Genomic DNA, 576716 nt, shown 5'->3' with positions numbered 1-576716 from the left:
TGGCCACTAATATAACTGCCGTGGCTACGCTAGCAAAAAAAAGGGGGCTAGCAAGGAGTTGGTGGTTGAGCTAGCAAGTGCAGATTGCAGTTGGCACGGCGGGTTGCAGTTAGAAAGTGGGGTTGGTTGGTTGGCAGAGAAGTGGACCGCAAGTTGCGGATCGTGTGGCTCCTGCTTCCTGTGTCTCCAACCCAACCGCCAGCGAGTTCTATGGTGGTGTGACTCCCCTATCTATGGCTCCGTGGGTGTTCCTTTTTGGCCTCACCATATCCTGTGTTCTTATGTGGGGAGCGGGAGCTGAGACCCCGCCTGATGCTCCGCATGACAGTTACCATTAGCCGTTGTTTATTATTTGCTATTTGGAAAAGGCAAAACTTAAATTTTTATATTTCTTTTACACTTGTGTATCATTTAGTCTTTTAGAAACACAGTTTTCCACCTGTGTGTTTCCTTTGCTTTTCACTCAGAACCCTTCACTTCTGGTCACCAAATGTGTGGGGGTGGGTTCCTGGCAGCATTTCCCCAGGACACCAGCTGGGTGTCCTATAATGCAATTCCATTCTAACATGATGTACCCTGAGATGGTGTCAATCCCAAAGGTTCAGTCCTCTTGCCTCTCCACCCTATTTCCCTACTTCAGATGCCAGTCGAAAGTTTGGGTTATTACCTGGGCTTGTGATGGACAGGCTTTAGATTGGCGGTTCCTTGGTCCCCCTCTTTGGGTTCCCCTCATTTGCTAGAGAAGCGCTCAGACCTCAGGGAAACATTTTACTTACCAGATTACCGGTTTATTATAAAAGGATATAACTCAGGAACAGCCAGATGCACTGGGTAAGGTTTTCGCAATGGGTGTGGCACTTTCACGCCCTCTCCAAGCTCAGCAGTCTCTACAAACCTCCACGTGTTCACCAACCTGGAAGCTCTCCGACCCTTTCTGGGGTTTTATGGGGTTGCACGAATGATTAAATCAGTGTCCATTGATGATCGTGCTGTTTCTACCCTCCCTGGAATGCAGGGGGTGTGGCTGAAAGTTCCAGCCCTCTAATCACTAGGTTTGCTCCCTGGCAACCTGCGCCTACCTCAGGTGCTTTCCAAAAATCACCTCATTTCCATAACAAAAGACACCTTGCTGCTCTAGTCACTTAGGAAATTCCAAGGGTTTTAGGAGCTCTGTGCCGGGAATCAGGGACCAAGACCAAATAAATATTTCTTACTGTAAATCACAATATCATATCACAATTAGGAAATAATATTAGGATACTGTACAGGGATACTCCGAAGATACTGTGGGTTTGGTTCCAGACCACTGTAATAAAGCAAGTATGGTGATAAACCGAGTCCTAATTTTTTAGCTGATGGAGGGTCTTATCTTTCCTTTCTAAAAAAGGCAATACCTGTGAAGGACAATAAAGTGAGGGGCAGTAAAAGGAGATATGTCTGCTTTGGAATAACTTATATGGTTAAATTGATTTAGTTGTGGTTCCTTTGTCTATATCCTTTGTACTTCTGCATTTGATTCCCAGATTTTTAAAAATGGGGTAGTTGTGGGCCAGCCCGGTGGCTCAGGTGGTCCTAACGCCAAGGTCACCGGTTCGATTCCCAGATGGGCCAGAGAGCTGCGCCCTCTACAGCTACAATTGTGAACAATGGCTCTCCCTGGAGTGTGCTGCTGGCCTGAGCCGCTGGTGGCCAGCATGAGTGGCCGGCAGCCGGCAAGAGCTGCCCACGGACTGCCTGGGCCTGGAGAGTGCAAGGCTCATAATACCAGCATGGGCCAGGGAGCTGTGTCCTACACAACTAGACTGAGAAACAATGGCTTGAACCGAAGTGGGGGTGGAGGCAGAAAAAGGGGGGGAAATAGGGTAGTTGTAATAAATGAGAACTTTCCCCCCTTAAATTTAACTTGGTTGGTTTTTGTTACATATGAAACAATGAAAAAGACTATTTTTGCAAAGCAATGGCTGCTTGTGAGCTAGAACAAATCTCCCCGTTTGGGAAGGAAAATGTGCAAATTTTCCAGACCTTGGACCACAAGAGAAAACAAAACAAAACAATTTGCCTTGGCCTTTTTGAAAGACCCTAGTTATCTAGGCTTCAAGAAAAAGGCACACTTAATTTTGTGAATTACCATTTCATGTGAATAAATCGAAGTCTTTATACTATCCATCTGGTTTCTCAAAGGGATTTAGATAATAGGGGCAATTTACAAAAGAGTATGTTCTCTCTGGGGCCAACCCGCTTCTTCTGTGGGTTGCAGGTTCTCTGCCCCCTTGTGGCCTTCGGCAGGGTTGTTTTTTTTTCTTCTTTTCTTTCTTTTTTTTCTTTTACTGTGTTTCACATTTCCAGGCTTGGAGAGGAGCGAGATTGCCTGGTTCCCTGAACACCAGATGCGATTGCTAATCACATTTGCCCAGATGGGGGAGGAGGCCCCTCAGCCTAGAGGACTAATTTCGGAAATATACTTTCAGAGTGAAGCAAGAGAGAGGATTGCTTTCCAAATTGAAAGGAATTATGTTACAGGCATTTGATTGTGTGAGGAGACAGAATCCCAGAACAGGAAGGAAATCTTCAGAAGTTTTTTTTTTTTTTAATTCGATCTGGGCTCCAGAAGATGGTCAGGACAGATGAGCAGGAGCTTATTCTCCGTGGTAGATCTTCCTGTCTCAATTCTCGGGGAGAGTGAAATTATTGTTTTAAAAACATTATTTATCAGAAGTATATGTTTATTGTAAAAAAAAAAAGGGAAAATGCTGAAGAATAAAATATATATAAAGTAAGAGTTTTCAGATAATGTAGAGCAGGGGTTGGCAAAATATGGCCTGGGGGCCAAATCCGGCCCATAATCTTTTTCTCCTGTATGGCCTACGGGCTAAGAACGGATTTACGTTTTTAATGGTTGAAAAAAATCAAAAGAATAACATGTTGTGACATGTGAAAATTATATGCAACTCAAATTTGTGTCCATAATAAAATTTTATTGGAACACAGCTGCATGCATTTTTTTATGTATTGTCTGTGGCTGTTTTTGCTCCACTACGGTAGAACTGAGTCATTATAGCACAGACTGTAGCCTTGTAAAAACTAAAATATTTACTATTCCAGCCCGTTACAGAAAAGTATTGCCAATCCCCGATATAAAGTAAGCATTTTCCAATGAACTTAGATATTTTTCAAAAACAAGACAGAGAGTTCATATAGTTTGGTGGAATGGGTGCTACTTTATTCTCCCTCATTCTATAGCTCTTAAAAATTTTTTTTTACGGTGATCTTTTAAAATTTTTATTATAAAAAAATTTCAAATATACACAAAAGTAGAGAATCTGGGCATCACCTTGATTCAATAATTATCAAGATTTTGCTGCTGCATTTACTTATTTTTTTTCCCCTTTTATTCTTTACTGGAATGTTTCAAAGCAAATTATTGAGATCGTGGAATTTCATCCCAGAAACTAGTACCTACTCATGATGAATACTAAAGTATTAAATTAAAATAATAGAGATATATGTAAATATGTGAAGTAAAAAGTAGAAATCCTTTTTTCACTTCTCTTTCCTTCTTTCCCTGCAAGTTTAGTAGGTATCCTTTCAGCCATTGTCTTATGTGTATAGAAATAAAGTTTTTATAACATAGATAAACACTTAAAAATTGTTTTGGAATAAAGGAGCAGGAGAAGAAATCCACATGACAGCACTCCAAACTGGTACCTTGACTAGCCAACAGTAAGGATGGGGACTCTGAAGTAACCGGCTGGGATAGGATATGTTTTCTTCTCCATATACCACCCATCATCAAGAAGCCCACCTCAGAATCCAAGACTGGGCAGGTGGTGTGGTGGGGATGCTGTTTTTACTGCCCTTTGCCAACACCCCATCTAATATTTTAGGTAACAGTAAATTTTAGGGACCGTGATTTAAGTCCCCCAAATTAGAGTCACTGTATTTAGTCCACCTTATTATTTTTAACATTTATTTTGAAAATAAAGCTCAAATTTAGAGAAAAGCTTCATGGCTAATATAGTGAACTACTATATACCTTAACCTCTCACTATTATTGCCATGTTTACCTTATCTCTATATATTCACACATTATTATTGTTGTTATTATTATTACTGAACAATTTAAGTTGCAGATATTATGACTCTTTGTTCCTAACTCTTTCAATGTGTAAATGTACTTTTTGGAAGATTCAGTGTTGAGTGTGTCTTGAAGCCTCATGTAAGAGACTTCAGGGTCAAATAATATTTCATAATATGAATATATTACATATTGTCAGTTCATCAGTTGATGGACATGTAAGCTGGTTCCATTTCTTGGATATTATGAATAATGCTACTATGAACATTTGTGTACAAGTTCTTGTGTGGAATGTATTTCAATTATCTTGGGTATATACCTGGGAGTGGAATGGGTCATACGGTAACTCTATGTCTAAACTTTTGAGGAATCTTTATGAGGAACTACCAAATTTTTCTCAAATGGTTGCACCATTTTGCAACCCCACTAGCATTATACAAGCCTTCCAATCTTTTTTTACATCCTTACCAACAATACTTGTTATTATCCATCTTTTTGAATAAAGCCATCCTAGTGCATATAAAGTGGTATCTCATTATAGCTTTGAGATGCGTTTTTTCTAGTGGCTAATGATATTAAGCATCTTTTCATGTACTTGCCATTTATATATCTTTTTTGGGAAAAATGACTATTCAAATTCTTTGCACCATTGTTTAGTTGGGTTATTTGTCTTTTTGCTGGTGAATTATAAGAGTTCTTTATATAGCTTATAAGGGACTTATTACATATATGATTTGAAATATTTTCTCCCATTCCGTAGGTTTTTCCCCTTTCTTGGTGGTGTCTTTTGAAACACAAAAAATTTTAATTTTAATGAAGTCCAATTAATTTATTTTTCTTTTGTCACTTCTGCTTTGGAAGTCATCTCTAAGAAACCATTGCCTAATCCAAGGTCGTGAAGATTAATGCTTATAATTTCTTCTAGGAAAGTTTTATTATATGTGCTGCTGAAGGGAGCACATCTTCTAGGAAAGTTTTACAGTTTTAATTCTTACATTTAGGTCTATGATCCAAGTTGAATTAACTTTTGTATATGTTGTGTGATAGGGGCATATGATATTTTTATGAATAAAAATTTAAAAGTATTTAAAAATGAGTTTATACTCACAATGAACTAATAGCTTTCAAAGTCTTAAAATTTGTTGCTTCAAAATTTGTATGTCCATGGCTAGGCATTGAAATTGATCACCATTAGACTGAATTAGAAAAAAAATGAAACGAAGCAAGCTTTCCCTTTATAAGAAAATCTAGTGATGGAATTGTCAGATGGCTGCGGCCTGTGACATTCTGCGTGGCAAAGCATTCCATATTCTCACTGTTTTATTTAAAAAAATTTTTTTGCCTAAAAATATTCTAATTTCACAGGAAAGGTAAAGTAGTCATAGAGGTCAGGTTATACATTTTAAACAGAGGCAACTCAAAAATAACAGAAATTTGAAATCTCCAACAAAAATTATTCAAAAATTGCCTATAGGGTGACCGGTTGGCTCAGTTGGTTAGAGCGCAGTGCTCATAACACCCAGGTCGCCATTTCTATTCCCACATGGGCCAGTGAGCTGCGCTCTCCACAATTAAATTGAAAACAACGACTTGACTTGGAGCTGAGCTTAGCCCTCCACAGCTAGATTGAGAAAAATGACTTGACTTGGAGCTGATGGGTCCTGGAAAAACACACTGTTCCCCAATATTCCCCACAATATTCCCCAATTAAAAAAAAAAAGCCTACAAACCCCCAAATAATCTCTATGCACATCATAGGAACATAAATGGATTTTAAAGTTTCCAGTTCTCATTTTCATAGGTCATAAGAAATTTGAGGGTTTCTCCTAGATGTGTTTTCCTAGCTACTTATTGTTATGTTAAATTGTAAGTTCTTGAATAGAGGTACCTTGTCTTAATCACCTCCATCCACCCCAGTCTCCAGTGCAACAGCGTATACTGGCATGGATTGTATAGCACACAGCTCTGAAGAAGATTGCCTGGAGTTGAGCAGCGTCCATCTGTCCAACGGTACATGGTGGTCCTGACCTGCACAATAAATAAAAGGCAGGTAGCGAGTCTTGCTATGTATTTGTTGAGTTGAAATGAATTCCCGTAAGTTCTCTCTAAAATTAGTGACAGGTTCTTGGTGAGCAGGATGTCTATGAGGAAGGCAATGAAAAGTGGTCCAGGTAATTGCTTGCGTTAAATGCCTCTGTTCTGCATATATCAAGTGTATTATGCCATCTGTCATGCAGGGTGTCATGTGGGGTCTCTGGTCCCGCTCCCCACATAAGAACGCAGGATGTGGTGAGTCCAAAAAGGAACACCCACGGAGCCATAGATAGGGAGTTATATCACTATATTCTCGCTGGTGGCTGGGCTGGAGACACAGGAAGTGGGAGCCACACTATCCACAACCTGCCGTCCACTTCTCTGCCAACCAGCCAACCCCACTTTCTAACTGCAATCCGCCGTGCCAACTGCAATCTGTGCTTGCTAGCTCAGCCACCATCTTCTTGCTAGCCCCCATTTTCTGCCAGCATAGCCACGGCAGTTATATTAGTGGCCAATGGCTCACGGGTTACAGCCAGTGGCCAACTAGCCACCGCTGATGGCCATCCAATCACACTTGATGGCCATTTACTATCCAAATGAGCACCTTTCCACATGAGGGCGAGAGCCTGGAAACTGCACTCCTGGCTCTGGCCCCACACCATCTTTACGCATGTATTAAGATAGACTCTAGTCTTTGTTCTACTAAAACCCATGATCGAGTTAACCAAGGAAGAGGTTGTGTGGGCAGGGAGTACACACCCAGCAGAGTGCCTGAAGGCTGACCTCAGCCATGTCGCTTGTTTCCATGTACTATCTGGGGACTGCGGTATCTGATGTCTGCATCCTACTCACCCACCTTGCGTTCCTTCCTTTTCTTCACACAACTGAACTTGGCTTTCAAGTAAACAGGACTGGTTTTGAGTGACCCAGCAGCTGTTACACTTTGATGAGAGAGTTCCCCTCCTCTTCCCCGAGTTCTCAGTTCCCTTTTCTCTGCTCATCACTTTCTCCTTTACCCCCACCTCCTCTGGCTTGCTCTACCCAATTACCACACCAGAAACCGCTCCTGTCTCTGTCTTTCCCAAAGAGATGCTTCCTTTATTCAACTGCTTAAATAAATAAAGTTTCCTTTTTCCCTGAGCCACCTGCTCAAAATACAAGCGGGAGACCAATTATAATGGAGGCAACAAATCCCCCTTGAACAGCTGACCCAGGGCATGGATTTGGAAGCTTATCTTCGGTCTGAATCACAGGGGCATGCCAGGGTCACCTCTAGAGCAAATCATCCTTTGGCTTCCACAGAGCTTACCCTGAAATGTGCAAACTGGGTCTCTTTTCCCATGGATTATGAAGCAATTTGGTGAAGGCTGCCCATGTGATGTACTAATCAGTATCTTGACATAACACATGGGAAGGGTTTAAAAGTTTGCCTTTGGATAGCAAGGCTTCTTGGGGAGTTTCCAATTATGTCCTTATAATCACAGATGGAGGCCTGTGACTGTAAACCTGAAAAAAGAACTTCCAAAGAATAGGGACAGTGCCTCTCCAACGATCATGCGTATTCAAGTCATCCAGGGATGTAGGTTTTGATTCAGTCCACCTGGGGTGGAGCCTGAGCTCCTGCATTTCTAACAAGCTGCCACGTGATGCTGATGCTGTGGTCTGTGGGGCATACTTTGCCTACTTTATGCACAGCTGACCAGGAGCCTTCACGGTTAAGGCATAATTAGTGAAACTTGGTTTCCTTAACTACCACCCAAGGACCTCTTCTGTGCAGCTTCCCCAGCTGCCCAAACTCAGCGGGCTCTTTCCTTATTGTACCACTCTCTACTTAGTTCAAATCTCTATTATTGCAGTGATTATATTATATTTGTTTACATACCTGCCTCCTAGACCATCAGCATATAGTGGGGAGCCACCCATGCTCATTTATCTTTGGATTGAGAGCTTCTAGAACAGCGTTGGGTAAACAGTAGGCACTCCACAGATATTTACTGAATAAAAGAAAAATCGATAGATTAAATTCACAAAATTTAAACCGCCTACATCTGTCCTAAACATCATAAATAAGGTAAAAAGGCAAATGACAAACTGAGAAAAGTATTTGTAGCATATAAAGATCTCTTTCGAGTCTTTAAGGGTTGAATTGTGTCCCCCAGAAAGGTATGTCAAAGTCTTAACCTCCCTGGAGGTTGTAACCTCCCTGGAGAATGTGACATTTGGAAATAGGGGCATGCCAGATATAATTAGCTAAGAAGAGATTGGAATAGGGTGGGCCCCTAATCCAATATGCCTGGTGGATTGGATTATGGGAGAAGGAGTTACAGACAGACACACAAGGAGAACCTCGTGTGAAGATGGAAGAGATTGAAATAATATGTTGTGCAGGGCAGCCTGCAGGGTCTCTGGTCCCGCTCCCCACATAAGAACGCAGGATGTAGGCCAAAAAGGAACACCCACAGATCCATAGATAGGAGAGTCATACCACTATATTCTCGCTGGCGGCATCCGCCTCTCTGCAATCCACTCTTGCTAGCTCAGCCACCATCTTCTTGGTAGCCCCCATTTACTGCTAGCGTAGCCACAGCAGTTATATTAGTGGCCAATAGCTCACTGGTTACAGCTGACGGCCAACTGCGCTCCTGGCTCTGTCCCCACACTCCACCCCTACAGGGTCTCGCTTCACAATCTACGCGACAAGCATCTTCCTTGAGGAGCCCTGTGCGAGGAGCCTGGAGGTGAATGCAATATCCTGGACACAGCCAGGATCTCTGGGCACAGCCAGGGTTTTTCAGGGCACCACCAGTCCTTCTGGGCACAGCCAGATTTCCTGGACTCAGCCAGGGTTCTCAGGGCATTGCCACTCTCTCTGGGCACAACCAGACTTCCTGGGCTCAGCCAGGGCTTCTCAGGGCACCGCCACTCTCTCTGGGCACAGCCAGACTTCCTGGGCACAGTCAGTCTTTCTCACATATTCTCCACAGCGGCTGGTCGAGACACAAAAGCAAACATCAGCCAGTTCCACAACATGGTGGTACGTTCCCAAGCAAACAGTTAAGTGGTCCATCAAATCAGGGATGAAGCCCATTCCCCATAGTCCACAGTCATTCGCCAGGGCTGTGCGTTAGCCTCACAATGTGTGCCCTCTCCACAGGGCGAGGGCTCCAAGTCCTCCCCAACCTGGGTGTGAGGGCCTCAGCAAGCACTTCCCAGCCCACAGGGCCGCAAGACCTTTGCTTTCTCTGGCCTATGCTGGTTGGGGAACCGTCCACACCTTCCCACCCCTCCATGGGGGTCCAGCTCTCCAGCAGCTACTCCTCCTGGTCCTCCTGAGACTGAGTGTTCATACATACAAACTGCTCCACCGCCCTTCGGGGAGCTTTGGCAGGCACCGTACCCAGCTCGCTGTGCCATTTGTCGTGCGGGGTGGCCTGTAGGGTCTCAGCTCCCGCTCCCCACATAAGAACGCAGGACATGGTGAGGCCAAAAAGGAACGCCCCCGGAGCCCTAGATAAGGGAGTCATACCACTATATTCTCGCTAGCGGCATCCGCCTCTCTGCAATCCACTCTTGCTAGCTTAGCCACCATCCTCTTGCTAGCCCCCATTTTCTGCTAGCGTAGCCACGACAGTTATATTAGTGGCCAATGGCTCACTGGTAACAGCTGACGGCCAACTAGTCACAGCTGATGGCCATCCAATCACAGTTGATGGCCATTTACTACCTGAGCCAGCACCTTTCCACGTGAGGCCGAGAGCCTGGAAACTGCACTCCTGGCTCTGTCCCCACATATGTCTACAAGCCAAGAAACGCTTGGGCTACCAGAAGCTGGAAGAGGCAAGGAAAGGTCTTTTTCTAGAGGCTTTAGAAGGAGTATAGTCCTGTAATAACACCTTGATTTTGGACTTTAGTCTCTAGAACTGTGAGAAAATAAACATTTGTTGTTTTAAGCCACCTTGTTTGTAGTGTTTTGTTATGGCAGCCCTAGGAAACTAATACATAAACAAGCAACAGGAAAAAGAACAATTTAATAGCAAAGGGGACAAAAGAATATGCAAATTGATCATAAACAAGTAAACAATGTTTAAGGGATAATTCTATTTTAATATCATATTTATTATTTTAATTATCTTATTAATTCTTTTAATTATTTTAAATAAAAAGAGTATTATGAAGGTTCAGGAACACTGTTCGTTTTGTTCACTTTGGTTTCCATGCCCTGTTGATTTGACATCCAAATATATCTTAAGTCCTTCCCTGTCTTCTGCCACTGCCTCCTTCTAAAACACCATTATTGACCTTCTGACAAACCGAATTAGTCTCCTAAATGGTCTTGCTACTTATGCGGCTTATAGCAGTCAGAGGGAATCTTTTAAAAAACGTAAATCAGACCATGTGACTCTTCTGCTTACAACCCTTCAAGGATAGCTTTCGTTGCAATTAGCATGGCCTCTGCTTAACTCCCTGGGTCCCAGTCCCTGCGCTCTAGCCCGACAGCTTCTTCCGGTTCCTTTGTGGAGTGCTCTCTGAGTCTGCACCCTTTGCTACTTCTTCTCTCAGAATGTTTGTCCCTCCTCTCTTCACCATCAGGTCTCAGCTGCAGTGTCACTGTGTTGCTTTCTTGACAGGCCTACTCTAGTCCTGCCGAGGGTTATGTACATCCCCACATTATATTTTCTCATGGTGCTGTGGTCTTTTCCCTTGTGATTTATTATAGGTGGGCATTTACTTAATGTCTCTGTCTAGATTGTAAATTCTATAATGGCGAGCACTGTGTCTATTTCACTCCCCCGTATAACCCAGACTCCGGCATGGAGCTGAACACACAGCTGGCTCTCAGTGTCTATTTGCTGACTGATTACATGGAGATAAATTTGGCAAAGTAGGGCAAAGGTCTTAGAAACGTGTATATTCTTTCAATCTGTAATTTCATTCACAGGAATGTATTTTAAGAAAATAATTAGGGTTATATGTTAAGACTGGTTACATTGCAACTTAAAAAAGAGCAAAATAAATAATAGCAATAAAGTTGGGGAGAAAAAGTCTAAAAATGACCAGTTTAATAAATTATGGCTTTTACATTAAAATAATGTTATGCAGGTACTCAAACTAATATTGCAGAAATATATACTAATCAACATAATTTCTGTGACCATACATTTTTGTGAATATAAATGATATGTATTTTTATATTATTATCTGACGCATAGGCGATTTGGAAAGATACATACCAAAGATGTTAATTGTGGTTTCTTTTTCAATTTGTTTTGATTTATTTTTAAAATTTCTTATAGGTATACTTAAAACATGTATAATCCTATTTCTTACACAAAATAAATATAATTAAAATTTTTAATGAATGAGTGAGAGTTACCTGGTTTGAATTTCAAACTTTTGTATCTACTAAAAATAAAATAATTAATATGAGCAGAAACAGTATTATAAGGTACCATTTAGATCTCAGACACCATTGGACACTTCCACACAAATAGGTTCTGTGAAGGTAAGATGTCTCATTTTCAGTGACGTCCCAGACCATTCCCTGGCTTTCAAGGTTGAAAAGTTATTCTATAAAAAATGGTTGTTGTTTGTTTTGTTGTTGGCTGAACTCTTTCTTTTGATATAGTGGGTTTTTGGGTTTTTTTTCTGTCTTTGATTTTGGATAAGAATTGAATGCCGAAATCTGCAATTTTTCCCATCAAAGGAATTTAAGTACTTCGGTAGGATCCAACAACAAATTCTACTAGACCAAATATTGTGTAGAAAAGATGGGATCTGGATCAAATTTATGAAAAAAATATGAATTGAGTTTTTATCATTTGAAAAATTTCAGAGGTAAAATTATGTGGAATCTTAGAACTTTATTTCCTGAACTATCTGTCTAACAAGTCTCCTCTGGTTCTCTGGAGACTTGTTCTAACTGGGAGAGGTGAACTGTATTACTTCTTTGTTTTCACCTTTGGCTTGGCTCTTTGGTTAGGCTGGGATGGAGCCTCTTTCATATTCATGTGTATGCACAGTAGTGGTTTGTTTCCAGCTTTATGTTGTTCAAAATCTCCAGATTTGACTGTGTAACACTGTTTTTACCAGGAAGAACAAGTTAAAGGAACACATTATTTTGTGTATTTATGCATGTGTATAGGTTTGTGTAAACGTATATGTAAAATGCACACAAACGTACATATTAATAATGAGTCAATCACAATATAAAATTGGGGCAATTTTTAATCAATGTCCTGCAGATACTGAATCTATAAAAAATAACAACAAATAAAAGGTGTTTAGAAACCAAACCTGGACCCATTTCGTTCGAAGGTGCACAAATCTCTTCCTCCCTTCTCAGAGTCTGGAAAGTTATTGTTTTGGTGGGTAAAGGAAGGAAGTGGTGGGGGGAATAATGTAGGAGAAATGAGGAAGGGTATGGGAGTGAGTGCATAAAGAGAACATTCTTACTAACCAACCAAATTAATAAAATAATGTCCCCTCCCCCCATTGGAATGGCCCCTTGTCTGTATTCCCAGAGTACTTACTTCTATGGGGAGTTACCATTGTTTGCCTTGTTGCTATGATAAACTTCACTTTCAATACTTACCACCTACGTGGCTTCTAGAACTCAAGGCCTCCCTGAAGTTTTGGTGAGGGTTAAATGCAGTAAGGCATAAGTTGCTCTAGCCGCTAATAGATATTAATAGCTCTTACTACTTTGTGTTTCTATGTCTGTGTCATCACGGGTTGTGTCTCTCTTCCTGGGTACCCAGTAAAGTGATCAGAACATTGTAGACGCTCAAAGAGCGTAGCTACAACGGAAAGAAATACATCAAGCTCTCTTTTTGTCTAGCATGTGTTCTAATTTAGGCTAACTCTACAGGAACTTCAACCATTTCTTAATTCCCACTTACCATTTTTTGGGATGTGGGTAAGTGTAAAAAGATGAACACATCTATCTTTTTTGATGCGACTCCTTTCATCATATTCTTTCCAGTTAAGTAAAGAAAAACATTTGAATTTTTGTGCATTTTCACTTCAATCCTTCACTAGTCATACACCTTAGCTATTAGCCCCAGATTGCATTTATTTTAATAATACCAGTTATGTCTTAGACTTTTTGGTTTAAGTACATAGTTTCTTTCTATCTTTCTTCTCCTTCTTCTTCTCCTCCTCCTCCTCCTCCTCCTTGTTCTTCCTTCTCCTTTTTTTAAAATAAAGACCCAGCTAGCCCTGGACATCCCCAGAAGGATTCACGACAGACAGGGATTACACTCAGGGAAGCAATCTGGATTGGGGACAAAGGATAAGGTGGGAAGTAGACATACTTTTCTCTGTATACTCCTTTATGTCTTTTGTAGTTTGTATTCTACAGATGCACTACTGTTAAAAAATAGCAATAAAGAAACAGCTAGTTCATCTGGACTTAGCTCCTACTTATTTTTTCACAAGGAGACTTTGTACCTCGTTTCTTTAGTCAATCAACAAATACACTCTAAAAATTACTAGTTTCCTCTAACCATTTTCTTGAACTACTGGTCTCAGTTAGACCATGACTACTTTCTTTGAGAGTGGCATTCACCTTTAGTCAAATACATAACTTCTTCGTGTCCATATACAACAGGGCACCACCTAAGCCCTTCAAACTTATGCAGAAAACATGTCCAATCACTTTGGGAAGGAAAACACTGTTCACTGCATTGGCCTACTAGGGAGAAGCCAGTTTTTAAAAAGCTCTCCCCACTGCTAAATTGTTCTTGCACTTTGACAGTCTGGACAAAATCTTCTTTGAAGGTCATTCTATTCTTCCCTCATCAGTCCTTACCAAGAATCTAATTTTAACCTGGAGATGCTGTCTGGTCCCTGTCTTCTGGGCTATATGTGCCCTTACCTATGGCTGAATAAAGAGTACTGTCTGTGAGAGGGAAGCCATTACCCAATTAGTAAATTAGAATTCAGAATTTTGGGAAGACTATTCTTTGTAAGTTTAAATTTTTCTAACATACTTGTGGACATTCAAGCATATCCAAAGGGTACCGAAGACAGATACAAAGGCAGAAGCATTCAGTTTTGTAAAAATCTCAAACAATTAAGTAACATTCTTAAGAAATGATTTTGCTGATCAGTATTCCCTATCCAGGACTGATTATATAAATTCTGGGTCAAATGCAAAATGGAAATGTAATGTCCCTTGTTCAAAATTATTTAGAATTTCAAGACAGTGACAGCAAGAGCATTAAATCAAGTGCGGATCCCCTCTGAGCCCAGGGCTCTGTGTCACACAGGTTGTATGCCCATAAAGTGGGTCCGTGATGCAAGTGCTGTCCCTAGCAAGGAAATTGTCTCTGCATACGCATAGCATGGGGGTTAAGAGTGTAGATTCTAGAGCCAGGAGATCTGGATTTAAATCCCTGCTTTGTTACTTACTAGCTGAGAGAACATGGTCAAGTTATTTATTTTTTCCAGGCTTTAGTTTGTTCACCTATGTAACGAGAATGATAATATCAAGAAACTCGTAGTATACTGTGAGTGTTAAATGAAAGAATACATTTAAAGTGCTTTGAGCAACACCAAGCATAGTATGTGCTCAATAAATGTTAGCTCTGAACACACACACACACACACACACACACACACACCCACCCCACACACGCCCTACATCACCCGGAGGAATGCATCACCCTGGAGCATCCATACCTTTGAGCTTCAGGGCCACACCGGTTTCCATTTTTCCTTTGTATTTACTGAAACAATTTCTGTGCGTGTAATGCAGTTCTGTTGACCTATTCTGCTCCTTTTTAATGCCAAGATTTTAAACACTGAGTAAAAATCCTCAGAATTCACAACCTGGAGTAAAAGTCAAAAGCTTGAATTTGCCTGCATCTTGCAGTTAGAACACAGTGTATGCTAAAGGCAACAGAATGGGATCGGCCTGTTTTCTATTTCTCACTCCATTACCTGGTCCGTGTGATCTCAGATAAAGTACTTCTCAATGTTTTCTTTCTACTGCACAATGTATGTGATTAGTGGAGAGTAAAGCCAAAAGTAAACACTTCTGCACCCTGTTCTAGCTTGAGATGATATTTATTTAGTTATCGGTGCCATAGAAACAACAGCCAGATCAAAGCAGTAACCATGTCTTTAAACACGGGGCCAGTAGTACAAAAGGAGGTCCGGCCAACTTCCAAATTAAACTCATTTTGGTAAGGGTTTTCCTGAAGGGAGAGATGTCCCATGGCTCCCTGGAAGTGAGTACAGAAACTACTGCCTGGAGTACCAGCTGGTGGGACTGAGACCAGAGCTTGGGGACCAGCCTGTGCTGGGGTTGAACCCGCAACGTGTAGTGTCTGATTGACCAAGTCTCTTCCCTGGGCCTTTTGTCATCACCTAAGTTAGCAGGACACAATTCTCTATCTCAAAGGGTTGTTGTTGGAATTGAGAAAACATATGGGAGAGTGTTTTGTAAATTTCTTCGTATCTCCTCCTCTCTGTCAAAACTTCAGGAGAACAGCTGAGGGCTGTGCCCCTGGCTGGGGAATGGAAGTGAGTACTTGGTAGGATACTTCTTCCTGCAACAGATCCAGAGTCCAGAGCTTTGCACATAAAGAAAAGGAGCTCTTCCACGATGCAGAATCTTTATACAAAGAAACAAACCTGTGCTCGCTTGGGCAGCACATATACTAAAATTAGAAACAAACCTGGTGTTCTGCAGCCAGACAGACCTGGATTCCGGTACCAGCCTGGCCACTTACCAGATGGGTGGCTTTGTGTAAATTATTTTATAATTAAGTGAGATAATGCAAGGTGAAGTACTTCGTGCTGTGCTGTTGCTTTTTAAGGATTACATTTTGAGTAGAAGAGGCTAAATTACAGCGACAGGGGCAAGTTCCAGCCCGTCCCAACCAGCCCAACAAATAGTTTGCCAGGAGTGATTTGGAACAGTCTCGTCACCTTATGGAACACTCACTTTGGCTCAGAGAGTCAGAGGGAATCTTCTGACTCTATTTCTTCACAAAACAAGTCAAAATCAGTAGCCACTGATCATTTCCAAAGGGGCCTTTAAACACTTTCTGGCAAAGAGCTCTAGTTGGCATGGTTTTAGGCAGTTTTATACAAGTTTTATCTATCCTCTGACCTATAAAAACCGACTTATGAATTTATGAAAACAGCATTCAAATGAGATACATTGAAAAAATGATTGGTGTCAGAAGTAGCTCTTTGAATTTTCTTGGACCGTTACAGCACTGGATTATGAAAGAACATTGTGACAATGGAAGTGGGGCCTTCTAGCAGCATATTTTAAAGACATCAGGTTCAATCTTTATGACCATGGCCTTGAGGCCGGTGAAGCTCTTCTCTTCTTTCAATCGTAGTTGTGGAGGGTGCAGTTCAGCTCCAGGTCCAGTTGCCGTTGTTAGTTGTAGGGGGCACAGCCCACCATCTCTTGGAGGGAGTCGAGGAGTCGAACCGGCAACCTTGTGGTTGAGAGGACACGCTCCAACCAACTGAGCCATCTGGGAGCTCAGTGGCAGCTCAGTTCAAGGTGCCGTGTTCAATCTTAGTTGCAGGGGGTGCTGCCCACCATCCCTTGCGGGAGTCGAGGAATCAAACTGGCAACCTTGTGGTTGAGAGCCCACTGGCCCATGTGGGAATCGAACTGGCAGCCTTCGGCGTTAGGAGCATGGAGCTCCAACCACCTGAGCCACCGGGCAGGCCCCTCTTCTCTTCTGAATGAGGACTCTGTGGGGCTTTGTTTAGAGACCCCTGCAGGACCGGGAAGCTCATTTCCCTGTGCTGGAGCACAGTGTGCAGCTGAGTTCTCTTGGGCCCTGCTGTCTGTGGCAAGGGGCCTTGATGAGATCATGCCCTAAGTAATGACTAGAAGGGAGAAATCAGCCCTTTGCCTGGTTTTGGGACAACCCTGAAGGGCCCCAGAGCTCCCCAAACAATCTGTTGACATCTTTATTGCAACTCCATCTCTGCTCAACAGATCTTTCCCTTGCCCAGTCCTGCTTCCTTCATTCCCTTCAGGTGCTGTTTCCAAGAGTATTCCCAGGAAACCTCCAGCATAGGGAACCTGATCCAAGATGCTTCTCTAGGACTGTTGTCTGAGAGCCTCAATCTCACTGTAGTGGTCTCAGTCAGGGGTGCTTTTGACCCCAGGGGACATTTGGTAATGTCTGGGGCCACTTTTGGTTGTCCCTACTAGTGGGAAGAGGTCAGGGATGCTGCTAGCATCCTACAAACTGTCAACAAAAAACCATCCAGCCTAAGAGGCGGCTTGTAAGAGTTTACGTGTGCCAAACTGATGACAATTGCCGGGAAGCAAAGTCTCAACGGATTGAGAAATTACTCTGGGAAATGGCCGTTTTGCAACTTATTTCATACATTAGAATCAAAGGTGGAAGGTTACATGAAATCCATTGGTTGTAGATTAAGAGGGTGGGAGAAAGCAAAGTGGGGATGTCTCTGGGATTGGATAAAAAGCACAATGGAGAGACACACACTTCTTTTACATTAGTAGGTACAGGATAGTTAATAGCATTTTACAGCACATAGAGATGATAGTTGGGGTATAAGATAACAATGAGGGATTTTGTAGTTTCCTGCTCTGGTGTGGTGGGTTGTGCCCCTTGGGGGGGGGGTCTGGAAAGGGATCACTCTTACATTCCAAGGTATGTTATTTTAGATGCAAAAAGACAACAGATAGGCTCACTTAAGGTGAAGATTGACCTTTGTCAAGGAAGCTACAGGCCAAGGATGTGACTTCCTGCCATGGCCCACCTCAGTTAGGAATTTTTATGTTCACGCCATCCTATGTGGTTATTTTCAGTCTCCTGAGCTTGTCAGGTTTAACACGTGGCCCCTTTTCCATCCACAAAACATACAACAAAGAATTATCTGGCCCAAAATGTCAATGGCGCTGAGGTTGAGCTACCCTGATGGCGTTTTATTTCCAAGTACAGTGGACACTTGAACAATCAGAAGTTAGGGGTAGTCATCCCCTCAAAGTTGAAAAATCTGCATATAACTTTTGACTCTAGAGTGGCCCTTTGCACCCACAGTATTTTCCATCTGCAGCTGGGAAACCGTGGCTGGGAATCGGCGGTTGGGAATGTGAAAATAGTTTTCAACCTGCAGTTGGCTGAATCCGCAGATGCAAAACTGGTGGATAGGAAAAGCCAACTGTATTTATTGAAAAAAACAACAACACAAAACCACGTATACGTGACTGCGCAGTCCAAACCCATGTTGTTCAACAGTAGAAGAATGAAGATGGAGAATCCGTGTTGTAATTCGCATCATAGCGCTTAAGGTAAGAAGCGTAATGGAGTTTAGATTTTAAGAGTCATGGAAAGCCACCGATGTTCTAAACAGGGCAGTGGTGATCTGATTTACATTTTACAGAGTCCTCTGGCCATTTTGTGGAGAATGGATGATGGATGAGCAAGAATGAAAGCCCACAATCCAGTTTGAGAGAAGGTTGGATCAGAGAAGGGCAGTAGCAGTGAGGTGGAATAACTCTGAGACACATTTCAGATAAATCCAGTGGGATTTACTGATGGTTTGTATATGGGGGCAGGGTGGGAGGGAAAGGGAAAAACTGGGGCTGATTCCTAGGTTTTTGGTTGGAGGAGCTGAGTCGAAGGTAATACATTTACTAAGCTGGTAAGGAACAGGGTGTGCGGTGGGGGTGAATTCTGCGGTGGGCAAAGCTAAGTAATGAGTTCTTTTATGGACCTATTAAGTATAAGATACCTGTTAACTATTAAGTGAAGAAAGCAGATGAGAGGAAGGGAGAGATCAGGGAGACAGATTGAACATCTGATTGATAAAGAACTGCCCAGGAGATAAGAGGAAACTGGTAGATTGTAAGGTCGAGGAAGCAAAGAGGGGAAAGTATTTTAAGCAGCAGTAAGTGGTCAGCTGTATCTAATGCTGGAGAGAGGCCTAGTGAAATGAGGGCAGAGACTGTAATTTAAAAGAGAAAGGAACAGGAAGCCAGGATACTTAGTTTACTGTTGCAAAGGGTTTGCACCTTGGCTGGAGTACATGGACTAATAGCAAGCTGTTGAAATAGTCCCTAGAGGTAACTTTGAACACCCTCTGCCCCTGCCATTACCTCCCATCTCACCCCAACAGCCAAGCCTTGAGCTTTCCATCATTCGGTGTTTAACACCTTTTCTTACTCAGACGATTTCCCTTCATGAAACGGAAAGAGAAAGGTGACAGTACCACGCCCTTGTACTCCCAATGTTCATGGTCCCTTGAGTTGCCTCTTTCCCACATCATGCTTCCCTCACATTGCATGTGTGTGTGTGTGTGTGTGTGTGTGTGTGCGCGTGCGCGTGCGCGCGGGGGTGGGGGGGTTGGAGCTAAAAAAATTACTACTTTTCCTCCCACCTTCTAAGTTCTTCTACCTGGGCTAATAATCAAATCAAAGAGACAGGTTAACAGGAGAAAAATAAAAATGTTAAGACATGTACATGGGGAATTCACATAAGCATGAAAATTCCAAAGACAGTAAAGCCACATTGGGTGTACATGACATTTTTGAACACAGGAGAAAGAGAGGGATGGGGTGTTAGATTTCAGAAGTGAGAATGGGTGATTTACAGGGAGTTGAGGAAGCGCAGAACATACAGAGCAGGCAGAGCAGGTAAATTCTCCAGAAGCAACTGGGAAACAATGGGACACAGGAGGTATCTAGGGGAGAGCCCCCCCCTCTTCCCTCCCCCCAACACACACGGGAAACCCTCCTGTTTACCATATTTAATTCAAATTCAGCTACTCAGGCTAAGGTCAATATCTTAAGATCTCCTTCCTGAAACACATTTTTTCGTCTGCATCTCTTGGGCAGGAAGTGTGGGATGGCCAAAGGTTTTTTCTGAGTCTTTTGTTTTTTTGATAAACGGCTTAAAATCAATATCCCCAAGAGGCAGCTTCAGGGTGGTCAAACTTTGGTTCCCTTCACATATGAGCAGATCTGCTAAACAGGGCAGAGGGGAGAGCATTGGCGGGGAGTGACTTCATTTCTTTGAGTCTCTCTTTAGGTTAAGTGAGAGTTTTGGACTGACGGATCTCTAAGGCCTTTTCAGACTCCAATATTGTATAGCTCTGAAGTGGTTCCATTTCATTTACTGGCAGTGAAAAGCAGTATGCTAACCAATTGTTTGGTCAATTTAGTCCAAGCAACACATTTCCCCTTCTTGAATTTGGTCAAACAGAGGGGGAAATGAAGACTGCGTTATTCCCGGCATGGGGAAGCTCCGTCTGAGATTCTTAGTATTGCAGGGTACATTTATTTCTTGCTAATGATCCCTGAAGCTGATGTTGGTTTTAATCGTGTGAGCCGAGCAAAGCATAGACACTTGGATTTGTAAGAACAACTCTGAAATCAATACAGAGAAACCTTGGGTTATATGCGACTGCTACCACTCAGTGAGTCATACTATGCAATATTTCCTAAAAGATAATCGGTTTCAAAACCAAACATAAATCTTCTGTGACATGTTGACTATTTGTCATGTTTTCTGGCGGTGGAATTACAGCAGCTTCAATAAAATCCATTCGGTGGTTGAGTCGTAGATTAATATCTGAGACAGTCATGGTCTTAGGACTACAAGAGGTGAAGTGCATGGGGAAACAAGAAAGTTTGCAATTATTCTAGGGGTCTAGTAACCCTAATGCCAAACCTTGGCCCAGAAATTGCTCAAAAATTGCAAAAAAGCAGTATAATATGGGTCATTGAATGTTAAGCTTAGTAAAATGATACTATGTTCCTGAAATAGTAAACATGACGTCCATATGTGGCTAAGTATACTCAACTGTAACGCAAAGCAAATTGATTTGCGTCTGTTTTGTTCACACCATTTTAACTCCTGGTTTTCCATTTGAATCCTTGACACAATTTAATCACCTCGTCATATTTCTCAACGTGGCAGAAATATTTTCCCCATGACAAGGAAAATGAAATTGATTTTTCTGATTAAATGACTTCAGTTAGTCCTTTTCAGTTAATATCCCTTTTCTGTGACAGATGAGTCAGCGACGGTTATTGAGCCCCCACTGGGCAAGAAGTATTTACAAGGTGTTACATGAATCTATAAGAACAATAACTTTGTGGCCTTCCTAACCCATCCATGCTTGGAATTAAGCAGCTATTTCTGTCCAGATGCCAGGTTAACACCTAATTCTCTCAATGTTGTGGAGAAAGGGAAGGTTGTCTTGACAACAGTTTGGAAAAAGTCAACTAGAAGAATTTACTTAACCTAAAACTGCCATCTTAGCCATTGAATATGGATGCAAGTTCGCTTTTTAATTTAAGTCATTATCTAGGTAGATACCTCTGTTTTTTTAAAAAAATAATTAAAAAATTAGTAATATAGTCATATGTTGAAAAAGCTAGAAAGGTACAAAGGGTAGCTTTTGTAGAGGTACAAAGGTACAAAGGTACAAAGGGTACCCACCCCAGTCCCTGAGGTCTCCGTTGTCTCCAGTTTCCTATATGTCCTTCCAGAGATATTAAATGCATATAAAAGCCAAAACCTATGTATTATTTGTTTTTTCTCTCCTTTTTTTTTTTTAAAAAAAAAAAGCACATAAATGATGGCACCTTTATTGTTCTGAACATGTTTTTCAAATAATAGTGTTTCTTGGAGATTCTTGCCTATCACAAAGAGAAATCCCCACCCCATTCTTTTTTTAAATTGAGATGTAATTGATATACAATACTGTATTAGTAGTCCAAGGTGTACAACAAAGTGATTTGATATATGCATGTATGTACTGAGAAATAATTACTAGAAAAAGTTCAGTTAACATCCATCGCCACCCATAGTTATATTTATTTTTTCTTGTGATGAGGACTTTTAAGATCTAATCTCCTGGCAACTTTCAAGTCTATACTACAGTATTGTTAACTATAGTCCCCAAGCTACATGAGGTGTGACAATTACGTTCCTGAACTTGTTGCAACGCTGTTGCTAACCTTTTTTTGATATCAGAGGGATTATTCATGATGAATTTGTACCAACTGGACAAATAGTTAACCAAGTTTATTGTTTGGAACTGCTGAAAAGGCTGCGTGAAAAAGACCAAAACGACCTGAACTTTTCGCCAATTCATGGCTCTTGCGTCATGACAATGCACCAGCTCCCACCGCACTGTTTATGAGGAAGTTTTTAGCCAGTAAACAAATAACAGTATTGGAACACCCTCCCTACTCATCTGATCTGGGCCTCAATGACTTCTTTTTTTACCTGAAGGTAAAGGAAATATTGAAAGGAAGACATTTTGATGACATGCAAGACATCAAGGGTAATGCGACAACAGTTCTGATGGCCATTCCCGAAGAGTTCCAAAATTGCTTTGAAGGGTGGACTGGACCCTGGTGTCGGTGCATAGCTTCCCAAGGGGAGTACTTCAAAGGTGACCATAGTGATATTCAGCAATGGGTGATATAGCAATTTTTCTAGGATGAGTTCGCGAACTTAATTGCAGACCTCATATATTACATCCCTAGGACTTATAAATGGAAGTTTGAGTCCTTTCACCCATTTTGCCCACCCTGCACTCCCCTGCCTCTGGCAGCCACCAATCTGTTCTCTGTGTCTATGAGTTTGTTTGTTTTAATGCTACATATTAAGTGAGATTATTCCCACCCTTTTTAATGACTCCTTAATATTCCATTGTGTGGATAGACTGTAATTTTTTTTTTTTTTAAGATTTTATTGTGGAAGGGGAACAGGACTTTATTGGGGAACAGTGTGTACTTCCAGGACTTTTTTCCAAGTCAAGTTGTTGTCCTTTCAATCTTAGTTGAGGAGGGTGCCATTCAGCTTCAAGTTGTTGTCCTTTCAGTCTTAGTTGTGGAGGGCGCAGCTCAGCTCCAGGTTCAGTTGCTGTTGCTAGTTGCAGGGTGTGCAGCCCACCATCCCTTGTAGGAGTCGAACCAGCAACCTTGTGGTTGAGAGGATGCGCTCCAACCAATTGAGCCATCTGGGAGCTCAGCGGCAGCTCAGCTCAAGGTGTCGTGTTCAATTTTAGTTGCAGGGGGCGCTGCCCACCATCCCTTGCGGGACTCGAGGAATTGAACCGAGGAATTGAACTGGCAACCTTGTGGTTGAGAGCCCACTGGCCCATGTGGAAATCGAACCAGCAGCCTTTGGAGTTAGGAGCATGGAGCTCTAACTGCCTGAGCCACCGGGCTGGCCTAGACTGTAATTTATTTAACCAGTTCCCTCTTAATGGATTTGTTTCCTATTTTTATTACTATAAATAACATACAATGGTTAAATTTGCATAAGTGTCACCTCTGTTATGTGCCGGTATATTGATAGGGATAAATTATTAGACTTGGAGTCACTGAGTCAAAACTAGGGTAAATTTTGAATTTTGATAAACATTGCCAAGTTGCCCTCCACAGGGGCCAAATTAATGTACTTTCCTACCAACAATATATGAGAATGCCAGTTTCTCCACCTCCACGCTAACACAGCATGTTATTCTGTCAGCTGTTTTGATTTTTGTCAATCTGAGAGAGGAAAATTATATCTCAGTGACTTTGGGGGTGCTGAGGGCAGGCAGCAGATCAAGAGCTGAATCTAGATAGAATCCAGGGATACAGTCAGGTCAGAATTTCCTTCCTTTTAAAGGCAGACTAATATTCCAACATATGTATATACTACATTTTGCTTATCCATTCGTCTGTCAATGGACACTTCAGTTGCTTCCATCTTTTGGCTGTTGTGAAAAATGCTGCTATGAGCATGCCCTGATTTCAGTTTTTGGGGGTATATACCCAGAGATGGAATTGCTGGATCATACAGTAATTCTATGATAATATTTTGAGGAACTGTTTTTCACAGTGGCTGTGTATTTTATATTCCTACCAACAGTGCACGAAGGTTCAAACTACTCTGCATCCTAGCCAGCACTTGTTATTTTCTATTTGTTTTTTATAGTAGCCAGCATCATGGGTTTGAGGTGGTATCTCATTGTAATTTAGATTTATATTTCCCTAATGATTAGTGACGTTGAACGTCATTTCACATGCTTATTGGCTCTTTGTAATCTTCTCTGGAGAAATGTCTATTCAAGTCCTTTGCCTGTATTTTAGTCAAGTTGTTTGTTTTGGTGAACTTTGGGAGTTCTCTATATAGTCTGGATATTAATTCTTTATTAGATAGATAATGTGCAAATGTTTTCTCCCATTCTGTGGGTTGCCTTTTTACTCTGTTGATAGTGTCTTTTGATGCACAAAAGGTTTAAATTTTCATGAAGTTCGATTTGTCTATTTTTTCTTTGTGACCCATCATTTTGTTATATCCAAGATATCATTGCCAAGTCCAGTGTCATGAAGCATTTGCCTTATGTTTTCTTTTAAGAATTGAATAGCATTAGGTCTTGCATTTAGTTCTTTGATCTATTTTGAGTTAATTTTTGTATGTGGTGTTAGGTAGGGATCCAACTTCATTCTTTTGCATGTGGATTTACAGTTTTCTCAGCACTGTTTATTGGTGACTATAATTTCCCCACTGAACGGTTTTGGCACCCTTATCATGAATCACTTGACCATATATGGGATGGTTTATTTCTGTGCTCTCCATTCTATTCCATTGATCTATATGTCTGTCTTTATACTAATACCACACTGTTGGAATTACTGTAGCTTTGTAGTAAATTTTGAAGTCAGGAAATGTGACTCCTCCAGCTTTGTTCTTGAAAGTGCTGTGGATTCTTCTTGTTAATTTGCATTCAGGATTATGAAATCGTGAAGGCCATAAATTAGATTGTTCTCCCCTTCTCTTTTCCTCCTCCTCTCTTTTTCTTTTTCCCTCCCTCTTTCCCTTCTTTTCCTCCTTCCTTTTGTTCTAGGTCTTGTATGTTTTTCTCATGAGCTCTCCTTAATGGCTATGTTGTTTTTCTCTGACTCAGCTACATCAACATTGACATACAGACTATTCCAGCTATATGTTGACTTCGTCACAAAATTCTGAATGTTTTGATCCTGCTTACCAATGACTCCTAATGTGTTCTGAATACAGGATATATCCTACGGGAAGAGAGTGAGCTTTTCAAACGATGCTGTTCTTTGAGAGTCCAAGTAACAGGGCTTTCTATAATATTAGTACATTTAACAAACATTTGTTCATCACCTATGCATCAGGGACTAGCTTCGATTTGGGGAATGAAAACATGATAGAGACAAGACTTTTGTTTGGAGGAGACAGGAGTATATCAGCAATCACTGGGCTGTACGATAAGTGCTTTGAAAGACTCCCCCATGTGCACAGTGAAGGGGGTTGGGGGGGTCTCAGGGAAGTCTTGACTGCTACATCCACCTCCTGAGTTCACATTTCTTGTCACGTATGCCTCTTTCCCTAAACTCAGAATTGGCATGTAGCCTCACCTCTGGAAAAAGCTCTCTCCTACTTATCCCAGTGTTGTCCCAGGATCCAAAGCACCTCGTGCGACCGTCCCTACCTCCTTTGGAATTGTGAGCTACTCAGATAATCTGATGAAAGCTTCAGCTCTCCTTAGAATGTAAGTGGCCTGCCCAAAGCCACAGAGACAATAAGTGGTGGAGTCACCTAAGGATTGATTCATAGCATCAAGAAACAAATGTACTGAGTTCCCACTGGATTCTGAGAACAGGTCCTGGGAGACACTGGAGAATTGGACGCAGAACCCTTCAGAGGACTCGGGAATCCTAGGTAACAAATGCCTTTGCTTGATTTACCTGGTGTAAACCTGAGTACACAAATGTGGCTCTTTCCTCCCCACTCTGGGAGTCTCTTAAGACTTCCTGAATTCAGCCAGTGTTTATTTGTCTGCTAAAACTGTCCATAGACATGTCAACTCATATGCCAATGGAGCCAATGTTAAATTCACGTTATTTTCTTATGTTTATGATTGCTCTCAAGCTGCATTTGTTCTAGGGAAGATTTGCAGCTTCTGTCACTTGAAAATGTCCCCTGGAGTTACATTTTGTGAGATCTTGAGCTCCAGCAAGATTCTCTGCCAAACTCAGTACAGATTTGGGCCCTCTTGAGTCATGGAAACTGAGGGTAGGCCATCTGCCTACCTTACAATAACAGTGAGTGTGCTGTGTCGTGCTGATTCTTTTCTGTTACTCTAACTTTTTGCTCTTTACACATTTACGTCTTGGAATCTATGTCTATAAGAAACTTACCTGTATTTCATTTTGAGGATTTTTTTTTCCTGTTTGGGGAAACTTCTAAATTGTGAAAAACCCACTAATCCTACATACCATTCTGTAACAGTGTATTCTAGGTAAGAGGCAATACTAGCACGCCATTCAAATTCTTCATGAGAGGATTAGCTACAATAGCCAGAGACTCATGTGGCTTTTGGAATACTTAAATTTAGTGTAATTATAAATGTACATAAGCTGATGATTCATGAACTCTCAAATTATACATCTGCGTTTAATTTTATGTTGAAGTGTTTCTAAACCCTCTGAAAAAGATGTTACCAAATGTTTCTGGCTCACTAAAATGTTCTATTTTTAAAACGTCTTTATCAAAGGCAAAGACCCGTCCAACACCTTCCTATAAAATTTGGTGAGTGGGAAATAGATTTCTTGTAATGTACATACTTCAGGCTGAGGGAATTCAGAGAGAATCTTCCTGAATCTTGAACACAATGATTACTGCTATTTTGTTTTTCTTCTTAAGAAAGGCTAGAAAACAAGGCGTTGGTTGACTTGAAGTGGAAAGACATGTGACAAAATCAGTGTGAACGGCCCAGGTAGCTCGCCCAGGCCATCATCCTTTCCCCCATTTTAGCTCGCCAGGCTCAGCATCCTGATTATGCAGGATTCGTCCCGCCAGAAAGGATCCCGCTGGAGTCAGAAATTCAAGCAAGCACATTGCCACTGGGTGGCACAATTGGGAGTCTGTAAAGAGATCGGGCTTTAAAGGAGCCCTTATCCCTCCCTCCTGAGGGCTGGGATTTATAAACACAAAAGCTGCTGCCCTTTGTGATTGCTTTTTATTAGGGACTGTTTATAGAAGTGAGGAAGCCTGTAGCCTTTCAAAGAGTGTGGATTTCATGTTGGAAGTCTCTATGTTGTTATTCTATATGAAATTAACTGGAGTATTTTTTAGGTTTGTTTTCTTTTTGATCTGGTTCATGCAAGATGTAGAGCGATTTTGGACATGGTTACGAGCTGGTTTGCGGAGAAAGTTGCCTATCACTGTTATGCTCAGACATTATTCTCTACACCCGGTTGTCTACTATGGCTGGGTCTGATTGCGTGTAGCTATTACAATTTAAACTCAAATTTATTAAAATGGAATAAATGAAAAATTGAGGCCCTCAGTCACACTAGCCACGTTTCGGTTACCCAGTCACCTCATGTGACTGCTGACTACCATAGTCTACAGTGCACACAGAGGACATTTTCATTATCAGAGAAAGTTCTATTACACAGGGCTGATAATTGTATGCTTTTCTTATTGTCCTCAAAAGAACAGAGAAATAATGGATGTTTTCTGCCCGTGCTACCTAAAGTCCTTGGTAAGTGTTATTCACTAGCACTGATTGTGCAATTTAACCCAACACACATTTGCATAACATTTACCTGATGTTAAACAGATATATTTTGCATCCTGGAAAATTATGTTTCAGAACTAGGGTAGATTAATATACACATCAGATAATCTATTTGATTGACATCAAAGTTATCTGAACATTGATTTTGCATAGTGCGTATTATAAGAATCAGTTCAGAATCTGTATCACTAAGATTTTGATAATTAAATGTAATTACTTAGTGATGCCTAATATCTCCAGATCCATTTTTATGTAATGTGTTGTCTTTTTTATTTCTGTCGTATCCGCTATCCATTTTGTTCTTTATACTGCTTCTTTTTTTCAAACTTGTTATTATTTTTTAAACCTAAGGTGTTTCATTTAAGTCATGGAGGGAGGTCTGCACGCCTTCTTCAACCTTTGACTCTTCATCACCTCTAAGGGGGCTGCTTAAACTATGCTTCCAACTTTCCCCACATAACGTCGGTTCTCGGCTCCCAAGGAGAATATCACATTCACAGGCTGACTGAACGGGCTGTGAGAAGATAATTTGCTTGTTTAATATTTGTGGCAACATTTTGAGTACATCTATATGCTGTCAAGACAACTTGGTGAAAATTGAAAATTTCAGGCAATTGTGTCTTTTTCTTAACAAAGCATATACCCATCTCCAGGTGGTGGTTCATGCTGGGTGGACAATAGGTAGATTCATTTCTAGAAGCAGTTATTGAATATGTCTTTTTGTGCTCAGCCCTCTGCTGGGTACCTAGGGGCGCAAAGGTGTATTCAAGACATAGTTCCTGCTTTTGAGGGGTTCACATACTAATAGCGAATGGACCCACATTTGAAAATCCAAAAAAACCCCCACTGAACATTTCATTTTACCAAGAAGTTTTGAAACTGTGGACAGTCTTTGCCAAAATTGGTTAGGTGTTAATGTGTGTGATTTAATGTGATGAAACAGGTTTACAAGGTTATGGGAAACCAGTCTCATTTTTTAATACTGATCTTTCTTTAGGACAGGGGTTATCAAACTTGACTGTGTTAGAATCTCTTGAAGAGCTTTTAAAATATACTGATCCTCAGGGCTGACTCCTCGAGCAGCGGTTCTAAGTGTGGTCCTGAGACAAACAGCATAACCTGGGAATGTGTTATAAATGCAGATTCTCACGCCCCACCCCAGACCTACTGAATCAGAGACTGGGTTTGGGGCCCAACAATCTGTGTTTTAACAACCCGTGCAGTGCGTCAGATGCATGTGGAATTCCAGAACCATTGCTCTAGAGATTCCGATTTAATCGACTTGGAGTATGGTCTGTGTTTGGGTCATTTTCAAAAGGCTCTCCAGGTGATTTTAAGGTATGGGCAGGTCTGAGAACTGCTGCTGTAGGGGAAAAGTTGCTTAGACTTCCTTTTTGATTTGGAGCTATTCAGGTGGGCATGGCATCAGAGAACCAGTTTTAGCTGTCCTTGGATTGTGGTCAAAATGTCAGAAGGGGATCTTCATGCTCTTAAAGTACACGAGGGGAAGAATCCACCCACCCAACACTAGGGTATGTGGGAGCAAAATTAAGGGTATGTGGGACCAAAACCCACTGGGAAATAATCCCTAAACCGAGACAAACCACTGCTACTCAGATCACCTGGGGATGTTGGGAAACGGGGTTTCGAGTCAGTAGGCCTGGGGTGGGGCCGGAGAATATGCATTTATTTCCAGCAAACTCCTAGGTGGTGCTGATGCTGCTGGCCTGGGGACTGTGAGCAGCAAGCTGGAAATTAAGACGGAGGTCTAATCCCAGAACTACTGAATCAAGATCTGCATTGTAATAAGATCCCTATTGTTGAAATGTCCTCAGTACTCCAGGAAAAAGACAGCGTGCTAATCTCTGGCAGATACAGCCTTGACAGGAATTTTTATTGTGCTTGGGTTTGTTTTGTGTCCCCTAGAAGAGGAGGATGCAGGAGATGTGATATGATTGGAATCTTGGAGTTGCTGCCTAATGTGACAGAAATGCACCAACTGATTTGTTAACAGGTGGTCATTTCTAACTTGCTACTCAAAGCCCTCAGGACTGTAACGTCACTTGAGAGTTTAACATTTGGTAACCAGTCATCACGTTGAACTCTATGTGTTTGTGTATGTGTATACATATATATGTATGTATATATATGTATATATGTATGTATGTATATGTATATATATATATACACACACACACATACACAAAACCCTGTTTCCCCGAAAATAAGACCTAGCCGGACAGTCAGCTCTAATGCATCTTTTGGAGCACAAATTAATATAAGACCCGGTCTTATTTTACTATAATATAAGACTGAGTCTTATATAGGCTTCATTTTACCTATAAGACTGATTCTAATATAATATAATATAATACCGGGTCTTATATTAATTTTTGCTCCAAAAGATGCATTAGAGCTGATTGTCTCACTAGGTCTTATTTTTGGGGAAATGCGGTGTATATTTGGTATATGATTTAAAAAAAATTCACCCTGAGACAAATTCCCTTGGAGATTTGCTAAATAGGGAAAGTGACTGAATGAAGTTACTCTCTTTTGAAACTGTTTCAGAAAATAATAATGTGATTGGGTTGGAAATTTTTTAAAGTTAAATTTATTGGGATAATATTGGTTAATAACATTATGTAAGTTTCAGGGAAATTTTAAAAAATAGATAAACTCAGAGAATATTTGAATGAATTAGGAAATTTAAATTCTTTTATAATAAATGTGGTATATATTATTTAATCTAAATGAAGTTTGGAATTTCAATATCCCTACACACCACATTAAAATATTAATCCTTTAGCTTTTGAAGCAGCAAATGAAAAGACTGCTTATTTCACATTCCATTAAGCATTTCATTAATAATTTGAGCATTTTGGGGGATTGATTTTTAGCTTATACTGAGAAGAAACACTAAAGTTAAATTATTTCAGAAACAAACATATCATATATGATTCTCTTTAGTGACTATCACAAGTTAAAAAATCTTATTTGAGCGATTCATATATGTTAAGGCTAAAATTGACCGTGAACTTAATGTGTTTTTGTAATGTTTCCTTTAAAAATCCACTGTATAGCATATGATTATCTAAACCATGGGATTTTTTAATATAACAACTTCATAGAACTTAGAGCTGGAACAGATCTTAGATGTTGAATCCAATCCCCTCATTTTATAGATGAAGAGACTGAGAGCCAGAACATTTTCGTGACTCTTCCAAAATCTCAGAGAGCTGGAATTTGAGTGGCGTGGGCTGGGGCCAAGAGAGGCAGGAAGTGTCTTGAACGTCCTGCTCAGGAGTTTGTTGGGCCCCTTGGACATGACCTGTCACCTCCCATGGAGAGCCAGCCCTCTCTCTAGCCCAGAAATGAGGCTCTAAAGCATCACCTTTAAAGACCAATGTGGAAAATCACGTTAGGAGAACAGAAAACCACATCTGTTTGGCTTTGGACCCACAAGAATGACAGAAATCACCTCTTCTTTGCCTACCAATTATGGTGATTAAATTACTATAAAAATCAAACTTGAAAGGGAGTGCTGTTACGCTGTTTCACAAGATGATGGCAGAATATTGAGCGGCTCCCCCATCATCCCTCACTTATTTTTTTTTTTTTTTTTTGGATTCAGAGCGGAGAACTAATTTGCTAGTCCTAATCTTAGAATTACTTGCAGCTTGTGTAATTCCAAATGTTTGTACAATATATGTTTAGTAAGCAAACCTATAATGAATCTGATTTATTTGGGTAAGTGCTATTGGCCCTTAAAATTATAATGGTTGACTGGCCTGATTCACAGGCCTAATTTTTGATGCCAGTTGAAAATTTGGGCCCTCACCTTACATGTTGGCACAGTTAACCAAAACCCAATAGAAAAACAAAGCAACGTCTGATTACAGTTTCATTTTACTACAAGAAAGAAGCAGTAAAACATTCTCTAAAAATACTATAACAATAAATCGAGGAGGAGGAGGAATTTTTCAGCCTTTATGTAGTTGACACTCAAGCATTTTAATACAGAGAGACTGTTCTCTTTGGTTTCCTAACTTTGCCATATGTAAAAATATACGAACACCTAATAAATGTGTACATGCCTTCTGATTAGGCTGTTGGACACAAATATTTGCATGGTTGTTGATGATGAATAGGAATTGTATATTGTGTTGGAACATCTATGAGTCAGTAAAAGAATAGGATTCATATAAATACTATCTAGTTTTGCCTCCCTGTGGCCGATTTCTCACTTTCTAAACCTTATGGAAACAATCCAAAATATACACATATACATACATATTTGACTTAATACTATTGCAAATAAGAATTTGAGAAATGTGGACCTGATTAATGTTAACTGGATTTTATAATATTTTATGCACAAGTGTTCAAAAATAAAGTTTAAATAAATGCAAAGAAAAATACCCATTTAATTTACGTTGGCAATAAAAGTGAAATAAAATAAATATAGTTTTAATATAAAAATCAGGCAATCTTGTTAATAAGAGAATAAATAGCTCAAAAGAACAGCTGCTTTTTTATGAGTCCAACACTGGCATTCAAAATGCTATAGCGCAGCTCAAATGTACAAATGAAACAGTGTTGTTATAGCACATGATGATAGCAAGAATAAACATACGGCTTCATCCTGTTGTCTTTATCCAAAAGTCTTCTGTTAATGATGTGATCTTAGTGTCAATCTAAATAAAGAGGTAAACTGAGGCAAACTTGACTGATCAGAAGTAGAGTTTATTTAGGAATAGCAAAGAAATTGCAATTCGGAAATGTAAACTGTAGCAAGCTACAGGTGAGGCATTGAAGGGTTGGGGTGAGCTGCATTTATGGGCAAGGCGGACAAAGAAGGGAGGCGGGCATCCAGCCAGAATCCAAGCAGCAAGTTCATTGGCTTGAGCACGGGGAGAGATTCTTGGCGAATATTCATTAGTCTGGAGATAAGTTTCTGTTTTCTGTGAGTCACGCATTTAGTCTCTCAGTTCTTAAGTTCTGTTCTGGAGGGCACATGTGTGAGATTCTCCATTTCCTACCCTCCGGTTCCATTTTAGATCGAAATCCTTTTACACCATGCATCAAACTCTCTGTCCCAATTATACGCTCAGAGGACTAGAGGATATGTGAAAATCCACTAATGGCCAATGTGTAGAAAATGCTCATCTTTACAAGTAGGCAAAGAAATTACCATTTAAACAAGCTATTGTTTCCTTCCTATGAAATCGGTCCTCTTATTCCCCTCCCCCACCCAATAATTGGGGACTAGTAGACAAATTATAGTATACTTACACCATAGAATACTATATAGTTATTAAAACTCATGTCATGGAAGATTCATTTGCATGGAAACATTTTCATGATATACTATTACATGGGGAAAAAACAGGCTATAAGACAGTAAATGCTGTGCGACTGATTTTGATAAAAATATGTACACATTTGTAGAAATAAAAGGCTGGAAGTATATACACCAAAGTCTGTACAGTGATTATCTCTGGGCAGTATATTTATGTATGATTTTCTTCATTGAGATTTTTTTCGTATTTCCCACATTTGCAATATGCTTGTCAAATTACATAATTAGAAAAAAAAAACCCAGAATTTTTTAAACAAGTTAATCTTCTCCAGTCTCCGATTCTAAGTTACAAAACTATTGGTTGCCAAACTCATCCTAAAACATAACCTAGGAATATTTAGCATCCCTCTTTCAGGGAAGTTCGAGTCCACTTCTCCAGTTCACTTTCATAGTCTCTCCTGCTCTTCCTCATGTTGGAACACATTTCTGAATCCCTACCTTGGCTTTCTTATTTCCAATCTTTTTGGCTTCCCTTTTCCAGCCTTTGCTCTTTCCTTCTTCTTTGGTTCTCCTCAGACAACATCCCAGGAAAACCTGCTTCCTACGATCGAACAAGGTCTGGAGCACAACCCTCTATTTCTTCTAATATCTGTGCAGATGTCAGAATAACAGGCTCCCCTGGGGATGCTCTCTGCAGTGCAGTCGAGATGCCCCAGCAGTTTTGAGAAGGAGTGTACACTTAACCCAAAGCTGTTGTCTTCCCTTTGGGTTTTCCCCGTGTGACACAGCAAAGAGTATAACCACAGGAAGGAACTTGCTGACACTGGGAGGCCTGCTGAAGTGACATCATTGAATTTATGGTGACTCATCCACTCAAATCTCCCAGTGGCAGTGCTTTCCCATTCTCCCCTGGCTTCCTCAGTGTTAGCCTTTTATGGTGAATAGCACCTGTCGGCTCGACTTACTTTAAACTTTTTAAAAATTTTTAATTGACTTTTTATTGTGGTATTGGGATTTATAATAAACATATAGTTGGTCTTCATCCCATTTCTGGCACAGAGCTCCTAAAACTCTTGGAATTTCCTAAGTGACAAGAGAGATAAAGGTATCTTTTGTCATATCAGTGGGGTGACTTTTGGAAGGTCCCCAGTCACCTAAGAATGGAGGTTGCCAACCATGTGACTAGAAGGCTGGAACTTTCAGTGCCATTCCCTGACCTCCAAGGAGGCGAGAGGGGCTTGAGGTTGAGTTAAATCATAATGGCCAATGATTTAATCCATGGCTAAGTAATGAAGCCTCCATAAAAACCCAAACGGATAAGGTTCAGAGAGGTTCTGGATTGGTGAACACGTGGAGATTTGCGGAGGTGGCACCCTCGGAGAGAGCACGGAAGCTCCCACATCCTTTCCCCATACCTGTCCTATGCATCTCACCCGTCTGGCCGTTCCTGAGTTATATCCTTTTATAATAAACCAGTGATCTAGTAAATGAACTGTTTCTTTGAGATCTGTGTGAGCTGCTCTAGCAAATTAATTGAACTCAAAGCACCTCTGATCTGTAGCCAGTGGGTCAGAAGCACAGGTAACAACCTGGACTTGCAGTTGGCATCTGAAGGGGGAGGTGCAGTCTTCTAAGATTGAGTCCTTAACTTGTGGGATCTGATGATGCTCTCTCCAGGTAGATAGTGTCAAAATTAAGTTGACTTATAGGACACCCAGCTAGTGTTGGAGAATTCCTTGGTGGTGTGGGAAAACTACACTGGTCCACCCTGCAGATTTTGGACTTGCCAGCCTCCATAATTGCACGAGCCGATTCTTTATAATCAATCTATCTCTCTATCTCTATCTCTATCTCTATCTCTGTCCCTGTCTCTGTCTCTGTCGCTATCTATCTATCTATATTCTATGCATATATCTCTAGCTATCTATCATCTATCTATCTATATACACATCCTATTTATTCTGCTTCTCTGGAGAACACTATTATATCCCCGAATCCCCAATATTGGAATTGGGTACAGAATAATTATTCACTCATTCCTTTACTTATTGGTTGATTGATTGATGAAGTAATACATTGCCTTGTCAACTAATTCCAATGATACAGAAGTGTATAGTTTCCCCAGTGGTCATGACTAATGTTATGTGGGACTCCATCTAGATATTTACCTACACATTTAAAACATTGTGTGTATGCCCGTGCATCTACATGTGTGTATAGACGGACATAACATACATAGATTTTTTTTTTGGGGGGGGGGATTGTTTCTTACACTGAGTCCTGAATGATGAGTGGAAATTAGCAGATAAACTGGGCAGGGCCCAAGGATGGCTGCTAGTGGCACAGAGAATAACCCTGCAGTGGCGCTAATGGCAATTCAGGGCACATAGAGAAACCTGGTGTAATTGGAGGGAGACTGGGGGTCCTGGAGGAGAGAACTAAGAGGTGAGACTATGTAGAAACATTTTCAGGGCAAATCAAGCAGACCTTAGAGGCCTTGAAAGGGATTTGGGTCTCTTTCCTAAAGAAGTGGGAAACCTTAGAAAAGTTTTAATTAAGCAAGTTAAATAGATTTGCCTTTTTAAAAACATGAGACTGAAGGGTATGACAGAGTCTTTACAGGCTTAGTTCCTTCTCGTTTTGCACTCTTTGAAGAAAAACTTCAATTCGACTTTCCTAAGTGGCTATTAGGTACAGTGCAGTATGTAAGCTGCTCTACTACATACAGCTTACATACAGATTACACTAGCCAGCAGCTCTGTGGCACTTACTTGGCATCAGGCTTTACAAGTATCTTTTTGTGCTTTACAAATACTTAATTCATTGCATTTTGGAATTAACTCCTTCGACTTCGATATTACTGCTATCCCCATTTTATGGACGAGGAGACTGAGGTGCAGAGAGGCAAAGTCATTTATTCAAGCTAATTATTCAGCCCGGGTAGTCTGGCCCCAGTGTTCATGTTCTAGTGATGATGGGCTTGATCCCTTCTTTCCAAGAGATTTGACAAATATTTGGTCAAATATTATTCTGGGAGTTTCTTTGAGGGTGTTTTTAGGTGAGATTAACATTTAAATCAGTGGACTTTGAGTAAAACAGATTGCCCCCTGTAATTGCATGGGTGGGCCTCACCCAATCAGTTGAAGGCCCGATAGAACAAGGACAACAACAACAGCAGAGCTCTGAGCAAGAGGGACTTCCGCCTTTAGACCACACCTGGGACGTTGTCTCTCCTGGGTCTCCAGCCTGCCAGCCCAGCCTGTAGATTTTGGACTTGCCAGCCTCCATAATTGCCTGAACCAATTCCTTATAATAAAGCTATCTATATCTGTATCTGTATCTGTGTATCTGTATCTGTATCTGTGTATCTATATCTGTATCTGTATCTGTATCTGTATCTGTATCTGTATCTGTGTATCTGTATCTGTATCTGTATCTGTGTATCTGTATCTGTGTATCTGTATCTGTATCTGTATCTGTATCTGTGTATCTGTATCTGTATCTGTATCTGTATCTGTATCTGTGTATCTGTATCTGTATCTGTATCTGTATCTGTATCTGTGTATCTGTATCTGTATCTGTATCTGTATCTGTGTATCTGTATCTGTATCTGTGTATCTATATCTGTATCTGTATCTGTATCTGTATCTGTATCTGTGTATCTGTATCTGTATCTGTATCTGTGTATCTGTATCTGTATCTGTGTATCTGTATCTGTATCTGTATCTGTGTATCTGTATCTGTATCTGTATCTGTATCTGTGTATCTGTATCTGTATCTGTATCTGTATCTGTGTATCTGTATCTGTATCTGTGTATCTGTATCTGTATCTGTATCTGTGTATCTGTATCTATAGCCATAGCTCTCTATCATCCATCTATCTATACACACGTCCTACTGGTTCTGTTTCTCTGGAGAATGCCGACTAATACACCCCCGAATCCCCAGCATTCGGCTCAGAGTACGAACTCATTACATCTGAGCAGCATTAACAAGCCTGGCACCTGCCCACAGAGCCCGAGCTCTGGCCCTCCTCCTTCCTCCTGCTCACACCACACATGCCCAGCTGGTTTGCCTGGCTTTCTGGCTTGCACTGCTGATTCCTGCCTGTTTCCTCTGCTAGGGTAGGGGCTTGTCTTTGACCCAGGCCTCCTGGCTGACAGCCCGCTTAACCCTCACCAGCTTCCCGGTTTCAGGGCCTGGTTGATGTTGCCATGCCACCCACTTACTGAATTGCTGGATTTGATTTTGCCAATGCCAGGAGAACCCACCTACCAGCATTTCCCCTGAGGCTGGCTCCTCTCGGACCCCGATTCTGTCTGATAGGAAAAGCTCAGGCTTCCTTTATGCCATTGGAAATTGCATGGGGATTTTGGCGCCCAGCTCTACCTCCCTCCCTCGCCATTTCCAGAGCCAGCCATATTTCTGGTGATGGCTGCTGGCTCCATGCGGCCTTTTTGGTCCTGGCTCCCTCCTTTTTCCTTCTGGTTTCTGCCACTGCAGTCTTAGCATGCCTGATGACAGGTCATACGTGTGCCTAACCATAAAGAAGGAAGGCAATAAGGACTATAAGAGAGGCTCAAGCCAAGGGCTGGGGGTGTATAGAAAATGACTTCACGGAGGCGGCTGAATTGTGCTGTGCTTTGACACTAAGCCGGATTTCAGAGGAGGAGCCAGACCCTGGAGGGTGCACGTAGATGCCATAATATGCCCCGTGCACTCAAAAGCAGCAAAGGGTACAAACAAGGTAGGGTTCTGGGGGCTGGGAAAAGAGCGGTGGGCGTAAGGCTGGAGAGAATCATTTAATGCAAAATTTTCCTCAGAGCAAGAAAGGAAGTGTTTCTGTGCCCTTGGACCAGATTTACTTCTGCAAAATAATCAGAGTGAGGTGCCTTGTCCGAGAGTTTATAACACAAGCATTAGAAAGCAATGTTTGGACAATATTTTGGTGGTTGTTTGGTATACGTGTTTCCCCGAAAATAAGACCTAGCCAGACAATAAGCTCTAATGCGTCTTTTGGAGCAAAAATTAATATAAGATATTATATTAATAATTATATTATAATTATATTATATTATATTAATATAAGACTTATATAAGACCCCGTCTTATATTATAGTAAAATAAGACTGGGTCTTGTATTAATTTTTGCTCCAAAAGACACATTAGAGCTGATTGTCCGGCTAGGTCTTATTTTCAGGGAAACAAGGTAGGAGCTCTGAACAGAGAATCTGGAGAACCAGATTCTATCCTGGCTGACCAACTAAAGAGAAGATCTTTGGGGAGGAGAGGGAGTGGATCTCAGATCCCTCATCTGGGAAACGGGTGGGTGGAGTGAATGGGATAAGGTCTAACATTCTTTTCAGATATGAAACCAGGAATTTGACATAAATTTTGCTCTCAGGAGTAATTGTAAGAGGAGAGTTATAATACATACATATATGTATATATATACACACACTATATACACTCGTACAGAGGGTGCCAAAAAAATGTATATACATTTTAAGAAAGGAAAAAACTGTATTAAAATTGTTATACTCAACATATACCGATAACAAAAGATGAATAAAAGTCACATTTGACTTCTGCAATTATAAGAGGTGCTCAAAGTGGTTACCATCAGCGTAATTTTAACACAATTTTTTCCCTTCTTCAAATGTGTATACATTTTTTGGCACCCTCTGTATATACAGCTGACCCTTGCACAGCACAGAGGGTAGGGTTGTCGAGGGCGCACAAATCCCTTACATAAAATGGTGTAGAACTGTGCTTATTGTCGGCCCTCCACCTCCATGGATTAACAAGCACAGACGGAAAATACTGTTTTTGATCCACAGTGGGTTGAATCTGCAGATGTTAAACCCAGGGAAATGGAGGCTCGACTGTGTATTTATTAAAAGAACTCCATATGTAAGTGGACCTGTACAGTTCAAACCTGTGTTAAGGGTCATGGACCCAAATTGTTACGATCTGACCTCATTTGCTTCATACATTCCTTGGCCCCCCTCTCCTTTTAGTTCAATTATTTAAAACCATTAACATCATGTCATTTCACCTCTACATGCTTTGGTGTCCTCAAATATATGGATATTAAAAAAAAAAAAAAAGAAAGAATTGCAAAGTCATTATTGCCTTTAACAAAATGACATTTGTATCATCTAACATTTAGACCATAACAGAAATTTCCCAATTGTCTCAAAAATATCTGTTTATTGTTTTGTTTGAATCAGGATCTACAGGTGACATTTGGTTGTTATCTTCTTAATCTTTTTTAAAGAACAGATCTTCTAAATGTAGACAAGAAGTGTTCTTGTGAGACCAGTGAGGGTGGACGTAAGCAGCATGTAAGGAGCCAGTGCAAACAGCATTGTGACCAGGCACCCCTCATTGTTTTCCCACCTAGGCCAGGTAGGTACTATGTCTCTCTCTCAATTCCTTTTTCATGGACTCTTGAGCCCTTAGGAACTATTTTCAAAGAAATATGCAGAATTTTAGCTGTGGCTGAATCATTGAAACCAATGGGAACTGAGCCATCAAAACCCTGTGCAGTGCTTTGAAAATATATCCCATCATCTCCTTGTCACTCTTTGGAACTGTCTTTCTTTTAAATTAAAACAAAACAAAAAACAAAACAAAATTATTCACATAGGATGTACTTTGTATTCTACCCCAGCGAATTAGTGTAGCCACTGATGTGCTCGGTCTCTTTCACTAATTTTCCTCAATTTCCCACTGATTTGGATTTAGTTCTGTGTTAAGGTTCATTCCTTTAGAAAAGTCAGGAGCCCTGGGAGCGGGTGTAGCTCTGCCAGAGCCTGGCCATTGTGGGATCTTGGGCAATTTGCATCACCTCTCTGGACTTCCGGTGCTTGTAATGAAAGACCCTGACGGAAACAACTAGAGCATGGAGAAACCGACCAGAACCTTCTCCTCAGCAAATCCTCAAGTGGCGAGCACTGTCTCTGCCATCCTCGTTCCTCCTTTTTCAGTGACAAGTTCCCTGCTCCTGTGGCCAATTTCCCACAGGCCCTTGGTACTTCCCATGGTGCTCTCGGCTGTTGCTTCCGTCCTTTAACCTCCTTCCAGTCAGTCCTCGTGGGACCTGCCTTGTGCTCTGCACCCCTTTGTTCTTCCGTCTCAAGTAGAGACCCTCTTTCAAGCTGGAAAAGACCTAATTAGTGAATTCAGATTCTCAGATGTAATTGGCTGTTGCCAGCTTAATGTGCTCCTCCTTTGGGGTGATGTTCATTTCAGTGGATGGAGGAAAGTATTTAGCAAATTGATGGAAAAGTAGAATTTTACTTATCACTGTCTAGCTGGCTTATCAGGGCCTCTGGTTGTCCTCCTCTCACCATCAAAAGGCAGCCTCTTATTTTGCTCATGGAGGGTGGGGGCAGCCAACTGGAAGCATCTGTGTGAGAGAATGAAATACCCACCATCAAGATGTCACAGAGGGGAGGGTATGGCGTGGTAGATAGCTGCAGGAAATGGTGGGCATGAGCTGGAGGGCTGCTGGGATAAGACCTTTGCAGCCAGAGGGCAGCACGGTGGCGTAGGGGACCACATGAACCCAGAAAGTCTCTGACATGGGAAGGAGGAGGGAACAGGATGAAGGAGAAAGAATATGGGTGTTGAGACTTGGGTTTGAATCCCAGTGCAGGCATTTTCTGGCTCTGTGAACTTGGACAAGTCACTCAACCACTTTAAGCCTCAGTTTCCACCTGTAAAAATGGGGATGGTGATAATACCTATCTCATAAGATTATTGTGGAGACTAAATGAGATGATTAATATGAAAATAGCTGGTAAAAAGTAGGCCTGGGACCCCGTGTCCAGAGATTCTGGGTGGCCAGGTATTGGTAGTTTTTGTTTAGAGTTCCTCAGGAGAATTGAAGGTCAGAGTTTATAACAGCTGCGATAATATATTTTAGTTTCTTTACATAATTCCATAGTGTTGCACAGGGGTCAGAGGTACATGTTGGTAGGCTGTTAGTTCCTCATTTCCAAAACAGAAATGATACAGGCCAAAGAACCTTATTCAACTCGTGGAATTGCAGGGTTGAATGGCCATCCAGTCCAATCGCTCATCGGTTGGTTGAATCCTCTTTGCATTATTCTTGCCAAGTTGTAGTTTACGTCAGTGTTGCTCCAACTTTAGCAGGCATCAGAATCACGTGGAGGGCTTGTGAAAACCCGGACAGCTGAGCCTCAGCCCCAGATTTTCTGCGTTGGCAGGTCGGGGGTGGGGCCTGAGAATTTTCATTTTTCACATGTCCCCAGGTGATGTGATGTTGCTGGTCTGGAGACCTGTGGGGCCAGAGCCAGGGGTGCAGTTTCCAGGCTCTCGCCCTCACATGGAAAGTTGCTGGCTCAGGTAGTAAATGGCCATCAACTGTGATTGGATGGACATCAGCTGTGGCTAGTTGGCTGTCAGTTGTAACCAGTGAGCCATTGGCCACTAATATAACTGCCGTGGCTACACTAGCAGTAAATGGGGGGCTAGCAAGAAGATTGTGGCTGAACTAGCAAGAGCAGATTGCAGTTAGCAAATGGGGTTGGTCAGTTGACAGAGAAGCGGACAGCAGGTTGCAGATCGTGTGGATCCTGTTTCCTGTGTCTCCAACCCAGCTGCCAGCGAGACTACAGTGGTATGACTCTCCTATCTATGGCTCCGTGGGTGTTCCTTTTGGCCTCACCATATCCTGCGTTTTTGTGCGGGGAGCGGGAGCTGAGACCCCGCCTGACACCTTGCGTGACAGGACTCTACTTTGAGAATCACTGATCTAGACGATGCTTGACTATCTCCAGAGATAGAAAATTTCCTGCCTCTTGAGCCTGTTCACCCATCTACTGATGCTCGTATAGCATGGACTTAATCTTCTGGAAAGTTCTGATAATAATCTGATATCTGTCTCAGACACTACTCCTTTCACCCCTAGGCTCTTTGTCTTGCCTCTTTGACAGTAGTATTAAAAATTATTCATCCTAGCCTTAAAAGAAAGCATTTTTGTTAGGTTCTGTTTGTGATTCACTACTCTAAGAATGAAAGAAAACCTGGAACTCTAGAAATATGATAAAAACCTTAGACCATTTTAAGGGGGAAACAATCCGATCTTCTATTCCTAGGGTAACAACTTCAACTGAAAAAATGCATTGTGAGTGCCCAAGGTGTTTGAGGAGTGGGAGATACCTAAGTGAACAACCACTTCAGGAATTCCTTTGGAAGGCTGGGATAGCCACTCCCAGCTTGATGGACATGGATTTTTAGCGATGGGCAACTCAATTCTCCTTCGTGGTTCTATCACGGCTTTGTGGACTTATGACCATTCTAGCCATGAAATGCATATTTTGGCACACACACACAACTTGCTCAACAAATAAAAATTTAATAGACATATATCTGAAAGTTTCTAGCACTTCAGGGAGATTTTGAGATTTATGCTAGCATGCCATACAATGAGTTTTATTGGGAACTGCAAAAATATATAATTTTAATAGGAATTGGTAAGCACAAAACCTTGACACCACTGAAAAAATATTGGCCATGCCAAAGCAACCCCCATAAAAGTTTGCAGAATGTTTCAGAAAAGAATTATTAGGGGCTTGGTTTTTTTGAGTGAAGCTTCAGCCAGGGGCTCATTTTTTAAGGAAGTCTATCTAGGTTTCTAAGGAAAGAGCAGATATTTGCTGCCTGTGAAGAGAGGCTAGTCTGCTGATTTTTGCAGCTACGTGAGGAAAGATCATGGATATTGCTTTGTGCATATTTGGTGAAAAATGCTAATTAATAATTAGAGGTACAGTGGGATGTCTTATTAAAAACATGTCCTATTAAATGAGACATGTTTTAGGAAAATACTTCAAGGTGAAGTGACAGTACTCTTTACATTCAGAGGATGGGACTTAAAGTATTCGGGGGCTGGGCGTTTTCCCCTTGGAGATGGTACTGTCCGTGTTACCCATCTTCACCACTTGGTCCAAGCTAAGATGGTTGATTTCTTCCTGTTCACTGTAGGGTGCGGATCTTGGTCCTTCCAGGTATAGAGCTTTAAAGCACCCCTCCTTTGTGATCTCAACGTCTCGGAGCTTCATTTTCGTTGTTCATTAAAAATGGGAGAGTAATACCTGCCCCATAGGTTCTTGTGAGATATAATGTGATGCTACCGTATATGACACACGCAACACTGCCAGCCTGGAGACCAACAAATGCACTTTGTAATAGTTCATAAACTTTGAGGTAAGGGTCAGTGCACAGGGACATCCTTACCTGGAGGAAAGGAAAACCAGGTGGCCACTTTCTGAAGAATATTGCCCCAGGTCCCCACCGTCTCTTTACTGAGAGCCTGTAGCAGTTCTTCCCAAGCTGTGTGTCTGGATCACTGGTGTCCAATTAGGTCTTGAGAAGTATGCTGTGGAAAAAGGGTACTATGGTCCATAAACTTGGCAAATGCTTCTAACAGGCACATTAGCATATTAAGGGCTGAGAAGAAAGAGCACCACAGTAAAGAAACCTGTTCACCTTCCTCTAAAGAAGCATCATATTCTAAGCCTATTTCAGTGATAGGAACTTATTTTCATGACAAAACTACCAGCACCCTGTGGGACACTGGTACCCCTCAGGGCACAGTTTCGGAGCTACTGATGGAAGCCCTTCAAATCAGTAGGAGAGACTTTGTTCTTGGTGCTTTGTGTGGTCTCAGCCCACTGATTCTATGTCTGTGTCAATTTCCTGATGGTTCTTGCAAAAACCAGTGGCTTCCTGGGGGCATAACCTGTTTGCATTGTCACCAAAATCAGGAAATGCAGCAAAACCTGTCCCCCATAAGGCTCTGTTCCTACTATGTTGCCAGGTTAGTGAACTTCCCTGAATAGACTTTGGACCCACCAACATCTCGTTCTAACCAGTCTTTCTGGAGAAGTTGTGGCGAGGCCTGTTTATCCCAATTGTCCAAAGCAGAGATGGCTGCCCGTTGTTCATCACTCCCCTTGGTCAGAACTGAAATATGGCCAGGTGCCAGCAAAGCCTAAGGAAGAATGTGCTTCCCGTTTCTCTGCAGGTGGGAGACCCTGAATAAAGGGTTCTGTTCTCCAACAGCAGGTTTCTTCATTGCGAAGTGCGCAGGAGAGCTGTTTTTATTTTGTTTTTCCTTGCAGCTTCGATTCTCTTTCCTCTCAGAAAGGAAGCCTTTGTGTTTGGCCTCATCCCGAGGCTTCGGTAAACTTCCTGCCTCCACCAGCTCTTGGTTCACCGTCGTGTGCCCACTTGCCGTGGCGAGAGCACACTCACTCAAGGTCCCCCTCTCTGGGCTCTGCACAGCTCCCAGCTCCACGTCTTCAGACGTGTTCCCTTCAGTGGAGAAATGAGCTGCTGCCTGAGATGGGCGCTGTGACATGGAGGACTGGCTAATTGGCCGGCTGCCCCGAATGACAATCTGGAAGCGATCAGTGGAGGAAAAAAGATAACACAGCTGTGATTTTCAAGGAGACAGGTCCCGGTTTTTCTACCTGCCAACCACGTTTCCTCTGAGGAGTTTTTTCCGCAAGTTGCTATAAAAGAGACCTTTTAATCTTGTTTCAAAAGCCTGGAGACCCAAGTCTTTCCAGATCTTGGGAAGAAAGCAGGCCAGGAAAACATGCGTTGCTGAGAAGCCCGGGTTTATAAGGAAACGTAGGGAAGGAGGGCAGGCAGGTGGGATGCCATTGCACTTCCGTGTCTTAGCTTTGCATGTGCTTGAGGGGACTTTGGGGCACTTGGCCTCCATGGGCTTTCACCCACGAGTATGATATGGTTTGGGAGTGGAGGTGGAGGGTGTTTCAGAGGTTGACGAACATAAATCTGTCAGTGGGTGATTTTCAGACATCTGCCTGGAGCAATTGCAGACAAACACAGGGGTGTTTGGAGCCATGGATATGCCTGACGATGCCTGGGAAAACCAGAGCCAAAAAAATCACCTGGGGAGACTGCTGGGTTGGGGAAAAAAGGCTGTCAGTAATAAATAGTTTATCATTTAAGTTTGGATCTAAACAGAGAGGAAAAAAAGAAAGAGAAAAATCAATTAGGAGCAGGAACTTGGGAGTTAAACATTGTTTTTGTTAGGAGGCAATGGATGCTATAGAAACGCACCGCCAGATCCCGGCAGTGTCTGCATACACCGGGCATCTAGTGTGACTCCCGCCACCAGGCTGACTTTAGCTGAGTGACAAGATCTGGGAAGTCCCCAGGATGTGGTTTCAGAGAGTTACTCAACTGGGGGAATTTCATTTTTCTTAGTGTTTAACTGGCAGAGTTACTTCCAATTATATACCAGACATTTCTGCTGCTTAATACAGCACAGTCGATTCAACAGCTGTTACTGTGGTTACATTTAAAAATACTTTAAAAATTATTTGTTCATTCACAATGTAGAATGCATGTGGTAGAAGGAAGCGGGGTGCCTGGGGCTTCTCCAAGCCTCAATATGCTCATCTTCAAAATGGGGCTACTAACATTTGTCTTGCAAACTATCCCCCAGGAGGGATACTTGCCTCTCATTAAATGCCAGCTTCTCATTCTGCAGATAAGTGATGACTTAAGAAGCTGGCATATTTATGGAACTGACAGCCACACAGGTATTTTGCCAAAACAAAAGGAGATGCCGCATTTTATAAGAATCATTCTATCTCCTCCCCTGACATTATTTATCTGATGATTCTTTGATTTCTGCGGCCTCTGTCCCTGCATCAGTTTCTCCCTGTTGCACAGTGCTCAGCTGGCATCTTCCACCAAAAGGTTGAGAAATGCTGCATACAGGGTTCAGATGACCCTACGATAGTGTAATGTAGAGAATCCCCACCAGCGTGAAACCAGGGTGGGCACAGCAGTAACTGCCCTTTGAATCGGAGATTAACTTCTGGCTGTTGTTTTCCATATGCCGAAGAACAAACAGCTGGTTTCTCCCTGATTCCACTTGGGGCACCCCATAAACTTCAAATTTCAAAACACGAAACTTCAGACTTCAAAACACACTGTGGGTGGGCAAGGGGAAGAGATATCGTTCTCGTATCTTTGATTTCTTGAATCTCTGAATTCCTGGAGCACCAATAGCTGATGCTGGGCTCTGCGCGGTAGGAGGCCGAAGGACACAGCAGCTCAAGGCAACAGCTTTGTACTTATTTGGACAGACATGGTTTGAAGCATAGATTCACAACCCACAGTTGTTTGTTAGTTTACTGTGCGGACTCCTGGTTTCCTTTTCCGCCTCCTTCATTGTCTTATTGTAAGGATTAAACTAGGTGATGCATGTATTTGCACAGCGAGTCTTTAGTACATGTTTATTAATCATAAAGTGCAGTATGTTTTACATTATTGTACCCTATGTGTCACACTAATCTCCTCATTTCAGTTTTAAGTACCATAAGGAGGACTGGATCTCATATTTCTTGAGTGTCACATGGGATCCCCAGAGCACCGACTGAACCCACATGATCATTCAATATTTGAAACACTGGTCTCGAACGACAAGGCCAAGTCAACCATTGTCAGAGAAAGACTGAACCCAGAATCTACTTAAGACTCTTTAAGCCATTTTGTAAAAGTTCAAATACGTTTCTAGAATTTCACAGCAGTACCATAGCAGTGGTATTTTCTAATAAATTCTAAATATTTCTAGCCACCTTTTCCCAGATAAATGAAGTTATCTAGTTATAAAACCTGCCAGACAGTGCTAGTATTTATCCCTAGAGTCTTTTTTTTCAAGTTTGGAATGGTTCTGGCATTCCAGTCTACCACAGCCTATGTTTCTTTTCTATACATTCTCTGGTATTAAGGTTGTTCCCTCAGTTCAGATGCGCACAGAGGGGTGTTCAATACGATACAGGAATGTTGTATTATTGATGTAGCCAATCTGCAATGTGCTGGTTCCAGGAGCAAGTGGCAACAATGATGCCTTAGCCAAAAAGATGCAGTTGTTCTAGAAATATCCATTCCAACAGAAACTGAGCTGCAAAAACGCACAGGTGCCACATGTAAGAGTATGTGAAATTCTTTTCCCAGTTTCAAAACGTGCTAATTGCCCACCTTGAGGTAGCAGTGGGTTAGGTTGAAAATGTTGGTCTTATTTATTTCAAAAAAATGTGTGATTAATAATACAAGTATTTTCAACCTCAGTAACTCCCCACAGGGCCTCCCTTTTCCACCATAATGCCTCGTTCTCAAACTAGCCCAAGAGGAGAGCTGGGCTGCTTGATGTGACTGGCCCAGCGGCCATGGGTCAGACTGGGGGAGACAGAGGGAGCCAATTCTGGTCCATGGATTGTGCCCAAAATATCCTGTATTTGATTGTACAGTGTTAAATACTGGACTCTTAGAAGAGGCACATGATAACACCTTAAATTCTAGGCTTCTATTTTAGAGAGAAAGAAATTTCATGGTTCATGAAAATCTGATTGCTTAGGCTTTTGCAGATTGTAATATAACACCTTGAAATGATTATGTGGGGAAGAAATAGGAAAACTATCAGACAATTTCTCTCAAACATCATCTCTTCAACAGATTCCAATTCTGGACTGACATTCTTATTTGTGGCATTTCAATCAATTCAACTAAAGGAAGTCAGTTTATCTGTATGTAAAATGGGCTAATTCAGTTGGTGGACTGACTCATGAGGTCATTTCTCTCCCCTTTTCTAGTTTCTTTGAGGTTAGGGGCTAGGACATTCTTTAAGACCCTGTGCCCTAGCTTGGGAAGGACAGGAAACATAGGTTAAAAATCTCAGGGGAGGAAAAGTTAAAAAATGGCATCCCCTATTAGGTATGCTATATTTCTTGGTCCATAGAGAAGGCCTGTAGGCCAAAGGGCAACTGAGTAACCTATTGGTGAGGCCAAAAAGAGCTGTGTGTCTTACAGATTAATCCCTGATGCTTTATTTGTTTTTCACTGATGCTGCCCATTTCCATAGGATACCTTTACATCACTTGGAGTATTTTTCCCCCTCAATGTTGGTAAAACATGCCTGGGCTAAAAGAGTGAATGTGTGTTATACTGTGATTATCACGATTCCTGGTGAAAGGTAGATAGAATTTTCTTTGTTACTGTCTGAACAAAGGATAAAGAGGAGGCTGGACCTTCAGGCCTTTGTAAAAATGCCACTGCTAGCTCTCAATCTACATGTGGCCTCCTGGGGTACATTTGGAGTTGATTGAGGTCAGTGCAGTTGAACCTTCCACCCTACCTTTCCCCATTGCTCAACCCTCCCTATTCAAGGATTTCCCCATGATTTCCACATCAAGTCCAGGATGAGCACCATAAAGGTAGAAATGATTACCCCTGGAATTTGCTTCTTCAGTTATTATTTACATACCATGTTTCCCCAAAAATAAGACCTAGCCATACAATCAGCTCTAACGTGTCTTTTGGAGCAAAAATTAATATAAGAACCGGTATTATATTATATTATATTGTATTGTATTGTATTGTATTGTATTGTATTGTATTGTATTGTATTGTATTATATTATATTGTATTAGACCGGTCTTACATAATAGTAAAATAAGACCGGATCTTATATTAACTTTTGCTTCAAAAGACCCATTAGAGCTGATTATCTGGCTAGATCTTATTTTCGGGGAAACACGGTAGTCGGTGGCAAGTGTTATCCCATGTGTTTCGAGACAGTGTTAATTGATAAAAGTGGTTGGGTGGCTAAGGTCTGGCAATGTAGCTACATTTAAAAATATTCTGATGGAAATAATTCCCCTTGATAAGTCTTTTTACTATAAGGTTTTTTTTTTTTTTTTGCCTTTAATGTAATCATGATGTAACACCCACCCATGGATGCAGCATAGATTATAAAGGGCGTAGATATCTGATGAGAAAATGATACCCTTTTCAAAAGAGGAGAAAAGTCCATAACAGGGGATCCAGAGGCCTTTAACACCAGAGGATCCCATTCAGGGAAGCTGGTGGCTGCAGAGATGAAAGCCGGTAGTGTGAACAGAGACTTGCATGAGCCATGGAGGAGGCTAGCTCCAAGGACGTCCTTGTCAGGCTTCCCTTCTCCTGAGATCCTGCCTGAGATCCTGCCTGAGTAGCTGGGATCCTGCCTGAGCCCTACTGGCCGTTTTGCACCAAGACTCTGTCTTAGGTAAATACCTCATTCCAGAATTTAGGAAATGTGGCAAAGATTGTTTTTATTTTTTTTTAAAAAAGGTTTCAGGCCAAGTGCAGGCCCAGATCCTCAGCCAGGAAAATCAATGGTGAGGGAATACATTATGCTTGCCTATGCTTGTTGTCGATTTAAGAAAAGATAACATTTTAAATATAAGATCTCTCACTTCACACTACAAACTTAAGATGATTCAACACTTCCATTAGTTGTAGGTTAGTAAACCAGAAGACAATCCTTAAATTAAGCAATAAATAATTAAATAAACTTGTGAGTGGGTGGACAGTTGTGGCCCTTTATCTGTTTTTTACTTTCTGAGGTTTGATACCTACAGTCAACCGTGGTCTGAAAATATTAAATGGAACATTCTGGAAATAAACAATTCTTAAATTTAAAATTTTGCGCCATTGTGAGTAGAGTGATGAAATCTCACCCCATCCTGTGCTGTCCTGCCTGGGATGTGCGTGAATTATCCTTTTGTCCAGTATCTCCACGCTGTAGACGCTCCCCACCCATTAGGTACTTAGTAGCCATCTTTGCTATCAGATCAAGTGTCCTGATATCGCAGTACTTGTGTTCAAGTAACCCTTATTTTACTTAATAATGGCCCCTAAGTGCAAGGAAGTAATGCTGGCAATTTGGATATGCCAAAGAGAAGCCATAAAATGCTTCTTTTATGTGAAAAGGTGAAAGTTCTCAGCTTAACAAAGGAAAGAAAAAATAATCGTATGCTGAGTTTGCTAAGGTCTATGGTAAGAATGAATCTTCTATCTGTGAAACTGTGAAGAAGGAAAAAGAAATCTGTGGTGGTTTTGCTGTCACATCTCAAACTGCAAAAGTTATAGCCAGAGTGTGTAACAAGTACTTCGCTAAAATGGAAAAGGCATTGAAACTGAGTGGAAGACGTGAACGGAAAATGTGTGACACCAAGCCATTTACTACAAGTGAGGGATGGTTACACAGATTCAAGAATAGATTTGGCATTTATCATGTCACATCATCACAAGAAGAACAAGAAGGATAGTCCAGTACAGTAAGATATTTTGTGTGAGAGAGACACCACATTCACACAACTTTTATTACAGAATATTATTATAATTGTTCTATTGTATTATTAGTTATTTTTGTGAATCCCTTACTGTGCCTAATTTATAATTAAACTGTATCATAGGTATGTATGTATGTATGTATAGGAAAAAACATCGTGTACATCCGGTTCGGTACTATCTGAGGCTTCAGGCATCTACTGGGAGTCTTGAAACATAGGTAGATAAGGTGGAACTACTGTAAAGTGAATTCATATTCTGAAAGTTCTATGTAAAAATAACATCTTTCAAGATTAATAAAGATGTAGGTACAAATGTATATAATACAGAAAGGTAGAATGGGAAAGTTGTGGAGGATTATAGACTCTGGAGTGAGACTAGCTGGGTATAAATCCTGGCACTGCCACTTACCACCTGGGAGACCCCGGGCAAGTTACTGAACCTCTCGGGGTCTCACTCTCTCCTCATCTGTAAAATGGAGCAATGATAATACGTACCTCAAAGGATTGTTGAGAGGATTAAATTAGTTAAAATATATAAAGCACTTGGAACATTGCCTGACAGTAAGTGCTATAGAAGTATTAACTTTTTAATAAAAACATTCTTTTTGACCTCCTCCTCCTTTCTCCTTATCCTTCCTCCCCCTTTTCATTGGCATCATCATCATCATCATCGTCATCTTCATCCATGCTAAATGGCCAGGCAGGGCTGGCTATATAATTTGCAAGCACGGTACAAAATGAAATTGCAGTGCCTCTTGTCCAAAAATCAGGAACAAAGCTTTCCCTTTCTTTTGTGATCTCTGTTTCTCTCTCTCAACCTATCACGATATTTTTTATTTGCTATCTAATAACACACATCCTTTCAAACACAAGAATATTCCCACGGCAAATGCAGACCCTCACAAATGCCTGAGGATCCTCCCTGTCATTTGATGAATTGTCGCAAAATTAACAGATTTTAAAAATTCAGACCACTTACTTAGTAGGACTAACTTTTTTTCCTGAATATTTACTATATGTCTTACTTTTTTTCTAGTTATTCACCTTAGACTTTGAAAGGAGTGGGGAAACATGGAAAAAGAGAGTCCATTTTGTAAACTGAGGTATCAAATTTCAAAGTGAATTGATCTCATAATTAATTGGCCTCACAGTTCTTCAACCATTTCTCTTCCAGTAAGCTCTTCTTTCACCTTCAATGGCTATGCATGCTCAAGACCCCATCCTTGGCCCCTTCCTTCTGTCTTTTACCCACGAGCAGTTTATTGACCTTAATGAGTTCTTCAAATCATTGACCCATCACTCTCAGTCACCTGCCTTAGTGCCTTCACTTCCCTCCATATCCTGCTCAAACGCTATGTTTCATCGTTGTGGACCCTTAATTCCTGCATACTCTTCTTTGCTGAACTTGGCTGGCAGAGCCCCAATCGTGGTTAAAATCGTCAACTACCTACTGTGTGTTGGCACTTGGCTGAAGAAAAACTCACAACCACGTTGACCATTCTTACTTTAAACTCTTCTTCTGAAATTTCAGGTGAACATTTAACATAGCAGCAATCATATTTACTTTACTTTCACACTCTTCAAAATAACTATTTTATACCTTCTCCTCCTTACCCCTTCTCTAGTCTTAAGTTTGTAACCCTGTCTCATTTTTCATTGGGAAAATAGAATCAGCCAGATAGTAATTCTCTTAGTCTTTTCCCGACTGGTTAATCTACCCACACTCTTTCCCTTCCTCCTTTTACCATAATAAAGTATCCTTCCTCCATCCTGTCTAAGGCTTATTTGTACTCTGTATCTGTCCCCTTACTTTTCAGTTCATGAACTCCTGTGAGTATTTCCTCTCTGGCATCACTGCGTCACAAATGTCCTTACTTTGTCTAGGACATACACAACTAGAGCCGAAAATGTGCTCTACTATCTCCTGTCTACAAAACGAAACAAACCGCAAACCTTTCTTGACTCCACTTATCCTTCTGGCTTCTGCTCCATTTCTCTGCTCCCCATTCATGGCAAACCTTTTTAAGAGTTGCCTCCAACTGCGGTCTCCACTTCCTCGTCTCGCCTTCTCTGCATAACTCATTCTAGTTGGGTTTCTGCCCCCACTACTCTTACTGAGATTGCTCTTGTCAAGATCACCATTACCTCCATGTCACCAGTGGCTTTACATGATATGACATGTCCTCATTTTTGAAATTGTTAAAAAAAAATAAATGTTGACTTACATGATGCACATACTCCTGGTCTTCTTCCCACCTCACTTGCCATTCCTTCTTTGTCTCCTTGGCTGGCTCCTCCTCCCTGCTGAATCTCTAAATGCTGGAGGTTTCGGGGACACATTCCTGAGTCTTCTTCTAATCCCAAGCAATATATTTTCCTGTGGGTGATTTTATCTATCTTGAAGGTCTTCAATAGAACGCACACACCAATGACTCCCAAATCTGTGTCTCTAGCTCTGACCTTCAGTTAGAATTTCAGATTTTCTATAGCCACCTGTCTATCTGACATCATCACGTGGATGTTTGATGGGGAGCTCAAACTGATCATAGCAGTTAGAAGAGCCCCCAAGTCTTCTGCTCCCCAAACATCCCATCTCAGGAAGCAGCCGCATCATCTACTTACCCTGTTTCCCTGAAAATAAGACCTAGCCTGACAATCAGCTCTAATGCATCTTTTGGAACAAAAATTAATGTAAGGCCTGGTATATATTATATTATATTATATTATATTATATTATATTATATTATATTATATTATATTATGTAAGACCTGGTATTATATTATAGTAAAATAAGACTCGGTCTTATATTAATTTTTGCTCCAAAAGACACATTAGAGCTGATTGTCCGGCTAGGTCTTATTTTCAGGAAAACACTGTAGCTAGCTGCTGAAGCCAAAAATTGAGAAATTGTCTTAATATTTTTCTTTTCTTTATGGTTCCATATCAAATCTATTAGCAAGAACTCTCAATACTTCCTTCCTTCAGAATACATCCTTAAGATGCCACGTTTTCCACCTCTAATATCACCATTCTATCACAGGTCACCATCCTCTCTAGACTGAACAACTGCAATAACTTCCCAATTAATTTATTTGCTTCTACTCTTGCACCATTATAATCCTTTCTCCACAGCCAGAGAGATGTTAAAAAAAAAAAAAGTAAACCAGAGCATGCTTAAGACATTTCAAAGACTTCATATGACACTGGGAATAAAATCTAACCTTCTTGTGCTAGTTATAAACTCTACCTAGTCTAGACCCTGTCAACTTCTCCATTTCTCTCATATGACTCTTCCTGTGTTCACTATGCATATTTCAGTCACACTGGCTTTCTCTGTTCCTCAAACACGCCAAGGTCATCTTAACCAAGGGAACCTTGCACTAGTTGTTCCTACTGCCTGGAGTTCTCATGACTGTTCTCATTCAGATATTGCCTTAAATGTCACCTTATTATTTAACTCACTATGGAATTATGAATTCCTATTTTCTTCAGTGCGTTATAATCAATTACTAGCATTATTCATTTTGCTGCTCAAATTTTCCAGACTTAGCCATTAGGAGTTCCTGCAAGCGGGCTCCTGTGACCTTTTACAATGTTGCTGTCATTCTTTGAGTACTTTATTATGGTCTGGCACAAAAAGATGTTTTCGGCTCATTTTATACTTTCTCTGGAATCAGCCATTTCTTCAAGAAGCTTTGATTCCGTTTAGTAGAGAATGGCATTTAGTAGCCAAGATATGGGCTCTGGATGTGGTCATTGTTACTGAGGTGTCACTGCTTTTAGGTCGTCTCAGCAGACAGAACTAGGACACTTTATCTGTCATCTATATATCTATCCATCCATCCATCCACCCATCCACCCACCCATCTAAAAAACCATGAGTTCACACTGATATCCACAATTCCAATCTAACACTACATCCTTTAGCCAACTCTCTTTCCATATTTGCAGTTCTCTTTTGCAACAGTGAGAATATATCATTATCCTTGATATATTTATTTGTTCAATACCTCCATAGGCAGCCAATCTCCTGGCCACACAGTCTCCTTGGCCGCAGTGCTGCTGATTCGTACAAGCCCACGCTAGTGAGAATCCATGCTCCTAGCTCTAGTGTTGTTCCAAATTAACCACTTAACACTTTCCAGTAGGCATTCATTCATTCATTTGGTCATTCTTTCATTTGTTCATCTAGCATGTGTTTACTGAATAGCTAGCCTATGTCAGGCACGAGGCTGGATGTTGGGGCTGCACCAGTGTCCAGGGCAGCTAGAATACCTGACTCCTGGATATTACCGCAGATCGTGTGTTTCTGCTCTAGACATATTTGTCTTTAGTAAACTTTCAAGTTCGTTGTACGTAAGTATACCTATGTACCTATGTTATGTATAATTCTTATTATAGAATTAGGGCTCATCATGTTTCACATACCCTTTTGCAGTGTCCTTGTAGTCCCAACTTAAAGAATGTTCTAGGTAGATATAGGTGGATAAGCATATAGACAATTTATTTGGCAGACTTTATCTGACTCCAGTTCTGGAACACAGTGTAGGCATAACCAAATAAGCAATACTTATTTCTCTCTGGTATGTTAATGTGCTAACCATATCCAAAAGTTATATTTGGCTCCAAGGAATGCTTCAAATCTGTGTATCAATCTGCATGTATCTCAGGGTGACTTAAGGACCTAATTGCAATAAAACAAAATGGGCTCTTACAAAGGAAATGAAATTTAAATATATAACCCTGATACTCATCAATAAGTCGTCAATGTTCCTTGCACATAGTAGGTGTTTGATAAAACTTGGTTATTTGAATTAAAAGTTTGTTATATATAATTTATGTACTGCTGTAGTAGGTGTTGGTTAGGACATTTATTAACAGTATTTCTCATATGTCTCTACCCTTCCCACTTTTCTCACAGTTTGGCATGTCTGTTGCCTTTGTAATCCGACCGTTTCAGAGCTTTTACTTTTTCTTTCATTTTTCTATTTACTGTGGCCACATGTCCTGCTGAAGAGTCTTGGCAAAAACATTCTTCCAATTTTAGCATCTGTAAATACAAGTTTTTGGTATTTCACTGGAATCATTTTTACACCTTCTCCTAAGAGAGAAAATGCTATCACAGGTATTAGAAATTGTTTATGAGGCCTGATCTGTGGAAGCTAAGATGGCTTCTGAGAGACTCAATTTTGGGGGTAAATGAGTTACTTTATATTCCATTCCCTTTTTCAAAAAGAAAAAAAACAACAAAAAAATCAAGTCTGGTTTTGTTCAGACTCTTTATTACATTTAGCTTCTGTTCTCATAATCCATCAAAATTACTAGCTGAAAGATCAAAAAATAAAAATAAGCATTCCTGTTTTGAAGCATACTGTTTAAATAACTGCAACACCCCTCCAACATGTGGGCCTATCTCCTATTGCTTCTAGGATTTCCTGCAAATCAGTCAGTTGTCTGCTATATCCAGTGAACTCTGAAGAATAGATGAGAACAAGCCACTCTTTTCGGATGGCAACTCTCTGTAACTGTATTCAATCTAAGCCTGAAGTCCTCATTTGGTTTTAGCCCCCCTTTTCAGTAAAATTCAATTTATAAACTTTATTTTCATTATATGTCATGCCTATGGTTGACCACAAGAAAGGAACTAAGAAACAGAGCAACTGAGACAGACTCAAACACAGAAGGGTCTGACTGCATCTCCGCTGTCATTTTTGCGGAGTTACAGACTATACCGTCAAATAGTTTCAAATATCCTTGGCAAGACGAAAGCCTCCAAACAACATGTGCCTAAGTGCTGTGTATTTTTAAGGTGTGGCCAGGTTTCCCCCTGGCTTTTCTTCTTTTCCATTAAGATGCCCTAACGGCCAAAAGGCTCGTAAATGCTCATTCCAAATGATGATAAAAATAAGAATAAGATTTGCTGAGCACTTGTCTGTACAGATTCTTCTAAATTGAGGTGGAGGCCATCTAAAGGTACCACATATGCTGCTGGCAGCGGACACTCTGCTTTTCGGAAATGGTTCTCAAACTTTATCAAAATTAATCACTTGGGAGAGAGTGTTTAAAATGCAGACCCAGGTCACCACCAGAGATTCAATTTGCATGTTTAGGATGAAGCTCAGGAATTTACATTTTTCACGATCTGGTATAATTTGGCTGTGATAAAACGTACTTTGTAAAACATGCTTAGAATATTGAGGGGACTCTTGGCTGTCACCGTATCTATCTTTAGGCAATAGATAACATTCCCAGAAAGCTATAGGCAGATGATATCTGGGGGGAGATAGTCAAACTTGGTGTCACGAGACTGACACTATCCTTTCTGAGAGGCAGTTCTGATTTGATGTCTATAAACAGCGCTTCCATGTAACCAGTGAAGCTCTCCATTCAAAGGAATATCTTAATAGTTCATTTTGTAAAGTCAGGGATCCATTTCTTAGGTGAATAATCACCTTCTAATAGATTAATATGGATTAATATATGGGAAGATTTCTCACAGTAAAGGAGCAATCATTCTATCATGGAACAATGACAATTGTCAAATCACTAGCTGAAATCACGAATGTCCCCATTTCCTGCATTATTTTCTCTTCTTCATTATGGTTATGGTTATAGTTGTGCTGCTAACAGGCAATAGGCTTGGGTAGAGGCTGTATTTGTGATGCTGTTTCCAGAAGTCTGGGTCTGTGGGGAGTTCACCGTGACGCTGGCTTTCCAGCTACAGAACGGGTGACACGGGGGAGACCAGTCTTTGAATTAGAGCTATGACTCTCAGGCTGGCTCTGGGCCCAAGGCTCCTGCACTCAGAAAACAAATCCAGATTCAAACTTTAAACATTTATAAAAATCAGAATGGTGATATTTTTGACCTGCTGCCAACTTGTTTAACCTTTTTACTCTCTCTCTCTCTCTCTCTCTCTCTCTCTCTCTCTCTCTCTCTCTCATCTATCAAATTGCTGGAATACAGTGTGTGAGATTTCAGAGCCAACATTTTTTTCCCCTCTTGGAAAAAAGTTCCCCAGAGTGAGAAATTTTGTGGCAGGTTTTAGCCACAAAAGGGTAGAGCTCTTTGTCCATGATAAAACTGCAGTTCTCCTCACATAACGTGACAATTTATGGCGTTGGCATTGCACGGTGTTAACAGGAGTGAGGGGTATAAATTCTCCTCATGCTGAGACAGGAGTGGACCTCACAGCTTTGGTTGTGCCATCCCATGTGGCTCTGGTCGGAGAAGTAAAACCAAACCAAGAGCAGATGCTTAAGTACTTTTTAAACCGATGGCTTTGTGGAGCTGTTTTCGTTTAAGGATGGAATAATTTGAAACACCTTCCCCACTGTTCATCTGCTTGGGCAGCAGCTAAGCAGCTCCACGGGGCCTTCCCTGCTCTCATTTGCCTGCAAGGTTAGGTCCGGAGAAGGGCGAGCATGGCCCAAGCCGCCCTCGCTTGGCCACAGGTTTCAGAAGACATCTGCAAATCATTGTGCAAAACCGAAAAGTACAAATTCACCACAGCTCGACTCTCTCGAGTTGAGTCTGATATTTCCTGTTTTGAAGGTTTCCTTGGTATCCTACACGTCGGCTGTGAAACACCAGCTGCTCTAAGTGACTCAAATTTATAAACCCTTTGATCAATTATCTTACCCAATTTCTGGATAATTGAGAGGAGAGTTGAACCAGCCTCTAATGTAAATATAAGGCTTAATTTTTTAGTGCTATAGTCTGAGCCTTGCCTTTCTTTTCCGTATTTAATTTGCTTTAGCAGTGGAGTCCTTTCTCTCTAATCATATTAAATCCCTGACTGCTTTGCAGCTAAACCAAACAGGAAATATTGTCAATGACAGACTGAAAGTAATAGTGTGCCTTATCTAGGATTCTCACTCTTTGCTAATTCACTTAATTTGTAGTGCCCTTAGGACCTTTGCAAAAGAGAATAGCAAAAATGACGCAGCAAAAGAAAAGAAACAACCACAGATGATGAGCTAGGTCTCCCACCCGAAGGGCAGGTTGAAATGGCCCCAATTATCATTAGGCTGTTGTCTTTCCTTCTTGGTAGAAATTCTAAAGTGATGGTTGGGGCTTATGTCATAGACTTGCAATACTTGGACTTGGTTTGTTTGAAAGCCAAAGCAGCTGAAAAATTACTCAATGAGATTCACAGTATTGGACATTTGTGTGTCATGTCCTGATGAAGCTTAACACATATTTTTATACTAGTCCTGACATTTATCCAATAAAAATCATCCTTGAGCCTCTGCTTGAATACTTCCAAGGATAGGGTGCTTCCTATCTTGTGGGACAGACCTAGTTCACTTTGTAGTCAGTTCTATTTGCAGAACGCTGCTTTTCACAAGTGAGGTCAAATTTGTCTCCCTGAAGCTTCATCCATTTATTCAATTAATGAATGAACAGTGACTGAGCGTTTCACGTACACATTGATGCCTATGAGAAAGTCTTTGGTTTTGTGGTGGTTCTGGCCTAGTTCTGTGTTCCTCAGCCTTGTTTTCATTATTATTCCCTTAAGGAGCCTTTTTAGACATTTTTTTTCCCTAATCACTCCCTACCCCCAACTTTCTCAAATGTTAAACGCACAGATATACTGTATATCTGTTTATGTACTGTAGGTATACCTTTTTTTGTTTTTGGTTTTGTTTCCGGCCTCTTGAGGACATAGCACCCTTACTGAGGATGCATGGTCTGCTGGGAATGGCAGACACATGAGCAAATAGCTAAATCCCGGTACACACACCAGAGTCCCTTCTCCTCTACCCTGATTCTCGGCCCTGTCTTGCTCTCACACCTTGCACATACTTCTAGGAAGACGATCACAATTCGTTGTGATGATTTGTTTGGCCGTCTGCAGTGGGTTGAATGATGCCTCTCCTGCCCCGCCCCTCCCCCACCCCCCCAGCCAAAGAGATGTCCATCAGGTCCCTGTGAATGTCACCTAATTTGGAAAAAGGGTATTTGCAGATGTAATTAAAGATTTCAGGAGGAAATCATCCTGAATTATTTGGTTGGGACCTAGATCCAACGGCCAGTGTCCTTGTAAGAGAAAGGCAGAGGGACGGTTGGTACAGATACAGAAAAGACCATGCGAGAGGAAGACAGAGATTAGAGTGGGGCGGCTGTAAACTAAGGAATACCCCAAGCCACCAGAAAAGAGTCTCCCCTAGAGCCTCTGCAGGGAGTGCGGCCTAGCCCAAATCTTCGTTTCAGACTTCTGGTCTTTAGAACTGTAAGAGAATACATTTCTGTTGTTGTTTTTTTAAGCCACCAGATTTTAGGAACTTGTTACGAGAGCCACAGGAAACAAATACGTCATCTCTCCTCCACTCTACCCTGGTCCCCTAAAGGCACAGTGTTTTGTTCATCTGTGTATTCCCAATACGTAGCCTGGTGACTGATACACAGTCGGGGCGCAGTTTACGTTTGCATGGTCGGAACAGTGAGTGGGACGTGACTGAACTTTTCGCCTCCTCTGAGGGCTGTGACCAGTTACATCTTTCCTTCTCCCCACGCTCTCCAACAATCTTCTGTGCAGGCTAAACAGTTCCATAGTTGTTTTCTTTTTTTTACAGTTTTTATTTTTTATTAGTTTCAGGTGCACAAAACAATGTAACAGTTAGACATTTATCATTTATACCCGTCACACAGTGATAACCCCCTCCCCCAATCTACTACCCCTCTGACATCGCACGCAGCCGTTACATTTCCACTGTCTCTATTCCTAATGCTGTACTTCGCTTCTTGTGACTATATTTTATATTTTCAGGTTTAGAAACATGCATTTCAAAAAATACAGACATGTTAAAAAATGCAGACACACGTGACTTTCCATAAACTGGAAAATATTGCATAGGCTCTTCTGTCACCTGCTTTTCCCGCCTTCCTCCACAACCCTCCGTTCAATAGCATGTCATGGGCATCTCTCCATGTCAATAAACGTAGCTACACATCATCGTTGTAATAGCTACCTGGCTTCCATTGTGTGGCGTACTATAATTTATTTAACCAATCTCCTATTGATGAATGCTAATGTCCCTCTTAAAATGGAAGAGCCATTTTGACCTGTAAATCTGGCCTCACCAATATAGGGGACTAACATTCTTTTGATGTGAACATTACACTTATTTTCATGTAGCCGACGATTTCAGTACTTTGTCAGGTAGTTGCTACTTTATTTAGATAGAGGCTGCTATCTTGTTTTGGCCCTGTAATTAAGTCTTCTAACCTGGATAGTTATGAAATGGAGTGCTCTTAGCTTGTGTTTGAGCAATTGATTACATATATGTTTTTTAAAAAGTCATGTAGGGCTGGCCCAGTGGCTCAGGTGGTTGGAGCTCCATGTTCCTAACTCCGAAGGCTGCCGGTTCGATTCCCACATGGGCCAGTGGGCTCTCAACCACAAGGTTGCCGGTTCGACTCCCGCAAGGGATGGTGGGCTGCGCCCCCTGCAACTATTAACGGCAACTGGACCTGGAGCTGAGCTGCGCCCTCCACAACTTTGACTGAAAGGACAACTTGACTTGGAAAAAAGTCCTGGAAGTACACACTGTTCCCCAATAAAGTCCTGAAAAAAAAAAGTCATGTATTTTTTATATAACCACAATCACAACTCAGGTATGGTCTTATTTCTGCTTTTAAATTGAGCTCTATAACATAAACTTTTTGCTTATGCTATTGATTTCCCTGTAAACTTTTAAGATTTTACAGTTATCCCTGTTTAGTATTGGGGAAAATGGATTTTCTCCTCTTCTTTCAACCTACTGAGATAATTTTGGAATTATACTTTGTGCTCTCTTGTACTTGTCATTCACACCAACAAGCAGGCATTTGATTTCTTCTTCTTTGTTAGGCTTGCTGTGTTGACTAGTACAGGGTGAGAGATGGAACTCTGACTCTCATCTCAAAAGGCTTCCATCCTGGTCGATATTAAACTCCTAATGGCCCTGTTGTCTTCCATTATTTACCTCCCAGACACTGTCTCTGTCAGATTGCACTGGCTTTTGTCTTGGCCCGTTCAGGATGGGGCTTGCACCTTATTGTCTCATATTCCCTGTGACACTTAGTACAGTGCCTGGTGTGCAACCTAAGAGGTGCCAAAAAGCACTTGTTTTAATTTGAAGTGTCCTCAAGAATCTAGTGACTTGGATATGATAGATCCACACAGCCTCTTAGCAATCAGCACTTTCTCTTGCCTTTGCTCGTGAGTCATCTTTTCAATAATCCATTCTGGAATTCTCAAGGGACTGATGCCGAGTTCACTGGATTATATCCATTTTACCCCTTTCTTGAAAGTCAGCTTCCAGGAAGAACAAAACAAGTGACAACTGAGTCTCAGTTGTCACTTTTGAGATCCCACCGAGCTACCTATGTCACTTGTTACATAACAGGGTTTGTGGTGATGGGTGTCAGTGCTGGTGGAAGGAGGTAGGCTTGGTCCCAAGTCACCCTTTAGGGCAGGGCAGGCCCACTGTACAGGGGGGTGCTGGGGGGTGTCCTGTTTTTTTGCAGAGGCTCAGTCCAGTGGGTGAACCAGGTGCACTGGTCAATCCCTTGAGGAATGGACCAGGAGGAAGAAATATCCTGTCTTGGTTCAGGCACGTGCTTAGCCTGGGGCCAATGGGGGAATGAAGGGATTGCCTACTGGGAAGGTGGGAACTGTGGGCTTGCCACTCAGCTCCTCAGCTGTCATCCAGGGTCTTGTGAGAAATGGTGCAGCTTGACATTCCACAGGAGACAGACCATCTCAGCGTGGGGCCCCCCGCCAGAGCCCAGCACCTGAAACTACAGGGATGAGGATAGGACACAGCGGGGACTCTGTTCAAGTTCAAGATTCAGATACAGACACCATGTTACCGTAAGGGGGACACTGTAGGAATGGGTAAATGTCACATGTTGGGTTCCCCACGAAGTAGATTCTGAGAAGCAAATCAGCATGCAGGAGGTGGATTTGGGAATGCTCTTGGAACCAACATCCGTGGAAGGAAGAGATTGGAAGTGGGATTGAGCAGAGAGAGAAGTTAGCTGAGATGGCATCCCAGCAAAGGCCTTAGCTGATCCCATGGGGAAATTTAGGAGAACTCCTCGGAATTGTCCAGAGTAGGAGGTGGAGGCCTGTGGTGAGGTCAGGCCTTTATTTTCCCACATTGATCAGTCATTCAATGGGGCTATTGCTGGAAGGAGGCGTGACTTTGGGCCACTTTTATTTAACAGCAGCGATTCTCAAAGATGGCTAACAGCTGAGGGCTCTCTTTTAGCTGTGCTCCTTTAGTTCTTCCTAAAGGGGTTCTGGGGAGTGCATCACAATATCCACCACAGTAAGTAATGACTTGGGGGACATGAGTGCCAAGTGGCCATGAATGATGGGACTGGGACATTAGAATGCTGACCAACATAAAAGGGAAGACATAGTAATATATTAAATCTCATTGGATTGACCTTGATGCAAGGGAGGCCAGAGTGAGGAAGGGAGAATGAAAGAAGAGGAGGAACTGGCCAGGCCTATTGACATACTTGCTCTCTCTGAATCCAGTTGCTCTGGGGCGGGATGGGGGTGAAGGGATTCAATGGTGGGTGAGTCTGCATAGGTTAGGGGATCAGTGAACCCAGCTATGAGAAGCTGAGGGAGACAGAGATAGGGACATAAAAGAACCTCTGTGGGGATCTGTGGGACATTTTCCCCTGTTCACTCAAGCAAATCTCGTACAACATGACCTTGGGGCTTATAATCCCGTAAAAATATTCAAACAGTCAAATCGACTCATCATGTGCAAACATGCAGTTTTAATTTTCAGATGCAATTTTGTTCTTAGGCCTGAATTAATATGCTGTGTGTGTGTGTGTGTGTGTGTGTGTGTGTGTGTGTATGAGAGAGAGAGAAAGAGAGAGAGATTTCCAGTGGGTTTTTGCAGCCATTTTGTATTTTAAGACCAGAGCAGGAGATTTTTTGTTAATTCATTTTCAGAGAGATCTGTCCCCTCTCTGCACAGCTCTGAGTGGTCTTTGGAAGGCACTTGAGAAGCAGAAAGAATAGAAAAATTGTTTAGATTGAGTCCAAGAATGGAAAATTCTTACTACCAAAAAAACTTTCCCCTTTAGAAAATAAAGTGAGTAAGCAGTGGGGAACTCATATTAGAGCATGTTTCGATGTCAGCATTTAATGTGTCATAACATTTAGCTCATCTTGGCAAATTATGAGATTTTTCTAATTCCTAAAGTATCATTAGCCAGCTGTTGTTTCTTTTCTAAATAATATTAACTCTCCCGCTGTCCCCAACCCGCGCTGTCTAGATTTCAATAGCTTGAATTTTCACTGCAAGGACATCAATTTCACTTTCGAATGAATCCTTTCACAGATTATGGATGTCCACTTTTCACGTGGGGGTGTGACTCCACATGAAACGGTCAGGAGTCTGCAGTTCGTGAAAGGACTCAGCTTTAACGGCATATGGACAACACACTTTCAAAATGGGGTTATTTCATAATTGCATCGACTCTGTCCAAGAAAAGAGAACACATTCAAATTCCCTGTAATTCAAACCATTTGTTAGTGGAGCCCTCCATCCTGAGCTGGAGAGGACTAGTATCCTTGAGAGATTTTTTTGTTGTGTTCCAAACCGTCCACGTCCACCTGGTTTGAAAAATCTCACCTGGTCTTGGTGCTCTGGTCAGGGAAGTTGTATGAAGAAAGCTTTCCAGGTGAGGGCGATGAAATACTGCCCCGGATTGGGCACAGGCTGTGTCCATGTGCTGAGATGCACGTAGTATTGATCTGAACACTCCCACTGGTCAACCCAGAGGTTTGCTGTGCGTAGCATCACCAGTTATTTGTGTGGCTTCTTCTTCCACGTGGGTGGAAGCAGGGCCTGGCAGGAAACAGCGTGGCTCAGGGAGGAAAAATGAGGGCTCGGGAGATGAAGAAAACTAGGTCTGCATTTCATGCCTGGCACGTTACCAGCCTTAAACAAGACAACTAACTTCTCTGCAAATCAGCTCCCTTGTTTATAAAATGATCTCTCTCTCTCTCTCTCTCTCTCTCTCTCTCTCTCTGTCTTTCACACCTTGAATGGTAGTGGTGAGAATTAGAGATAATATATCTAAAATCCTCAGCATACTACCTGGCCCATAGTAGACACCCAATACATGGAAGTTATTATTATTTTTTCGTTATTACCTAATAGAGTTTGTGCAAAGAGTATTTCTGTACAGCCGAAATCCCCAGTATGCTCATCTTAGGGACAATCTGACGGCAGAAATGGCCTGCTGACAGCATCCATCTTTCCATTCACAAGTCATATGAAATATATGGCCTTTTTCCTAACGGGTTCCCAAAGGTCTGCTAGGTTTCCTGGCAATGAGACAGCAATTCAAGCTGGTCCAGGTACAGAACAAAATTGTGCCAATAGCCACATTCCGTGCACCAAACACTCCCCAACTGGGCCATACATACGGCAGCCGTGTGTGCCAGCCTCTCGGGCCTGGCTCACCAGGCAGCTACATAAATTGCTTCGAACATGAGGTTATTTATGGCATAACCAACCCTGACTTTGGCCTAGCTCTTGTTCTTGTTTCTTAAATGACAGTATTAGTGCTGGGAAAAGACATGCAATGTAGGAAACCGAATTCCACAGACAAACGTTGCCAGGTGCAGGCTTACAAACACGATCACACTGGACCTTGTCAGGCTCCATAATTCCAGGCTCGGGGGTGGCAATAACTGTGCTAAATGAAGACAGTCCACGGCACATCAGCGACAGCTAGGCAGAGAGCAGCAATTTGATTTTTCTGTAATTCTGAAGTTGCAAGAGCTCTCCCCAGGGTATTCTGACGGTGGTTACCACCCTAGAAGTAAAGTTAAAAGAAAACACATATAAAAGAGTACGTGGGACTATTTCTCACTTTTGCCTCTAAACGTGCCCTTCAGCTGAAGAAGCTTAGATAGACGGAAGGGTCTTTTATTCTTAGCTTCCCTTAATTTTTAAGTCCAATTAGCCACATTTTGGAACCACTCTTAAATGTAATGGGTTTTACAGACTTTCCTGATCCAAATTTTCCCCATCCCTAGTGTATCTCAGTGTCCTTTTGTGCTGGGAAAAGGAGAAGAGTGGTGGGTGTAAGTCTTGGCATTGAGTTCAGGAGAAAGGCCAGCAGGAGAGGTGTGAACCTTGAGAATATTGCTTTTGCTCCCAGCCCTTGTGCCCTATGAACCAACTGAGAAAGCAGGCCCACAGCTGGCCAGTGGGACTTACATGTGTATTTTAAAGCTGTGTCAGTGTGAATGGTCATCGGCTTCATCAAGGACCTTCGCGCCAGTGGGGTTGGGACCATGTCCCTTTTTAGTTTTATACCTGTGTTTGCACCTATTCATTCACTCAATCAAAGGAATATTTGTTCAAATACTTATTCACCTCTATTACATGACATACACTGTGCTAAACACTAGAGAAATAGCTGTGAATTTTGTTTCTTTCATGGTAGCTCTGGGGAAAGCCTGCTGTGATGTCCACCAAAAAATTGGCAATTCTTATTTTATTTGCAGGTGAATTACTTAATGAAATGCTTGCTGTAGATTCTAGACCTTTTTGTAGTCATAGAGATTGGGTGTCATACAGAGGCAATTCGAGAGGAAAGTTAACACCTTGAATTTCTCCTGTGGATACAGGCATTTAACCGTCGTTGGTGGGATGCAGGACCAAGTGCTGACTTTTGTTCTCCAGAGTCACAGAAGGCAATGTATCTATATCTATATCCATATCCTTATTATATCCATATTACATCTTTAAGGATAGTTCATTGTCTTCTCATCTGACACTCTCCAAAGTGTCCCATTCCATGATATCTCTGAGAAGAGATAGAGGGGCCACTCGTGGAGGTTAAGCTACCTGAGTAGACGTAGTGTCATAGCTTGGTGCTCAGCACACGTTGCTGCTCTTCCTGGTTTACAGTTCTCCAAATTCCCTTTGGAAAAGCTTCCTTCCTCCATTTTACCATGTGGTCGGGGTGGAATTTTAACTCCCTTAAAATTTCATGGGAGAGTCCTACCGTGTTTCCGTGAAAATAAAACCTAGCCAGACAATTAGCTCTAATGGGTCTTTTGGAGCAAAAATTAATATAAAACTTGGTATTATATTATATTATAACTATATTATATTACATTACATTACATTATATTATATTAGACCTGGTCTTATATTATAGTAAAATAAGACCGGGTCTTATATTAATTTTTGCTCCAAAAGACACATTGGAGCTGATTGTCTGGCTAGGTCTTATTTTCGGGGAAATATGGTAATTGGCTTGAGCTAATCACTATATCTGTTTCCTCTGGCTACACTATTGCTTCAGGGAGAGGACATTGATCCAGTAAGATCCACTGAAGTGGGAGAAAATCTTTGCTAGAATTTTTGCAACAGAGAGATTCCTTTCTCTTCTCCATGGAATCTACTAGATTGCATGGTGTGAATGTGTAAAAATGGAGACAGACATTCATTATATGATCCCAGGGAAAGCCCTCAGCTTCAGGGGAGAGGCAGGGAGAGGAGGGCAAGGGAACTCAAGGATAAGGCCAAACTGCAGATGGAAGAGCAGAGAAATGGAGAGAAGCCAGATCATTGATAAAACTGTTCGAGCTGCTAGATCAATCAAGCATCACCTGAAGTCAGCATTCTCTCTGGACTTTCCCATAATGTGAGCCAATACATTCCCCCTTTTTGCTTGATTCAGTTTGGATTAGACTTTGTGTCAATTATGACACATAGACACTCACCTGACGTTGAGTCCCAAAGCTACTGTGGATTTTGTGCGCTTCCTGAATTTCCATCAGACACCTTTATATAATGATAGAAATCAAATGCTTTCCAAAGGCACTCCCAAATGCGATCCAAAGGTGGGTTATGTACATCTCTGCTTCAACAAATTAAGAGCTAACTGTGATTAGTGGCTGGGGTAGCAGGGAAAAGTGGGAACATGAGTGCAGATGGTATTTGAGATTTTTTTTTTTTGGGGGGGTAATGTACAATTTTCTGAAATAGCTTCCACTCTTCTGAATATTTTCATGAAACACATCTCCTAGAAAAACAATTCTCAGACTGTACGGTTACTAATATTAGGTTTTCCAATGTGCTCTGTGTTCTTTTCCACTCATAGGAGTTAGCTCCTATTCAGGACACACAAACAGTGTTTGCAGGTCCACACTGCTGGGCTGCACGAAGGAGGGAGAAAGATGTTTGTGAAGGAGCCAGGAAGAAGGCAGGTTGCCTGTGCCAAGAATGAAGCGTCTTTTATGTTCTTTGATAACTTTGAGATTTCCCTTTCCTATTCCTTTCTCCTCGTCTGTTAATGAGCATGAACTACATCCTGGCCTTTAATCATTGATATCATTTCATAGACACTTTTTCATTATCCTCATCTCTCTTTTGCTCCCACGAACATCTGTTTCCCAGACATACTCTTCAAAATCGAGTGTATACATGGCAGCTTTCCCCATCTCGGAGCCACAGAGCTAAATTTCCTATGCACCTTCAAGCATTAAATTGAAAATTAAGCTAAATATACCATATTTTGTTATAATTACAGTTTAGAAAAAAATCCCTGTTAATTAGGTATCCAAGAAAGTTATGTGGTCCATATGCTGTGGAGGAATTTATAGTCCACAGTAATAAAGCTTGGTAATAAAGGGATAGTGATGAGTGAAAGGGACAAATGTAAATCAACATTCCCCCAAATAAATCAAACAGTTTAGAAAACTGGGTCATTCATGGCAACCACATGCAACTAGTTGTAATTGCCAGTTTTGAAGTGTCTGATTTTAGTTTCCTTAAAATTTTTTAAAAAAACAAATAGACATGATTTGAAGCTTAATATTCTGGTATCATTTGACAGCCACAGAGCTTCTGAGACTGCTGTATTATAACCAGATATTATTCTAATGGTTCTTCATAGAGTCTTTGGCAATGGCCTGGATAATGATGGAAATTACTGAGTTTCACCCAGACAAGGTCCCTTCCGGGGAATGTATCCTCTACAACTGTGTGCCCTGGCCTGAGCTGCTTTAGGAACATTCTCTCTTCACTGACCATGAAGAGTCCCCTGGTGAATAATGGTGGTTAACATCATGTTTCAAGGGCTTTCTCTGGGCCAGGTCCTGCACTGAGCTCTTTATGTGTATTCGTTTCATTCTCACAGTCTTCAGAGGAAGTGTATTACCTAAGATGTTTTGTTTTTCAATTGCTACGTATGAAAAATACCAACTACAAATGACTTAAGTGATAAAGAAATGAATTGTCTATAGAAGTTAGAGGTGTAACGGTAGGGCAGCTTCACGGTTAGCAAGTTGAACATTTCACACTGTTAAGAACCTGGATTTTTTTCTGTCTTCTTGCTCAGCTGTTCTCAGCATGTGACTTTGTCTTTGGGTTGGCGCCCTGTAGGGTCACAAGATGACTGCCATAATTTTAGGGGTTGCATTCTTCATGTCAGCCCCTAGAGGAAGTGAAGGGGACTCAGTCTTCTTTGCATCTCATTTTCTTCAGAACCATCATTTGCCTTTCTGTAGAAGACTCATGGTAGGTGGGGAACAAATCACAACCAATCACATCTATTACAAGTAGATGCTACCATTATCCCCATTTTACAGACAAGGCAACTGAAACTGAGAAAGGCTGGGTAATGGACCTAGCAATGCTCTGCTAATAAGTGGTGAATCTGCTAATTAGCTTTGAACTGAGGCAGTTTGACTTTATTGCATGTTCTTACTTACTGCATTAAACTGTTTGGCCACAGTAAATGCCTTCCTAACTGAACGGGGTCTTGGAGTCAGTTTAAGTGAAAGAAATAGGTAAAAATTGTTTTTGATCTTTCTTATCTTTATTCTTTCCCTTAGAACTGCCTCTTTCTCTCCCCTGGGCCCTGTTCTGGATTCCCACATGCTGATAGGAAAGTACAGGATTCTGGGAGAGTCTATTGGAAGAGAATGAACTTGGCTTTGGAGTGAAGGATAGCTTCCCAGTGGAAGTGAGTTACATTATGTATACTGAGGTCTGAAGAGCAACAAAGATTAACTGTATAAAATAAATAAGTCCTGGAAATGTAATGTATGCCATGTGACTATAGTTAATAGTACTGTATTGTACGAGATGTAATCAAATAATATGGTGAATGTTTAAATAAAAAAAATTTATTACAGTACAAGACACCTTGCCATTAATCTCCCTCAAAATACTCCCCCTGGCTTCAAACATACTTATCCCATTGTTCTTGCCACTTTCTGAAGCAGTTCTGAAAGTTCTCTTTTGTGAGTGTCTTTAGTTGCACTGTTGTGGCTGCCTCAATGTCCTAAATCATTTTGACTTTGGGGAAGAGCCAGAAGTCACACAGTGCCAGATCCGGTGAATAGGTGGATGAGGACACACTGTGATGTTTTTATTTGACAGAAATTGCCATGTACCGGGAGTGTTGTCATGATGGAAGATGATTTACGGCACACTTTAAAACACACCTTCTCTCAGCTGTAGCTCACACCTGACTGACTGCACCGAACAAGTGGAAACTTGTCATATTTTGTTACTAAGGTTCAATGTACCGCTTCCCGTGTTGAAGATCCCTGCCTTTCTGTTGGATGCAGCATTCACCATGTTTTTTGTGATCACAACGGAAAGGCTCTACGTCACTTATCACTTCTGGTATGGCAATTTCTGTCAAACAAAAATATTACAGTGTGTCCTCATCCACCTTATTCACCGGATCTGGTACCGTGTGATTCTGGCTCTTCCCAAAGTCAAAATGACCATGAAAGGTAAACATTTTGAATTGATTCAGGACATGGAGCAGCCACGACAGCGCAACTAAAGACACTCACAAAGGAGGACTTCCAGAACTGCTTCAGAAAGTGACAAGAACAATGGGATAAGTATGTTCAAAGTGAGAGGGAGTATATTGAGGGGGATTAATGGCAATGTGTGGTTTTTTTTTATGTTACATGTCTTTTATTGCAATTTTTAAAAGTTTTTGGAGTTAATAAAGTGCAATCCCTCACAAAAAGAAAAAAATCACTCACAATGATGGGGATATGGCAAAAGGATATGTGTCAACTAGAAGAGCTCAAATTAGAACAATTTGAGTAACAAAATAAATACTGTTGGACTCTAACCCACCAATAAACATTTATTAGTTGACAGTAAGGATAGAATATCTACATAAATTATTTGAAATTCTTCTGCACGGGAGATTTGTTTATTTTTATTTTATTTATTTTATATTTTATTATTTTATTATTTTTTTATTCTTTCTAGGTGTAATAATTTTTTTAATTGAAACATTCTCTGTATTTCTTTTTATCATACTGTGTATATTAAAAAGTTGCTAAGAGAGTAGATGTTAAAAGTTCTCATCAGAAGAAAAAAAATTATGACTGTGTGGTGATAGAAGTTGACTAGACTTACTGGGTTGATCATTTTGCAATATATACATACCGTGTGTCCCGAAAATAAGACCTAGCCAAACAATCAGCTCTGATGTGTTGTTTGGAGCAAAAATTAATATAAGACTTGGTATTATATTTATATTATATTATGTTATGTTATGTTATGTTGTATTATATTATATTATATTATATTAGACCTGGTCTTACATTATAGTAAAACATGACTGGGTCTTATATTAATTTTTGCTCCAAAAGACGTGTTAGAGCTGATTGTCCAGCTAGGTTTTTTTTTCAGGGAAACACGGTATATTGAATCATATTGTACATCTGAAACTAATATAATATTATATGTAAATTATATCTCAATTTAAAAAAAGGAAAGATTAGACAGGTTGAAAAGTGTGTGTGTGTATAAACTGTTTTAATTAAAAGGTGCAGCATACAAAAATTGGAGAATGGGGTAGAATTGGAAAACTGAAAGTAGTTTAGAATAACCTGTGTAAAGCTCAAAAGGTAGTGTTGTTGAAATATAAGATTCTAGAGGTGAAAAGGAGTGAACCATTGCATACATTATTAAATGTGTTAAGGAGCGTAAGCTATATCCTGTGATCAGTGGGGAGTGATTAAGAATTTTTAGCAGAAGAGGGACTAATCAGAATAAAATTTTAGCAAGATCTTTCTGAGCGGATTCCTGTACATTTAAGGCTGTACTCAAAAGTGCAAATTAAGTGGAGAACGAAGGGCATTCACCATCTGGCTAATTCAAGCAGTCCCCTTCACGGCATTACCCCAGGCCTCCCTGTGACTGACTTTTTGGTTGACTCATGAGCCATTCCCAATTCCTTTACCCACATCCCACTTCAGAGGCTGAAAAATCCAAATACTTGCTTTCCCAGCCATTCGTCTAGGGGCAGTTAAGTGTCCCAGTTTGGCTATGGACTTCAGGGAAAGAGTTAACTTTTTCATAATAGGAGAGACACACTGGGAGGTCACCTGATGCTTGGAACCATCTTTTGACCATGAAGCAACAGGTCTAAGGATGAACACTTATATGGAGCAGAAGAATGGAAAGATCCTGGATCCCTGAAGACATCATAAATTCTCCAACTGATGGCACTTAGCTACCTCCAAATGTCTTGTTCAGCAAGCAATAAACATGCGTATGGTTTAAGCCAGTGTTGGTGACCGCTTCTGTTAATCATAGCAGAAAGCATCCCTACGAAAGTGGCATACAGCAATCCAAATACAAGAGCTCTTCTATTCTCTGTTTCATTTTGACTATGTATACACTGTTTGAATTCTTCAAGCAAGGGAAGGAACTTTCTATACTGTACTCAGTACACTGGCAGGTTGGAAGTCAGCTCTGTGAAGCTTTTGATCCCTTTGGGATAAAATGTCCATGTGCTATGCAGTCCCTGCTCTAGCCCGCACAGAGCAGGCTTGGTGAATTCCTTCAGCGGTAGCTCCATTTCTTGCTGCCCACTCTTGGCACGGCGTTGGAATGAAGTCTTTTTGGCCTGGGACTGGATCTGAGGCACCAGAAGCAAGAGTAGAGAGGATCATGACAATTTTTTTTTTAAAGAGTACCTTGAAGTTTTAATAAGGCTTCATGTTTGGAGAAAAATATTACTTACAACATGCTTTTCCTTAAAGCAATTTATGTTAATAGAGAGGTGTCCTAAAGAAAAATTAAACACAGCAGTGGGGCATGTTATATTTTTCTCAAACAGACATGGCACTTTTATTGGAATTCTAATGAAATATATACCCATAAAAAATGCTTTCCCCGCCCCCTGCCCCCACCATGTAGGCCTGGCCGAAGGTAGTCACATCTATAGAATGTGCACTGATTAACGTGTTGTCTGATGTCTGCCATCACCTGACAGGATAAAGCTAATCTAAATCGACTGCATGCCACATTTTTATGACATGGAGTTATTGAAAAGTCCAGGAATAATTAACTGGAAATGTACTAGAGGAAGCTCTCTCTGAGCTCAGGCTGTCACAGAGTGTAACACCTGATATGGCTTCCCGGAGCACCAGACTCATTGCAATAACACTTTTTGTGCTACTTTCTGAAGAAATGGGTGACTCAAGTCGTCCATCAATGCAATTCATTCTGAAGAGAGCATGACAGCTGTGGCAGGTACAAAACAGAGGTGCCTTGTTCCACTGAGTGACACTAATTATGGGTAAGGGCTTTGTAAACACGCCTCTCTGCTCGGGGGAAGTGAACAACATACAGTAAAGCACCGGCATAACCAAAATGACGTCTATAAATAAATAGAAAATAATGGCACTTTTCTAATTGAATGCAGATAGGTAAATAAATCAGGGGGCACTTAAGCCCTTTAGATACAATGAGTCATTTTCTACTCCTTGACAAAGTGAAAAAGGCAATTGGCTCTAGAAGTTTACCCAGATGTGGCATGCTGGAAAGAAGGTTTTCCACCTATGCAGCTGCTATCTCAATGAAAATTGTGTATATATTATAACACACATATGTGTGTGCATACATGGGTATGTGTGCAAGGCTCTTTCGATTTAGAAATAGACTATTTTCTACGGCATCATTTTAAGCCCTGGTTTGGCACTCGGGCATTTAAACAGAGAAGTGATAAAGATGTTGATGATTTACCCAGGCTGGCCCACCAAGTGTGAGCTAAACTAGAGCTCAGGGAAACCCTGGGGCTATCCACAGGCTTGTGGGGTTAACCTGAGACCCTGCACTCTCCTGTTGTGTTATTTAGGCTTGCATTCAGCTGTGAGTGAGAGAAAACCTGACGCGCCAGCTTGGACAAGATAGAAGTTCCTTTCCGTCTCATGTAAAAATACAGGGAGGAGGTTCAGGGCAGCTGGGCTCAGGAGTCAGGGAGCCAGGCTCTCTCTCCTGTGCTGTTTCACTGTGGCCCAGCCCCCACAGTCACTATGGTGAACGCCGCTTCAGCAATAGGATGGAGAAGGCTTGACAAGAGCACTGTTTCTTAATTAGGTTCTTGGAAGCTGCCACATGACACTTCTCATTGGCCAGAGCTAAGTCCCATGGCCACATTTAGCTGCAAGGGGGCTGGTGATGTGTCTCCATTCCTGGTGTGAAAGAATGTTATTACCATAAAGAAGGAGAACATGGACACTGAGAGGATGACCAGAAAGCTCTTCATACTTGTTTCGATCGAGGAAGAAAGCTGTGGCATGTGATAAGACAACCCTTCTTAAAATGGGTGATAAGACCATGTCCATTTTCTTTATTCTTCTTTCCCTAAATCCCTCATTAAAACCACAGAAAGAGATATTTGGTGTAGGCCCAGCAGAAAATCCTAAATGGAAGAATAGTTCTTACTCTCCAGGGCAGTGGACTGCTGTACTGCTCCTTTCTTCTTCCTGCATCTCCCTTTGCTGACACCTATACATCTTTCTTCAGCAGGAGTCTAGGTTCCTGTTTGAAAAAGAGCTTCCTCCAGGGCTCACTTTCAATGTCTATCAGCTTTTTACAATCGACTTTGAAAGGGTTTCTGAGTTTGCTATCTATTTCTTTTCTTGAGAGCGGACATCTTTACTTGGAGAAAATGAGGTTGGGCCTGCCCACCTAACTTGTGGAGATGAAGGGAGATATGGTAAGTTACATATTTAAGTATTTGTATGAATTATTTAGGATTTTGCTATTTGTAGCCGTTAGTTAAGAATTCTATTAACCTGGATTTTCATTAAAGGAACATTTCCTCTCCCCCTCCCCCCACCGGGATCTTTTTTACATCTAAGCAATTAAAAAATAAAGAAAAAAACATGACTCCAGATGCTTCTTTTTCTTTCCTGCTAAGTTTTTAATCTCTCTGGTTTAGAGATATATGACTTCATGGGCATGAATGCATAGCAGTTAGACAGTGTTCTTGGAGGGCGTGGGTGTATGCATTGAAATTATTCTGGGTATGACAAGGAGTAAGTAAATACAGTGTTGTGCCAGGAGTTCACTGTGGAAGCAATTGCTTGGAATAACATTTAGTGCCACTCTGTTTAAGTCAGAGCTTTCATTGAAGAATTCTCGGAAGTGGCTACAGCACAAAAGGAAGGAAAGATCCCTAAAGTAAAAGGGGAAGGCATTTTGGGGAATTATGAGCTGTGGAGGGAGGGGGAGCAGAATTTTAAACTCACATCGTTGCATTCAGTATTTGCAGACTGACAGCAGCGCTGGAGGCCAATGTGTAGGAAAGAGCTGGGGATTTTGGGTTCTCTAGTGAAGGGGCTGGTAGCCTTTATTGAGCACCTACTGTATGTCATGCATTATCTGAGGTGTCTTGTCTACACACCTTCATTAGTCCACACAACAACCCTGGGGAACAAGTACAGTTATCTAGTTTTACCGATGAAGAAACTGAGACTGAAAGAAATTAAAGACTGAAAGTCAAAGCTGGGGCGTGAATACGGTCTCCCGAATGCACAGGCTCTGTGTACTATTCCACTTAGGGTCAGGACATAAAGGAGGCAGAAAAGAAGAGCTGGACACTGGTTTAACCGGGGTCTCCTGCTCACACGACCCTCACGTCTCCCTTTCCCAGCCCCTGAGAGTCACACTTTCACCAAGGCTGGGTCAGCTGCAGGATATCCAGGACCTGCTATTGCCTCTAGCCCGAGGGGAGGCTGGTGACAGTGGTGAGCACCCTCAGGATCATTAGTGGTCCTTAGATGTCCCCACTTCCTAGCTGATGGGCCAAGGCCTGTTGTTTTCTTTTTAGGCATTGTCTTGGTTCCCAATTAGCCAGGAGTTTTGTTTTGCCTCTAAGTCACGAACATCGGAACATTGCAGCTGTCAAAGTCTTTGCTATCCAAACATCTGCAGCCGTTCTGCCGTGGGCCATGAGCTCATCGGATCCCTTACTCCAAGCTGCCTCGCACTTGACCTGGTTTTGTCTAGGAGACCTTCAGGGAAAGGCTAAGTGGTATTGGTGAGTCAGTCTTCCCTATGAGTCAGACACACAACAATGCCCCAGCCTGTTAGAAGGGTAGGGGGCCACGCCGTGATGAAACGCAAGAGGACCCTCCCCCCTTAGTTCTTCTGGGGTGCAAAGCGAATTGTGATCTATATTGGGAACCACCTGTTTTTGGTGACAAGATAAAACCCTCAGAGCAGTCAGATGAACTCATTTTCCCTTCTTTCCTCCCTTTGCTCTTTTTGACTTTTTACTTACTTCAAAATAATAAAATCTAATTATTCAAGAACTTGTATTTCTCTTTAACATGTGACCAAGGAACTTATTCCTAAAATGAATTCTTTTGTGTAGTAAAATTGTGGCAGAGTGGAAAAAATACTGGGTTGGAAGCAAAACAAAACAAACAAGAAAACACTAAACTAAAAACCAAACAAACCAAAAAGAGGTTTTTGAGTGGTGCCTTGGCAAATTGAGAACTGAGATATTTTAGGCAAGGGACAACTCGATGAAGCTCCATTTCCTCAAAGGAAGTAAGAAGACAACCCAACTCATCTTACCTCCCTCCCAAGAGTACCATCAGACATTAATGAAATAATTGGTGTGAAAATGCTTTGTAAACCGTCGTGTCACAGACGTGGTTAGCCATTTAGGTTCTGCTTTTAGATAGTTCTAGGAGCGATGCTTACATAGTGTGAGTTGGAAAAATGACTTTTCCTCAGTCGTTCTCAACAGGGGACACTTTTCTTGTGTCCCAGGGGTATTTGGCAATGCCTGGAGACGTTTTTGGTTGTCACACTTGGGAGGTAGGGTGCTACCAGCATCTAGTGGGCGGAGCCAGGATGCTGCTAAACATCCTATAATGCACAGGAGAGCACCCCACAATGAAGAATTATCTGGGTTCAATGTCAATGATGCCAATGTTAAAACAACAACCACAACAACCCTGCTTTATCTTAATAAACCTCAGTTTGTTTGTTTGTAAGACAGAAATAATAGCAATAGTACTTATTGCATGGAGTTGTGCAGGTTGAATAAAGTGACAACTAAATCATAGTCCAGTGCCTGGCATATGTTGAGTGTTCATGGAAGCCTCTTCCATGCTCAGTGTTCTCGTAGCTCTCCCAGAATCTTTCCTGCTTGTTTGCAATCCGTAATCAGCAATCCTTTCCTAAACCTACTCTAGTAAATATTCCTCACGTTTTGGCTGCCTACTATTCATTCTCCCTTTTCTAGGGCACACCAGTTTCCTTTTTGAGAATTTCTTTTCCCCAACTATGTGATGTTTTGGCGGGAACATAAATCCGATGCTTCTCTCTAAGGAAGCTAAAGAGGCCATGTCCTTCCTCTCCTTGCCTCTGCATTGGAGACAATTGCCAGGGGATGGTCACTGACCTTGGCCAATTAAGCAGTCTCTTCTAGGATGTGGACTCTTTTTTTTTTTTAAGTTTGATTACTTTTTAATTTTATTGGGGAATATTGGGGAACAGTGTGTTTCTCCAGGGCCTATCAGCTCTAAGCCGTTGTCCTTCAATCTAGTTGTGGAGGGTGCAGCTCAGCTCCAAGTCTAGTCACCGTTTTCAATCTTTAGTTGCAGGGGGCACAGCCCACCATCCCATGTGGGAACTGAACTGGCAACCTTGTTGTTGAGAGCTCGCGCTCTAACCAACTGAGCCAACTGGCCGCCCCGAGGATGTGGACTCTTGCTCATAAGAAGAAGCAATGAAGACATGTAGCAGCAGGCTGGCCTTAGGGTTGGTGCTGCTATGAGTATGTCTGCTTCCCCCCTCCACGAGGCCCCCTGGCTCCTGTCTTTTCCAGTCCCTGTTCATCGGGCTCTGGTGTACCTAGTAGGCTTCCCACAGCTTTCCAACACATTTCCAGAGTTGGTTCTGTTGATGGTAACCAACACTTTTGACTGATCTCTTACCCATCAATGCTCCACTGAGCAGAACCACAGGACTGTATGCATTGTGTCTGTTGGGAGACGACATGGGCATGGGGGCATGGATTTGCAGCCTGGATGGTAGCTAAACAGAGAAGAGCTTCCAACTCTATTTTTCCCAGTAGCACTGCAGCAATTTTCAGTTCCAAGCTTTGCAGCTTGCATACTTTATCGAAGTACAAGATGAATCTTCCTCCTCCAGCCAAGTCCTTATCAATACACATAAATTAGCAAAATGTTTTAGCTCTGTCCTATGGTGAACCCTTTACATTTGGCTAATAGCGTTGGGCAACAGTATGACTTAAAATATTGAGTTAAGCAAATTCTCAGAAGTTCATAGTATATTTATTGTAAAATACACTTTTGAAGCTATCCTTCCCCCACCCACTTTCTATTTCGTGTTTGCCAGACCCTATATTAATATCTGCATAAAATAGAAACTTACGTTTTGTGTCCTTTTAGAAATGGTCCAACCAAACAATGACATTGGCTGATGACATGCGCAAGAAAGAACAATTGACACATCCACGGACTTGTTTTCAGGTTGTTTCTCTGGACCAAAAATGTGACTGTTTGGAAAAAAAAAAAAATCTGATGAGCTTCACTTTCTGTTTTGAAATAACAGCTTAATAACAAAACACACTTGTTTAGTGGTCTAAGCTCAAGACTTTTTTCAGTTTACAAAGACTATTGTGCATATATCTCTTTTCATTCTAAAAAGAATCAATGAAATTCAAGTGTATGGGAAATTTAAGCAACTTCTATTTACTAAGAGTACAAAAAAACAGTATTTGAAACAAATTCAAAATTGCAGTTCTTGAATTTGTCGATTCTCCTTTATAGAACTAGCAGCTATTCCAAGTTTAGGTTGGATAGTATGATCCGTAATCAATATGTATTTGTAAAGTCAGATTACATATTTACACCATGGTGGTAGCCATCTGCATGATTATTGAGTAAAGGCATAAAAAAGAAAACTGGACAAACAAGCTGTGCATGTGTATTTTAAATAAAACCATTAAGTCTCTGTTGAAGCCAGTTAACAGGTCAACAGCTCGGAGGTTCAGTTTTCATATCTGTAGAATGGGGATAATAACAGTAATTATTTCAGCTGTTTTTTTTTTTATTAGTTTCAGGTGCACAAAACAATGTAATAGTTAGACATTTATCATTTATATCCTTCATACAGTGTCAATACCCCTCCCCCATCCACTATCCCTCTGCCATCGCACACAGCCATTACATTTCCACTGTCTCTATTCCTCATGCTGTACTCCACTTCTTGTAACTATATGTGTGTGTGTGTGTGTGTGTGTGATATATATATATATATATATATATACACAAAATTGTAGTTGACATTCATTATTGTTCAGCTTCAGCTTTAGGTGTACAGTACAGTGATCAGGCATCTACATCTTCTCTGTCAGCTGGTTGTTTTAATGATAAAATGAGACCATGTGTATGCAGAGTTTTAAATTTATTTGCAGTATCCAGTTATAGATGAAGACGTTATAATTTCTAATGTTGGGGAAGGAGAGAAAGCATTTTGTCCGTTAAGACTCCTTGCTAAGGATAAACTCAGGTAAATGCTAAGAGCAGCCACTGTGTATCACTTTGGGTAAGTCAAACGAGGAAATGTGTCATGAATGCCATCTCTAGAGTAGTCACATATTTCAGAGTGAAATCTAGGTCTGGAGAGACCTTGGTCTTTTCCATTATTAGTGACGTCATGAGGACATCTAACTTTCCAGTTCTCTCTTTTCTCCCCCCTTACCCAATAAGGCACCACATAGAAGATGTTTTTGGTCTTGGGACATGAAGAAATCAAACACATAAACTTCCTTTGATCTGCTTCAATACAGTCAAAGGAAATTGGTTAGTGACCTGAGTTTGGGCTTCCGACCCCAAAAGGAGTGTGACTGATGCTTGGGGTCTGAGCTGTGGTTGTGTCCTCCCCCTGCTGAATTCCTGTCCATTCGTTGAAGTCCATCCCAAGCAGCTTCTCTTCCATGGAATCTTTTCCGATTCTCCAACTGACTTTAATCTCACCCCCGGGAGAATGGGCTCTCTTATGGAACTTCAAGTGGGTCTGAACCCTCCCTAGTTTATAAGCACCTTGAGGGTGAGAACCATGCCATATTCATTTTGGTAGCCTCTCTATTCTCAATATGATGTCTCACACGGTGGCTTTGTGGCACCAAAGAAGGAACACAGACTTTGGAGGCCCACAGGGCTGGTGTCCCACACTACCTAGCCACGTAATTCCAGAATGCTATGTAATTTCTCAAATGGTTTTTCTCACTGGTGAAATAGAGGGAATAATGCTGATTTGGAAGGATTAGAGGTGAGGATTATTGTGGGTCTCAAATATTAGTTTCTTCCTTCATATTCCCTTGGTATAAATTATTTCTGATTTAATTGAATTAACATGTACAAAAAGGTTTTGACTCTATGTTCAGAAAAACAGGGTTTGCTGTAAAGGCATATGCTAAGCAGATGAGGCTTAGAACTACAGTTTAGGTTAGTTGAAATAAAAAAGTAAAAATACCCCTAATTGCTTATTTCTCTAAAATGTTGTTCTCAGTCTCATCTGTGAATAGTTTAATGTTTGGTATTTTCAGTTTATCTCGTAATGGATTTGCTTCCTCAATTGGATGTTAGAACTTTCTGTTGGAAAACGGCAGATGCTTGAGCAGAAAGATCCCTGGGATGAAAGAGGAAATGCCAGCCTTAAGATCACATGATTGTGGCACCACTGCTCCTTGGTGGTGGCATACCCAAATTACAGGAACATTAAGGAAAAAGCAAACCCGAGTCCTCTGAAGACAAGTTTGCAGGTGACTGTTCACAAGTATGGTTTCTCTTTGACCAATTCTCCCACATCTACTGCTTTTTCTGTTACTGAACAATGAAGAGGCTGAGTCTGCATTTACCCACATATCTCCTCGCTAAATCCTCTGGACTTTAGAATGCACGGATGCCTCGTCTTGCCAGAAGGGCAAATTCCACCATTACTGATCTCACAGCAGAAGCACGAGGCTCCTGGGTCATCCATCATCATCTGGACTCCCTCCCACGTCCTCCCACCGGGCATGCCTGCGCTCTCAGTCTGCCGTCAGCAAACTCCATCCAATCCTCAACCTCGTCTCTGAATTGTCCTCGACTCTCTTGTTCCACCTGTACTTACCTCCCTGACGTTTGTCGTAAGTGGTGGCTGCTTTTCTCTCAGGCTGCATATACCTCAGGGCACTGACATGGGATAGGTGTCCTCCTGGCTCCCTGTGACCCATTAGAGACCATTTGTCTTCCTTCATCTTTCAGAAAGCCCAGGCTTTAAAGCTCATGACATCCTCCTATGCCACCCAACATTCTCCTGGAGCCTCTTCTACTATCCTCCCAGTAATGCCCCTTTATGGAGAAGGTGGTACCTGGTTCTCTGTCTTCTTTATTCTACTCCTGTTACTGTTCTTGGTGACGTCAACATCCACGCGGTCTCTCAGCACCTCCAGTGAACTTTTCCTCCACTCCACCTCACCACCAGTTCCTTTGATCAAACCGATAATTGCATCTCCTCTAACATGTCAGTTTTGAACATCCTTCTCTGTGATTCTTCCCATTCTTCTATCTCACTTATTCTATTATCTTCACTCCAATAATGTATTGACCTTATCAAGTTCTCTAATCCCTTGATCGTACCACATTTTTCACTATCCGTCGCCCTCTTCATTTATAAACACTATAGTACTGGCCTCTATACCCACGCCCTATGCTTTTTTTCCTAAGACAATGGAAGATATGCCCATGTTTCACTGTGGTCTGAATCTCGTCTTCTCGCCTTTGCTCCTATTATCCTCTTTCTCTTGTGCATTATCAGTTTTTCCTTCTCTACTTGATTCTTCCCATCAACATATGAACATGTTCTAGTACCTTCCTTCTTTACCTACGTTCTCTTGATCCCTCCAGCTACTACTCCCTTTCTCTGCTCCCCTTCACAGCAAAATGTATCGACAGTGCCTTTACTTGCAGTCTCTACTTCCTCATCTCGCATTCTCTCTTCAACCTACTCCAACTAGGTTGCCAGCCCCTTTCAACTGTGCAGAAACTGCTCTAATCAAGGTGGTCGATGCCTGTTGCCAGTCCAATTATATTCTCATTTTACCTCTTCGCAGCATTCAATACAGCTGACCACTCCCTTTTTGAAATCTTTTTTTCTCTTGGCTTACAGATGTTGTTTTCAAACATTTTTGCTCATACATAACCTAAAAGAATTGTGTAGGCCCTTGAACATTTTTAGGGTTGACATCTATATTTTTTATCATAAGTTTAAATAGTTGCTAGGGATAGAATATCCAGTATGTTATAAATATTGACATCTTAAAATAAAACTGTGATATTATCCTCATTGAATGTACCCAGTGAAATCTAAACACCATGGAAATTTGATATTCACCATCGACCATTTAGAAAATACACAGACTTCAACAGTTAGAAATTTTACATTGTTCCCTTTCCCTTTGAATTTATATTTTCATTCAACTTTCTGCACAAAAACTTTTTTCCATACAATATATTTTATCACTCTACCAACTTCTATGTAACTAAATTTTGTATATAAATTGCAAATAAAACTTAAAAAATTCCTATTATAAGTCTCCACAAATTAATACATTTCTTTTTTAGATTCAGTTATCATTACAGTTATTTATTGGTACACTTGATCAAAATCACATAAGAATTGTATATTACAAATTTTGATGCAAAAGTATTAAACTAAAAAGAAAAATCTTACTCTAACCGTGAATTCCTATGAATTGGTGAGGGCTTATTTTTTCCCCCCAATTAGTTCCTATATCTACAGATACAACTCCTTGTTACAATGAGAAAGAATTCAGCATCAGTTAGTTCTCTTTGTCATAGCCATTGGTGTCATGGAGATATCATCGTCAGGGCTCATCTGGGGGTCTATGATACATCTTTGCTGGTCTCCCGCTTTCACTCTGCCGCCCCCCACCCAAATGACCCATGCTGCACAACACAGCCAAGGTGTCTTCAAAATGTCAATCAGATCGTATCACTCCATTGTCTAAAATGCTACATGAAAAATCATCCCAATTCTCTATCTGAGTCTGCAAGGGTTGTGTGGACCCCACCTTCCTTTCGGATCCCAGTTTCACTCCGGTGTCTCCCTTGCTTACTTAACTCCAGCCACACAGACTCTCTTCTTTTGCTAAATATGCCAAGCTTCCTTTTTTCTCAGGACCATGCACTTGCTGTGTCCCTCATCTAGAATGCTCTTCCCCTAGACCCTTCCATTGCCATCTAATTTTCCTTCCTCTGACCTCAGCTCACATAACGTCTCCTTTTGGAGGTCTTCTCTGACTACCCTCTTCTCTATCCAATTATTCTATATATGTATTTTTAGCATGTATCCTATTAGAAATGGATTATTTCTTTTGTTAAGCTCCCTGAAAGCAGAGATCTTTCCTGTCCTACGTTTCTCTATATCTTCTATGTCAGAAGTATGTCAAACCCATAGTAAGTGCTCAATAGATATTTGTTGAAGGGATGCAGAAATTTTCAGTTTCCTACTTTTTTTTTTGTACAAGAGCATGTCCCAGTGGTATTTCTAGACAAAAATAAGTTAGGAACACAGGCTTAGATATTGATTACCATCTTATCCCATGATTGAGCGTGACCTAAAACTAGAGCTGGTGTCACGGAAGAGCAAACAGTTATGGGCTTTGGAGTCAAATAAGGATTTAACCCCAGAACTGCCAGTGTTCAGATCTATGACCTCAAACAAGTTACATCATTCTTTATATCTGTTTCTTCATATACGAAATGGAAATAATAACTTGCGGGATTGTTGCAAGAATTGGAAATAATATAGGTAACTGACTGTCACACAGTAGACATTCAACGAATGGTAGTTGTTGGATTATTGTTGAATTATTATTATTGAATTATTGGTATTGCCCAATCCAGTGCCCCTAGAATTCCTCTTACTGGCCTATCTCATGGCCAGTGACAGACTGGGGTGGGGTCACAAAATTTTGCTCCCTTGCCTCAAGGCAGGGCAGACTTTAAGGGAGCCCTGCAACAGTGGGACAGGACTTCTGTATCGGCAAATCTCCCTACAAGTTCAGGATAAAGCTTGTCTTTACCAGACCCCACCTCCTTCCCCTTCCCTGTCCTGATTCCTTCACTCCTTATCAGTTTCCCCTGGGAGCAAAGTAACCCCCATTTCAAGCTATGCTGCTATGGAAGCTGGCTAGGGCAGTGGTTATCACCTTTCATTCTACTAGAAAACATTTATGGGGTTTACTACCCTGGCAGCTTTGTTTTTCTTTTTTCTGGTAATGTCTAGTCCATTAGTTATATTTATTTGCTCATAGGAAAAGACTTATTTAGAAGTGAGAATTACCATGCTGCCTTTGCATTCGTTTAATGATGATTGCAGGAGTCACCCATGCTAGGAAGAAGAAAGCATGGAAAGGAGAAGTAATTACATTTCTCATTAGAGGAATATAGGACAAAGCCCTAGAGCTTAAGCTTAAGGCCTTTCTATCTTCTAATGACAGATAAGGCAGCCGAGAATGTGCCCTGGTCTGAGTCTCAGCAATTCCACATTTAAGTGGCCTCTGCCACTCACGGCTAAGCTGTCAGGCCTGGGAAGAAATACTCAACATCTATCTGCCACATTTTTGTCAATTGTAAAGCGACAAAAAATAATACAGGGCCGTTGAAAGAAGTAAATAAAATCTTGTTTGTGAAAGTTTGGTAATTACAAAGGACGTCATAAAGGTGATATATTGGAGGTGTAAAAGTGAATTCTGGTTAGTTCAGGAGGCAGTGGAGGTATGCCCACAAGTGTGAGCCTTTTTAAATATGTAGAAATAGGGAAATGTGTATTAGAGCCGTATGCACTGTTTTAAAGAAATTATTTTTACGGAAAAATATTTTTCATACTTAAATAAAAGCAGAATAAGGCTGAAGTACTTCGTAAATGGTAAAACGTACGTGTGATGAAACGATAAAACATATCTCAATCGCAGCTCCAGCAACTTCTGAGAACTATTTAGGGGAGTTAAATCAACAGTATTTCATAGGATTTATTAGCCGCAAAGAATCCCCCAGAGCTGCCTACATAAGGCTTTAATTATTCAAAACTTGCTTTTTGGCACCTCAAGCATTGCCAAACCCAGAAATAAAAAAACTAACACTTTTTTTTTGGTGGTAAAGAGAGACTTTCTTTTTTTCTTTTTTTGCGCAGGAAGCAGCAATGAAAATGGGAACCCCGAAGTTCGAGGAACCCACAACTTGATGGTAACTTAGATGCCTGGGAAGGAGTTATTCCCTAGAGAGAGGGAAAGAAGCACTTCCGAGGGATTGGGACAAAGCCAAGAAGCAAAAATAAATGACAGGAGACAGAAAAGATAAGATGAGCAAAGAAAAGCAGGCTCGGAAAGGTTAAGAAAGTGGCAGACAGTGCTAACTGGGGAAACCAGAAGAGGCAAAGGGACATGGATGGCAGCAAAACATTCAAGCAGAACGAAGTTTGGGGGGCCAGGCTTGACGCTGGAACCGGTCGGTCGTCAGTCCCATCAGTCCCTGAGAGCCACACCCCGCGCAGCGCCCCCTGCAGGCGGCACCGGGCCTGGTCGTGTGTCCTTCCGCAGCCACATGGAAATCACCTTGTTTCTCTATTTCCTTAGAAAAAATAAAAGGCTGACTATTATTACTTGTCTTCTGGGACTTGGTGCTCTGCCCCCCCGCCCCCAACTTACCCCATCTTCAGAATTCAGGACAAAAGCTGCTATTTGAAGTGCGTTTTGTCTTCTCGGTAGAGTTGTGAGGGGCCCTTCTCTCTACTTCCGCACTTGTGCACTTCTCTCTTTACACTTGTCTGAAGACACTGTACTCACTGCACTGTTTCTTCAGTATTCGCCTACCAACTCTTTGAGGGCAGGACACCTTCACAACCTCAGTGCTTTCGACTTGGTCTGGCATACACCATTCTCCCAGTGATGGTTAATAAAAATCTGCTTAAGAAGGTAGGGAGAATCTTCTGAGACTATACAATGTTAACGGTTCACTATTTAGATGATCAAGACACCAGATAGTCTAAGGACCCACGTTTCCACCTATTTTTGAGTGTGCCAGACTCTGTTCTGGGCCTCGGCGAGCATTGGAAGTCAGTAATAAAGCTGATGGCTAAGCATGGGTAACCTTGGGTCATGCCTGCTCTGTGCCACGAGCTGTGCTCAGAGGCTTACACATACCATTAGTTAATCCTCGCAGCAAACCGCCCTCAAGGAAGGCAGAGGGATCATTTGATGAGAGCGGCAGATAAATGCGTTACTAATAAACGACAGATACATTATAATACAACGCAGCAGGTGATATAAAAGCATGGTAACTGGGGACGGGGGGTGAGGAACTTTGCTGCCCTGCATGTGGGGAGAGCAGCCAGGTAATCATGGAGGTGTCCCTGTCATTTTTAAGTTATTTATTTCTCAAGGAGCCAAATCGTTCAGATAGACCAGGAAAAGACTCTCCCTGAGTGTTAGCAAAAAACAAAGCTCAGTAATATATTTTATCCCATTGAAAAGGAAAAGCTGAACATCACAATCATTATTTGGGAAGGATATATGAATTGCTTGAAGGTGCAAATATTATTTATGATGCTTATGTTTAACTAGGATGATAGTAAGTATTATTGCTCTTATTTCTCCTATTTATTATAGATTGGTATTAAGGCACGACCAGAAAGCTCTTTGAGTAAATCATTTTAATTGCCTAGTAATATGAGTGTTCATGTTAGTTAAGTGGATATTTTGCACATGGCAAAGAGAATTCTTTTGAGCTTTTTTTCTTGGAAAGACAGCCTTATAAAGTGCCCTTTGTGGAACAAATGACTTTCCTATTATCGAACAGAGTACCGTGCAACTGTTTAAAAAATTGTATTCAAGCATTGACTTTTGATCTTAAAATCCAGAGATGCCTAGTAGAAAGTGGGCTCCTAGTTAGCTAGAATGCGTAAGGTTGAGTCATGCTGGCTGAAGCAGTGTGGTGCGGTGGCAGGGAGCTTACACGGGACAAAGATACACAGCTGTAGGTCCTGCTGGGTGGCCTCAGGAAAGTCACTCTGGTTCCCTGGGCTTCAGTTTCCTCACTTGTGTTAAATGCAGGTTTGGGACTCTAATCTTTTATCTACTACTAAGTGCTAGGCTAGGACCCAGCTTCGGTCTTCTCTTATAGAGTAAAATCCAGACTCATGATGTCCCTCCCAAATGGGACATGCCGACATTAGGGATATGTCCCTCCTACAACAGTCAGGATAGTGAGAGGAAAGGTGTGACTCCAGGGATTTCAATAAGAAAGTTGTTCTTTGCTACCTTGGAACGTAGAAATGTATTAGAAATTGATGTTTATTTCAAAATGAGGCACATTACATTAAAAGAATGTACAGAAGTGACAAAATGTTAAAAAATGGTTTGCTCTGGGAGGTAGGATAATGGGTCATTTAGTTTTTCTTCCTAATACTTTTATATCTTTTCCAACTTTTCTATGATGAATGTGTATCATATACATATTCATATACATAAATTCAGGAAAAAGAAAAGTACGTTTAAAAAGCGTTGGTAATGTTATAAAGTGTCATCAATGAACCAAAGTCCACCCAACATTTGTTTCTTACTCTGTGTATGGCTCTTTAATTTTATAAATTTTCAAATAACTGGCAGAGATAGGTCAGAGCCTCAGGGGAAAAGGGTGAACTAGAGGTTACCAAGGTTACCGCTGGTCACTTGTCCACGGTCACATAGCTAGCGGGAGGCACCAGAGGCGTGAACTCAGGTGGTCTGCCTCCAGAGCTTATCCTCTTTCCCATCAGGCCTTTTCCAGTTTGTTGTGTGTGAATGACAAAAACCCTGGGGCTGGCTCCTCAAAGCTTGGTGGCTTATCCAACTTAGTTCAGGCAGATTGTGTGCTGCTGCCAGTCTTCAGTGGTTGCAGACTGTGAGGCTGGGACCGTGACAAGTTAAACACAAGCAAATGATCTTCCTTTGTGGGTTGCCTTCCTCTTTGAATAGCATCTCGGATGTTCCCTCCAGAAAAGTACCTGTCGGTTCTTAACACAGCTAAACACTTAATTTTCTGTTAATGAGCTTAATATAAAACTGGAACTACAGGTGAGCCGGTTGGATGAGTGCAACAATGAAGCGTGTGTGTTAGACGCATGTTTTAGGTGGGTTATTTCCAGACTGAGTTTAGCTCAGTAATGTGATAATAGTCTCTCTCAGCTTCATGTCAGAGCCTGTGCCAAGCATGTGGATTGTCTTCATGGATAATTTAGGCTGCGCCCCACAACAAACGGGGCAGGGGCAGATTAGCTCCGGGACTGAGACCCGCCATGCATTGGCAAAGTCTTTTTAGGAAAGGCTGGCTGGCCACTTTCCCCAGAACACTTTGAAGGTGGCGATTCAAAGCACTTTCATTCCCAAACACGACAGTCATAGAATTCATAGCCTCAGAATGAGAATGGACTTCAGGATTATCCGTCTCAGCCCCCAACCTATGCAGAAATGCCTAAATAACCTTTGACAGGTGGTCATCTAGTCTTAAAACAAATCCAATGAAGGAGACATCGTGCCTTTATCAGGGGACTCGTTCCCTTTTTGGACAGATCTATTAAAAAATTCTCCCTCTCGAATATTTCTTAATTGACTCTCCTCTGCCCTGATAAGCTATAGAGTGGGCTGTCCAGTATAGGAACCAGTAGCCACATGTGGTTATGGAGCACATGAAATGTGCCTAGTCCTAATTGAAATATGCTGTAAGTGGAAAATACTTGTGAGATTTCAAAAACACAATATGAAAAAATTTTATACTGATTACATGTTGAAATGATACTGTTTTTGGTATATTGGGTAAAATGCAACATATCAAAATTAATTTCACTTTTTTTTTCTTACTTTTAAAGGTGGTGACTAGGAAAACTTAAATTACAGATGTGACCAGCATTATATTTCTATTGGAAAGTGCCGCTGTCGAGTATTAGATGTCTGCACTCTTACAAATGGCAGCCTTTAGATTTTGGAAGACTGCTATTGTGTTTCCCCTAATTTTTTTTTTTTTTTTTTTTTTTTTGAGTAAATGTCTCAGGTTCCTTCAAATGCTTAACATAATTTCTAGACCCTTCACTATGAAATGTATCCCGGTTTGTCGGTCTGTACGTTCAGCTGACTACTGTAAACTAAAGACTATAATTAAGATGTACCATGCCCTTGGGGCTATTATCTCCATTGTTTGATATTATACTTTTGTTAAAGCACATAACTTGCTGTAGTTTTTATGGTGACCCAATTATACTATTTGGGGCTTCTTACCATGGGGTCTGTGACCCCTGCTGGTCACAGATGGGCTCCAGCTAAAATTGTAAACAAAATTTTATAACTATGGGCATTTGTCCTTGAGATAGTTTTTAGCTTTCACAGATTTTCAAAGATATCTCAGACCCACTAGATTGTATTAACGCTATAGTCACTTAGCAGTCCTGGGATTTTTTTTTTTTTGCCCTCACAAAACTATTTTTAATCTCAATTTCTCATACTCCCATACTTTTGCATTCGATTTTTTTAAATGAATGCTCTTATGTTTATCCCTAGTAAATTTACTCTTATTTATATGAGCCTGTTCTTTTAGTTTATTGAGACCTTTTGCCTCTCTTGGTTCATTTGACATTTAATGAATTAGGGCTTCTCTCCCCGCTTTGTCACACCTGCAGGTTCAATAAGCATGTCTTATGTCTTCATCCATCAGTCATGGAAATTTTGGATTGGATAAACCATAGATAGCACTTGGGAGTCTGCCATTATGACTGCCTGTTGGGTAGGCAGTAATTCATCAAGCAGTCGACATTCCTTGGGTAAAGTTGTTCAACTAGCTACAAATCTACTCAGCTGTGCTGTCATTCATGTCATTCTTGTCCACAGGATGTCAAATTCTTTGCTGAAATCAAGATATATTTTGTCTGTGATGGTCCCCGGATCTCCCCAACCTGTAAACCTGTCAAAAAGGGAAGTGTGAATGGTTTGCTGAAAGACTGATTTGGGGGAACCTATATTGGCTCCCAGCAATCACTGCTCACTGTTTTTTAAATAGTTTGTTCCGGAATGTTACTAGAGGTTTGACATGAAACCCAGGGGGCTGTAGTTTTTGGAATCTATCTCTTCCATTCTTTAACATCTTTCTGAAAATTGGAACGATTGTTTCGACAAAGGCTTGGTTGAAAATTAAATTTACATTGGATTGAAAATGGGAAATAACAGGCTTTTAAGTTAGCTGAGCCACAGTAATAAAAGATGTTGATGAATAATGATGCATTAAGTTCAAGAATAAAAGTATGTCAGGCCAGGGGCCCGGATTCAGACACTTTTTACCACTCTAATGTTTTCTGTCCACGAATTTAAGCCATTTGCTACCTCAGAGCAATTACATTTGTTTATCACAATTTGTTCTTTGTTGACTCCTAATGTTTTTTAGGTCCTGGAAGCTATTATCCTTGAGATATCCATCGTTTATTTTGTTTTAAGGTCTAGAACACTTTTCCACAAAGTCATAAACATTTTCTCTTCTGTCAGAACAAGTAGAGGTCAGGATGCTTCCTTCCTCTGCTCAATCCTCGGGAGTTATTAAGAGGGACAAGGTTTGGCTCTCAAAGCTCCAGGGCCAGTGATTCTCACACTGGAATCACCTGGAAGTTTTAAAATCCTGGTGTCCAGGTCACATCCCCAGAATTTTGTGTTATTGACTTGGGTGTAGAGAGATGTCAAGATTTTAAAAAGCTTTCCAGGGGACGCGAATGTGTGGCCAAGGTCAAGTACAGGGATCTAGGCAAATCGTTCTCAAAGTGGAGTTCCAGACCAGAGCTTGGGCATCACCTGGAACTTGTTAGAGATGCAGATTTTCTAGCCCGCAGATGTATTGAATCAGAAACTCTAGAGGAGGAGCTCAGGAGTCTGTGTTTTAACAAGCCCTCCAGGCGATTTTGATGCATACAAAGGTTTGAAAACCACGGCTCTAGGCTTTCCTTTCTCCTGAAAGAAAGCTTGCCCTGTCAAATGCTATTGAGCCTGAAGATGTCTGGTCCGGGGCCAATTAAAGCGCTCTAAGGCTCCAGGAATTGGCAGGTAAGCTACGCAGAAAGCCTTGAGTGCTCTATTTCCCTCTCAGCCAGTGAGCTAGCTGGCCTGTAGAACGTACAATGAACGCTTTTTTTTATCTGGTGTGTGGGCACGGCTGTCCCTTCCTCAGCCGAGGGTGCTCAACCGAGTTTGCCGGTCACTCTGTTGTGCCTGTCCTTTCTGCCATTTATTTCCGTTTGTCGTGCATGCCTTTGAGCCCTGAGCGGATCCCAGGTCCACCTGTGACAGTGCTAGAGTCTTGCAGAGAAACAAAGGAAGACAACTATCCTGGGTGTTAAAATGCAAATTTTACAGCTATCTCAGGCACTTTGAGGAAGCAGAATGTAAATATCAGCGGGCAATCAGAAACTGGTGATAATCTTTAGTTTCTTGCTGCGGTGGGGGCTGGGGCTGCAGGTGGGCATAGACTGGGAGAAACTCAGGCACAGACCTGCTCTGTCTGTGGTTGCAGGGCCATTTGTCTTAGTAGGGGTTGGCACTGGAGGAACGTGTAGCCATTTTTGTCTCTGCTTTCTGGCAGTGTGACCTTGAGTGCCTCTGTCATGCGGGGGATCCTGCGGGGTCTCAGCTCCCACTCCCCACATAAGAACGCAGGACATGGTGAGGCCAAAAAGGAACACCCACGGAGCCATAGGTAGGGGAGTCACACCACTATACTCTCACTGGCGGCTGGGTTGGAGACACAGGAACCAGGAGCAACACAATTCTCAACCCTCACTGTGCCGCTTGCAGACAGCCACCATCCTCTTGCTAGCTCCCCCTTTTTTGCTAGCCTAGCCACGGCAGTTATATTATTGCCCAATGGCTCACTGGTTACAGCTGACGGCCAACTAGCCACAGCTGATGGCCATTTGATCACAGTCGATGGCCATTTACTACCTGAGCCAGCACCTTTCTTCTATGTGAGGCCGAGAGCCTGGAAATTGCTTTTTGGGGCTCTGTCCCCACAGCCTCACATAATTTATTGGACCCTATTACCTCATGTGTAAAAAACAGGGAATAATGATACCTACCTCTTGCGGTTGTTATGAGGATTGTTTGAGATAATATTTGTGAAAATGCCAAGCAGAGCACTAGTAAGTGGTGGTTACTCTATAAGCCTCCTGTGCACCTGCCATCAAATTAGTGTTGTCTTTTGCTAGTTTTTCTGAACTAGGGCTCCGCAAAACTATGGAGCAAAACGTTTGTGCATAGCGCCTCATCGGATCCTGCTTCCAGAAACTGCCTTTTAGCCTCCTGACATCCTTCTGCCTCCTCATGCTAGCATCTGGGCCTCTCTTCACCCTTCTGGAACTCACTTTCACTTATTAGTCAGTTGGAAGAGCACTACCATGCTAATTAAGGTTAGGGTGACCGTGATTTAGTACTACTTATTGTACTAGTGTTTCCAGAGTTAGATGAACTTTAGTATTTAAACATCTTTGGACTCTCAGGAGGGAAGGGAACTCACACGTACCGAGTGCCTTCCTCAGAACATAGTTTGCTTTTGTATTCATGCTCATTAATTCTCAGAAGAGGTGCTGCCATTATCCCCTTTTCAAAGGTGAGGAAACCAATGATAGTGGAATTTAAGAAACCCCGTCAAACTGCTGGGAAATGGCTTATTGTTTCCCAGACCCCATCAAAATATCACATGGATTTCAGACTTTGATTTCCCCATAGGGTTAGTAGATTATTGACAGAATCAAACAGAAAAAACCACGTTGTTTTCAAATCCATGGTATACCTCTGCCTCGTCGCAGGGCAGTACCAAATCATTGGGAACATTTCTCTACTTTCATGGTTGAATCACACCAAGTATACCCCAGCAGAATGAGTAATATGGGTTTGCTGACTGGTCTATTCCTAATAAAATCCGACGTTTTCTTAATCCCCCAGAGATAATTGCTCCTAAGTACAAAATAGAACTGAACGGAGGTAGCTATTTTTTCCCAGGGAGGAAATAGGTCGTGGTTGTGTTTTGCTTATCTCTTATTACATTATTTGCATGAACATCAATAGAGTCTACTATTCGCTGCAGAATGTTCTGGAAAACAGTCACTTCTCAGAATGATAACTCATCTTTCTATCATCTCCTCCTCTCCAAAGTCTTTCCTACCCTGCCCTCACCTGAAGAATCGACCCCTCAGCCCTTATTGGTGTCCTCATTTACAATAGCACCTAAAACTCTGATTAGCTTATTTGTCTGTCTCCCCCCGCCACCCCGTCCCCATTAAACTATATACTTGTCAAGGAATGGAGTCTCTTATTCAGCTTTGTCCCTGTCTCCAGAGTTACCCAAAAGAAAGAAAGCTAAATTTAACGAGTGGGAATTGCCTGGATGTCTGAAAGAGGGAAAGAATGTTGAGAAGAGGGAAGAACAAAGCTGAGTAGACAGTTAGGCCTTGAAAACCCGAGCAGGAGGATTTACACTTAAGATTGAAAGCAACAAGGAGCCATTGTAGAGTGTGGAGTGAGTGGTGTGGAGATGAAGGCAAAACGAGGTATAGATTGTATAGAATGAACCCAAGAGGCAGAGACCAGCAAGCATACCACTGGATACAGACATGGGACACTTATAGCTGTGTTAGCTGTAGGCATATTGATGGTGAGAAAGAGGGGACCCAGAGAGAAGGAGGAAAACCTGAGAACCTCTTCTAAGGGCTGATTCAGAGGGAGAAAAAATATTACTCCAAAGTTGCTAGATCAGAAAATTAGCAGAAGAATGGAAAAGTTAGTTGGAAAAGGGTAGTCAATTTGGGGAGTGCAGAAGGTGGGGAAGGAAGTTACAATATATTTGATTGGCTGGATTTCTATTTTTTGGAAGCGCCAAGTGGGCATACAGAGATCTCTTTGAGAAGTAAATTTTGCTTTTTCCTAAAAGCATAACGAAAGGGTGAAATAACCTCATCACTCTTTATGTTTTAAGGAGTTCTAATTTTATATGCTATCAGTGTAGGCTTTAACTCTCTCTGGAAAATGAATACTTTTCTGGGTCCCATGAGAGCTGTCCCTTTTAGCGTTTGCACAGACAACCATCTGAGCTGAGTGCTTATTAGATCGGATGAAATATCGTTTAAGGTTAGCAGGGAGACATCACAGGCCACCCACTGGACACCATGGGAATGAAAAACAGGCCAAAGGTCTAGTGTCTTTAACTGGAAAAGTACAACTGCAGGATTAACAATGGCAACCCCAGTGTGCATTGCTGCTAGTGGAAACAAGCATATGACATCATAACAGGCAAGAAAGGCAGCAAATTTGCTCTCAAAGCCCACGCTGTGACAGCTTTACAATCGTCTTTTGAATGGTATCTGTATTGGTTTCCTATTGCTGCTGATAACAAATTACCACGAATTTAGTGGCTTAAAATTATTCTGTATATCCTAGTATTGCAGCATTACGTTTCCAATGGAATTCCCATCTTACGCCTCACATCAGCAGGCATAAACAAGCGTTAGGATCTTCATATCTGAAACAGATCGTTTCATTTTAAAAAGAACCTTAACTGTTAGTTACCTCTCCTCAGCCAAAAAACAAAAGAGAGGTTATTCATTTAATTAATGTCTTGGAAACATATGGATGAGATACGTTCTGTTTACTAACTGCGGTCTGACAAGGAGATAAGTTTAACACAGTAGAGTAATAACCAGACAGCCAATAGTATCCTTGTTGCAAACAGAAAAGCAAGACATCAAAACAAGGCCACTGCGGAAATACTTTCCAGTTTTTATTTTTCCGACTGATGTAAATCAAAAGAAGAGGTAATCAGAGTTGCTGTGTTTCACCCTTTGCCATTGAAGGCTGTACTCAACTTAAACACAAATTTGTAAATATTTCCTTGTTGCTAGAACTGAAATAATTAAATATGAAAGATTCAAAATGTATGTCTCTTCATCTAGGGATTTTTAATATTTCAAATTCACTGAAAAATACATCAGTGCTTATATAATTAACATTTCTCTCTCTAAAAAACAACAAAAGTATTAACGTCGGTTTTCTTTGAGAAGTGTCTTTCATTGATTATCTGCATTTGTATTTTTTAAAAATAAGCCTATCATCTCATAGTTTAAGAGAGACAATGGTAAAGTAGCTTATAGCATATGCACACTTCGTTCAGTATTAAATTGTAGAAGTATGTATGAAACGGTTGAAAGATAAAGAGTACTGATGTCCTCTGAAAGCAATTCTTACCTGGCAGCAGAATTGTGTTTTTAAGTCAGATTAAAACAAAAAAAAAGAAACCGTGCATCTTGCTCATGGATGATCACCTTTGCTAGTTAACCCTGTAACCATGGATATGATTACTGTGCAGCTTCCTTCACTAAATTGTCCTCTTTTGAAGCCAGTGGAAGAAACTATGTGCATGAGAGTGAAAAAAGTTAGAGTACATGGCTTTTTATAATCATTTTTGAATACAAATATGAATATTGCAAAAACAAAATAATAGATACAGAATGTTAGTGTTGCGAGATTCCCCAGATGTAATGTGTCTAGTGAATTTCCAGCCTATTCTTTAGAGCCTTGTGGCTTCATGGTCATAGCTCCTGGGTGAACCCCAGCTGGTATGAGTCTCCTCCCCTCACTTCTACCAGAAAAGCTTCGTTTTATCTGATTTATGTATTTATATAAATACATTTATATATTTGCATATCTGCTTACTCTGATCACTCTCCTTGCATCTAACATTAATATTGTTGCTCACTATTTTGGGCCACCTTTTCCTACTTTCTCACTGAAACACTAATATTGTTGTTTTATACTGTCAATGTTTGTTTGGATTAACACACTTATTTGCATTTTCTTTGACTATCTTCCTTTCTAGCATCTCAGACCTTCCTTCTATGATCATTATCTTTTCTGAAGCATATCCTTTAAATTTCCTCAACGGAGAGTATTCTGGCAGTAAACGGCATCACTTTTAGTTTGTGTGACATGTCTTTATTTCACCCTTGTACTTTTGCTATATGTAAAATTTCTAGGTCGATCGTTTCTCTAAACATTTTGTAGATTTTATTCCACTACAGTCTGGAATTTGTGGCTGCTGTTGAGAAGTCTAGTGCTAGTGTAACTATCCTTTTATGGATACTCTGTCTATTTTTCCTTTAGATGCTTTCAATATGGTCTTTATGTCTTTGGTGTTTTGAAGCTTTACGGTGATGAGTCTTGGTGTGGGTTTCCTTTTATTTATCCTCCTTGGGACTTGAGCTTTCTGAATCTGAACATTCATATCTTTCATTTGTTCTCAAAAATTCTATGCCATTCTTACTGTTTTTTTTCTCTAAAATCATCTTCTTGAATTCCAATTAGACATTTAACAAGTATCTCATTTTCTCCTCTGTTTCTCGTAAATATTCTTTCATAGTTAACCATTTTTTTGTCCTCTCGCCTGTGTGTTGGTTAATTTCATGAGTGTTATCTTCCATTTTACCAATTCTTTCTTCAACTGTGATTCATGTATTAAGGTATCGATTGTGTTTTAAATTACATTTTTAGTTGTTAAATATTCAGTTCTTTTCCAAATATGCTTGGTATTTTCAAAGTATCTTATTATTTTCTCAGGTTTTTCATTCCATATTTATTTCATTAACATTTTATGGCTGGTTATTTTATATTCTGTATCATCCATTCCAATATTCAAAATTCTTGGCATTTTTATTCTGCTGTTACTAGTTTTGCTGACTCTCACTCATGGGACGTGTTTCCTTGTGTACTTTATAATTTTGTATTTTGAGTTGCTATAGCTGTAGAAATCCTGCAGGACCTGAGTTGAGAGTGAGTCCCTCAGAGGGAATCTGTGTTGATCTCTGCTGGGCCCTGCAAGTGACCCATCTGGGTCCAACAGGTTAATTTCTTGGCTTGGAGTTTCCTGTATTGCACAAGTAGTACCAACCTAATCCCAGACCTCTAAAGAACAGGCCTGTGGTTATAAATTTTCAGGGAAGATGTAATATTCCAACCCAGAACCTAGGCTGAGGCAGTAGACCTCCTTGTTATTTCCCTTTACGTTATTTATATGGAAGGTTCACCTCTTCATTATTTTGGCTTTATACGAGGTCTCAGTTCCAATTCCTCATTTTGCTTAGGCCCCAGTGTGGCCATTCAAATCCAAGCATTTTGGTTACAAAGGTTGGCAAATGCCTACACGATAGTCACAGTTTCAGCAAACACCTGTTTTCCAGCTCTTAAGAGCTCAGCTATTTGTTTACCTTTCCTATTTGTTTGCCCTTCTTTTTTATCACTCAACTATTAAAATAATGTTTATTAGATTTTGTCCAGAGTTTCTAAGCATCTAGTTCTAAATTTTTCTCCAAACAGAAGTTTCTCAATTTTTTTTCTGATGAAGGAAAAGGCCCAGAAAAGTTAATTGACTTTAAAAGGGCACAGCAACATGGAAACTAAAACAGCCTCTGAACTCTTTGTTCACATCTTCAGAGATCACAGAAAATAATACTTAATCCAGCTCTTAGAGTTGGCGTTTGCTGTGTTGCTCCTAGTAACTCTTGAGATAGCTCTGAAATCAGAAGTCAATTTCCCCCCAGATGTGATAACTTGCTAAAATAGGTGAGATTAAATCATCACAAGGTCATTTAAGTATTACAGCTCTGAGATAAGAAGCCTATGTCTCTGATTTCCAAGACTGTAGTGACATGAGCAGAAAATTTAGTTGTAATGATTTCTTCAAGCAGGTCCTAGCTTCTGAATCTGGATTTGAAACCACTGATCATGGAGAGGAACTACCTGTAGTTATTAAACAGCCACATTTTTAGGATTCATACAGGTGTATCTTACCAATGTCAGGACTTTCTCACATGCCAAAGCCTTTTAGTTCAACACCTTTACTGCGAACTGGGAAAGTAAGCATAATTTGAAAGGTATGTACGTTAGTTATTTATGTATTCTCAATAAAATTAACTCTATTTGCATCTTGAAAAGAATCTGTGTAATACTGTACAATTTTGTAATTAGTAAATATTAGAATAGGGAAAGGTGATGTTTTTGAGATTTCAATATAAAGAAAGACAAATGAGGGATTTCAGTGTTCTTTTTTCAAATGACTGAGTGTTAACAAACAAGCCACCACCACTATCCACAAAAAAAATATATACATATACACACAAATATGGAATAACTTAGGGCTAACAGCTGTGGTTTTGTTTTGCTTCATTCCAAATTCTTAAAGCAACATGTGAAATAAAGACATAATCAGCATTTCAAAATTGTCTTCAATTTTATCAATTTTCTCCAATGTTTCATCTTGTTCTTAGATGGTCTTCACCTTACTTAGGCTTTTTTTTGTAATTTAAGAAAACCTAAATTGTGGGTTTAAAACTTCCTGTAGAGGGCGCTATTGATATTGTCAACTATACTAAACATTTTTAAAAAATACATGGTTCATAAACTATAGTCTCTACTTAGAAGCCATTAGATTGATATTTGGGAGAGTTGAATTAAACCAAAACCCTAAGCAGACTAATAGCGATTAAACTATTTAATATTTGTGAAACCATCATCCCTCTGCTGCTGGCATTTTAATGCTGAAATCGGAGAGTCGCCTCCCCTCCCCCCGTTTATTATTTAATGAACAATTCCTCTTCTGGTCTGTATTAACAATGGTGCTTGGAACTCGGCATTGATAACACACTGTATGCCCTGTTGTGCTACATGTTGAATGATTTGTGTGTCTTTGAGAAAGTCCAGCTTCTCCTCTTAATCTGGTATCCTGGAGGCTCTGTAATTTACTCCCACAGTTCCCTGCCATAACATATTTCATGTCAAATGGGAGGGTTAAAAAAAAAAAAAAAACCTCTTAATAGAGATATTTTCAAACAAAGACAGAGGGCAAAGAGGATCTTCTTAGGATATTAAATGAGAACCTAACCATAGCTTATTTTTCTTTTGTATTATTATGAAGCAATTGATGATTGCCTGGGGCTTTGCAGATGAATCAGACTTTTAATAAGTTTCAGTGAGAACCGTGTTCACGGAGATAAGTTAATTAATTGCTCTGCTGTGTGAAAGCTCGTGTAGATAGTTTTATTCTACCGTGTGGACTGTTCAAAAAAAGGGGCACAATTCTTTACCACACTAATGCTTATCGGCAAACCTTCACAGAAAATATTATTTCCCTCTTTTTCTAAAAAGAAACTGCTAATAACCTTATTAAAGCAGAAATGAAATACATCACTGATCCCGCTCCAAAAGTGGCACTAAAAAGAAATCTCACCTTTTGGAGGCTCTACTGTCTTGCATCTATTGTTTACAAAACTTCTAGATGCCGACAGACACCTCTCTCCGTATTATTTTCAATCTTGGGGTTTTGGCAAAGTGCTGCTTTTTCTTCTGCATCACTTGGTTGATTTCAAACCAGAAGAATTCTCTGTCCTATCTTTACCCTGTATGTGTGGCAGCATTTAAAGGGACTGTAAGAAAATGATTTCGAAAGCGCCACTTGTGAGTACAGTGGGTTTTTCTCCTGATGGCTACAATTTACATGCCAGGGCCCTGTAAGTCCTCCAACATTTTCTTGATGCTATGAAGGGGGGGAAAAATCAAACAGTTTCTTAGAGTCTGGAATGCTTTCCCTGACAATTGACAACAGAGTTCAAGTCAAGTTTATGATTTGGACTCAAAGTCAGACTTCCCTTATGCATTTTTAACTCTGTGAAAGATGAGTTGAATATGATATAATATCTATTACATGCCTCCTGCTGTATTTGTTTTATTATTGATTGACTTTTTTAAGTCTTTGTTGACAACTTGGTTGTTTAGATTTTTTTAAAAAGAGAAAACAATCCACTCAGTGTCTCATTCATCACCTTAATGCATTTGCTGTTAATTTTTTCCGTTAACAGTTATTCGTAGACAAAATAATTATATGTGTATGATCACCTGGTTTTCTGTTTTATTTCAAACTTCGTATTATCTCATAATTTTATCAGAAACATTTTTTCATACGTGTTGGTGTGGTCTTCAGACTTCTTATAGGTTTCAATAACTACGGTTTATGTGTGTCCTTGAAATTAGGCATTGTTCTCATGTGTAAGAAGAGAGGGATCATACCTCTCTCAAAGGGTGATGTGAGGATTAAATGACCTCATCAGAGGAGCCTAGCACAGTGCCTGGCACATAGGCACTCAACACATGTTTTTCCTCGGTTTCCCTCTTCTTTCACTGATCTTAATTGGACTTCATTTGTCACTATTAACAGGGCTGGCCATTGAAGAATTGCTCCATGGAGACTCTGTACCACCATAAGTTTTGCTGTTGTGTAAGGTCTACTCCAGTTCTGCTGGGCAATCAGTCAGTGGCCCTCAGTTCCCCCTTTGGTGGCAGCTGCCTATAAGACACTCTTTCAACTCCCTGAAGTATCTCCATGGCCTTCAGGAGTGACTAGATATGATTCTTCTAATTAACTATCAGAACAACAAATGAATCTTCTATTTCTGTCTCCTTTCTTCCCCTTCTATTTCTCTACCCTAGTGTGCTTTGCTCTTCACTTTCCCTGTTCTAAGGAGAATTTTTATTTTCTGTGCTCTGGGGACTGTTTCTCAGTAAGCTTTGCATCCTAGCTAAGGTCCATCCAGGGGGCCTTCTTCCTTTCCTAATGTGGCTGTTTTAGGAATGTCAAAAGAGTTCTTCCCATTCTCCATCAGAGGGGCTGTGCTAAACTTCAGCCGCTCTTGGCCTCTGGGACTCCATGCTGTGGTTGCCTATTCTTTGATTCTCCCCAAGTGGAAGGTTCATTCTACATGCCATGACCTGGCTTCTTTGATTGTCTTTGAATCGGAGGGACTGTGCCTTGTGGGTTATGCAATATTTCTCCTGTGGGGTTTTATCCTTGGGTCTTTCTAATTCCGTCTTGACCTTGAACGATGATAGATTGATATTCCTATCATGTATAGAATCTTAGAATTTCAGTACAGAGTGATTTTATAATGTATCTAGCCAAATCCTCATTTTCAAAGGTGTGGGAAAGGAGTCTGGGAAGGCTGAAGAGATTTTCCAGGCACAGGTGACACCTCAACCCCATAACTCAGACCTCATCTGTCTTGTGACAGAATTTCAGATTTTGTGACTTCAAGCTTAAGGCTGCCTCTTTGTGTACTCATTTGTCCTTTTAAACAGAGCAAATTTCTCAACCCACAAAACAGTGACGGCTTTTAGCCAAGAAACAACAAATATTTGTATTGGGTCTGACTTTCAGAAACCTTGTTTTCTCAGATTCTGCATTTCATAAAGAAAGCAACAAGCTTAAAGCTTTAGATTTCAAATATCTCTTCTCCTATCCTTTCTCTCTGCTCCATTTCCACCCATCTCCCCACTTGTTTCAACTTTTCTTGGTTACTTTGATATTCTGATGATTGATGATGGATTCTGGTCTCATTATTGTTTCTACTAGATCTTAATTACCCTTTCTCTGTCCTCTCCTAGTCTCACTGTGATGTAAACTAAGGTCAACTTCTTGGCTTCCCATCTAATATGTAAAGAGCTCGGAAGTCATCAATCCCATCCTCACAATTGAATATCAACAACCATCTGACAGAAAACAGTTTTGTTCAAAATGTACTGGTTAATTGTATATTGAGTAATTATAGGTTATGTTTAAGAGAGAGGAGAGCAAAGTTATAGAAATGGGAGGGAAGAGTTGGGAAATCTCTGTTAAAAGGTACTTGGATAATTGTGAAGTGGTATAGTGTTAGAGGGAATTTGGATGAAAATGTAAATGTACGTTGCAAATTCTAGGGAAACCACTAATGTTTTTTTTAAAAAAGAAGTATAATTAATATGTTAAGAGAAAAGAGAAAATGGAATCCCATAAAATGATCAATCAAAAGAAGAGAAGGCAGGTAAAGTGTGGAAGACTAAAAAAGAAACAAAGAACAAGGGCAAACAGATATGGCAGATAGAATTCCAACTACGTCAATAATCACTTTAAATGTGAATGGTCTAAATACACCAATTAAAAGAGAGAACTGTGGATAAAAGAAAGAAGATCCAACTATATGTTGTCTATAAGAAACCAAATTTAAATATTAATATAGATAAGCAGATACAGATTTAAAGTAAAGGGATGAAGAGAGATATACCATGTTAGCACTAACCAAAAGAAACCTGGAGTAGCTTGTATATTAAATTCAGATAAATTAGCCCTTAAGATAAGTAACATAGTCCTGTAGAGCCAAGTGTTCTTAAGAAGGCTTTGCTTCCCCCCTCCTTCTATTATTCATATTAAGAGAGAGTTCCCCATCTTTTGATATCCGGCACAAACTTCACCCACATTTGACTATATATGCACTGACTCAGTGATACACCATGCCTGTTGAGTATTCAGGTTTGATTTGGTTTCAGCAAGGATAGAACAAAGTTCCTCAAAACTTTGTCCTGAAAAGAAACCTGTGTGGAAAGTCAGCCTCTAACCCTTGCATTTTTATTTACTTTGTGTAGAGGAAGAATAAAAGAATTATCATACTTTCCTGTTTTACTTTAGCACACCTATTGGTTTTATGCCTTCTTTGAATTGGAGTGACTTTATATATTTGGAAATGTTCATCAAAGTTTTCTTCCTCTTTTGAAATGATACAGCTTATCTCTCTTCCCTGAAGGAGAAAAGACTGCAGTTACTTCGCTGGGGGATTTTAGGAGGAAACTATTCGAAGGTTTTTAGATGAAATTGACTATGTATCTGAGAACACTGTCTAAATTTTCCTCGGAAAAGAGCTGATATTAGGCTCTTCTCCTGGAAGAAAAACACGAACTCTTTTAACTGATGTCTGTGGATCGCATCATAATCTCCGATTCCAAGATTCGACTCGCTTGGGGTACTCACCTACTCTCAAGAGGAATGAACCCATTCCAGAGCAGCATACGGCCATTTCCATTCGTGGTCAAGGGCAGTTTCTCTCCACACTGGTTTTGCAATATGAGCTTCCCTTTTATACAGTCTTCATTCCAGTGACATGATTTAGAGTAGATGAAGATGAACATTTGTTAGGAAAAAGTAAAGGAAGAAAGAGAGGCCCTGCCTTCTCACTGATCTTCTTGATGTTTCTGTTTTCAATTTTCCTTTACGTTATAGACTTGGTGCATGTCGGGACAAGGTCGGTTTTAATCCAGGTTCCCCCCCACCGTTTTCTTTTTCTAATTGGCTCCGTTGGGTAGCAAATATCTAACTTGCACTACCCTCCAGGTTGCAACAGGTTGATCTACATTGTGTACGAAAGGCAGTGGGATGTGATCCAATTACAGAGAGCACCCTAACAGACCTTCCTTTCAATAAAGGCACAAACCCCTTTCCCTTCCTGGGGCCACGAATGTCAAGCCAAAGGAGGTATTTTATAAAGTCGTGTGCAGAGTAGGGCAAGGAGTTCCTATGCCTTTTTTTTTTCCCTTGTACCAACTCTAGGCAAACTCCTCAGGAATCAGATTGGCAAGGACAAAGGAGGGGTGGGCTGGAACTCTGGGATTTGGGCTTGCTGAATATATGCCATTCCCTTGCCACAGAGCACAAATCGATGCCAACCGCAGAAAATAAAGATCTAAGTCAGCAGTGCAATGTAGGTACAAAGCAGTCTCAGCTCAATAAACTGGTTATTCCACATATAACCTTAGAAACAGCAGGATTGCCAAACAATCTCTAGCCCCTGAAACATTTGCAAATGAGCATGACGACTGAGATTTTTCTTTCTTTTTAGCCATACACTGTCACATTTTAAAGATGGATTATAGACATGGGCTTTTGGCAGCAGACTGTAGCCAACATGATTCTACACTTATTTTCTTTTAATCAGAAGATACAAAGGCTTATAGATACATGGCACCATGCCCAAGAAAGAGTCAGATAAAGCTCTAGAAAGAAAAATGTGGGATGATGGGAACATACAGACACTTTCTCTTCTTTTTGGATGTAAGGCAGATATGCTTTTATTGCCATAAGATACATTATCTTTTATTTTAGGTGGTATTTTTGCACCTGTTGCGGATGTTTATAATAAAATCTAAAACTAGCTGGTATAGCATATGTATCTAATTCCATAATATATACTAATCTATATCAGTGTCATTTAAAAATGGCAAATTAAACATATTTTTTCATAAACTAGTAACATAATCTCTTGATGTCATACGTATGAAAGTAACATGTTATTTCTACAGTCACAATGTCAGGAAGATATTATTTAAGTATTTAATGGGATCAGAGGCTTAGTGCACAGGAAATATATTTTTTCTCTGTTTCCTGTGTCTGTTTTACTTAGTTTAATCATTTTAATTGCATTTTTTTTTTTAAAATTAAAACATAACCCTAACTCTTGGATGCTATTATTTCTTCTTCTTTCTGGCAAGTTCAGGAATACCAGGTAACACTGTAAGAATGAAGGCATGACTTCTGTATTCTTCTGCTTTGTCTCAGTCTGTACTTGTCTCTTTTCCCCTTCTCCTCTTCCTCTTTATATTCTGGACTATTTCGCCTTTATTCATTTCACTGGTCTGTGAATGTAAGAGGAAGAAAAAAATCTGAAGACAGATTACTTTGTAATACATTTTTATGAAGACAGATTACTTTGTAATACATTTTAAATGCCACGAAGATATACAGACGTTTTCTTTCTTTCTTTTTTTTTTAATTGGGGAATATTGGGGAACAGTGTGTTTCTCCAGGGCCCATCAGCTCTAAGTTGTTGTCCTTCAATCTAGGTGTGGAGGGTGCAGCCCAGCTCCAAGTCCAGTCGCTGTTTACAATCTTTAGTTGCAGGGGGTGCAGCCCACCATCCCATGCAGGAATTGAACTGGCAACCTTGTTGTTAAGAGCTCGCACTCTAACCAACTGAACCACCTGGCTGCCCTTATAGACATTTTCTTGAAGTGTTTTCTTTTTCAGGGCAGTGCCTTGATTGCAGGATTAAATGATATGTGGAAAATGATTTCCCAAGAAGAATTTATTCTAAAACAGCAGTGTAATAAGTTGAAAATACAGAGGAACAAAAAATCCAACATGTGGATTGGCAAAAAATCCATAGCTTTGGTTTAGGGGCCATATGTGTGGATGTGTGACATCCGTCAGTGGAATAAACTGCCTGGTGGCTGATTTACAGAGTGGGATTCCTCTCTAAAAAGGCAGGCATTCTCCCCTTGACAATGGAATGAGTGATGGCAGCTGTATTCTGAGAAGGATCTATTTGGGGAAGCAAAATTTAGGATAGGGTGGGGCCAACATTAAAAGATAAAGAGACGTAAGGATCCCATCTGTCTAGGTCTCTTGGGTTGGAGCGGGTCTCTGGAGGATACAGCGTCTCCCTCTCATTCCAGATTGTGGGATATTCAGGATTTACATTGAGGAGATCTACTTGTGCCACAGCTGCCCCTTGGTCAGTTTATTTGGATTAGTGAATCAGGATGGAAATGGTCTCTCTCTCTCTCTCTCTCTCTCTCTCTCTCTCTCTCTCTCTCTCTCACTGATTCATCAGCCTAACATAAACCCTGGCCTTCATGTTTAGCAATTGGAACTACCACAGGCACGGTCAGTAAGGGTAAGTCAGCAGTGCTAAGGCTTGACTTGTGCCCTGAAAATCCCACCTTTAACACAAAGCTTCCCATTCTTCTGGACAGAGTCCATGGCAGCGATTCCTTTACCACACAAGGCCTTGTTCACAGAAAGAAGACAGTGAAATCTGAGTTGAATTCAAATGCGCAATGAAGGAGAAAATGATGGAACCATCCAAAGTGGTAGACCCTGGTATTTAAGCCTTTGGGCTTTAACCTCAGGTTTCGTGAGTTCAAATCCCAGTTCCAGAGGGAGAGGAAATGAGAAGTTATTGTTTAGTGGGTACAGAGTTTCCGTTTACGAAGATGAAAAACTTCTGGACATAAATAGTGTTGATCATTACACAACAGAGTGAATGTACTTAATGCCACCAAATTATACACTTAAAAATAGCTAAAAAGGTAAATTGCATGTTATGCATAGTTAACCACATACACACACACAAAAAAGATGAAAAACAGAATCCCCGTCTTACCAGCCTTATAAACAAGGTACGGCACCTCTCTCTAATTCAGTTTCTTCATCTGTATCATGGAAGAGGATGATAATAATGAAAATAGCTTCACAGGGTTATCCTAATTGAATGGGATGTGTGGGACAGACTTTCACTCATTCATAATAATTAAGGTTTGCTGTTGTTACGATGAGTTGAGTGTGAATTCTGTTGTTGAAATTGCTTGCGGTTGCTATGTAGTTCTCCGTGTGTAGGATTCTCTGTAGAAACCAGCAATTTCAGTTTTGCTTATAAGACAGCCTTTCATTTGTTTGGTATCTCATGTAAGTCTTTAATTTCTCTTAAAAGATGCCCCCTGTTGATAAGGGTGTGGGGACCGGGGCATTGTCACTCACGGTAGGCTGGCCAGTCAACTGATGCTGCCATTTCTGGAGAGCTATCAGGCCATCTGTGATGACACTTAAAACGTGCATAGCCTGGGAACCTGCAATCCCATTTCTATGAAAAGTAGTCACATATATATAGGTGCAAGTACATGAATAGGTGTCCAGTGTAGCACTGATTGTAGCTGCAACAGAAACTACATGAATATCCATTCATAGTGAATGGATGAACTTAATCCAAACAGTGGAATCTTATATAGCCACAACAAAGGATGATGCCATATTATAGTATCCCCCTGGACAGATGGCCACCATAAATTGTAAAGTGGGAAAAGGCAGTTTGAGAACGGAACATGTAGTTTGATCACACTCATGCAATTTATGTTTATATAATTTCTGGAAGGATGTTCATCCAGCTTACTAGTGGTTATCTCTGGATGGGATGATAGAGAGAAATTGACGTTCTATTTTAAACACTTCTGTGTTACTTGAGGTTTTTACAAGCATGTATTAACTTTTATAATTTGAATTTGTAGAAATAAAAACATTTCCATTACAAAAAATGAAAGAGAGACCAGAGGGGCTTCTTTGGCTTTGGGGAGGAAGAGCTGGCCCTTGTATTTCTCAAGGTGTTACTCAACCTTAAACCTTGTAATTTTTACATAGCATCCCCAGATCTGCGTCCATAAAAGGAAAATGGGTGAGCGACTATTGCAATGAAAGAAATAAATAGGGTTCCAGCAATCTTAATTGTTTTTGCATTTGTCTTCCCCCGGCAAATTCAGTCAGTGTTTTGAGTGTCCCTCTGGCCTCCACATCAGCAGCCTGTGCCTTCCTGCCTTTGCTGATTTGTCTTCTCACTGGGGCCAAGGTCAAAGCCACGCTCAGCAGCCCATTCTCATAATAAGTGCTTAGGGCAGCTGCTGGCTCTTGAAACCACAGTCCCCCCAACACAAACAGGGCTGTGATATGAGTGGATTACCCATGATGGCCAGGATCTTGCAGGGTCCTCTGTTCTTCATCAAACAGGTCTGTGCTCCCCTCCATAAGCACAGGACTCAGCCTATGAAGGGATGCGACTTCCAACAGAAAGATTGCTGAGAGGCACGGCAGCTTTGAACCTTTGCACATATATATGTATGTAGGCGGATTGCTCAATAAAACAAAATTATGTTATGCAGGAGGGTGAAAAGAGAGATGGAGTATCTTGAAATAAAGGCTACCACAGGATGTGATGAACAATGGGGATTCTAGAGTCAGAACGAGGTTCCAAATCGGAAATCCAGCTGCCTTACTTATTAGCTGTGTGACCTTGGTGAAATTACTTAGCCTCTCTAAGCTTCAATACTCCCATCAATAAAACAAGGGTAATAACATCTTTCTGGGTAATACCCAGAGTTGTCAGGATTAAAGGAGATAAAATATATAATGGGATTGAACCAGAGTTGGTGCTCACCAATTGTGGCCTTCTTCCCTTCCCCTCAGACTTTGGCATAGCATTAGATAGCCACAGCAGTCCTGAAAATAGATGGTTTTTCTAAACAGCACAATGTCTCAGTGTACTGTTTGTACTGCCTTCTCTTTAAGTGTCAAGTAAGGGGCACTGTTGTGAAAGCTACGGTACAGACAGAATATTTTAAACCAGGGTAGGGGAGGAGAAAGGAGGATGGGAAAGCTTTATATTTTCTGACTCCCTCAGTAGGTGACGTTCATGCTTCAAATGAGGTTGAGAGGAACTTTCCAGGTTTTAAATATTCTGTGTCATGTAAGGATGAGGAGGAATCGCTGATCAATTAGGTTTAAAAGCTACTGAAGTTCTCAAGCATCATTTAAATAAGGTACTTATCAATGCCCCTAAAGAGATGAGAATAACCTTCCACGTCAGCAGTACATGAGTTAAACATGTGGTTAACGATGATATAAAAAGAGGTGGTATGTGAAATGCCAGTTCATGTGAGGCCACGTTCAATATTAATTTATGTGATATCAATAATGTTTTAGTCTTAAATGAACCTTCCCTATATATAAAACACTCCTAATTATTGTAAAACCGTTACTTTCCACTTACCATTGATCTTAAGGAAATGACGAAAATTTTTGGAATGTGCTGACACAGAACTATTATTCTGGGTCGTTATTTAGAGCAGGTGTCAATCTCTTTCACTTAATCCCAAGGCAGGAAAAAAAAAAAGAAAAAAGAGGAGTGTTTTTGTTTAATCGAGTCTTTCAGAAAAAGAACAAAACACATTAAGATAAATATAACTTTGATAAGGATGTTAGCACGTTAATACTCTTTGGGATAGGTGAAGCTTTTGATTTTCAGCCAGGTTCAAGAGAAAATGTTAAATTTTATAAGGTGGTGAATGCAGTAATTCCCTGTTGGAAAAAGTCAAGCCATCAGCAACTGATGGCCTTCCAGAGGAGGTCTGCCAGGCTTGAGCCAAGTGACCAGGCTGTCCCTTGTTAAACAATATTTCAGAGTTGACGTGTACTTGTCCCTCCCCCACCCCCACCTCCAATGCAAGAGCATGGCATTTTCGAGCTATACTCGTTAGGATTTTAAGAAGTGATTCTAGAAAATCTAAACCACACAACAGTTAATAGTTACACAACACTTGGTATAAAAATGCATCTGTATCTCAAGACTAGAAGAGGAAAGGAGATGGTTTTGATTAGAACATCAGCTCTTACAAAACTGCTCTGTTGTCCACAAAGCCAGAATAGATTTGTTAATCTAACTGTATCTTCTCCTCCAAATATAAGTGGCTTATCAAAGGCCCTTAATTTGAGGACTACTTGGATTTCTCCTCCACTGGAAACAATAGTACTTGACTATTCCATTTTACATGCAATTTTATGCAGTGAACACTTACCGAACACATTCTAAATGCCACACGTAGTGTTAAACACTTGACATGGATTATTTTATTATATTATCTCCCAAACCTTGTAAGGCATAACAGTATCTAACATTTTCCCCCAGTAATTATTATGTACCAGGCATTGTTTTCAGCACGTTACGTATATTAACCCATCGAATGCTTGCGACATCCTGGGAGATAGAAGCCAATATTAACTCCGTTTTACAGACGAAGAATCTGAAGTTCAGTGAGGAAGAAACTGGCCATGGTCACACACCTAGTAAGTGACAAAGCTGAGGCTGTTAGACCTCCTGCTCTGCTTGCCTTTACTCTCATCATGGTGAGCGTGGGTCTGGGGGCATGGTGGATCGCATCAATCATTTGTCTGCAGTTAGGGCTGGCTACACAGTCCTTGGACCCAGTGCTAAATGAAAATGCAAGGCCCCTTGTTCAAAAGGCAGGGGGAAAAGTGCCATTAAAGATATTAAATAGAAAGATTCTTTCTCCCTTCCGTAGTCAATCTCTTGATTCGTCATGGTGTTTTTAATTTGCTATTTAATGTCATTCTAAGTAACAAAAAAATTAAAACATTAAATTATTAACATTCGTTTTACCATTCACCTTTATACTGTGCAATGCTAGTGTTCAATGTAAATATAAGTCAACTTGTATGTGGAGTCACTGAATTCACATAACCTGTTAGACCTCTGTTTCATGGCTCATATGTGCTTATGTGTTTTGTTCTTACCAGAGCAGTGGAAACACTGCAAAAAATGAACTCAGCTGTGTTTATTTCACTTCTTGATGTGCACACATTCTATTGACACTCTGCCTTCTGTTTACTCATGAGTAAGGAAAGACTGAAAGGAAAAGGAAGTACAGGCTGCCCTATCTTTTCCTTTTCTTCTATGCCATCATTTTCAGTTGGTTACCCCACACGGGGACGTAACCCGCTTAAGGTTGGGTTCCTTGGTCGTTTGTATTTCTTAGAACGCCATTGCTTTTCTTCTTCATTCCAAGAAAGTTCTGGTTTCAAAGGAAAGCATGGCCTCTCAGGGCTGTCAGCGTCGGCCTCACCCCCATCCCACTCAGATGAAACAAGCTTACCTCCTACTCTTTTTGAGTCTTACCTAACTCCCACGCATCATGGGTCTACCAGAAATTTGCGCTCAGGAGGCATCATGGGTGCTGCATGCAACATGAGGCAAACACAGTGGACACACTATGTGAATAGCCTTTGCTCACGCGCATGCTCCATGTCCCATCAGGCGTCCGCTAGGCACCGGTACTGGCACCGGTGATCTGGGTGGGTCCCCCTGGCCATGCTCCAGCCGTGCAATCCTGGGCAAGTTACTCACTGCTCTAGGAGTCGCTCTCCTCATTGCAAAATGAGAATGGTTCCAACCACCTCATAGGGTTATTATGAGGAGTAAGTGAAAGAATACCTGTAAAACTCTTAGCTCAAGGCTTGGCACAGAATAAATGCTCCGGGAGTGTTAGCTAGACATGTTGTGGTTGTCGCTGTCTTTGGCTGCCTTTTGTGCAGTTCCATTTATTTGAAAATCTTTATCCCTTCAAATAAGATAATGTAGAAACCTGGTGAAAATCCACCTTAGAAGAGATAGACACTTCCCAGGGGGGCCAGAGCTAGGGGTTTAAGTACAAACCCGGTGGCATCCTTCTCATTACCACTGTTCACTCAGTTAAGAAAAGCCTTGAATGAAAAACTAAAGGGGCAAAGGTCCCTCTGAGAGGTGTATGTAGAAGGAACTAGGAGAAGCCTCCTCTAGGAGTATGTGTGTCTTTATGGGAAGCAGCGAGAGGATTGATCTTAAGCCCAAGAGCTTGGGGTCATATCTATATCTATAGCTGTATCTATACATATATAATATATATATATATATATATATATATATATATATATATATATATATATGGAGAGAGACAGAGAGAGAGAGAGAGAGAGAGAGAGAGAGAGAGAGAGTGCTTGTATTTCCCCAAAAATAAGACCTACCCCGAAAATAAGCCCCAGGTAAGATCGTCAGCCAGACGGATGCATGGATGCATTTAGTACATTATGACGATGTTTCAGAAGAAGATGACATGACTGTATTTAAATAAATACAGATTGTTGTACATGAAAAAATAAGACATTCCCTGAAAATACACTCTAATGCGTCTTTTGGAGCAAGAAATAATATAAGACCTGGTCTTATTTTCAGGGAAATACAGTATAAGACCCAGTCTTATATTAAGGTTTGCTGCAAAAGACGCATTAAGGCTTATGTTCAGGGGATGTCATCCTGAAAAATCATGCGAGGGCTTACTTTCCGGTTAGGTCTTATTTTCGGGGAAACACGGTGTATATATATATACGTATATTTATGTAGTGTCGCAGGCAGCAGACTGTTCCTGTTCTCTCCCCAGCTTCCTCCTGGGCCCATCTATAAATTCACTAAGCAAGACTCACTCAAAGTGGGGTCCCCGGACAAATGCAGAATCCTGAACCCAATGCCAGACCTTTGAATTGAAATCCCCGGGGAAGTCTGACCCAAGAAATTGCCTTTAACAAGTTGCCCAAGTGCATCTGATGCCGCTGAGTTTGAGAACTTCTGTGGGAGCCTAGGAACATGGAAGAAGACCTTTTCTTTTTTTTCTCCCCAGCATGGGGCAGACCTCCCACCCTTTGTTGAATGTTGGAGAAATTACTAAATCCAAAGCAAGAGATAAAGGATTTCTCCTCATCTGAGGGCACTTTGGGATGGTTCTACTCAGGCTTGATATTCACTAGGTAACCACTGGTAAGGCTGTAAATGTGTTAAAATGTTAAAATTCTTCCAATGCGGTTAGCAAATACCCATTGCTCTTACCTCTGTTTTATCCATTGGCCCGGCTGCCCAGGCCTCTCCCTGGCACTGCCCCATGATCTAGCCACTAAAGGGTTAACCCCTGGTCTAGCATGCGGTGTCATCTATTCTCATTGGTCAGTGTAGGTGTCAGTCAGCCCCTCATAGGTCCAACCAGTGTCTTTGTATACGGGTGGGCTTGTGCCCTACTTGTGACCCTACCCTGTGGAAGGGTGTGGGGAGGATCCTGGGTGGGTGATACCCCAACAGTTTACCTTGATTCTAGTGTAAGTGTCCCTGTCTTTACAGGCCCCCTAGGCCTTAATGGGTAGAATCCTAGTGGGTGAAATGGCATTTCTGGAGGTGGTGCTGGTACCTCAGTAGTCAAATGCCTCAGGTTATGGCCACCACCAGCTGTGGTATCCCTAGAGGTTCTCTAGCATGGCTGCTTCTGAGGACTGCAGCTTCCATGGGACTTTGGCTCTGAGAGATCCTGGAAGAGCCTGGGTGAGAGCACGAGGCATGCAGGAGTTCAAGTCCACAAACCTCAGGGCTGTGTTGGCATGGCTTGACAGATGAAAACCTGCTTGGCACAGATGATGCACGCAGGGGTTAGTGTGGGGCCGGGAGAGTTTGGGGAAACAGTGTCTGTTTTCATTTATTTGGTCAAATTTGCTAAAAATCACTGAATGCCTTCCTATCGTGGCATTAGACACATTTCTCTCGTTAATAAAAATGCAGGCAGGTACTTACATATTTATCCTGTGCCAAGCACAGTTCTTTACTCATTTGAGTTACCATCATCCCCATTACATAGATGAGGAGACTGAGACCCATAGCCACAATTCGAATTCAGGCAGCCTGCCATTAGAGTCCACACTGGGAAACACTACCTTTCTTCTCAAGTTACATTATTAAAAAAAAGTGTGTGTGTGTGTGTGTGACTTAGTTGGTAACAGAGATCTGAAATATATAAAAAACTGTCTATAATACAATGGCTAGAAACATTCTGAGTGAAATTGCTGTCAGTTCAGTAGAAGCTGAGAAAGGAGTCAGCAACCTTAAACAATACTACTGATGTTAAGAGAAATTATCTACCTATGGGGACTCCAAGTAACCTAATGATTATCGAGTAATTGGGGACGTCATTGGAAAAGTTCCATGTGTATTACTATGTCAATCATGGCTCAGAAAGGGGCATTGTTTACTTAGTGACGGCATGCCAAACAAAAGGTCCGCAATTTTTAAAGCTCAACAAATGATCTGGATAGCATTAGAAACTGATAAACTACTTGCATTAAAACTCATATGTAGGGGCCGGCCCGGTGGCTCAGGCGGTTAGAGCTCCATGCTCCTAACTCCGAAGGCTGCCGGTTCGGCTGTGCCCCCTGCAACTAGAAACGGCAACTGGACCTGGAGCTGAGCTGCGCCCTCCACAACTAAGACTGAAAGGACAACAACTTGAAGCTGAACGGCACCCTCCACAACTAAGATTGAAAGGACAACAACTTGACTTTGGAAAAAAGTCCTGGAAGTACACATTGTTCCCCAATAAAGTCCTGTTCCCCTTCCCCAATAAAATCTTTAAAAAAGAAAACCTCATATGTATATGCTTCTGTTTAGAGAATACTGGAGATTCAATGTTTTAAATTTACATGTCGATTAACTACTTACAGGCTTTTAAATATTTTGGTTATCACCTCGGCATTGCTTATTCAATTCTCTATTCTATTCTTTTGGTCCCACCTGTCAGCTGGAAAAGAAGATAAGCTCTCAGACTGAGCTCTGATGTGTTGAGCTGTATCCCCTTTCTGCTTCATTTGTTCCTCCTCTGGCTCATACTTTTTCTTTGAGGGAGAAAGAGGTAGATACCTCCTTCAGGTGGAAAAGGCTTTTCTGGCAATCGAATGGGGATGTGGGCAAGGAGGCTATCCTGAGTAGGGCTATTGCTTCCTTCCATAAACCCAGGTAATTGAGCTGTCATATTTAAAGTTTTATTGGTTAAGATTCAAGTTAGGACTGGAGCCCTTCTTTTGCAGGTTCCTTCAGGGCTACATGTGGAAAAGAACAAACAGAAAACTCAGTGATGCGTCCTGAATAGGGCTGTAAGAAATGACAAGTCGTCAGTCCCTATGGTCTCAAGGAACACTGAAGGGGAGGGAGTTGTTTGAACACTTCAGAACAGAAAGGAAATGCAAAGCTCTTCCATTCAGTATGTCAAACCAGCTCAGAAGTATGTGACAATCCAGGCAGAGCATTACAGTTTCAAGCCAGTCCAGTCATGATTCTCTGGCAAACCGCACAGTCATGGTTATGAGGCATTGGGATGAGGGGTGCTATATAAATGTCATCTGCTACATAAATGTCAGGAATAATTATTGTTTGTTAATGGGGGCTAAACTGTTTCTAAGCAAACCTCTTACTCTCAGCCAACACATCCTTAGCAGAGGTTGTGACCACCAGTAACCCAGGAGAAGCGAATGCTCACTCCTGGTTCTAGAAAGAAGCCTAGTTGGGATCTGGGCTTTAAAAACAGGGGTTGGGGTGATGCCACTGCCACCAATTGCTCAAGTGACTTCAGGCCAGCCCCCTCACATTCTGGAGTCTGTCTTCCTTCACCTGTAAAATGGGGATAATTATAACACCTGCCCTACTTCTTGTGTTGGGTGGTGAGAATCAAGAGAGTTCACGTGGGTGTGAGTGCTTTGTAAAGTGTGAGCTGCTGCAAGGATGACAGCGGTCGCATAAAATCGGCTGGAATCTCGCCTATGCCTTCCCTTTGAGTCCGCCTCATAGGGAGAACATCTGAATGGAAATTAAGCTGAAGATGGTGATGGTGACTGGCCAACGCCGAAAATGCCAGGCTCCTTCTCTCAGGAAGTTGTCAGGAAGATACTGCAGACCAGGCGCCGGGATCCTGAATTCTGGCTCTGGCTCTGCTACTTGCCAGCCTGTGAGCTTGGGCAAGTTACAGACAAGGCTCTGGAGGGAATCGCCAAGGGCCCTTCCGGCTCTGACGCTGAGTCTAAATCAGGCTCATCACTTGGCTCCAGCAGTGATTCACCTTTCGCCTCCAGGAGCAACTCTCCCTCCAGCTTCTCAGAAGCACGAAGCAGGGGTCTTGGAAAGGGTGGGGTTTGTGTATTTCATGTGAGGGTGCACAATAAAGTTATTCCCTGCAGGTGAGGTGGGGTGGGGGCGGTTAAAAGGAGTGCTGTGTGCGCGCTCTGAGAAACCAGGATGCAGTGCAGGGAACACTGTAATGAGGTCACGACTGTTGTCGCAGGCAAAAAGGAGCTGGACATCTGCTGTTGGGGGAGGAGGGTAGCGTCCTTCATTTCTGTTGGTAGAAAGTCTCTTCCCGCACCCTTCAGGACCCCCTTCCCACCTCTCCCCTAACACCCCTCCCCACACCTTTCAAATGCTACCAGGCCCTCCTCGCAGGAGAACCCGTGTCTGTGCCTCCTCCGTGGTCCTGTCTGAAACCCTGAGGATTGTTTCCAAGCTGACTCACACCACTAATGTCAGGGAGCCGTGTCACACGGCGCTGGGCTCTGCAAGCTGTTGCTTGCGCGGTCGTCGCCGCCGCCGCTCCGGGGTGGGTGCACCAGGTTCCGCTGGTGGGGCGGGGCTGGGGCGGGGCCCGCCCCCTTGGCGCGCCGGCCCCGCCCCTCCCTCTCTCCCCCGCGGACCGCAATGATTTAGAAGTTCAGGAATCCCACGTGACGTCACCGGGGGGGTGATGTAATGCACTCTAAATAGAATGTATTGTAATCTTTGCTCAGTCCAACGTGGTCCCTTCACCCGGGCTCCGCTCTTGCCTTCTCCACACTTGTTTGGTAAGTTCCTAAAAATACGGCTCGGCCACTTCTGGGGCTTTTGCATTTAGCCACTTTTGTTGCACTTGCCGAGGGAGCCATCTCGGGAGCGTACTTGTTTGCAGGGGTTGGTTCTCGGCAGCAGCCGCGAGGTTACTCGGTCCAGTGGGCAGGTCACAGGGCAAGGAGTAGGGAAGATGCGATGCATTTTTTTTTGGAGGGTGATCTGTGTTTGTAAACACTTTGGCGGACCAGAAGGAAGTCCGGCCCCAAATAATGGTGAACTGTGGAATTCTGCTGTGTCCTGAGGCCACCCCAGAGACCCCACGCCGTGTCTTTCCCGGAGCGCGTCTCGGTGGCCGCTGCGCCGTGCGACTGAAGGGATGCTAACGTGGAGTGAGCGCTGTGTCCACCCGGCGTGCGTGCGTGTGTGGGAGCGCGCGTGTGTTTCCCTGACGCGGGGAACAGTTATGAATCGGGGGTGTGTGTTTGCCTCCAGAGACCTGGCAAGGTGCGGAACCCTCCAGAAGTGCGGTCAAGCGGTGGCACCGGCGGTGGCAGCGGAGACGGCGAGCCAGGAACCTCCCCCCGCGTCCCCAACTTCCCGGTGATGCGGCGGAACCCCCGAAGAAAGTTTGCAAACTTCCAGCAGGCGCGGCGAGGACGCGTGGTCACCTAGCGGGTGGGCAGGAGGGCGTGCGGGGGGGCTCGCTCCCTCCCGGGTGCCGAGTCTGCTGCTGCCACCTCTCCCGCAGGGCTGCCCGCCGCAGCTGGTGGGCGCGCGCACCCGGGGAGGGGACATCGCCCTTGGAGGCACTTGGCTTTCGCTCCAGGCACGGAAGGCTTGAGAGTGGTGAGGCTCTGCTCGCGTTCACTCTTCAGCCGCCTCCTGCCTCCGTCCGGTGCTCGCTGGCATCGTTACCTCTTCCCCGCCGCTGCCCCAAGTGACAGCTCGGGCTTCTGCCGCGGCGGCGCGGTGGCAGTTCCCAGGACTCGGCGAAGGAACCCTCCTCTACGACAGTTTCTCCACGGAACCGCTTAAACTTTTCACGAAGTTCTTAGAGGGGCAAGACACGCGAAGGAACGAAGGAGATGTTTTCTCCTGGCAGCTGCACCCAGCTTCTTCTTTGCCATAGATTTATTTCCGGGCGGGGGCGAGGGTGTGTGTTATCTGGTAGATAAAGCCCCAGACGTTGTCCACCCTCCTTCCTAACTTTCCCTGAACGGGTGCCGCCCCCACTTGATGTTTGTTCAAGGCCAGGAACCGGAGTGGGCTGCTTGTATATTTTGTTGTCAGTGTCCGCAGAGTGTGTTTGATTTTTATTTTTCCCTCCCTCTCTGACATGTGTCAAGGAATAAAGGCTGGATACAGGTCCATTACGTCATTCTGCAGGCCAGTAAGTGATTAACAGCTTCAGATACTCAAGGGTTCGGGGGCTTAGAAATGCTGACAAAGCAACTCTGCTTCCCACCCCCAGCCCCAACATACTTGTACAAGCGCCAGTTCCGTGGGCATCTGTATTGCTCCCTCCTCCGGGACCCCTCCTTCGTCACCCCCTCTCCCTCCCACACCGTTATCACTCTGGCCCCGCCTCCGCCTTTTACTGTTTTCCCCGGGGCTATCACTGTCCCTGGAGTGTGGGTAAGAGCTTCTGGTGTCTGAGGGGAGCACGGTACCTGATCAGCACACGCACAATCTGCCCTTTTCTATTATTTACGAAAGGCACCAGCGACCCCTCTTCTCCAGGGCGAAAACACTCAGCTCTGATAGAAAGACATCTCAGGAAATGCTTAGAGACGTTATGATGATACTGTGTCCCTGTGGTGATTTAGGAAAACAACACACCCACTGCAAACATAGCACTTAATTTTACGTAGCGCCTTTCTCCAACCGCTTAGCAGACCAGGGAAGAAGTGAGGATGCTGACTAAATCAAATTTAGCTGAAAGGATCAAGATTAAACGTTTCATTTCCAAAGTGAGGGAATGTGAGTCGTTAAACCCAAAATACCATACAATGAATTGCTGCGTGTGTTACTTTCTTTCCTTCAACCTTAAGTTTCTATATTTAAAGAGGACGTTAAATACACACGTTATATGAATTGAATCAGAACTTCATATTTGGCAGTGGAAATAAAAACACCAGTGTGTGACCATGTTTAAGGGATAAAAGTAAAAACTCTTGGAGCGGGAGGAGTGTGCACAGCAGAAATAAAAAAAAATTACTAGTGGGGTTTTGGATGGAGTGGGCAGAGGACTTGGGTGCTCTCTGATTTGGAGTGGCTGAAAACTAAATAAAGGAAAATTTATATTCTGAGGATGTGGGGATTTCTTGAAGAACACATGTTTTGTTATAGTCAGACCTACTTTCTTCAAAGTGAAAGCCATGCTGCAGAGTAAGCATTTGTGAAACTCCTGTCTGGGATCTAATTGACAATCCTTCCCCAAGTTCGAGGCAGTATTTATTATTTATTCACATCTAGAGATGAAATAGTACTGCCCCCCCACCCGCACAAACATGTGCATCTAAAATGTTAAACTTCTTGTTTATGATGCATAGACCTAAAGGAAAAAATGGCCCGGGTCACGGACACTGGAGAGTGTGATTAATGATCAGTGATTTAGTGATCAGTGATTAGTGGTTTTATTCAAACTGTTACCTCTGACCAGAAGCACACATCAGAGGATTAACAGGCTCTTTAGATAAATGCTCATTAGTGGAAGGGGAAAAGCAAAGATAATAGGCATGTACCCAGGGACAACTTTCGAAGAAAATCATTCCCGTCTTCAGAATAATAAGCTCTATTAACAGAAAGCCCTTTTAATTTAAAACTTGCTTTTATCTTGTAAATCAAAGTTAGATGTAAAAGTTTGTAGTGCCATTATAACCTAAATTTTCCCATATCCACGAGATGTGGATTATCTCAGTAGCGATATTTTTTTTTTCATTTAAATAAACAATTGGACCTTTAGAGCAGCTGAACCCTGACAAGTCCTTAACTGCCAGGGTTTGAAGGTGTCCCCCCTTCTAGAATGGAGAATGCAACTTGCTAACTAGATGGCGCACTGTTATTTGGTGTTCTGTGTTGTGCTGTGCAGGAGTCAAAGCGAGCAAGTAGCTGCTTGCGAGGTGTTCTTCAACACTTACAACAAAGTTGATTCTGTGTAGGGTTGGAGGCTAGACAGTTCTACAAGTTTTTAGTCACATTTTCCATGTCAGTTAAATCTAGGGAGTTCGAGGCTACTGGAAAAATTAGTCTCATTACTAAAAGAAACGTAGAGAACGAGGGAGGAGAGAGGTAAGGGAGTCCAGGAGGTACCTCTGAGTTGCAGAAGTGATTGCAAAATACCAGACCTGTTCTTTTTTAACTAAGAGCTAGTTTTACAATCTTGTGGTCTGAAATACTGAGGCAAACACTCAGATTTATTTTCTTCATAATCTTGTTGGTGAAAAAGAAGTTGCTAGAAAGAAAGGAAGAAAAAACTTGATTTGGTGACCGCAGGAAGCAACACGTTGCTGTCTTTATTCTACAAATAATGGTAAGATGATGTTTATTACCTTTATTAAGCAGCAAGGGAGCTTTGCAGTTGCTTAAATGAGGCCAGTCTTGTCTTTTCATAGGTGGAATTCAGAAATGGGATTCTTATTTTGCACTGAATTTTAATGTTGCTTTTGTCAGTTTCCTTGGACTTGGGAGCATTTTGTGTGGAAGGATGTGTGTGTGTATGTGTGTGTGTGTGTGAATAAGACCATTATTTCCTGGGCAAAATAATGTTTATGAGCATGAGAACTGCATGTGGGGGAGCTACGAAGCGAGTTAATGTGTCAGGTAAGAATTCCCTTATTCTATGAGCTTTTAAGAATCACTTCAATAAATAATTAAATTTTAATAAGGAAGGGATTCTTTAAAAAGAAACCTAAAAATTAAAAATAAAACAAACAAAACACCCACTCTCCACATCCAAACCTAAGTGTGTATTCCCTGAATGATGCTATTGATTGAATATTAGTACTTTAGTTTTAAAACTTAAGAAGCAAACAATGAAAGAACTCACTTGTGTCTCCCTATACATTTTCTCATTTTCCTTTGTAGCATTACGTATAAATCTTTTTTTTAAATTTTTAAATCCTGACTGATTCATAGCGATTTTTGTTTTTTAACTTTACTCAAACACATTTGCTCAATTGTTAGTATCTTTAAGGCAACTGTTTCTGAATGTAAATGGCTGAAATCCATATATTGCTTGTCAATTAGATGTCAGTTGCGACCTTATATAGTTTATACATGAGCAGACAGTCTAGGAGAACATTCCCACAAAATAGTGGAAACTGTGCCTTTATTTCGATAGCTCTGTGATGTTGCAGTTTTTATTTGATTAAGTGGTTAAATGAAGGGTAGTTTGTCAGAGAGACTTCTCCTATATAGCTTTTCAGTTACAGTAAGTTGAAGATTTTCATTATAACTATTTGTCTGTTTCCATACCTGCAGATTCAAAACCAATTGATCATGGACTTTCCATGGCCATTTGTGCTGATGTCCATGTCCTGGTTTCCTGATTTCTTAGTATGATTTGCTTTTTAGCAGCGAGGCATCACCATTTTATAGTATTCCTTTAGCATTGGAACTTGCTTCTTATTAAGCTGAAAATTATTTTGTCTGTGGTGGGGTGGTGTTCGCTGGATCCCCAAGATGTGATCTTTGTATCTGTAGTTGGTTTTTTTTCTGGTTGTGTTGTTAGGTTAAAATTGGGTATTTGAGTGGACATTATTTTTGTCATCTTTTCTTCTTCACTTCAAAGCATTGCCGTTAGTCACAAAATTAATGTGATCATGCTGGTGTTTCCCATCTATATGCTTCTTTTGCTTCTTACAAATTGGATTTCTACAGCAATTTAAGATCTTTTTTTAGAGACAGCTTTCTTGGATGAAGATGGAACAATGATCTCAGTCAATTCATTATCTTGTCCAGTTTGACTACCAGCTGTATTATGGGAATCAACCAATGCTTTTATAAATTAGTGTTTAAAAATTTAAATCTAGGGCTGTTTCTCTGACTCCTATTTGAAGAAATTATACAGTTGAGACAAGGTAATAAACTGGGGGGCAATAGCCTCAACTATTTAAGTGTGAGAAAGAAATACTTTTATGCTAAGCAGACTTAAAGAACCTTTTTGTGTTGCTATTTGTAAACTAAATAAGCTATCTATTTTGTAGCATTGCTTTAAAGAAGAACCCTGGCACTTTAAAATGACATCATGTTTAATGTTTTCACTGAAGAGTTCTTACATTTTGTAATTAGGAAAAAACTGGGTAATTAGTATTTTTTTGAGGATCCATTAGTATTACATTGTTGGGAATCACAAATCCTGGATTTAACGAGAGAGAGAGAGAGAGAGAGAGAGAGAGAGAGAGAGAGAGAGAGAGAGAGAGAGAGAGAGAGAGAGCTTTTACAAGTTTCTAGGTTATGGTAACAATGTTCCAGAAACAAGAGTAAAATTTTTGAAGCTCTTACTGAGAGTCAGGAAATTTTAAAATAATAATTAATAACATTTAGGATAAATTCCTGAATGTTATGTTAACATTTCCATATTTGTTTCCTTCATGCTCACTTCCCTCGATAATTTATCTTTTCTGAGAAATAGATCAGGATCAACACTTTAAAAATACATATTTTAGTTGCTTCCTTCTATTTCCTCAAGGTTCACCTTTCTAATCTCTACCCTAAAATTAACAAGGATTGAAAACTACCATGTTGGCGTTTGGCTTGAACTAATTTTAGAGAGCAGGAGTTCCCTTTGGCTGAGGGCTTCTGATGGTGAGCTAGAAGGCTCGTAGCATATGCAGAGCTGGAACTGGGGGTGGTCCAGTTCCACTGATACACCACTGATACACCAACCTATGCACTTTGAAGAGTGGCATTTAAGTCCCCTGGCTTAGCCATGGCCCAGAGCTAGAGAGTGCCACACTGAGCCTATGAGCCTAGTTCCTGTCTTCAGGTCGGGTTCTCTTTTCAAGAGCCAGGCTGCCATAAATGCCCTTGTCATGAATGAAACATACCCCATGGTTTGGATGCCTTGCTTGTTTCAAAACTTTGGATCACTTCCCTTTCAAAGACAATTTTTTTTTATCAGATCTTTTGAATGAGTACCTTGACCACATAAATTGTTGTTTCTATTCTGTTTATTCTTATATAGCTGCAACGTTACTTTTTCTAATATTGGCCTCCTTATTTGAAGGCCATTCTTCTTCTTCATTATTATTGGATATGCCCTGTAAAACGACACCATCCACATTTCATTTGAGACTAAAAACCAGGTGGAACTAAAAATGGTCACAAAAACCATCTCAGAATAAGGCAGTAACTCTCTTTACTTCCTGTCATTTCTTTATCATCTTTGAGGAAGGGATCCGAAAAATTATTTAAAGTTAAAATAAATAATCTTTCTTTTTGTTGAATATAGCAACAAGTGCTATTTTCACTCTGGCACTTTTTCCCAGGATCCGTCTGTAACATGTTATCTTTCCAGGTTGGTGTATACAAATGATAGGGTTTAGAGGTGAATATTACTGCAGAGAAGTGAGTTGAGCCTGGAAGTATGTTCTTTGTGGTTTGACTGGCAAAACTTGACTAATCATAGCTAATAGAAGTCAGCATGCAACATAGGGGGCTCCAGAGCACCAAACATTTGATTTAAGATGACATTTAGGTTGTGCTGTATTTAGGATGGGGAACAAGAGTATCTCAACAGAAATCTTGAATGCATCTACTGTATGTGTGGTTTGGCCTGACCTGTACGTTTCCTTTCCAACTCTTTGCATGAAGGCTTTATATCAGAATTCAGGTCTCTTTTATTCTTTTATTAGACTGAGGAGTCCCTGTGTTGCATGATTTCTCAAATAGAATACATTGCAGCCAGTTTTATGGCAATTCTCTTTCTGCTGGCTTCTCAAGGGCGGGTGGGGGCTGATGGTGGTGGGTGGGAAACCTCATGCAACAAAAAACATCTTTGTTTTTGTTTGAATTAGCTGGTCATTAGAAGAAATACATTTTAATCTCCATTTGCCAGATCTGGTAGGACCATTTCACTTCATCAAAACAAGATTTTCTTCTTTAAGTAAGTGGTGATGCTGTTTGGCTTCTGAATGACCGGGTACTCATCCATGCACCAGAAGGTAGAAGGTATTGAGGATAAAGGCCATTTGACCTGCGCACCTAGGTGTGACATAGGGCACCATTATGGAGAACCTGGTTTGCCTCCCTGCAGTAACATTATTCAGAAGGACAGTCCTTCTGGGTAGAAAGATAATATTATAGGTTCAAACTTCTAAATTCTCAGCCAGGACAGATGCTGTGCTGAAAATGGCGCTCACGACGCTCAGGGGCTCCACGGTCACTTATTCATCTACAACATGTTACAACATTCACAGGATAGAACTTGACCCTCCATGAAAAGGAGTATGAAGGTCTAAAACATCCTTAACACTCCTTTTGATCCCTTCTCTGCATTTTCCTTATGCTCATGTTTCTCTAGATTTATTTTTTAACGTCTGTTCTAGCTACGCTGCTTTCATGAGGAACCCTACAGTAGAAATGGAGAGGGAACATTTTTCCTAAAAGGGAAACAGATTTTCATATCATGTTTTAAAGGAAACAATTAGCAGGACCAGAGAGAGAAAGGTTCGATATCTGATGGATGGCATCGTGGACTCTGCCCTTCCTAGCTCTGCAGCAGAGTGGTTGATGGCAACAGGAAAAGCCTGGAAGAGGGAATCCCCAAAGTGCTGCCTAGAACGCGTTATGCTTTTCTGTCTCAGTTTCTTTATTTGTAATCAAAGAGTGTTGGTCTTGACCAGCACTGTTCGAAAGTGGGAACCACAAATGCAAGCTGCCTATGTAATTTTAAATGTTCTAGGAGCCACGTTAAATGGTGAAAAGCAGCAGGTGAAGTTAATTTTAATAACATATTTTATTTAATCCCATATGTTCAAAATATTGTAATTTCAACATATAATCAATATAAAAATTTTGATGAGATACTTTGCAAATTTTGTTGTGGTACTAAATCTTTGAAATCCCATTATTTTGTGATTACCATGCAATTCAGACTAGTCGCATTTCAAGGGCTGAGTAGCCACATGTGGCCAGTGACTGTGGTATCAGATAATGCAAATGTGTGCTTTGTATCCATGCGTCTTAACCTTGGCAGCCCAGTAGAACCTACCTGTGGAGTTCATTTTAAAAAAACACATAATGATATCTATCTCCCCCACTTTTGATTTAGTCGGTTTGGGATGGGGCATGAGCCTCTGTACTTTCTAAAAGCTCCAAAAGTGATTCTAAAGTGTAGCCAGTGTTGAGAACTGCAATTCTAACTGATCTCGAAGGAATCTTCTACTCTAATATTCTATGTTTCTATTTCAGGAAAGGGACTGTGTAGCTTTCAGAGTTCAAGGGCAGCAAACAGGCTGTGATAGAAGTGCTGCAAGCTACAAAACTTACTGAAGAAAATACGATTCATAAAAATTGAACCATACAGATCAAATAATTTAGAACATAATTCTTTGTATCACAGAGGGCTTTTGTATAAGTTTCAAATATGGATGTTTTCAATGGTTTCCTTCCCTCACAACCTCTGCCTTCTCCCCCGCCCCCCGCTCCCAAATCTTAATTTCTGATTTGATTTGCATGCAGCCTCTTAGAAACCTTCCATTTTGGAAAAAGTTAAGCTCACCATGTTTCATTTATTTTGCTAGTTTACTTCTTTGCCCCAGATACGCGTTGCCTTTAGCTGTTTATGGAGGGAAAAACCTTGCTCCATTTGAGACATCGGATCCCCTTGTATTTCTTTCCCCTAAGCTTTTAATAAGCTTTGTATCATTGCACAGACCAAACCTGTCGTTTACTCATACCATTATGTTAGTGACGACCCCCTAGGCTTAAAGTGTTCGTTCTATTTGTCATCCTTTAAAATATTCGAAGAATCAATATTTCTCAATGCACACCAGAATGTTTTCCTTTAATAATTTTTTCAACAATATACCAGTCTGTGCATTCACTAACAGATGCAAAGAACCAATAGTGATAATAATGATGATAATAATTAATAATAATAATAATACTGTCCAAACTCCTCACTCATCTTCTTTTGAAGTCAACATAGAGCATTGTGTGTGGAGAGGAGAGACCACGGGGATGGTCCTTGTGACTTCATGCTGCTGAGAGTCTCTGCGTTCCCGCATTCGTGAGTCATTTCACCCTAAACGTCTCTCCTTATCCCCTTACCAGTTTCTTTCCAGGTACATGTCTTCCTGACCATGTGCTTTTAAACATGACTTAAAACCATGTTTAGGGACACAATCACCGTCTTCTCAACATTTTGTGGTGATGACATTTGTGTTTTCTGTAATGTCATTTATTGGAAGAAGTTTAACCTCCATTTATTAAAACACGGCATTAATTCCCATGTTACAGATGGGAATGCTGAGTGGTTGACAAGGCATTGTGTTCGTTAATTAGAAGGGTGGTCGGTGTGAGGAAAGAACTCATGTGTATTAGTGCCTAAACATAATCACTACTCTGGGTGGCTTTCAGGTGGGAAGTTTCCAATTGGGTATGCTATTGCTTTTGTCTTTGAGTTTATAAATAACGTTCTTTCTGATGCTTTTCCGTGCATTATTTGCACTTGAATGGCTTCTCTGCTAATAACTTTTGTATTCCAGCTTCAGGCTACATGTGCCTGGATCGATTAACAAATACATATGTGGGTATCTACCCCTTAATGTGGGATCTGTTCTAAAAGTTGTCTGGAGACATCATTGGCAAACCTGTGTTTTTGGCGGTATCTAGGGAATCTTTCTCTCAGGCTTCTCTGTGATTGATGGTTAGAGGACTTTGTGGAGAGACAATGAGATGAAAGATGTAAATTCAACTCTTTTGGGGATTGAAAGGAAGGCCTTTAGGTGTTCATTCACTGAGCAAGATAGACTCGAGCTCTAGCTCCTGAATTATCTGAACACAGAAACATTTTAGCTCTTCTTGTACCAATATACTGTCTTCACACTGGGCCTGGAACCACCTGCTTTTGAGTATTTGGTCTTTTTCTTCTCCTAATAATGATTAGGGTTGGACTCAGCCATTTGTAGTTTCTGTGAGCACCTCTATGTCTTCAATGGGTGAGATGCAAGTTGTGATTGATAATGAAATCTGTGACCAGTGCCAGGGATGGGTTACTTTGGATCCCTTTCTAAGCATTCTACTAATGTTAAAGCAATTTTAACATCCACACATACATGTGGTTATGGTGGTTAAGCTTGTATATAAATACAAACGTTGGCTGATGAGGACCAGAATGTCACTAGGGTAGATACTTGTAAACGTGAGTGTCATCTTTTTTAGGATGCCCATGGATAAATTGTTCCTCCTTTTGAGCAAATCTATTTGTCACGTTGATTTAGATACACATATTGTTGATTACAAGATATTACTAGATTTAAAAAAAATTGGAAGCATATTTAAGACGCTCTTCTTTTCTAATAAGGCATGGCTAAGCACACATTGTTTACAATTTCGTCTTCCAGCTTTGCAAAGCCAGATGACTCACAGTCACCGTTCTTAGTGTCATGTTGGTAGACGTCATCAAAGATGATGGTGCAGAGTGTTTTGGCACCAGGAAGCACCGTGTAATTTGAAATTGTACTTTTTTGCTAAATATCCATGCTAATCTCCAACCCATTGAAAACATTAAGAAAACAAAACAAACCAGCGATGTCTGCCCATTGGATGGAGTCAGCAGAGAGGTACAATTATTTTTTTATGCACCTCAGAAGCACGCACAAAAATCGGGGAGAAAAAATTACACATAATTACTTGACGAGCCCTTTGGAAGGGACATTTTTAAGACAGACAGGTTAATCTTTTAACCCAAGGTTCATTTTTACCCTTTCCAGGAAGTGTGTGTGTGTGTGTGTGTGTGTGTGTGTGTGTGTGTGTGTGTGTGGTTTTCTAAAGCACAAAAACTATGGTATCGTTAAAAGGGAGACTGTAAATGAATATTTTATCTTTATTTAACATTTAGTAGATATTTTAAGAAGTCTATTTAGGAAGTCTTGTATTCCTTTACATAGTTTTAGTTATTTAACGTTTGTTTTTTAAAAACGGGATTCTGTAGGTTGGTTTCACAACAGTGTGAATATACCGAACACTACAGAACTCTACACTTAAACGTGTTTAACGTGGAAAATGTTATGCATATCTTAGCATATATATTTTTTTTTTTTAAATAAGGGATAAGGTTTGTTTGTAGGCATTCCCCAGATGGAGAAACAGAATGCATAGTCTATTTGTTCAAAGTGAGTTGTGGCAGTTTTAGTGCCTTCATGGGAGGAGCAAAACATCTAAAGAATTTTGTACTTCAGGTCTGTGCAGCGGGGTGATGGGTGTATCATGTGATTCTGACATGTAGGATACCTTGGGGAAGACACCAGCTAGGCTCCCAGCACCAAATGCCTCTTTTCTAGAGACTGGTTTGAATCTAGATGGGCCATGTGTACAGAAAGCTGTACCACTTAATTTGCAGAACACACCATTTGGCATTATTTGAACATCTCCCTTGATTGCCTTCCTCAGTGCAAGGACAGGCTCAACTGGTATCAGTGAAAAATCGTAACTCTGTAATTTATGTAAGGGATTATAACCCCCTCCTCCCGACATTTACTGAGCACATATTATGTGCCAGGTACTAGGTATATGTGATCAAAAACAGACACAGTTCCTTTACTCACAGAACTTACTGGTAGGAGAGACACCAAATAAGTCACTCGAATGGAATGTGGTGGGAGGGTGAGAGGGTACAAGTCTGGAGGCAGAAAGCTCAGTTAGGGGGTTAGTGTGGTTGTCCAGGCAAGAGGTGATGGTGACTTGGGCTGTGTTGGTGCCAGAAAGAAAAGCCATTTAAGAGATAGGATCAATGTGACTAGGGGATTGATTAATTGGAGGATGAGGGACAAGGTGAGGCGTGTACTCATTCTAAGGGAAGAGGGAGCCAGGCAGGATAAGCCTGACCCAATAATGAAGTCTGGATTGTCCTTTGTGGTGGGAGCGGAGGGGAGGGCTTCTGGCCCAGGCCCCATAGGCTTGTGTGCCTGAGTCCTTGGAAGAGAACAGAAAATCGCTATGAACAAAAACTCAAAGAGCGGCTATAAATAAAAACTGTAGTGCAATCGTGGAGTTGCAAGGCCGTGCAGTTCTGATCATTTCTGTCAGAGAGCAGGCCCTCCAGAGAGAGAGAGGCGCCCACCCCCTAAGGCAGCCACAGCTATGGCTTCAGGGGGGCCAGTGTATGGCCAGGGGTATTAGTTTCCTGGGGCTGCTGTAATGAGGTGCTACAAACTGGTGGCTTAAGTAACAGAAATTTATTTTATCTCACAATTCTAGAGGCTAAAGTCCAAAACCAAGGTGTTGTCAGGGTTGGTTCCTTCTGAGAGCTGTGAGGGAGAATCTGTTCCAGGTCCCTCTCTGGGACTTGTAGGTGGCTATCTTCCCTCTGTGTCTCTTCACATTGTCTCCCTTTTAAGCGTGACTGTCTCTGTGTCCAAATTTCCCCTTTCTATAAGGATACCAGTCATATTGGATTAGGATCCACTCTAAAGATCTCATTTTAACCTGACTGCCTATGTAAAGACTATATCTCCAAGTCTGGTCACATTCTAGGGTAGTGGATTTGGGGGGACACAGTTCAACCTGTAACAGTAGGTATGCCCATCAAGAAGACAGTACCCAGGGCAAGGAGTAGAGGGACCCTACGGGACTGATGTAGATTATAACCAGACATTTTTTTAGCCCATATTAAAAATAAACTTATGATGGACCCCCAGAAAAACTTGGAACAAGTATTCAGAGCTGTGGATCCACACATTAACTGGTATAGACAAAGCCAACAAAACGCAGGGGAAAAAAAAGCTGCACTTGCAAATTGATGTGTATACATACTGCACTGATTAATGAATTTGATAATGTGGGCATTGACCTTGGTTTGCCCTTGAATTTGTCCCCAGGGTTTATGAAAGAGCAATGCCAAAAGGGCAGCACCAACATTTAACCCTGAGAACAAAGAATTAAATACAACTGTAGCTTGTCACCCTGCCAGGCTCAGCAATCATTGTTTTGATGTGCTAATATTTACTGACAAAGACAAAAGCCACCAGTTCTCATAACAACACACACCAAATTGAACATAGATGTTTCAATGCAAGAAGAAAAAAATTTTCTAGTTGTTGATGGACAATTTATGCCTATGTGCTACCTCTGTTTTACACAATGAAAGTGCAGAAGACAGAATTCTGTGTTTTAAAAACATAGCATAATGAAAAGACATACTGTGTTTCCCCAAAAATAAGACCTAGCCGGACCATCAGCTCTAATGTGTCTTTTGGAGCAAAACTTAATATAAGATCCAGTCTTATTTTACTATAATACAAGACTGGGTATTATATAATATAATAATATAATATAATGTAATACAATATATTACCGGGTCTTATATTAATTTTTGCTCCAAAAGACGCATTAGAGCTGATGGTCCGGCTAGGTCTTATTTTTGGGGAAACAGGGTATTTCCCAATTAAAAATGGGTAGCTATCAGGGAAATGTGAATGAAAACCACAGTGAGATACTGCTTCACACCCATTAGGTTGTCTATAATAAAAAAGACAGACAATAACAAAAGCTGATGAAGATGTGGAGAAATTGGAACTCTCATGTTGCTCGTGGAATTGTCAAATGGTACAGCTACTTTGGAAAACAGTTTGGCAGTTCCTCAAACAGTTAACCTTAAACCTTATGACCCAGCAATTCCACTCCTAGGTATATACCTAAGAGAAATGAAAACATATGTCCACATAAAAACTTGTACATAATGTTCATAGCAGGGTTATTTATAACTACCCAAACATAGAAACAACCCAGAGTCCATCAGATGAATGGATAAACAAAATGTGGTACATCCATATATTGGACTATCATTGGGTCATGAAAAGAAATGAAGTACTGACACATGCTATAACATGCACAAACCTTGAAAGCATTATGCTAAGAAAAAGAAGCGGACACAAAGGACCACATATTGTATGATTGCATTTCCATGAAAGGTCCAGAATAGGTAAATCCATGAAGACAGATTATAGATTAGTGGTTGCCTAAACCTGAGGGTGGGGCTTGGAGGTTTGGGGGTGACAACTAAGGGACTTGTGGTTTCTTCATAGGAGGATGAAAATGTTCTAAAATTGATTGTGGTGATGGTTGGACAAATCTGTGAATATTCTGTGGTCATTGAATTGTACATTTTAAGAGGGTGAATTGTATGGTATGTAAATTATATCTCAATAAAGCTGTTAAAAAAGGTAACACATCATGGAGGAAAATATAGGATGCTAAATTTAGTTAGAGTGTATGGCAAATGGGGTCTTTTGATCCAATAACTTCTCTACATATTTGGGAGGAATATATCAAAGTAAACCATGGAGAAAGGTTCATAGGAATATTGCAGACCTTGGTAATAGGAATAGTCGATTATACAAAAGCGCATGTCCTTTGTGTCTCCAGCCCATACCTTTCTTCTGGGCTTTGAGCCCTGACTTCCAACTTACCCTGGCCATTTCCTCCTAGATGGACCGCTGCCATTCCTCAATTTCCAAATTGTTCAAACATTAACATCCTCATACAATTTCTCCTTGTGGTACACCCACTTGAGTGGTGTTACCATCATCCTCTGGGCTCCCAGGTGGAACCTTCATGATAATCATTGACTTTGCGTTTTCCCTTGGCTGTCATGAAGATGTCATTGCCAAGTCTTCTAGAGCCCATTTGAACAATGTCCTGTGAGTTTTGTCCTTCTGCCCCATCTCCTTCTCAACCAGTTCCTTCTATGAACTGAGAAGTAAGGGGAACAGAATTATTAAGTCTTTATTGAGCCTTGACCCATATCTACTCTCTTGATTCACCATGTCACCCTTCATAACAAACCTACCAAGGAGTTGGCATTACCCCTTTTTTAGATAAGGAAAGTGAGGCTAGGAGGTTAAGGGACAAACCAGTTATTGTGACAAAACCAGTAAATGGAGAAGTTGGGGTTTGGAACCAGCTTTGTCTGGTTCAAAATGGAAAGATCTCACACTCTTTCCATTTTGACTACTCAATAACTCTTTCAACTTTATGGCCCTGAAGATCTCATTTCCCTGCGCAAGAGCCTTCCCCAGCATCTGTTTTTAAGGCCTCCCGCCAGCCTCAGCCAGCATCACTATAGATTGACCACACATTCAAGTCAGACCCATAAAAAACTTGTTTGTGTTCAGTGCCTCTCCGCCGTGTTCAGACTCTTCTCTTCCCTGGAACATCCACTCCCCTTCCTTCCCCCCCTCACCTTCTGCCTGTGGAAACACTTATCTCCTGATCTCCCAAATCAACAACTGATGCAACATTAATTTCTTAGTGATTTTTAAAAAAATTATCTTCTGTTGAGGTTGTGTGTGTGTTTGTCATAAATTCCTTCTCTTGGATTGCAAGCTCCATAACAGCAAGAACTGATGCTTGCTCGGTTTTGATTTCCCTCATAAAACCTAGCATATAGCACCTTACACATGGTAGATGGCTAATTAATCCTTGAGTGAATTGATTTTAGGGGTACTCCAATGTTGTTCTTTCTCATGAATTTCCTATCACCAGCAGGAGATGGTTGATGTCTGGCGATTGTTCCTAGGAAAATCAGCCTAGCGAGATTCTTCAGGTATATTGATGGATGTCCCTGTGGCTTAAAAACTATTGGAACAGTATTTTAGAAATTCAAAAAAATGAGGTGGGATGAGTAAATCACAGAGAATCTTGCAACCCTAAGGAATCATCGATTTCTCAGTTTTACATTCCTTTCCAAGCCTTCCAGAGGTGAATATCATTTTAGAATAGTTTTAATCAGAGCAGAGACACATTTTAAAATTCTGCTTTCTTCACTAAAACTATACCACAGACATTTTTTCTTCATGTTGCTACGTAGTTTTCAAAACTATGATTATGCATTTGTTCCATTGAGTTACCATAATTTCTTAACCATCCTCTATTGTTTGACATTGAAGTTTGCTGTAGATTTTTTTTTTTTATGATTATAAAAAACACATGACCAATCTTTTGGCAAGAGAAATGTGTACTCTGAAGACCTTAATCTCCTTCTTTTTACGCTGGTTGAAAACCTTCCTTTAGAGTTGAGCTTAGGCAAAATTGTGACAGAGACCAAGTTTGTCTTGGGCATCCTCTTTCTCTCAGCACATATTGTTCCACCACAATGCCTGTCACAGGAACTCAGGACTGCCCTGCTCCCCCAGATATAGACCTGTCTACCACAAACCCTGCTCTCCTTCTCCCAATCCTAGCCAGACTTCTTGCTCCCTCTCTCATGTCTCCAGAGCCTCTACCTTAGTGAGATACTAGACACTCAATACATTTCTTGGGGTTTGTAATTTTATTGCAGAAGGACTTCTGGAGATGGTCATGTGGTGGCCCAACAAAGTGCTTCATTAAAGGTGTGCCTTTGCTCTCTTCAGCTAGACCTTTTCCAGGTTCTAAGGATATGGCAGTGAACCAGCAGACAAAATCTATACAAATGGTAAATATATAATGCAGCGTATAGCAGTAAGTGCTAAAAAGAAAGATGAAGTCGGGTAAGTGGATACAGCATGCTCTTTCATCTTTCAGATGGAGTAGTCAGGGAAGACCTTTCTGAGTAGGTGACATGAGTAGAGAGCTGCTGAAGTGAGGGAGAAGGTCCTGCGGAAATCTGGAGAAAGAGCTTTCAGGAAAAGGAGCTACTAGTATAAAGGCCCTCATGAGTTTGAGGAGCTGCAAGGAAGCAGACCTGGAGGCAGTGAGGACAGAGTGGGAGGTAGTGGGTGGCCAGATCATATAGTTAGTGGCTTGCGGACCATGCTGTGGACATTGGATATCAATCTTAGCAATAAAGGAAGCCATTGGAGAGCTTTGAGAAGAGAATCCATCACTTCTGAAGACCTTTCTTGTTGTAGTTGAAGAATAGAGTGTGTAGGGGTGAGGGTGGCAGCAGGGAGACCTGTTAGGAGGCAAGAGAGGTGGCGGCCTGGACTGGGTGATTATGGGACAGGCGGTGAGAAGGACCTTGGCTTACTTTGAGGGTAAAACTGAAGGAAATTGCTGACAGATTGGGTGTAAGGGTAAGCAAGAAGTCAGGGAGGATGCTCAGGTTTTAGACCTGAGACACTGGGAGGATGGAGTTGCCATCAACTGAGATGGGGAAGAAGGCAGATGGAACAGGTTTGGTGGGGGAGACGAGAGCTCAGTTTGGGGCATATTATGTGTGAGAAGATGTCCAGTAGACGGTGGGATACTGAGTCTGGTGTGCAGGGCAATGAGTTTGTGCTTCAGATATGAATAGAGTCAGAATCACAGTCTTTGGCATCAGATAGGCCAAGGGTCATTTCACAACACACAGCAGCTCCTTACTCAATGTTTCCCAATCACACTGGAATTTCAGACTAAGCCTTGTGAGCTTTAGGGCCTTAGCATATGCTGTTCCTTCTTCCTAGACCATTCCTGTCTGGACAATTGCTACTTTTGTTTGCTTCCCCAATCTAAATTCAGGTCCCACTGTTAAATACTCCTGCTATCCCGACCTTTTGCATCATAGCATTTTATCAATTTTCAAGTTGATATTCCTTTCAATGATTTTTAATTTAATTTTTAAAAATGTAAAATCCATATGTCCCACTAGAATCTAAATTCTGAAATGTCAGGAATCATGCATGTTTGGTTCATCGCCATTTTCCCAGCATGTAGTCGCAGACACTTCTTCAATATTTGCTGAACGAATAGATGACTATTATTAATTTATTACTCTACACATGAGAAAAGAGACTATGATTAATTTATTACTCTACACAGGATATGTTCCAGTTCCTCTATTTGTAATCATACAATTCCAAGAGTATAATCATACCTAATGATTTTCTTATCTTCTTAAAAGGTAGACTAATTGATTCTTTAATGGTTTGACATATCTTCTGTGAACAAACACCTTTTTATTAGGTAATATGTGAGAAGGGACTGGACTGCAGTTGAAGACTGAATGATCGCTGACTGAAACTTTGAAAAGAAAAGGAATTTAAGACTTATATAAATCTCCTAATGAAAATCCTCTTACCTCCTGTTTCCCTGTCAGCAGCTTTGTTGTATTTCTATGGACACCTATATCTAACATCGCCTAAGGTTATTTTATAGTGACCTTTGACAAGACCTATTACTTCCTACTTGCCATGTTTATCAGAGGGACAGAGACCAGGATGTGGCAGGGGACAGGGAGAGCTGTCATGGGGGATGAGGGGATCTGAGAGGCTGATGACCTCCTTTGGTGGCTCTTAGAAAGGTCTGTTGTCTCCAGCCTCATCCTGGGAGATTATAAGAAATGATATGTGAGGGAAGAAATTTGATTTACTGAGAAAGGGTTGTTAGCTCATAAAAGAGCTCTCGTCTTTGTCTTTGGCAGTGTAGAACTGTATGAAAAATAGGATTGAATTAGAGAATGATCTCTTTACTGTCTTTAGAACTAGAGTGAGCTTTCAGAAGTGCCTGTGTTGTTTGGGAAACACATATACTGATTCCAAGAATACATATTTGTGTGTTACACAAGTATATAGAGAGATTGACTGATTCATGAATAGGTCAGTGGGGAATTTCATGACAAAAAGGCACCATCTTTACAGATAACATTGTTTGGGAGGCAGCCACTCAACAATATGTATTGAGCATTTATTGAGACCTGGAGCTAGGCATTGGGGAAGAGTAGTGAACAAGAGAGAGAAGGTCCTTGCCTTCATGGAAGTCATGATATCTACTGAGTTTCAGTCTCCTCAGCTACAAGATAGAGATAATAATAATGCTTCGTAGCCTTTTAAAGAGGAGTAAATGGCTAAGAATGTGAAAACATCAGATTTTAAAATAAATACTATATAAATTATGAGTGGCTTTATGATTGACATACCAAATATAGTTAGCATTCTCTTTGGGAATAAATCCCAATTAATTAATTCTAGTTCTGAATATCCTCCATACCCATGCAACCTATGATTTTATCCTTATAATTTAGGAAGCTGAAATTTCCTTTCACTCTAATCCTAACAAAAAGAAAAGAAGATGTCAAGTATGTAGTTTGGGTTGTAAACAGGTTGTATTAGTTAGCTATTGCTGTGTAACAAATCACCCCACCCCCAAGCATATGTTTATTAACTAAGAATTTCTGTGTGTCATGGATCTGGGTGTGGCTTAACTGGATTTTCTGGCTCAGGGTCTCTCACAGGCTGTAATCAAAGTGTCAACCAAGTCTGTAGTCATCTTGAACCACACCTGGGGATGGGTCTACTTCCAAACTCCCATGACTGGTGCAGGCCTCAGAGATACACATCCAAGCCTATTTATATGGCTGTTAGCATGCTAAGAGTAAGCAAGGGCTATATGAGGGAGAAAGTGAGAGATGGAAGTCACAGTCTTTTTTTTTTGTAATCTAATCTGAGAAGTGACATCTCATCACATTTGCCATATTGTATTCATTAGAAGCAAGTCACTAGGTCCAGCCTGCTCTCAGGGGAGATTATACAAGTGTATACCAGACGACCGGGATCATTCAGGGGATACCTCAAAGACTGCCTGCTGCAGTAGTACTTGTAAACAGTACCACAATATAATGCTGTAACTATTTGAAATGAAAGAAATTCGGGAAATAAGTACCATCATTCCCCTACAACTCAATAGTTAGGACAGACGAGGGAAGTTGGTGTTCGAGTCCTGTAGATTTTGAGTTTCAGCCAATAAAGAAATCTGTTCATTCTTTTACTCTGGCACTGCCTCAAGCCTGGACATTTACAACCTCTCTATTTTTTTTCAGAGCAGCATTTGAAAGTTGACTTCCAAATATTGGAGATAAACAAAGGTCAGTCTTTCCTCAGCAAGAGTACCGAATTAAAAATATGTTAATGTTAATTTGCCATTTCATGGGATTGATGTCTCATCCGCTCACTTGTTCTTTTAACCCACACCTGAAAACAAAGCTGATCCAGTCATTTGAAGAGTAAGAGGAAGAACATTCCAGGCACATAGGAGACCTAGTGCTATGAGAATGAACTTGCCGTGGTTAAGAAAAAAGAAAGACCAGTGTGGGCAGAGTGTAGTGGGCAAGGGGGCAGATGCTAAGAGATGACTTTGGAGGTGGGGTGTGGTGAGCCAGGTTAGGGGTTTTCATTTGAATATAAATACAATGGAGAGGCATTGCAGGGTTTGGGGTGACTGTAAAGCAGCTATTATTTTATTTTTTATTTTTTTGAGATTCTAATTGCATTAGTGATTGCATCGAGCTATATTTAAAAGAGAGATTTTGTAATCTATTAACTAAAAGCCATGCTTTGGCAAAGATAAAACAAGCACTGAAACTTTATAATAGGATGTTATGATTATGCAATGTGTTTAACAGAGTTGAAGAGTGGTGCGTTTCGACCCGCCAACGGCAAAAGCAAATGTGGTAGAGGCATTTGGAATGAGGTCCTTGTATCATAGGGATTCCTAGTATTACATTAGTTTCATGTGACAGAACTTACAAGAAATTCATTCAGAAAAACATCCAGTGTAGGAGTCTTTTTGGCATATTCTGTGCATATTTTCTCAAACAAGCAGCAATCATTTTTCAGTTGTGTCATTTATGGGTTTTGCCTCTACGTAGTTCTGTGGCTCTTTTCTAAGCCGGCAGGCACCCAGGCAACTTGGCAGTATCATCTGGGATTTTAAAATTAGAGCACAAACGTTTAAAGTTAGTGGTCTTGGTAACTTTTCTTTCCTCCAAATTCCTTCTGAAACTGACCTTGCGAGAAAAATACCCCAAAGAGGAACAACAGGACATGTATTTTTCCTGAAAGAGTAACTAGGAAAGGAAAGTTCCAAAGTTTTAAAACTGGAAATCAACCGATTCTAATGCTAAACTTTTACTTGCCAGTGTGTTTCTTTCTGAGTCAAGACAAATTTTAGCTTGGATAAAAATGGTGAAAAAATAATTGTGTCTCAAGTTCAAAGACTTCCCTACTTTCCTTTTTAAAAATTTTAAAGATAAATTTGCAATTTTTTGATTTTAAAAAACTCATAGAAAATACAGAAACATATCAAGAAGAAAATTATAACCAAAGATAATCACTGTTGGTGATTTTGATGTATATCTTTCATCTAATCTATGTCTTTATCCAACCATATCATCTAGCTATATAATTCATAGAGCATTTGCAATTTTGTGTTTGGATTTTCTTGGACTTAACATTATTTTGTGAACATTTCCCCAGGGTCATGATTTATTTTTTTTGAAAATAGGATTTTAATGACTGTATTATCTTCTATTTGTCTTAAGTTACTCAAGCCATTCGACTTATTATTGGATGCCTAGTCTATTTTGAAATTTTCCCTGCTAATGAATAATATTGTGATGAACCTTCTTGCTTAATATCCTTCACCTGCATCTCTTATTTTTCCAAAGGAATTATTCCAACAAGTGGGTTTTGATGCATTTTACTAAGTTGTTTTCAAAGAGCTTGTACCAATTGCCTCGTCATCATTAAGGTTATGCATCATGCCTATCCGGCTTGACCTCTAACCAGAATTTAGATATTGTCATTAAAACAGAAATCTTTGCCAATTTATTAGGTCAAAAATTGTTTCAATTTGCTCTTATTTGATTGAAAAGGACATTGAACATTATTTCCATTCATTTACTGGCAATTTGTGAATTGCCTGTTCATGTCTGTCTATGCCTTTTGTCCATTTTTCTTTCGGAGCGTTAATATTTTGCTTATTCAAATTGGTATTTTTTAATATGGGAAGAATATGTACCCTTCATCTTCAGATTTTAGAGGCCCAGATATAGGCATATACTTTTAGTTTCAAAAGGCTCTGAAATGTTTTCTTGTGGTTCTTACTTCCTGATCTAGTGGTTTATATATAACTCCGTAGATAGGTAAACACAGTTTATTTTTAGAATAATGCCACTGATGCTCGTTATAGGTTCAGTTATACTACTCTTCCCTTTATTTTTCTGCCTGTTTCCCTCTCCCTTCTTCTGTAATAAAAACTTTACGAGATCCAGACTTGTACTTATCTTACTTTATGCAACTACTTTTAGGTGGCAGCCTGCCAAGGAAACCACAGTCTGAAAAGAATCTCATGTGAGAACTGAATGGGGTCACTAGCGCTAGGTGAGAGGGATAGCTGATGAGAGAAAAAGGCCAGCTTCTTGTTTAGGCCACGTAAAGAATGAACTTCGCGATGCCAGCTCAGAGCAAGCAGGCTTAGTCATGGAGGCCGGGGGGCTCAGAATCCCGGGTATCTGACAGCCCTCTGTCTTCTACCTGCAGCCAGAGGCAACTCTCATCTCAGCTTCATCTCTGCTGCCTCATTTTATAATGGAGATAATAATACCTCAAAGGTATGCTCTAATTAATTACTCTTACTGACTCCCAAAATATAATTACTAATTATTATAACTATTAGATCATTAATTTCTTCATTCCTTTTATGGAATTTTAATCAAATGCCAAAATTCAACACCTGATTGCAATTACTTGTGGATACTTTTTGCCTATTATCTTCACAGCTTCTTCATGTTTATTTGACCCCATGCTAAGTGAATTCCTTAAAATATAGACATTTGAGAGTTTCTTGAAAATATTTATAAAATTTGGAGTTATAAATTATATTTATAATATTTATAAATTTGTAAAGTTGTATATTTATAAATGTATACTGTTTATACATTTTGGAGTTAAAAATGATAAAATTTTATATCTCCACAGATCATTGTAACTCAATAATAAAATAGCAAAATATTTGAGACCGTTGATTTTTAAAGCACATTAACTTCTTTTTCCTTCAAAGTGAGCCATGTAATCTGGTCACTGTTAAATAATTATGCCTAAGACTATTACAGGTGACCTAGATATTCATCAGGAAAGTCATGTGGACATAAATAATTTAACAAAAGGCATATCCTGAACTGTGTCCCTGGCTTTTAGTGTTCATTTTGAACTGTAGTTCAAAACTTCAAACATCTGAAGTTTGAAACTGTGCGTTAACTTATTAAAAATCTTTTTGTCAATTCTGTAAATTCATAAAATCAATGTGGCTCTGAGTTGAAAATACCGAGGAGAGTGTATATTTGGCACTGGCGATTTTTCTTCAATGGCATTGTTTAACTTAGTGTGTGCGCATCTTAATTTGTAGTTCAGTCAGAAGCACATTATGAGCAGGGACCCTGCATTGCAGTTCCTCTAACAGCACAGGCATTAAATGAATGCTGGAATTATTACCTAGGTCACTGGCTTTTTTTTTTTTTTTTTTTTTAACCCTAACTCAGTCAATGACCAGCTGTGAGTCCTTGGAGACTTAGCTAACTGCTTGCTGCCTCAGTTTCCCAATCTGTAAATGGGAAAAATAATATCTTCTCTACAAGGCTCTTGGAAAATTCCACTGAAGGGCATTCCACAGGAAGTAGTGGATAGTTGAAAGCTTTGCGTGAACTGGTAAAAATTCAGTGTCATTTTGTAAGGTTTTTTATTTCTAGAGGTATGATTGTCAGTAGAGATGTGTGTTTTGACCTTTCCCCCTCCCTTTTTGCCTGGGAGATGTTGCATACTGATAAGAGCTGAGACTTGATTTAGCTGAGTTATTATCTGATGTTTCCGGCTCTTGTGGCCTCTCACTTCTCCTGGACTGGCCTTAATATGAACGAGGGCCATATAACCAGCCTCTTAAATGTAAGTGTCAGCTGCATCATCTTCATCAGGAGAAAAAAATTTCAAACATTTATTTTCTCTGCAAAAGGCAAGTTTTAGTGGTGGAGTCAATTTATTTCTGAAACGATCTCATTTACCTGAATGAGGAGCGCATATTTATTTTCAGGGTAAGTGGTGAGGTTGGTATAATTCTCGTGTGACAGATGAACCAAACACTCTGCTGTAAATTACACTTGGCTGGAAGAAGATGCTCTGGTATGAAACCACATTTCTGCCTTGCTTATTTGCTCTTCTTGGGTTGGGTCTGAGAGCTGGAAGATTGGTGACTCTTGGATTTACCTAGAAAATGAAAAATATTCTTTAGAGAAACCAGAAAGGGGTGAGTAACATCATCTATATGTATTTATATATATGTATATATATACACACACACATATATATAAAGAATATATATTTATAAAGAATATATATAAAGAATATATGTAAAGAATATATATAAAGAATATATGTAAAGAATATATACATAAAGAATATATATAAATAATATATATATGAATATATATAAAGAATATATATAAAAATATATATATGAATATATATAAAGAATGTATATATAAAGAATATATATACATATATACACATATACACATATATATACATATATATACATATATTTATATATACATATATACACAAAGATTATATAAGGAGGATTTGGGGATGTGACCTAGGTCCAGCATCTCTCTAGCCAGGAGACTAAAAGTGTCACAGAACATGTTAGAGTGGCTTATGGCATTACAGTTTATTTTCAAAGGCCTTTTGATAACACAGTTAAGCCTTTCCCTTTGTTTTATTTTAAAGTTGTCCCTTACTGGCTACATTAATGTGTCACAAAGTGGGATTTTTTTTTTTTTGGTTGTTTCTGTGAGCCTTCAGTCTCATAAAAATTAAATGTGTGCATTCCTGTAACCTGATATGGCCTCTCCAGTGAAAATCAATGCTTTTTGCCCTTGCTGCTCAAGCTGCAAAGGTCTTGCTGTGGAGTGTGCGTCCGTTGTGTGCATTTGTGCATATGGCCTTTCGTCACCCATGTTTTTTGATGTTTCTGAAACATATCTGAGACTTCAGCCTCACTACAAACAATCTGTTGGCTTGTGTTTAGCCTCCCTGTGTGTTTGCTAGAAAACAGCAGAGAGTGTTTTTTTTTTCTTCCTTCCAACGTTTTCCCTGGGGAGTGGGCACAGAATGGGGCCAGTTTATTAGTCATCTATGTATTATTCCTTTGGTTGGGGGTAGCAAGAACATCCGAAGGAGATAGATTTATGGAGGGGTAGCAAAATTTAAAACCATGTAGTTCCTTGAATTATACTATCTTAAATATACCAAGTACAGAGCTGTATTTTGAGACTCATGATGGCCAATTATTGCCTGCATGTAGATGCAATTATTCATTTCTTTCAACCAAGTGGAGTTTCCATTGCAGTTGTCTTCTAGGAAATAATAAAATGTTGAATTTTACCATTAGGTTTCAAAGTAGAGGGAAGACTCTGAGGTTCTCTAAGATTCTACTTGAACTAATCATTGCCTCTGACCAATGGGTACAGTCCAGCCTTTCACAGCATTTGATTGTGAGATTTAAGGAGGTGTTATTAAGATGATAGGATTTCGGGGAACAGGTTATAATTATTCTGCTACATAAAGTTTCATAAATGCTCTTGAGGCAACTCAAAGGTTGTGTGAAAGTGAATGACGAACTACTCCTAACGGTCCTTTCCTTAGTTTAAGGAGGACAAGCACCAGAGGTCTTTCGTTTGTTGCAATCCAGGCATGATTTTGTCTCTGTTTTGACCTGATGCCGCTGGTTCAGTAGGGCAGCATCCCTCAGAGAACTTAGCTCTTACTCACAAGCCCCACTTATCTGGTGAGAAGGAAGGACTCTCCTGTCCTTCCATAAATGACCTGGATGAGCTTCTCTTATGGGGCGTGGCTAAAGACTTCCTACTATTGTCTGTTCACACAGAGCAAATACATTAATCCGTTAATGTGATTAATGCCTACTAAATGCCAGGACTATTTGAAATATTTTACTTACATTGTTTCTTTTAGTAGGTGTTATTATCTCTATTCTGATAAAGGAAATTCAAGTTCAGAGAGGCTAAAGATTTTACCTAGCATCACATAGCGATTCAGCGGCAGAGCCAACACTCACTCTCTGTCATGGCTGTCTTCTTTCCCGTGCTCCTAATCACTGAATAGTGTACATATTTTGAAAAATCTGCCAAGAGAGATCGCCATTTCAACTTCTTCCAATGAAGGTATCTGTATGGTGAGGATTCCACCAAAGTCTTGGCTCGATAGGTCTCCCTTCCATACCTTCTACCAATACAAGATGCTTTTTAGTAACGTCAACAAATACTTGACTGAGTGCCTACAAAATCCTAATTTTAGTGACCATTGATTTAGAAAAGTACAATAAAAGCACAGCTCATTTCACCTAACCACAGGAAATTTAAGGAGTATTGTCCTATAATCTAACTAAATGGAATTGCAACTGCTGCTGTTACTAGTAGTCATATGTTAATAATTGTATTTAAAGATACAATCCTGTTCACTATAAATGATGCCATCTCATACTTCTTAAATGCAGCCACTCAAAATGATTACCATGTTCAGTATTCTATATATAATTGTTTTTGGAATTATACTCCTATATCCGTTATGAAACAGAAAGGAGAATAGACATTTGCGAGATTAGAATCTGATAACTTTCAGGCTCAGGGTGAATTTACAAGCACTGGCATTCATCCCTGCATGATATTTTCCAGTTATCCAAAAAAGCTTTTATTCAGAAACCATTTGTGGTTGGGATGCATTGTGATGCATCATTTATGCACTGCCTTAAGTGTTTACTGGGTAGAGTGTGCAAGAGACAAAGCATGAGAATCCTGCCTACAGCCCTTATTATCTAGAGACACATTTACTGTTATGTAATCGAATTTCATCCGAGAGTAGATATTGCTTAACTCATTCATTTCTTGTGAGCTGAAATTCAGGGTTTCCTTTAACATTTAGATTACTCCAAACATGCTGATTTGTATTTTCATTTCCAGTAGACATCCACGCTACAGAGTATGTTTCGCGCCCTAAAAATGGGATGGGAATGAAGGTCTAGATGCTACCAGAAAGTTACCATTAAATAGGGGTGTTAGGACAGGGCTGTTAGGATGAACTAGAAATCTCTGAGTCCCAACTTTTCACCATAAAGAGTCTCTTTATTTTCCCATGCTTTTGTATTTGATTTTTTTTCTGTTTGATAGGTAATAATTAATTTATTTTCTTTTAAAATTAAAGATATTCATAATTGTCTATCAGAAATGGTGATAAACATGAGGTGACTGATGTTACCATACTGAATCAAAAAAATTCCAACAAAAAGTAAAGAAAGTTGGCATTTTGCTTGGCATGTGAGAGCTTTTTGGTGCATGACTAAATGTTTAAATATATGTTAAGCTTTTGGAAATGCTGAAAATAGAACTGATCTCTGTTATTACTTTCACAGACTACCTAGGAATCCAGTGACCCCCAAGTGGGAAGCAATTGGATTTAGCAATTGCCGTAAATTCCCTTCTATTTTTAACATTTCATGATTTGTGAACACCATTAAAACTAATAAAAGTGACCAGTTACAAACGTACTTCCAACAGTGAGTTTTGAAACCCAGGTCCAACATTTTGTGGGAGGTGGGGAGGAAAGGCACATTTAGATACTCCCAAAAGTTGGAGAGCAGGGTAGGAACGTAGGTGTGCCCCACAATTTCCCTTGACAAGCAATCCAAAGAAGCAATGTCTCCTTTGCCACCCTTGACACAGACATATCTACTTGTGATAAAACAAAAACAAAAATCAAACCCTTCATGTGATGCTTTGTCTCCACATCCAGAGTGGACCTTATACCACTCTCCACCCAGGTCCGCATTGCAGGCAGAATGATAAGGAAAAACAAAGCTAACTGTATCAAAACTCTGTTGGGTCTCAACTGCCCATGGGCTAACATCTAACCTCCTGGGCTTGAAGTACAAGTTCTTTGACAATATGACCCTAATCTACATCTGATTCTTCTCTGCATATATGTGAAGAAACTGCTACACTGAATTTTAATTTTTTTTTTATCATACTTGCAACTATCAGATCTTTAACCCTTGCCTTTACACATGCTATTTTACTAACTGGAATATTCACTCTGCTAAATATTTGTTGGGTAAATTTCTATAATATCTGGCTGAGATAATAGCATTTATTATGTAGCAGGAACTCATTTCATTTTCACAATGAGGTGGTTGCCATTATCAGTGCCATTTTGCAGAAGAGGAACCTGGCCTGGAGAGGTTAAATAAACTTCCCAAAGTCCCATACCCAACACATGGGTATGGGACAGTGCAGCATCTGACCTCAGGACCTGGACTCTTAACCCTTATGCCACATGGTCTCTCCCAGGATGGTGCCTCCAAAGGCAAAGACTTTCTCAAATTCCTCAAGTGGAGTTAGCTCTTCAGTTATTAGGATTCCCTAAGTGCTTTCTGAAACACAATAGAATTTAGCAAGTTTCATTGTTATTTATGTCTTTCTGTGTCCATGTGATTGTGAGTAATTTTGAGTATCATTCAGCTTCGTATGCCCAGGGCCTAGCAAAATCCTTGGGTAAGCACTTAGTAAATCGACTCCTTGAATGAGTGAATGAGTGAGTGAATGGACAAACACAGAAGCATTTGTCTGCACTCAGATAGCTCAGGGTCAACTTTCCTTCTATGACATGCTTTTAGGGTATCAGTTGAACAACACTTCCTTCCAGTAAGTTTCACATGTCTCAGGGATGTAGAACATTCCATAGGAAAACAGAGCTCTCAGTTGTCATGTTCATGTGACGGTAAATCATATCCAAATCTTGTGAAGATGCCCATGAATTCTGCTGAGTATTCATGTAGCCCTCCATTTCGACAATGTTGATTTCTCTAAGTATAGGTTTGGTGCTCTGTGAGAGCTTACCATCTGCTTAAGTTGTGTTTACTTTAAGACCCAGTCAGCGTTTTCCTGACGGGTTATAGAAAAATGGTAGTTCAACTTAATTTTTAAGTGAAGTCTGTTTAAGAATAATTTGTTAATTACTAGTTGGTTGATTTCGTTTCCTTAAATTAAGGGCTTTGGTTAATATCACATGCCTGTTGCCAGCTAGCTGGAAGCTGCTGCAGGGGTGCCCATAGTTGCATGATATATTGTAGTCCCGTTCTTCTATGCCAGCCTCTGCCCCAGCTTTTAAATTCATCTTTAGCTAATTTTACAAGCCTGGAAAGTAACCTGATGGTTTCCTAGCTTTAGGATTGCAAGTTAGAAGCTTAATTTAATAGCCACTTATAAAACCATTTAGGCAGAAATTGGTTATTAGGCCTTCAATATGATGGGGAACACAGAGCCACTTGCTCAAGACTGATTCTTCAAAATACAGGCGAATTGGAGTTAGCATCATTTGGGCTGAAGGTGTTTCATCAACTGCACATAAGACAGGGTCCAAACCTTGCTGTGGGGTGTCTTGGAATCCAGTGATTTTTTTGGCAAGAAAGGAAATGTTTGGCAGCCTATTATTAGGGAGATCCAAGGAGGTTGGTTATGGCCGGCAGACGAGAGCACACTGAAGTTGGGTGAATCTGGATGTGTAATGGTTTTGTAAACGTTTTGGTTTCAATAAAATCCCAAACGTATTTTATCAATGCATTTTCCCCTTAAGTTTTAGACCCTTGTGTATTTCAAGGGAAATTTAGTCCATATGTTTTTGATTCATTTATACTTAACTCATCAAAATGTTGTTTTCTAAGAGTTATTTGATGTCCAAGAAGACTTTAGAGCTTGATTTAAATACCTTCCAATGTTCTTTTCCCCTCCTTTTTAAAAATAGAAAGCCATCTACTTTTGGCAAAACCTAGATGCACACACACCAAAACACTGCATTTGTTTGAAAGCTCCAAGTCCATGAGGGCATTAAGCTAGGCCAAATGCATTCTCCATCTCCTGCTAATGTGTGAGCTCTGTTACTCAAAAGCAGAGAGAGAGAGAGAGAGAGAGAGAGAGAGAGAGAGAGAGAGAGAGAGAGAGAGAGAGAGAGATCAAAGATGGCGGAGTAAACACTGTGCATGCTTCCTTACGTGAACACATTAAAATCACGACTGAATTATAGAACAGTCAACCTGGAGAACCATCTGAAGTCTGGCTGAACAGAAGTTTTATAACTAAGAATATAAAGAAGAAGCCATGTTGAGACTGGTTGGAAAGGCAGAGACGTGAAATGTCTGTCCCCAAACCTCCATGTGGTGGTTGAGAATCGGGAGGGATATCTTGACTGTGGATGTTCCCTTTGGAGGAGTGAGGGACCCTGGCCCCACAACGGCCTCTCCAGCCTTTAGTACTGCTGCCTGGAAAAGGAGCTCCCACAACATCTGGCTGTGAAAAAAGGTGGGGATTCTGACCATCCAGGTGGGATGGAAGGCTGCGGGAAATCGAGAAATCCTCTTAAAGGTCCCACGCACAGACTCACTTGCAGGCACTCGCCCTGGGCTTCGGTGGAGGGACAGTGACTTGGGGGCATTGAGGGTATGTGGGGGACAGACTGTGGCTTTGGGGTGCGGGCTGGAGGGCAGTCGCCATTTTCCCTGTGTGGGGTTCTTCTTCTGTGCAGCTGGCAGGCAGGCGCCATCATTCCTGTGTTGAGCCCTCCCCAACACGGCCAAATCTGAATCTGTATTGGTCTATTGGTCTCTGGCTGGGACAACTGAGTCTGTCTTCTAAGACTGTTTTGCTCTACAAACATGTTCGAAAAGATTCTGGCCATCAGTGCCTCTGCTTCATTACATATGAGTAATGGCGAGAGACCTATGGAGAATTGTCTCCCATCAGTTAATATCTCCATTTTACAGACAAGGAATCTGGGTTTAGAGAGGTTAAATCATTCATTCACCCCAGAAATATTTATTGAGCACCTGTATGTATTAAGATCACATACGTAAAAAGTGGAGGAGAGGGGAATCGACACAGGCTTTAAGCCACTAACTTGTCCCCTTACCTGCCTGCCCTCTCACCTCCTCAGCCATTATCCGTCTTGCCTCCCCACCTAATGATCAATGATATGGAACAGTAATTAAGATGACAGTGACTCTTTGGACAAGTGCTTCTCTGCCACCGGATTCTCCCTCTTCCCACTTGACTCAGCCCTAGATACTCAAATGCAGCAGGGCTGGTTGAGATATGGGAGTGGTATGGCCAGATCCTGAGAGAAGTTAGAATGGTGTTTTGTGATCATATTTAGTATCACATGGAAGACAATGGTGCTAGCTGATTTGAAAATTAGGCTAAATGTAAATAATTCTGTTACGAAATTTTTTTTTTAATTAAAGTTTATTGGGATAAGAATTGTTAGGAAAGTTACATAGATCTCAGGTATATAATTCTGTAATACATTATCTATATCTCATGTTGTGTGTTCACCGCCCAGAGGACGTTTTGAACTTAGGAATAATTTGGTCTCTGTACAAAATTCAGAATGTTCTTTTCCCCTGCTGCCCCTCTCCCATTAGGATTATATTCTGTTTGTAGAATGACGCCATTAGATGACCTGATGAGGGTTTTTTGTACCTATGCTAGCTTGGTTCTCCATGTCATGTGCCTGAATCAATCTGTCTGGGAATATTAAGTGATTACCCAATTGGAATCTGGGGAGAAGACAAAGGTGTTGGCAACAATATGACGAGACGCATCTTTTCCAAGTAAAGAGGTCTCCTCCACCCCCCACAGAAAGGCCTCCAGGCTGCCACTTCTCTCCTCGCTCAGCACAGAGCCCCCTGAGGGAGCTAGTGTGCCAATTTTCCTAGGAAAATAACAAAAGTGAACACGGAATAATGAAGAGTGTCGGTGTCTAGCTTTGAACTGCAATGAGGAAGCAAAATGAAACTTAGCTGGTCAACCATTGCCCTTTTAACCAAGTGGCTTCAGGGAAAACGTTCTCCCACTGGCATCTGTCCATCAGAGGAGAAGCTGTGTGTACCCTACAAAAAGAAACGAAAGAAAGAAGTCAGACTTGATGCTCGTTTGGCTCTGCCACGGGGTTCATGGATTAGCATAACACAGTGAGAAATTCTCTCTTGCTGGCCTATCCCCTCAGCACCTAAAGCTATTGGCCCTCCGCCCTGAGCTTATTTCAACTCCCTTTGATGCCAGAGAAAATCTAATTAGTGAAGAATTTGAAGGAAAGAATTTTTGAGAGAACTCTGCCACCCCACAACCACAGCAGAGTGGGGACACGACTCTTCCTTGTGAGGCCCTCATTGTCAAGGGGTTCTTCCTAATCTTAAATGTTAGACAAGAAAGAAAATTTCTACACAAGCTCTCGGTGATGGAGCCAGGCCTCTTTGGGATCAGATGATTCTAGATGATTCTAGAGTCATTTATCGTGTAAAAGAATTCTCTCTCAGGCAGACTCTACCTGGTTCTAGACTAGAAAGAGGAAATTACTGCTGAAAGAGGTAATTACTTTGTGCACCTTACCAATGAAGTAGAGTAGAGGAAGGGAACCAGAATCTATGGAGTAGGGTTTTATTTAAGAATGAAAATGGGCCTCAGGACCCGATATACTTAACAGGGTGAGGGCATGATTGCTGTCTTGTTCTGAGTATCCGAGGCCTTTTAATGGCAGTGGCAAAACAACCCTCACCAACAAAACCAAACAAAAGCCCAATAACATATGAAGTGTTACTTTCATAATTACTTGATTCTGCTGCTTTTTTCCCCAGAGGAAGCCTTTAGAGCAGCCAGGGTGAGCGCCTTTCTTTGAGTGAAAGATGCACGATGCCCACAAACACTAGTAGCTCTGAAGGGACCGTCAGCACAGACCATCTTCCCCTCCCATTTAGTTCCTTCTGACGGTTCTACCCACAGTCTCTTTGTTGTTGTTTTTGGTCGATCTGTTTGTTTTGGGTCTTCCCGTCTACCTAGCTCCAGGAAGCTGTACACACACTGGAGCATTTGGGGCTGACTTGGCAGGATGATGTGGCTGCTGGCAGCTTCCAAAATATGACACCAGTGAAAATATGAACCAAATGTGTTTTGTATGCTAGGGTGTGAAGTCTTCATCACGCTTCTGAGAGCAGAGAGCATGAACAAAGCAGACAGTTTGGGGTCTTGGTTCTGGCTCTGCCTCTTAATAGCTGGGTGACATCTCTGAACCTAATTCTTTATAAAATAGTAATTGTCTTACTGTTGGGGTTACTTTTTGGGGTTGTTTATCTACTATGTGCCAGGTAGTGTGTGCTAAAGTAGTTCCTTTTTAAGCATGAGCACTTCAAAGGCAAGGCCATTTCTTATTCCCACGTGGGCCAAACACGTGGCTGAATGGCTGGGCTTTGATCTTGCCTCTGTCCCTTGCTAACTTTGTGACCTTGTGCAAGTTACTAACCTCTCACATGGAAAGTAGAGATCACAAAAGCACCTTCGTTGTAGAGTTTGTGTGAGAACTAAATAAGATAAGACTTAGCCCAGGGCTCAGAGGCTCTGTGAGTGTCAGCGATTATTATTACTGTCCTAATAAACCCAGAGTCTGGTCCATATCCATTTCCTGAAATATGGTAAACAGTAAATACTCAAAAAATGCTAGTTCCATTTTCCATAGTCCTTCTTTGACAAGTCTTCCCGTTCACATCTCACAGGTTATAGTGATGGGTGATGTCCCAGTAGAGTGGGATTGATCCCAAGAAAGGACGATGAGCTTTTCCAGGGGGAGTTGAACTCTGAAGGTTTCCTTCATACATATTTGTTCTTTTAGTTGCTACAAAAGGAGAGATCTGGACCAACCAACTCTGTCTTAGGGCATTTGTCCCCGTCAGGTAGTCATTTGCTTCAGTTGAGCCCAACCTCAATGATCCTTAGCCATGTTTGTGGTGGAGAGAAAGCAGTGCCAGAAAATAGTCACTCACCATGTCCCTAGAACATGGATCCCACACATGTACCTATCAGGGGAAGGGAGTGGGTGGTGTTTGTGTGTGTCTGTTGTGGGGTGGGCGGTGGGTCACAGCTGCAAGGGCAAGATAGTAAAGAAGTTGATGACTCAAGGATCTTTTATTTTCTCTGGCATTTCCAAAAGGTGGCTTCTGATTACACAATTATGCCACATTCCTAGCCAACCTCAGGTACACCTCAGGCCATCTCTTCTTCCCATTGTCTCCTTCCTTTCACTTGAAACAGATATTTATAAAGATCAGAATCTACTAAAGAAAGAGACAAGAAGCAGCAAGAAACCACTTCAGTGAGTGAACGTTTTTGGGAGGGTATATGTGTGGTTTCATTTTTATTACTTCCCATTTTTTTTTTTTTAGATCTGCTTAACTTAGTACTGAATACCTAAGAGTTCGTTTGGCTGACAAGATTCCTGGCCCCCGGGCCCTACCTTCTTCAGACTACACTTTCCTTCTGGGCCCGGGAGCTCTCAGTGACACAGAACTGATGGCTTTAGCTATTGGATTTTGCCACCTTGTTCATGTGTCGTCTGGAAGACTTTTCAGATATTGAAACGAGCCTTTAACCTCCTAAATTTTGGGGGTGGCCTGACTGGTCACCAACTGTGACTTTCAGGACATGCAAAGCCCAAATCTTTTAGCCTCTGGATGGGTAGGTTGACCTAGAACAGGGGTGGGGGAATTGATAAACCGGTCGGGTTTATCACTGGCTTTACACTCAAATCCTGAAAACATAAATCAAATGGAAACCCAACATTGTGTGAAGTGTTACTTTTATAATTCCTTGGTTTTGTTTTCAGGATTGGAATACCAACCCAGTTCCATGAGCCCTGGGACTAGGCGGCGTTAGAGATGATTTAGGCTAACGTTTTTCATTTTACAGATGTGGAAATTGAGGCCCACAGGGAGTAAACAACTTGCTCCTGGTCCCACTGCTAGCCGCAGAGCCATGGCTGGAAAGCAGGTTTTGCAATTCCTTCTTTGGGATTCTTTCTGTTATTCTCAGCTCACACACCTCCCCTTGGCTGAAGTACAAATAAACTATGACTTCTTAAGCAATTTTTTTTTTTCAAAGTAGAAAAGCGTTTATTAAACTATCCAAGAAGCACATAGAAATTTTGGGAGGGCCAGAGTATCAGGTTTGGAGGCTCCACAGCTAAATGCAATGTCCACATTTCACTGTTGGACTGCCCAGAACGACCCTGGGTGCAGGCTGGCTGCCCACTTGGCCAGCGCTGGGTGTGGGATACCGTCTCCAGCACCCCCACTCCTGCAGCTGCCTCTGAAAGCCGCAGGCCCTTCTGCTACTCAAGTTTTTTTCAATTACTGTTGACATTCAATATTATTTTATATTGGTTTCAGGTGTACAGCATAGTGGTTAGACATTTAAATAATTTACAAAGTGATCCCCCCCCCACCCATAAGTCCATTTGCTAAACCCTTCTTCCCTTTTTTAAAATGGCATTTTCCTGCTCTTCATCTTGACTAAGTTTCTTTTCCTTCTCCCTTCCCCCTGTTCCTTGTATTGTGTGCTCATGGAAGCAAAATAAATCCATGCAAAAGAACTTAAGTTAAAAATCATCATTTCCCCTGGCCACTCACCTTAGAAAAGAAAAGGTAATCTTTTCTAACTGATTCAGTTTTTGTTTTCTCTGGAAGTGACTGCCAAACTCTTAATAATATACTCTTATCTGTGTTTCTTTCTTTATCATCTTGTTACAACCTTTATTGAGTCTCTGCTTGGAAAGATGGGGATTAACTTCGTTGCCACGATTCTTCTCTACCCTCTGCCTTCTCTCAGCGCTCCATTATTACTTTTAGGCCTTCTGGTGGCTGCCTGTGACTTTAAATTACAACTTGCACCTCCATCGTGTGTCCCGTCAACTTTCAGTTAATTTTTTTTTTTTTGGGGGGGGAAGGGGAACAGGACTTTTTCTTGGGGAACAGTGTGTACTTCCAGGCCTGTTTTCCAAGTCAAGTTGTTGTCCTTTCAATCTTAGTTGTGGAGGGTGCCGTTCAGCTTCAAGTTGTTGTCCTTTCAGTCTTAGTTGTGTCGGGCGCAGCTCAGCTCCAGGTCCAGTTGTTGTTGTTAGTTGCAGGGGGCACAGCCCACCATCCCTTGTGGGAGTTGAACCGGCAACCTTGTGGTTGAGAGGACGCACTCCAACCAACTGAGCCATCCGGGAGCTCAGTGGCAGCTCAGCTCAAGGTGCCGTGTTCAATCTTAGTTGCAGGGGGCGGAGCCCACCATCCCTTGCGGGACTCAAGGAATTGAACTGGCAACCTTGTGGTTGAGAGCCCACTGGCCCATGTGGGAATCGAACCGGCAGCCTTTGGAGTTAGGAGCATGGAGCTCTAACCGCCTGAGCTACCGGGCCGGCCCTCAGTTAATTTTTTAAGATGAAGCTCTGAGCCCACTGAGAGTCCTTTCTTTACCTCACTCCCTTCCACATCCCACCTTTTGTTAGCTGCATACTGTCCCATTGTCCAGGTGATTGACCTTTCCATTCTGTTTTGCAACCATAACCATGTCTCCTGTGCTTTTGGTTAACTCTAGGAGTTGAAAACCAAGAATAGCATGTATATATTATGACTATGCAATTTTTGTTTGTTACTTGGTCAGATAATGTGCTAGGATCCTTCTCTAGGGGACTTAATGTCATAATTCAAGAGCCTGTCAAAGAGAAATACTCTTAACATCAGGGTCATGACTGGCTTTTTAAATGTTCCATTGGTTGCTTAAAACCATTTGACTCAGGTTGATAATTCTGTCAGTTTCTCCTAAGAAGGTCCCGGTCAGCCTTTTACTCTGATGATTTTTTCTACTTCTTTCTCCTATCTCCCTCTCACACTTCATTCCCACAGTGAAGTAGAGTCAAATAGTGCTGAGTTTTCTTAGACTTAGAATCTGTCAGAATTTGAAGGTCTAATGTATGAGGTGAGCTCAGTCAATGATGAGATTGAATCTTTGACCTTTCTTGGGACCACCGGAATGAAATCATATGTGCCCTATAATAATAAGAGGAGCTGTTATTTTGGAGATTCAATTGATGTTGCTGATGAGTTTCATTTTCTTTGTCTATTTATTTAGTTTTGGTCTTTCCTTTCCAAAGGAGGATGTCAGTATAATAGATGCTGTTTGTTTGATGGATCCCGTTGCGATTGATGATAATGATTCTGATGCTTTCTGTTGGACCAAGATAATAAAAAGCCCAAGGGTATTTATAATATGCCTAACTGGGTTTTACATCAATTAGTGGGTATCTGAGGGCTTTCTATAATATGTCACTAGAAACAGCAACGTAAGGAGGAGCCTGGAAAACCTCAAAAATTATCGCAGTTCGAAAGTATGATACCTGCTGTTCTAAACTGCCATTCTGATACTTGATTTGTATATTATGTGAAATACTGAGATGGATAATTTACCAAGCTTGCAATTTCTCATGCTGAAGAAAAGATGTTATTAGGAAATGCCCAACATAGATTTAGAAAAAGATATTTGCAGCCACGCAAATGGTTGCTGTTAAAGCATAATTTCCCCGGATAATGGATTGAATCTGTTTGGCCAGATGCTCTGCCTCGTCGTGGTTTCGCATCCCCTTCTCTCTGTCACTGAATCTTGGATGGAAGAAAAGAAACATGGGGTAGCAGGAGCTAAAAATTGGCTCTCTAGATTTGTCTCAAGTCTTGGCACAATGTTGAAAATGGGTTATAATGTATATTCTCTGCAATTCATTGGAGGCGGTAGTTTTCTTTTCGGTATGACGGGGCCTTTGGAGTCGATGATGAAGTAGATGCACAGCCTTAAGGTACTGTGAACCTGAGAGCAGAGGAGTCCCTGCTATGCGGTGAGTATCCACCATTTGTAGGTCTATAAGGAATCCCAGCTCTGTAAGGGTGAACCAAGCTCTTTCTTTGGGCCTCCAGTCAAAGTGATTTGGGCAAAAAAACAAAAGGTCACTGATTCTTCGGATGTGCTTCACAAGTACCCAGTACTAGCTGTGATCGGGAAAACTGTAGGGGTCTGTGACGTGTGTGTGTATGGAGTGGGTATGGGTTGCACAAAGGGAAGCAGAATACGACTGAGAGGGTCCCTGCTTGGGAATCCCTTCCCTGAGGGAACCTCCCTAAATTTGCACATTCATGTAAGTAGCTTCACTGGAAAGTAGCTAGTCTATAGTGTGTCTGGCATTTAACATTCTTCAGACTTAAGATTACACCAGCTGTAGCAGATTTTCTGAAAGCCCTTCTGTGGTTTGAACATAAACAAGTAGGACTCGGGCTGTTCTGGTCTTTTACAGCTGATCTGGATTTCAGCCACTTTCCTGGGATGCCATCCTGTCCTTTTGCCAAATATATACATAGATATCTATCTATCTATATAGATGTCTATACATATCTATCTATCTAGCTAGCTCTAGATACATTTCCTCTGCCCCGGAAAAGTTAATATTCGTTGAAGCTGGTTGTGGGTTTTAGCTTAAAAAGAGTGGCATCTAAATCTACCTAGAGGTTGCACGTGTGTGTGCGTATGAGCGTGCATGCACATGTGCTATGGAGGTGGCACAAGGAAGATCAAGGCCATGTGTGCACAAAAGTATGGCACTTTTACAGGAGCATCCCAATTCAGGTACCACTCTCTGGAGCGTGTTGCTAACCTGGTTTTTCCATCCTGGGTCTTGGAAACTTGAATGTAAAAATGGGTTGAATTTATACACAGTTCAGTTGCCTTACTTTCAAAAAAGCTAATGAGTTTTGTGAGGATCCCTGAATTCACATTCTTGACTAACCTCCATAGGGTCTCCCAAAGAGATCATGTATTTGAAAGTGTATACACATATACACACATTTACAGCAATTGTAAATTGTATGTAGGTGTCAGTGCTGCATGTTCTGGTGTTATCCGCCAGCACCTCTTGACCAGAAAAAAGGTCCCTGCCCCCACTCTCTGCTTTTCCTGCGTCATCTGTCGGTCCATCTCTGAGCCACTCTAGCCCGTCTTGGAGTGATTTCTTTCTATCATGATGTTAGCGTCACTACACAATCTCAGCTCTTTGACTGCAGTTACTCAAAGTTATGTTTCCCCATCCTACGTCTTCATTACCTCTAGCCCCAGCAGATAAAATGATCCCTCTTTATGACAAATGTTTTATAATAAACTGTTATAATCTTGCAGTGAATCTTATAGATAAAAAACCTACCCTAGACACAGGACTACAAAAATGCCCTAAATTAAAGAAATGTAATTTTAATAAAACACTATGTATTTCTGTCAGTCAGGGTTTTACGAAAAGTTTTTAATAAATTGATATGTGTTATATCTGACAGCAAAGAGATGGCATAGTAAAAAAAGGAGTTTAATTGAAAAGACTTGAATGAATGTGAGGGCAGGGTTTCGAGAACCAACTGAAGATAGGACAGCTGGACACTCTTGCCACCCTGAGACCTGCAGGAGCCCTGTGAGAGCTGCAGCTGGAAGAGGGGAGGCAGCCACATCCAGTCCTTGGGGTTTGGAAGGAGGGCAGCAGGGACTGAATACCCCAGCCTCTCACTCTTGGATCTCCTGCCACTGCCTCTCATTGGCTGAATGCTGGAAGCTAGAGGGCAAGGGAGCCTCTGGGATACGTTCCATCGAGCTCAACCTCCTGATACAGAAAGCAGGGCAGAGAAAGGCAGAGAATGGATCTCAGTGGGGCGGGGCACAGGGAGAAAGCAGCACAGTATTTTAGTCTGCACATGCTAAGTGCTGTTATGTTCAAAGACTTAACGGAGGGTCAAGTTCTTGTCCTTTGGTACAGGATTTTCCTATAAATATGGGCCTTCCACAGATGTGTTGCCAACTCTGATGTCCTCCAACGGTGGGCACCTTTTGGTAAAGTTCCAGATTAAACCAAAAATAATCTTCTCTTTCGAGGTTGCATTTCTGACTTTCCAGGTTGCACTTCTCAAAATTTCAGCATATCTTAAAATCATGCAAGCATATATTTAGTTTATTCATATAAAATTGAGTTCATTTCACATACAAGTTTAAGTATATAGTTTTTCTACATGGGTGGCATTTGAGAGTTAGGTGGGTGGGTGCAGGGAACGTATCTGTGCAGCAGGAGTGTCTTGTCTATTATAGGACAATTGCCATCCCGGACCCCCACGCACTAAATGCTCACAGAGCCCCTCCAATTATGGTAAGAACCAAAACGAAGCACCCAACAATTTCCCCAGTGTCCTCAGGCTAGGGCCTGCCCTTCTGGGAGCCACTGCTCTAGCTATTTCTGGTGCTACTTACCATGTCATCACCCATGAAATTGCTAAAGGTGCAAGTTTCCTCTAGGACACTTGGGATAAAACAAAAGAAAATCTCTGTAAATTAAAATGCTGCCTTTTTCACCTTGCTGGGGTGAGAGGGGTTTTCTCAACCTTTTTGCTGGGAGAAGATATGGTCCAGGCTAGTTGCTATCCAAAAAAGACTCACCTCCAGTTCTGACTCCTGAAAAAGTTTCATCACCTCTCTTCTGTGTTCCTGTTCAACACGCCTTGCCCCGCCACAGTTGTGGTAGTTGCTGCTAGTGTGGCCCAGCCACTGCTTCCTGGGGTATCAGATCAGCGTGAACGCGGGCTCCCGAGGCAGCTGTGATGAGTCACCAGCATCTGTGTCCCTGCTGCTGTGCCACCCTGTCAGCATTCTTCTCCGATGTCTGTCTTCCAGTTTCCCTCCCTGTCCGTGGCGGCCATATTGACTCCCACTGTCACCTCATGGCATCTGTGGGTGCCCACCTCCACCTGAGCTTATGAGTTGGCCCAATTTATTTCCTGACGGGTCATCATCAGTCTACCTGTGACTCCATCCCCCCCTTATTACTATGACCCTTGTTTGTCAGTGTCCGTGTTCCAGGGAGTGAATATTATTCCTGGGGTATGCTAGTAAGCACATAAAATGCCTTTCTAAAGGACTGAGGTGCCAGTATGCCAGTGCTGTTTTATAGGTTGGAAGAGCTGGTATGCCACCTCAGCTCTTCTCTGCCTCCCTTGGAGGGTCTGGCCTATTGTGAGGGAGTATGTTTTGACATAGGGCTGGTCGGCTATGGAGGGCCGAGTATATTGGTACCCACTTCCACACCCCTTTCTGTCACGGATGCTGCAGGGATGATCTTCTAGTGGCTTTAGCATCCCACCTTATTTGTCTTCGAATGGGGCTCCCCTGTGACTGTGCAGTGGTATCTGACCACCCCCATAACATCCACTAAGATAGTACTTCCAGCACCTTCGTTGTTTTTTTTTTTTTTCAAACCGTGAACAGAAAATTTAAACATGGCATTTGACCAAGAAGTGAGGTAAGAAGTAAAGCCACCCATGAAACCTGCTTCAGCTCATTTAAAATCGTTCATTTATTAGTAGGCATGTGCCCGTCCTCAGACACATTTTAAAATGCCTACTATGTGGGATGCTCTGGGCTGCGCTCCATGGAGCTTCAGAGGACGAGACTGAGAGCACTTACTGTTGGAAGAGACATCAGGTGAGCAAACAGAGCAGCTCATTGTAATTTTGGAGTAGTCAAGGGGGCAAGAGGGGTAGGAATATTCTTTTTCTTTTTCCTTAGAGAATTTTAAATCAAATTAATTTTTCCAAAATGTTTAGTCTTTAAATTTTTTCAATATAACTCCAATATTTTAGCTATTAATCTCTATTATTAGCTATTAATCTCTCTTTTTTACACTATTTTGATATTCAATATTTTATATTAATTTCAGGTGCACAGCATAGTGGTTAGATGTTTATATAACTTAAGAAGGGGGGATTCCCCTGACTAGTCTAGTACCCACCTGGCACTATGCATACTTATTACCATATTATTGACTCTATTCCCTGTGCTTTACTTTACATCTCTATGACTATTTTGTAACTACCAATTGGTACTTCCGAATCCCTTCACCTTTTCCCTCCAGTCCCCAACCCCCTCCCATCTATTACCCTGACACATCTAGTACCCATCTGATACCATACATAGTTATTACAATATTATTGACTGTATTCCTTCTGCTATACTTTACATCCCCATGACTACTTTGTAACAACCAATTTGTACTTCTTAATCCTTTCTCCTTTTTCACTCATCCGCAACCCCCCTCCCATCTGGCAACTATTAAAATGTTCTCTGTATCTGTAAGTTTGTTTGTTTATCTTGTTCTTTAGATTCCACATATAAGTGAAGTCCCATTGCATCTGTCTTTCGCTGTCTGATATATAGAAATTTTCTTATGGTGGCATTTGAACCAAGCCTTGAAGGTAGAATGAGATTTTAATAGAGAAGGGAGAAAGGGAGCTCCTGGCTAGTGTGAGAAAACTGCTATTGGTAAATTAGGCGTAGGCTCAGGTAATGGCAAGAGATGTAGGGTTGCAGATATGTAGGGTTTATGCAGCTGTGAGCCCGGCAGGGGAAAAGTCAGGGCAGGACAGCAGAGCACCTTGACTGCCCAGCTATGAAGCAGAAGCTGAACTCTGGGGCTTTGATGCTTCCCATGAGCACTGGGGAGGGGACGAAGCAGGAAAACCAGATTCTAGGTAGATGACCCTGGGGCAGTGTGAGAGACGGAGGCGAGAAAGTGGGAAGGAGACGGTTAACAGGCTACTGTAACAGCTCTGGCCAAGGTGATGGAGCAAAAGGCCTGCATGTGCTTGCGTCAGAGTCCAGTGCAGACTGCAGGCATTGTGCTTCGCAGGAATGATGGAGGAACGCCTGGTGTTTTCATTTCTTACTGTGTAAGAAGTGTTACTGACCTGGTCAACTTTTAACCTCCTCAGTCTCCCGGAGGCCAGGCCACAGAGGGCACACCACATCTCGTCTGTGCTCTCACTAGTGTTGGGAAGAGGCTGTGATATAATCTGTTAGTGTGAAATCATACACGGAACTGAGATTCTTCTTGGGCAGGCTGCTGACTTAACGTTTGTAAGCAATAGCTTGACTTTACATCCTCATCTTGAGGGGGAAAAAAAAAAAAGCTTCCCTCTGAAGCATGTACTAAAGAGAAAGGCTGAGAGGATTGATTTTTTTTTCCCAAAGAATCCATAAATATTTACATAAGTGCAAGTTACAAATCTGTGGCTTTGAGATTATCGAATTTCATTGCTTTTACACTCACAGCATATAAATTTCCAGCAGGCACTTGCTGGTTGTGAATGCTCAGTCTTTGGAGAATTGTCTCCTAGTTTGTTTCCTTGGCTCTTGGAAAACAAATGTCTCTTGTGCTGTCTTTAATGGTCTCACTTATGGTTATGGATTGGTCATTGGCAGCCAGGGTCTTTGGCCAAGGGGGCTTCCTCGTGATGGACTGCTTGCTAATGGGGGCACTAAGTCTCAAGCCAAGGGGCTGCTTTCAGAGATCCTTTTGGTAACACAATAATTCTCTCCAGAAGAGAGCCCTAGATGGTGGTGTGGTGCTTGCGCAAATGAATTCTCACGATCATGTCCCTTTAGCAGAGAGGCAGGTCTACAGGTCTTCCCTAAACATGGCTCTGGCATGTGACATTTTGCACACGGACAGGCCTCACCGATTTAATGCTTGGCCTTTCTGTACAGAAGTGTGCCTGGGGCACGTTTTCTTCTTGTTTGGCTGAATGGTCAGAACAGTTAGAACAGTCGCTGCTCAGTAAAGCTTTCACTGAAATTCACTCTGAATTTTACAATTGCTCTAGATTTTGGGTTGGCCTGCTAATCTCAGGGATCTAAGTCTGTACATGATGAATAAGAAATGTCTTCAGTATGTAAGGGACAAGGTCGTCTCCTGTACCCTGCGTATGGCAGGTAGTTAATACACATTTGTGGAATTGGGGGTGAATTGACCTGAACGTAGTTCCTATCTGTCTTCTGTCAAAATTTAAGAAGGTGCTACACAAAAAGTCAACAAAATGAATTTTAAATTCCTGACAATGGACCGTATCAAGGATTGGATTTTATATTGATATGCTTGGGTAGGTTAGATCCACGCAGAAAACCTGAAGTTTGTAGAAGACTTGCTTTCAGACAGAGAAACAAAGAGGCCATTTCTGTCTTGTCCTGGGACTCAGCTGGGTACGACACAGTCATTTGCAGAGGTCGGCTGAGAACTGGGTTTACTCCTCCTGTCCCCCTCCACCTCGGGACTGAATCTCTGGCCAGCCTGATTGTGTGAAGGTTCAGCCTCATGCCCCCTGCAATAACTGGTCCTGGTCCCCATGAGAGACTTGTGATTAGAGCTCAATATGAGGCATGGGGTTTCTCAACAAGCAGACAGACTGAGACCACAGCATGAATGGTGCTTGTCCCATCAAATTCTGTGCCACTGGACAGGCCTCCAGGCCTAGAAAGGGGACTTGGAAGAGCAGAGCAGGATGCTAGCCTTAATAAGCTGTGTTACTAGTCAGATGGCTAAAACAGGGAGCCCAGACAGAACCCAGAGAGGAAACCTAGAGTTGGGAGTCTCGCTCTCTGGGCGTGTGAGAAGCCCAGGTAGTTTGACTCAGTATCAGATTAGGACGCATTAGCAGTGAGGCAAACAAGCCATGTCTTAGGTTCAGGTAATAATAGCTCCTTAAAAAGCCTCTACATCAGGTCAGGCTTAGTTTTGGGTCTTGGGGGAAGGCCTGAGACTGTGCTTATTTTTTATCTTCTGGTGTCTAGCAAGACACCTGACAGTGTAGCATTCACTAAGTAATGAATTACAATGTGAGTGCCGTGGGCAGGTGTTTTGAAAATGTAACAAATGCAATGAAAGCTTATGTAAAGTTAGATTTAAATGTACAGGGACATTTGAAAACAGCCTTTCACTACTATTGAGGTTATATAAATGCCCAAATAGGCAGACAGGAAAGAACTGTGTCAAGAGAGGGATTCTGAACTTACTCTGGAAGCTGTGTAGTCTGGTGAAAAAACAACAAACATGGGCCATGGTTTCCGACAGATCTGGGTTTGAATCTCAACTTTGCTAAACATTGACGGTGCAATCAGGCCAATGACTTCACCTCTCTGAGCCCAGCTTAGTCACCAGTAAAATATGGATGCATTCCTGGAAGGGGTGTTGTAGAAATTAAATGTGGTAATGTGAGTGAAACACTTAGGTGGTGCCTGAGACATCGTGGGCCATGAGAATGGCGATTCCCATCCAGAGTCCTGAACGAATCCTGAAGGAGAGAGGTAAGAGGCTTTTAACGCTGTGCTGTGGGATTTGATGGCTCTGAGGGGCCGCCTCCTTATGCTCCCTGCGTGATGCGATTCTTGCTGACATAATGGGCTGGGTCGATGTCCTGCAGATTTGATGACAAGACACCCACACCCTATCACCCTCCCTGCCAAGATGGACTGGACTCAGTGAGCATCCACTCCCTCGCTGACCCCTCCACGTGAATGCCCCAGTGGAATTTAGGCTTACTTCACGTCCTCCTGGAAAAATCAGCATGGGTGCCTTGTGGTGGTCTTGTTCTTAGAGTTTGTCTTCAGAGCTGGCTTCAGCCACCGGGGCAAGCCCCACTCCTCTCATCCTTTGTCCAGCCATCCACTTTTCCTATGTTTAGTGTGTTGTTTGGTCAATTTGAGTTTGCATCTTAACCATCCTTTTGGTTTGGAGAACGTGGGAGAGCACTGAAAATAAAAATCAGGAAACGGGACCTTTTTTCCCCCCTATTGCCAAGACCTCAGAAAATTGAGACTAGTTGTTAGATTAGAATCATGTAGTGCTAGTGTTTCTTCATTAAGTCAATCATAAAAGCAGAACCCGTGGGACGATTTTAGGCTTTGGAATCTTATCATCACAGATTGCATTAAATGCCCTCTTTTATGATGCTCCCAGCCCATTCCCCGTTTTTTCTTCTAGGTAGAAGTAGAGGGCAGGCAGAATACATGCTACGAATGAGCCAACTGTCTTGTGTCACTGAAAACATGACCAGGCCAGGTCCAGGTGGAAAGGTGGGATGACGTGGTGGAAAGTCCAACTTGGGTTTGTGCTGGCTTTGACTTTAACCAGCTCAGTGACCTTGACCTTGTCGGGTCAGGTTGCCATTAACTAATATTGACTGAGTGTTTGGTATGTTCCTGAAACAGAATAGATGCTTCATATACGTTATCTTCTTTCATCCTCACTACAATCTTTTAAGTATGTGTTATTATCTCTGTTTTATGTATGAGGAAAATGAGGCTCAGAGAAGTAAGTTAATGACATAAATAGTTCTATTGATTTTCCTACAGCTGCAGTTCCTGTCACTGCTGTTGTGTCTTCTGTTGCTATTGCTCTCACTACATCTCACTACCTGCTAATTACTACCGTCCCACTACACTCATGTGACATACAAAGACATTTGATATCTCTATAAAGCAGTTTGTCCTGCCTACTTCACAGGATTGCTTTGAGGAACAAAAGTTTTGAAAAGTATTAGGTCTTTTACAAATGTGAGGAAACACACTAATATGAAGTTTATATAAAGGAAATGAAAGTTGGCAGGAATGGCAGGAAGAGAAAAAAAAGATAAAAGAGAGAAGGTAAATAGGAAAATCTTTACCTATTAATATATAAGCGCTTACTTACCATGTTGACTTGCTTCACATTTTAGAAATACCTCTCTGGCTGCCATGTTGCGCACGTGGCAGGACTGGGGGCAGGATGGAGTAGTGGGCGAGAATAAGGGCCATGGAATCCGACAGACTCATCGGTCAGCACTGGCGGACCGGTGACTTAGCCTGTCTGAGTCTCGATTTTCGCGTTTTGAAAACAAAGAATCATGACAACACCCACCTAGTAGAATAACCGTGAGGATGAAATGAGAACTGTTTTACACAAGTATGTCCATCACAAAGCTCAGCTACTCATACTGTGAGCCGTTCTGAGAAAAGCAGTTACGGATGATGATGATTTTGTCTCAGATGGTGGCAGTGGGAATGGAGAAAAGTGGACAGACTTAAAGAAGTAGAATTGAGTGACTATGACCATTACTCAGATGTGAGTGATTAGAGAGGAGAGGAAGAGAGAGAGCTGTGAGAGGGAGGGGAGTGGTAGAAAAAGGAGAAGAAAGCACGGAAAGAGTGGAGGAAGGGGTGTCAAACGATGTAGATCCTAGAGTTAGCAAAGGAAAGAGTAAACCAGAAGGACGATGTAGGATTGATGAGGGGAAAATCCACATTTTCATTCACCATTGTTTTTGGAGCACCTATTATATTAGACAGCAATCAACAAGATGAGATGTTATGGTTATAGCATTTTTGGGATGGGCATTTGTTCTAGAATTTGTCTTGTTAGATGTTCGTACTCTGAGTGTAGAGTAGAAAATGGGTGATATTTATTTTCCTGCATAAATGCCTTTTGGTAGTCATAATTTTCCATTAACTCATCATGACTAGAGTCTAGAAATTATTGTGTGTTTTTTGAGTTATGAAATATGTATATTTCATGTGCACTGATGTATCCTCCAAATTTGTTTTTCTTTTTCACGATTGTTTTGGCTATGCTGAGTCCCTTGCATTTACATATGAATTTTAGGATCAGATTGTCAATTTCTGCAACAAAGACATCTGGGATTATGCTTAGGATTGCATTGAGTCTGCAGATTAATTTGGCGAGTATTGCCATTTAGCGATATTAATCTTTACAAGTCATGAACTTGGAATGTCTTTTCGTATATTTAGGTGTTCTCTAATTTATTTCCATGATATTTTGTTGTTTTCAGTATACAAGTCTTACACTTCCTTTGTTAAGTTTATTAGTGTTTTATTGTTTTGATGCCCTTGTAAGTGAAATAGTTTCCTTAATTTCATTTTCTGATAGTTCATTGCTAGTGTGTAGACATACAAATGAGTTTTGTACACTGACTTGTTTCCTACAAGCTTGTAGAACATATTCATTATTTCTAAAAGCTTTTTTTAAATTCATGGATTCCTTAGTATTTTCTATATACAAGAGTGTGTCATCTGTGAATAGAGATAATTTTACTTGCTTCTTTCTAATCTCATGTCTTTGATTTCTTTTTCTTGCCTAATTGTTCTGGCTAGTCTCCTAGTGAAACAGAAGTAGTGAGAACTGATGTTCTTCTCTTTTTCCTCATCCTAGGGCCAAAGCATCAGTCTTTCACCATTACATATGATAGGCATGGAGGGTTTTTTGTTTTGTTTTGTTTTGGTAGATTTCCTTTATCGGGTTGAGGAAGTTCCTTTCTATTCCTAGTTTTTTGAGTGTTTTATCATGAAAGGGTGTTGTATTTTGTAAAATACTTTTTCTGTGTCTGTGGAAATGATCTAGTATTAAGTTGATATATTATATTGATTAATTTTCAGATGTTATACCAACTTTGCATTCCTGGGGTAAATTCCACTTAGTCATGGTATATAATCCTTTGTATATGTTTCTGGATTTGGTTTGCTGGTATTTTACTAAGGATTTTCCATCTATATTTATAAGAAATTGTGGTGCATAGTTTTTTTTTTTCCCCTGTGATGCCCTTGTCTGGTTTTTGTATCAGGGTAATAATGGCCTCATAGAATGAGTTGTAAAGTGTTTTCTCCTCTTTATTTTTGGGAAGAGTTTGAGAAAGATTGGTGCTAATTCTTCTTTAGAAATTTGGTAGAATTCAACAGTGAAGTTATCTTGGCCTGAGCTTTCCTTTGTGGGAATTTTTTTTTCCTTCAAATTATTGATTCGGTCTTTTTACTTGTTATGTATAGGTTTATTCAGATTTTTCTTGAGTCATTTTTTTGGAAGTTTGTGTCTTGACATTGTCCATTTCCTCTAGACGATCTAACTTGTTCACATACAGTTTTTCATACTGCACTTACTTTTGTTTGCAATTATTATAAAAACAAGAATGTTCTCCTTTTTGAAAATAAGGGTTTCTGCAAGACACAGCTATGTAGCTCTGTAGTACAGATCTGTGATAATAATAACTATTATAGCATGCTTACTATGTGCTGGATATATTGTTAGATGTGTCGTTTCGGGTACTATATCAACAGTTTGAGGTAGGTACTATGTTATTCTAGAAACAGGCCCACAATACAGTTGGTTTGTGGTGGGGTTGTTAACTGCACCCCAATGACATGGACGCTTGGAATAGAATCGGGATGGGCACTGAGTTTCATCCTCCTGAGAGAGAAGAGATTCTGGGGCCACCTCTTTACACAGAATGTCAGGAGGTGCCGAGGACAGACAGGACGCTGTGGAGACATGTCAAGACTCCTGCAGCTTCAGGAGAGCTCCAGAAACCCTAAGACTGTAGTTGCTATGGCAGAAGTAGAGAGTAGGAGAGGAGGGTATTTAGACTTTCTCCAAATTATTCTCTGGAGGCTGCCTTAAGCTGAGATGTCGGGTGTGTGCTAGGAGCTTGGACTGAAGATCAGCAGAGAGTTTTGCACCTTCTGACCCAAGGCAGAAGGTGCTGGAAAGGTGCTTGGTGCAGTTTCTCCAGCCTCCAAGGAGAGAGGGTAACCTCTACCCCTCACCTTTGGAAACACTCCACAGGGCCTAGAACCTTCTAGAGCAATACTCCTGTATTTGTGTCATGAATGTATTTTTAGGACTCACTGGCACTTAGATCAATTCTCCGGGTGCTCAGACATCTCCGGAGCACTGGCAAATTGGTTGTTCTGGTCTGTTCTAAGACTATCTTAGTATTCAGGGCAGAGGGCTCAAATTCAAGTCCTACTTCTGTCTTTTACTGGTGCTGTGACCTCAGCCACAGTACTTTCCCTCTCTAAATCTCAGATTCATCATCTGCAAAATTAGAAAAAAAATACATCCATTTCATAAATCATTCTAAGAACCAAATTAAATTAATGTATGGAAAACGGCTTTGTAAACTGTTAAACTCCACAAAGGTTAACAAATGACTCTTTTTTTTTTTTTTTACCATATGGAAAAAGCCACTGAATGAATAATCTCTTGCATGAGTGTCCATTTATGTCAGCCTGCTGAGGTCATATGATGTGGCTTTGAAGTGGAGAAAGTGTGACTGTCAGGTTTTAAAAAGGAAGCAGAGAGCCTGTATTTCTCTTGCGTCTCTGTGAGGTAGCAAGCACAGCTGTAAAGGTAATGATTTCACAGAACCTGTAGCACCACCTCTCTGGGGCAGAAACAGTCAAAATAAAGACAACTGAGAAGCCAGACTCAGGCAAGTTGAAGAAATGAAATAAAAACAGACCTGAAGGGCATAATAGCACCTTCGTTTATAAAAAGCATTATTAAAATAAATAAGTTCTTATGTTTTTGGTTTTTTTTTGTGTGTGTGTGGGGTTTTTCTAGTAAATTCCATGTAGTTATTACTTGATTGCTTTTATCCTATGACTGGAAAAAAAAAAAAGCCCTTGTTTTTTAGCCTGGTACCTTGTGAAAATTGAGAAAATTAATGTTTCTCAAGATAATATCCTATCTATCGTTGGCTAGTCGGAAATTTATACTGATGCTTTTGGAGAAGTTTCAGTTTTGAGAGAAAAAAGTGGGTAGGGTGGTGGGAAGAATGCATGCGAAGGCGTTGGCAGATGCCTTTTTGGCTCCTAGCTCCCCTCTTTCTAGCTGAATCCTTGGGGAAGTTGTTTATCTCAGATTTCTCATCTGTAAACTAGGGAGAATAAAACACCTTTTCCACAGGGCTGTGATGAGGACTAATAAACAGCAATAAATCGTTGTTGCCTTCCCAGGATTCTTTTTGATTTACCTTTTCATGTCATAAGACCAACAGCACTTAATCAGGAAACATTTCCGAACAAGCACTTCCACCTCATTCCACATACGCCCTGAAGGGGCTCACTTTTCTTTGTCCAGGCACATCTGGATTCTGAGAGCTAACCTATCAGGTGGTCCAATAACGTCTCTCTGAGCCATTGACTCCTTCGGAGAATTCTGAGTCCCTCGGTCAAGGTCTTGTGAATCTGGGCTATGATCTGGGAGAATTAGTGGTCACAGTAGTTCTCGGCATATGGACATGATTAAATATTCCTTAAACATAGGCCACTTCAGTCAAGGTTCCCACAGGAGCAGCTGGCACCCTCCAAAGGATAATGAAAGAAAATGGAATGAAGCGACTACTTCAGAGCTGTGGGCAGGCTAACCTGGGTCTAGCCACAGCAGAGGGCCATTCCTACCCACAGACCTGGAGGGGCAAGGGGACCAAGGGAAGAGCCTACTAGAGAGGACTGACCGTAGCTGTGAAAGAGGGGTTGCACGCCATATGTGGAGACACACAGTCACTGCCACTCAAAGCCCAGCAGAGAGGCAATGCAGGGAGTGGGTACCCGACCTCACTTCTCTTCCACCTTCCAGTCAAGGGATCTGGGGGCAGCCTCCTAGGACACAGAGGGCAGCCGAGAATGGATCGGAAGACCATCCAGTGGAACTGTCCTCGCAGTGAGGGAGGGCCGTTAGGACTGGCTGTGGCATTATGCAGACTTACTCCGGTCCCTGGAACCACAAGGCAAGGAGCAGTGTAAACACAGCCTTCTGTTCCACCTTTTCTGTGTTTTCTTTCCTGTCCTTCCGTATGTCTAGGAAGGAAAAGACGTAACACTTCCCAGGTTTGGCTCCAAGAAGTCCTATCTAGGGTTTGTTGTGCATTCTTGGGCACAACTCTGGAAATACATGTTGCAGTATAGTACCTGTTCACAAAGAGCCCATTGAAAATTAACAAAAACGGGTTACTGCTCCTGGTGATGTTTGCAATTCTTTACTTTCCTTCTGTAGACAGAGGAGGAATTGCTCTTGTGGGGTGATATGAGCTGTGCAGAAGTCACCCGAGATCACATCGGACCACCCATTTGTCAGAATTTCCCACATTGCTCCTTCTTGGGCTACTGTGTTGAAGCAAATGCAAATGTTCCCCAGGATCAGTGACAGAGAAAAGCCATCATCAGCCGAATGGCCGTGTGGAGTTGTCGGCATCCTAGGAAAGAGGTTGGGCTAATGAGGGAACATCTCAAGAGAAGCAGTAGAAGGGACTTGGAAATGTTTTCTCTGCCCAAGAGAAGTGGGGAATGGCAGGCAGTCTGGAGTGGTCCTGCAGATATTCAAAACTCTGCTTTGTTAAAGATTCTACTTCTTCAGGATGGCCCCTATAATGGGAATGAGCCCACGATTGCAAGTTGCAGGGAGGTGGGGTTTAGTTCCCTGTGAGGAGGAAATTTGCTTTATTTTTTAATTTTCTTTTAATTGGGGAATATTGGGGAACAGTGTGTTTCTTCAGGGCCCAACAGCTCCAAGTCGTTGTCCTTCAATCCAGTTGTGGAGGGCGCAGCTCAACTCCAAGTCCAGTCGCCATTTTCAATCTTTAGTTGCAGAGGGCACAGCCCACGATCCCATGCGGGAATTGAACTGGCAACCTTGTTGTTAAGATCTCATGGTCTAACCAACGGAGCCACCTGGCCACCCCGAGGAGGACGTTTTTAAGCAATAAGCAGACACGTGGTCTTATAAGGTCATACATGCTTCTGCGAGGAGCAGTGTAAATCAAGGGTCGGAATTCAAGAAGCTGTGGTAGAGAACAGATCCAGACACAGAGACTGGGGACAGAGCACGAGGCAGTGTCCAGTGCCCTGAACAGAAGTCAAGAGTTACTGATCAGAATAGCTTACAAGCAGAATAGACACGAGACCCCCAACGGCCATGGCGGACAAGCCATGGGAATGAGGTGATGGGTTGATTTCTGGGCTGGAATTTACCTGTCTCAGCCTGTTTCCAAAGGCCAGTGCCAAGGCCTGTCCGCTAATGCTGCCAAGCTTCTTAAAGATGTCCAGTCCTTCACAGGGGCAAGTTGGCATCACTGCAGGTCCTCTAGCCACATCTGGATAATGAGTGCTTTGGAGTGTTGTTTAAGAGACTCAAACAACAGATGTGTGGTTAAACAAGATACCCTTGACCTTACCATTCAATGAAGATGAGAGTAAGCTTTGACTGGGTCTGCAACTAGAGACATGGAACGTGGGTTCTAATTTATGTAAGACGGGGGCAGATCAACCAAGGATCATGGGCAGTGGGGTGGGGGGGCAGGCACCAGAATGGGAACAGAAGGTGCTAAAGATAATAGCTCAATTCCATTTTCCTAAATCCTGGCTCCTATAGGTAAATTGAGTCACTCCCTCTTCTGTGCTCTCATACTCGTCCTTGAAAGTCGATCTCAGTTTTCCCATGGATGTTCAGCTGTCAGCTTGTGTTTGTCTCCCTCAAAGAGCATATAGCAATAGTTAACTTGACTGAGAGCTTACCAGGTGCTAAACGCTTTACAGGAAACTTTTTCATTCAATCTGCGCCACAAACCTTTGAGGTAGCTGTTGTTATTATTCCTGTTTTGCAGATGAAGGAACTGAAGTTCAGAGAAACTAAGTAGTGTGCCCACGGACCTGCAGCTATTAACGGTAAAGAGAAGAGGAATAAGGGGAGGGTCAAACTCAGTTCTGTGTTATTCTGAATTTTGACCACTGCGTTATTTCTCAGGGACTACATCTTCTTTCATCTAGGTCTCCCCAGTACCGAGCATGGTTCCAAGCAAGACAGTCTTCCAGTAAAAAATGTATTTGATAAATAAGTAGACAGCCTGAGCCCTTTTGTGGTTGGCACACTGAGGATTACACACTCTAACGCATGCGTGCAGACTTACTGAATCCTGTTCTGTGCTGGAGGAACAATATGAAGACAGGCTGATGAAAAATGCTCACTGGTCAAATTAAGTCAGAAAATTAAGAGTTTGCTAAGTCCTGACGTTACAACGTGTTCTTTAAATATATAGAAACAAATAAAAATTAGGACCTTTTTTTTTTTTGCCACATAAATATAACAAGTTCATACATGAATAAAAATTAGTGTCTCTGCCAATGAATGGCACTAAAATGCCGTGCTATTCTTGCTTATTATTTTGGTCACCATGAAATCAACCATATTTGCATGATTGTTTAACCTTACTGCCTTCAGAAGTGTTAGACTCAGATTTTATAATAATAATAAAGCAGTTACATAGCACTTCACCACGTGCTGGGCACTGTTCTACGTTGTTTACATATGTTCACTCCTTTAGTCCTCATATACTCTTCCCCCCCTTTTAAATTTTTTTATATTAGTTTCAGGAGTACAAAAACAACATAATGATTAGACATTTATACCCTTCACAAAGTGATAACCCCCCGTCCCCAATCTACTATGCCTCTGACATCGTATACAGCTGTTACAATTCCACTGACTCTATTCCCTATTCTGTGCTTTACACCCCATGGAGGGGGGGAATATATATATATATATTTAATATATGTGTATATATATATATATATATAATTATATATGTATATAATTATAGTTGACATTCAATATTATCCTACATCAGCTTCAGCTGTACAGCACAGTGGTCACTAGTCCTCGTATACTGTTGTACCCTTATGAGGTGAGTTCCATTATTATAAGATATGAAGAAACTGAGGCACAGAGAGGTTAAGTGACTTATCAAGGTCACACAGCTAATTAATGAAAGAAACAAGATTTGAACCCAGATTCATTTAAAGACTATGTAGTACTACTAGAGCTGTGATTTACTGAGTGTTCATTATATGCCTCATCCAATCTTCACCACAACACTGTGTAAAAAGGACTGTTTTGTCCGTTTCACAAACAAGGAAACCAAAATTTAGAGAGGTTTAGAAATTTGCCCAAGATAGCTGCAAAGGGCAAGGCAGGCTCATGGACTCTTATAGCGTCCTTGCCATCATCACTTGCTTCCAGATCTATTTCTTTTTTATCTTGTGTTGAGGTTTTGATTTATTTTGCACACAACCAATCAATGTTCATGATAGAAAGAGAGAAAGTATAGATATACACATAAAAACACATAATCTCATTGGCCAGCTGCAACCACTGTGGAGCTGTTGATATTTTGGCCCATAACCTTCAAGATATATTATACACACAAAGGGTGCCAAAAAAAATGTATACACATTTTAAGAAAGGAAAACTGTATTAAAATTGTACTACTCAATATACACCGACAACAAAAGACGAGTACAAGTCGCGCTTGACTTCTGCAATTACAAGGGGTGCTCAAATTGGTTACCATCAGAATCCGGAGACTTCTGATTACAGCGAACTACTTACTGCTTGAGCAGTGGTGACCAGTGTCCACTTGTATACATTTTTTTGGCACCCAAGTATAAAATTACAACTTGAGGTAAAACATGATTTGTCAATTGCCAAAGTTTTCTTGACAAATTTAATGGATAAACTGAGTCTTTACATTTAAAATAATTATTCAGCTCTGTAAAAACCAAATCCAACCAAAATATATCTAATCCATTGAGAGAGAAAAATTATATTTGATGCAATTTATCCATGCCAAGATAAATGTTCTTTTAATCACTAAATCCAAAATATGGTATTTAATAGTCAAAGAAAAAGAAATAGTAGTTGACATTGTCCTACATCTGGTTATATGGGATTGAAATGTCTTCAGTGTCTTGTTTGAATGTGAAATTAGTGTCTCTTCAGATAGAAAAAAACTAATTATTATAATTATAGCTAATATATATTGTATATTCACTATATACCAGAAATTATTTGCTATATATTCTGTATAATAATAAATTATCATATATTTATATTAATTCTATATATAATCTTTAAAACAAGCCTATGAAGTGGGTGTTATCTCCATTTATAGATGAGGAAACATGCACAGAGAGGTTAAGTTACCTCCCCAAGATCACACAGCCATGGTTTGAAACCAGGAGGTGTGACCTCAAGCTGTAGCTAAAGTGGTGACTAAAAGAATTCGGGCCAAGGTCAGTGTTTAGACTCTCACATTGCAGGCCTGTGTTAGCTATGTCCCAGGGGCTGTTTAGTGTTCTTTTCTTGCTCCCTCTCACTCGGAGGAGAATATTCTTGTTTCGAGGGCAGGGTGGCGGTGGAATCTAAATATTCCTTTACGCGGCGATGTTTAGTGTACGAGAAGGGGAGCATCTGCTCTGTCTGGTCCAGCCTCACTCTTCGTCCTGGTGAGCTTTTCACCCTCACAACCACCCCAAAGTCAGTCCCGATAATGCTCATGTTTCATATGTGGACGGAGCCGCAGAAAAGTTAACGGCTCAAAGTCCCTCTCTCTACAGCCTAGCATGCGTCAGCGCATCTCCTGATTCTTAGAATACATCCACTCTTGGCTGACTGAGGCGTGCCTGCTTTCAGCGACCCTGGGCCCCTCTCTCCCTCTCCTAGCACCCTCCAACCTCGCCAGCCTTCTCTCAGTCCTTCATACATGCCGAGTTCTTTGCTTTTGAGGTCCACTCTACCTGGAGCACCCCCGTCTCCCCTCTTCAGGCCTCTGCTCAAAGGTGGCCCGCTCAGAGAGGTGTGCCTGACTTCCCCCTTCAAAAGGTTCCCCTGGCCTCCTTTGTCTCTATGATATCACCCTCTTTATCGCGTTCGGTGAACTTTCCACAGTGTTGCTTTTCTTGGTCACTTACTTGATTTGTGCACTTGTGGTAGTTGCTTACTTTTGCTGCGTGAGAACAGGGCCCTCATCTGTCTGCTGCACCACTTGTTCCCCAAAACATACCTAACGAGGTCCTCCAGAGACATTTGCTGGAAGACTGACAAATCTCCTGGAGGAAGACAGTGGAAATAAGGGAAGACAGTGGCTTTTCAGCCGCCTTAGAACCCTAACCCCACACTGGGCTTGGGTGAATGAGGTTTGTGCTCTGCTGTCCACAAGCAGCCAAACCTGGGTCGGGAGTCTGGGGTCAGTGAATGAGTGAACACAGAGGCCACTGTCCACCGTCTGGAAAGGCCGAGCACTGGGCTCATTGGGCCAGATGTTCTTGGGAGTGTCTCATTGTCACCTTTGGGTCCCTGACCCTGGCCCGTGGCAGGGAGCCTTCCTTGTACTTCGAAGCTTTCTGACAAGTTCTCTGGAGTGTGCTTTTAAGTGGCTGTGTGCACTGTGGACCTTGGCTCCTGATAGCTTCATTTTGTAAGAACTATCTGAAGCCTGGTTTTCTTGTTTGTTTTTACTTTCTTTTTCTTACCGTAGCTCACCGAGTTGCCTGATTCAGGAGACATTTAGACATCCGGGTTGACTCACTGTCCAGCATTGACTTTGAGCCAATTCTCTGGTTCTGAAACGTCCGCTGGGTGTTGGGTGGCTGAGGGATAAGGCTCAGTGGAGAGGAGAAGCCTTCTCTCTCATGCTACGTACTCCTTCGGTGCTTTCTTCGTGTTTTATCAATGGGAGAGGCATCCGAGGGACGACTTGGATGAGAATACTGGTCTGTGTAGGACAGCTCGAGAATAAATGAGCTTGGACTTCACGGTGCATGCCGGCAAATCCTGACCTCAGTTTCCGCAGGCGTTGACGGGTAACCATTGGTTTCCAATGCAAGAGGGGAGCCTTAATCTCCCCATGTGTGGGATGTGCCCCGTGGGGCTGTGTTTTGTAGGCAGTGAAGTTAAGGCTTGCCCAGAAAAATAACATGTTTTCCTCGCTTGGTGTTTGAGCTGTTTGCCCGGTGACTGGCTGATTGGTGGTTTGGGAAGAAAGGAGACATTGGTTAACTTGGGTGTCCAGAGGAGTTTTCTGTGTGTTTGTCTAAGTGGTTGTTTCTGTTTCTTTGGAAACAGTAGAGGACAGATGAAGAAATAATGATGATGCTACAACTTTCAACTTGTGTTCAAGGTCCTTGAAGCACCTTACAAACATTAGCTTGATGCCACTATTTAAATAAATCCCCTCACCTCGAGAATACCAGAAATCCTTTGATGTAGGTATCAAAAAGGTGGATTGGAACACTGAAGGTTTTGGAACTACGCAACTGGGAATTTTACCATCCTAACTCATACTAGAACGGCTTTCGCCGGCTGCGTTCCCTTCAGAGGCACAAACCAACCTTACTTCTAGAATTAAAAGATTACTCTGAGGTTTACTTTTTGTGTGTATGTGCACGTATGTGCACGTTTGTGTATGGCTTGAATTGACATCTTAGTATGAGAAATATTTAACTGTGAAAGGAGATTATCTGGTAGTTGATGTAGTTAACGGGATGGCCTTGCTGTCTCCTGGCCTCTGAACTCTCAGAGCACTTTGCTAAAAGTACTTTCTGACTTTTAACATTCCACCTCCCACCATAGACGTCTGTACAGGCCTTCCCCCCTACTGGACCGGCAGTGCTCAGAGGGCAGGGGCTATCTCTGTGGTGCCTCCCTGCTCCTATCATGGTGCCTAACGCATGGTAGGTGCTCTGTGACGAAGTGTGGAAAGAGTGAATGAATGAGACCAGTGTCCTTGACTTCTGGTCCTACCCCCAATGCATGCGGAGCTTGAATCACTTTTGAACAAGTTCTGCCTGACAGGTAATCAATCACTGTCCATAAGCCACTTTCCCTGAAGCAGCCTGTGAACAATGCCTTATGAAGACCCTTGAATTCTTTTGTTGAGTATCTGCAATTTCCCCGGATTTGGGGGCTCGCCTTTTCCCTTCCCCTTGACTCAGCCTTTCAGTGGAGATGTCTGATGGGCCTCCCTCCAAATCCCCTCTGGGTGCCGCGTGCACACTTTTCCCCTTTCACTTTCCCTCTCGGAAGACTCCAGGTTCAGGGTATTTCCCAGGACCTGACCTCCACCCCCTGAGCAAAGAGGCCGCATTCATGCAGAGGGAGGGGTCCTAGGTTGTGGAGAGCAGGGACATTTAAAAAAACCCTCTTTTGCTTTCCATGCTGATGTGGAGTGTTGACTGAAAAATGGTGCTGTTGTCTGGGGGCTGAGCCCTGGGGGACAGAAGGAGCTGGCCCCTGCCTTTGTTTGTGAATGGCTCGGACCTTTTGATGAATTGGAGTCTGGTACAGTGTAACCTCTTGTGGGTGGTGGTTCAAGGAAAAGGCCTTTTCTTTCTGTGTGCTTTTTTCCAGGGTGTTTTAGTGGATTTGTAGGCTTTAGTGAGTGACTCTTTTGTTTACTAGGAAGTTGAGAAAGACATTAAGGACTTTTTCTAGTCTATGGAAACCATTTAGTGATCCTCAAAAACACAGCGTATTTCTTCACTTTTAAAATACAAGTTTAATGATCCTTAACTGTGGTGACCTTGTGCTGAGAAGCGGACCTGGATTTTCTTATTCTGATGCCTTATGAGCTCCATATCCTGCCCTGCGTTGTATTAGGGACTAAGCATCCATTTTGAATCTTGAGCTAGTTTATGGGGATGAAATAATCTCTGTAATGTGTGTGTGTGAATACATACCTGTATACATACATAGACCAACTTCTTAATAAGAAAACGTAATCAGAGATTACCTATTCCTGGGCCTTGTAGTTTTGTTTTTCTGTGCTTGGGGACCCCAGCCCACTGCTGCAACCATGCTGTGCCAAATCATCGGTCAGGCTAAGAAGCATCCAAGCTTGATCCCCCTCTTTGTATTTATTGGAGCTGGAGGTACTGGAGCAGTGCTGTATGTCATGCGCCTGGCATTGTTCAATTCAGATGTCTGTTGGGATAAAAAGAATAACCCAGAACCCTGGAACAAAATGGGTCCCAATCAGCAATACAAGTTCTACTCAGTGAATGTATATTACAGCAAACTGAAGAAAGAAGGTCCAGACTTCTAAATGAAATGTCTCACTAAAAAGCTGCTTAGAATGAAGGTCTTCCAGAAGCCATCTGCACAATTTTCCACTTAACCAGGAAATATTTCCCCTCCAAATGCACGGAATCATGTTGGTGTGTTATGTTGGGGTTTACACTGATTAATAAATATCTGAAACTTGAAAAAAAAAAAGAAAATGTAATAGGCCAAAAGAGAAAAAACATTAAATATATATGTATTTATATATTTGTGTGTGTTTGTACATATATGTATGTTATATATACACACAAAAACATATATATATATATATACATACACACATATATATGTATATATAGTATATATAATATTTTTTGACCTATTAAGTTTTCTTACTGAGAAGTTGGTTTGGAGACCAATGTTACCCTAATCAATATTCTATGAACTGACATCTGATGGTACCAGCAACATTCGCATAGAATTTAGAAGTTTGTAATGTTCTCTACTTACAGTTTTTAAAAGAGACAAAGGAAAGACAAACACGTTCCTTTTGATGGAGCTATCCTCAGCAATGATATAAAATCAACAGGCAATTATCAGGAATGAAAAGGCATCTGACCAAGAGCCTGTTTCCACATTGGGCCAATGCTTCGTCTACTACTGTTGAGTCACCCCTGCTTAAAATGGCATGGCAGATCAACTGGACAGTGAGGGCTGTAGGTAGCCAAACTAGGTAATTCATTGGAAAAAAACCAAAAAAAATCGACCCTAGTTTAGACTAGCGTACTCGTCTTTCTCCTCTATGGATTGTCTCCTCTATGCTTATGCTTAGTTAAAATTTTGCCAATAGTCCCCAGCTGTCCTTCACACTGAGCGGGAATCACTTCACATACTGTTTTGAATATTCATAAAGTTTTTATTGGCATTGAAGCTAGCCTCATCCTAAGCTTAACTTTATTCACGGTTTACAGAGAGAGGTGGATATGTGTTTACTCCTTTATTTTCATTTCCTCCTCTGTGTGCTGACTTTATTTTTATTGTCTTACTATTCTTTTACTCTTATCAGCTTCTTACCTCTCAACCCGGGGCGGTGGGGCTTATACTATTATTAGTTTTGCCAAAGCTGCACTATTGGCTGTTGGGTAGGGAGACTTCAGTGTTGCACAGGGCTGCCCATTCTGCACTTCATAGAATATTTTATACCCCTGACCCTCAGTTAAATGCCAATCGTGCCCCCCATAACCGTGGCAACTAAAAGTTGACCTCAGTATATTTCCAAATCTCCTTGCTAGGTCATGCAAGGAAATTACGCCTTTTCTAGGAAGGCAGATGAAAATGTGCCTTTTGCTAATAGTTAGAAAGGGGACCTTATTAGAATGATGGCAGAATCTTCAGATGACATAAGATTTTTGCTTTAACACGGCCTTCAAGTGACCTGCTAGCACTGTCAGATGTTCACAGGCTTGACATTTGAAGCATAGTGTGTTAGGAATCTGAATCAAGTCTTCGAGTATATTTTTACCTTGTGTTCAGCTGACACCGTGAGATGTAGCAAGCTCTGAACACAACTGCTGGCTACTTCACATAGAACTTGGAAATGCCTACTTTTCTTCTGGAGTCAAGGGTGAAAATCACCCAGTTCCGTAATAATCATTCTCGAGTGCCTTTTAATAGTAAGTCAGTAATAGTAATCTTAAGATTTAAGAGTAAGATCCAACAGCCTCTTACCAGGCCCTGCAGAAAACAGAGGTCTGGCACAATCAGCTCTGGGTTTATATACAGCCACACATTCTGTAGATTAGATTCATGCACAAGGCGAAAATGTCTCAGGTGTTTTGTTAAAGATTACTTCATCCCACATTAGATGAACCAAACATGTATTGTTGCTAGAGAGGCAAGGATACGTACATAGAATAAAGATACAAAGAAAATAATTCTATCCAATAAAAATCATTTGAATATGTGAAAATAAAACCAAGACTAGAAAGTTGTGACTTTTCAGAATATTTTTAAATACTCATTTTACATAAGACAGTTTAAAAACCAAATGCACTCAAAATGTACTAAAAATTATCCAGAGGCACAGTCGTACACTGAGAATGTGTTATAATTCTAACGAGGCAAATTTTACTACAGTAGAGTGAAAGAGAAGAAAGAACTGTACTGCTGACTTTTTCCTGATTTTCTAAAGGCAAACTGCTTTTGACCATTTTGAAGAATATACCCAGTTTTGTGTTTCATTTCTATGCTCTCATAGTTTTTCCTCTCAAGATTTCATGGGGCAATTATTTTAAATTGCAATGGAAGACTCTGGAAAGATAAAGATGGCAACGTCGGTGAATCCCCTGATCACCTCTTGTTCCAATTTTGCTTTTTTTTTCTTTTCTTTTTTCTTTCCTTTTTTCTTCCCTTCCTTTCCCTTCCTTTCCATTTCCTTTCCTTCCCTTTCCTTCCCTTCCCTTCCCTTCCCTTCCCTTCCCTTCCCTTCCCTTCCCTTCCTTTCCTTTCCCTTCCCTTCCATTCTTTTCCCTTCACCCCTTTCCTTTTCACCCCTTTCCTTTTCTCTTCAGTTTGTTTGAATTGGGAGCCGGTAAGAAGGAAAAGTTTGCCACCTTTCAGCATGTCTTCTGACGTTGTCTTTAGTCCCATTAGAAACAAGCCAAGTGATTTGGTTACCTTCAATATTTCCTTGAAAGCCTGAGAATCTCTACATGCATGTCAAATAAACTTTTCTTGGAGACGGGGCATGTCCTGCAAAACATGTATTGTGAAAGAAAAGGAACAAGGACCTAAATATACACGCTCAGGCACAGACACACAGACTGCAGTGACTTATTTAACACCACCACTAGTGCCCAACACCGATGCTTAGCAAGTATTTCGAAATTGCTGAACGCATCGGTGGGAAAGCTGTTAAGACAGAACTGTGTGAAACCTAAGTAGAATTTAGCTAGTAACTTTGAAAAGAGGACTCATTTCCAAAGAAACATATGGAAAACTTAAAAAAAAAAAAAAAAAAAAAAAGAAAGAGGAATCTAACATATGAAAACCCAATCCCACTGGAATGTTTTTTCATACACAGGATAAACGCCACATAAATAAAACCACAGACCTCTGCAGAAGTACAGGAGAGGATGTGAACCCCCAGCACTCTCTCCTGTTAGAGCCTTGCTTGGGAGGTAAAGCCTGGGTGAGCTTCCAGAAACAAAAGGTTTTTCTGAAATCCTTCCTCCTGGGAACAGCAGGCCTGGTTCGAAGGGAACTTTGGACAGTCCCTTAGCATGTGTAGTGCGTGAAACAATCTCAGAGGTCTTTGATTCAGGTTGTGGGATTCTGAGCAGTGGATGGTTAACATCTTTTCAGGACAGTGATTTTCTGGTTCGAATGGAATAGTAATATTTAACTGCAGCACTGTGTGTAAAGTTTAGAACTTCCGGGAAAAGGGTTCTGGCGATAAACTGCCCAGTAATACACCCAATTCTCGCCAAGTTCTGGTGAAGTTTTCACTTAGAAGGTGCAGCACCTCTCTTGGTTTTGTACCCTGTGTAAATCTCTGGTTAGAAAACTTTGCAGCATTCAAGGCGTTTCAAGCTTGAGGGCTGAAATGTCACTTTAAAAGCAGGGTTAAAAAGGTCACACAGCTGCAAATAATAATAGTGCAATGAAATTCAGATTCTAGCTGCAGCCCACTTCAAGAATAACACTGAAACAGGAAACAAGCCGACTAGATCTTTTTACCAGTAAAGCTGGTAAGAATACATCTGATAAATTGTGTGTGTGTGTGTTTGTGTGTGTGAGAGAGAGAGAGAGAGAGAGAGAGAGACAAAAACAGGGAAAGGCATACATAACAAAACAAAGACACAGAGAAGTAGACATCTAAAGACAGACATAGAGTTTTAGAGAGAGAAGATACAGAAAAACAAAGACAGAGAGAGACACATACACAGATGCAGGGAGGGATACAAACACATACTCCCAAAATAATTGATTTTCTTGGAATGGGATACAAGGGTGATTATTTTCCTATTTGAAATTACTATATTCCTGGTGGAAAAATTAAGATATATTCAAAATAAAGGTTTTGCTTTTCTCTTATTTTACAGTTAGCTTCCATTAATTATTTTTTTCAAATAATATTTCTTTGAATGGTCCTGTTTTACAACGTTTTACTAAATTGCTCCTGTTTTACAGATGGGCAAATACGATAGTGAAAGGTACAGTGTCCCTCCCAAAGAAAGAAGTCTTAGCTCCAGACTGAATATATAATTCCTTTCCAACAGGTAGCCATGTGTTGGGAGAACCGTTCTGCGTCCTTGCTTTTAAAGTAGAATGCGGCACCTTCGAATAAAATAATTTAGACAGTGTTGTTGGTGAATTTGTACTAGGTTACTATTGTGTGTAGGTCTTTGCCTTTCTCACCAATACATTGAGAGAGACATTTGCTTTTTTCAGAAACACAAAGTGCAAATTGGCTATACCCTTAACTAATTTAGTTAGTAACAACCTTTGTTCCCAGAAACAAAGTAAGGCTAATCTGGACTCTCACACAAGTGACAACTCAAGATGCTCCTATTTGTCAGCTGTTCTTGACACGAGGAAGGACCTCGCCTCCTGTAGAGCTCTCTCAGCGGTCTAAAAAGCTCACTACGGTAGCAAGGTCTGTTTCATGTGAGTCCTGCCAAGAAGACTCTCTGCAATCATAGTAGGGCAATAAACGCCGACAGATGCTGTTAACATCACTATTAAAATTCACGCCCCCTCTTTCAGATCTATGATACATACGTTCATATCCAGATTAGTAATACCAGAGCTGATCGGGACACATTACTATTATTATTAGTGCTCATTTCTATTTAATTTCAGTTTGCAGCTTTGAAGTTCCCATAACTGTTAGGGTTGATAAAAGCGCATGCCATATTTTCAGATTAAAACAACATTTTTAGTATTTTACTACTCCAAACCCCAAATCACTGTATGACTCTATCTGCTTTTACTGGGGAAAATTTGTATCATTCCACTAAGATTGGAGTTGAATGTCCACTAAGGATCGGTAGTGGCTTCCTATTTTGATGGGGAAGCAACACGGTTGGCTGATTACAGCAAACCGGATGATGTAGGTTTTTCCCCTTTGCCTTCGTTGTCACCCTTCAGTTTAAAATACCTATGTACGGCATTTTGTGTCGACTGTCCAAGTGTTTAGTAACGTTAGTTTTTTGCAATGCTTGCCCTTCATGAAATGGTAATTCCAAGTATATCCCTAAGTGCCTGGCAAAGGCTTTGAATGGATTGCCTCAGCCATTGTGGAAGATTTCCCAGTTTAGAGCAGGAGGGATTTGTGGGGTCAAACACTGAACAATGAAAGAGATTCTTGCTCATTGCGAGGCCAGAGGAATCCAGTGGCAGTGGAAGGTTTGAATTGTAAATCAGGTCTGTCATCATCTTGTCAACTACGAAAAACCTCTCCTCACTTTAGGCACTATTAGGGTTTGTTATTAGGGGTTTGTGTTGTTTTCCAAAAATTCGAAGGGAAATTAGGCTCAGGAGGCATTTAAGTGAGTACTGAATCTGAACTTTGGAAACGAGGAATAAAAAATAGTACTGTTTAGAAACTTTTAAATGACTTAGCCAGCTGCCACAATTAGGCCTGTATCTAACCAAAGCTAAAGGGTCACTCAGTGTTTCTCAAAGGGCACTCTGGGAGGGCGGGGTTCACAAGCAACCCGCACTTGGCTAATAGACTAGGTTTCGGGCGTTTCGATGTCTATGGCAATATTATGAGACTGAATTTATAGAGAATTAATACACTTACATGTGAAATTTAATGAAAACTAGCTTCACCTCATTGTTGTTTTCACCAGAAGCAACTTTGTTCCCCGCCCCCCCCCAACCAGGAAATCTGGTGAAATTTCTTTTCTGGCCATGACTGGCTCCAGGTGAATGAGTGGCCTACACAAACTCTTGCCTCGCTAAAAACTTGGTTCTGGGCCAAAAACGTTTGAGAACCACCGCCTTAGGAATAGAGAAAAGGCAAGCTGTTTGGGGTGGTTTATTGTGATGAGTCAGGATTCATTATCCATCCCACAAATATTTATTGTACGCCTACTATGTCAGCTGTGTGCAGTGAAGTCTGGGGTTTGGGGATTGCCAAACACAGCTGGGTCATTAAAATATCCCAGCTAGTAAAAAACTGAATGGGAAATGAGAGGATGAGATCTGACTTCTGAGGACCACATGCAGAACAACCTGGATAAAAATCACGTCTAGGTAATTTGCCCCCCCCACCTGATGGATGATAAAAGAATATATACAGGGCTTTAGTAGGAGTCTGTTTGAGAGAATAATTATTGCAGTATGTGCTAGAAAAGAACCATAATAATACACCATAAAAATAGACTATGGCTCTTGACTAATGCATCAGACCAGATCATACTAGTTGATAAAAGTAGTGAAGCCTGCATGATGGAATAGTACCATTCAGTAAAACTATCACAGACACCCACACAGAGAGGAATGAGGAAGGCTATGCTGTTTCCAAAGGGCAAAATGTGGGAACTGTAGAGCATCAAAATAAAGCAATTGAGGTTCACACACTTGTATATAGACACCCACTCACCTTAGATTTTATTAATCACTTACAACTTATTTTAGCATCTGCCTTTTTGCCTTAGGACTTTAATTTCAATATTATGTTGCCAAAGCATTTGGTCCATGGGATCCGTAGCATGTAATAAATTGATACGAATTCATTTATGTTTAAAAAATAAAGTACTAAAATGATAGGTGAACATATTGATGGGCCTGGATTTATGGGAGAAGTCAGCATTTTGATGGACTAGAGTTGTGATAATGGTAGAAAAAGAGTTACTTCTCATGCTTCCGAGGGAGGGCTTTGTCAATCTCCTTCCTCACTTTGGCTTATTAATGAAATCTATTTTAACTTTCAGCAGTAGCATTTCCAATCTTGACCATTTCTATTAGTTGGACATTAATCTAATTGTTACTACTAATTACTACTTTCAGATGTAGGCTACAAATGTATTTATATGGAACTTTCCCATTTTACTGTCATGTAATCTTAATATTGGTCAGTAATATTACTAATATTGGCATTCTTTTGTTACTTTGGCAACTAAATCTCTTACATGGTGTCCAAGAAAGACTCATCTTATAGCAAATTCTCTTTTATAAATAGAGACTAGTTAATACTAAAGTGAGATTCCAGTCATGCTTGCCCACAAAACTTTTTCCCACTTCCAAACACACACATTTAAATACAGAGCCTTTCTCCACAATTTGGAAATGTCTTACAGGCCTCCTAACTGATCAGCGTAGCACAGGAATGAAGGAGCTGAAGACTGATATTCATACCCCCATTGTAAAGGAGGGAAAATTGAGGCCTGAAGCAATTCAATGACCTAGAAATGGTCAGGCAAGTTATAGCCACAGAAGCAGAAAAGGTCCAAGAAAACATTTTTAAAACTTGACTGGAAACACAACGCATACTTAATTAACGGGTATCCCAATTACTCTGTTGTGTATTCTATCTTGGATCAAAATCATTTTCTTAGCTTTAAAGTTACCCTGTATTTTGAGGCTTAGAAGTAAGTTATCAGCATTTATAGGAGAGCGGAGGGGTGCTCTAGAAGTTATTTTAATTGCTCATGACTTTTTTCAGACAAGGGCTAGTGGAAAGCTTCTAAAGATATTTGTGTGGCTGTTTTTCTCTTTCTAAATATAATAGAGTGAAAGAGTTTAAACAATATGGCTGTTATAGGAAAGCTGTAAAATTATGCTGAGTCATTGTGTTGACAGGTGACCAGTGAGAAGCAAACGGAGATTGAAACGGGCATTGCTTGGTGAAAATTGTATGATCAGAAGAAATGGTGGTATGAAGAGGGTTTACATTTTAAAATTTGTTGTTTTTTTAAAAATATCTGACTAGCAGTGTTATCTAAGGCAAGTCTTTTCACTTTGTGTTTCATAAAAGCAAAAGTATGCATTTATTTCCCAAAGAATATACGTGGAATATATTAGTGTTTGGGGGAAGGGTATAATGACCTACAAATTAGAGTTTTTTTTTTTTTTTTTTTTGTGTGTGTGTGTGTTTGTGTGTGTGATAATAATGTTTCCTAGGACAAAGGGTGACTATTCCATGAGTTGAAGCAGAGCTCCCTCTTTTAGGGGTGAAAGTGACTTGGGATGCCTTTGGAATGACTTACAAGTAACATTTTTAAAGAAGCAAATCTTTTCCTGTGCTCAGAGACAAAGCACTAGGCTTTAGTTCCACAGTACAGCCATGCAGCTTATACAAGCTCAACTCTAAAATTGACAAAAAGAAAAGTCTGATTTCGAAAATGATTTAAATTATGTAACAAATTTAAGTAATATTTTTATGATATTTAAAAAAATTATGTTACCGTATAGATTGGTAACCACAAAACCATGTACACTGTATTTTTAGGGGCTCTCGGGAGGATTCACAAAGGTAATTTTGATTATGCTCAATTTTTGCCTAATGAACTTACCTTAGAACCTAACTCCTATGTAAGAAAAGACCACACTACAATTTAACATACGAGGTGTGATCAGAAAATACAGTGAATACTGCTGCAGAGTGTCATCCAACGGAAAGGCAGGGATCTTCAATATGGGAAGTGGTGCATCAAACTTTAGTAACAGTGTGTGACAAGTTTCAACTTGTTCAGTGCATTCAGTTGAGTGTGAGTTACAGTTGAGAGAAGGTGTGTTTTAAAATGTGCCGTAAATCACCCTCCATCATGACAATGCTCCATGTCACACATCGCTTCTGCTATGGCAATTTCTGTCAAATAAAAACATTACGGTCTGTCCTCATCCACCTTATTTGTGGGATCTGGCACCGTGTGACTTCTGGCTCTTCCCCAAAGTCAAAATGACCATGACAGGTAAACATTTTGAATTGATTCAAGATATTGAGGCAGCCACAACGGCGCAACTAAAGGCACTCATGAAAGAGGACTTCCAGAAGTGCTTCAGAAAGTGGCCAGAACGATGGGATAAATGTGTTCAAAGTGAAGGGGAGTGTTTTGAAGGGAGTTAATGGCAATGTGTTTTTTTACTGTAATAATCTCTTTATTTGAAGATGCACCGTACTTTTTCATTACACCTTGTATGTCTGAGATCATAACGCAGAGTTTCTCCCTGCAAACTTTATTCCAGATAATTTATCTGGATTAGAAGGGCTGTAGCTTTAATCTAGTATTAATTTCAAACCTGTAAACATATTACATTGGATAACAGATTACATTTTTAAACCTGTAAAACCAAATGAACAAAATAGCCAATGTAATATGTTTCTGCATTTTCTGATTTCTATTCACCACGACATAACTTGGGTAATTTTTGCTAAAGCATCATCGGATGCCTGAGAGGGAAGGGAATTGAAGACCGATGTCATTGGCTAGACTGGCTGCAGGGCTACCTTGCACGCCTTGGTCACGCCGAAGTTTGGTGGGTGGGGTAATCATGGGTGAATCATTTGGTTGGTTGTTCAGATTGGTCCTCACACTAATGACTGCCCAGTTACTGCCCCTTCTCTTGCTGTTTTAAGTAGTCAACCCCAAAGGACAGGTGGGACCTTGGCTTTGGAATCTATTTGTGCAGGTGGTGTCTTACCTGGTAATACCACAGTCTATGTGGCTTTCCAAAGCAGGGTTTCTGCTGCAACAGCCCCATGACATTTTTCTTTAAAGTACAGTCAATATGCACTCAAGAAAACATAATAGGAACCCGGACTGCAGGGAGCCGAATGAGCTTTAGCAAGGCAGGACCTGTATTCGTGTTTTTCTCGTCTAATTTGGGAATTGGCATAGAAAGGGACTCCAAGAGACTGCCTTTCTCATGTTTCTCATGTGGAAACAGGAGATATTCACGGATTTCTGTTTTCCTCCCTCCCTTTCCCCCGGCCCTTCAGATTTATGAGGAATCCAAGATGAATTTGGAGCAGGAGAGGCCGTTTGTCTGCAGTGCCCCAGGCTGCTCCCAGGTGAGTGTGGGGATCAACTGTCTTACAAGGCACACACCTCCCTTCCAACAGGGAAGCAACTGTCCCAGGCAATTAGGCCAGCCTGCTGCGGGCTTTCGTTCTCCACCAAGACACTGTCATAGTCCCCCTCACCACCATCATCATCATCGTCATCATTATTATTTCCACCTTGAATAGTTTGAATTACTTCCCTCACAGCCCCTTGAAATGCATCAGTGTTGGCCATTTCCACCCAGAACTTTCCCCTGGAAGTAACCCAGACTCATCCTGCCCACCAAATGTTCAGGTTTGTCATTTCAGAAAGGGAGGAAGGAGGGCGCCTGCTTTTACGGTAGCCACTTGAATACTGGGCGTTCAGATTACCGATGAAATAGCTCACCATCAATGATGGGATTCTATTTTGTTTTTTTGTCCTATTTGAGTAAAATAAGCCCTGTCTAACTCATCTAGAGCCCATAGTTTTTCCATTTACCTAAAGTTTAAGAGAAGAAGTTGGCCTGCAGTGCTGGATGTGCTCTTTTAGCCTTTGATGGTACCATCAGGTGGAATCATGAGGACTAGACGAGACACTGCAGGTAGTTTAGTATAGAGCCTGCACGTAATAAGTCTCCAGTGTTTGTTGCGGTTACTATGACTGCTGCTGTTACTACTACTATTGTACTGGAAATCTATCTCTGAAAAAGTTTGGGACCATCCATTACTTAAAGTCAGGGTTTTATACTTTACCTTTGGAACTTGATGGTGACAAGTTCCCTACTTAACCCTTTCTTTGGGTGTCTTCACGTTCCAGTCATTGGAAAAATGACCACAAAAGGTCGATCTCATGCCAAGATCTTCATTGTATAGGATATAGGACAAGCTTAGAACTCAGAGCACAGACACCTTTCCAACATGGGTTGTTAGGTTCTCTTTCCCTAAACTGCCCAGTAGTTTCAAGCGGAATTAAGCCCACCTCTCCTGCCTGATTACGTGGTGGAGTTGGCAGCAGGGTATGGAAAAGTGTCTAGGAGTCAGATGAGAAGTGATACCCATTACGGACCCTTCTTATATCTCCTCTGAGAGTTTGTGGAGGGTTCTGGGAGCCTTCTGGAGGGAAGATGCCATGGAAACATGAGATGTTATTGCTGGTGCTGCTTTGCAGTGTTGCTGGTGATATCAGCCACTGACTGAGAAACCAGAGTCCTTTGCTTGAGTTCTGGCAGGCTCTCCAGGAGCTATGGTGCGAATGTTGATTTGCAACCTGTAAATAAAAAAAGCAGTAGAGGAAGTTATTTTGAATTTCAACTATTTTTCAGCAAACTGGTTCTGGAGGTCATTTAGAAATAAGCAACACTGGGAAAACACAGGCTGATAAATAACTGGGAACCGTTCTGCTAGACCAGCACTCTCCACTGTGAACACAGAAAGTCTCCTTAGCTAACTAAGATAAAACTGATTCCCACTTAGTTTCTTTAAAGGGAAGTTTCAATAGCCAAAGAAATCAGATTGTTTGAGCAGTTTGCTTTGCTTTTTCTGTGAGAATGTGACCTTGAGTTTTATTCATTTCAAGTTACTCAACACATTTTTGGGGAGCCTGTGATGTGTATAAGATACATGTATCCCTGTCCTCACAGAGCTTCTAGTCTAGGTATCAGATCTGTAACCACGTGATCAATTAATCAGTCAGTGAATTACACTTTTCCATGAAGGAAGAGCACAGGTCACATTGAAGAGTGTCATAGAGGATTTACTTTACTTGGGGAGGATAAGGTGCAGTCCGCTGTGGCTGGGGCATTTGAGGGAATGGGACCCTCATAGATCGGGATCCCAGAGATCGAAGAGGGTTCATAGTGACTTAGGATTCCAGCAGAGTCCAGGGTTGTGAATGACAGTAGAGGAGGGCCTTTTGAGGAAGGGGTTATTAGCCATATCTAATATTTAAATAAGTCAGAGAGAAAAGAACTGCACGTACGTCATCGGACAATGTGGCAGAATTTCCCAAGCTTGGCACTATTAACATCTGGGGCTGAAGAAGCCTTTGTTGGGGGAGGGATGGTGCATGACAGGATATTTAGCAGCTTTCCTGACCTCTGTCTACTAGATCCCAGGAGCATTCGCCAGTTGTGAAACCCAAAAACGTCTCCTTTGGCATTGCTGAATATCCCAACTTGCCCCAGGTGGAGAATGACTGCCCCATAGCCCGCATTTTGGTTTTAGCCTTCTTTCATTTGGGATCCCTTCCCTTTTAGGGGTCACCTACTTCTTACTGATGCTCTCCCACTCTATTTTATATATTGCTATATGCCATCTCTCCTCCTTTTTGGAATCAAGTAGTGTATAAGTCAATAAATGCCACAGACGTGTGGTCACTGGTGTCAGACACTGCTAGAGCTGGGACAGTGAGGGGCCTGAGCAGAGCCTGTTGGATTTGGCAGTGGGTACCTGCCAGCGACCTATGAGAGAGGAGTCAGGGTGGGGGCCAGATTGGAAGGGATTAACGAGTGAGTGGGTGGTGAGGAAGTGGAGGTGGCCGGCATAGAGGACTCTTTCAAGAGCAGTAGGGAGTGGCGGGAAGCGGAGTGATATAATGGTAGCCTGAGAAGGAAGCAGCTTGAGAAAGGCTCTTTTTAAAATTAAAGGCTAGTCAGGCTGGATTTAGTCAAGGCCGAGGAGGAGGGAGCCAGCTTGAAGGACCACAACTAAAGCGCCAGTCCCTGCGAAGATACAGGGAGGAGAGGATAGTACAGAGGAGAGGGGGTTCATATTTCTCTGACAAAGGAGGGTGTGGAAGTGGAATCTGTGAAACTACATCAAATTCTGAGGCTGAGGTGGTGATAAAGGTTGAAGGGGGTGCATATCTAATGACTTTGAACTTCTCAGTGAAGGAGCCGGTAATTAAGAAGGCCGAGTAGACTGAAAAGGTTGGACAAACATGAGAATTGAGGATTTACATAGTTTCTTGGTTTTAAGGTAAAATTCCAAGGCTCTCCCTCAACGCCCTGCCAAATTTAAATGTCAAGATACGTCTAAAACTTGAGGTCTCTATTTAATGTGGGAGTGTTTCTTTTTCTTGACAAGCTGTTATAAAAATACGTGCATCTTTCCGTTGAAGAGGGATTAGAATTGAGGAAATGTCTTAGTTGTCCAGTGACTCCAAGGGTCTCGTGGGAGAGGGTTAGGAAATCACAGTGGAGTCAGCTGTGATCACGGCATTTACTTTAGTGATGTTCCCTAACCTGGGAACCTGCATGGAGAAGAAAGGATGGCTGGGAATTGGAAAGGGGATAGATATGAATTATCAGTGCTTGTGCTGCATTGGGGGTGATGGGAGGATTTTCCTTCCTTTTCCCCTCATTGGAAAGAAACTTTGTTCTATTAAGAATGGCCGATAGCACCTGGGAGGTTTTTTGTGTTATAGCTACTCATATGCCCCAGAAGTAAAGAGAAACAAGCTTCTCTTCCTCTTTCTGATCTCACACAGTCCAATGTTAATTTCACTGTCCCTTTGCCCTCTGCGTTAACCATGTTTCAGGTTCCAAGTTCCAGTGGCCTCTCTCAGTTCTGTCTTTGTTGCAAACTTGACATTTTTTAAATTTATAATTTGCTGCTATTTCTCTACCACACTAAAAAAGAAAGCACAGATGTCTTATATTGTAACTTTTGGAAAATAATTACAGTTAATATGAGATATTATGGAAATTATTATTTAATAAGTATTCTGGTTAATATTCTACTTTAGGTTATTATTATATGGAGCTAAAAAATGGCTTACAAGTACAAAATGAAGGATATTACCATGTTGTTTGTTGATTACATACATCACAGACAAAATTATAAGGCTTTTGACAGAAAGACTAAGAAATTTAACCTATGTCTCTAAACCACACATGGTAGTATCACATATTTGATGTAGTCATTATAAGGTGTTATAGAAGACCAAGAGAATAGATGAACCTCCAGCAAAAACCCACATGTCATTTTAAGTCAGACTTCTATGCATTCAGAAATCTGGCATAATTACCATGCTTTGAAAATTTTGTACTCTCCAATGTATATGATACAAATGACAAATAATAAGTGATATTTATTTGAAGAACCACTTTTAGATTATTCCAAAGGATTTAACCCAGTGAATTTTCTCATTCTCATGAACACACCATACTGTTTGTAGGCAAGGGTTCTACCATAGTATATGATGGTAATTGAAATTTCTAATTATTATCCTGAGGAACTAGGAAGCTCTGGAAAAGTTTCTCAATTGCTAAAGATTCAGAAATGTTCAACACAGTTTATTGTCTTCTGTTGTATTTTCTTTGACTTTGATAAAGCCGGCACTCTGTTAAGTTCAGTTATTAAAACATACCAGTTTGAGTCAATACAGGCTAGGATCTCCTGCAATAACAAATTACCCCAAAGCTTCAATGGCTTAAAATAACAGAGGCTTATTTCAGTTGCCCAAGCATACATTTCTATTGTGGATTGGCAGGACGTTTTTCATAATCCTTCAGAATTCAGAAATGGTCTTCATAATCCTTCAGAACCTAGGATAATTGAGGGGCCACTATTTCTAATATTGTGAATCACCATGCTATGGGGGAGAGAGATGGGGACATTTCTAGAGGGTCTTGCTCACATCTAGGTGACTTGACACTTCCACTCATGACGCAATAGGCAGAACTAGTCATGTGGCCCCAACTCAACCACAAGAGGGCCAGGAAATACTATCCAACCATGTGACCAGAGGTCAGCAGCTGAAAATATTGGGGAATATCATGTTGACAATCATAATATCATTCTTTGAAAATTAAAAGTAAAGTGTTGGTTTTCTACATTGTACAGAGTATAGAATACCAAAAATAATTTGTCCTGTTACTATAAATCATATGTATAATTATAAAAAAATCAGATAATGACTGTGCAAGGTCTTTATAAACAGAAACATACTATACAAATGTCATGGTGTACATTTGTAAATATGTATGTCAAATAATTAAGCAAGACATGTAACTTTCCCAAAGTTCGATGTGAATCAAAATTCTTTTCCTACTTCATGCATTTTTCTTACTTTTCATTACTCTATAGGTGATGTTTAGCATACTTAACATGACTTAGACTTAATTTTACACTATTATGTAAAACAATAACTACTAGAGAAAAATTCCAAATAGTTTTTCAAGACTTCAGTGCTACTCACTATATCCACTTTCTTATTTTGGACATGGCTTCCTCAGATGAGTATATAGGTAGAAATGGGAAAGCTTTACTTCTGTCATGCTGCCATTATTAGTTATTCTTGTGATTATAAATAAACATTCATTTAAACATCCCTTTATTTTTCAAAGTGTATTTCTTTTATATGTATTATGTTAATAGTCACAGTATTACTTATTTACTTCTTTCTGTTTTATCCTTTAACTAAACACAAATTTAAAGTCTACCCTTAGATGCAAACCTCTAGTTCCTAAGGAAACATCTAGTTTACTGATGACTCATCCCAGTTGGTTATAGTCAAGATTTTATTATTATGCCTAAGAATAAAAGGAATTCCTAGGGAAGGTGTGGGGAGTCCGAGAATGACGGAAGGCAAAGTTCTTTTATGTCTTACTAGTACGTAGCCAGATTTTTCTGCCACATAGTTAAGGACACGGTTAACTATCATGGAAATAATGATGCAGATCTATGGGTGTAATTCAAAGGAACATCCCAGCACATTTGCTCACATAAAATACTTTGTCATTTTTCTTACTCATGCTTTCACACATTTTCAGAACTAGCTTTTAGTTTTGCCTGTCACATTTGCAGTGCTGAATAAATCTTTTCTGTATGGTGGCAAATATATATTACAAAACTGAATGGCTCCTCTCCCCTGTCCCTTTTTTTCTGTTTGTCTGACAGCGCTTCCCAACAGAGGACCATCTGATGATTCATAGGCACAAGCATGAAATGACTTTGAAGTTTCCCTCAATAAAAACAGACAATATGTTATCAGGTAAGGAGCCATCAGGCAAAGAGGCTTTGGGTAATCAGCCACAACTACTTATTTTACTTATGAGAGCATGATTTCCACTAGCAAATTCTGTGCTTTGAAAACACACATTTCTAAGGGATGGCAGAGACTTAAAATAATGGTAAGCAGAAATGTAATCAGTGAGTGTAGTGCTCACTCGAATCGTTGAAGAGCTGTGACTTCTCATTTTCTGGATTGTAAACATTTATTACTCTGAAACTTGGCTCCATATACATATTTTTAAAAAGCACATATCTGTAATCACTTAAGAAACAAATATTAATTGAGCGTCTCTAGCTCATACGGCACTGTTCTGAGTGCCCTGCGAGGTGCAAAGATTGATGATTCCTGTTCTTGAGGACGTCACAATACAGCATGCATGTGCAAACAGCTAAAATAGAGGACTGTCTATGATATATGGTTGTTTCTGACTTACGATGCTTAGACTTACATTTTTCGACTTTATGGTGGTGTGAAAGCGATATGCATTCAGTAAAATTTTGTACTGAATTTTGATTTTGTACTTTGAATTTTGAGATTTTCCTGGGATAGTGGTACACCATACAATACTCTCTTGTGCTGCTGGACCGTGGCTGCAAACCGTGGCTGCAAGCCGCAGCTCCCAGTCAGGTAAACAAACAATACTCTACAGGGTACTGTGTCGCCAGCATTTTTGGACATTGTGTTTTGTTTTCACTACCCATCATGTCTACAAAATGTCCATCTGTGTCTCCTGCTTCTGGTGAGAAGAAGAGGAGGAAGGCAATGACTCTTGAGATGAAACTCAAGATAACGGCCCAGCTGTAGGCTAACGGACGTGTTCTGAGCACGTGTAAGGTGGGCCAGGCTAAGCTATGGTGTGCAGTAGGTTAATGTATGAAATACATTTTTGACTTACCATATTTTCAGCTTATGATGGATTTATCCCAAAGTAACACCATTGTAAGTAAAGGAGCATCTGCATATCACATAAGTATTGTAAGGAAAAATACGTGTACTATGTGACTTTAGTTGGAGGAAATCTTGCTGGTCTGAGGTGGCCAGTGAAGGTTTCTTTAAAAAACCAGTACCCACCTCATAAGTGGGAGATTAAATGAGACAATGCATGGCAACTTAGCAAGTGCTTAGCGAATGTGAGCAGAAATAAATAATAATAATAATTAATCCATCAGTTAATTGTCATTCCTTCCTATTTTGAGAGGTGGTAAATGAGAAAGAATGCAGCGCCAGGAGTGAGGAAACTCGAACTCTAGCCTGGGCTCTGCTTCCACCAGCTGTCTGACCAGGAGCAAGTTAATGAAACATTCTGGGCCTTGGTTTCTTTTTCCATAAAATGGGAATGATTTTATCTGGTCAGTCTATTTCACAGGCTCATTGTGAAGATCCAGTGAAAGAATCGAAGTGAAAGTGTGTTTCCTAAACTGTCGCAGGGTAATTAAAGCATTTCCTGGTACCCGTATTAGGTTAGAAGTATTTCACCCGAGCCACGGTTTGCCTGGCATGGTGAAAGAGATAATATACCCATGAACACGTTATAATGATATCAGAAGAGAAACTGACTGCCCTGGCAGGCCTGGCTCATATAATTTAGCATTTCTATGGCACTTAAATTTTATAAGTATTTTATTATCCCTATTATTAGTAAATCCTCCAAGAGTTTTGTCAGAGAGATTATTACAACCCGTATTTTACTGATAGAGGAGGAGGGGTACACGGAGATATAGCAGCTTTCTCAAGCTCACCAAACTGGGCAAAGATGAGGGCACTTGATCCGACAGTCCTAACCCACTGACTTGCACTGGCCACTGCATAGTCAGGCTTTCCCAGATACTCCTGGTGACAGAGCCATCCATACAGCTTCATAAACTCTTCAGTGGCTTGTTAATGGTGCAAATGCATTACAGCGGTGCCTTGGAGTTCGAACGTCTCCATTGACAAACATTTCAGTTTTACGAACACCGTAAATTTTATGGATCTATGGTATCACTAGATAGTAAAATTCACGCTAAATTTGCAGTTTTAGGGGATGACTTTAAAGGTCTGGAATGGATTAATCCATTTTGCATTATTTTCTATGGGGAAACCGTGCCTCGGTTTTCAAACATTTCAGAACTCGAACGGTCTTCCGGAACGGATTATGTTCGAGAAGCGAGGTACCACTGTGTTTGTGTTTGGGAAGACTCCCCAAGTTCAAGGGAAACCTCCTCCCATCCCTCCACCACCCACCACCTCTCTGTCAGCCTGTTTTGATTGAACTAGCTGGCTCTTCAGAAATAGTTTTTTTCCCCCTTAAGTCTAGAAACAGAGATGCAGAAACTTAAATTTGTAATAACTACAAAAGCCTAGAAGGGTTACAGAGAAACATCTGTTCTTTTGTTTTCATCATTTGTTATGTTCTATAGAGTCTATGAACCTCATAGTTCAACAGTGAAACAATGAACCTACATATGCAAGTAGCAAGGCTTTTCCCAATATTTAAATTCATGAGTTCTTCCTTTATTTTTCCCAAATGGGATCCCTGAAGTAGACGGCATAGTAGTAGGGGAGTGGCAGGTGATTATTAGGGAGAGGAAATTATGTGGCGATATTAGTACTATAGTGTGAATTACCAGCGTAGTATCTTACAGGCACGTTGTTAGGATGGCCCTAGAAGTCCCATCTGAGGTCTGAAAAAAGATGTGTGAACACTTCTATACGATGTCTATGAACAGGTCTTTTAAGTTCTTGCGGCCTTTCAATTGTTCTTGTCAGATCCTTGTAAGTTTGAGGCTGTTGCGGCCAATAATTGGCAGTGCCAGATGGAAAACGTATTGGGAGAAAAGTCACTCTAATTTTTATTATGTCAAACTTGGAATAAGAAAGTGAAGGAAGAAATAAATATGAGGGAAAACGGCATGAATACTATCTTGGCATGTTTTCTTTTGCTTCTTCATGCTTTATGTTGAAGCTGATATGAGGCCATTTCATATTGCCAATGAAATTAAGTGCTACAATTTTAACCTTGCTACCGGCTCTGCATGTTCATAGTCTCAGAATTTTGTTGCTGGGATGGAATACAGAGTTATCCAGTCAAGCTCTATTACTTTGCATTTAGGGCACCGAGGTCTGTTACATTTCATATGCCAATGTTGTCCATATTGAGTTGTAACAGGCTATCTATTGGATATTCTTTGCTTTGCTATTTGTTTTTTTCCAGGAAGGACTTCAATATGTATTCGTCTCAAATCTCATTTTAGTTTTAGCATATTAGATTATGATTACAAATGTAACTGAAGTTTTTGCTTGTTGATACCTTGATTTATTTAGATTTGAATTTATCAAAAGCTTCAGAATCTACTTTTATTAAAAATAGATTCATTAAAATTTTGTTTATTAATGTACTTTAAGCCTCTGTTGTGGCCTGTCATGAAGATGAATGATTTTATATAATTCAAAATATACTAATAAAAATAGTATAAACCAAATCTTAAATTAGCAAGCATCATTGAGACAAAAATCTTCAAGTCCCTCTTAGGCCTTTTTTTGTTTTAAAGCAATAGTCAATTACGCAAAAGTTTATTCCAGATAAACTGGAGTTTGACATGTATTAAGGAGATAAAGTATGGTAGGTATGTTCATTACTAATTTCAAGATATCTGGTTAACTTGTATCTTGGAAAATCACTTCATCCTTTATTAATTGCAAATATTAAAGTTAGGGAACTTATTAAAATGCCACAGGTATACACTTTAAGGATTAGTGTCCAAAGAATTATAATATCTGAAATAATTTCATAGCTTATCCATAAAGTCCATTTTATTTAGGCCAGGTAGAATTTACTACTCAAAATGATCTTTGACATGCCACCAGGCAGGGTCGTAAAAATGCCAGTCATGGTGTTTTATTAAGATGAGTCTGCTCTTGTGTATAGACAGTAAACATAAAAATCTCTCATTCTAAAGGAACAGGACTAGCAGGGACATGAATGGGGGTAGTGGTTTTGGATTCTGAGGGCAAAACCTGATAGTCCCTCTCACCATTCTTATTTGACCCATGTGGTCCATTTCCAGAGTCCTGGTATTATGATGGACATGAGTCTGTCCCTTTAGCTGTTGTTGATCTGATAGAAGATAATTCCACGGTGATAGAAGTTGTGATATTAAAGATTTTTAGATGTCAAGTTTAAAATAGGAATTCATTGAGGACAGGACACTTCCACACACTAGTCGCAAAATTACCAGCTATTATGTGACATAGATCTGCTTGGTTTGAAAACATGATCAAATTTCAGTACTAAAAGTAAAAAGGATGCTGTTTGGGTCTATTTTAATGGCATTATGGTTAGGCATCCAGAAATTCCCATATCTTGCCCTGTGAGAAATCCCCACCTCCTCTTATTTACAGGGCTTCCAAATTCTGTATAGGGAAAACAAACAAACAAACAAAACAATGGGAATCAAAGGGTAACTTTATTTATAGCCGAACAAGCAAATAATATTCTAAATGAGAAGCGTGTGTGTGTGTGTGTGTGTGTGTGTGTGTGTGTGTGTGTGTTGTGTTGGTGGAGTACGGTGGAAATATCAACCTAGAAGATGCTGGATCTTGCTTCATGGTGGGATTAGTAGGCATTTCACAGCCTGGTCCCATGTACCTCTTTCACGGCCTTCTCACCTCAAATGTTGATTGGGTTTCACCTTTTGAGGAAAGGTCCACAACACTCTTAAACTTCACCTGTTCATTTATTCAGCAAACACTTAGGGAGGGCCTATGAGGACCCTATTGTATTAGGTGCTGTGAATGCTGCCATGAAAAGACAAATGAGGTCCCTCTTCCACGGAACTTACTACACTCTATTGCGAGTGGGGAGGAAGAGAAATAATAGGCAACCCCTTCCCCAGATAATTAACCAGAAAATATCCATTCAGGACAAGTGCTATGCTAAAGATAAAACACGACAATGTGACACAAGTAGCCAGCAGGCTGCCTAAGGGAGGTCAGGCAAGGCCTCGCTGCATGGGTGGCATTTCAGCCAAGATCTGAAGTTCAGCCCTGTGGGCTCCGGTGTCCTTTCTCCCTGACTTCTAAATATGGTGAGACCGGAAGTGGTAAAACCACAAAACCAGTTGTAGTACGGCTAACTGTATCTTGAGCTGTCACACAGAAGAGACGCAGGAGAGACTGGCTTCCTCGTCCCATCTTCCTTGTCACCGTCTGGTACAGAGCATCTTACATAAATGACAACGTGGTCCTTCAGAACCCAACTATGTCCCTGGATTAGGATGAGAATCAGGGCTTTTCTCTAGTTCTGGGCCCTAAACCTAATTCTCAGCATAGAGAAAGCAAGAATGTTGTTCAATGAAGTAGAACATTTGTCTCCAAGAGATTGATCACAATAAACTGGACAACGTCAGAACCCAAATCCGTTGCTCACAGCTCTGCTATAAACCCTACTTAATCATCCATGGGAATGTTGAGGGGGACGCCAGAGGGAAGAGGGAAGGTAATATACCTCACTCCAAATTCTTTGTGGAACGAATTGGAATATATATATATATATATATATATATATATATATATATATATATATATATATCTCACCGTGTATCTTCATCATCAATGGAAAGGGAAGTTAAGTATGGGCTGTGTGTGTGTGTGTGTGTGATTTACTTGTTCAATTATACACACACACGCACACACACACACACACAACACACACACGAGGAAACAAAATCAGGACGATAAGCAGTTTGTCCAAAGTCCCTATCTGTCTATAATTTTCTTGCTGTACACGGATTTGGTGAGCTACACATACTAAAAACATGCTTTGGTCTTAGACGTCTGTTTGGATATAAATCTATGCACTGCCTTTTCTTTTATTATTAACTTATCTCTGTAACAGTCATCAAATGGAGAAAATAATCAAAAGTTTTTAGAAGGAGAGTATACTAACACATTAGCATTTAGAGGAACAAAGATTGTGTTTTTAAATCAGATTTTCTCATCCATGTGATAAGGAGCCATTGACATTGATAGGATTTGTCAGCTTCTCATTCATGTTTCTAGCTGGGTGAGTGAAATAGAATTTTAAATAATTCACCTAAATATCTCAGAGGCCTTGCTCTGCAGTCTTCTTTCATGTACGAAAAACTGGCTTCCAGTATATTCCATCTGGAAACCAATCCCTGTGACAGAGTGAAGGAGAACTCAGGCAATTAGTGACTAATGGAAACGTTATGCTTTAGCTTCCACTCATCAGGGCAGGTTTTGATAAGAAAATCACCTTGGATCCCTTAGTTCACTTGGGCAGCAGAGACATGATCTCGCACTGTTAACGACCCTTTTTACCAGCTCAGCTCTTTTAAAGCGAATTCAAATTGGGGCTTGATTGCTGTTGGAACACTTGGGGTAGGCCCTGGCTAATAGCGAGTAGATGTAGAGTATATACTTGCTTAATTTAAATCTCTAAATCTGTGTCTTCTGGAGCCATGCATCCTAAGCGAAGCCATTATCAGAGCCTTTTCTAGTGGACTCGTAGGCACTCTAAGGGTATCTAGTCCACCAGCTCTCCATCTTGACAATATATGGATCCCAGCATGCAATTCAAGAATGTGAGAGTGTGTCTCATCTCTCCCTAACCTGTACCATCCAGCTATGGTCAACTTTTAAGCATCCCACAGCTATTATTTCAGAACCAGAGTTGCCTTGGTTTGTGCTATGGTAGCACTGCTTCTTGCGATAGATGTAGGGAAATAGAAATGTCAATGTTACTGAGAGGACCCTATTGCTCTTGTTGTGTATTTACACTCAATAAAAGGCATATTTATTGCAAAGAAGCCTGTCTAAAATTCCATGGAATTCTGTCATTTGGTACTGATTATTGATCTTATAAAGGATTATGTATTTTCAAATTCAATGAATGTAAACTCTCTTAATTAGGACTTTATTGAAATTCAGATAGGGACTAAGTATGACTATTTCAAAGAAAGCATTTGCTGAAGAATTCGTGGGATAAATATAACTATAAAAAGATTGTAAAATATATCTAAGAAAAATGCTTTTTCTGAGAACCCCAACTCTTGCTAAAATAGATAAGTTAATTCCACTTCTTTTCTCTATTGATTTGAGTGCACTCTTGTGAATTCCATTAAGCCACATTTTGTTGGCTGAAATTGAGTCATGCAAATAATAAAACTGTATTGCCTTTTAAAAAGTACCCTATAATTAGAATGGTCACTAATTTAAACTGATCTTTTTTATAACTGGTCTGAATTAGTGAGGCTTTTATAGTATTACTAGTCACCATCAATTTAATACGAAATGATGTAAAATCACTCTGCATAGTAATACCTTCAATAATACCATAGTTAATCTCAGACCAACAGGAAAGAAAATTTTGCTTAGGAACTTCACGCTCTTCTCCTCGGGTGTATGATGGGAACTCTGCCTTTTTGTTATTTTCCTTTTTCTTTTTTTTTTTTTTCCAATTGATGACTTGCTGCTCTACCTCTTTTACCATTGAGGAAAATGAAACATAGACAAACATATAACTCAAACGCAGCTCTGAAACCGAATAAGGTAGCAACCTATTATTAAATTTGAGCAGACTAAACACTTTTTAAAAGAAGAATCAGGTTTCAAGCTTTGGCTTTGTGCTTGTCATTTAGACTTTGGAATCATCATACTTGCTGAAGCTGAAGCACTTGATGCTAGGCAGACGATGTACTAACTGGAAAACTTAGTGAGTTACTTTTTTTCCTAACAGTTCTAGCCATATAATTGTTGTTCTTCTCAGATGTAATGTAGTGCAGAATTTTCTATTGTGTAACTGATGGGTAAGTTCCTAAATTATAATACCACGGGTCTGCCATTCTTCTGCATAGACATACAAGTAGGGTCTATGGCAAGTATCCTCTACCTAGCTACCAACAGAGGCAGCATTTCTATGAAAAGGTGCTCCTTTTCTCAACAAACAGGTTTACCATTCCAGGAAGGAAACCAGATGTTGAAATATGACAAACTTTACAAAGATATTTTTATCCCTTTTGGTGCCAGCCTTTCATGCCCGATGGGTAAAGCGATCCCCAAGGATGTATGTGACGGGTAGGAGAAGTGGAAGAATTCTCATTTGTACTGGCCCCAGTGTCTGGGTCTCCTGAGAACATGGTATGCTAGTTGCAAAACTCTCTATGAGAAGGTAAATGCAGGTGCTTATGTAGCACCAATTTAGATTTACAAAGGCGATAACAACAAACTACTTTCAACTTGGGTCAAGTTCAAACTCAAAAGTCATTCACTTTTAGTTTTGTTTGAGATTTGGGGTTATCTCCTTCTCTCATTCAGATGTGCCTCGGTGAAGTGGAAATACTACCAGAAAGGTGAGCAGAGTTCTTAAATGGTCATCTCTGCGCTGAGTTCCGATTGGAACCAGTTCCTGTAAGTCCTCAGAATGTGGCCTGTTACTACTGAACAAACTTTAGAGCACCGCCCCCTATCATTCAGGATATAGAAATTGCTGCTGCTGTAACTAACTGGTGCATGCTTTTAGTTCTAAATAGGGTGTGGTTTACAAGAATTTTAATTTATGGCCACGGACAGTACCCACTTACTTCAGGTCTAATTTCAGCTGGAATAGTTATTTGACAAGGCATTCATGTGGCTAAGAACCTCTGCCTCTTTTATTTAAGCTGCTGATGGATTTAGCTGTTCCCTTTTTGAAGATTTGCACATTTCCTGGCTTACTTAGAACTGGTACCATGTGGGATCAAAGACAACTGGAGACCCTGTATTAATTCTAATAAATGTTAAAACAAAAGTTAAGCTCCATTGTCTGGTTTCTGTTGTAACTGGAAAGAATAGCTCATTCACAAGAAGAAAATGAATAAAAAATTAGGAACAGTGTGCCTTATCTATTCCAAATGTGGATATAGATATCTGTTTTGTTTTCCCCTCACTATATGACACAGCAAAAAAAGTCACATTTGATAACAACTCTGGGGCCTTCCTTTGGGTTTTCTGCTCTCGGAATGGGAGGGATCCAACTCTGTTCACGGCCTGTGGCTTTTCTACTCCCTAGCTTTTGTTTCCCTATTGCTGTAGAGAGACCGGTGGTGATGGAAGTGACATTACTATCCCTGTGCCATGTATGTACTTTCAACCTCCTTTGCTGGCATTTGTGGGTGTGTGCTGGTGTTTGGGAATAATTTTGCTTTAGAGGAGACATGAAACATCTCTCAGCTTTGTTTGGGGCTTGGCCCTGAAAGGCTAGCCTGAATTTGACTGGCTAGCCTGAATTTAACTGAATTCATGGACCATCTCATGAATTTGTCTCAGAGTTCAGGAGTTCTATGGAGCCTCTAGGATGACTGTTTTTTCTACCTGGAATCATGGCCCTCAACTCGTAAATCTCCAACAAAGAAGCATAAAGGAATAAAAAGGAAGTTTAAACCTGGAAAACTAAATCCCTCCTGATGACAAGTGGTCTAATATTTCAGTTCTGTTATGTGCTATTTTCTCAGGCTTTCTAGTCACAAAACGTTTCTGCAAGAGAATAGACAGTCTGTAGGAGACTAATACAGTTCTGTTCTGTGAGGGATGAAATGATTCCAAGATATTTCAGAAGAACCAAGGGTTGTGAGGATTGTCTATTACCAGTACAATTATGTGACTACATTTCTAAATAGGGCCGGGGCAAGTTTCAGTTTCCTCATAAGTAAAATGGGGGAAATAATTTTTGTCTAATGTGGTTGGTGTGAAAATTAACAAGATGATGCATACAAAGCAGTGATCACTATGCCTGTTATGGAATAAGTACCCAATAAATGGAGGACTATATAAATACACACACACACACACACACACACACACACACACACACACACACACTTCTATTTCTACTCTCAGGTCTTGTCTATTTACACCTTCTGTTCAGAAGACTCCTTATCTGTATATCTAGCCTTTACCTCTGGCCTAATTTCTAGTGTCTAACTAGCTGTTACTGATGTTCCCATTTAGCTGTCCTTTAAAGAGTCATATGTTTCTTTGACAGTGACTGTTGAAGCAAACCTATCATAGAGCTGATTTTAGGATTCACAGAATCATGTAACTTTAGAACTTTATTTGAAAGATGCAGAATATGAGGTCTAGAGAATGTAGGTAATTTCCCTCAATAACAGGATTTCAAATCTAAATTTCTGGGTTGTCAATGTTGTTGTTTTACACATACAACAGAGTCCTTTGGAGCTGGAAGGAGAGTCTGGGCAATACACAGGACAGATTGAGAAGGGATTGTGTCCATAAGTAAGAGAGGACTTAATAGAGATAAGACGGTTACTCCATTGTGTTACCTTGTGCAAGGTGTTTGACTTACTTCTCCATTTCTAAAATAATATGTTCCCTACTTATCTCATAGATTTTGTGAGATTTAGGTTCTAGACAATATGGATGAAATATTTATACTTGTCTTCATAAATACTAATTTTATCTTTAATTAGCACACAACACATAACTTACATGTATATATTCAGTACAAAGCTGTATATGTGTGTATCTTAATAAATTAACGTGCTAATGAAACCATTCTCAATAAAACCATTCTCTTTGCATATCTTTTATCTGTAATGTCCAATTTATGATCATCTGTTGTAGGCTCTCTTTGTACCACAAAGAGAACTCAGTACCTTGGAGAACGGGCTAGGAATGGGGAAGAATGCAGCTGGGGATTTTGCTGTATTGAAATCCAAGTTCACGGGTGGGAAAGCGCCTTGTCCACAGGGAATCAGGAAACATGGCATTGGCCTCCCTGATTAAATGGGCATATCGAGCTATTTTCAGCTTCATAGATGTTAAGCTATTTCTTTGAATATCAGTGGATAATTTTCTGGGATTAACTGCTCTCTGCAGGATTTAGAAAAGTAAATAGAATTCTATTTTCTTGTCATATAGGAGTTTATAAAGGGAGTGTGGAAATGGCACATTTGTTTCAACTTCAGGGCCCTGCCTGGTGGTGATACCTTAGAAAACCGAGCAGAAAGAGATTTTGAGACTGAGTGTAAGTCAAGCCTGACAAGTGCCATAATCAATCTAGCAGCATCTGCCATAGGTTCAGGTGGGACCAATACATGTGCATGGTGAAAATAGCACTGAGACCTTGGTTTTGATTGTGGTGTTGCCACCTGTACCTGGGAGACCTTGAACAAGAGCCTTCATCACTCAGGGATTCAGTTTTCCTCACTTGTAAAAGAATTGGCACTGCCAGCCTTCCCTCCATGGTCCTTTCTGGTTCTTGTATCTTCTGTTTCTGAGAAAGGGGCAGTTTATACAGTTTTATTCGTGTCAACTCAAATACACCTTTACTTAGGAAGATGACTGTCCTGCATGATTACAAAGGTGTAATTCTCCCTATTTACCTTAGAAGATCTTGTGAGATCTAGGTTCTAGAGAACGTGTGTGAAAATATTTTGTAAACGGCCTAAATATTAGCCCCAAATGGTGGCTTCAGATCCTCCAGTTTTCTAAATAGTAAGCTCTCAAAACAGTCAAAATATGAAAGAAATTCTATCCGTTTGAAAGAGAATCCTCAGAACACTCTTTTTATAGTAAAGGAAACTAAAATTAATAATTATATTTTTAACAGGTGAAAGCTGAATGTATTTGACTTAGAACCTTTCATCATCCTCCTTCTCAAAATGGGAGATAGAATTGCTCTATCTCCTTCTCTGTTAATAAAAGGAATTATCATGCTCTTTTGTTTCTTTTTGTTTGATACAAAAATTTATATCTTTTTTTCCTCCCAGCCCCCTGAAATCAGGCTTACCATAGGCTGAGCAGATTTTTTTGGACTGATTTTAGCTAAATCATTTTTTTCCCAGCTAGAAAAAAGTCATTCCACATGTTGCGGTATTATTCAAATGATATGGACCCAGGCAAGTCAAGGGCGGGATCTCCTGAAGTTGTCCAGGGGGGTTTGGAAAGCCCTCACATACTGCAGCCTACCACACATTGCGTTCCTCCTTTGGTGCTTACGGTTTTTCTTCCACATTCTTATTTTATTTAACAGTCTGGAAGATTATGGATGGCCAGTCGGCATCTTAATTAAAGCAAGGGCTGGGGATGTGTGAATTTAGTGCATGCTCACCACTGGCTTTTGAGGAAAAGATCCCAGGTATGATCACTCGGTCTCTTTGCAGATCAGACTCCGACCCCAACGAGATTCCTGAAGAACTGCGAGGAAGTGGGGCTCTTCAATGAGCTGGACTGCTCCCTCGAGCACGAGTTCCGGAAGGCTCAGGAGGAGGAGAGCAGCAAGCGGGTAGGTTTGCTTGGACAGACACCTTAACAGGTGTCTCCTCTAACACCTGGTAGAAACTTCTGCGTGGAAATTGATAGCAGATTGTGCGGATATGGCCGGGCCCTTAAATAGTATTTGATCCATTTGCAAGTGTTTGTCTAATATTTTCTTTAAAAAATGGATGAATCCCTGAGTGGGGTAGAATCCAAGGCTAGAAAAACCATGGGAAAAACCAATATCTGAAATAAGAAGGCCACGCAAAATAAAAATTACCTGATTCTTGGACCTGAGTCGGATAAAACTCACAGACTTTTTCTGTTCAAAACTAGTTGTTTTACTTTGCTAAATGTTTAACAGGAAGCCTTACATGGTGGTGAGTGCAGAAGACAAGAGTCAAAGGACAACTGGTGAAAAATCATAGCTATAGGAGAGGGGATTTCTCTGATTTGGGCCCAGATTGTAACTGTCTGATTTCCATAAGATCTTCACCAGGTTCACAGTTACTTCCTGGTCATATTATTGAACATGTGTTGCTGTTGAGACAAATAGGTTAACTGTAAGTGTGCATTATTTGTTCTTACAAATGTAGAAAATCCACTTTATGAATCCCTCCAGAATATATGCAGTTTTATTGTAATGTTGTGCTGGCATTTTCAAGTCACTTTACAAGATTAAGGAAAGGAAATGAGGTCATAAGTAAATGTGATAATGAAGCTTTTTAGCATTTTTTTCGTTGTTTTTATAGACCATTATTGAATGCCCGAAATGTACTAAACAACAAATTAGACACATTCCATGAACAGAGTCTTAAAATGTGAAAGTTGGTTGAAAGGAAGGACCAGCTAGGTTGTAATGGATTCTGAAGTTCCAGCTGTTCCCTTAGGAGAAGAAATTTTAAAAGGTTCTGATATTTCTCTAAGTGTTTCAAAACCTTTGAATCCTCCTCTACGTGAAATTTTAATAATCCTCCTCCACCAGGTTTTTCATGTCACTCTCACATCACAATAGTCAGGGCTTTTATATTCAGTCTGTACTGCTTTAGGGAAAATCATGAAAATCGGTGAAGGTTGCAAGAGGGGTATAAAATCTCAATCAACTCATTTTGTTTATTTATAATTAATTTGTTATGCGTACTTGACACCCTCTTCCCCCCCACCCCAGTGATATGAAGGGCCTTTCTTTAAAAAAATAAAAATAAATAAATTTTCTTTAGTACTTATTTACCAGATAGTGCTCTGAGCACTTAAAGAAAAATGAACTCAGTAAAAATAAAAGGCGCATGTACATTCTATATTTCATGGCAATAGAACTAGATTTCTTTAAAAAAAGAAAAGAAAAGAAAAGAAATAAACCATGAAAACAGCAAGGGAGAAGAACCAAAACCCAAAAAGTCTAGTACATTTCCTCTATTGAGTAATACATTTAGCTCTCCTGGTAGGCATGGCACATGCAAAAGCAGAGGGATTAAGTTTATTCTTTCCCTGTGACAGTCAAGGTTGGCTTCTTAGATTAAACTGCACTGCATGAAAGGTGTGTCCTTGGTTCCTGTTGTCTTCATGTTTGACAGAATGGTTTTAACTGAAGTGCTTGCTTTGATTTTCCTACTGACATTTACCAATGGCAGCGTGAGAAGCCACGGTGGGGGTGTGGCTTTAGATGGTCTCCAGCACATAGTAGTCCTGATCTCCTCTATGATGTCCCGTGGGAGGAAATTCTTGCAGATGTGAATTCCAGGAAATAGTTTGCTTACCCCGAGGAACTGAAATATTTTCTCTTCATGGACATGAGAAGCACGTAACTGGTTCTGTTTCTCTTTTCGCTTTGACTGCTCGGTTAACATTTAGTCAAATTTACTGCTTAACTTCGAGAACCTTTTAGGACTCTGGGAGGAAGGTAGTGTACTTCTCCCCGATAGACTAGACTTTCAGTTCTAGTTTATATTTCCTCTGGTCCTGATTTTTAATTTAAGAAACGTTTTCATGCTATATATATTTTTTGTGAGCTGCTTTTGATTCCTTGTGAGTTAAGAAAGAGTATAAATTATTAAACTTTAAAGAGGAAGATAATTAGGCAAGCAAAGTTGAAAAAGATGACTATGAGAGTTGTAGAAAAAAGTACTTTCTCTCTCCTAAGTATTGCTCTTAGCCATGTGATGATTTCTTGATGGGGACATGGTGGGGAGATCCTGCAGCCATCTTTCCCTGTGGTTTTGGGGCGGGCTTCTCAGCAGACCACCATCTCTTGCATGCACTGGGAGCTGGACAGCATTAAGACTGTTGAGGTATCCTCTTTCCTTGCCTGGTTCAAACCAGATGGACCAAATCCAGCCTTGGGTGCCCATGGCTCCACAAGAGGGCATACTCTTGAGGTCCAATGCACGTTGACTCATCCAGCGGCCAAAAGGGCTGTGTTGGCGGCTTCTGTTCTAGCATTTCTTTGGAAGCCACAGGCTCAGGAAATGAGTAGGAGATGCTCTCCAATCTGCCAGTATACTTTAACCCACCCTTTGGGCTACATATCTCCACCTACCAACATCCCTGGCACACTGCCAACCCCAGCTCCTACTTCGTTTATTTGTTCCCTGTTTAAAAAGTAGGAATAGAGATCTTTATTCAATGCATACCTTATTATTACTGAGTGCTATCTTCTCCTGCTTCCCTTTTGCTCCACATTCAGGTAATTGTTTCTTCTTAATTCTATGTCTCCAACTCTCTTCTGATGTCTTTACCTCGTTGTCTTTTAATAAAAGACTTGCATTAGTTTCCTCAGCAAGTTTTACTTAGGTGGGAGATGGGTTAGTTTATCTGAAGAATTTGTTTCAAAATGTTCTTGCTAGAACTCTCTAAGTACTTTATACAAAAACTATTGGAAAGATCGGACTAGTCCATCCATCCACCTTTAAATTTCTTGCCGTAGTTTGCTTTGGAAAATTCTATTATAAAGAGCAAATAGAGAATCCTTGCTTAGCCCCTATGACTGTCCATTGGGGAAGATTGTGTTGTACAGACTACCTCTAATCCTGACACCCTTTTCCAAAAGCATCCCAATATGTATATAGAATGAGAACAGGATAGAAGCAGGTTATGGGCACTGGAAAAAGCCCTAATATCCATTATATCATAAATAGCAGACAACACATTCCACGGTTGCCTCAGTTTTCCATGTTAGTATAAGCTCACAGCCTCAAAACTCTTTGATAAGAGATTTTTGTTTTTCCACTTGGAAACACATCCATCACTAGCAGGCCGCCTCATAAATTGAAACTTGCCTATGGCTTAGAAATCAGGCTAGTCCATGTCCTAAAACAGATGAGAAACTTTTGTTCGTTATTTCTTCATTCAAAAAAATATTTTCGAGTGCCCACCACGTGCCAGGCCCTATCCAAGGCATTGGTGAATATAGGTACTACTGACTGAAGCTGGTAAGAAAAAGAAAATAAAACAACGCAGCCTTCATATAACTTAGTTCTAGTGGGCAAGACAAATAAGAAGCAGGTAAAAATAAAAGATCTCACATGGCAGAAGGTGATGAGTGCTATGGAGAAAAATCTAGCAAGGCAGGGTCACAGGTAATGCTGGGGGTGGTCAGGGAGGGCATGGCTGGTGAGTGGACATGCAGCAGAGACCTGAAAGAGGAGAGGGCTTAGAATGGGTAACGTGTTGGGGAGAAGAGTGTTCCAAGTGGAGAGAGCAAGAAGTACAAAGCCCTGAGGCTAGCGGATGCTCAGTGGGTTGGAGGAATTGCAAAGAGGCCAGTTTGGCTGGAGGGAGAGTATGTAATAATCATAGAGCGGGCGTGGGAGGGCAGATCCGGGAAGGCCTAAAGACTTTGGCTTTTCCTCTGAGTGAGACGGGGAACCATAGGACAGTTTTGAGCAGAGGAGTGATAGGATCTGACTTGTATATGAGAAATATCATTTTGGCTGCTGAGTTGAAAGTAGACTGTTGGAGGGCGCCAGCAGAGAAAGACCAGTTAGGCGAGTGTTGGCAGAATCTGGATTAAAGATGTTGGCATATTGGTCAAGGTGGATGTGAAGGGGGTGGTATATTCTGAAGATGGAAAGTATAGGATTAGCTGATGGATTAGATCCGGGGAAAAGTAGAAAGAGTGGAATCAAGGATGGACCAGGTTTTTGGCTGACGTCACTGGAAGGATGGAGTTGCCTGTGGGAGAAGCAGGTTTAAGGGGAAAATCGAGGGGGTTGTTTTTAGACTTGTTAAGTGGAGATACTGAATAGGCAGGTGGGTATCTAGGTCTGTAAGTCAGGAGGTGGCCACCTCTCTGGAGATGGAAATTTGGGAGGCACTGGGAGATAGATGATGTTTAAATAAAGGAGACTCGATGGGATCACCTGGGCCAGGAATGAAAAGAGATGGAACTTGGCAGAGTCCTCCAGAATCCTCCAAGACAGAGTATTCAACTCTCCTCAGTGGCCAGAGGTGACACAGAAGACCATGAGGTGTGAAAACTCAACTCAGTACGGAAACCCTAGCAGTAATGCTGAATGGACTCCTATAACTGGCGATCGGCGTGCTGATTTTGTGTTCCCTATTAGAGGGGAAAACAAACAAACAAAACAGATTTAAAGAAAAGGAAAACAAAGAAAGAGGAGGGTAAATTGACCTTTTACCTTTGATTTCTTTAAAAAAAAAATCAAATAATGCACAGCTAGGCAGCCAGAGAAAGCTTCCTCATCTGATAGCAGTTGTGTACAAATGTGTGGTGTGTGTGTGTGTGAGTGTGTGTATGTGTGTAAGAAAGGAAGGGAGTTGAAAGGCCTAGAAATTAACTCCTTTGTCTTGCTGAGAGAAATATAACATTACAGCCTAACGTGGTGAAGGAACCTGAAGATGAAAAGTGCGGTGTGTAAGTGCTAAATGTTGTTATTCTCCCATAGGACCTAAATCTGACTCATTATGCTGATGTAGCAATAGCAAATTAGGACATTTCCATGCTTTAGAATTCCTACCCAAATGATGAAAAGTGCAGTCTATTCCCCGAGGGTGTTGACTGTTTAACACATGGGAACAAGGGACAAGCTACAATCTTAAGATCTTGGATCCCAGCTCAACAGGAGTCGTGGAACAGGGCATGGCCAGGTCAGCCTCAGCTCAGAAAAGCAGGCTGCTCAATCTGATTAAATTCTGTACCTGGAAATCATGTTACCCGACACCACCAGTTATTTGGGGAGAGAGGGCGCAGAGACGGAGGTGCTCTGCTTTGCTCTCATACATAGTCTTGCTCTATCAGCCGCTAGCTGGCTCCACTGCTCTCTGGGGAAGGTATGAGTGGTGCTGGATAGAACAGAAAAGATATGGAATTGACGAGCTTGCAACAGCTGTATGTTTCCGGTTATGTTAACATGTTGCTTCTATGATATTTGTGTAAAACAATCCCTCTCTTCCCCAGCAGTCTGGAGAAAAATAATATTCTGAAACCTAAATTTGGTTTTACCCAGGTTTTGAAAATGTCACCATGTTTGCTAAATCCTAGTAGATGAGACTGTTTTTGATCTTTTCAGCTTTCTTTTTCGTTGTTTTTATCAACAACATGATTGAAAAAGAAACACCCATTGGCTATGTTATAAGAGACAACCTACTTCTGTCCCCCTGCCAATGACTGGAAATCCTAGCCCTTATATTATAAGGATTCTTTTTGTCCCCCCATTTCAGCACACTACAAATGTAAAGCACTTTCAGCTTTCTCCTTTTAGGTTTAAATTATGCCCTCAGCTTAGGAGCAATTTGACGTTGACTTGGTTTTTGCATCCCATTCAAGGGAACGACTAAACCAGTGGATAAACTAGAATCTATTTCATGTGTTTTAGTTCCCTGGGATTTAAGATTAATGAATATAATCTGAACAGAGATCAGTAAGAGTTAGTATCCATTTCCACACATGTCAATGAATCACGATGTGATCTGAGGCTCTAGGTCTTTTTTTGTGTGTGTGGAAAGTCAGGGTATCCTCAAAGCAGCAAAATGCATTGTCTATTGCCTTGCAAAGAGAGAGGACTTCTATCAAGTATGTTTGATATGGATGATGAGGGAAGGCCGTGAGGCGGACTGACCGAGAGGGGTTCCGGGCATTTGTTCATCTCCTCCTTTGGAGAATTTGTATATCTGGGTAATTTGGACCTAAATGGATGAGTCCTCTGAACCTAATATTCACACAAAAGAAAACATGTCTTACCTCTTAAGGCTAAGGACTTAATTTCTAATGCTAAATCATTTGGCAGTTCATGGCTCTGCCTTCAGCCAGTGTTATAATCCAAACTAAAAGGTGGTGTTGGTGGTGGCATTAACTGCAGATGGATACTTCTTAGCCTGTGAGTGGCAGTTTTTATTGTTCTCTGAGTTCAGTATTAAGCATTTAAGTTTTTTTGTCCTAAGTTTTATTTATATTTGCTATCACATGACATTTGTTCTGGCAAGGTGGAAGTCTCTCTGCCTGAGGTCTTTCTGAGAACCAACGACAAGGCTCTCGGAGACTCAAGTTTGAATTAGAAAGGTTTTTCATTCATTCCGGGCTGTGACAGGTGTTCTCATAAGAGGTACTGACGTTTCATTTCCACTTGAAGCTATGGCGTAAGAAGAGATTGGGGGGATTTAACTCTGCTTACCATATAACATGAAGATGGCTAGAGGAAACTGGGCATTGATTTGGGGAACCTCTCTTTGTGTTGGAAATATTGCAGAATAAAATCATATTTTCTTGCACCACTATTTCCTGTTCTGTTGTGACTGGGTATGGTTAATGATCCAAGTACTTATCTATTCATGGAATATATTCAGGGCCACATAGGACATTTTGAACATGTCATTAATGATCATTTGACTTTCGTCCCGTTAGTTAACAGGGAATAATTATAGGTGGTTATGCCAGGACTATTTTCCCCATTTAAATACAGAGGGATAAACTATCAAGAGAGATAAAAAGAGAGTTGACAGAAACTCACTAAGGAGAATGAGTGGTAGGGGTGGCATATTCTTGCTTTCCCCTGCCCTCTGAGCGTTCTGTGTCTGCCTCCTTGTCTTTTGCTTGTATCCACTTCCAGATGGTTTTTGTTTACACCTTCTCTTTAGAAAACTCACACATTCTCGTAGCTTAATCATCAACTCCACCCTGATAATTCCTTCATCTATACAGCCCTTTCCTTGAACTTGAATATACTGACATTCCCATTTGAATATACCACTGCTGTTCCTCGCTCACCGTGCCCGACACTGTACTCAGAGCTTTCCGGTACAAATTCACTGCCGTGTCTGACTCCCCTGTTTCCAGCAGAGGCATACTTCACCCACTTACCACTTTGCCTTCCCTCAGCTTTGCCTTTCCTCCCTCCTTTGTCCCATTCACAAAATCCAGTCAACTTTCCTAGGAAAGGGTCCTCATAGCTTCCCTGTATTTTTCATTTCTATCACCTCAAGTCTAGGCCATCATCACTTCCTACTGGTGATTGCTGCACTTTCCAAGGAAGGTTTTTCACCTCCAGCCTAATTTTAAAGAAATGCTTAGCATTAAGCATTATCATAAAATTGAATGTATATTTAATAGAAAATAAACTGAAATGTTTAAAAGTTAAAACAACAACAACAACAACTCTTGAAGCTGTTTGCCTGTCACTTCTCGTAGAAAGTTCCTCCAAATAGTATTATTGATAAAAGGTAGAGGAGTTGGTATGGGATGTCATATGTATGCAAGGAAGATCATTGGAAGCTGTCAAACATACCCTTGATTCTACAACATTCTATACATTGAATGCATTTAAAAGGACCAAAGCAGGGATGGGGGCAGGGCACTAAAAAAATGACAAAGACAAGAAACCGAAAACACAGCTGAGCCCTAAGTTTCCCAGCCACTACAGTCAACACAGACTCGGGCTGTGGGGACCTGTTGTTAGGCCTGGCTTCCCATCAGGCAGCCTTCCTGTAGTTGAAAATTAGCCCAATTGAATTATTTGGCTGGGAGGATCCTCACAAAAACAATTCCGAAGCTCAGCTTTAAGGGCCGAGGAAAGGGCAGCTGTTCCCAGCCGGAGCCTTTCTCATCAGGGTGATTTTTCTGTTCCAGGTTGAGTTAGGTTTTCAGCTTGTTAAAATCACTCCTTACCTGTCCGGAAGCAAGCCAGGCTGGGATTTCAAGGTATTAACCCAAATGGAATCACAACAGCGAACGGACACTCTCCTCTGAAGGGATCAATGTCCAGCTGTGAGTAATTCAGGACTTCCAACGTGCCAGACGAGCAGAGAGAGGAGGGTGTGTGTACCTGGACGCAGGAGGCCTAGGCATCTGCAGAGGAAGCTCTGCTGTCCTCTGTGAGGCACTGCATTCATGTTTCCAAAGACAAGCAGGAAAACAGATCTGTTTTCTGGTCTGGATTCAAACAAAATGACTAAAAGATGAAGCTTCTGTTCCAGGCAGAAAACAGCCCTCCCATTTGGAAAATTGGACCAAATGTGAGACGACGCAGTGGGCATCTGCGGCTAAGAATCACTTACCTGGGCCCCTCACAGAGATGTGAGAAAAAAAAAAAAATTGACATTGTAAAAAGGGAAAAGGAAAATAATATAATAGTTGCAAGAGTCTCTGCCTCCATCATCTCATAAATCCAGGTGAACATTAAGTACAGTTAAGAGCAGGTATGGGAGTGATTTGCTCTGGGAACCCTACTTTAGCATTTGTGTGCTGTTAAGTTATTTCCATATTGATAAGGCTGAGGCCAGGCACTGGGATTCCACACATTCCTTCTGTCCATATTTCTAGCACGTTGGCTGTCAACTCCAACTTGTGATGGAGGTACTGATTTTAGCATCAGAACCCGAGAGGGACATTTCCCTTCTGCTTTAACCCAACTACTACCAGCACCCAAAGGCCTCGGAACGTTTATGAAATGGTAGCTTCCTGTGCGCCCTCCCCCCAAACGACTGGTACCACATTCCTACACTTTGGGGAGCTAGCTGTTCAGCTGGTTGGAATCTCCATTCCACACACAGTGTCACCTGCTTGCTCCTTATTTTTTGGCTGGGATGGTCTTCGCGTCCCAGGTCCAATGGGAGGTCTACTGGCTGCGGTCTTCTCCAGAACACTGCTGGGTTTCCCTTTGTTCTTTGCTTTTTGAGATAGTAATGACTTTTTTTTAACCTGTTTGCACGTGCGACTCTTCTGTGTGATGAGGCCAGTTCTCTCATTTGTCTTTAGTGCGATATGGAATGCCAAAAGGGCTTTACTCTTAACACCGCCTCATAGCACACATTTTCTAAGAAAACTCACCAGTGTTGGCAAAATCAGACTGTTGTGTATGTAGATGATATTTTGACATCTGACCTAAAGGTGAACGTGAGCAGCTGTTTTATTGGGCAGTTTGGGACTTCGAAGGAGGGGTCGTCCCTCCTGCAAGCTCTCCCGTCATTGTCTGGCATTACTGGGGGCTTCACCAGTCTGCTCAGTGAGGTGAGGTGAACCCTACATTTTGGATTTAGTGTGGCTGCAACCACAGGCGTCCCTGGGATCGGAGTTACGTGCAGACTACACCATCTGTTATATGAAAACTTGGAAAGTTGATCACAGTGCTGACCGAATCCTGCCTAAGTTGGTGCTGGGTGCGGCCTCTTTCTGTGGCTTTATGTTTGGGTGGGGGCTTCTTTGGGCTCTGCAAGCAGTCATGTCCCCAAAGAAGAAAAGCAGTCGTGCTTTGGGTGGATGTCGGGTTGATTGACTACAGATGATGCAGCGCTGGGCATTTTGACTAACAGCCGCTCTGAAAGAAGCCGGCCCCTTCCTGGCTTCTCCCAGGATGATTTGTTATGCACGCAGCTTAGGAACTTTCCCAGAGCTTTTATAACATGGGGCTATTGCTGGATTTGTTGGCATGGTTGGCCCAGGCATTGCTCTCCTTTCCAGGGTGAGCCTGGAATCTGCAGAACTCTAGAATGTGGAGTGCATGTCAGCCCCACCCTTCTAAGCCCCACTTGGTTGGTCCCCAAGTGGCTGGAAGGGAAAAAGACAGCCCAGAGTTCTGGCAGCCCTCTGTGCGGTGGGATGTGCCCAAGCGTGATACGCACTGCCATGTCTCTGTGCTGCTGGTCCACCTGAAGATGGCCTGCTGACACTTCCGGGGCTGTTGGCAACAACCCAGAAATGGACTTGGAGAAGTAACGCGGGGTGTGGTCTGAATTCAGGACGAGGGCAAGATATCCAGGCTCCATTCCACCACTCTTTAAATGTCATGTATGACTTCATTTTCTCACCGGTAAAATGGGCCTTTTCACAGCCTTGGAGTTATAAACACACAGAGTTCAAATTTAGTGCAATGTGGAAAATAGAAAGTAAAGTTAATTCCTAAGTGGAGAGTGGTAGACTCCCCTATCACTCCAGCATCTCGCCTCAGGCGTTCTTTCTGATGTTGATGAAAAGAATTATCCAAAAAAGGGATCCTGGGAACAGAAATCCAAAGTCCACATTCACAGAGACAATAACGCAGTGGTGACATTGCTGCCTGAAAGAGTGTCTCTGCCCGGCACAGCAGGACGGGGGAAATGGTCCTTGTTCAAGCTCTCTTCTAGATTTTCTTTTATTTGTGTCATAATAATGCACACGTATACGAGAACATGTTTTAGGCAAAGAGGGCAATCCAGGCCATGTGGATGATTCCTCATTATTCTGACGATTACTTAGAATCGCCTACAATGTCCTATTCAACACCAGCTGGAACAGACATTTGATGTCCACGTACAGCCACCTGCTGCCCTGTGATTGTAAAGATGGCACAACTGATTTGCCCCCCAGCTGGATGTGAACTTACAGTTGACTTACCACTAGTGGTGATAGATTTGCATAGAGCCAAACACACATGGCCTCTCATGAACCCCCTTGCGACCAGAGGCACATATTGCCAGACAGCTGGCCAGGGCCAGGGGTGCAGTCTCTGATCACCACGGGAGAGAGGAGCTGCTTTCACCTCATTAGTGCCGTTCTTCTAATTGACTGCAACAGTCACAGACTATAGCTGCCCGTGCTGCACGCCTAACACAGGGCGCTGGTGTATTTTATAGGAAAAACAATCTGTGAGCAACGCTGATGGAATAGTCCAAGCACAATTTCCCCTTATGAGATTTTTACATTTTGCCCTTCCTACAGTTGATTGCCTTTTGACAAAATCTCACCCAGCCACAGCTAACCTGCCTAAGTCATGTAACAACAACGGTGGCTTGTTGTTGGAAAAGACTATTGAGATCTTATACTTGTGCTTTGGTCAAATGGATGTGTAGAGAAATGCCTGAGAAGCTGCTCTAGGACAGGGGACCTGCATGTCTCTGATCTGCACCTGTGGGCTGGTGTATGAAGGGAGAGTATCCGTGGAACTTTGGGTGTATCCTAGGAATGGCTTGAAAGGAAGTTAGCCACTAAAATACTTTGCTTGGATGCTTTGTGGGATTTCTTCAGCTCATCCTCCTGGACTTACTGGCTTTTTAACACATAGTAAAGACCTCTCCAACAGAGCCGTGTCCCGTGAGGATGAAATGGTTGAGTCGGTGCAGTTTTCAGACATCCGTGTATGATATTACTGTGCTCACACCCTTGTACCGAGTTCTTTCTCCTTCGTTTCGAAGTCGTGGCACTTACTTCCTCATCCCCTGCCTAGGGTGTTTGTGAAACCCCTTTCTTTCAAGTGTGCCACTGAGACCATTTGACATATTAGCCAGCTGGAGAGTGTAGCCTGGAGAACAAAGACAACTAATATTTGCAGTCGCCTTTCCCCGCCACAGAGAAGAAGAAAGAGACCATGTCTGATTTTTAAAGTGGTCCTCCTTGTGGTACCTCTACCCCTGGCAGAGGTGACCTGTTCCCAGTGCCAAATGCCTTTCCCAACAGCTGTTTGGTGATTCTGTGTCACTGGGCTCATTGTAAAATCAGGCATATCCTTTTAATTACCTGTTCATATTTCAGCAATGCCGAGCTCTGTGGCACAGAGAGAGGGGATAAACCTTCATTGTAATGGATTTTTAGTAAGACTATCTCTGAGATAAGAGTTCTAAATCTTGGCAGTCTCTTTCGAGCACACACTGTGTGATTGCACACAAATTCCTGGCTCCCCAGAGCCGTGTTGGAAGTGGAGTGCACTGCACCAGGCTGGGTAATCAGATACTGCAGATACATTTGAGAGAAGGTGCACTTTTGCTTTATTTATGAAGATAGACATGCTGGTAGAGGGCTTAATCACAGCTGATAAATCATTTTAAGAAAGCCTATTAGAACCATATGCTGATTTTTTTGCATTAATATAGTGTGTCTGTTTCCAGTCTAATACGACAGGGTTTTCTCTCGTGCTCTCTCTCTCCAGTGTGGACTATTTATCTGTTTAAGTGGTATCACTTGTGTGGGAGCATTTATCTCTTTAAGAGGTCCCATTAATAAAAGAACGTGAAAGGAAAGAGGGAAGGAAAACTGAGTGAAGGCGCCCGTTGCACAGTGCCTGTGAGTGTGCGTGTGCATGTGTGTGTGTTTATGGTGTGACAAAGGAAAGAGTCAAAAAATCTGAGAAATGGTAACATCTCAATTAGCATTTCGGAAGAGCATGGATTGATCTTCACTGGGCATAAGGTAGTCATTTCAGCCCAGGTGGTTATAATACTGTCGTAAAAGATATCCGAATATCGAGGTGTGTGTGTGTGTGTGTGTGTGTGTGTGCACGCGCGTGTGTGTGCGTGTGTGTATGTGTGCACTGACAATGTGGTTACCTCACTTCTCCCCAAGCTAGCAGAGGTCTGCCCCAGGAACAGGTCCCAAGGCTCCTTAATGAGAGCCATATTGGGGCTCCAGCTCTGAGCCAAGTTCTGTTTATCACTAATTGCAGGGGTGCCTCGCAGATCTTTTCTATTATTTCCTGATTATACCCTTGCTCTTTTTATTATCTTGCCAAAATTCAAACAGTAATAATTGCATGATTTATTGTTTATTTATAACCCCTTCTACGCTATATTGAATAGATTTTTTAAACAGCAATAGCTTTTACTAAATGACTGGATTTTCTTTTACCTTCCACAGAGAAGTCGTATACTTGTGAATCCCACTCATGTCTTTAAGACTTACTGGCTTTATATCAAAACAATAAATACCACTCCAACAGAGCCATGCCCCAGGAGTATGAAACGGTTGACTGGGTGCAGCTTTCATACACCCATATTCTTCAGACTGCTTTCATGGTCTTCCTTTTTCAGAGTCCTGTGTTTCTGGCCGTATAAATAAGGGGTGGTGGGGGGATTTGGGGGCACACAGAGAGCTTGTGTCCCAGGAAGATGTTTTAGGAAAGGATATTAATTTATCCTTTAGGATTATATCCAGGTTAGATTATATGCCTGCTAAGTTTCTTTCCAACTCACAGTTTGCAAAGCAGAGATAAGTGAAAAGCCCATTTTGTACAAATTTATACATCGTGGGGGAATATGACAATAAATTATTAGAAATTAAAGATTATACACTAGTAATAATAAAATTCATTAGTGCTCATCGAGTTCCTACTATTTGTCAGGCACAGTGCTAGAAGTTTTGTTTGTGTTATTCCCTGATCATCACGACAATTCTGTGTGATAGATGTTTTACCCTCGTTTTACATAGTAAGAAGTTAAAGCTTAAGAGTTTAAATAATTGGCTGAAAGCCACACAGCTAGGAAGGTACAGGTCCAGTGTGTGGATAGGACTGCCTGCTGGAAAATTCATGTGCTTCTCACTGCTTCAGATTGCCTCTTCCTATCTTTATTTCCTTATGGTACATGTATGTTTTAATATACATGCTAATTTACTTTAAAAAACATGTTGAGTCAGTGGACACTTTGCAAAATATAAAGCTGAGCTCGACTTCCACAAATACATGAAAAAGTCTTGAACGCACACACTATATATATTCTTGGCTTTAAAAATTCTTCTCCAGGCTTTTACAGGCCTCCAAATCTCAGCTCTAGATTCTTCCGTGTTCTATAGCTGTGACTGCATGGCTGTCCCCATACCTCAGGAAAAAAGGCCACTTGTTCTCCATACTGCATTTTTCAATGTCACCAAAGGTACACAGTTCACCATGACTGTTCTACTCAACAAAAGGCATAATTCCAGTTTGAAACCAGGCATGGGACTATCCTCTCATTTCTGGCATTTTGTGAGCAACGTTCTCTTCCTATGGGACATTTCCTTCTATGCCTTGTTCTAGTGACCACTGCTTTCCTGGAGTAAAATGAACATTTGTTGACTGGAGATATATTTGGAGCTTACATTAGATTCTGCTAGAGTACTATGTGCCTGAATGACTCCCTCTGAGGACAGCACACCTACATCTCTTAGGGCATTGCTCTGGGACTCAGGGGGATCGCTACACCATTATTTCTGGGTGGCATAGGAGTTTTTGGTGGGAGCATAAAGAGTAATTGTTGGTGTCAGTTGTGGTCAGTGTTCGATATTTCAGTGTTGGATTTTAAAGGAAAACTTTGCTGTGTGCCTTCCCTCCAAGTTCCACCACTGGAAATGTTTCTATCGTGTCCTCTCAGTTCAGTCGAAGGAACTTCTATTGGGAGCTTAACACATCCCAGGTGCTGTACTAGGTGGGCCAGGTGCCAAAGCTACATTGTAGGGGGAGAGCAGCTAGTTTTCGGGTATGGGGGAAAGTTTGGTTTCCTTGATGGGTCCTAAGCTTCTCTGGGATCGTGGGTACAGTAGAAATAGCAATGGCGGTGGCTCCTCCATTTAGATGCATATTCTTCATGATCTGACACCAACTTAACTTACCAGTTTTCTCTTTGTGTTGTTTTCTCTCTTGTGCCTTTTTCTTGTGTCTTTGTGTTTCTCTTGTGTCTGGTGTCTTGTGTCAGGAAAACGGAATAAGGCTCTCTTCTCTAAACTTTACCAGTGGCTGCCCCACCTCATCGTTCTTCCCTATGTTGTTATCTCCACCTGGAAGTGTTCCCCTTCCTCTCGTCTTTGACCTAATCTAACCCATTCGTGAAAGCCTGTGTCAAACGCCACCTCCATGAAGTCTTCTCTGATTCCCTCTCACCTGACGCAACCTCGGCCTCCCATGAATTTCCACAAAACTTTCCAAGCACTTCTTGTGGCCGTTCGAACTGCTTTCCTTGTGTTCTGGTATTTTCCTGTTTCTCCCCCACCGTCACTCCCCTGGACTGCAACCCATGTTATTATAGGGCTCTGCCTGTCCATTCTGTCACTCCCAGCTCCGTTAGCTTACACATGGAAGAAGCTCCATGAAGACTTATTGGAATGGGTGAGTAAATGAACGTGGATGAGTGAATAAATGTCCTTATACAACAGGATTACCTTGGATTCTCTGAGGTGAGGAGAACTAAAAGAGCCTTCCGCCTCTGAGGAGAGAGATGTCTCTGAAAGGGTTTTAGTCCATTTTCTTTTCATCAAATTTGCTAACTCATGAAGGACCTAGGATGACTGAGGATGAAAAGTACCTAATAACATAGTTATTAGTTAATAGCCATACTGTGTAGAGACTCTTGAATTGAAAGCAAAAAAGCTTTGAATTAGAAATTCATCTCTTCATTCAACGAAGTTGTCAATCAAATATGTGTCAATCATTGGGGTATCACAAGGTCAGTCAATAGGATATCACTCAAAATGCCAACACTTATAACAAAGTGTGAGTAGTGTTTTGTGCCACAATAGCATAATAGGGCTAAGCCAAGGATAGCCTAACCCTCCATCCAGGTGTGTGTGTGTGTGTGTGTGTGTGTGTGTGTGTGTGTGTGTGGTGGGGAGGGTGATAGATATCAGTGGTAGGTCTTGGTTAAGTAACCTAACATTATGAGCCTCGGTTTTCTCATCTGTAAAATGGTGAGAAGAATTACTTATCTCGTAGGATGGTGTTGATGAATGAAACCTCTTCTGTAAAGCACAGCAGAGCTCATGCAGTAGAGCTTGATAATTCTTGTTCTCTTTTTCTTCACTGTGCATATACCCAAGGGCCAGAGGCTGCTGAGACTTTAGCACCAAATCTGGGATGGGAAATTAAGCAAATATTCTATGCCCATGATTTTTCCAGGATTTTAGGTGGTAGTTGTGACTCAGAAACCCCTTTTATCACTGCAGTGGGCCAAGAGACTAAAACCTTCCAAAAGGCTTTAGTCAGAACTCAGAGGCGGTTTTAGTGTCTGTGACCCATACCCAGCAAGAGATAGTCTTTCTGTTGTTACAGGTGATTCTTATATAAATCAAAAGTCTCAGGGCTTCCCCAACATTTCCTTTCATAACCCAGGTAATGCAGTATACTCACTGTTTATTTTTAGGCAGATTTGGCAGATGTTGGCTAGGCCGACTTCCAGGTCAAAAAAAAAAAAAAAAGTATTTAAGGATGATTTCTTTAGAGCAATAGAAGTTCCTGTGGGACAGACAAAAATTAAACCATAACAGTTTTAGAACACACTCACCTATTCCTTAGCCACTTATCTACAAGACTGTTTATCCCTCCAATACCACCTTACACGGCCATATTTGGCAGTTAAGTAACTTCCTGGAAAGACATGCTTCTTTCAGTGTCTGGACGTTCAGGACTACTAGAGTTTTAGTTACTACTGAACATTGTTGGGAAAGAAAAATAATCTTTCTCTTTGGGAAGATCCACCATCAAGGCTGAGCCCACGGTTTGGGCAAGCTCGGCCTGATTGAAGAAAACAATCTGTACAGCCACGTGGTCTGGCCATGCTGGAAGTTTCAAGTCCAGCTGTGTACAAAAGAGGTGCCTGCCTGCCAGTCCTAGTGTTTCTGGGGTGGGGGTCCAGGAGAGAATATTGGTTCATGCACATGTCCAACAAGTTTTGGTCACTGTCCCTTAACCCTTCAGTTCATTCATTCTTGTTTTCTTTTTTGTTGCAAAAGTTACAGACCCAGTGATGCCCTCCATTTAGGTACTCGTGTCTCACCCATACCTTATTTCACCTGTGACAGCAGGCGTTGAACTTCTGGACATGTACTCTACACCCCCTTACCGAGAACGGGAAAATGGTGAAATATTAAATCAGTGATGGTGGTAGAATCTTGACTTTTCCGCTTAGTATCCCAGGAAAGCAACTTGTTGGAGAATCAGAGCTTAGCTATGACATACATCTTGGCCCTTTTGTGACAATCTGTTGAGTTGCAGTAGAGCATGCCTGAGTGGGCTTTTCCATTTTCCAAGGACTAGTTTGGGACCATCACAATCATAATTACTATCATTCCTTCCTAAGTAAGAGCCGAAAGACCAACTTTTGCTACAGTAAGAACTTGTCCTCCTGTTTTTTCCTTTTGCTGTTGGAACCAAATATCCAAAGGTCAGTTCCACATAAGTACTTCCATTTTAGTATTTACCAAAATGCCTTCCTGAGAAATATGCTGCATCAAACTCATGAGCATTACCAATATTACCCAGGGACTCACTAAAAATACAAATTCTGGGGCCCCACCTTAGACCAATTTGCTAAGTCTGGGTATGGCAAGTTCCAAAGTGGTGGAGATGCTGCTGGTTTGGGGGCCACGCTTTGAAAACCACAGTTGTAAGAAAACTGCTGCTCTAATAATTCCCTTTTTAAACATGTTTACTGTTTGTTTAATCTTATCCTTCTCTTGAAAATTCATGATGGACGTTGACATTTTAAGGATTGAAAAAGTCTTGTGTGAAAGATACCTTCTTCAACCCATCATTTTCCTAACTTATTATTTGACCACAGAACCCTTTTCTTTCTGTGGAACAGTCATTAACAACCAGGGAGCCACGATCCACTGGAGTCTACTGTGCATGACTGTGATGGAAAGAGCTTGCGATATCCAGACTCACTGATTATGGGGCGTAACCAAGTCACTTAACTTTTTCTGAGCCTCCATTTCTATCTACCTTGCAAAGTTATGGGAGAGTTTAGGAAAAATTACATGTGAAGGATCTAGCATGTTGCCTTGTACATAGAATATACTTAAGAAATGAAAAGTATCTTTTGTTTAGTTCAAGTCAGAGCTGTGTTGACATCTGCTCCACCCATAACTCTCTTCAGATGTCCTGACACTTCAGAGTATGTTGAATGTGTCCAAAGATTTCTTGAGACCCGGGGCCCATGGTTTCTACCTGTCTTCAAGTGAGCAGGTTTTCCTGATATGGGTTATAATTGAGTCAGCATCAAGTATTCTGTAATTGTCAAAGGGAATATTTTCATGATGAAGAAAAACAACCAACAGATAGTTTTTGAGGATGCAGTGTCATCGAGTGCTTATCATTTCAATTCTAAATTATGTGAAAGTAGTTTATAAGCCTCAATGTACTATAAAAATGAGTGCTTGTGATTATAATTATTGTTACCTTGACAAATGTTTTTGGTTAAAAAAAAAAAGCTTGCCATTGCAGAATATGTGTGTTTCTCACTTTTCAAGGAAGAATGTGGTATTTCTTTTCCTTCTTTTTTCCTTCTTTGGATCCTCTGATCATTATCCGTCTCAGAATCTCTGGGGTGTTGCTTCAAGGCTGGACCCCAGAGAGGCAATGAGAGGGTAGAACATCAAATGACTTTGCAATAAGTCTCTGTAACCAAGGAAAAAGCTGTTTTTCTGAGGAATCAAAATTGGAGGTGGGGGAATATGATTTAGGAGGAAAGGCAACCAATTCCTGGTTCTTCCATGTGAGTAACGCTAACGCCATGGTCTGGCGCACAACGTGTTTCCATAATGTAATGGTGTGATTTTCCGGGTTATGTCCATAGGTTCCCCACACCAGCTGGTGCCCTGGAGGGTGATGCGCTACAATATTTTCACTCTAGAATGTGGGGAAGAGGTCAGCTGACGGCCTGGGAGGCTCAGCTGGTTGACTGATCAGCCAAAGCCTGAGGCCCAAGCTATAGATGCTGAGGGCGGGGAAAGGAGCCTTCTCAGCATGGCTCCCTGCAGGGAGCCCTGTTGGCAGGCAGAAAAGGGTGGATCAAGAAAGTAGGAAAGGAGTGAGGCAAGGGAAAAAAAAAAATCACAGATGTCCCAAGTTTCCACAATTTTATCAAAAAATTTTCCATGACTCATCTTGTGACTTTTCCCCAAAATTTAATATGATAAAACCACTGCCCTAAGTACAATTAAACTGCAATTACCCAAGAGTAAGAGAGTGGTGGTGCATTTTCATCAACCTCTTCGTTCCTTCAACCACCCCATCCAAGGTGGGCAAAATTGACTCTCTCCTTTCTTCCAACCTGTCTCCCCTTATCCCGTGGTCCTCTAGAAGGGGGAGCAAACAGAAGGCATTCCAGAATAATTTCCTCCCACTGAAAAGTTGTGAAATACAGTGAAAGCTGTAGTAGAGGGAGCTGGAGGACTAGGATTTCTTGCTTGTTTGTTAACCCAACTTCAAGATATGTTCGGCTCCAACACACTTTGCATCACCTTTCCATATGTTAACTTGCCGGGAAAGTTCCTTGATGGTGAGGGTATTTGGGACACTCGATAATGACGCTGGCTCTTGCCTACCGAGCGCCTACTATCTGCCAGGTGTCTTACAAACATTATCTCTTATCCCCACAAGGACTCTGCGAGGAGGCAGGTTTTATCACCTGTAATTTTACTGATAAGAAATGAAGCTCAGAAATCCAATTACTGTTCTTCGTGGCAGAGCAGGGATTTCAACTCAAGACTGTCTAATTCCAAAAGTCCCCCTGACGCGGAAAGAGCAGTGGTGAATGTAACGGCAACAAAAGTAGTTCAGAGTTGCTGTTATTGCTTTTGAATGCATACAGACTGTTTGTCACGGGCTCCCAATCCACCCGACCCGTGTTTGCCTCACTACCCCGGATAAGGAGGGTCATGCTTGACCTGGAAGGTGTTGAAAGACCTGCCACTGTGTGCAGCTCATCGAAGGAGACAAGGTTCGCCATTGCTGTGACCTGGGAAGGGGCTGTGGTCCAGCTGGACCCTTCTCCAGTCACTCAGGGGTGGCTTGGGCTGCTGTCCAGATAGCACTGAGCCATAGCCAATGTCAAGGGCTCCTCACGTCCAAGCAGGAAACTGCGACTGAAAAGCTGAAAAAACATATGATCCCATAAAAAGTGTCCTCTGGGGAAACAAGCCATTAGTCAGCCTTATTTATTTATTTTTCCTTCTTGCTGCAAAGTTCAATACATACGAAGGAGCCGTGATTATCATATAAAAGGCTATGCAAAATCGCCTTCCCTGTGCTGTGCTGAAGAAAACTTTACTCTGGCCCCTTGCCACAGCTAGCTTTGTTTGTGTTCTTCAGATTCCGAATGCTTTGACCACAGTTGTGATGGCCCAGTCGGAGCACAAGTGTGTCTCAAAATAAACAAGCAGAGTTGGAACTCTCTAGAGTCCCCTCTCATCTCCACCCGCACTTCTGTCTTTCATCCTGTCTGATGACGGAGGCTGGAGGAGCGGGGTGGCGGTGGCCTTCTCAAGACAAGATCTTCTGCAGGAAAAATGCACTTAATGAGCTTAGGAAATACCTTGCAGTCATGAAAGAGTAATAAAATTTCCGCTTTTTTGAGTGAGATCAGGAAACCCTGACTGTCCACTCTGAGTTTTTGCCAGTTTTACTTGGGAATGTGCTTTTGGAAGGGCAAATGGTTTTTTTTTTTTTTTTTTAATGGGTGTCAAGAGAGAAGCACGATATGATCTTTGGAGGATGCTCCCCTGGTTGATCCATGGATGCAAGATAACCACACCTCCCTGTCTTTTGGGGATCTCTTCGTGCTAGAGATATCTAGTTTTCCTTCTTATCGTCTGTATTGGTTTGCTAGGCCTGCTGGAACAGAGTACCACCAACTGGCTGGCTTAGAGCAACAGATATTTATTGTCTCATAGTTCTGGAGGCTAGCTGTCCAAGGTCAAGATGTGGGCAGGCTGATTCCTTTTGAGAGCTGCGAGAGAGAATGTGTTCCTTGCCTTTCTCCTAGCTTCTGGTGGTTTGCTGGCAATCTTGGTGTATTCCTTGGCTTTTACATGCTTCACCTTGATCTCTGCCTTCATCTTCATATGGTGTTCTCCTTGTGGGTATGTCTCTGTCTACAGTTACCCTTTGTATAGGGAGACTAATCGTACTGGATTAGGGGCCCATCTTACTCCATTTTAACTAACGACGTCTGCAATGATTCTATTTCCAAATATGTTCACATTCTGGGGTGCTGGGGGTAGAACTTCAACATAGGAATTTTTGGGAGGGACTCAGTTCAATCCATAATACCATCTGACAGACTTATCCAAGTTCTCTTTTATACCGGAATTCTGAGAGTACCCCAATAGAGAAGAGTGCAGACCCTAACTAAAAAGCAAGGTTAAAATTTTCTCAGTAGAAAACTCTGCTTCAATTGGAGACTCGAATATTTGCTTGTGAAACGGGGTTTTGTAGGATTTGGGGAAAGCCACTGTCATGTCATGAGGGCTCTCAAAGAGCCCTGTGAAGAGGTGCATGTGGCCTGGAACTGAGGCTTCCTGCCAAAACAGCTGTCTGAGTGACCCATCTTGGAAGCAGGTCTCCTAGCCCCAGTCAAACCTTCAGATGAGTGCAGTCCCAACCAGCATCTTGACTACGTTCTCATGAGACCCTGAGAACCACTCCGCTAAACCACTACTGAATTCCAGACCTAGAGAAACTGTGAGATGACAAATGTTTATTGTTTTAAGCCACTAAGTTTTGGGGTAATTTGTGATGCAGCAATAGGGATCTAATACAGCTCCTGCCACCCCAACCCTGGACAAGTAAATCTGTACCTATTTTATGAACAGTGTTATCCTGACAACATCAAGGGGGAAAGATCTCAGACCAACAGTTCCTCAGGCAAGAAGGTTTTATGTTTTTGTTTGTTTATTTTTGTTTCTTTAGGAAACAGAGGAAAATGTACTGCTAAAGTGATTGGAAATAGATATTTTATTGACTAAGAGCATGTCAGACAAAGTGGTGACTTTGTCCACTGGGGCAGCAATAAGAGCACAGAGTTCTCAGCCAAACTACCTGTGTTCAAACCCCAGCCTTTACCAGCTGTGCAATCTTGGGGAAGTTATTGTGCCTCTCAGCCTTAGTTTTCTCATCTGTAAAATGGGATAATCATAGCAAAAACTACCTCATAGAAAAGAGTTAATATGGGCAATAATTTAGAACTGTGGCCCGTAGTAAGATTCATTCTCTGTTTTTGAGAAACCAGGAGTGAGAAGATGACACTTGGGGCATAACATGTTCTATAGTTGAAGTAGGATGCATGCTGAACGAGGCAACCTTTTAGGGAGTGGGAACTCAGGACTTGTGTAAGGAAGGCAAGACCATGTTTTTATAACCTACCTCCCTCAACCTTTATAAATACATGAACATAATAAACTTCAGGATGAAAACTAACTTGCCCTCGTGATGGAAGGGATAACGAGACCAGCTAACTGGCTCAGGGCCAGAAGACACACGGAAACTGTGATTGCTGCCTCATCACTTCCAGCACAGTGCTGTCCTTTCCTTTTATTTATGCTTGTACTTCACACGGAGGTAGTAACCTCAGTCCTACAGAAAGTCATGTCACACACATCACATACCAAAGTCATAGAACTAAGGAGTCCTATCAGCAAGGGGATTTCCTGAAGGACCTAGTGTTTTAAATTCTTCCTGATAAGGAGTTTCCCATTCATAACTTCTAAAAGGTGAAGGGATATTTTTGTAGGATTTCGAGCTTTGCATTGCACTTGACATTATTCTAAGAAGCTTTCAATAGGCTTAGCCTGGACTTGGGCAGCGATGGCCTTCTCTTCTGTTCTAAAGGTGCTAACAATTCCTGTGTCTGTTTCTACTTCGTGGGATAATAACTAAACACGAGCATATTTGCAGTGCTCATCCTGAGCCAAAGGCCTGAGAACTTCATCCTGCCCTCTTCGCTCTTGCCCACTTCCTTCTCTTCCCCCTCCCTTTTTCTCCTTCTCCTAAATGGTGCTATGTGGGCTGGGTCAACTACTCTTTTTAAAATAAAAAAAATGAGTGAAAACATTTCTGAGTCACACCAACAGGTCACATTTGGGACTCCAACATTTGTTTTTGACACAGGGTTTTTCAGTCATGTTCTGGGGACCCAAAATCCCGTCATTCAACCCTGGAAAAGCAATTCTGTATCTGCTTTGTGAACTGTATTATCCCAACAACTTCTGGTGAAAAGAATCCCAGGCCAACAGTGCCTCGGGCCTCAGGGATAGGAATTTCCAGAAGGATTAAAAAAAAAAAAAGGCGTTTTGATCCAGTTTGCCCTTCATATTGTTGTCTCCTTGTCCAATTTGCTAGAGAATTTCCCACTGGCTTTTGGCTCCTTCTCAAATTGGAGTGCAGTCGTTCAGAGATTACTCTGTATGCGGAAAGACAAGGAACTCTTTATTAAGCAGAATGGGGGCAGGTCCTGGCTTCTAGGAAGGGCAGATGAACGCTCTGGCCTCCGTGTCTTAGCTCCACCCTGCACCTCCCTTCTGAGCCTTCTCCGGGCTCCTCCCCCTCCCCATGGAGGGGGAAGGATGGTGTGGGCCCCTTCACTTCAGCTGAAGGGAGAACACTAGTGTAAGCTAAGTAGTAATTAAGGCAATCCCTTCCCTAATTGGGGGGGCTCTCGCCGAACTATTACGGCAGCAAGATGACATTTTCAGCTGGGCATTCCCGGGTAAGGGGGTTACGCCTTTACTCACTCTTGTCCAAATAGGAGAATTTTCAAACCAGAGATGGCTTAGATAATATTTTCTTCTCTTCTTGTCTACTGCTTCTCTCATTTACTTTGCTTTTCTTCAAGTACGCTTGTTTCAAAGGCCTGGATTTTCAGACACCGTCTTCATTATCATCACAACAAACATTTATGTAATGCTTCCGTGTTAATGAATTGAGTCCTCACAACTATCTTTCGAGGCAGGTCCTACTGTTTTCCCTATTTTGGAGATGAGAAGACCAAAGTACAAAAAGATGAAGTGACTGTCCCGGGGTCACACAGCTACTAAATGGCCAAGTCCAGATTTGGACTCAACTGGTCTGCTTCCAGCGTCTGATGTCCTACATCACTTTCCTCTTGCTATTTATTTATTTTTAGGAATTCATTATTCCCTAGCAATTTGTTTCCTTTTGGGGGACGTATGTGCTGCAGCTCCTATTTCAGGTTCTTGCCAGTCCTGGGTGAATTATGCAGTGAGATAAGGAGAACCCTTCGCCAACAGCATGACCCCCCCCCCCCCATTTATACTCCCTCCCTAAATAAGGCCCAGCCGTCATGCAGGGGCAGCCCGGCTAGGAATTCTGGGTCGGGCCTGATTTGATACCAAACTCATATCTTTCTGCAGAAATACTCATACTTGTGGGCAAAACAGTAAAGGCTTTGTCCCCTGCTAACTGTGAATATCAAAGTTCTCCATGGTTGAGCTATTTTCTTTAGGAAAAGTAGAGGGAAGAAGAAAGGAAGGAAGGAAGGAAGGAAGGAAGGAAGGAAGGAAGGAAGGAAGGAAGGAAGGAAGGAGAGAGGAAGGAAAAATGAAAGGGAGGGAGGAGAACAGAAGGAAGGAAGAGAAAGGAAGGGGCAGGGAAGGAAGGAAGGAAGGAGAAAGGAAGGAAAGAAAGAAGGGAGGGAGGTAGGGGAACTAGGAAAGGAGGAAAGAAGGACAAAAGGAAGAAAAGAATACTCTTTGTCATGATCACCGTGAGTTTCTTAACAAAGATATTCTTTTTGCCCTCATATGCCTGACCATTTCTGTAGCACGCTTCTTCTCCTCCTTGGTTGGGCCTCACTATTGTCCTGCCAAGATTTTACACTTTGAACCCTTGTTATGTTCTTTAGCTTTCCTATCTATAAAGAAAGAATGAGAAAAAGCACGATGCAACGTAATTGGAACACATTAGATCAAATCAAGATTCTGAGCCCAGAGCTGTAAGTGGGTCCCTCTGAGACCCTGAGTCTGTTGCGGCTGCCACCTAAGCGTTTATTATTGCAAGTCCCTCCTCATAGCTTGTCTTGCTTTCCCCATCTGTGTAACATGCAGCCTGCCTGAGAAACCAGTAGGCCAGGGCTTGAAAGCACCTGGAGTCTATCGGGCACACTGTTTTCTATTAAGCAGTTTGGGGTCCAGTTTGGGTTTCTTTCTAGCTTCCTCTTTCTATTTCAAAGACAGAATAGTTTCAAGAGAACAGTGGGACACGCTTCCTTTAGAGCGCGCAGAGCCTCTACAACATGGCATGAGTGTATACGTCCCCATCCCCTCTTGGGGTCTGCTTCTGCTCTTTCGAGCTTCTCTTCCCCTCTGTCGTGAGGTGCGTCTCCCTGGAAGGCTGTCTTTGCTGCCTGCCAGCCAAGTACTGAATTCCTTCCAGCCCTGAAACTCAGTGATTCTCCTAGTGGTGGGAACTCCGTTCCTGCTGTTTCCAGGCCTGACCCAGCCCAGACCTCAAGTTTCTTGCAACAGGATTTGACAGCTTCACAAGGCAGCAGTGTGTTGGCCTGACCAACCTGGGGTTTATGGAGTGTCACTTAATGAATAAGATTCACTTCCCGCCTCCCAGGCCGGTGCCATTCGCCAGCCTTAAAGTATTAACATTGTTAGTAGCATCAGGACCATTAGAAATGACATCGACGGCTGGTCACTGGACAGTTCACCAGGTACTGATTGTACACCAATTGCTTGTGGTTGTTACATGGTGCCCACGAGTAGTATTGATGTGCACAATCTTGCTTAGTTTCACTTAATCCTCATACAACCCTAAAATACAGCTATATTTTATGCCCATTTTACAGATGAGGAGACTGAAGCCCAGGGTAGTTAAAATTAGCTTGCGTAAGGTCACTTTATTAGTAAGTGGAGAAACCGGAGTCTGACTAACCCTGGTTCATTTTTCTCCAAAGCCAGTACCACTGCTAACCCATGCCGTCATACCTCCTAAAATATTAGCTACCACGTATTAATCCCTACTATGTAACATTACTGAGCTGGAAGCTTAACGTGTATGGTTTGATTCAATCCTTATAATCATCTTGTAAATGGGAGGACTGGCTCCATTTTCCAGGGAAGAAAATGAGGTTTAAAGAGGTTGAATTGTACCACTTTGGTATAGTCACTGAAATCCAATAAATGTTTAGAACAGCCCTGAGCTTCACCACCAAAACACAGAAGAAGTTTCTGTAACATGCATTTAAAGACTTTTGGTTTTTCAACACAGCAGAGTGTCTGCATTTATTTTGAGCACATGGTCATTTAAAATTACAGCCTGAGATGGCTCACCTGAAGCCGAGGCTTCAGGATGGATGGGAGAAGGTGCAGACTGCTGGAAGTGCTGGGGAAAGTTGAGACATAGTCCGTTTAGATGAGTACAGGCTTGCTGCTGGGTGCTCCTGTCCGTGGACGAGAGGGAGAACGTCAGCAAGAGAAACACGAACTCACAACAAAAGGGTTATGTTTGCAAATCTTGAAAATTCATAACTGATTTTCTGGAGGCCAAAAATAAGGACTGGAGTGTGTCGTGCGAAAGGAGAACTGAATCTCATGTCAAGCCCTCTGCCTCATACCCAATAAATGCACAACCTTCTTTTTCTCATTCAATCTTTGTTTTCTGTTAAGCGCTTTCAGGTAGAGTGTGACTCTCTAACCTACACTGGTTATTCCCTACCTTGATGCAAATGAAAGTCTAGCTCTTTCACTAATAAATGTCTGTAAATGAATGCGACCACGTTCAAGTGAAATATTTTAAAATGTCATTTACAAAAATACTGGGGGAAAAAAATCTCTGTGTTGCCTCCATGGTTTCTGAACTCATTTTAACTAGGCACATGGACCCTGTCCTGTGCTGAAGGCTCCCACATCACCATTTCCTGAATGTATTTATAGTGGAGAGGCCATCATTTGCTCAGCTGTAAATCCTCTCTTCTGGGCACCATGTAAGTATTTCAGAGGGACAGTTTGGTTCACGTGCCAATGTTTCGTTTTAAAAAAGAGTGAGCAAAAATAGAGTTTGGTTTTTACCATTTGAAGCCAAGATAAAGTTAGAGGTAATGATGGATTGGAAGAAAGATGCCTGACAGGTATATCTCGTTTCTATCAGGAGCTTAACTATATGCCAGTTACTGTTCTAAGTGTTTTTGTGTTTCTTCTCGTTAAAAAAAAAAAAAAAGGAATACTTGTAAGACAGATGCTACTATCAACCATACATACATTTTACAGATGAGGAAACTGAGGAAGAGAAAGTTTAAGCAGCATGTTCAACAGCACATAGCTGGTCAATGGTGGAACTGGATTTGAGCCCAAGTGAGTCTAACTCCAGACTAGACACTGTCTTTATATTATACTGTGAAGGAAATAAGACCCCCACATCATTCTGCGGTACCCCTCACTGAAGATAATTTTATTTTGCAAGAAACCCACAGGGAAAAAAAACAGTCCTGAGGACCAAGTTTCTATGACCTCAGGTGACCCGTGGCTATGCTTGCATCAATCCTCTAACAGACTTTGTACAGACTACGAATAGATTAAAAATTCATTGCATAATCTGGCTGTGCCCACTATGTCAGAGAGTAGAAAAGAGCACCGAATCTGAAATCTGAAGGCTTGTGTTCAAGTTCTAGCTCCACCTGTCACTGGCCACTAAAACCTTGGGCATATGATTTAAAATTACTCATAAGTATCAATAAAATGGGCAACAGTAACATTTCCGTCTACTTCACAGGGTTGCTGTGAGATGAAATGAGACTACTTCTTTGCAAATAAACTCTAAACACTCTTCTACAGTCTACAGAGATTGAGAGAAAAGAGTCAAGTCCGACATCATAATGTTGAGACCTTATAAAGTTCAGATGAAAGGGGTCTCTATGCCATGCCTTTGCTAGACATCCGTGGAGTGTACTTAAAACTATTTTTGACTCATTGGAACTAAGGAGAAAATTTGGCTTTGGATTTTAATTTCCTTTTAAGTAAAATCCTAGTATTCAAAGCTAGGCGATTTTGCCACAGACAGTGGCATCGAAAGTGTTTCTGCCTGCCTGAAAATGCTTGCAGCTACTTGAAATAACAATTCTATAATAATACTTTAGCAGTGGTCAAGATATATTTATACCCCTCCTTTGCAAAACAGCATCTCAAAACACTGGGGAAGAATATATCTTTTGTTTCCTTCTATCAAGATTTTCCTTTTTTTTTTTTTTTTGGTGTCGTTTTATAAATAGGAATTGTCTAGTAACTTGCCCTTTTGAATAAAATTTTGGCATTAAGTTTTAGAAAATAATCTCTTTATCTTTTTTGTTGTCTGTGGCATATGTAGCAATGTCCCTTTTTTTGTTCCGAATATAATTTATGCCTCTTTCTCTTTTTCGTTGCTTAGTCTTGCTAAGGGTTAATGAATTTTTATCAGTGTTTTTCAAGAATCGAGCTTTGGATTTGTCAGTTTTCTTGATTGTATATTTGTTTCTTATTTCATTGATTTCTATTTTTATTTTTCATATATTTTTTCTACTTTCTTCGGCTGTAATTTGCCCTTCTTGTAACTTTTTGAGATGGATACTTAGATCACTGAGTTTCCAGCCATTCTTCCTTTCTAATACACACAGTTAACACTATACATTTCCTTCTAACCACAGCTGTAACTGCATCCCACAACTTTTGATATATTATATTTTTATTATCATACAATATTTTCTAATTTTCACTGTGATTTCTCTAACCCATCAATTATTTAGAAACATATTGTTTCAATTTAAAACATTTGGGAATTTTCCAGTCATCTTTTTGTTACTGATTCTAGCTCACTTTGATTGTGATCAGAGAACATATTTAGTATGATTTTAATTCTTTGAAATTTGCTGAGACTCTCTCTGTGGATTGAAACTAATAACCTGCTATTGCATTTTACTTTAACAGTTTTACTCTGCCATCTTATAGTACCTCTGCTGGGAAAGTTTTTGTGTACATCACTGACAAGTTGCTTAACCTCTCCATGCCTCAGTTTCCTTGTCTGTAAAATGGGGATAATGATAGAGTATTCCTCAGTGAGGTTGTGTGAGCATTAAGTTTGGTAACGTATTAATAGTTTTTAGAACGTCCCTGGCACATAGTAAGTACTTAGTAAATATTAGTTATTATTAATTAATTATTATTATTACTTTTTATTATGTTGGATCTAATCTAAATGTCCATTGCTTCTCATTAGCCCACCTTGCCTGTCTGCTCTTATTTGCTGCTGAACTGTAAGATGTGTCTTAAATATCATTTTTAAGTCTCACAGAATTCCCAAGAGTTAGGTACTATTATTATCTGTGTTTTACAAACAAGGGGATTAAGGTACAAATTAGGTAAGAAACTTGAATGAAAGACTCTGTTTCTGAAGACATTAGCGATAACCTGTCCTCTAGTTCACACCTATATTCCTAGCTCCTATTTTACTCCATACAAATAAAAGGAGTAATGATTTTGCAATCAGGTGTTTTTGTGGTTGACATCACTGTCACGTGTTACTTGTGGATGTCTCCATCCTTCAGGCCAGGGGAAGCTCCGTTAGCCTCACCTCAGCAACTCAGTTTCAGTCTGAGAAAAGGCAGAGTCCCAGGGAGCTGAAAATGGGTCCCGGTTCCCAGCCCTTAACACCCTCCAAAGACAAAATCCACCATCATCACCTTGTGGGAAATCAACAAATGGTGGTTGAAGGACCGTCATGGTGTCAGTTCTGAAAATAATCACAGACATTTTTGGTTACCAGCTCACCATCACCCAAGTCATAAAGCAAGTGAAATCAACATTCTTTCCCAGTCACTGGGCATAAATTGTTATGGCTGTTTCCAAGGGTGCATGGTACACATGTAATGTGGGGGTCTTTTAGGGAACTTTGACATCAAGCCTAGCGTCTTGAGAGACCCGTTTGTATTTTCAAGGAACATTGAAGACTCTAGCGTATTTTATAAAGGGCATTTACAAAACCATATTGGTGGCAGTTTCTCAACCTATGTTATAATACGGAGCATCTGGCCTCTTGCTTAGTGTGATTTCAAAGGGGCTGGTATCATTCTTCCGAGGCTCCTTAAATTTCCTTGGATGCCCTGCAATTGCACAGTTGTATTCCTTTATTTCTTTCATATGTCACATTGCTACTTTGTTGGTTGATTCTAGTATACAATCCTTTGGGAAAGATAACATGAAATTTCATTAATTGTTCATACTGTGGGTGAATGAGTTTATTAGATGGGCTCCTAAGAGCGTGTTTTGGTTTAGATTGAAGAGGGGCCGGGGAGAGAGGCAGAACGGAGGTGTAAAAGGCATCTGGGTTCGGCAATGGGGTGAAAGAGCCCTGTCGTCTGAGGCTGGGCTTCTCATAGCACAGGAGGCTTTGTGTTTTGCCTGGGGCTGCCACTGCCCTCGTCCTCGAACCACGCATCCAAATGCCATTTTATTAGATAATTGTTGTTAGTCTTTAGCAGTAACACCATGACCGTCCTGTGACAGAATTCTGTGTTTATTAAAAATTGGTCTTTTTCTGGTTCTTCGATTGTTTGCACATTTGTATTCCTTCCTAGACTGAGGCAACTCTTGGGGTTGTATCTGGGGTTGATGGCAGAGAGGAGTTGAGAACAGGAAAGTAAGATGGGATTTTTAAAATGTGAATAAGAATTGTTACAGTTCTTCAACCCAGTTGGGCCTCTCTCCGCCAGGAGACTCTTGCACACATGGGGGGACTGCTCTTCCTGGACCCCCCCCACTGAGCCCACCTGCAGATTAACTGATGCTTTTCATTCTCTCATGAAAATAAACCTGCTGATGCCTGCGACACCTTGAGTGCTCCCAGCTATCAGCTCTTTAGTGTGCGTCCCAAACTTCAGCTGTATTTATTGCTGGTTGTACCCACTGTTGTAACTCCGTAACTTAATTAAATAACGTATCTGAGTAGTTGAATTAAATAAATATGAGCGGGAAAGGAAAGCTCTCATTTGAAATGCTTGCAAAGACTTCATCTAGGAGAATGTCTTAGAAATGCTATCAAATTAAGTATGGGCAAAAACTGTAAAAGACTGTGAATGTGTTTGTGGAAATACACACAGGTGTCTGCCCTCAGATGGTTTCTCAATGGTCTTTAAGTTCTTGTTCTATTGTTAAAAATCTAAAACTAGAAATCACTGACTATACATTCAGGATATGGTTTATGCAAGAAAGAAGATGCAGAACTCAGCAGACCCACACTCAGAAGAGGCAATGGTCTTACCTCAGAAGATCGGCAATGCATGTGCGCTCATACATTTTAAGTAAACAAGACTTTCAAAGTATACGCCTATGATTTTTATGTTCCTTCCCCCTTTATTCAACGTTTTTAGTTCATCAACCAGCTACTTTGTCTCAATGGCTTCTAAGGTAGGTAAAAATGTCCATGCTGGTCTTTCTTGTGTTGAACTCAAAGGTGAGTGTGATCCTGAATATTCTTTCTAGTTTCTTCTGAGAGTCCTATCATATATACATGATTCTTGAATTTGTCAGTGTCTTTCTTAAGGCTATTTAGAATTTTAGCCTGTATTATATTGCTGCTGACACTATAATAGTAGTAATGTTTGACTGGTTTACTTTGTATCTAGACACTAGTAAACATTTAATCAATATTATCTCATTAATCCTCACAACAACCAAAGAGTAGGTTCCATTACTATGTCCATTTTATAGGTAATTGAAGCACAGAAAGGGAAAGCAAGTTGCCCAAAGTAACACAGTTAATAGATGGTAGAGCCAGATTCTAACCCAGATGGAAACTAGACCTTGTGCTCACAACCAATGCACTATTATTATTTTTAAACATCTTAGGTCATTTTGACTGCTTATTATGTTTATGGCTCCTTTGAGGTGCAGGGGGTCTGGGGAGCAAAATTGACCACCTGCCGTTGTTCCTCTATGTCCAGAAGGTGATAAAACACTGGTTGTTTCAGACATGGTGTTATCTGAGAATAATTCTATTAAATCTTGTGAAAGAGATTGTTTGGAATATGCTGCACTTTGCACCTCAGACCAATAATCATTCATGCAGATGGACGTGGCATGCACGTGTGTGCACGTGTGCGCACGCACACACATGTAACTCTGTGTCCCCTTTCCCTGCTGCTCACTAATGAGGAGCTGGTATTTTAGTGCCCTTTTGTGCCGCTGTGCTTTTAACTGCTGTTAAGATAAGGAGTAATGTCCCTCCAGCTATACATAATAGTGTTGTAATTCCATCAAGGGGCTTTGATAACTTCATAAACCCTGACAGAAAAGCTTGAGTGGATTTTCATGTCCCCATAACACCAAGATGGAATTACAGCCTTAATTTACTGGGTGTACATTTTTGGGGGTACATTACTTAATGTTAAATCCTGTTAAAAACAAATCAGCTGATGCCATCTGGCTATGTCCATTTCACAGTGGCATCCCAGCCTCCCCCTGTTTTGGGTCTTTGTTCTTCACCCTGCTTCTTCTGATTATTATTTTCTTCATTATTCTCATTACCTGGAGCATCATGGGGATGGCTGCCTTGTATTCAGATAACTTTCTTTTTAGTTTACAGAGTGCTTTCTCATATATGATCCTGTTAGCCTCATAGGAACCTCCATACTTGGCTTTTTTCTCTCCACTGGAACATCTGAAATTTAGTTATTTGTGTTATATGCAACAAATGTCTGTTGGCTGCTTTGTGAGAATAAAAGCAATGTGTGCACATTGAAAACTTTCAGACAGTGCAGGAAGGCATAAAATGAAAAGTAAATTTTCTTCTGCCTTTCCATAATGCCACTCCCCACAGGTGATCCTGTTCATACATTTTTTTATATCATTCCAAAAAATTTTATTCGTGTATCATATTTTATAGCATCCCAGAAAAAATATTATGCATTTGTTTGCCTGTTTATCCATTTACCTATCCATCTCTCTGCGGGGACAGAGTCCCAGAGAGCAGTTTCCAGGCTCTTGGCCTCATGTGGAAAGGTGCTGGCTCAGGTAGTAGATGGCCATAAGCTGTGACTGGTGGGCCATCAGCTGTAACCTGTTAGCCATTGGCCACTGACATAACTGCCGTGGCTGTGTTGGTTGGTTGGTTGGTTGGTTGGTTGGTTGGTTGGTTGGTTGGTTGGCGGGTTGGCAGGCAGAGAAGCAGACGGCGGATTGCAGATCGTGTGGATCCTACTTCCTGTGTCTCCAAGCCAGCCACCAGCGAGAATATAGCAGTATGACTCCCCTACCTACGGCCCCGTGGGTGTTCCTTTTTGGCCTCACCATACCCTGCGTTCTTAGGGGAGCAGGAGCTGAGACCCCGCATGACACTCTCCTTTTTTTATTCATCCAAATGAAATTATCTGATCCATGTTATTTTAAAATTGTTAATTATGTATCCTTATATATCTTTCCATATCATTACAAATCGCTTTCTATCATTCTTTGCAGCCACCACATAACAATGTTAGCCATCAAAAAGTCTGTTTTCCAAACATCATTTTAGATCACAAAGTCTGTGAGTAAAGGAAACGTCAGGTTGAAGAGATGGGCTTTCATTAGCCAGATCTTGTCAGGACAGATCTCTATCAAATCCATTGGAGAAAAAAGGGAATTGAGTTTTTATTTTGAAAATGATTTCCTGTATTCTGTGTTTAATACAAAAGTGGAACATTCTGAAAACGTCATGCAATGCCACATTTCTATGTGTCTGCTAGGAGTCAAGACAGGGACTGGGCATGGTGTTAGAGAAATCCCCCTGAACCAGGTGCCTGGAGACCAGTCATATCACCTGGAGTCTTTCTGGGCCTCCTTTTTGTTTTTTGGGGTGTGAGAGGTTTCATGTATCTAGGCCTTAGTTTCTCCATCTGCAGTATGGGGCAGCTTGGTAGATCTAACAGAGGCTGAAGGAAAGTTAGGAGAATGGGCTCATTTTGAATTCTGGCTCCATGATTCACCACATTAGGCCAGTTACTTAACCATTTGGGACTCAGTTTTCTCACCTGTAAAGTGGGATTAATCATCTCTACCTCATATGAGTGCTATGGTCATTAAGTGAGATGATTGTTTTTGCCTTGATAAATGGTGAGTTTTATGAGTATCTAAGGCTGCTTCACAATATATAGCAGGTGAAGTAACTTTCCTCAGAGGAGTCTGAATTTTTAATGGCTATTATCTTTTCACAGTTTAGCATTTATTGTTGTCCCATAGATTGCAAACTTCTAATGTAATGAAATTGACTTTGAAATGTGTGACTTGTAGGAGCTGGTCGCATTGCTTTATAGTTCCATATTATTCGTTATTTTCTGTCTCATAGCCTGGCACATGGTGGGTACTTTGTAATCTTGGTTGGGCCAGAGATCTGTGAACTTCGGATGTTGTGTTGGAGTACTGGCTGTAGAAGGCTTTCAATGAATTCCTGACTTGGGGAGAAAAGTCAACAATCTCAGATGTGTGTTCCAACCCACTTTCCAAAGTGCTAGCAGCTTCTCTTTTTAACAGAATAACAGTCTAGTGCAGATTTCCTAATGTGCATGACTTTTTACTTTAACTCTTGCTCTAATAGACTTCCTGCGAGGTGATGTGTATGCCATAAAACACAAACGCTTCAGCAGGCTGATACATTTGCCTAGTACTTTGCAATACATTAAAAAAGAAAAGAAAAAGAAAGAAAGAAAGAAAGAAAGCAGCAATATATTTTCTTAGGAAAACAAGTTTCTCCAGAGGACACGTCTCCTGAAATAAACAGTAGATTCTGGGGAGACATACAGGATAATGCCCAGGCTCGCCTCTGGTCAGCCCTGAGCCTGCAGAGCTGTTATTTGGAAAGTACACTGTTGTTTCATGAAGATACCACCCCACATCCCTAGCTGGAAGCAGAGAAGGGAAAGTGGGGGTGGGGCGGAAAGCTCCATTAACCCAGTTGGTGTGCAGGAGCAGCAAGAGACAATATAAATCTGGGAGCTGCTCTGTGCGGTGAATGCCCCTGCAGGACTGAGAGCAGCAGACAAATTAGCATAATGTAATTGGTTGGCAGGGTCAGCCCCTCTCAGCGAGCATTAGCCACGGGGATGGTAGGAAGAGGCAGATGAAGGACTGGGGGGCAGCACTTTGTCTGTCACTGAGAAGGAGTTTTCATTTCAGCACTGCATCCATCAATATTACAGTCCCAGAGACAGCCCTCTTCAAGTTCAAAAAGTTTCCATTTTTGAAAAATCCTTCCTTAAAAACAAAATCCAAAAGGTCCACTTCATCCCCCCTGCCCCTGCCAAAACCAAAACCCAACCAAACACAATAAAACAATATAAGTAAAAAGAATAGAAGAAGGTTTTCTTTTTTTCTGTACTCACCTACTCTCTCCACCGACTTTTGGAAGCCCTTTCTGGAACTTTGACGACTGCATGTTATCTTATGACTTGTATGTCTCTGGGTGATTAATTTGTACAAATTACTTCACTTGTTGCCTACTTGTTGTGCAAACACCACCTTATCCTGTCCAAGCGAAGCTAAAATATATTTCTTTTCTTCTGACCTAAGCATTCCACCAGCCTCTACAGAAAAGGATGCAGAAACACTTCCTAGTTCCCATAGGGGTATACCTGGACCATTTTGTTGCTCAGGCTATTTTCAGAAACTTTGGAGAAGACCAGCCACTCCTACTGCTGCTGCTATATATTTTAAAAATTTTCTTTTGCTTTCTTTATCTTGCTTAAATTTCTTTCAAACTTCAGGTGCTGAGTTGAGTTAATCAACATTATTAACTAACTTCTCAGATCACTTGTTCCATCGCTTTATCTTCAGTTCCCATCTTCCTGTCCATCATTAGTCATCCACTCCAGTATAGTCATTGTATGCTCTTAAATCTGCATGTATCCTTCTAAGCATATAGTTTGTGTGTGCACATGTTTGTGGTGTTAATCGAATGATAATGTGCTATAAATTTTCAGTTTTTTCACGGAACACTGTTTTAAAGATCTGCTCTTGTTACACGCGTCTTCATTGTTTCTGACTGCTGTATAGCATTTCATGGTTTGAATCCACCCATTTTATTTATCCATCACCACAATCAATTTTAGAACGTTTTCATCATCTCTGAAGGAAGCCTCGTGACCATTAGCCATCACTCCCCGTCCTCCATGCCCCTAGTCCCAGGCAGTCATAATCTGCTTTCAGTCTCTATGGATTTGTCTATTCTGGACATTTCATGTAAGTGGAATGATACAATATGTGGTCTTTTGTGACTGACTTTTTTATTTAGCAGAATGTTTTCAAGGTTCATCCATTTTGTAGTATGTATCAATACTTTTTATGGCCAGATAATATTTCCTTGTATGGACACATCACATTTTGTTTGTCCATTCATCAGTTGATAGACATTTGGGTTGTTTCCACTTTTCAGTTATTATGAACAATGCTGCTATGAACATTTGGGTGCACATTTTTGTGTGGATATGGTTTTTTATGTCTCTTGGGAATATCGCTTTTATATCTCTTGGGAATATACCTAGGAGTGGAATTGCTGGGTCTTACGGGAACTCTATGTTTAACTTTTTGAAGAACTGCCAGACTGTCTTCCAAAGTGGCTGCACCCTTTTAAAATCCTAATAGTTTGAGGGTTCCAACTGAAGTTTATTTTTGCAAATACAGACAACGTTGGACTGAGGGGTGGCCAAGAACTGGTTATTTGCTGGGGGAAAGGGGGAGATGTGCATGGAGCTTGTGCACGTGGGCTGCAGTCTCTTTATGGCAATGATTCTCATCTAGGGTCACCCCATCCCATCTCAGTAGCTCAATTTTACGGTTACTTTACAAGCAGTTCTCAGATCAAATTTTTCCATTGAAAAAACTAAGCTATGCAGGATTAGGAAACAGGAACACTGAATTCAAGCCCTGATTCTACCACTCATTCTGTGATCTTGAGTAAATCGTCTCAGTTCTGGCTTCCTCATTTATAAATTAGGTGCATGCATGTGGGGCCACTGGTAATGTAGATAATAGAGCTTGGGGTGCAAAGAAAAGAGGGGCAGGTTGGAGTCTAGGGCTAGAGGCTGACAGCCCCAAGGAGTTGGGAATTATTAATTCAAACGTGAATTTACGTTATGAATATACATTTGTCAAGGGAGGAAGTAGAACATGTTTGTAACTTGATTTGTAATTTTAAACAATTTAGTCATGTGGGATATAGATCTCCATTTGTATTCTTACCTTGCAGCCCACAAATAGGAAAGAGCTAGGCCTTCACCATGATCTTTATACGAACTTGTATGAGACTATAGGGACATACAGCCTCCACAAATTTAATTTCCCTGAGTTGATCCAGGTTAATTTTTATAACCACAGAAATTACACTATGATGATAGCATATGGTTCCCAGATCTCCACATCAGCGTCTACACGAGTAATTATCCACCTTTCTGGTTTTTGCTGTTTTTGTTTTAATTTGCATTTCTCTGATGACTAGTAAGTTGGAACATCTCCATATATGTTTTGGACATTTGGACTTTCTCTTTATTAAATTCCTATTCATATTTTGTACCTATTTTCTATTGGGTTTGCCATTTCTTTCTTGTTTATTCTCAGAATGTACATATGTTGTATATAGACAGAGAGAAAAGAAAAAGCCAACAAATTTTAAATTGTGATGAAGCCATAAAACAAAACAAAACAAAACAGCAGCTTCCTAAAAAGGTCAGCATTACCTTAAAAAAACAAAACAAAACAAAAAAACACAAAAAATAACAAAAAATCCCAAAAAACTATACCCATTTGTGTGTGTGTGTGTATATATATATATATATATATATATATATATATATATGAAATATGTGGCAATTATCTCCAACATAGATCCCCAGGAGTCTACTGCTTATGGTTACATAGAATCAAAATGTCTTTCTAGACTGCTGCCTTTCAGTTAAGATCATGTCTTTTTCCTTAGGAATGCCTTTGACAACAGTCTTGCTGAAACTCGTGTGAGTGTGAAGATCTCTTCACCCTCTCTTCTTTATCTCTGCTCTTAGGAGACAGTATTTTAAAGGGTGGCAAAAATACTATCAGATATGGGTATTGCTTTGTTTGAATTTGATGGAAGGGTGGTGAAGGCCAAAGAAACTGCTGTGGTGGCCATGTCACCCTGGCCAGAGCGGGAGGGAGAATTCAGGCAGAGCCCTCCTCAGTACTCACAAGAATTCTTTTGATATCTCCAAGTTCTGTGTTTGGCTACCATGACTTCTTCAGTAGTCTCTTTTGGAATAGTATCCACTTGAAGTGTTTGTCTCATTCATTTTATCTTTCTCTGTAGGTCAAGAGGCTACATCTTGCTTTAGTTTCTATTGCTTCGTCCCTTACCAGTGAGTATGGCAGGGAGGAACTTCACCCTTCATCCAAATCCCATCTGCTCTTCACGACCCATCTGCATGTAGTCCAGCTCCCCGACTGAGCCAGTCAACAATCACCTTTTTATCTTCTTGTGTTAGTCAGTGCTCTCCAGAGCAACAGAACCAATAGGATTGATTGGTCTATCTGTCATTGATCAATCAATCAATTGATCAATCAACCTATCATCTATCTATCTATTTTGCCATCCATCCAGGCTGGAAACTCAGGCAGAGTTTCAGTGTTGCAGTCTTTAGGCAGAATCACTTCTTCTTTGGGAAACTTCAGTCTTAGTTCGTAAGGTCTTCAACTGATTGCATGAGGCCCACCATTGATTTAGATGTTAATCACCTCTAAAAAATACCTTCACGGCAGCATCCAGACTCATGTTTGACCAAACAACTACTCACCCTAGTCTAGCCAAGGTGACACATAAAATTAACCATCAAACCTCTGGACTCTTGAACTATTCACGTGGCCTGTAGTCAAGTGTAGGCTAGTGACACCTCTGGGATTGTTTTCTTTTAATGTTTAACTTTGTAAGTGTGTAATGTTTGCCTTGCCAACTCCTTGAAGATAGAGATTATTATATCTTTGACTTTTTATGGGTTCCCTGGAGTACCTAGTGGGACACGACACATGTTGTGCTTAATAAAGTATTATCCAAAAATCTTTGCACTGAAGTGGCCTTTTGAAATTAACATTAAAGTTAATATTTAGAGTTAAGAATTGAACTTTGGTATTTTGTGTCCCATTCTTTTTGCTCCGCAGTTACAAACCAAAAGACTTACACAAATTCTCTGGGCAATTTTTGATTGGAATTTTAGTAGGGCCCATATTTTGGCCAATCAAGCATTTCAGTTCCCTTCTCTGATATCAACTCAAGTTTAAACTCTGAAACTGGCCCATGAATTTGATGCTGTTCTCTTGGTCTTTTTGACACCTGAAACACCTTGCTATTGGTGGGACATTCTGGATCTTGAAGGTTCCTTTTGATTCACACAGCTTCATCTTTTCTAGCCCCTTTCTAGCTTCCTATTCCATACCCTTGAAAATGAATGCATAATGCCCCAAAATATTTTGGGGTGTGGTATCCCAACTTCAGTGAAATGCAATGGACTCAAACTCTGTGGTTTTCTTAGCCATCGGTGAAATGTCTCCTAAGATATGTTAAACTGTCTCAGATTTACACAATAGGGAGACTGTTGCCAGTGACAGATGACATTCAGGGTAGCATCCTAAAAGCAAAGAATAATTACAGTAAGATAATTGACCACCAGGGCACTGGTGGGGCCCAATGGATGTAAGGTTAAACTTACAGATATTTCTGACTCTAGGTCTTATATGTGTTGGGAACTTTCCAAAGTTCAGAGCATAGACATCCCCATGATTCTAGTTAGCTGAGTAGATAGTTTCCAGAACATTTGAATCTCTACAGCGCTTTGGAAAACATAGAAGATTCTTTTACCCACATGGTCTGCTTGTACTGAGGACTCATTAACTCAAATTATGTTTTTTTTTTTCCCTAATTACTTCTTTGTTAAATATCGCCACACATTATTTTCTCTATCAGTTTTCTCAGGGCCAGAGACTCCCAAACTCGCTCAAATCCAGGCACTCTCAGGGTTTCAATAATTTTTTCACGGCATTCCTTGGCCAAAGGAAATACCACGTCATTCTGCTTATTAAGTAGTTAGGTCCAAACGACTTAACAAGTATACAAACATCTCAGTAGCTATTTGGAATAAATAACACACGGTTATTGAAAGAAAAAAAGAATACTTTTATCTCATTCTTAAATAATCATAATTACTTACTAATGGGATGTGCGTGCCCATTGGGCCCTCAACAGTTGCCCAAATTCTAGAGTCAAATTGGACACCACCACCCTTGTTTTCTGTTCCACATTTATTTTTGCATGGTATTTGCTTTTGATCACAGCAACCACCAAAAATCCAGCTTTGCAAAGATGTGATATAATCCAAAGGAATGTAGTATGATCTAATGTTGAAACACTGACGACCTCAAGTTTGCGCAGTGTCCAACAGATGTCAAGTATTGCTGTTTCTTTCCCTCAAACTCTGAAAGATCTTGAGGCAATCCTGCGAGTTCAGTGCAGCATGCTGGAGCATCTTGGCACACAGTTTGGGAACTGCAACTCTAGGCATTACATTTGAATTGTTAGCCCAAACGTTAAAAATCTGTCAAATCTCGGAGGACTAAGAATTTCTGATTTGTATTTCAGACTGAAATTTCTCTTCAAGGGATCACATCTGAGACTTAGTACCTACATCTAGCTGTTCTTCACTTCCATGGGGAGCTTCCGTGGAGGAGAGCGTTCCCTCCTCGTTTTATTCTCTGTCTTTGGAAATACACACAACCCGCTATTTAGCTCCCTAATTCCTTGTCAACAGTCATTTTAGCCAGAACAGTTTGGTGAACAATGTTGTTCCTTTCATTAGATGCCTGTTGTTTTTGCACGGCCAACTTCTTGTTTTATTTTGGTTATTAATTCCCATTACAGATTTTGAGCGCAAGAAACCTAGTACAGAACCTACGTGTGGGGAAAGAGAAAATGCTGTTTTCTCCTAGAGGTTACCCACTGAGATAGTTGTCATTTCTGGTGGTTTGCTGCAGACCCTTAGTCGTCTGTGAGCCAGCTGATGTCACATGTGCTAAGACCCTGGAGCACGTCAGCCACTTGGCTGGTTTCATGGGCCTCTTCTCTGGCCTCTGCAGTGGGTTTTAGGCCTTGGCCTTCGGCTGCTTTTCTGAAGAAGTCTCATGACATCACTAAGCTTCAGGCTCAGTGATATGTTAACCTTACTTTATGTCTCTCTTTACTCTAGTAAAGGCTTTGCCGCTGCTATTGTTTCTCCCCCCTTCTTTTCCTTCTCTTCTCCTTTTCCTCGTCTTCTTCTTCCTCCTCTTACTCTTTCCACTCCTCGTTTTTCTTAAAACATGCCCACTATTTCCCTTGCAACAGTTGAGCCCTGAATAGCTAAGCACCAAGCCCACTGGACGAGTGGCTACAGCAGCTGGAGGTAAATGTGTCGCCCACGTCCCTGGATCCAGAACATTTCCCACCGGACAGGGAGATTGGGAATCGGGCCGCTGCCCAGTTGTGAAGGTGGCTCCAGTCAACATTGGAATCAAAATGGCCATCAGGGGCCACTGCTTTGCTTTACAACTTCATACATGACTCCATCAGACGCCGACCCTGCCCACCTCAGTCCTTTCTGCCTTCCCTAACGCCTTCCCGCCAGCGCCACCCCCGCCCATTTTTCTCATCAGCCCTTTACTGCCTTGACTTCTCCATTTGATTTCTGCACTCCACCTTCGGACTCCGGCCTGTAAAATATTCTTGTCGCTGTCCCCAGTCAGGTGGATGCTGCCATAACTCCTGTGTGATATCAATAACCCACGCTAGTGAAGCCAATGAGGTAATTTTCCCTGCAGCTCTAAATAGAATTTAACAAGTTAAACACTGTAACGTTGTGGTGAATGCGCTATTAAGGGACGATAAATTGCTTACATAGCATCAGTAAACACAGTGCCCTAAAGCGAGAGGCTGTTAAGACTTTATAATCTAAAGCAGCATTTGGAGTATCACCCCGCGGCTTTCGCTTCCCGTCAGATAAAAACAAAGCGGCTGAAGTCTTTAGTTGATGCCAAATGTACGTAGGAACACAATAAGCTTTAGGGGGTAATTACTTTCTGCGTGCTTGCTGTGGATTTGCCGAGAAACACATCTGTTATCAAATTTGCCAGTGATTAATTTGATCCTTCCATTTCCACAGAACTGGGAGAAGTCAAGTTGGTTACACGTGCCAAGCCAATTGGCAAATGGCCCCCACAGGTTCATGTTGTATCATTTTCTTGGGACAAGAACACAAATTTCAGTGTAATCTGCTCTCGCATGTTAGATTATACCCTGCAGGATTATATGTGTCAAAAAAACATTTTGTGTAATTAAATAATCTTTGGTGTCGTTGAAAGGGTGCAGGGTTTTAAAAGTTAATGGCATCTTTTGGAAGCAAAATAATTGATGTTTCAGATTTTGCAAGCTCTAAAGCTTCTTTCCCCTTCTTTCCTCTTCTCCTGATGTCCACCCAACCCTAGTCAAATCCCTTCACGAAACACACTTCTTCTGCTGTCCCTTCCCAGGTTCATATCCTCAGCCAACTGGTGACTAACCCTTTTTGTGTTTTAACTATTATCCAGAGTATTTGGTCTAAAGTATTTGCATTTGAGTTCTGGAAAGCTCTTAGCATTTTACAAATATTACCTCATTAATCACCACAGCCATCAGACTGACAGTGTTTGCCTTATTAAAAAGTGGTGGAAAAAAAGAAAGCTCGCAGTGGCCTGGAGACCTGACCAAGGTTGCTTGGTGAGTAGAGGGTGAGAGGGAGAGAACTTGCCACCTCAGGCACCTTGCCATCCCCAGTCCTCACTTCCTGTCACCTCTGAACACGGCTAAAACCCTCTGAGGTAGGGCATTTGGGTCTGCAGGATCTCAGGGTCACCTTTGTGACTTCTGAGTATTTTTGGAATCTTTATGTCTAACTAGCTAGCTGAGTTACATTTTTGAGTCTGAATGAAAGTTCCTGAGTAGAATTCAAGTGTTCCTTTCTTTTGTTATACTCAAGGCCCTCCCAAGATTATGGGGACTTTCCACTTCGTGCCTCTGAGCTCTAGTACAAAATGCCAATTCCTTGATGACAGACAGTAACTGTGAAAGAAGGACGTGTCACTGGGGTTCAGAACGACAGGCAAAGTACCCTCTATTCATATACTGTATATAATTGGCAGGCAGCACCTCAGCTCTCAACTGGCAGCCTTGAGACTGGCCCTGTACCTTTTCACATCATCCTTTGGGCTGCATGTTGTGTTGTCTTGGGACTTTTTCTACTCACGAGGGTGCCTGCTACCTGCGTTCATCAGCAGAGAGGTATTAGGAGGATGGTTGAAGGTGGGAGATGATACAGGATTATTTGATCTGGGCCTCACAGTCCCCTAGGGATGGCTTTGGTCCTGGGGCCGGGTTAAAATTCCTTCTGTGTGGTGAAGTATGAGGTAGGCAAGATCCCAGAGATACTTTTTACACAGAGATTACTAAAAGTGCTTTCAGCTGGTGTAGGCATTTCTGCTGGGAAATAGGCCACTCTCCAGGCGGTGTTTCCACTGAAGCCAGTCAGCCAGGCTCCCTGTTCGTGTATCTTTGAGCATGGCGGGTGTGATTCAGTTTTTTTCTCCCAGCTTTCTTCATGCCAATAGGATACACTCAAAGGGGGCTACTTTTGTCTTCGTGATAAATTATAAAAACACTAAGATCAAAAATTGTTCTAAACAAGAACAACTTTATCTTACTCCTGAGTGGCTTTAGTTAATTTCCAAATTCCATAGCGCTGCAGGACTCCCCCTTCTCACCCTTCCCTAATTTATTTCTTAAAACACAACCCAAATATATCATGGGAGATGCACCATAACTTTCCTTTCTTTCAAGTAATGCATTTTTGTGTAAACATGTTGTTTATGAAAGAACCTTTTACGGATGCTTTGTGTTGCCTTTGCTCAAGAAAATACATTTTAAAAGAATTCTCCCCAGCCTGGCATGTAATGTTTCATTAGCCAACATAACCTTGTTTATTTGCTTTTTAAAATTTTATTTGGGAAAGGAAATCAATTTGCACCCCTGACATGCTGCCAGGTTCCTGTTTATAAGCACACAATAGGCAGCTTGGAGGGGGCAAAAATACATAGTTTATGATTTCAGCATTAAGTATGACACAATCTGTATATGAAACCACAGAGGCAATAGTGTTTTCCTGTCGCTGCTGCCACACTCTGCACTTTAAGCTTTTTGTCAGAGCACTGTCCAAGTGAGCACAGAATTAACTGGCCCTAATTTTGCCGGGCACTTTAAGTGTGAGGAAGAATTGTCAGAACAAAAGGAGCTCTTTGCTGTGTTTTTTTTTTTGTTTTTTTAAAATACCTTAAGCAACTGGATAATTGTGTTGTGCTTTGGGGAGGCCTGAAGTGTCCCTCTAACTTAATTAAGAGTGTCCTCAGGCCTTCTGCTGTCACAGAGTCCCTTCGGCTGGTGGGAGACTGGCAGGACCTCATGGCCGGTGTATCCATCGTCAGAGAGAGTCCCTTTTCCTTCCCTCTAAACCCCCAATGGCGATGCTGAGTCACCCTCCAGCCTTGACCCTAATCCTGCCTCTTTTGAGTGCCTGTCTCATCCCCAGCATGAAATAATTACCTTGTGGGTCCAACATATCCAGGTCCAAATGTGAATAGGAGATAAAGTCACTCTTTCTACTTCATAGAAATAAAATTCTCTAAAATCTACCCTAGCGGAAAGACAACTAAATTAGCAGTCAGGCGATCTAGATTCTAGTCCCGTTTCTGCCTCAACTTAGATGTGGGCCACTGGTCTGATCACATCCTCTCCTCTGGCCTCTGTGAAGACAGGGAGCCGGGTTCAAGGCTTTCTATGGCAGCTTTCAAGTCTAAAGTGCTGAGAGCAGGTACGTCTCAGTTTCATCATAATCTTCTCCTCGAACTTGGAATTTCTTCCTTCCCGTCTTCCCAGCCTGCATTCAAGTGGGGTCTCCTGGTTTGGGTCTCTCCATCTGAAGTCCTTTCTCTGCTCCATCCCTCCTTTTCACTGCCCTACTTTGCCCTGTTTCAGTAATTATGTTAACTTCTTTGGATCTGCTTTTTCTTTGTTCCTTTTCCTATTCCTCAGTTACCAGAGAAACCTAACAATGAAGTCCTGCATATTAAAGGTGTTGTCACTCTGCTGGCCAACATCTCTTTGGCTACAGACGTCCTGCCTGGAGGTGGCCACAGTCCCCTTCCATCCTACCCCTGTGCCATTCTCACGAGGGGTCAGCCTGCAGCCATCGCCTCCTATGGAAACCCCAAAGGGCTTTATCAGTTTTCTTAAGTGACTCTCTATTTGGCTGAGCATACCAGAAGCTCTAGGTGTGCTCTGTACGTGAATCTAGAATGTTCACATGAGTGAGCTGAGGAAGGAAGCCAGACTTTGGGGAAAACTTGAATACAAGGGGAATCTTTCATTATTCATCTCTGCTAGTAATTAGAGGGCACTATTGACTAGATATAATTGGATCATGTCACAGAAATTAAGATGAAAGACCATAGACACTTTACCCCCCTCCTTCCATCATTGGCTCAGAATCACCTCCCCAGCCCCCCACCCCTCAGCCTCCACTTGAATTTTGTTCAGCCAGTGCGAGGGCTCAGTGTGTTTGAGTTGTCTTAGAAAGAGTAGGCAGCTGTGTGTGTGTGTGTGTGTGTGTGTGTGTGTGTGTAGAATGCTTCCCCAAATGCACTCACTATGTGCTAGAAAGAGGTTTTCTGGATCGCCTCGTCACAAAGATAAAACTAGGTATCAACTAGGTCTTTTCCCTTGGCTGCCACTGGACCAGCATTAAAAAGCCTTCAAAACGAGGTCCTGATGACCTTAATCCCAGTAAATGAGGGAGAGGGGGAGGAAAGGGAATAAAGCATTTTAACCTTGTCAGCACTTCTTCAGGCATTGGAGCCTGGACCTCTATTAATGTGGAGAAATGAAAGGATGTTTGAATAAATGGAGTGACATACAAGACAAGGCATCCACGAGGGCCCTGAAGCTTTGGGGGATGGGGGGTGGTCTCTTCTGATGCCAGCAGATGAGAGATTAGATTTTAGGACTCAACATTGTCATTGTTCCATTGACAATGGTGTACTAGTTAGTTACCCAGGGAAATCAGTATTCTGTATAAATGCAGAACTAACTCAAAGGCAGAGATGCTTACCCAGGTGAAGATAATATAGGAAATTCAAATACTTTGTGTTTCATCTTTTGCCTTGAACATGCCTTTACCAATGTTTATAAAAAGCCTTTAAAATGGCATTTCACACTGATATTCTATTTGACTTTTAAGGGTAGATTTAAATTTCTAAATTCATCTATAGGGGTTTGAAAAACTATTTCATAAAGTGGTTAGTGAACTCTATAGGTATAAAAAGACATCTGAAAAACATTTCTTTATACATAGGTCTCTACTTGGGCTTCTTTAAAAGTCACTGGACAGCATTCAAATATTAAATGAAACATATCTGCAGAGCAAAAAATTAAACAAACACACCTATATCATCAGCTTAAGGATGTGGGCGTCTACGAGCATGCACAGGGAAAGATGTAAGACCTTTTGTCCAAGGACTCACTTACTGACCCCTCCGCCTATATGGGCGTAGTTCTCATGTGGGTCCCTGATCGCCCTGAGATGTCAATCTCATCTTTATTTTAGGTTTTGAAATATTATTTCTCAGTCTATCAAGTAATCAGTACATTTGCCCCACCTTCGACTTGTCGGTGGAGATATGGCATCATAGGATTGACATAAACTCAAGATAAAATATTATAGACTGTTGCCAAAGACCAGGGACCAAAACATTTGGTGTCCTAACCCAAGAGTGACAGCTTGCTGGGGAAGCTCATCTAAACAAAAATGTTTCATTGGCCTTCGTGCTTCTACTTAGCAAGCCAACCCATAAATCCTGACTCTCCAGGTAGAAAAAGGCAACTTTTAAATGTGCTTACTGTCTTTCCATCCAATGACTTTTGGCAGAAAGGAGACTTGAGCTCAGCACTGTCATGGCTTCGTGTCCCACAGGCACCAGGTGCCAAACTTTTCTTCCTTCTGTGACTCCCACATAGAAAGCTGTTCCTATTCCAAGCCCGATTGTTTCACCAGGGGGAAAGTAGACAACTCGGAAGCTTCAGCCTGAAAGTGAGCGGTTGTTTTCAGGGTGTGGAGCTGGTTTCAGAGGAGCCGTGCTTGTCCAGGCCCATATTTGTGGGGTGGAGCTGGGTTACATGGACACACGGTGGGATGGGCACATCTTTGCTCTGCCTTCTATTATTTTCATCAGTCCTGTTACGATTTATTAAGCACACGGGTACGTCCAGTTAGTGACAGTCCTGTCCTTAGATGGCTTAAATGAGAGGAAAGGAAATAAAGATGAAGATAACATTTTAGTTTTTAGTCATAGTAGGTAGGGTGCAGTTAAAAATGTGTCACTGGGTCCCAAACTGGGGTTTCTGATCTTTTGAGTACCTGGGATCTCTCTCTGTCTCTGTCTGGTTCTCTCTCTCTCTTCCTCCACACACACATTTTATATAGATAATATGTGTATTAATATGTGTATTTTATATACTATTCTATGGTGTGTGTTTGTGTGTGTGTGTGCGTGTGTGTGTGCGTGTGTGTGTGTGTGTGTGTGTGTGTGTAGAGAAAATATCTGGAAAGATGTAGTAAAATACTAGGTTTTTCTGCATGTTAAGATAATGGTAATTTTGTTCCTTCCCACCTATTTTTTCTTTCATATAAGTTTTCCCTAGTGAGCAAGTATATTACAAATTATTGCTTGTAAAATAAAATAATGCAAGTTGAATCAAGTCATAGTTGTACTGCATTCTTTCTGATTGTCCATCCAGGCTTGCTCTCCCCGTTTCCCACCCTCTCTGATCTGCCAGGCTGATCTGTATACAGCATGCTCATGAGCTTTTTTCACCTGTATTTTCCCACTGGATTTAGGCCAGTGGTCACAGGGACAACCGCAGCAGGTTCCAGAGAGGGAGGAAAGGGAGCCTGAGTGTCTCTTTGCCCAGCTCCTTCAATTAGCTGCCTCCTTTGACCAGGAGTCACAGCCCCTGCCAAGCATCCTCTCCAGATAGCTCCCTCTCCTCCCCTGGTCCTGCCGACCTCTTTCTCCCCTGAATCATGGTAGCCTCACTCCTCTCTCTCCTGGAAGCCAAGGGATGCTAACAGCTCCCTGCTGGAAATGGCCCCGGGATACGGCACTGTGGTGTGCAGCTTCCCTGTATTCTGCCTACACCTTTGAAAATAATTTCTGTATTCATCACCCCTCAAATTATACAGTTTGATTGTGCCGTCTGCTTCCTACTGGGACCCCAAGTGATACAGTAGTCAACCTCTTTAATTGAAATTACACATTTATCTGCAGTAAGTCTGCCCCAACTAGCTAAAGCATCAATTTCTTTCTGTTGGACTAGAATTTAATCAACACTGTGAAACAGCAATGTCTGAGGGTACAATGCAGTGAAATACGATTTTAGAAATTAAAGCATGTGAAATCTTCAAAAGACAGGTAATCGTATAGGGAAATGAATTCGTAACTTTTAAAGGAGTTTTTTAAAAATATGACATCCAAGGGAGAAGAATCATAAAAGGAACCCTTGGTGGGAAAAAAAATGAAAACAGAGCCATTGGATTTTCCTGTGTATTTGTCTTTTTCTCAAATTCTTATTTTACGACTTGGGATGGAAATGGTCTTTTGGATGGGAGTAAATGAGGAAGGAGTGGATGTTATGAACAGGAAAGGACGGATTAAATAAGGGAAGTGTGGAAGCGGGGAGGCAAAGTTGTCGTTTCAAGCAGAGAGGCCTCAGGCATAGGACTTGTTAGGGGCTACCATGTGAGCAAACATTTGGAAGAGGGGAGGGCGGGAGTTGTGGGGCTGATGGGAAGAAGGCTTCCAGCTTGTGGGAGCAGCTTGTGCCAAGGCTCCCATGCGTTAGCAGAACATCAAGGAGGTCAACACGAGTCTGGAGCAGAGTAAGATAAGGAGAGGTAGGAAATGAGGTAACAATAGTAATAGGTGATGTCGTGCAGTTTGGAGATGGACCTCGCAGGTACTGTAAACACGGAAACCACTTCACTGACACCCGTTTCACTTTCTGGACGCCTCTAAGGATCCAGAAAACCCACGTTGCTGCTAGGAAACTTCTTAAAAATTTGCTCTTAATATTCAGACAGGATTTCTGGATGTTTCTTAGGGGACTGGCATGTCTAGCTGTGGTCGTGCCCCTGTACTACACGACACGTGCTGTTTCGTTTGCTATGGTCAAGTGAAAACAGGTATGTCTTTGTGTTAGAATTTCATCAAATAAGACAGACAGAATCTCTCATTAATTGCCTCGGTTGCGTTACATAATTTGTTTTTTGCACTAAGACAGCAAACACTGGTAGCCAGATTCAGTTTGTTTGGAAGCAATGGCGGTTCAAGGGTACTTGTCCTCCAGTAAAACAGCCAATTCCCAGGATAGAAATATGCTGCTTAATTACAATCGATCCTTAGGACAGCATAACAGTAACTTATGCTTGTGAAGCACTAAACAATTTACAAAGCAAGGCCATTTACAGTGAGCCACCCGACGGGTTCCTCCAGAAGGGCAACGAGGTACAAGCACGTTCCTTCTCCATTGTTTCGGAGAAGGAAGTCGATCTTGTAGCACATTTTCCTTCCCACTGAAGATCACATTTCTATTTGATTTTAAGAGCATAATGTTGCCAAATATTCAGGAATGCAGATGCCTAACCAGTGCTCCAGGCAGGGGAGTTTTCAAGCAAATTAATCTTTGTGGGCCAGCCCTACCCTCTAGTTCTTTGGGCCAGGAGAGAAGAGCTGAGGAAGGGAGGCTTGGGAAAGGCAAGGCAATGGAAAGATTCTTCTCGGAGCTGTAGTATATCATTAGCAGCTTTTAAGAGAGTGCTATGTTTATATTTCTGGTCATTAAGTACGTATTTGATTCTCTTTGAAATGCTGAAGAAATAGACCCTCAGCATCCCGGTGGTAGTTTTATGTGCACTCTTATTTTAAGTAATTTTACATTTTTGGGTGAGGAAGGAAGAGAAATTTGTTTAGTAATTCTAGAATGGGCCATTTGCCTCTTGCATGGCTCTCCCAGCTTCTCAGTGTCACTTCCCAGCATTTCATTGTGTGCTCAGCACCCTTTTTTTCCCTGGGCAACACAGATGTGTAATCCTGGCAATGCCACTGGTGCCACCCATTTCCCTTCCCCATCGCGGCCTCAGGGTCCAAGTTCCTTCTTGCTTGTTTCTACTCATTTTGCTTTAGCTTTTCCTGTCTTGTTTGCCAGTTGCTCAGGAAGGCCCGTCTTGCCTCACTTGAACCAGTAGCTCAGGTCTGAGTTCGCCAAACGCATGGCAAATTGAGGAGACTATTGAGCTGTGATTTGGCCTCTGGGTGTTGATAGGACTTATGAGGACGCAGATCCGCAAATGTTATCTCTGTATGTCGGGCTTAACACGGCTGTGTGCCCAACTTAGACAAGAGGAAATCATAAATTGATTGTTCTTTATACCCACACTATCACCTCAGGAATCATAATTCATTTATCCATTCCATCAGTGGTCATTTAGTTCTGTGCCAGGCTCTGAGCTAGGTAATAGTGATAGTAAACGAGAGAGGCATTAAATTCCCTTTCTGGAATTTGTAACGTAATGAACTGGAAAGAAAATGATAACAATTACCCATGGTGACATGTGCTATAAAGGAAAGGATTGAGGTGCTGAGGTAGAAAATAACGGGGGTGACGGGGAATGTCTTTAGTTAGGGAGGGGACATAGAGAAGATGAACTGAAGTCAGAGGAGAGACAGCAGGGCTGTAGGAAGATGCTACAGTATGTTCTTAAAGTTCTTTTTACTGTGTCTTAACTTCATAGGTCAGAGGAAGTGGGGTATACTATCCTCATTTTGCACTTGAAAAAACACCATCCATCAATCAACAAGTTTGTTGCCTAAAGGATAGGGTTTAGCTAGCCAGAGAGGAAGAGAAGGAATTCCGGGCTTACGGAATGTACCTGCAAAGGTGTGACGGTGAGAATTTGAACTCCTGTGTTGTGTAGTGAGTAGAGAAGTGTGGCTGGGGTGGAGGGTTTGGACAGGGGACAAGGGAAAAAGTTGGGACTGGATACATGAGCCTCGAGGCAAGACTGAGTAAGAGCGGGCTTTAGTAAGGAAAGGGAAACGCCGGTCAGTTTTCGAGGGGAGGAGTGACAACAGGAAAATGATGATTGACACCAATTCATTGGACAGTAGGGTCTGGAGCGGTCGGGAAGGGACCAGAGGACTGGAAGCCTAGAGAACAGTAGGGAGCTGTTGTGTCATCAGGCTAGGAGGTGATAAAGCTGTGGGGCTTGTGGACAGCAAAAAAAGGACAGCTGTAGGAATCATTATGAAGACCAAAGCAGCAGACTGAAGAAGTTAAATAAGATCACGTGCTCCATGCTGGGGCTCGGCTGAAAACACAGACCAGTTGACCAGCCCTTTGCCCTTCAGACCGTGGTCTCATCAGCTCTAGGTGATGTGTCTCTTCTTGTTTCTACTGTGTGTATGCATGTGTAAAGGCATTTTGCAGATTCATTTGTTTCTCCTTCCCACCTTTCCCTAAACTCCCATATCCCTATAAACTTTCTTCTCTTTCCACAGCACTGGTTACACTTACTAGATAGTCACTCGGCAAACATCTATGTGACAGGCATTGTATTAGCTCCTGCGGACAATGATGTGAAATCAGACTCTGTCCCTGTAGTCAAAGTATTCACAGCTAAAAGGGGAGAACTTAAAAATAAGTACGTGCACCAATGTGTTGACAGGAGATTTGAAAGAAGCATGTGTGAAAGAAGATGGAGGACAAAGGAGTGGTTAATTAATTCTATCCACCCAGTGGAAAGGCCGTGTGAGCCTTGGTAGTCATCGTGATAATAGCAATGATAATTATAATAATGGCAACTAACAATTACTGGGCATTTAGTGTGCTCAACATTGCACTAAGCTCTGTATTTCTGTTACTCAATATCATCTTTATAAAAATCTTACATGGTAGGGTTGTTCCTATTTTACAAAAGAGAAAACCGAAGCAAAGGGAAGCTATAAAGTTGTTCAAGGTCACACATTATTTATGTGTGCACCGAATGCTTGAATTGATTGTGTATCTGCAAAGTACACATCACGGAGCAGGCATTGGCGCTTCTCTGACGCACATGGCGTATTCACCGCTCCCAGGTCCCTGGAGGAATCACACACGGAAACAAGTCTTGCTCTCGCATGGAGGTGTGGACAACGTGCTGTGGGAACACAGCAGGGAACGATCCACAGGCCCAGAAGGAGTAGGGAAAGGCTCCACAGAGGAGGGGACGTTAGAGCTGGATCTTGATAAACGGATTGACTGCAAAGAAGAAATATTATGTGCAAAGGTGGAACAGAGACGTGAGGTGGTGTGGAATAGTCTAGGAGCACTGCGGTCTGTGTGTGAGAGCGGTGAGGGGTGTTAGCGAGGACGGGCTCCAGGGGGTGATGTGGGAAAGATTGGTGGGCATTAGATCGTAAGAGGCTGAAGTCTCCGCGAAGGCATATGTGTGAGGTCGTGGGACGCCAGCACAAGTGTTTAAGCAGGCTGGTGCCATGATGGATGCACATCTTTCTGGAAGAAAATTCTTGAAAAATGAGGAACCTCACCAGTGAGCATTGAGTACAATACCATTTTTCAGTGGCGTTCGTCTCGTGTCTAGCTACCAGGATATCTGTGGAAACATCAACCACAGAAATGTGCCCAACTGTAATTCTCATAACCTGAATGAAGTGGCGCCATTTTCTTCCTTTTAACTCATATGATTATATTTAGCAGAAGCAACTGAGACAATAAAGTGGTAGATGAGAGGAGACACACGGACAGTCCAAGGCACTGAGAATCCAAACAGGAAGGAGCAGGCGCTTTGAGAGACACCTGAAAATTGTTTCTCACAGTCAAGGGTGGCACCTAAGAAGACATTTATTGTCTTGCGCATTTTACTACAGTATTAAATGAATAGCTATAAAATGCTTACAGGGATGGTTCTGGGCTCCATGGCCTCAAACCCAGTATTAGAAAGGATGGCAGCGATGTGGGACTGGAGGAGAGTGGAGGCCCGTCAGACGGATCCAGCTGCTCTGTGTCCCGCAGACTCAAGCCTAGAGGCCCACTCGGGGGGCTGCCTACTTCCTGGAAAGGGGTGAGTGGACTCAGGCCACTCAGGGTCACAGCAGTGTGCGAGCTGCTTTCCTACCCATGGCAAGGGAATCTTCCTTGGAACTTGAACTTGATCCAAACATCAGAGAAATGGTGTCTTTCTCAGGCTTTCCCTGAGCTCTTGGAACTCTTGAGGAAGATGAACGAACACCGAAGCTTGCGCAAGTGAGGGCTGTTTGTTTGCTTGTTGTGGTAATTCGATAAAAGTATTGTTCAACACTCTTTGGACTACAGCTTTCCCTCCCTAATCTTAATCTGCCCTGTTCAGTGCACACCAGTCTAGAAATGCCCATGTAGACAGCATGATCATAAGACAAGGGCCGCTAATCAATCACTTTGAAATGAAGTCATGGCTTTTTTAGAGGAGAAGATGGTGGTGATGACATTGATCCAAATTAGTGGTATGACAGATATACTGTAATCCTCAGCATTGCATGCCAGCATCAATTAATAATTTCTTTTAATGCCCATAGAAAGGATATCAGGCACAGATGTTTTTTGCCATGTCACTTTCCACTAGAAAATATTTTTACAGGGAGACTGAACAGGGAGTACGTCTTAGTAGGTAAGAACCTGGACTCTGAAGCCACTTATTGGTTGTGTGACTTTGAGCAAGTCACTTAACCTCTCTGTGCCGTAGTTTCCACATCTGTAAAATGGGGCTAATAATCATACCCTAGACTGATGATAAAGATTAAGTTTACTGACATAAATAGTATTGCTGTAGAAGTGTTAGTTATTATTAATAATATTTCTATTTAGATCGGTCATAGGGACTAGCTACCCAGAATGAACCATTCTTCTCTGAGCTTCACATTATAAACTTTACTGAAAGGAAAGAAGTACACCTTTGCTGTCAGGTACTATGCTGAACATCTATTATCACATGTGATACTCTCTAGAATCCTGTCTGTTAGATGATTCGTTTCCATTTTAAAGACGAGGAAGTTATAGCTCAGAGAACCTGAATAACATGCCCCAGGTGACAGGGAGCTGATGTGACCTTGATCCTGATTCCGGTGCTCCTGTTATCTTTCTGTACCATAGGTCTCTTAGAATTCTCTGGGGATAAGGAGCGAACTCTGAAAAAGCAGAATTTAAATGTGCGTGTTAAGGCTTAAGTTTTGACAGTGCCCTGCCCCCTCCTTTCCCTTCCCCTCCTGCAGAGGTTGCCTGAGATGGTTTCTTACCTTATGTTGTCCATCTTGCCCTGTGTGAATATGCTAAGGAGGATGCTGTGGAGAGAGAGGCAGCCTGCATGACCCCTGGTCTCCTCACCTCCCATCTGCGGTGTCTTCTCTAATACCTCACTGTCCCCTCTGTCATGGAACAGCCCACCCTGTTAGTAGGATTCAGAATACCCATACTGGTACTCCAGCTCTGAGAGCATCAGAAAGGAGGAGTCAAGACTGTCTAGAATCCCTTCTACATCTCCAGAGAGCCTAGTATCTCCCAGAAAGGAAGACCTTTGTTATTCTGTGAATGTCTCAGACATCTTTGGGATGCAGTTCATGGATGTTTACATCTGAGAAGTTCTGAAAGTCTTCGTAACTGCCCGGGCATCATTAAGATGCAGACAATTTCAAGATTGCACAACTCAACTTGTAAACACGTGTTGAGATGACCCTGGCTCTTTATAGAGAAACCCATAAAGTCTCCACACCTTGGCAGTTGGACAGAATATAGATTTGAAGATAACATTTTGGGACCTCATGGGAATCAACATTATTTTGCCTGTATGCTCCGACCTTCACTTCCATTTGTTGTTCATTTGCCTTCATCCTTCATTACCACACCCTGAAATTATAGTTATTTGTAAGAACACCAATGTATATTCATATACATCAGGTTGTTTTCTTGCATATTGTATTCCAAGTCCATGCATGCAGAAAGACAATTACCACTCTACCTGAAGCTCTCTGAGTATGCAATCAAGACTCATTATTTCCCTGGTTCTCATCCCATTCACACCCTTTATGTCTCAGAACAACAGTGAATGGAGAGCAAGGTATATTGCAGGACATGAAGGGAGGAAAAAAATCAAAGGGCGTGTGGAGAAATTTGAACTGAAGAGGGAAAATTTTAGGTGAAGATAGTTTGTCTGTGGAGCTTTCATTTTTGATGTCTGAGAAATTTTACTTTCTGTTAGATCAGTTTCTTGAATCATGATCCCATGGGTCTGGTAGGAAGCTGTAATTTTCAGAAAGCTAATTTCTGCAAAACCTTATGGTTATGGAGAAAAATCAATGTTTCTAGACCCATGAATCAGTTTAAAAAGTCTGTTTGGATGTTTAGTGTCTCATAAAATGTAACACAGAAGGAGACTTATGGAGTATCAGAGCTGGAAAAGATCAGGGAGACCATGTGGTCCAACCCCTGCTTTTATTATTTCAATGAGGTTATGGAGCCGGGAGAGTTGAATGATTTATCCAGGTTACATGGCTACAAAGAGGGGTAAAGAGACTGGACTCGAAGAGACATCCTAACGCCTAAGCCAGTATATTTTCAACATTATCATATGTTTAATAATCATTTGGAAGCATTTGAGCTGAAGTATGAACTATGTATCATAACTGAGAGAATCTTAGCAATAGAAGAGACCTCTGAGCTCATCTAGTGCCGTCTTCCTCCTGATGCAAGAATCCTGTTGGTGACATTCTTGACAGATGCCCAGTAGTCTGTACTGGCTTAACTCCGAAGCTCAGTACTGTACAAGACGGCTGGTTTTGTGTTTGGGTATCTCTACACGTTGGTACATTTAAAAGGCTAAATTCATCTTTTTGAAGTATCAGTCCAGAAGGAGGGAGGGAGGCCAAAGGTGAATGGCATGGCATTAGGGATAGTGTGGAGTTTTACTCATTCTCATCTTAAAATGAAGATAATAATGCCTACCTTTTTAGTGTCATTGTGAGGATTAGAGGTGCAGTTTATAACGCCTGTACACTAGTGGCTGCTTCAAAATAGGTCCTCACATTGTAGCTAGCATTGGCTTTTATCATTATGATCCCAGTTTTTGAAATTATGACTGCTGGAGCAACAGAGACTATGTATAATCCCGCAAATATTTGAAGGCAGTTAGCATGACCCTCCAAATCTTTTCTTCTTAAGACTGAATATTCCCCGATTCTTCTACCTTTCTTCCTGTGATGCATTTTGGATGCCTTCATTGCTTCCATTTCCTCCTATTTGTCAATTTCCCCCTTAAAATGTGGTGGCCAAATGTGGTCAGTTCAACATGCTCTACAGTGGAATAATTACTTCCCTTGATCTGGACATTGCACTTCTCTTACAATAACCTAGATTTATGTCAGCATTTTTGGAGGCCAGATCACATAGTTGGCTCAAGTAAAACCTGAGCCTACTATCCAGAACATTAGCTATGCCTCCCAACATGTGTCAACCACAGAGTTGACAAGCACGATTTTTACATCTTCATCCAAGCTGTTGATAAAAGCGTTGAACAAGAAAAGGCCAAAGGCTGAACCTCGAGGAACACGCCCAATCCTTCCTGGCATATTGACGTCCATCCACTGGTTTTATGACATTGTTTCACCAGCTCCAAATTTTTGCACCTATCTAGAAGAAATAACAGCAAGCTAGAGTCATTCTTTGTGTTTTTGAAATTGGATATTTAATTTACCTGGAGGTAAATTGCCATTCTTCTATCAATGAAGACAGGTTTTGAACCCGTAATTGGGAAAATGTGAACTCGGAAAATAATTTCATGTTTGAGTTACTATGTAATGCTTAAAGAAAAAATATCTCCTCTTAACATGAAATAATAATGCTTGCTTAATTGTTTATTTTTTTCACAATGTTTTGAAATTACTCTCTGGGTGTGGGGGAAGGAAGCTGGAGAATTTGCAGATTTCATGTGTAGGGGAGAAAAGAGATGATTGAAGAATTAGAATATAACTTTCAGACGCCTTCTCTATCTGTGGTGGAGATCACAGAGACAAAAAGATATCTTAAAAATGGTGGGGAGAGTGTGAAGTGGTTTCCTAGATAGTCTTTTTTATTCTTTTGAATGGTTCTCAGAGAAGATTCATAAACATTTTTGGTGGAGAGAGACATACTTTCTCTCCTTAACATGCTTTACTCTGAAGAAATGAAACCAATTTATTTGTGCTGCAGCACAAGTCAGTTTTTGTTGGTTTTTCATGGTGGAGATAATGGTTGTTGCCATCGTTTGAGCAAAGTGGTCAAAGACTTGAAGCTTACCTCTTGGTATCTTCCTCCAAGGGCTCATTTAGTATTTTCTCAAAAGCTTTACTTTCCAATCTACATAACGGTGTTTATGGTTTTCTTCTTAATCCTGATCCTTTCTATTTCTCCAGTTCCTAACCAAACAAGCTCCTTAATATCTAAAACTCTATTATTGTGAGCATAATTTGAGATTTCAAGGTAAGTAGACAAGAAGTTAGCACGCTGAAAAATTGCCCAGGGAATAAAAGATAAGATTTCATCGTACGGAATGTTCTAGGGAGGCTATTTTGTGTTTTATTCATTCACTCAATATTTACTGAGCACCTACTCTATGCCAGGCACTGACCTAGGCCATGGAGACCCAATGGGGCGTAGGGTCAGGTTTGGTCCCTTCTGTCATTGTGCTTATATCTTAGAGGAAGGAACAGATATTAATCAAATAATTGAAAACATTGTAAATTTGTGGAAAGTACTGCAAAGGAGAGGGAGATGGTGTCCATCATTGGAGAGGTCAGTGAAGGCTTCCTCATGAGATGCTTGATCTGAGATGTGAAGATGTAGTCAGGGGAAGAGCACAGGTAACAAAACAGAGCACATTCTAAGGCCCTGTGCTGAAATGGAGCATTTTTACATCTTCATCCAAGCTGTTGATAAAAGCGTTGAACAAGAAAAGGCCAAAGGCTGAACCTCGAGGAACACGCCCAATCCTTCCTGGCATATTGACGTCCATCCACTGGTTTTCAGTTCAAGGGCAGGAAAATTCCAGCAAGGTGGAATAATCACAGAGAACAAGAGTGATGGTGGTATGAGATGAGCTGGGGACGTGAGAGGGGTCCCTATAGGCCTTGGCGATCACACGAGGAGTGCTGCTAGAGTCTTCTGAACCATGGGACGCAATCCTAGAAGTGGGGGGGAGGGCATAAGGGAAGTTGTGTAGACATGATCAGTTTTGTCTTTTGAGAAGATCACTGTGGCTGTAGTATAGAAGAAGAAGAAGGGAAGCCAGAGTGACTGACAGGAGACCAGTTAGGAGACCACTGTCTAGTCCGGGAAAGGAGATGGTGATGGTTGAGTGTAGGTTGGTGGAAGGAGAGATGGAAAGCCCAAAGAGATATAGGACGCTTAAGTTGAATTTGTAGTATTTGGGGACTGCACATAAGGGTGATAGAAAAGAGGTATCAAGGGTAACTCAAGGAGGGTTCATAGATCTTATATTCTTGTTTGTGAATTTAAAGGTTATTATTTTAAAAACTGAATTGTATTACTTGGTTGATAACCTTTGGCAGCATAGCACAACAGAAATAATTCTGAAAAGATAGTCAGGGACTGTTATTGACCAAGTAGGTGACTGTGAGCAAGATGAAAAATTTTGAGTGTCTTTGAAGATTCAAACAATGGAAAAAATAACACTTGGAATTGTTTACTTTACCAAGACCTCATTAAGACCTGGGGCAATAAATTTGTTAAATTTCACTTTCAAAAGAAATAACACAATTATTTTTGCTTCCGTTATATTTAGTTCAATTCTCTAGGCCTCTAGATCCTATAGAAAAGAACTCAAGCATATTCCCCACACTGACACTCCAATACAAATCAACACTTCCTTTCATGTTACTTTAACCAACCACATTATTTTCCCACATCAGAAAAAACCTTCCAGTGTATAAGAGGAGCTTTTGGGCCGTGTGTGTACGTATAAGCCTGTCCGTGCCTTTGGGAACCCACGACAACACGGTTGGCTCACGTCTAAGCCAGGGGCCCAGTTTCCATCTGGACTCCTGACAAACTGTGTGGCCAGGAGTTAGAAATCAGAAACCTGGGGAAGGTGCAACGTGACGGACACAACCACCCCAAATACCATATATGTTATCACCATCATTTAACACATAGTGCAGGAAATCCTGTTCTTTGCAGAAGAACTTCAAAGAACCACTTCTAGTTCTCCTGGGTAAGATTTATTTTGTTCTCTGCTAACCCCAAAGCGCAGACAGATATATATATATTTTCCTCTAGTAAATTGCTAGTGACACTTCATTTCTTTCCTGCCATCTTCAACCTGTTGTCCAACTGCCCTCTCGAATTTCCCTACACTCCTAGGCTGAGGCGCTATACCTAGTGGCTTACAGAGGCCCACTTACTTGATTTGCTTTGCCCTGGGCTTTCTCTCTTTTCTCAGTTCTGAATTTTTCACGTTTCAGTCCCACCATGTTGATCAGCGCCTGTAGCCTCAGGGTGAATTCTCTTCTGTCCCAGTGACTTTCATTGCTAGGAAGAGTTGTTTTTTAAGCCAGCTTTATCTTGAGTATTTTTCCTTACTTCTGAATTTTACACAAAGAGGCCTTCATGTAAGCCATCAGAAATAAAGGCATATTAGGTCCCTTAAGGGACTGAGTTGTCTCTTTTGTTCCCGTCACTCGTGTATTCATACAATACATGTTTACTGAATGCCTACCATGTTCCAAGCACCATGGGATAGAATTGTGAACACAAACATTTTACATTCTAGATGAATAGACACTGAGCAAGCAAGCAGACAATCAAACGTTATTCTGTATTCCATGGTTCCATAAAATGGTTATGGATTGATTTTGTGGGAATATAGTAGAAAGTTGCAACTCTTGCTCTTATGTCATTGGATCCCAGACACCCTGTCTTCTAGTCCAGTCATCCATCCTCATTCCCCAGGTTATTGGACTTGGGTCATGAGTACCCAGATTATGATTTGGAAAAGTAGTAGTTTCCTAGGGAAAAAATAGTGGTTGGCCACTCTTATAGAACTGAAAAAGAAAAAATAACCCAGTGCGCTTGTCATTCAAAGCAGAATGCCAAGTGACTCTTCACTAAATCACGATATTATGCACTTACCACAGAAATCATTTTCAAATGCAGTATATATCATACCAAGTCAGAGAAGATATGCACTAAACGTCTCTGATGTAAACCTCACATCAGGATGGTGGCAGAATGATTAGTGAACTTTAAGGTATTTCCTTATGTGCTTTACTCTTAGGGTGAATAGTTATTTTTCATCTTCTCATAGCTGTACGTTATAATAAGATGAATGGACCCATGGCTTTCCAGAAGCCATAACTCTCTATTTAGTTGACATGACCAGATTCCCAATTTTGGCCTTGAGAGCTTGAGAATAGAATAAAACATTAATTTCTTCTGACCTTTCCCCTCTGTCTTCTCTGGGCAGAATATCTCGATGCATAACACAGTTGGTGGGGCCATGGCGGGGCCCGGAGCTCACCAGCTTGGCAGCACCCGGATGTCCAACCATGACACCAGCGTTGTGATTCAGCAAGCCATGCCGTCACCCCAGTCCAGCTCTGTCATCACACAGGCACCTTCTACCAACCGCCAGATCGGGTAAGGAGACCTCCTCGGCTGTCTCTGGGTCCTGGCTGGAGCTTAGGGAATGTTCTGGATCTTCTCCTTGTTTCTAGAGCTCAGATTGGATGAGACAGAAGTTGGTTTCCCTAGCTGGTGTGATGCTGCCTAGAGCTCAGAGTGATGTTTTTGATGGGAGAAGGGAGAGGGGGACTTTGTTTGGTGGAAGCTGCTTGACCCTGACTTTGGCGGGGGAATGCAAGTCATTCTGTGTCATTGTTTCTTCAAACAAAATTTGTGAATTTTAAGATGACTGCAGGCAACTTCATGGATGTTATGGAGACCACAACATTGATCTCAGGACAAATACTTGAGAATGGTGGAAGGAAGTTTCACCAGCCCAGTCTCCTCACCAACAGAGTATGTCCCTCCCTTCCTAGGATCTGCTAAGCCCATCATCTGTGTCTTCTGTATATTTCCACAGTCCTCCTTCCCTCTGATCATTTTTCCTTGTTTCTCTTCCTTGTTAATACTTCCTTACTAGCGCTTCCCTCTCTCTGCCTTGGTCCATACTCATTCCTGAGTAGACAAAACAAAGAAAGCAGGCCCTCTCCCTCTCATATACATAAAAAAAGTAATAATACAGAGGCATTGAGAGAAATCGGTAGAATGGTCCAGCCACTCTGTATTATGGGATCGAAAGAGCTCTCACTTCTGAGTATCGTGTGATAGCTCTCACCCCTGACTACTCAGAGTGTGGTCTGAGCACCAGCCGCGTGGGCATTACCCAGGAGCTTCTCAGAAATGCAGAATCTCTGGCCCCGCTTCCCTATCTCCAGAATGAGGATGGTGTCTCTTGTTTCCACCCTCACAAGGGTAGAGTGAAGAAGAAATAAAAGATTTAAGAGCACTCAGGTTCTTAGGAAGGACACATAATAACAAGCCAAAGAGCTATGATAAATTTATGTTGTTGCATGATGAAAACTGGTGGCTGTATATTCCCAGAGTTCTCTGTTTAAAACAGGGGAGGGAGCCCGCTGGGTTTGGTATATGCATCCAGATTGAGTTTGCACATTCAGCTGAATATTGGATATAGTGATTTAAAGAAAAATTAGAAGCTGTCCCACAGTTTGTCCGTGCGTCTTTGCCCGCTTATTTTTAACGTCTGTAAGAATTACTGACCGAGTGAGCACTGGGGATACCACGGGCTTTTCCTCCTTCAACTGCTCTAGAGGGAGTACCTTGTCTCTCACATTTCTCAGCTTACCAGGATGGGTTGTGACACGTGAAGACGCAATGGCTATTTTGTGAGTTTGCCATGGGTACATGTGGGTTCCCATTCAAGAAACAGAAAATTAATCTGGCCATTTGAATGCTTGGCTTTGTTTGAAGAAGCCAACACTAAATTAGCAAGTGTCTCTGTTAAAGATTTCTTTTCTTCTCAAATGACTGTGGGAGCAAATGTTGCCACCATCTAAAGCAAGACCTATAATATACTAAGAGGGTGGGGTGGATTTGTTAAAGTCAGCGTCTAAATTTCAAGGGACTCCTTTACTCCAGTGGCTTGGCTTTGGGCAGACAATTCACAGTTAGCCCAGCTAATTATAATTATTTTATTTTTCTTTCAAGGGAAAAAAAACACAAACATAAAATGTGCTAGAGTTTACAGGCAGTTTTACAGCATTCCTTCTCCCCTGGAGTTCTCCCGCCTCTCCCCCCACAAACCCCCAACTACCCTCTTGGAGGCCCTTAGTATTCGGCCATTGTTAATATAATGCTGTTTTTTTGTGTGTGTGAAATAATCTTTTAAGGCCTAGTATTAATTCTAAGATGGGTGTTGACTCTGTCGATAATTTATCCAGCTGGCCCAGGGCTGTACAGTTAGGTGACATTTCTAAGCTGTGTCACTATGCCTGGATGGGTGGGGGTGTTTCTCTGGTACGCGTGACCTCCTGACCCATTCCATTTTCCCATTTATTCCCAATCCTGGGGTGGCGTATGTCCCTCCTGGTGTGTTCTAGGAGATAATTGTCACTTTCAGGACTCTGTCTCATTGCCAGACTTGAGGGAGGCTGTTTCTTTTCTTCAGAACCTTCCCTGTCCTGCTTACCATGTTGATTTCAACCCACACATCCTGTCATTTCCATTTTCTCCATGTGACCCATCCAAAACCTTGCCCGGATGATCGTGGGGGGCTCAGCAAGGAACAACCCAACCCATCTCGCCGGTGGATTCAGAATGAAACTCTAGGTGGTAACATTTGGGGATGGTTGACTCTTTTATTTCTCTCAGCAAAGAGGAAATGAGTACTTATTTTAAAACATGAGTTCTCTCTGGAGACTGTGTCTTTAAATGAGCATTTGAAATTGCAGATAGTTTTTTTTTTCTTTCTTTCTTTTTTTTTTTTGAGGCTGCACAGAACCATATTGTAGTAATATTCTGATTTTTATCACAACCTCAAATATTTAAGTGTCAAAATCTGGCCAAGCCACCTGCAAATGTTTGCCATGGCAACTGGCCAACAAAAACAGCAAACAGCAATGAAAGTCTTCATTCAGCCTGTGCACTTAAGCTGCATCCAGCCAGAGGGGCTGGGACCCACCTGTGCCCACGCACAGCGTGCTTTTGCTGCGGCCAGTGGGTGTGTTCACAACTGAAACTTGGTGGGAGTGAGAGGGGGCTGCCTGTCTCCTGCTTCCCCTCTTTCCTTCCCTTCTGCTAGTGTTTGGCTTCTGCTGCCAACCCCACTCTTGCTCTCTTTTCTGCCCCCTCCTTTCGTGCTGTATTTAAGCTTAGAGGCTTGAATGTAGTATTGGGAGTGACACTGACATGAAAAGCTGGGAAATGGGAGCAGTGCCCGTTCTCAGGGAAGATTTTGGGGACAAAGTCTAGGCATCCTTGTGAGCATGTGATTTTCATACTTTCTGAGCAGGCGCTGAGCCAAAGTAGGCCCAAATGGGTAGAAATGCAAAAATCCAATGAGATAAGGTTAACAGTAGGTACAAAGGCAAGACGGGCAATTTCCATTCCATCCCCCTTCAGCCTCTGCCATGCGCTATGCCCAGTTCTGTCACGGTAGTGTTATTATCCCAATAGAAACTGTTGGTAAATATAAATATCCCAAATTGCACTTGTGTGGTTAGGCAGGCTAGAAAAACACACAGCACTAGAGAGTGTGGGAGGCATCCCCAAACTAGTGACTACTTGTGCTTAGTCAAACTGGCAGACACTCTGTCGGGGAGAGTGTCTTCGGTTGATTGATGGTAGCATTTTAGGTGATAAGTTTTCCAGATGGGGTAAAAAGAAAAAAGAGTGAGGCATGGGCTGTGAGGGAGACAAGTGAGACAGAAAACAAGCATGTGTTAAGTATAGATGAAATTGATTCAGCCTTGGACCAAATATGTGGCAGATTCCAAGATCTCTACTTGTCATTTTTATTAGATATCATGTAACAGGCTCATTAATTCAGGATCAAGCCAGGGAAGCCTGGGAAAGATGGTGGATGAGCAGGCAGCCTCTTATTCTCTCCTTTTCCGTCTCTGGATCTTCTCATATGGGACGTTTTTGTAGGAGCCAATAGTCAGTTGAGTAGGTGGTTATAATCCTAATAGATCCTAGCTTTCCTAAAGAAGTCTATTTCTCTTTATAGAGTAAATGATAGTGGATAATTCATGCTCAGTAATTCTTCAGGAGAGCAATGAAGATACTATGGAGTGCAGAGTTCTACAAGGATCAATATCAGTACAGAGTTCTGACAGGTTATGAGAGGTACTGCCAAAATATTCCACAAGTTTTCTTCCCCTATTCTTCTTGTATTCGAAATGTTCTACAAATTTGATTCTCTGTATGGAATTGGGGAAATATATAAACCGGTTATTAAATGATTGGTGAAAATTCTTTGACAGTAATTGGTTTACAATGGGAGTGTGATAGGTCTAACACCAGAAAATACAAATGCTCCTACTAGGACTGATATTTGGAGAAAATATATCTGTCCCACTGTGGAATATTCTAGTTAATAAACCTGGAAATTTGAAAATATGTTCCACAGACTGCCTATGTGAAGTCATTTGTGTATGTAAGTACTCTGTGATTTTTATACCACGGAGTCCTGGCACATATGTGTCCACGTGATGTGTAGCCATATCAGCTATTTGGTCATCAACCCTTTTTGCATGGGGCTAAAGCTAGGCAAAACAGACCTAATAATTAGCCAGAAATTTATATAAAATATTATAGAAGCAAATTTTGTTTTATGTAAAAATATAAAGGAGCCAATACTCATCATAAATTGTACCTTCTCTCACTCTTTCTATAGTATTTTTCTCTCTTTTCTCTTTGTCATGCAGAATATCCGGTGTAGCTCCATGAACATGATCAAGGAAAATAATAATAATAATAATAATAATAATAATAAATAATAATAATAATAATAATGATAATACTAGTAAAGATGCTTATTACATCTTAGAACTTGTTGGTGTCAAAAGCAATGCCACCTTTCCTATCAGGGAGAGTCATATGGCTTTGTTGTATGAGTTAGTGTTGCTTCTCGAGGCGTTCATTGAGATGGGAATGTTAACTGATTCCCTCAAGAAGGGACTGTTCATTGATTCGGGGTTTTTTGTGTCATTGTTGCTCTGAAAAAAAGAAGACCAAAAAAGTGGAGTCAGGAAGTGATGCCATCACAGAAAGGCACGGCTTAGAGAAGCCTTCAATAGCAAGCAGTTTACAGTTTAAGAAGGGTCTGCTCTGTAAATGCATAGGTGTAAATCCATTCTTAAGAGTTTTCTTAAACTCCACAAACCAACTGAGCATGATTAAGAGTGTCCACCACAAGACAGCTGTCCCTGCCCACCACGAGCTAATGCTAGCGACATCCAGGCCAGCCTTCTTCCTGCAGACGCAGCAGGGCAGCGGGTCCCAGGTTGTCACTGGCCCAGGATGGCGTGAAGCCCCCTTTGAGTAATTCAGATCAGAAGCCATTATTTCCTGCTTTGTGTTTTTCTGAATATCACGGCTATGAACATTGCTTTATTGTTAGAAAGTTGCTGGATCTTTCACAGCCCCGAGAACATTTACGAGGGCCCTTCAGGGGGATGCTTTCTGGGAGGTTGACGGACTTAACCATATGGCTCCCGTTAAATCCCATGCAGAGCCTTGAGAAATTACCTCTGACAAGGGGGCCAGAACCCTCCACTAGCAGAGTTTTATGTGTGGAACGAAACATTAAGTACTGATACTTGAGGAAATATAAGGTTTCTTAACATTCAAAAGTTGTAATACCACATGGTATTGTGGCCAGATGAAGGGGGCAGAGCCAGAACACCAGAGCACAAAGCTGCGTACTCCAAGAAGTAGAAAAATACCCCAGCTCTTGTCTCTGAATCTGGCTCCTGCCTCTGGTTCCTCAGACAAGCCTTGAAGGCTGGGAAGTCCAAGGTCAAGGTGCCGGCAGGTTTAGTTCTTGGTGAAGGCCCTCTTCCTTCTTGGCTGAAGGCTGCCATATTGCTGTGTGCTCACCTGACCTCTTTGTGTGTGTATGTGTGGAGAGCAAGAGAAAGAAAGGAGTGAGGAAGAGATAGATAGATAGATAGATAGATAGATAGATAGATAGATAGATAGATAGATAGATAGATAGATGAGAGAGAGAGAGAGAGAGACAGAGAAGAGAAAGAGAAAGAGAGAGAGAACACGCTCTGGTATCTCTTCCTCTTCTTACAAGGACACTAATGCCATGATGGGGGCCCCACCCTCATGACCTCATCTAACCCTAATCACCTCCCAGAAGCCCCACCTCCTAATGCCGTCATATGGGGGGGTTAGTGCTTCAACATATAAATTTGGGAGGGGGCACGAACACCGAATCTATAACAGCTAGTCTACTTAGGAGAGAAAATTGGAGGTCACTCCTCAATGGCTCAAGCTTCTTGTTAGAAAAGCCCTCGATTAGCAGGCTGATACTGAAAAGAAGGAAGGGGACTAACATTTGTCCAACATCTACCATGTGCCAGGCACTGATCTAGCTTCACATGTTGTTTCCTATCATGTTGTTTTCTCCCTGAGCCCAGAGAGGTAGACATTATTTACTTCAGTTTTAGCAACCAAAGAAGAGGAGTAGCTTGTCCAAAGTCATTCAGCCAGTGAGATAACAGAGTTTTAGACGTAGGTCTGTTAGCCTCCACAGTATGTTTTCCTGGTGTCCCTGCCCACAGCAACCCCTGCGCCGTGGGAGACACATGACCGTGTCTGGCCATGTGGGAGCATCATCCACCCACAGGAGTTGGCTAACACTCAGTTTACCTGGTTGCAGTGTACAGAGCTTCTGTGCCTTCACACACCTGCGGGGCTGTCAAGGGCAGAGGTGGGCATGCTGAGTTGTCAGCAGCTGCTTCAATCCTTTGGCAGAAATATACAGGAGTCCCATGGCTCTCAAGGAAGGGAGATGAGGAACTGTCTTGAGCACATGAATACAGAGAGTGGATGTGTACCTGGGAGATCTCTTGGCACAATTCCTTCATGTTTAAGGAAATCAAAATCATCTCAGAGAATGGCTGCCCTTTCTCCAACCATTTGGTTGTTCCACATTTGGCTTCTTGGTTTTCGGGAAGAGCCCTGTGCCCCTCCCAGGTGAAGTGTGACTTCCAGAATTATTCTGATTCCTTCAATGGGTGGGTCACTTTACCTGTGACTTCCTCTTAGAGGAGGATTTCATTTCTAGATCTTACAAACAAAAGCCCAGCTCACAAAGTTCCAGAAGCTTCCATATAAGTGTTTCTGTGTGCATCTCCCTCTCCCTCTACCCCTTAGGATATATAAGCACAGATGCAGGTCTGCTTCTAGAGCAAATAGAACATGATTATTCAGTCTGTGTCTATCATAAGTCTAGACACTTGTTCTTTTGTGCAGTATGTTGAAAAAAAATACGCCTAGAAAACAAGAGCTTGCTCAGAGCTGAACCATATCAGGTCAGAGCAGAGTCTTGGAAAAGTATTGGCCATGGGTTCTGAGGTCATGGGTTTAGGATAGTCCAGACTCTGCCATTTAAAAAGTTTATAATCCGGGCCACATCCTCGCCTTCTCTAGGCCTCAGTTCCTTTACCTGTTTATGAAAAGGTTAACCAGCTGGTTACAAGTCAGTCCCAGCAATGCCATCGTCATTCAATGCTTCTTTTCTGTCCCAGATTTATTTTCTCTTCTGGTTTGTTTCCTTCCAGGAGCTGAGCTTGGTAGGAGTGCCAGATTATCTGAGCTGTAGGATGGTCCACGTACCTTATGGGGTGAGAACAGGATAGAGCTTGGGAATGCTTGGGAAGAGGAAGCCAGTGCAAAGAGAGGGGTCCCAACACATGAAGCCAGAGAGATATGACTTCCAGGCTTAACTCCTATATGAGTAACAACAACTTCATAATTCCATTGAACACACCCATTTTACAGTTGAGTAAAGTGTGGTTCAAGGTATAAGTGATCTGCCCTGGCGTCAAACTGGTCATGGAGAGAGCCAGAGCTAGAAGCTATGTCACCTACACCCGACTCTTCCACGGGTCCAAATGAACTTGACTTCTCCAAGTTCCGGTTTCCTCACCTATAAAATGGGATTTATCACTAGAAGATCCACCAAATCCTACCCAACATTAAAAAGCTCACGATTTTCATACCAAGTTTAATTCTGAAAACTACTTGGCAAGGTAATTTCTGTGGTGGCTCAGTTCTGCATGCATGACTATGTGTAGTTTCCTCCTTTGCACTAATCTTATCAAGAAATTGTTCTTTTATGCTCACTTTGCTAAAAGTAGCTTTTGTTGGAGACGTAACTGCAAAAACACCTGAAACAACAGCAAAATAGTTGAAGATGTAAAATAAGGCCAATACAAGAAAACTGGACAATGATCTTGCCAGACACAGCTCTGTGGGAAAATGCAGTCCACGGTCTTCTCTTCTGGCATTAGTATTTTTGGGGTTACTTTGTGGAAGACCTGAAACATAGGGCTTTAGCTTACATCAATATTTAGTGATCTTCCTAGGGATAAGCCTTGGATAAGGTGCCATATAACTAAACACTGAGGGTTGAAGGTATAATTTCCTGTAATGCAAAATGCAGTCATTTACTGCACCTTTCCGTACTTATCATAGTTCCTCCATGGGGACTGGCTCGGTATTTTCTGTTTTCAAGGTCAGAAGCATGCAGGCACAGCTGGCTCCCCACTGTAGGTTCATGTGGCTCATGCATAGTGTTTAGAGCGAGTCCCAGGACTAAGTATAAGCACTCCTTGAAGAAAGCCAAAAGAGGCATGAACAGGGACAAATGATCAGCGTGTGCAAGCTCTGCAAGGTGAGCATGTTTGGAGAAAGGAACTTGATAAAGCAAGGCTGGCCCTTTGGAACTTTGCTCTTTTGAAGACTAAGTCTGTCCACATACCACGCAATGTCCCGGTGGGCATTACTAATTATTTGTAGCTTTCATATACTTAAATACTACGTGTCTCATCACGTGTGAATAGCTCTGTATGAACTGATGGACAAGTAGGTTCTGAGTTAAGAGAGGAGGACTGTTTTAGGAATTTTCAGATAGCCCATGGTGCCCATTGTGTAAACTATACATTCATATAATTGTACATGTGGGGATTCAAAGGATTATTGATTCAACAGGTTCTCTCGTGTGTTATATTAGACCAAATAGGTTTTCTCTGCCATCGTTTTTTTTTTTTTTTTTTTTTTTTGTATCCTTTCTAATGAGGATACAAAGAATAGCACATAAACGTTCAATTTAGTCTTGGATTTTGGATGTGAAGGCAGTTCTGGATGCTGGTGTTCGGTTGCATACGGAGGGAATCCTATTCCAAGGAGACCGTGCAAAGCCATTGCTTGAGGGATGGGAAGCCAGCGCTGGCGGTTCTGACTCTACCACTCACAAGCTCTGGGACTTTGAACAGGCCTCTTGTCCTCTCTGGGCCCTGCTTTCCCATCTTGTAAAAGGAAAGAATGAAATTAGACTGTCTAGGAAGTGCCCTCTTCTGGCTTTAGGAACACATTCTTTTCCTTATCATGACTAACACTCTACCACACGCCGCTTGGCTGATATGAATTGTGGAAGAAGAAATTCCACAAAACAAGATACATTCACAATTTAGCAGGACATCTAGTGATCTATAATATTTGCTGCGCATGTCGTGCTTTTGGTAAATATCAACATAAAATTCCTGTAGAGTAATAAACATTCTTAATGGCACCAGACACATTTAAAAGAATTTGGAGTTTTATAGCTTTTCCCCCTTTGGCAAAGTGTATTTTGGCTGGTGAAGAGGCCGGTAAAGTCTGTAAAATGATAGGACCCTTGTGAGCGTGGCGTAGAGACGCGCCGGAATGTGCTTGGGTTGCTTTCGCAGGGTTGATCTTTGCAGAGAACAGATGGCCCCAAACATCTTTGAAATGCCAGAAATGACTTCCTGAATAGCCATGTACCCATCCTATGTTGGTTCAGATATGGTAATCCACAAGCCTTGACAGCCTTTACAGCTGACCTCCAGTGTATTATTTGCGGTCCGTGGAATCCATAAACATTTTCTACACAAATAATCACAATGATAACTACAACAGCAAACACCCACATCCAAGTCGTCAAGCCACTGTACACTTGTCAAACGTAAAATGTTCTCAGACTTTGCAGGGACTGGAGGCAGACTCAGGGATCACCGTGCAGCATGACATTGACTCTCGCTTTTCCAATGTCTTGCTCAAATGGAGTACCTTAAGAGAGAAACAGTAGAGCGTCAAAGAGAAATAGAGGCTGCCTCCACTGCAGTATTGTTTGGGTCGTATGAGTGGAGCCATTTTGGTGAACCTGCAAACTCAGGGAAACCAAAGTCTTTTTATAGCCCCGTTGGGCTATATTGCTAATAACAAAACTGAACAAAAATGTAACTTTGTAGATGCATATTCCAAATTATAGCCTCTCTAAAACATTGAAAGAATGAACTTAAAAATAGTCTGAACTAAACTGTAATCTGTCAAAGACTGAGAATTAGCATCTAAATGAAAATTGTCTACGTACGTGTGTGTATGTGTGTGTAGGTATGTCCACATTTCATAATATTTTGCTTTACTAGAACATGGTTTAGGCCATTTGACATTTATATAACCTTACTGAAAACTCTTGAAGAACTTTTCCAGATGTATTCTGCATATTCTACATAAAAAGGTATTCATAATGCCCCAAACATTGTCCCTTGTAATCTCCCTCTTACATGACAAGAAACTACACCAGCACCTTGGAACTGATTTTAAAGAACAGTTGTAGTGACTGACAAGCATAATAAGATTAAAAAAGAAAAAAAAAACTCCTATAGATTCACATTAGTCCCTCCACCTAATTTTCAGAAAATTAAAACAATTCCTCATTATCTAGAAAATGACCATTTGGTTGATGGATTATGTTTTCAGGAGGAGCTACTTTTTATTTATCTGACACCTTGACATCATTGGTATGTGAGGTGAGATACTTCAGTGCTAATGCTGATGTCCCTGGACGGTGGTGACAGCGAAATCCTAGAGTGGGGGAGGGGGCGTCAACTCAGGTGGTGATTTCCTCCCTCTGAGGAGGAGGGTGACTATTTCATAGAAAATTGTGGGCTTGGGGCTTCACCATGGAAGACTGTGATCTTCCAGGGCATTCCAGTTTAGAGCTGAAGTGGAATGAGGGTGACAGGGCACTCATCTAGAACCTTGACTTTCCTTCCTTTGTCCCTCCTTTCCATCTCTCCTAGAAACAAAAGAGGAATACATCAAATGATTCACGCCTGTCATTTCGCCATGGCTCTGCCTGAAAGTCTGGAATAGGAGGAAGTTTAAAACTTTAACTAAAAGGGAAATGAAGTGTGTGTGCATGTGTGTGTGTGTGTGTGTGTGTGTGTAAGTGTGTGTGTGTGTGTGTGTAAGTGTGTGTGTGTGTGTGTGTGTGTGTGTGTGTGGTGTCAATTACGAGACACCCCAATCCCCCCTCATTGTATGGATAGTTGCTATTTATTTAATTTAGCTCTGTAGTCGAGCACTTTGCTGGAAACCAGAGGAGTGAGTTTGTCCAGATCTCTTTTGGCAAATGTGTGTGTGTGTGTGTGTGTGTGTGTGTGTGTGAGAGAGAGAGAGAGAGAGAGAGAGAGAGAGAGAGAGAGAGAGAGAGAGAGAGAGAGAGAGAGAGAGAGAGAGAGAGGTATTTTTCTAAAAAGAGTGTGTGAAACTTTGGCTGTCGCACTGAAGCCACAGACAGCCAAACTTATATTGGGTCTACCGCGTTCCATAATTATTATTGCCATTAGGAATAATTATTATTTGCTTCGTTGAGTTGGCAGTTTGGAGCCTGCCTGAGACAGAGCCTTCTCACAGGAGCCGTGGAACACAAAGGACCAGGCAGTCACCCACAAGTGCTTCAACATGTTTGGACGACTTCCTTCTCTTGGTTCCCTTCATGGGGTTTCATACACACTGAGCTTCAAACTGAATGAAAAGTTCATCAGATATAAAACTAACGTAAATGAGCCAGCACTCAGAAAGCCTTTTTGATTGGATGCCGGAATGCTTGGCTTTTCTCAAGACTGGAGATGAGAGTGCTCTCGGTGCTGCTGCATTCCTTTCATTAAAAATAGAAAAATAAATAATAGGATGGGTCTTCGGTGAGAGGGTAGGCTTGAAACGGCATGAGAGGGAAATGAAGAAGAACAGCAGGAACACCCAATGGAAAAACAGCAAGCTCATTTAGGAGGCTGGCTATTTACACCCTTAACTTTGTTGTCCTGATTTGTTTTGCCTCCTTGCACTCCAGCTTTCCAGGTTCCAGATTCTGTATTGTTTCTGTTGTTTCCTCTTTCCTTTGCCTCAACATTTTGAAATAAGTGTGCCATCAGCATCCCCTCACTCTCCTTGGGGGTCTCAGGTAGAATGTGGCCAGGTATTTTGAACCAGTGGTTTGCTCACCACAGAAGCCGAGCCTGGCAAAAAGGCTCCCCAAGTCATTAAAGAGTAAAAAGCATAATGCGATGTTCTTCCAGACGTTATTTTCCCCATAGACTCATTGGTTCCTTGCCAAGGGCTGTACCAGTCACAGGCCCGCGGGCACTTAAAGAGAATAGCACACACCCTGAAATGTGGGTGTCTGTCCCCTCCCTTTAACCCTCTTCCTTCCAGGGTAGGTGTTTGTAGCAAAAGCTGCTGAATCAGAAGAAGGAAAAAACCCAGCAGCCTCCAGCGGGCGCGCCAGACCCAACACAATTGAGTGAATGTCAGCTTTGTCTCCACAGACACCCAAACAGTCTGTCCTCCATTCCAAAGCCAAGGTCAGGGAAGACCAGTGCAACGTCGCTGGGAGAAAGGGGAGGTGCCATGTCTGCATAATGAATACCCCTCAATCAGTCAGGAATGGAGGCAACTGAGTACATACCTTCTCCCAGATGTGGTGCTTAGATGGGGTGAGTGACAAGAATGCCCTCCCCTGTCCTCAGCATTGAAAACAGACTTCTTTTATTATTACACTTCATTAAATGGGATCCTTGGGTGAATGCCCCTGTACAAATAAGAAACAAGTGAAAATTTCACTGTAGTGATTTCCAGGGATTTGTGGTCCTGGATGTTATATGTGGGAAAACTATTTAGAGGGAGAATATTGCAAAGGAGCAGGTCTGTCTGCATTTTCATAAAAGATGGCAACATAGTACTGTAAAGAAAAACAAATCCTGCACTTTCTCAGTAGTAGTAAAGCCTGTCTTCAGGTAAGATTTCCTGAGAGTGTAGAATTGCTGCTTTTTAATTTTTTCATTTGTTGTAGGCATTTAGGGGTAGAAGAAGGCCAGGGAAATGGCCTCCATCATTGTGAAGTTTAAAGAAGATGGACCCTTAATTTGTTCATCTTCAATGGTAACCTTCACAGGGAACCATGTTTTTACAAAGTCGTATGGAGTGTATTATTTGTATCAGTCCTTAATAATCATTGTTACTTTTTTATTCAAAGATCCTGTTGTACCAAGTCCTTTTTAGTCTTATGATAGGAAGTGCTTATTTTAAAGGCATTACTATAGAAAGCATTTGATCCTTCAGGTTCTCGTAATGAATTTCTCTGGAAAGCTGGGAGTTTCCCAGAGTCTAATTGTTGTATTGGGTTTTATAGTGACGAGCCCAATGTTTCTTCTTTTAAACTCCTGTCTCTCCATTCATTGACCTAAGTGTGGGCCATTTTCTATAGTCAAGCAATGAAAAGAGCTTGCAAATTTTGTTAGTCGTTCCAGGATGAGGTGAGTTTGAGGGGAGCTTCCAAACAGAACTGGGTACTGTGAGAGCCTAGAGTCACATTAGATGGCAGACCCTAAGGGAGAAGAGGTGACATCACAGTCTGGCATATGACAACACTAGGGAAACGGTTGTTTTCTCAGCTGTGCAGAGATTTTTCCTTAAAAAAAAAAAAAAAAAAAAATGACTGCCTGGTATAAAAGATGAGCAGCTAGACCCTAGTACATTTTAATGTGATGTCCATGTCCCATGTTATAAAGATGAGTTATTAGAATATGGGCAAATAGAATCCACTGAAATGAGCTCCACAGAGCACGCTTAGGGACTGTCAAAGATGAGGGTAGGTGGACAGCAGCCAGCGGGCCCCCCATCTCCCAGGCACCCCCTCACCCAGAGCAGCTCCACATGTGTTCACTTCATTGAGTTTCTAGGTAAGCACATTTTTGAATAAAGAGTTCTCTAGCAAGAAAACAGTTTGAAAATTACAGAATTAGGAGATTCTTTTCTCTCCGCATACTATGCGAGAAAGAGTGAGGTCTTGAGCAGGCTTGCACAGGTACCATCTTGAAGACCAATTTCCTGGAGAGCTAGTGGTACCATCGCCACTTTCGTGGTGGAAAGTAAATGAGATTGTAGAAACAAGCTGTGATTTCTGAAGTGCTGGGGGTTTCTGGGGAATAAAACACGAAAGAACGTTTAGCAATTGGATGGGAGGGAAGACAATTGTCAAAAGGAAAACGTGAAGACTTCATGGGATGCTGTACATTTTCATTTCTCAGGACAAGGTAGAACAACAACGACAAAAGATAGTGTATTGTTTCCGTTCATTCTTTGCGGCAGGATGCACTGACATTTGTGATCACAAGGTCAGAGGCCCTGAGACCCCAGGGGGCCAGAAAGGCAACACTGGCACACTGAGAACCCCAGACACTTTGCTTCACCCCCTCCACCTTCAATCTGCAGACCTCCTCTCTTTCTCCGTTGTACTTTCCAGGAGTTCACTATTATTTTTTTTCTCTCTTCACTGTTTCACCTCTCCCACAGTCCAGCCTGAGCTCTGCCTCTTGGCATGCTTAGAGGAATATAATGGTTGCTTCTTGGAAGCCTCCTGCCCAGAGCTCAGCCCGTGAACACCCCTGACGTCTTTCTGCTTCACAGGCTCAGCAGGTCCTATCTCACAGGCAAGACTCAGCTATTTTCATCTTTCACTCCTGGACCTATGTTGTTGTGAGTCGAATTGTGTCCCCCCAAAAGATACATTGAAGTCCTACCCACTGGTACCTCTGAATGCAACCTTATCTGGAAATAGGATCTTTGTGGGTATAATCCAGTGAAAGATGAGGTCATACTGGATTAGGGCAGGTTTTATACCCAGTGAGTGGTGTCCTGACAAACAGGCCACGTGATGGCAGAGGCAGCGGTTGGAGTGAGGCATGCAGGTCAAGGAAAGCAAGATTCGCTGGCAATTGCGAGCAGCTGGGAGAGCGCCACGGAACTGGTTCTCCCTCAGAGCCTCTAGAAGGAACCAACCCCGCCGACACCTTAATTTCAGTCTTCTAACCTCCGAAACTATGAGAGGATACATTTCTGTTGTTTTTAAACCATGCAGTTTGTGGCTGTTTGTCACGACAGCCCTAGAAAACTAATACATGCATCTTCATATAATTATCGACCTACCTGCTTTGCCAACAGAATTGTGATTAAAAAAAAATCTATCGCTCTATTCTCCTTTTATTCAATGGTAACAGATGTGCAGTTAAAAACATTAAGAGAAAAAAAGCTAATGAAGAATAAACAATACAATTACTCTCTGGAGATCGGGTATCTTGTTGGGAGTTGGGAACTGTTTGGTGGGAGACCCCTAGTTCTCCATTTGTCCAGAAAGGGAACAAAGGGGTCTGCTGTAGCTGAACTGATCTACCACTAATATCTCCGGATGAAAGACGTTATTAGAGATGCATTGTACCTGGGCTGCAAAGCTCCACTGACATAAAAATCCACTTTGAGGGGAACTGGGGAGCGTGTGGTTTTTCTTCAGCCATGCATACTCTGCTCAGTGGTATCTGCTGGGCTCCAAAGTACACACTTTTTGTTGATTAAGCTGTCTAGCCTATAATTTACAATGAATGCCAGATCAGCACTGCATGTAGGGATGGGGGCTTTTAACCTCAGCCTTCCAGAAGTTTGTAGCAGTTAAGGACATTCCCTGAACAGTGAATGCAAGGGTACCAGCGACGGGTCTGAGGACAGCCCAGGGTGATGGGTTTTGTTTTCCTGCGTGTGTGTGAGTGTGTGTGTGTGTCTGCGTTACTTCAGACAACTGAGCTTAATCACCGGGAGATTTCTTTTAGGTGGTGCCTGATTCCTTTCAGCCCCTCAGCCTGCGGGGGTGCTCATTTTCATGACTGATCAGGGTTTTAGCTGCTGCTCTCCTAATACATGGTTTGGAAAAGGAAGCAGCTTATGTGGCAGCACTGTTCTTTTGATCTGTTAACTTTTCTTAATTCTTTCTGAAGCATCCTTCTGCCTCCTTCTCTGGCTCTGGGTGATTTAAAGGGAATATCCTGGAGTTTATATGCTCCAAGAAACCTAATGCTCTGAGAAATCCAATAAAGCCCACCACCAGAATTGTGCTGGGGGGGGGGAAGAGGGGGCGTGAGATGACCACCCAGAGTGAGGGTGCGCTCAAATGACAAAAGCAAGTAGACATGTACCTGTGTGAGGCCGCCATGGAGTGGCAGTTTGCAGGCTGAACATACCTAGGAGGTGGGACTACACAAACACTTATTTGAACATTAGAAAGTTTCATATTTTCAATCAGGGAAGTTTGTTCACCCCTCACTATAACAGATACAAACGGTTATTCTTGCCTACCCATCCCTCCCCCACCCCTTTAGTAGCTTTGTTCGAATAATCACATCTTAGGAATTTTGCATTTTTGGATCCAGAGTGATCCTGGATTTTCTTTTTCTTGATGGGCTCATCAAATCACTATGTCACCTGCATTCCCTGAATATTTTAAATAAACCGGAAAGGGGAAGCGATTGCCCTAGAAAAACCACCGAGTCGATGTGAAGTGACACCTCCCACAGCTCACACTGTTTGTGGTCTCCAGCCTTATCGCTCAGAACTCAGGTTGGGTGTTTTCATCTGAGTCCCGATGAAAGCCTGGTAGGTAAGCACAGTGGCTGCTGTGGCAGGCAGAGAAGGGCGGGAAGCAGGGAGTTCCCCAGAGCCGCCCCAAATTCTGGGATGGAGCAGATTCTGGGATGGAGCAAATTCTGGGATGTCCTCATAACGTTTGTAAAATAATAACTGTAAAGAAACTTCCTGCAGTTCGACCCAGTAAAAGCAATAAGGTAATCATCCCTTCCAGCCCTCTGACAGCCCCTGCGTCTTCCCAGCTGAGATCTAATGTTGAATTCTTTCCTAGATTTATAACTTCCCTAAGAAGTAGAAAATGGTAAGGGTGAAGAAAACAGGTCAGGATGATAGAATCACATTCACCAGCAATCATTGTCCTTTGGCGTGATAAAGAGAGGTAGGGACACATCATGACTCTCGGGCTTTGAAATGATTAAAAAGTTCCAATCAAAATAGAAAACAAGTTTTAATAGGTCTTCTAAAATGTGGTTTATAAGCAAACTTCAGTATAATAATCACATTCTCGCTGGTAGCAACAAATGGGAAAGAATGGGACATCCCAGCATGTCATCCAGGCATGTGTGTCCATCCCACAAAACTGCCTTTTGGTTTGGTGTCACTTTTCCCATCTGGCAACTGCCTGGTCAGAAGGGCTGCAGTCTGGAGTGCCCTGGCAGCACCCCACAGGGTAAAAACTGGACCTGAAGTGGGCAGAGTGGCCTAGCCATTGCTTCTGGCAGTGAGCCTCTTGCCATGTGAGCAAATAATAATATAAGATCACCTCAAATGTCATTGTAAAAGGTGGATTGTTAAATCCGTAGGATTCTAAATAGTTCAGTTATTTATCTATGCTTGCCTTTATTTCAAAAAAGGATTTGAGGAGACGTACCAAAAGTACAGACCAACACAATTAAAAAAAATAAATAATCTATGGAAGAAAGGAAAGCAGTGTGAGAGAATTCTCCACGAGACCGAAAGACACTGAGATGGTACTGTCAGTGTTATTTGTCCAGATTACTGTCCTCTTTTAGGTAAAATCCGAGTCTGAGTCTGCCGGACACAGAGCTCTTCCTGCAGGAGTCACAGACTTTTCGGGGAGAAATGAAGCTTGTGTTTGGTCCTGCAGTGAATTCTTTTAGGTATATGTTCAGCCTCACCTAACCATTGATGCTGTACGTCATCCGCATACTGTTTTGGAACATGTGTTAATAAGAACTGAAAGAGCAGGCCAAAGGTAGCAGGATTCTTGGGGAGTTAAAAAAAAATAAGTTTTGTAAAACTAAGCAGGCCATTGTAGAGGTGGACTGGGGAGGGGTGTGTGTGTGGGGGAAGGGCAGACTCATATTAAAATCCTGATATAAAGTTCTAAGCGACGAATAAGAGGCTTAAATACATAAAGAGCGAGGCTAAATTTGGACCAATTTCCTGTGAAATCTCTGGTGTAATATTTTCAATTTGTGCTTGTTTAATGTGGTTTATTTTCCTAAGGTTCACAGTATAGGTTTTAAATTCAGCCTTGACTACACACATGTGTCGAGAGGTTATAAAACGAGAGCCAGCTCAGACCAGTCTCCAACTGGGTGCCCTTTGGTGGAAAACATTACCTCCTTTTCAATACCTAAAATTTCTTTGCGGGCACTGATTTAGTTTTTTCCCCATCCAGTCCCTCTGACTACTTTTCCATCACCTGGTTTCACCAGTACATGTCCAGTTACATTTTTCGTTAGTGCATTTAAGGATGCCACAAGGCCTCTTTACTCCACATCAGGACTGCAGAGCTATTTGGGGCAGGCCTCCGACCCCCTCTGTGAAATCTCAAATTCTTGACACAAAGGGATAATTCCTCCCTCTGGTTAAAATAGAGAAACCACCTCAGGCCCTCCAGAGGGCTCTGCTTTGCTGTACAGCGTTCTTAGTTTGGCCTCTGATGTCCTGGATCTCACCGTCTCCAGGACGGGGCCATTTCCAACATATAGCAGTAATGTTCCTGCTGACTTGAATACAGTACATAGGACCTATGCTGTAAAGTCAGACCTTAACAAAACTAGATAGAACCTCAGTTGTTCATGGCATTTAATATGTCAGACCTTGTGTTACAGTTAGCTGATGTTTGTCTTTCCTCTAGGCTTTAAGTCCTTAAAACAAAGATCGTGGTGTATTCATTTCTATATCTACTGCAACACCCAACATGTTAGATGATATGAAGGACTATGTGAGTAAAAGTGTGCTTATACATATGGGTATAAAAGGGTCAGAAAGGGACATCATGTATATGCAGAGTTCCTTAATTTAAACAGTAAGAGATTAATGGAAGAGAGAGTTAGTTGCACAAGTGTTTTCATCTTTTTCACCACTACTATTCAATAAAATACAGAAGGTGCCCCAAAAATGTATACACATTAAAAGAAAGGAAAAACACTGTATTAAAATTGTAATACTCAATATATACCAATAACAAAAGATGAATACAAATCTTAGTATTCATTTTTTTGGCACCCGCAGTGTTCATCATTTATTCAGTTATTCATTCTACCAGGAAATATTGATCAAGGACCTGTTTTCTTTCTGAGGGTACATAAGCCTTCCCAGTCTAGGTCGCAATACCAAAAAGGACTGTTTACAGTTGTAGCTTTCATTTCCAGTTCTGCCTGTAAGCCAATATACAGTGATATTGAAATCGGACACCTTCTCCATGCCTCTGCTATGTTTTCTTACCTATTCTCTTGACTTCTGTTTTCTCTTGGCATGAGAGTCTTTTTCAAGACTGTGGATCTGGGCTAGAAGCAGTCAAGGAGTTGTTCTCCAAGTTGCTGTTTTCCCCGGAAGGGACAACATAATTATTGGCTGATGCTAGCTTTCTTCCTGGGGTTGTAGTTTCTCCTCCCTGACTGCCCAGCTTTCTAAATAACTCAAGTGTGGTCAGGAAACTAGCAGCCTAAAAATGTGAGCCTCGCTTTATGGTCACTTTTCCCCCTGACATCTATTAGGAAAATTTTCAAACATACAAACTTAAATAATTGTGTATATACCACCTAGATTCTACAATGACCATTTAGCTATATTTGCTTTATCATATATTTATACACTTGTTTGTCCTCTATCCATACATCGATCTATCTGATTTTTTTTTTGATGCATTTCAAAGTAAGTTGTGGACATCAATAACTTTACCCCTAACCACTTCAGCATCCGTATCATTAAATAGAGTTCATTATTTTTTTCGGTTCCTTTTTGTTGTTGAAATTTACAGAGAGTGAAATGCCTAAATCCTTATGTATATTTACGGCCACTTTTCATGTAGGATGTCATTTTCTTTTCTAGCTTTATCAATAACTAATCATGAAGATGAAAAAGATTCTGTAATATTCAAAGTTAGCATATTTAGGTGATAGGTATTCACATAACTTTTTTCTCTACCTGGTGATATCTGTTCTAGTCAGGAAGGAGTAGGAAGAGAAAAGGAGTGTGTGAGGCTTGCCTGTTAAAAGCCTCACTTTGCGAACAGACTGCATCAGCTCTTTCTATCACCTGTGTATTCACCTCCTTTGTCTTGTCTCAAGTCCCTTGTTGCTGCAACAATATGAGAGGCAGTATATGTGGTGGTAAGGGACACAGGCTTTAGCATCATAGATCCTGAATTCAAACTCAAGTTACATTGACTTTGGGCAAGTTACACTCAATCACTCAGTTCTACTGTTTCCGCATCTGTTAAAATGAGGACAATATTATCATCTAAGGTTGTGATGATTCAATAAGATAATAGATGAAAATTATTTGGCACATAGTACATACTTAATGACATCAACTGTTATCATTGTTACCACTTAAATACCAGCTCAGTTTGTGGTTAGAGGTAAGTGTGTATGTGTGTATAGTTAATTCAGAAAGGCTAACCTTTTTCAGATGTCCAAAGTGAATCTTTCCTGTGATCAATGAACTTTTGAGGAAAGAGTGAAAGTGGATTTTTTCCCCCTTACTGTTTTAATGGAAATGAGTACTGTTGAGTCTCAACTGAAATGTCTCTGTCTTGTGTCCCGGGAGCCATGCCTTAGTAAGAGAAGAGAAATAGCCAAAGGACATCATGTTTCCTCTACACAGACCCAGAGCTTCCTCTGTAGCTTGAAGTCACAAGGTGGTTTCTGTTTTGCTCAAGCATAGTACCATTTCTTCGTGCAGCCAGGCTTAAGACTCAGGAGGCTTGTTGGCTTCTTCAGCAATAAAGAATGTTCATTGCCCTCCATCTTAGATCAGTCACAAGTTCAATTGATTTTTCTCCCTACTTTCCTCCTGAACCTCACGGTGGCTTACAGAGTACCTGCTTTTAATACTCAGAAAATACAGAGGGTGCCAAAAAAAATGTATACACATTTTAAGAAAGGAAAGAACTACTAAAATTGTAATACTCAATATATACAGGTAACAAAAGATGAATACAAGTCACGTTTAACTTTTGCGATTACAAGAGGTGCTCAGAGTGGTTACCATCAGTGTCTAGATGCTTCTGATTATGGCAAACTACTGCTTGAGCAATATTGACCAAAGTGTCCACTTGTATACATTTATTTGGCACCCCCGGTATTTGTAGATTTGCTTAGGTCATGTGACTATTTCTTGGAAACCTACACAAGGGAAGTTCAGCTCTTCTTGGGAACTAAACCACTATTACTTCTTGCTTCCATCTGCCTTCAGAAATGGTAAGGGAACGCTGGTTTAGGAAAAGTTAGAAGCTATGGAAGCTGTTCCAGGAGGTGGGCGGGGCTACAAAGTGCCATCAAAAGGCCCCCAAAAAGGGACCATCTGAGCCTAAAGCCTTCTTTTCTATTGAGTCAGAAAAGGAAGGGTATTAGACATAACTGACCATGGGGTGTAGGGTGTGGAGGAAACTGACACCTCTGACATGTCGCGTCGCTCCCACTTTATTATCATTGTCCCAGCATTTTGTGCAGGGGACCTGTGTGCTCTGTGTGTGTCAGACACTTGCTAGAGCAGCAAGTGGAGAAGCCCTGGGGGTGGGGGGGTATGCTGTGATTCCCAACTGTCTTGAGTTTGGATGGTCATAAATGGGACGGGGTGATAGTGTGGTCAGCATTGGTTCTGAAACTAGAGTTGAAGCAATTCGGGTCCCTCAACCCCTTTGAGTTAGTCTTATCAGATCAGGCCATCACCGAGCAGATAGACAGGTAAGTCTCAGAGACCTCTGAACCCAATTAAAGTTATACCACAAAGAAATCAAACTCATGTGGTTTGCATTTCAGAAAGCTACATTTGGTGGGCTGTTCCTGTTTTAATTCGGTAACCTAATGCAGACCATGTGAATATTTGAAACGCTTTTAACAGTTAAACCAGCTCAAATAACACAAAACCAGAGCAGCAATAAAGAATGAATTAAAGCTGATTGCAACTGTGGCCAACATATTTTTTTTCTCTTGCAAAGAACTTGGGGGGAATAGAAAGCAGGACCAGTGGGGGGAAAGACAGGTATCCCCACTTTCAACTTTGAGTAAAGCAGCAGGCACATTGACTTCTTTTATTTCTGAAGCAAATGTTTGAAACAGATTGACTTAGAAGCTATGCTTAAATCTTGAAGGGATTTTGGATGAGGGAGCAAAGGGGTTTGACGTCCTTTAGAACTGATAGCTTAGTAGTTAGTAGTCCTGCATGGCCCCTGCTGTCTAAGACAGTTAGCCCGGTGGGCCAGGGCTGAGCCTGCAGAGGTCGAGAGTTCAATCCTGCATGGGTCACTTCGCCTCATACGGGAGGAGGTGGCAAAGCAAACCCTGTCTGAGTGCCATAGCCGGTACTTGCCATGTGTCTACAGAGGGGGACCCAGGAATGAGAAGCTGAGACAACAATAGTGATCAGTTGATGTGTTCTGTGCACTGTTCTAAGTGCACTCAGTGGCGAAGTACTTTGCCTAGTTACTGAAGCCCTCAGTGCCTCAGTTTCCTTATCTGTAAAATGGGGATACAATTATGATTCCCTGTTTTACAAATGAGGAGACTGAGACACAGAGAAGTTAAATTACTTTCTCAAGGCCACATAGATAATAAATGGCCAGACCAGGATTCAAACCTGGGTAGTTTGGTGTGTAAGCTTCAGCACAACTGCTCTAGCAAGTTAAACAACTCGAAGGCAAATCCAGTTGCTGATAATGAAAGCAAACGGCATAAGTCTCAACCAGGGTTATTAGCCTCTTGCCAAGAGATAATTGATTGTGATAAACACACCCAGACTTACCGCAATGTGCAGTGTGTCCTCCACATTAGTTGCTCCATTCCTGTTGGTTGAATTGAATTTCAGTTCGACACCCCATAGAAGATGCCTCCAGAAAACGGTTGGAATGCTCCATCCGTGGATGGAGAAATTTCTGTGAACAAATTCTCAACGAGATGGTGAACATGCATTGAATTTATTTCCATGTACTTCCAGGCCCTTGATGGGAGAGCTACGGGGTGTGATGATTGCAGCCTGGGCTCAGCCCTGTGAGATGTGCCACAGGTGATAACTAACCGCCTACCACATTTCCCAGAATGTGCTGACTTTGTCAGAGATCCAAAGGAGTAAGGGAGAAAGGACCCATTAATTTCAAATCCATTAGCGACAGAAAGCCTGCCAAGTGGGAAAGAGTAAAACTCCAGGAAGAAGCTTTATTTGCAAACTCCTGGAAGGTTATCAGCAGCAGCAGGGAGCCGAACAACCACTGGTGGGCGAGGGGGCTCTGCTGGGCCCTGAATGCGGGTTCCTTCCGGAGCAGTGGGAAGCCAGCTTGTCAATCTCTTCTGCAGGCAATGCCAAGTTCATCTGCCTGAATTTGGCAACCACTCCTCCCCAGAGGACGACAAATTTGCCTCCTTTCCCCTTACAAAATGAAAACTGGTATCAATGTTGCCTGCTAGACGCCCCCAAACAAAACTTAAAATCATGCAGTATAAATAAAAAGTAAAGCTTATCACTGCTTTCTTTTCTTCTTTTCTTTTTTTTAGCCTCATAGATAAAGTCACGTGGTTAATTAAAGTATCTTAGACTAGGTAACTATTTTCACAGCCCCTGTTCTGTTATTAGCGGGGAGAACTGGATTCAGACACTTGATGAATATGCTGTGTGTTCAACTTCAAGGTAAGGGAAATTTAGTTACCTCCCCTCTACAACTCTCTGGCTGGTTTCAAGGATTACAGCCCACTTAACTCTCTTTAAGGCTGGATAAACATAGGCTGCCCAGTCTCCTAAACATTCCTTGGGTTATTGGTCTAGTTACAATTAACCTTCTAGAAAGTTTTCAAGTCCTCCCAATCCCCCCAGGCTAAGTCTGCCCTCTTTCTGTGGCATGCCTGTGTGACTTTTACACTCATGCAGCTAGACTGGGTATATTGTGTGCCTGGGGCTCAGTAGACAATAAGTAAATAATGATTGGTGAGTACATGGTGAACGGAACATAGCAAAAGAGGACCTTGAGCAACATTAAGGATAAAAATCCGTTTTCTCTCTAATAAAGATTTTTCATATCAAACTCTGTCTCAGCATCTGCTTTCAGAGAACCCCACCTGTGAGAGGGTCCTTCATCCATATGAGGCCCAAGTAACCAAATTCCTTGACTTCCAAAGAGTTATAAATTCATTCTTCCTCCTCATTCCATTTTCTCTGCTAGAATTTAAATTTGCTTTTCAGCAGTGGCTCTGCAAGCCACTCTAGCTGCAAAGGGCCACAATGTTCTCTGAACTTCATATGGTTCAGGACGCATGACCTGCTTATACCCTACTTCAGTCCATGAATATCCTTCAGTTATTTCTAACTCTACTCATTCAGTACATATTTCTTGGGTACCCTCACCTTCCAAGCCCCCACAGTCCTATGTCTGTGTTCTCCTCTATGAAAAATGTATTATTTTGTTGTACATATTTTATGTTTGTAAATCATACATCAAATTGTTGTTATGCATATTTCATGTATTTATACATAATAAAATAAATTCTATTTTTTCACCTATTTTTAATATTTTAATATATTTTTTCATCGTATGTGCCAGGCACTGAGCTGGGCTCAGTAAAAATAGAGAGAAAAATGAACGGACATGAAAATGGAACACATGGTCTCGTGAGGGTGATGAATGTGAATTGAATATTTATACAAATGCCTATAAAATGGGAACCCTCTAAGTACAAAGGCTTATTGTTATAAAAGTATCTAGTAGAGGAGCTTGACTTCGTTAGGAAGTTTAGGGAAGACTTTTCTGAGAAATTCTGAAAGATGAGGGTATCACTGTACCACAGTAAGCTCACTCAGACTTCAAGGATGGTGTTGGAGATATATATTCGATCAGTGATCTAATTTGAATTAAAGCTTTAAACGTTTCAACATTTCTTTCTGCTCATACCTCACGTCCCATGGTATACCCACTTTCTTTGGGGGGGGTTCTATTTATGTCTCACACTTTATATAGCAAGCACCCAGCTGTGCAAAAAGGATAAATCACTTTTAACTGTAGCCAAAGTCTGAACAAAAAAGAGGCCTCCTCTTTCTACATTTCAACCCTTCCCACCAACATGGTCTTAATTTCAAAGCTGGTGATGAAGATTGAACATGGAAAAGGGTCTGGCTTATGGCTCTTTCTTTTGGCAGCAGCAACGTTGGGAATAATTTAGAGATCACGTTTCAGACCCATTTTGCACACCATCAAAGCAAAGGGGCTAGGCACCGATGCTTTTGAAATTGGAGGGGCCAGGCCAGTTTTCATGTTACTCCAGTTGAAGTTCTCTGGCGTCACAAGTTCAGCAGACGGATATCATACGCCTACTTCTGGTATGGAGTTCTGGGTTCCTTGGGAAATCTGATCCTTGACCTTACTTTCATCATGCCTACCACAGCGCTTTAGGCTAAGACCTCCTAAATCACAACGTCATGCAACCCCCTCTCAGCAGTGGACCTAAATGTTGGGATTTCAATGACCCCTCTCAAAGGGGCCACTTTTCTGGCTGGAAGATTCTTCTCGGACACAATATAGTGCAATTTTTATGAGACTTTGGGTTGTTGTGGGAGCACCATAGAATATGAGTAAACATTCCCCCAAACCAAACGTGGGGAATGCGTACTCCCCCAAAATTTCTTTTACTAAATACTTGGGCAGCCAGGCCAGTGGGGACCAAGAGAAAGGTCGATCGTTTCAAAATCAGAGATGTTCTGGATAAAACAAACTGAAATCTTATTCTTTCTAAAGGGCAAAGAAAGGAGCCAACCACCTTGACTATCTCAGAACTGAATTTCTTCTAGTGCATATATTAGAAGATAAGTATGACCTATACCACAACTTATTTCCCGAACAGCGCTCTGGAATCCAAAAGAATTGAGTCACAGAGCCTTAGAAGCATTTCAATTGCTCACTTTGAACAGTTCCTATTAAATTATTGAAAGGAGAATGCACTAGAATTGTCTCTTTCTATTTTCCTATCCAACTATAACGAGTTCCTTTTGCCATATGTGAAGTCTTTTAAATGGCTTAGGGTATGAACTTGTAGCCAGATAGACCTGAGTCCAAGTCCTGGCCCAACCCAACTGCTGTGTGACCTTGGGCAGACTTACTTCTCCATGCTTCTGTTATATCATCCCTAATGTGTGGATAATAACAGTCAATTCACAGAGCTGTCATCAGAAATAAATGAGATAATACATATGTAAAGTATTTGGCACTTGTGTGCATTACAAGGATGCAAAAGTATTAGCTATTATTACTGCTGTTGTTACTAGCACATGATCGTTAAAAGGATCCAAGTTTGTCTACAGACTTGAGAGCCTTGGGGCCCAAATAGTACCATGTGATGTTGGTCCCCCCACCCTCACTGCTTAACTTTGCACTGGGACCAAGCCCATGATTTAGTATCAAACCTGAAATGCGTGATGTTCTAGCCTGAACTCAAGAATGTGGTTAATGGATAGTTAAACCTTCCTGAAGCAAACTCAGAAATTACTGGGTCCATTATCTCCTTGGCAGGATAAGCACTGCAGCTCTTTTCCTTTCCCAGCTACAAAATGCATGTTGACAAGACAATCCTGGAACCCAAGGGTTGGATAAGTACAAGTTACATGAGGCTTTCCACTTGATCCTCTGTTATTGCTTTCTGATGAAGTGTAGACATTTGGCCACCAGAAACAGGCATTCTCTCAGGAGCAATACAGGAGACGAGCACACCTCTTTGCAAATGGAAAGCTGACCTTTCGGTCCTGCTTACTCTACAACGGTTTTCAGATGTCCATTGAGGACTCCAGATGATATATCATTTCCAGTGCACTCTCCACCAATAAAATGTGATAACAAAGCCCTTGGGAATGTTTAGAGAGACTTGATTTCAGATCAGGAAAGATACACGGTGGACCTGGAGGGTCTGGCCTCAATGCAAGTCTTATTCCATGCAAGTAAGCCTTGGAAGGATCAAACTTCGCTTTGGATGCTTCTTTGACTTTGGAGTTGGACCAGATGGAGGGGGAGTGAGTAACCTATCCTTACTCCCATCCTCGGACCACATCAACTTCTACCTCTACACTGAAGCTTTCTCACTGCCCTGGCTTTGGGAACCCGATGAGCCACAGCTTAGCTGAATCTCTCTGGTTCTGCTTGAGGGGGATTCCAGCCTGTGTGGCAGTAAAGATGGTCTCCAGCGTTTAGGAGAGCGAAACAAGAGGTAAAGAAACAACATGCTAACTGGACTGCCTTCCACCAGATGGAAAAGAGACAATACATGTTCGCTACATTTCCATTCTAAGAAGGTGGGCGTATGGACCTAGAATTATATGTCTTTAGCAGACTAATGTTGATTTTTCTTTTGAAGGAAAAGGAGGAGAAGGGAGGTACAACTAAGATTTATTTATTTATGAACTTGGCACTTTAGTGAGTTATTTAAGAGAAGAAGATGTGTAAAAAGGATGGTAACCATTCTGAGAGCTAGAAAGATCTTTCGCGTGTAGTGGAATATCTTTAAAACTACCCTCCAGCATCATCGGATACTTGGCCTGTGAATTATTTCTGTGATCATTAGACTTCATTGAAGAATTATAACAACTTCTCATGATGCATGCAGCCATTCCTTGTGTCCCACGTTAATTAGCACTGGCAAGTCCATTAAGCTAGTATAATATCACTCACCCCTAACCCAGAACTAGTGATTGAGCATCTTGTGGGCCAGACTCCTTCTTTACCTCACTCTATCCATCATTACTTTATCTGACTACTGCTCCCTCTGTTGAATTGGCCTCGCTCGATTTGTAGTCTGTGCGGGTGACCTGATTGTGTTAAGAACTTCAAGGTACAACTAGTGAGTTTGCCTTACAGAGTTTAAAGGGGGCAGGGTTATTTTGATGCTCTATGGTGTATTTAAATGGAAAGAAGTTTCATTATTTTTGTATAAGTGACAGGTACTTCACTTTTTCTTTTCTTTTCTTTTTTTTTGTTTTGTTTTGTTTTGGTATCTGATGCCCCTTAGAAAAGGCAAAATGAGACTTACAGCTTCTCTGACTCAGTATGTCTGATACACAGCCTCAACCTTCCTCCTGTTTTGTTGACTGATGGATTTTGATGAGAATTTTCTGTAAGAAAAAGATGCTTACTTTTGTACAGTAAATTACATGAGATTAGAAACATACCCTTTTCTTCAAATTGTGTTGGCAATTTGATCTGTAGGAGGTGCTTGAAGCTCCAGCTTTGAACAAAATTGCTGTAGCTTGAGTCTCTCAAGATTTCATTTTAAGTTCATTTGAAGTATATGCAGGAAAGATGAGAGAGACAGAAAGACAGAGAGGGAGAGAGAGATAGAGAGAGAGAGAGAGAGAGAGAGAGAGAGAGGGAGAGAGATTATAACAAATATGCTGTATTATCTCAGATTTTATTTGGGATTTTCTTCCTGAACTAATGCTAATTACAAAAGATTTTAAAATAAGCCCATAAATACATATTATTGAGTTTCATCCTTACCCACTAATTAAAACTCAATCCACGAGAATGTCTGGGAATATTACAATAATTTTACAAGATTATATTTGCAAGCATCTTGGTCCGCTATTAAAATGAGACTGCATATTGGGGAAAGGTGGAGATGCACACAGAAGGTTTTTTACAGGTACTTCATCTCACCAAGGTGGGCACCCCGTTTCACAGCATAGCTTCCGTAAAGGGTCAGTCCCTAAGTGTATAATGACAGATGTCAATAGCTCTGCACTGTTGCCAATTAGTAAAATTCTAAAATCTCCTTCTGTCTTATGAATGAGGAACTTTGGTTCTTAAAGTTTTTTTTGTTTAGTGTTGTTTTTTAAAATTATTTTAGCTGCACCTTCATTCCTTGATCGTCATATTGTCCTTGTAAGCCATCTAATAGGTCAGGAATATTTCAATCCATGCCTGGATATGAGAGTTGTTACATAATGATCTTCAAGATATCGGTTGTCTATCCTTTTGTGACGAAATGCCACCTTCTTGTGAAGTTCACAGGGGATCAGTAATTGAGTTATCAAAAGGAACCAAGCCATGATGAGAGGGTCGGGACTGAGGTCTTTATGGTGAAGAGTTTTTGTGTGGGAGTGGGGTTTGGTGAGGGGTGTCCATCGCACTCACATGGTAGAGACTCCTGCCTCCTCCCTTCCTTTCGTCCCACCTCCGATTCCATACCCCCGTCTTTTACAGCCCGTGTTTCTAGACCTGCCTTGTATCCTCTCTTCCTTAACACTTGCCTCTCCCTAAATTCCCTATCGTGCCTGGGTTTGGAAAGCAAATGTTATTTGAATCCAAGAGTTGCTGAACAGGAAGTGAAAGCAGTGCAAAAACGATTTTGACACATCTTCAGCATGCCCAGCCAAGCGCCCAGACACAAGACTTCACATTAATCAAAGCAGCAGCGTGAAGATCTAGGCAGGGCCTAGTGAGTAATTTCATATATACAAAATCTTGTTAGCATGGTTTTCCTGAGACTCTTTTGTGATAAAACTCGCTGTAGCAGGCAAATGCCTGTGTTTGTTTAATTTAATTATATGAGAACCAAGGATGGTAGGGAGGAGATGGACAGGAGAAGGACCTGGCTCGTGCACAGTTTATGTGAGAGAGAAAAATGTTGCCAGCCAGACATCTTTTGAAGCTTGTCGTTTGCTTCAAGATTTGGTGGGAGGTAAAGGCAAACTTTTTAGAGTATTAACATTCTAGGACAAATGAAAGGTAAAATGTGAAAGAATTGTACCATTGGCACTGTCCATGTTGTATAAAAGCCAAAGGTGTGAGGGACAGAAACGGGAGCTCTTGAAAAAATATTTTCGGGTGAGGATGAGGGAGAAGGAGGAAATATATGTGTATATATATAGATACACACACAGATATATATACATATATATATACATATATACATATATGTGTGTGTGTGTGTGTATATATATATAAAGGCCCTAGGATACATATATATATTAATATATATACACATATATATACATATATATGTATATATATGTAATGTATCTATGTGTGTATATATATTATATATGTATGTATGTATGTATCCTAGGGCCTTTAAGTATATGTGCTGCCTTCTAGAAGAGTTGTGGACCTCAGTAATCACACAAGTAAGTAAATAGCTCAACCCAAATTAACACGTTTCACCTAAGAATTAGAATAACCTTCTTGCCTCCTTACTCCTACTCCGTCGCTAGAGTTTCTGTAAAACGTTGTTTCAACCAATGAGTTTCACATTCTTTCCTTTACCTCTGCCCACTTTCTAGGTGGGAGTATTCAATCCAAAATGAGGGGACCGAAGTCCTAAAGGAAGGGAACATGTAAAATCCCCAAGAATAGATTATCTCCCTTCAAATAATGATCACATTGGCCTTCATCTTTGGGAATCTTTGGACATTCCTTCATCTCTCTCCTTTGGGTACGATACCTGGCTTTACACTGCAACTTGAGTAGACACTTTCTATTTTAGTGTAATGGGAGGAGTGGGTGAATGTATAAAATAAGAATTGTTCTATAGACATAGAAGGTAACAAGAAAAAAAAACCAACCACAAAAGTAGGAGCAATGTAAAACAAAATAAGGAGGAGTGGGTTGGAGATGGAAAGCATTTAGCCAACTGGACGGGAGGGATGAACTCTTCGAAGGTGGCAGAGTAGGGGGAGCACAGCGTGAAAGGCACATGTGCTAGAACCAGACCCCCTGGGTTTGAATCCTGAGCACACCATTTGCGAAATGTGTGACCAGGAGAAAGGCACCTCAACCACTCTGGGCCTCAATTTCCTCATCTGTGAAATGGAAATAATAATAGAGGCAATTTCAAAGGATATTTATAAAGTCTAGAGGGGTTAACACACAAGTATTCGCTACATGGCAAGTGCTCACCATATGTTCACTATTATGTGTGGTGTTTTAAGAGCTTAAAATGACAGAAAAGGAAAGACAACTCTACACTTGGAAGTTCTAGTTGCAGTGGGAATATTTCAGTGCATAAAATGGCTGAGAAGTTAAGCAAGGCAGATCAAAACCACTCAGCAGTCTTGGAGATTGATGATTCAATTCTTCTGTCTGGAAAAAAAAAAAAAGATATCTCTTAAAATTCTGGACTCTTTGGGGGCCATTGAAGCATTTACTGCAGTTAAATTACCAAGTAAAAGTCTAGGACAAAAAAAGATATGTTTGGGCAGAAAATAGTTTTTGATAGAGATTTTTTTAAGTACAATAAAATTAGGACATATTATTGAGAAGGTCACGTAGTCACCAGAAGGTAAAAGCCGTAAAGTGGATGTATACTATTCCTGCATAATCAATTTGTGAATAGATTATGGTATGGCATATTTTCATCCCGTAAGGACAGATCTTTTCTTTTGATATTACTAATTTGATCTGTGTCAGAATTCACAAATTTGGACTATTTTAAAATAAGGGTGTGTTTCCAAATGTCTTTCAGAGGGTGAATGGCTTACCAAACTGTGGTACATCCATACCATGGAATATTACTCAGCAATCAAAAGTAATGAACTCGTGATACATGACATAACTTTGATAGATCTCAGGGGAATTATAGTTCATGGAAAAAGCTAATCTCAAAAAATGACATGCTGTATGACACCATTAATGTAACATCCTTGAAATGACAAAATAATAGAGATGGAGAGCCAAGTAGTGGTTACCAGGTGTTAGGGTTGGTTAGTGGTTACCAAGAGGAGCTGGAGAGGTGGTATAAAGGGGTATCGTGTCATTCTCATGGTAATAGAACAGTTCTGTATCTTGACTTTAGTGGTGACTACACAATTCTACATGTGTGTTAAACTTCACAGAAGTAAACACACACAGCCCTATTCACACACACAATGAGTGCATGTAAAACTGGTGAAATAAGCTCTGTGGAGTGTACCAAGGTCCCTTTCCTGGTTTTGACATGGTCCTATAATTAAGCAAGATGTAACCATTGGAGGGAGCTGGGTGAAGAGTACACAGGACCTCCCTGGACATTTTTATGTGACTTCCTATGAACCCATAATCATTTCAAAATAAAAAGTTGAAAAATCAAAGATGTGTTTACTTCTAATTTGATTTTAGCTTAACTGATTTCCACAATCCTACCACAACAAGATAATGTAATTTTCTTTCCAGCGCTCATGATCATCACTTAACAGACTGACTGACTGACTGCTCTTTGAATGTGAGCAACCCCAAAATTCATAAATTCACTGTAGTCCATTGATACCAGGTAAAGATTCAGTGACAGAAACCTTTATGTGTAATTAGGTGAACTCTAAAATAACACGCAGAATAATTTTTCCACAGCCTTTGAGAACTTAGCTAATATGACCCAGTATGTTTTGTTTCAATCGCAACCTATCTGTTAAGGACTTTTGATCCCATATAAAGAAGAATTGGGCAGCCACTCAGCTGAATCTTTGTTTCATGTAGTACCGGTTCCCTTATCACTATTCCTGTGACCTTCCTATCTTAACCAGGTGGCAAAACAGGGAGGAGATGCATCTGGCATACAGTAGACTGTTCAGAACTCGGGTACCGTGACCAGGTGGAAGCTGTCTCAAAGAAGGTCTTTGTTGGCAATGGCCGCTAACGAGCAATGACTGCAGTCTGAATGTGTGTGACATCCTGCTGTGGGAGTTTGTTTTCAGCTTGTAGATCTTCCAAGGAGTGTGATGTTTTTGAGGAATAATAACTGTTTTGTCTGGAACCTTTTGCTGCTCATATTTTGGATTTGGATTTTTCTTTCCATTCTGGTTCAAAACCTGGTAACCTTACTGAACATGCTCTGCTTTATGCCCCTACGTTTCAGTTAGTCGATTAGTTGGTTAGTTAGTTGGTAAATTTTAGGCAGCTGTGCTTTTAGTTTAGAAAACAGAGTGTGGAAGGTTTTGCTGTGGATTTAGGGGTCTTTAGATAATTTGTAAATGTATTCAGAGAGGTCTAACCGTTGTTGATGTAAGGAGGTATGTGTCCTCAAGAGATCTGTGGCTAAGCGCTGGATTGTTTCACGAGTTTAAGGGCAGTGCTTACATAAGAATATGTGTAGCGTACTGTATTAGAGAGATGGTGTGCGTAAAAGGGTGGTGACCCTGTACATTTTTGTGACACAAAGTTTTCAAAGCATTTCACGGGAATCTTTTTGTTATCTAAATCCAGGTAGGGCAAGAATGGCACCCTACATTTTTTAAATTTTATTTTCATTTGGGGAATATTGGGGAACAGTGTGTTTTTCCAGGATCCATCAGCTTCAAGTCAAGTCGTTGTTTTCAATCTAGTTATGGAGGGCTCAGCTTACTGGCCCGTGTTGGAATCGAACTGCCAACCTTGGTTTTAGGAACACTGAGCTCTAACCAACTGAACTGACCAGCCGCCCTCATACCCTACATTTTTTTAAACAAATAAAGAACAAAAGAATACTAGAAGGGTCATGACTTATTCAGAGTCATCATGACAGGAAATGAGGAATCAAGGGCTCGTTATAAAAATTTTATTTTGTTTCTCCTTTCACTAGAACCCATTGTCTCTGCAGACACCCTTGATACTAAAGAAATATGATAAATTTCTGTTTCTCTTTTAAATGGACTTTAGATATTTGAAAGAATTTATGTTATGGTGAGATCTGGATTTATTTTCTGCCATCAGATGTGTATGTGGGTGAGAGATTAGCATTGAGAAATGTCAATGAAGGGACCATTTTTATGGCCATTGATCTTTTGAATATATGGTTAAAAGAGTTTATTTATAAACCATTTTTTTCCCCTGCAGGACTAGATGATATAAAACAAGACTACCTACTAAGTAGTGCCTTATGGTGACTTACCATTCAGAGAAGTCAAATAGTCATTCTACTTTGTGGTTTGATTAACCTACTCCTAGGTTCTTATATTGGTCAGATAATCTGTTTAATTAAAGAATGATTGCTCTATGTAGGGCCAGAATCCAACAGATAATTTCTCACTAAATGATAAAATAATAAATACTAAATAAAGAATTAATAAGATAATAAGAGTCACGAGCACAGCCCTCTTTGTCGTTCTTCTTGACCTACATCATGTTGGTTGTTTTCTGTCTTGTGCCTTCATTATTTTCCTTTATTACAATATCATAGACTAAAATAATCCTATCATTAAGGTCAAAATTATTTTATTTGAAGTAGTAAGGTTCTTAATGACAAACATTACTCTGAAATAAATCATTTTTAACTAATTTATCCCTTTGCTTTATTTCAAAAAATGATGCAAATTGATTTATTACTTGCATTATACCCCAGGGCCCTGAAAGAATTAATATATTCTCTTCTAATCATTATGTGACAGTGGCTTGAGGGAAAATAGAACCCAGAGCTGATGTTTATATAAAGACTTAGGACAAGAACAGTTTATGCCTTTTCTCATTTAAAAAAAAAAAAAAAATTGAGTCACACAGGAAGGTCTTAAAGGACATCAGGAAACAGACTAGACTAATAATTTTGATAATTTGGATTCTTCTAACACTGGAATAGTTTATATGGAGAGTAGCAGGTCCGTGGAGAACTGAATATCACAAAACCAAAAGTACCTTTGCCTGCTCCTAACAAGAAAAAGAAGGTATTCATGTTTGATGTGAACTGGTGGTAAGTGAAAATTTCTAATTTACAAGCCCAGGAAAAGTTTACTTTAAGTGAGAAAAGTAATGGTAGATTCAGAAAACAGTAATCTATAATTACTTTTGTACTTTGCACAAATTCTTCTAGATATTGTGAGAAAACCTCTCTCTTCCCCTGATTTCATCGTCAAGCATGTGTCTGGCATATATTTGGTCAAAGATACAACACTTCAAGGTATCTGTGGGAAAGACGATCCAAAGGGTCTTCTTTTCTATTGTTGGCCTTCATGCTTGGAATTCCCTTCTTCCAAAAATATCTTTTTGGGGAAACCCAAACAATGTGCTAAAATTAATACCCCTAAAGGAAATGAACTGGAATTGACCTTTGCTGCTTCCTGCTCCTTGTTTCCTGCTATTTGAGAGGCTTTCTCAAAAATGGCACTCATCCATCTCTGGTCTTGTTATCAGAGTCAAGGCTGATTTCCTGCCCGGGAGATATGGGAGTGAGGGGCACAGGGCTTTGAGCAAAATGGCGGGTTTGGCAAACTGAGATTAGAGGCACCACACACAAAAGAACACATCTGGTATGAATCTACTTCCATGAGATTCTAGGACACGCAAAATGCTCGGTACAGACAGAGAACATGACAGTGGTGGCTCAGGAAGGGGGACAGGTGGCATGAGAGAACTTTCTGGGTCACGACAATGTCTTCTATCTCGATTGTAGTGGTGGTGACACAGGTAGACACTTGCCAAAACTCATCGACTATATGCTTGAAATGGGTACAGATTATTGCGTGTAATTTATGTCTCGATAAAGTTGATTTAAAAAAAAAATAGTGATTAGAATACAACTTGTAAAGCATTACTGCCAACTCCCTGCTTGTCCCTTAATCTGGCCCTCAGTACACGGAAATATTTGGGGGCAATATTTTGATGGCAAACCACCACTTTTTACACTTTATAAGATTAAAATGTCCATGCAATACTACGGAAAGGTAATTTATCTTATGAAGCAGGGTTGTTCTACTTAATTAGAGATGTTTACATTTTGTTTACATTTTGGTCTTCAAGAATGCCAGGACTGTGGATAAAACTATTATTTTCACTTAAAAATTTACATATTAGTTTCATTGTTTCCCTGCTAAGGCCGTGTGAATAATTACCTAATGATGTTACCCCCTTGTCCTCTTAATTCAAACCACACAGGTTTGTATGACTGTGCTGAAGACACCTTTGGTGTACTTGCCCAGCTCTGGGGTGACAACAGACACTCACTCCTGGAAAAGTGCCCTCAGCAGAAATGACCAATATTCTTTTGCCCTCAGTTTCTTGATTACAAAATGTTCCTAATCAGAACTGGCTCCTATTAAAACTTTGCAGACGTTGTTAGATGCAGCGTGGTTTTTTCCTTCTCTGTATGCCCTTTTTCTCTTTCCTTTTGAATTGTCTCAAGAATGCCATCTATGTTACTCATATAACGCAGTCGGAAATAGAGATTTATCTGGTGACAAATTTAATGATCCCTTTGAAAAACTAAAATGTGATTTCTCTAGTTAGGCCTTAGAGGCAAATGTAAAAGTTGTGATTTTCTGATTATCTTGCTGGACCCATTTCAGAGAGATTCTAACGAAATAAATGGTAACCCCTTCACTAGTCTTTAAAATATCTGATTTTGAAAAGATGTCTAGACTCCTGTGTTCATTGCAGCATTATGACAATAGTCAAGACGTGGAAGCAACCTTAGTCTCCATTGACAAATGAAGGGATAAAGAAGATGTGGGGTGTGTGTGTGTGTGTTTGTGTGTGTGTACACCCTCCCCCACCACCCACACACAATGGAATATTATTCAGCCATAGCAAAGGGCATCCTGTCGTTTGAGACAGCATGGGTGAAACTTGAGGACCTTATGCTAAGTGAAATAAGCCAGACAGAGAAAGACAGATACTGTATGATCTCCCTTATATGTAGAATCTTAAAGAAAACAACAACAACCAGCCACCTTACAGATACAGAGAATAGATTGGTGGTTACCAGAGGCGGGGGTAGGAATTAGAGGGATGAGAGGGGCAAAATGAGTGAAGTTGATCAAAAGATACCAAAATAGATAGATATAGCTATAGATAGATAGAGATGATCTAGGTACCGTCTCTTTAGGATAAACCTAATCCGAAAATGTGTAAAATGTGAGGACGCAAGACTGAACAGAAGGGGAAACAGAAAGGAGAAAGACGTTGCACAGTGTGTCCTCTGAGGGAGCACGGAGCAGCGTGTGCACGCGTGCACGGCGGGTATATGAGGCCTTCCAGGGGCTGGAAGGTGCACACGTATCCTCACGCACCCATCCTCAGGAGGATCCAGTCCATCGTAACAGACTGCTTCCGCTTTGCGGCCATAGGAGAACATCGTACCCATTTCCATTGTTCTGAAAAACCTTAAACCAGGTAGGACCTCAGAGTTTTCACACAGTACACAACTCTGAGTTAGTTACAAGACCAAACTCTGGAAGTCTGGTGCATTGGAAGGGAAGTGGTGTAATACCTTTTTATTTCTAAAACCATGCAATGATAGAGCACTGACTTACCCAAGGGGAGACCAATACCCACAGAGTTTTCTTTATCATATGCATACTTGAAAAGATATTCTCCTAACAAAATAAAATAAAAAAAGCCAGACTTGAAATTTGGCTCGCTTTTAGACTCACAGCAGCACAATTAAACTGGATTTCTCTTCCTCCCTCCGGCTTCCTTTGTTTTCCTCCAGACTTTGCCCTTTGAAACAAACACTGAACAGCACAGGACATTGTATTTCCTGGGTAATGTCATTGGCTGTGAGCTTTGTTTATTAATCATGACATTAGGGCACTGAGAGATCTTATATGACTTCCTCTTGTACCATACAGATTTCACACACACACACACACACACACACACACATTCCTTTTGCCCTTCATTTTGGGTTGTGCCTTCTCTCACTCTTTAGGAGAAAGCAAGACAAGGAATGATTTTCCTCCTTATGTGTGTTCACAGATTCCATACTTTTCCATTTTCTTTTGGTTGTGAGTTTTTGATAGTGGTGGGGAAAGAGACGGTAGATGGAAAGATAAGACTTCAGCAGTAAATTGCCAGAAAGATCCTTTTGTCAATAACATTAACAAAGTTGTGTTATTATTGTTATTTAAAACAAAGGAGGGGGAGGGCAATGTTAAAGGGATCATAGTATGTAAATGACTGCTAACCAGCCTGTGATCAGAGCCAGGCAGAATTTGGTCCAGGCTTCTGCTCTACAACTTCTATTGTGCCAATTCCAGTCTCCCTGCCTCCCTGGCTCCTACCCATCCCCTCTCACCCCCACATAGCACAGCACACTGACCAGGCTAAAATCCAGAGCGTAAGGACTTATGTAGATGGCCCTAAAACTATTTTAGAAAATCAGATTTCAATGTTTGCTCCTTTGGAAGTCATGACTACTTTTCTTGAAACCAGTGCTCTGAAATTCCTCAGGGCGTGGGGCAACGTAATGGTTTGACATATGTTGATATATGAGTAATCCTTAGGTCAGTAAAGGTTAATGATAGGAACTGTCGGTAATGTGTAAGCTTAAGTATCACCTGGTTCAAATATGAGAAGAATAGGATCTCTACATTTCTTCTAAAATTCTCTCTTTTAATTTCAAAGGGGGCGTTTTGTAATTATTGGCATAAATAAGAATCAATAGCAATTAGACATCAGCGTTCATTCATAATTTATTTGTGTACCCCATATCTGTATCTATGGTTATAATAAGAAAATCACGTAACTCCTCTTGGAGCTTACCATCTAAAGCCGACTGCCAGAGGTGCAACTAGGTTTTTCTAAAAATGTGACCTGAGATAGTTATGCAACTGCTGTCATTGGTAAGCAGCAATACTTTGAATCAGCATAGTAATTCTTGAGTAGTAACTTGTGTGTTTCATTTTTGAGAAATGTGTGCTCTTCTGACTCATGCATTTTAGACATGACTTAGTTTCTTTCAGGTCCTAGGACTGTGCGACAGTTTGTCCTTTGCTTTGAAGCCATTTGGACTTGGTTGAATTTCTAAATCCTGGCCTCACCTCCTTCCAGGGTCCTTAGCTTCAGGAGCACATTTTCAGCAGAATTGACTCTTGGATGGTGACTGAGTCTAAAGTGCTTTTTCTGTTCTTTACATGGCATACGGGATGGGCTTATGCACGAAAAGAGTTGGGTACTATTGTTACACTTAGCAAGTGTCCATTTAGAATACTATCTGTTGGATGAATGGAATGCCTGGGAGGGATGGGAAATATTTTGCTATCCGTTAACCTAATGGAAAAAGTAGTTTTTAAATAGAACAATCCTGCATGTATTTTTATTTTGTTGTGGTTTTGTGTTTAGGGTGGGGAGAGTTGTATGGCAGGATTTTGGCTTTCCTCCTGCCATGCTGGCGTTCAATGAGTTAGTTGGTTTTCTCCTTTGGTTTCAAATCTGTCAGGAACCAAGGCCACCTTGCTGCATTTGGTGCCTTAGGGTGTGTGGCAGTAGTTTGCTGGCAGCGGTGGTTGCTGAGCTGTGAAGGCTGTGTGCTTGTTGGATGAAGCCCACGGCTGTCCTGCACACTGGCCTGTGGTTGACAGGCCTCTGGCACAAGTGCCAGGGAAAGAGATGGTAGAGAGGTGGGCAGATGGGGTCAGAGGAGGAAGGAGGAAAGGCCAGCTCATGGACTGTGGATTGTCTGAGGTGACCATTGTGAGGGGGACCTTGGGGTCCCCGGAATCGGTGCCGCTAGTGTCAGACAATGTCCATCAGAATGGCTAAATGTTAACATTGTTCTCCACCGAGAGCTGGACGCCTTCCAAGGGCGTCTTACAGGACCTTTGTAGTTTTTCGTTTCGCGAGCTGCTTCTCCTTCACTGGCCTCCCAGGCATCGTAACTCATGCTGGCATGTCTTCTAGTCTGTCCTTTTGGGCCCTGGAGTCCATCTTTTATGGTGTAGCAGTGTCTCCTGTTCATTAGTTTTCGGTTTCTTTCTGTGTTGCACTCTGCCAGCTGCGTGAACAGGGAAGCTGGCAGCAGGGGGAAGCGGCCGGCAGGAAGGTGGTGAAAGGCACGCTCAGATGTATCTGGCTTTGGGTTTTTACAGAAGTTGATAGCATTCGACTTAGTGACCACAATTCAATTATATGCACCGTATAGCCATCCTGAGTGACTACGTTCTTGCCAAAAACTGCTGTGTAAAGGCGGCTGCATTTTTGTTAGCCTTGCCTGATGGATTTTTAAGTATATTAACCACATACATTCACACAAAGGGGAAAATTTACTGCCTAAACAGAGGGACCTAAATCCCCCAGGCTAAAATAAACCCAACGAAAACACAAGAACTGCATTTACAGGCTTCCCGAAGATAAGAATTCAACCTTTAAAAAGGTTCCTTCCAATGAAAAAATGGATGGCTGAGCGGCTAATGGCCCAGTCACCGAGGAATTTAACTTGTCCCTAATGTGCAAGGACTGTGGGTCAGTCCCAGCTTCTCGGGCTGGAGGGTTTGCACCCCAGCTTTCTGCACAGTTCTGGGCCTGGAAGGTCCAGTCGTGGCTTTGGAGCTTTAAGGACCATCTTGGAGTCTTGGAGTGCAGCCTGTGTTGGCAGTTTTTGCGTTGCCTTTGTTTTGTGTGTGTGTGTGTGTGTGTGTGTGTGTGTGTGTGTGTGTGTATGTGTGTGTGTATAAAAGACAGACTTGTAAATGTGTGTCAGTCTGCAGACCAAGGTAGGGGAGAGTGTGCATGTGTCCCCAGCTTTGCCCAGTGAGAATTTGGTTGAGGTGAGAGACTGATGAGAACTTCGTCTTCTCCTTAAACATAAGGGAAAATACAAGTCTTCCTCTTAAACTTAGAGGAAGAGTTAGGGGGCTAAGAATTTACCTAATGGAATTCTTCCTGCATATGTATGCTTCTCTGCAGAAATAGGGTCTCCACTAGGGCAAATGTGAAGCAATAGATCTCCCCCAACATTCCTCAACCTTCTGGTGGTATTGAGGGTCCCCAAAGCCCATCACCTGTGCAACTATATTAAGCACAAGGTACAAGATGTCCATGAATCAACATGCAGGTGAATTTATGTCTTCATTATAAATCATCAAAATATTCTTTTAAAATAAATATGGTGGGTGGGGAGAGGGCTTGACAGCCAAGGAGACAAGGAAATTTTTTGAGGTGATGGAACCTTTCTATATCTCATTTCTATATCAACCAACCAACCAACCAACCAACCAATCAATCAATCAATCAATCAAAATTCCTTTCACTTGTCCCCTTGCTCCTTTGCCAGCTGGCGAGCCATTAGATGATGCCCCCTTTTCAAAGAGGGACACCACGTAGTCAGCCCTAGCCTATGAGCTCATGATGCCAGTCAGGCTGTTCCAGAAAAAACAGAGATGGTGTGTGTTTCCTTCTGGGGATGATGAGCTAACCCTCCAGGTAGCAATGCCCTTGTATGGTTAACACAGGTAGGGAAATACCTTGCTTCATGCTGACTCACCAGGTGAAAAATCATTTCTCAGAATGAGTCAGAATCACAGCTATATTCTGAAGTCTCATATGTCCTACATTGTGAAAGGCTGAAAGCACCAATCAGGGTGTCTGCTTGCAGGTCTTGCTGGCCCTATATGGATAACATCCGCAACCTGCTGCTCTCTCAGTTCCCGGCATGATCGTCCTTAATTCAAACCCTCTAACTCACTCAGTCACGTACCCAGTTAGGTATAGGAGAAACTTATTTAAAGGTATGCTCTACTAATGTTGCTTATTCAATAATGGTGGAATCAAATGCTTCAATGTAGGAGGCGTGTGTGTGTGTGTGTGTGTGTGTGTGTGTGTGTGTGTGTGTAAGGCTACAGAGTTAAAACAGACTTGGGCAATGTAAAATACCACAGAAAGCAGGGGTTTCCAAGGAAAACATGGGGAAATGCTGTATGAGAATCTAATGTATGCTATAGCTTTTAAAAGGAAACGTTAATAGTGAAACATGCCCTCAAAGGGCAAGCTGGTAATAAATTTCATGTCAGAAATTACCTGTCAGTAGGATTATGTTAAATAATGTTGAATTGTTATTAGTCGGAGGGGAAAGCGGAGAGTAACTTTCTCAAAAATGTTCAAAGAGGGTAATGTTTCACACACAAATTCCATTATTGTTTAACGAGATTTTTGTACTTAACCCTTCTCGTAGATGTATTGAAAAATTTGGCCATTTTAGTTCATTCCCCAAATGCAGTCTTTAAAGGAAAAGAAGCTAAACTCTTTCTATGCAGGAGTTTAGAATGACCCAGAGGACCAGCGTATCTTATTAGACATCCATTGTAGAGCGTCCTCACTGATAAATGTGTGCCTGCTCGCTGGAGCTGCAAAGGAAAATGTCTTCACTTCTGTGCCTCAGCAAAGCAGTAATGAAATAGTGGCAGCCCCACTATTTCAACATGTTGAACATTTTGCTCATTTCGCTTCTTTTGACCACATTACGAAAAATGTATTTTTCCCCTTGAAAACAGGCCTCATTGTAACTCTGTGACTGTCTAAGAATTGTTATGGTTCTTTGCAGTATATTGGGTCTGAAACTGAGGCCACTGATTGACCAGGGCCCAGAAGCCTGCCCTAGATGCAGAGAAGATGGAGGACCGAGGGGAATAGAGTGTGAAACACAACTGAGGCTTACATGTGTGTTACCGTATTGGCACAGGGCCCTTTACAAAGGGCCTCTTATGACTCAGAGGGGTCAAATCATCCAGTCATTATTCCCAGAATAAAAGATTATTTCGACTTGATGTGGATTGAATGAAGAATGATTGCTGCATTGGATTTGGGGTTTTGAAGGACAAAGTTAGAGGTAAGCTTGGGAATCCCTCCCTGTGCTTTGATTTGACCTACTGATTACTGTTCATTACCTGTCTTGGGACCCTTTTGGAAATGGTCACATGACACATTTCATTTCATGACATTTGGACAAGATCTTGCGAGTGAGTCTCTGAACAAGTGCATTAGGGATGTGTGCAAATCTTTATTTCTTCAGGTCCTCAAATCTCAGTTTTAGTAATGACCCCAGCAGTAATCCACAGTGGTCTTGGGGTGGCTGAGAGTCATTAGATGACTTTTCCAAAGTGCAAGCCAGTGCCCTTTTGGGGGCAACTTGCAATCCGAAAAGGCTTCTTGCCATCCCGGAGCATTCCGGTCTGCATCAGGAATGCTACGTCTTGGGGGTAATAGGTACAATGGTACTTTAAAGCTTGTGTAGATGGCAGTCTATCCATCTTTAGATTCGTTCTATCCATTTGGGATTTGCTCTGGTGGTCATGGAATGATCTTTTAATTACATTGCAAAATACATACTTCTGAGTTATTTAAAACATGGAGAGGCTAGGTGGCTGCTGTCACCCATGACATAGGTAGTGAGGCTAAGACTAAGTCAGAGAGACCATGCGTTTCCCCTGAGACCTCACCCTCACCACCAGCAGGTCTTCTGTCCTGGTCCATGAGTAGTCTAGCTTTAGTCAAAACAGACTGGATACTCTTGCTATCACTTTCACGAGATTCCTTATGCCCCACGCATAATGAGGGTCTGCTGCGTTTCCAAAAGCTTCTTATCTTTATGTGAAATCCCTTTCTGGCTTTCAGCTTTTTGTTGTTGTTTTAATAGTTGAGAAAAACTATCATTTACAATTGTGAACAAAACTTCTTTTAGAAATTTTTTTTTGTTTAATTTAAGAACTTCTAATTTTTTCAATTACTGTTGACATACAAAATTATATTATTTTCAGGAGTACAACACAGTGATTAGATATTTATATAACTTACGAGGTGATCATCCCGATAAGTCTAGTATCCATCGGACACTATACATAGTTATTATATTAGTGACTGTATTCCCTGTGCTATACTTTACAACCCCATGACTACTTTGTAACTATCAAATTGTACTTCTTAATCCTTTCCCCTTTTTCACCCCTACCCCTCTGCCCCCTTCCCACCTGGCAACCGTCAAAATGTTCTCTGTATCTATAAGACCGAACAAAACTTCTTAAACATTTTTTTTCTTGTGGAAAATTTCAACATTTTATATAAGTACAAAGATTAGACTCTCAGCTTGAAGGTGAGCATTTTGCCAGGACAATGTGGGACTTGCCTAATTCTCCAGTGGCCTCACGGCACACGGACAGTGGAGCGTTTGGCCAGGATCATGGCCCTGCAGAAAGCAGTGGCTACCTCCGTGCAGCACTTAGCACCTAGAAAGACATGGCCATCATACTCCCAGATGGTGACAAATACTTTGAACCTGGTCCACTGGCCGGCGTAGGTCTGCTTCTGCATGGGCAGAATCTTGGAAACCTCATCCTCGAGGTACATCCCCAGGAAAATGTCGATGATTCCAGGTGTTTTGATGGGCAAAGAGAAGGGATTTTGATTGTCATGACTTTGACCAGGCGGCCCAGCTTGGCCTAACCCCTCAAGCTCTGTGTTCTGGCCTGCACCACCACTATCTCCTACTCCAGGGTCCCGGAAAACAAGTGCCCTTTATTTTAATCAGGACTGAAATAAGGTCCATACATTGAAACTGGTTGACATGTCTCCTAAGTACATTTTTATTTTTATTTATTTATTTTTAATTTAAGTATAGTTGGTATAGAATATTATATTAGCTTCAGGTATACAATATAGTGATGTACCATTAATATACCTTATGATGAATGATGTAATCACCGTAGTAGGTCTAGTAATCATCTGTCACTGTGCAAACTTATCACAATTTTATTGATTGTCTCCCCCTTTTTCATCCATCCCCCCACATCCCTGCCCTCTGGCAACCATCAGTTTGACCTCTGTTTCTATGAGTCTATTTTTGTTTTGTTTTGTTTGTTCATTTGTTTTTTGTTTTGTTTTATATTCCACATATAAGTGAAACCATGTGGTTATTTGTCTTTCTCTGTCTGACTAATTTCACTTAGCGTAATACCCTCTAGGTCCATCCATGTTGTTAGAAATGGCAAGATTTCATTCTTTTTTATTGCTGAGTAATACTCCTTCGTATGTATTATGTGTACCATGTCTTTTAAATCACAGATCCACGCCACCCACTCCAACTTTGTATTTCCTTGCAATTTATTTGTTGAAGAGCCTGTAGAGTTCTGTACAATCTGAATATCGTTGATTCCATTTCCATGGTGCCAGTTTAATAAGTTTTCCGTTTCTTCTCTTTCCTGTAAATTAATAATTATGGGCTTTCTAGACTCGAGTGAGAGTCAAGTTCAAGGGTTTGGCAAGAGGACTTCATAGGCAATATGGGGTACTTCTATCAGGAGGCACTAACTCTCTGCTTGTCTCTTTTGGGGATGTTCCCTGAGATGGAAAAGCAATTTAGAACAATGTCTGGAGAACTCTCAGATGTTTACATGGTAAAGTTAACCTCCAATTTTAGAGGAGAAATACAATAATGACTCCACTTCCAAACTCTTTCTCCATCTGTTCTCCATTCTCTTTTACCCAGACAACTAATGAATGAATACAGGTTAGAAGCATGAAGTCTAGTTTTAGCCTGGTCACAGGTCCCAAACTAGAAATGTGGAGTCTGCTTTCTTGTTAATGTGCCTTACATCCCACTCTGGGTACAGGTATTAAAAGTGACTCAGGTCAAGGGAATAAGTCAGGGGAAAAAGCAGAAAACAGAATTCCAGAATCTACCATTTGAATACCAACTGGCTTGTGACAGAAGCAACATGAAAATCAAGTCAACAGTTCTCGCCTCTGAAACTAGGAGCAAATGGAGGCTTCCCTTTATCACAGGTTCACCCAGTACTTAATCCCAGAAGGCCCACTGCTCCCCTGGCACTTAATAATTGAATAATAGGAGCAGTTCCTAGCAGGAGGTGTTATGAAACAGCCTTGAGAGGAATAGGGGGGGAAAGGAGCAATGCTCCATTTAACAAATTCAGAGCTTTTCATGGGGGCCATGAATTTCTCGGTTCGATTTAATTATCACCCACAAATATTTATTTATTCACTTGATGAATATTTATTGGGTAGCCTCCTTTGAGCAGCATGTGGTGTGTCACCATGACACAGATATGACAAGGAGCAGTTCCTCATAAGCTGGTCGGGCAGAAGTAGTTTTCATGATTCATTATGAAACAAGGCAAACTTTGATAGCACTGCATGAAAGGTGTACAAATGCAAGTTTTATGAGGATGCAGCAGGAAGAGATTAGCTCTAGATGGAGGATTGAGTGGCAGCAAAGTAAAAGAGATGGTATTGAAGTCGAACATGGAAAACTGGATAGAGCTACACCCAGAGAAGCTGGCAGGGAGGGGGCAATCGAGGCACACAGAATGAACTAGAAAAGGCTTGGGGGACAGCTGTCCCCACTTGGTGTCCATGAACGTATCTTCCCTAAAAACAGTAGAGCTTGGAGTCCATGTGTGTCACCGGGTGAGACTATGATGCTAAAGAAAAGGGAAGAGAGATTTTAAAAGTTTTTCTCATTTATATCAACTGCACTCCTTTCTGATCTTGTCAGAAATAGCATATCATCTCAAACTCTGGAGAAATCAGTTTCGTTCTGTTTTTAACCCTGCATCAACACATCTGCTTTTCGATCATTTGCCGCTCTGATTTCAGGACCGGTGTCACCCTAGAGCCCCCTGAGTAGCCACCCACACAGTAAGCAGTTGTCCCAATTTTGGAGGCTCCGGGCAGTCTGTGGCTTTGCCCAGGTATTCCTGCCGGACTGGTAAGGCTCTCCCATCCTAGGTCTATAGGCGCCAGGCCTCCCGTCCTGGGGGGTGGAGGCCCACCAGGCTAGGGTAAGCCCCCACCCCTGTCTACACCACACCTCCAACCCCCTGATTCCTACCTAACATGATACCCATGGGGTTAGCTTAGCAATCAGAACATACATTACTTTCTTTCTCATTTGATTTGATGAGAAAGGAGAAACTCCTTGCAATAGGAAGATGGGTATATAGTTCAGACATTGTAATTTTCTCTTTAAGACAACGGCAGCCGTTCTCTAGATGCCCTGAGCATTTTATGATTTATAAAGAACTTCCAAAGACAGGGTCTAATTTGATTTTTTTACAGGGCTTTTCATTATTCTCACGTTATAGATAAAAAAATCATGGGGCTCATTTGTTAAGATAATAAAAAATAACTGCTCTCATTGGGCTCATTGCCAAGTCCTATTTTAAGCACTTTACATTTATCTCATTAAAGCCCCTAAATTGTCCTATGAGGTAGAGCATTGTCGTCACGATTGTGCACAGAGATGTTATATAACCTGCTTGAAGGCCCGCAGCTAGTAAACAGTAGAGGTGCGGTTGTAATTCAGCCAGCATGGCTCCAAGGTTGCATGAGATAGCGCATAACTTAGGTCTGGAAGGGCTATCCAAATCTACTATTCATCTAGCCTAGAGGAGGCCTGGATACCATAAGGAATGTTTCCCAATGGCGAACGTTTCCGCCGGGCAAATGCCTTCTCTCTCATTCACCTACTATAACGGGGGTGGATTCGGAGATAGCGGTTAGAAAAGTGTTGCGTGTGGATTTCCCCCTGTCATTCTACATTGAGACAGACATTATCATCTTCAGTGAGGAAAACCACCCAAACCACCCGTCTAAACCTACCTCCGTCACTCTCGGATGACAATGAAGCAAACTTTGGGACAGGAGGGCTTTTTCCAAGTCTTGGGGAGAGCAGAGGCACATGGGAAAACAGCACTGAGCATAGCCCTGGAAAACCTGAATTGTGGTCACATGCTGAAGGTGTGATCTTGGGCTAGTAGCTGCACCTCTCTGAGCCTCAACTGTGTTAACATAGTGATTCTTCTGCCTATCTCATATTCAAAAAATTATAAAAATTACTGTGAAATCTGTCGCATGCCGTACAAATGTAGTGGTTACTATTGTCCTTTCCAGTTTTTAACCAGTGGTTACTTTTCTCAAAACTCACCCTCGTGCCTCAACGCAAGAGACTTTTTAAAAAATGAGGTTTGACAACAGCCTGTACATTTCTGCACAATTTGGGCCTCGTTATAATAAAATGGACTTGACTTATTGAAGATTTTTCAAAGCAATAACTTTAAGATAGTACAATAATTCATTCCTTACAGTTTGAGCCAGGATTACATTTAATCTGTAGAGAGAGAAGAGAAACGATTTTGAAATAGTGTCAGCTTTTCTGAAAAGAACATGGTTCTGTTGTTGCATATTGAAGAATTTCCTTCTTTTTTAAGGCTGAGTAATATTCCATCGTAGGTGTAGACCACATTTTCTTTATTCATTCATCTGTCGATGGACATTTATTTAGGTTGTTTCCACACCTTGGCTGCTGTAAATAGTGCTGCAGCGAACATTGAGTACCAATATTTCTTTGAGATCCTGATTCCATTCTTTTGAATAAATACCCAGAAGTGGGATTCCTGAATTGCATGGTAGTTCTATTTTTCTGAGGAACATCCACACTGTTTTCTAACGTAGCTGCATAATTTCACATTCCTATAAACAGTCTGTAAGGGTTCCAGTTTCTCCACAACCTCGCCAACACTTGTTTTCTGTTTTTTAAATGATAACCATCCTGACAGGTATGAGGTGAAATCTCACTGTGGTTCTGATTGGCATTTCTGTGATGATTAGTGACACTGAGTTATTTTTCATTTACCTGTTGGCCATGGGGACATTATGCTAAGTGAAATAAGCCAGTCACAGAAAGACAAATACTGCTGATTCTACTTAACACGAGGTATCTAAAATAGTAGAATGCATAGACTCATAAAGTGGCATGGTGGTTGCCAGGGGCTTGGGGGAAAGGGAAACGGGAGTTACTGATCAACGGGCATAAACCGTCTGTTTAAGCTCTAGAGATCTGCTGTGCAACATGGTACCCGTAGCCAATAATAATGTGTGATAAAGTGCATACTACACTTAAACATTTAAGAGGGGACATGTCATTGTATGTGTTCTTACAACAACAAAATAAAGATTTGTAAAGCAGTTCTGCAAATTGGGAATGATTCTAAATGTATTCTAAATATAGGAAGAAAATATGTGCCAATATGGCTATTCAGATCTTCCTCACAGAATTAGTCAGTTCTTAAGACTGATATAAGTACATTTTTCAGTTAGATACAGCATTGGCTAATGACCTTTCAATAATGCTTAAATAAGAGATTAATCTATAAGAAATAATAGGGTAGGAGGATGAAAGGCGTTAACATGATAAATTATTTTGTACTGATTTATCAATAAAAGGACCCTGGCATCTTACTAGGTGAGTAACCAAACAGTAGGTCTTCTGATATCATTTGTAGGATAAGATCGTCTCACTAACCCCAGGCTTGGATCTCTAGGAAGCCTCCATCTTAACCTACATCCTACTCAATAACAAATAGATTATGACATAATATCCTGGAACTGATGAGTTTGCTTCAAGTATTATTTGATTTAAACAATAAATAAAAGTTATCTCCATCTAATATATAGTAGGAGCCTAATCAGTGAAAGACAGAAATTAATAGATCAGTGGAGTAGTCAGTGCCAATTCTGATTTATTCTCTGTTACTGAGGTAGCAGAAAGAGAAGAAACCTACTCCTTGGAAACGCCAAAACAACTATCCCAGAGTCCTTTACACTAATATGGTTGAAGTCTTTGTTTTGAAGCTATCTGATAAGAAAAGCTACCTTGTAAGGAATTTCTTTGATCTCCTCAGCAACTCAGTCCATGTGGAAGAAGTGTTCCCATTTATCCTGAGTGTCTCAGTGAACAGAGTCACAAGAGAATTCTATTATTAAGGGAAGCATGACAGAGTCCACTATTCTGGTAACGTCACATCCATGAGGGCCATGTCTTGGTATCTCCAGATCTTCCCACAATCCTCATGGCTAATGAAAGATCATCATTGTCTCCAGAAAGAATTTTCTTAGGTGACGAAGTTGTTCACACGGTAACCGTTCCTAGATAACATTTGTATTTGTCCTTAAAGAGATACTAAGTAAGAACCATATATCCAGGAAATGCCTGTACTCTTCACTTTTCCATACCTGGCCCCAGTCTCCCATTTTGACCCTGTTATTGGCGTCCAAGTCATGGTGGTCAAGGAGAAGGAGGCTACAGATGGACCTGAATTCAATAATAAGCCTATGGAGCCAACCCCTTTAGAGTCAGGAGCTGTCTGTACAGATAGCGTGTCCTCTGCCACAAGGATGCTGTCACCAAAGGGAGAATCAAATGATCTAGTTGGTGTAGAAGGTGAAGGAATGCTTGCTGGCATTAACATTTTACACAGTCGATGAGAAGCCCCTCAAATGAATTTCACCTAAACCTAGTCCCAAATTTGGAATTGAATGCTGACTGAAAAAGTCATGTTAAATCTCTACTTCCAAAATAATTTCAGGATGACATGAACATTTCCACATGCCTAATATGGCAGCATCTCCCGAGGGCCATCAGAACTGAGTGGCCTTGGAATTGTGCAGTGTGACTAGGGCAGCCCCTAGAGATATCCAGATCTGGATCGGTCATGAGGTCCAATCTAGGCTTGGCTGGCCCCAAGGATTCAGACGGGTCATAGGGAATCCTGCCTCCCTGGTAGAATAATGTTTGCCTGGTCAGTAGTGTGTAAAATATTACTGGCATGCTGGATTCCTGAAAAATGTGGAGAGCCAGAAAGTTTGGGTTATGATAGTTATGAACAAAGGAAAGTATTTACAATATCCCTTTTGCCCCAAAATAGATTTTAACCACTATACAACCACAATGGAATGTGTCCATTCATTTCTAAATGGGTTGTCTCCTACCCCCTTGGTTAGGTCATAGCTATTTCTAGACTCTCATGTGACAAGACCTTCACAGACCAATTCAGTAGTGTCACCTTCTGAACAAAGTGGCCACATGTGCTGTGGTTTTCCCCTGTTTATTTTGTCTTATTTTGTTTTACACAGCCTGTATCACTCGCCTCCTGATCAAGGTCGGTAGATTGAATCCAACCCCATTCATTGAAAAGGGTGATAAATCTACGCCAGCACCATGATCTCACCCCCCTGAGTAGCAGGATGTGTCCGTGGTGTGCTGTGAAATCAACCTTGCAGACCAGTGTTCTGTGTGACCCTGAAGCCACACCTGAAAGACAGGGTGGTGGCGTCATACCAGCATCCATTCTGACTGCAACTTAATGTATTAAGGACAACACGTATCCAGAGGTAGAAAGAAAACTAAAAATGGCTGATTTATTGTTTTAGTTGAGGAATAGCCTGTAGTCCAAATAAGCTCTATCAGTGAAAAGGACTCATCCAAACACCAACATGGAATTTCCTAATACTTGCTGCCAATGTGCTATCGAATAGATGGTTAAGAAGTCTCAGGTGGATTCTAATTGTACAACGGCCAAAAGAGATCTTATTACCAGGGCAGAGGTCAGTGATTAACATTGTGATATGAAGTCATGTTCCTTGCAATGCAGTCTTTGCAGTGTGCCAGGTTTGAGATCTGTGTGCAGGCCATGTTGACATGTTTGCCTGTGAGTGAAACTCGGGTGAGGAGGGTAACAAATTCCTCTTGTCATAATGTGAATTCTTATACAGGTACATACCTCCAGTCTCCCTCCCCCTCCTCTCTCTCTCTCTCTCTCTCTCTCTCTCTCTCTCTCTCTCTCTCTCTCACACACACACACACACACACCCTTCCTCCCTCTAGCCATATGTCCCCTTAAACATGTTTATTACATCGGCCATGCAGGAGGGGAAAGAAAACCCTTACCAACCTGTAGCCATCAAACATGTCCCCTAAAGCAGCTATTGAGAAGACTATGAAGGCATATTCTAGCAATGAAGGGGCTCCCAAAGAGATAGGAAACTGCACCATCCAATGACTGCTGGGGCTGAGAAGAGCGGAATTGTAACTGACATTTCTTAATATTTTATTATGTGTACTGAGTGCTTTATATGCGTTATGTTATTTCATCTGCACATCAGCCTCCTGAGGTAGGGACGGTGATTATTTCTATTTTTACAGATGAGGAAAGTGAGGCTCAGGGATGTTAAATGACTTATTTATGGCCACAAGAATCCACTGTGCAATGCAAGTCAAACTACTCCCATCTACTTCTTTACAGGAGAATGTGTGGAATGACAACTTCCTACTCTGCCCCAAATATGGTCCCTATCTGTGAATATACATGCATGTGTAATATGTTTGGGCCTGAGTGCATACTCTTAGATGGATACTTGCGCACTCTCTCACCGGTTGTCCCGGTACCAAATGTTTTGGCTTTGTGGTAGCCTCTGGTAATCTAATATTTTTAGCCGGAGTTGTAAAAAAAGAATCTTTATACTTCAAAATAGCTTTACAGATAAAACTCTGCACAATCTGTTTGGTGAGGGTTAAATGGTTGTCTCAGGCCAGTGTTTAGTTCACATTCTATAAATGGCTCTTACTCCTTGACGTGACTCACTGTATGTATTACAGCAAAGTCACTTACAGATCAATTTATTTTTAGAATCTTAAAGAAACAGATTCTACAAGGAGTGTTTGTTTCTGACCACAGGCTAGTGCGAGTGAAAACATAGTGAGGCACTTTCTTTCCATTTGATTCCTCTGCCCACAGCTCTCTGTTAGGGATAGGTCTTTGCATATTGTGTTAAAATGTTTTGAATTATTTATAAACAGCAGAATGGCAGAGTTTTATGCCAACATCTTAACTAGTAAAGAAGTTTTGTGGTGTGCAAGTTGGAGAGCCTTTGGATTTTAAGTAAAAGAGTAAGTCAGAAGAAAAATGAACACAATGAATATTAAAAAACGGGAAAAGATTATATACCTATTGCCTACCTTGCAACTTTGCAATAGAAATTTTCAAAATAGACCAAAACCCAGGAGTCTGATAAGAACGATGATGATGACGATATGGTGATATGATGATGACGACACCACCATTAGTAGAGATTCTGGATTCATCCATTAAATAAATATGGCATGCTGCCCTCTACAGGTATTCAGTCTAAACCCAACAGTATTAAATCCATACGAATAGATAAAGCGTTCTCAACTACACAGACCAATACATAAATGCAGATCGAATACTGAGACCAGTTAAATAAGTAAAACCTTTATACTCTGCAGGACAAATCTGTGTGAATTCTGAAACCAGAGAAGAAGCAGGCGTTTAGTAACTCACTTATTTTAGTTTGCTCTTTAAAGTTTTTGAGGATGTATATTTGAGGCCAATGGTAGAAGCAGGGAAGAATAGCTGGGGATTCGTGAGCTAGTTTTTGGTTTACACTAAGTAAAGCTAATTGTTTTGTGGTTTAGCTGAGACCTATTGTTTTTTGCTAACAGATACTTAACGAACAATTAATAAATAATGACAGGTTTGGAAATCTCAAATTTTTTGCAATTCATAAAGGTTGGATTTTATACCAACATTTTTACAACAGGCTTTGTATAAAAAAGAGAATCTACCGGGCTTCTTTTTTATCCCTCTACCTCTGCCTCACCCAGGTCAATACTCTCGTTATTTTAGTGTCCAAGTTGAGTATTTTTCTCAACTTACTCTTTGCTATTTCTTGCTGGGGATGTGAGCCAACAGAGGAAAACCCATTGGGCAAAGAGTCTAAAGAACTGAGTTCTTGTACCCACCTTCCACCCTTGAGTTGAGTTTAAATTAGTTTGGCCTCGTCTAATTTTATTTTATGCTTCATTTTATTCCTCTCCTATAAAAGGAAGGGCTGGCTTAGCTGGTCTGAGAGCTCACTAGCCCTAACTTTCTGGGATCTTGTCACACGGGCCAGTGAGGGCACAGCACAGGGGTGATGAGCACCAGCTTTCGGACAGTCCTGGGCCAAGGTCTAGCTTCCTTCACTCACCTACTGGGTGATTGTGGGCCAATTATGTAATGGCTGAGTCTCAGTTTCCCATCAGCAAAATGAATACCTTAGTATCCACCTCATAGGGATTTGGGGAGCATTTAAACATGCAGTGAAGGATAAAGCATTTTAGAAGCACCACCTTGTCTTATTCCCATGGCTACCTTGTAAGGTAGAGACCACTATGACCCCCACTCTACAGATGAGGGAAAGAAGCTTAGGGAGGTTAAGCCGCTGACTTCTAGACTCGGGGCTACGAGGTGTGGAGCTGGATTCAAGCCCCGGCCCCAGCCATGCTTTTGACCACTGTGTCATTCTGTCAGTTATCTTTATCCATTTTCTCCACACATGTTGATAAGACAGTGAAAAGGATGAGTTTTACTGCACTCGTTAAGACAGTGCCTTGCCCCAGCCTTGCGATTTCTTGCCAGGCTTTGGTACCTCCAACTACAAGAGGTACAGAGGGCAAGAGAGTCTATTTCTGCTACCTATACTCTCTGTGCTTAGTAGACATGGAAGGAACTACAAAAAAAACTCACTCTAGCCTGTGGCTCTCCGAGTTGACTTATATAGTCAAAAAAGAAGGGGATCCTTGTTAGTGGCTGGAGTGAAAATCCCAAAGCACAGTCAGCCAAAACCTCATCCAGATGCGAGCGTGTGGTCACTGGCCATGCATTTCTGTTTGCTGAATTCCATACAGCCAAGGCAACTGCCTTGCCTCACTGAAGATCCACAGGGGAAAAAAGTTATGTGCACTAGTACAAAAAAACATGCGAGCGGAGTTCTCCCTCATTGTCAGGAATGTTTGATACAGCGGGGTTTATTCCGTCCATGGAAAATGTGCCATCAGCCCTCACGTGGGGACAACTGACCCAGGGCTTCCTGATTGGCTGCTTGCTTGGCTAAAATGACGTAGCAGCCTCGAGGATCATCTGTTTCAATCAAAATGATTTTGTGGAATTAAAAAAGGACGTGCATTCTAGGGAAAAAACTACTGTTAAAGTTTTGGGGGCCGTTGTCAGACTGAAAATGTATATGAGTGGTCATTAAGGACCACATGCTCCATTTCTTCCCCTAATTTCTTGTATCCTCTGGGGAAAGTGTACGATCATGGCACCCTAACAGATTATTGTCTTTCTTCCTTATGGTATGCTCATTTTATAGCTCCATCGTCGAGGGTGCATTATCTTATCTTTAAAATATATATATGCCATTTTATGATAGTATACTTCATTATTTTCTGTATAGTCTTATCATAGATCACTAGCATAAGTGCCCTTTGTTGTGTATGAGAAATGACACTCGTTTCGCCTTAAAATATCTCTTCTTGTCAAACACTTCACTGGCTTTACCATTCCTGCTCTTTGAGTTGTATGATTTTTAATAATAATAAAACAAAATAGAATGAAGTACAAAAGAGTTAAAATTTCAAATAAAAATTTCCTGGTAGTCTCTTTGGTAATCGCAGTAGCTAATACTCATTGACTGCTTACTGTACACCAGGCCTTGTTCCAAGCTTTATATGTGTTAACCCACCAATTTGTACAACCATTCTACAAGGTGCACTACTGTTGCTATGCCCAGTTTTACAAACAAGAAACCCGAGGAATGAGAGATTAAGTAACCTGCCCTTGGGGGCCCAGCTAATAAGTGCTGTTTCTGGGATTCAAACCCAAGGAGTTGGGCCCAGCTCTGCTCTCTTAAACCCTCCCCTTTAGTGCTACTTTAAACCGTGGGGGATTGAACAGAATCATTTTATTGCTTTTAAAGGATATTTACTTACTCTTTTAAATGCGTAAAAATAGATCGTTATCTTTAGCCAGAGAGAGAAGGAAGAGTCTATTCAAGAATGGATCTCAACAATAGCAAGAATCTGTTTTCTCATGCTCTATTGAAAGGCATGGTGAATGAGGCTGAATATGTCTTACTCCCCCTGGTGTTCAAAAAGGGAGCCTATGGGGGCCCTTGGTCAGATTTGGGGAGAGGAGCCCCAGCAAGGCTTCGTTTCCTTTCTGTGTGTATGCTTGAGACATGAAAAACAGCCAGCATGTGATACAGGAGTTTTCTTTCCTCTTCTGTTTTTGCTCTCAAGGCTTGCAATAAGTTAGAAACAACTCAGCCTCCAATTGCAACCTTTGATGGTCAAAGTTTTACAATTTCTAATTCCCTAAAATTTCTCCTGTCCCCTACCCCTATTCATCCTGCCACACCCCTGGCCTTCTGCCAGGGCATCTGGTTTTCCATAATTAGCATGATGGTTCGTCTAATCTTTCTTTCCCTGTCTTTGGCCCTGTTCGGCTTTGTTCCCAAATCCCCATCACAGTTGCCTTGTTATTGTCAGCTTGGAGATTCTGGTGGCCAACATTTGATGGAGAAGATGTAAAATCACTTTGGATTTTCAAGTCCACTTGAGCTTCAGTTCTTTGTATTAGATAAAATGGCACTCGGCCCATTAATTTAGAGTGTCTCAGCCCTGACTCCCTGTGGCCCTTACTTGGGGGAGTTTTCTTTAAAAAGTAACAATGCTTGGGCCAACCCCCAGAAAGTTTGAATCATTTTTTCTGGGGTACAGCCCAGGCATCAGCATTTTTTTTTAACGTGAGGTCATGGTTGAGAAACATTGGGCTAATTTAATCTTTTGGCTTAAATCTGAATACCAAGACCCTTAAAAGACCTTGGCTCAGAAATATGTAAGATTCATTTAAATGGACAATTGTAGTTCCCATGACCTATCTCTTGAATATGAAAAGGGACACACACACACACACACACACACACACACACACACACACACAGAGTTATGGTTATCCCCAGATTAAAGGGAAAGAATGAAGTTCATGGCATTTTGAAGTGTTCCCTTCCCCTACCCCCGGCCACCAGCCTCCTCTGGCCACATCCTTTGCAAGTAGCCAAAGTGTTTCATGGCTGAGATGTTTCAGCTCCTCTTCATCCCAAGACCAACCAGGGCGATCGCCAGAAATCATTTTCATGGCAGTGCCTGGTACATACTGGGGTTTGAGAAATCAAAATTAGTATGTGGCTTTGTACAAAATGCAGGGGCTACTGCTGCTGTGTGCGTTGGGAGACAAGTCTGGTTCCTCATCTGTAAAATACATATAATGGTGCTTGTTGTTTACAAATTAAATGACATCATTTATGTGAAAGCTCTCGACCTGCCTGCTACCACACAGCAGTAGCTCCTTTCCTCTCCTCTCCTTCCCAACAATCTGGAAACTCTTCTTGGTCCAGAAGAGGGAATTTCTCTCATTCTAACTATTATTACTGTGATATTGGTTGACACCATCAACTTTATTTTGCAGGGATGTCGGGAAAGATTGGCTCTCACATTTCTCATCTGTAAGTCCCTAAAGACAGAGAGTTTCAGGGGCCTTTTGCAGTCTGCGCTCACAGCACATAACAATAGGACCACACAGGTTTCCTGACCTTTCCTCTGTTTATTTACCAAAACCTGGTAGTGCCACAGCAATCCACCAGGCCTGCTTACTGTCCGTCTCCTGTCGGGCCACCTCTCACAGGTCTGATGGGCACCAGCAGGCTTAGCCTCTATCAACCTACTTTGCCCTCAAAACCTTCCAGAAGATGTTTCAGCACCCAAGGGAAATAAACAGGCTCCTCCCGCACCCATGGGACGTGGCTAGGAAATCTGTGTTTCAAGGGGCAAGAGCGGTGGGGAGAACTGTAGAGAAAATCAGCAGCTTCTATGTGGGCAGCCACAGGTGACAGAAGTGGACAGAGGAAAGTGTGAACTCCGAGAACATCCCATCTGCTGGAGGATGGCTGGGTAACATGGTGATCGGGACACGGTAGTCAAGGAAAAGACTCATGGGATCAAATAGTAGCACCCAAGAAATTAGAGATGATATGCAGCCTGTTAGTGCTTTTAATATAATATTTCCCTGACTTCTCTAGGAAAATTCTTGTAGGCATTTCCTCTGCTGTGTTTATACAGTCAGCAAATATTGACAAAGTACCTATCCTTAACCAGGTACTCATAGTAAAGAATCAGGAAGGCTAGCCCCGACGCATGGCGTATAGTCTGGTAGGGGAAAAAAGATCATTAAACAGGCGTTGAACATGATGGATTGAACTACATTAAAAACAATCAAATTGAAAAACAACAACAACAACAAAAACTGAAACATAAGCCAAACTTGCAATTCCTCTTCTTTCTCATGTCCCCGTTTTCCTACCCAACGACCGGATAGTGGTTAAGAGCCTAGAATTCTAAATCAGGCTATGTGTTTCAATGATGAGTTTACCACTTACTACCTGTGTGATCTTGGGCTAAATGATACCTCAGTTTACCTCTCTGAAAATTGACACAATGAAAATACTTACAGGTTGTTGAGTTACACTGAAATCGATCAATTGCTGGAAGGGATTAAATGAGATCATACATGCAAAATCCTTAGGGACGTGTTTAGCGCGTAGTAAGCACTGGATTCTGTTAAGAAAGAGGCTGAGGATGGACACACATACGCAGGCCCTGGAGGGAAATGCAAATGACTAATTTATTGCCCCATCCTCTTCCTACCCCCTCCCTTCCCCCAGAGAGTTGTTCTGGAATCGCAAACCCAGCATACAGGTCAGCCAAGCTGTTTAGCGACTATTGGTTTCTGAACTCTTCTCCTGGCCTCTATAGACAGAGTGGAGAGGATTTGGGGCAGCCAACAAACAACTCTGTACTCACAGTTGAGCAGGCAGCTGGCAAGCAGGAAGATTCTTTGCTCCAAAAGATAGCAGGACAGTCAGGGGTTGAACGGACTGCTTTCAGCAACCTCATTGGCCTTCTGGAGTTAGGAAGGGCCCTTAAACACAGGGCCATCACGTTCTCCTTGGGAGATAACCTTTGCTTCTACGGAGTCACCGAGTTCTCAAAACTTTGCCCCTCCCTGATTCAGATAGTCTGAATATCTGTCTCAGCTTTGTATGAGCGATGGTGTCTAATAAATTGCAAAAGTCAGTCTTTGTTGATCAGAGACATCCTTAACATGTAAAGACTCTTTGCTATGCTGAGTTCCCACCTTTACTCAGAAAACCTTCAGCATTGACTATGTTTCTGTAAACACAGAACTGTTGACCAATGACGGACCAAGGAGCATAGATTTGGAAGCATGGACTTCTCTATAACACATTCAGAAAACTTGGGCTCCCAAGGTTGGAAGGACCCTCAGGGGTCTCCCAATGCAACATTCCCATACACTGGATGACTTCCCAGCAGGCCTGAGAGGCGGCTTCCCAGCTTCTACGGACCCATTCTGTGATGTCCTGCCCTCACTGGCCCCTACAGCACCCTGCCCCTGTGAGGGCTACGTGGACAACCGGAATGGTTAGAAAATGATACTTCTGGGGAGTCAATTATGGTTTTCTGGGGTTTCTACCCATAGGACTTATTTCTACTCATTTGTTATAACACTAACTCCTGTATCCATTCTCCCACATGATAGATGTCTTAGTTCTCTTGAATTTTCTCTTCCTCAGACCAAACATCCCAGTTTGATAAAGATTTTTTTGGTCTGGATTCTCTAGTACTGCCCAATCTGTAACAAATGTTTCTCTATTTAAAAACCAGCTGATTAATTACCCATTCCTAACCAACTTCAAGAAAATGAGAAATCTATATTTGAGTCCAGTCTGTTTGAAAATCTTATTCTCAAATCTGTGTTTTTTGGAAACCCGTGAATACTTGAAACCATGTGCTGAAAAAACATGTGTTTTTCATTTTCACCTGACCTATTGCATCTTAAGGCATCATCCTGGGTGTGCAGCAGCTGAAAAGTTTGAAAAAGTGTAGCCACTCCAACCTGTAGTGATACCGGGACACGTGGAGAAGCAAAACGGTCAGTGCATAAAGCAGTTTGGTTTGTAGCTTGGGGATTGTAATCATTTGATTAAACAGATTACCATATAAAAGGACAATAGCACAGCTAAGAGTGTCAAGAAATTCCAAATCCACTTTCAACCATTTTTCACTTGTTCACCATCCTGCTAGCTAAGGAAGAGTGACTTTTTGCACACAGAAGACATACATCTGTGTCTGTGGGTCCTTCAGGATTGATTTAATATTTATTAAGTACCTCCCTTATAGTCTAAGTAGAGTTTGTATGGTATCAACACCAGGAGGTATGCATGACTATCTTTCCCATGTTACAGAAGAGGAAACTAGGCACAAACATGAATAACTTACCCAAAGTTACACAGCTGGTAAGTGGTCACACTGGGGTTAGAACCCTAGAGATCTGGCCCCAAAGCACAGTCTCAAATGACACCTGGCACCAACAGTGGGACTCAGACATGTATGGAAACATTTCAGCCTTGAGCTGCTGAGTGTATCTGGAGCAGGACTGTTGGTTCTTCTTAGGATTTCAGGATGCCAATTCAGAAACTCATCTGCTTTTATCTGACTCTAAAAATTCTGCACGCCAATTCCAATATGTAGGGTTTCCCGTACACACATCAAAAGCAATTCTCTAACACCACATGCGCGCCCTGCAATTCAACTCAGTTCAGACACTACCTGGTGATACCATCAGATTCCACAGGGTAAGCATTCAGTCCCATAAGACTGCCACTCTCCCCTCTACCACTTCATATCCCTGTCAAAAGGCCAGGCTGTCACCTGTGCTTCTGACCGACTGGCTCTAGATTTGAGGTTCCAAGGACCCTATTCTTGGGTTCTCTTAAATAGCTAGAGTGGCTCACAGAACTCAGAGAAACATCTTATGTACTAGATTACCAGTTTATTATAAAAGGATATAGCTCAGGAATAGCCAGATGGGAGACATGCAGAGGGCAGGGTATGGGGAAAGGGCGTGGGGCTTCCAGGCCCTTTCCAAGTGTGCCATTCTCTTTGAATTTCCATGTGTTCACCAATTGGGAAGCTCTCCGAACTCTCTCATTGTAGGTTTTATGGAGGCTTCATTATATAGGTGTGATTGATTCAATCATTGGCCATTGGTGATTGATACAACTTCCAACCTCTCTTCCCTCCCTGGAGGGCGTGGCTAGAAGTTGCAGCCCTCTAATCACGTGGTTAATTCTCCTGGCAACCGTCCCCATCTGAGATGGGGTCCAAAAATCACCTCATTAAATTGACAAAAAACACCTTAGGAAATTCAAAGGGTTTTAGGAGCTCTGCCAGCAACAAAAAGAAGACCAAATCTATATTTCTTATTTTAAGTCTCAGTGGCATAGCCTCCCATTGTGATACCTGGAAACCTCACATCTCTCTTTAATGCCCTTGACAGTCATTTGTAAGTTGATTTCTGTGTGGTGTGTAGTAGAAAGAGTCTTAAAACCCAGCATCAGAAGACCTGAGATTGTCTCAGCGCCACCAGATATGAGCTGTGTGACCCTGGGCCAAGCCCTCAATCCCTTGAGATTCAGTTCCTTCATTTGGAAAAATTTCCACCTCCAAGGATTATTTTATTCAACAAATCCTGAGCATCTACTATATGCCAAGCACTTGGCGAAGCTTCAGGTATCTATTGGTAGATAAAATAGACATAGGTGTTGCCTTTTCATAGAGTCTGCAGTCAAATGGGGGAAGGTAGACCAGAAGTAAGCAAAGAAATCTATACGTAACTGCAAATTGGTATAAGGGTTCCAAAGAAAATGAAAGATCTCGATCTTGGGACATTGAGTGTGTAGGAGCACCTGCTTAGATGGCCAGGATGGTCTCTCTGAGGAGAAGGTGTCCAAAAGATGAGGAGTCATCTGCCGAGTGAAGAGCAGAGAGAATTTCAGGCCTAGGAGTGACATGATTAGGGCTCTGAGCTGAGAAGTGGGATTACATGAAAATGTATTATCTATGTGTAAAGGTACTTTGAGAACTAAAATAGGCTAAAACATGTAAAAATACTTCTATTGCAAATGAAAAATGCAAAATGCAGCTTGGACCATTTTCTTCCCCCATGAGTCAAGACCAACATTCCAAGCCAGTGAAGTTTGTTCCATTTCCACAAGATAACAACAGCCTTTATCCCCTCCCACCAAAATTTAGGTGCCTGCACTGAACAAACACAAGCAGTCAAGATTTACTTGATTTCCACCATTTACCAAGGAGCAGAACTTCCTCTCTCTCTCACTTTTCCATTTCCTCCACCTCCTGTCCTTGCAGATTGGGCAACTATTTCTAAAAATTTCCTGAAGTTGACTGATGACAGGACATGGATGTCTGGAGTCTGAATGGCCTGACGAGAGCTAGGATGAGATGTTAGAAAAGGAGCAATGAGGGTTCCTCTCTGGTTCTTCACCCCCTCTCTCCTGTCGGTGCCCTGACTTGGGGGTGACTGTCAGTAGAGCTGAGCTCCTACTTTTCTTTTCAAATGTTTTGACCTTTAAATGTTTTGTCCACCATCCTTAAATACTCTCTGGTGTGTAAAGACATTTGGAATGATAAAGTAAGAAAGACGGATTGTAATGGGATCCTTGGAGAATGGACAATGTCACGACTTGCTTCTGCTTCGTGTTTTTTTACACAGGAGACATAACTGAGGTCTCAGCAACAGTGTCATCAAGAGAATGTTTTGTCACCCTCTTGAAGGTTAGCCAGCCCCTGACCCCCTAGAACCCCAGTCACCCCCTAGGACATCATCCATTCGCATTTTCCTCACAACATTTATCTTTCTCTGAAATATTTATTTTTTTTGTTTATCACCTACCTCCCCCACTACGATGTAAGTATAAGTTCAAGGTGCTCATATGTCCTGTCTACCCTGTGTCCCCAGTTTTTACAATAGCATCTGTCACATAGTGGGTACTCAAAGGCTGGATGATGAATGTACCAAAAGATCAAATTATACTAATGAGAGCTAACAGTTCCACAGCACTCTTCAAGTTCTAGACTCTTCTCCAAGCCCTTTAAACATATTCATTTAATCCTTATGATAAACACAGGAGGTAGGCATTAGTATTAGTCCTATTTGCAGATGAGTAAACTAAAGCACGGAGAAATGAAGTAATTTGCCCAAGGTCACACAACTGCTAAGGGCAAGTCCAAGGATTCAAACGCAGACTGTCTGGCTCTAGAATCTGGACTTTTATCTACTACACTGATATTCTATAGAACATGTGGCTGCTCCAAAAGAAATATTGATGGTACCAAAACCAAACAAACGAAACTCTTTTACAACAAAATTGTTTCCCACGCATGAGAAGTTTGATCAGTTGAACCAAAGGATTCAATCACACGTGCTTACGTGTGTGTGTGTGTGTGTGTGTGTGTGTGTGTGTGTAAAGAAAAGAAATGTAGAAAATTTAGCACTGTGAATATTCTTTTAGCCTGAACGCTTTGATTATCAGGAGTTACTTTTGCTTCTGTCTACATCTCACATCTAGAAAAATGCTTTTGAGGGCCCCCTTTTGATTTGCTGGCTACTTTGTGTATGGTCAGCTCTGGATGGTGGCAATGGTAGGGTTCATGGTAGAAGGATCCGGGAAGGATTATAAATGTAACGGCCTTCATGAGTTTGCCCAAAGAAACAAATACAAAGGCAGTGGCTGTCTGTCTCTCTTTGGATCTCCTTGGTTATGCATCTTCAAATCTAAAAGATAATAATCTAGCTAGTCTCCACTTATTGAGCAAGAAAAATTCTGTGCTACCTATAAAATGAGACCAAATCTCTTAAGTCACTGTTATCTGAAGCCAGGAGTCTGGCTCTTAAACAAAAGATTAAAAAGAAAATCGATGAGTCTGAAACTTTAGCCTGTCTTTATCTGATCAGTTAAGCTTCCCGGAATAAAAAGTAAAATGAAGGTAACTGATAACAATTTTGAGTCTCATCTTTTTCTCAGAGATTGTCAGTGTTTTGTAAGTATGATCTTGGTGTTTTCCATTATAGCCTTACAAATGGCAGACAAATTTCCACACGAATTTCATTTGAGCTTTAATTTACCCATCCAACAACTGGCATCTCTTGACTCCAAAAGGAGTTTCTTCTTAAAAAAGCTATTTTCACCCAAAGCTTTAATCATGTCATTTCCCTTTCATACCAGTTGCACAGATAAATGCATCCGCATGAATTAAATTAAACTGGTATTTTATATAGGAAGGGCAAAAATATGTCCATGTATCCCTATCACATGCTTCACTCTCTCCTTAAGGAAAAATATTTTAAAGTGTATATTGGTACATCATTTTGACAATTTTTACTTAAAAGTTATAATAAGCTATGTGTCATAAAACTCCATTTTCCTCATGTCATTCTCCGCTCAAAACCCTTTGATGGCCCCTATTTGCCATAGCCTGACTTCTATGGACTTTCCAAGACCTACCTGTGTGTCTTGCCTTATCTCCTCAGTGGTCAAACTGCTTCCCTTGCAAGTAACTAGGTAGTGACTCATGTCTAGAGCTTCAATCGTGCGCTTCTTCTCCCTTTTTTCCATAAACTAGAACCCTACTACCCATCCTTCAAGCTCTGCCTTCTCACCTGACTTTCTAGGTCTGGTCCAGTGTTTGTTTTTTCTGAACTTTTAGAGGAATGTAGTCCGTAGCTCTAATAGCTTCCTTTAATTTTATATTTTCATTGATGTTTTCACATTTCACACATTACTATTGCCTTTTCAAGGAGATATTAACGACTTTGGGTAGAGCGCTATAACAGTTAGGAATGTATTTGCGTGCAAGTAAGATAAAAACAGAAAAAGCGTTTTTTTGTCATGGAACAAAGAAACACTTAACATGTACATAAATCAGTAAACCAATTTTGCTAAGCTTTCAGTCTTTTTTATCATTATGGAAAGATGATTAGAAAGTTTGGCTCAGCTGATAAGCTGTGTGAGAGGTTAACCATGTTGAAACCATAAAATCCCCAATGTAGTCAACAATTTTCTATCTTCATACTTCTGTGCTTCTTGATCTATCTGTCTGTCTATCTGTCTATCTATCTATCATTATCTAGCATCTACCTATATTTTGTTTTAGGGTTGCTTATTTTTGGACCAACCTATTTCCGTTTTCCACTCTAAAGGGTCGCTGTTGATTTTTTAAATTTATTCATTCCTATTGTTTTCTGGGCCTAGCCACTTTCTAGAATGGCATGTGCCAGTTAACATGATGCCTCCTGAACGCTTGGCAGCTCACCTGAGGATTCCGAATGGCTCCCAAGCCATGCCATTGTGGCAGGTAGCTCAGCCTTGTGAGCCAGGCTTTCTGAAGTGATGTACAAAGCATATCCAGCAACCCAGCATCTGAACCATGCCAAAGGAATCAAATAAAATCAACAAATAGTTATTGAGCAACAGAAACGTAAGATTGCAGAGCTGGATGAAACCTTAGAGATCGTCTCTTTCAATTTCCTCCTTTTTAAAAAAGTTTAATGTGCTGATTTTTCATTTTAATATTTTTTTAAATGAGCAAATAAATACAGACAATACACCTCATTTGACAAAAGAAGAAAATGAAAGGCAGGGTCACACAGCTGGTGGCCATAAGCCATGTGTGCGCTTCTAGCTCGTGCCCTCTACTCCTGAGGTTCTCTGCTGGGGACATGAGGGATACAGAGGAATAACAGTAATAGCTGTCGTCTGTGGCATGTGTTTAGAGCATTTTCACATGTAAGCATCATCACACAGGATTGGCAAGGATTATTAACATATTACTGGTGATTTTATCATCTTCCTCCAATTTGCTTTTCCTTCTGTATTCCTTGCCTCGGTGAAGGCAACTTCATATACTTGGACACCTTTTTTTTTTTCTGTGTAGCACTTACTTCTGCTATGATAAAATAAATTGTTTATATATAATTATTTGTTTAACATCCCCTCTCCTAGACGATAAACTCCATGATGACAAGTATTATGCCTGCCTATTATATCCCCAATTATTTTTTTGAATGAATAAATCACCATAGCCATCTAGACTCTAGCCTTTCGACCATAACCTACTACCTGGCAGTTTGTGTTCTATATATTATTTGCCTACTTTGAAAGTCTCTCACTTGTCCATTCATCTTCCTTCCTACTCTGCCGTAGTTCCACTCCTCATCACCCTTTCTCTAGTCTCCTAAGTGGTCTCTCTCATCCAGCCTCCACAGTCCTACAGCTAGAGTTACTTTTGTCAAATGCAAATTTGATCACATGATACTTGCCAGCTTAGAATACAGTACCCTTGCTAGCTTCAATGGTACCCTGTAACTTCCATTCATTCACTCCAGACAGAGTTCTTGAGAGGCTGTCATTTGCTAGGCATTGTTTGAGGGGCTTCCTATGTTGAGGTTGATATAATAGTTTGCTGCCAAGGAGCTTATAGACTAACGAGGAAGACTGACCATAAACAAGGATAAAATACTTAAATATATAATTACAATGTGTGATGACTATCAATAGGAAGGAAACAAATAGGGGGTTAAAATGGAGATTAATGGAGGAGGGCAAAGGAGGAGGAAGAGAGGGATGATTTTGAAGGGTTAGGTAGGAAACACCTGAAAAATGACATTTCAGATGATACCCCAAGGATCAAAACAAGCTATCCATGTGAAGATGCAGAGGTAAAAGCATTTGCACAGAAGGAACAATGGAATGAAAGACATCCCCTTTCTGTTTTAAAGAAAGACATGTGACATACATATATAAAAATATATACATATATGTTATATATTATATATATCATGCATGTCATATATATCATGTATGTTCTATATACATATACACACACATATACATATATATGCATATGCACAGAGCTGGTTGCTAGGAGGGAATACATATTCTTTGTCTCAATCTTAATTAACGGAGAATACATCGATATAATTTAATGTTATTACAGCTTGTAGTAATAATAATATACTCCACATAGCCTTTAGAAAGTCATCTATTTTATTTATGAATAACCTAAAACTGGTAATCTACCAAGGACTTTTCCCACTCACATAGCAAATCAGAAAAGGAAACCTGGCCATTTTGCCTCCTCTGAAAAGGAGGTTTGATCACCAGTAAAGAATACTTTGCCCACTTCTTTCAAAATCTCAGGGAGGTGAAATGTCAATATCCATTTTTTTCTGTACTGATTATGTATTGCATGAGAGGAAAATTAGCACATCTATTTATTTGAAATACATTTTGGCCATACTTATAGAAAAAAAATGTAAGCGGAATATATTGCATGGAACGTGTAGTGCCCACACCTAGCCCAGTAGTCTTCATGCTATGCTTCTTAAATGCGTCACGGCATTTGTTCTCCTGAACCAGTTTAGTAATGACTCAGCATAATGATTCCAATTTCTCCTGGTACTCAACTAGGGTCTGATAAGTTTCTTGGCCTTAGTCTGATCTCTGTTTGGCCGTTAACATTTTCTAGAATAAGTACAATATTCTGACGCAAGCATAGGTGTCTTCTTAAAACAAGTCAGCATACAACAAAACAAAATTCCTTAACACAAATGTGCTGTGTTACAATGTCTACAGACATTTAGCTCTGAAAAAGGGAGTAAGCATTTGGGTCGATTTAATTTTTGTGTCCCAAGAGAGATGGACTAAGAAACAGATTATGGACTTTTGTGGGATTTATTATGTTCTACCTCAACTATATACTTTTTATTTCTCAAAAATGAGCAATAAACATATATCAAAATTCAATAAAAGGAATTCATATTTCAATTTTTCATAGTACGTAAGTGAATTGAAAAAAAAGCATCCATTTTTCTTCTCTGCCAACTTTTCAGTGGAACTGGAATAATGCAGACTGGGCATTCAAACATGGCCTCAAAGACCACACAAAGCCTTACCTGACGCTTATCAACAGCAGAGGACAAGTAATCCTGATGTCCTCATCTGCTATGTAGGAGAACTCCACTACGTTTGAACTGGGACAGGCACAAGATTTTTAGTTATAAACGAGGTTCTTTTGACACTTAAAAGCATTTCAACCGTGAGGCTGGCAGCAGTCGTGTGGAGTCGAAATATACGCCTCTCTGTCCTGCTGGCGACCACAGGAACTCACAACTGGTTATGTTTGTGGTCTTCTGTGCACCCACTGCTGCAAAAATTTGAGAGTACACACACACAGGAATATAATCCCCCTGTATTTCACATTCCTCTCCACTCTGGATAAAACCTGGGCCTTACGGTCTCAGGTCTGGGAAGAATTTGGTTGAAAATGTCAACATCAGTGATTTCCTGCACTCGAGCATCAGAGGCAAGTGAGCATGACGTCCTGTTCTGTCAGCTCAACCCAAACGGTGAAGTTCTAGGTAGTAAACCAAGAGCCTGACCCACTGAGCCTAACTCTCTACCCAGGCTGCTCACACCAAAAATGTGATGAGCAACCGTCACATAGCTGACACTACTTAGGAGTTTTCCATTTTTACCACACGAGCTCAGTGACAACACCTCTGGGTTATTTTGACTTTGATCACATATGGACCAAGAGATGCCAAAGCACTGTGGTATTGGTGAAAAGTTTACCAAACATCTTTCAAAACAGCAACAACAACACAGAAATAACAATCTCAACAACAACAACCCAAAACTACAGACATTTGGCTGTTCATTTCACCATTTAGGAAAAAAAAATACTTCTTTTATATTATTCCTATCAAATGACCACTTATGATAAAATCGAATTGAGAAAAATTAGACCGAGAGCTTTTTTATGGTGACCATAAGGAAGAACCATGGAAGAAAGTTTCATTCAGTAAGCTCCATAATTAAAAGAGATTATGAAATATGATCTGGCCACATGCCGGAAGAAAATGGGCCTTGAAATCGGGAATGTGGCCGGACAGCATTTTAAAATTATATACATCGTGTAAACACATGAAACTCATGTCTCCCCTTCTTCAAGCTGATAATTCCTACCTTGTTCCCAGAGCAAGACACCCTTCCCCATTATACTGAGAGAAAATTATTTCCTCACCTTCACTTTGTTAATCACTATAGTGGCATAGCTCTGAGAAGGAGTTTTTAATATCTAGTTCCATTTTTCCTCAGAGCATCGTGGACAAGGCTTTAAAACCAAGTGTCAAACACGTTTTGCTGCTTGTCCCAATTCTAAGTCTTTGGCATAGCTGAGGTTCCTTTTAGAATGCTGGCTTTCTCCCTATGGTTGATGAGTATCGTTCTGAAAGACGTCACCCAGACTTATCCCTTCACCTGCACATCAAGTCCGGGGCCGAAATTCCGTTATGAAAGAAGGCTCGTTCTGGCCTATAGGAATTCGTAGTGGAAATGCAGTGTTCCTGGGAGCTGACAAGCTTGGCTAATGTAGGTTAATACCCTGAAGGAGAGTATTTGTCCCTGGTTACTCCCGTAGGACTCAGGACCTAATGATTAATCAGTCTAAGGGAACAATCCAGAAACTGAGATTGAAGGGCCGTGACAAATGGCCCCCAGCCGATGATGCTGAAGGGACCATCTTTGGGTATGGAAGGTGGGACAAAAATTTAAAGAGAAAAGCATGGAATCAAGCAATACTGGACTCAGACAGTCCCCTCAAAAACCTGAGACTCCAAGGAGTTTAGGGATTAGCCAAAATTCACGTAGGAACTTTGTGGGGGCCAGACCAGCACATGGGCCTCTTGACTTCTAACCCATACTCCTTCCACTCAGCCAGAGGGACTTACCCTCAGGCATGGCAAGGGTGGAGGAGTACAGACATTTCTTTCTGGGAAAAAAAAAAGTGCTTTGGGTCTCCCACATCTACCTACTTCATTTTCTCTAGGCGAAAGGAAATGGTGAGTTAGACTAAAATAAGAAAAGATTTTATAAATCCAGCTTAGCAAGGAGTATTGTCCCTTCTTTGTTTTTGTCCCAAATAAAATATCCTAAGTCCTTTGGGATTTCTCTTTTGTTCTTTAATTTCTGCTTATCTGACTTCCAGTTCCTATCCCATTAGTTTTTATGGATGGATCATGGAAACCAGAAATACGCACACAGCAAGCACATCTGCCCATTGGGTAAAAAAAGAAAAGCATGTGTGTGCATGTGTATGTATATGTTCCTGTGTGTACATGCCATAATGTGAAGCAAATTCGAGAGGGGTACGCAATTAATGAGTTCTCCCACAAATAGTTGGGTGCAAGATGGCCTTTATTCAACCTAGCAATTGTGCTGGAACCCCAAATTAGAGTCTTCATTGTTCTTTGTTGCCTTTGTTTTAAGCTCACACCAACTTTTTTTTTTTTTTTGCTATAAAAAAATAAATCTGAAAACAATAAGTCTTGTTCATTGACATAAACCGGCTGTCGGTTCCTTGTGGGACCTATGCTGATAAAAACCAGGGGAAAACTATTTTATTTGCAATGTAAAGAATTTTAGCCTGTGGAGATTTTTTTTAGTTCAACAGCAGTAAAGGTAGGGATAGCAACCAAATAAGCTGTTAAAATCTGTATCCCCCGCCCTCACCCTTCTCCCAGTCCCAAGAGACATAATTAAAACTCAGAAAGTGAGAAGCTGTTACTAATACGAACGTAACTATTTAGTGCGACAGAATCATGCATTTACCAACTTCATTTTTTTAAATAGTTCAAGCTGAACTTTACTTCGCTATTTCACATACAAGGGCCTTTTCTCCATAGAAGGGTTTTAATGTGGTTGGCCAATCGGCTTGTTAATATTTGTCAAGGAGTAGACATGTTGACCAACGATGGGACAATACGTATTCGGGCCACTCGGGGTACTTCCAATGTGAACTTCACTCCTGCTGAAAAGGTTCTGATTGAAGGCTCATGTATTAACCTCGCCCCAATTCTCTTATGAAAGAAATGGATAGTTCTAGCTGACTAAACTGTCTTTTGTGAGTTTTTGTAGGCAATCAGAATAGAGATAGAAGCAGATGGAAATGTGCTTATATAATAACTAGCATTTTTTGTTGAGGTCGATGAAAACAGGCATGCCTAAATCTTGGCCCAGAGTATATACAGATCTTGTTCAAGATTTGCCAGAAAGAGACAGGAAAGGGAGTAGATATTAGCCTTTATTTATTTTTCATGTTGGTGCCTCACTGTTGGGGGGTTGACTTCTTTCTTACACACACACACACACACACACACGCACACGCACACGCACACACGCACACGCACACACTCACCCTCACCCTCAAAGTTCTAAATATCTTATGAGGAAGCTTGTTTTCTCAAGATTCAATTCTCAATTGTCAGGTTCTGAAGGCTTGTAGCAGCAACTATGTTGAACTTTTAGACTTTATGAACTTTTCCTCTGACTCAGTTTATGGAATAATGAGAGTCTATCTAAGATTCCAGCAGAGTCACAGATCTGCTGGAATCAGCTTTCCCGGGAATTTCTAAAAACACGTGTAAATCCCCAAAGGGAATCTTCTAGCTAATTTTAGGGCATATTCGTCCAAGGTCACCCAAAGGGCTGGAGTGTGTGGGTTGAACTTCTAGGTGTTTTCGTGTATTTGGCACTCCTACTCTATTCCAAATGTTTCATTCTTTATAATGTCCAGCCCATTTTCATAGTGACCTTCAGCCACCCCACCTGTACCCCCCACACATATATTCTCAGACACATATCCTTTCTAAATTGAATGGAACCGTAGTGACCTTAGAAAGGTTAGTTCACTCCTCTCTGTATGTCTTTGCTTATCTGTAATAGGGAACAAAGTACCTACTTCAACAGGTGTTGTGAGACTAAATGAGAAAATACAAGTAATGAGGCTGGAAAGTGCCTCTCGCACATAGTAAGAATTCAAGAAGTATCAGGTTTTACCATCATCACCATCATCATCACTATTTTGAGCTAGAGTCAATCTTTATAAGAAAGCAGCCCTTATTTATAAAACACAGTACACAGTCTTGGGATATAGGTATTGGTGCTGGGTGTGCCTCACACACAGCCTTGGGCTGAATGATGGATGCGCATCTTTCTTAAAGAGTTGGAAAGCCTTTCATAAATGCCTTTCTCTCAGGCTTTCTACCAGAGAAAGTATTTCCAGCTTACCAATGGGAACTTCAGGTTTCTCAGATGTGAGCCCATTTGGGGAGGGCCCGACTTTATCGATGAAATTGATTCTGCCCTCTATTCCCTCAATGTTCCACCCTGCTGAAAACTAGGAAACAAAAGACATCATCTGTGAATGAATGGAGAGGGGCAGGTGGAGGGGGGGACTCAAAAGACTAAAAGTGATGATTCAATTTGAAATTTTATCGGCAGATATTGCTGACAAATAAAAGCCAGACAGATTCTATCGCCTCTATCTGCATCTAAAATTTTTACCTGTTAAGAGTAAGAGTGCGTACTGATGCCCAACATTAGATTTTTTTTTTTTTTCCAAAAAGCTAGTTAGTCTTGCGGTCCCACCAATGTCACTTTTCCAGATTGCTCTTCTTTGTGAATGATGCAGGTACACTTAGCGTGCAAAATGCACGGAGTATTTACTCTTATTAGAACACCAACACACACACGGAAAGACATGGGGAGAAACTCTTCCAGCAATCCATGGCCAACTCTTTATTTTCAGCTGGAAGTTCTCCAGTGCCATTTTCAAGATGGGACTCTCCAGATGTAGTTCTTTTTCTACCCCAGTTGCTGCTCCTCGTGAGTCACATCACTGGGTAATAACAAGTACACCTAGAAGGAGTCATGGGAAGGTGGGCGGCTTTACGGATAATTTTCTCATCCTATAAACTGTAGGTCTCTTGATATTATAATTACTGCTGTGATAAAATCCTAATTACCTTTGAATCTTCATCAGGGAGAAGAAATGGCTGAAAATGTGATTTCCCTGGATGCTAGCATAAAACTACAGTTGTTCTGTTGATGGTGATTTTACCTTCTTTCTGGGAAACCTTGTGAAGTGTCTAGATCGCTCGTAGGTTTTCAATAGAGCTGGTTGTTAGTGTGATACGATGCTGTGGCAAATCAGGTTGATTTTTCTGATGCTAGAATCTGAGTTATGTATATGTCACATGCTTGTAAGTGCCTAAGCTTAGGTAGATTATAAAATATGGAAATGTGGAGAGAGAGACAGAGACAGAGAGAGAGAGACAGAGAGACAGAGAGACAGAGAGACAGAGAGAATGAGAATGAGAATATTTATTCTTATGTTATGAGTGTGGAGAGATTTTTGTTTTGTTAACGGTCAGAGGAAGAACTGAAAAGCCAGACGACCACTGTTTCTGTGATGCTGATATTTGCCAGGAAACAGGCGGATGTGCAAATGAGGCTGCTTCTGTTGCAGAAAACTATCTTTGCCAAGGAGTTAGGAAAACCTGAAATTCCCTCTTCAATGAGAAATCCTTCCAACCCTCTTTTTCCATGAGCAATGTTTCAGTCCAGAGATCGCAAGAAAAGTGGGAGGAAATGGGAAAGAGAAACATCAGTCACACCTTTCCATGAAGGCCCAGCCTTGTCATCTCCAGAAGTATTTTGAAGTAACCATGTGAGGTGATATGTGCTTTATCGTTCAGAGCCATCCGCACTTGCCCAGACTCTAGTCTGACTGTGTTAGCAGTGCAGAGGCCGTCCTCTGAGGACCTTTCAGATCAGGATTGTTTCATGTGTTTTGAAGAGAGATAGTACCAGTTACTATGATAGCATTAACCAAGGATAACAGAGAACAAAGCTTCCAAACTTAGAAGAAAGAAATCTTTCAGAGAGTGTAGAATGTTTTTGACACCAAAACCCAAAGGGTATGTGGGAAATACCACTAAGAATTTGAAATGTGTTTTCTTTATCTTCTCCCGTCTTTCTTTGTAGGTTGAAATAACCCTTTCACTAGTGAAATGCATTTTTTAAATTGGGCTGCCACGTTATTTATTTTGCAACAAATAGTGATTGTAAATTTTCTAAAAACTAGCCACTGGTACATCACAATGGCAATAGTAACAAAATCCTTTGCATCTGGATTTATTTTGGGGGATGAAAACTACATAGATTAACCTGTAAAAATTGCTTATATGATGTGGAAATAATATGGGGGATAGGTCAGTGGAGGTTCTTGGTGGTGAGAAGAAAAAGCTCACTCCAATTATCTTGAGCAGAACAAAAAAAGAGAAGAATTTATTCAAAGGGTATTTGGACAACCAGAATTAGTCAGAAGCTGAAGGGTATCAACTTTATAAAGTAGTGCTAACCTGTGGTCCTCTGTCGACATACCAGAGTAGAAAGCTTGCAGCAGAAACAGCCGAGCCAGGATACCACAGCTGTTGTCCCTGGGTACTGCCCCCCATTACTACTGCACACACCGCAAACATGGCACAATGATTTGGTTTGGCCTTTCTTGGCCTCACTTGCCCCAAAACTATAGGCGAGATTGGAACATTCCACTGACGAAGCCTGCATAATATGCCCCACTAAGATCTTACTCGGCAGGAATTCTCCCAAAAAGAGGAAGGTGCGTTGGATGCTGGCTACCTCCCTAAAATGGCACATGTTGACAATAGGTGCTCTGATTAAACTTGCTGCTTCCTGGGCCTAAACATGGGAGATAGAAGACTTAACGAGAAAAGCATCCTAGCCTGTTATTAGACGGCAATGCTTTCTAATACCAGCACATTGTTAAGACTTATAATTCAAAAAAATCTGTAATTTTATTCTGGAGAAATAAAGAACTAAGTTGGTCAGGATAATTCTTAGCTGATATAAATAAAGAACACTAACAGTCATAACTGCTTGTCTTCCTACTTTTTCATCTAGATCAGTGAGGTCCAGTAGAGCAATTGAAATGTGGTTAGTGTGACCAAGGAACTGAATTTTTAATTTTAGTTAATTTTACTCAATTTAAATTTAGAAGTAAATAGCCACATATAGGTAGCAGGTACCACACTGGGCATAGCAGATCTAGCTAAAATCTTATGGAAATCACATCTTCATAGTGTAGAGCTGAAAGGGACATTTGAGATTCCTATAATAAGTTTGAAGTTTGTTATTTTTAACATAAAATATGTTGACTTCAAGATAATTAGGTTTATACCTGGTTAGAAGGAGGATATTGAAAAGATCATTCTCAGTGGTAAGATAAAAGGTAATCAGGATCACAAAGAATTTATGTTGAGAAAGGACCACAGATTAGCGCCAAATTGTATGATTTCTCTTAATAGTATTTCATTTGAAGAGGAGATAGAGTGATCTTAGAAAAGGAGTGTCTGACTCAATTCACAAAGAAGAACACTGGTATGGGGACAATGAACAAGCCAGGCTGCCCTGAAAGCTGTATCTCTCAAGGTATAAGATGAATCAGATGATAGCTTTGAAAAAAATGCTATGAAATATTTGGTTACCAGGAGTTACTAGGGGTGGCCATTTAGCTCAGTTGGTTAGAGCGTGGTGCTACTAACACCACGTTTGCCAGTTAGGTCCCCACATGGGCCACTGTGAGCTACGCACTCCTTGGGGAAAAAAAAAAAAAGGAGTTATTAAAATATTGCCGTGAGTTTACGTAATATACTTGAGAATCCTTTCATTAAAAAAAAAAAAAAAAGAAACAAAAGGGAAGCCTGTGCTTTTCTGGAGTTTCTCTCCTTTTGCTCTCCTTCTAATGAAAGCTGTACCTTGTATACTTTTAGTGTACCAATAGAGTATTTGTGCTTTTGGAGTCGAAGTAGAACCCACTAAACGACTAGCAACACCAGGCAGTTGTAACCACCACAGAGAGAAAGGGACTGATTTTCAATAGGTGTGCAACGCCCACAGTGCTTTCCCTGGAATACATGGATTACAAGGCCTTATCTGGCCAAAAGTGAACTGTATACAAATCAGGTGGTTGAAATCTCTGTGATTTTTGACCACCAGCAAGATTTGCCAGGGAAAGGAATCCACCAAAATGCCTTCCTTTGACCTAGAACAGGGATTGGTAAGGTAAAGTCAGCCCCTGGGCCAAATTTAGTCTGCCACCTGTTTTTGTATGGCTCACAAGCTAAGAACAGTTTTTACATTTTTAAATAATCAGAAAAAATCAAAAGAAGAATGAGATGCCATGTAAAACTTACTTGAAATTCAAAAATTCAACCTTCAATGTCCACAAATAAAGTTTTACTGGAACATAGCCATGCCCGTTCACTGACATAACGTCTACGGCTGCAGAGTAGAGGGGTTGCTATAGAGACCATATAGCCATATGCTGGCACAGATGTCACGTTACAGATAAAGTTTGCCAACCCCTGACCTTGGAGATGGCATGAAGTGTGGGCCATCCTCCAAGTCACCAGATAACATTCAACTCACCTGGAAAGTATTTGCCTCAGCAACAGAAAGGATAGTTTTGCCTTTTCATCTGAGACTTTTTTTCACTGCCCTCCCACTAAACTATAATCTTTTTGAGGAATAGACCATGTCTTATCTCTTATATTCTCTGTAGTGCCTTATAAATAGAAGGTGATCAATAGTTTTTGGGTAAATGTATGATTAAATGAATGAAAAAAAGGAGAGAGAGAGAGAGAGAGAGAGAGAGAGGTAAGTAAGTTTTGGAACAAATTACTTGCCTTTTCATTATTGCCTCATATGAAAAATCAGAATTATAATGAAATAATGAGCTAATTGGTCAGCTAATTACTAGAAAACAGGACCATATCAAAACAGTGGAGTGTAACAGAAGAAGCTCTCCTAATCAAAAGCCATCTAACCATTCCCTTTTAAATCGTGTTGATAGCCCTGTCCCACAAAGTGTGCAAAGCAAGTAGGTAACTTTCTTTGGCTCCATTTACACCTGCTTCCAGCAGATGAGTTGTGCACATACCAATAGTCCCCAATATCTGCCTATGGCCATTGTACTTGACACTGAAAATGCATATTCCAATTAAGTACTTGAAAAATTCTGTGAACAAAATAAAGTGGGGGATAAAAAAGGTAACATTTGTCAAAAACCTTCTCTGAGTCAGGTATTAACTTGGGCATTTCACATACACCGAACACCAGATTCTCTGGAGCAAGGTTTTCTGTCCTACCTATTCTTTGTAAGTTGTAGCTACTCGCGGCCACGTGAGCAGAATCGTCAGCCCAGCGGATCTGCTCGTTTTTTTGCTGTCTTCATAAGCAGTATCGATTGCCTTGGTCAAATCGACTGTGTGGCCATTTCTCCGTACACATCATTTAGCTTCCTGAACTGCTGGCTTCTGCCCACCGCAGTCATACTGTTCCAGTTGTGTAGATCCAGAGAGTCTGAAATCCTTCAAGTGGAGGGCTAACACATCAAAACTCCAGGCTCTTCTGAATTAGCCTAGCATATTTTTTTCTATAGGAAATTAATGTTAAGATTAGTAGGAAACCACTCATCAGAAAGCTATTTTGTTCAACAATACAAAATTAATCAGAAATTTCTGGAGCACTGATTTTTTAACAAAGAAAAGATTATCACCAGTTGTTTTCCAAGTGAAGTTTGCATTCACCTAGACTGACAAATACCTTTGGTAGCAGATGGCCCTTTAGATCTCAAATTCAATGATCTTTTTTTTTAAAAAAAGAGAGAAAACATGGAGAATTTTAATCATCTTTGATTGGTGGATGTCGGCATATTTCGGACTGAAGTTTTCTGATGTGTTTACTTGGTTCACATAAAGATGGCCAGGGGTCTGCAGCCTTGAAAAGCAAAGTACCATGCTGAATGGGAACAAAACCCCTTTTACAGGTTATTTTCAGTAGTGGCAGCAATCCAGAGTTGGCAGTCGTGGTAAAGGGAGAATGGGAATATAAAAGCTCATTGCTGGAGGACATGATTTTGCTTTTACTGTTTTTCTGTGTTGTTTTTTTTTTTTTTTTTTTTTTTTTCAATTAGCAGGAGAAGCAGGTTTGTACTTCCTGGCAAATTAACCTATAAAACAAATATGTGTTTTAACAAATATAGTGTAGCATGGGGGCCAGGTAAATTTTATTGAAAAGCACGGTAGTGACTAGAAGCTGATGTAAAAGAGTACCACTGTTGCTGTCTTTATACCTAGAATGTGGTGGAGTCCACAGTAAAAGCAACACAACAGACTGTAACATCGCTGTGTGTGTGTAGCAACATACAGTCAGCCCTCTGCATCCGTGGGGTTCCGCATTCATGGATTCAAACAACTGCAGATAGAAAATATTTGGAAAGAGAGGTTGTGTTGTTGCTGACGTGTGCTATGCACTTAGGCCTACCACGGTTTGCGTCTGTACTGAACATGTGCAGACTTTTTTTCTTGTCATGATCACCTAAAGAATATGGTATGACAACGATTTACGTAGTCTATACATTGTGTTACATATTATAAGTAATCTGGAGATGATTTAAAGTGTACGGGAAGATGTGCATAGGTTAGATGCAAATATTACACCAATTTATGTAAAGGACTTGAGTAACTGTGGATTTTGATATCGGTGGGAGTCCTAGAATCTATCCTCCCAAGATACTGAGGGTCGACTGTATGGAATAAGCCCTAAAAGAACTTGAAACTCAGGTTTAGGAAGACTTCTGGGCCTACCTATTTCTCTTTCAACTTTTTCTGGTCTTCTTTCATCCACCAGGCACTCAGTGCCAACCTGTGCCAGTCCTAAGATTTTGCTGAACTTTCTTTTCCTCCCATTAAAACTTGCCTCTTCAACATTCTGTTTGCATTATGAACTGTGCAGGTTATGTTTTGAGCTAGAATTTGTTATTCATTTATCAGAAATCCTACACCTGTCTCTTGTACTTTCACTATTTCAAACTTTTGTAAGTTCACTGTTCTGTGTGGTATGGTACAGAAAGTACTAGAAGGAAATCATAAGAATTCCATTTCTGACTCTGCTACTTTATGCCTGTCTGAGCCTCAATTCCTCATTTGTAAAACAGGATAAAGAACATTTGATCTGCTTGCTTTTATGGTTAAAAATGAAAGACATTATTATGCAAATTGGTAAGAATAAGCAAATTATGTATTTTGGCTATGGAGTAATCTCTTGCTCCCAAAATAATTAATAAACAAGTTTCTCTAAATGGTAAACTTATGGCAAACCCTTTTCAAATTTTATATTAATTTCTCATATCTAATATTTTAAATAAATTTTCTAATCTTAATAACAGTGTTTACAGTTAGAATAACAGGATAGCACTTCATAATTCATCATTTTATTCCTAATGTGAAAACTCCCATTTTCAAATTGCTCTAAAGCTGTAATGGAAATGTTTTCACATTATGGTTTTAAAGAAATTTATTCTAGCAACCTAAACTCTTTAAAAGAGTTCTAATTTTATGAATGTCAGAAACATGACTATTTATAGAAAGCAGATATAGAGGGAGAGTATTATTCTGTGTTCTAAGTAAGAGCATTATATTGAGACAGGTGGTAAAGTGGAAAGAAGCTAGCTAGAACAGGTCGGAATTCCATCTCCTATACTTTCCATGTCGTCCTTCAATTTTCTTTGAGCCTTAGTCTCCCCATCTATAAAATGGGAATAATAATATCTTGCAGTAATGTTGTAAGGTTTAGAGAGAATGCATGCAAGGTGCCTTGTACACACATTAGGTGCTCAAAAAACTCTTGTTACATAACTAGTCCCACAGCCACACCCAGCTGGGAGTGAACTCTCAGGTTTAGGTGCCTGTTGCTAATGAGTTGATCATAATGGATTCTGTGATGCTACCCAAAGATGTAATTTCACTGAAGGCTGTCATGAAAGTACAGGGAAAATCCGATTCAATAAAAGATAACTGGTGCCCAACTGCCTTTGCACACATGCCCAAAGAGTGGAAAATGTGGTGATGTATATTCCAAATTCAATCTTGTTTCTTCTGTCTGTGAAAATCTTTTTCAATGAGACTTGGTACGGCATTGAGCTCTATAGCCCCAGACAGGAGTGCAACTAAAATTAGGAAGAAACTAAACTTAGGAAGCAACTAAGATTAAGAAAATAAGTAACCCAGTGTGTTTGATTTGGCAGGGGGTGTGTGGGGGGTGGAGTAATTACATTGGTGATTTCCATGCAAAATGTCAATATCAAATAGAAAATCTTTCTTTGAAGCAAAAGATGTGAAGGTACCACATTCACAACAATTCTTATTCTCGAAGAGCCTTCCCTAACTACTGAAATTAGAGTTACCATTTGAAAAGTAGAACTGGATATTTTCACGTCTGTGAACATGTGCCATTTTCCCTTTGAGGCTCTTTGGGATGCTGGGATTTTTAAGGTGCCAGTGATTTTTCTTGGGAACAGAAGGAATTCTGTAACTTGTCAGTGTGTTGACATGGCATGCCCTTTCCGATTTCTAGCATGAAGACAAGTAGTGTTTTATTGAGCCTGACTGGACATGGGTAAAAACATTCATTGTACATTTATTTTATTCCTTTAGAAGTAGCTATTTCCATGATAGCCACTTCCTGATTTATGCTTTGGGAAAATATGAGTTTCCCATTCATCCAAGGAGAATACGGTAGACGTCACCTCACATTATTTGCCAATCAGGTACAGAGATGTTTTTCCATAACAACGATCCATGAATGAGTCTGCAGGTTGTTCAAAAGACTCTTTTTAGAATCCAGTAAAAATGAGATTCAAGTGCAAACTCACCTCCCAAAGGATGTGTAGAAGCAGTGGGAAGGTCCTCATTTGTAGGATTTACCACTTTCGTGTTCATACCATGGGCTATTTCAACCTACCAACAGTCTAAAACCCTGCTTACAGGATTCCTGAATGTTTAACAGTTGACTCTCAGAAAGCCGTTACAATGAGCTTTACCACACCACACCTTTTAGAGTGAATTTTAAAATTGCCGGCCCAGACCAAGTGAATTTCTTTTGGCTCAAAGATGGAACTGACAGGTGCCCGTCACTTGAGGCTGCACCTCGGAGCGTGTGGATTTTTCCCACTTACTTGCCTTTACTGCATTGTTTAAAATCCATCTTTCATTTCCAGTAGCCAGTATACCTTGTACCTGTGAAGTTTCAGACACAACAGACCTCTAATGAAAACATTGATTTATACAAAGGAAAGAGTCTCTCTCTATCCAAACAGTTACAAATCTAAGATCTACTATAGCACGTATTCCCTCAGCAATTAGCCAAGGCTCGCTTACAGGAGTCAATGCGACTCACTTCTCCTCTTCTAGCTCTCAGCTTGCTGTGGAGTTTTGCTGACACCACACTAATAACCGGGGCTTCTAACTGCTGCCTGCCTGTCAGTGGCTGGCGCAGTGATTTGATTCCTTTATGTATGTAATACAGTAAAGCGCTTTGAAGCTTGCAAATGGCACTGTTTGAATCAATACATAGTGATTTATTACATATTGTGGAGTACTTATAAATATATTATGAAGCACTAGAGCACAGCATCATAGGCTGGCAGGAGTCATGGGGCGGGGGGCAGCTGCCCATGCTATGTTTTCTTTTTCATTCTGCTGCTGAGATATCGTGTGACTCTGGGTAATTCATTTGCCTTTGCTGCAGTGTGCTCTTTTGTTTGTTTGGAGAATGAGGTCACCAGTGGTAGATTGCAAATGGTTTAGAGGCACAGGGTGGTGTTTGAGCAATATTGTTCCCAACCAAAGAATGACTATATTCGCATATCTTCTTCATAACCAAGCATCACAGTGGATACCAAGGCAATCCTGGCTGAAAAATGAGAGGTTCAAAAGGACACACGTGTAGTAAAAGTATAAAGTAGGCATAGCAATGATAATCCACCAAATTCAAGACCCCATGACCTCTCTAGCTGGGGAAGGGGTGTGACTAGGACCCAGGAGGTTATTACAGGTACAAATTCAACTCTATTTGTAACATTTTATTTCGCAGTTTCAGTGGTGGGTACTTAGGTTTTTATTGTATTACTCTTTAAACGTTTGCCAGTCAGAAAAGTTACACCAAAAAGTTTTAAATAAAATCAAATGTTAATGAGTTCTCTTCGTCATATTATGCGTGAGTCTAGCTTTCACCATGGCATCATATTTACAAATGAATGACTAGTGTTTGCTTGTGTGTTTGTTGTATACAGCCATGCAGTTTGGGGAGCAGTAAGTGTCCTCACTGAACTGAGCTTTGTGCAAAGACCTTAACAGGCTGAACAGCCAGGGGTTCATTAATCCCCATCAAAGCCACAAGTTCATTAACACATTCTAAAACATTTTTAAAATGTAGGAAATTGAGCCTATTGAATAATATTCCTGTTGATTTAAGAGGAAAGAATGTAGATATATTTGGGTAGGTACTTGTCTGAAATTCAGCCCAGTTGTGCCTCTCTGTGGGTTGGTCCCATATCATTACAATTACTTATAACGGTAACCAGTAGGGCACTATTGACAAAAACTGGACTATCACTGGACAGAAATTTATCTTTTTAAAGTTAGTTCAGCTGGAGATAAAAGCAATAAATAAAATATTTTATGAAGATGAGGGTAGAAAATAGTTTTATTGAGCTACACACTAAGCCTAAAAAAGTTAAATGAACCCACATTGGCATAGCATTCTTCATTCCCAGAGTCAGTATGGTTTGGGCTCTTGAGTGATATCACTGAGTGCAACAGTCCTATGAACAACTGAGAAGAAATCACTCATTTATTGGTATCTAATAATTTTTTCCAAACTCTGGAGCCAAACTGCGAAATGGAGAATGCTAAATAAAGTCTCAACAAAGCTAATTGGGATTTGCACTACAAATACCGTCAGAGGTTGTCAGTACAAGCTCCTGCTTTTCTCTCCCTGGAGGAGTGGGCAAGGAGGAAAGAATAGAGGAAACTTACTAAGAAAGTACATCTCTGCTCAGTCAGCACTTTTGCTCATCCTGGGGGTTGTACAGAGGGAAGTTAGTGCCAGTTTACTCCAGAGCACTTTATTTGTAACGTGTTCCTTCTTGATTAGCACAGACCAATTTCCTGACCTTGTGTATTTGCATATAAGAAGATTTTTAACTCCTCTTTCAATATCCTCTGTTTTTGAAAAATATTGCAAGATAGCCAGCTCATGGGACAACACATGTGTCTATGGTGGAAGAAAGAAAAGTAGGAGAAAATGAGCTTCTCTAGAGAATTTTGAATCATGAGATGCATGGAATACATTTCCATGCAGACACGATCCCAAGCACATGTAATCCCTTCTGAAAACACACCTGTCCCATTTGTAAGGCACCAACTCCATTACGCACACCTGCCATACTTACAAAGGGTCTTACGTGTATGGTGAATGTGGTTGTAAAAATATTTTTTCGTGCCATGTATTGGAGAAGTAGGTGACCAATTCAAAGTTCCAAGGAGATGTCTCTGGACAATTGGTTTCCAAATATAACCTGTCAGGTCAGGAGGAGTTCAGGACCAAGCCAGAGCCTGCTTTGACAACTCTCTGCAGTGGCATTAGAGCAGAGTTGATCCTTAGTCCCCTTTGTCTCTGCAATTCTACTCCTCACCCACCCCTCCACCCCACCCCTTGGCCTACACTTAAAAAAAAAATTGCTCCAAAGCTCTCTATTCTAGTCATTGTGTCTCCTTTGTAAAGTAGTGGAACCAATCGGCTATCCTAAGCCAGCTGCTTAGATATATGCCAGCATGGCTCATTAGAGTACAGTCATAAACTCATTCATAGAAGGATTCTGAAGGATGTTTTTATTGCTTTATTGTGTGTATAAATCTCTCTGTTTGCACAGAGAACATGGATTGAACAAAATGATGAGCTGCTGGTTCCATTTCTCGTCTGCTCACTGAGGAGGCATATTGGAGTCTATTTTAGGTTGCTCTTGCGTAAACAATATATTAGTGACCACGAGCATCATTCACTCCACACCTTTGTCCTACTTAATGCAGAGCATGCAATATAAATAAATGCACTGATAAGGGTGGAGCATGACTTGCACACCAGGGATAATTATGGCTCCAGACAAATGATAGGATGCGTTTCTAATTGCTTTTTGAAACCATTTCTCCCAATGCGTGCCTGAGACTTTTGTTTTGCAAAGAATAAGGGTGAAATTTTCAAAGTCAGGGAGTCCAATTCATTTCAGAATCAAATCCATGGTTGTATGAACCCAGGAGGAACCAGAATTATGGTCAAAACAATAGCTCCTCTCTACCTCTGGCTATGACTTGAGTGTTTGTTTTGTTTGAAAGGATTCTTTTGTTAGAGTGACTTTTATCTGGAGTTTCACATGGGCTAGAGATGTTTAACGCTGGTGGAAGAGGCAAGGGTTTCTGTTCTGTTCATCTAGCAATTATCTTCATTGCAAGAGAAGTCAGTCTTTGCAGCTGCACTGGGGAGCTCAAGCATCCTTGAATAAAGCACGTCTGCACTCATACACACAGAAATGTGAGAGACACTATCAAATAGACAGCTTGCTGAGGTCTGGCCAAGTGGCCCACCAGCAGTTCATGATGTTCCCAGGAGGGCGCAGCCTGGCTTTCTCAGACTGGGAGCTGATTAAAGCAAGGGGTGATGGGAAGGTCTCTAGTTTGGGGAGGGGGATAAGAAAAGGGCTGACAGCTGTTGCACAACTGGAGACAAACATGGATAGAGATAGGAGCCTCCTGCTGTAGGAAAAAAAAACACAAAACAGCACAAGGATATGCTATAGACTATTAGCAATAAATGAATGCTTTTTCAATACTCCCTCCCTCTATTGGCTAGATCTCTCATCTTTAAGTCTAAAGATGCATATATATGCCCTAAATATGATAGCTATGTCATAATTTATAATAAGTCTTCATATTAAGGGATCTCCAAAATGAGAGTGAATATTTTATTGGTATTCTGCCTTTGAACACTGACCGACTGACTCATTCCTTTCACAAATGTGCAAGAGAGTCAATGTTTTAAACAACCTACTCAATAAGTGTACTGGTCGGATGGGATTTTTCCTGTTTATTAGGCACGCATGAGTAAAGCCTTTGCAGGCAATTATTTCGTATCTGGAAAGTCCCCTCAGCAGCTGGAATTGGTTCCTGTGACACTTCAGAAGATGGAAATGGTGTTCAGATTTAAATGCCTGATAGGATGTTGTATATTTTAAGCAAAGGAGGGCAAACTGGGCTCCAAAAGAGGCAACAAGGCACTTTTTCCATTAAGAAGGGACTTTGAGGTGTTAGCTGCTGAACACTTTTCCTAAATCCATTTCAGAAGCTTTTTAATTCTTCTTTCAGAATGCTGTGACACTGTCCTGTAGCCAGATATGACTTTGATGCAAAGAGTCTGAAGCCTTTGACCAACATTTTATTGTTAATCCTCATGGTATTCTTGGCAGAAGGAGCTGGAAGCCAGGTTATATAAATACATATCATTTTGTGACAACATATTTTGCAATTAGTTTTAGTTTTTCTTAAAGCTGCCTTCTAATTTACACACACAAGAAATCTATTTCAATATGGATTAGATTAAACTGAATTAAATTTTAGTATGATTTTGATAACTCTAATAAGTGATGAGTTTAAAATAGAAAAACATAATACAAATACAAGACAGCAAACCAAGTGCATATACCTACCTACCAACCTCCCATTGAAATACATATATATATATATATATATATATATATATATATATATATATATGAATAAAACCATAACAGTACTGGGAAATAACAAACAGTACTATAATTGATCAGAAATTTTGAGGCTTTTCCAGAAGATATTATCAGAACAGAGGAGAAAAAGTAGAGGAAATTGCTGCCCAAGGTCCCTCAGCCATGCTCCAAACTTCAAATAAGCAATTCCAAAGAGCAGTGATAGCCTTGGGATAAAAACTCATTAAAGAACTTCATTCTAATGAATTGAGATTATTGGGGGCTCTCCCTTCTCCTCTGTCAATAGTGTTTTTTGTCTTTATGATAATGCCAAAAATGTGCCATGCATGGAATAACATAGCTATTACGGCTTATAGCTTATCTACAAAAATAAAGTGAATATTTTAAAAGTCTTTAGAAGAAGGGGAAAAGTTCTGGTTACCAATAAATGAATAAGTTTAAGAATGGACTCAAACTGCTCCTCAGCAACAGTAGTTACTAGAAAACAAAGAACAACTTTGCTAAAAAAACAAAACAAAAAAAGTGAGGGAAAATTATTTTGAACCTAGAATTCCATACCCAGCCAAACTATCGTATATTCACTCAATTATTTTTTGAACACCTACTATGCGTCAAACATTCTGATATTCACAGGAGATATAATGGTGAGCAAAAGCGAAGTTAGTCCTTCTCCTGTTGGAATTGATAATCTAATTGGGGAAGTAGAGATAAATAATCATTCAAACAAATGCATAATTACAAACAGGTATAAGTTCCACTATCTGGTACTGACGTGCAAATAAAGTATTATTTTTTAAAAAACTAAGAAATGTTGCAGTAAGATGCATGGATAACTTTGTTTAACCTAGTGTTTCCTAAATGTATTTAAATATTGAATCATGTCTCCTCCTCTTCTTCTTCTTCCTATTCTTATTCTTAAATTAATATTCTGTGGAACTCATATTCTCCTACAGCACACTCTGGGAAGTGCTGGATTCCATAGCAAAAAGCCATCCTCCTTGGCACGGCCTACAAAGCTTTTTTACAGTCTGACCTCAGCTTATTTGTCCCGCTTTTTCCCTCCCTGTGGACCTTGACCTTAGCCATTCTCCATTGCTTACCTTCCTTGAACATGCCAGCCACTTTGGCAACTCCTTGTCTTCTTCAGTGCTGTTTCCTCTGTCTGACTGCCTTTCAACACTCATCCACTGAGCACCCATTGAGCTTTTGCTATAGGCTGAACCGTGGGGGTGGGGGTGGGGGAGTTAGGTGTGAAAGATGAAAACATGGCCCGTATTTCCACGATCTTATTGTCTTCCTGCTTCTGGTATTTTTCTCCCTAGCTTCCAAACCCTAGCTCAGATGTTGTCTCCTCAGTTTAGCCCTTTTTATTGCTTCCTTCCTCTTCAACCCTCATTCCCAGTGGCCTGTCTCCTGACACATCATACCATGCCCCCATAACATTTATTATATCGTAACTGTGTATGGCTTATGTGTATCACTTTTGCTGGATGCTCAGTGTTTCTCAAATTAATATACTGAATGGGGATAAAGATTTTCCCATAAATAGTCTCTCTTTGTTCTCTCCACCCACCCTCCCCACCCCCTAGCTCCCATGGAACCCAGTCTCCCTGTCATTGGAAACTGCTTCTCTCTCTTTCTGCACAAAAGCAAATTTTTCTCGACTCATTATCTTTTTTTCTCTTGGCTATTTGCAGATCTGCCAGCATAAATTACTTGCTAGCCTGATAAAGACAAAACTTCATAAGTAAAACTCCCTGTCTTTATTGAAATAGTCACAGAATTCATTAAAGCTCTGGCATTTTTCTGAATTTTATTTTTTTCTTAAGTAAGCAACAGTTGATTGGTTTTTCAAGTTCATTCTGACTCTTTCAAGCTTTAAGGCTGCCCTTGTAGCAGGGAACCTGCTTGGGTCACTATTTCCCTTGCATTCACACAAAATTTGAAATCCAATGTATTATTTTTAAGGGGAAAAATCATGAGGCTTTAATATGAAAGTTGTAGACAAATTTTAAATGTTATCAATGACCCCTGCTTATCCTGCAACAATAGGCAAACATGCCAGGTGTGAAGGAAACTGACATGCTGTCCGCAGGCAGAAGCATCATGTAATAGAGAAACACAGTTCTTTGTTTGGATCCATTTCCTGTGAGTGCGTTTCATATTAGGTATGTGCGTGCCAGCCCCCAGGGGCAACGTGGTTGCCCCTTAGTGAACAGCAGGAAAATATGCTGCTCTCCGAGCTGCACAGACCTCCGGATCATCTAGAGAACATAGTGAAATCACTACACTGGGACGCAAAAGAGAGCAGGCCAAAGGAAAGCCAGGTCATTCCTCTGATGGTCTAGAGCAGGGGTGTCCAAACTTTTTTCAACGTTTTTCACCAAGGGCCATATGTGGTAAAATACACACACAGCCGGGCCACTCACTCGAGGTGAAGTACGTGTTGCCTCACCTGGTTTATTTAAGTAAACTAAATATATTTTTGGAATTTGCTGCGGGCCAATTAACAATGGATTGTGGGTCGCAGTTGGCCCGCGGGCCGCAGTTTGGACACCCCTGGTCTAGTGAGTTGAAATAGTGCCTGATGGCTCCAAGTCAGCTTCCGACCTTGATTGAAAAAGTGAGAAAACAACCTAAGGCAGTTTGGACGAGATATCCAAGGGACCTGGGCTCTTAGGAGGCAGAGAGCTCCTGAGTACCTAAAAAGCTGTGATGGTGAGTGACTTCACCAGGTGGTTTCACCACTGCTCCTTAGCTCAGTATTTTGCTCTGCAGAGAGGAGTTCCAAACATGATGTGGGTTCAGAGTGCTCTCTTGTGCTTGCCTCGGCAGGAAATGATGGTGGTTAAGCTTGGCCCACTCAAACCTGTGCAGCTCAGGGTTGTTGATTTTTGCTCCCCACAGTAAGTCATTGGGGGCCAAACCATAAAGCTGACCTGTCATCTCTCTCTGAAGTTTTATTTAAGCACTCACCTTCAAATGATGATGCCCCCTCCCCACCCACACACATATACAACACACACACACACACACACACACCAGCCCTACTGAGCTGACCAATGAATATATTATGAGATGTGTGAGGAAGCTTCTCTGGAGCTTTCCTTTCTAGACAAGCTCTGTTTCTGTTTCTCTCAAGGAGGATAACGAGGGGGTGAGAGAGTCTTTGCTTTATAAGTTAGCCATTGTCTGCCCATTTTGCTTAACTGTCAGACTTACTATTTTAATATTCATGACTGCTGCAGAAGAAGATATAAATGAGGGCATCAGTAGAGTTGGAAGACCATAATTTCCTCTATTACTAAAATACACTTCTTATATGTGTCAATATAGTGGATATTATCTGAAGGAATAGCTCTCCCCTTGTGTGTGAAGCCTTAACGAGTCTCTAAGGCAAGATGAGATCATAAATCTCTGATTTAAGATTCCATTTTTATATTTTCCTGTTGGAACCATCTCTGGTTTCTACACAGAGATATCAGAGACTGAAAGTCTCCTCTCATATGGTGATTTAATTTCTCTCCACATATATATCTGGTATTCATTTTTCTTCTAGAAACTTAATAATTCTAATCTTCTCTCTCTCTCTCTCTCTCTCTCTCTCTCTCTCTCTGTGTGTGTGTGTGTGTGTATTCACTTATTCTACCCTCGTCTCTCATTTGCTTGTAATAAATGTCTTCTACACCGTGTGTTGTATTCTTTCTTGTGCTTTATAACTACTGCATTGAACAAGGACTTGGTAATTTCTATTCCTCCCCAAGTACCAGCTAAAATCTTTTGGGAGAAGAGTATTTATAGTGCTTCTCAAACAGCCCGCGGAGGAATGACCTAGAAGGGTATTACACAGATTCCTGGGCCCCACCCTCAGGTATTCTGATTTGCAGGTCTGGAAGGGCACCCAAGAATTTGCATTTCTAACAAGTTCCTGGGTGACACTGATGGTGCTGGTCTTAGGACCTGAATTAAGAGCTGTACTGCCATGGAAACCCATCACATAGGACTTTTCTGCTTACTTAGCTTCTAATATCTGTTTTTTTCTGAGAGCTATCAACCTAGTCATGAAAAACAAGCTGACCCAGTCACCTTGTTGATAGAAGTGGAATTAACATTCTTGTCTTCCAGCTATGTACCAAATCAAAGAGCACTGAGCGAATTCAGCCCTTCAAGTACGATTTGATAGTTCAGATTCCACGTCTTTTCCAGTTTTAATTCCTTGTAAGACTTTAAAAAATAGTTTTTGTTTATGGAAAGGTGAAAACTACTACCAGTTTTTTTTTCTTCCTTCTGTTCTCCCTCTGATTCTTTCCTTCCTTCCTTCCTTCCCTCCTTCCTTCCTTCCTCTAAGGATGAGATCTTAATAAATGAATTTTCCTATTTTATTCTTCTGATGCCTCTTACGCCTGCCATTTTTCCATCATCTTCATTCCTGTGCTCATAGGGAAAGACTAGCGACTGAGTTGGAAAACATGATGCCTGTGTGTTTAACATTTTCTCAAATGTGATAATTGGTGATTTTCTTGAGGCTTGCCACAGAAAGCTATTTCAGCGTGCAGTTTGTGTTTGTATTCCAAAGATGCACCAAGAGGCATAAAAGATTAGGAACAGAACTGTTTTAGTCTACATTAATGTTTTTCCATAACAAAATGGATGGCCCTTTAAGGTGGGTGGAGGCGATTAATACCATGGAAGAGCAAAAAGGAAAGAAACAGAGAGTTTTAGAGTAGTGTATTCTCTCCAGAAGTCATAGAACATATACAAATAATGAGCATTCTGAAAGAAAGACAGTCCTGGCTAAGTATTATGTCAGGGAAGTCTGTGAGCTCAGGCTATTAAATATTACCCAGCTCTTTCTGGCTGTCATATTTCAAAACTACAGTGACCCTGTAGTGGCTGCAAGTGGTAATCATGCCTTTGTCCAAAAGACTAAGAAGACAAAAGCTGGGAAAGATCAGAGAGCATGTTGGGTTGAGATAGGTTATCTCATTTTTCTACGGAAGCTTCATGAAATACTCAGCTTGACCTCTACTGCTGGATAATGAATCTCAGCGAAGGCACATGGGGGAGAAGTGAGGCGGTATTGGGAGGGGGTTCGTGGCATGGAGGAGAATCGGGGCCACTGGTCAACATTTCCTGGATCTCCTGGAGCCCAGCTAAAAGGACTGGGCAGAGTCGCATTAAATCTGATTGGAAAACTCTGCTTAATACATTAAAGAAACAACTTGCAGAAACATCTACCTCCCTTCCTTCCTCCCCCAAACAGTAATGAGTCCAAATTGCTAATAAAACATAAAAACTCAAAGATGTTGTGCATGGGCCATTTTTCTGAGCTGGTTATTTTTTATGTCAGTTTTCCCACAGCTGTAAGCATGCTATAACTATCAACTTACCAAATGCCCCAGTTTAAATGAAACTTAAAAGCATGTATTTAGGAACTTTATAAAGAAGCAGGGGCTGGTGGGGGGGACCAGACAAGCAAGCTCTATCCATTTTTTTTTCTTTTGGTAAGAAAGAGAAATTTGGGAAGGATCTGGGGTGGAGGGGGAATGGCTTGAACCAATGTCTCAACAATTAGTGGTTGAGATAACAAATAGATGTATTCTTCTTGCAAAGACGCTGTTCAAAGATTGTGTTCAGCCTGAATGGAAAGTAAGACAGAAATGTCTGGTAGAGTCTCACGCACATTATTATGGGCATGATCTGACTTCTGAGGTTAATTTACCCAAATAAAATTAAGAGCAAGTCTGAAGTACAAGGACGAACAAAGAGTGTTTCTTACACCTTAAACATACACAAAATCCCATAGAAAGGCTCTTCCACCCATGACGGATCAAATGGTCTAAACTGTCTAAGGAAACCTACTTTTTGCTTTATTTTTTTATTCCATCTCTCAAGAAAATAGTCAACATTCTTATTTGGAAATGTGTGAATGTTGTCACACAGGACCATTGCCAAAACTGTAGGTAATAAACAAGAAACGCATGTTGCGAAGATGAAACTTGTATGTTGTACTCAGAAATGGAGCTCCATTGCTCTGGTTTAGAGCATCATTCAAGCTACGAAACACCTCAGGGATGTTTCATGTTCTGTGCCCACCCCTTATAAATGTATATGACTCAATATCCCCAATGAGTAATATGGCTGGCGGCCATACCACCTTCAGCTAAATTCTCATAAGCTGCGCAGGGCTGGGCTAGGTCGGGGTTCTTATGGGAGACCTCCAAAGAAACCCTGGAGGTGTCAGCTATGATTCACTGGGTAGTTCCCTGCCTTGAGTCAGTCCCAAATCACTTTCTTTTCCTGGTGTTAACGGATCCTTTATATATGCAGGTGCAGATTTTTTGAGAATCAGTCCAAAGCCTATTTGCTTCAAAAAAAAAATTTAAATTTAAAATAAAAGTCAGGGTGGGGAGCAGACCCAAGAGGGAAGAGGAAAAGGAAGGGAGAAGCAGAAGCAGAGAGAAGGGATCCAATGTAGGCCAAATCACATTTCAAGAAACTCGCAACGGTGCCCCAAATGATGTGACTGTACTGGGGCGTGGCTGTCACACATTTTGCTTGGATAAGATCATCAGCAAACGAGAGTTGGGGATCTGCTTTGGTGGAGAGTGAAGCAAAGATTGATGCTCGTGGGGTACTGTGGAATGTTCTGACTTGCCCCTGAATAACCCACTCTAAACAAATCTGGAAGAGTTGCACAGCCCCACCCAAAAGTTCTCAGATGCACGTCGTCACTGGGTGGACCCTTTCGGTCCTGGGGTGAGCACTGCAATGCCAGCCAGCACATCAGGGGGGCTAGTCTCAGTGTGTGTTCTTGTCAACAAAAACGGTACCTGCCTTTCTCATTGCTTGAAACTGCCATCTTGTTTTGTTGTTAGCAATGAAAATGCTACCATGCCCCTTTCTGAAAGCTGCTGTTGTGAGACTGTTTACATTATTAAAGATATAGAATGTTTTGAGGTTTCTGGAGTAAAAAGCACTTTTTAATATGCAAGAGGAACCATGGACATATTTCCTTTCTTCCATGAAATATGCCTAGGCTGCTTCTATTCATATTAAACCAAGGATATGAATAAATCTGCCTAAATATTTTCTTTGGGATTGGAATCATTTTCTAAGTAAATCCCATTGGATGATGTAAAAAAATAAAGAAAAGAGAAAAGATGAAACAGTTAACAAAAAACCCTTCTCAGGGTTACAGAAGACCAAAAATTGTTCTGTTTATTTGTAAACTTGCAAAATATTTCTAAGTTTGCAAATAAAATAAACATTTTTCCATACAATTATTTTTGAAGTCACATCCAGCCTCTCTCTCCCTAAAATGACAAAGCCAGGAAACAAAAACAAATATGTCTTCAATGGACTTGAAATTAGTCCACATTTATGTTTTTATTTGAGGGATGTGTTAGACTTTAAAAAAAAAAACTACTAGTGGTAAATATTCAATTCTCATTAACAGATTTTTCTAAACTTTTGCTTTGCCTTTAAAAGGAGAAACAGTTACCGTGGATAAGATAATTAAAGGTTTAAAAACTGCATGTCTGCCTTTAGTCACAGTGTTAATCATACGCCTTCTTGCATCATTTTCCCAGCCTTCAGTATTGCAGTCCTATACAAAAATCAAGGTTTTTCAAAAACTGCTTTTATAGTCAGGTTTTATCACTTTTTTTGTTGTTGTTGTTTTGTTTTGTTTTTTCACATTTTAATCTCTGTTAAACTCTACTTGTTTCAGAATTCATTGTGAGGATATGTAAAGAAAATTCATGAAGTTTCCCTTCCTAGGTCCAATGCATGATCTCACTTTTTACTGTTCAATTTTTATTAAATTTCTTTGCTAACTTAATGCTAAAAGATCTATAAGAAAACTAATCAAAAGCATATCACGTCTTTTCATTTGCAGAAAAAAAATCAGTGTTCTACATTCCTGTATGAGGGGGTCACATCATACATTCTCTTCCATTGTCTGGATTTTGAAAACATCTTTGGATGTCAAATTTTATTCCTTTTTTAGTAATCATATCTATTATATATCAGTAACTATACAAAATTCTATTGTAATTATGCAAATATGAACATATAATTATAAAAGTACAAAACAATTGCTATACTCAGTGATATATATGTTTTCACTATATGATATATATATATATGTTTTCCCCTTTAGGGTAGTGTGTGTGCCTATAAAAGGTAGGGAAGTGTGCCTATAAAAGAAAAAATTACTTGTTACGATCTTTAATATAGTAAGGAAAAGGAAAGGAGGACAAAATACAAATATCAAAACAAAAAAGTTTACAAAGAGATTTTCCTCTAAACAGTTTGGGTGAAAACAGGCTTTATTCCAGTTAAAGTAATGAAATGTTATAGGTAGGAAATAACCCACTCTCTGTATATTATTTTTATGATGGGATTTCAATCTATATCAGAATCAAATTATATTGTAATATCTCAAGCATTCTAAGGCATTGGGTTTCACCAGTGGGTGAGAGTGTGAAGTTTCTTTTCAGATTCACTGCAATATCTCCATCCAGGGACTCCCGTGACCTCCCATTTTCAGGGGTAGGGGCCTTTTTTCTTACTGACCTGAAGCTGCCCAGGCCTTGCCCTTCCACCCTGCCCTGCTCTGACGTCCATTTGGTGGCACCCTTCCCGGTGTGTAACACAAGACATGCACCGATACTGTGTACCTGCGATTCTTAGGCAAGAAAGACCACGTCTGACTTGAGGGACTAGGAATAGAAAGCAGTTGATTTGAGCTGTAAAGAATGAATAGAAGTATGACTCCTGGAAGATATTACAAGTAGAGGGAACAATGTGAGCAAAGTTGGAAATGTAGGAAAGATCAGGATATATTGAGGGAAAGCAAACACGTCCAGTTAGGCACTAGCCAAAACTTGTAGGGTACAGGTTGGTGAATAGAGGTAGGTAATTCTAAAAATACACGATACAACCAAATAGCTTAAGAACACTTACTTTGATTAGCTATTGAGAGCTTGTTTTGTGAGCAAGGGAGTCAAATTATGTAAGCCCCATCAGGATGGTATCCTGGAAAAGAAATTAGTGAAAAAACAGATGAAGTCTATAGTTTAGTTAATAAGATTACACCAATGTCAATCTCTTAGTTTTGATAAATGCACCGGGGTTAAATAAGATATGAACAGCAGGGGACTCTCAGTGAGGGGTGTACGGGAAGGCTCTGTACTATCTTTGCAACCCTTCTGAAAATCAGAAATCATTTCAAAATAAAAAGAAACAATAGCAAAACACCACTATGGGAGTTTGTGTCCAACACAGAGCCTTTTACCTCAGGGGCATTTGGGGACGGTTTGGCTGTGGCTACAGGCCAAACTCCTAGAACAGAAGTAAAACATTTGTTGTTTTGCTGTAAGTTCTGGAAGTCTGTTTCCTGTGTCAAGAATCTTTCTTCCGGCAATTTCACCTGCTCCTACGGTCTGCTTCTTCCTGTGCTGGCCACATAAGGATGTATCTCTCAGCTGGAAGCTGAGGGCTGCTCTGGGACCCAATGCCTCAGGCACAACGTGGAGCCCAGCTCCCTGGGACTTCTTTTCTTGCTTTCTGTTCCAGTTCTCCTGCCGTCCTCTTCCATCTTGATGTCATTCTGAATGTTCCCTGCGGCATGAGATAAAAAGTAAGACATTTTTAAGAACAGTTGGCACAATATTTGAAAAATGCTTATTTGAGTTCGCTGCTTTTTAATAGGTGATTTTAAGTGTATCTCTCCATTAACCGTGTACCTGAGTTTGGGATTCTAGGGGCTACTGTGTTTCTGTCATTGGAAATATCTTAAATAGTCGTCAGTGCAGGCTCAGAAAAGCTGACATTTTATCCAAAAATAATATAAACATGTTTCGTCCATGAATACTTATATACAAAGAGCAGGGCAGGAGGAAATACATAGCTTGTATGAGCTAACTGTCCAAAGTTTGTTTTTAATTCCGCATAACTCCCATGTGCCATCTAAAAAGCCTGGGAGTACAAATCAATACAAGTCATAACAACTGAAGTTTTTACAGTGTGCATATATTCTTTCTACCAGTCTATAGCAGCCTGCTTTGTTGATGAACTTACCATTACATTTCCTACAACAATCTGTTGTCCAAAAGTGTGTGCTAGATTGCTTGAGTTATTTAGTGACATTTATTGCGAAATGAATTCAGACACTTCCTATTTAGAAATATGTTTCCGGCTCTCCATGATCTCTTCTCAAAAAACTGAGGTTCTCTTACAGTTGACTTCAGCATAAGCATAATTTGGGTACCCTGGGCCAGTCCTAGATGTTGCGAGCTTCAACTAGAAAAGTGATCCTAATTTTTCAGATTGTCAGGGGAGAAGCAAGAGGCTTTTGGCCTTTTTCCCTTTCTCAAGTATTTTTCCTCATATTCTGGTAGCACTTGGGTTGCTCAGTTGCCAATTAACATGTGAGGGTTCGAACCAGACAGAGAAACCAAGAAAGAAGAATTGAGCCTTTCGGTTCTTCTTTGTTTTGTTTAACAGCAGCCCCAGAGGAAAAAAAGTAACAAGGTGTGGATCAATTAACTGCCTGGGTTTGTGACATGACTTGGGGGGGGGGGGGGTGCCAGCTGTGTGACCTTGGGCAAGTTACTTAACTCTCTGAACTTTTGTTTCCTCATATGTAAAAGGATAAGAATTGCAGCCAGATTTGCTTTTAGAATTTAGTGAGATATTGCAGATTAGCTCTTAGCACATTGTTTGGAATTTAGTAAGGACTTACTAATTAGCTTTTATTTTTATAATAATTATTATTACATTTCCTATTTTTTCCTACCCAAAAGTTCAACCATGTACTTCATTCATACCACTGGCTGTACACTTAAAAAAGGTTAATATGGTAAATTTTATGTATATTTTACTACAATGGAGCAAACAAATAAACATAGAAAATTGGGGGTGGGGAGGAGTTCCAACAACTCCAGCCAACCAAACACAACCATCACTTTCCAAAATAACACAACACACATCCAGGAGACCAGACAAAAAGAAAAATTATATTATGGAGAAAACACTAGACTAAGATGTCAAAAGACCTGGAATCTCCTTAATACCTTTGTGCACTTGACCAAGTCATTACACCTTTCTGACCTCAGCTCTCTCCTTGGGAAAAGTTCCAGGAGGATTAAGGTAATAGATTGGTCTGTGTCACATGTGAATTGGCATTATTGGGGCCAAAGTCCCTACTGCTTTTTATCCACTTCTAAGAACAGATCCAGGATGTTGCGGAGAGCTGCAGGAAGTGTCCTGCTCGTAATGCATTTATTGGTTACAAAAACATCAGGACATTTCATAATGTACTCTGAAATATGCTCTGACAGATTCTGATTGACAGAGACTGGCTGGCTTGGCTCAGTTAAGGGGAAATGTCCTGGACCCCAGCTGCTGTTCCGTGGTTCATTTCCATTGCCCGTCGGCTGCCATCTTGTTCAGGGCACAGCCTCCACTCCCAAGGGCCCAAAGCCAAGAAGGAATTTGGGAACATCACTGATTGAGCCTCTCCCCACAATCCAGAAGAACCAGGCCTCCCCAGAGTGTAAAAGAAAGATCTCTGAAATAGATACAAGGGGGCCTGGGGTGATTTTAAGCATATGACAACTTTTTGGTACATCAACTTTCTCACCGGCAAAACCAGGAAAGTTGGGCTTTAGAATCTGCATAGTCTTCCCCTCTATGAGGTTGTGTTAACAAGTCCTTTGAAAATTTTAGGATATGTTTCTGTGTGTTCTCCCAAATTTAAAATAATGATTATAGCACTTGGCTTCATGGATCACCTTGGCTACCTGCATCCCAACACCTACCTGCCCCCATATCTTACTTCTATTGGCCCTTTCAAAGTCAGTATAAACCTTCAGGGGAGGGGACAGCTTTATTTAGACCCAACACCACTACTGTTTAGGAAAATTTGGATTTACCTAAAACAATATAAGGATTTTTATAAAAACAGCTACAGTTTAGCTTTCAAATTCTAAACGGTATTATTATTTGGTTTTTGAAATTTGGAATGATGAATTTCTAAAGTCTCCAATTTTTTTTTTTTTTTAATTCAGGGCCCCTCACGTCTAATACAATGGATAGCATCAGGCATTCCAAAAGGACCTTCCCATTTTAATACCTGTCCCAGAATACCTTTTTCCTCTAGAAAACACCTGCTGGAAAGCAGCACTTACATACAACCTGTTGAGCAGCCTACATTCCCAAAACATCCTGAGACCATCTCAAAATGGGAAACGTCCTCGCACTATTAAAATCACATACATGAGTCAAGTTTATTGTTTAAAAACATGACTTAGGGTTTTCTTTTTAAGTATGCTTCCTAGCCTTTGAGACAAATGAAGGTCTCCATCTAATTCCCATGGAAAATTTCAAGTTTATCATTTCTGCTAAGTCCCCAAAATGGTAATGAATAAAGCAGAAGTCCTTCTTGACAGGAAGTGCATCTCTTGCTAATAAAAACTATATATTTATCGGGGTGTTAGAGCCATATTTTAACTCCCTCACGAAGAACAATTGTAAAAGGGAAAGGTGACCAGGCAAAGGGTATCTAAAACCTTTTGGCCCCAGGTAGAACTTTTTTAAAGCTCCGTATCTTTTGTTGCTTGCAAATAAAATCCTCAAATTTTCTGCATTACCATAATTTCTTTCTGCATATTTACATCCCTGGGGAAAAGCGATGGCATGTCTGCAGGAAGGTGGTAGGGTGAAGGAGGGTCCATGCTCTCATTTAGCTGACTCTCGCTTGCCCTTGAATCTTTTCCTGGGCAGAACACAGGAATGACTGAACAGGTGATTTTTAAACAAATTTGTGCTCCCTGGCCATCTAAAGTGACAACTGTACTTACGCTGACTTCCAGGACTCTTCCCTGCCTCCTTCCTGGTTTTTCTCCCACTTCTTACTGTAAGAGCGTCCTGCATGACTCAGTTCTGAGGCTCCCCCAGTCTGTGGCTTTAAAGACAATCAAAATTGATTCCCTAGGGATGTCTTCCACTCTGACCACCCCCACTGAGCTCCTACCCTGCTCCCTTCCGGATTCCCCATCTGTATGTCACGGGGCATCTCAAAGTGAACTTGTGCAAAGCAAAATTCTTGATCCTCCCTAAGTCATCTGCATTACCTGTCTCCTTCATCACAATACCAGTCTTCCTCATTAAAATTCATAGCTGCAGCCTTGATCTGGTCAAAACAGCGGTCCTCTTCGATTCTTCTTCTTCCTTGCTCCTGTTCCTTGCTCAAGTAGCTCTGCTGGCTTTACCTCTATCTATCCCGCCTCTGCCCTCTTCTCACCCACGTTTGCTGCTACCAGCCTGGTGCAAGCCTCTGTCACCACTCATCCAGACTACTGCAAAATCTCAAACTTGAATTCTTACTCTCTGACAATCCATTTTCCACATAGCAGTTAACGCAATTTCTTTAAAATAGAGGTTGGATTACGTCAGTCCCTTCTTTCGATTTTCCAGTAGCTTCTCTCTGCCTTTGTTGTGACCTGTAAGACCCCTACCCCACTTCTCCCAGGTTATCTCTTTCCCCTCTTTCTCTTTCTGTCCATGGCCTTCTTTCCCTGCAAGGAACACACTAAGTCCTTTCCCGCCTTAGGGTATTTATCCAGGTTGTTCCCTCCGCACACCTTTTACCTACACTTAGGCCTCTGTATCATTATTCAGTTTTCAGGTAAAATGTCATCTCTGTGGAGAGGACTTCCCCGAACACCTTATCTGAAAGACTTCACCATACCCAACCTTCTATCTCAACATATCGTTTTATTTTCTTTGTAGCAGTTCTCACTCTCTACAATTATTTATTTGCTTGTTTACTTGTTTGTCACCTCTTTCCACCCATTAGCATGATGGCTTCCTAAGGTCTCAGATCTTGTTTATTTTGTTTTGTGCTGTTTCTCTGAAACCTAGAGCCAAAGATTCAGCAGGCTCCTTATACAAAACTCCTCCCCTCCCTCTCCTGTCCTGGTGTCACCATAAGACCTTATAACTTTGCATTTCCTTGAGTTCTCAGCATTCACAGTGAAGCAAATGTGCCTTTATTAGCTAACATCTTTTGCAAGATGACTTGAAACCAGTTAAGAACAAAAGGGGGTCAGGAAATGTAGAGAGAGATATTGAAAGGGGAGATGAAAGAAAAACAAAAGGATGTCAGTTTTGCTGAGGTTCGGCCAGGCCAAGGGATAATCACGTAACATCAAATACCCTCTGTTAAAATAACAGAAACTTTGGCAAATTAAAACGGAGCTGCACCACACTGAGTTATGGGGCTTTCTATCCTCAAACGCATCTAACCTTGCACAGTTGTGCTACCCTGTGCATCACGGATATTGTTCAGTTCGGGAGAAAGTGCACATGCGCACACGATGACATCTCCGATTTGAGACAAGGACTCTGGGTTCGCCTATGAGAAGCCAAGAAGAAGGACATGTTTTCACCAAATAGAAAAGACACTTTGCAGGCAATTATAGATTATTTATTTCTGAAAGCAACCCGAACTCTAAAGGGGATTCTTACCCCAAAACTCATTCAAAGACTGGTCATTAATAATGGTCAATAGCTCTTCATTCTCCAAATCTTGGAAGCTTCTTCTGCCAACCCAGAGCTCCTCAGAGTAAATTGAATGTAAATAATCTCAGCAGGTGTCAGAATGAAAGGGGTGTGATGGCCCCTGGCTAGAAGGGTCAAAAGTGACCAAAGAAAGGCTGAAGAGGCCTCTTGGCTCTTGTCATATCCATCATTATTTTTCATGTTTGCTGCCCTTTATCTCTTAGAACATTACCACCTCTTGTTGCAGCATTGTTTTCCCAGACATTCAGCACCTCCCATGGCTTTCCCTATTGTCTGTTCCTTGGGTGTGCATGCGGTGTCTGCTTCAAGCGCTGTTTCAGTGATACTAAGACAGCATTAATATGACAGAGAGTTGGTCAAACAGAAATGATACAAGCACTATCATTGTAATTCAGACACTCAATTCCCATTGAGCAGTAGATGCCGTCTTTGATGACTCACAGGTCATGAGCCTCATTCCCCGTCATCGGTCACTCTTGTTTTTGGGTGTCTGGTTGGACTACCCCTTTCTCCTCTCAAGTGCTTATGGCACTTCACAATGTTAAAAAATAAAAGGCTTCTGAAAAACTTTTATAGTGTCTTTTGGAGGAAGTGATGGATAAAGAACACTGGAGAAGGGGGCCCGGTGTAGAATTCTGTAGCGTTCTACACTGTGCAGAACCCAGACCACTGTTTGATGTTCAATTAAAGTTCTAGTAGATAACCCAGTTATGCCAAAAGTGCGGTGGGCTGGTGTCATGCAATACACTCTTCAGTCACCACTAATATTGCTTGCCCCTTCCGGAAGCCCCCTCCCTGCGATTGTCACATTAAGAGACTGGGAATATTGCAAAGTAAACATCTGGAAGCATTGATAGTAAATATAAGCGAGGAATGCTTTGCTGAACCAGCCACAGATCAGGAAACTCTAATCTTATCAGGGGTCCTGGACCATAATTCCAAAGTCTGTTTAGATGGTGTTATGTTACTGCGAACACGTATGTTTTATTTCCATCCATTGTAGACATCCTGCTTTGGAAGAGCCACTATAGCTGATTTTTAAAGGTTTGATCATTTTAGGGCAGATGGCTTTACTTTCTACCTTAAAAAATAAGAGGTGAAAGAAAGTCACAGCTCCATTAGAGCCTGAACAGCAGGGAAAATACACTTGTATTTTATATTTGTTTTCTTTTTCTTGTTTAATTTTTTGTTTTATTTTTATATTTCCGTGACCACAGGATGACCAGCTACAATTCAGTCTTTCTTGAAGTGTAGCCTGTGGATCACTCGCCTCAAAATCTCTAGGGAGATTTGCTTAAATACATTTACTTAGGCTCCATCTTGACAGTTACAAACTTTGTGGGAATACCTGGAGATCTGTATTTTAATCTATTCTCCGAAGATTCTTAGGTACACCCAGTCTGAGAACCAGTGAGCTAGAAAAAAGCTTGGGACTGCTGGTTGTAGTGCCGGGCCAGGGGTCAGCCTTCAAGGCACTGAGATGCATCCATATGTGCCTGCTTTTCTTTACCTGTCAAAGACTATAACTTGAAGCTTAATACCAAAAAAAAAAAAAAAAAAAAAAAAAAAAGCAGCATGTTTTTGTTTCTGTTTGTGTTTCTTGAAGACTTTTCACCTGGGGTCCATGGTTAAAAGGAGGGTTCACTGTTTCATAAAATTGTTGCTCGAGAAAGGTATGTTCCCACACCAGCTGAAAAGCACGCTTTCTAGTTTGGGTGAGTGCTGAAAGAAAGGAATTGGATACTCAGGTGGGCTCAGGTGGTGCTCGACTCTCACTTTCCTTCCTATTTCTACTGGTGTCAGAGGAATTCTAAAGTTGATGAAGAATGAGAAATTTAGAATCTTTTACTTCCAAACCCAAACACTATGATTCCTTGGCCATCATAGTTTCTATATTCCCTCTCCTAGAATAAACAGGACAAGACTAAGTTATTTATAAATCATACACTACTCCACTTCTGGAAATTAGAAACATATGCCAGTACATATGAAAGTGTCGCTGTGATCGTTTTCTTAACGTTTAAAGCTGACTTGCAGCACAAGGCAGGATTAACTGCACCTTTCTATCGGGGATTCTGGTGTAAATACAGATATCACAGTCATGTACGGGCCTGAGACGGACAGTAGAATGTGGAAGTGGGTTTGGAAACCAAAATATTATGTCAGCAGTTTTCTCTTTCATTTATTCTCCCTTATCAAAACCAACTTTTTAACTCAGGGGCTCTGTGCATAAAAACATAGATAATTTCATTTGGAAGGCCCAAGAGCTTCATGTTTGGGGGTTAAAAAAAATTCCTCTCATCCCCTCTAGGCAGAAGTGTTGGAGGGCTTATTCTCCTTGCAGAACCCTCTGAATAAGTCAGTGCTGGTGAATTTCTCTGCTCAGAGGAAGGGGAGATCAGTTTTAAACACACACAGAGCCTACAGCTGGACTCTCTGTGAAAAGAAAAGAAACCACAAATATGATTCCTGAATGTAAGCCTTCCTTTTTATTTCTAATGCCCTTGAAATCTCTTCAAATTCATTCTTACTTTTGTAGTTGTGTGGGTTTTTTTTTAAATTAAAAAATATTTAACGATGAAAACAGCCAGTAGATATATTTTCAGGGCTACTATCCAAACAAGTAAGTAATCTTTTTCAGAAAGCCTTTTTGTACAACTACAAAGTATTTAGGAGCAAATATTCAGGAAAATAGAAAACACCCCAATGGTTTGAATTTATAATATGCAAAGAGATAACAATCTAGATATGAATTCTTAGCAAATGATGACCAGGTTCTGGCAGGCATACATTTTCCTCCACGTGAAATGAGGAGACCCATCGAGAAAGGAGCCTCAGAAAAGAGGCATGAGGGCGCCGGGAGAGCCATCGGGATGAACTTCTCGGTGTTGGTTCAGAGGGCAGCCCCTGACGATATTTCAGGTTGTGATGGGGAAGTGCTGGAGGCCAGGTGAGTGGTGGGAAGCATGCAACACCATCTTATCACCTGAGACAGGTGACCTACATTTCTTATATTTTGGTGTTGTGCCATAAAAAGTGTCTGTTCTTCTCTGCCTCTACTCAGCCCTCCTCCTCTGGAAAATCTCTCACCAGATCCATGAAGCTCCTAAGATCCACAATGCCCATCCTGATTGCCGGGGCTCAGAACACTACTTGGTCTGGACACACAGATTAACCCAGGTCACCAATAACCAATATGGAAGGCGTTCGTGCACTGATGCAAAATAGTGAGTGTCATGGTCACATCCCTGACTTTGGCGTTAGACAACTTTTAGTGCAAGTCTCGGCTCCACGAGGTCATTTAGGCAGGTTGCTACATCCCCTGAGTGAGTTTCTTCATCCATAAAATGGGGATAATGAAAGTGCCTATTTCATAGTGTTACTGAAAAGATTGAAATGAATTAATGTTTGCACGACACCTAATACAATGCACAGCACAGAATATCTGCTCAATAAATGTTGGTCAATGATGACAGATGTAGGCATATATACCAGGGGAGCCAAAAAAGTACACAAGTGGACACTTTGGTCAACGTTGCTCAAGCAGTAGTTCACTGTAATCAGAAGTGTCTGGACGCCGATGGTAACAACTTTGAGCACCTCTTGTAACTGCGAAAGTCAAATGTGACTTGTATTCATCTTTTGTTATCGGTATATATTGAGTATTACAACTTTATACAGTTTTCCTTTCTTAAAATGTGCATACATTTTTTGGCACCCTCTGTATATTCATGTATATGTATAACTGTAAACATATATGTATGCATGTATATACACATATATGTATATATGTTCAATAAGACAATTTTTTTATAATAGCTACAAAACATAGACAAATGCAAATTTTTACAAATTCTAACAGAGAGAATGAGAAGGCCATAATCTTGATGTTTCACACAAGGAACAAATATAGGAGGAAAAAATAGAATGGCAAGCTAAAGGATATGAGACTGAGAAGAAGGAAAGACTGATGAAAGTGGCACTTCCGTGGAATAGTTTAGCCCATTGCAGGCATCACTCCCTTCCCCCCAGCTGGCCAGGTAGGCCCAGAGCATCTCCCGGTGCCATTTTACTCACGAGTACACAGAGAGGAGTAAGTCTTCACCACCCAGACCAGGGCCTGGACTAAGGGAAGCAAGTGGGACACCCACAGCTCAACATCTAACGAGGGGCTCACTGTTAGGGTTGTGTAATTGCCACCTTGTACTTTCATGCCCCCCAAGGGTAAGCACCTCCTTAAATTTTGCACTCTCAGCACCCCACTTACTCCACCCTCAACTGGCTCAGTCTTTGTCTAAACGGACAGTGGATTATAACCATGGGTATCCACGGAGCCTGCGGCAGTGGCCTCTTTCTCTCACTTCATCAGTCACCTACCTCTCCCGAGTGGTACTGCTCCTCGGTCAGTCCTGTTCAGCTGCTATGCCGTGTCCTGGCTCCACTTATCACCAGAGCATGAACGTGGTGCAGTCTGGCAATAGCATTAGGCTTGGATCCTAGGTATACATCTACCTACAAATGTTTGAACTTGCTGTCCTCCACCATTATTGGTTATGTTCTTCCTGTAGTCCCAACCCTGAGTTGTAGGAACTGCTGGTTAGAACTGACACCAGTATTGCTTTGGGGGTGTATAAGTTCTGCTCATAGTCTCCCTTTCCGTAGGGTGCCTCAGCAACCATGCGACGAGCACCTCAACCAATAGGAGAATGTCTGTTCCTCTCACCTCAAGTTTCAATTCCCTTGAGGCTTCCTGTAGGAAACTGGCAAAAACAGTCTAGTGTTAGCTGCCCTGATAACCTCAGGGTGCTCATTCTGGCATCGCTGCCATCTGGATCCAGGAAAGGGGGAACAAGAAGCCCTTCAAGGACAAATGGCACAATGCAGGGATGGAGAAGGCCAACGAGTAGATTTCCTAGGATCTTCCTATGACTCCAGCTTTTCTAGATGCTCCTGATCTTAAGGAAGCCACAGAAAAGTGTGAGTAAGCATGCCAAAGGGAAAGGGGACTTTTAAGAGGGAAGATACTCAGGGAACCCGACCCTCCTATGTTGCCACCAATCCAGGTTCAGCTACCTTTCTTGAGGTCCTACTGTGTGTGAGTCAGGCACTTGCTAGGCACGAAAGATACTGAGATTGATAAGCCCAGTCTCTGCTCTGAAGAAACTAATGACTCCTGAGGAAGACAGGCATGGAAATGGGTACTTCCATAATTGGCTTATTGCTGGGATAGAATCTGGTCCAGGATGCCTCGGGAGCCCAGAGAAATGGATACTTCTACCTCAGCCTGGTAGTCCAGCAAGGCATTCATTGAGAAGGTTATGCCTGAGGTGAGGAGTGTATTCCTTCATCCACTTATTCATCTATTCAACAAATATTCATGGAATGCCAACTGCCTTTCAGACCCTGTGATAAGTTCGAGTGATACATGGCATGCACATTTTAAAGATGGAGAAGTTAGGGGAAAACACCCTATAGCAGCTAGGAATCAATGATGCTGTTTTAGGATTAATCAAAGTGCTCTTATAACCTCCCAATGCCTACCCCGAAGGCTGCCTGATGCCTCCATCACTGGCGATTCATTCCTTTGTCTGCGTCACATTCAACATGGCCACTTCAGAACATTAACAGGTTTGACACAGGAAAGGCCAGCAAGTTGCCTGAGGGTACTTGGTGCCAGGGCTGGGATGCAGTAATTGTAGAAAGTACAAGATAGAAAGACCCAAGAGCTGTGCCACTCCTTGTTTACTCTCTGGGAGTGCTTGCTGGGAGCTGGCGCTGGCAGGCTCAACCATCTAAACCAGCTAATCCCCCACAGTTCAGGATATATGCTGCACGGGTTCACCCGGGCAGCCCCTCAGCCTCTGTCCACTGTGAAAACACGGGACACCCAAGTTGAAGGGAATGCTGAATGACAGCACGTGGGTGTGCAGTGGTCTGTGACCGGAAGGTACGCTGGAAGCAATTTACAGAGGAGGCCTTAGAAAACCACCTGGCTGGTTATTGTAAATTAAAAAAGGAAGAGATGCCACTTTTTTCTGAATAATTTTTAATACTAGGTTTATGGCTGGGTCCATGTGATAGTCATTACAGCTTATTTAACTCTGAAATTATCTGGCCCCTCTAACTCCACTGGGACTATGGGAATTATGGGTTAAATTTTAAAAACAATGTCTGAAAGAAGATGATATGCTTTTCCTTGAGAAGAATAAATTCAAACCCTAAAGAAAAAAAAAAAAGCAGCTCTCTCTAGGAAGGATGGTTATCGTTTCTTATATTTCCTGTGTGTTTCCATAACGTGTTTGAGCTCAGAAATTCACCCAGGCGCACACAGGTTACTTTCATCAGCTGTTGCGTCCTTCAGTCCTGAAGTCCAAGTTATGCCTTTCCTCGTGGGTTGTTTTGGAGGTCATCCAAGCGCGTTCTGAACTCTGGGCTTGAATCTCAGAGGTTTCCACTTCTTTGGAGCCGAACATCGTCAGGAGCTGGGAGTATGTGAGTGAGTTACACGGAACAGCTGCGTGGTACCCACCACCCTCTCCCCAAGGATGACATGCTCTGAAAGGAGGGTGTTGTAAGCATTCCTGAACAAGCCAGCTAATCTGGAGGCCTCGCCTGTTGGCTGGGGGCTACTATTAAGAAGGCTCCCACTGGAATTACGGCATCTTACAACTCCTATCTGCAAAGCCCCCACTTCTTCAGAAGAGCAGTTAGGACATGGAGGCGGCTTTGGGGAAGAGGCGACAAGAGGGCCAAATGGGTGAAAAAGGAAGCTCTGGAGTCTGAGAGGAATTTCCTTTTGGGAACAGGATATTCTCTATCATTAGCTGCTCACAGGAAGGAAAATGGGAAAGCGCAGTTTCTTTTCAAGGGGGCGAAATCCAGCAGCCAGTGAAAATGCCTGATTTGGGATGGCAGGGGGCGGGGGGGGGGCCATACTTACGTTCAGACCGGCAAGTGCAAATGTAAATACTCAGATACTCAGACCCCTCTGAACTCTGAAATTGATTCCAACTCAGACCAGCACTCCAAAGAAGCTTTATTGGAATGTCCATGTGTCCTGGCACATTGTGGGCTTAACAGCCACCGTCACCAGATACAGGCCTTGGAGTCTGGCTGCGTTCTAGAAGCACCAAACCCACTGGCCACATCACTCCCTGATCAGAGACACATTCACCCTTCCTCCTCCAGACAGGAACAAAGATGCTGGTGTATGAGCGGTCAGTGCCTGTCTATGGCCAAAGCTGTCGTCTCCTTTGTGACTTTCCAAGGAAGGCACAGGAAAGATACCTTTCCATACTCTTTATCTACAGCACAGGGTCTCTTTTACCTCCTTCATGAAAAACAAAAAAAGCAGGGGGCCACTCACTATCAAGCAGTTTAATCCAGCCCCTCTGACCTGGTCTCAGAAAAACCCCAGAGAGAGCGTTTTCCCCTTGAGGTTACAGGACGATGTCAATTTAGAAAACTCCCTCACATATCCATTGTGATATGCCTAAAAAGAATACCATAAAGAACACATTGAAATATGAAAACCAAGGTAAGTTGTGGGGTGTGGAGGACGGAAAATGAAAGTCTTTAGCTTTATATTAACCAGCACGGTCAGTGGCTCTTATAAAAAGGAGATACTAGTTCATACACGATGTTGTCAACGTGCCTTGAAGTAGAAAGGCTCGCAGGAGCGCAGGAAGGTTTTGTTTTATTTATTCCCTGCATCAGAAGAAAAATCAATAGCTGCTTGGCGAGTCAGACGTAAGTGAGTTATACAGGCCACTGACACGGTGGACCCGACTTTATAACAACCACATTTGCCGCTGTCAGGCCACGGGCTTCAGTGGCGCCAGCTGTAATTACGGCTGATCACCTCTAATTCAGAGCTGCCTGCCTTGATAAAGGTGTCACTGGAGCAACTGTGGCATCAGCGTCAATTGGGGATGTCACGCTCCAGGGCAGACAGCTGGAGAAAGCTCTTCCCCACCCCAGCTCCCAGGGTCAGGGAGACTGGTGGGCAAACCTTGCTTTTTTAACTCTTCACCTTGAGTGTTGATATTCCCTGAAGCTGTGATTCCAAGGGACTCAGACTAACAGCCCTCTGCCCTAACAGCAGATACCTTTAATAAGCTAAACGATGTCTCTGAAAGCAGCTTGTACAACTCCGGATGCAAAGAGACAAATATCTGTATCACCTACTTGATTCACCGGTCATAAAAGAAGGGAGAGGCAATAGACTATGGCAAAAAGCTATGATTATTTTTAAAAAATAAATGAATCTCAGTGCTGTGACTTTCTTCTGCTTTTGCGGTATTTTATTTTTTTAAAAAAAAGAACATTTCTGGTGAACTTCCCATTTTTAAAAAATTTTTCTTTCTTTTTGAAAGCGGCATGAAGGGTGAGGGGAAGAGAAAACGGAGAGATGATAAGAGTTAAAAAGCCATACTAACAAAGTAATCAGGTGTCTGGACTGTTCTAGGTAAAATCCTGTGCAGGAGCGATGTAAAATGGGGGGGGGGGGGTAGAATTCCACAATTAAAAGGGTTTCACTGTCATTTGTGAAGGATAATGTTTGACCCCCCCCACCCCAACACCCCCAGGGTGTTTTGCCTCACCCTGTAATTAAAAAAGAGACACACATACTGTTTGTTCTCCCTGCATCCTTTTAAACTCACAGACAGCCACACAGCAGTAGCCTGCCCCACCCCCCAGCAAGTGCAGGGACAGACAGCCTGTCTTCATTTACTGGGGGAACATATTCTAATTCTCCCTCTTTGTGGACAACTCACCTGAGAGTGGGGGCGCTAATCTCAGAAAGACAAACTTTGTGTTTGTGTCCTTTTCCCTTCCTCACCGAAATGAGTGACCAATATGTGCCAACAGAGAAGTAACTGTGATTTCCCAGTTCTTGGTGGCTCCAGACGCAGGCGCGTGTTTGGCCCAGAAGTGGGTTTGCCCTTGCTGACAGGGGGGTCAGATCTGAGAAATCTCTGGAGGCCTGGTGGCTGGCATTCAGCAGCAGAAAATCCCATACAGCTCCAGGAAAAAAAAAAAAACGGCCGTGGGCCTCCACGATAACCGTGTCACCTGGTTGGAAACGTCAGCCTGGGCTGCTAACCTGTCTTGGTTATTCATTCATACTCAGTCTTTCCAACCTGTTCAGTTTCACCCATCTCTGCATGTGTCTCCATTGCTATTTCCCTTTCTCCAAACACACAGGCATTATTTTATTAACCAGTTTTTTTTTTCTTTTTGTTTTTTATTTTATCGGAACCAGTGGATCCCTGCCAGCAGAACTGCCGGTCCCTCTCAGAGTCCGAGGCAGCTGCTGGGCCATCCCCAGGCGGCACTGTTTCCCCCTCTGTTTACACGTTTCTAAGGGCAATCACAACGCGAAGGCTCTCTGAGTCTGGAACTCGGCCTGGGGCTGTTTTGGTTACATTGAAGTTTTTGCTTCAGTTCTGCCAGATTTAAATGGTGACTTCACCAGCATTGAGCTCAAAAGGAGAAGGGGGAGGAGGGCGAGCCCAGGAGAAAGAGAGCAAGCAAGAGGAGAGAGAGCCAGAGCTTGGCGCTAGAGAAGGGCCAGCGCATTACATCATCGCTTGGCCTGGAATCAAGTGGGAAGGATATGACTCACTCAGGCTAGTTAAGCTTTGGCTCAAATTCTACACACACTCATTCCAGAGCTCTCATGTTCTGCACCTCAGGAGGGAATTCAGCCTCAGTGATGTCCATGAGTTTTTTTTTTAATTTTATTTTGTTTTTTTTGATTTTATATTTTTTTTTTTTTTTTTTTTTTTTTTGCCCTGACCGCCTTCTTTTCCTGAGTCTTCGTCCTCCTCCTCCTTTTCTTTCTCTTCCCCGTCTCCCCTTTCTGCCCGTCTTTGTTTCTCCTCTTCTTCCTTCTCCTCTTTCCCCAGCCCCTCCGCTCTTCTGGTCCGGAGGAGGCATTTCTTTTCACTTTGATAAGAGTTTTTGTTCTAGTACCGCGACCTGAATGAGTTGAACCGAGGCCGGGTTGGGTAAAACAAACAGAGCCAGGCAGAGCGACAGGAGCAGAAAGACCACAAATAAAAAGCGAAGCGAGAAAGAGCAAACTCGGGCGAAGTTTCTTTGCTGCGGTGTCGCTCCTAATCGGAGAAGACAGGGAGAGAGTTAAAATGCAGGAACCAATCGCTTGAATGGTGATGTAATGCAAGAGCCTCAGGGCAGTTAAGTAATGTGAGATCGAGGGGGTCAGGGTTGCAAAGCATTTACCTGCTCTCAAGGGGTTTTCAGTTTATTATCAATTGCAGTGACTGTAACTGGCTTCAGACTGCAATCTCTAATTATTCACAGACACCCCTTTTTTATCTTTTATTATTAGAAGTAAAACTATATTATGATACTTAAAAAAAACATGATATTATCACAGCTGTGTATTATTTTCCACCAGGATTCTCTGTCTCTCTCTCTCTTAAATGGCTCAAAAAACGTTTGGCTTTTCATACAAGGTCAAAGTGAAGTGACGGTGGGTGTTGGGGGTAGCTTTTGGAGTGTAACTGGTGAATTGCAAGTGCCGGGAAAACGATTTGGTGTATTGTGTTGAGGATGAAGGGTTGTGCCGTTGCGTTTCTTACTCAGAATATAATGTAGGTTTTTGAAAAGTAAGGCATATAAGAGCCTCAGAGGTGGCTAAGTCTTTCACCTATCATTTTAGTTCATGTGAACGGCGAATGTGCACTTTGCTTGAGAATTTTAATGTGCTGTTGTTTCACGTGACCATCAACTTAATCCAGTGCTATCTTTAAACCTTTTCTGTTCTTGAATTAATGTTAAATTGATCAGCTGCGGTTGTGGGAGGGATGATGAAAACTTCTTGATTGGTTGGTTTACAAACAGCTAGTTCATATTTGTGAGTAAGGAATTAACCCAAAAGAAGTTGAGAGAGGGCCAAATGCCATTCTTGATGCTTTAAGGATCTAGTGTACCCAGAGAGACTTTTACGTTTTGACCACGTTTCTGTGTGTTTTGTAAAATATACTTAAGTGCTGTGATGCACTGCCTGGGCTGACTGCTTTCTGAAACCATGCGACATTATGGATAGTTCTAACCTGAAGCTCTCTACAGGTAGGGAGCCAGCCACTGAGCACGCTACCCCTGACTCTTGGCCACTCTGAAACTTCTCAGGCTCACTTAGCCTAGATCTTCATACGGCTGGATGCATCCTGAGGCATGGGGCACACACCTGCTTATTGAACGCGTGTTTGGGACGTAATTAATCATGGCTTTTTATGGATCTTCTCCCCTCTCTCCTTTTTTTGGGCAGAGATGGAAGGGGGAGGGTAGTCAGAGGTAAATTTTGGAATAAACAGCCTGATGTGCTGAAGGGCAAGAGGCCTGAGTGCCAATCCTGATGACCTTGAACAAGTCACTGAAGCCATCTGGGCTTCATTTTAAAATGAGGCAGCAGGTGAGCTGGGCTGTAAGCCCCTCCCTCACATGTGGGACCAGTCTGAGATAATCTTGGAAGTCCCTGTCAGCTGAGAGTTCTGTGTCTGTCCCTGTTCTATAAAAGTATTGCTAAAAGGTATTTGGTGTAGCTTTTCAGAGAAAAGTACATTGAAAATCAAGATGAATTAGAGCTTAAAAGAAATGAATGGGGAGGGTGAAAAGGAATATGTCTTTCCCCATTTTGAAGGTTGGTTTTGGGGTTTCCTTTCTGACCTGAAGACTGCTTTTGTGGTGAAATTCTTAGTTTTCAAATGCTACCTGCAAGGAGTCCTCAATGAGAGATAATTACCTAGGTGAGTCTGTCAAAAGAGTGCAGAATAGGCAGTGTCCATTTTATTTACCTATCCAGTAAACTTTTCTAAAAGATTCCACATGTCCCTTAGATGCATCAAATTGTGCTAAAAATGCAGAAGACATTTATGCTTCATTCGCTTATGATGCAGAACCGTATTTGTAATGAATTTATTCCCCCCAAAGATAGCATGACTCCTTGATATGTTTCTGTAATTTCACATAAACTTAACTTTTTGGATGAGATTGAAGGCAACATTTTAAAACCTTCAAAGAACATGAAAGGCAAAACTATATGTGCTTGTTAGAAGGATAATTTTCTCAAACAATATCCCTATTCTTAAGCCAAATTCCAGGGTCGTAGCCTTATTGTAAAGTATGTATTCACGGACCCCGCTCAATTGTGCATAGGGAAGGACAACAACTATGCTTGTCTGTGGGGGTGGGGGTAGTGGGGAGTTACCAAGAGCTGAAATGAAATCAGTGGTGAAGGTTATTAGTCATTGGGCAAAGTTTGATGAGTGCCAAGTGTGTGCTTGGGACTTTTCAGGAATAAAGAGGGCATGATATCTTTTTTTAGAGCATTACAATTTATGTTGACTTGGCTCTGACTTGCTCACCCATAATCAGAAATGTCCTGCTTGTGACTGACAGAAAGGCAAAGCAAGGAGCGTGATCCCAGGTCAGACTTCAGTTACCTCACTTCATCCCCACAGTAAACTAGAGGGGTACGAGTCATTAGCTCCATTCTTCGGTGATTGTTTTGTTTTGTTTGGAGTTTGTTTTTTTGTTTTTTTTCATTATTGTTGTTTTTTAAATTGAATTTTTAATTGAGATAATTGTAGACTTATGTGCAGTTATAAGAAATGATACAGAGAGATCCTGTGTACCCTTTACCCATTTTCCCCAATGGTAACAACTTACAAAATTATAGTACAGTATCACAACCAGGATATGCCGTTGATACAACCCACTGCCATTATTCAGCTTCCCCATTTCACTTGTACTTATTGTGTGTGTGTGTGTGTGTGTGTGTGTGTGTGTGTGGTTTTTATCAATGGGAAACCTGAGGGTCAGACTTGCTATAGTTCACACAAGCTCTAACCCCTTAAGTTTAGCCCACACTAGGTGTAGTTCACCATCACTGACAGACTTCCCAGCACCATCATGACGGTCAAGGGCCTAATGTCTGTACTTGTCATGGGGAATCTTGATGACATTGTCCATGTTTTATATTCCCTTGGGACATGACCTGAGTGGCAGCTTTGCTCTCCATAGGGGTCCCTGGGGCCATGCCTCACATGTCAGTATGTGAAGGGGGATGCAAGGCTTTGAGGGCAGAATAGAAGAGGCACATATCTATCTCCTCTGTATGCCAGACACAGAGCAGCGGAATGTCAACTGTCCACGCCTCAGCTTCACCGTAAGCCAGTGCTGAACACAGCATGCTTCCTTTGGCCCTCACATTTTTTCCCTTGTGGACACATCTATGGCCTGAAGAAAGGGGATGACACCAGGAAGGGAGGCATCTATTGATCAGATAAGCGATGTGTGGCCTCCTGAAAAGAGCCTCATGGCTTTTGGGATCAAAAGGCCTGGGTTCAAATCACTCTTCCACTTACTAGTTCTGTAACATTGGCAAGCCGCTTAACTTGTCTGTGCCGTAGTTCCTATCTTTTTTGTGACATGAGGACAATTGAACCTGTCACGTGGAGTTGTGAGGGGTGGAGAGACGTGGTAAGGCCCCTGGCATACAGTGAGATGACAGGAACTAACTCTTAGCTGCTGCCACCGTGAAGATGGCCGTACGGGATCCTCCCTGCGGAAGTCTCTGCGGCAGGTGACTGATTTCAGACTCTAACAGGGCATCTTGTTCCCAGCATTACTTAGGCTTCTTCCTTCTCTAGCCTCACTTCTCTTATGCTTTTTTCTAATTCAGAAAATCAAGCAGGGTCTGAGATTACGTCAGGTACTAGAAACAGAAGTAAAAATACCATTCTCATTAAAGTGAGGCGAGAACTAGTACTGATAAAACCTGCCAAATTTCCAGTAACCTGAGTGGAGGGAGAGATGCAAACAATACGGGTTGGAAAAAAGACCCTGTGTCCCCATTCATGCTCAGCTGTGGCTTTGTGAATGAGAAAATGAAGTGAAATGGAGATGAGTGAATTCAGTCGTGAGAACTGGATTCCATTCCTGGCTTGACGAAGAGAAGTTTGTATTTGCCATCGCATGTATATGTAACGCAGGCCTTTAGTGGGGTGAGGCTACCTTTTAAGCGTGCTACCTCCTCTCATATATCTTTTCTGGTCATAAAAATGATGTCTTTGAGATTGAAGAATAAGGGATTTCCAAGGGGGAAAGTGTTATGATGGTGAAGTTGGTGGAATTATGTAAGAGCGGTGGGGCCCGAGGCTTTCATCAAGTGTTCCATTCTAGGATCCCTGAGTGTAAGCTGGAAATGGACGCTAGGCTGTCTGGAGGTGCGGGGTAAAAATATCGTCTCCGATTTGACTTAGTATGCATTAGTCAGGAAGGCCAGATGAAGGGGCAGAAATTCACGTGGACTTGAGGGTAAGTCCTGTCGTGTGCCTGACAGAAAGTAGGGTGGGCAAATCTGGAATTGCACTTACAAAAAAGGAGAAGAAGTGGATGAAAGATGGACTTCTCCTTTCTGCTTTCTTTTCACTTGGTTTTCTGGGCTTCTGACCTTCCAAGGGGACTCATGGCATTGAATTGCAGATGGATGTATGTACGAGGACTTGAGGCTGCCGTCACAGCACCAGGATGTGGGGAATAGCCAAGAAAGGGAAGGAAAATGCGTGGTATTGATAAATGTGGGCCAGGCCAATAAAACTTCTGTGGTCCAAATGTAAGTCTGTGATTTTTCAACAGACTTTGCGAGTCTGATGAAAATGTATGTGGTGAGCCTTGGCGCTTTCCGAGGTGTGTATTTCATGAGTTGGGTTAGCAACAACAACAAGTTCCTTGCATCCTTACATCCTGGAAAACTGAAATTGACTTGTCTTAGCACTCCAAAGTCCACTGCATAGTACACAGACACTTTATAACAAGCCCATACATCTTTCCTTCCTGTACCTACCCTGGCAGGGGAGCTCACTTAATGATTGATGAAGCACCACTGTACCCAAGAAGAATTAATCAATAGTTCACGATCACTGTGGAGAGTGCGACAGTAGTTATACAATAGACAAAACTCATCTAGCTATCAGCAGTCTTCCTTTTCTCCACGTGATACCAAAAATTGAATTCTACCTTATCATTTTGTTCTTTGCCGTCTGGAACAACTGAAATAGAACTGGAGGTGTCCAAAAAAGCAAAGCCTGGAAAAAACAATAAGGCTCCAAACGAATGCCAAGGTATCTATTAATGCATAGACTCAATCACTCATCTTAACGGGAGGAGGAAAATGGGGCCAACAGGCTATGTGTATAAGCTGGAATGCCCACCGTGAGTTACTGTGTTTTAGGAGCCTGCAAACTTTTTTTTCCTTTTAAATCAAAGATCTTTAAAAAAATTGTAGTCATGTTGAGCTGGCCACATGTGCTAACATGGCAGAGAGGCCAGCCGGGCCTCTTGTAGCTTTGTGGGCCTGGTCACCCACTTGGCTCTGCCCCCTGCCCTCAGAGGGGCCGTATCATGCTAAAGGAAGGTCTGCAAAGCTAGCTCAGCTGCTTTACAAAGGTGGAGCCTGTGTATTCGAAGTCAATATGGCCCATGTGATTGTGCCGTGTGACTTGTTTTGGAGTCAGACTGATCTGTGTTCAAACTCTGGCTTTGCCACTTGCCAGCTGGGTGATTTTGGACAATCTGTTGACAGTTTCTAAACCTCAGTTACTTCATCTATGAAATGGAATCTGTGAGACGGTGACTATCATGCACTTAGCATAGCAAATGTTGAGTACATGTTAGTTATTTATTAATGGGACCAGGTGACATTTTGGGAAAGTGTTGGGCATCGAGAATGTAGAGAGAAGTACTGTCCATCAGCAGTTCCTTCCCAGAAAGGTAAACTGAGTCACATAATTTAGGTGAGACTGTGAGGAAAAAGAGAGGTGGGTATAGAATCATAACACTGGCTTTGTACTATATGACCATCTCTTCATCGGTCAGAAAATTAGGTTTAATCTCTCACTTTAAATCAGTTTATTTCAGCACCAAGAAGACCCATGTCTTTTTTCTCACACCCCTTTTATTTAAGTAGTAGATTTGTTTTTTAGACAGCATTAAACAAATTTTCTTTTGCATCTGCCTCTTCTTGACCTTCTTATTTATCTTAATACTTCAGTCAGCTCAGCAACACTCTGCAATAAAGGGCTGATCCCCTTTAATTCCTCTGGAATTAATCATAATGACAGCAATTATAACAAACCCATTTAGTATAAATGCAGATGTAAATTACTTTTGCATTGCATTTTACCTTTAGTTTTGCTCTCACCAGCATCCACCCAAATATGGATTACACAGGGGCTTCTCTAGCCAGATTATTTTTCTTAATTCAGATCTTGCCCTAGCTTAGTACATGACTGCTTTTTTGCCATTTCCTTCCATCCAGAGCAGAGAGGAAGTTCCAGTGTACAGGTCACAGGGAACGTCATTTGATTTGGCTTCACCCTCACCACCCAGAACTTCCTTCGCAGTAGAATAATAATCCCATAATTCTAAATGTATTGACAGGCAGGAACCTTAGAGATCCTTCAGCTCAACCCATCCATCTTACAGATTCAGAAATCAAGGCCACCCAAAGATGTGCCAAATTATCCGGTCTCATAAAGCTATTGAGTGGCAGGGCCAGGACCGGGCTCTCATGCCGTCAGGAGCACATTTCCGTTCTGCCAGGCTATCGGGCTTCCTGGTGCCAGGAGCTCCACCTTCTTACTCCAGCTTATGCTTCTCAGACCTCTTTTGTGCTTTGGCTCCTGGGGATGGTGGAGTGAGGAAAGTGCAATGAAAGACTTAGATGTGCTGGGGCACAGAGGACCAAGCAGCTTTGAGAAGCTGGGAGTCATTCAGGCACCTGGCTGTGCAAAACCTCCACCCTCTGGTGTACAGGGAGGGGTGGGGAGGCTGACCAGACGGCTTGCTCTCTGCCTGCAGCCTCCAACTCCCTGGTGTCTAGTTAGTGGGAGGGGCTTGCTGTCCCGGGCCTTGAATGAGATGGGGTAACTGTCCAGGAGTCAGGCTCTCTTTGCTTCCCACCGCTCTCTCCGTTCCTCCCTCTCCCAGCACCAGCCCTGGCTACACTGAATGCATGTCGGAGGAGGACAGAGCTTGGAAGCCGCCCCAAAATCAGCACCCACCCACCTGCAGGATGTGACCTCTGGGCTCTGAAACTTGCTGCTTCCTCCCTCTTCCTCTCCACCTAGGGAATGGTTTTAGACCACAATTCCCAACACAGCCCACTTTGCACTTTAATCCCAAAGAGACTCAGACACTTTATGACCACAGAAAACTTGTCACTTCATTACGATCCTGAAAAAAGAGAGCACAGTGTAATTCATAGTTGTTTTAATGACTTTGCATCCTTACCCATAGAGGCAGCTTTCAGCTGTTAAAAGACACCAGCCGGCTCTGACATCTAACAGTGTGACGGGGGCAGCAGTTTTCATAATGCCTTGTCACAAGATTCTTCACAGACAGTTAACCCGAGTCATCTTCCCACAGTAATTATCCAGGTGCTGTACTATTTGGCTTCCTCCAAAGTCTCCAAAGCTCCGTTGTGTAGAGATGAACTATTGTGCCTCCCGACCTTGAAAGGATGTTTCTAACTAATTAATGATGGTTAAGTGCTTGAAGAATGCACTTTGGAAATATGCTGGTGCTAACATGTCTGGGTCTCCCCCACACAGTTGCACTGTGTGCAGGTCGGAAATTGTTCTTGCTGTTTGTAAATCATATTAAGATGACTATGACCCTGGCTTTTTTCACCTGGGTATCTACGTGCCCTGCCCCCATCCCTTCCCCACCACCCGTTCATTCTTTGCCCATTCCTCTGTATCACCAGAGAAATACCCAGTCTGTGTATTAAGCCACTTTTGGTAAATAGGCCAGTGATTTGTAAGATTTCCTCCTTAAGATGAGAAGGGTCACGTGGGGTCTTCCCACCCATGTGGTCTGTAATGAGGCAAATTGAAAACTGCTATCGGCTAAATTACCAGGAAAAGACACATGGTTTTGCTGTATGGTAAAGCAGTTTTGAAACTTTTTTGATATGAGCAACAGTAGGAAATATATTTTATATCGCAGCCCAATATACTCACTTGCGTATGTTTACATGAGTGTGTGTAGTTTGATGAAACAATACTCCGTCTTTACTGTGTATAATGTTCTTGGATATCTTATATTCTATTCATTTTTCTAAAATAGTAGTCACATCAGATTAAACTGATTCCACTAATTTCTCACTATTATACCCACGAACGAATGGCAGCCCGAGTTCGAAAAGCATCAGCATAGTGGAAAGGTCACTGGAATGCAGTGACAGGGTCAGGGGACCTTGGTCAGATGGCCAGCTCTGTCCCAACTCCGAGGTTCCTTCCCTAGACATCAGTTTTCTCGTATAAATTAAGGCATTTGTTTTCAAACTGAATTTACCCTCAGAGTACTTTCCTTAAAATCCTCTTCTGTGGAAGACCAGTACGGAAAACAGAGCCCCAGCTGCCCATACCTTCTTCCATAACTCGTGCCCTCACCCTTACCAGGAGCCCTTGGAACGCGATCCAGAAATTACTGGACTAGAAATTTCAGAAGTCCCTTCTAGTTCTGGCGCTCAGTGATCATTATATTTCCTAGGTAATAGATTTATCTGATGAAACACACCAGGTTTTGCTTCCCTTGATTCTGAGCTGGGATTCACAACTGGGAACCTCTAGAATCAATGGGAATTTTCGCTGGGAACATAGTTCTCAGTTTTATCTCTTGTTCTTCGGCTTCTTGGGATCGGCTTCTTCAGGGAAAGAAGGAGTTTGAAAGGCCTCCGATAGATGCAGGAGCAGGCAGACATGTGAGGACATTTATTTATGTCACTGTGTCTGCTATTTTCTTGCCTCCTAAATTCAGCGGGTTCTTGATTTTTAACACAGCTCAAATCATTTGGCTTACAGCTGGTAAAATACAATTCTCTGGTTCTCAGGAAAAAAAAGGCTTTTTAGACTTATAAAAAGAGAAGCTCATAAGACTTCTTGAACATCAAATAGCTCTTACAAAACACCATTTTGATGAGTTAAGTGTAAATGAATCAGAAACATACGGATTAAATTTCCCTTGAAAGACACATGGGTTTAAGAATTAAGGGGGGTGGGGGAGTGCTTGGCAAGATGGATTTCAGGTTTTTGCCAAACCTCAAAATGTTTGAAAAATGGTTTGAGACATTTTTACTGAACACAAAATGCCACGGAGTTCACCCATCCCAGACATAATAGCGAATCTTTTTGACAACAACTTTATGACAAGAAAAAAGGTCTGTGGGGCTTAGCCATTTTCTCAATTCTCCTTCAACCCCCGCCACCCCCCCCCCAAAAAAAAAAAAAAAACATTTATAGGGCTAAGAGAACTGTCTGATTGACAAAGTAAAGTTTCAAGTCAGGCAATTACCAGAAAATCACCCCACAACTTAAAAACACTTGAATTTTTTCCCCCATACTACCCAAAGTCAATTATGCCATTTTCTAAGTGGAATAATACACTCTAGGGATATGCAGTATTTGCTATATTTTATTCATTGGTGTCTAGAACAATGCACAGATATTCTAGTCATTTGTATGATATTACAATGCCAGCTTCTTTGGAGATGGAAGAAAATGCCCACTAAAAGCAAACGGCTTGGAGAGAAATGTCCAATGGTTTATTAAGACAACCACAGTGTGGAAATGCTATATATTTTAGAGGCAGGGCATGGGTTGAGGTTTTCAAGCTGCTAGGAATGGTCTTGGAAACTTGATTCTGTTATAGCTTCTTTAGTTAATAAGCTATCTTAGGACTTCTCCACACTTCAGAAGTCTTGCTAGCGTGACGAAACTCGGGAGCAACATATTAAGGACGCGTGGACTGATTATCTTACGAGAGTTGTGCATCTTATGTATTACATAAGTGCTCTCCAATTAGTTTTTACTGCCTATTCCTGACAAAAGCCTGACACTTTTACAGCCTCATTTTTCATATACAAAAGCACAAGAATGGGTTTGAGCTAGCTGTCCCCAGCAAGTGAGGGAAAGCGCCTGGCTGAGAAGGCTTGGGATGGCCAGTTGCTTTGTGAAGCTACCTTCTCTGATACCCTTGTTTCATTTTCATATTTAAGCCAGGACGACCAAGGTTTGCTTGCCTGCTTCCTTCCTTCCTTCCTTTCTTCCTCTCTTTCTTTTCCTTTGAAAGAAAGGGTGCATTCAGTGACTGCCAAAATCGATTTAGAAATGAGGAGACAACAACGTACTTTTCAAAAGGTTTTCGGTCTATGTAGACCAAAAGCAAAGCCATCTTTAAATCTATGTATTTTAACTCTATGCTGGAAGTAATGGGGGAGATCTATTTATTGTCTTGTTAGTGTAGCATCTCACGTAATACTTTGAGGTAGGACTTTCCAGGAACCAAAATGAATCTGTTGCAAAAGGAGTACCCAAAAGAGAGAGTAAATATCACAGGAAACACAGAAAACTCCTTTCAGTACCTCCAATGAAAACACGACCTAACAAATCCGGATTGTTAAAATATACCCCCGCCCTCATCTCATGCCTATGCCTATTTACTGAGCTCAAAGTAAGAAATAAATGAAAATTAGAACTACTGGAGAAAAAACTAAGGCATACCCACTTTCTGTCTTAGAAAGGGCTTTAGCATCAGAAAAGGTTGGGGCAAATTCTTGCTCCCTTTTTACTTTTTCCAACACAGCTTCATATAGGATAATAGGGCCAAAATGAGCCCATTCCAAGGTGGGACGCTTTGATTCTGAAAAATGCTGAGCCCCTGCCCAGAGCTTCCAGTACCTACCTCCCTGCCACTTACCGTGAAACTCTTTCTTCCTTTTATTCCAACACCCTCTATTTCAAAAAGGATCGAATTCTTGCAATAGAGTCTATCCAATTGTTCCCTTAGTTTGTAACTCAGCCACCTACAGGAAACACTGGAAAATCAATTTAAAAAATTCTAAATGGATGTAGTTCCCAATTTGGCATCAGCCTAATTGGATGCACACCAGAGAGCATCTATTTCTAGATAGGGATTGTTGTCACTCCAAGGGATTGTTTTCATCTCATGGTAAACTATGAACAACAGTAATTTTTTACTATCTTCTCAGCCCGTGTTGCCATTCTTTAACAACGGGGCCTTGCACAGATGGTGAGCTCGGCTTGGAGCCCCTCCCACCAGGATCCCCTCTCCCTCACTCTCACACACGTACGTGAACACACACAGACACGTGTGCACATGCAATGCAGGACTATCTTCTCATCTTTCCTGGAGCATTTCTGTCTCCCCTTTTCTAGGACCATCCCCTAAAACCCCCAGGGTATTCAATATCACTTGGGGGGATTCTTCCATTACACCCTGAACTGACTTCCATGCCTGGTCTGTTTTCCTGAATAGATCATGCATTTCTTAAGGAGAGGCATGGTCTTTTTTATTCACTCAGAACACAGTTCCTGAAACATAGCAGGAGCTGAGGAAATGGTTAAAACAATAAACTTACAAAACAATTCCAGTTGGATCGAATTTTGATGGAAGCCACAGAAAGTAGGTGGGACTGAAATTACCCTCCCAAGGGCCCCCTGCGTCCCTAGTCCTTGTAGAAAATTCGAGGAGTAAAATGCAGTGGAGTTTTTTGCTCAGATGATGAGCTCCCTGCTTGATGTCAACTTTCTCCCCTAACCTATGTTTATCTTGATGGTCTTATTTATATCGATTTCCTTTTGATAAAAATAGAAGCTCAAAAAAGTGAATTTAGCAAACAAGGGATGGTACTTTTGACTCGTGCCTGAGTTCCCAGATATTGTTACAATGCTGCCCTACGTGTGGCTAGCTAGCTAGATGCTCATTTTCTGAGTCATCTGACTTCTGAGTTTTCACTTTTTCAACAGTATAATTAAGATAGGTTCCCAGGGATTAAAACAAAACAAAACAAAACAAAAAAACCTGAGTAAAGCAGACAGTCTATATGTTGAGACCCATATAAGGAGATTTGTGGGCACCCGACCAAATTGAGAGAAGCATTAAGAGCTATTCAAAACCTACTGAAATGTCAACACACTTTTGAAAAGGGTCCATTAGGGATGCAAATGTGTGGTTCCCTGATTATGATAAGCGCTGGAAAGAAAACAGTGAAACCCATTAGGAGGTTTTGAGAACTCGGTTTTGAAGAGTGGGGAAAGCGACTCTAGTTTCTGCTGTGGGATGGGCTTCATTTCTCTCCCTAGCCTTCCTCTGCATTCAGAACCAGCAGTTCTTATGATTTAAATGGCCCTAAAAAGTCCTCCATTTTTGGATAAAGCCAATTAACTCATCTGTAAATGGACCAACTTTGAAATTTCATCCATGTCATGTAAAATTCATTTTAGGAAGATTCATTCTCTGAATTACTAACTGTAACTTTTTGTGTAAAGGATCTGACATTAGAAGCTCACTTTGGGCTTTTGATATGTTTTGGTTTGTTCTTGCTGGGGTTTTTCCTATAAAAGGTTAATTGTAATTTAAAGTCTATAATTCTTACTATATAGTCTTCTACACATCAACTCACACTAGGGGTATATTTCTATTTAGTAATCATTTAGGGCTTTTCTGTGAAAAATAACTGATTCATCCAATCAGGAGGACACCTTTAATTCTGGCAGTTTTGAGTTGTTTGCACATAATGTCAAATGATATTCATGATAATAGATAAATTGGAGCATAATTTTTGTGTAATCATTCTCAATGTAAAAAAAAATGTAATTGATTTTTCCATTTTCCTTGATCTGGAAGGAATTGTATCAATTTCCAGGACGTCATAAAACAAAATATTTAAAGTATGTTTCAAATAATAAAAAAAGAAATACTTAACTTAATAAAGATGTGGAATTCATTTATGAAGAAAAACACTGGCAGTGGACCAATAGGCCAAAGAGTTTGCCAGAAGTCTGCAGTAGACAGTTATTCTTGTATGTCCACTCAGGGCCCTGTCACTCTTTAGCCCATTCCATATTAAGAAAATGAATTCTCTCAGCTATACTGAACTTTGAAATCATTGATTTTTATTTACTTTGTTTTTGAGTAAAACAAAATAGAACAAAACAAAAACCCCAGAAGATATTTTTTCAATTTTCTGCCTTATAAGGAAAGCAGTCCAAGGCACTTATAACTATTGTTCACCATGCCCTATTTTAACTAAAGATGTTTGGCATATATGTGTGATGCTTGGAAATCTTACATAAAAGTTATGGGGTTTGACCCTTCTGGAGAGCTTCAGCAATTGAAACTATTGGCAAAAATGGAAGCCACTCAACTATCATAAGCACAGTTGAATGTTTCAGCATTTACCTTAAGCAAAAATTGTAAGTCCTGGAATGAACATTTCCATTTGGCATTTTTTGCTTTCGTGCTCATCAAGAGAAATAACCTCAGGCTTCAAAAAGGCAGAAAGATCTATTACTAGTAGCATGTAGGTAAGTATGCCAGTCCGCATGTTGGCTCAATCCACTTAACTTCTAGAACCATTTCCAGCTATGTTATGGTATTCTTCTTTCTCCTCCATCCAAACGGAATAGAATATTCCAGAAAGTAAGCACAGATTTTCCCAATGGTCAAAAGAAATCCAAATAAGTTTACCTCTGGTAGTCAAAAGATATATAGCTCCTCACATCAGGGAGGTATAAGTCTAATGGGAAAGACTCATAAATAAATAATCGTTCCTATAGACATATTATAAGAAATAGCATGAAGGAAAAGTACGTGGAACTACGTGACCCTCTAAATTAGAGGCACCTCTTATTTTGGTGTCAGATAAAATTTTAAGAAAGTTATATAACTGAGACTTAAAAGATGAATAAGCATTGGTCAACAAAAGAACAGATGGCTAAGCACTTTAGGCAAAGGCAATGGCATGTAATGGGGTAGGAAAGAAGTTGGCACATTCTAGGAAATGAATGGAAGCCAGGTGGATGAAACATATTCAGTTGGGTGGGAAAGTGGTACTACAGACATCAAAGAAGTAGAATATTTAAAGGATGCTTTTATTAAATACTAAATATTAAGGAAAGTCATAGAAGACTGTTGAGCAGTGAAATGTCATGATTAGATTGTTGGTCCGGGAAGATCATTCTGGCTGTAATACAGGGGTTGGGTTGCAGAGGAGCAAAAATGGAGATAGAAACTGTTGGAAGAATCAAGTAAAAGAAGAGGGTGTTTTGGACCAAGATGTTGGCAGTGGGATGCAGCCAAGTAGATGGATTCCAGGTCTGTTTCGGTGTGGAGTGGATAGAACTTGGTGAATGGTTGGAAGCAGAAGATGAGGGATATCAAAGTTAATGCCTGGATTTTACTAACTCACTCCTATCAAATATATTTATGGAAATATAGGACACTTTCTAGGGAAACGGATTTAAAGATGAGGCATTATATTTGTCCAGAGAAACAGAAGCAATAGGAGATGTGTGTGTGTGTGTGTGTGTATGTATACACATACATACACTAGGGGTGACAAAAAATGTATATAAGTGGACACTTTGGTCAACGTTGCTCAAGCAGTAGTTTGCCATAATCAGAAGTGTCTGGACGCTGATGGTAACCACTTGGAGCACCTCTTGTAATTGCAGAAGTCAAATGTGACTTGTATTTATCTTTTGTTACAGCTATATATTGTGTATCACAATTTTAGTACAGTATTCCTTTCTTAAAATATGTATATATATTTTTTTTGGCACCCTCTGTATAATGAGATTCATTATAAGGAATTGGCTCACACCAATTATGGAGGCTGAGAAATCCCATAATATGCTCTCTATGCCAGCTGGAGACCTAGGAATAGCGGTGGTGCACATTTCAGTCCAGGTCCAAAGGCCTGAGAATCAGGCGCACTGATGGTATAAGTCCCAGTCTAAGGCAGGAGAAGACTGATGACCCAGCTCAATCAGTCAGGCAGACACAGAGAGAGAATTCAGCCTTCCTCCCCCTTTTTGTTCTGACGGCCTCAACGGGTCGGACAGGGCCCACTCACCATGAGGGGGGCAATTCGCTTCACTCAGTCACCACATCAGATGCTAATCTAGTCCAGAAACATCCTCACAGGCACACCTAGAAATAATGTTTAACCAGATATCTGGGCATCCTGTGGCCCAGTCAAATTGACACATGAAATTAACCGTTCCAGGCACCACAGACAGAACCATCCATAGTGCTCCGCACAGGCACTCAAGGAATGTTATCTTAGCTCTTTAGCAGGTAGGGTCAGGTGGCATTTACTACTCAGTAGTGAAAATGTTTTTCCTGGCAACTCACTGATTTATAGGAGTTCTATCATTTTCAGAATGCCCAGTCCCAATGAGGCTGATGGCACACACTGAAATGACAGAACTGCTTACTTGGGGACCTGACCTACCTCTCCTAAAGGATGTTACTCTGTTTAATAACAAATGACTAACTCTAGAGCACAAAGAAGTGAAACCTTCGTTTCATGCTAATTAAAAGGTTCATTGTTCCTGTAGGAGAAGACACTGCCCCCCTCTCCTACACCTCAGGGCTCCTGGTTCCTGCCCTACTTTGCTAAATGTTACCTGTACTCGGGGACCTTTGGAGCCTGCCTTTCTTCAAGGAAAGGGAATGTCCAAGGGAGGCCAGTGACGAATTACCCATTTACCCCCAGCTTTGAGGAAACTCACAACTGATGTGCTGCTTCCCCAAAATAAATAGTTCTCGGCCTCTCCCATAAGTCAGGTTACCCACTCTTGATGGTATCTAATCGTCTAACTTTAGGGTTGAAAAGATTCTTGACATTTGTTGGCTCAGCCACTTTATCTGACGTGAAGAAACGGAAACGATGAGGTCTTGAGGACACATTGCAAGGTCACCAGGCAAACCAATGGCTGGGACAGTGACACCCTTGTGGGGGCATTCAAATTCAAACCTATGTGGTGAAGGGCTCAGTTATTTCTCTGTGTCTGTTTATGATCTTCAGATGAACACATCCTGAGAAAGTCCACTCTGGCTTTCTCGTCTGGTAAGCAACCGAGTTTCAGGGGCCTGAGGAGAAACCAAACTGTCATCACAGACCAGTGAAGGGGTTTCTTAGGGACTCGTCAGCTCCTGTGAACAAGCAGAGCGTCTGCAAGTCCTTTCAATGTACTGTCAGTCACTTTCCATTTCTCTTTCTACTGGGGACTTATTGTCAATAGCTAAAATTGACATTTACTGTGACCATAACCCTACCACAAATTAAAATCAGACCCCAAGTCCCTCTGGGGAAGATGTTTATAAGCTGTAGGAAGACATCTGAAATGATACCAAATTATATTTTAAACTTGAAACCCCAAATACCACATTTGTTTTGGGAGTAGGATTAGGACTGTCTGGGGAATAATATGGGAAACTGAGCAAGTCACTCCCTTTGGCATAATGCAAGGCCACCAGGGAAGGGAAAGTGCCTTCGAAGAGATGTTTTGTATATAAAACCCGATGTGGCTTTTAACTAATCACTTAAGCCTAAACAAAATTTTCTTCAGAATGAACTAAAGGAAAAAGAAGCCCTTTAAAACTTCATGCCTTTAAAGAACAGATGTAGATGCAGTGCATTGAGAAGGGGATTGAGAAAATATCACAATAAAACAAGTGTATCAAAAGGCAAACCTAAGTTTCCAAGGTTTGACTCAGCTAATATAGACAAAAGTGTGTTTAGGACCAAAAGTTTTTATATGACTTTTACCTTTTAGCATGTAGATAGATGTCTGGGGGTGTTTGTGCGTAGTGGGTGTGTTTATGAACACACGTAGTATGGCCACAGTCTCAGTCTCAGAACCTAATGAAAGAACCGACTCAGTCCACAAGAAAGCTAGCCTCAGTGGCTTGGCTTGTGTGTCCAGCCCATGAGTAGCTTTGAAAATAGCAAGGCCTGGTTGAAAAGCCCTTTGAGATCCTTGGATGCAAAGTTCAAGATAAATGCCAAGTATCATTATTATGAACTTTATTGCTATTATTTTATTAAGTGTTTCAGATGAATATCAATTTAGTTTCATGATAAGTGCTCCTGCAAAGTGGAAGAACTTGAAAAGTAACTCAGAAAAGATTGCACAAGGAGAACACACAAGTTTCCTAGAAACTCCACCCCTCCCCCAAACCGCCTTGCCCAAATCAGTTGTAAGTTGAGTGACCCTTCAGGATAGTGTTTCAAGATCTCATAACCCTTAAAAAAGGGTCTGTCATGGACATGTCATGGGGGTACTGCTCCCAGAAAATTGGAGACGGTGTACAGGGAGCCAACTTCATTTTGTCTTTCAACAAACCTCTGTGAGGCTCTTAAATTGTGTGCTAAGCTTTTAGGGAAGAGACTGAGAGTACATAGCAGGGATGAGCCTGGCCAGGAGAGATCAGAGCAGGTTTCCCCGAGATGATGACACACTGGGGCTCTCAGCAATGGAGAAGACACTCAGACCCCTTAGAGAGGCTGGATATTTTGGGTCTTTCCCCCAAATTACTTCACCGTGAAATTTGGAACAATATCACTTGACTTTGTATTTTAAAATGACACTAGCAGTCATTTCATTTTCTACAATGGATGAATCATCTCTTGACTAGAATATACATTGATCATCGTCCAAGGGCCAAACACACACAACATGTTATCTCATATATGATTATCAGATCATCCTCATGCCAAACCTACCGAGTGGGTATTATAGCCCGGTTTCTGCCAGTGAGAAAAACAGAGAAGTTGAATGACTTGCCCAGGTCACACACTCCCGGTCCGCGGCAGAGCCATTAGGCAGCCCAAGGCCTGTGCCTTGTCAGCCACACAAGGCCGCTTTATTCCATTTCCTGGTTAATGATGGCAGCCAGTATTATCTCTACCATTCCTGTCAGCCACTCCGACTGGAATAAATGAAAATAATAGGCCTAATTTAGGACTATGAGAGGTCTGCCAGTTCCTCCTCCTCCTCCTCCTCCTCCCTGGAAACCACGCCAGACGGGGACGAATCTATTTGTTAAGAGCCTAATAAGAGGAAATTCCAAAACCTCAGTAAGCCATTTAATTGTTTTACCCTATTCATTCTAGAGAGATAGTCTTTTTTCTAACTTAGAGCCCGCATGTTGCTGTTTCATTATTGTTATTATTCTGCTTCAGTGGGGTTTGACAGGACTTGGTCACTATTCTCTGAATATACTAATTTAGAAACTGGAAGATCATTATCGTTGTCTTCCTTTTACTTTTCCACTTAGGTCTTCCCTTCTGGCTTTTGAGTATGTTTCTGCGCTTCTTTGGACCCCTCTCCAAGTTCTCCGTACCATCCCTTCTTCCTTTCCCCCACGATGTTCCGCCCTCATCTGACCAGGATTTCGTTAGGCTCACATCCCATCCTATGGTTTTTGCTGATTTGATTACAGCCATGGTTTGCAGTTCTCTGTTAGGATGTAACCTAATGAGGGGTTTGCCAAGCCTTGAGGCAATGCTTCTTTCCTTGTCTGTGCTTCTTTGGACAACAAGTTACCCTTGCAGCCTTTCTGCTACTTTATCATTAAGAACAAAACTTGAGAAATCGGGCTTTTAGCAGCTTAAGGTTGCATAGTCCATGCATGTCACAGCTGCCCTAAGCCACTCCTGTATCATTGTCACATCCCTCTTCTGCCAGTACATTTTGTGGAGCTAATAATTTCTAGTGCCACCTCCTAAAGACCTGAAATAACACCGGTGAGTGGCTGGGTGGAGAGTGCCATAAATTTGGTCTCCCAGGAGAGGTGTTTGCAAAGTGCCTAAGAGACCCTGCCTCGAGATTCAAGAAGAGGTTAGATAAAAGCATTAGTTGGGAGCCTTGCAAAAGGCACAGGATGAGTAAAGTTTGCCTGGATGATCTGGGCATCCTGTGGCCCAGACAACTTGACACATGAGATTAACCATCCCAAGCACCACAGACAGAACCATCCATAGCGCTCCGCACAGGCACTTAAGGAATGTTATCTTAGCTCTTTAGCAGGTAGGGTCAGGTGGCATTTACTACTCAGTTATAAAAATGTTTTTCCTGGCAACTCCCCGGTTAGGAGAATTTCTGTCATTCTTAGGATGCTCGATGTAGACCTAGTCCCAATGAGGCTGATGGCACACACTGAAATGACAGAACTGCTTACTTGGGGACCTGAGCTACCTCTCCTGAAGGATATTACTTGGTTTAATAACAAATGACTAACTCGAGAGCACAAGAGTGAAACCTTCATTTCATGCTAATTGAAAGGATCATTGTTCCTGTAGGAGAAATTAACCCCCCTTACTCCACTTTTGTTTTTGCTGATAGCTCTAACTGCAGTTAGAGCCATGTTTCGGCTGCAAAATTAAGCTGCATAATTCAGACATAGGTTTGGGGGGTTTGTGCCGGGTGTGGAGTCCACCAGAAATTACTCGTTAAAATATGATACCTGACAAGCTAAAAAGTCCAGAAGAAACCCAAACAGAACGTAAGAGTTGGGGGGAGGGGAAGCAGGGTGGTGTCTGCAAGCTCAGCGAGCCCTCTGCCTCTACAGGACATCTAGGCAAGTGTGCTAGTGCATGGTTTCATGAATTATTCATTTATGGTGAATGGATGTGAGCAGCAATTTCATGTCATTTACATGCTCATAATCAGAGGGCGGCTTCCTTGTCCCTTCTGAAGCCAGGAGGAAGCTGGCGAACAACTCGCAAACAGGAAGAAATTTTACTTAGAGATAGATCTCTGTCAAGAAAGTTTTTTTTCCCACCAGCCAGATGTATATCATTTATTTGAGCCTGCATTTAAAATCATCTTTTAGTTTGTGTCTTTTGATCTGCATTTACTTGCCTTTTCTAAGGATCACTATGAATAATTGATGCAATGGAGAAATGATTGTCTAATTGAAAAGCCATCTCTTCATGTCTTGAAGTCTGACCCATGGCTAAAACCAAGCTGTTCAGGCATTTAGGGGCTTTTATAAAAGGTCTTTAAAAAAGAGCCTTTAGCGCTTTACAAGGAAAAAATACCAGATTTTGGAAACGGAATATTTTTCCCCCGACAGTAGTGTACATCAGAAACCAATCCAACCGTGTTTTTGGTTAACTTAAATAAATCAGGCTGACTGTATGATGAATTCAGATTAACGGTACAGAAATCAGTCATTAAAAGAGACAAAAAACAGATTGATTTAATAGTCTTAACAGAATGGATGTAAATTTGCTTCTCCCCTCTTCTTATTGCTCTCTCTGTTAAAACACTTGAAAGCACGAGTAAACATCTCTTCTGCTTCACCAGAGGCAGCATTTATGCTGTAAAACCCAGTAAAGGCTCCAACCAGCAGGATACAGCTCCGTTAGCTGTATTATGTTTTATTACTACCGTTGGCTCTCTCGCAAGCCCAGCTTTCATTTAAAGAAAAAGATGTTAAGATGTTACACTTCCAAGGTATCAGACAGTACATCTATAAAGTCAAGGCGTCAGTAGTACAAAACTGATTTCAAAAGAGGCCCAAATTTATCTTGTGCAGTAAATCGAATTTCCGACACCCCTGGTGATAATGATTCCAAAAGTATACTTGTCAATATCGATATGTCAGTGCAAAGCAGACACGAGATGTTTAGTTGACCATGGTGTGGGTGTAACTGGTACCTCCAAGCCCAGAGCTCTGAACGTTATAAAGTGCAACCTTCTTGCAGGGCAGGCATCCAAGTTTTAAAACATTACATAGATTGGAGACAGATGAGCGGTCCTGAATTGTTCTTGGCCTTTGCTTATGAGTCGCTTAAAACGTAATTTCAAATGGAAATTAATTTAATTGATGCAAAAACAAATGGGTCTAGAACTCATCTGAAAGCTTGAGTTTAATCTAAGGGGCATTGATAAAAAGTACAGATTACCTTGGAGGTAAACCATTTATGCTTTTCAAGAACAGAAATGGGTCATATTAGACTGTTAGGTAAATTGGAGTTTCATTTATGATTTGTAAATCAAGTTCTCGTAAGTTAGCGAAGATGCTTTATTAAATGCTGTTCTTGCAATGTCCATTGTTAGTCAAAGAGATCCTTAAAATCTATGTTTTCATTAAGTTAAGAAGTATTTATTAAACATCTACTAGGTATCATGTGCTTTCTTAAGTTTTAGAAGTATCTGCATTGGTAAATAAAGCAGACACCATCTCTGACTTAGGAAGTTTCTTGTCTAGTTGGGAGCAGAGACATTTTGAAGAATCACTCAAAATCACTGAGTAATTTTAATTAGGAAGCTGACATGGTAAACTCCAAGAGACCATGGAACACATCTCTTCTGTTTATCATCCTATTGTCACCAATTAGAAATTTGTGACTGAATTATTATGCAAATGACCTAACTTGCCAAACTAGTTTTTCATGGAAATGAGAATGCACAGAGCCTGACAAGTGTTAGGTGCTTCATTGATTTTTGATTGATTGATGGATTGATTGAATAAATGTTGATAAATGTGACTAGAGAAAAGTGCAGGGTGTACTAAGATCACTCCAAAAAAGGCCTTACTTAACCTGATGTGGTTGCCCAAAGAAGGTGGTAAGGATTATTTCTATTCCAGGCTCTGTGGCTGCAAGGAAGATGTCGTTTCCATGAAGCTGGAAGAAAGTCACTAAGGCATGTGTATGAAGCTCAGGACCATGAGCTGGGGAAGCAGTGAGGGGTCAGACGGAGCCATGTCAAGTTCTATCCCAAGGAGATGGGCTTACTGGTATCTCTGATGAGCTGGAGCATTTGCTGATTTGCACTGGCTGTTTTACCAGCTTTTTCGGACAGGTTGGGGCCTAGGGGGCAGGGCAGAGGACAGGCTACAGATACAAAGGCAAAATTCTCTTCCTGGACACCAAAGGAAAAGGGGGCAGGGACAGTTCTTGCAGGGAGACTCCAGATCTTTAGCAGAGGTCCTCCCGTGAGCCTAAGGAAGCTTTGAAAGGGAAAATATGTATTTTAGTTGAATTCTGCTGATATTTTTGTGTCCTCTCCCAAGCTAAATATTTCCACTTTTTGTCTTAAGTTTCTCATCGATTAAAGAGGAAATATTGTATTTGCCATCTGACTTCAGGAATTTGGCGGTGAGACTGTGCAGAGCGTGAGCTCATTCAAAAAAAAAAAAAAAAAAAAGATACAGGTAATATGATGTCTTAAAATATGGGCCAGATAGCTTTCTTGTTTTCCCAATTATTGCTTCTGTTGGATTTTTGTCATTGTTTTCAGGAAAAACAAGATACTGAGAACTGATCTCTGGGGAACTAGTTTGGTTCCATTTTGAGGAAATATTTTGAAGGATCCTTTCTGAGAAATAATGTGAAGTCATTTTGAAAGTCTGTAAAATTGTGGGTGAGAACAGTCCCTTTGCCTCTGTAGAAGAGTTTAGGATTCTAAAGTTGATGAGGTTTTTTTTTTTTTTAAAGAAATATACTCAGGGAGTTTGGGATATTTTAACATTTGTTAAACTGTAGCTCTTTAATTAAAGCTAAGGATTGTTGTTCTTTAAGTCCCCAGCCTTCAGCCACAGTTTCTTGTTTGAAGTTTAGGGATTAATCTGCTGTTTGATCACTGTTTCAGAATAATAATAATCATTTCAACAACTAATTTTATTGAGCATATTTAATATATTTAATATGCGGTAATTCATGTAATGCCATGAGGTAAATATCTCTTTCAATCATCCTATTTTACAGTTGAGGAAACTGAGGCACAGAGAGAGGCCAAGTAACTTGCCCAAAGTCACAGAGCTAGTAAGTGGCAGAGCTGGGCTTCCACCCTTGGTGGAAGTCCATGTTCTAAGACCATGTTCTTCACTACCCCATTTTTACAATGCAATTATGACCCATGGAAGAAATTAGCTCTATTAATAGTCTTTGTAATTCTACTTGATTATCCTGACAATTTGCTTTCTTTACAAAAAGAGGAATTTTAAAATTTCACTCAGGGGAAGAATGGGTAAATAAGCATTTCTCATTACAAACTGCCTTCTCTTAAGATTTAAGAGTTTGTATTCTCTTCTTGAGCTCTTCAGTCTCTCCATCCCAGACAGAAACTAGTTTCCCAAGTTCAGCCATAAGACTTCGTTTAAAGTGCAAAGGAAGCACTCCTTTCTTTTCATAAGCAAATACAAAGATAGCAGGTACTAAGCTTTCTCTAGTCTGTGTGAAATTATCCTATACTTAAATGAGAAGGGAGTGCCAGCCCCATGGAATGTATTGGGTTCTTTTTTCATCACTTCTCTCGCTTTTTAGGGATACTTTTTATTTAGGATTTATTGACGTTTCCAATGTAGTCTTGACATTAAGAACTAAGTGTTGTGCTGGCTCAGTTTTATTTAACATAGACCCTGACCACCTACTATGAGTCAGGTGCTGGGGAAAGCACTGTGGATGTATCAGTGAGCAGTGATGAATACCTGTATCATATTGATAGTCTTGCTAGATTAAGAACATCTAATTTCATTTCAAGGCCTAGCATCTGAATTTTAGAGTTTCAAGAGATTTCCAGATGGGTAGTCTAATCCACTCATTAAACAGATGATGAAGTGGAGAGCCCAAAGTGAAGGACGTTTCTTCCCCAGCGTCAGAAACGCTAATAGCAATGGCATTTGGATCTCTTCCCTGCCCACTCTTTTTTCTGTTTTATTGCTGTGGAGCTTTTCTTATTTTGCCCCATCCCCTAGTCCTTTTGTTGTTATTTTTTAAAATCTGCTCAAGATTTCTTAGCTGTCTATTATCTAATTTTGACGCTACTATTGATTTTCTAATTTTTCTCACCTAACTTTTTTCATCGTTTGCTTTTTCTCTTTGCTTGGCCCCATAACCCGGCAGATCTGTCTCTCCTGAGAATTTAAGAAACAATCCTGGGATGTCCTAGATCTTGTGACCACCTGGGAAAGGAGAGCCGTCTTCAGGGACCTTCCTGAGACCTTCCAAACAAAAACACTGGCCCTTAGCTCCTTACAGAGAGATAGCTGGGCTTGTCCAAGGGCAGGGAAAACCAGCAGACACAGCTCTTGCTTTTCAGACACCCCTAGACTGGAAAACATCCTTTGGGGGGAAAAATGAGGACATGAAATCGCTTGCAGTGGTACCTAGCATTCTGTTAAGGACAGTGAAAACACAGTCTGTCATCCTTGACATTTTAATTGAAAGAAAAGCTTACATAGATTTCAGCCGTAAGCAGTATGTTTATACAAGTGTATAAAGAGGAATAATCTGTCAAGTTGGAAAACTCTTAATGCTGCAGGACTCAGTTTAGTAATTGAACAATCCAACATGAGCTCACACATCTTACCTTGTTCCATGCCTCAATAATTTTTAGTAGAAATACTTTACCTAGAGGCATATGGTTATTAAAAAGTAGGCTCGGCTTGCTCAAAGTCTGGAATTATTAGCTCATGGCAACAAGCCTGCACTGGAGAGAGACTGTTGGGTCTTTGTTTTCACAACTTTACCACAATTTGCCATCTTATTTTCAGAGTCTAGCTGATGTGTTGTTTGGGAAGTTTTGTGTTTTTTTTTTCTTTTTAAAGGAAGAAAACATAATTTCACATGGATGAGTGACTTCTCATGTTAGCAGTATTGCAGAATTTTACTACTTCATTGGAAAGTCCAAGGAGCAGTGTGAATATCAAAGGAAATGGACCGTGAATTTATTTTAGTATAAAAAATCAATAATAGCTGAGTTATGGGTACCATCAAGGTGTGATAGGGGAAACTTTCTGTTGCAAGTTGAGTAGAAATCCTGCTTCTTTTCATGACCCATCTGACCTTGGGCAAATTTAAATGTTTCTGAGTTCAGCTTACTCCTGAGTAAAATGGGAATAATATGCTCTGCCTACCACATTGCATTGTTTTAAGTCACATGAAGGTGAAAATATTTTGAAAAATGTGAAGCAGTTTATAAATGCAATGTACAAAGTCTTATGCAAGTGCAAGGTATTAAATAATAATTATTTCTGTATGTACAAGGGGAATTAGACAATTAATGCAATTATTCTGATACCACTCTGGCTTCAATGATCTGACTATTCTGGACAAATGATTATTTCCTGGGCCAAGTTACATAATTACTTCAGTCTAGTCCTTTGTATACCCAGTGATGGATAGGCATAGATTTTTTTTCTTCTTTCAGTGTTTGCAGTTTTAAAAGCCTCAGCAAGCAGCCTAGAAAACTCAATTGGTTTTATAGGTGGGGTTGGGGAAATTACTTACAGAACCTCTGTAAAACAATAATTCAGAATTATTCAGAATTATTCAGTACGCAAGCATACATGGTTCTCAAATAACCATGTTCCCTTCCAAGTATACATTGCTAATTGGTCTGATAAGCATCGTTAGGTAATTATTATTATATTCCCAAGGGAACCCAGTACCTTGAAAGGCTTTCTTAATTAATGAGGGAATACTTGATATTTTAAAATCTAGTAGATTTATGCATGTGTGGAAATAACTGAGCTAATAAGAACACTGAATTAAATGAAACGTACCATTCCCCAATTATTCTATACAACTGGGAGTTTTCCATAGTCTTGGGAAGAATGAAAATTTGTTTTACATTTAATTACTTTTGCATCTTCCTTTGCATCACCATTAAGTTGTTTAATTATTTTCTTTTTTAAAAAGAACCCAGCCATAAAAATCGATAACCAGATTTTCATTAATATGGCACATTGGAAACAAAATGTAAATGATGATAATATGTTGCTCTTTGTTCATGAGGATATTGCCAATCAACATAATAAAAAGAAGTCTTAGTTGTTTTTCCTATAACAGTTTTTGCTTATCCCTAACTATCTATAATGGAGCCATTCCCCCTGGTGACTAAGGGAACAGACGTGGTATAAGGCTGTATGTATATATGTAATGTATGTATAGATGTATGTATGCATGTTTGTATGTATATATACACATCTATCTATCTGGATGGAGATATAGATAAATAGATGAAAGGCTGAAGGGATGGACGAATAATTAATTACCGTGCTATCTGTAGGGATACTCTCAGTGAATCTTCCTCATTATGAAACTGAGTTCAGATTATTAATCTTGTACTTAGAGGAACTGACTGGTATTAAACATGATATACTTTGATATACAGCTGTTTTCTTTTCAGCAAATGTCCCACACAAAACATTGAAACTAGAGAATGTAAAACAAATGTCTGTTGACTGAGCTATATGGTACACCTATATACCTCTGAATGAGATAAGACTTTAAGACTCAGTGAAGTTACTGCCTGCTATAGAATTTTGGAGCATTTGCAACGGGGAGTTTCCTACAACTGTAAAAGCTGAAGGGCATTTGGTGGCCCTGCTAATCCTTACTGTTAATCCAAACTCCAGAAGTCTCCAGGGCACATGTCAAGAACTAACCATGTACTTGATTTGCTTCTCTGAAAGCACTCATTTCATTGTGCCTACGGACATCAGCCTATCTAGGTAACTGCTCATACACACAGTCTATTAAAAAAAAAAAAGAACTGGGTGTGATCTGTGAACATCTACATAAACCCTGTGTAAAAGCTTTGTATTCTTTGTGTATTTTCATATATACAACTTCTTAAACATAGAAATATTGACTAATTTATGACTAATCCTTCGATGATGGTTGTGTCTCTGATAGCTAGCTGTATTTCCAAAGGAGCTGTCAGGCAGAAAGTGGAAAACTGAATCTTCTTTGGAATTATAACAGCAATGCGAAGGAATCCTGTGTTGGCTTTCGTTCCCCTTTGTCTCCGCTTCGCCACGAGTCACCCATGACTCGTGGAGGCAGATGAGTTCCAAAGAAGAGGCATCTCATGCCACTCTGACGGGGCTCGGGATGGGGCTGACTTTCCCGGAAGCACAGGGAGGCGCTGGCCTGCACAGAACGTCTCTGTCTGCAGCCATCACCCAGCTCTTAACATAAGGACTGGTTTTTTTGTTTGTTTAATTTTAGAAAATGCAGTAATTTTGCAGGCACTCGTTTCTATCATGGCATTTAGGATAAGGTGGTCTAACATACACATTCAGAGGTCCCGAGGCATGTTTGTTTATTTGTTTGTTTTGTTTGTTTGTTAAGTCTTGAAGTTCACGGTTTGACATGTATACAGCTCCCCAGAGCAAAAGCATCAGGAGGTTGAGAATGTAGCCAAAGAGGTCACTTGTTTGCCATTTTTCATAAACACAAATAATTCCCTTTTCCCCTCAGTCCCACATTCCCTGGCTCATTAAACCAATTGAAGGCCCTTAAAATTTTTTTCTGGCAAATTGAAGCAAAAGCTCAAACTATGTACTCCCCCGAGGAACGCGTGCTTACCCAAGTCCTGCAGGTCAGGCCAAAATCAGTTTCTGTCAAACAGCCTAACACCTCAAGTTATTATGAAATGAGGGATTGGAAATTGGGGGCTGGGCCCCGGCCTCGCCCTGAGAAAGGCCGGTACAGTGCCGTGAAAGCAATCCGGCTGCTTTCCTTTGTGTCCTGGCTTTGGTATTTTTCCACTCACCGGGGAGAACAGTGAAAGTCAAAAAAGATTTCTATTGGGAGTTCATGAATGAAGTTGGCTCTGCAAATCCAGATAGTGAAAGTGTATCCAGAGCAAAGCCAGGAGGGCTTCCAGGCAGAGACATGGGAGAGGGTGGATAAAACACACGTACACAGATCTCAGGCTTCGAGATCCTCCAGGGGGCAGAAACTTCCCTGTATACACAGGATTTCACCACCAGGTCTCTTTCCTGAGACGCGGGGCAGCAGGAGATTTACCAGCGTGTTGTCTGTTGAACATCAGTTAGATAACAGAGGCCAGGAAATGAAGTGGAATTTGATGTATTAAACTAGGAAGCAGCAAAGGAAGCCAGGCTTGTGTTTTATTTGTTATTATTTCCCTAATATCCTCAATGCCGTGGCTCCCATCAGAGGATCCGATGTGCTGCGCCTGTCGTGGCGTATTCCCAGCTGATTCGGGACACGGCGAAACAGGCAGTGAATCCCCTGTCCAGAGCATCAGGAATAATACTTGCTGTTTTTCTTTGTTTCCAGGCCTGTCCCAGGCTCTCTATCTTCTCTGCTACATCTCCACAACAGACAGAGACAGCCCATGCCAGCCTCTATGCCCGGGACCCTGCCCAACCCGACAATGCCAGGATCTTCTGCCGTCTTGATGCCAGTAAGTACTCTTCATTTCTGCCGAGTCTTGTCCCATTTGAAAGAGTAAAGGAAAAGCTGACTGGGAAGAAAGTGGCTTCCTCTGGATGGAGAGTTGAGCTGTGTGCCAGGTGGCTGTGAATGCCCAGTTGTCCATCTCTAGGCATCTTGCTGACTTTCCCGCCCTTCAGTGCTTCCCTCCTGAGACACGGGCCCACCTTCCGACTGGTGACAATGAACTCGCCGCCCTCAGGGAATGGAATTTGTTCAGGGACGCAGAGTTTTATGACTACTCCAAAGTCCACAGCGTGGGCTGTTTACAGAGTATCCTTAAACTGACAGGGAGTGGTCTAGCCAGAACTCAGAGTAATAACAGTAACAGTATTAACGATGGTACATAATAGCTCTAACATGTATTCGTGCATGTCAGTGTTCTATTAATCATTCTAGCAGCATGTTTCTGAGTGCTTACCATGTTCTAGTCACTCTCTAGGTACCTCATCAGCCCATGGTACAATCCTATGAGGTGGGATAGTAGTCATACAATCCTGTGACTACCCCATTTGTTTGAATGAGGAAAGTAAGGCAAGAAACTTGCTTGTCTGAGAAGCAGAGCACCTGACTTTTGAACCCGGGCTTTCTGGCCCGGCTCCAGAGCCCACTTTCTTAACCACTACACAATACGTACATTCCCTTCTTTCTCATAACAATCCTATGAGTATGCCCTTTACAGATGGAGAAACTGAGGCACAAGAGACTTGCCTAAGGTCATAAGAACTAGTAGGTGATAGAGTCAGGATTTAAATCCAGGTAGTCTGGATTTATAATGAATGATATTCATAATCATTGTATGGTCCCACCCCCCCTTTGAAAACAACAGATGCACGTAGAAGCGAAATACAGATTAGTCCGGAGCACACCGTGCTGTCCTTCCATGGGGTCTCCTCCCTGTCCTTCTACATCCTCCCTGGCATTGTGCATTTGTGAACATTCGATGGCGGGTGTTTTTATTCCCAGGCCCCAAGAGTGCTCAAAAGCCCTAGAAGCGATATGACAATTCAATTAAAACCCTCCCATGACAATATCAGCAATGCCTTGCAAAGCATTTTCACATTTTAAGGAATTGTCTACCTGTGGTATTTCATGTTGTCCTCACAGCAATCCTGTGGGAATATGATAGTCGAAATTACTGATATACTCATCGTACAGGTGTAAAGCTGAAGAGAAAGAAGTTGAAAGGAGTTATCTAATACCACATAGCTTGTGAGTGGACAGTTGTGACTAGAACCCACATCTCAGCTCACGCTGAGAAGCTCAGATTATGGCAGGTTGAGCAGTTTAGTCATTTATCCAAGTGGAGGTAGGGGACTGGAGAAGGGCCTACTTTAGAGAAGTGGACTTGCCCACTGTAAATATCGGGTGGTTCAGGCTAGAAACAGTCTTTGCAAAATTGGGCCAGAAGGACAGCTGACTGACTGCACCTGTCCTGCTCAACTGAATCACCTTTCGATGAAGGAAAACAGCGCCATCAATGTCATGACCCCAGGTTTTATTTAACCCAACTCATTGCATCTTCATGCATCTTCTACCACCAGCTATCTTCATTTAGGCTCTAAGTTCCTCTTGTCCAAAATGAGCCTCCTCTCAGAAATTCTGTGCATGGTTCAGAAGAATACTACGGCAGTCACCTTTTTTTCCATTTGACTAAACTGTGTGCCAATCCCAGGGACAAAGGTGGGACCCTTGGGCTGAAAGGGCCTAGAGAAAAGGTGTGTGGCCCCAGTTCCCACCCCATTACTTCATCGTATGCAACTTGAACACCTGTTGATGCTTCAGGATGGAAACAAACGATCAGGTGCATTGTAAAGAGCCAGAGGAGATGAAAAGTCAGGGATGCTCCCTGCACAGGAGTCCCCAGCCCCGTGTGTCAGTGATGGGTCCACCTGCAATGACGATGTTGTCAATCTAGAGCAGTGGTTCTCAACTGGGGGCGGTTTTGTCCCGCATATTTGGAGACATTGTTGGTTGCCCCAGCTGGGGAGGGGAGTGCAACTGCCATCTAGTGGGTGCAGGCCAGGGTGCTGCGAAACATCCTACAATGCACAGGCACGCCTCCGCAACAAAGAACTGTTTCCCCCAAATTGTCAATGGTGCTCAGGTTGAGGACCTGAGGTCTAGAGTGACGCTAAGGTAACTAGTGAAAATGACTATAAAGTCTCTAAAAGTCATATCCTAAGAGTGCTAGGCCCTAGATCTCTGGGCCTTTTCTTCCTTATTATCAAGTCCCCAACTCCTGGGCTGTAATTTTGGCATTTTAAGCATGGTCTTCCTCTAGAGTTCCTGCCCCCAGAAACCATGATTCCCTGGGTAGAGCAGGTAAGTCTATGTCTGTAAGTGAAGGTGAGCTGCTTAACTGATTTGTAGTGCCTGCTGTCATGCCGCACATTTCACAGAGCCTCAGGTCTGGAACAAAATGATGTATTTGGTCATTCATTCCTCCATTCATTTCATAAGCTTTCGTTGAGCACCTTCTATGGGCCAAGTTACTGTGCTAACTGCTGGGATGTGGTGAAAAACAAGGCAGGCATTGCCCTTAAGGAGTTCACTGGGTGATGATATCCTTCCTTGAAAGTCAAACGCTTTAATCATGCAGTAGCCTGAACACCCATGTATTACTATAAAAGCCCAGTGAACTGCAGACAGTTTAGCTCCTGTTTTTAAGGGAAAAGAAGCTCACGCAAGGGTGAAGTCCTTTGCCTGGATGTTTCATCTAGTAAATGTTGCCGGGTGCTCAGCAAAGCCCCTCCCCTCTGCTGGCCCCTCATTCTTGTCACCTCATCAAAGCCACACTCATGCTGAAAGCCTTCTTAGTACAAAGCACCAGATAGTTGTTTGGAAGAGGCTCTTGCTGACCCCTATAGCCATTTAGATGGCAAAAGGCAATTTTTTTTAAGAGACAGAAATCAGCCTGTTTTCAGTATTCTGTTCAGTTTGTGAGTCATGGGGTAGGAGTAGTCACAGACTGTAATGTTTCCGAAAAGTGGGAAGTACGGCCAACTCCGGGCTACTCTCACTTCTTCATCGTGCATCATGACCAGTAGCTTAGAGACCTCCAGACACTTGTGAACAATCCTCCTTCGGAAAACAATCCTCCTTTGGAAAGCTCACCTGGACTTGATTTCCCTCTCGGAGAAGGTCACCAATTGGAAAAAGGGGTCAGATGCTCCTCTAACTCTCCTATCTCCCAGCCTCGGGAAGTGGGAGTTATAAGTAAGCAGCCTTTTCTAGAGCAATGCGCATGACTTAAGGAGAGAACACGCATGTAGTTCGTGGCACTGAACGCGCACTTAAAAATAGTATAAATGGCAAATTTTATGTTACATATAGCTTACCATGATTTTAAAAAATAATTTAAAAAATCAGAATTCCTAGGCTGTGTGGAGATTTCGGGGGATATGAGCATGAATATTTTAGTTTACTGAACTGATAAAGCCTCAAAAATTTTTGCTGGAGTGCTCTAGAAAATTCCTGCTTTAAATAGCTCCCTTTGAAACAGTTTCATATATCCATACATTGCTAGATCACTGAGAAACTGATGCAGGCTGGAGTAAGGCAGATGGTGCTTTGCAGTGACAGGGAGTGTCCAGGGGAAGGCTTAGCAGCACCTCTGCTCACCCACACATTAGTGTTATAATTACACCACGCCCCTGGGGTGGGCACAGCAGGAATTGCAGTCACAGAATCTCAACAATGGCAGAGATTTAAAGGGTCATTTAGTTCAACTGTCACTTTCACCTCTCTCAGCAATAAGGAACTCTGTATTTTCCAAGCCTACCTGGGCTAACTTGAGCAGAAACCTGGTTCCCTAATGTTTCCGACCATTGATTTCATTTCCAACTTTTGGCAAATGGAAAAACTCTTGCCCTGAAGAATCTATCCCCCCATCCCCCAACCTCTACCCCCAGGAAAGTCTAATTATTTTCTGTGTGATTTCAGTATTAAGCATACTGGCTTTATTTTGGTTCTTTGAAAAGTGCTAATTTTTTACTAACCAGAAAATATTCATCAGACAGACCCTCCCATGACTGAACGAGAGATTTGCTGGATTTCCTTTTTAATAGGGGCACCCTGGAGACAAAAATTCCAGAACTCAGTGCAGATATTTGAATGATGTTCATTCTAGACACAATGGTGGGTTAGCAGGACGACGAGGGAGCAGTTGATCACGGGTCATACACTATCTCAGCTGCTTTCTCCACCTACCCAAAGGCCTAGTCCTGCCATGAGGCTGCGAACTGCTTCTGTGTGGAGTTATGAGCAGGTAACAGTGAGGAGGGCATGTGCCAGAGGCAGAGGCTCAGATACTCGTGCTGGATCATTTCAACGGTGTTTATAAGCAAGAGCAACAGGAGGACCCACCAGCATTGCTTTTAAAATTAATTGCACCTTTTTTCATTGCTAGAATGAGTCATGTTTCTGTATAGCATTTGGGGGTGGGGGAAGCCATAGATAACCGGAGATAACCATTTGGTATATTATATATCCTTCCAGTATTTTTCTATGCATATGCTATTCTTTATAGCTATAAAAATAAGCAGGATTTGTGGTAGGTGAAGGGTTTGCAAAAGTGGAAACATTCCATACTTTTGTTTGGAAACGATCTTCGTAACAAGGTAGTTCTCTTGGGCATGGAGCATCTTCTATAGAAGGAACACCTTTGGGCGATGCTTTGATGTGGTTGGGCTGAAGGCTCAGGAGTGCATTGCTTACTCTTCACCAAACCGCAGGCTTTCTCCAGAGTTATTCAAAGAAACTCTAAAGGATTCATTTGGAAGAGAAATGCAGCTTTGTCTATGACCTAGACTGCCCTTCTCAGACTTCTGATTCTGTTGCTTTCCTTTCTCTTAGATGGAGAGACAAATGTCTGTGAACTCCAACCTCCTGGGAATGCAAGGTCCAAATCTCAGCAACCCCTGTGCTTCTCCTCAAGTCCAGCCAATGCATTCAGAAGCCAAAATGGTAAGGAACAGTTATCATCATCCTTTTGTTATTTCATGACTATTTCTTTTGATTTCTACTTGGACTTCCAAATTTTGGTCAAGTCAGGTAGGCGGCTCTGTCTTTGTTTTGGTGAAGTAGGTCTTTCTGTGGAAAGGCAGTGCAGAGCTTGGCTCTTTCTGTGAGGATGTTTGTTACTGACCCTTGGCATAGATGGTCGTATAACAAGCGTTGGATAAGCAATGTGACCTTAGTGAAAGGGACATTTAGAAGTTGGGGGAGATACATAGGAGTTGAGGTGGGCTACACCTATGTGTATATTTGCTGTAATCTAAAATTAAAAATAATTCAGAGTTTCTTTTCTTCAAGATGGTCACAGTTTCGATGCCACTCTCCCTGTCCCAATATCCATTAAAACATACATGTGATTTTTAAGCACACGGTGTTATGGAAATATTTTGCATTTTTTGTTATTGTTGTCAGATGTGTCATTGCTTGGACAGGATCAGAGCTTTGTTTTCTTGCAGAGTAACTACAACCCTAACTGAATGAAATACATGATTTCAGGTGACAACCTTCAGTGACTTTTAATGAATGAGACTTACGTGCAGTAAAGTCAGTCTTTCCAATCACAGTGACAGATATATGCATTCATGTTCTACTAAATATTAATAAAAAGCAACGTATGCCTGACTTTGCAATATAAAGTATATTTGCTGGTTATATTTAGGGAAGTTATTTGAAGTAGGTCATTCAATTTTCGTATAGTTAAATTCTAACACCAAATTAGTAAGGTATCAGATGACAACAAAAGACACTGTGGCAAGGGTTTCAGTATCTGATACTAAATGATAACTTTTGCTAGACATTGGATATTTATTTGGTTTGCTGATTGACAGCATTAGGGACTGTCTGATGGGTGGTGTGACAATGTTCTTGACAGTTCTGAAAATTAGTCATCAAAACCTAGTGACTTCATTTTCAATGGCAGCAAGTTTTTTGTTTGTTTGTTTGTTTGTTTGTTTGTTTGTACCTCTGCTTTGGTCACTTTCTCTTGGAAGCTTCACTCATTTGACTAGCAGCTTCTTGACCCAAGGAAGCAACTGAGCTCCCAGTGTTGGCTACCTTGGACAAATAAAATCTGCGGTCAAGAGAGTTCTCGTTGCGGTGCCACGGTCCCTGTGACATGCCAAATGGCACCAGCATCTTCAGCAAAGCTCGTTAAATCTTCTTGGAGTCGGCAAATATTTTTTCAACTTAAGCCCTATAGAGCCAAACCAAATACTTGCTGGCAGAGTAAAGTTCAAACTGGCATCTGTTTTGGAGACCAGAGTAATGCCATTTACTTTTTTTTTTTTTAAGAAAAATAAAAAATGAACTGTGAAGGTACTTAAGAAAAAACAAAATTCAGGTATTCCGGTGTATGAATAAGTATTCTGGGTCCGAACATCAGATGCTATTCCCCCAGATGGATTATTTCTGAATTGTCTTGTTTGGTTCAGTGTCTGTATCCCTTTTGAGGGACCTCCCAGACAGACTTGAGGAGGATTCTAAAAGACAATTCCAAACCAAATTTCCCCGCCAATTGATTTTCACTGGGTTTTATGCTACCACTTGACTCTGGAGTGTTCTACCCCTCTTCTTGCTTGCAAAGAAGGAAAATGCTTCTAAAGGGAGTAGAGGTTTATAGTTATGCATATGTATGAAATAAAAACATATGGTGTGGCAAATTAATAGGGAATAATATCAACTGGAGAAAAGAGAATTGGTCTGTACTTATAAAAATAGCATTACCCACAAATGTTTGTTGAGTCAAATTTACTGAGCAAGGATACTAACTACTCTGCTGATTCATGTTCTAAGTGAATCAATATTTCCAGATCCATGATACCTGGGCAAATGAACTCTATGATGGAATTGGAGTTTAGGGAACACTGGTAGTCTCTCAACCCCAAACCCCCACGCCTAATCCCATTATTAGCAATAAATTAACCCAAAGGGAAAAATGGTAGTATTGGCCACTTAAATTTTGGAAGAATAGCATTTACTTAGTAACTTGGAAAAGTGTTAAGTGACTTACTCATCGTCTCTAATCTTATTCTGCTTGTATTATACACTAGAGAAACCAGTGATTGTCCTCTACTAGTTGTACAGTATTTTCTAGCAGTTTTGGGTTGCTTAGATGAAAAGCTTTTATGAAATACAAAGTAATGTAGAAAAAAAAACACACACACACACACAAGCTATGATTTTAATGTCAGCCAGCGCCTCCCCATAGTTTCTCAGAACTATGGGTTTTGTTGTTCTATGCGTAATTTTCTTCCTGTGGAAGGCTGGAATGGATTCCAGATTTCAACTAAAGACTCTTGTTTCACAACTTTCAAGGACTTTTCCAGAGGTCACACATGGGCTATTGTGATGAATGCACTCTGTGGGGTGTGTTCTCGGAGCACACGAGAAACCAGAGAGCTGCCAGGGAGGTGTCACCCACACCACAGCACTGCAGACCTATTCTGCTGGGGACAGTGGTGTCCATTTCACATTCCCTATTGACCACTGACAAAAGCCATCATCTTAAATCTTTGGTGAAACTTGAAGGTCCTGAAGGTGGACAGAAGCTTAATTAAGACAGGATTGCCTTAAATGTCCAACTTTGTTAGAAGCTGTCTGACTAGTGATTGCTCTGTGGAATATATCCATTTTCCTTGTCCCCAGTCAGTCATTTCTATTGTGGGAGAGAGCAAAATTGGCGTCCCCAGTAAGCTCTATAGTACATTAATCTGGGACATCCTAAATCAAAAAGCACAAGTGTTCTTCTTTTGACTTAATGTACATTAGTATCAAGCAATGACTTCAATGTACTGTAGCCACATCTGTCCAGACTGGTTTTATCATAATTCTGACAGATTATAATTTAGTTTTATGAATTCTTTTTCTGAAGAATTAAGCCAACAGACATATGGCTTCACAGTTATACAAGTGAATACATGCATACTGGATTTTGTTAGGGGTCAGAGAAGACTCGAAGCAATGAGAACCTTCCACTTTCTAACCACCCAAAACAACACGCTCTTTCTCCTGCACTCCTGGGAATGCTGAGTGTCGTCCATGAACATGGGGCCTGCTAGAAAGGAAATTCACTGGATACCTGGTGGATATTTTTAACATTCAAGGGAGAAAGGGAAGAAAGGAGAGGAGATGAACATAGAGAAATGGAAAAGGGAAGGAAGGAGACAGAATGGGTAGGGGAAATACAAACCAGCCTCTGCTGGAAGCGAGTGATTCTGTAGTGATGTGGATATGGTGTCCTCAGAGTTATGTAGCTGTGTGTTCATTTCTATTTGTGAGAATTATACCAATTCTATCTAGCTTTGAAAGAGTTGTGGGTGTTTTGTTTTGTTTTGTTTTGTTTTGTTTTCAGAAACCCATGATAGTGTTGGAGGCTAAATAAGGATGTGGGAAATTGTCCATATACCTATCTTGTGTCTCATCAATGATGAGGTGACTACTCCCATATTGAAACGGACTACAATGAAGGGTGGCATATAAACAACTATTCAAAGAGGGCTCTGGCCACTCTCCCCAGCTTTCACCTTAAGTTTAGACAGAGTTAGTGAAGTCTAGGCAGTATCGATACTAGGGAGGAGATACATACAGCAGCTGTGACCTGATTTCAGCCTCAGGATGGCACCATGTCATGGGTGTTGTCCCCATTTTACAGCTGGGCAATCGAGGCTCTGAGAGGTTAAAAAATTGGGCCAATGACACATCACTTGGCAAAGGCTAACATCTCAGACTCCAATGACAAAGCCTTCTCATCTCAATATTTATCCTTTACATAAAAATGTCATACAGCTTTTAGATATCAGTAAGCAGCAGATTAAATCAAACTGTTTTGGGTTAATTTATATTTACACACAAGTGGGAGACAAGGATGACGAGGAGAGTGTAGACCTGCAGATAAGCTGGAAAGGATGAGGAGGGGTCGGTAATATGAACTTCCCTCCTGGTTTAACCAGAGCTCTGTGGCTTCACTGACTGGTCTAGCTTCTCTTCCTCTTTATCCAAACACATTTGTTACCTTGTCATTTCTGATTTCACATGTGTGTCTCCCCAACTTGACTGATTGAAAACTCCTTGAAGATAATCCTTGCATAGTGTAAGCTCCATGTACGACAAAAGACCTCATGAATGAGAACTGAATTTAACTGAGTTGAGTTGAATTAAAATGATGGGAAGGATCCAAAAACCCTCGCCATGGAAAGGGGGTAGGATGGAGTGGGTAGGAGGTAAGGGTGGGGCTGAGAAGGAGAGGCTAAAAGTAGATAAAAGCTAAGTAATTAGCTTGTAAAGAGTAGCTGACTACATTTGATTTCTTTGAAAGATATCTAGAAACAACACCCACCATATTTTTTCCTTGAGAGAAAAACAATATGTTGGAATATCATTGCCCTCCTAGGAATTAAGAATGATCGATACTAAATGCTGTTTCTTCCATTGTGATGGTCTGGTGCCGTATTTTGGTCATTATTTCTTCCATTGTGCTATATTTTGGTCATTGATTGTCGATACTTCATCCACAATTAGGTTTTCAGTGTATTGAATGCATCCATAAATATATGCATTAATGAATGAATGGAAGAAACCAGAAAGATTGAAGAGTCACAGCCTTTTAGAGATGGAGGGCACTTAGCAATGACCTTGCCCAATTTCCTCATTTTACAAGTAAAGACACCAAAGCCTGGTAAAAACTTAGGGAGATCAAGCCATGATTTAAAACGCAGAGCTGGGCTCCCAACTCAGGCCTCCATTCTTCTACCCAGAATTATGCTTTTCCATCAGCTGATAAATTACTAACAGAACTTTTTTTCATTGGCTCATGGTTTCCCCCTGGCCGATTGGCAGACAAGAACTGGGGTGGTATAGTGAGCAATCGGTGGTTAAATCTCCACTTTGTTTTGAATGTCAACCTGGGTGTGTTTGTGTTTGCCTTTCTCCTCCCTAATTATCGAGCTGGATAACCGTTTGCCTATGGTACCCCTTGGCCACCCACTGTCCAACAGATAAATCACCAGGTAGCCTGGCTCCATATGGAGTTGTCTGGGAAGTTTATACACATGAAAAGACAGTCTCCAGGTAACATCTCTCTGGCACTCTTGAGAAAGGCAGTTCTTCCCTTTGCCTGTCTCCCATAATCATCCCAGCTTCCTAAAAGTCCAGGAATAAACAACAACAACAACAACAAAAATAGTGAATGAATAGGCTGTCTGCTTCTCAGTTGCTTTATGGTGAGGCAGGAAATGCTGTTGACTTTAAAAAAAAAAACTCTCATTATGTTTTGAATCGTGCCAGCAGCCATGTGTGCCTATAGCCAGGGATCAAAACACAATGATGGACTAAACCAAGGTGACCACAGTGTTTCAGAATTCTCCTGCCTCACTGCTGTGAAATACCACTGTCCAACGTGCAGACAAGTAGACACCGGGCAGGATGACAACAACAAAAATCTACACGCTCACTAATACGTAGGATGGATCTCATTATAAAGGCAGTTTGCCTTCTTAAAAACATGGTAGAAAATAGTCATGGTTCATATTAATCAAGCACTTATGTATGTGGCAGAAACTGTGCTAAACATCTCGCGATATATCAGCTCACTTAATCCTCACAATAATCCAACAAGGGAGATATTATTGTTAATCTCATTTTACAGATGAATGAGCTGAGAGGTTGGGTAATTTGTGAAGAACATACAAGCTGGTAAAAATGTGGTGCTGAGATGTGAAGTCAGGCATTGGGCCCTTCCTTGGTCCTGGCACCAAACCATCACGTTTCGCCAGCAGTGGGGATGGCCATCCTATGAGTTTATGTTAGTAGAGCACTTTCCAAATTGCAAAGCGCTTCCGTATATACACTGTCTCATTGGAGACTCATAGCAAATCCATAGGGTCTACAGGGAAATACTACAATCCTCATTTTACAGACACAGAGAGGTTAAGTGACTTCCCTAGTATCATCCAGTGGCATGAACAGGCCCTGAGCCCAAGTCTTCTCTGATTTTTGCCCTATTTTCACTGTATCATGCTGTCCCTGGTGTCCCCATGACAATTATACTGAATTAAAGCAGGTTCCTATAAAAATAAAACTCAGTGGCATAAAGTAAGATGACACTCAAATTAGTAGCCTCAACCCAGCTATCTATTAGCTTATGCCTATTAGATTCTCTGGTCCTCATGAACTGAACCCTGGTGAGAAGGCTGATCCATATTTTTGTCTGGCCAAGACAAGTGCTGAACTTGAGCTTAGCTATTATTATGAAAGAACTAAAGCACCAACACTTCTCTAACAGCAAATGGAAGCTCCAGCTCCTTTCTGTTGGCTAGAAGTTTCACCTTCCGTATGCCACTGTCACTCTGCCCATTTAAACTGTGGAAAGTTTAATTTAGGACTATATTGTGCTGGTTTTAATAAAATGTAAATGATTAGATAATGAGATCATAGGCAAGAGCTGGCAGCCATTTGTTTACATTTCTATAGAACAGAATAAATTCCTACAGAATTTAAATTCCATGCGTGGGTCAGATCCCCAAATACTACGTTTAACGATACTTGTTTTGAAAATGAGAATTTTGAGAGATTAGCAACTGCCTGTGAATCACCAAATTCCAAAGCAGGAAAGGAGCTCAGGGATTATTTTAGCAAAATTCTTTCCTTTGCAAAACAAAGGCCTGAAGCTCAAGTTAATAACATGCCCGAGGTCACATAAGTACCGAGCAGAAGAAGGGGAACTAGAGCCCAGATTCTGGGTTTCAAGTTTATAGCACTTCATTCTCTATGTGTAGCAGGTAACTGACAGGGAAAGTCATCTGCTAGTTGCTCTGATAGTGAACTTTCTAAGGAGATAGGGGGGATGTTTCCTGAAGCGTTTTCTGCAGAATTTGGTTCAGGAAGCAAAGTTCCTGAAAGGGAAGGTCAAAGTTCCTGAAAGGACCTTCGGTAGGGGAAGGTCAATCAGCTTTTTTTGTTCCCTGGGAGTTGAAGCTAATCATCAGATTGCTGGAAGGAATGATCCCCATTCTCTGTCATTCTTCCTGAGACTCAGGGACCTTGACATGAGACCACTAAACTATTCTTATCCGTCGTCTGGAGTGTGGATAACACTGAGTATTTCATCTCATGACACCTTGGACAAGCTGCGTTGATTTTGCCTGCCACCAAGCAAAACTAAACTTCCCGTGTCTCATCGCTGTTTATTTTGGGGCTGCGTAGATCTTACTTGGGCTTTTGGAAATCTGCGTTGTGCTGGTGTGGAGTGGTAACTGAGCTTGCTACTCACACAACACAAAGGGGTATTGACATGTCCTTCACCGTCGCGTCTTGTCTCTTGGCTCTCTCGGTTCCACCCTCATCAACGGCTCCTCATACACACATTCAGACATTCTCCTAGGACTCATTGTCTTCCCAGTTTTATTTCTTTCTCTTTCTGCCAGTTTCCACCCTGTTTTGGTCACCATGGCAATAGGTGAAATACAATCCCAATATTTGCTCACTGCCTCTGTCCTCCAGCCCAGCACGCGCATTGCCGCGTCTTGTTTTTGTGTTTGTTTAATGTTCCCAAGCCTGAAGTCAGATGCACTTGAGCAAGGAAGGGTACTGCACACGGTCTGGTTCGGAATACCCCGTCCCAGATGGTTTTCAGGCCCGTCATTGTCATGTATTTGTGTACGTGTGTGTCCCTGTCTGCTTTGGAACACGGTACAAATAAGTTCAGCTGACGTCAGAGTAGCCAGGAAAGAAATTTTACAAATCTAGTTACAGGGAAGTTCTGCTTTGGAGAGATGTATTTCGGTCTTTTTCTTGGAATTTATGTAGCTTGCACTTTCCAAGATTTTTGCCAACACAACTAATAATGAAAGTTTGCTCTGCACTTTGGGATGATGGCTCTGCCTGGGTTTGGTTTTTTTATATGGCAAGCACAGAAGATCTGTCAGAAAATTCATTTCTTGACGGGAATGGAAGGTGGGATTTGGGGGCAGATAGAAGGGGCAAAGTTTTCCTAAAGATGTGGGAGTTTTCTTTTCTTAAAAAATAAAAGGGAGACTCCAACCTTCAAATCCAAAACTAACAAAGAATATCTTTTCCCTTGGTGTCCTTTTAAAATTGTTTTTTTCATCCCCTGTGTGTTTGAAAAGCTAGCTGTCCTGTAGTGCTATATGGTTGTTGTATTTGCCTTAGTATGAATATGATGAATCATTAGGTTCTCAGAATAGTTAAGTCCCAAACAAAAAAAGAAATAAACGTCAAGTATTTTTATTTCAAAACAGTATTTGCAGTCACCAGAACAGAAGATGTGTTTAGAAGGACAAGATTTTCATCCAACTGTGGCCTTGGATCCTAGAATCTAAAACTGCAACCAGAGGGGCGAGGTAGTAACCTGTTTTCGATACAAAGCCAGATCTGAAGTGCCAGAGGGAGCAAGAGTGCACTTGGGTAGAATTTCAGAGTTGGCAAGTGTTTCACTTGCACCCTTTCCTGGCACATCCTCTCCCCTTTTGGCACTACCACATGGAAATGCGCCCATGTCTCCACGGTACTTGAGGCTTCCGTCTGGTCCTGTGTCCCTTCCTGCCTCTTCTGCTCCACTCAGATCTGCACACCATCGTCCCTCTCCAAAAGCCCCTCTCTGGAGCCTGGCATTTTCCAGAGGGCTTCTTGCTCTCTCTGGCTGCCTTGCCTGTCCCATCCTATTTCCGTTGCCTCTGCAAACCACACTTCCTTTTTTGCAAGACTCAGCTCAAATGTATCTTTCCTGTAAAGTCTTCTCAACTTCCTCAGTTAGACAGGAGCCACGCCTTCTGCTCCGTTAGACTCCATTTACACCTTGTTTCTCTCTTCCTGTCGTTGTCTGTGTACCTGCCTCACTGCCAGCCTGTGAACCCCTCGAGGACAGAGGCCAATTGATTCAACTCCCTGTCCTCAGGTTGGCATCTTTCCTGCGTGTTCTAGGTGCCTGGTAAATTGTTGTTGATAGAATGAAGGAGGGAAAAGTCTGATGAAACTAATTTAGATGGAAACGTTACTGTGACTTAATATGTCACCCCACACTGTGGGCTTTTTTTCTTTTCTTTTTTTAAGGACTGGGCATAAGGTAGGACTTACAGATGATTGATTTATGGAATTTCAGGACCCATAATAAGTGGGTGGGAGAGATATTTGAGCAGGTGAGAGTCCTTCCCATAATTTCCCAAAACCTGTACCTGAGGGTTCTGCCAGCCACTGCCAAGTACAGCTCTGCAGAGGCACCTTGCATGAGACCTCTGGGCCGTTGGTGTGGCACCACCGGAATGTGCCATGGCTTTATACGAAGGTGCTTTGATACTTCAGTATTGAAATCCCCTTGGTACAGGCCGAGGACTTTAGTACTTTTAAAAAATACATTAATTCAGGATTCCAGTGTAGTTTTGGTCCAAAATGAATATATAGGTGACCCTTGAAAGACATAGGGGTCGGGGGCACCGACCCCCGAATGCAGGCACAAATGCACGTATAACTTACGGTGACCTTTTACTTACATGGATTCTAAACTACAATCGAAAATACTGTTTTTGACCTGGGGTTGATTGAACCCATGCATGAGAAACCTGGGGATATGGACGGATTGACTGTATATTTATTCCAAAAATGTTGTGTATAAGTGAAAACACGCAATTCAAACTCATGTTGTTCAAGGGTCAACTGTATACTGGCAAACTTTAGGGGATATGTTAAAATGAAAATATTCTTTTATCTTTTTTTTCTGCTCATATAGTAATATATCAAAATTAGGTTTATACTCCTCCTTTCAAAAAATTTCATATTATTTTTTGATATTATGAGCATATTCCCATATCATTAAGTATTTTTTGAAAACATCTTAGTAATTGTATAATTTATTCTATGGGTTTCACATGAGAAATTTAATTGTTTCCTATTTCTATTTATGCATATTTAGACTTTCTCGACTAGAAATAACCCTTTAGTTATACAAATATATCAAACAAAAAATCTGATCTGAAATGATTTAATTACATCATTGGTTATTCCCTTAGGATACATTGCAAGAATTAGAATTACCAGGTCAAAGGGAATAAACATTTTAAAGACTTTGTATATATACTGCCAAATTTCTTAAAATTTATACTAGTTTTCATTCCTGTAATGAAATATAGGAGGATATCCTCCTGTAATATAGGAGGATATCCATTTTGCAGCAGTTTCAGAAGTATTAAGCATTATCACTTTCTAACAAAATCTTTGCCAGTTTTTGTTTGCACTTCTTACATTATGGGTAATGTTGCACATCTTTTTCTATATCTTTTGCCACTTCATCTTCTTCCTTGATGCATCTCTGTACTTTAAGGCAATTCTTCTTAATTGGGATTAGTGTTGGAACCCAGGGAACAAACGAGAGCAGGTTGTCCTCCCTCTTCTGCATTTTTCAAATTCTTATTAATTAGCTGGCTTCACTGCCTTGTTTTACTAATTGTTTGCTTCTAAGACTAAATGCATATGTTAAAATAATATTTGTTTTTTTCGTGTCTTGTTTTGTTTACATGACTCTTGCTTGGAAGCGCAATGTTTTTAGGGTTTTTTCCAAAATTTCCTTAAGCTTGCTGATTTTTATAGTTAGTTAGCTTATTTATTGCAAAAATATTAGTTTCTCTAGGAATATTTCTGTGTTTGTCTAATCTAGACTTTGTTTATTTAAATATAGACCTGCGTATTTTAAATAAATTGCAGATATGTTTGTATCTTTCATGATTATCCCTGAGGGAGGATTATATGGATACTCCCCTTATGAGAAATCAACCTCTGTCCATTGTTTATTCACCAGTCACTATGTAGTAAGTATATGAATTTATATTGATTGAACTTTTATCTTTACTGGTCGTTAAATATTGCTGAATCCATTCTCAAGCAAGCAAGTTAAACAAGAAATATAAAACAGCTTAAGTTCCATGGGGTGATATGTTATCGTTGTTACGTGCCGTTGAGTGGGGCTTTGACTCCTGGTGACCCTATGAATGAGTGACGTCCGCAATGTCCTGTCCTCGACAGCCCTGCTCAGCTCCTGTAGACTCGTAGCCAAGACCTCTTTTGTGGAGTCATTCCATCTCATGTTTGGTCCTTCTCTTTTCCTGCTGCCTTCTCTTTTTCCCAGCATTATTGTCTACTCCAAAGAACCCTGCCTTCTCATGCTGTGCCATCAATGGAGTATTATTCTAAGGTCGGCTGAGTCTTCTGTACCCTCCTTACTAGTACCTAGGCTCTCTGAGGGGAAGGATCTGAATCCTAGCACATAGCTGGCACAAAATCTCTCTTTGTCAAATGGATAAATATGAGTGATTCTATAATACTATCAAACATGCATTGAGTGTGGACCACGTTGCCGCATGGTTTCCATGTAATGAAGATGCAGTGAGGAACCGCACAGAAAGGACTGAAATGAGGCATTTACGTGTATTATCTTATTTAATCCACACAGCTTTCCTATGAGGTAGTTATCCCTGTTTTTACAGGCCAACGAACTAATATACGGAGGCCAGTGCCTAAGGTCACTGAGCCAGCAAATGACAGACCAAGGATTTGAATCCAGCTATGAGATCTAACTCTATCATGCTGGGTCTTTGGCAATGTAAAAACAGCATGATGACTGCATTCTAGTAGAGGTGAAAGCATGGAAGCAGTGACAATTAACTGGCAAATATCATTAGCATCAACTCAGCACTAGGCCTCCTTTTTATTAAACAGTGGACTCCTGACATTCCTAAGGGTTTTGCCTGGCATTGTTGTGAATCCCCAAACCCACACTTATAGCACATCATTTGCCTGTCCCCAAGGGCAACAAGGAGAGGAGAAAACCAAATTGCAATCCTGACCTTGGAGGGAAAGCCAGACTGACAATCATATTCCCATCCAGAGCTGTGTAGAAAATGCCGTTCAAATTGGTGCCCCAGCAGAAGTTCCAGTTACTGTAGGTCATGGAATTTGAGGGTTGTTTTTTAATATTTGAAACCTTGAATATTGAATTGGAAAATACCAAGTCTCTGTGTCTTTAACAATAATACTAATAATGACTGCTAACTCCTTTTTTAAAAATGTACGAACATTTTCAGATCTTTCCCATAGACTGTCAGGATAACCTCTTATAGGAGACACAGCTCTCAACTGGAATTAAGAATAAGGTGGGGTGTTCTTGTTTTGCTTTGTTTCTTTGTTTGTTTGTTTTTGTTGTTGTTTTTTTGTTTGCTTGCGTTTTCCTCTTTGAGAAGCAGAATGAAGCATTGGTTGGGAACAGAGACCCGAAAATCAGACTGCCTGGCTTCCCATCTTAGCTGCATGACCTGGTTACTTAACCTCTCTGTTCCTCTTTACCTCAACTATAAAATGGGGATAATGGTGGGGTCTCTCTTATGAGTTATTTGAGGATTAAATGAGGTAATAACAAGGAAATTATTTGGCACAGACCTGGCTCTCTGTCTATTATTTAATTTAATTTTATTTTATTTTTCCTGCTTCAGAAGATTCTTCTCTTTCTTTTATTGGTGTAATTCATGATGTTTAAAACATACTTTTGTGAATGTAATATACAGCGTAAGGAATAGAGTCAATAATATTATAATAACTTTGTGTGGTGACAGATAGTTACTAGACTTATAGTGATCATTTTGTAAGGTATTTAAAAGTTGAATCACTATGTTGTACACCTGAATACAACATTGTATGGCAACGATACTTCAATTAAAAAACAAAACAAAACACTTGTACAAAGTCTATCGTCTCAGAGAAGAGAAAACTGAGAGTAAAAGAGATTAAGTACTTTACCTTTGATCATTCAGCAAAGTTGTGCTGGACTCAGTTGTAGAATTCAACTCCTAGTTTTGATTAATGCACTAAATTACTGTTCTTTATAGATATTTGGATATAGAAACCCATGGGAGTTATACAGCTGTTGCCTTGAATTCACCAATTAATTGAAATACCTAAAAACAAAAATGACTTTTAAAAAGTTTTTAAATAATTAAAAACTGATTTTAAAAATAGAGTTCAGTGCAGCATATTTTAGAATTTCAAGCACTTGTTATTGTTTTATGGCTTGTCAATTCACAAACATGTGAATATGAAAACATTTTATAGCATTAAATATTTTAACATTAAAAAGTAGGGCTAAAATTACACAAAAGACCAAAGGCTCACCAAGGAATATATATTAAATTCCATTGCCTAAAATAGACTTTTACTATGTCTGTACAAATTACTTTAAATTATACAAATATTTGGACTATGTCTAGCCATGAAACTCAACTAGGCACCCTAAAATGACATGAGAAGTGCCATGCCAACATTTGGCATTTAGTTTTTTTCCAAAACACCTAGGATTATTATTGGTTTGAATGAGAGCTTCCCTTATGCTCTGCAAGTGGGCTTGGAAGAAATGCTAGTGAAGGAGAGAAAGAGCCCCTCAGATCCTTGGATGGAGGTAGTTGAGTCTCTGGGACATGGTAAAGAAGGCTCTTTGCCAATATACCCTTTGGAACAACCATACCCGTGATAACAGAGTGTGAAGACCTGATTATTTTCAAATCTGATGAATGAGTCCAGCTGTTCTGTAGACCAGTATGGGGTATGTGAGAACATGGGATCACAGCAAAAGCATGTTTATCTCACTCCATCATTGCAGTGAACTTTATCTCCTGGGAATTTCCTTAAAGAGCAAGTCTGGACAGAGTCATGGCTTAATGACCAGGGGTCTATAAGTGAGTTGTTCTTAAGTTCCAGTTATGCAAAGACAGGGCCTGCATTTGTAAGAAAAGATAAGCTAAAGAGCTGTGCATACTCCTTAGACAAAGATAATTTGTCACCTCACCACCATTAATCTCGTAGTTCTCAGTTCACTTGGTTCCAAGAGATCTGTTTTGTAGATTTATTACATATGAACAAATGTATCTACTAGTCCACTGAGCCATCAGTTCATTTATTCATTCTTTCATTCAAAAAATCTTTATTGAGCACCTCCAAAATGCCAATATTATATTTAGTTTGGGGGGATAAAACTGTGAATAGGACATAACCCAAGGCTTTATGGACTTACAGTCCAATGAGGGAATCAGATAAATAAATTGACAACCAAGTATGTTGTGATAAATGTTACGATAGAGACAAGTACAAAGTTTATGCCTCATCTGCCTTCATGGTGACAGTGACGAGACCTCCTAAGTGGCCTTCCAGGAAGACCTCTCGGGTAAGTCAAGTTCTGAATCTCTTCAATACAGTAGCCTCTACCTACTTGTGGCCATTGAAATTTTCAATTCATTAAAATAAAGTAAAAATTTTAAATCTGAGTTACAATAGCCACATTTTGGATGCTTATTAGCCACATGGGGCCAGTGGCTACCATATTGGACAGCACAGATAAGGACCATTTCCTTCATCACAGAAGTTTCTATTCAACAGTTCTTGTCTAAGCAGATTGGAAGGATGGGGCAGGGGGTGGGGTGGGGTGGGGAGCCCTTTCCAGGGAGAAGAAACAGAGTGAGCCAAAGCCTGGAGATGCTGGGGAAGAAATTGCATTAAAAAGTTAGCTTTAAATTTTCATTTTTAAAATGAATGTATGTATGTATGTATATATGCATGGATGTATGTATTCAAGAAGCATTTATTGTTTATGCTACAGATGTGGGTTTTGCAAAAATGCATAAGACGTAGTATTGGCCTCTAAATAACTTACATTTATATGGGTAAGGAGTCATAAAAAATTACCAAGAAACTATTTTGAGTGCAGAAGAGAGACCGATTATTGGGTGTTGGGAAAAGAATTGGAGGGTCAGGCCAGTCTTCCGTCTTCATGAAGTTGTTGCTCTTGATCTGGGTCTTGAAGAGCTGTTAGGATTCAGACAAGAAAGTGGAGTTAAATTCCTTACCTTGGTTAAAAAAAAAAAAAAAAAAAAATTAAGTTTCATCAAGTTCTTCCAGCATTAGGGTCCAGCAAGCAACTGAGAAGCTGAGTCTGTCCCCACTGGCGTATTCATTAATGTCTTTCTACTAAGACTGCCATTTTTGTACAATGGGGAGCTTATTCGGCTGTGCCAACTTACATGGAATAGTCTCTCTTCTAAATGGTGTTAGTATGGATTAGCTGAGGGAAGCTTGAGCCAGATCTTGTTTGCATTAGGTGGCTGAAAAAAGGATTGGGGAGGGAGGTATTAAGGATTATGCAAATCACTGGCTGATTTGTAGGCTGGAAACTGGAGACTTCTGTAAAAGCAGCTTTTGTATGCCAATAGGTGAGGGGACGTGAAGCAGTTCTAAGGGAGTTATAGAGCAGATGACTTAGGCAGAGCCAATGAAAATGTAAGTAAATGACTATGTACATGTATGATATTTGTCCTCTGAATTGTACAATCAGATTTCATAAACCTCATCCCTGGCCATTTATTCCCTGAAGTTACTGATAATGACACTCCTCTTTTCTGTTGGGTATTTTTCCTCGCTGGAAGTGCTACAAAGTGCAATTGAGGCTTTGCTTATCACAAAAGCCACTTGTCATTCCATTTCTAGGATTATGATGTACTTTGTTGTGTGGGAAACACCAGTCACAGAAATCTGAAGGAATTCTTCCCGTCATCCAGGAAGAGAAGGATTCAAAGTAGTACCAGAGAAAGGTCTCCTTAACAAAACTAAAGTGTGCTGAGACTCAGGTTCTTATCAGGTCTTTAGAAATTGTGTAAAATGGAGGGTGAAATCAAGGGAAAAACAGTTTTATAGAGCAATATTTAAAATCCCCTTTAAAATGGAATAACTCAAGCTTGCTTCTTCATCCTTTTCCAGTAGAAAACCCTTCCCTACGTCTAACTTTAGAAAACAAAAAGGCAATTGGAAAGATGGCATGAATGGTTTGGGAGAAAAGGAGAATATTTTCCCCCATTATCACTTGGTATGTCATTTCTAAAATTTAGTTAAAATGTAGTTTGATATTTATTCAGGCAAAAGAAATTCAAAACAACAGTGTTCTATCTGGACTTGATGCTTTGAGCTTCTCAAGAGCAAGAACACATTACCCAGCCATACGGTGGATTTTCTTCACACTTGTTAAATTAACTCATTTCTACTTGACTAAAAGTTGTTGAGTTGCTACAGTGCTTTGGGGTTGAGCACATTTCAAAAGCTATACAGTGTTGCCTGTAGAACTCCAAGGTGGATCTTCTGCAAACAATTCTATTAAAGGCAGGCCTCACTCTCACACAGTAGTGGGGTTCCCAAAGTGTGTTTAAAAGTCAGTCATTCAGAACTCAAAACACAGTTTTCCTCACAAGAAAGGTCAGAGATGGTGACTTTCCCAGGGCTGCCCACAAAAGCCTTTTATTCCATAATGTATCTAAAAGAGTCAGTCTACATGTGTTGAGAGAAGAATGGAGTAGTATGGGAAGGGACTCCCCTCCACCATCCCTAGGGACTTTACATTTTGCTGTGGGGGCGGCCACCTGGGCTTCAATGAGAAGAAAAGGAAACACGTTTCTCTCTGAGGGGAGCATACCCCTGGTACAGACTTTTGTAGAGTGACCTTTTTATCATTCAAGATATATCACTTTTTAAAAAGACAGCTCAATACCTCTGGAATTAAGAATGTTTTGTACTTTCTTCTTTTATTACTAGGAGCTCCATTATGGCTGTTCCATACCATTACTGGATTAGGAACCAGAGGAATGATGATCATATGACCATAGAAATCAATGTCTCTGGGATTCGTCATTAGCAAAGGCATGCATCTCCTACCAGCTTAAGATATTGACGTTTTCATAGCTCTTAAAAATAGCCAGTGTGCCATTCTCACATTCGATTGATACATTGTGACTTTTTGATGCGGGAGCAATTGAGTGATTGATTCTTTTTTGCATCGAAACCAGATGTAGGAGTGATGGAGATGACCTAGAGAAAGATTAAATCTTCCCCCTGCGAGGGCTGAACTAATTGAAGTGATTCTTGATGCTTACTTCATCTCAGACAAAGAACAAGCCCTTCATCTCTTCCTCATCATTAATAACACCAACATTTTCTAACATTTTCATTCACCTCGAAACTGTATCTCTGGTTCCTTAAAGCATGTTCCTGCCTCTCCAACCTTTATTCACCTGTAGTGATATAGTTGGGAAATTTTCAACCGATATCACAGACTATTGCTTTTTTCTTGCTTTGCTTTGACTATATGAGAAGTGAGACTTTGACTATATGATAGTGTAGACCCTAAGGTACTGCAGTCAGTTGTCCATAGTGACCACGGCTATTTCTGAAAAAAATGAAAACGCAGAGAAGTCCGCGTTAGAACACTTAGGAAACTGTTTGTTTCTGTATTGGTTTGTTAGAGCTAACATAACAAAGTACGACAAACAGGGCAGTTTAAACAACCAAAATTTATTGTTTCACAATTCTGGGGGCTAGGCGTCCAAGATCAAGGTATCAGTAGGGTTAGTTCTTTTGGAAAATTGTGGGGAAAGACCCTGTTCCAGGCTTCTGCCCTTTGTTTACAGATCACCACCTTCTCCCTGCGTCTTCTCATGGTCTTCCTCTGTGTGTCTGTGTCCTAATCTCTAATTCTTAGAGGGACAGCAGTTATATTGGATGAGAGCCCACCCATGTGACTTCCTTTTACTTTAATTACCTCTTCAAAGGTCCTATCTCCAAAGATAATCACATTCAGAGGTACTGAAGGTTAGGACTTCAGCATGAATTGGCCAGGAGTGGGGTGGGTGGGGAATTCAGCCCATGATAGTTTCCAAAAGTAATAGGACGATTACTTCAATCTTACAATCTTAATGAAACCCTGACCAGGACCCCCTGATATACCTTGGCAAAATCGGATCTCAAATTCCAGTGGAAGTTCTATAGGAATCTGTAAAGCCTGCAAATGCTGGTTGGCCTTTCCAGTGAAGAGCTCTCACTTGACAAACATAGGAGCTTGCCGACTGATCCATTTCTGAAACTTGAAAGCAGGGCTAGGACTAAGGTGAGATAAGAGAGGTGCCAGCGTACAAATTTAAGAAGGCAGCCTCTCTCTCTCTGGGTGATGCAAGTGATGGTTTTGCACCAATGTATTTGCGTGACTTCAAGAGTGAGTGTCCCCTTAACTCCTGTGCCCTCGGTAACTCTCTGCCTCAGCCTAGTCCCAATGCTTCTTCAGGGAAAGATGAAAGCTGTCCATCCATATGTCATATTCACATAGGTCTTCCGACCACATTCAGGCAAACACCTAGTGTTTAAATGTTCCCAGAAGTAGACTGAAAGTGTGATTGTAACCGAGGAGGGAGTATGGCTTCTGAGACCTCACCTTGTTGTGAGCGACAGCCGCTGAACCGGAATAGATTTTGAGGTCCGTGTGTCATATCTCCACACTTATCACCCAGTGGATACTTGCTCTTATTTGGCCATATTCTCAGCCACGTGCTCGATGTCCTAGGGAACAGATGGAATTTGGGAAATGGGTCAGTGCCCCTCTGTGTGAGTTTGTGCCCGGGCTCAGATCATGCGAAGGTCTTTGGTGTTGCATCAGTGCGACCCAGAGTGTCCAGCTGTATTCAGAGAGCCGAGAAGGAGCAGGTGCACCCTAATCTCTGCATGTGGCTGTTACCTGTGCTATGAACTTAAACCCATGTCTGCCCACGGCCTAGAGCAGATGTGTCCACACTGCCAGAGCAAGCTGCTGCTCTAGCAATTGGCTTGGCGTTGTCTAGACAGGAGAGAGATTTCCTTTGGACCCCCGGCAGATATTGATCTGACTGCTGAAGCAATGCTGATGTTTTTCTTCAACAAGTGGCAAGATTAGTGAAGTAGTGAACTCCGCTGTTTCCTAAAAGACCAGCAAGGACAGCTCAGTCTGAGGCTTTCAGGATTACCATTTTCATACTCCACAGGACACTTTGACCCCTCCCTTTTGCCTAAGGACATGTACTTCCTCTGAGAGCCTGCGTGAACACCCTCGTAGGAAGTCTGGCTCCACGCTAGCCAGCTCAGTGCCTTGATGTGAAATTGTAGCGCCTGACCGAATACTTCCTCATTCCGAGGAGGGGATAGTCCATCTGACTATTAAAAATGTGCTGTCGAATTTCCTTTAGAAGTTGGTCTCTATGGAGATACAAAGCTAATTTTACAATGGGCCCCTTTTTTTATAGCGTTACATGAAAGTTTCACCATTAATATTAGCACAAATAAATTCTCTAGCAGCATGAGGGGAAAGAAAGCTCAGTTATAAGGGCAGTCTGCCTACAACTTTCTCTTTCTGTCATGCCATGGAGAGCAGCAAGAAAAATACGTTCAATGTGGCATCAGTCTGTGACAGCCCATTTTAATACCGTGAAGGCTACGTGAAACACGTCTTGTAGCTAAATTACATAATCTGAGACCTTGCTGCTCAGAATGGGGTCCTTGAATTTACAGCATCAGCACCATCCAGGAGCTTGTTGGAGATGCAGGATCTCGGGCCCACCTCAGACTTCCTAAATGCAAACCTGCATTTTAATAAGACCCTCAGGTGATTGGTTCCCAGGCACATTAAGTTGGGAGGAGTTCAGATCTAGGTACTACTGAACCTGAGAAGATTCTGACCCAGGACCGGAAAATTTGCATTTCCCACTCTACCCAAAAGCTGCTAGTTAACTTCAGCAGTTGTGTTACAGAAGATGATTTTTTTCCTGTCAAATCCTTTTGTACTCGGTCACTGACTTATTCCATCTTTTTAAGGCCCCTTCAGTTTCTAATGAAGCTTAATTGATTAGCTCTATTTGTGAAAAGCTCTGCCCCTAGTAAGTACACACTCCCACTGGGTACACAACTAAATAGTTTATGAGGTAATTCGTATTTTAATGTCTTTCCTAATGAGCCCTTTCAGTAATGAAATCCCCCGAGAAAACGCCTTGCTGGTTCACAGACATTTCTTAGGATTTTAGGGCAGGGAGGCTTACAGAGCTGGAAGCTTTAGGCTCCCATGTAGGAAAGAGTTTCAGTGCAAAAGAAGTACAATATTTTTTCCTTAAAAAATTAAAATAAGGCTTTTTTTTTTAATACCTTATTTTCCAAGCCCTATCTTCTCAATCATTTTCCATATTAGAAGCAAGTCTTTCTTTCCTGGGGCAGTTCTGGAAGGCCTTGCCTCTGCTGTAAGTATATTATAAATACTACGAGGACTGCCAAAGTGTATAATCTTATGTGAACAAGGACAGATGGAAAGGAGGAGAAAAAGGGATACACGCATACACGTGCACACACGTGTATACACTCACATTACCTGGCCGGTGACCCAATGGTCTTTCATTGTCCATATTTTAAATATTCTCAGCAGCATTATTTCCATAATAGACAATGAATACATCAATCACTCCTCATTAAAATGAATCCCATAATGAGAAAGAAGCCTTTAGAACTGCAAAGTGGCTGAGCAACAGGCCAGTTATCTGCAGCATGGCAGAATTCTGTCCAAAGGGAGTTAGGGCCAGCTCCCTTTATGTGAGGAAACAATGTCATGGAGGTCTGCTGGCAGCTGTCTGGAACCTGTAATGGGGAGGAGACTCATCTTCCTGCTTCCACGGCCGCAGGGAGGAGATACATACATACTCTTGAACCCTAACTTGAAGCTGGACACTCAAGCAAGGAGGAACAGTCCCAGTACATTTTTTCCAGTTTCTCCCTCTGTTTCTCAGACCCTGTGCTGGGCTAGCCTGGCTGACCAGGTGCCTGGGGCGTGTCCTATTGATGGACAGGGAGAGCTTGACCCTCCTTTGCGTGACACAAAAATCAGAGCCTCCCAAGCTTGTAATGGATGATGAAAAACAACCTTTGTTTACCAGTTTTGCCCTTTAATTTGTTAACAGCACCCCTCCCCAAAGGAACAAGCTTTCTCGGCTGGATGTGAGAGATGAGGAAGATCCTGTAAGATGTCAGGAATCCCTGTTCCCGTGTGGTGTGGTGGTGTCTGTTCCCAAAGGAGACAAGCCAGAACAATATGACAGGGCCAATGAATGTATTCCAGTTGGGCCTGTTACCATGTGACTGGCTTCAGATTAAGGTTTGTTACCTGATGGCGTTGGATAAGCAGGATAAAAAAATAGTGACTTAATAGACTATGTTTTAATAACATGTCTGTAGGTCACTTGGAACAGGGAGAGTGAAGAGCTGAAGTTTAGTGCTTTGTTTTGTTTTCCGGTAGGCAAGACCTGGGTTGCCTTCATGGGACTCTGTGCAAATCCAAATCTATACAAGCCAAACGTCATGGTAAATCCCTAGGTCTCTGGGTTTTTATGAATGAGGCAAGCAAACAAATGTGTAGGACTCCTTTAAAATCTAAGTTATAACTGTAGTTGTCATCATGAGAAAGAACAATGTGTGGGTAGTAAGTCTCTTTACTCAAAGCCAGACTTGACAATCTTGAAGGTAGAGACTGCCTTCTGAGTGTGACCCTGTGGAAACGAGAGAGAATGTGTCCTGGTCAAGGAAGAGAAGGTTCTAGAGCTCAATGCTATGAAACAAGAAGAATCGCAGAGTTCTGGATGAGATTCTTCAAATGCCCTGAGCAGGCTTGGTGGAGACAACTCCGTGCTTGAAAAGGGAGACTTCATTATCCATGGAACAAATGAAGCTTGAACTTGGCATGGGAGTATGTTGCTGCTCAGAGACTTGACTTAACACAGCATGCCAGTGAGAAAAAGAAGCCTGCCTGTGCCCCAGCATGCAATTAGGATTTTAGAATGGTTTGTAGGTCTTGGTCTTCTGGACAGTGAGCTTATGTGTCTCTGAGATTTCTTCCTGGAAAGGAACTAAATGAAGGAAGGGAAGAAAATCTCAATGAAAATTGTCTTCCAGTGTCACAGGTGCTTTTGTGCAGGGACAGAAAAAGCAACCAAAGAGCAGGTGGCTGTGATTTTTTTTATTTATTTGATTGTTTCATTAAACAATGAAGGTTTAATGTTCTTGAAAGTTTGTGCTTTTACTGAAGCTACCTTAAGCCAATTGCAACTATCCTCGAGGAAGAAAAGTGGGCGGGGGGAATTTGCAAGCAAATCCAAGCCTGGCCTTATAAGGCACATGCTCTAGCTCCTTATTCGCCGGGTATTTCAGCAAGTGTGAAAGCCAGGGCCTCAACACAGAGTGGTAATCTCAGCAACTTCTCCGAACAGCATTCTGGGTGAGACAAATCAGCTCCTTCTCATTTACTTATGAGTTAATTGGCATTTAAACTCAAGTCTTCAGGCCAGTGATTTATTTTAATAATATGTTAGCTCCATGGCAGGCCCATGACTTCATGACTACAGCAATGGAGAAAGGGCACACCGCCCTGATGGATGTCCCAGTGATGCATTTGGCTGATTTACAAGGCGCTCCTCCAATCTGAGTCACTCTTGCCTCCTCTGCTTCAAACCCCATTGGGTGGCACGTAGCTGTTGGAGGGTCCACCTATTAAAAGAAGTGGTTTGAACACAAGTGACTTAGAGGAAATTATTCTTGAACAAGAAATCGTTGGATACTGCAAATTATGAAGCAGTTTGTACACTGGCCAACTTTGATCAGTTTCCATATGTTCATTGTATGTTGTCTTCATTAAAACAAAAGACCATAGATGCTGGTTTTAAACCAGTCTTTAAATTATTGCTTTGAGTTCTATCAAATGTCATCTGCATTTTATAGGTCTCATAACAATGTTCATAATGATGGAATCAGCTGATTTTTCAAGGCAATCTTTAAGGTTATTTTGTGTTTGTTAGGTTGCTAGGGGCACCTAATACATCAGTATGAGTAGAAGAAATGTTTAATGGAGTTGCCAGATTTTTGTGCAAGATAAATAGTTTTACATGTCTCAGAAGTAGAATCCAATTGGCCAAGAAGTTGGCTAAGCTGAAATTTGACATCATTCTTGGCAACTAATATTTTTTAAATATGCACAATATTAAAAAGTATACTATATTTTTTCTAGATATAATATTAGAACCAAAATAGAACTTTTAATAACAAATCAATGTATGCAAATGATCAAGTACGTTTCCTAACTGATGGTCATAGTACTAGACAGCATTTCAAGTGGAAGTAAACATTTTTTTCCCTTTGTCGCTTAGTAGTTTTGAAATGAGAATATAGGTAGTGCACACGTATATTACAGAACACAATGACGTAACAAACACCTGTGAACCCACCGCCCAGCCCCCGAAGTATATCACCAGCCTTCTCTAACTACGTGTGTGCTCGTCTTCATTCCATCCTCCTACTCCACCCTAGCAGCCCCCCCATTCTGAAGTTTGTGCTCATCATTCCTTAGCATTTATGAAAGTTTTGAGTTTCTTTTGAGTTGCATGTATGAGTTTCTTAACAATGCATTCTTTGATTTTGCTTGTTTGTAAGCTTTATATGAAATAGTATCTTGTTTGGCGTTGTCGGGGCCGGCTTTTCCACCCACATTACAACTTTCTGACAAGAAAACTTATGAATTTTATTTTAAAGGTGAGACTAGCTGTACATTAACCATTTTAAACCTATACCATAGGTATCTGATGTACAAGACATATAAAACATGTATTTTGAGCCTTAATCGGAGATACGTAATTCTTTCTTATTAGAGTTCTATGCTTCCAGTTTCCATACTTATTATATTTTAATTAGTAAAAGATGATTAAAGCATATGAATTAAGTCTTATTTTGATGTTTCTGCAATATGGTAATTAAACCCAGAGAAGATATATTTTCCATGATACACTTACACCTAATTAGCATGTAGTAATTATCAAATTAAATGCTCATTTTAAATATGTAATTGAAGTGTCATGAGTTGAAATCTAATTTTTATGGAATGAATTTATCAGGTAATGAAATTTCAGGTTTCCATCAGTTTTTAGGACTGTGCTAAACATAGGCCTAATTGTCCCTATGGAATCTTTGAATTATCCATCTGCTTTTGTACAGATTCTGAAATTTTTTAAGGGTAGAAATGGAATATTTGATAATCTCATCAAGAATTAAATGACATATCCTTGGATGAAAGGTTTTGGTTTAGATTCCCTAGGCGTCCCCCAAATAGGAAGGTAATTTTTTGCCTTCCTCATTAGCCAACGAAGGAAGTGATTTGGTTGCCCCCAAGCCTGGGAAGTATCAGGCCACACAAGTGGACTGAGCCTGGCCCAGTGGGGATGAAGTGGAGAAGAGAGACACTCCTTATTCTCTGTGGGAGTTATTAACTAAGATGCTATTCTCAGCATTCTAAGAAAGCCATGATGACTCTGTTTGAAGGGATCGCCATAATTATCATTTTCTACAGAGTGATTTCCTACTCAGTCATAGAGTTACTTGTTGTCTACAAACATCCAGAAGGATCGGTGCCTTCCAGATAGGACTTGCCTCCTTATGTGAAATTGTGATATCTTATAGGTGCGTGTTATTTTTTCTTTTCATTATTAATGTTGTAGTTTTCTTAACGTTTTGTTTTGAAATCATTTTAGGCTTACAGAAAGGTTGCAAAAATAGTACAGAGAGTTCCCATGTACCCTTCACACAGCTTTCCTTCGCGTTAACATCCTATATAACCATAATAATGATCAAAACCAGGGATGTCGCACTGGTGCAATGCTGTTAGCTAAACTTCAGACTTCCCCATTTTTTCCCTCTTCATGTGTTGCTTCTGTTTCAGCACCCAACTTGGTATCTCACATTGCATGTAGTTCTCACGTCGCCTTGGTCGCATCCAACCTGTGGCAGTTGGTCCGTCTTTTATGATCTTGACATTTGTGTCCGCTATTTTATAGAATGTTCCCCACTTTGTGTTTGTCAGATGCTTTCTCATGCAGTGACACATGTTTTAGAAGAGGGGATGTTGTGCCCTTGTGAGCACCTCATGCGATGAGGTCCGTGATTACTATAAACCTCATTACTGGTGATATTAACCTCAATCACTCAGTTAAGGTGATATCTGCCAGGTTTCTCCACTACATAGAGTTATCTTTCCCGTTGTAATTAATAAATATCTCTGGAGGATAACTTGAGACTAAGGTATACCCCGTTTTAAGAAAAATCTTCACATAGAAATCTGAATTTGTGAAAGAAATACTGATGTAATTTCCTCCATTAACAAAGGAATGCGTCACTTTTTCAAAGGATTCACCCCAGGATTTCATTTTAAATAGCAATTTTAGTTCCAGTACATTTAAAATATAACTCATCTAATAAACGTTGATAGTTATACAACTTTTTGAGGCAATGTCTGTTATAATGTCTTCTTTTAAGATAACACATGTCTTAAATAATGCATGAATATATTCTTATCCCCTACGTAGTTAGAAAAATAAGAATTTCTCCTACCTGGCAGGTCATTGAAAGAAGAAACTAGCTTATCTGCCACTCTTTGTCCTTTTCTAAAGGGATTTTTTTCTTTCTTTCTTTCTTTTTTTTATTGTCAGAAATAGTTAGGAGGTTAGGAAACAATATATTTTTTGGTGGAAATTGTTTTAAGAGATGCTGTTCTATAACGTACTTAATACTAAAGTAGATAGGCTAAGAAGATGTCAGTCATGTGCCATATATATGATTCCACTTTCTGGAAAACAATTTGGCAAGCTGTAGCTCCCTTTGAGGGTGTTCGCCTTGAGGATGTCTGTATCCTTCCGTTCCACCTAAAAGAATCATTCTTAAGAAAATAATTGCAGACCTAGGTAGAGATTTATGTTCAAGATATTCACTGCAGTGCAATTAAGTATTAGGGAAGTAATTTGGGAATTTTGAAATAATATAAATGCCCAACAATAAGGAAGTAGTGGAATGCTGTACAACAATTAAAATCATGTTTCCAAAAACAATGTCATGAGAAAATGCTCAGGTGATAACGATAATATACTATGTGGAAAAAATAGAAATAATACTGACTGTACAATATATCTGTATGTCTATCTACCCATCTCTCTCTCTCTCTCTCTCTCTCTCTCTCACACACACACACACACACAATTGGTAGGAATACATCAGAAAGTTATCATTAGGGGTTAGAATCATATTATATTATTTTCTTCTTTATTTGTTTTCCAACTCTAGGCTTCTTTTATTAAAAGAAGGATGTTTTTGAGAAAGATGTTTTTCAGAAATTAAAATTAGCAATGATTCCACAGGTGTCCTTGGGGAGATGGGTTCTTTGAAACCTCTTTCCAGTTCTTCTTTTCAACCTGGTGTACATTACAACTTTGAAAGCAACTAAATGGCATGCACTTTCTGAGTTTAATCTAAATATTTATGGTTATACATGTGCACACACATTCAGAGAGAGAGAGAGAGTCATAATGAACTATTTGGTTAAATGAAATGAATAAAATTTTTTAAATTAGATCTGTATTGAGAAAAAGTGTCAATGTCTGGATTTCCTATGGTTGCCTTTCTAAGAGTAAATAGAAAATCTATGGGGATCTAAAGGCCGTGATACAAAATAGGAAGAGAGAAGGGTAACCCTACCAGGGAACACAGTTTTTCCGAAAATAAAAGGTGGGGGAAGTTTTTTTTTTTTTTCTATTATTCTTTTCAATGTTAGTCTTTAAAACTAAACTTATTAAAAAAAAACAAAAAACCCTCCTTCAGCCCCATCAAATTGCAGAAAGCCAAATATCTAGCTTTCATTTTTAATCAAACAGGCTAAATATTCCTGTTTATGTGACTAAATGAAACTTTTGTATGCAGCGTTCCACTCCATCTGCATGAATAGTAGTATTGTGGCGGGTGAGGTCACTGCAGCAGGGAGAGTGAGGTAAGAGCACAGCTGAATCTACAGGCTTTGCTGCTGCAGGGTGCACCAGCTCTTTCTTAAAGCCACAGAACCGCCATTCTCACACCGACGGTCCTTGGTGTGTTTGGGCGGGCAGCAGTACCAGCACGCTGGCCTGTATGTAGTGAAACACTGTGTGTCACACCTAATTCCAGTGTTTCAAGAGAGAGCCAGAGGTGCGAGGAGTATCATGTGGCCGGAACCATGGTAGTGTATAATTTCTGCTCCTTTGGACATCCACGTTGACCATCAGCTCTCAAAAGGAAAGATGATACCTCCCATGTCCTTAGTGCCTGGCCACAAGATCCAGATGGGGTTTCTGCCATAGCTATGTAACCCCCACTGCAGTGTGTCTCCCTCCCAAGCAGCGGCAGGCTGACATCTCAGAGCTAAGGCACCAGATGATTGGTTGAAGATGCATGCCAGTGCATATTTTACCTATAGTTCCTACTAACCGAGAGGAATAAGTCCGTTGCCAGGAGCGTGTTGGCAAGTAGCCCCAAGCCAACACCATCTTTACTGGAGCTGTGAGAACTTGAAAAAAACCACTCCTTTTTATTTTCCCAAGAAGCTCTCCAAGCTTTTTACCTTCTGCTTTACAATGGAGAGGGATCCTTCGCTCTCCATTTGGCATCAAACAGCATCCAATTTAAATAATAAGATATTTTAAAGATACAAGCCTTTGCTTGTATCTGCCTCAGTAGGCAGCCATGATACCAAGAATAACAACAGATTTTAAAAGCTCTCCAGGAAAACTATCTCCCCTGAGGTCTGAGCTTATAAACCCCCGTTACGTAAAAAGGCAGCCCCGTCTGAACTTAAACTGTAGGAATAGGTAAGGTTGATTCTTTAGAATGTTCATGTGATTAAACCAATTATAACTTTTATTATTAGCAGTTGAGAACACATGTTCATACAACAATGTAAAAATATATTAATGAATATTTGGTAAATTCCAACAGGCTTTTACTATTAGCATATCTTTTTGCTGTGCAATTAAGTTACAATTACATCTATTATTATGGATGACATTCATTGGTTAACAATAAAGTGACAAAAGCTACAAAAAAAAAAAAAAAGTCCATGTCCTGTAGGTTGAATTTCAAGAAATGGTATTAGGGATAAGTAAAAGCTTTTGGTTGACTGGATTAGGCACTGGGGGCCTACATGACCTATGCCCGGGAGAAGTTTTCCAGCCCCACTAAAGTGGAGAAGCAGGAAGTTGAATGATGCAAAGCACTTTATAAGCAACGTGCCACGTGCACGCTATAGAGAGGAAGTGCTACAGAAATTCAGGCCAGGAAAAGTGCTGCTGGGCTTGGTGGACTTGGAGAAAGGACCTGATAAAGGAAGCAGGAAATGAACAGGTCATTGAAGGAGAATCAGCCTTTGGTTCCTTCAGCTGAGGAAAACGGTATGAAGAGCAAGGTGGTGATGTCCTGTATTATAACAGCTGCTCAAGATGCAAACTCTTGAGTAGGTGAATGAAATGACAGGTGACCAACTCTGTGTTCAGGGATCGGCGATAGATCTGTTGAGCTGAAAGACGGATCCACGTGAAAGAGACGGGAGATCCAGTTGGCAGGGCATATTGGGTGGGAGCCAGACCATGGAGGCTCTGGAATGCCACCCTCAGGAAACGGTCATTATCTTTGAGGCAATAATGAGTCACTGAGGATTATGAACAGGGAGGGACATGATGAAATCAGTTTTTCTAGGAGATGAATCTGGCAGTGATCTGCAAGAAGTGCATATCAGCTAATAACAAGAAGGAAAAAAATGCTCACTAAATTAAGAATATTACAAGTTCCACTTTGGGCAGTGGTTCACAATGATTAAACGATGAACTCGCTCATTTCTGCTGATGGCTGTAGAACACTGGTCCTGACAGCTTCTCACTATGAAAAGAATGAAACAAATGCTGCCAGCCAGAGACCCAACTATTACTCAGGTAGCCTCTCGATTCTGTGAGTCTCAGAGACTAAAGTGTATTTCTGAAAGGGTTTCAGAGATCGAGTCCGTTAATTAATTCACTCCTTTAGCAAACATTTGTTCGAACCTGCTGTGCACTGGGCACCATGACAAGCCCTGGGGGTATAAAGAAAAATAAAACACATTCTATCTTCTCTAAGAACTTATATCTAATTGTTACAGCTATTTTGTACAGAACACAGGAAGGTACAGAAGCCCAGAATTTACAATACATAAAAGGACCACTGTGTGCAAACCCTCCTTCCTTGAGCAATTTATCTGTTGGTAAGCACTTACTGGCCTTAGAGAATGTCATATACTCTATGACTCTGCATAGAAGAAAGAAGTGTGATTGAAGGCAAGTCATGGCCAGAGGAAGGGCCCACAGCTCTCTTTCTCACCCTGTGAAAGTAAATTGTGGCTCAGTCGCCCTTGCATTTCAGTGGGATGAAGACCTGTTTGTTTTGCACTTAGAAAGGACGCTCCCAGAAACTTTAATTGAGAATCCCAAATTTCGCTAACTAGCATGACTGCTACCGGTGTTCTCCAGAGTGGGCCCTCCTCAAGCATCACCTTGGTTATTAGTATCAGCCACAACCATATACTTTGAACCTGGAAAAAGCCTTAACAAAGGCTCATTCAGACATTCAGAGACATTTGTTGGGAGCTGACAGCAGTTTTCAGAGAGAGAAGGGGGAGGGAGTCAATTGACTATCCTTGCATCATGTTTAAATTGCTACTTACAAGAATTCAGTACGTCAGTTTTGTAGATAATTGGTTCAGGCACTTACCATTCTAAGATTATATAATCAACTATCAATAAATGAATGTTGACAGTCTGCAATGTGTTGTTTACAGGTACCAAGTTAAACACAGTTACTACTCATCATGTTGCATTATTGCCAGTTATGAATTAGTCATGCTAATTTTTTTTAGCATACTGTTATATAGTATTTTCCTTAAGCCAGGCACCGTTCTAAATACTTTATAAATATTAGCACAGTGAATAGTTATAACAATCTTATGAGATATTTTCTAATACCACCTTATTTTATAGAGGAGGAAACTAAGGCATAGAGAGGTTAAATAGCTTATGCAAAATCCCACAGTTAGTAAGTGGCAGAACTGACATTTAAACCCAGGAGTCTCACTGTTAGAGTTCATGCCTTTACTTATGAAGTTCATGCCTTTACCTATTCATGCCACCATAACAATAGGCAGCAATATGAAAAAAGGAATAGATAGAGTAAGAGAATTAGTAGTGGTGGTAGTATTAGTAGTAGTATTATAGCAGTGGTAGCATTATTGTAGTAGTAGTATTATAGTAGTATTAGCACAGCACCAGCAGCAGTAATAGCAATAGTTGTAGTGGTGATGGTGGTGGTCGTATTGTAGCATGGTTGTAGTAGCAGCAGTAATGGTGGTGGTGGTGGCGGCGGCCGCGGTGCAGTGTAGTATTGTAGTATCAGTGGTAGTATAGTGTAGGAGGAGCAGCCATCACTGGCTCAGTCATTCCTGTTATCGTATTCTCTTTCAGAGATACAGATATCAAGGCTTAGAAAGGCCGACTAACTGTATATTATACTAAGTGTCAGAACAGGACTTGTGCTTGTATCTGAGTCCTTTGCTCTCTCGTGATGAACACATAAGAAAATAACTATTTCTGTCTCCTGTAGAAACCACTACTCAGGTGCATTTATGCCCATGGTAGCACGGTCACTGGTTTGACGGTGCTCCCTTAACTTAGGGGGTGGTTGAATGGTTTTGTTGTGGTTGTCATCCTTGGTTGAATCTCTGTCAGGTTCAAGCTACCAGATTCTTGGGGGTGTAGCTAGGAACCATGAGGGCTGGTGTGTGAATAGAAGAAGGGAGTCCACTGGGAAAAGCCAGTCCAATTTGTGGTGACTGAACTCACTTGTCAATTCAGTGAGACAGATCAAGCCAGTAGCCTCATGTAGACACCGCTGGGGCCTGAGCCACCAGTCTGTAGGTCACTGAGTCAGGCCCCTGTGAAATCCCCCTGCCACTTAGAACAGTAAAGACTGATTAAACATGTTTATATGTAATTTGAAAATGGTTCTTTCAGGAAATGTGTGGTTCTTTAAAGTCACTTTAAAACCTGAGATTTTACTTTAGTTTATTTATATTCTAGCCAGAAAGAGCCCAAAGCTGAGCACAAAGTCCCATGATATATGGAGTCCTCCAGGAGAATTGTCAGAACTGTTTTATATAGTTTGACTCTATCAATATAGCCTTTCACAGTTCCTAATTAGTTTTGTTGGTTGACTTACAGAAAAGTGTATTTAAAGTGAGACGTCAATAATTCCACGGAGGGAGTGGCATGAATGAAAAGCACACACTGTCAGGAGGCCAATGGAAGAGCAAATGGCTCAGTCCTGAGCACCCCTAACTTGTACTGGGGGTGATTAACTCAACTGTTTCTCTTGTAGAAAATACTTCAGTAGAAACCTCTGGAGATTATTCAGTCAATGGATATGTGTGTTTGCGTGTGAGTGTACAGGCAGAGGCGCACACACACATATTTTTTCCTGAAATAAAACAAGATTAACAATAAATAAAGATTAATTGAGCTTTTGGAACACCTACCCCAGTATACTTCTGTTAACATATATACCACAGAGATTGTACTGGAAATTCAACTGAGTTTGGGCTAAAGTACTGAATATCTTGCCAAGTAGAAAGGAAATCACTCCAAAATAAAGAGAAGCAGCAATAAAATATAAATTTACCCAATTTTGACATTTGCTTTTGCCAGATATGTGAAGTCTGACTTGGGTTATTTATACTTCCATGGAATTTCTTAGAAAAATGTATTTAAAGAATGCTGTCTCAGAATTTCAATAGCCAGGGTAGATGTACAGTGTACTTGTATGGTTTTTACAGTAGATTTGTGCAGTCTACCCAGAAATTATAGATGCACAATTCAATTTTTACAATGTACACATTCATGCAGCAGATCAAACCGTGCTCCTTAAAGGAGGGCTTAGTTTTCTTTATTTCCTGCTGAGTTTATCAAGTGGAGCGTTGGCTGCCAGCATTTCTAGCTAAAGTAAGTTTGCTGCAAAACCATTTCCATTCATTTGTGCTCAGGCCAGACTGGGGGGGTCACTTGCCTTGGTGTAGAGCTTGCAAAGCAGAAGGGTCACATGTCATCACTGCAGCTTGTCTCTGCTCTCGTGGCTCTGGCAGTGGGAACTGTCCGGAATGTAGACACCACACAACTTTTCAGGATGCATGACATGCTCAGGTTTATGTTTGTCTGTGGTATGCCGTGGTTGTTTATTATGTGGAAGAAATGGAAAGCTTGCCAGTCCACATCACTAATGCAAGTTTGACTAATGACATCAGCAGTAAACTAGAATTTAGCTTCTAACCACATACAAATAGGTCTCAGGCTGCTGGTTATGCCATGATGTCAACTCTGATGCCCCTCTTCATTAGCTGATGTGCTTTTAAGGATGCATGCCAAGAGAAAGAATTTGGCTTCGTTTTCTTAATGCACAAAACATGTTCTGAACAATAGAAATACTTCTCTATCAACAGTTTTCTGGCTTTTTGATTTCCCAACTCTGCTAATTACACCCTCTGAGTCTGTATTTCCAGGTCTTTATTAGAACACAACATTACCTACAGGAGAGTTGATTTCTAAATCAGATTGAGTTTCCACACACGCCTCTCTCTCCTCTCCCTGGATGCTCTGTTGGGCGTCTACATGCAGCAGCAAAACCAGACCAACCAAATAATTCTGCACTTCTGCGGCACCACTACAGGTTAAGACAGTAGCCTAACCAGTGTGGAAAGATGTTGACAAGGTCCCACTGGCAATACCACCTAATGATTCAGACGTACCAACGGTTTTGCTTCAACCAAATGCTGCCTCTGCATGTTTCTGTTCATCTGAGGGGCAATCTTGCCATAACTGATGAACGGCATATGTTATCATTTGTGGCTGGCTCTTTGTGAATCAGCATTTACCTTGTCGGTAAGCTGTTTTGCCATGCACAACAAAACTATTTATTAAAAAGCATTTCACTCCAAAATGCAACGTTGACTTCTGAAGAGGTGCCCATTCGAGCCAGATCTGTGTCCAGAGCCAAGAGGACATGATAAAAGCATAGATTTTTTAAAAAACAAAGAAGAAAGAAGCAAAACCCACATATGACTAGCTTTCATATGAATACCTCTATGAGCCTCCATAGCTATGTTCTTGGCACAGAAACAGATACAAATGAAATTGTTGCTGAATATAGAAGAGAGAAATTTAATTAGGTGTCATAATAGCACTTTTCATTTTCAAAGCACTTTACAAATGCTAACTAATTAATCATCCATAATATTTCCAAGTGGCAAGAACATATATTGTACTCGTGCTGAGAGTAGCACCTGTAAGGTGTTCACCTCATAGGAAGACTCTCAGAGATTCTGCCTACATACATTTCCTTCTGCTTCCCACACATTAATCCAAAGTGAGGATTTTCAGGTAAGGAGCTATGGGATGGCATCGAACTGTGTAAAACGGACAGGGTTAGAACGAGAGACAAAAGAAACGGATTCCAATATCTAGAAAGTCTAAATAAGTCAGTATATGCCTGATGATCTCAAGTTCAACGGGAGAAAAAATTAAGATGGCAAGCAATATATTTTTATAGAGTTGTTTACTTAGGTGTGAAATGCGTTCCTTAGAACAGGGAAGAGCTTGGATGAGACTGGAGATAGTGTTTCACATTTGCTGTCAACCAGTGGTGAGCCCTTGGGCGAGTTATTAACTGCTCTGAACTTCAGTTACTTCACCTATAAAGTTGTGAGCGTCAAAGACAAGATCTCTACGGCCCCTTTTGTTCTCAAATTCAGGGGTCTCTGCTCTAGGCAAATGGTGAGTCCATGGGCATGTCTATCCTTCAGAAGGATCTCGGCAGAATGTTTTCTGAGTGGGTACCTCTTTAGCTACTGACTGGGGACATGGTATAAATCTCCACACAGCACATTTATCTAATTAAATTTAAACTCATACTTTAATTAAAGATTTCTCTCTCGTGGTACTGTACCAATATCACACATGCAAATAACGTAGGGGCTTTTTCAACTGGAGAAAATTGTGTAGTTAACATTTTGTATGACTGGGAGAGTCCCTATTTTTTCCCATATGTCATCACTTGAAACATATGACAGGGGTGTGTGTGTGTGTGTGTGTGTGTGTGTGTGTGTGTCATTTGTCTTATGGAAATATTTGTGTGTGGAGTAAAGGTGATAATTCAGGAAAATGAGCCAATTGTATATGCTAAGACTTGAGAAGGTTTCAGTGATTCCGTATATTTAAAACATTTTTTAACATAGTATATCCTAGTTGTTTTTGGAAACAAAATAATTTTTAGAAATGAATTTGTGACGTAAAGATAAAATAGTGTGAAACATCTGAATCTAAATAACATAAGTGGTTGAGGATAAAACTGACCTAATTCTCAAACTTTTTGAGGAAGAAAGTTTATAGTGAGGAGAAAGGTAAACTTGCCAGCCAAGTCATTTAAATGAAAGGTTTATAGATTTCCCCAAATATCCATGTAGTATTGCAATGAGGTAATCCAAATTTATTTGCTTTTTAACTTGGTTACTACATTTGGTATAAACTATTATATTGATTGTCAATTTGGGTCAAATTAACAACCTCACATTTCACAGAAAATCCTAAGGTAACATAATTATTTTACTAAAACAAATTTTATATGAAGAATTTACAGATTAGATGTCGAAATGAAGTGCTCAAAGTTTGAGGTCACAAAGGTTAAATTACTTTTAATTTGAAAAAATTCTCGATACGTTGTGTTTAGTGGTGTGAATTTTCTGGCAAACATTTATTAAGTAATTTTTTGTTGTTATGGTTGATGTCGACAAAGACTTGAAATTGTATATGTAGCATTCCATGTAAATATCCTGTTGAAACAGAACTAAGGCTATGGAATTTAAAGCAAAATAATGCTGCGACACAATTTTAGTTACCGTTTTTTAATCGTTTGTATTTCCATATCACGATGCACCAGAATTGAGAAACTTCTGTGCCTTGAACCCTCCCTCCTACTCAACACAAAAGAAAATAAAACAAACACTTGATAAATCTAGTAGACTTTTCTTCAACAAAGTAGTTAATTGTCCTAAACTTAAACTCTAGACCATTTTTTTTTCTTTTTGAGACCCTCAGATGACCTCCAGACAGTATTGAACTGAGAGACAGTACCTTTCTTTTCATTCATTTATTTCCTCATCCTTTAGTGCTTCATTTTGTGTTAGACATGAGAGATGTAATAAATCCATTAGAGATTCTGGGCTGTAATCATTAATTAGTATAAATTCACAGCCCCAGACGATCTTATTTATAAAAGTGTTCACTGTGAATATGGGACTTGTTTTTGCCTTCGCATAGTTTACCCAGGGAAGATACAGATTGTCAGGAGCTTTTAAAAAAAGTGGGAATTGTTAACAGAAAGAGGCGTAACCTTGCTTGTGTGTCTTCTTCAGCCCCAGAGCTTCTTGAGGGTGATCAGATCAGAAATTCCCTTGTTTGTCCTGTGAGATTGTCCCAATGACCTATCTGCTCTTTAATATAGAAACACGCTTGCTCTCACAACCATGCAAATCCTTTATGGGGACCTCTGCATCTGTAGTACTTAATTGACAGGTATTCAAGTTCTGAAATGTGTATACATTATATAAACAGATCTATCTGTTTTTAGGAGTGCAATAAATGCTATTTCAAAGAGAGTCCCCTTTTCTATAATTTGCTTTTCAAGACAGGCCACGATTTCTTAGGAGTTTGGGAGGGGGAGAAAATTGTAGTCTTCAGGAATATGAAAATCTTGGGCTTGTTGCTTTAATATTGTCAAGAAATCTGTGAAGTTTGCCATGCAGTGAAACACCCTCTACCCCTAACCCTCTGTTATCCTACCACACTTTAGCCTTGAAAAGCTGGTCCTGCTGCGTGCCTGGTCCCGAAAATGACAAGGGCCCTTGAATATATTTTCAGTGGATTCTCAATATTCCTATAAATTATTCTGCTCTTATTCTGGGACTTTGGTGATTGATAACAGACATATTTTTACTACAAACATTTCCTGTGGTTTTTTGTTTTGTTTTGTTTTTCTTATTTATAAGGTTTGAGAGCATGATATAATCAGGAAGGTGGGGATTATTTTACTTGGTTAGGGTAGTATAGAAATACATTCATGGCACTGAATGCCCACTCAATGGATATAAAAACCGTTTTTCTAATGACCTGCCTTCACCCTTAAGTTTGCTAACATTTTCTTATGTCACTCATTATTTTAAAAAATTTCAACCAAACATTGTCACCCCAATAAATTTAATAATTAAAAAAATTTTCAACCAAATTATAAATATTATCATGTTAACATTATAACAAATTACACAATGTTACACACCAGCCAGAGCCGAAATACCGGGAAGGTCCTGGTTCTCTTTTAAGAAGACTGACCTAGAAGTTTACACTTTTCGTCTACCATTAGCCATTTGGGTTTTGGATGGCAAACACAACACTTTGCCAAGCTGTAAAATTCATGATGTTTAAGAGAAAGATCAAAACTAAAACGAGAGGGTTTATATGTATAAATATTAGCTTAGTGCAAACATTCCTGTTGGATGGTCTTAGCCCATTTAATTCTGGTGGGTTAAAAGAAAGTCTGAGCTATAATTTATTTGTTTTCTATTTTCAGAGAACGCTTTTCCACTTTTTAAAATTCTGTGCCAATATTACTGATTTTGCAAACCTGCTATCTTCCTGAGGAAAAAAATGTTTTTCTCAATGGATGAATTACTAGATTTTTAAATTTATGCCCGTTTTACATGTTTTAAGAAGTAACTGAGAATTTCTTTCATTCTTTTTCCTAGTGTCTAGATGTAAGTGTTGATGGTAATTTCTGTTTCTATTGTCAAGAATTTATTTCTGCAGCTAATGAGATTTAGTAGGGTCACTTACACTCTGTTGATGTCACATAAATCATCTTTTGTCACTTTTGTGTCTTAACTGACCAAACACAATTTTGCCTTTACATAGTCTTTCATAGACCTATATATTATGAAGTTTATTGTCAAATTCTCTGATTATATAGCCATAAAATATCTCAAATATTGGTCATCAAAATGGTGTCAAAGATGAGCTGATTATCTCACTGTAATTTATGTGAGTGATGTTTTTATTATTTTGAATTATAAAATATTTGAAAGGGTTCCAAAACAGACTTTATTACGAACTAGCCTTTGGGTATTTCATCTGTGGTAGTCGCTTGTGTCATAATAGAACCTGTAAAGACCAGAGGCAATCGTGGACATGTTTACATTACCCAATGTCTGATTCTCTTGAACACTATCTGAATTTTTTTATTTAGGGTCAGTAACGTATTTTCTAGATGTTTTGTCCTATACAAATCCAGTAATTTAAAACATAAAACTATTTATTCAGGATTCTTTACTAACATTTCATTCTAAGCAACATGGATGCATTTTAGGTGTGCAGTTAAATAGTTAGCTGTTGTTCCTTCCGTTGGTATTTTTCTCTCAAGTAGAGCAGATGCCACACAATCACATTTGCCTTACCCATACCTTTGTGTAGATACCTATACTTATCTCTCTCATGGATCCGTGACGTACGTAGACAGGAAAGGAGAAAGAAAGGGAAAACAAAAGCAAAAGCAGTAACAACTAAAAAAGAACGTCAGCACTCGTGATAAAAAGAGAGGAAAATATTCGTTGGGACCTGAAGGGCTGAAGAGAAGGAATTTTCTTTGCCTTTTGGTATTATCGCAGAAAATCTGTTTCTCATATGTTATACCAGATCTCAAACCCAGCAGCATTTATGACTGGCACACAATAATGTCCCTGTAGGGAGTAAATGGGGTAACAGATTGTGCTTGCAAACGTGGCCACCACCCCACTTCAGACCTCCTCCCTCTGCCTGGTGGTGGCACATGGCTGAAGCTAATTCTTATGTACAGGTCCATTTGGGAATTAACTGCAAGTCACTACTGAGCTACTCTCAGAAGTTTTCTTTGGGTGGCACAGCGGGAAAAAGCAAGGGTTTTGAAATCAGACTAACGTGAGTTTAACACCTTGGACAAGTTACTCAAGCTTGGAGCTACCGTTTTCCAGGGTAAACCTGAAGTCCTAATACACACCAAATAAAAAAAATAAATAAGATACTGCTCGTTTGTTCCTTAGCGCATGCCTGGTACAGAGTAAGAACTCAATAAATATTATTTATTAGTTTAGCCACTATGCTCATTTTCTTTATGTTATGCTCCATCTCTTTAAAGTCACTTAAAAATCACTTGGCTAAATAAATGAGAAACAAAACACAGTCTAATGAAAAGAAGAAACAGTGATACTTCACATCCCAGGATTTTTGTTAAATTTCCCACTTGGGTCTTGGTAAGGGACTTAAACAGACCTCTCAAACCTGTCTAGTTGTTTTCTAGCTTCCTCCATAAAGTGCAAAAGAAGTTGAATTAGTAAGTGTACAGCAAGCATCTAAGAAAGAAGGAGTGGGAATGCCCAGTATTCAGCCATAAGATTGAAGGCTGTCCATCAGACTGTGGCCATTTATTGAGATGGAGACCTGGGAAAGGCTTTCATGGGTACCTAAGCCTTAAATCATAGCAAGGAAGACCCTCCCTCAGGCTCTGAGACTCGGTAAACCTTCTAGACTTTCAGGTCTCCTCACCTACTAGTCTCCACTGGAAAATGGAGGGGCAACCATTTTTCCCCACCAACAAAAGTTTTCATTTACAAAGGTAACTCTTGGGGGCAGGGTGACAGGGGGCATTGTTTGAACCTCTATAAAGTATAAAGGAAGTACAAGTCATTTGTGCACCAATTTAAACACAGAGCCTGGACATTTAGACATTGTTTCTGTACTCATATCTAGTTTTGCTTTTTTTATTTGGGTGTTTTGTTTCTTTTAACAAAGAGTAGTAGACACTTGGTTTTAAACTACATGCTAGGAGAAAAATTCTGGAAGGGGAACTACTCAGGACCCTAAGTGTTGTCTTCACTCCGTGACTTAATTTTTATAAAATTAAAATGACTTCATTCAGGATTTATGTACCCAAGTCAGTTAGCCCATTTAAAAATCCTTCCTCCACCCCTCTCCACGTATGAATTTTTTATTTATTTTCATCGTGATTATATGAACGAGTCTTAGCTACAGGGAGTATGTCACTGACAAGTCAGGAAGCATGAGAGAGGGAGAAGTGGGAAGGGAGGGAGAGGGGAGAAGAGAGAGAGAGAGAGAGAGAGAGAGAGAGAGAAATGAGAATGGAAATTCTGAGATGGGTCAGCCAGGCTCTTTCTGGTTGCTATATTCATAACATTGTTTTCTTTGTTTGAGCTTTGCTCTATCCTTTCAGGAATCTTCCTATTAGTAAATGTCTTAACAAACCTGGGTTCATTTTGAACTTGGCAATGATTCTGATTAGAGATGTTGCAAAATAACCATTCAGTCCAACATGGCTCTAAGACTCAGAGTTTCCCAAGAGATCAGACAGACATGGCGCAGACTGACAAGCATTTCTGACCTTTAACCTGGGGGTGGGGGCAGGAGAGGCACACTGCAAATTGGTAAACATCCTTTCTGTCACCCTCAACTTTATCTCTGTGGCTTTTCCCATATAGAAGAAAGTTACTTTCAAAATTGTGAAGTTGCAAAACATCTGTATTCATCCAGCCCTTGCTTCAAAGCTCCCAACTGGGGGACAGAAATAGCCCATGTTGCCTAAAATCTTTTCAACCTAAAGCAGTTCCCTAAAGATTAATCTTTATGACCCTTTTATGACCCATCTTAATCCTTGTGTAAGGGATTTTGCATCGTTCAGGTGGCGTACAAATACAATAAAGTTTAATCTCATTTTAAGAAGAAAAACTTAAAATGTGAAGAAAGGTCCTTTAGTAAAACTATCCAAATGTCCTGAAAATATTTGAAAGTTGATCAATCGAAAAAGATCTTCATAAGGATAAAAAGAAATACTATTATTTACATGATTTTGGGATTTTGCACACTTTAGATTTATTTGGTAAAAGCGCAGAATTAAATCTGAATTGGATCTGTTGTGTGGAGGAGAGGGGGTGGGGAGGAAGAGTCTGAGGGGCATGTTCCAGAAGTGCCTATGAAATGCCCATGTGGGAGGAAGGGACATTCTTCCCTTTCCTCAGAAGAGAAAGAGGACAGGTTAGTAAAGAAAAAGATTTGAGGACAGTAAGAGGATGTGGAGATGGTGAAGTTTCTAGAAGGTGACTGGTGGCAATTGGAAGCACTTACAGTGTTTAGTCTTCTCACAAATGTAGAAATGAGGTGAAGTTCTTGGGGCAGAGGGGGGGTTACCTCCCCCAAATGGCTAAAGAATCCAAAAACCATGTTGCATAAAAAAGGAGAGAAGGAATCCCAATGTCTAATCTGAGGTGTAACAATTACCCTCATATATTTGAAAATTTGCAGTGTGGGAAAGGAGTTAGAGTTGCAGAAAGACAGATCTTACTTCAGGGTGAAATAAATTGCTGTATAGTGACTGAGATTTTCCTTCCCAGGTCAGAGAATAAAATGAAAACTTTCTGAGGATACCGTGGGGAGGGCGGAGAAAGGGATTCCTACATAAAATCTCTTCTAGTTCTAGTTCTTCTATGACTACGTTAAGGTTTTAAGATGTCACTTTTGGACAAGTATCAAGAGAATCCTACAAACACTGAAATTTGGTCATGAGCTCCAATCTAGTCCCACCATTTATGACTCCACATAAAGAAATTCCTCTCACCCAAATGAGTTTACCGTTGGCCTTCGTCCCAGAAGGAGACAGTTTCAACCAGTTGATAAGATCTGAGTTGAGCAGCTTTCACTGAGGATAACCTTCAGTCAGTCTCACCACTGTCCTTCTCAGACGGCCTCCTGGGCAAAGCAAGACCTTCCTCATTCTCTCAGACCATTCAGAAGACCCTGTCCTATAAATGAGTAAGCACTGACCTCTAGCCTTAAGTGCTTGGTTGTAAATTCCTTTCTCTGGTATTCTAAAGAAAACACATCTATCTTTGGGCTCAATGATGAAGGATTAACATGCAAAAAGTTGGGGAGGTAGTAAAAGAAAATGACATTTATCTTTTTCTTTTCCTTTTTCTTTTCCTGAAACTCAATCAGATAAATTAACCCTGTTTTGACCAAGCCTGCATCTGTAAGCTCATTCAGTGGGCACCTTGTTGGCTTATGAACTTCCCATGCACGTAAGGGACATGTCCTGGAGCCTCAAGTGCATGTGCCATTGTAGTTATGAAGTAATTAACTATATGTTCAAGTACATGCAGTTAGCCTTTGAAGTTAACTCCTTATTAAGGAGGACTGGAGAAAACCCCTTGAGAACCTAACTGTAATGTAATTTCTTGGACCCCATGGGGACAGTTGGAGTATGACCACAGCCAAAACGAAGAGATCCAATATTTGGTCCATTCGGAATCCAGGGAACTGGAAATTGGGGTCAGATTTAAAAGATGAATATGATCATTGAAACATTCTTCTAGCTTTAAAATCAGGCATTTCCATTACCACACAAGAGGGGGTATGTGACCAACGGTGAAATTAGGCCAGCCTTAACAGTAGGCCCCATAGTTCTCTGCAGCTGGGCCTCGAGTGAGCTACCAATGGCCGGTGACAGACGTGGAACCTGAGCTCAGACTGGAGCAGGGCCTCCGCAACAACTTCTCCCAACAGCCTCACTCTTGCCTCTGATGGAAATTTTTGTATAGGAAGTGAGAGTTGTGAAACAGTGAGCTGCGAAGAGGGGGAGTTGGAGAAGGGAAGGGGAGAGAAGAGTAGAGTGAACACGATGAAGCTTCAGCTGCCACTTGGTCGGCTGTCTTGCCTATGAGAGCAGAGCTGTGGCCACTTGAAGGCAGGAGCCCATTCTAAGCTTTCTTGGGCACCTATGCAAGCCCTTTGCCTGCTGTGCTGGAGCATCTACTTCTAGTTGCTCGTCAGCTAGACCCCACCACCCAAATCGGGAGTAGGGAAAGAGAAACCCAAACCAGAACGTTTACAGACACTCTTGCAGCCCCGCCCAAGAACATCTTCAGTAGTCAAGCCTGAATAAAGTACAAAACGGAGAAAGAATGGAACGTTTGTTGTTGGAACTTTCATTATGATCCTTTTTTTTTTAACTCATAAGTCTAGTTACTGTTTTGGTTTTCATAATCAGAAAAATAACTAAGATAAAAAATTATGGTAAAGACAATGAGATCAATGATGATACAGTGAGTTGATAATTCATGGATGGTTTTTGCCAGTGGACAAAATGTAGTCAGGCTTTAAATTTGAGTTGCAATATCTGCAGTACATTTTTCTTTCTTCCAAGACCTGGGGTGTTTTCTGTTAGGTTAAAAAAAAAGAAAGAAAGAAGGAAAAACATTATGGAATAGTAGCAGGACCAAAAAATAGAGCTTTGATGCAAAGTAGTTTCTATGTTTGAATAAATCTCCCTACTTCTCTATGTCTTAATTTCCTTCTTTGCTCTCTGAGGGGAGTTTTGATGGACTGATCTCTAAAGCCCCAATGGTTCTGTAAACAGAAAAAGAATGGCTCTTCTTTTCGGAGAGGAATACAAGGCTTGAAACTCCATGTTCACAACCCTCAGGATTTTTCAAGAGAAATATTCAGTCAGTTAATGTTGCCTTATCAAGGGAGCCATCTTAGAATAGGGAGATTCTACTCATAATGTTCCTGGGTAAGTTTCCTTCTCCTGTTAGGGCCCCTCTTGATCTTTAATAGGAAGATAATGACACCCACTGCAGAGAGTTGTTGTGTGAATACGTGAAATGATTCTTATCGGGTTCCTAGCACATGTTAGAAGCAGGACATCCCTTCCCATATCATGGTCTCTTTGTTTGGGCATTTCATCTATAACCCTAACACTTCCAGAAACTTCCAAGTGTATTTTTTTAATGGCGAGTACCTAAAACAAAAAAGGATCTGTATTGAGGCCCAGACCTGGCACTTCATAATGTTTAAAGCATTGGCTGTCGCTTTACCATGCAGTAATATCTGATTTACAGTTCCCTGTGGGTGGGTGGGTGAGTGGGAGGGTGGAGCCCAACCTCTCTGGAGAAGACATTTTTTCTTGCTTATAACTATAACTTTCTTCTTTGGTCGTTTAACAAAAGGTTGAGTGACTGCTTTATGGAGACAGAATATGCCAGCCCTCCTCTGCATGGCTGGTATGTGAATCTCTACGTTCCCCTGGCAATAAATTTCTCAAGAGGGGGCAAGTCACCTTTTTCTTCCTGACCTGGTCAAAACTAGACAGCAAAGGGCAGTTCTCATTCTCAAACTCACCCACTTTCTTGGGCAACCACCTACCTTGGCTACCCAGCCTAGACTTTCAGGGACGTGGGGTAGTTTCACTTATAAAATCTACTTCCTCAGAGAGCAGACGCTGGTGGAGTTTCCTTCCTTTGGCAGAATCTCTCTTTAGAGATATTCTACCTCGGACAGCCGGACACTGGGACCTGTAGGCTCAGGTTTAGAAAATGCTGAGGTTGACAGCCACTAAGTATTGGAAGCTGGGGCAAAACTGAATGGGAAGCAGGGCACCCGTGAGGGGTCAGGGGAGTGTGAAGCCAAACCCACCAGCAGAGATTGCGAGCTCAGGACCACTGAATCTTGACTCTTCCAGGCCAGGTGTGCCACCACAGCACTTATCCCACACATGAACTACTGATCCATCCCTCCAAATACTTGAAAAGAAAGGAGCAAGAATTGTTATGAACAAAGGAAACACAGGAAGGTAAATTCTCTTTTAAAGACACTTTCAAACGAAATACAGTAAACTTCTCGTGTATAGGTTTCATAGAGCAAAGGAATGAAGCCTTTGTAGAACACCATCACTCACTTTTTGATAAGTTAACTGATAGGTGGAGAGACTAAAAGCCTTGTTCAAGCTCACTCAGGTTGAAAGTAAGAGAGCTTGGCTTTCCTAAGCAAGCTTTTCTTCTTCTATGACCCATGGCGTTGCAGGGCACAGTGGAGTATGGAAAGCACGTGGACTTAAAGGTGACCCTTACGATTGGTTCCAGTCTACTCTTTTGCTAGTCAATGATCATTGACAACTTTCTTAACCTCACTGATCTCAATTTTGTTGTTATAAAATAGACCACATAATGTCTAATGTATGGATTACATGAGTTATTTCAAGGCGACGTGTCAAAGAGCTTTAGAAATTGTTACTAGTATTTTTAAGCATGTCACTTCCTCCTTTAAGCCCACATTCCAGAATTTCCTTTTTGATGCCTTATTAATACTCTCTTAAATAGTTTGGTTTCCAAAAAGGAATCATCTTAAGACTCTGCGTTGAACGCTACCTGCCATTATTGTCATCCCTTCATGCAGAGCAAAAGGCAAAAAGAAGTTAGGACCTGATTTCAAATGTTATCGCCTAATTGGATATATAATATACATTTACCCTCTGTTAGGGAAGTAAAATAACCGAAAAGAACCCAGGAAAATAGTTTTTCATTCTAAAGTTTAAGCATAAATGCCTAAAGGTTGTACCCAGTTAGATAGCTATTCTTATCAATTGCTATTCTAATAAGTTTTTCACCACTGAAGCTATGCCAGATAACTGGTAAACTAAAGCAGAGGTGGGCCAACTTTCTGAAAAAAGCCAGATAATTAATATTTTGGCTTTGTGGACCACGTGATGTCTGTAACTGCCCAAGTCTACCGTTGTATCTCCAAAGCAGCCATAGTATCGTTGTGCTTCAATAAAACTTTATTTACAAAATGAGACAGCTGGCCAGATATGGCCCACAGGCTGTAGTTTCCCAACCCCTGTCTTAAAAATATCCTATATCTTCCCCGATTTCCCTGTTTGGACGTGATTTAGTTGACATCCTGTTCCCCTGAGCTCACACAATTTCACCTAGTGTGGCTCCACCCAGGTGAGTGACGTGAGGGACTTGGGGAACACTTAAGTTCAGTGCTAATTTTTTATGAGGGAAGTCAGTCTGGAAGAGCCTTAGTCACCTAATCTTTTCCTAGCATCTTTCATTTCAGGTCCCATGCCAGGGCTCTACAATATAGAGGTGGATGGAGAGTTGTTTTCCAACATGAAGATTTAAGCTGGAATATTGCCCAGGTCATTTATCTCATATTTCCTTCTACTTAGAGGTTGTTCATTAACTGACAGACTTATAGGGGAGAGTTTCATATTCTTGACTACTGAGGAATTCTTTCATCTTTCTTTCTTTTTTTTTTTTAACTGAAGGTCTTTGGTAGGAGGGATTTTTTCGTTGTTTTTTAAATGTTGACTTAGTTTCCATTTCATAGTTGTTGTCAAGACTTGGGGCGTTTTCTAGTTTTTATCAATAAGTTGCTTTGACACTTTCAGAATTTTAACTGATGGGTAAAATTGATGGCTCCTGCAGGCAGTAGTTGAGACTAAGCTGAAACAATAAATAACTCAAGTTTTGTCCCATTTTTGGCATTCATTTTGTCAGGGCCATGTCACTTCTCTCACTCGAGCCTTCATTTCCTGGACTGTAAATACTATTATCAGAGGCCAAATATCATTTACAAAAGTTGTCTCTGGGTCCTCCTAAAAGGCAACCTTTTCCTCGGCTTCTCTTCAAAGACCCTGTGTGTTCTTCCCAGAATTCTACATTTACAGTAGGGACATTTGTGATTCCGAGACCTACTCTTGCCACACGGCATTACATAATTATTTTCCCTTTAGGTGTAATTACGGAATTGCCAGCCCTGAGACTCTGTTTTGCATTATTTCACACGTATTTTCTAGTTTTGATTTAGGTCTCTCTACATGGTATGCCATAAATCAGCAGAGTGGGGGTGGGTAATGAAAGGACATCAAAACACAGCCCCCACTGCTATAGAATGTTACTCAAGTGACACTCCATAACTCAAATACTGCAAACCACAGGGTAGCCAAAGCAGGGTACCGCGACAGTCTGAGTTGTTTTTGTTAATAGAGATGAAATTATGGGTGTAACGAGCTGGCAGTCCTCAAACAGACTTTAGCAAACTGTTTACTCAGCTGTCCTCAGGCAACAACTTAATACTTGTGGATAAAATTATTCTCCCACCATCTCCCAAGTGGTATATTCCAGGGATTCCAATTTGTTCTCACTATTAAAAAGAAAGAACAAGTTTGCAAGTCTCCAAACGCAGTTTGAGATTCTGATTATGTTTTGTTGTTAACGTATCAGGATTTTGGCACCGTGATTCATAAAAATCTCCTCATCCTTTGTGTTCTGCGGTTTCAACAATCTTTAAGAAGCTGAGATCTAAAATGCTTTGTGTGGCTTAAAGAAACCCTGTGGTCCCTAATGCTAAAACCCTGTTATTTTTTTCTTCACTTACACTATTGCCTTCACCCACAATGCTTTCCCCTTCCTCTCTGCCTCTCAAAATCATGCCTCCTTTAGGGCCCAGCTCAGGCCCCTCTTCCTGGAGTCCTCCCTTATTCCCCAACTTCACACAACAGATATCGACCTATGAATGTTTCCCTAATCCAATTTTTAAAAATGATCGTGCAGTGCTTAAGATATACAAAACTGTGCAAGACATAATATAATAATCGCCAATTTGCCCCCCCGCCTATAGTGCAGAAGCCCGAGTACTAGAAGAATCATTACCTGATTTTGATAGTTATTATTCCCATGGATATTCTCATATGTTATATGTTATACATATTTATCTATGTATATATAGAGAGATAAATTTGTATAAAATATATATAAATATTAAGGGATATGTAATATTGAGGGACACACATAGTTTTAATAATATATAGTATTTTAGTATATTTTAAGCTTTATATAATTGTTTTCATGCTATATGTATTCTTCTAAAACTTGATTAATTGGGGGGGGCTCACATTTATATTGATCAGATTTATCATGCTGATTCTTTTTTTTATCGTATTGATTCTTGTAGTTCATTCATTTCCACTGCTATAGGGTATTCTATCATCAAAATCTATTACTTTGTTAGATTTTGTTATCATTTTGCACATTTAAGGTGTTTCATCTGAGCCCATAAAATGTTTAAATCCGTATTATGACACTACACTATTGTATCTTAATACCATTTGCCTAACTATTTTTTTAAGCATGTATGAGATTAAAGATTTCTTGACAGCAGAGACCACATTTTGTTCATCTTTATATTTTCTGCACTGCCTACTAGAGTCCTGTGACCCCAACAGGTGATCCATATGTCTTTCTTCTTTCTAAATAAATCCTTATAAGAAAGGCAGCAAGTGGTGTCACTTTTTATTATAAAAAATGAGGAAACTGACTCTATGTAATTGTCCCTTGAGCGCAGCGTAGAAGTTAGAGCTTGTGGTTCTTTTCGCTGGGAACTTGAAAACCATTCTCGTTTACTAGGAAAGGCCAGAATTTTTATTTTTAATCTCTATGTTTCTATCTAAATGTTTAGTCCAGAACTTGAAGTTTCTTTGAAAAAATTTAAAAATTGTATTAATGTCTACGTTTCATTTGGAGGAACTGCATCTCATAGTAAAAAGTCTAATGACAGAATTAAAAACATTTTTTTTAAACTGAGGTATAATTCATATACCATAAAATGTACCTTTTACAAATACACAATCACTGATTTGAGTATATTTGCAGAGTTGTGCAAACCATCTACACTACGTAATAATTTCAGAACATGTTCATCACCCCAAAAAGAAATCCCGTATCCATTTGCAGTCACTCCTCTTTCCCCCCTCTTTGGTGCCAGGCAACCACTAACCTACTTTCTGTCTCTATAGTTTTGCCTGTTTGGGACATTTTATATCAATGGAATCATATAGTAGGTGGCCTTTTGTGACTGGCTTCTTTCACTTACATAACGTTTTCAAGGTTCATCCACGTTGCAGCATGTATCAGCATTTCACTCCTTTTTATTGTGAAATAATATTCCATCATGGGGCTATACCACATTTTATTCACCCATTCATCAACTGATGGACATTTGGCGTATTTTCACTTCTTGGCTATTACATATAATGTTGCTTTGAACTTCCATGGGCAAGCATTTGTGTAGATATACACCGGTTGTGCCAAAAAAATGAATACACATGACTTGTATTCATCTTTTGTTATTGGTATATATTGAGTATTACAATTTTAATACAGTTATTTTCCTTTCTTAAAATGCGTATTCATTTTTTTGGCACCCTCTGGATTTTCAATTCTTTTGGGTATATACCTATGAGTAGAATTGCTGGGTCATATGGAAATTCTATGTTTAATTGTTTGAAGAGCTGCCAAACTGTTTTACTAAGGATCTGCACCATTTTACATAATTGATTCTTAAAAAGAAGTCAACACTCCAAAGACATTGCTAGCTTACTTGTAATTATTGTGGTCCCCAATTTAACATTCTGAATTTTTTTTCCTTTATTTTTCTTTTTGTTTTTTAAATTTTTTGTAATGTTCTGAATTTTAAAACAATGTCTGAACTGTCCTATTCCCTGACGGGTCACTGCTCTTATGTTTCTTTAACAATGTTATACTCACCCTTCCATTTGTGAATAAAATAGTCTTATTCCATGTTGCATTTTTACAGTAACATCAATTTGAGATAGTTTTTTTTTTATTGAAAAATCTTTATAGTGATTTCCCTCCAATGTTTATTTTATCTACCAAACTTAAATAGCTCTGGTATAGAAAGATTAACAGAAAAATAACCTCTGGTTAAAATTATAGAATTCGCAGTATCAGTATAGGTGATTTATAGTTGAATGAAAAGAAAAAAATAAGATAGTGGGAAGTGGGAAGTCTTGCTAGAACCTTTGCAAAACAATCAGAACATGAGCAAATTAACTTGCCGTCCAGATGTTTGCCCATCAGAAATTCTGCGACTTGTGAATCATCTCTGTTTTGAAGGATTTTTTTTTACTGCGTAAATACGAATATTCACACCATTTCTTTTAAATTTTTTGATGCTTGTCTAATTTTAAAAATTATATTTATTTTTTCTAGTTGAAAGATATATGAATTGAAAAAAATAAATTTTTAGGAAATGGAGAAACAAAGATAGAAGAATATAAAAATAAACAGAAGTAAGTAACCTGTAGCCCAATTACTCAGAGATGACTACTGTCAACAGAATATTTTCTTTTGGTCTTTTGTCTAAGCATAAATATTCTTTGAAAACACGATTTTTCTGGTTGAGCGACATGTCTTCATACAAATGTACCGTGATTTATGGAACCATCCCCTGATGGAGAACAGTTTATTGATCTTTTCTGAATTGTTTATTGATGTTTCTATACTGAATTGTGAATACCTTTAACTTGTTTTCACATTGTGGTGGGAAAGATAGCCCCGGCACACAGACCCAACCTTCTCTTCCCATGGAAAGACTAGGAAACAAGAAAATTTCCTAAGGAAATACTGAGAACTTGTAGGAACATCTTTAGGTAAGCAGAGTTTTCTAGTTCTACTTTATAATTTAATGTGCAATTAATAAAAAAGTTGTGTAATATTTGACTTTAATAGTGACAAGACAATAGGTTTCAACTTAAAAGTGGAGGATTATCGAAACTGCATAGAAAGAGGCCAATAACACTTTAAGGACTTTTGGCACAATAAATATGTAGGGATAGGAAATTACTTCTCCTCTTTTTAAGATATGACTATCAGCTATCATTAGAACTGATTATTGTTATAAGTCCATGATTTCTGATCATGTTGAAGATATAACACTTATTAGATTTAATAAAAATTGTCATGCCTTCCCTCAGGAAATTCATTTACAGGGACTATGTCCATACCCATATAAGTAATAAGGAGTATGAGCATAAAATGAATTGAAATTATGTTTATCATTATCATTTTCGGAAAGTCCTTAAGGAAATGGAAAAATGTCCTAGTATATTGCCAAATACAACAAAAATGACTGAGAGTACAGAGTAAAAATAACTATTAAAATTAATTAATATGATCCAGAATAATAAATATTATTTGAGTAATGAAAAAAACTGAAAAAGAAAGTTAACAAAATAAACTTATTTCAGAATACTGACTACTTTTTTCCTCCACTTCTTCCTCATGAGTCAGATATATCAAACATATTTTGACTTTATGTTAGGATTTAATAACATATTTTTATAGATTTTTAAAACTCATCTCATTCATTTTAAACTAAGGAAACCAATCATTTTTACTGTTGTTGTGAAATACCAGCCATGCCAAGACAGATTTCTTCCTTCTCGATGCATTTGCAATCTTATAAAGAGCTCCTGGTGACTCAGAAAATCCCATGCATCAATTTTCCAAATTGGATTTTATGTGATTAAAAATAAATTTAAATCAAACAGAGACTTTGGTGTGCTTCTGAGAATTCCCATGTCAGGAGTTGGCAAGTATCAACCATGTGTAGGTGTATGTGTGCTCACGAAATACTGTATGAGCATTTAGGACCTTATTTGAAAAGTTCTTTCCTGGAAGAAGAGTAAAGGGTACTGTTTTGGAACACAGCCTGCCATATCCAGCTCTGCTTCAGAGGAAAAGAAAGGGAGGTGGTAGACACAAAGAAAATTCACAGTTTAAAATTTTTTTAAATGGGTTCACTGGACTTGTTATCCTGGAACATTTATTAACTGGAATTATTTGTTTCTGCATAATCCTTCTTAGGTAAAGAAGAAGGGAGGAAAATGATTATTCTTATAGCACAAATAATGCATTTTTCTAAATTAAACTAACGCCCTCACCCAGGTCTGCATTACCCCAACTGCCATCAATTGGTGGCATTGACCAGGTTTTTCTGTTTATAGATGAAATCGACCAAACGAAGTCATAACCTGCTTTTGGTTAGTGAAAGAGAAGGGTAGACCTAGATAGGTAATAAACATGTGGGGTCACTTTAAGAAAATAATGAATCTTGGCAGTGAACAGAAGAGAAGAAGTTCGTACTGTTACCTAGACGAGGTCTCTAAGGCTTGTTAGAAACTTGGAATTTGTCTGCTTCAAACTGTCCTGTAAGATCCAGCTGAATACTGCCTGGCTGTGACTCACCTTCCTGGCCACCCTCGATGCTGTCAGGCTCTGTCTCCTCTGACACTCACTTTCTGTCCCTCCCACTAATTTGGTGCTTTTGACTGTTTGGCCTCGGTGTGTCTACTTTGTATTCCTACCGCTAGACAGTAAGTTTGTTGAGGGTAGGAGCCAGGTCTTGTGCTTCTCCCCAGACCTCGCCATCTCCCCCACACTGTCAGCCTCTTTGATTGGTTCCGACTATGTCTTGGGCAAGGAAACTGTAGTCCACAGGGTAACGCTTAAGCCATTAAACTTGAGAGATGAAGAAGCTGAATGTCAACTGAACAGTCCGAACAAGCAATCCCCTGCCGAAGTTGGTGTGCTCTATCTACACCACAGAAAAAACAACTTTTCCATTCTTAATGGAGCCAGTAGCCTTTAACTACCTGATAGAAATGGCATTCCACAATTCAAAGCATAATGAATTCCTGCTGTATTCAAATGATTCCAAATCAGACCTGTTTAGATCACCTGTAGTGGGGTTCTAGTGGTTCTTTCAAGGTTGTTCCTTGAAATATACCAAAGCACATACCCAACACGTACAAGACAAAGCTTCTTTTCCTTTCAGCATTCAGTAACCGCAGCCCTTTTACCCCCTTTTTGCACTGCAGTTCACATTTATGATGGCAGAGTGGTAAAATATTGTCAAACTGCCGCAGCCAAAAGAGTGTTCCAGTCTGAATGCATATTAAATTGGAACTTGAGGGATAGAATTATGCTATTTATGTAACGTTGAACTCTGAATGGGGAAAAATATTCATTCCTGCCAGTACATCTTCAAGCATTTTGCATCCTAAGGGAAGTGTGAATCAGCTGGATACCACGTGGGAGGCGAGTGTGGTTGGGGTGACCTTCTAAGGGGCAGATGCCCCAGAGGGCCCAGAGACAGTAATGAATGAAGCCATTTGGAGAGATCAGTGCCCTTCGATTATCCTGCATTCAGCAAAACAGATGGGATACCCATTCTCTAGGGAAAACAAAAAGAAATCCTGAAAAACCCCTCATTTGCCTGATTTACCTGGAAATTATAAGTCTTACTTGCACTGAGCTGTTCAATAGGCTCTCGTGGAAAAAAATCAAGAATTTCTACAATGTTGATATGTGGTCTTAATGAATCTACATGAATGAAATTATCTGGCAGTGCTTTTATTTTCAAAGGAGTCAGGATTGAAATGTTAAATCTGTGTTCAGGCAAAAGAACCTTCTGGAAACAAATTCCAGGAGTCAACCTGAGAAATACCTTTGTGGAAGGTCAAACGATGCTCGGAGGGAAGTCATCCACAGCTTCTCCTTCCAAATGTGAGAAGCCAGATCTTCAGCACTAAGGTGGCTTCCACACACTAGAAGGATATTTCCCTCACTTTTGGGATATTTCTCTTACTCTTAAAAAGTATAACTTACCATTTGAAATAAATTGAGAAGCTGGACATGATAGTTGCAAAGAGAAGCTATGAATTCTTTCACGAAATTTCCTCTCAATCAAGTCGTCTATTGTTTTGTATAAGAATTGTTTTTTTCTTTTTTCCTAGAAATATTATGTCTTGTAGTTAGACTGCTGGGCCAGAGGGTCTGGACTTTCCCACAATTTAAAAAACTGAAAATGAGCTTTAGAAACTAAACTTTTACCAGGGATGTTGCTAAATTTAAAAATATATTAGGCTTCAACAATGTGAAATTTTAAATTGGGCAGTTTTTCCTGTATAGGAATAAACTTCTCGACCAAAAATCTATGTATATTTTTTGATACATGTTTCCATCCTTTTGGTGGAAATCCAGTAAGAATATTTTTGACATAAGACTACTGAAGTCATTTTTTGAAGGTTTACAAAGCATATTGCAAGATATAAAAAGTTAAAGAAATGCTAGGATAATCATTATGCTGGCCTTGCCATCTCCAGATATAATTGTCACACAAAATTTGTGAAGTCCCATGTTGATACACCATCAGCAGCAAAAATTGAAACAACATGCTTAACTGGAAAATTTGAACATATATGAAAAGTAGGAGAATACCCAAAGTGAGGTAAAACATATCTGTTTTAAAATTAACATTCTTTTTTTATTTCACTTAAGTTGATCTGAAAATAAAAAGAAGAAATGAAATAAATACTAGTTCATCGCCACATAAAACTTCCTTCCCATTTTTGAAAGCAGGAACTCCAAACCAGTCACAACTAACGAGGCAAAAGATGTTAATAGGAAAATGGGATTTAATCCCATTTGATTTTATTCAACTCAGTGGACTTTTTTTTTTTTATAAGGTATTGGAGGGCCAGTGTGAGAAATATTATCAAGAAGCGTTCACGTATTTCTTGGGGCATTTTAGAAATTAGCAAATTGCTGAAGGAGAAGCTAAGCTCATCAAGTCAAGGACTGGGTTAGAAATGGTGATGGGAAGAGGAGCGATCTAGGCTCTTTCACAGGTTGTGTGGAGCAGACAGGCCACACGAGTCACAGCGATGCCAGGTGGAACTGCTGTGAGTTCTTCAATGCACATTTACCTGTGCACCTGAGGTTGTGTTTCTTTCTCAAACTTGGTACTGGGAGAAGGAAGAAAGGAGGAAAGGGAGGGAGGGAGAGAAGGAAGAAAGCAAAGATAAAGACGATTTGACATTTCTAGAAACTGAGAGAAAACGCTTGTCCCCATAAAAATCAGTGAGTGATACGGAACAATGTAGAGGTGCTAATTCTTAGCTTGACATAGAGAAGCTAGCAAAATATACGTCCGGAGTCCTAACATTCCATGGGCTACTCAGATGTCACTGATCTCCCCTGGGCCCCGCCCTGGTGTAAGGCTCACAAGTCCCATTTCCTCTAAGTGTGGAACGTCACCACTAAAGTGACTGACTTGGTCTTGTCTGTGGCACCGTCTTCCTATCACCTTTGCTGCTTGATTTACCAGCTGACTAACCAGAATATTTATCACATTCTTCTACGGGATTTCTCTTCCCCGTTTTTTTATCTGCAATCTCACTTGTTCCAAATGACATTTGAAAATTAGTACACTTATATGTCGGCCCCAATGTCGTCTTCCTTCAAGTTTCTAAAACATTTTATTTGTAAGGCTCAGAGGGAAATTTTTATATTCTGAATAAAAACAATATCCAATGTATACATTAGCACCATTTCTTAAGGTTAGGTTATTTTGAAATAAAACAATAAAATTGCAGACATCTCCTTTTTTCTCCTTTTCTACTGGGCCACCACAGGTTTAACAGAAAATGTGTAGTCTGAGTCACCAAGTAACATTTGGCTTAAACCAGCCGAGAGCAGAATTGGAGGGACAGCTGCAATGAAATTGGGGGGGCGGGCATAAGGGACAGTCACCTGGTTTCAAGCCTTGGGGGAGACCTTGGGTGAATTGGTTAAAATCTCTGCCTTAGCTGGCTCATGGTAAAATGGGCACAAAACGTATCCACCACGTGAGGATCCAATATCACCAGTAACATCAGTAAAAGCACAGCAAACAGCTTGGCACCAGGCAACAGTTAATAAACCTTTCATGGATTTTCTTTCATAAGCCACTTACTGAATGAATGATTTCTCCGATCCTGGGCAATGCTGGCCTGGACCCACTGCTGATACACTGGCAGCCTTGTGTATAAATAACCACGAACGAAAGAGAAAACAACAAAAGCAACAACCGAAATGAGTCCAGAAAGGACACGACAGACACTGTCGTGTCTCAGAAAGTGGCCCCTGGATGGATGATAAACACTAATGACTGTCATCACTCAGATGACTTTGTCCTGTGCAGAGCATCCTCCCACCCTCATATTTCATTACAACTGATGGGCCATCTCCTCACGTACCAGGCGTTCAGGGTAAACACAGCTCACGCAACACTCCAAGCCTTGGGGGGTAAGAGTACGTGTCTCCATTTGCCTGCAGGCCCTGCCAGAGACGGCTTGACACGGGCGTCCTTTGGCCTTCTCACCGCCCCCTGCTCACCCAGCCCTGATAAATAAGCCAGCTAATTGAATTAATAAACAGCTCTTTCTTTTTTTCTTTCTTTTTCTTTTTTCTTTTCTCTCTCTTTTTTTTTTTTTTATGGCCAGCTGGCGTGCAATCAAAATGTGTGATAAATTATCTGTCACTGCTTTAACCGCAGCAGGGGGAAAGTGGAAAAATTAGCCACTTCAACCCTTTCTCATGGCTCCCAACTCTCCTGCGCAGTTTGCTTAGCTATAGGATTTTTTCCCCTCCCTGGTCTTCTCACTTTGGCTGAGGTCCAGGACAGAGTCGCTATGGGTGGAGAAATGTATTTGGCTGCCCTGATGATGGATCCTTAAGCCCCAGCACTGCGATGGGAGGCTAAAATTCCACGCCAGCCTGTGGGAAAGCAAGATTTGTGTGCTGCCCTGGCAGGGGAGGTTGGGTTATGAGTCTGTGGCTTCAGCCCACAAGATTCTCATTAAGGGAAAGGGGTGTGATGTGGTTCACGAGCGAAGTGTTGTGATGTCTGCTTTTTCTTGCTCTGCCTCTAATGCCAAACAGCTTTGGGGCCTTCCTGGAGTGTATGCTCACCAGTGCCGGATGCACTGTTCCACTTTTCACCCACTTTTGCGCCTTAGTGACTTGCTTCAGTGTCTCCTTCCACCCTCTTTTCTTTGCAGCCTAAGACCTGATTTCAAGTCTGTCTTGTTAGAGCTATTGATTTTTTACAAGCTGTCCTTCAGGGTTGTTCAGCAGAATCATGCCACCTATAAAAGGCCTGGACAACTTAAGAAGGTTTTTCATCATTCATTTTTTTTCTGCTGGTCCTCGGTGCAGTTTCTCAAAGTCAGAAAAATAAACAGTCACTGTCAGGATAAACCCATGGGTAGACATTGTTAGGTTTTTCTGTGTCGTCTCTATCTGTCGTGTGCAGTGCACCGGTGTTGGGAAGCATCTGGATTGTATATCCCAGTTTCACACCGTAATTCTCGTAGAGGTGCTTTCATTTTAGGATGTTGCCTTGTGTAATAATATACACATCATCCACAGGGAACAATCTGGAGCCGGCAACAGATGTCGGCTTGGTGTGTGCATGGGTTCCTGATCTGTTTGGTTCATGGGCTTCTAAGTACTTAGACTTCTGAGGAGCTTTTTATTGTCTATACAGAGCAGAATCTGATCCACTGTACTTAACATGGGGCTGCTTGGAAATGATGTAAAAGTGATGTAAAACGATGGCCCCTTTTTTTGTTTTTTAATCTTTCAGGAAAACAGAGCCCCTGGGCTCAACTTCACGTAATCAGGAAAGTCAGACCTTGACCATTATGAAGGCCAAACTGGGGACCACGCTCCTTGTTAGTGTACGATTATATTCTTATACTAGGATGTTTACTGCAGGTCTTTTTGCTGCTTTCACTGGCATTTTTAGTCCTGGCTCTGCTAGGCCTCTCTGCGGACCCAACAGCTTCTTAATGTAGATGGGGATAGGACGGTGGAAAGAGGAATTAAAGTAATTCTGAACCTACAATATGAAGTATTGTGCTTGTGAAACTCCAGGACATTCACACCTCTGTGGAACAGTAACTGGCTGCCCTGAAGAATGCACTTGAACTCCATGGGACAGAGTCCAAAAATTCCAACAAGGATCCTGTTTAAAGAGCCATAGGAAAATCTCAGAGCAGACTTCTGCATTATTTCTGGGACCTGGTCATGTGCCATGGTACCTTCCCTGTCTCCTTTTTCCCTTCTTCAGCCTACACACACACACACACACACACACACACACACACACACACACACACGCCTCATGCTTTGTTCCAGTTCCTTGGTGGTGAGGCATATCTGATGGTGTAGGGAGACCGATGGTGACAGGTCCAAGGACAATATTAATGAAAGTGGTCAGAAGACAGAAAGAGGAGACAGCTAACGTGTATGAAGCTTCATGATCGCTGATTTTACATGCCTTTCCCCCAACCCTTTCAAAGAAAATGAGCAACCTGAAACAAAAAATTCAATCTTAAATTTTGCTGTGACGTAACCCTGTATTTATTTTACAGAGGATTTGAGAGGAGAAAGGAAGTAAGGGAAAGTGTATGTAACTACTTTGACTTTCATATATCCAGGCCCCCCTCTTAAAATTGTTTTATAGACCGAAGGTGAGGTGGGGGTGGAAAGAAGTCCCCCTCCTCACCCTTATTGACTAAATAAGCGTTGCATCTATCTACTGTAAAGGTTTATGAGACGTTAACGGGGACCTCTGCATTGAGTTTGATTATTTGGAAGTAGAAATGTTAAATTCATGAGCTAATATAGGTCCCACCATCAGTACTTTTCTGCAGGCAAGTGAAGTATGTGCCTCTTCTCCCACCGCACAGACCAAATTCCATGTGCAAACCTAATAAGTTACTGAGAAGAGAATGTCAAGGCTGAAGCTTTATATAATTCCCTTTAAAGACTTGTGCAGGACTGGAATTAGATGAAAGATAACAGATTACCTAATAACCATTTTAGGAAACCAGAGGAAGAAAACTGAGAGAAGTATCCCAGCTGCCACTGGTAAAGGAAAGTATGGTTATGCCCTTGATAAGTCCCCAAAAGGTCTTGGGATTTGCCTCCTAGGTGGGTAGATCCCACCAGAAGCACCCATCTCTAGCTGAGATGCCTCCAGGTTTAACAAGCTCTGCCCCTTGATTCCCCCCGGCACAGGGGCTGACACTGTCGCTGTGGCTTCTGACAAGAAGTAGCCCAACCCCAGAACTCATTGACTCAATGCCACAGAAAATACACAGCACATGGGCTGTTAGCACTTTCAGATGCCATCTCTGTTTCTTATTTCATGTTCAAGATGCAGCTGAGTCCCAGAGCAGTTTCCAGGGTAGCAGAGGAAGCCTGGACTGGTAGTCAGGAGGCATAGGTTCTAATTCACCTTCAACCTTGAACTTGTCATGTGATCCCAATGGCCTTTAATCTTTTGGACCCTCAGTTTTTTAATCCATGAAATAAATCTTAATAAATACATTGTAACCTGTGTTTTGGTCCAGGTGGACTCCAAAACTCTTGCAGTTATTAGAGCTAATTGTTAAACACAAATTTTTAGTGTCATTACAATCGCTGCCATCCATGAGCCAGAGTGAGTTGCTGAATTTCATTAAGGACAGAAATGTCACAGAGAAGATATTTTGTTATTTACTTGGATTTTGATACCGGCCCATTTTATTTTATTTTACTAATTTATTTGTTTGCAACATTATTGACTACATTCTCTATGCTGTACAAATTGGTAGTCACAAAATAGTCACAGGGATACCAGCCCATTTTAATACCCACATCACAATGGCCTCATGGTGTCCCCTCCAAAGTACTAAAAATAAATAGCTGATTGATAAATGCCGTCTAGTCATGGTTTAGGTAACCTGGCGGTCAGGTTAAGCCAGAGTTTCTCAGCCTTGGCATTACCGACATTTTGGGCTAGATAATTCTTTGTTGTGGGAGGCTGAGCTGCACATTGCAGAAGGTTTAGCAGTGTCTCTAGGCTCCATCCACTAGATTCCAGTTGCATCCCCCTTCAAATTGTCACAATCAAAAATGTCTCCAGATATTGCCAACTGTCCCCTGAGGGTCAAAAATCACCCTCGGTTGAACACCACTGGGTTAAACCATGACTAGAATTCGTAGTATAAGCCAGGGTTAACTACGTGTATCTGATATGTTGCAACCTGAAAACGTTAGTTAGGCCTACAGTAGCATGATTATCTATTTAATTCAGGTGACAGCACTCCACTCTTGATCTAAAGATCTCACTAGAAATAGCCCATTTAATGTGTAATGCCACAGCACCTCACAGCCAATGGGATCTACTAGATTTCAAGCGTTTGGAAATAAAACAGTATGGTCTTTGTAGCTCTTGCTGTACAGAGGGTAAACGCTCCGTGAATGTACGTAAAAAGAACAGACAGCTTCCCGCACAACACCAGGGAATGCAGAATAAGGAGCTGCCATGCTCAGCCAGTCATTTTAGGTAATCTTTATTCTACAGGAGGAAATGAAGCAAGTGTTTGCCAGTTGGAAGGGTAGAAGGAATCTTTCTTTGGGAGGGAGGCTGCCATTACCCTTGCTGAAGTAGAGCCAGGTTAAAACCCTCTTTTGGTAAAAAAAAAAAAAAATTAAAAAATAAATGTCCTGGAACTTTTAATGACCAGGCTTAGTGCACCAGAGCCCAACCTCCTCCTCATCATCACCCACGCTCCCCAAGAGTGCGTAAGGGTAAAAGATTCAGGTACTTTAAGTCGCCTTTACTCCTAAATTGGCATATATTTTGGCAGCACGGAATGTGGAAATCTCAGATATGCATCTGACATGTTAATCTCTCTAAAATGGTAGCCTCTATTTTTCCCAATATAGTTAAAAAGTATGACTATAAATTGCAATTGCAATGTCTCGCTCAGTTGTCCTGACAATCTTCTTTTCTCAGAAGAAACAAAATCCCCCTATGTCTGCTGCTAGAGACATGAGTACTGCGTTGAATTTGTGTTCATGTTTGATGTTTTATAGGTATTCTTTGAACCAGCTTTGAAACTCAGCACAATATTACTTCTAAATTCACAAATCGTTTAATGTAATATTAGGTCTTATTCATGAGATTTGTGGATTTCAGCTGATATTATTTTGTAACCATTAAGTTCTAAAATGATCAAAATTGACTTAACGTAAGGGTTTTTTTTTGCCTCTTACCCAGGTAGTTATTGTCATTTAGAAGGAAATCAACCAGGCTAATGATCTTCCCACCCCATCTCCACACTTCACTGGGGTGTCTCGCATTTAAAATACATCAGTCTTCCCAACAGGTTCATTCATTGAGTTATAATGACAAGGGCTTTAGAAACACCACACCTTATTAGCACCAAGTAAAATGTTTTCTGTTGTGGTATCCTTTTGATAATATACTTAACTAATTGACAACTGATGTTACAGAGATCTGAATTCTGTCTGAGATCAAAATTAAGCAAAGAGTAATGGAATGGGAAGAGAGCGCATTCAGAGGGCTTACCATCTCTGTACATGAAAACGAGGCCCAAAGTTAGGATTCAAAGAGAACTTGACAGGGTGGCGGGATGGCTCAGTTGGTTAGAGCACGAGCTCTTGACAACAGGGTTGCCGGTTCAATTCCCACATGGGCCAGTGAGCTGCGCCCTCCACAACTAGATTGAAGGACAATGAGATGATTGGAGCTGATGGGTCTTGGAAAAACACACTGCTCCCCAATATTCCCCCCCAAAAGAACTTGACAGAACTTTCCTTAACTGTCATTTCAGAAGGTAGATTAATATAGTAATAAGTGCCAGTGTAATCAGTATGGATCATGAATTCACACGCCTAGAGTCCCTGATTTTTACCCTGTGATACAACTTTATCTTTAAATGCGACACTGAGACTAGTTTAAAATTTTTTAAACCTGGGATGATAGGAGAAAGAGACTTGAAAAAATGAGGACACACCCCTTTTCCATCCATTATCCCTCTGTCCAAGCCCCTCAGTCTTCTACCCAAGAACAGTAAGGGAAGCAATGTTGTACATCCAGATCAAATTTAAGATTTTGAATAGATTGAACAAAAGCAAACTTAGGTGTATTTTCTCTTGTTGGAATCTGATTAAAAGACTTTTGTTCCCTTTAGGGAAAATAGTTGGGGTTGGTTGGAGAAGAGTATAGTATTTATTTCTTTGTTTGCTTATATTGAATTTTAGTACATATACCTCCTACCTCTAGAAGGATTTTGAGCCGCTAAATAATATAAACCAGTGTGGCACATTTGAAAACAAAATGGCCCTCCTCTAAATAGCAAATCTTACCCCACTGTAATAAGCTGAGTGTTTGACGACTGACAGTTGTCCTCTTTGGCAAAGCATACAATACGTGGTGTCCCACCAAGGAAGGTTAATAATGATCTACTTCCCATAGTGAATGGGTTTTGGAAGGAAATCAAAGGGTACTTTTGAGCAGAAGAAAAGAAAGAAAAGGGGAAAACGTAGCAGACACTGAAATGGCACCAAGAAAAACACTCTATCTCCGACTTTAAAAAGATTTCCACTCAGTGGGCTTGGTCCCATCAGTTAACCAGACCAGAACTGAGTGGTGAGCTCACTCAGTGTGAACATGTTGGAGAAAACGTCTCAGTCTGTACCCAGAGCTGCAACATGTGCCTTGCAGGAAAAATAGCCTATAAATGCAAATGGCCCTTCCCCTGGTCAGCTGGGGAGTCTGCAACCTCGGATATGCTCTTTACACATGATGCTGTGTAAAGTCAGGCTGGATGCTGGGTCTAGTGTGTCACAGAAATGGGAGAACAACTCCCCATGGTTTCATGTGCCATCACTGTTTCCACTTGGCTTAGCAGTTGACACCTTTGGTTAACCATTTTGTTAGCCTCTGGTTAACCACGTGTGGTTTGAAAACCTTACAACAGTGGAGCCGTGTCTCTATATAATGTTATTCATATAAAAAGCAACCCCACAGGATGCAATGCCCTCCTTATCTGCCACACCAAATCCAAACTCTCTCGCTGGTGTCTGGTGAAAGGAAGAAACCACTTGATAATACCCTTTGGTGATGAATTTATCTGGAAACCAGGGTGGAGTGAACCATTCTCTAAAAAAGGGAATTGAGCTTGTTTTGAGTCTGGAATACTTTGACTCAACCTTGTGTCCACTTCTCGTTTACAGTGAGTCTGCCTTATCACTGTAAATTAATAAATACAAGTATCAAAGGCCAGGGGTAGAGCTTGTGACTTCCGCCTCCAGCTAGAACTGACTTGCTTTCCCTCCTGCTCTTCTCCTCTATGTCTTCTTCCTTTCCCTCTGTCCTTTAGCCTTTTTCCTTCCTTCTTGCCTTCTCCACCAGGCTCTTGATTATCCACCATCTTTCTTCTAACCAGGACAGCTTTCAGGCTGCATCGCAAACAACCACATAAGGTTCAAATCCCTTCTCTGCACTGGTTCCCAAGGAGGTGACTTAACAGGTCTTCACAGGAATTTCCTGCACTCCAAACCATGAGGAATGGTCTTTATCACCTACTTCAGAGGCTGACTGTCTGCAAAGCACATGTCTCTCTAGAAGGAAGGTACTGATTTAGGACAAGCTACTATATTATTGTCAGTTCCTGGTGAGCAGTTGCTTAAGAGAAATTTGGAGATAGCATAGAAATTGCTTGAGCTGGAAAAGCAGACAGATCATGAAAATGATATCTTAAGCTTGTTAGAAGATAAATTCTTAGGCAGGCCATTTTCAATTAATAAATCAACCAGAAAGCTTTCTATTTGGCATTTTTAGAATGGTACTCAGTCGTGACAATGTGATTTAAAGAGATGGTTACACATTCCCCACCCAACCGCTCCTATTACTCGTGTTGTAGGCAGTAAAATAGTAGATTTAGTCTTCTGGTTTACTGAATTGTATACCATGAGGACAGTAGAAATGGAGAGGTAAAAAGATAACTTAGCACGGGCCTGTAATTCCACTCTGGAAAATGTGCCAAATAGTTAATATATTCCATTGGTCATACCTCCTGAAACAAAAAAGCAAAAGTTCAGAGAAATCTCTGAAACTAGAAAAGAGGACTGACTACTCGGTATTCTTCCATAACCAGTTATTAAAGGAATTTTTAGGACGCTTGTGAGAACCAGCATGATTTGGATGCACCTCAACTCAGACCAAAGTTGTTACTCATCTTTCGGCTGAAACTGCCCACCGCCATGGTCTTCTTGGGCACAATTCCCAAGTTCTCCTTAAGCGTAACTTTCTATACACAGTCAAGCTTCCAGGTTCTTCGTAAGTTATAAATGGCTCCTCTTGGAAATATCTTAAATGTGGACATGCAGGGGCTGGAAATAAGTTTTGTTCTGGCTCCCCCAAACCCAGCTTTATTCTCCCTGCTGTGGTTTGCCTATAGTCCCAAAGATTGTGCTGGGATAGAAGCTTTTACTCATGGCGATGTTCCTTCATCCCGAGTCCCTCACAAGTTTTTCCTGCTCCGTGAACCTAGACAGTTCACAAGTGGCATGATGGATTCTCCCTGTGCTCAGAACCCAGGGGCTATTTATAGATGTGCTGTTGGTGCTGTCAAAGGGCTGCTGAGTTGAGCAGCATCTAATCCAGACCCTTCACAAGCAGACCTGGAACTCTTCTTTAACAGGGTGGTAGAGCCATCACAGCGAGTTGATTTGGCTGTTGGTCCATGATTTTGGACCACAGACACTAGCAAAGCCCAGAAAGGAAAGTAATCAGCACTTAAGAATTGCAGTTTATTATAATCTCTCTCTCTCCTGACTGCCCCCAATTCCCCTCCCACCTTCCCTCCTTCCATATCAGTGTTGACACACTTTGGGGGACTCAGACAGGAGTCAGATGCAGAGGCAAAGGAGACCACGGGGAAGCATTTTACCAAGGAGAAAAACACACAGCTGGACACACACACAGCACGCGAGGTAGACTGGTATATAGATACTAAGGGGCAGGACAACTTCCTCTTCCCACAGTCAGCTACCATAGGTACAGAGAAACACCTGGAGGCTTCTTCTTGCTCTACTAAGTTTGAGGCCCCCTTGGCCAGACACCTAATGTCTCTAACAGAGACACGTGTTGCCATCTCTCAACAACTGGAAGAAAGCTGGAAGACGACCATCTAGAAACAGCTGTCTTGGCCAGGTCTCCTAGGACAAGGCAGAGCGGTGTCCAGGAAGGCCCTGCTTCCAATCGCCTTTCAGATTCAGCAGTCTGAGCATCTGAGTTACTGAGAGGTGTCCTCTGGGGATAGAGTGGGGGTGGGGAGCAGTGCCAACTGAACACAGCTGTCCGCAGAATGTGTGGGAAAGGATCCACGGAAGGACCTGGTGATGTGATGGTGACTGGCTGCTCCAGCAGGCACTGCCAACACCTGGACCTCCTGTCTCAGGCACGACAGTGGCCTTGCTCTTCATGATGGCCACCCAAGGTGGCTATGCATTAAAAAGGGTACGATTTATGTAGCTGAAGTTGACCACTGTCTATTTTGCTTGGGATGATGGGAAATGTAGCAGAGAGGAGCAATCTTTTCCATCACTGTTTATTGCACCACTTTTTGCCAAATAATTAGGTCACCCGACTCAGGAAGGGTCCTGGGATGCACATGTGGAGTGAAGTTTGCTGTGGGAACTTGAACTCTGATTTTCCTGACTTCTGTGCAATTAAAATCCCAAACTTAATGTTGCATTAGCATGGATTTTCCATCATGAGTTATAAATACAAAGTTCTATGTTTCATATATATTTTTCTAACATATGTTACTGCCTATGTTTCTGATTAAAAGCTCGTCCAAAATAAAATAACAAAGGATTACTTTTTTCCAATAGAACTTTCTTCTTCTATAAAAGCTGGAAATAAGCCCTCACCTAAAATTACCCAGGCTTGCAGGTGCTGGGTTTTTGGGGGTGAGTTGTGTTTGCTAGCAAGACAAAGGGCATTATTCTCCCTGCAACCACCACCAGAAGGTGTTCTTTCTGTGGAGAAAATTATAGGCCAGTGCTTCAAAGACATTCCATGGTTAGGTACCCCTCCTGGAGACTTGCAGGCGGCAGGCAGGCAGGCAATCAACAAATATTTATTCTAAGCCACTATGTATTCGGCACCTTTAAAATTGCCAAGGAAACCAGCCAGAAGGATATAATATCTGCTGGGGCCAAGGTAGTACCTGAGGCCTTCTCATAATGCTTAAGGAGCTCAGTGACCAGAAAGGAACAGGGGACCCTACAGCTATCAGTATGGCAATATGTCACCTGGGTATGCGGATACTGATAGGATAAGAAAACAAGACCCAAGAAAAGGCTTTTTAACTAAAGCGGATACCACCCCCATTCTTTCCTTTTAAATCTCCCCAAACAGATACCCAGTGCCCATTTCCTATGTGCTCGCACACACATACACACACACACACACACACACACACACACACAAACACACACTCCCTCTCTCTTCCACCACTACTATCACCATCACCTCTGCCCAAAAGTTGAACCTACTGGCTGGATCCATTCATCAAATTTTAAATAATGACCACTTTTTAGAAATAGGTTAACATGCCAACACGTGTGTGTAGAAGCCGTGCGTCACAGTGTGGTTATAGAAGAGGAAAAATGGTGACATCCTGTATGTCCTTCAGTTTCTCCCCTAGAGACATCCAACACCTCTCAGACATGACGTTGAGGTCTTTGGGGGTGGGCCAGGGGTGCGGAGGACACGGACTCGTACGGTGAACACTGCGGCCTGTGCAGAGGTGAACACGACTCTCATTCTCTCGCATTAAGTTCTCTAATCTAGTTTCACTGATGGCAGCTGAAAAGTCACATCAGCTGTTGAGACATATGCATCACATAAGGCTGCTTCACAAAGTCACAGGAAACCCTTGCATCCTCCGTTATATAGTATGTAATCGTCAAGCTGCATCTCCCCGAAGCTTCCATCGGACGTACTGCTGTTTGTTGTGTTTTGTTGTTTTTGTTAACCAAGCATAAGCTCTTACACTGATCCCCGATAAATTTCTCTTATTAGATACCAGTCAGCCAAGCTCTTTCTGGTACTGATTCTTCATCCAGGGTGTTTAACACTCTCTACTAGTTTGATATCACATGCAGCTGATGGCTCTAGCTCCTGCATTTTCTCTTTAGTTCTAAGCCAGCTGTATGATAGAGTTGTAGGAAAAAGAGGACGCCAAAGCCTTGCAGGGAAGTCCAATTCCTGGAGACGCATAAAAACCTGGCATTGACTGGAGCCATTCTAGGGCGAAATATCTTTTGGGCTTTTACTGTTCACAATATAGTGTTTAGCTTAAGGTGACATCATAATGAATAGTAGGAATTCGCAGATGAAGTGAGAATTTCTGTCAACATCTTGTTCAAAGATGAAGAGATTTTTATATTGCTTTATGTTTAAAATATTTTTAATTGACATGAAATTCATATGACATAAATTAACTATTGTAAAGTACACATGTCAGTGGCATTTAGTATATTCAAAATGTTGGGCAGCCATCACCTTTATCTAGTTTCAAAACATTTTCATCATCCCAAAAGGAAACACTGTACACGTTAAGCAGTCCCTCCTCATTCTACCCTCCCCGCAGCCCCTGGCAACCACTAATCTGTCTTGATGGTTTTACCTAGTCTAGATATTTTGTATCAAGGAACCATACAATATGTGAGCTTTTGAGTCTGGCTTTTTTCACTTAACATGTTTTTGAGGTTCATCCATGTTGTAGCGTATTTCAGCACTTCACACCTTTTAATGGACAAATAATATTCCATTGCACTTTATTTTGAATTTAAAAATCTAAAGTAAAATAAATATATTTTAATACAAAAAAACATGTTTTAATATCATGTTTTTTTTTTAATTTTTCATCAAAAGCTGGTATTAGCCTCCACCCACAGAGTAACTCCACTCTGCCCCACTAATGATTCTGTATGTCCGTATGGTTTATACATTTTCTTATCCCATTATGTTTCCTCATTTCATAGAGAATGGTTCAAGCTCAAGGTGACCACTCAAGGTGGTGGAGCCACGTATTTAAACCAAGACTTGTCACTCTGAATCTTCTGTTCTTCTGAAGTTCTCTGAACAATGACTTTTCTTGCTTTATTTTAGACGTTCATACAACTCACTTCTCCACTGGATTCCTACCTCTTAGCAGACATCAAGTCAGAGTCTCTCTCTAATGGCATAGGGAGCTCAGGCTCCTGCCCTCATTTTGGTAGGTAGATTAAAGCACAAAGAGCCACGTGGTTTATTCATCTAAGGACCTAATGCTGTCTTCTGGTAGAACTAAGACTCGCTCTTGCTCTCAGAACATTACTTTGTTCTAAAATTCACTAACACGTACAACCTCTTAAAATGCTCACCATCCTGCTGAATTATAAAAGACAGTCACTGAATGATGCAGGGACGTGGTGTCTGAAATAAAACAATTCTACAAATATGCATTCGCTAATTTTTTAATTTCACAAGAAAAATTGGAGGTTCACTCTTGCAGAACTGTAATTAATATATGATTTTGCTGTTAATATGGAAATGTCTGGCAGAGAAATTGCTGAGATTCATCTCCGGGGTTTGTTTCGCTGTTTACCACCCAAGTTTAATGTGTCACCAAGCACGTAGGTCTGCTTTACCTTACTTTAGAAGTTATACCCACAGGGGGACAATGGAAGAGTGAAATCAAACAACGAATTCTTTTCCTCGCTTAAGGTAGAACTGCTGAGGATCCACTTTTCTGAGGTACCATCCTTATTTGTGAGATTTTCTTACATCATGTCTCAGTGGACTAGAGTTCCTTTTTCTTAGCTAATTACATCATTTCTAGTATTTTCAGCGTTAATACTTTTTAATGACATCATGACAAAGAGTATGAATGTTTTTCCTTCTAGATCTCGTAGCATCTTCCCCTTCCCAGGTAACCTTTCCTTCCAACCCAGTAGCCTTATTTGAAGTTTTATTACCAAATCCAAAGCAGAATGTAGTCGTGCATTGCATAACAATGTTTCCATCAATGGCGGATCACATCTGTCATAGTGGCCCTGTAAGAGTATGCTGGAGCTGAAAAATTCTATCGCGTAGTGATGTAGTCGTCATAAGGCATGATTCACATGTTTGTGGTGATGCTGGTATAAACAAACCTACTGTGCTGCCAGTCGTATGGAAGTATAGCACCTCCCATTGTGTACAGTACAGAATACTTGATAATGATAATAAGCGACTATGTTACTAGCTTATGCATTTACTATACTATACTTTTTATCACTGTTTTAGAGTGGACTCTTCCTACCCGTAAAAAAACACAAAAGTTTGCTGTAAAACAGTATGCCATGTTTTACTGGCAGCAGCCTCATACATCTTGCATTTACTGCACCTCTTGATGGCATCATTTTTTTTTGTGCTTGATTTAACTCATGTTGTTTTATAGATTTAGTGTAGCCTAAGTGTCCAGTGTTTATAAAATCTACAGTAGTTACAGTTATGTCCTAGGCCTTCACATTCACTCACCACTCACTCCCCCAGAGCAACTTCCAGTCCTACAGCCTCCATTCATGGTAAGTGCCCTATGCACTTGTTCCATTTTTATCTTTTACACCATATTTTTACTGTACTTTTCCTATGTTTAGATATGTTTAGATACATAAATACTTACCATTACGGTACAGTTGCCTACAGTAGTCAGTACAGTAACATGTACACTTCTATAGCCTAAAAGCAGTAGGCTACACCACACAGCCTGGGTGTGTAGCAGGCTGTACCATCTAAGTTTATGTAAGTGCACTCAGTGATGTTTGCACAACAATGAAATCACCGAACGATGCATTTCTGAGAACGTATCCCCATCGTTAAGCAATGCATGACTGTACTTAAATTGTGAAACCATCAGAGCTGAGTTACATCATGTAAATTTTGAAAGGACCATATTTTATTCCAAGTGATTAAGCCAGGTATGGTTTTAGTTAATTATCTTAATAATGATCCTGAAATAAATGTGGATTTTAAGATCCACTATGCTATCACATCCTGAAGCCCAGATGTGACTCTGGGCATTAAAACTATCTCTACCCAGGCAAAATGAAACTCCAACTTTATGTCACTGTCCCAGAGCACCATGTTAACAGTTCTCTTTCTGCCCATCCCTATCTTTCCTCAAATTTGGGAAGCATTTTGGGATCCAAACTGGCCGTGTCTAAATCGTAAAATTCAGTGGATCAGTATCAGTTATTTTTTACTAGTTCAGAGACTTATTTTCAGAAATCCTTGATACCTAGAGCAAGTCTGTAATCATTGATATTGCAAATACACCTCCAGTGAAAGCTTCCGGTTTCACACCGTTGAACATTTGGACCATTCAGAAACCCATGTCTACCACCTCAGCTGATCAACTATGTTTTGGGGGAGGAGAAAGAAAGAAGAAATTACATTTACAGCAGTACCTTGGGGAGGCCATTGATAGCAATTATTTTGTATTCAAAAGGAGATATGAATACAGATTTTGTCCTATTTTTATATAGACGCCTCTTACTTGTGGTCAACGCAGCAACACCATGTTTTGATAATATCACATTCTTTTCTGGAACAAAAGCCAACAGCCGTTTTTAATTAAAACCTTTCTAGAAAGAATGCTCCAACCTTCCCCGCCCCCACCCAACTGAATTTCAATAATGTTTAATTCGGCTTGGCTTTCAGAGTCTGTAAAGCATAAGCAATCAGCCGCGCTGAAGATGGAGAAGAAATGTTTTTACAGTTCCACAAATGTTTCTAATTGACAAGAGAGAGCTGTTAATGGGAGACAAATTGCCTGGGGGTGGATGTGGGTGGGTGTGTCATGTGCCTGTGTGTGCTCACTCAGGCCCACATGCATGTACCCATGTGGTGTGTACCTGGGCTTCACACGACATGCCGTGATGCAAAACTGAGCTAAGCTGGAGATTACAGAGAGCCTGGGACTGAGCTATCATGGCCCTGGCCAGGCACGGTCTGGGATGAGGTAGATAGTTGGTTTCTTACCAGGACTCAGATCCCAGGCAGCAGGCCCACCCTCCCAGGGGGAACAGTGAACAAGGAGCTTGTAAAATACACAGACCGAATGAAAATGACCCCTATTGACTGAAACCAGCTGTGTCAGGCTTCTCGCTGTCTCTCCTGATTTGCTCTCTCAAATAAATGGATGTGGTAGAGAACGATAGAAAGTAAACAGAATCATTTTTTTCTTTCTAGCAGTCGCACCTCCGTAATAGCCCTGGTTTTTATAGCTGAAAAATATATGTTTATTTGCTCATTAATTTCCCCCTCTCTCTCTCCTTTGCCTTTCTCGGCATTGAGTAGAATGTTATTTAAAACAAGACACAGTTCAGCTTCAAAAAGAAAAATCATTCTGCAAATACAGCTTGGACTCATTTACTGTCCATTTATCATCTCTAAGAGAGTGGGGCACAAATATCTATATTTGGTATATTTTAATGATTTACAGTGCAGTGACTCTTGTTGGCACCAGGTTACAGGAAAGCAGTAGACTCTTTAGGACTTTGAAAAGTGCCCCAAACTGTTTAGAAATGACATGGAGAATATTAAATGTGGCATATGCAGAGTTGTTTGATTATCATTCAAAGATGATGTAGGCTGGTGCTTGGAGGGCGGACTCAACCGAAAGACCTGAGATTCTCTAAGGGGTGCTTGAAAGTCTTCATTTTCACATTTCAAGGTGTATTTTTTCTCTGCAGGGCTTTGAAAAAGCATTCGTTTTATATGTCTTTCATTTCCTTCACGTAGTGAGCAAATAAATAATGATGTGCCTAACTCAGTGCCCAATAAATATTTGTTGAGTGAATAAATAGTTAAATGGAATGTTATAAGTCTTACTAGCATCATTGTCTTGGCGTGAAACATGCAAGAATAGACTTGAAGCAATCAAGTAATTTCTCTTAACAGTGCAAGCTAATTATCTGAGAGATGAAGATCTGGTACATAGTATGTATTTGTCAGGCTCCATTTGTTCCTAATTAAAGGTGGAAAAGTTGTTTGTAGCATTGATGGGATAACATAGTGACCCACTTCTAAACATCTTTTCAATTTTCCATGCCACTTTTTTCAGGGAAAACATATCAAGATGAAGTTAATGTGCATTCCTTCCATTTATTTATGGTTTTTCCTCTCTGTTATCATTTTTAGAGGGCAGCAGGATATGGAGGAGGGGAAATTTTTGACAGTGGACTTTTACAGCCCATCTACCTGCATGACTTGTGTAGTCGATTCTGCTGACCTTGGCTGACTAATAAAATCATCCTCCCATATAAGCTCCACCTACAGTGATCCAAGATGAAAACGTGGCATCCTCCTCATAAGCCTCGAAAGTTTCATTCATTCATTCATTCATTCATTCATTCCAAAAATATGAATTCGGTGCCCAATATGCATCAGGCTCTATGCTAAAGCTGTGAATTTAACACTGAGTAAAATCCACCATGGTTCCTGCCCTCATGAAGCTTATAATCTGGGATGGTTGATGGATATTCATTGAATAATCATTCTAAAAATCATAACTGCAACCTAAACATTAAAAAGGGGAATATGGCTCTACTGGAACCATGTACCAACAGGAATTGATTTAGACCAGGAGACCAGGGAGAATTTTACTAAGGAGGAGCCTAGAGCTGAGAGCTATAGAATGTGTGAAGAAAGGGAACAAGCCCTCCAGGCAAGAAGACCATCCATCAAATGCAAAGACCTGTGTGGTGCTTGGAGAGCATCCGGGCCACACACTGTGGTGCCTATGTCTAGGCCACATCAAGGGCTTTGACCTTCATCCCAAGAGCATTAGAAAGACATAGAAAGGTCACATATCCAAGGGTAAGAAGCCCCTTGTCTTATTTCTGTCTTTCCTTTTGATGATGGGGAGGCGGCATAACGCAGTTCATTCCTGTTTTTGGCAAAGCGTGTGTGGCATGCCTTCCGGCACCTTCTCTCCTGATTTAGAGAACAGGTTCTAGAGGTAGCACGTCTCCACCCCTCTCCAGCGGTGTGAACTTGGCACGTGGCTAAGCTTCTTTTTCAGTCTTGTAGGGTTTGGGGAAGGATTAGATGAGCTAATACTTGTAAAAGACAGAATGGTGAGTGGCAAGTAGTAAGTGCTCAGTTAATGCCAGCCATTATTATTGGCCATTTTTGCTGATATAGATAGGTGCCAAAGATATTTGTGAAAGTGAAAAGATACAAGATACAAACTTATCTATGATAAAAAAACAACAAAAAATGGCTTGCACAAGACTATTCTTACAAACGCTAAGGAAATGTCTCAGGATACATGGTGATTACCTCTGAGTAATGATGCTGGGTTTAGAGAGAGAAGGGTAGGCGGGTAGCTTTCCTTGTCACCTCATGTTCTTGTAGTAGTTGATTTTTTTCAGACGCAGCTGTATATTTTTATAATAATGAAATTACAAACACTAGTTTAGAAAGTCCATTAGCCTGAAACTAAAATAATATTGAGAAAAAGAAAAAAAGGAAGTCCATTAATATTATCCAATATGTCAATTTTTAAAAACATAATGATTTCATTCTAATTTTTTTTCATAATTTTTTTCACTATTAAGTTTGGAGATATCACTTAGGAGATATCATTTTCTTGGGATAAAAAAAAATATATCTAAAGTCCAGCAACTCATTTATTTTTCACTTCTCTTGCTTATAGTCAACCAAAAACTTATAAAATTGCATGATGTTATGATCCCACTATTATGAAATTATTCTACTTGTTCCTCCATCTCTACATATGCAAACAGTGAGTTGTCTGGCAGGCTGTACACCCACCAAATATAAACAATTGCATTTGGTTCATTTGTTGCTGACTTCATTGTACTTTTAAGCATTGCTTACATTTTTTATAATGAGCATTTTTATAAAAGCAATGAAACCATTTCTAATAATTGAAGATGAGTATTAGTGCACTGTTTTGCTTAGTAGTAAACACACTACCCAGCATCTAATCTCTCCCAGAAATTCAGGAAACAACTTCTTCTGGATTATCATGATGAAAGTCAATAGCTGTTGCTCATGACAGAGGAGGCAAGTGGGCTGAGTGGTTCCTGGACGAGGATGTACGAAATGTTTTCAGTGATTATCGAATACCAAAATAGGGTCTCCCAAGTCTCACCCCACCTTCCCATTTTTTTTTAAATAAGTGGAGGGTCTCTAGGTTTAATAATTTTGATGAATAGAATTGGTATTTATCAATAGTTTCACGGTAGAGAATCATTAATTTTGTACAGGGCTGGAGCAGGTTGCTTTGATCAACATTTAAATACAACTAACTCTTCCTTTCGCAGTCATTACACAGCCCTGTCATCAATCAGATAAGAACACAAATCAGGAGAGAGCTTTGAGCTCCCTAGTAAATACTTCATGAAGCCAATGTGAGCCTGCCAACTAGACTATCATCTCTGCAGAAGACACATTTCCAGGAGTAACTGTACTGTACAGTATTTAGCACACGGGGCCCCTCAGGATAGGATGATAAACGTCTGTGTACAAGAAGAGACCATTTTGAAGAAACTGCAGTTAACCTGATTACCAATTGATTCTTCAAATCAGGGCCAGGAAATGATGGCCCCTGGGTCAAATCGGACCCTTGGTCTGATTTTGCACAGCACGTGAGCTAAAAATGGGTTTTACATTGAAATGATTTTTAAAAATCAAAAGTAGAATGGCATTTCATATTATGTGAAAATTCTATGAAATTCAAATTTCCTGTCCCTAAATAAAGTTGCACTGGGACACAGTACGCGCATTCATTTACATACCGTCTACAGCTGCTTTTGCACTCAAAGGGCACAGTTGGGTCGTTGTGACAGAAAATATTTGCTATCTGACTCTACAGAAAAAGTTCACTCAGCCCTGGTTTAGATTCAGGGAGAAGTTATTTGCGTGCGTGTCTGTTTGCTTGTTAAAGGATAATGCTTTTCTGTTAGAAATATACCTACCTGTTGATGTGGCCATCAGAGAAGTTATATTCTTCTACTTTCCTCATTTCCTTCCCAAAGTCAGAAGAAAGTTATTGTGTAAGAAAAATTAGATCATCAGGAGGGCCTATGAGTAATATCCTGGTAACAAACAGGAAAGCCCTACATATTGCCTCCAAAAGCTATGGATCAAAATCTAATTTGAAGCTTTTACATAACATTAGTACTGTTCCTATCTGCTAAAATTTGTAATTATTTCCTTTTTGTGTCTTTGAAATCTTTTGAAAGGCGAAAACCTTTTATTCTTGTGACTTTTACAAAACACAGTGCCATAGCAGATGTCCCCTTTGCTCAGTGGCATTCTCAGATTGAACGGTTTTATTTGGTTTTTACTCTTATTAGGCTGTCAATAGGATACGATGCACAATTGGATAATAGGAAATACCTTTTAGTAGAATGTCGAAATCTTGATATGGTGTCCTGCCCAGGTGCTGTGATAGTTGAATCAATGAATATTTATGGCTGTCATTGACCCTCGGACCCATCATGACATACATGAAAAAAACGAATTCCTGTAAAAGCCATACTGGTATCAGTAAAAAAAGATGTTTCCAACAGTGCCACGAAGTATTACAGAATTGCAAATGCGGGTCGTCTGATTCAAAATCCCCATTGTGTCTACGACTGACCGCAGCTGTCCCCTCTTGTTTTGTTCTGTTTCAGAGGCTGAAGGCCGCACTGACTCACCACCCTGCTGCCATGTCAAATGGGAATATGAACACCATGGGACACATGATGGAAATGATGGGCTCCCGGCAGGACCAGACGCCGCACCATCACATGCACTCTCACCCACATCAGCACCAGACACTGCCAGCCCATCACCCCTACCCACACCAGCACCAGCACCCGGCACACCATCCTCACCCGCAGCCCCATCACCAGCAGAACCACCCACACCATCACTCCCACTCCCACCTTCATGCACACCCGGCACATCACCAGACCTCGCCACACCCACCCCTGCACTCCGGCAACCAAGCACAGGTAGACCCTTTTCATGACCTCTTTCCCCTTCTTATTAACAGTGCAAGTTCTAATGGGAAGTTCATGGGCAGCAAACTTGTTTGACAAGCCCAAGGGTTCCATGTGCTACCCTGGGGAGCTCTCTTCATGTCCTGGGAGGTAATGCTTACCCATAAGATCCTACCAGATCATAATTTCTATAAATAATATGGTAAATTTCAGGTCTAGTCTCCAGGGGCGAATGTAAACCGTCCTCCAGAACCTATTTTTGCGGTGTGTTACAAAGTTAACACTGAAAAAGGAACATCAATGGCAGGATTAGGAAGAATTTAAGCATGTGAAGAAAGATGTGAATGAAAGATGAGAAAAATAGGTTAATTCTAGCTGCTACGGTGCTTTATAACTTCACAGAGACTCAATTTTGTCGCCTGTAAAATGGAAGTAATACAATGGCCAATCTTCTAAGTAATATTAAACGTTAAAAGATCTCAAGAGTAACAATTCCAGGCAGACAAAGAGGTTTGGTAATGGATGTCAGGGCATAAGGTGCTGTGTAAATGGTGAAGAGAAGTGACTCATCCCACCCAATGTGAAATGCGTTGGAGGGAGCGGACAGAGAGCCAAGCTCTCTAGATGATCAGCTCTAGAGAAGGGCCAAATCCCAGGGGTGGAGAGTCACCAGGAGTGGCAAGAAAGAAAGCCAGCATTTAGACTCAACTGAAAGAGGGTTGGGGGACCAGGCAGACGTTATGTCACCCAGCCCCAGAAGAGAGGCGGGTCCATGTACCCAGTGAGTTTTGGTAAGTGGATGAAGGGCATGCCTTGGAGCATGGCTAGCCCTAGACACTTTGGATCTTCAAGCAGGATGACCTTTGTCAGCCCCCTCCACCCATTCCACACTGCCAGCTTCCAGCCAGCTGGGTCAGCATGGTATCCAGGGCTCGGGACCGCCAAGAAACACTTATTCATCGTCTGCCTCTGGACCTCACACTAGGCAGCTTCTTGAGCTCTTGAACCCCCTTCCCTAACACACAGCAAACCCGGACAGCCGTCCACAAAATGGGTCATCCACAAGCAACTCCCAGTATATAAGCTATTCAGTAGGTAAGCTTATTTGTTAGATAAGTTTACTTTTGCAAAAGATCTTAGAGGTTCTATGTAACAAATAAGAGTGCGGGCTTTGGGGAGAGAAGATTTTCATTCTTTTCCCACCCTACTTCCTACTGTGCAACTGTGGTCAGAGTAACCTCCTAAGCCTCAGTTTTCCCATTTGCAAAATGGGGATAATAATAGACTAAGCTCATAGATTCTTAAGAGCATTAAGTAAGCAAATGTCTGTAAAGCCCTTGGCACAGTTTTCAATACATGTTGGTCACGATTAATTCTAAACCCAAGTAAGATGACAGAAGTTTAGCAGGTAGTGTAGCAATAAGATGTTATCCAAAGCACCTTTTTAGTCAAATGGCATAGTGGGGCATGTATTTTGAGGAGACAAAAAAAAAAAAAAAACAACTACAAGGTCAAAGATGGACAAGTAGACTCATGTGTACTTATTTTTTAAGGAAAATGATGACATCGAATTTTGGTTGTCTTTGTGTAAGTTTCTTCACAGACAAGTTTAACAGTTCTTGACTATAAAAGCCATTCATTAACTAATTACCAGTTAGCCAGTTGCTCTCCATTTCAAGTCAGTAATGGCCAATTGTATATGCAATTAGTCTATTGCTATTATAGTTAGTTGCACAAACAGTTGCTTTTTTACCCTCTACTAAAAAGAAAGAGACCAGGCTGGTCTTGTTAAAATTTAAACAAGATCCTTTAGTATTCAAAACGCCACTCTCAGATTACTCTCAGATAACGCCACTGTCTGATCACTGAGATCTTGTCATGTTGCTTAATCATATGATTATCAGAATAGTAGAAATAGAGGTTTATTAAGGTCCTTCCAACTCTGAGATTCTAAGGTGATTTGGAACAAGTTCTGTCTTTTGGAAATCACTATTTATTCTTTTTGGCCAAAATTTTCAGCGTCCGTGCCCACAGATTTCCATTTAAAAAATAAAATTACGAGGGACACAACTCCTGGTCTTAGAGTTGCATTTGCCGTTTCTCCTGGCTTCTTGTGATTCTCTCGCATATAAGGATGTGATTTCAGATTGCTGGTGTCGGTCTTCAGTCACCAGAAATTTCTCTTACCCATACCACACCTTGACCCCTGGAAACTGGACTGAACCTAAAACAACCACGTAACTTACCCCTTTAGGTGAAGGCACAGGAAAAGTGTCAGAGGATAAAGGTCGCTTAAATTTGGGGTGGGGGAGAATACATTATTGAAAGAGAGGCCCCCTACCATTAAAACCCACTTTCCCCTACTTGAGTGCCTTGTATAGGGCTGACAAATGAGATCACTAATTCACAAAAAGAAATGGTAAAGGCCAAAATAGCAAGTAAGCAAATTCCCTCCTATTGCTTTGTTTGCTGTGGCAGTTAGCTCCGAAGTTAGCACCTGAAAGGACAAGGGCTAAACCTTTACCAGAAACAAGGATTACTGTGTCTTTGCAGCCGCTCTGGAGAGCAAGACCTTAGCCGATGTATTTTGTTATTTCTCTGTGATGGGGAGGAAAGGAATCGCCAATCAAATGTTTTAAAAAATGTCTTTGCTTTAAATAAAATTACTGAGATGCAGTCCGACCTCAGTCCTGAGCCTGATGCTTTTGCAGTTAGTCATATAAGGTTTGATAGAGTTTAGGATTAAAATATATCACCTGCAGTCAGCAGATGTCAACCAGTAGCCATTAGTAATGCAATTACAGTCATTCTGATTGATTTCAATCATAGGGTTGGAATGTGGTAGAAAAGGTTGCTGGACTTCAGTTTTAAAACTTTCTGCCTGTTATTTCTGCGGGTTAAATGTCTCTTGTAAAACAACTTTATAGGTATTACAGTCATAAGCTTGAGTGACTGAGAAATGAGAGAGAAGAAAAAAAAAAATACCCTTTATTGAGAATGAAGAAAGGCGAAGGAGTGAAGTGCATTAGCGAAAGCATTAGGTGTCCAGACACATAAAGAGTCAGTCGTAGAAATTTCACTAGGTGCTGTGTGTCTGCCTCAGGAAGGGAAATAAAGCCGTATGTGTGGGGGGCTCCAAAACCTTAGACGTTGCTGAGCCCCATGCAAATCTTACAAGGAACCTATAAGCATAGTAAAACTTTTTAATAAAGTTCTTTGCCACTCTTAGGATTTCCTTATAATGTAAGTAAATGGGGAGCACAACCGTCCCTCCCAATCGCACACCCATGGTGTAAACGGGGCTCAGTGCTGCTGTGGGCATCACTGCACACTGTGAGAAGCCCTCCTTCCCCGTCACCTAGACAGACCTCCTGTCACTCCCCCGCCTTAGTCAGAGCTCTGAGGAGTAGGCAGACCCATCTGGAGTTTGCAGATTCTGCTAGCCCTGTGCCTCCAGAGCTGTGCAACAGCGAGAATAGGATTCCAGCTGCTTTCAGGGCTTCACGGGGTTCTCTGGCTGGTAGTCACAGTGGCCTTGAGTCCCGGAAGTGTGTTCTAGGAACGTGAATTTAACACCGTTACAATACGAAGAGCTTACATCCTGCCCAGAAGGAGTTTTCTGCAGATGACAGAAGACTCATCAATATTGTGACAATAACCCTGACCTCTCTGTGTTCACCTGTAGCCATACATTGGCACTTTAAAATTTTTAAATGCACCTGAAATAACACAGTTTTAACATCTGAAGGAGAAAACAATGTTTTCTCTGCCATGATTCAGCCAACTGCCTGTAGGGAAAAATCTATTCGATTCTTTTCACAAGTCATTCCTGTATCTTGCCAAAATATCATAGAAGAGAGCTCAGCGGATGCCTTTTCTTTTCCTGAGCATGATTTCATTGTTTACTTCATTCTTAGAAAACAAGTTTGATAGGCTTACTAAAGCCATGGAGTCCTCTGGGCTTTGCATTTCAACACTGGCTTGGGTGTCTGGCCCTACCCCGCTTGTTCCTTCCCTATCCCGTGTCACCCCCTCCCTCTCATTCCCAGCAGGTTTCACCAGCCACACAACAGATGCAGCCAACCCAGACAATACAGCCGCCCCAGCCCACAGGGGGGCGCCGGCGAAGGGTGCTGGATGAAGATCCCGACGAGAGGAGGCGGAAATTTCTGGAAAGGAACCGAGCAGCCGCCACCCGCTGCAGACAGAAGAGGAAGGTCTGGGTGATGTCACTGGAAAAGAAAGCTGAAGAACTCACCCAGACAAACATGCAGCTTCAGGTGCAGGCCACTGTCTCTTTCCTCAGGACTCAAACGCCCTGTGTACAGTTGGCATTTCCTGCCCCAGCAGGCACTTGTTGACCCAAGCAGTAATACCACACATTCGCCCACAGAGCAAATGCAGGCTTATTCCTCCAGCTTTATTCATTCCGGGACACTCTACAAAACAAAATAAACCGTTCAGTTTTAAATCGATCTGCCTCCAAAGCTCTGAGGGGGAAGAACCTGCCCAATTAAGTTCTAGGGCTGAGCGCACAGGCTTTGCTCAGACGGAGGTTCAAACTCTGGTTCCGCAATTACTTGCTGTGTTTACCCTCTCTGGCTCTCCTTTTCCTCATCTATAAAATGGGAATAATAACCTCATAGAGTTGTTGGGAGGAATAAATGAACTAATGTGGACAAAGAAGTTTGCCCAGTGTCCTGCACATAATAAATTTTCAGCTGAAAGGCAGCTCTTTATATTCACCGGATGAAGGGTGGCTTCAGCTTACATTAGATTATCTATGTTGTTGTTTAATGGAGGAAAGGGAGGTTTATGTTTATAATTTTGCTCTGTAAGAAAAGGCACATTTCTATGTCATTTTAAAATTTGACGAGATTTGACACTTGCATGATTTTTGCATTACCTGGGTGGCTCAGTTGGAGACATTTTATGCTTTATAAAGGTCACGTCTAGAAGTGCTTGAGAGATAAGGAGGAAACTCCAGAACCTGGGATTTCATCAGTAGAATTCACGTGGTACCTATGATGCAGTTCAGGTCATTTGTTCTGACACAAAAAGGAGTGCACTTTTCACTAGCAGGAAAAGAAAACCCAACTAAATGTGACAAGCAGTCCAGGGACAGCAGTTAAGAGTTCTGGATTGTAGCCCAGAGAGAGTAAGAGAATGGCGAAAGAGTGGAGGGAAGGGGAGAAAGACTGCCCCAAAGAGGGAGACTCTGTTCCTCAATAGTTCATAGGTCACTTTCCAGCACGTGGTTCTCTGTGCGTCCTTAGAAAGGAGCAGTTAGGGCGCCAAACCTCCAAAGCCTTTGCATATTCAATCCCATTAACTGGAAATGGCCTTGGGGCATCCAGTGTACAAACTGAAAATATACAAAGTTTGGGTTATCCATGGACTGAACGTCATAATTTATGGACATTCACTTCCCCCCTAAATTTATCATTCTTTTTGCGATAGACATGAGAAAGACACAGGGAAACATATATAGCAGGTTTGAGAGAAATAAGATAATAATTCCTCTCACTAACTTATAGGCTACATGAAAGTGGGGGCTGTGTCTCAGTACCCACTCCCACCACTACCTAACCCCTATTTCTAGTGTAGTGTCTAGCTAGCATGGTGACTTCCCAAGTATCTATATTCAATATCTATTTGTTGAATAAATTAATGAGTTCCCCATCTCTAAAGTATCCAAGAACTGGCTGCCTGACCAATTGGCAAGGATGTGTTTGACGGGAGTCAAGCCACAGTGGGATGGCTAGACTCAAACACCTCGAAAGCCGCTCCAACTTGAAAGTCTATAATCCTAGAATCATGCAGGCACAGTAGTATGTGAGAAGCTTTTAGGTAGAACTTGGATAAACACTTTTAATATTCGTAGTAATCATTTTTTCTTCTGAGGTCTGCAAGAGGACCATAAAAATGTGCAAGTTTTAGCAATCTTGGCACTCTTGACTTTTGGACTCGACAATTCTTTGTTGTATCCTGCTCATTGTACATTTTTAGCAGTATCCTTGATCTCTATCCACTAGATATCAGTAGCACCCTCTACCCCAACCCCAAGTTGTGACAACCAAAAAGTCTCCAGATACTGCCAAATATCCTCTGTAGGGACAAAATCATCCCTGGTTGAAAACCACTGCCTTAGATGAAGGAGCCAGCTGGCATATATCAGGTGCCAACAACCGTTTCAATCAGTTTCAACTAAAATGAGTCCCTGCAGAATTACTTCAGCGTATTGCCTATGTATGGTTCTAGAGCATGAAAACATGGAAGGGCCATAGAAGGGAGCCAAGAAAAGTAAAGATGCTGCTTGGCTTCGAGGTCAGAGTGTTCATGACTTGGCATATGCATATATATTATCACTCTTACAAAACACATGAGGTAAATTTACCCTTTCTGAGACTCTAATCCATTCATGTTCTTAGAGCCAAATAGCTAACAAAAAGAGATACTAGAATTCTAGCCCCTGAAAACCAGGAAAAAATCCTATAGAGGATTTTTGTGTCCTGATAGTTTTGGTTGGTAAAGCAGGACCCCAGGAAGGGGCAGTCTCGGAAAAGACTAAACTGTTGACATTTTGCAACCATTGCTTGGCCTTAGAGGGACAGAAACCACAACTGTTCCATGTTTTCTGTGATGCCGAGTGCTCTGCATCACGCCTTGCCATGCTGGATAGGATATGCAGATTCTGCTACCTTTGAATGACCCTTTCCCTCTCACTGGACCTTTGTCAGAAGAAAAAGGTGTCTCTCTTGAGGCTGGTTCAGTGAGCCAAATTTTAAGTAAACAGAAATTGAAGGTGCTAAGCAAACAAACTCCAGCCAAATGGAATATCCAAGGTCTGGATGGCTAGCTGCCACTTTTGAGTTGTTTTCCAGCATAGAACCTTCTAGTTAGGCTGCAGAGTTTCAGATTGGAAAAATCAGACATAAGAAAACAAAATCAAATTCCCAGACTTCATTTCCTCGTCTCATAACAAATCTCTACCCAAGAGGTCAGCACAGGTATAGGAATTGGAGGAGATAGAAGAAACAAACCAATCTGACATTTTACATAGAAACTGAGGCTTAGGGGACATGAAGAGTCTTCCCAACAGTCACACAACCTGCAAGTAGCAGGATGACGACCCGAGCAAGTCTGCTCTTGACCTAACCTTCTTAATTCTGTGATCTTTCATTCTAGAAAGTTCTTAAACTGAAGGAATCCCCATTCTTTTCCCTGACAGAATAGCTAAGGTCAGCTCTGAATGCATCAGCTGCTGATGTGGGGTTCAGTGAGTGGATTGTTTGTGTTCAATAGATGATATGGAAATCATCTGGTCACCCACAGAAATAATTGCTTTTCTGTTTTAGTACAAAGACACATGGCCTAAGTCGCTGCTGAAATTTTAGACACATGAGCCCAGGTTTGGGACTTGGCAAGAGAATGGGCCAGATGGGAACTGTTGCTTGACAAATTGAAAGTCTTTTGTTTTAGAATGAACCAAACCAGCTAATCTACAAAAAGTAGTGGCGGGGGGTGGGGGAAGGCGGCTATATTGCAGGGCCCATTTTGATTTTTTTCTTTTTCTTTTTGGCACAGACTACTGCTTACAGCAAAAAGCCTTCTGGGTTTATTAACACAATGATATCCCCAAAAGCAAAACCTGCAAATGTAGCTTTGAGGGTCTTCTCGGAGTTCTTCTTTACACTGTTAATTGTAGTATTGAGTGTCTCTATAGGGGACGCTATTTCATCCCAAGGCAACCTTATGGGTTTAAGAACAGATTCATCCAATGGCATATGCTCTTACAGTCTCTATTTAAATGGCTAACTGCTTTAGGGAAGCAAACCCAAACTAGCTGAGAAAAATGGAAGGCTGATTTCAGCAGGAGAATCAATACTGATTATGAATACTTTGTTTTCTTAAAGTACTTTTATATGAAGGCCTAGCACAATTATTATAACCTATACGGGGGAGTGAAAAAATTGGTGATTTGCCTCAATTCATAAAGCAAGGTAATTCAGAGTAAGAAAATGCTTCCAGAAGTCCTGGTTTTTATTTTCCTACTAGAGCTGCAGGCCACATTTGATTTCTTTCATGCATTTTGAAACATTTGCTATCTGGTTGTTCTCTTCCAAAATGAATTCAAGGTGATTCTACTTATGTTCCCTTGGAAAGGATTTTTATTTAAAATATAGTCTGGTATTTGTGCATTTACTACATCAGCCAGTCTATCAATATGGAATCTTCAAGAGGGTTACGCATGTGCACAGCATACGATTCACTTTTCTTTCTCCAGGTCAGCAATTCTTGACATTTTTTTAACCCAACGACTCCCTTATGGAATCTGATGAAGGCTCTATACACTTTCAACAACATAGACACACACACAGACGCAAACTTTTGTGTTAAAACAAAACTATAAATGTTGCTTTGGCATCTGCCCTGGTAAGATTTGGAAGCACAGAAGGCGCTAGAACTGGCTCCCTTAGGAAAAATGGGACTTGAAATAAAAGCATATTTGAGAATACCAAAAGTAGTTAACTAGTGAATAAAAAAATCAAGATCAAGTCCTTCATTAAATTAAGTAATTACCTTTCTCAATAGAAGGTAACAGAGAAACACTCAGCCTAAAAAACTATCTTGCTGGAAGGCACTAGAGAACTAGTCCAACCAGCTTGTTTTATACTAGGTTGGTGAGGCAACTTGGGAGGCCAAACCCTACTATTCTCAACCCTCAGTTGTTGAGAGTTTCTTTTTTCGGCTGGGAACTTGCCCCATGAACGTCTGTTGCTTCTGTGGCCATTACACTTGTATTTAGTCCTCGTCAGCATTATAGTTATGAACAAAACGGGAGGCTGATTGTTTTTCTCTATGGAGAATATTAATTGGCATTTATTTTCCAACTATAATATCGCTAAAAAACATACTTAACGAACACATTACATTAAGAAATATGTCCCTGTTGACATACAGCTTTAAATGATGATCGATTGTCACGGGTCTCTTTAGGTTCCTGCATTTTTATAGACCTCACCCCGCCAAGGGCCTCAGTTCCTATGCTTACAATGTATTGATTAATAAGGCGCTTTGCTATCCACACACGATTAGGCCGCTGAAGTCACCTATGTTAAATGGGACTTCGGTTATAGTCTGGGATACCGCCTATGCTGTGCGTAGCAGTGATCGGTGCTGTTTTATTGTGGCCCCGCATGGAAGCAAAGTTTATTGTGAAACGGTTTGGGGTGTGCCAAGTATTGTGGGCAGTTAGCTCCTTGCAATTGTAGAAACCCAAAGAACGGAATTCAAAGTGTTTTCTTAAGGAAGGGGCAAAGAACACTTTGTGCCTGGGAAATGCCTAGAGAAGGTGACTGCCCAGGGCATAGCAGGGGAAGAAATGGAGACTGAAATCAACTTTTCCAAGACGGCCACAAAGTGGAATGTTTTCTTTCTTCCAGAAGTATAAGAAAGCAAAAGAATCCTGTAGTTTTGTTTTGTTCGAGATGTTTTCCTTATTTATTGTATCCTGGGTCACAGAAGAAAAGTGGGGCTGGATTCACTAAAACTTGGAGCTTGACTCCATTTTCTAAGAATCGTTGTCTACATAATCTGCCGCTGAGTTTCTCCTCGGGGGCAGGTGTCTACCAGGTTTAATTTCAGAAAAGTGTCACTTCTAGAATCCAAATGTAAATAACATGACATTTCATTTTGAGGCCAAAAATATCTGTATTCACTAGTCTTAGTTTACTTTTTCCCCTTTTCTTTTTGTTTTTGTTTGTTTTCCTTTGAACCAGGTGTTGCCTTATATGTAATAATCCAAAAGTAACTTTTTTTTTTTTTTTTTTACACATGCTATTTTAAGCAGAGGGGGAGCTGGAGAAAGCAAGGAAGGCTGTCTGAATTTAAATGCGCATAAAATCAGAGAGGAAAGAATTAGTGTTTAAGGCTAAAATAAATTGTCCTATAAATAAAGTTGTCCCACTGACCCTGGAACTGACAAGGGTTACGTTTGTCTTTGTTAGGGCCCCTTATCAATCACACTTATTTGGACGTGGGAGGTACAATTTGCTTTCCTGAATGTTCTCAGATTTAAGAGCAATTTTCCTGTGCAATTAGTGATTTATTTACTATTAATGCTAATTTCTCAGATCTTTTTTATTTTGTAAAGTTTGGAGAAGAAAAAGAAAAGCTTTGGAGATGAGATTTTAAAAATTATTTTCTCATTTATGTTACTCAACATTTGATTGCTTACAATGTATTTTGCAAATGAATGCAGAAATAGGAGGTATCCCCTAAAACAATTTTCAAAAACAAATTTTTAATTAACTTCTAGAATCCCAAACTTACTTTTCTAGGTGATAAATACATGCTTGAAAAGCCAAGTTCATATAGAAAGTGTAGATACAACTTACTGACAGCAATGTTAAAACAACCTTTTCCGTATGCATGTTTCTTTAAAGTCTCCTACATGTGGACTAGAATACCTGGCAGCCACAAATGAACAGAGCCCAGGCAGAGGGTATTAGGTATCACAACTGTAAAATGGCTTATTGGAGATAGTGCTGTTTGTAGTTTACTTTTCTCAAGTGGAAGCACCTTGGAACCAACCATCTATTCTACATTTGTACTTGTAGGCAATGGTGCCAACTACATTATTCTACAAAGCCATGAACCTGTCTTTATGAATTATTACACAAAGTGGAGATTTCAGGCACTTATCTAAGTAAATGAGAAACACACACACACACACACACACACACAATTCACGACCCCCTGGTACTGAGGGGGATAAGAGTTTATAGACTGAAGTTAGCCAAACTAGTTAATAAACCCATCAAATTAATTCAATCACGACCCCAACTCCATGGTCCCATGCCCCAGGCCTCCCTGGGCGAACCTCATCCCATCAGCAGAGGACCAACATTTGTACCACGTGCTTCCCTGCCTTCTGCTAAGAAGACGTCAGGCACAGAGACGCGCTCTGTTCAACTGTAGCCCATTTGGAACTTGTGGGAAACCTGATAGTAGATTAGTCAGCTTCCTCTGAGGGCATGTCAGTGTGAAGCCTCCCGAGTTTTCCCAACGCCTCACATTGACCTTTGCATATTGAAAGTCAACCTGAGCTTGTAAGACAGTGTGAAAAATATAATGATCACAAGTAAATATACTTGAGAGTTTAGTATGTGCTAGGCATTGTTCTGTGTGTGTTACATCTATGACCTCATTTAATCCTCACAACAACTCAAAGAACTTTGTGCTGTTTTTATCCCCAATTTATAAGCAAAGTTGCTGGTGCTCTCACCTGGTTTGTTACCTGCCTAGAGTCACCCAGTAAGTGTAGCGTGGAGGTTCCCATCCAAGCAACCTGGCACCAGCGTCCACCTACAGGGTATGCTCTTAATAGGATTCAGCTCGTGAGTCAAAACCGAGTCTCTTCAGGAAGCCCCTGGTAAATGTGAGGGCCAAACTAAAGGAAAGCTACACATTTGCAGGTGAATCCAATAATATTCTTAATGTCATTTGGATGTAACAGAAGAGTTTGCCAGTATCATTGTTGAAAGTGCGCGTGGCCATAGGCTTGTACTCACTGGTCTTCTCAACATGGTTTTGATATGTCTCTTTCCAGAATGAAGTGTCCATGTTGAAAAACGAGGTGGCGCAGCTGAAACAGTTGTTGTTAACACATAAAGACTGCCCGATAACAGCCATGCAGAAAGAGTCGCAAGGGTATCTAAGTAAGTCTTTGATGTTTTTTGCTTTTTTTAGTGTTCAATTTTTTTGCCATGAATTTTGCATTGGATTTTATTGAAAGAGCAAAAACAAAGTGTAGATTGCACATCCAGGCAGATATCATGCTAGGATTCTGGATGGCTGCCAGACTATCCCACGGGGGTGGGGGTGGGGGGAATCTTCCTTTTGGATCCTTATCCACCACCTCCTGATCATTTCTGCTAGACTTCCACCGGCATTTCACTTTGTAAAATCCTACCAAATTCCAACTCAGCAGCCAGTAGGAAAATTGCCTGCTGGAGACAAGTTACCAATGGGCTAGCAGTCTTCCAGAGAAATCCACGGGCTGGGAAACAGGCGTGGGGTGAATCACTTCCAGTGCCTCTGAGATATGCTGGGTATTACTCACTGGGCTGAAAAGCTAGCGACCTTGTCTCAGTTTATCAAGACGAGAAGTGAATCCCTTTTTCTAGACCCCAGTTTCTGCACCTGGAATGTCAATATGTTGGTTGGATGCTAGTTGAGTAGGGGTTGGCGGGAGGAGCAGGGATTCATGGCTGAAGGTCAATTTATTTTCAAATAATTTTTTAGATTGAGCAACACAGATTCTCCCACCACATGTGAGTATTTTTCCACATTTGATCTATGGATGGCTATTTGAAAAGACAAGATGGGGACGTTCATACACCAAGACTCAAACACATCCAATCATTTTGCTCACGTAGAAAGCATGGCTTTGCTTGTAGCTATAAATTGGGAAGGCATAGCTTTGTGACTCCAGTTTAAAGTTTTGAAATTAACCCCCAGGAGAACATGTGTGAAACTCTTCTATTTCTAGTAAGCGGCTAGTAATATTTTTCTGAGTCGTCCACACAGCCAGCCAAGAAAGAGCTATATTGGTGTGTTTCTTCCTAGGTCCGGAGAGCAGCCCTCCTGCAAGCCCTGTCTCCGCCTGCTCTCAGCAGCAGGTCATCCAGCATAATACCATCACTACGTCCTCGGCTGTCAGCGAGGTCGTAGGAAGCTCCACCCTCAGCCAGCTCACCACTCACAGAACAGACCTGAATCCAATTCTTTAAAAATCAAGGGTCAGACCTTGCCTCCAAGAAGAGCTGCCGCATACCATGCGTCCTTTCTTTTAAGGGCATTTTTAGAATTCACTCAGACCCGGAAGACGCCTCAGTTCTTCAAAGACTGGCTTTCGTTTTTTATAGTTATTATGGAAATGTTGTCTTTTATACTTAGTTATATAAGAAAAAAAAGGGAGTTATGCAATTAATATCTATCAGCTTGGGAAATGCTTTGGTGCTTTTCTCCAATTTTCTGGTACCAGTTCCTTGTTTATAAACTGAACTCTCTGTATATAGTCATGGTTTCATTCTTATCAGTCCAACCCTTTGCCTGAGACATTGAATCTTGTTAAACCGCAGCTTTTAGCCAAAATGAGGCTTACTTAGATGTCAACAGACGCAAGGTAACTGGGTAAGAAGTCTGGTGACATCATAACACATGTTGAGTTTGTGCTGTGATGTCACCAGAATCCCAGATGAACACAGAGCCTTTTCCACAACTTTTTTTCTCTTACTATAAAAGAGTATAAGATCCATTGATATCCAAATACAACCACCAGACATCTCACCACCTCTCCTGCTCTTCTTGGTCCACTTCCTCGAGTACCCAAGTTTCCTCTCCATTTCTGCTCTTTCCTGGGCTCCCTGTTTACTCTTCACTTACTTTCTTCTGTTTTACTTTTCCCCCTTTAGCATTGCATGTAAAGAAGAAAATAATGTTTAAAGAAAAAAAAAAAAAGCAAACCTCAGCAATGTGGACCTAGCGAGTGCTTCTCTCTCACCCTTGGCCCAGAGCTGGAGTTCATTCAAGTCTTGCATTTTACAAACTAGTAACCGGGAGACGTTTAATGTGCCTGATTTAATGTTTTTAATAATCAGAGCAAATAAAAGGTGGCTTAGCCATAGGGGTAGCACTGTTGAATGCCAGCTGTGGAGACACTAGGGAAGGGAGCTTTGTAAGCCTCGATGGTGAAAAGTCCAAATCATGATGCGAGGCGATAACATCACACCCTCGAATTACAACCGGTGTTAAATGGCCTGTCTATGTCAGAAAGCCATGGACTATATAATAATTCAGAAGGGCTCTATTCACTACACAGATTACATTGTTCAATCGTCAGCTGCTAATAGCCTAAGATTTATTGTTATTTTTTTTTTCTTAAGCCTATGGAACGAGCTTTGCTGTTCTGGTGGGTAAAAGTAGACCAACTACTGGAGGAACAAAGAGAGAAAGAAAACCTAATGTTCCGTTGGGGTGCTTTCATCCCTCCCATGACAGCTAAAGCACTCTTGGCCGCTAAAAGGACCCCATGAATATGGCTACTCCACTCTTCTGAATAATTCTGATTTACATTTTCAACAACTTTCGTGGACTTGCCCATTATACAAAGCAGATACTTCCAAACCACAGTTGTGCCTCCTTGAAACAAGCCATTCTACTGCGCTAATGTTTTAATATCACATCTCACAAATAACAGGGGCTAATGTTTCTCTCTAGCAGTCTAGACAGGTGCTGGTGTTTCATCTCCATTTGAATGCTTGACCTCTTAACGTGTGTGTATGTGTGTGTGTGTGTGTGTATATGTGTGTGTTTTCTCATGGGATTTAAAAGAATAGTATTTTACAAAGGTGTAGCTTTTATAAGAGTTCAGAAAAGGGAAGGATGTGGGTTTTTTTCTCTCACTATAGTATAAGAATCTATTTTGGAGAAAAAAAAGAAAATATGAGGGTCATGAAGCATGATTTTTATAACTAGTTTCAGTTTTATCTACTAACTTACTTTTTAAATCAATATTTATCAACAATCTTTTCATGTATGCAGTGCTTTCAAAAGAAAGTTTGGAGTATCCAGTAAAACTCATGACTTGGATATATGGTCTAAAAATCAAAACAAAAGCAAAAACAAAAAAAAAAAAAGAGGAAAAAAGAAAAAATGCAAACGAAAAGGATTTTCTATTATATTTTAGACAAACATATCATTTTTTAAGTATTTTAAATACTGAATTCATAGTTGTTTTGTTTTGAATCCTAGCAGTAACAGCTGAATGGTTTAACCTACCTGGCTTCCTAAAAAATGTTTAAGATTTAGCTAAACAAGAAGTTAACATTCTTATCCCTATTTTGAAATGAAAAATAATTTTTTATAACTCCTATTTAGGACTATCTATGTGTCCCCCTGAAAAGGAAAAAGAGCTAATCGAAATGTTTACTTGTTTGGGTTTTTTAATTTTTTAATTTTATTTTTTGCTTTCAGTAAACAAAAATGTTTCTTTTTTTTTACTGTATGCATAGCACTTAATGAAATGGATTTTTAAAAAATCCACTGGTAATACCAGACTGTCCGGGGAGTGGGTTGTCACTAAAATTATCGTTTACTGCTGTTCCATCTCTTGATTGAAATATTTAGTTGTTAAACCCAAAGCCTCTGCAGTTAAGAACTTGCCTGAGTTTTCTTAATTCAGCAACTTGACAGTTTGACTGATGTGCATTATATATAGCTCAATTATGTCTGTTTTTTATGCTAAGTAGGCAAACCAACCACACACGTTAACAAACGGGCCTCAACATATAATTAGAATAAACTGTATTCTTGTTATACTCAGGGCCTTTAGATATGTTCCTTGGCAGTATGGAAATACACAGTAAATGGAAGATACCGGCTAGTTAGTTGTCAGAGCCCCCTGAAGTCCCAAGCAGAAAGGCTCACTGGTCAGATATAACACTCAGCTTATCAATATTATGTATTTCCCTTGAAGGTCCAGCCCTCTCCAGACCATGGAATAATCAGTCCTCCTTCATGCCTACACTTTTTGCTAATCCTGGAAAACATTTTCCTTCTACCCCATTCTCCTCTCCCACTGAATGACTAGGTCATCCATCCATATTTCCACAAATCACTTGTAATGACCTTCAGAACAGCCAGCCTGAGGAGCGCAGGTCTCTGTAGCACTGCCTCTCTTCGATCATGTGTGGTACTTTTGTCGGCAGGATCTGCCTCTGAAGTCACTGCCAGCCTACCTGGAAATTTCTACAACACCTTCCCTACCTTATGTGACGGGAGTTAATTTATATAGGTCTCCCTGGTAGTGTTTCTACCAGGTGAAACCTCATCTAAACTGAAGCATCCATATCTTAATTTTTTTCTCAGCATAGGCCAGGACAGGTGTAGGGAAAATCCTAGCCACGGCTGCACACTCACGTTAGGTCGGATGTCTTCCCTTTATACTCCCACTCAGCTCTCTCCTACCTCTGCGTCAATGTATGCAAGTCACCGTCTTAACACAGCCTGTGGGAGACAGATGAGCAGTGCGAGCTGTCACACTGCCTGCGTTCTTACAATGAGGGGGACTTCCTGGGAGCAAATGCTCTTGGGAGCCTATCCGGTCAATGAAATAAAATACAACGCATGTTCTGATCAGAGGGGTGTCAACGGTGAATGTCAGGTGGTTGTTGCCTGCTCGCTAAGTAAATTGTAGTGTGTTAGTTAAGTTCGTCGTTAAAATCTTAAACCAGCTTCAGTAAAAGACCAGACTTTGGCTGGGGTCAGGGGACGTGAGGGTGGGGGGTTAAACATCAGTAACTGCTATGAAACTAGCCATCCAGTTAGGAGAGAACGTGCTTCTTTCTGGTTAATAGAAACCATCTAAGAAAATATATATGTATGTATGTATGTATACAGTGGAATTCAAGGACCAAAGCAAAATTTGAACAGGAATCTATTAATTTAGAATTTTATAAGATATTTATTAATAAATGTTATTTTTAAACATTCCATTTGAACAGTATTCTTCTGTAGGATCTACTTGTTTTTAAAGTATTAGTTCATAATAAACTACTCTAGTTATGTGTATCTTCATTTTTCAGGGTTTCAAATGGCTGTTCTCCATCATTTGGTGGAAACGTTTGCTTAGATCTCTGTGCATAGAAATGTCAAGGATTTTTATTGCTCTGTGAGTTATTTTTTAATTTGTGCTTTTAACAGTTTTTTTTAAAACACATTTATTTCTTTTTCATGTTTAAAGTAAGCTCTTTCCTTTAGGAAGCAGAGTTCAGCTAAAGGGAATCAGTAACTGTAACTGGAACAGCTTTCTTGTAAAAGTGTAAAAACAACTTCATCTCTGCTTCTGTCCACCCCACCCCAATTCCCTAGAATGCCTTGCACTATTCAGCTTCCTTAGTGCTCTTTTTGTCCCTTCTCAAACAATGTGCAGTAGCTTTAAGCCATTCCAGCTCCATTATGCAGTATATCTGAGAAGGAAAAGGAAATAACCCATTTAAATTTGAATAAAACCGTGCCTATGCGAACTGTAGCAATTTAGAACCTCTCTTCTGCTTGAAATAATTTATATTTTAAAATTGCACTTTAGCGTTTTTGATCCCTTTCTCTTGTTCTCTTTCGAACCTCCTCCCTGTCTTCAGCCTCCCCTCTCCAACACCCCCGCCCTTTCTCCGAGGCTCTGAGCTACATCATTTAAAATACAGACTATTTGGTACATTCACGCGCGTTCATTAGTAGCGTAGTGAAGACGTGTTTCTCACATCAGCCTAGATGAAGCCTGCTACGAGAATGCCAACGAGAAGAGCCAGTTTATAACCTTTATCTCTTTATCCATAGCATGTTTTGAAAATGTTATATATGCAACAGATGTGAGGCAGCAGCTAAGCTACACTTAAGAATTTTCTGTCTCATCCTTCAAACCAAAGTGTCCTGAATGAGCCAGGAGACTTATTCTTTTGTGCACCGTGGTGGCCGTTGGGCTGTTGTTCTAGCCATGATCTCTCGAGGCTGCTGAAATGACAGTGGCCTTCTCTATTTCATTCCTAGGTCTCAAAAATACAACGTTGCCTTGTAACATAATTAGGGACAGCACCTGTATTTTACAATTACAATCTGAGAAAGGACAAGAAGACACTGAAGCAATAAACTCACAAGTAAAATCCCATACCAAAACAAAGAAATGAAAAGAAAAAACAAAACAAAACAAAAAACCCTAGCTCATCATGTTGTGAAAATGAAAAAGTGTATGTCCATTCAAGATATTTTACTATTTCTTGTGGAGTTTTTCAGTGATGTAATGCTTATAGCCAAATTGCTTAAAGAGTGTTTATATATTTTTTTCCTTATAAATTGTCTATTTTTTAAAAAACAAACAAACAAAAAAAGACTATTTAACCACAAGTGGAAGAGGGGGGTAAGGCCAAATTGCCAGCATTTGTTAAAAGATTAATATTCTTAAGTGGCAGTCTGATACCTTTCCAGGTTTATCATCAGAGGGGAATCAATAATTTTCAACTATTATATTTAGACCAGCTTGCAATGTCTAGCTCAGTAGAAGTCAGGATTTAGAAAGCTCCTCGTAAGCCATTTCAGATTTTCTCGCATTGAGTTTCATATTATAGACCTTTATAGAATTTTTTTTAACAGAATCATGTTAGCCTCAGGACTGAGAATGTGGAACCTGAATAAAGTAGCTTTAAATACATCCTTAAAATCTGATGCACAATCAGCTAACTAGACTCTAGTTTGCTCCTTTAGAAAACCAATGCTATAGACACTACAGGACGTAATGAAAGGTGTCAGCAGTGCTAATGTGGATGGGTGTTCAGACAAAGGACCCTTCCCAACCAGCCCGCCGATAATAAAGAAGACCTACTTACCCTCTTTCCTTCTACCTTCCGCTAAATCACACCTGCCTCATAGAGAAAGGAGTTCTGCCTTTGAGGTTTGTCTTGGAGAAAAGATAAGCTTGAAATGTTCTTCCTAGAGAGGACATGGGGTTTGGGATCTTCTGGAAAGGCCCAGAAAAATGGCTCCGTTCAAACACAATATTCCAGGACAATTGGAATATAAATACTGTCCAAAAATAGGATGAAAAGAAAAAATGTTTAGCATTGTATAAAGTAAGTGTTAACTAAAGAAATCCCATAAAAGGTGCTGTCACTTTAAGTTCTAGACTGGGGGGTTGTTTGTAACTGTAAACAGCAAAGCATTTGTGTTTGTTTGTCTGTTTGTAAAGCAACCACCTTCCTTACTGGAAGGAGAAAAAAAAATCGGGGGTACATACCTGTAAATATTTGCTGCAGCATTTAATATGTTTAATTTTATGTTAAGCTTTTTGTTGCATCGTGAACATATTATTGTTACCAATGGACAATGAGTTCATTAAGACTGTTCAACTAGGTCAGATTTTTACATCTCTTTCTAGCAAGAAGAGACAAGATTTTGTGCATTTGTACAAATGTTAATAATATCACTGCAATTCCAATATAATAAAGCACTCAAATGCAAATAACATATGTCACTGTTGTATGATGAAATTTGGGTTTGGGGATCAATGACATCCATTCTACCCAAGGTCTCCTTCATGCCTGTAAACCAAGACTTACTCTTTCAGGGTCACCATTATCTAGGGACAGAAGGAGGTGAGATTTTTCTCCTTCCCAGACCATCACTGCACTCTCCCCATTGCCTTTTCCATCCAATTTCCCAACGGAGGCCACTAGTCTAACACATTCACAGTGGGTTGGCCACACAATTAAACTTCACTTTGGGGTTAGTAGATTTTCACCATCAAGAAATACAGCCAGCATAAATTCTTGTTCGAGTATGTCTAGGAACCAAGAATCACATATTCTACTTGGGCAATCAAGTCCTGGAGTTCTCTGATTGACCTCCAGAGAAGTCCCCAGGATAGTCTTAGCCCCTTTATGCATGCACGTTTCTAGATATCTTCCTACTTTCCTTTCTCTTCCTTCCTTCCTCTTCTTTATCCCTGTATAAAATTTTCAGTCACTTTTCTCTTTCTCTTACACTCAATATCTGATCCATCAGCACAGCTAGACTCCAACCATCATTTCTCACCAATTTTACCATTACAACTCCATCCAAACTACCAGCATCTCTCACCTGGATTATTGCAATATTCTCCTGAATGGCAGCCAGAGGAGCCTTTGAAAATGGATGCCAGACTATGTCCCTCCACTGCTCAAAACTGTACAAGGATTAGGACTTCCTTCATTCAGAGCAAGCCAAGTTCCTTACTACTAAATTCTATGAAGGCCCTACCTGAGCCCACCACCACCACCACCAGCCTGATATTTCCCTGAGCTTATCGCCTACCATGTTCCTTCCCCCTCACACCTCTCTGGCTCCATTAATATCTCTCAGGTTCCTCAAACATCCCTCACACCATTCACCTGAGGGCCTTTTCACATGCTGTTCATTCCTCTACTCAGAATATTTCCCACAAATGCCGGCATAACTTTGTCTCCCTATCAGTTAAACTTTTCCTGTATTAAATTATATCACCCTCACTCTATTCTCATCTGCCTTGCCCAGACTATATTTTCTATAGCATTTACCACCATCTAACATAAGCTCCCCTCTGGCAGCTTCAGTGGCAGCTTGTTGTCTTAAATCTAGTTGTGGAGGGCGCAGCGCACTGACCCATGTGGGAATCGCTCCAACAACCAACCCTCTAACCAGCTCACGCTCTAACCAACTGAGCCATCTGGCTGCCTCATAGCTTGTCTTTTTTATCAAGACAAACTGCCTTGTGGTTTGGGACCTAAGTATCTTCATTTTATTGTCTGTCTCCCCCAAGTAGAATGTAAGCTCCAGGAGAGCAAGGGCATTTTCTATTTTGTTCACCCTTGTGACCCAAGAACTACAGCAGTGGATAAACAGTGGGCACACAATAAACATTTGTGGAGTGGATGATCTGTTGTTTCTTTTCCGTTTTCTTCTTTGTTCTCACAACACTTCAACCCATCCCTCTGGTCCTGTGGCCACAGCAGTCATATTTTAAAACCAAGTACCGGAACATATCATCTGACACATAGCCTGACAGCGAGATAGGATATTTGAAATTGGGACAGAAACAACAATTTGGGGTGGAGGCGGGAAATGGTTGCTGTTCTAATGGCAACCCCATCTGTTACTTTTACATTTAGACCACTCAGTACACTCATAGTTCCCAAGAGAGTCTTTCGAATGTACATCACACGCTCATTTGCAATTTCAAAGCCATTACTATTGGGTAAAAACATTGTTATGATCTCACATTTAAAGTTTGAAGATAGACAACTCTAATCTTCATCCTATCTTCATCTCTGTGTATCTCTAGAGCTTCATAATGTCCTGCTATTGTGGTTGGTTATTGGTTGGTTATTAGATCACATTTTAATTTTGCACTACATATTTTCTTATCCAATAATCATAGCTTGTTTTTTTTTTTTTTTAATTGGGGACTATTGGGGAACAGTGTGGTTTTCCAGGGCCCATCAACTCCAAGTCGTTGTCCTTCAAGCTAGGTGTGGAGGGTGCAGCTCAGCTCCAAGTCCAATCGCTGTTTTCAATCTTAGTTGCTGGGAGAGGAGGCAGCCCACCATCCCATGCGGGAATTGAACTGGTAACCTTGTTGTTGAGAGCTCGCACTCTAACCAATTGAGCCATCCGCTGCCCCTCTGGCTGCTCAGCAGCAGCTTGTTGTCTTAAATCTAGTTGTGGAGGGCGCAGCTCACTGGCCCATGTGGGAATCGAACCAGCAACCCTCTAACCAGCTCACACTCTAACCAACTGAGCCATCCGGCTGCCCCCATAGCTTTTCTTTTTTATCAAGACAACCTGCCTTGTGGTTTGGGACCTAAATATCTTCATTATGAGATGATAAAATTCTGGAACATGATGGGCTCCCTTTTTAAAGTCATTGAAGCAAAGACACTATGTGTGTGACCTGTTCCCATGGCAGTAAAGATGACTTTATCAAAACAAGCACAAAAATTAGGCCTCATATGAGAAAAAACTACCGATTTTAAAAATATAAAGAGAGTTAGAGTCTGGGGTTAGATTTGCACACTTCAGAAGCTACTGCCTTTTGGCAACTATAGGTGGTTGGATGAACTACAACATTTGAAAAATAGTCTTTGAGCTAGTTGACCTAGCAAAACATCGTCATCATCATTATTGAAAATGGTTATATTTAAACTTGGAAATTAAGTCAGGAAGCTTTTTGTAACCGCCAAGTTTCATCTTCTATGTTGTAAGATACTGTGTCTTTGCTTACATCATATTTCCTTGTACCCGCAGGAGGCTGAATCGTAGTCATTGGCACATCTCTTGAATCCAGTATTACTACAACTAGACCCAATGGCTTATACAAGTCTTCCCATAAGTCACCTGCACTTTTGTAGAAAGAGATCTGCCTATATGTTCCTTTACATGAATTAAAAAGGATGACCCTACATTCACAACATATTCTAATTCCTTAATAGTCTTACAGCAAGAAAACTGTGAAGATCTAAACATGATTGCATTACATTTACACAGGATAAGTCCTTGATTACCTTAAATTTTGTATTATCTATGGCTCTCTTTTCCCATCACTTTTCTGCCTTTGATTTAATTTGTCAAGCATTTATTTAGCACATACTGTGTGCTAGTACTATGAAGGGCACAAAGGTAACTTAACCTAGTGCTGGCTTAAGATACAGGAAAGTGGTGTGCCACAACTAGATAGGCAAAAAGCCAAGCATATTTGGGCCATATTCTGGGAAGGTGATTTGTCTAGTGTGGAGGGACATGAAGAGGAGTGAAGAAGGAAACTGAGACAAGATGACGAAGGTCTATAGAATTTAAACTTGAAGCTATTGACAACAGGAAACCATGAAGATTTTGAGGCCAAGTGTGGATTGAGAAGGTAACAAGTTATGTTATAACGTTTTCCAGTTTACAAAGTGCTTTCACACATTCCCATTCATGTGTCCCTTAGTTTTCAGCAAATTAATTATGAGTGGGTACCAAGAAAGTTACAGCTAGAGGAACTTTTCCTTCATTCAGAGTAACAGTACAGAATCTGGGCTCTAGCGTCAAACTGCTTGGAGTTGTAGCATGGCTGCACTGCTTTCTAGCTGTCTGAACTTGGACAAGGTCTTTAACCTGTCTGTGCCTCAGTTTCCTAATATGCAAAATGGGATAATAATAGCATCTATCTCATAGGGTTACTGTAGGAATTAAATGAAAAAGATATATGTATATCTTGAGAATGACACTTGATGTATACGTTCTCAAAATATGTACCTATCATTGCCTTGTAATATTATTTTAAATATCAGAATTACTATGACTAATAAATATTCCACATATATTACATATATACATATTTTGTATACACACACATGCACACATAATTTCCCCCACTAGAATTAAGATCCACAAGAAGAGAACAGTCTGTCATGCCCCAGTGTTAACTACAGCACTTGGCATATAGTAGCCACTTAATAAATATTAATTGAATGAATGAACTGTGGATGAGACGTGCTATGCATTCACCAAGACTTTTCATTTTCCTCCTGGGCAATCACAGGGGGACCACCTTTCCTAGGCCCACTATTATATCTAGGTGGCACACCATTACATCTAGGTGGAACCATGTGACATGTTGTGACCAAGGGAAAGTCCTCTGGCCCCTTAAACCTCTGCAAGACCCTCCAGACTCTCTCTTCACTCCCCTGACAAGACTCTTGCAGAGGATTCTGAGGTCCTGGAACATGAAGAATCACCATTTGAAAGTTGCCTGGATCTCTGAGTCACTGCATGTAGGACAGGTGCGCAGGAGAGTGAACTGACTAGAAGCAGCCATGTTGGAGTTGGTAGAAATAAGAAGTAAACTTCCATTTTGTTAACCCACTGAGAATTTTTTTCTAATAGCAGTTAACCTTATTTGACTGATGCAACAGGAAAAGAAGGAAGGAAGGAAGGAAGGAAGGAAGGAAGGAAGGAAGGAAGGAAGGAAGGAAGGAAGGAAGGAAGGAAGGAAAGAAGGAAGCAAGGGAGGAAGGAAGGGAGGAAAGAAAAAAGAAAGAAGGGAAGGAAGGAAGGGAGGAGGTAGGCAGGCAGGCACATTAGCTTTCATGCTTTTTGTGTAATTGGAATCAGCAATAACAGCAAAATAGAAGTTAGAACTGAAAGAAACCTTCAGAGAGCAGCTAGTGCAACTTTCTCATTCTACAGTAAGGAATCCCAGGCTCAATATAGTTAAATGACTGATTCAAGGTCACACAGATGAAACTGGACACCTGGTATCCTGATTTCTAGGCCGACGTTTTGTTTCGTTTTTCCTGTTGGCCCTATTGGTTTCCTATTTTGCTTTTCCTAAGAATTGACTATATGATTATCCTCCAAATTGGGCCCTAAAAGCAGCAAAATAAGGAAATGTTCTTCTAAATAAAATTCTCTTTTAAAATAAAACAGAGAAGAGAGATAAGATGACATTTAATAGACCTCAAAGGTAATTTAAAACTGATTGCACATTGATTTTTTCAGTTCATTCAAATGAAAATCTTCCAACCTTGTCCCAGTTACGTGGCCTAATTTGTGTGTCTGGGTACGCAGCCTACCTCTCGAATCCCAGGCTCTTTGGACCAAGAGGTCCAGTGACTACAACAATAGTCTCTAAATCCAAATACTGTGCTTTAAACATTAATGATGGGATGATAAGACCCATTCAGTTGTGCCTGGGCCACTTCTAGACTAAATCAAACAGCAATAATGAAGAAGAGATTAAAATATTTAGGTTCACGTTAGAGAGCTTCCAAAACCAACCCCCAAAGTCAATTGGTTTTATTGGTTTTTTTAAAACAATGTTAAAGCTCTTCTGAACAGGAAAGTACAGAGCAAATTCATCAGAGACAATAAAAACAGAAATTGTAAATGAACAAAGCATTAAGCATGTTTTTCAGGTGCACAAATCCCAGGAGTCCGTATGGCGGACTTGACGTCAGCAGTTCTAGGCCTGAATGCCGGTTCTGTCCTTGGCTGTTTGACCAATTCACCTCTCAAGGCCTTAGTGACCGATCTGTAAAACCAGAACAACAATATATAATCTCATGAGGTGCCTGTGAGACATTACATGAAGGCCAGCCCAGTGTGGAGGAAGTGTTTGTTTTTCAAAAGTGAGGATTTCAGACTAAGAAACTTGAACTTCCCCTGTGTTAGCTACAAAAAAAACTCACTGACGATTTCGACTGCAGGAAAAGTTCGTGAAAGTTGCAAATCCCATGGAAGTAGCCAGATATATTTTTCCCCGACACGGATGCTGAAAACCAGAGAACTGGGGGGATTCTGAAAGGATTCGGAGGAAAAACCCTTCCCTGTTAATCCTGATTCTTGCAAGGCCCTCGTCATCACACCTGCAATGTTTCCTCAGTTGCTGGCTCGCTGCTCAATTAAAACGTTATCTCAGTCTTCACCTGAACTAATTCCCCTTGTTTTTCTCCTGGGTTACAACCAACCTGAGAACCTAGAGTGATATACGTCCCAATGCCTTATCACTGCCTTAAATACAGTGCTCAATAAACTTTATTAAACTGCACTGACCAGTACCTCACTAGGGCTGGATACACATCCGGCATTGAAAAGGCTTGAAATTGTGCAAATGAAGAAAGCCAGCCAAGTCATGTAACAAGAATCACCAGATATCATCCATTCCCTAGGCTGGGGGCTACTGGTATTTCCAAGACAGCCATGGGGCTCACCACCTGCTTTGTCCTATTTCATCTTTGTGGCTCAGAATCAAGGGGAAGATCCAGAAAACTAGAGTTGACTTCAAAACCCAGAAACCAGTTAATAAGATTCATTTACAAAATGAAGTCAGACTAACAATTTAGCACAGGAAAATGTGGCCTGTCTTAAAGAGAGATTTGAAAGATAACAAAGGGAGAGCATTTGCTAAATGATCTCCAGATAAGAACTAGGCAATATCAGGATCCTTTAAACAAGGGGAGAGAAACATAACTCCCCTGGCTCCGAAAGCAGCAGAAGTTATGCAAACCAAGCACACATTTGCGGGCCTGGCTGTAAGACTAAAAGATAAATCAGAGGAAAGAAATGTAATGATATAAGGCTTTGCCCTGCACTTGTGTTGGTGCACACCTCAGAACGGATCTCTGATCATCATGGACCTGGGACCTGGTTAGAAATGCAGGATCTCAGGCCACACCTGAGATCTAATGAACGAGAATCTGCAATTTTTTTTTCATGTTAAAATGTGAATTTTGTCCAGCCCGGTGGCTCAGGTGGTTGGAGCTCCGTGCTCCTAACGCAGAAGGCTGCCAGTTCTATTCCCACATGGGCCAGTGGGCTCTCAACCACAAGGTTGCCAGTTCGATTCCTCGACTCACGCAAGGGATGGTGGGCAGTGCCCCCCTGCAACTAAAATTGAACACGGCACCTTGAGCTGAGCTGCCGCTGAGCTCCCAGATGGCTCAGTTGGTTGGAGTGTGTCCTCTCAACCACAAGGTTGCCAGTTCGACTCCCACAAGGGATGGTAGGCTGTGCCCCCTGCAACTAGCAACAGCAACTGGACCTAGAGCTGAGCTGCGCCCTCCATAACTAAAATTGAAAGGACAGCAACTTGACTTGGAAAAAAGTCCTGGAAGTACACACTGTTCCTCAATAAAGTCCCGTTCCCCTTCCCCAATAAACTCTTTAAAAAAAATAAAAGAAGAAGTACAAATTGGTGGTTAGAAAATAGTCATGGGGATGTAAATAAAGTAAAGCATAGGGAATGTAGGGGAAAAATGTGAATTTTCATTGTAAAAATTATTTTCTCTCAGAATCTCTAATTTAATAAGAACCCTAGGTCATTGCCAGGTAGTTCAAGTTTGAAAAGCCCTCCTGTAGGTAGACTTTCTCTTTCAGGGGCCTTGGTTTGGAGACCTTGGCCCTGAAAGAAAGTGATAAGAAAGGAACCAAATGGCCTAAGAGGACCACATAGCATTCAGTAGTGCAGGGACAAGTTCCACTAACTCATAAACACACAGCCTCCACTGCTTGTTTCTAAGTCCGACTTTTTCTGCTCATTTTCTGCTCCCCATTCCGACACTTCCCTCAGACCTTCCTTTCATCCAATAACATTGCTTGGTTCTAACTTGGGCCTCCAACCTACATCAAGGGGAAATGGTATTCACATTGAACATTTACTTTAAATTTTGAGTAACACAGCAAACTCTTTCTGCTGATAATTTAGCAAAACTCATAAATAGAAATTTCAATAGTTGATTAGCCCTTCGCTTGAGTAAAGAATCCAGCTTTAAGGTTACATCACCCTACCACTTTTATTTTATTCTTTTACATTTATTTATTTATAACTGAAATATATTTGACTTATAATATTGTGTAAGTTTAAGGTATACACCACGTTGACTTTTTTTTGGACATTTGTACGTTGTAATTTTTTTTGTACCTTGTAACTTTTTTTGTACATTTGTACATTGTAATATGATTACCATTGTAGTCATAGTGAGAAACTGTATCACGTCACACAATTATTTCTTTTTTGTGGTGGGAATAATTAAGAGCCCCAGAGAGCAGTTTCCAGGCTCTCAGCCTCATGTGGAAAGGTGCTGGTTCAGGTAGTAGATGGCCATCAGCTGTAACCAGGTAGCCATTAGCCACTGATACAACTGCCGTGGCTAAGCTAGCAAGTGTGGATTGCAGTTAGCAAGTGGCAGAAAAGTGGACGGCAGATTGTGGATCATGTGGCTCCTGCTTCCTGTGTCTCCAACTCAGCCGCCAGAGAGACTATAGTGGTGTGACTCCCCTACCTATGGCTCCGTGGGTGTTCCTTTTGGGTTTCACCATGTCCTGCGTTCTTGTGCAGGGGAGCGGGACCAGAGACCCTGTGTGACCAGAGACCCCGCATGACATCTCGCATGATAATCAGTCTCTTAGCAAGTTTGACAATTAGAATACAATGGTGTCACTTATATTCACTGTACAGCACAGTAGGTCTCCAAGAATTATTTATCTACTAGTTGCAAATTTGTATCCTTAAACAACGTTTCTCCTACTCTCCCACCCCCTAGCCCCTGGTAACCACCATTTACTCTCTGTTTTTATGCGTTGGCTTTTTTAGGTTCCATAGATAAGTGATATCAGACAGCATCTGTCTTTCTCTGTGTGACTTACCTGACTTAGCACACGCTAAGTCACGCTAAACGAAACAATGTCCTCAAGGTCCATCCATGTTGTCCATGTTGTCGCAAATATTCTACCACTTATTCTACGTAAACACAATTGTAAAAAAATCCACTTTCTAGTAGAGATCATGTAGTTTTCTGATTAATTGAAAATCAGAAGAGGTTTCATTATTGTGATCAGTTCTCATACGAGAAAAGGCTGCATTAAGTTCATTGGATTGTTTCGAGCTGCAAAGGGATCTTTGACATCACTGAATTCAGTGGTTCTCCAACGTGGGGTCCCAGGACTACCAGCAGCAGCATCACCCCTGGGAACCTGTAGGAAATGCAAAATCCCAGGCCTCACTTTAGACTTTTCAACCAGAAACTCGGGGAGTGAGGCCCAGTGATCTTAGCAAACCCTCCAGGTCATTCTGACACCCGCTCAGTTTAAACATTCCTGATTTAAGAATAGATGACCCATCAGGAAGACAGCCCATGCCAAGGGAGCCAAGGAGCTTTCACAGAAGAAAACTGAAACATACTCACAAGTGTTTCCAACCAGCATTATGGTTCTCATTCCCCGAGCCAGTTCAGTCAGAGAAAGCAGGAGGAATTCCATCATCTGAAGAGTGAGGTAGAAATACCTATTTCCTAAGGTGATTTTATTTGGTTGGGAATATTGAAATATTCATTTAGATGAGAACATTTTCAAAGCAGACAGTGTTCCATAACCAACGAGGTGCCTAGAAAAGTGCTAAAAGCATCCTGGCAATTTCTCTCGTGGCGTTGTTTCTCTCCTTTTCAGGTGTATTTAGCTCCTGGGTCATTTCATTTTATTCCTGTGAACTTATAGTTTCAGATGACAAAACACTTAATAATCAAATAGAGTGTCTCTTCAGCATCTTACAGTGCCTCCAGCTCTTTCAGCTAACGGATCCATTTCCACTCCTCTTCCAAGTGTTCACTTACCATAAGAAGCCTTTGACTTCCATTTTGGTATGCAAACAGCCAAATCATGCAATTAGCCCAGGCCTGGTTCTCCAGAACCAGAGGCAGCATAGAGCCAGGTCAGGACTACGGGATTTTTATGTTCAGGAGTCGATTACAGTAGCTTCGGGAGATGCACTTAAGTAAAGTGCATGTGCTTTAATAGCTGTCTTTACGATACAGGGAAAGCCAACATCTTCATACCTGCAGTCTTGTTATCTAGTCAATCAAATTTTTAATATCAGAATGTGTATTAAACTTATGTCACTTAGTACAGGCCAAGACCTTTCTTCCTCCCTCCTACTCTCTTCTGCCGGCCACACAATGCCATGTTATGAAAACTACCCTTTAAACCTAATAAAATATTTAAGACATGTGTCCTGATAGCATTGTGTAAGCAAATACCAAGAAAAGTCCAACCGTTAGTGAACCTGATCGCGCCAATCTCCAAGGACTGGGAAAACAATCCAGGAATGGCGGAGGAGCTGATATGTGTGCAAGGAGAGGTTCCAAAGGTGTGGCCTCCTGCAAGCTCTGAGCCCAGACACCACATACACTTCCTGAAAGGCAATTCTTTAATTTAATTGTCTCTTATTACGCTACATTCAAGAGGCACTGAATCTAGGTAACTTGATTTAAGAAAGATTAAATATTTGTACCTGTAGCATTGAAATCATCCAAGAAAAGGCAGGAAAAAACAGGTGATCTTGAATGCAGGGCAAAGATTATGTATTATTTATATAATATGTGTGTATGTGTATACACCGGGGGATGACTTGTCTTCATCTTTTGTTATCAGTATATATTGAGTATTACAATTTTAATAGCTTTTTCCTTTCTTAAAATGTGTATACATTTTTTTGGCACCGTCTGTATATATGCGTGTGTGTGTGTACGCACACAAGAAAGAACTTGTGTCACTATAAGTATACACACACACACATACATACACACACACACACTCTACTCTCTTGCTAGGGAGAAGCCCTAAAATAATTTGTCTCTCTCTTAGTGTTCTTTTACTCAGCAAAGGAACTATGAGTCACACTAAATGAAACTTGGAGGCTTGAAGGATCAGATAATTTTATGAGACCTTCTTCCCTCTGATGAACTTCTTTCTAAAGGAGGCATCCAACCCTCTGGATTCACCGATCGCTTCTAGAAGGATAACTCCCAAGTCTATCATGGAAGACCTACTTGCTCTCACGATTTCCTGACCCCAGCTCCCCGGTGCCATTGGGGCTCCACATTTGTCTTAGTCTTCAGGGGTATCCGGGTCCCCATCTCAGTGCTTGCTATGCTCAATAGCAATTTGCAGTGCTCATTCATGAGGGGATATGTGGATATGCAAACTTATTCCTTCTTCTCGTTCCCCATTTCAGGCCGGCTGGTGCCATAGAGCCTCTGTATATATTTTCTACGCCTTCATCCCCATCGCTCACACCCAGTGCTAATTAGATAGCAAACCCTGGCAATGTTGCCTTTACAGCAAAACTTGAATCTGCCTCCTCTGAACCATGGCCATTTCTTTTTTGTAGAATCTCATTATTTCTAAGCTAGGATATTGCAATGCCCTGCTAACTGGCCTCCCCTGCTTCCATTCTTGCCCTTGCATCTCCCAAACTGCCAAACCACTTCCTTTTTAAAGCATAGATCTCTTCTCCCTCCCTCCCTCCTTTTCTTTCTCTCCCCTCCTTCACACACACACACACACACACACACACACACACACACACACACACATTCTGTCCCAACTCATGCACCTTCAATGGCTCTTCATTGGGTACCAAGCAAAGTCCAGGTTTAGAAACTCAATGCTTCCAGATATGATTCCACAGTATTACTCCAAACTACCTTCTCTTTCTCTCTCTCCACATCTTCTGTATCTTCTTCCCCACCCTCATATTCTGCCCCCCCCCCCAATCCAGGATGCCTTTCCCCACACCTAGCCTGTACCGTCCCCCTGGATGATTGCTCACAAGTTCCTTCTGCCAGGAATCCTTCCACTGACCTCTCCACCCTGAGTGACCCTGCCAAGCCCACACATCACCTGACCCCAGGCCCACTGCCTGCTCTTCCACGAAGCCTTTCCAAAATGTCACCAACTGAAATGCATCAATTTTCTCCTCTCACAGCACTTTATCCATATCCTATCGTAGCACATATTACAATATGCTTCATGTCAATATTTATACGTGTTTGTCTCTCCCCCACTAGATTATGGCGTCTATTGGATCCGTGTTGTAACTTATTCATTTATATAATCCCATATGGTTTAGCACACAGCTTAGCACTGAGAAAGCTCAGAAACGTATTTGACTATTTGTCATTATCTTCCATAATGTCAGAGATACACACCCACAATTGGCCCCCTACCCAAGATAAAAATCCTGTCTGAGGGCTCTGATACCTACCTGCTCAGGCTGCGGCCTTCCCTTGTCTCATATAACTTCCTTAGGCAATCAGGAAACATGCATGAGATGAACATGGAACCTGCAAGCTCTCTGAAAGGCACACATCGATTGAAATGCACAGCACAGTTTCTGGCTGTCTCTGTGGTGATGTGCACTGACTTTGTGTCGGAAGAACCATTCCTCCAGGAGTCCAGCTGAGCTCGCTAACCCAAAACCACACGGATGTGCTCCTTCGGGCAGTCAAATTGGGCTCCCTGGTTTGCAGTCAGCCCAAAAGGTGCTGCGACCATCCCTCTGATTCGGTGGGCCACTTCCTCCCAAATCAGCCATTTTTCTGACTCAGAACCAATCGTTGGCCTGCGTGCTAACAATCTTTACCAGATAAAGATGTGAAGTGGCGCTGAACTTGGGAGGAGCTTCCTAAATCTCCTGTTGGATTTGACCCTCTTGTGACCCCACAGAAGCTGCCTGCACGGCCCTCTCTTCAGAGCAGATTGCCAACCTGCCCCTGCAGTTCTAATCTATGTCCCACCTAACAAGTGCAAACTTTTGTCTGCATTTTCCTCCATTTAGTGAATAAGCTCTTCATGGTAGACAGCCACCAAATCTCAAAGGTGATAAACTGCAGAAATATAATTAAAACACCAAAAAAATTGCATTAAAATCCTCTGAGGAAAACATGACATTCAGCCTAAAGGAAAGAAATACACACTGGAGAGCCAAATCCAAAATGTTAAAATTACTAAATATAAGACAAAAATATTTGTTTCCATATTTTTCTGACTCCTATTTTGAGGTGAAGAAAATTATTTTTCTTCCAGATCATTTCTTCCCGAGAGCTTATACTTGGCAGCCGGAGGAGTTCTGATCCTTTGATTGGTAAGAGCTGTTGAAGAGAATGTTTAATTAAATCTTATTTTCTGGAAATAAATAGGCTAGTTAGCTGATGTTCCCCGCTCTTCCACTTCTCTCTTAGCACTGGTACTATCAGTTGAAGTTGGGGGTGTGGATTCAGCTCACCCCCCACGCCAAGTCTTCCGAGCCTTGTCTTTGGTTTATCTTTCATTGGTAAAATTATTTAGAAAAAAATTTATAAGTAAAATTCTGTATAATATGATCTAGATTTGAGATGTTTTAGAGTAATTCCGTTCTTTAACTTCCCTGCAACAAAGCAGTGACATTTATCATTAATGTTACCAAAGTCATGTTTTGAGCAACTTCTCTCTTGCTCTCCATGTGTATGTGTCTGTGTGTGTGTGTGTGTGTCACACACACACACATATATACCAGGGGTGCCACAAAAATGTATACAAGTGGACACTTTGGTCAATGTTGCTCAAGCAGTAGTTCGTCGTAACCAGAAGTGTCTGGACGCTAATGGTAACCACTTTGAGTCATTGCAGAAGTCAAACGTACTTGTATTTATCTTTTGTTTTCGGTATTTATTGAGTATTACAATTTTAATAGTTTTTTCCTCTCTTAAAATGTGTATACATTTTTTGGGCACCCTCTGTATATACACACACGTACATATATATCGTTACATTTAAGTTTCCTAGATGTTTCAGAAGCAGAAAATGTTTAGATCAACTCAGGGCAATTTGGGGAGCCACACATGCCAGTGGTCTGATTAATAGAAGGAACCCATTGGGTTCATTTTGATCTGCAGCCACATCCATGCAGGAGCTGTCGCCAGGAGCCAATGTAGTGAGAATGGTGGTGAAGAAGGGACAGCTAAAGCAGGTTCTCCCTACTCTCATAGCTTCTTCATCCCCACCTGCATCTGTAACCATGGGTTCTCCAAGCCACTCCTACAGAAAAAATACCCCCACTAGGCAGGCCATGATTTCATTTCTAGTTTACACTCTTTTATCTGAACCAACATGAATGAACCCTACAGGGCCAAGCTCCTGGTATAAGGGTGACATTTATTCATGTATTAAGTTAATCAACACAATTCAACTGAGCTAAAATATAAAAAAAGAGAGCACTCTGTTAAAAATCTTAGATACAAATGAGACACAGCTCCTGCCTCAACTCATAGTCAATCCATGAGGATGGACAGGTAGCACCCAGAACAGGTTGACAGGTGATACAACAGAAGTAAGCCCAGTGCTGAAGCCCCAGAAGTCTCCTGACAGGTCTGCCTGGTGGGCTCCACAGAGGAGGGGATGCTTGAACGGAGGTGGCCTGCATGGAGATTCCCGATGGGCACAGTTTCCAAAGATGCAGGCTTTATGACAGAAATACAATCCTGGATATCACTGTGGAAAATTAACATTTTATGGGTTATGTCTTAATAAAAACAAAACTTTTTTTTTTTTTAAGATTTTATTGGGGAAGGGGAACAGGACTTTATTGGGGAACAATGTGTACTTCCAGGACTTTTCCAAGTCAAGTTGTTGTCCTTTTAATCTCAGTTGTGGAAGGTGCAGCTCAGCTCCAGGTGCTGTTGCTAGTTGCAGGGGGTGCAGCCCACCATACCTTGTGGGAGTTGACCCAGCAACCTTGAGGTTGACAGGACGTGCTCCTACCAACTGAGCCATCGGGGAGCTGAGCGGCAGCTCATTGACTTCATTCTCGTTGCGGAGAGCACAGCTCACTGGCCCATGTGGGAAATGAACCGTCAGCCCCGTTGCCCAGAACTTGTGCTCTAACAAACTGAGCCACCCACCCGCCCAACAAAACTTTCTTAAACATAGCTTCTAGACTTTGTTTCTTGCTGTAACGGATCATAGTTTCTAAATGTGACAACAGCACCTCCCATCCTACATACCCTTCTGCAATGTAACCTTGGCCATCTGCCATTACAGGGAGGCGTCTATATTCCTTGAATATAGATGGGGCCTATGACTGCAGCAGAATTCCAGGGAAGTAATACTGAGATTGTTCCGTGCACATATCTCTACTGGCTTGGTGACTTTTACTTTTTGCTTCTTAAAAGCCAGCCTCCATGTAAGAAGTGCACCTACCCTGAGAACATTATGCTGTGAAAAAAAAAGAAAAAGAAAAAGAAAAAAGCCACATGGAGAGGCCCCCAGAAGATGAGATGTCACATGGAGAGAGAAGGAGTGCGGGAGAGAAAGAAGGAGAAAAAGGAGATACCCACTGCCATCACAGAGCACAGAGGGACCAGACACATGAATGCAGACGCCACTTTGGAAAGTCTCCTTCAACCCCAGCTGACTTTGCTGGATCAGAGATGAACCACCTAGACAATCCCTCTCTGAATGCCTGACCCAAAAACATTGTGAGCAAAATAAAATGGTTGGATTAAGCCATTAAGTTTTGGGATAGTTTATGCAGTGAAACAGCAAAACGTAGAGGTGCTAATGTGGGCATATGATGCTAAGGGAAAGAGAATCCTAACAGGACTTAGGATGTCATCTTATTGGTCCATAAATATCGAGATAAAAGAGAACCCTACGTCCCTTTGTGTTCTTTACTATTTTGTGTGTACCGCCACTCCATTTCTGGAACTAATCTTTTCTCTTTATGTAGGTCAAAGGCAAACAATATAGAAATTCATAATATCCCCTTCTAAAGCTTAAAAGATCTTTTATGGACACTATGGAAGCTACCAGGCTGTTGTCTTCTGGCTGCCCAACCTCTAAGTAAGGAGCCGTTTAAGTGTTAGCCTGTCAAATCACGGAAAAAAACACTTTTTGTCCATTTTTCATCTTTGCCTAGACTCCAAATGTATACTCACACACAGATTAATAGAGATTTAGGGCTTCATCACTCATGTGACCTCAGGAGCGTGATTACCTGCTCAGAAGGCTTTTAAAATCTCCCAGAGAACAATGTAATATTTCAGTGCCCTGCGGGGAAAGAGTCATTCAAGTTTTTATGCATGGTTAATATGAAAGAGGGAAAAAAAATATGCTAAGGGCATTGAGTTTTACATTAAGCAGGGAATATTTTAGTCTCAGAAATAGCAGAGTAGGTTAGAATCACTTGCTATGTGACTATAGATCCACACTTCCCACTGAAAACTGAGGTGCCCCCCAGAGCTTTCCAAATTGCAATTAACTCACCCAGTACATTATGAATGCAGTAAAATTTACTGAATCGTTTGGCCCTATTTCTTTTTTCCCTGCCCCCATCCAGCCCCTGCCCCAGCTTTGAGTCTTGGATTCATGGAGTCTGATTTCATGGCACTTGGAAATTAGCAAATGGCGAGACTGACCAAGAAACTTGTCATCAGGCAGGACCTTTGTGAAATGGCTCTCTAATTAGCCATTTCATATTTTTGTTATTTCTTTTGCAATTCATGTTAAAAATATGTTCTGCGGATGCCAGCCTGCTAGGACGCAAGGAGCCCTTGTCACTCAGCAGTAATTCAGTGAAATAATAAATAACTCCATTAGTTCTTCCCCACACACCCCCGAGGCCATATGGCCAGGCTCCCCACACCAGTCACCATGCTCTGTAGGGGGCGCAGAATGGTCACCATGAACAAAAACGGCATCTCGCCCTCCCAGGAGACTTCTTTCTGCAAAGAGAGAAGGATTGTGGGTACGTCTCCGGTATCTGAGGTCACCCAAGGACTGGGTGTAAAAGGCTGTCTTCTTTGACACACTGTTATCACAAGCAGCATATCTCTTGAGTGAAATTGCAGGACTAGAGATTCCTAAGGGAAAGATGCCATTTCATCCACTAAGCCAGATCAGCTGGAACTGGGAGGCAACAGCTTACATCTGTGGAACAGCTTGGACAGGACCTTGTGTTCTGTCAGCTTTTAGGTGGGGTCCACTCACAGGCTCTCGCCAAGATTTCAGCCGGGTCCTAGCCCCACCCTGGTCCACATTAATCATCCTTACTGAGCATCTCAGGAAAGAAACAGTGACTTCCCCTACAAGGCTCACCCTTCCTCATCTGTGTTAGAAAAACAGTACAGAACTATCAAAATATGACAGAGAAAGGCATTGCTCAGGCAACCCTGGGCTATAGTCATAATGCTCAAGATAGTAAGCCTGATGTGGCTTCCGCACCAGGTGGTTTGTCAGCGGAGAGATGATGGGAGATAGAAAGCAGCAAGGCAAAGAGAATTCAGCCTCCTTCCCCATCCCACGGAAGGCTGGATTTTCATTTAAGACCAAGGGTTTTAATAGAGCCTATAACTGGAGATGTCAAAGAAATAAGAAAATTCCTTGGCAGCATTAGAATCTATGTTCACTCAGGGACACTCAGAAGCACTTCTGCTCTTTCTAGAACCTTCTGCACACAATGAACACAGCTTTGATTAGTGAGTCTCACTTCCCTCTTTTTGTATCCTCCTTAGCACACAATCTCCAGGGAATAGGTCTTAGATGCTTTTTACTTCATAGATTTCTAGATAATATCAGTCTCTTGATCTAGTGGCCATAGGTGACAATGGAGACCGCCACTGAACACTCACATCTTGTGTGACAGGAAATCAGCAGAAAAGGTAGAGCTGAGGAAAACAGTTCTGTTATTCCTTCAAGACCCTATGGGATGAGATAAAGAACAAAGGCCGTTAGTGAAATGTTCTAGCCATTTATTTTTCTTTTTGCTTTCTTGATTTTTTTAAGCAATAATTTTGTGGTTTGGACATCTACCAAAATGAATCCTTTTTAAAAGTCCCTTATGTTGATCACAGATCATTTCTACATAAAGAATAGGTTTTTCTTAACTTTTTTAAAACTTTGCCAGTGCTGCCTGTGTAACAAGGTAATTGATTTTAGAAATATATTTTTCTCATAGCAATATGAGGTTTCATCAAAATCTTAAATTGTCACTGCTCTCTGATATTTTGATGTAAGTGTGCAGAATGTCTTTTTCTCAGACGCATAAGGAATACAAGCAGAATCCATGTGTCCCATGATTTCTTTTTCTGACACTCCAAACATCAGTTTTAAGAAACTGAATTTACCTTAGAACTATTCATCTTAGGCAAAAGATCCTTGGAACAATGTAGGAAGGCAGAATAATGATGTGATCACAAATGACATCTGGATTGTTTGCATGGTATTTTTTAAACTGGTCCTTTCTGGGAAGAGATGAAGCACAAGAACACTGTTTTTAAATTTTGTTTTATACCCACCTCCAAAACACCAAACATTGAAAACAACATAAATGGTTAATGATAGAAAGCTGATTAAGTTAATTTTGATATATTTATATGGTATAATACTCTAAAGCCGTTTAAAATAATGATGGTTTCTGTATTTCTCCACAGCAAAAGATGCTCATGATACAGTGAGTGAAAAAGTAGGTTAGACTGCATAATATAAACGCATGTTTTGGTTTTTAAAAGGTGCATGTTCATCCATAGAAAAATATCTGGACAAATATATGTCAAAATAGCCTATATGTCAAAATGGTAACGATGTTTATCCCTGAGGGTTGGGGGGAATCATGAGGGATATTTCTTTTCTTCTTTACACTTTTCTTTAGGGTATGACTATATTTTAATTCATAATATCTATTATTTTGTATTGAAAATGATAATATTTTAATTAAAACATTGTTTTAAATATGGATTTTTAGCACATTTCTAAACTGTGTTAGCTCATTCTGACATCCAACACTGAAGCTTCTGGAATGGCGAGAAAGGTGATTTTGCTCAAAGACACTTTGACAGGGGAAGGCAGAGCAAAAAAATTGGTATAGGTGATAAAGACCAGTTCAAGATACAAGACAGGCAACAAGGAGTGAATAGACCCAATAAATACCCAGAGTGGTTTAAAATTCTCAACCTGAAAAGTTTTTGGAAATGTTCTGGAAACATTTTATTAATTCAAACCCCACAAATTCAAAATTTGTACAAAGTCTTTTGGAGCTAAGTGGAAGTTATCTTTTGAAAGTCATTTATTAAGAAAGGACAAGTAACCTGGATTACAGGGAGCCTGGTTTAACTTTCCTAAAAAAGCCACTAAACTGTTCATTCTAGGGGACAACCGTACCCTTCTTATTCCTTGTGTAAGCCCACTCTGTGCCATGCCAGATACATGATAAAAGGGTTATCCCCTAATAAAAGGGTTATTATTATTACATATTATATTATAATGCACATAACAGTGCATTTCTTATATGTGAATAAGGCTATTTTTTACAAACGGCATATCAGTAATCATTAGACAAATCCACTTGGAAGTAAAACTGTGAAAGGGTTCTTTTTATACTAAAAAATAATAAAATTACATTCTATTCAAGTTTGAGCTAATTTTTTGCCACTTGATTAACCTAGACTACAAACAGGTTACATAATTTTAGATTTCATTAATAAAATTTCAACTGGTAACAGAATGTTAAAATGAGTAGTAATCAAATTTCATCTGAAAAATTAAGATTCTTTCACATATTTTGCTTCTTTTGACTTTTTGCTAATTTGACTAGACGATATCAACATTTTTTTCACCATGACAAATCAAACAATTCTAACATGAAATGTGACTATTTTTTACAAGTATTCCTATGGTATAACATTCTTTTAATGCATAGCATTGTAACTAGTATTATTTGCTGCTGTCATTGAATTACATTCATTATATAGAGGTATCAATTTTGCAAAGAAAGACCATTGGGATGCAGCAAAGAATGAGATGTTATCAATAATTTGATTGTCAGCCAACAGTGATGACATTCAAAGAGAAAGAAAAAGTGTGTGTGTGTGTGTGTGTGTGTGTAATTCATTCTGATTAAGCCATAGAATAGAAATATTCCATCTGAATAATAATGAAACAGAATAGAGTCTCCTATAACTGTGACCAATTCTGAAAAAGAAAGAAGGGTGTGTTTACTTCCCTAAATAATATTCTTCTTTAATTTCATTGTAAATAAGATAGGAAAGAATATGGAAAAGCAGAGGTTTTCTGTGTCCCCAATTCTTCCCCCTTTTTTCCCTGCTGCTCTGTCTTCTTCTGCCCTCTTCCCATCTCTCTCATACACACACACACATGCACACATACACACACGCACACACGCACATGCACATGTACACACACACACACCACACCACACACACACAGAGCATTGTGGTAGCTAGAAATTTACCAAAAAATAACAATAATAATAAAAATGAAGGTATTCCCTGCACTTAATTCTAAGAATAGACTGAAACTATGTACTAAAAAACTCTAGCTTCAGACCTCTGGCTGCAGTACTTGGGGACTTTTCTACGCTTCATGGTGTGAATTCAGAGGTCTGTCATCTATGAAACACAGAGCACTGACTTGTTACTTAGGAAATAGCCAGTGGTATAACTACTCCGCATCTTGATATCCAGATTTAAAACATACCGTTAAGAGCAATGTAGCCTTTTTGAATTGGAGAATCATAAATGGGAAAAGGGGAACAAAAAGTCCCTGACAAACCTGAATCTTATTTTTATTTTTGTTGTTAACTAATAAAGTCCCAAATGAATAGCTAAACATTGGATGAAGATTAATCAAAAATTCTGAGAATTGAAAATTTTTTACATGTTAATTTTGTTTAAAGTATTCACATTTTTCTTTTTGTGTTTCTTTTATTTACTTAAAAAATTTTAGGCATCGTCAAGTCAAGGAATTCCAGCATAAAACCCTCATCTTCCTGAAACGTTTCATTTGGGTAAAAACAACCCTTTCTTTGTGTTTGGGGTTCACTTTTTTTTTTGGATGGGGGAAGAAAGGGTAAGATTCTGACATAAGAGAATGGCAGAAAGGCTTCCCAGATGCTTTCTGCCATGCTTTAGGGCAGTTTACTTTAAAATGTACGTAGGAGGGGTTTTCTAGACTCTACCTTTCCACACTCAATAACTCACCCTTCAAGCTTCCATGCCCGTACTTATCAAGATTGGGAACAATTTTTTTTCCAATTATTTTAAAGTCTTCATTGCAGTTACTTCCTCTGAAACAGACCACCTCTTTCATTAGGAATATTTATGGGAAATAATATATTTGTACAGTTGAAAGCATCACCTGTTTTGCTAAGTCAGTTCTTGTCTGAATGCAAATAGACTGTTAGAGGGTTTACGCGAAAACACTTGCTAATGGAAAGTACTAATCAAAACTTTTCTACAGCAGTAAATGTTTATATTTTTTACCCACTGGATCCCAATTAAATGTAGTCAATATAGCAAGCTTGATTAAAAAAATTTTAAAAGAGATTATGTATACAGCACTGTGGAAAAACAAGGCAGTTTAGGTAGGCGGGCACTTGTACATTCTTAATAGAAGAAGTCTTTACCTGAAGGGAAAACCCATAAAGTGTACCCTAAATGTGCTATGGACTCTATGTTGATTTACCTGGGTTACCCCGTCAGCAAGAATCAACTTTACCAGGTACAACGATGGCCTTATATATTTAGTACATATAAAAATGCATATAAAAGATCCTTTTTTCTTTTTATAAAGAAGTACTGAATTTCATTAGGGCACATTTTTTCTTTAAAAAGTTCTTTGTTAACCATGGGATATACTGATTGCAAATAAAGGAAGTTACAGCACTGTGCTGATGTTTATAAGGAAGGTAACTCCTTAATATAGCCTACAATTCAATGAAAAGAAAAAAAAACAGCACACATACAAGGTTTGGCTTTACTCAAATGTACGTTAGCAACATCTTTCAAAGAATCTCCTTGCTTTTACTGATATATAATATTTTCCTAAATGACTCAAAAAAGATGTCATTTTATTCATTGCAGTCTATGAGGAGAGATCTGGGACTAGATGGCTTGAAAATTATTTGGGTTTGGAGGGGGGGAATCCAATTTTCCTCATCTGAGGATATTTAAACACAGTATCTTTGCACATTTCCCGTAAAAATTTCAGAGACCTTCATACGTGGGATTCTTCCCCCCGTATTTAAGTTTCAGGATTAGTTGCCGTCTTAAAAAAAAAAAAAAATTAATTCTGTGCTCTGTGACACGGCTTAATGAATTTAGGTTGAGTTTCTTTAGGAAATATAAGAAGCTTCTTGACAACTGAGACGTCTCCCAGACAGTCCCTCCTGTCAGATTTTTCCAAAACCACACATAAGCTGAGGCCACAAGGTGCCTACATCAGACAAGAAAAGAAGAACAGGGCTTCCTCCTCCCTGACATTGGTTAGGTTTGAGTGAGAACTGTGTTTATTGCTCAGTCTCGCTGAGTGGTTTAAATGTCCCTATTGTGCAAATCAGGAGTGCAGCAGCCATTCTTTACAATTTCCTACTGTCTGATCTACTCTATTGTCCTTGTTCACCTTTGAGCAGTGCAAAAAGCCATGCCCATTATTATTTTTAATAATGCCATTGCTTTAAAACCTTGGTTGAAGTCCTCTAGTGATTTTTCTTCCCCTCAAAATCTATATTGCTTTTAAAAGCATTTCATTAAGACTGCATTTTTAAGGCGGGAAGAGAAAGGAGAGATGGGTGACATTAGTCAACTGCAACAGACATCCTTTTTAATCTCAAGGTTTTTTTAAAAAAATACAACTACCGAAAAGACCTGCCTCTTTGCTTTGGGGCCGCTGACTTTTAGCGGGTAGGCTGCTGATGTGGGTGGGGGCGAGCTAAGTGGGAGAGAAATGGGGATCTCTCGCTGCAAACTCTGCAGCAAGGGGACGCGAAGGGCGGTGGTATCCGGCCTGCGTCCTGGCGGGGTCTGTGCGCACCCACAGGGGGTCCCAGAGAGGCTGCCGACAGGAAGGGGAGCGGGCGCCAGTGACTTTCTCCCCAGTACCGAGACAAGTCGCCCCTGGGTTTCAGGAGTAGGAGGTGGCAAGTGAGGCACGAGATATCTCCGGGGGTCCAACCTCCCTTGTCCTGGGGCCGCCACCTCCCTCCCCAGCACACGCCCCTTCCCACCTCTTAAGAAGGAAAGCGAATTGACTAGGTCTTTGCTCCCAGTTCTGTCTGCCCATCCCTGAAAAGTGTACATAAGGGTGGCAGCCTTGGTGGGTGTCCCGGGGAAGGGGAGGTACCCGAGCCAGGGGGTCCCGGGTCACTGCCCAGAGTCGCCGGCGTCGCAGCACCTGCTAGGCTCCTGCTGGAGTCCCGTGGCGTTTTCCTCAGCTCGGGCGCCCTCTGGCGCCGCTATGGAGAAATTCACTCGGTGGCAAGGAGCTCTGAAGAAAAACAGAGCAACCACTGTCCAGTGGGGCCCGGCTTTGGCTGTGAAGGAAGCAAGCTGGGCGGCGGGTTCTGGTGGCCCGCCACAACCAAAGCATGGACTGGCTCTTCCCTCATTGTGTCAAGGTTACAGGAAACTCAGGTCATGATTTCCCTGGGCAATAGTTAGACAAAAATGATCCTCCCAAACAGATGTTTTGTTGAGACCCCCCAGATTCAAAAGGGAAAACAAGGAGGTCCAGGACTTCTACCCACACACCACACCTCCATCTCTCTCTCTCTCTCTCTATCTATCTTTCTCTTCTCTCTCTCTCTCTCTTCTCTCTCTCTCTCTCTCTCTCTCTCTCTCTCGTCTCTCTCTCTCTCCCCACCACACACACCTATTTTCTTTACTCATCCACAGGGTCTCCAGCACATTATTCTTAAACCCATGTGACAGCTTTTTGTTGTCAACTTGGCTAAATTAAAGTCCCCAGTTATTCCATCAGACACTAATCTTGATGTGACTATGAAGGATTTTTGCAGATGTCATTAAAGTCACTAATCAGTTGACTTTAAGTAAGAGAGGTTATACCAGATAATCTGGGTGAGCCTGATTTAATCAGTTAGAAGCCCTTAAAAACCCCAGCTGAGACCTCTCAGAGAGAGAGAGAGAGAGGAGAGAGAGAGAGAGAGAGAGAAACAGAAAGACAGAGAAGAAATTCCTCCTGTGGATAACAGCACCAGCCATGCCCACAGAGCTCTCCTCTGCTTGTGATCTTTTCTTCCTGGTTGCCTGCCCTATACATTTTGGACTTGCTTAGCCAGTAGTATATGCTAATTTCTTGTAATAAATCTCTTAATATGTATACTGGTTCTGTGCCTCTGGTTGAACCCTGGCGGATACAACACACATCGCCAAATCAGAAAAAAAATATTAAGGAAATTCAGAGTGCCAGAAAATTCCACCCCAACCCCTCCCAACTGTCAGTCAATAGATATTTTCCGAATGTCTGTCTGTGGTAGGTACAAGGCACTGCACTCTGGAGATGCAACAAGAACAGAGCTGACAAGCTTTCTTCCCTTATTTGGGCTTTAGTACCTGCTACAGAGTTAGGTGGGTGAATGAGAGAGGCCATGGCTGTAATGGCTTGTGAAGCGCGCACACACACACACACACACACACACACACACTCAGTGCCATGTGGCAACTTTGGACTTTCAAACCTGGACCCACAGCTCGCTTTAATTAATGATTTGTTGTGGGTACTGGTGGCACGCTCAGAGCTATACAAAAGCAGAGGAGGAGGAGGACACCCAGGAGGACAGCCAGACAGCAGTCTTTGCCTTGAGGGCCCTCAGTCTATCAACAGTAAAGGTAAAAGGCTCATGTATCTCACTGCCAGACTTCCTGAGTCATTCTCTCCCACAGTACATTTTTTTCTCACTTACTGTTTCTATATATGGCAAAGGTGATTACTGATAATGGATCAGAGCTGGAGAATGTTGGCAAAAACAAACTCAACCAGACTGAGAAAAGGGAGCCTCCTTTCTAGATTCACCCACCAGCAGAACCACTGGTCCTCAGCCAAACTGGGAAGCCCCATGGAAGACCTAACTCCTTCTCCAGCATCTCCTACCTTTGCTTCAAGGCTCAAGGCCTATTCCATGATGGCAGTAGCCCAGTGCATTTTCATTCAACAAACATGTTTTAAGTATATTCCATGTTTTAAGTTCACCCTCTACCATCTGGTGTCCCGAAATAGCTTTTGTAACCACCATGGCCTGCAAATGAATTGCTATATATTTAGTGATACCTTTCATGGGTATCCTATTGGTTTCTGCATGGTTTTCACCTTTGGGGTGATTTTCTGTTTGACATCCAGACCTTCCCTGGGGCTCAGTAAGAACTCTTTCCTGATTTTCACTTCCCGTTAGTCTATTGCTTCTTCTTAGCCCTCTGCAAAAATTTTCTTCTTACCGTAATCCTCATGATTATAAAGCAGGCGTGTTCAAGGGCTCTGTGTTAATTACCTTGTTGTCTGAATCTATTCCCTCTCCCCAAGACAGGAACCATACACTGACGACCCCATACCTATACCTCTGGCTTGACCTCCCTCTTGAGCCCATGTATCCTATTGCCGTGGACACTTGGGTATACCACAGCACCACTTCATCAAAAGAACTCAACATCTTCTCTCCCTTGCTTCTAATCTGTTGTTCATCCTGGACGCCCTGGCTGAGTTATTGGTGCCAAGAACTGGGTCCATCCAAAAGCCACTGCCAGGAGCTCAAGAGGCACCCCCGATTTCCTTTTGCTTACCTTGACATCCAATTGGTATCTGAGTTTTGTCTGTTCTCTGCAGAATGTCTCTGGTCTCTGCAACTCCTCCCATCCCCACTGAAGGTGCCTTAGACTAAGCCTTACAGATGTCACACCAAAGGGAAAGTGGTCTTCTAATGATATCCCTGCCTCCATATATCGACTGTCTCCCATTTATCTTTCTAAAAGGCAAATGCCCTGATGACACCTTCTTATTTTATAAGTGACAGTGGTTTCTTTGAAAGCTTTCCGTGACTCTCTCTCCCACCTTCCCACACCCCGTCTGGGCTAGTTGTTGGGTGGTCTTCCTCTTTGTTCCCATTGCATCCTAAGCTTACCCTGACCCAACACTGAGCAAAATGTAGCATTTTCTTCTTCAATGAAATATTTCAAACATAGAAAAAAGTGCAAAAAAAATACTATAGCAAATATCCACATAGTACCCAAATTGGACAAATCTTTGATGTATTGATTTCAGTACGTCTTTTTGAAAGAAGTTAGCCATGATAAACATAGCTGAGATCCCTTGGTGACCCATCTTTCATTGAAGCTATTGTTGTTCAAGTTTGAGGTTGACTTTCTTGCTTAGCTTTTACACTTGACTATTCCCCAAGAATAGTTTCTCTCTCTCTCTCTCTCTCTCTCTCTCTCTCTCTCTCTCTCTCTCTCTCTCTCCCCCCCCCCTGCCTCCCTTCCTCCCTCCTTCCCTCTCTCTTTCTCATTCATCTTCAAATCCCCAGCACTTGCTAGAGGGAAGTAAATAAAGGGATTGAGTAAATGTTTGTGGAACAATCGTATGCATAGATGGATCTACACCCACAAAGCCTGTGGACAATTCTTACAATTTTGGAAGCAATCTCTTACAATTTTGCCTGATTCATGTACGCTTCTAGAGGGATTTGATTCTAGGAAGATATACCTGTTCTCCCAAAGTGTTACCCTTAACCAGTGGTTCTCTACGTTGACTGCACATTGTAGCCAACTGAGGAGATACTGCTAATATCTGGATTCTGCCCCTAGCAATTCCGATTTAAGGGGTGAGGTGCTTCCTAGGCATTGGGTCATTAAAAGCTCCCAGGTACTTCTAATGTACAGACAGGCCAAGAACCTCTACTACCTCCTATGTGGCAGCGTTAGCGTCAGCAGCAGCATTCCGAGATCAGCAATGGCTGGGCACTCACGATATACTATTAGTGTACATTGTCTTGTTTATTTCTCACCACAACCTAAGTGTTTTAATTATCCTCATTTTTACAGATGAAGAAAGTGACACTCAGAAGGGTCAAGGCACTGTGCTCAAAGTCAGAGAGACCCTGGGTCCTGCTTTTCTCACTGCACCTCCAGTACCCACCGTGAATCCCATCCTTTAACTTGGCTATGGCTTCTACAAAGTCCAGGATTAATAGAATTTCAAATACCTTAAAGAAGTTTGTGGAAGCCTGGCATGGCCAGTGCTCTCGAAAACCCTAAGCTTTAACTGCTAACCCTGCTTCTTTTTTTGAGTCATTTGCTGAGACTTGCCTCACACTCCTTGCCTGAGCAGCTGCCAGAGACAAAGAGAAGTGGAGGCCCTCCCACCGCTGCCCACCACACCCTCTTTGACTGTAGGAATTATTCCTCTCAATGACATTCTTTAGCACTCTGTGCCTCCCTCCCTTCTCCTGGTGGAGTGCTTTTTGCATTGCTCTCTGTCTCTTGTTCTCCGGATACTGAATTGGTATCATGGCATTACACCAAAACTATGGAAGACTCACAACTGAAGATCACTCTACTGCCTCTTTACTCTCCTTCTGCTCTATGTTTTTAAGCAAGTGTAAGAGGAAAATGCACATCAGTATTTACTCTATATGCTGATTTCCTTTTGGGTTAATGTACATGCTTTCAATAGTGTCCTAGCAACGGGATTTTACTGTAGGAGAAACCAGGGTAGATCATGTTGAAATCATAGAACATTACAGTGTGAAGGGAACTTGGGGACCCCCTAGTCCAGGGGTGCTGCTATAACAAAAGAACTCAGAACTGCAATATGTAGCCCTGCCTCAGTGGTTAGGCGAGGACAGCGAGGAAACCAATGCCAACTTTTGGGAACATGGTACTCCACATTATGCAGTCCATTGCCCGTGGTAACTAGAAGGAGATAATGCAGGTGACCACAGGGTAATGAGCCCATAGCTCCAGGGGCAGAGATTGCGATAGACTCTATGTGACAAAGTTTTAGGAGAAAGATGAGCTCAAGAAAGAGCTGCCTCTTTCACAAGCAGAAGAGAAAGGAAATATATTTCAGAAATTTGAGACCAAATGAAGCAGGTCCGAGGACCACTTCTTGACTCCTAAGAGTACTAAGAAAACATTTGAGCAATAAAGACCGCAAGCAACTCAGGGGGAAAAAATCGGATGGATGGTGTGGTGCTGGATAAAACCGTTCTGTTGGATCAAAAGACAGCAGGACAAATCCTATGAAAGGAGTAGTTTTCTCACCAAAGCAGACAGCACCATAAAGTGGAGAGATGGGGGATGGGAGGGAGGTGGGGGTGGGGAGGTAGAGCATGGAGGTAAGAAATCAAGGAAATAAAGATGAGGTCATTTCTCCAAAAGAACTACGTGAGTGGTTGTTAGCTCATAGAGTAGACTAGAAACATCTAGATGAGAAAACTGCTGTTGGTTTGAAACAGACTGTTTCAGACTTACTATTTTGCAAGCAGGAAGTAGGCTGAGAATCCATGCAACTCTCTAGGAGGGCACGTTCACCCAATACTCACTGCATATTAGACCAAGGAAAATAATGAAAAAGGAAGAAACTTCCAGAAGTGGCACGACAGAGAACCCCAGGTTCTGGTATTAACCAGAGATGTCTGTGTGTCTCACAATCATCTCTTTTCCAAAAGGGGGTATATTTTGTGGGTGCTCTGTCCCTGTATATTGGATATTGGATCTGAAGGGAGAAGGACAGATAATGCGTCATTTTAGTTCACAGGTCCTGACCCAGTGGAGATGCTGAATATCCACAGCACATGCCCTGGAGATACTGCACTTACAGCTGGATGCAATGACTAGATGGGAGTTTAAATGATCCCCCTTGGAGAAGTATTGTTTTATGTGTGTTCAAGTGTGGACTGTTGCAGAGACGTTTTCTCCTCACCAAATAGTCATTTTTTTCTCCCATATTGCAATCCCCCTTGTAATTAGTCAGAGTCTTGTGGGCAGTTCAGGCTAATGGACTGTGATTAGAAATAGTGTTTGTCACTTCTGGGTTAAAGCATTTAGAAGCTGGTGTGTAAACTGCCAGCTCTCTGTTCGCCTGCTGTGAGCCCAGGAAGCCATTTATTGTGATGGCAGCATCATAATATCAAAACATTCTAGATTGCTGAATTGCTACATGAAGAAGAGGTGCCCTGGAGAGTGACCCAGCCTGCACTAGAGTTTGTGTGAGTAGAGACCTTTGTTGTATTCAGCCACTGAGGTTTTGAGGGGTTTTGTTGCTGCAGGTGTGCCTAGCCTGGTCTGTCTCCTCCAACGGCTTTGACTTCCGGTGTGTCATTCTGTCATACACACGATTGTGAGGCCCAGGGAGCTGTGGCTGACCACTTGATTAATCTCACCAGAGAGATTGTCACTCAGAAAAATCATTAACAAAGCAGTAGGACTGGATTCATTTCTACTGAGGGCCCAACACATATTGGAATGTGAGCTCTCTTTCTTTCATTCACTTGCTCAATTTTCAGTTGGACAGAAGTCTGGTTTGGCTGGAATGTCACGAATAGAGAATACAGAGAATGACATCAGAAAAGTAGATAAGGAATCACCTAGAGCCTTTTAAACCATCACAACGTGGTTGGGTTTTATTGTCAGGGGCCATGGGAAGTCGTTAGATGATTCTAAGGAGAAAAATTGTAAGAATTGGTTGGAGACTCTTTCATAGGGAGCTGCAGCAGCAGCCTCGGGGAGAAAAGATGAGGCTTCGAGGGAGGTGAACGGTCACACATATATGCTGGAGAAACAATCTTTGTAGGTGGATTGGATGTTGTAAATGAGAATAAGAGAGAAAAAAAAATCGAGACTAACTTCCAGATTTGCAGCTCGAGTAACTGAATCATAGTGGTGCCATTTACAGAGATGGGACAGCTTGGAGAAGCCCGGACTGGGGGGCGTTGGGGAAGGTGCCATGGGAAGAATTCTCAGAGGCAGGTGCCGTTAGACATTCACATGTCTATGGCAGGGAAGCAGGTGGAGTTGCAGGGCAAGGTTTGGCCTGGAGATATAAATTTGGGGCCCATCAGTTTATAAATGTTATTTAGAGTCAAGGAAGGGAATGAGATCACTTAGGGAGAGCGTGTAAATACCGAAGAGGTCCTAAGCTTGGGGTCTGGGATCCAACTTCTAGCCAGAGGTCAGGGAGAAGAGGACCCTTCTTTCAGAGACCTTTTCCACTCCCAAGGGCTGTCTGCTTTTTAAAAGATGCCCTGAGACGTATAGATTTTTCCACATATCTTAGTAATAAATGTTACATCAGAGTCTCCTGTGAGTTTTAAGTCACACGTGTCACTGTGAAGAAGCAGCTGTGCAGCCGAGGGTCAGAAAACTCTTGAAGCTTTCAACCACTTTGTCACTCACCAATGATGTGACAAAAGTAAGTCACAGGTTCCCTGGGCCTCACTCTCCTCCTTCGTAACTGGGAAGTAAAAATGGCTCCTCATTGAGTTGTTGTCAGAACGGAAGAAGGTGACGGATGTGAATGGCTTTTGTCCATTCCACGGCTGCACTGTCCCTTCTAGTACCCACCAGCCTCCTGTGGCCATTCAAACGAAAATGAAATGAAATTGGATATGCCGTTCTTCAAGACGAAGAAAGCACGGTGAGTAAATGCAGTGTGGGATCCTGCACTGAATCCTAGACCGGGAAAAAAGACATTAGCAGAAAAACTGGTGAACTCTACACAAAGACTGTAGGTTAGTTAGTAGTATGGTACCGAGGTTGAGTTCTTCGTTTTGACAAATGCCATGGGTTGTGCAGGTTGTTAACATCAGGGAAAGCTGGGGGAAGGAGAGACGGGGACTCTCTGTACTTACACAATAAAACGTTTAAGAAAATCTAGTTTCTCAGTCACACTAGCCTGTTCCGCTGCCCATTAGTCACCCTGACAGTGCCAGTCTAGACTATTTCCATCGCGGCAGAAAGTTCTATTGGTCTAAACAACTGTATGGTTTCAGCAGGTAAGGCACTGACCACAGCACCGTGCCTCAAAATCATTTCTGTGGGAGAAATTTAATGGCTTCAACAAAAGGATTAAAGTCACGTCTAGAAATGAAAACCGAGTCTGCTTTCCCACACCCAGAGGAACTGTGTTATTTTAGACTAGCTTCTGTTCTCTCCTCCGCAATAGGACAGGGTTAAACCAAATGACCTCTAAAGTACCTTTACCTCTAATAGTGTATGGATCCTGAACACATAATACTAGGAAGAAATGGTTCATTATCTCAGTAGCCCACGAGGAAGGGGCTCTTGTGGCAAAATTTAAGTACGCAGTTGGGGGGAGGGAGCTGCCGTTCCCCACCACCGCTCCATCTGCAGGGGCGCCAGGTCCTTCTGCCCCACGACTGACACTGGTGCAGGCAGGACCCTAAAACTCACCTCCCACCCCTTGTCAGAAAGAGGCTGCACACACACGGTTTTCCTGCGTACATAATAGAGAACAAATAGGAAGTATTTTTTTTTTAATGTTAGAAGCATCCTGCTTTATGCTAATGTTTTGTTCATGCCTCCCAATTTAAAAATGTTAAATGACTCAGGTCAGACTACATACTCCTAAGATTTAGAAAACACTTGTCATGCGGGGCGGCCTGCAGGGTCTCTGGTCCCGCTCCCCACATAAGAACGCAGGATATGGTGAGGCCAAAAAGGAACACCCACGGAGCCATCGATGGGGGAGTCATACTACTATAGTCTCACTGGCGGCATCCGCCTCTCGCAATCCGCGTTTGCAGGCTCAGCCACCACCTTCTTGCTAGCCCCCATTTTCTGCTAGCGTAGCCACAGCAGTTATATTAGTGGCCAATGACTCCCTGGTTACAGCTGACGGCCAACTAGCCACAGCTGATGGCCATCCAATCACAGTTGATGGCCATTTACTACCTGAGCCAGCACCTTTCCACGTGAGGCCGAGAGCCTGGAAACTGCACTCCTGGCTCTGTCCCCACAACACTATTGACCAGGGAAGTCAGTAACTATTGATTTGTCTATGCCTACTCCAGTGAGCAGTGAGTAATAGTCATCTGCTGTCCTAATGACGTACTTTCCATCCAAAGACACTACAGACGAAGCATAAATATTAAGCTACCTTTTTCCACCATGTTTGTTGACATTAAGAAATGGTATTTTCCTATCTGCTATTTATAGAGAAGAAATGGAGAATATGTTATTGTTGAGAGGAAGATAATTTGATGCTAAAGTAGAATATGCCTAAATTTGCTAAGTTCCTTTCCCATTGGATCGCCCTGGAATATAGACTAAAATTAATTTTTTTAGTTTTTCATCAGGTTAACAGTTATTAAACATATGTAAAATTCTGACCACTATTTATTTAGTCCTTTTCCTTGCTCTTCATAAAGGGTATATCAGTTAAGATTCTTGGCTAAAAGCAAAGACACTCTTTGTGGCAAATTTAAGCCAAAGAGAGTCTTATACCAAAGATCTCCTGGGAGCCATGCCCTAAGATCCCATAATTCCCCCAAAGGAGATTAAAGTGCCAATAGAAAGGACATCCAGAAATGAAGGAATGCTCAAAATTCAACCCATCTGTTTTTCTATTTTCTTACACATCTTCATTCATTTTATAAATTAAAATAATCATAACCTAAATGTATAACTGTGGCACTTTTGTTATTTGAATTACTGGTATACTCTCTGTGTTTGCGTGTGTTCATCAGAAAAGGTAATGTACTCATTGATAACTATCACTGTCTTGAGTTAAACAGCAAGTAAAGATGCTATTAAATGTCCTTAATCTCTAAACACTCTATTTTCAACAGGACAAATTAGAGATGTGAATAAGGGAAAAGATATCAGTATAGCGTATCATTTGCCAAGGCTTAATAAATATTGGCTTAATAAATATTGGTTTGATGGGTCCTATAACAGAAACTATTGTTCAAATAGCCAACTATTAGGTTGAACAAATAAATGTTAAAAGAGGCATTTTCTATCACTAACTTGATCATTAAAGCTCACTAACCATGGAATTTATACACTTGCTAACAAAAAGTTATGAGAGGATTCTGTCATTCTTCTCAAACGCACTTTTGCACCTTCTGTGTGTGTGCCTGGAATCTGAGTTCTCACCTGTACTTCAACAGCTGATGCTTATAAACTGGATCTTGTAATAACTTTTGAGAATTTAAAAGAATTCCTCCCGTCCTATCCAACCTTAGAAGAAGGAAGGTGATGTTATTTCTCTTCGTTACAATGCTTGAGTTTACGTTAACAGCATGTTAAAGCAATAATAAAGAACAGTGGCTTCCTTACTTTCTCCATCTACACCATTGTTACAATCCTCATCACCACCCCTTACAAATGATTCGTTGCCTTTGTTAAGAGCCAAACTACCATGGAACTGCATGTTATTTTGTGTGTGTTGAGATTAACAGTGTCGTCTTAAGAGAAATGCAAACATTCATCACATTCCAGAGGAAAGACAGAGAGCAAGCAGTGAGATGCCAGGACTTTCACTGAACACTAAGGAACTCTCCTGAGAAAGGTGTGGTGGGTTTGTCTTCCCCACCCTTTTCTGCAGGCGGACCATCCAGAGCAGACCCAGGGAGCCATTGACGGCCATGAACTTCCTCTCCCAAGACTGCCAATGACATTCCTAGCCAAGTTCAATGTTCTAAGAATGCAGAGACTACATCAGGAATGTGACTTTAATGTGCTAAGCAGAGAACACCTTCTCCCTCCCTCCCCCGCAGTGCAGTATCTCCTGCGTCCTTATAAGAAGACTTGGTAATTACTCAGTATTTTGGCATTGAAGTCTCCTCTGGAGGGCTAACACTTCAAGTCTATTGGATAACACGTTGGCAAGGATTGCCGATGGTTCACCCATGCTGGTTCTGCTGCGGGAACCTAATAAAGTTTGAGGGAGCAAACCTGGGAGAGGGTCAGTGCCATGGAGATCGTGATCCCAGGTCGGGTCAACCTGGCAGCCCTAGGTTGAGTGTCACAGTCAAGGGAAGGCAAGAGCACTGCGGGCAGTCAGGCGTGAAGGGAAATGTGAGAGCAGTCCAAAGAGAAAGGCAGATGGCCAATAAGTCAAGGTCAAGACAGAATCACGGGTCAGCCCTCCCGAAGCTCCTGGTGGCTCGATACTTTTACACAGAATACTGAGATTTCTCACAGTGTAAAGGAGCAGAACCTTTCCAGGCCATGCCCAAAAGAAGGAACCGTTTTCTTCAACAGTTAAAATGTATATTTTCTGTGTTTCTAACGTGACCCATGGGGAAGAAACTCACCGGCCACTTACCTCTCCTAGGCATCAGCTCTGCCTCATGACATTTTGTAATGAAAGGCTCTGGGTTTGCTTGATTTGGACAAACCCACTGGCCAAGTTCATTGCTAGCATGAACAATAATCAATGAAACTATCGATTTTACTACAGAACCACAGTGGCACTTAGCACTTCTTATGTGAGGCAACTATCCCTCTCTGAAATAGCTAGGGAAAATTATTTTAAATGCAATTTTATGTCCGACTCATGTAATGTGTATTTATGTATTCAACTTTAAAGCTATTTAAGGGATAAAAGGGCTCATCCTTACATTTCCTCCTGCATTGGTGAAACATGACTAAATAAATCTGAAAGAGATAATAGGTGTAGAAGAAAAGAAGACAGAAGTGAAAAGAGGGGAGCATCGTGGTACACGAACATTTAAAAACAGGTTTCTTAATACTCTCTCAGACCTGCTTATGGTTTATGTGACTATGATTTTATTTGTCCAGAAATAAAAAAAAAAATGGGCTGAGTGTAGAGTTATGAGAGCATGGGGAAAGGGAGACAAGGTAATACACACTCCTTTTCGGGGGGATGTCTCTGTCTGTCCCCTGAAGTCCTTTATGCAAATTGAAGACATAAACAGCATGAAAACTATTGCCGGAACCATCACCACAGTGATGTGTGTTTTCTGTGATGTCTGATGGCATTTTAGTGACTATTTAATATTTTCTTAATCTGGACAGACTTTTATCTGACATCCTGGAACAGTTCCCTGTATCTTCTTTATTATTTCCTTCTCTGCTAATGAGGTTTCTGGAACTGAAGTATGCTCTTGAAATGGGTTCTCTTCATTAACAGAGAGCGCACTGGGTTTGATTTATCTGCAAAACCCCTGGGATGACTTTTGTGCTTAGATGTCAAAGAAATTTTCTATCTCCTTCTAAGCCATTAATTTTATCACTATGGAAATAGCTTCCATAATTGATAAAACATTGTCAACTGAGTTTGACAGACTACTAAAACACTTCTGAAGATTTGTAATCTCCAGCTCCTGTCTCTTGGGGCTTGCTTAAAACACGCACACCCATATTTATATTCTCTAGAATGTCAATGGAAAAACATCTTCGCGATAAGGTTATTGCAATAAACACAGAGAGTGATCAAGACTCATTTCCCTCCAGTCCTGACCAAGTCACGTTATTATTAATAAAACAGGGTAAGCCATTCATCTTTTCTCACTAGCTGGGAAAGTTGAAACTTTGCCATAAATAGGAAGAAGACCACCCTGTAAAAGGCATAGCCGGTTGAGAAGCCTGCAGTATCTATTTTTCAAATTAAGCCTTTTGATTTTGAGATAATTGTAGGCATGCAGTTGTAAGAAATAAGAGAGATCCCACATGCTCTGTACCCAGCTGCCCCCCATGATAACATCTTGCAAACACTTTGGAACAATATTTCAACCAGATTATTGACTTTGATATTATTCAGATTTCCTCTGCTTTACTTGTACTCATTAGTGTACGAGCGTGTATGTGTGTGTGTGTAAGTTCCGTGCAATTTTATCACATGTGCATATTTGGGTATCCACCACCACAGTCAAGAGACAGAATGGTGCCAACAGGACAAGGATCCCTCGTGTGACTCTTTTATAACCGTACCCATCTCCCTCCTTTCCCTCTCCCCACAGCGTATCCACTTCTCTTTGAGCTTTTTTTTGAACTGTTATGCATAATAAAAAGAAAGAGAATTATGAAAATTATTTGCATTCAATGAAAATATTTGAGCTTTCAGAAAAGCATGTCCCCTTGTAATGGATGAAGCCTGGGGTAGATGCACCTAGACCTTGATTTCTGAGTGGGGATTTCAGTCCCCACTCATCTACCTGGCTGGGTACCTTTGTGCCAAGTTCAGTCGGCACAAATGTGTGTTACGGCTTTGTATTCAAGGCAACAACAGTGATAAGAAAAGAGACAGGCATTGTGTTTAGTAAGATTCATGTTGTGCAAAATCCATTTATAGTATCTCACTGAAATGATAAATTTTCAGGTAACTCAAGTTGCTGCCAATCTCAGGGTTCTGGTGTTTTGTTTTGTTTTGTTTTGTGTTGTTTGAAGGTTATGAGTGATAGCATCCACGATGCATGGTTAGCTTCTAACTGGAACTAAGATAGTATCACTCTCTGGAATGAGCAATTTTATACTTAGGTGAATATGGACTGTGAGAATGTCCAAAATTCTTCATTTAAAAAAATGTAGAGGGATCAAATATAAGGCGACGGAAGAACTGACTCTGGGTGGTGAACACACAATAGATGATGTATTACAGAATTAAGCACTTGAAACCTATGTACTTTTACTAACCATTGTCATCCCAATAAAGTTTAATGTTTTAAAAAAAATGCAGAAAGTCAGCTCTAGTTTCTGTCCTTTGCAAGGATATCATTGCAAGCTGAGATTTTTTTTTTTTTCAAATCAACTCCCAGGCTGACACTTCCCATCTGCTACTGTAGGCATTTTTGCCCATCTGATATAAAATGCCAGCAAGTAAGTCCTCAAAGCCAGCCCAATGGCTCAATAAAATATGGTCTTCTTGTCACCCTCAGTGCTTAAATCATTTGTTGTCAAGCTGGGTGGCTTTCAGAGTTGACATTTACTGCTGTTTGCTGCAAAAGAGATTATAGCCTCAAGGAGAGGGCCAGAACTGTCATTAGTCCTGCCAACTATAAGAACAAAGGCCTTGGTTAATTCTTTGTGATTCTGTTGCTGTCCTATGGTTCTTAAGACAGATGGTTTTTAAGTGATAGATTTTCAACAAGAGGCACTCATGGAGTGTTTATCCAGTGGTCCCAATAGCCTCATTGCATATACAGACACTCAAACCCATACAAAGAAACCTTAAAAGATCCTTTATCTTCCCTCTTCTGAACCACCCCCCACCCCAACTCTCTTTCATTTAGTTCTTTTTCCAAAGTCTCTAGGTTAGATCCAACATGGATAGGTCAGCTACATATGAGGAATTCATCTAAGTAGTAGGAATGAATTTAAAGACGCTTTCAAAGACTCAGTTCAACAAAGATGTGTCCAGTGCTTTCCATGTTTATGGCACTATGACAATTGCTTTGGTGGACACCAAAATGAGGTCCTTTCCTCAAAAGGGAGGACACTACTATTTATCAAACCTGCCATGAGCCAAGCATTTTGTATTTGTCATTTCATGCTATTCTTATGACGACTCTGTGAAGTAGGGACTATGATTTTCCACATCTGAAAACAGGAGCCCTGTCAGGTTCAAGAGTTTACCTGGGATCACATAGCTAGTAAGGGGCAAAGCTGAGACTCAGGCCAGGTATGTTTGACTCTCAAGTCTATATTGCACCCTTTAACTCCCAAAGAAGGAGATAATAGAAGTATGGAAATATGGAAAGGCAAGTATACATAGTTCACAGCAGATGATAGTAAATTGTGTAATGAATGTTGAGTTATAAAGAAATTCAACATATGATAGGTGTGGACACCGTGATACTCTCCTTTCAATGAAGTGCTCGTCCCAGCTCCTGACAGAGTAGGTGATATAGAATCTTTAGCTATCAGCCCCTTCAGGGACCGTGCCATCTGCAGAGAGCCACCTTGTCCAAAGCCATACCCCTTTCTGAGAAGTACACATCCACTGATTGATGGACATGGACGTAAAACCTTGGCCACCTTGGCTTGACTTGGGGGACCTCTAAAGGACCAGTCTGGCTCCAGTGCTCCCCATGTGTTGGCTGAATCTGTTGCTGAGCCTTCATGAAGATTCTGTTTTTGTCTCATCCCTTCCACGGGTGTTGACCCCAAGGGCACTCCTTAATAAATCTTCTGCCTGCTAAACTCTGACTCAGAGATTGTTTCCCAGAGAACACAACCCAAGACAGGGGGTAGATCTGAAAACTGTTCATAGGAAACCTGACATATGAAATAAGAATTGGGTGACAAGTATGATTTCAATAGGACAACAATGATACAGTTATTGTTAGAAAGGCAACTGTGGCTCTGCTGTGGAAGGTCTTGAGGCCTCGATAAGGAATTTGTGCCCAGTTGAGAGACAGAAAGCCACTGGAGGCTTTGAACAGAGACATGACATGAAGCAGGCTGTAACTTCATTCACTGTTGTGCTCGTTTACGAGGACAAACGTTGAAGATGGAGGCAGAAGATTTGGAGGTCATCGAGGAGCCAGTGGTCCAGGTAACTTCCACGAGCAGAGCATTAGATTTTCTGGCAGAAAACATAGGATTGAACCCTGCTCTGCTACTTACTCTCTATGGGACCTTCAGAAGTCACCTAATCCCTCCAGACTCAATTTCTTCCTTTCCCAACTAAGATAATATTAGTAGTGTGAAATGGCTAGGAGCTTGAAAAGTAACACACACACACACACTGTAAGTCCCTAAACAAATGCAAGTTTTAGTTGTAGTAGAGACAAAGAGAGCTGGCCTAGTGCAGGAGCTGGCAAACTACAGCCCTCCACCATTTTTAGTCCACCTGTTTTTGGTAAATAGTGTTATTGGAACACTGCCCATTCATTTAGCTATTTTCTATGGCTGCTTTCAAGCTACAATGGCAGAGATGAGTCATTGCCATAGAGACCATATGACCCTGCAAAACCTACAATATCTAATATCTGCCCCTTCACATAAAAAGTTTGCCACCCCCAACCCTGAGTATAAGAAGTGAAAAGAGATGACTGAGTTAAAGGACAGGACAGGGGTCAAATCTATAAAACCCAGTAACTGCTTGGGCTTAGGGAGATAAAGTGAGCAAGAGGAAGGACCAGGAACCCTGAAAGTTCTAGCCCATGTCCCCAGCCGGGGTGACATTGTCACGAACTACACTGAAGGAATGAGGAAAAGTGGTTTCACTTGGTGGTTGGTTTAGTTCTGGATCTTCTGAGTTTCAGGTACTTGTAAACATGTTCAGCAGAAGGATGAAAATACGAATCTGGGACTTTGGCAAAGGCTCAGAGATGAAGTTTTGGCTTTTGGAACAGTGTGCATAGACTCGAGAAAAAAAAGAAGAAGGAAAATGGGAGGTTCTGACGGCAGTAAAATTTTGACTTTAATCTTCCACTTTTAAATACATCGAGTTCTGTCTCATATTTGAGGAATCATCCAAAGACTTAATGCTTAAAATTGGAGAGCTAAAGTAAGGCTTTTCTGATCATTGTTATATTAAGCAGAAAATGAGAAGAGGGCAGTAAAGTTTTATTGTTGCTAGAAAGGAAATATTTTGAAGCAGGGAAAGATTTCTCTGTGTGGAGGGTAGTTGACCATGTTAGTCGCCCCTAAGCAACGTTAGAAAACCCCTTTTCACGCCCCAAGCATGTGTGTCCTATGAGATAGGAAATGATTTTCTGCAAAGAAAAGGATTGCATGGTTAAACAACTTGGGAGAAAAACAGTTTAAAGAAATGGAAAGCTTTCTTTATTATAGAATTTCTCGGAGCCTTTAATATGTTAATAAGCCCTGGGAATCCCCAGGGTGGAGACACAGTAAGTAGCTAAGAAAACTGGAAAACTGGGGTTTAAAAAGTACAAATTGCCCGTTATAGAAACAAAAGGGCAACATTACCAGAGGGAACGGGGGTAAGGGGGAGTAGAAAAGGGTAAAGGATGTCAAAGTGTTGAAAGGAGCTTTCACTTTGGACGGTGAACACCCAATGCGATCTACAGATGATGTATTTAGAACTGTAGACTTGAAACCTATAGAACTTTATTAACCAATGTCACCCCAATAAATTTAATAATTTTTTTTTAAATTGCCAAAAACATAGGGAATATAATCAATAATATTGTAATAATGATGTGTGGTGTCAGATGGGTACTAAACTTATGGGGTGATCCCTTCATAAGGTATATAAATGTCTAACCACTACATGGTACACCTGAAACTATATAATATTGTATGTCAATTGTAATTGCAAAAATAAATTAAAAAAACACAAAAAACTGGGACTTAAAGCAGGAACTTGCCCAGGATTACAGAGCTCTTGAGAAGCCGAGCCAGGAATCAAATTCACAAGCTCGGCTTCCAGAGCTCATAGAGATTACACTTTCCTAATAATGATGATGATAAGGGATGATGACGATCGGGGTGGTGAAAAGTGGCATCACTGCCAAGTGGTCCCTGTGGAACTTGATACCCCTTGGAAAACTATGTTAATACTTAGACCACTGTATCAGTCACCTGGTGACAAAACTATGCCATGTCAACCACTCAAAACTCAGTGACATACGATAATAAGCATTTATCCTATCACATCATCTGCAGGTTGGCTGGGGCAGCTCTGCTGATCTCATCTGAGTTTGGCTCCAGCCCGTGGGTTCAGATCAGGTCTGCTCTATGGAACTCTCCTCTGTCTGGGATAAGCAGGCTACTACTGGCATAGTCCTCTCACTAAGTCACACGCCTGCACCCTCGTCAGGGGGACAGGATTTCCCCTCTATCTCTGGTGGGAAGAATGGAGAGGCCACATGGCAAAAGCTGTGGAGACAAAGAAGAGTGAGGAAATGGAACTAATTGTTCATTCTCCATGACCCATGTGTAAAATTCAGCTTGGGAGAATGTAATACAAAATTTAGTCTTTCTGTTTATATAATTCACAGAACCCAAGCACCGTGAATTCAAGTTAAGTCAATGCAGTATGTGACAAAAGAATTTTATTAGTCTTATCCCTACTATTCAGAATGTACCCAAGCCTGGACTAAACAAGGTATGCGCTCTTAGCCTAGCTCTAAGGGTTCACTAGATACAAGTCCCTTTGTGTTCCCCTTGCCTGGGCATCAGAACTAGCCTGGTCTCTCCACTAATGCTTCTCTGCATTCGGCCACCCTCGGGGCCTGCTGTCCAACCCCTTCTTCCAGATCAGTGGGACCTGAGGCTTGAAATGAGGCTGTGACCTTAGGAGGATGAGTTGCCAGGGCTGCGTGGGCCGAGAGTCCAAGGCGGTGGTGAGAGGGAAAGGTGAAGAGCAGAAAGCTGGTGGGAGGAAGGAGTCCTGAAGGTAGAACTGCCGAGAAAATGAATGGACGGAAGTTGAGCTTTCTGTAAGGGCCTTGTGGCTGAGTTCTCAAAAAGGGAACGACCATATCTCTAAAAACTGTAAGATTCTTTGGTGATGATGATGCTGATGAGGATGGTAAGAGGAAGAAGAAAGATATGATATATGAAAGAGAAGATATGTAACATATATAAACTTTGAAACATAATCGTAAAATGACCCACGACCTCACCACTCAACTTAAAAACCAGTGTATTGTAGCATCCGCCTGTTTGTTCCACCTCCTGAAGGAAACCGCTATTAGAACGTTGTATTTATGATTCTCTTTAAAAATAGTTATACCCCGTATGTGCGTTCTTGAGCAAACAGGAGATGCAAGGCTTAGTGGTCCTGGTATTTGAGGTTTATAAAAATGGTGTCACGTTACATGCAATCTCCTGCACGTTGTCATTATTATGCATCTGAAATTCGTTCATGGTTTTAAGTCACTGTCGTTCGTTCTTTTTCACTGATCTACACTATGCGTTACTAGGACTATACCATGGTTTATGTATTCATTCTCCTGTTCATAAGCATTTTAGGCTGTTCCACTTTTGCTTTATTCTCAGTGAACGTGTACGCATGGCCAGGTGCACGTGTCTGAGAGAAAAGACGTTAGAGTTTAGCCCATTGTCTACTTAAAAATAATATCTGTTATCCAGCTTCTGTCCCTTAAGGTTAGACGAAGACTGCTCTTTTTGGAAATGCATCTTCGTTATTCCAGCTGATGTATATACTCTGTTTTTAGGTAAGAGAACTATTACTTTAAACCCAAATAATACAGACTTTCAAGTGATTCACATGCCGGTGGTGAAATTTGACTTTACTTTTCTGTTTTTGCTTCAAGACGTCAGCTGCGATCAGTTGCACAGAATGATCTGCCCTGCCTGCCCCCTTAGAAAATAAAGTCTCATTAAAATGTTACTTTTTGTGCTTATACTGAAGTAGCTCTCCCGCCAACATGTCTTTGCATTTCTTCAGTGTTATTTATACAGGGCCTCATGTTTATAAAGCTAAGACAAGGTGACTGGATGAACTCGAAGTTTTCTTGGGGGGAATCCTTAGGGACTCTACTATAAACTCTCTTTACTCTCTACGGACCACACATTTTAGAACTCATTCTGTATAAACAGCACAAATCTTTTGAGCATTTTCCATCCAGTGAATGTTGAATAAATTCTTTTCAGTGGTGACACTGACTCCTTAGGCTGTTTATTTGGACTTCCTTGCTGGAGATACAGCCGTACAAACTGAACCATCTTTTCAATGTTGTGCCCAGAATGTATTGTAAGTCATGTTTATGAATAGAGTTTTATATTCTCTATGGAGGTGCAGAAAAAAGGAGAATTCAGTAACCCACAGAACTCATAACTCAGTCCAGTACATTATAGAGTACATAAAAAGTAGCCTTGGACTTGTAAATGTGTACCTATATTAAGATATATTTTTAAAAATTTGAAAACAGGTTTACATTTGCAAAGAACTGGCAATATACATTTAAATATCACCTACTGTTCATGGTTCACAAGCGGGATCCAATAGGAGAAAATGGATAGAAATTTAAAAAATGAAATACAGGCAGGGTATATATTCAGGCAAAAGGAAAAACAAAGAATTGAAATCAATAATCAAATGCCTCTTCCAATAACAACTGTAAGTGTAAAGATAATAGGGAGATGATTTCTCAGTTATTTTGGCTTACACAGGAAAATAGTGTGCCTTCTACCGAATAACACTTTTTGTGTTTCCTGAAGTGGAAAAACAGTTACAATTAAGGAATGTCAGTGGTGGGGAGGGCAGTAAAACGAAGTTTGATTTTTGCTATGGTGACACATTAAGAGTAGCTAAGACTCTATTCTCTAAAGCTTGTGGTAAGTGCTATCAGCTTCGCAGTTTCCTCTCTTCCCTACCACTCAGGTTCCCACAGCTCCTATAAACTCTCCGCCCTCTCCACTGTAAAACCTGCTTTCAGATCACACTTCCCTTGGTGCCTTGCAACCTAGGAAAATGTCTTCACCCAACAGTCTGTTAACAACACAGATTGTACATTCAGAAGCACTTTGGCCATAGTAAACTAAAAGGAAGTTGTATCAAGTGAAAATAAGTACAATTTTAAATTCTTACACCAAAATGCAAATGAACACTGCAATAGATAAATGACGGTGACACGGTCATAAAAATTCTTCTATGTCATTCATAACTCTTATACTAATAGAGTTGCAAGATGTAGCAAATAAAAATACAGGATGCCCAGTTATATAAATTGCATATAAACAACTAATAGTTCCTTTAGTATAAGTATATTCTGGTGAATTAATTAAACGTGGAGGTTATTAGATTGAGGTTGTTCTTAATGCCACTGTGGCCTAAGTTAGATTTAACCCAAAATCTAACCCTACAAATGTCCCACGGTCACAAAATTGAAACACTAAGTACAACCATTTACAACAGCCACCTAGGCTTTAGGCAATTCATGATTTCCTTGCTTTGTTTCCATCTTTTCTCCATAAAAGTTTGTCCTCGTGTTCCTGTCGGTGAAATGCTATTAACCATTTCTGGTATGGTACTGCCCAATTCACATAGATTTTTACTCCAATAAACCCTTAAAATTTTTAATATGCCGCTGTTTATCTTTTAACAGTTTATGCAATATTTAGGACTTACTAGCACTCAAAAAATAAGTATCCGTTGTTTATCTAAAATTCAAATTTTATTTGGCAACCCTAAATCTTCTATAGGTAGCTCAGATAAAACTGGGCATTTTTACCCTCCTCACCCACCCCCATTACTTCAGAAAGCCTTGAAAAGTAATAATAATAATAGGTCTTCACTGGAGTTCTCTTTGTAAAAATCTCCTTTACCTTTACTCTTCTCTCCGTTGAAGATTCTACCCACCCTGGCAGCTTCCCAAATCTCTTTTCTCTATCCTGACCAAAAACAAAGCCAGCTTTCTGGGTTCCTTTTTTTTTTTCTTCCTTCTTTATAAAGATTATTTTCATCATGGACTGTCATTTAGGTGTTACATTTCTTTCTAATTCTTTTTTTTTTTTTTTAGTTTCAGGTGTACAAAACAATGCAATAGTTAGATATTTACACCCCTCACAAAGTGATAACCCTCCTCCCCCAATCTATGACTCCTCTGACATCATATGTAGCTTTTACAGTTCCACTGACTCTATTCCTTATGCTGTACTTCACAACCTGTGACTTTACACATATTAAATTGTAGTTGACATTCATTATTATTCAGCTTCAGCTTCAGGTGTCCTGGAAAGCACAATCAGTAACCGCAAGATTGCCATGGGTTTCCTTTCGATTTTCCCTTGTCCTCTTTTGCCCTCTTCCAACCACCAGGTATCTTTGCTTTCCCTCCCCTGAGCACCTTTCTTACATATGCTAATTGTGCTCTTTCTGTCACTTTCAGTTCTACTCTCACCCTTTACTCTGTGGAGCACAACAAAAACCTGGGAATCCAGCAGAACATACAATAACACTTCTTAAAAGTTGAGGAAGGCTTGATACTGTGAATACTTTAGAGTTTGTATGCCTCTCACACCCACGTAAATCCTTCAGGAGTGTTCTCAGCTCTCTGAAAAAATCTTCTCACCTTCTTGCTCCTGGCCATTCAGGTCTCCAAGTATTCTTGTCAATCCCAAATATTGTCAGAGATATTGTAAGACTCCTCCTCATGGCTGTCAGTGCAACTCTTCTGAGACGACAGAACCCTCTGGGGATAAGCTGATGCATCTGGGATTCCACCAAAGGGCTAACCCTTTCCAGAGCTTTGGCTACCATTGAGTGGCCTGTGCACCCCCATGTTCTTTCATGGTTGGATCGCCCAGTACAATGTGGCATAGAAGCAATGACAGTGGACGTCCTTGTCTCATTTGTGATCTCATAGCATAAGTTGTCAGTGTTTCCACACTAAGTTGGAGGTAGATTTTTCTCTTTTTTTGGAGGTACTCTTCAAAATTTGATAACATTTTAAAAGTTCCCTTCAATTCCTCATTTGTTAAGACATTTTTAAAAATCACAGATAGGGGTTTATTCTATCTAACACTTTTTATGCAGCTACTAAGATGATCATTTGGGTGTTCTTTATTCTGATAATGTGTGTATATGTAATGTGATTATCTAATGTGGTAATTATATACATTTTTCAGTATTAAACCAGACTTGTATTCCAGGAAGAAACACAAAGTGGTCATAAAGGATCATCCTTTTTACATATTGCTGAATTCATTTTCTAATATTTTGTTGGAGATTTTCAAAATCTATGTTTATGAGAGAGATGAGCCTATGATTTCCTGTCTTTGTAATATTCCTTTTCAGGTTTTATCAAGGTTTGCTGTTCTCATAAACTGAGCCGGAAATTATTTCCTCTTTTTCAATTCTCTGGAGGAATTTATATAAAATTGGTATTATTTTTTCCTTAAATGCTTGAGGTTTTCTGCAGAAATGCCCCTTTTTCAGTCCTGATTTTGGTAATCTCTCACTTATCTTAGTTTCTTGAACAATATTTGTAGGGGTTTACTTAAGGAAGGGGTTGGTCTTTTCGACAAACCAACTTTTTGATTTCTTGATTTTTTTCTAGTATATATTTATCTTTTATTACATTCGTTCTACTTTTATCTTTATTATTCCCTTCCACTTTCTTTGCTGTGCTAAAGTCCAATTTTTCTTATAGTAAGATAACTATAGTAGCTTTCATTACCTTAATATGTGCACTTTATATCCTCTCCTATTCTTTGATTTTCAATATTTCTGTATCCTTTATATTTTAGTCTTTCTTATAAATAGCACATACTTGGTTTTTGTTTTATTATTCATTAACAAGGTTTGTCACTTATTTGGACAAACTTATTTGTCACTTATTTGGACTCAATTTTTTATTTTGAGTCTGCCATCTTTCCATTTGTTTTTCTTCATACCCACCTGTTATTTGTCCTGTTTTTATTTTTTCTTTTCTTGCCATGTTTGGTTTATTTTTTAATTATTTCTTTTCCCTCTTCTACTAGCTTGTAAGTAATATATTATTTTATCATTCTTCACAGTTCTTCAAACAAGCTCTCCAGGTCAGTCTACTAATGTATGTCTAAATATATCCCTTTAACATTTTATCGATGATGATTTTAAAAGGACATACTCAGCAACACTCCTAAATGATTCACACCAGAAAGTATTTAGCTGTAAAATATGAGTTCTTATTAGACTTCAGACAGAAAAGTCCTCCCAGTAAATGTTGGGCTATAGAGGCTTATATTCTTATTTCTGGACAATCAGTATAAATTATTGCAAATTTATAATTAAGACTTATTATACCTAAAAATTTTAATACCAGGAACCGCTGGCTGAAGTCCTCTGGGGGCGGGGAGGGGAGGAGCATAAAAAGTGAAAGGGCTGAGTTTTCTGGGAAGGAGAGAAGATTTTGAAGATGGAGTTTACTAGGAAACTGGAGGACATCTGGGGACCACTGAAGCCCTGGTGCCCCAGGTCCCACCCCCTTGGTAGCCCCCAGGCCTGCTCTTTCACTGGGGAGGGCTGTGGAAATCCCAATCTACCTCCTGTTTCTCCTGATGAACTAAGAAGCAAATTTGTTGTGGGAATCCTTAGCTCCCTCAAGGTTTAGCCACTAGGAGTATAAATGGTGACATGGTAAGTGTACCTTCGGAAAACATAAAACCTCCAGAGACTTTAGACCTTGGAGCAAAGATGCTTCTTTGTTGTCTCTGGCTCTTTTCCTTCTTGCACAAGGGAGCTGCCTGCCTAAGAGACAAAACTCTGCCTAAGTGCAAATTTCACAAAAACCCTTGCCAGAAGCTGGAAGGGCCATGAGATGAGGTGTGATTCTGTGTCATTAAGCCCCCGCACGGACTTCCTTTGGGCGTGTCACACATCTGCAGAAGGAGGCCCACAGAAAAGTTTCATGACCTCCAAGGGAGAAACATGAACTAACCTATCTATACAGTTTGTGAAGCTTGTTTTCCTTTCCTTCTTTTCTCCCTCCTTTCCTTCTTTCCTTCCTTTTCTTTCTTCCTACCTCCCTTGTTCTCACTCTTTCATTCTTTCATCCTTAACCTGTGGCTTTTTTTTTTTCTCTCTGACTTAAATCTCTTTAGCTTTTCAAGCCAGGCCCCACCTTGGCTCATGGCACATATAGGATAAACATGATTTTTCCTTTGGACAGTTTTCATATTCTGACACTTTGGTATTTGAACAGCCCTCTGGAGCCTATTCTCCCCTCTCCAAGCTGATGTGGTTCTCATTATCTTCTGGCCAGGTATCTTCCCATTTTTATTCCCCTGAGGGGTCAGTTTTCTTCCCCCCTTTGTGCATCCAGAGAACTGAGACTATATTCAGTGTCCCTCAACTGGTTATTTCATTAAATTCTTGGGGATTGCTCCATATTAGCTAAAGAAAAATATTAACAGTCTGTGGCTGGATTGCAGGCTTGTGTAAATTACAGTATATTGGTTGCAGAAATGAGATTTACAATGGAAAATGATTCTAATTGGAGATTATACAGCATGACGAAAAATATTTTAATCGTGTCATTCATATTGTAATTTATCCGTTGATGCTTGGTTTGTGACTGACGCATTCATGGGTACCTGCGTGGTCCATATCTGTCCCCTACTCTGAGACTCTGGTGATGAGAACCTTTAAATTGTCTTCAGAAAGTCATGGAGAGCGTTAGTTTGCAAGATAGTATATTAGTTAGAGCAATAAGGGTTAATCTGCTAGAACAAAGAGATCCCCTTCTCAAGTACACTGGCTTAAATAAAAGATTGAATTTTATTTCTTTTTCACATAAATAGGTAGTGGGGCAGCTCTTCTCCACAAAACCATTGAAAGTCTTAGATTCATTTCATCTTTCTGCTGTGCCATCCTTAAAATGTCTTTATCTAAATGATCAAAACTGGGCTATTGCTTTGCCTGATTTTAAACCCTTGGCAAAAGAAAAGAGAGGAAATAGAAGGCAAACAATTTTCTTTCAGACAAGTGAGGTAGAACTTGCTCACCTCACTGAAGCTTCCATTTCATTGGTGAAAACACAAGCCACATTGCTGTTCCTAAATGCAATGGAGGCTGGGAAATTTAGTCTCCCACTGGAAAGCCATGTTCCCAGGAAGAAAAGGAAGATGAATGTAAAGAGACAAATAATGGTCTGTAACAGGTACTCTGGAGTATCAAATCTGGAACCAATTCTAATTATCATCAGCTCTTGAAGGCATTAGAGTGCGATGGTTAAACACTCTAGTTCTGAAGATAGATCATCATAAGTTCTAGTTTGAGTTCTAGCACTTACAAGAGTTGTGTGGTCATAAACTAGTTAGTTAACTTCCTTAACTTCCTTAAAACCTCCTTAACTTCCTTAAAACCTCAGTTTCCTTAACTATAAAATGGAAAACATAATTGAACCTGTGTTAAAGATTATATGAAATATACAAGTACTCACATGGTAAGTGTTTAATAAATGTTTCCTTGATTTAGTTTCCTGAAGGGAGGACTGACCTTTTGTTAATGAGATTTCCAGGCCAATGAGAAGTCATCCCGTGAAGAGGTTCTTTATTTGGCAAAATTGATTTAACAAGGGTCTACTTATAGAAGGCATTGGGATAGTAGCTATTAATTTATCATCTAGCTCTGCACCTCAAATGACATGGATATAGCAATAGTCCTTTTCTCATTGAATTTGAAAGGATAAATGAGATATGCTTTTTAAGAGCATAGGTCTCACTACAGCATACAGTAAGCATTCAATATGTATTAACTCTTAATATTACATAAGGTAAATGCCAAATATTGTTACAAGCAATGTTATGGTAATACAAAGGAAGAAACAATCAATTTTGACTGGAAGGAATGGGGAAGGTTTCAAGGATGTGATGGCAGTTTAACTGGGTTTTTAAGGATGAGTAGGATTACAAAAATTTGAAAAGATTTCTTTTTTTAATGGTTTCATCAGAGAAAACAACATGGACCAAAGTATGAAGGTGAGTTATTGTGTGGCACATTCAAGGACAGAATGTCTAGATCAGAGATTCATGAAATAAGGATGGGAGAGGTTGTAGAGGAGATTATAGTGTGAGATCAGATTATGTCACATTCGTGAGTTTGGATTTCACACATTAAGCAGTGGAGAGGTTTCTAAGGAGGAGATTTTCATACCCTGAGCTGTGTATTAGATTGACCACCTCTGGCAGCAGCAGCATACAATTTAGAATAAAGGGGAGATAGGTTGGTGAAATGAGAGGCTGAGAATCCAGACAGGTGACTCCTGCAATAGTCCTGGAAAAGAAAGATAGGGAGTGAATCTGGGCGTTACCATTGAGAATGGTAAGTAAAAGATAAGAGTCATTGAAGACGTTACATCAATAGGTCTTTAAGACTGACCAAATAAAAGAATTGAAGAAGAGTAGAGAGTTAAAAATATCTAAGATTTCTAATCTGAGAATTGTAACTCAGGGAAGATGTACCATACTTCAAACTCCAATCTGCTGAATCTAAAAATCTACTAGAATATAGCTATTAAGATGTCCAACATAAATGACCTGAGGCAATGGGATTTCTTGCATGACAATGCGGTAATAAGTTTGAGTTTAAAAAAAATGCATAAATTCCCAATGTGAGTAACAAGGCAAGGATGACAACTATCTCTTCTCTTATTCAATATGGTACTAAAATTATTAGCCAATGCAATCAGACAAGAGAAATCAATAAGTATGGGTAAAGGTAAAGTAAAATGATATCTATTTGGAGATGATATAATAGTATACTAGCAAAGCCTTAGAGAATCAATGGTGAAACTAACTCAAAGAATAAAACAATGTGGTAAGGTACTAGGATATAAAATTAACATTAAAAAATCAACAGCTTTCATATAGACAAACAATGAAAAGTTAGAAGATATAATTGTAGAGAAAACTTTATTTACAGTAGCATGAAAAAAGCTCAAATAGTAATAAATTTAATAATGAATGTGTAAAATCTATGCAAGGAAAAATTTAATAAACTTCTGAAAGACTGAAAAGTAGATTTGAACAAATGGAAAGACATCTTCTGTTCTTGGACAGGATAGCTTTATAAAAATGTGTTTTCCCTACGTTAATTTACACATGCAATGCAATCGCAATAAAAATACGAATGAGCTATTTTATGGAGTTAAGTTGATACCAAAGTTTATATGGAAAAACAAACATGCAGGAATAGCCAGGAAACATTGAAGAAAATATTTATGAGGGAGGAATAGCAGACTCTAAAACATACTATAAAGTTTCTATAATTAAAACAGTGTGGTACTGGCACAGGGCCAATAGGATAGAATAGAAAATCCAGAAATAAACTCAAACCCATATGAAAATTTAGTATATGATAAGGGTAGCATTTGAAACCACTGGAGTAAAGATGGACTTTTAAAATAAATGATGCTGGACAATTTGAGTAGCCATTGGAAAAGATAAAATTAAATCCATATGTCACACTATACATAAGAATAAACTTCAAATGGTCTAAGGATATACGGGGGGGGGGCGGGGGGGGAGAATAAAACCATAAAGTACTAGATGTTTATAAGGGTGAATTCTTCTTTTGCCCTAATGTAGGAAAGGCTTACTAACTATGACTCAAAAATCCAGAAGCAATACAAGAAGAGATGGAAAAATTTTTTTGACTAATAAAAGTTAAAATGTTTTGCATGATGAAAACAAAATATCATTTTAAAAAATCCCAAAGACAACTAATAAACTGGGTGGAAATATTTGCAACAAATACCACAGACAAAGGGCTGATATCCCCAATACATAAACAATGTTTAAAGGTTGTAAATAAAGGTATTGGCATTTCACAGTACATTAGAGATTGAATTTATTAATTCTCATACTGCTTTTAAGGTAGGTAGCCAGTATTATGTATGATACTTTCATATTAAAAAAGGGGGCAGGAATATTAGAATATCAGCCTAAGCCACACAAAAGACCTCACTACTTTCTGTCAGCAGCCCCACTCCTCCCCAAGAACACCTCTCATTGCACATCCATTTTTGGACGTTCACTCTTATACCCCAAGTCTTTGTTTCAGCTTCCCTTACACCAGGAACAACTTTCCTCTTCCTGATTATTTCACCACAACTCCTGGGCACGCACCGTGTGCCAGAAATCACAGTTCAAATCCCACCTCTTTCCGACAACTTCACAATCCTAACCCATTTATCCGCCATGACACATTTTCTTTTTTTAATGTTGGTTGCAAATTGATTTGTTTATCTCTTGAGAATTTTCATGTTATGTCAACACTCAAAGCTTGCCTTCCCAACTATTCCCCTCCCTGTGGCAGTTTCTATGGGAAGAAAACTGATTGGAATTAGAAAAACATAAATCTTAGCTGAATACGAGGACGTCTTAAAAGTCACACTTGATTAAACAACCAATCGTTTATTTTTGTTTTAATTTAAACTATGGCATGTCTGATAATGACTGAATGTTCTTTTGGGATCTAAGAATCTAAGTTGTTGGGTTTTTTGTTTTGTTGTTTTGTTGTTGTTGTTGTTGTTGTTTTTGAGGGCAACAGCACACATTCAGGCTGTGGGAGATTGGGACTGAAGTTTTGCCAGGCTAAGTTTCCCAGTTCATCAGCGTAATTTCCTGCCGAGCTCCAGTTCAGAGCTTCCGGACAAATGGGGCTTAATTCCCAGCCAATTCTGAAGATTTAGCTTCAGGGTCAACTGCCGCCCCACTCTCCTCACTGACAGCTCCCGGAATCCCAGGCCAGGGGGCGGTGGAGAGTAGCCAGGAGGAGTGCGATTCCCCCTGATCACAGCCTTGCCTCACTAGCTCTATCTCTCCCCCACCACTTGCCCCAGTGACGCCTCCTTAAAAAGAGCTGGGAGGTGCTCTCCAGCTCCTTCTTTGAATTTTACACTGTAACATCACCCTGCTAGTTGATCAGAGAGCATCGATTCACATTCCCCATGAAAGCAAACATCAAAAAGGGGAGAAATTCAATTAGGGGTGCTCCAGATTCTGTTAGAGAGTAGAATTTTGAAAACATCCCACCGTGTTAAAGAATTGAAAATTCTGTTTGTTCAACCCCAAACTCATAATTTCCTTTTGTGTATGTGCAATGTCACGTGTCCCTTTCTTAACTAATTTGAAATTCAAGTAAGTTATTTAAGTAATTTAAAAATTCATCTCTCCTGTAGAATATTCAAGCAAATAGAAGTGCATATACAGAGCAAAACATAAAATTTATCCTTTGTCTGCTATCGTAACCTCCATCCTAACCCCATTTCCACTTATTTCCCCAAAGCAAAAGCAACCATTCACAACACTTTGGTACATACCCTTGTAATTCTCTGTCTCTGTCTCTGTCTCTGTCTCTGTCTCTGTCTCTCTCTCTCTCTCTCTCTCTCTCTCTCTCTCTCTCTCTCTCTCTCTGTCTCTCCTGCCTCAAAATATACATATATTGATATATACTCATATCAATATCTCTTCTTTTTACATTAATGGAATCATACTATACACTGTGACTCTTTTTTCATTTAATACTTTGAAACTTTTTTCAACATTTTTGTAAGCAATGTTTGAAAAATTTTCATGTCTACTCCATTCTTATTAATGACTGTATACTATTCCATAGCCAGAATGTAGCATAACTCCTTTCCTTTTTTGCATTTAGAGTATTCTCAACTGTAATATTATGGCTGTGTTTTGTCTTCTCTAAATTCATATGTTGAAGTCCTAACCCCCAATACCTCAGAGTGTAACTGTATTTGGAGATCAGGTCTTTAAAGAGGTAATTGAGGTTAAAGAAGGTTATTGGAGTGGGTCCTAATCCAATGTGACCGGTGTCCTTATAAGAAGAGATTAGGACACAGATATACACAGAAGAAAGACCATGTAACGACACAGAAAGAAGACAGCCATCTACAAAGAGAGGTCTTAGAAGAAACCAATCCTGCCAACACCCTGACCTTGGACTTGTAGCCTCCAGAACTGTGAGGAAATAAGTCACCCAGTCTCTGGTACTTTGTTACGACAGCGTCAGCTAACGTACTAACACACCAACTTTTCGCAGCTAGGTAGACTACTCTAGTGAACAATTGCACAGCCTTGCACACAAATATTTGTGTACATGTGAGCATTTCTTTAGGCTAGATTACTAGGCGAGGAATCCCCAGTTAAAGCATATAATGAATTTTTAATTTTGAAAGATACTGTCAAATTGCCTTCCAAAAAGTCTTCATCAGCATTCTTTTCTCCCTATTTTCCAATCCTTGACATAGAAATCCTTTCAATTCTTACCATTGATGGAGACAATATGACATTTTATTGTTTTACATGGTTATTGATGTAGCTCAGAATTCTTAAGTTTATTGGCCATTTTTAGTACTTCTGGTGTGAATTAACTGTTTCCTGTGTCCCTTATTTTGATGACTTCTTGATTATGTCTATCAATTAGTAAGCATGCTCTAAAATTTTTGAATGTCAACCCTTTGTCTACATATAACTAGTTCCTCCAAGGTTGTTGCATAGTTTTTTATTTTATTTATGATTTCACACAGAAATTTTTTGTTTTAATTAGGGAGCTGGGTTTTATGTCTTGCTTATTAAGGCCTCCCCTGTCTCAAGATTATAGTGAAAAATATCTACTATATTTTTTTCTGGTAGTTCTTTAAGTTTGTTTTCAATATTTAACATATTAAGCCATCTGGAATCTAAGTTCCTGGTGTCAAGAGGAAGTCTCGCTTTACTGTTTTTCAAATGGCAGGTTAATTATCCTACGACTTATTAAATGGACATATTTTCTTTATTCATATGAAAGACTATAGTTTTATTTAATTTTTTTACTTTTCAATTACAGTTGACATTCAGTATTATATTAGTTTCAGGTGTACAGCATAGTGCTTAGGCATTTATATAACTTATAAAGTGATTCCCCTGATAACTCTAGTACCCACCTGGCACCGTACATAGTTATTACCATATTATTGACTATATTCCCTATGCAGTACTTACATCCCCATGACTATTTTGTAACTGCCAATTTATATTTCTTAATCCCTTCCCCTTTTTCACCCTGCCGCGCTACCCTCTCCCATCTGGCAACCATCAGTGTGTTTTCTATATCTGAGTTTGTTTCTGTTTTGTTTGTTCATTTATTTTGTTTTGTAGATTCAATATGTAAGTAAAATTATATGGTATTTGTCTTCCCCTGTCTGACTTATTTCACTTACCCTCTAGGTCCATCCATATTGTGAAAGACTGATTTTAAAAATTCCTGTGTACACACATGCTTTCTGTTCTGCTCCTTTGATCTAGTCCTAAACAAATACCAACTGATTTAATTACTATATCTTTAAGATATGTCGATAGCTAATAGCAAAATATTCTCCCCTTTCTTCTAATTTTTCAAAAATTGCTTATCAATTCCTTCATATTTTCTCTTCCAGATTGTTAGAATCTTCCTAAGAAGCATTATAAAAATATTCTGATGGAAATTTCATTAGAATCATGCTGAAATTTTAGATTAATTTGGGGGCAGAATTGCTATTTTTACCATTATTATTTTTTTTTTTTCTATTCGGGAACATGATACTTTTTTGTTTAAGTCTTTTAACTGTCTTTTGGTAAAATTTTATTATTTTCTTTTTTAAAGTCATATATTTTTTGCTTGCATTTATACTTAGGTATATTTCAAGTTAGCATTTTGAAAGATCTTTTTTCCTGATATAATGGTGTACAAAAGCACAATCAATTTTTATATGTTGATCATTATCTGGCCATTTTATTGATCTTATTTGATTCACTGTTAAGTCCATATTAGTTTATTAGGTCTGCCATAACAAAAATATCACAGGCTGGGTGACTTCAACAACAAAAATTGTATTTTCTCATAGTTCTGGAGGTTAGAAGTTTGAGATCAAGATGCTCAGCAGGCTGGGTTTTTTCGAGGCCTCTCTCTGACATGCAGATGGCTGCCTTCTCTTGGTGCCCTCACATGGCCACACCCCTGTCTGCACACGTTTCTGGTGTTCATATGTGTCCAAATTTCCTGTTCTTATGAGAACACCAGTTATGTTGGATTAGGGCCCACCCCAAAAGCATCATTTTTACTTACTCAGCTCTTTAAAGACCATATTTCCAGATATAATTCTGATGGTTAGAACTTCATCATATAAATTTTGAGGGATACGACTCAGCCTACAATAACAACCATATCTGCAATTTTGTTGCTTCCCCTTATTCTATTTATACTTCTAATTTCTTTTTCTTGTCTTACTACATTGACAAACTCTCTAATAGAGTGCTGAATTATATGGTAATAATGCACATCCTTTTCTTTGTTCCAATTTTAATAGGAATACTTCTAATCTTTCATTATTCAATACGACGTTTGCTCTTATTTTCTGGTAGGTAATCTTTATTAGGTTGAGCAACTTCCTTCTCTTGTAGTTTAGCAAGGATTTGGTGTTTTTTTGTTGGTTTGGTTGGTTGTCATTTCTTTTATCGTCTTCATTTTGTTTTATAGAGCTGGTATTTGGAGTTGAATTTGACTTTTTTTTTTCCTCTACCCTACTCTGATTTCAATTTAGCTTTAAAAAAATGCAAACGCCCATAGGAGGTGCAAGGAAGAGAGATTTGGGGTAACATTAAAGTCTCTTTTCAATTGCAGTATTTTTTTTTTAGTTTTATCCTCAACAAATAACTTTTATGAGTGACACAGGATTTATTCCAAAGATATATTTTATAAATGCAGTGTTTTACACAACCTGAAAGGTAGGCAATAGCACTGCAAATAATAAAGATCAAACCTCAGATATTCTTTAAAACGTGAAATAGAAAACATTGCTTTATAGTCTCCCTTCTCAATCTTCACCATGCTTGCCAATCACCCTTTGTCTTTTGGCTTCTCTAAAAGGCGTATAGAAAGCCCTACATTTAATATAAGATCACCTTTTCACAAAGAAGTGGAAAAGCCCCAAAAGAAAACTGTGCTAGTCAACCCTTCAGCAGTCATTACTGAGTATACAGTGATAATGTTAAGAGTTTCCACTCCTTGGGTGCCTCCCAATTCCAGTGTTGCTCAGCATGCCAGAGAACTAACAATGAGTAAGACACAAAGAGCTTATAGTACAGTTTTTGAATCAATCTACCAATGCAGGTTTGTTATATTTTTCCTCAGATTCTGTCTACTTTGTTGGCAGTGATTGGGTAAGGCCAGATAGCTCTTAATTGCAAATAATTCTGGAGCTTCTTGGCAATGCAGAACTAATTGAAATGAGAGAAAAGCAAGTATACTTATATAATGAGTAATATTAGGACCCAGGGGGCATTTAGAAAATGGAAAAAAGGAGTGGGTTAATTTTGAACCATTTTCAATTTCCATACCAGTCATTACCCACATTAGTGGATTTATTATGTTCTTTTTCTTTCCCTAATAAGCGCCTTGTAAAATTCAGCATATCATCAGGCAACCTAATAATTACTGTATTTAGGGGCAAATGTTAGATCCTAGACAGAGACCATTTATTATGTCCCATTCCCTAAAGTTTGACTGAATGGTCATTTTTCTGCTTCCTCATTAATAATCATAATAAGTAAACTGCAAAAAAGAGGAGGTAAGAACTCAGCAAATCAAAACTTAGAAAACTGGAAAGGTCAGAGCAATAAAGCATCCTGCCATTACTCATGGACTGTGTGAGATCTTAGAGTTATGATTCTTAATTTTCATGACCAAAATTCTAAAGGGAATGAAAATGGCACCAAATGAATCCATTCAATTATGTGGAAGCCCAGATGGAAAAAAGAGCAAAATAAATAATTCTCTGAATCTGCCTTTTATCAACCCAAGTCCAAAATTATAGGCCTCCCTGGGGCCTACGAATCACAAAACAAAAGCTTAATGTGACCAGTAATTTAAGTGTTTGCTAACCTTTTGTCCTTTAAACTCTGTGGAACAACCAGAGAAACATTACGTGATGAGTTTGCCCTGCTCTGGTTAAATGTGTGAGGGTAATGGCATCAGCCTTCTAATATTCCCAATCTAGGATGGGAGATACAGAAGCAACTCCACCCGAAGACGTTTTTCTTTTTCTTCTTCTTCTTTTTTTTTTTTAGAAAGCTCTTTTGTTCCTTTGGATGGCACTCAAAGATTTTCTTGCCGGGTTTCCAAAAGCACATTATTCATTTACTAAATTTACCCCTTGCTTCATCACAAAAGATGCTATAGATACCTAAACTCCAACGCAAGACAATGACACATCAGGGAAATATTTTTTGAGCTACCAAATAATTTTTTGGTTACCCATTGTTTGGCTTTCCATCCGAAAATGCCTTCTGCACAGACAAACATAAAAGTCTACTCTGGAAGATTTTGCATTTTATTTGATTTTTTTTTTCCCCCTGCCTTTCTGTTTTCTGATCCAAACATGAAACCAATAGCTTTGTTCTCATTATGTTTTTTGTGTGTGTGTTTTTTTTTTCCTCCTCCTAAAATCTGGGCATTTTGAGTGGGTGTTTAAAGACACCTTCTTTGAGTATTCCCTAAGGCGAAGGCAACAAGAGCTCACTCTCTGTTTTTGAAAAGTTAGAACAGTTGGAAACTTTTGAACGACCACTTAGTGCCAACGCAGCCCTTGATCTTCTTTTTACAGTACATGGGGTTTACACTTTGTGAGCCAGATTCAATCCCAGCAGACCTCTGCTGGAGAACACAGGAAGAAAGCTTCCCCCATGTCTGCAGGGAGTTATTTTCCGGCCAAAATGCATAAACCATTGAGAATATCTCCCATGGAGTCAGCTCAGAGGAAGACAATCCATTACCCTCTAGGCATTTGGCTGGGGCAGGAAGGACTGGGGAGCCCTACCTCCATGATGCTAATGGCAGTTACATTTGAAAATCTCTCAAAAGCCAGATCCTGAAACGCAGTTTTTCTCCCCCACAGCTTTTGAGATTCTCAGAAAGCAACAGAAGGAGAGATAGAGAACCAGAATGTAAATCACGACCTTTAAGAAAATATATAAATCAAAAGAATGGATAAATATCTTCTATTTGCATAGCCTCTCTGAAGAGTTGCGTTAGCTAGATGGAGACCCATACAGCCTTCCCACATTGGCCAAATAGAATCAGCCTGTCCAAGTGACCCTCAGTTTTAATGTTTCAGAGTGAAGCACAGAATTACTTGTAGTATAACCACAGTGTTTGACAGCAATCCAGAGAAAGCCAATGAAAACCAGAACCAGACTTCATGCTTTCATAGACACAAAATGCCGCTCACTGATGCTGAGGACCAGCCCTCCCATTAACAGAAAGATGGGAGTGAGGTCTTCTTAAGAGCTGACATTAACAATGGAAATCCATTCCGTAAAAGACAGGCCTTGTGTATTTTGTAAAGCCCAAAGCCATAGCAGCTGAAGGATAATAAAGAGTGCACACAAGCACATTATGGTGGTTGAGTGTTCCCAAGAATACTTGATCCAGGATTTGGTATACAGCTATAAAAATTTGGAATATATCTATAGAAAAACTCCTCCCAAAGCTATTGAAACTTTTCAAATTTCAGAGTGGAGAAAACCAACCATCTGACAGAAAAATAGGCAAGTCATCTGAAAGCATGCTGTGCGCAGAACATGAAATGTCTGTGGAATACAAATGTTGGAAAAGATACTTGGCCATGATCATAATCAAAGAAAATGACAGCAGAAAGAAACAGAATGTTTTTTACCTATGAGATAAGCGATGGTGAACTACTCGTTTGGTGGCACACAAGTGAAAGATGTAGGGAAATGGCATGCTTTTCTACTCTGTGGATGGAAGTGTATTTGGCTGTGTATTTGGAGATATTTTAATTGTAATTAGACTCAATCAGTTTGGTAGTATGTATCAGGATAAAAAATGTATATAGCCTGTGTTCCGGCAATTCTACTTCTGGGGTTTTATAAATAGAGATGCTGGCACTCATAAACAAAGACAGGGATATTCACAGCAGCAAGTTGTTAATAACAGAAAACAGCCTAACTGTTTGGGAATGGCTACACTAAATCTGGTGCCTCCATTAGTGGGGGACTTGGGGTGTTACTAGATATAATGAGGCAGCTCAACAAATAAGTAGTGACTTGCAAAGATCTACAAAGTATACTGTTAAGTTGCTGTTTTTTTTAAAGTGTGATAATGTTCTCCCCTGGGTGCAATACACACACAAAAGAAACATATACACAAATGTTTATATGCTTGTACATGCGTAGACAATTTCTGGAAGGATATCTAAGAAATCATTAATAACGGTTGCCCCTGGGAATTGGGATTGTAATATGTGTTTGATTGTATGCTTTTTTGTAAAGTTTGAAATGTTTTATCCTCATATGCGTATATATGTGTGTGTGTGTATACATATATATAATATGTAAGTATATATTATATATAATACTAATACTTATATATAAGTATATATTTTATATATGTGTGTAATATATATAAATACATATTCAAGAGAAAACGCAGACATGGTCAGGTGGCTGTGAACGTGAACATTACCAAGGTTCTCTTGTTTGAGTGGCTGAAAAACAATTAGAGAAACCCAGCGGACAGCTTAGACATGGGGGTGGGGGGGTGTGGTCCCCAAGAGGCCAGCAGAGGAAAAGCTCAATAATGTATATACCGTACTCCTGGAAAGCATTTTATAGGAAAAATTGTCGTACACCTCACTTTTTTAAAAACTAAGGTCACCACACTGTACATTGTTACATCCCCAGGACTCATTTATCTTATGATGAGAATTTTGCACCTTTGACCACCCCCTCCCCCCACCTCTGTTCTCTGTATCTATGAGTACAGGTTTTTTTAGATTCCACATATAAGGGAGATCATACAGTATTTGTTTATCTGTCTGACCTCATTTTTAATTGATGTCCTGGGCCTGCAGAAATAATTTCCATGTTTAGAACTCTGTTTAAAGTAGCAAGTATATTGATTTAAACAAAGTAAATGTTCTATCAGCTTTTCTCAATGAAAGTGTTCATTGAAGCAGATATTTTTACCAAAAAAGAAAGAAAAGAAAGAAAGTTTGCTGTGCGGGCAGTATTTCCATGAGTTTCAAAAATATTTGCAAATGCTTGCTGTCTTTAATTAATCAACTTAATTAAGGTCTATGAATGCCTACTATGTGTTTAATTTGAAAGTATATGGCATGAGTGTTAAAAGAGGAAGAATAATTGACAACTCATGGACAGTGGTGTGACTGATGTTCGTTTTTGAGTAAGCATCTGACGAAACGCTGGACCATCATTTTCCATTGAAAATCTGTTGTCATCAAGAAATGACCCATTCAGCCAAATGTCAATCACCGGCAAATTTAGCCACCTACCTTGCTTAAATGCATTTGAAAATATTAAAAATGAAATAAAAGGGTTGAAGAACAGAACCATCATTAAACCACGAAAGAGACAAGGCGCATCTCATACTTGTTCATTAAATGAACAGAGAAAGGAATGAGAAGCAACAATGAGGACAGGCAATACAAGAGCATTAAGAATCTCTTTGGGCTTCTAGAGACCCTGATCTCATGAAAAGGCTCCCAATGAAGCCAACTGAGACGCAGGACAGGAGGGTTATCTGGCTGCAGACGTACAACCCCACGATGGCCAGGGTGGCTCCAGGTCTCTCTCTCCATCCTTACCTCAAGCTTTGAGCTCCCAAAATGGAGAAGTATTGTTGTTCCATTCTGGATATAAGTAGGATGGCTACATGGCCAAGTTTGCCAGGATGGTCCTGGTTCACTTCTGTTATTTCTAATGCCATCCATTTCACTCCCAAATTTTCCTGATCTGGATGATAATTTATATGGTCACCTTATTATGAGTGGAGAGAGGAGATGGGGCCCCTTGGATTATGACTGCTATAGTGAAAATATTTTTTTACTATCTCCTCCAAATACTAAGTGATTGGTGGGATATTAAAAACAATTTTTTTAAAATGATGGAAATCAACTAGATTTCTCTGCAGATACCACTCTACATGTCTCAGAAAGCAGGAAGCCATTCTTCTCTGTTGTTTACCTACACGCTGTAGTGTGTTGTCTACAGCATGGAAAACACATTATAATATGTCTTAAATTTTGTCATTTACTCTGTGTAGTAGGCGAACTTCTAAGACAGTTCCCAGCGATCCCCGCCTCCTGGTATTGGTATTTGTGCCCATATATAATCCCCTCCCCTTGAGTGCCCTCATAAAACGCCCTCGCATTGGCTGAACCAAGTGACTTGCCTCTAAACAATATAGCACAGCCAAGGTAATGAGGGTCATTGTGATTAGACTCCAAAAGATTATGACACCCATCATACTGGCAGAGTTCCTGTCACCCTGGTTTTGATGACGCAAACTGCACATGGCAAGGGACTAGAGGAAACCTCCAGCCAACCACCAGCAAGACACTCAAGTCCTCGGTCCAACAACCTCAAGCATCGGAATTCTGCCAACAACCACATACATGAGCTTCAAAAGGGGGCTCTTCCCCAGGAGGGATTTCAGATGAGGCCACAGCCCTGGCTGACACCTTGACTGTAGCCTTGTGAGGAGACATGGAAGCAGAGTACCCAGCTAAGCTGTGCCAGATCCCTGGTGGACAGAAACGGAGAGAGTGTAAGTTGTGTTAGGCCGCTGGTTTGGGGAGCAATTTGTGACCTACAAAGACAACTAGTAGGTTCTGAGTGATGTTGAAAAAACCACTTAGCTCTTTTAGGCCTCAGTTTTCTCTTGTGCCTGGTACATAGTAGGGATGAATAAATGTGGCTTAAATAAATCGGACACAGAGGTTGGACTAGATCATCTCTAAGATTGTTTTTACTGCAAAAACTTGTCACTGTTTTGTTTAGAAATCGACAACTCTTGCTGACAGATTTTAAATACAAGCTGTTCTACTATTCCTTTGATGCTACGTTTTTGGAGGTATTGTTTTAAAATTCCCTTACATTGTGATTTGCTTTTAAAAGAATCTGAAACCAGAGGCATCCTTGTTTGAAACTTTTCCTCACCAACTTTTTTTTGTTTTAAAATATTCTGTCCCGTGGGTCTGCGCAGCTTGGCTGGGGATCACTGCATACCCCAGTGAAATAAATAGTCACGTGCCCTGTCACTTCCCAGTATATATGCGTGTATTTTATGATCACTGTCTCACCTGGCTCCAGAGCAACACCTACCTCTCCTTTGAGATGCAAGGTGACTGCGGCCTGGCCACTGTATAGGACACATTTCATTTTGCCTTCCTCTGGATTTACGCGTAGAACTTTTTTATAAATCTTACAGGTCATTTCCAAGAATCTCTGGTACTAAAATACCACATGTCTGTGTTAACCCTGATTTCCTGACGATTCAGTTTTGTTTCATTGTGAGTAATAGCGCTGTTTCACGGACCTGGAACAATGTCTTTGATGCTAAAATACTTACCTTGGTGGACGCTAAAAAGTGTTTTGGAAGAGTCATTTCCAAAGCTTTGCCCAAACTTCTTTTAACATTTAAAACAATTATTTCATTTGATAGGGAGTCATTTAAACAGTGACAGAAATATGCTGCCATGCCAGTGCCATCTCATGCCTGTACCCATACATGAATTCCATACACAGCTCCAAACAGTCAAGTAGGAGGGAAAGACCAGTTATACCGTGGGTGCCAAGTACCCAGGTTTAGCAGTGCAGAGAGAAAATATTCAGACTTGGCGTTTATTTTCCTTTATTTATATCTGGATATTCTGGCTTTATGTGACGATTCATTGACCCATCAGGTTATAAATAAAGTTCTATGGGGGAAAAAAAACCTTAGGAGAATATCTTCATGATCTGGGGTAAGGCAAAAAATTCTTAAACATAAACATGATCCCAAAAAGCACTAAACAATAAAGACAAAGAACAAGTGTGTATCCTAAAAAACAAGAATGTCTAATCATTAGAAGATAACCACGATGAGCATGAAAAGGCAGTTCACAGGGTGGGAGAAGATATCTGCAATATGCATATTAGTCAAAGACGTACAAAGAGAGTATGTGAAGAATTTCTACAAATCAAAAAGAAAAAGACAGACAACCCAATAGAATAATGGACAAAAGCCTCAAGCAGTCACTTCACATAGAGAATATTCAACTGGCAAATAAGCATGTGAACAGATGTTTAGTATCATCAGACATCAGGGAAATTCAAGCGGAAACCATGAGACACCACCGCATACTCACTGCAATGACGAGAAGTAAACAGAAAGACAATACCAAGAGTTATGGAGCAACTATAGCTCTAATCCACCGCTGCTGGGAGTGAAATTGGTACGACTACCTTAGAAAACTATCTGGCACTGTCTGCTAAATCGGAACATTAGCATAGCCAATTACCCAGCATTCCAGTGTTTTATAGCAAACCGAAATGTATATATGTGTGCACCAAAGACAGGTATAGAGTGTTCTTAGCAGCACTATGCAATTGCCCCAGACTGGAAACAACCCAGATGCACATTACCGTTAAAAATGGATCAATGGTGGTATATTCACAGAACGGATTTCTATTTGGCAGTAAGAATGAATGTGCTATTTCTACAGGCAAGCGTATGAATGAATTTCATAAGCATGATGATGAATGAAAGTCAAACACGAAACAGTACAAGCTGTATGATTTCATTTATAAGAAGCAGGTTACCCTAGTCTTAAGTGTTAGAAGTCAGGTTGATGTTTATCTTTGGTGTGGCATTGTGACAGGGAAAAAGCTTGCGGGAACCTTCTGGGATGCTGGTGATATTTCACTTCTGGATCTAGGAACTAATGACAGTGGGGTGTTCACCATAGAAAATTCATTAAATTATACATTCTCGTTTCTGTATGTACCTTATACTTCAATATACACTTTTAAACATTTAAAAGCAAATTATAGGCAGTTTTTTTTTTCCCAAGCAAGTACAAACTGAAAGCAGAGATAGAAAGCATATCAGAAAAGAAAATTTCATGGCATGAATCAAAGAATGCCATTTTATATTGACAACAGGTCAACCCACCCTAAATGTCATCGGTTACAAACCTTCTGCCTCAAATGAGCTGGCCTCAAATCATAGTAAGCAAAATATTGGGAAGAGAACACATTTGCCAAAAAACGCTTGTTCGGGTATATGTTGAATATACACCATGTCGATGCCCATTTATAAGCATGTGCAGACCGATAGATGATGGCGGGGACTGTCTACAAATTGAACTTGCGCTCACTGAGACTGCTTGGTGATTGTCATGTCCTTGGTCAGAAAACCTGCAATCTAAGATGGCTCTGTCCTCATGATGACCAACCAGCTGCTTAATGGCAAGTCTAACACATGGACTCTCTCTAGAGGAGGAGCGGCAATTGGTCCTGTGTATGGTACGTTGGGGAGGGGAGGTGACATGGCAGAGATGAAGCTGCATCAGATGAGCCAATGTGGGAGGAGAGGATTTCTGGGCTACTGGCAGTGCTGCGTCCTCCCTGAGGCCTTCGCTGGTCTTGGTCCATGTACGCCCACTTTGTAAAGTTTGTTGCTTTTAGACCTTTACCATCATTCATGACCAAGAATAACTAGAGGGGACAACCACCCGAAAGAGAATCTCTGGTCCTCGAAATGGCCCATCCATTACGTAGTGCCTGAAACTGGAGAGGCTCCGCACCACTTTCCCGTCGTCTGTAGAGGAAATCTGTGTAGAAACTAAGAATGCCAGGGCTTACACTTTTGTGGGCATTTGGCCTAATTTTCTTGTGCTGTCTGGGAAAGGAAATCTGCAGGGTTCCACCTACACCAACTCCCAACTCTGTTTATTTTCCTTTCAAGTCTCCTTCTGAGGCCAAGACGTTGGTGAGATGAATAGTCCATTTATCGCCCTGGGTTAGGACATCACAGTCTGTCATTGCGCAATGTGTTTTTTATGTGTGAACTTGGATACTAAGTGAACACTTAAAGTGGGGGACGAAAAGGGGGGATGACACAGGCAGCTGGTGGGAATGCATGGACTGGGTTCAAGACTGATTTAAAAGACAGTGGGGTCATAGTAGAGCCTACCCTGAGTACCAGTGGGCAATGGCTATAAAAAAAAATAAACAATTCTAGAGTAAAATATGTCAAAGATAGCACCGGGAGGCATTAAATAAAGTTGACATAATTTAATCAGTTAGGGTTCACTTGTGATCTCCACAGCCAAAGGAGCATTTGTAAATACAGTAAAGAGTCAGAGGAGATGTTAATTGACATTGCCAAGTGAAATGGAAGCATTGTTATAAAAAATGTATAATGACATCCATCTGCCCAGCTGTCATTCTAAGGAAGCATTGATACAAATGCCCTCAATGGAGAGGGGGCACAATTGTATCATTAATCACTTACACATGAATCTGAGTCTTACATTGTCATTCCATTGAGCAGAGTTCAAGAGGGAAGAAATGGAGAACGTATCAGGGCCCAAAGAGGCATGGGTGGGCTCGGGGCATACGATCTGGGCAGACAGTAAAAGGAGACCACAAAAAATGGACGCTGAAGACTTCTGGGGGCAGGGGGCAGTGTTAAAGACTGACTAACTTCTTAAGTTTATCTAGAGGCCAGTTAAGCAGGGACAACTTTGTCTTCTCTTAACAGGCCTGTAATTGTTGTTTCTCTGTAACTACTGATTAGTTTGTGTCCTATGGACCTGCGACTCCTGGAATCAACCATGTTTCTTCTTTGTTTCTGTTGCTAGCAAACTCCAAAACAAATTTATGATTCACCCTTGCCGAATGTTTTACAGACTTCACTTTCATTAGTGTGCTTCTGGACTTGTCTGAAGTCCAGTTCCGTTTTACGTCCCTATCCTTTGCTCTCTTTTCTTTATCCCTTGTACCTAGTTTTATTTTATAGTATCTAGTATTCTATATAGATTTCAAAAACCACCTTACATATTTTGACACAAATGCCTGGTATAAACACATGGCACCAGAGTGACCTTTAATATTTGTGGCCTATAAAATATTTGCTTTGTTGTGTCAGGTTTGTAAAGAAGGAGATATTTTTAACAAGTTCAACAAATACGGAAATAGCGAAATTGGAACTTGGAAGAAGGATCCCAAATTTCTTGCTCTCAGTGCTGGTTTACACTCCTCAGCAGGTCATGAAAATATTTTAGATCTGTGGTCAAAGAAGCATCTCCATTTTGCCTCAAGGAGCAAGAAAAATACCACGAAATTAATTCAGATTCTACCAAAACTAACGCATAAAGCTATACATTTAAAAGCTCTGAAAAAATAAAATAAATTACAACATTCCCTAAGTTGATTTATCATATTTTCAAGGCATGTTATATTGCAGATGGACTAATGCTTGTTTTTTTTTTTTTAATCTGTTTGTTTTACTTTGGATTTTTTTTTTGAGTTTCTCTTTATTTTATTTTTACTGCATTTATTGGGGTGACGTTGGTTAATAGATTATATAAGTTTCAAATGTACAATATTATAATCCATTATCTGTTTATTGCATTGTGTGCTCACCACCCAGTTTAGTCTTCTTCCGTCACCATATGTTTGACCCTCTTTATGGGGCTGTTTTATTTTGAAAGAAATACAAGTTTTGTGTTAACACATGAACGAATGATAAAGTAAAAAGCAAACGTGTTTATTCTCTTGCCCTCCTCGTCTTAATCCCCAGAGGTTACAATTAGTAACAATTTGATATCTATCCTTCTGTACACACACAAATGCAAGTGTGCATGCATAGATATGTGATATATCTTACAAAATGAAGCTTTCACTTGTAAATGGATCCAATGAATACACCATAGCTTGTTTACCCTTTTGGTGATTTGTTTAACGTTTTCTTTCTTTTTTTTCTTTGTTTCTTTTTTTAAGATTTTATTGGGGAAGGGGAACAGGACTTTATTGGGGAACAGTGTGTACTTTCAGGACTTTTCCAAGTCAAGTTGTTGTCCTTTCAGTCTTAGTTGTGGAGGGCGCAGCTCAGCTCCAGGTCCAGTTGCCGTTGCTAGTTGCAGGGGGCACAGCCCACCATCCCTGGTGGGAGTCGAACCGGCAAACTTGTGGTTGAGAGGATGCGCTCCAACCAACTGAGCCATCTGGCCACCCGGGAGCTGAGAGGCAGCTCATTGACTTCATTCTAGTTGTGGAGGGCACAGCTCACTGGCCCATGTGGGAATCGAACCAGCAGCCCCGTTACCCAGACCTTGCGCTCTAACCAACTGAGTCACCCATCCGTCCCTGTTTAATGTTTCCAATGTCTGTTTCCATTTGATTTAACAGGTAAAACAGGAGAACAGATAGTGACCGTATCAGCTCATAGTTCACACCTGCCATTTTGTAGACGTTTCAACTCGAAGCTTAATACGTCAGTGGATCTGAATTCCCTTGCTACCTCTTTCATCTACAGCAGGAATTGAATGAGAACAAAGATGGCCGTACTTTACTGGTCACATACCAGTGGCTTCAGGTTCCCTGACAGGACTTTGCACTCAGCAACAGGCACTGCGGTGCTCATGTTCATTGTGTGTTTCGTGCCATTGAGTCAGCTTCATGTCCTGGTGACCCTGTGAATGACTGATGTCCACCACGTCCTATCCCCAGCAGCCCTGCTCGGCTCCTGTAGACTCAGCCTATGGCTTCTTTGATGGAGTCAGTGAATTTCATATTTGGTTTTCCTCTTTTCCTGCTTTCTCTTTTTCCCGGATTAATGTCTTTTCCAAAGAACCCCGCCTTCTCAGGAGGTGCCCAAAATAAGACAGCTTCAGTTTTGTCATTTTTGCCTCCAACAATGTTCCAAGCTCCATTTGCTCTGGGACCCACTTGTTCATCTTTCTGGCAGTCCGAGGTATCTGTAGAGCTCTCCTCCAGCACCGTATTTCAAATGATTCAATGTTTTTTCCTATCAGCCTTCTTCCCCGTCCAAGTTGTAAATTCCCATAACTGCCACCAGAGGGCATCAACCACTGGCATTCAAAGCCATTAAGCCCCTAGCACTGCAGGCAGATGGCTTAGCTCCTAGCTTGAAGGTATATTTCTGCTTACAGTGGCTAGTTTTATTTTGCTTTTTGTTTGTTTGTTTTTTGTTGCTGTTGTTGTTTTTAATTCTATTATAATGTTTTAAAGGTCCATGATTGAACCCTTACCCCAATTACTGAATGCAACCATGCAGGTAAATGTGCTTTCCACAGTGCCTTGCCAAATAGACATTTAATAAGTATTGCAATTGTCATTCATGTCCCATTGGAAAAAAAAATAGAGAACTATCTCTTGCTGTAATAGCCTCCCTAACAAATATAGCTTCTCCATGTAATATCTGTTCAATGCAGGGTTATCACGCCATTTCCAAAAGTGTTTCTGCCTTGAATTGCTTGATTAACTGAAGTATAGATAAGTTTACCTAAGTACACTTTAAAATGTTTTTTAATTTTTATTTCTTGTCAAATACTGTATTACCCTACACGCGTATACCTCCTCCCGAGAAAATATACAGAAGGTGCCAAAAAAAATGTATACACCCTTTAAGAAAGGAAAAAACTGTATTAAAATTGTAATACTCAATATATACCAATAACAAAAGAAACTACACATCATGTGTATACATTTTTTGGGCACTCGTGGTATTTTATGAAATATACACGTTATATATTTTTTTCATCAGATAATTGGGGAGAGATGCCCCAGAAAAAGTACAGTTACTTAGTTGCCATCATCACCAAAGCAGAATCGTGCTCTAAATTAAGCTTGTTATCTGTCACAAATGTTATTCAAGCATGTTTATATGTAGGACAAACATAGACTTTCACTAACAATTAATTCACAGATGCAGCTGGGGGGAGGGGGTCCATAAATTTCTATTGCTTCCATATATTTTGCAGGTAAATGTAGACAAATGTATTTTTACTTAAACAGAAATAGACTTTCTGATGCTTATTTGCCAATATCTATAATAAAAAATTCAAAGGCAAATGAGTAGTGAAGGGCAGTTAAGACAGAGGGCCACACGGTGGCGCTATTTCATTGATTTGAGAAATGCTTTACCAACCAACCGGTTGGACAACCCCGCTAAAAACAGAAGGCCACGACAATGTAAATGAACGGCCTTGCCTGTGTAACTCCAGTTCGAATGAGAGAACCTGGTAGAGTTTAACATTTAGAATTAATTTCTACAACCCATCTAAACAATAAAGCAGTGCCAAAATGCAAATATAAGGAGCACGAGGAAATCATTGGTAGAAAATGGCTGTTTAAGAAATTATCCATAAAGGCTCCATAATGTTAACTTATGCTATTGCATTTAACGGCCATATTTTTAGCTCTCCCTGGGTGTACGAGGCTTTTTCACTTTCATGATTCTGTTTTGTTCTCCACATGATCCAGTGAAGCAGGCAAGGGAGCTTTACCCCTATTTTATGACCAAGGAAACATTGCTGGTGTCCAAAGATCATAAAACCTCCTGCATCAGTGAGGAAGGTCTCGGGTCCTAGCACCTCACTGATGCTTGTGAGAGAGTGTAAATCCCACAGGCACTTCGCCGAGCCTGTCTGCCCTCTGGCTCTGGATTGCTCCCTGCTCCTCTCCCAGGCAGATATGGTTGTGTCCTAAGGTTTCCATTCATTCCTCCTGGGCTCCCAGACCAGCATCCTCGATGCTCGTAATGTACAAGACCGCAGCTGCCACAATCACAGAGACCCCGAGAAGCCTGTCGTCCATCCCAGAAATGTAAAGTGATTTATTATCTGCACCTTCCCTTCAGCATGGAGCAGAAATCTGAACCCTGTATCTAGCCTCTCGTGACACGGGACTGCAGAAAACAAAATTCCAAACCCCTCATTGCTTATTCATAGAGAGAGCACTGTATAATATGATTACACACATGATGGATTGGATCTGACAGACAGTGTAAAACGCAAGCTGAGAACATTAAGTAGGGAATGGATATTCAACGTCTCCTGCAGTCAGCAGTGAAAGTGGCTAGGTGGGGGGAAGAATGCAGAGAGACACACAAATAACTTTCGGTATCAAACTCTAAAATGAATTCCTCTATCAGGCGACGGTTCATTGCGTGTTTGCTCTATGCCAGGCCCTTGGCTGTGTGCTTTATACACCTCATCTCTTTTCCTTAGTCTTGCTTGACAGACGTGAAAAGAAAGGTTCCAAGATAAGTTTACAAACAGGACTTGGAACCCATCTTGCCCAGCACGTCCAAGCCAACCTTGAACACGAGCACCCTGCCTCCCAGGGTATTTCCAGGACGCCCCCTCTCTGACGCTGTTCTGGACCTGCCTCCATGGCCACAGGCTGCCTTCAGCTGCTGACCACTCTGAGGGACGGCGCCTGAGACTAGAGGCAGAGTTCTAAGAAGTAAATGAAACTTAGGCTTCGGGGCCTTTAACTCAGGCCCCTGTGAGTTCTGGGAGGGGTCACTGAGTGTTCCCGGGGAGCAACAGAAGTGAGGTTGCAATCAGAGAGCATGTCCGATAAAGCCTTTTTGGTACATTGCCTAAAGAGATCGTCAGGAGAAAGGACCCAAGCCTCCAAGTTGCCAGGAATTTGTTGTCACTTACTTTTTCTTTTTAAATAACTATCCCTGGACTGCCTCATTATGTATTTGTAATTGTGGCTCTTTTTCGTTTGTTTGTTTCAAAGAGTGCTCCCCAAATTGTATTAAGCTTCAGGCTTCTCAGAGCCAGGGTCTGCCTCTGCCTGTGTCTGCATTGTTAAATATTTTGTCTTTCATCTCCTAAAAGGCTGAAACAATTCTCATAAGTCTTCAGGCTGTCGTTGCTCAGCATAGTGCCTGAGACACAGTTGTCCTGACAGAAGAGAGGGAAAGAAACAAGGAATGAGGGGAAGAGGGAGGACAGAAGGGAGGGAGGCCGGGAGGGAGGAGGAAGGAAACGCACAGAATTACATGTGAAATTAGTAATCGGTTTAATCCATGGAGGGAGAGTCAGCACTGTTAAGTGCACCAATTTTTTGTTGTTGTTGGGAAAGCAACCTTCTAAATAAACGGGATCTCTCCTCTTACAATAGTTCTAGCACGTTTTGGATAGCTTCAATAGGATATCCAATAATAAGCCCCAAAACCCCCACTGTCGTGGGCACTGTATGGCTAGACACAAGACCTAGACTCGGTTCCTGTGATTTGCTGACATTTTGTGAACATGAAGCATCTGAACATACTGAGGATCAATCATGCATTATTTTGCCCTCATCCTGCTCCTCCAGTTGGAGGGTCTGGAAATTCCCTAAACGAAGCCACCTGTCTCCTTTGTCACACAGGAGCTCCGTCCTGTGATCTCGGTGCAATGTCTGCAGAGCTGTGAGGGCGGTTTAGATGCCTGCATCTGAGGCTGGACATCTGCCATGCCACGTTCATTGGCCCAGCTGGGTTCACCGTCTATGTTGATCATCCTGACAAGTTCAGATCTACGTCTCAGGTATCATCTTTCAGGTAGTATCTGCCCCCGAGGATTGGGACCCAGGCGCATGTCAGCTTGGGGTCTCAGAGTCAGACCAAGTAAAGTGATAAGGCAAAGAAGTTTCAATAAGCAAACACCTAGGAGATCTCTCTCCTTTCCATTTTTTTTTCCCCTAAAACGTCTAGGCATGTTTAATGGCCCAAGCCGCAGCTTAAGCCATTTACATTGAGAGACAGAAAAAGAGAAGGGGAAATGTTTTCGAATGTGGGGGTTGGGGTGGGCTAGGGTAAAAGGAATAGTTGAGTTTCTTCATCTGGTGTATGTTCATATCCAGTAGAAATAATCAAGTGCATGTTTATTCTATGAAGCCTATAAATCTTCAGGAAGCCCAGCTGCTGCCCATCCGTCAGGCTTCTGCAAGTTTCCTGCTCACAATATCTGACCTTCCAGGCTTTTTATTAGTCGTTGTCCTTTGTTGATACGGCCTAAAATCAGAACGACTCTAAGAGCTCTGATCTACAATTAAACTTTGTGGTCGTTTGTTTTACCTAATTGCCAAATGATAGTCTAGCTCTTATAGCCATAAATAAAATGTTATTTTCTGGAAATAGAAAACCCCCTTTGCAAAAGAAAAAGGAAATGTCTATCATAAATTCACCATCCAGACTTGGGTGGTCTGCCGTTTGAGCATTGTATTTTGAAACAATTAACTATCATTGAAGCCCACATATACATGTAAAGTTACTTTTAAAAAATATCCTCCTGGCACACAAAGTTTAACTTTGTAGAGTAGTTTTGTTTGTCTCCTTGGTTTACACCTTTTTTTCTTTTAAGCTACTCTCAGGGGAAAAAAAAGGCTTTATGGGATTCCTAATTACACCATGTCATCTATAGTCAGAAGAAAGCCATTAGAACAGTCTCTAGTTATCTGAAATTTAAGTCGGCTTACCAAAGCTCTTAAGATGACAAATACATGCATTTGTAGGGCTACGCCTGTCCCAATGGGGTTAACTAAATGGTGGGTGGGGGGCGAGCAGAACAGAGCTTGCAGAGTAGCACTCTCCACTTGGGCGGAAAGGCATCCTGGGGATGTTTTTGAGGTCCAGCTTAGAAGCAACAGACTATATTTTTTCAGCTGAATCATGTCTATTTTTCATGTAGGAACTCTCTTCAGGGCATTCATAAAAAGCTTCTTGTCGGATATTTCTAGCTACAGGATGCTCTTTCTATTGAAAATGGAAGCAGCTTTGAATTCCCTGTAAAGAAAAGGCCCAGTAAGCCAGCGGAAGGAGCAAGGGGTCACTCACTGGGTGCAGGAATGTGCAGGAGTGGGGTCGCAGGAAGTGGGGCTTGGGGAGGAACGGAGAGCGGCTCGGCGGAGAGGCCTGAGGATCACAATTACACTGAGCCAAAAGCTGTGGCTGTTCTTTGAACCCCGCCCAATTCCCCAGCAAGTCCCTTACTTGACTTCATTCTTAAGGAACAATTTTGTTGGTGCCTTTCTTCTGTGTGCTACAAAACGAACTGACCGCTAGGGGGCAGTATGGTACAAGACAAGAACTTGATCACGCATCAAGACGTGAAATAACAGACATACAGATAAACAAAACAGAGATATTGTAAAGTGTGCTGAGTATGTTTCCCAATCTGTCTTCTCCATAGCTGTACACTCCCCAAAATATCAACTAAATTAACTGAAGGATAAGGCACATGCTTATCCACCATTTTTTTCTCTAAGGCTCTGAGAGTTGGAGGAAATTTGAGAGAACATATATAACTCCTCCACATCAGAACGGGCTGATTTCCCGAAGCATTCTCTGCACATAAGTCTAAAGTGTAAGATCAAACAAGTGGTTCTCAACGAGGGGGGGTTTGCACCCCAAAATGTCAATAGTGCACAGATTGAGGAACCCTGGTCCAGAGTGACTGCATTTCCACCAAAGGAGGGTGCGTAATCTAGTTGTGCAGCGCTGCAAGCCAGGCACACTCTTGTTGTGAATATGAATCCCTATGCACACTATGCGTCTTCTCCCTAAGTAGACCTGTTTGTCTGGTTGAAGTATGTTGAGGCAGAAACATCCATTTTCAACCCCCACCTCCGGGATCAGGAAACTCATTCACTTACATCTGCCCCCCCGAAACTCAGGACATCCTTTGTGTCCCAGCAAAAGTGTCACCAACTGCCCCCTCACCACACTCAGACTCCTGGGTCCTCAGCTGACACAGATGGCTTGGCAGCTTCAGGAACACCCACTCTGCCTCCAGGCCCTTTGGTCTGGGACCTGGCCTCCATTTACCCGTTGTGTGACCTTCAACAAGTCACTCAGCCTCATCTGTAAAATAGGAGTGATAATGGCACCCACCTCCTAAGGGTGTTGGGAGGGGCAAATGAGCTAATGTATGCAAAGCCAGGTATTATTAGGTGGTAGGCATTTCCCCTTCTCTCTCTCTCACAGTGCATGGTTTACTCTTTGTTTCTTCTCTATAAGGACTTCATTCAAGCCCATGTGCAACATTTGTCATTGTCAAATCACTTTTAACTTTTAAAAACTGCTTCTTGTATACGTGTCATTATTACATTCCTCATCGAATTATTAGCATTTTCAACTATTTTGCCCAGAGACAGAGCAGGGTAGTGACTGCAAACTCTAGACCCAACTGCCTGAGATTGAATGTCTCTCTTCCTCGTTCTCTGTATCTGACCTTGAATAAGTTACGCGGCCTCCCTGTACCTCGCACTCTTCCCATCTCTAAGAGGGGTGTGATACGAAGGTGAACTTAATTAACATTGCTAAAGCCTCTGAAGCAGTGCCTGACACATCCGAAGTACTAAATAAGATATAAGCAAGTGCAAACACCAGCGGTGAGGTTAGTACTATTTCCCCAACACCTAAAAACAGAGCCCAGATGCATCAGAATAACAAATGATATCATGGCTGAGGCTAAACTTAGGCCGTCCGTTCTCCGTTCTTCCTTTGCATGTACGAACATCCATAGCGCAGGAACTGCTCAGTTGGGCCAGTCCTCTAATTTTACCAAGACAACTTAGGCACAAAGGGAGTCTATGCGACACAACGCAGAGGTCCAGGACCCCAGGCTGGACCCACAGTTTGCCGCCGCTTCATTCCATTTAGTGAGTTCCGTCAATAACTGCAGAATCGATCTGACATTGTTATTAACCTTCTCCACAAAGTGCCACCGGCTTCTCCACATCCTGAGCTGGTGTTACTTTCCTTATCGTGTGGTCTTCTGGGGACGTCTGGTGTCTCAAGGGGCACTCCATTCAAAGTACCTTGAAAACATTAGCTGGGGTTTTTTGTCTTTCTTTTTTTTTCCCCTTCAGCCCGTGGGTTTCACCTTGAATAGAATACCATTGCTCCCACCAAAAGAAAAGTTAAAAGGAAATAAAATCCAACGGTGTGAAGACAACACAATGAGGAAATTATGGATTTTTTTCTTGAAAAACCTGTTGCCCCTCAAGGATCATTCCAATAACCGTTTGTAGTTCCCGAATGTATTTCTTACGCTGTATTATAAGTATCGGTTTATTTCTCTGTCTCTCCATTCTGTTAAATTTTAAAGGCAGGGATGGTCATCTTCAATTCTGTGCCCTCAGCAGCAGGAGCACAGCGCCAGGCACACAGCAAACCTCGCAAATATTTGCTGCTGCCTTGGAGGGTGATGTGGACCCGGGGGGGCAGTGTTTCCCTGAGTGTGGCACATGGACCACTGCTGTCCATCAGAAGACTTTAGGTGTAAAGAGACGGTTTTAGACAGGGCATGGACAAGGTAGTAAACAACATTGAACCTTATAATGAGAAAGGTATTCCTCTTTCAATAATCCTTCAATCTTTCTGATTCCTTCAGGAAGACAATCTCTATTTGGTGCTTCTCTCTCTCTCTCTCTCTCTCTCTCTCTCTCTCTCTCTCTCTCTCTCTCCCCTAGCCCAACATTCTTGAACAAACTAAATAAGCCTAAGAATCAAAATGTTTAGCACGCAAAAATATCCACCTAGAAGTTACTACATTGTTCTCGTGAATCCATTGACGACCATCTCTTATTCACAGCAAGTGGTAACGTCAGTGTTCCATTCTCCAACCTTGTTGCAGGGGCAGTTGTGCCCAGCACATATAACCCCCCTCCGCTCCCCCATTCTACTTCCAGGCCTCTTCGCAGTTCAAAGGGACCATGTGACTCATCTTGACCAGTGAAATGTGAGTGGAAGCAACCTACGTCACTTCCGGGTAGAGGCATCCTGAGCCAGTGTGTAGCCCTCCAGGCTCTCTCGCCCCTGCCTCAGTGACCCTAGATGCGGTTCCCTCTACCCTCCTACGTTCAATAGCTGGGTCTATGAAACAAACTGACAACAGGCAGATTGACAGAAAAGAAAAGTATACAAATCTATAATTTTTTAAGATTACGTACATGGGATCTCACAGGAAAAAACATGAATACCCCCCCAAAATCGATGAGATTTGTAAGCTTATCTACCATCTTAACAGGGGAAGGAGAGAAAGGCAGGTTAGGGGAAAGGAAATGATTTTTAGGAAAGATGAATGGTCCCTTAGAAGAATAGATGGGTGGTATGATAGTCTGTCACAAAGTTTGTCTGGATGTGGTGTCAAGTGCTAGTCTCCTCTCCTGTGATAAGAGTCAGTCTTCCGTGGTAGATGAAACTCCCAGGGAGATTTATGACAATTAAGTTCCTTTTGGAGGATCTGTCTTGAGGCAGATAAGAGGAGTTCAGAGAAAACCTATCCTACACTGGCCATTTTTCAAGTGCCTTACACCTCAAAATGATCAATAGACCAAAGTGGCACATTTTGAGGTGACATGTCCTGAAATTTTTCACCACATTTTGAGATGGTAGCAGTATAAGATGGAGGGAGTATGGACGCAAGAGTCACCCTCTGTATCAAGAGTCCTCTTTAAGGAAAGCTGCCCTGGAGAGTCAACTCACTCACATTGGATTTTATATGAATGAAAAAGAAACCTTCACTGTGTCAAGTCACCGAGATAGCAGGGTTTATTTGTTACCACAACAAAAGCCATCTTATCCTGACTAATGCAATGATGTTTTTAAAGTGCTTTCTAATTATAAAAGAGGTGAATTTTAAGAAAATATGAACTAAACAACAGTCCAGGATATAACAAAAATTATGGAAATTGTCTTCTAATGCTACTTTGTGTTATATAATCTTAGCTGATCCTTCAAAAGAGTGAAAAGCTACGGCCTGCCTGCCCTCACTAAGTTCCCCCTAGAGACCAGGACCAGGCTGGGGTCAAGTGCAACCTAGCGGGGCTACAAAATAGAACTAAGGGAGTAATAGTTTCAGGTCATCAAATCTCAGCCTCTGCCTCCTTGGAGATCAGCTGAATTAAGCAACTCTAAAAAGTGGGAGCAGTGTAATTAGCCCCATTAGGAGGCTGGAGGAAAAGACTTAAAATCATCTGTTTTTCCATGGGTAGCTTTATGTATACTCTTGCTACCTTTTCTTTTATGAAACTCAGCTTTCTGATCACC

General features: G+C 41.0%; 2 protein-coding genes across 4 annotated transcripts; both read left to right on the top strand.

The window, feature by feature from the left end:
- The first annotated feature begins 115514 nt into the window (after nt 1-115514).
- Nucleotides 115515-497190, top strand: CREB5 (cAMP responsive element binding protein 5). Of its 3 annotated transcripts, XM_033088719.1 has the most exons (12): nt 115515-115572; nt 184898-184969; nt 190844-190937; nt 203120-203241; nt 263844-264016; nt 401243-401369; nt 406256-406366; nt 480414-480737; nt 484775-485005; nt 492340-492448; nt 493035-493063; nt 493359-493489. In XM_033088719.1, the coding sequence occupies exons 2-11, from the start codon at nt 184916-184918 to the stop codon at nt 493037-493039; spliced, it is 1350 nt and encodes a 449-aa protein (XP_032944610.1). In that variant the 5' UTR covers nt 115515-115572; nt 184898-184915; the 3' UTR covers nt 493040-493063; nt 493359-493489. The 3 variants fall into 3 exon arrangements, with proteins under 3 accessions (XP_032944610.1, XP_032944608.1, XP_032944609.1); XM_033088717.1 differs by lacking the exon at nt 493035-493063 and having other exon boundaries at nt 493359-497190; XM_033088718.1 differs by lacking the exon at nt 493035-493063 and having other exon boundaries at nt 484778-485005; nt 493359-497189.
- LOC117012439 (cytochrome c oxidase subunit NDUFA4-like) lies at nt 174695-175015 on the top strand. The gene has a single exon (XM_033088720.1). It carries the CDS (start codon nt 174740-174742, stop codon nt 174986-174988), a length of 249 nt encoding a protein of 82 aa, XP_032944611.1. The 5' UTR covers nt 174695-174739; the 3' UTR covers nt 174989-175015.
- Nucleotides 497191-576716: the final 79526 nt, after the last annotated feature.

The sequence above is a fragment of the Rhinolophus ferrumequinum genome, chromosome 20 (assembly GCF_004115265.2).
Source record: "Rhinolophus ferrumequinum isolate MPI-CBG mRhiFer1 chromosome 20, mRhiFer1_v1.p, whole genome shotgun sequence".
Taxonomy (NCBI): domain Eukaryota; kingdom Metazoa; phylum Chordata; class Mammalia; order Chiroptera; family Rhinolophidae; genus Rhinolophus; species Rhinolophus ferrumequinum.
Note: the sequence above shows the minus strand (reverse complement) of the source record. Positions and strands in the feature narration are given on the sequence as shown.

Coding starts and splice junctions, on each gene's coding strand:
- LOC117012439 (XM_033088720.1), top strand. CDS start 174,740: ATGCTGTGCCAAATCATCGGTCAGGCTAAGAAGCATCCAAGCTTGATC.
- CREB5 (XM_033088717.1), top strand. CDS start 184,916: ATGAATTTGGAGCAGGAGAGGCCGTTTGTCTGCAGTGCCCCAGGCTGC. Junction 480,738..484,774: donor ACTCCGGCAACCAAGCACAG/GTAGACCCTTTT, acceptor TCTCATTCCCAG/CAGGTTTCACCAGCCACACA. Junction 485,006..492,339: donor AGACAAACATGCAGCTTCAG/GTGCAGGCCACT, acceptor GTCTCTTTCCAG/AATGAAGTGTCCATGTTGAA.